At 38.2% G+C, this 554,270-nt stretch overlaps 12 protein-coding genes and 1 long non-coding RNA gene across 28 annotated transcripts; 5 read left to right on the top strand and 8 right to left on the bottom strand.

Moving 5' to 3' along the window:
• Positions 1–13,942: 13,942 nt before the first annotated feature.
• LOC127640862 (uncharacterized) lies at positions 13,943–73,027 on the bottom strand. Its single transcript, XR_007970135.1, has 4 exons — positions 72,868–73,027; positions 54,946–55,013; positions 14,357–14,426; positions 13,943–14,230 (listed from the first exon to the last, which is right to left on the bottom strand). It is a non-coding gene; the product is annotated as an uncharacterized LOC127640862 (long non-coding RNA).
• nfia (nuclear factor I/A) lies at positions 21,775–230,791 on the top strand. Of its 5 annotated transcripts, none has more exons than XM_052123535.1 (12): positions 21,775–22,538; positions 83,334–83,862; positions 166,543–166,608; positions 176,329–176,403; positions 184,596–184,713; positions 189,607–189,734; positions 193,141–193,191; positions 203,084–203,212; positions 209,525–209,703; positions 211,141–211,306; positions 212,344–212,435; positions 226,322–230,791. In XM_052123535.1, the coding sequence occupies exons 1-12, from the start codon at positions 22,443–22,445 to the stop codon at positions 226,334–226,336; spliced, it is 1,644 nt and encodes a 547-aa protein (XP_051979495.1). In that variant the 5' UTR covers positions 21,775–22,442; the 3' UTR covers positions 226,337–230,791. The 5 variants fall into 5 exon arrangements, with proteins under 5 accessions (XP_051979495.1, XP_051979497.1, XP_051979498.1 ...); XM_052123536.1 differs by lacking the exon at positions 21,775–22,538 and adding an exon at positions 77,733–78,527; XM_052123537.1 differs by lacking the exon at positions 203,084–203,212 and having other exon boundaries at positions 21,777–22,538.
• tm2d1 (TM2 domain containing 1) lies at positions 226,369–281,638 on the bottom strand. Of its 2 annotated transcripts, XM_052123541.1 has the most exons (7): positions 281,499–281,638; positions 278,145–278,218; positions 275,263–275,371; positions 275,071–275,162; positions 271,636–271,709; positions 266,082–266,201; positions 261,017–261,878 (listed from the first exon to the last, which is right to left on the bottom strand). In XM_052123541.1, the coding sequence occupies exons 1-6, from the start codon at positions 281,630–281,632 to the stop codon at positions 266,091–266,093; spliced, it is 594 nt and encodes a 197-aa protein (XP_051979501.1). In that variant the 5' UTR covers positions 281,633–281,638; the 3' UTR covers positions 261,017–261,878; positions 266,082–266,090. The 2 variants fall into 2 exon arrangements, with proteins under 2 accessions (XP_051979500.1, XP_051979501.1); XM_052123540.1 differs by lacking the exons at positions 261,017–261,878; positions 266,082–266,201 and adding an exon at positions 226,369–226,503.
• A 22-nt stretch (positions 281,639–281,660) lies between these two features.
• Positions 281,661–413,710, top strand: patj (PATJ crumbs cell polarity complex component). 6 transcript variants are annotated; one of them, XM_052123542.1, is made up of 48 exons: positions 281,674–281,700; positions 282,271–282,433; positions 284,727–284,781; positions 284,878–285,056; positions 287,915–288,088; positions 288,257–288,396; positions 290,425–290,605; positions 296,038–296,166; positions 297,766–298,002; positions 298,695–298,797; positions 298,897–298,985; positions 299,288–299,429; positions 300,373–300,507; positions 304,305–304,384; positions 304,711–304,767; positions 306,356–306,490; positions 307,725–307,901; positions 308,248–308,316; positions 308,426–308,617; positions 320,594–320,803; positions 321,065–321,172; positions 325,305–325,586; positions 325,804–325,879; positions 327,289–327,385; positions 329,107–329,190; positions 331,347–331,418; positions 332,063–332,240; positions 332,698–332,808; positions 336,062–336,121; positions 340,692–340,815; positions 377,565–377,761; positions 383,573–383,664; positions 388,179–388,251; positions 388,977–389,078; positions 389,641–389,733; positions 390,921–391,047; positions 391,349–391,455; positions 393,224–393,307; positions 394,926–395,119; positions 396,341–396,488; positions 398,364–398,450; positions 398,799–398,922; positions 400,265–400,302; positions 400,421–400,543; positions 400,719–400,823; positions 407,533–407,636; positions 408,703–408,826; positions 410,258–413,710. In XM_052123542.1, the coding sequence occupies exons 3-48, from the start codon at positions 284,760–284,762 to the stop codon at positions 410,402–410,404; spliced, it is 5,712 nt and encodes a 1,903-aa protein (XP_051979502.1). In that variant the 5' UTR covers positions 281,674–281,700; positions 282,271–282,433; positions 284,727–284,759; the 3' UTR covers positions 410,405–413,710. The 6 variants fall into 6 exon arrangements, with proteins under 6 accessions (XP_051979503.1, XP_051979502.1, XP_051979505.1 ...); XM_052123545.1 differs by having other exon boundaries at positions 389,647–389,733; XM_052123544.1 differs by having other exon boundaries at positions 340,695–340,815.
• A 1,958-nt stretch (positions 413,711–415,668) lies between these two features.
• pdzk1ip1 (PDZK1 interacting protein 1) lies at positions 415,669–417,432 on the bottom strand. The gene is made up of 4 exons (XM_052124504.1): positions 417,219–417,432; positions 416,957–417,071; positions 416,301–416,381; positions 415,669–415,994 (listed from the first exon to the last, which is right to left on the bottom strand). The coding sequence occupies exons 1-4, from the start codon at positions 417,283–417,285 to the stop codon at positions 415,922–415,924; spliced, it is 336 nt and encodes a 111-aa protein (XP_051980464.1). The 5' UTR covers positions 417,286–417,432; the 3' UTR covers positions 415,669–415,921.
• Positions 417,433–423,776: 6,344 nt separating this feature from the next.
• tal1 (T-cell acute lymphocytic leukemia 1) lies at positions 423,777–433,042 on the bottom strand. 2 transcript variants are annotated; one of them, XR_007970152.1, is made up of 5 exons: positions 432,950–433,042; positions 430,655–431,271; positions 429,875–429,966; positions 427,721–428,520; positions 423,777–423,896 (listed from the first exon to the last, which is right to left on the bottom strand). XR_007970152.1 is itself a non-coding variant. In XM_052124201.1 (4 exons), exons 2-4 carry the CDS (start codon positions 431,158–431,160, stop codon positions 428,081–428,083), a joined length of 1,038 nt encoding a protein of 345 aa, XP_051980161.1. In that variant the 5' UTR covers positions 431,161–431,271; positions 432,950–433,042; the 3' UTR covers positions 427,413–428,080. The 2 variants fall into 2 exon arrangements, 1 of the variants encoding a protein (XP_051980161.1); XM_052124201.1 differs by lacking the exon at positions 423,777–423,896 and having other exon boundaries at positions 427,413–428,520.
• Positions 433,043–463,574: 30,532 nt separating this feature from the next.
• ier5 (immediate early response 5) lies at positions 463,575–465,346 on the bottom strand. The gene has a single exon (XM_052124061.1). It carries the CDS (start codon positions 464,967–464,969, stop codon positions 464,127–464,129), a length of 843 nt encoding a protein of 280 aa, XP_051980021.1. The 5' UTR covers positions 464,970–465,346; the 3' UTR covers positions 463,575–464,126.
• Positions 465,347–465,948: 602 nt separating this feature from the next.
• stx6 (syntaxin 6) lies at positions 465,949–478,869 on the top strand. 2 transcript variants are annotated; one of them, XM_052124456.1, is made up of 8 exons: positions 465,949–466,172; positions 470,079–470,247; positions 473,225–473,320; positions 473,392–473,454; positions 473,563–473,706; positions 473,891–473,997; positions 474,103–474,197; positions 475,471–478,869. In XM_052124456.1, exons 1-8 carry the CDS (start codon positions 466,168–466,170, stop codon positions 475,545–475,547), a joined length of 756 nt encoding a protein of 251 aa, XP_051980416.1. In that variant the 5' UTR covers positions 465,949–466,167; the 3' UTR covers positions 475,548–478,869. The 2 variants fall into 2 exon arrangements, with proteins under 2 accessions (XP_051980416.1, XP_051980415.1); XM_052124455.1 differs by lacking the exon at positions 465,949–466,172 and adding an exon at positions 469,358–469,524 and having other exon boundaries at positions 475,471–478,867.
• A 4,084-nt stretch (positions 478,870–482,953) lies between these two features.
• si:dkey-121a11.3 (uncharacterized) lies at positions 482,954–508,129 on the bottom strand. Of its 2 annotated transcripts, none has more exons than XM_052123496.1 (10): positions 507,867–508,129; positions 500,747–501,733; positions 499,575–499,644; positions 498,806–498,946; positions 495,088–496,325; positions 493,154–493,301; positions 491,316–491,556; positions 490,362–490,483; positions 484,993–485,165; positions 482,954–484,595 (listed from the first exon to the last, which is right to left on the bottom strand). In XM_052123496.1, exons 2-10 carry the CDS (start codon positions 501,699–501,701, stop codon positions 484,402–484,404), a joined length of 3,282 nt encoding a protein of 1,093 aa, XP_051979456.1. In that variant the 5' UTR covers positions 501,702–501,733; positions 507,867–508,129; the 3' UTR covers positions 482,954–484,401. The 2 variants fall into 2 exon arrangements, with proteins under 2 accessions (XP_051979456.1, XP_051979455.1); XM_052123495.1 differs by lacking the exon at positions 507,867–508,129 and adding an exon at positions 505,052–505,453.
• A 1,869-nt stretch (positions 508,130–509,998) lies between these two features.
• Positions 509,999–514,713, top strand: plekhb2 (pleckstrin homology domain containing, family B (evectins) member 2). The gene is given in 9 exon segments (XM_052124055.1): positions 509,999–510,059; positions 510,373–510,429; positions 511,609–511,692; positions 511,695–511,760; positions 512,124–512,226; positions 512,339–512,378; positions 512,558–512,644; positions 513,253–513,370; positions 513,501–514,713. Coding segments are annotated over 8 exon segments (669 nt in total). The 5' UTR covers positions 509,999–510,059; positions 510,373–510,392; the 3' UTR covers positions 513,635–514,713.
• Positions 514,714–516,688: 1,975 nt separating this feature from the next.
• On the bottom strand, positions 516,689–525,803 carry LOC127641185 (vacuolar protein sorting-associated protein 4B-like). The gene is made up of 11 exons (XM_052123994.1): positions 525,599–525,803; positions 524,888–524,999; positions 523,689–523,839; positions 523,535–523,590; positions 523,293–523,412; positions 523,035–523,191; positions 520,142–520,290; positions 519,556–519,637; positions 519,247–519,466; positions 518,412–518,552; positions 516,689–517,376 (listed from the first exon to the last, which is right to left on the bottom strand). Exons 1-11 carry the CDS (start codon positions 525,617–525,619, stop codon positions 517,275–517,277), a joined length of 1,311 nt encoding a protein of 436 aa, XP_051979954.1. The 5' UTR covers positions 525,620–525,803; the 3' UTR covers positions 516,689–517,274.
• A 1,196-nt stretch (positions 525,804–526,999) lies between these two features.
• On the bottom strand, positions 527,000–543,490 carry ankrd29 (ankyrin repeat domain 29). Of its 3 annotated transcripts, none has more exons than XM_052123534.1 (10): positions 543,289–543,490; positions 541,476–541,586; positions 541,099–541,197; positions 533,736–533,834; positions 533,473–533,571; positions 531,432–531,530; positions 530,384–530,482; positions 530,017–530,112; positions 527,973–528,071; positions 527,000–527,748 (listed from the first exon to the last, which is right to left on the bottom strand). In XM_052123534.1, the coding sequence occupies exons 1-10, from the start codon at positions 543,298–543,300 to the stop codon at positions 527,665–527,667; spliced, it is 897 nt and encodes a 298-aa protein (XP_051979494.1). In that variant the 5' UTR covers positions 543,301–543,490; the 3' UTR covers positions 527,000–527,664. The 3 variants fall into 3 exon arrangements, with proteins under 3 accessions (XP_051979494.1, XP_051979493.1, XP_051979492.1); XM_052123533.1 differs by having other exon boundaries at positions 541,099–541,200; XM_052123532.1 differs by having other exon boundaries at positions 541,476–541,638.
• A 4,164-nt stretch (positions 543,491–547,654) lies between these two features.
• LOC127641122 (procathepsin L-like) lies at positions 547,655–553,620 on the top strand. The gene is made up of 6 exons (XM_052123898.1): positions 547,655–547,733; positions 548,104–548,268; positions 549,281–549,502; positions 552,812–552,980; positions 553,272–553,377; positions 553,490–553,620. The coding sequence occupies exons 1-6, from the start codon at positions 547,707–547,709 to the stop codon at positions 553,587–553,589; spliced, it is 789 nt and encodes a 262-aa protein (XP_051979858.1). The 5' UTR covers positions 547,655–547,706; the 3' UTR covers positions 553,590–553,620.
• Positions 553,621–554,270: the final 650 nt, after the last annotated feature.

Here is a 554,270-nt window from a genome sequence, read left to right on the forward strand (position 1 = left end):
ACTAATGAAGCCATCCCTCCTGCGACAGTCACAGTCCCTTGTACCATTGCTCATCATTAATCTTCCATAATCACCCATGTCTTGGTGTTAGGGACAACCAGGCATGCAGCGAATCATTATATAACAGCCAACCAATAGAAGGGACAATTTATACCTTACAATGACTTGTGATTTAGTACAGTAAAGGACTACGATCCTTTTTAACTAGACTAAAATGATTAAACAAAACAGCTTTTAAGAGTATCATTCATTGACCATGCATACTAATTCAGTGCTGAGACATCTCATTTTGGTATTGTAGCGCTCAGTGCCAAATAAACGGTCTCTTTCCAAAGTGATTTTAACTGTTTCACTGCAGGGCACTCTGGGCATGGACCACCACTCTAAAACAACCCTCAATGGCTGCCTTCCAGCTTCCACAATAATTATTTTTACAGTGTAGAGCATATAAACGACAGCACTGAGCCAAGAGTGTTTAACATAATAATGGACAGTGAGTGATTGGATGATGACCTCATAATTATATTTTCTTTCTGACCTGGTTAGAAATGTTGACTATCATTGCTAGCTTTTTGATGTATAGATGTATTCTTTCTAAAACATTCATGTAAAGCCAAATAGTAGTTAAAGAGATATTACATGTGGTTTTAGATGTGATATTAGATTGTGTATTCTTTAGGTTTATTTCCCCCAAAATTATAAAGTGGCACTATGAAAATATGGTTCTGTTTGAACATCCCGACCAGCCTTACATCCTACTCTGGTGACATAGAAACACATAACCGTGCCTACATTTTGGCAAAATTATTTTAAAATGTATATATTTCAGCAGTTTCCTAATAAAATGTACACTACAGGTGTTAAAACAACTAATTTTAGTTCCTTTTACACAAATCAAGAGTAAAAGGGCAGATAAACCATTTTTAAACAGCTTGTTTCTCTCACAATGCTGATCACTTGTAAGGCTAAACATTTTAAAGTTTGTATTACACAACCAACTACATTTACTAGCTTGTTCGCATATAACCAAATTGCACGGTAGCTCAACTGATAGAGCGTTGCACCTGTGATGCAAAGGTCTGTGGTAGGAGTCCTTAAGAACATGTAACACGTGTGTAGAAAGTGTCATAGAAGCACCACAGAATGACGTGGTTGCTTAGCAATCGTGTTTATCATGTCACATTTGCTCTTTATGACACTTCTAGCTACGTTTAGGTTCAAGGTTTAAGGTAGAGAGGTTGGTTTTTGTTGATTTAGATTTAGTTTGATGATATCTTTTTGGGAGACAACTCAACTCGCTTTTAGCACCACTCAGTGGACATTTCACCTTGGAGCTGTTGCGATACGTGTAAGGGACCATGTAATATCATTTCGGCAAAACGTCTCTACAGTCACGTAATTTAACAACATTGACTCAACCAGTGGTGTGAGTTTGGGGCTTTAATGTCTGTTTGTCCAACCATTGGAAGACTTTCAATTTTGTTTGACAACACAAGTGGTGCAGGAATTACACACTTTGCCTTTAAATATATAAATACAATTAAATTCCTTGCCACTTCTATTGATACAGCAAAAGAAAAAGTCCAAGGCATTATGGGGCGAGGATGGAAAAGATGGGACTGGTAAATGTCACAAGCTGGATTCAAACCTGCATTGCCTACATGAGCACCAAGGCTCAAACTGTCAGAGGACATGCATCAACCACTACACTCAGTTTAAAAAAAAAAAAGGCTGGGCATATAAATGCATGAATTAATCGACAACAAACTCTTGTGCAACTGTGTTGTGTTCGTTTGTCAATATCACTGTGCAGGACGTGTTTTTAGGTAAACAAAACCGTTTTCGCTTGTAAAGCCCAATGTCGTGAGGGGGCTGCGTGAACTGTTGTTCTCGTGCCCTAACACTGCGCACAGGAGATCAACGGTTGGTCAACAGTTTCACTAAATAATTAGAGCTGTCAGAATTAACACGTTAAGGCATGTGATTAATTTGAAACAGCGTTAATGCAGCATAAACACTGTTGTGAAGGGCGAAACCTTTGTATTGTGTCCGTCCAGAGTCATTACACTGATGCACATGCCACAGCACTATACTATATATAATGTTACATTTCAGCGTTTTCAAAATCTGTGATTAATCGCAATTAACTACAAATTGTGTTTTTTTGATTAATTGTGATTAATCACGATTGTTCGATTGACAGAACAAAAATAATGCACAAGATTTCAGTTTGTTTCTCACCAAACCTTATTATATGCTTTCATAACAATCATGAGTCTCATGGAATAATTTATTAGACTTCTAAATGATACTTTTGTGTTCTTTTGAAGCTTGAAGATGTGGTCACCATGAACTGCCATTATATGACATCACTGAGCACAACATTTTTTCACATTTTCTCCCTTTGTGTTAAGAAGAAGAAAGAAAGTCATATAGGGTTAAAAACAACACAAGGGTGAGTAAACAATGACTGAATATTCATTTTTGGGTGAACATATCCTTTAAATATAAAAGTTCTAAGTGAATAGTAAATTCTTAGTAAGTTCTTATTTGCATTTTCTTTTAAGGTCTTAGGTTTCTCAGGTTGAGGTATTGAACTGTGATGCTACCTATTAACATTTAAACCTGGCAGAGAACTGGGTATAAGAAGAATCACTTTACTAGTCAGAACTGACACTCTTTAAGCTTTGGCCTTGGTGTCCAGGCTCAGATCTGTTCCAGCAGTCTCCACTTGTGTCTGTCACCAGACCTGAGGGCTGGCAGGCAGCTAACAAGGTGCTGGGGCAGCCCTCCAGTTAGCAGCCACCAAGCCAAACACAACCACTGAGCCTCTGGTCCTTCCCAATATAGCACACGTACATCTCTGAGATGTCTGTTTTAAGTCTTTTCATCTGGAAAGCATCACAATTTAATTTGCATTTGCTAAACATCTTAAAAAGATCAGATTTACATAAACATCTCAAAGACACCTGGTAAATGTCTTATTTACATCCGAAACATACTTACTAAGATACATCTTATAGGTGTATTGCAGGTGAGCAAACAACGTTAAAATACTTCTTCCAGATGTAACCTTCCAGCAACCTTCCAGTAACCTTTCAGAATGCAACGCCCACTTGTGTTGTGTTATGAATTGCAGTCTGACACATTTTCCACTAACATTTGGCATCCTCACAGTGTCCAAATACTTGTCCTAATTTCAAACAATATATTGTATTATCATCAGAAACCTGACAAACCTTTGTAAAATGTTTTGTTTGAAAAGTGTGCTACACATATCTAATAAAAATGCCAATTGATTTATATTTTCTAATGTAATGCAAAGACATTTATACTGTACATTAAGTGTGGTTCAAGTGTCTAAATACTTTTTGGGCCCAGTGTATGAAGAACTTGCAAATGAGATGTACTTCATGGTACATAAATCAACACAGACTGCAGGGACCACAAGATCAGAGAGCTATTTGAGTTGGAAAACACCCTTTTGATGTCATTTTGAAATCTACCATCCTTTGGGTTTAGTATGTGTGTATTGGGTTTAGGTGGTCTTTCAGTGGCAATATCACAAAGTGCAGAGCATTTCTTTAATGCTCTCTCTTGGGGAGTGATGGCACTGTACCAGGCCAGTGTGACTGCCAGACAGCCCTGCTCGTCTGTTAATCTGCGCCCACTGTGAAAGGGGGGCAAGCGAACGGCACAAAGATGCACTGCAGACGGCAACACTTCCATATTCTGTTTCTTTTCTGGCCGACTCGCCTTCTCACCCGCAGTTATTCATATGCGTGAATGTGCTGTGAATACGAGTGTCATCACTTTCTATATGTTCTACTTCCCTGTTTCCCCCCCCAGCAAAACAATTATTCGATTTGAGGCTGTGTTCGGAATGCAATGCTGTCTTATTACAGGGTTCCCATGTTTTTTAAATTTGCATGATCTTTCTATGACCTTTTATTTATGATTACCCACTCAAAAAATTAAGTCATAACCCTTAATTAATTGAATTAGTAAAAGTTTTTACATGCAATTAAATTTTGTTAATTTAGATTGATATTTTCATTGAGCAAACAATATTTAGTTAATTTGGTTAAACTCAATGCACTACATTAGCTTAAACTAAACTTCATTAGGTTAATCAACTTAAATTTAATAATGTTTACTTTAATTTTCTTACATTGGTGCAAAATTATTTATTAATAAATTAGGTCAAATCAATGTACTATAGTAGTTTAAACTCAACTTGATTAGGTTAGTCAAACTCAATTTAATAATGTTTACTTTAATTAATTTTCTTATGTTGGTCCAACTTAATTTATTAATAAATTTGGTCAAATCAATGTACTATAGTAGTTTAAACTCAACTTGATTAGGCTAGTCAAACTTAATTTAATAATGTTTCCTTTAATAAATTTTCTTATGTTGGTCCAACTTAATTTATTAACAAATTAGGTCAAATCAATGTACTATAGTAGTTTAACTCAACATGATTAAGTTAGTCAAACTCAATTGAATAATGTATACTTTAATTAATTTTCTTATGTTGATACAACTTAATTTATTAATAAATTAGGTCAAATCAATGTACTATAGTAGTTTAAACTCAATTTGATTAGGTTAGTGAAACTCAATTTAATAAAGTTTACTATCGTAAATTTTCATATGTTGGTCCAACTTCATTTATTTTGCCCTGCCCATCACCAATGGTACAAAATGGTCAATAGTATTTATGTAGTCCTAACTCAAATCGATTAAGTAAACTTACATTTTACCAATTTGATTGGATAGAATGCAGTTAAATCACTTTGTACACAATGTTCTAGAATTGTGTTGTTTTAGTTGCAGCAGTAGTAGTAGTATGCTATTCCAAACATAGCCTGAGTGTATCTGATGAATGTTTTGCATTCGATAAGGCTTGAATGCACCATGTAAATTGTAAATATCGAGCATAAATGTCTCAAATGAGCATGATGGAGATGTTACAGCCCGAGCAAAGCATGCCCATGGCACACTAGCTCAAAGTGATTGTGATGCCTGCATGCTTTTTCTGGTTTTGTGCCGCAGCACTGAGAAGGACATCTGCTAATGCTTGGTGAACATATGTTTCCACAGTGCTCCATTTCCAAAATAAAAAACATAATGTCTGTCCAATTAAATATGCAAAAAACAAACACCTTTTTAACTAGCTTGAAATACATTTTGTCATTTTGAAGTTTGATATTTTGATTTAGTGACTCTTTGGGAACTTTTCTGAGATGCATGTTTCTAACAGGATAATATAAGTAAATGTTAAATTAAACAATTAAATTGTAGATTAAGTATTTTTCCACTCATTTGTGTACTACTTAGATTAGTATTTCCCAACCTGGTTTGTCTTATGTACCCAAACAGCCCCATCAAAAAGGCACATTGGGTTCCTAACCCAGTATATACTAAACATAATTTTGCTTTTAGGGGGTGTCAAGAGATATTGAAATTCTGGAAAGAAGTAAAACATATGATGTAATGGGATACTTTGCCTCTTTGCCCCTTTTTTATATTTAATTTATACCCACATAATATAAGACAGAGAATAAAGGAATATATATTTATAGATATGTATTTTATAAGCAAAACATCTTATTACTTTTTATAAGAGAGAGAAACAAATTGATGCACTCAGCGGTGTAGGTTCACACATTTTTATACCATGATCAATGGAAACATGGGTAAATGCTTCACGCTGCAACCCCCAATTTTCAAGCCAAATCTACACCCTTGGATAGAGCCAACATAGGGAGAGTGTTAAAAGAAATGGCAATTAACATGTCACTGGAGAAAATAACATACATTTTTAAATATAGATATGAGATTTTTGAAGACAATTGGAGTCCCTTAATGACATTCTTGAAAAATTAAGATATTGCAGATATGATGGATGGGATAATAGAGGAATATTAAAGGCATATTTTACCCCCAAATTTAAATTCTCTCATCAGTTACTCACCCTCATGCCATCCCAGATGTGCATGACATTCTTTCTTCTGCTGGACATGAACAAAGATTTTCTTAGAAGAATATCTCAGCTTTGTTGGTCCATAAAATGCATGTGAACAGGGTCCAAAACTTTGAAGCTCAGAAAAGCACATAAAGGCAGCATAACAGTAATCAATTTTACTTCAGTGGTTAAATCTATTTCTTTAGAAGTGATATGATAGGTATGGGTGAGAAACAGATCAATATTTAAGTACTATATTTAAGTACTTTTTGCTATAAGTTCTCCTCCCTGCACAGTAGGTGGTGCTATGCATAAATAATGTGAATCGGCAAAAACAAAAGAAGAATGAAATGTGATAAGTGAAAGTGAAAGTGGAGATTTATAGTAAAAAATGTACTTAGTAATCTGTTTCTCACACACACATATTTCACTTCAGAAGATATGCTGTAGATTTAAATACTGAAGTCTTATGGATTACTTTTATGCTGCCTTTATGTTTTTTAGAGCTTCATAGTTTTGAATTGCATTGTATGGACCTATGATCAGAGATATTCTTCTAAAAATCTTCATTTGTGTTCAGCAGAAGGTCATACACATCTGGAATGGCATGAGGGTGAGTAAATGATTAAATGATTAAATGAATTTTAAGTTTTGGGTGCATTATCCATTTAATAAAGGTATAATTGTTGACAGCAATGTCTTGTGCTAAGAAGCTTTTAATAATTGTTGTATTTTTTTATACCCCCTGTTTCTGGTAAACTTAACATATCATGAGAATAATAACAATAGTTAGTTAAATCTATAATTTTTTCTGTTTAATAAAGTAAATCAAATAAAAAATTCCAAGTGGGGTATGTACCCCTGGTTGATTATCATTGGCATATAGGCACCTGAATTTTAAATATTCAAATGTCTTTATACTTTATTCATCAGCTCAAGCACAAGTTTGATCTTACCACGACAAAATTAAACACATTGTTTTGTCTCAGTGTGTCCAGCCAGTCCAGCATGATGTCTGTCGTTTGTCCAGTTAACACATGGATATGATTAACTGTGGCAGGAGGCATGAAAGCGCTGAGGCTTACTGTAGGCTGATCAAATTAATTATGCTAAATAGCAAAAGAGGGAAAGGGCCAAAACTACATTGTTCCCTATGATCAGGGCTTAGTCCATACCAGTCCCTCAAAAGCTCACTGATAGCTTGGGATCTCTTTAAGAGGATTTTTTTTTGTGTGTGTATTGGTCAAAGATTTACCAGTCTAAGTTAGTAAAATGGTTTTATTCATTTAAATAAATGCATTTTTTGGTGAACTATCCAAATAATATTTATTAAATCAATTGTTAATTTCTATGTTATAATCCTTTTTAGGCACACTTTTTAAGTAAAAAAAGAAATAACTTGAAGAATGGGTCAGATCAGGATCTTAATCCGATAAGTTCCTGGCTTCATTTATACGGTCTGGTAGGAGATCACCTTGAGTAGACCTCGTTCCCTGTCCTACTGTAACGATGGGCTAGCAATGACAGGCAGACGGAGACGAGATGATGTGAAGAACCCAAGTGCAGTTTATTACAAATGTGAAATCCAAAAACCGTGAACTTGACTAAACTTGACTTGACATGAAAAACCCAACAAAGTTACATTAACAATACCTGACCAGAGACAATGGAAAACATGAAGGCTTAAATATACAGACATGGGTAACAAGTAAACAAGACAACAATCACAAGACTGAACTAATAAACAAGATAACAAGACAATGACCATGAACTAATGACATAACAGAACTAATAATAAGACAATGGGAACAGGACACATGAACATGAGGGAAACAGCATAATCACTTGGAAACACTTTTCAAAATAAAAGACATTAACACAAAACATGAACAAAAACACATCTAGACGTGACACCTACTCCCTCCTGCCTTCCTCCATTTTTCCTAATTTCCAAAACTTTCTCTCCCCACACATTATCTTCCAAAATCTCAATATGTTATTCACCAATAGTGACAATTTTCAATTAATGCTGTCATTCATCAGCATTCAGTGATCTAATGTCCCTGTTTTAGAGGAAACAGTGTGTTACGATTTATGATACCTGTGATACAGTAGTTTATCCATCCAAATGTGTCTGAAAGAGTTCTAAGTTCAGATGTAATGTTCATAATGTATTTGCTTTCACATCTAATTAATTAAATGAAGCAAGCCTGGTGTGCTGAGTGACTCCAGCCAGGTCTCCTAGCCAACCAAATTGGCCCGGTTGCTAGGGAGGGTAGAGTCACATGGGGTGACCTCCTCATGGTTGCGATAAGTGGTTCTCGCTCTCAATGGAGCGCATGGTAAGCTGTGCGTGGATCGCGGAGAGTAGCATGAGCCTCCACATGCTGTGAGTCTCCGTGGTGTTATGCACAATGACCCACGCGATAAGATGTGCAGATTGACTGTCTCAGAAGTGGAGGCAACTGAGACTTGTCCTCCGCTACCCGGATTGAGGTGAGTAACCGCGCCACCATGAGGACCTACTAAGTAGTGGGAATTGGGCATTCCAAATTGGTACATAAATTTAAAAAAATGACATTGTTCCTTATTGTTACAATGCATTTGCTGTCGTTTTTGCATAGCCTGCTGTGTTAAAGGACTATTCAAGTTACTCTTTGTGGCAGGGAGGAGGGAGGGTCCGGGTTTCCGGGATTCCGCACACCCGGCCCCTAATCAGGCTAATTAGGCCTCGAGAGGGATACAGGCCGACCAAAGATGGCAGTGCGACAGAGAGAGAGATTTATGGACAGCTGTCCGACACCTGTGTGTGTTTGTCTTTTTGATTCAGTTTTATATTAAACTATTTTTTATATCGTTAAGCTGGTTCTTGCCTCCTCCTTTCCATTAATCCCTTAACACTCTTTAAATGAATGTTCTGTGTTCAATACAATTTAAGCTCAATCGACAGCATTTGTTGCATAATGCTGATTACCACAAAAAAAAAAAAAGATGTAATTCTAAAATCAAGGTTACAGTGAGGCACTTACAATGCAAATTAACGGGGCAACATTTATGGATGGCTGAACATGTGTCCTGTTCCTCTCATTTGTTCCTGTCATGTCAGTATCTGGTTTCATGTGTCTTGTTATCTTATTATAAGTTCTGTTTTATTATTGGTTCCGGTTTATTAGTCTTGTTATCATGTTCATTAGTTTAGTCATTGGTTGTCGATATCATGTGGTTACCTAAGTCTATGTGTTTGCCATTGTCCTTGGTCAAGTATTGTGTTGGTGTAATGTTGTTTGCACACTGCCTGTGCTTACGGCTACTAAGACTGTTCCCCTGTTGCGGCCAATCCCTGAGACTTGCACAGCTCCCAGGCCTCTTGACCCTGTCCCTGTTCTGTGGTCATTCCCCAAACCGCCGGACCCCGCTCCCTTCCAGGAGCTGTCACCAAACCCTCCAACGGCTTTGCCCTGGTCTCCTGCTCCACACCCTGTCTCGCCAGGCCATGCTTCACGTCTGTCTCGCCAGGCCATGCTTCACACCTTTTCTCACCATGCCATGCTGCATGCCCTGTCTCACCAAACCATGCCTCAAGGACCCCACCTCCCGGCTCCCTATTGAACTCTATTGTTAGTTTTGTTTATGTTTGGGCATCAGTACCCACCCCTTATGGGAACAATTATACCATCCATGGTTCCATCACAAGACGCACCGTTGTTATGGGCAGAGATTCACAATCTCCTCACAAAACACGTGATAGAGATGGTTCCAGACTGCAAAACTTACAAAGGGTATTACAGCCGCTATATTCTCATTCCGAAAAAAGATGGTCAGCTTCGGCCGATCCTATATCTGAGATGCTTGAATCACGTTGGCAAACTCACATTCAAAATGTTAACACAGAAACAGATCTTATCGCACATCCACCCACAGGACTGTTTTGAGTCTATAGATCTAAAGGACGCGTAATTTAATTTCCGAATTGAACCTCGCCACAGGCTGTTTTTGAGATTCGCGTTCAAGGGGAAAGTACAAACTAGGGAAAACATTTCCAGTGAGGTCTTTTCAGAAAATACTAGGTTTTATGGTGGCAGCATCCGCCATCATACCGTTAGGTCTTTGAAACATGAGACCTCTCCATTGCTGGTTCAAACTTCATGTACCGAGTCACGCCTGGCATCTGGCGCATGACTGTCACTGTGACTCGCCGCTGCCTGGCTGCTCTAGCACCATGGACAGCTCCAAACCTTTATCAGCAGGGCGTGATGCTTGGTCAGGTTTTCAGGCAGAAAGTGGTGACCTCGGATGCGTCCAACACGGGTTGGGGCGCACTGTATGATGGATGCCTGACTTTCGGCACTTGGAAAGTGTGAAACGGTCATGGCATATCAAATGCTTGGAAATGCATGCCATCTTCTTAGCGGTGAAAGCTTAACATTCTGACATAATGAATCATCACGTTCTAATTCACTCAGACAATATGTCAGTGGTGGCGTACATAAATTGCCAGGGCGGCACTCAATCGCTACCAGTGATGAGCCTGACGCAACGCCTCCTTGTGTGGAGTACATGCCATCTCCTCTCCCTGTACACAACATATGTTTTGGGCTGTCTGAACTGTGGTGCGGACATGTTGTCGTGCCAGGGACCGATGGTGGGTGGAATGGAGACTTCCTCCTCAGACGGTTCTGAGGATTTGGGGAATTTTAGACAAAGCAAAAGTCGACCTATTTGCCTCAGCAGAGACAGTCACTGTCCTCTATGGTACTGCTTGGGAGTGGATGCCTTTGTTCTACAAGTGGCCGGCGATCACAAAAACGCGCTTCCCCTGGTGTGTCTCCTTTACTCTGTCATCAACAAAGTCCAAAACTCAGTTCGATTGGTTGCGAAAATAGGTTTCAGAAATTATGGAGATATTAATAAACACAAAACACAACATAAAATTTCTTTTCAGCAGAAAAAAACATGTGCGCACACATAAGATTGCTGAGTGTGCTTCTTCCTCACTACGTCAAAGTTTCGAGGAGCAAGACGTTCTTGTCCCTCAGTAAGAAATTCTGAGTTCAAACGTAATTGTTTGATACAAGGGCTTCAACTAGGTCGTGGAAAATTGATTTTCCCCATAGCATTCAAATGCAATGTCTCATTCCCTTAATTTCAGGGGACAGAGTTTATGTGAGTAACCGGAGACGTTTCCCGCCGTCAAGCAGCAGGTGCGCGTGAGCAGCAATTTACCCGAGGTGAGTTTCAACGTCGATCTGATGCTAAAAATGTCATTAAAGTGCCAGTTCATGAACAGATCGAGATAAATCATGTTTCAGACACCATCATTTCTCAATATAAGACACTATTTCCCCCTCAAATTAGTTTGTGAGTACTTAGAAATCTAACGTAAATCTTGAATTCTCCCATTACGACGAGTCCTGTCAACTAGGATGCGTCTCTTATCCAATCTTATCCTTAGCATCGTACATTGTTTACATGTATTATATGAAATGAAAATTGGGTACACTAATAAAAAAGTACCATGGTATTATCTTGTTTTTGGACATACAGTAATAATATTGTCATATAATGATTTATGACATGTACTAAGCTTATACCCTGTTTTTTTTTACATTTACGATGGTAATACTCTGGTATTTTTGGAGTACCATGCAAATAATATGGTAAATAAAACGGTACCCAAATATGGTAACCTTTCAATAGCACAGTACTTTGTAAAAAGTACAAAGATAATACCATTTGATACCTTCAATCTACCATGGCACCACCACAATACTTTTTGTAATTGTAACCAGGTATTTTTATGCAATACTTATATGTCAGTTTTAAAATGAAGGAGTTGGATGTTTTTTTTCAAACACAAGTAGGCGAAGCATTTGTAAACTATTTAAGATATTGAGGTATTTAATGTGATGTCCATTATTAATGTGAAAAGTCTAATGTGGTATGTTGTGATTTTGTTGAGGGTTGTTGTGGGGGGCAGGACTGAAGAGATGGGGGGGGGTTATGAGTTGGAAGATGAGTGAAGGTCAAGACAACAGTACTGCTGCTGGCTGACATCGGACATCTTACTGACAGCTTTGGCTGCCATTCATTGCCATTCTTTCTGATTTACTATGATGTGCCAAAATGGACATCACTGCAGCGGATATATTGGAGGGAAAGAGCCCTGCACAACATAAACCGCCTACTGCCATAAAGTAGGCACCACATCTTGTTTTCGGGAAATGCAGAACTGTGGAATTTGGCATACCTTATCAGCATTTGGCTGCCATTCATTAGGTCTATGTCTGCAGGGCTTTCCGTGGAAACATGCGTCCTAGTTTTGTACTCATGCAACATAGCAAATCCTTCAAAAGTTGTATGTTTTTCCTGACTCAAAGCATCAACTTTCCACTAACAGAATTGATGAATGCCTTCAAATGATCAGTTGTGATGTCTTTAAATGTCCATCGGTATAAATAGCACTTGAAGGACACTAAGGAGTGTCCTGAAACACTCCCAGAGAAAGGTTATCTGTCAGCTAGTCATTAATCTGTTTCGTGGGGTTAATTGTCTTGGAGTTTGTTTTCGTCAACGTAGGAACAAAATTACCATCGCTTTTAAGGCATTTATCAACTCCAATAATGACTGGAAATGTTGTTAAACACGAAGCTGGTGTAGCTCATCTTGGTTAAGTGAATATGCTGGAAGCAGATGGTCCTTATGGCCATAGCTCAAGCCTCTTCTCTTTACCCGACTTCCTTTTCTCTGCCAGGCCCTTAGTCTTAGGCTGTGTGCTGCTGGCACCCGTCACGCACAATATTCCGTTTAGTGGCACAACAAACAAACACAGGCAATATTGACCATAAACACAAACAGATATGTGCATATTGAGACCAGCTGTCCCTTTGCTTCAATGTTTCATCGAATATCTCGGCCTTTGAGTGGACTAGAAGCACAATCTAGTGTCATTAGAAAGCTGAGATCATTCCCCTTTTCATCAATAGTCGATGACATGTATTTCTGATGATTTGTTTAGCATGCGTTTTCTGCTGGACTACATAATTTGTTCTGGACATCTAAGATATAACATTGGATTATTCACACAAGCAAGCTCACAGACAAGTAAAAAATGTCTCTTTAAAAAAAAAACTGCCTAAGGTGAAAGCAGATGTTTTTAACTATTTGGGCTAACAGCAGCAGTGATCGGTGCACAAAAGAGATGTCTTGCAGAAATCATATTTCACTTTGTGATACTTCTGAAAATCTATTAAACGATGTTATTAGTGCAACACAATTAACTGCACAGTCACATTCCGGAGAATAAGAGCTTTCAATTATTTATGGATTGTCTATCTAAGAGCTATTTTAAAGACTTTTATATTCATATGAATATTTCCACCACATGATGTCTAGGTGGTGCTGATTTGCGACGCAAATGATTTCAGGGCTTATTTTGTTATTTTATGTAGAAGTGACGTTATCTGTGAAAATTTCAGATTCACAGACTTTTACGCATAAACTTTTTTCATGTCAAAGTCAGAGTTGGACTCTTGATCTTGTGGTCTTGGTCTCAAGACGTCTTAAGACCATATAAATGTCTGGATCTAGGTCTCGGATTATGGTCGAAGTCAAGACCTCAGTGTATTTCCAGTGCACTAAATGTGATAAAAATTTCAACCTCAAATAAATTCAGCCGACTTTTAATGTTAACATGTGAAGCAGGCATTTGTGTTTGAGTGTTCATTTATGATGCAATAATCTTTAAAAAACAAATCCTAAAGGAATCATCAGATAAGTATTCACTAAGAATACATTAGAATCTTATTGGATAAACAACTGAAATTGTATTATTTCATTAACAATCTATTAGCATTCCTTTTTTGATTTTTTTCTTCTTTTTAAAAAAGATACCTGTAATAAAGAGCCATAAATAACACTTTTGTATCATACTTTTATTACAGTAGAAAGATGAACAGCTTTGTGACACCTGGAGGGTAAAGTGGTGGAGAAATAAAAGGAATGGGTGTACATGCTGTGAAAATGAGACCAATGCCATGCAGACCTCTACTCTGGCTGTCCACCAGTTTCTTCAAAATATAAATTCAGCATCTTAGTTCATTAAAATGTACTGCCTGCTTCTTGGACCGACAGGTCTTGGTCTGGATCTGGGTCTTGAAGGGCCTAGTCTTGGTCGGGTCTTGGGAGGTCTGTCATTGGTCTGGGTCTTGGATGGTCTGGTTCTGACTACTCTGGTCATATTATGACTCCTTTTGGACCTGCCTGCGGGTTCAGAGAAGAGGTTATTGTGGCCACTCTGTAAACTTGTAAATACGCACTGTTTTTAAAGTATAGCCACAAGACGAATATGCATGTTAATATGATTTTAGTGTGAAAAAAATCACTTACTAAACTTTTCAGTGTGAAGATACATCCAATTTTACTACTTTGGTACCATGATGACGTTACGGAGTAAACCCTAAAATAACCGTAAAAACGACAATATAAATAACTTTACAGCACAAATAAAACAGGTTTTAACAGAAGAACTAATACAAAGTGCTTTTATGCTACATATGTCTGCCTTTAAACCTGCCCTATAATGTGTAATATGTGCTTTGGTGTCTTGTAATGTCACAATACAAAAATCATAATGGTCTTAAATGTAGAATTTATTTTGTTTATGCAAAATCATATTTGTTATTAAAAATGATCAGGATCATCAACAATTTAATGCTTTGCTATCTATACACAGATATGTTAATGCTCTAATGGTTGTGTTTTTGCACGCAGCTCAGCTCCAGTAAATTGTTCTGGATTTCATTCCCATTGATTCCAGACAGATTTTCAATTTCTTGCTGTAGCACAACAATGGCTTCATTATTGGCCAGTTTTCCCTTGCTTCCTCTGGCAAACTGGCCGATGAGTATGTGGTGTGTTTCTAATTGGCGGAGCACATTTGCAGCAGGTCCCTATACCTTTCTTTGTTTAGCATTTTCACCAACAAAATCAGGCTTTTTCTCTAAACATTAATCACTTATTGAAACAAGAACGTCTGGTTTGGAGAGTATTTTTATCATCACTTTTCTACAATACTTTTCAGTCTTGTAGCTCATTAGCATGCATACAACTTAACTGATCTTGAAGTGCACTATAGATTTTCTTCATATGACATTTCAAAGAAGACATTGTTGAGGTATCAGTCCTACATCTGAGACGAGTAATATTGATGCTAACAAGATAACAAATGATGAGAAAACATTTATTTGGCTTCATGCTGTTCCCTTTACAGTTTAATAACCTGGAACATAATGGCATCTTGCAACAATCAGAGTGGAGAAGGCAAGAAACTAAACACTCTTGTTTAGACTGGTGCTGCTTCCTGGTTTTGGCAAATGCCCTTGTACCTCATGTGGTACCTGAAGTTCGCTCTTCTAGAAGTTTCCTATTGTCTTTTGAGCATGTTAACAAGAGTTGTTGATGGGATATTGTTTGTGGCAGATCATAATAATAGTATTTATTTCAAGATTGTATCAATACCAACTCTGTACGAAGTACGAGGTGGTGAAATTGAACAAAAAGGTACAACTTTTACTTCCATAGAGAAATGTAATGAATTGAAGAACCAATAGGCCACATTCTTGAAACTTTCGTAAATCTATAAGTCAATTTGGAGTAATTTGCGTGTAAAATGGACCTTCTCAAAAACTTTCCGCCAGATTCACAAATGCTTCGTACTCCACAGATTTGTTAGTAAAACCTGTGTATGGTAGTGAATTCCAAAAAAATTTAAATCGGGGGAGTATGCACATTCATTCACAATTATTATAATCCACGCCCACGTCATATAAGTTAGGCATCAAAATTGCTTATGAATGCTGTTAACATCTATATGGAACAGTAGTTAAATAGTTTTTATGAATGAAGTGCATTCACGTCTAAAATTTTGATTTAGCAAGCATGATAGTGTCTCATAGAACGTGAGGAACATAAAGACTATGGGAGGAGTTTAGAGGAGCATTTAAATATGAGGATGCTATATGAAAACCTTAACTAATGTGACATTAAAATGTGTTATCAATGACTTTATGCCTCATTCTATGAGTAGAATTCACATGAGATCAGTAAAAGAAGCTGTTTTAACCACTCAATGTATTAAAGTAATATACTGTATATGCAGTAGAAAATGTTTCATATGTCTTGTTTACATTATTAATTCAAGACATGTCCTAAAATGCTACACATGTGCTGATTACACTCTGTTAGTGTAATTTAAGATGACACTGATACTATTACAATAATGAGTGTATAAAAGTGTTAATGTGCAGAATAAAGACAAAAGAATGATGACAGACATATCTTTCTTTGGGCAGATGTGTAAATGGCTTTCACTGCAGATGGCACATGAGTAAATGGGCACTTGAGAGTATTTGAGTAGATTTGATTCCTTTCGTTGACTAATTAAACCAACAAAATCGCATGACATGGTCTTACATGCCGGTGTGTTTATGATGAATACTGATTGAAAAACTTAAAGTTGTAGGTGGAGCTTCAGGTCAAACCTTCCGATGATGTGGACCTATGGCAGCTAGAAGGTGTTTAGCAGCCGGTAAGAATTTTCCTAAATGTTCATCCTGGTGAGCTGTTCCAACCCACCAAAATGAATGCAAAAAAATGTCTTATTTTTAGCCAGATTTGGTTCTAAATTACGTTATGCCTGTTTGTTCTTGGATTTTGTATGAAGGATATCTGGGCCTTAACTGTCAGCACATGTTTTTGCTGTCATCGGTGGTTCTTTTGTGAATCAAACAGATTAAGAAGTCAATAAAAATGGTTTGACACGAGTGGAAACAAATTTAATTTCACGCTGGGAGAAGGATGTCCACCTGGGAACAAAATTCGGCCCTGGAGAAGATTTGTGGGGGTTGGGGTGTTTGTGGTGATGGCCATCCCGCCTCTGATGTTCACAACCATTAACCTTCTCTGGTTCAGCATCGTGCATCGCCAGCATCATTTGTGAAACTTCTTAGGTAACATGATGGTAACAGTGATAAACTTTCAACTGGAAGAATTTCCAGAGAAATTAAAAGAATACCTGAAGTTCTTTGCCCTAAACACTTCAAGATATTACAGATTTGCTAGTTATATGACAGTGTGCAGGGCCTTTTTTCTGTCCAAAAACTGTCCAACAAGTCATGTTTGTGGGCATACATTTTTTTCTCTTCAGAAAATCAAATGCAACTTAATTTCCCCTTCTGTCACTCACTCGACGTTGTGTCGAATTAAGTGACACAAGGGGTCTTCCTGGGATGCCAAACTTACCTCTGAACCTGAGAATAGGCCAATGTTAAGTTGGCAGACAGAATTTGTATGCCCCGCTCGGACATACGGGTATAAAGGGAAGCGGGACAGTGAGTGCCAGTCAGAATTTTTCTTCGGAGCTGAACGGTTGTGCAACAGTTCACCACTGTTTCACTCACCTCTACTGGCGATAAGCACTGCTGCTGGATCTACGCCACATTTCCAGCTGGCGTTCTCTCTCTCTCTCTCTCTCTCTCTCTCTCTCTCTCTGCACGCTGTGCAGTCTATGCCCCTGGGCGCTTCGACAGTGCTTTCATTGCCTGAAAGAGTGTTTCTCCTCCTAAAAAGAGTTTATTTCCTCTAAAAGAGTTTCGCCTCTCTAGGACCTCTTCCGCTGTCTCTAACCCGCCCCCTGCCGGGTGCGTGGAGCAAGGTAAGTGCTTTGAGTCTTTTCTCAGCACCTAAGCCTCAGGACGCTCTTCTGCCTCCCGACGCCCTATTACCTGCTCCCCCTCGCCCGGTATGTCAAAAGCGATTGTTAGTGCTTTGTTAGCACTAACGTGCCCATTAGTGCCCCTCGTGCGGAGTTTGGATGCACTGCTTTCACTTCCCAATCCGTCGCGCTGGCTGGCCAGGACCATCCGACTCAGCTACGCGATTCAGTTCGCCCTGCTCCCACCTCATTTCAGTGGTGTTCACTCCACTTCCGTGCGGGCGAGAAAGCCAGCGTCTTACGAGCAGAGATCACGATCCTGCTCCTTAAGGTTGCGATAGAGCCCGTCCCTCTAGCCAAGATGGAGAAGGGTTTCTACAGCCCTTACTTCATCGTAACCAAAAAAAACCGGCGGGTTGCGACCCATCATGGTCAGTGCTCTCATTCCTGCAGGAGAGGCTGGAGGGGAGGCTGTCCCCCTCCACCTTGAAGGTGTACGTAGCTGCTATCGCAGCCCATCACGACGCAGTAGATGGCAAGTCCCTAGGTAAGCACGACTTGATTATCAGGTTCCTGAAAGGCGCCCAGAGACTGAACCCTTCCTGGCCTAGCCTGTTTCCCTCCTGGGATCTCTCTGTGGTCCTCTCAGGTCTTCAGAGACCCCCCTTCGAGCCGCTTGATTCAGTTGAGCTCAAGGCCCTGTCCCTGAAGACAGCCCTCCTGATCGCGTTAACCTCCATCAAGAGGGTTGGGGACCTGCATGCGTTCTCTGTCAGCGACTTGTTTTGTCTGCTTCGGAGGACGGCGGAAAGGGAACGGCGTCTCCAAACAGAGGTTAGCTCACTGGGTCGTTGATGTTATTTCCTTAGCTTATCACACCCAGGCCGTGCCCGCCCCTTGCGAGTTCGAGCACACTCTACGAGAAGTGTGGCATCCTCGTGGGCACTGGCCCATGGCACCTCCTTAGCAGACATCTGACAGAGCAGCGGGCTGGGCAACACTCAATATCTTTGCCAGATTTTACAATCTCAGGGTTGAGTCGGGACAACAGAACGGGTGTTCCTACAATTTACGTAAGAACTGCTCATGTTTCTCGAATGAGGCCTAATGTTGTTACGCTTTATGCTACATTTGCTCATAACCAACCCGATCTCATGAAAATTCTTACATAATTTACGAGTTGGCTATTTCGTATGGTCTTGCACGATGTTGTTCGCATAAACTCGTATGACTTCATCACATGCAAATTCCCAGATGTCTAATGCGGAAGTAAGCACGAGTTCCGCTCATTAAGGACATACCTTTTAAGTATACCCTTACCCAAACCCCTTATCTAAACATAACCAATCAGTAGAGTGTGTAAACATGATAGGAAGCTGTTGTGTGTGACAGAAGCAAGTAACTGTTGCATATTAGATGGGAAAGATGTCCAGCGACATCATTGGCTGTAGTGAAAGTCGTAGGAATTCAAATAAGAGCAGTCACACGATATCATACGAATTAACCAAATTTAGAAAAGTCATACGAATCCTGACAATTTCAGGGTTTGGAATGAGACAAAGGAAGCTTATTACAGGTTATTGACATACATTGGTCATATTGAATAAATAAACATGAAATGAGTAACCGAATTTGTTCACTTGTTGATTGGCTGGTCTCTATGGGAATAAAAGTCGTTCCTTTTCATATGAGCCAAGTCGTACGATATCTAACGATTTTGCCAGTTGTCATGAGGCTATGTTGATCAATATAAACCCATTCTGTCTTCAATCTGTTGGATCACTGATGTTTAAATTTAAACAAACTCTGTTTTGCCAGGTAATAAAAGCAGTCTGTTTGGCCTGCTGCTAATTTTAGCCAAATTTGAGCAAACATAAACATGAAAACAAGCATGCTGTGTATCAAAAAGCATTTATCTTCAGATGTTGTGTAAGGAAAAAGAAGCATGTAATGTTTAACCAAGTGTGAAGTGATGGACGACAGCACATGAAAAGGTTAAATGTGTACGAAGGCAATGATTTGTTTTGGACAATTAATTTGTCATATCGACCATTTAAAAGTACTCAGTACTTTTCCATTGCAGTGGTTTTGCCATAGTAACGGGTGGGGGTGGGGTGGGGGGTAGACATGTTGACAATCCTGTTTTGGGGCATTTGAATTAGTAAAAAGGAAAATACTTTGTAGTATGAATTATATGCAACTGGAATAACTCTGAATACCTTCGTTTTTACTCAAAGTATTTCTATTCATATATTTGTGATGCGACCCACGAACCATGTTGCATTTATTCAAATGCCATTTTAATTCTTTAAGACAGGTTGTGAGTCCATTCAAACACCATTTGTGTTTTCAATGTTTTGATCCATAATTAACTGTTTGATACATAAAGTTTATGGTGTGTCTGATATATATATAGTCCTTTTTTCCTAGTTTGAATAGAGTGACATGGTCCTCCAAATTTTCTTAACTCAGAAAGTGTGATGCTAGAGTCAACTGTATTTTCAGGTATGTTATTTTGCTAGGGAAATGATGCTATTACATTTTAGAGAAAGTTTGAGCAAAATAGGGTAGACCAGTACAAGAGTGCCTTCTACTGGGCAAAATGGGAAATAAGTCACACATCTATTTGTCTTGTCTTAGTTTTCTCCATTTCAGTAAATGATTTGTGCTCATTTTAACAGTTGATCTTATCTTCATGATTTTTGTTGATCATTACAAAAGATACATTAAGCTTCGTATTTGTGTTAAGTTCTATTCTGCAATTTGATAAAATCTCTTTGAATTGAATTATTTAATGGGAATTAATTATTATTTCAAACTGATCATGTATATACATAATTTATAGTCTTGGTTCGATCCTGTGATCCACAGTTTCAAATCTGTTAGGATTCACACTTAACAAACAACATTGCTGCAATTATCACCCTCCAAGCCATCAACGCGAGAAGGCTTTAATTGCATTCCTGAGCAATATTAGCCCAGTCTTTGGTGATGTGAGGACTCTGTGGACACTGATGAACTGTGAGATGTATATAGTAAACAGTGCTTGCTGGCCGTATGGCACAGCTCCCAATCAGGGCTAGTGTCCAGACTCCAGCCGTTCTGTTCGTCACCAACATTACTGTGCTGGACCAGCCATGAATTTTTTGATTACAGAATTACCACTAAAAATAACGTATGATACAAGATAAAAATTCAAGATCATTTTTTAAAATATAAAAAAACAACAAAGATAAGAAACTCAATAAAACTTGATTAATTGAAATGCCCTGAAAAATAAATGTTAGCATATTATATATCTTTAAAAAAAAAAAAACGAATTTATATTTGTAATTATTTAAATTTTTTAATGTGAGGTTGAACTGTTTAGGACACAATTAAAGAGCTTTCTATTATTTCACATTCACATTTCTTAGTTACATTTAAATTTCACACTGAGAACCTTTAAGTGAATTATAAGTGGGGTTTTTTCCAATTGTGTTTTAATTATTTAAAGTATTTTATATTTATTTATTTATTTATTTTTAAAGAAGCTAAAAAGAGACGACCACTCCCTTGAACTTGCTTTGTCTTTTTTTTTTTTTTTATTGTTTGTTTTGCATTTAGTGACCCAGACCTTCGGGTAAGGGTTACCTGTGCTTTTCCACTCCCCACCCAACAATGTTCCCAATATCTCTGGCCAAATCACATTCCTCAGCATCGTTACAATGGGAGAACTGTATGATGCTTAGTCTCTCCATCTCCTGCCCAAATCTCAGGTGTTCCCTTTACTTAGGAATCTGAAATGCACAGAATTCCCATGTCCGCTCAATGAGCTTCCCAGCATGTTTAAGACAAAAACACAAATTTCAGAAAAGGACGTTTAAAAAAATTGTCTGGCCATAAAAATCATCCTGTTAACAATTAGTGCATTGTGTTTTATTAAAAAAAGGTTTGAACAGTTCGTAATTAAAAAAATGAAAATGTAATCTTTTTTTATGATAATAGTTTAAAAGTTTTACTCTTAGCAAATGGTCCCTTAAAGTGTTTCTCAGAATGAAATGTGAATATTGGCGTAAATGACACCGAGATGGTCAGTGTCTCTGTTTAAAATACATTTAAATGATTTGAACATTGAAAAAGCAGACAGCAAAGGTGACCCTTCAATATCCGTTAAACATTTATGTTTATGTGCTCTTTGATTGAAAGATAAATTCGCCCCAAAAACGAGACCTTTTCAGGCAGAGGGAACTTGGGGGAAGAAGTCCAAAACAAAACATTGCATGATAGTCTTTAAGCAGTTCCATCTGTCCAGCAGAATTTCAGGCTTATAGCCTGTGGCGCATCAGTCCGTTCCCCTAACTCCCGCAACCTGACTCTGTCCTATTAAATCTCTCCACTCCTCCAAAAAATAAATAAATAAAAGGAGAAAAAGAAGATCTCAAGCAGACCTAAGTCAACTGAATTGTGCTGGTGATGATGATGGTGGCGCTGATGAAGCGCGAGACCTAATTAAGGAGAAAAAAGGACCCCAGGCACTCAGTGGTGTGGAAAAAAAGGGCTCATCATTGTGGTGTATTTTTTTAAGGACAGCTCGCTCTGTGAGCAGATGACTGCCGCTCACCTTGCCACGGGGTCTGCATGAGATTGGTTCATTGTCAAGGCTTTTTTTTTTTACCCATGATTCCATATGGTATGGAGTGGGCTACATGTTGCCCAACATGCCAGTGCAAATGTTTTCTCAATTAGGTGTCTTATCTCCGGTGAGTGCACTAGCATCAGATGAAGCTTGCTGACAGCGTAATGGCAGCTAAAACCTCGGAAGGCTCCATCAAATGGCAGCTCTGCTACGACATCTCGGCCAGGACTTGGTGGATGGTAAGTTGGCAGCAAGCAAGCCTCTTTTTTTTCTTTTTCTTTCGAAAAAATGTTTTTAAGAGAACTTCCCTCCGACTATATGTGCATGGAAGACACTTTCTTGTTTAAAACTCCATCCTTCAGTGCTCATAATTTCCTTTTTGGTTTCCTTTTGTTTGTTTTCTGTCTGCATAATAGCTCCTATGTGTATCCTGTCACATTTGTCTTCTTTGTTTTGTCTTTTATGCACTCCTCTTTTATTATCCACTTTGTCGAAAATGTCAGATAACAATTGACATGAAGTTCACGCTTCTTTATGCTCCTTTTTATTTAACCGCACATCCTCGTCGCAAACAAAAGCTCTTTTGTCACTTTTGCACAAGTGACAGTTCCTTTCCAACTTAACTCATTCATTCATTACATTTCTGCTGTCAGTCTGTATCCACAAGCGAGACATCCCCTGCTTTCTTCTTCCAGCGTCTTCCTAAGTCTTCCAATGTCTTCCGCTTTCACATGACAGAAAGTTTTGCACAGGACTCCAAAGGAGGGTAAAAGGTCTTGCATTGATTCTCTCTAATCCCTTGTTTACACTGAGGTTTTGTGGTGCCCGGCTGCGCGCGTGGTCGGTCGGTGCAAGAGTGTGAAACGTGGAGCTCCTGTCCTCGGCTACGACTCTCTGTCAGAACAGAAACAAAGCAAAAACAACTCCAAAGTGTTCTTGGTCAAGACAGACTCTGCGCTGGGGCAGATTAACTTGCTTGCTGTGGTCAGTGAGGCCAGACAACCTTTGTCGCTTCACCAGATATGAGGAGAGGTGAAAGTGGGAGAGGGGCAGAGTGAGGAAAAAAAAGACCGGTTTGTAGATCTCAGCGAGATGAGGAGGGGTAGAGATTCACAATGGTCTATTGTGGCCGGCAGTTACAAATGAGCCGCGTCGGGTACATGAAAGAGTTTTGAGAGTGTCCTGGGTTCATTAAGCATTGATTCATTAGCCTGGCTTGAACTTCAATAGCACCCTTTAATATTGCCTTCATTATTATAATTACATTTATTTTAAACAATCTTGCGCTGTGTCTGTCAAAACTTTCTGCTTGTTTTTTTTTGCGAACAGTTCCAGTGCCAGTTTAAATAAAAGGTCATTGTGTTGCTCTGGGACAATAACTGGATTATTTCCCTGTTAGGGGACCATAAACTTTAGAACTCTGATCGCCAATCCCCTTCCTTCCACTTCCCCCCCTCCTGCAACCTCACCCGGGTCACCGGCGGCACACAGACTTGTCTCACTTTATAATACTGGTGAGCAAAGTTGGTGAGAGAGAAACTAGAGTACATGTTTATTAGCTTTTACTGCCTTTATGGAAAAGTACTTGAGTAGCCAGATTAGAGAAAGGGAAATGTTATATTCAGGTATCCGGGTACAGGGCTTAATGAGACCAATGCACTGGAGTAGAGGGCAGTGATGTGTATGAATTCTTCTCCATGATGCACACTGGGGCCAGGGCTGGAAAGAAGCACTGCGGGAATGTGAGCCTGTGTAACTGCTTGGGACTTTGTCCTTATCCCTTAAACTTGTTCCTTAAGTAGTTAGTTTTGCTTTTAGAATTTGTTCAAAATTAGAATTTTGATTTTGTTGGTTAGTTTTTGCTTTAAACATTTTTCAAAATGGGCATTTTATTTTGTTGGTAATTGCATTTTGATTGCTGTTTTAATTAATTTTGTTAGTTTTAATTGATTAAAACCATAATTGTTAAAACTTCAGAGATCAGTGACATTACTCACTACTGTTGTTCTGGTGTTGATTCATGTTTTAAGGAGATGGGTAATGGAATTTTCGAGAATACTGTGCCAAAATAAATGGAATATTTGATTACAGTGGAATGTGACAGTTTAGCACGGGTGTTTAAGAGGCTTAAATGTGTTTAATATATTGATCAAATATATTTGTGCAGAAATAAATTAATTGAAACATTTTAAGCATAATTTGATCACAAAATGCTTTTTGTTTCGATAATAAGTTAATTGATATTAAGTGCTTCTAATTTTGAAACTTCCAAATTTAAATATGATGAACAGCTAAAGTCACCTTTTCTGAAGCTAATTTGCCCAAATTGTTTGGTGAAATGTTCCTTAATAAAATCACTTGATAGGGCTACTTTAACATTTTAAATACAACAAAAAGCTTTAATACAACAAACAAATCAACAAAATGCAATATTAATGCAACATGTGGCCAATATTATAGATTGAGGAACGAATTAGAATTTGTAGCTGCCGTATTATATTTCAACACGTGGGATATCAGCAATGATGGTTTAAAATTCAACAAATGGGCCAAAAATAACTTTCAGAATTAAGAAAAATAATATATGTGGCCTAAATATTATTTATACATTTTTAATCAAATTAAATGCTTTTTGTTTACCATATTTTCTTTTAAATGTGTTATTTATTTATTTTTACATGGAATGCCTTTCTTCTACCTCTTTGATCTTAAATCTTAACATTATAAATTTTGATTAATTAAACAAATGTCTTATTAATTAATTCATAATTATTCTTGAGTTATTTATTTATAGAACTTAAAGCTTTTTTTGTTGTTTGTTTAAAGAACTCAAAAAAGTCAAAGCATCATAGTGTTTTGTTTTGTTTGTAAATTTTTTTCCAAGCGAATGCAGCTTAATGAATGGGGTCAAATAGGTGACATTGCCAACCCCCGGTTACTTCAGACATTTCTGCTTTTACTTCACCAATAATCCCCGAGACATCCTGAGAACCAATAAGCTGCACTGTGCTTACTATTATTCTCCACATATTTGCACTTGTGTAATTAATTTATTGTGGTGTAATCACAATCAATACATTCTTTACACGGTCATCACAGTAAGACTGACTAAACCCATTTAGCATTTCAATGGTATTGTTACTCATAAAATAAGGAGAATTAATTAATTAGGAGCATTTAAGAAGACCTACATCGGTCACTGATAATAAGATAACAATCAAGATATGATATCCTTTATAAAAGGTAATTGTGCCCTATAAAAGGTTATGTCAAACCTTTTATAAGTGCCTGCCTAAAATAACCCACTGCAATTAACCCTGCTTTTTTTCCTGAGGTGCCTGAGCTTTAGGGGGGATGTCCACTCACCAGTGCGCTAATGCCACTATGATGGGATCCCTTACCACCTAAGGGGCTAATGGGATTTTATACTTTGTACAATTGGCACTTCTCTAATCTACTTGTCAGTGAGCACGAACCCAAAAGAGGCACAACATGTGTGTTGTGAGGGTGAGTGTCGGAGGGAATGGCGTGAGGGCATAAAATCATTATATGACTGCTGCTGTCAGGGTCTACTGGAGTATGCCACTTGCAGTGTTAACATCACAGATCAAATTAGGTTAAAAGAGACCCGAATACACTGTCAGGTTTCATAAGCCCTTCGTGTTAATTCTCTTCGCACATGTCATTTAAAGATATTCAGGGTAATTGCAATACTTGTAATTTTCACTTTATCACTCCCTCTGTTTGAAAAGGACCTTATATCTCAGTGTAATTATAATTGCTGCACCAACTTACTGTATGTAAAACTCTGTTAATTAAAGTCTTGATGCGAACTTTCTAAGCGACCTTTGAGTGTATGTAATGGAGAATCAATTATTCATGATTTTGCTATTTTGTTTTATTTGATTGGATTTAGATCATTTTAACTTTTAACAGCATTAATAAGACTCTCCAAGATAATTACTGCTACGTATGATTCCTTGACACATCTATTTTTATGGCTTAGAGTCTTTAATGAATTGGGCTGGGTAAAAATATAGATTGTCTGACAATCCTGATTTAGATTCTTAACGTCACATGATCGATCTCTTATTTTTAAACTTGACTTCAGTTTTGCTTGTGTTGATAATTATATCTGTTTTGAATTGCATAGTTTGTGCCCTGTTGTTAATTTTGAAATGAATATTTCCATAAAGTACCAAGTTAGAAGGTTCTCTATATAATTTAGAGCACTAGCTGAGAGAGAACTACTTATCTAAGCAAAATGGAAATTTTAACTGAAATGTACCCAAATGAATCAGAATTGAATCAGTTTATATAAAAATCGAGGGCTGAATCAAATCAGGAAATCTGTATCGTTACCAAGCCCTTTAAATTATATACTAATTAATGATTTACTGTACTGCTATTACCGTATTTTTCCATTTTAATTGTGTATTTTTTTATTGATCACATGACAAAATCTAAAACAAATCTATTGTGGCAACTTGTTTTACTCAATGACCCGTTGTGCTGCCTCTTGTATGGGCAGCGTGGTTCAGTCAGTGTGTGTCATGTTGGAGTGGAAGATGTTTCTAATTTGGTCTCCACCATGAAGTACGCAGAAATGATTAGAGAAGAGGAAATTGGAGGATTAAAATTGTCTGCTTGAACTTCCTGAGCACTGCATGCTTTCTCAGTGTCTCTGTTCAGGGACTTCCAGGCTGAGCCCTGAAGCGAGGGATCCGCTTCTTTATCCCACTAGCTCAGACCTCCAGAGCTGGGCTGGTGCTCAGCACGGTAGAACTGGGCACACACTGAGTGTAAAGTGACTCTCAATCTGTTAATGTGCTTTGCGTTACCAACCCTGAATGACTCATCGCTTGCCTGATGGAGTTGGAATTAATTTGTCAATGGGTGACAGAGAAGCTATGAAATGGTTTTTGTTTCAACCCATGATAACTAAGAATATGATGAATGATTGCATGTAGAGTCAATGGTGTAGATTTGGCTTGAGGGGAGTTGCAGCACAAAGCATTTATATACAAGTATATCAAATATTGTGTGTGTGTGTGTGTGTGTGTGTGTGTGTGTGTTGGGGGGGTGTACCTGCTTGTTTTGATTATTGGGGGGTTTAACCAAGACCCCCTTCCCACCATACCCCCTGGAATCTACACCCTTGTGTAGAGTGGATGTTTAGTGTATTTTGGTTTCTGTAGTTACTGTAGTTAACAATTTGACATTAATTATAACATTTATGTATTTGTTTGATGGTTTTATCCAAAGCGACTAAGACCAGAAACATACTTTACAGAAGTACGCGTACAGTAATGGGAGTGCTTGACAACTCCACAAGTCCAGTAAAACATGCTTAAAGGAATATTACAAGTTCAATACAAGTAAAGCTCAATTGACAGCATTTGTGGCATAATATATTATTGATTAATAGAAAATTGGTTTTGTCTTGCCCCTCCTTTTCTTTGAAAAAAGCACATCTTGGTTTCAGTGAGGCACTTGCATAATGGGGCCGATCCGTAAACTTTAAAATTCTCACCGTTTCAAAAGTATAGCCACAAGACATAAACAATATGCGTGTTAACATGATTTTAGTGTGATGAAATTATTATTAGCAAATTTTACAACTTTGTTGCCATGATGATGTAATGTCAACAAACCCTAAAACCCTTAAACGACTGTAAATATGACAAAACCCTACAAAAATTGGCCCATTCACTTCCATTGTAAGTGTCTCACTGTAACTTCGATTTTTGCTTTTTTTTACCGAAAAGTCAATATAAAAATATATTGACTTTACCGCAACTGCTGCTCCGCCATGATAGCAGTTCACTTGAAAGAAAAAATCTCACTATAGAAGCGGAGAGGATACACTAATATCCATTATAGCACCCTCAGAGGCAACGGTGAGAATGCATCGCGTTCTTGCGCTGTTTAATGAATTGCGGTCTAACACATTTTTGAACATGACAATGGACAAATCAAACTTGCAGTAGAAGCGTCTGCATTCACATACTTGCGTTACAGGGACAATTTATGTAAAGATGACAGTATGTACTATAAAGCACATATCTCGCTTTATAAAGATGTCGGTTTTCGGAGGAATAGTTTTAAGTCTGGTGCTTTTGTAGTACCTACGAGACATTCTGCATGACTTAAGCAAAGGCTCTAATATCCGTTCATATGTTTAATGTCTTTGGTAGAAAACTTTGCCTCAGGGTGTCTTTGCCTCTTTTGTAATGTGATGTATATCTGATCTGAGCAGACAAAAAAAGGCTTCATAATCCTTGTGGTATATGCCCAGTTCCAAGAGCTCATTTCATTACTTGTTTATATGTTATGATTATATTTGTATCCTGTATTAAAACTGCATGAAGCTGTAAAATCTGTGTTAGAATAAATTCATATAGTGATATAAGATAGTCTCTGAGAATATTGACAGGTGATTTTTTGCGTTCTCTGAAGCTCTCAATTGGCACGCGATTTGTTTTGTTGGCTTTCCATCAAGAGATGCGAAGAAATGAAAATCAGATTTGGACAGGGCTCTGTGGAAAGAAAGAAAAAAAGAGAAAACAACAGAGGAAGTGAAGGAAGCTGAATTTGGAGTCGGTTCAAGATATTAACTGAAAAACCTTTGTGTCTTATCAAATATGTTGGGCCATTTTGAAATGTTTTCAAAAATGGACCCTTCATGTAGGGTTTTTACTGCAGAACAATGAATACAAGTTTTGCAAGGAATTTCAGTGCTATTGAAGCAGCAAAATAACTTTCAGGATTCGAAAGTGCTCCTAATTTGTATATGATATCTTTAGCGCACACATTTGAACACAGATCAGAGTCAGTCAAACTAAACAAAAGCAGACTGATTTAAAACTTAAGTGCTTAAACTGCATAACGTAAAAGCTTTCCTTTACATGTCTGTGATATGTTACATTGTAACATACACATTATGCATATTGTATGAAAAATGTGCTATATTTCTCAGTTATAAGGCAGTAGACAAGTTGATGGCTGCTCCCAGTGGCCAGGTTGTCTCTGCTATGTGACACCTCTACCCTTGCCAAGGCCAAATGGCCATTCTAAGCCTGTAGTGAGCGAGCCGTGGACGATTCAGCGCAACTGTCATTATAATATAGTGCTCCTTTAACACTCTTGCTATATGCGAAGTGTCTGCGTTTGTCTATATATTTGACCTGATACTATCAACAATGTTTGTGATTGTAATGAGACAGTCGCTCTGTTTGTCCTGTCATCTCACTTCTACCCTCACTACCTCCCCCTCTCTTCAATCTAAGCCCTGTGTCTATACTGTGGAATGAAAGGATTAATTATGTGGAAGAGATGCGTGCGAAATCCCTTCTGTCTAGAAGAGGTTAGGGGTCACTATGTGAGAAAAAGGACCCCCTTTCTATTCCTGGCTTCATGGCCCCACCCCTCTCGTCTCTTGTTCGCCCAAGTGCTCTGTCCCTCACTTTTTCCTACTTTCTATCTCCCCCTTTCTCTTTCTCTCCCCGGAGAATCGTGGCTACTGGCCAAGACAGCTGTGTCTTTGGGCCAGTCTGGTGCCTTTTTCTGATGCTTGTCTTGTTTGGGACAATAAGAGTGAAGATGCTCCCTTCGTGGCCCTTTAGAGCGCATAGGTACAGAAGAGATCCCTGTTTCAGCTCTGTTAATGAGATTATGATCCTTAAACCAGTACAAACTACAGTATGAATGCACAAACATAGCGGCCTTTCATGGAAGAGTTGGCCAAATGCTTTCATTAGATTTTAGAGCACTGACACTTTTAAAGATCAGGTTAGCATAGAAATGGTAAACTTTTGTTAAGAATGTTGCATTTACGTTCGGCTAATTTATACCCAATTATGCAGATGTAACTAAATCCAGAGACTTTTTTTAAGTTCAGAAATCTTTTCAGTATATTATTGTACTCGCTACAAGCTTGATGTAATAGTGTATAGTCTGATAGGAGCTCTGTTAAATTAGTGCTAAATATGGTGCTGTATGGATCGTGACATGGTGTTTATGAGACTACAGTCCATAAATTACTACAAACTACTGTGTGAACACAAAAGCTATGATCCAATGATCCAATATACTGTAGAAGAATTACACAAATGGGTGATTCTCAAGAAACCTGTCAAAATGTCCAGGTCCCATTTTTACTCCAAAATCAAAATAAACAAATAATACTTTATTTAGCATATAGAAAATAAATAAAGCCTGTTTTTAGGGCCATTAAGGTTTTTACACTGACATTATTTTTATGACATTTGCACACATTTTAACCCCCCAAACTATAATGTGGTTCGCTCTCGGTGGGGCTCGTGGTGCTTTGTGCGTGGATGCCGCAGAGAATAGCGTGAAGCCTCCACATGTGCTATGTATCCATAGTAAAGTGCTCAACAAGCCACGTGATAGGATGCGTGGGTTGACTGTCTCAGACGTGGAGGCAACTGCGATTCTTCCTCTGCCACCCTGATTCAATCACTATGCCACCACGAGGACTTGGAGTACATTGGGAATTCCAATTTGGGGACATTATTTTCATGAAAGTTATGCACATTTTACCTCCCAAATTTCATTACCGCAATGGAAACAATTGTCATTTTCGCTGATTTAAATTATAAAAAAGAATGTAATTAGTTCAGAGAATCGGTAAAGTGAATCATCATTTGAAATAATGAGAATAGTAAAAATAAAATGTCTTGATGTGTTACGGTAAAGAGAATAATCATTGGAAATAAGGAGAATAGTAAAAGTAAAACGTCTGGACATGCTACGGTTATCAGAATTGGTTGGTAAAAAGTGCTAGGAAAAAAGTGTCCTGAAAATAGTATTTCAATGCAAAAAAATCATAATGGTCCTAAATGTTGGCTTCATTTTCCTTATACTAAATAAATAGATTCATTTTTCGTATTGATTTTGGCTTAAAAATGTGCAGGACATTTGCTTGACAGGTTTCATGAGAATCGCCCAAATGCTTTCATCAGAATTTAGAGTATGTCCTCTTTTGCATAGAAAGCGTAAGAATATTATAGTTTATAAGTTTATTGTGGTTTATAAGTTTTTGTGACATTTATCCCCAATTATGCCTGAATCCAGTGACTGCCAAGTTCGGACAACCCTTTTAGGACTATTTTATATATTTTACTGTTGCTGTTTTTATATAATAGTTTAGAAGGGCTGATATCAGCTCTGTTAACATGAGGATGTCTTTCTCAGGAGTTTAAACCAGCAGAAATTTGTGCTAAACAAGGTATGGATTGTGTCATGGAACAAAGCCATTCATCTACCATTTATGGCCTCAACCTAACACACTCTCATCTTCGCAGTTTGGCACACTTTTTTTCTTTTCCTTGTTCTCCAATCCACAATCAGTTTGTTTATACAATTTTTGCTGTCATGTCTCACTTGATTCTCATCTTTCCGTGAATGGAGCGGCAGTTAAGACGAGTTGCATGGGTCCGTACACAAGTATGCAGAATGCGTGTTCCTTGGGAGTTGTCTTTTTTGTCATGGGGGGAAAAAAATGGAAACAGATTCCAAAAACACCATCTGGTATTTGGAGGGGTATATTTGCGTCTGTATCCCTGTGTACGTGTTTGTGTGTTGGGAGGGGGTGGGAAGTGATCTTTTTTTTCTCTCTATCACTTTCCTCTTGGTCTCCAGCCACCCAGCATTTTGCTGCCAAAAAAAGGTGTAAGTCGCCAACTAAGAGGGGTGGGGGTAGTATTTGTGGGTGCGGGGCTTTGCTGGTATCACTGGATCATGGCCAGAACTATTATCCTTCCTAGTCTTCATCAGCACCACCCAACTCACCTGCTCCAAACTATCTGACAAAATGATCTTCAAACATTCATTTATTTGATTTTTGACCATAGTTTGGAGCTTTAGAACAATGTCTTTCATTGGCTGGGTCACTGCGTCACTAACCCATGAATGTTATTGCATTGGATAACAAAATGTAAAAACAACTTCATTTTTAATTCTTTAAATTTTTTTGCTGTTACTCACAAACAACTGGTTCCAAGGTTTGAGTGGATGTATGAAGTCATTTGCCCTCAAGTTCACACAGGTGTCCTAGCAAACTAACCACAGGTTTAGTCCATCACATTAAAAAGTAAAGTTTGACAAGTTGACAACTGCAAAGTGTCCAAATACTTATCATTTAAAAGTGAAGTGTGTAATTTCTGTACCACCAGTGGCACCAAACAGCATTACAAATGTATGTTTTCAAACAACCATTGCCAAAACCCTTTAGACTCATCACACCCTTTCACACTCTCTGATTCCCTATGAACAAATAGGCCATGCTAAATAAAAGGTGATAAATGTTTAACGTCGTAATGATTAAGACCACTACAGCATATACACACTGGACAGTAAACATGGCAGAGGAGTTGGGTCGTCCGATAACATCGCTGGATTGAACGGCAGCTGGGTGTGCGGGAGGTCCAGAACATGAGGTAAGATGGTTCTTCTGGTAATTAGTAAGCACAACAACAGCACTGTTTTTGACCATTTTGGTGCCCTAGACGAGATTGCTTTTGTTGACTGGGGAAGGAAGCAGTGTATTAGAGACTTGCGCAATGATCTTTTAATATTCAACAAAGTTCTTTTAATAAAATATTTTGCTTGAAAAAATTCAAACTAACCCAAACCCCATTTCGCTTTAGCACAATATGACTATTTTGCTGAGGCTTTACATCTCACTCACCATTTACATGCATACATAAGGCTTTGATTGTGCCATACTGTTGTAATCTATATGGAATTAGTAATTTCATCTGATTGTGAAAGCCCAGTATGTTCCCCCATACGCTGCGACAGTAACTGACATGTGAAGGGGCTAATCCTCTGAGTTAGGCTTGGACTCAATTCATGCACAAAAGCATGAAATATGAACTGCATTTGTAGGGTGCACCGCTGGTTAAACTGGGTGTAACAACTCTGCTGGGTGGGTTTGGGTGGTTTCCTAGGAAAAAAATGTAGGTTACAAACTGGCAATTACAAGGATATTATGCTATAAATGTGGTTTATGAGGACATTTCTAGTGTCCACATAATTCAAATCGATTAAAAACTTACTAAACAATGTTTTATTGAAAATGTAAAAATGCAGAAATGTTTTTGTGAGGTTTAGGGGATAGAATCTATAGTTTGTACAGTATAAAAATCATTATGCCTATGGAGAGTCCTCATAATGATAGCTGCACTATCGTGTGTGTGTGTGTGTGTGTGTGTGTGTGTGTGTGTGTGTGTGTGTGTGTGTGTGTGTGTGTGTGTGTGTGAGAGAGAGAGAGAGAGAGAGAGAGAGAGAGAGGCCTACTGTATGTGTAAAAACAAAAATTCCGCCTGTAATTATAATACCTTTCTTTGTTTTAATATTCTAACATCCGACATGGTCTACAAGTTTAATTAGGACAAGTATTAATAGTCTATTACTTTATTATATTTTAGTATTAAGAAATTTAAACCCATCTATCTGATGTGGGCCTGATTTTACAACAAATCAGATGGCAACAAAATCTAGATTGCCAATTCATTAAAAGAGCTGGATTATGTGAGATTATCTGTTCGGAGAATGATCAGAGATGAGTGTATTTGTTGGGTGGCAATGTTGATGAAAGCAGGACGTACAGAGGACAAAGAGTGTGAGAGAGAAAAGAGGCACAGCATGGACAGATGTCACCAAATCAGGGGATTAAATATGATCAGACCACCACTGCAATCACCTCTGTAAAAGTCTGCTTGTTGCCAGATAATGAGAGAATTGGTCTACTTTCATAAGGTCAGAGAGATGCCACTTGCGCATAGTCTGCAACTGCCTGCTCAACCACTCTTCACATTAGCATGTGAAATAATCGACTTGAGGCTGTGTGTTACAGCGATTTTTGCCATAGGTTGAGAGGTTTAGGTGTTGTGCCTAACAACTAGGGATGGGAATCGTAAGGAATTTAACGATTCTGGTTCCAATTCTGATTTTTCGTAACGATTCCTGTAATTAGTATTTTTATTTTTTTTATAATTATTTGGAAATGAGAAATACAATTCTTATTGTAGTTACTACCCTCTGCTACAGAGCAGATATAACAAATCAGAAATAAATGTTATACAGTTCTTGTAAAAGGTCTGTTTGCAGACTTATTAGAGACATAAATACAATTTAATAATAGTTTCTAACTATATTTTAAATAAATCTAAACAAACAAGAAATGTGATGGCATATTTCATTTATTACTATATAAAATTCCACTTAATACAACAAAACTCATATATCTTTATTTACACGTTGTCATATGAGCAACCAGTCAGTAACAGCACAGCTTGAATAAAGTCACAGAGGTTTTAAGTAACCTTAAATAACATAACAGTAACTGCTCCAGAGACAGACTGTCATGTAGCCTAATGTTGTAATTCAGGCTTGTGAGACTTCAACAGTTTTGCGCTGTAGATTCACAAGAACCTGCTCATTAGAATACATTTTTCTAGAATTGAACTATACCGGAAGTGCTGTATGCTTTGCGCTGTAGATTCAAACGAACCAGCTTACAAGGAATCATTTTTATGGAAATCATACTGCAACAGACCCGCAGTATGCTTTGTGCTGTAGATTCAAAAGAGCCCACTTATTGGAATAATTTTTACTGTAATTGTACTATAACAGATGAGGCGTCCGCTTTGCACAGTAGATTCAAAAGAATCGGCTAATTCGAATAATTCTTACTGTAATTGTACTACTACAGATGAGGCGTCCACTTTGCACAGTAGATTCAAAAGAATCGGCTAATTCGAATAATTCTTACTGTAATTGTACTATAACAGATGAGGTGTCCACTTTGCACAGTAGATTCAAAAGAACCGGCTAATTAGAATATTTTTTATTGTAATTGTACTATAACAGATGAGGCGTCCACTTTGCACAGTAGATTCAAAAGAATCGGCTAATTCAAATAATTCTTACTGTAATCGTACTATAACAGATGAGGCGTCCGCTTTGCACTGTAGATTCAAAAGAACCGGCTAATTAGAATAATTCTTACTGTAATCGTACTATAACAGATGAGGCGTCCACTTTGCACAGTAGATTCAAAAGAATCGGCTAATTCAAATAATTCTTACTGTAATTGTACTACAACAGATGAGGCGTCCGCTTTGCACTGTAGATTCAAAAGAACCGGCTAATTAGAATAATTCTTACTGTAATCGTACTATAACAGATGAGGCGTCCGCTTTGCACAGTAGATTCAAAAGAACCGGCTAATTTGAATAATTCTTACTGTAATCGTACTATAACAGATGAGGCGTCTACTTTGCACAGTAGATTCAAAAGAACCGGCTAATTAGAATATTTTTTATTGTAATTGTACTACTACAGATGAGGCGTCCGCTTTGCGCAGAGATTCAAAGAACCAGCTAATTAGAATAACTTTTACTGTAATCGTACTATAACAGAAGCACTTTACGCTTTGCACTGTAGATTCAAAAGAACTGGCAAATAAGGGTCATTTGTTCAGGAATCAAATTACACTGCACTGTGTTTTACAGTATAGCATCAGTAGAGGGCAGCGCTGGTGCAAAAATGTGCTTCTGGAGAAACTGTCAGAGTATTTCAGTACGGTGTTCCATCTGCATTGGCAAAAACTGCACATAGGGGAACCGTTAACGGAACCAAAATTCATGAAGATCTTATGATTCCGGTATTTTTTTTAAAAATGGAACCGGTTCTCTGTGCCCAACACTGCAAACAACTGTGGTAAAATCACTGTAACAAACTGCCTCTCATGGTTTTATAATCCCTCAGTGTTAAGGAAAATAACTTGCAGTCTGCCAGTTTTAAATGGTGCTCCATTGTGTCCTGTTCTTTTCTACCCTCTCCGCCCATCTAATTAAATTGATTCAGAGCTGTGCCTTCCTAGCGAGGAAGTCCCATTACTTATGTCTACCTAGTGCAGGGCAACTCGTGACCCTCCTGAGTCTGTCCCCATGTTACACATGCTTCCAACAGGGGTGGTGCTGACCCCATGACTCCAGGGAGGCTTAACAGCTGGTGGAGGCAGCATCCCTCTCTGAAGGCCAGTATCCCTGCTACAGGACACAAGGGCAAGAAGGGAACCCCACAGAGAGTACAGTTTTACATTGCGGAAGAAAATGGTGAAGAGACCTAAAGAGATACCTTTACTGCAATTCTGGGTTGTGCCCATTTCCTGTTTGAGAGATGGAATGTCCCAAGTAGCCTGGAACTCTTGCTCTCCCCCTCCGTTGGCAGATTAAAGTGATAGCCAGCTGGAGCCAAGGGACAAGCTGCCATGGGCCTCTCCAAGGTGACCCCTGGCAAAGCTGGCAGCACATCTGTAGCCCTAATGCATCCAGGAACTATGTTGCTCCCTCTGCGGCTGAGACTGCTGGCAGAGACTTGCCAGCGAGGGGCCGGCTGTCCTCCTGCTGTCTGGCAAGGGCCACGCTGGAGGGCAGAGGGGCGAGAGCTGGAATATGCTAAAGTTATGGCACTCATAAGTGTACCATTTGGAATGGACCTAGTTGGAACTTCTGAGATTGAGTGCGGGACCACAGAATTCTTTCTGCTGTAGTTTAGTGATTGCTTGCCTTGCCAGGACTGGCATGTGTCAGTTGTGTTCTTTTGGAGTTGAGAGGCATTTTTAACTAAAGACTTTAATATCTATTTTAAAGTAAAGTGCTATAGTGGATGCCAATGGAGACTGCCACCTATACCGATGAGCAAGGCCCCAATGGGCTAAACCAGGCTAAAAAACAAATGGTCTACACAGATTCTCATTTTGGCTTCCTTTATATCACTTTACCTAATGACTTTGAAGAGTCCCTTTTCTTTAACTGGCAGACTTTCACAAGGTATACCATTTTTTTTTTGGCATTTAGCAGAGTGATTTAAACATGTTTGAAGTTGAATGGTTAACGCTGCTGTGTAGAATGGTCAAAGAACTGGCTCTTGGGTGGCAGCCAGACTGAATGTTGCAGTGTGGCTGGGAGAAGGTGAGGGCGTTACCGTCTTAAGTGGAGACATCCTCTTGCAATCAACGTGCCTAGCCAGAATCCTCCTTACTGCAAATCCAAGCCATCCGCTGGAACACTCGGATCCCATTTAATTCTAATTGTTTCCATCTTCCCATGTCTAAATGCACTTCCCCTGTCAAAGAACCTCTTCTTTTGCTCTCACACTCCTTAGAATATATTTACCTATGGCTCTTGCTGAATGTGTATGCTTTGCTCATAGACGTTACATATAACTGCTGTTGCCCCATCTGCTTATTGCTTTTAATTTTCAGTTAGGACTTAGCTGCATATTTTTGACCTTGCTTTTTACACCACTGCAAACAACCAGTTTATCATTTCATGATAAGAGGTGGAACAATTACGATGGCCTTATAATGCTACATTAAAATAGTAATAATAAAAAAAAAAGGATTTCGAGAATGAAGTCCTAACATTTTGAGAATAAATTTGTAACATTACAAGATCAAAGGAGTGATATTTTGAGAATAAATTCAAAATGAAGCATTATGACAGTGAAGTTGTAATGTTGAGAATAATCTTATAATAGGCCTTTTACGAGAATAGAGTAAAAATTACAGTAGTTATATTTTGGGAATTAAGTCAAAATTATGGGAATAACATTGTTGCATTATGATGTTAAATTAGTAATATTTTAAGAAAAAAGTAAAAATATGAGAATAAAATAGTAACATTTTGAGAATAAAGTCAATTATAAGAATAAAGTCATGTCATTAAGAGACTTAAATTGTTATGTTTTGAGAATAATCTCCTAATAGACCTTTTATGAGAATAAAGATAAAACATTACAAGATTACGGTAATATTTTGAGAATAAAGTGAAATTACGAGAATAAAGTATAGGTATATTTTGAGGCTATTACGAGAATAAAATGCAGTAATATTTTGAGAATAAAGTAAAATTATGAGAATAAAGTGAAATTACGAGAATAAAGTGAAATTACGAGAATATAGTATAGTAAAATTTTGAGAATAAAGTGAAATTACGAGAATAAAGTATAGTAATATTTTGAGAATAAAGTGAAATTAAGAGAATAAAGTGAAATTACGAGAATAAAGTATAGACATTTTGAGAATAAAGTAAAATTATGAGAATAAAGTGAAATTACGAGACTAAATTATAGTGATATTTTGAGAATAAAGTGAAATTACGAGAATAAAGTATAATAATATTTTGAGAGTAAAGTAAAATTACGAGAATAAAGTATAATAATATTTTGAGAGTAAAAGTAAAATTATGAGAATAAAGTATAATAATATTTTGAGAGTAAAGTAAAATTACGAGAATAAAGTATAATAATATTTTGAGAGTAAAGTAAAATTATGAGAATAAAGTATAATAATATTTTGAGAGTAAAGTAAAATTACGAGAATAAAGTATAATAATATTTTGAGAGTAAAGTAAAATTATGAGAATAAAGTATAATAATATTTTGAAAGTAAAATTACGAGAATAAAGTATAATAATATTTTGAGAGTAAAGTAAAATTATGAGAAAAAAGTATAATAATATTTTGAGAGTAAAGTAAAATTACGAGAATAAAGTATAATAATATTTTGAGAGTAAAGTAAAATTATGAGAATAAAGTATAATAATATTTTAAGAGTAAAGTAAAATTAGGAGAATAAAGTATAATAATATTTTGAGAGTAAAGTAAAATAACGAGAATAAAGTATAGTAATATTTTGAGAATAAAGTAAAATTATGAGAATAAAGTAAAATTACGAGAATAAAGTATAATAATATTTTGAGAGTAAAGTAAAATTACGAGAATAAAGTATAATAATATTTTGAGAGTAAAGTAAAATTATGAGAATAAAGTATAATAATATTTTGAGAGTAAAGTAAAATTACGAGAATAAAGTGAAATTACGAGAATAAAGTATAGTAATATTTTGAGAATAAAGTGAAATTACGAGAATAAAGTGAAATTACGAGAATAAAGTATAGTAATATTTTGAGAATAAAGTGAAATTACGAGAATAAAGTGAAATTATGAGAATAAAGTATAGTAATATTTTGAGAATAAAGTGAAATTACGAGAATAAAGTGAAATTACGAGAATAAAGTATAGTAATATTTTGAGAATAAAGTGAAATTACGAGAATAAAGTGAAATTACGAGAATAAAGTATAGACATATTTTGAGAATAAAGTAAAATTACGAGAATAAAGTGAAATTACGAGAATAAATTAGTGATATTTTGAGAATAAATTAAAATTACGAGAATAAAGTGAAATTACGAGAATAAATTATAGTGATATTTTCAGAATAAAGTGAAATTACGAGAATAAAGTATAATAATATTTTGAGAGTAAAGTAAAATTACGAGAATAAAGTATAATAATATTTTGAGAGTAAAGTAAAATTATGAGAATAAAGTATAATAATATTTTGAGAGTAAAGTAAAATTACGAGAATAAATATAATAATATTTTGAGAGTAAAGTAAAATAACGAGAATAAAGTATAGTAATATTTTGAGCATAAAGTCAAATTACGAGAATAAAGTAAAATTACGAGAATAAAGTGAAATTACGAGAATAAAGTATAATAATATTTTGAGAGTAAAGTAAAATTACGAGAATAAAGTATAATAATATTTTGAGAGTAAAGTAAAATTGTGAGAATAAAGTATAATAATATTTTGAGAGTAAAGTAAAATTAGGAGAATAAAGTATAATAATATTTTGAGAGTAAAGTAAAATTACGAGAATAAAGTATAATAATATTTTGAGAGTAAAGTAAAATTAGGAGAATAAAGTATAATAATATTTTGAGAGTAAAGTAAAATAACGAGAATAAAGTATAGTAATATTTTGAGCATAAAGTGAAATTACGAGAATAAAGTAAAATTACGAGAATAAAGTGAAATTACGAGAATAAAGTAAAATTACGAGAATAAAGTATAGTAATATTTTGAGCATAAAGTGAAATTACGAGAATAAAGTGAAATTACGAGAATAAAGTATAGTAATATTTTGAGAATAAAGTGAAATTACGAGAATAAATTATAGTCATATTTTAAGAATAAAGTAAAATTACGAGAATAAAGTGAAATTACGAGAATAAATTATAGTCATATTTTAAGAATAAAGTAAAATTACGAGAATAAAGTGAAATTACGAGAATAAAGTGAAATTACAAGAATAAATTATAGTCATATTTTAAGAATAAAGTAAAATTACGAGAATAAAGTGAAATTACGAGAATTAATTATAGTCATATTTTAAGAATAAATTAAAATTACGAGAATAAAGTAAAATTACGAGAATAAAGTGAAATTACGAGAATAAATTATAGTTATATTTTAAGAATAAAGTGAAATTACGAGAATAAAGTAAAATTATGAGAATAAAGTAAAATTACAAGAATAAAGTGAAATTACAAGAATAAATTATAGTCATATTTTAAGAATAAAGTAAAATTATGAGAATAAAGTGAAATTACGAGAATTAATTATAGTCATATTTTAAGAATAAATTAAAATTACGAGAATAAAGTAAAATTACGAGAATAAAGTGAAATTACGAGAATAAATTATAGTCATATTTTAAGAATAAAGTGAAATTATGAGAATAAAGTGAAAGTACGAGAATAAAGTAAAATTATGAGAATAAAGTGAAATTACGAGAATAAATTATAGTCATATTTTGAGAATAAAGTGAAATTACGAGAATAAAGTATAATAATATTTTGAGCATAAAGTGAAATTACGAGAATAAAGTGAAATTACGAGAATAAATTATAGTCATATTTTGAGAATAAAGTGAAATTACGAGAATAAAGTGAAATTACGAGAATAAAGTATAGTAATATTTTGAGCATAAAGTGAAATTACGAGAATAAAGTGAAATTACGAGAATAAAGTATAGTAATATTTTGAGCATAAAGTGAAATTATGAGAATAAAGTGAAATTACGAGAATAAAGTATAGTAATATTTTGAGAATAAAGTGAAATTACAAGAATAAATTATGTAATATTTTGAGAATAAAGTGAAATTACGAGAATAAAGTGAAATTACGAGAATAAATTATAGTCATATTTTAAGAATAAAGTAAAATTACGAGAATAAAGTGAAATTACGAGAATAAAGTGAAATTATGAGAATAAATTATAGTCATATTTTAAGAAGAAAGTAAAATTACGAGAATAAAGTGAAATTACGAGAATAAAGTGAAATTACGAGAATAAATTATAGTCATATTTTAAGAATAAAGTAAAATTACGAGAATAAAGTGAAATTACGAGAATAAAGTGAAATTACGAGAATAAATCATAGTCATATTTTAAGAATAAAGTAAAATTACAAGAATAAAGTGAAATTACGAGAATAAATTATAGTCATATTTTAAGAATAAAGTAAAATTACAAGAATAAAGTGAAATTACGAGAATAAATTATAGTCATATTTTAAGAATAAAGTAAAATTACGAGAATAAAGTGAAATTACGAGAATAAAGTGAAATTACGAGAATAAATCATAGTCATATTTTAAGAATAAAGTAAAATTACGAGAATAAAGTGAAATTACGAGAATAAATTATAGTCATATTTTAAGAATAAAGTAAAATTACAAGAATAAAGTGAAATTACGAGAATAAATTATAGTCATATTTTAAGAATAAAGTAAAATTACGAGAATAAAGTGAAATTACGAGAATAAATTATAGTCATATTTTAAGAATAAATTGAAATTACGAGAATAAAGTAAAATTATGAGAATAAAGTGAAATTAGGAGAATAAATTATAGTCATATTTTAAGAATAAAGTGAAATTACGAGAATAAAGTGAAATTACGAGAATAAAGTATAGTAATATTTTGAGAATAAAGTGAAATTACGAGAATAAAGTGAAATTACGAGAATATAGTAATATTTTGAGAATAAAGTGAAATTACGAGAATAAAGTATAGTAATATTTTGAGAATAAAGTGAAATTATGAGAATAAAGTGAAATTACGAGAATAAAGTATAGACATATTTTGAGAATAAAGTAAAATTACGAGAATAAAGTGAAATTACGGAATAAATTAGTGATATTTTGAGAATAAATTAAAATTACGAGAATAAAGTGAAATTACGAGAATAAATTATAGTGATATTTTCAGAATAAAGTGAAATTACGAGAATAAAGTATAATAATATTTTGAGAGTAAAGTAAAATTACGAGAATAAAGTATAATAATATTTTGAGAGTAAAGTAAAATTATGAGAATAAAGTATAATAATATTTTGAGAGTAAAGTAAAATTACGAGAATAAAGTATAATAATATTTTGAGAGTAAAGTAAAATTACGAGAATAAAGTATAATAATATTTTGAGAGTAAAGTAAAATTATGAGAATAAAGTGATAATAATATTTTGAGAGTAAAGTAAAATTATGAGAATAAAGTATAATAATATTTTGAGAGTAAAGTAAAATTATGAGAATAAAGTATAATTATGAGAGTAAAGTAAAATTACGAGAATAAAGTATAATAATATTTTGAGAATAAAGTAAAATTATGAGAATAAAGTGAAATTACGAGAATAAAGTATGTAATATTTTGAGAATAAAGTGAAATTACAAGAATAAAGTGAAATTACGAGAATAAATTATAGTGATATTTTAAGAATAAAGTAAAATTACGAGAATAAAGTGAAATTACGAGAATAAATTATAGTCATATTTTAAGAATAAAGTAAAATTACGAGAATAAAGTGAAATTACGAGAATAAAGTGAAATTACGAGAATAAATTATAGTCATATTTTAAGAATAAAGTAAAATTACGAGAATAAAGTGAAATTACGAGAATAAAGTGAAATTACGAGAATAAATTATAGTCATATTTTAAGAATAAAGTAAAATTACAAGAATAAAGTGAAATTACGAGAATAAATTATAGTCATATTTTAAGAATAAAGTAAAATTACGAGAATAAAGTGAAATTACGAGAATAAAGTGAAATTACGAGAATAAATCATAGTCATATTTTAAGAATAAAGTAAAATTACAAGAATAAAGTGAAATTACGAGAATAAATTATAGTCATATTTTAAGAATAAAGTAAAATTACGAGAATAAAGTGAAATTACGAGAATAAATTATAGTCATATTTTAAGAATAAAGTAAAATTATGAAAATAAAGTGAAATTACGAGAATAAATTATAGTCATATTTTAAGAATAAAGTGAAATTACGAGAATAAAGTAAAATTATGAGAATAAAGTGAAATTAGGAGAATAAATTATAGTCATATTTTAAGAATAAAGTGAAATTACGAGAATAAAGTGAAATTACGAGAATAAAGTATAGTAATATTTTGAGAATAAAGTGAAATTTCGAGAATAAAGTGAAATTACGAGAATATAGTAATATTTTGAGAATAAAGTGAAATTACGAGAATGAAGTGAAATTACGAGAATAAAGTGAAATTACGAGAATAAAGTATAGTAATATTTTGAGAATAAAGTGAAATTTCGAGAATAAAGTGAAATTACGAGAATATAGTAATATTTTGAGAATAAAGTGAAATTTCGAGAATAAAGTGAAATTACGAGAATATAGTAATATTTTGAGAATAAAGTGAAATTATGAGAATAAAGTGAAATTACGAGAATAAAGTATAGACATATTTTGAGAATAAAGTAAAATTACGAGAATAAAGTGAAATTACGAGAATAAATTATAGTGATATTTTCAGAATAAAGTGAAATTACGAGAATAAAGTATAATAATATTTTGAGAGTAAAGTAAAATTATGAGAATAAAGTATAATAATATTTTGAGAGTAAAGTAAAATTACGAGAATAAAGTATAATAATATTTTGAGAGTAAAGTAAAATTATGAGAATAAAGTATAATAATATTTTGAGAGTAAAGTAAAATTACGAGAGTAAAGTATAGTAATATTTTGAGCATAAAGTGAAATTACGAGAATAAAGTAAAATTACAAGAGTAAAGTAAAATTACGAGAATAAAGTATAATAATATTTTGAGAGTAAAGTAAAATTATGAGAATAAAGTATAATAATATTTTGAGAGTAAAGTAAAATTAGGAGAATAAAGTATAATAATATTTTGAGAGTAAAGTAAAATTAGGAGAATAAAGTACAATAATAATTTGAGAGTAAAGTAAAATTACGAGAATGAAGTATAATAATATTTTGAGAGTAAAGTAAAATTAGGAGAATAAAGTATAATAATATTTTGAGAGTAAAGTAAAATAACGAGAATAAAGTATAGTAATATTTTGAGCATAAAGTGAAATTACGAGAATAAAGTAAAATTACAAGAATAAAGTGAAATTACGAGAATAAAGTACAATTACGAGAATAAAGTATAGTAATATTTTGAGCATAAAGTGAAATTACGAGAATAAAGTGAAATTACGAGAATAAAGTATAGTAATATTTTGAGAATAAAGTGAAATTACGAGAATAAATTATAGTCATATTTTAAGAATAAAGTAAAATTACGAGAATAAAGTGAAATTACGAGAATAAAGTGAAATTACGAGAATAAATTATAGTCATATTTTAAGAATAAAGTAAAATTACGAGAATAAAGTGAAATTACGAGAATTAATTATAGTCATATTTTAAGAATAAATTAAAATTACGAGAATAAAGTGAAATTACGAGAATGAATTATAGTCATATTTTAAGAATAAAGTAAAATTACGAGAATAAAGTGAAATTACGAGAATAAATTATAGTGATATTTTAAGAATAAAGTGAAATTACGAGAATAAAGTAAAATTATGAGAATAAAGTGAAATTACGAGAATAAATTATAGTCATATTTTAAGAATAAAGTGAAATTATGAGAATAAAGTGAAATTACGAGAATAAAGTAAAATTATGAGAATAAAGTGAAATTACGAGAATAAATTATAGTCATATTTTGAGAATAAAGTGAAATTACGAGAATAAAGTATAATAATATTTTGAGCATAAAGTGAAATTACGAGAATAAAGTGAAATTACGAGAATAAATTATAGTCATATTTTGAGAATAAAGTGAAATTACGAGAATAAAGTAAAATTACGAGAATAAAGTATAGTAATATTTTGAGCATAAAGTGAAATTACGAGAATAAAGTGAAATTACGAGAATAAAGTATAGTAATATTTTGAGCATAAAGTGAAATTATGAGCATAAAGTGAAATTACGAGAATAAAGTAAAATTACGAGAATAAAGTATAGTAATATTTTGAGCATAAAGTGAAATTATGAGAATAAAGTGAAATTACGAGAATATAGTAATATTTTGAGAATAAAGTGAAATTACGAGAATAAAGTATAGTAATATTTTGAGAATAAAGTGAAATTATGAGAATAAAGTGAAATTACGAGAATAAAGTATAGACATATTTTGAGAATAAAGTAAAATTACGAGAATAAAGTGAAATTACGGAATAAATTAGTGATATTTTGAGAATAAATTAAAATTACGAGAATAAAGTGAAATTACGAGAATAAATTATAGTGATATTTTCAGAATAAAGTGAAATTACGAGAATAAAGTATAATAATATTTTGAGAGTAAAGTAAAATTACGAGAATAAAGTATAATAATATTTTGAGAGTAAAGTAAAATTATGAGAATAAAGTATAATAATATTTTGAGAGTAAAGTAAAATTACGAGAATAAAGTATAATAATATTTTGAGAGTAAAGTAAAATTACGAGAATAAAGTATAATAATATTTTGAGAGTAAAGTAAAATTATGAGAATAAAGTGAAATTAGGAGAATAAAGTATAATAATATTTTGAGAGTAAAGTAAAATTATGAGAATAAAGTATAATAATATTTTGAGAGTAAAGTAAAATTATGAGAATAAAGTATAATAATATTTTGAGAGTAAAGTAAAATTACGAGAATAAAGTATAATAATATTTTGAGAGTAAAGTAAAATTATGAGAATAAAGTGAAATTACGAGAATAAAGTATAGTAATATTTTGAGAATAAAGTGAAATTACAAGAATAAAGTGAAATTACGAGAATAAAGTATGTAATATTTTGAGAATAAAGTGAAATTACGAGAATAAAGTGAAATTACGAGAATAAATTATAGTGATATTTTAAGAATAAAGTAAAATTACGAGAATAAAGTGAAATTACGAGAATAAATTATAGTCATATTTTAAGAATAAAGTAAAATTACGAGAATAAAGTAAAATTACAAGAATAAAGTTAAATTACGAGAATAAATTATAGTCATATTTTAAGAATAAAGTAAAATTACAAGAATAAAGTGAAATTACGAGAATAAATTATAGTCATATTTTAAGAATAAATTAAAATTACGAGAATAAAGTGAAATTACGAGAATAAAGTGAAATTACGAGAATAAATCATAGTCATATTTTAAGAATAAAGTAAAATTACGAGAATAAAGTGAAATTACGAGAATAAATTATAGTCATATTTTAAGAATAAAGTAAAATTATGAGAATAAAGTGAAATTACGAGAATAAATTATAGTCATATTTTAAGAATAAAGTAAAATTATGAGAATAAAGTGAAATTACGAGAATAAATTATAGTCATATTTTAAGAATAAAGTGAAATTACGAGAATAAAGTAAAATTATGAGAATAAAGTGAAATTAGGAGAATAAATTATAGTCATATTTTAAGAATAAAGTGAAATTACGAGAATAAAGTGAAATTACGAGAATAAAGTGAAATTACGAGAATAAAGTATAGTAATATTTTGAGAATAAAGTGAAATTTCGAGAATAAAGTGAAATTACGAGAATATAGTAATATTTTGAGAATAAAGTGAAATTACGAGAATGAAGTGAAATTACGAGAATAAAGTGAAATTACGAGAATAAAGTATAGTAATATTTTGAGAATAAAGTGAAATTTCGAGAATAAAGTGAAATTACGAGAATATAGTAATATTTTGAGAATAAAGTGAAATTATGAGAATAAAGTGAAATTACGAGAATAAAGTATAGTAATATTTTGAGAATAAAGTGAAATTATGAGAATAAAGTGAAATTACGAGAATAAAGTATAGACATATTTTGAGAATAAAGTAAAATTACGAGAATAAAGTGAAATTACGAGAATAAATTATAGTGATATTTTCAGAATAAAGTGAAATTACGAGAATAAAGTATAATAATATTTTGAGAGTAAAGTAAAATTATGAGAATAAAGTATAATAATATTTTGAGAGTAAAGTAAAATTACGAGAATAAAGTATAATAATATTTTGAGAGTAAAGTAAAATTATGAGAATAAAGTATAATAATATTTTGAGAGTAAAGTAAAATTACGAGAATAAAGTATAGTAATATTTTGAGCATAAAGTGAAATTACGAGAATAAAGTAAAATTACAAGAATAAAGTGAAATTACGAGAATAAAGTATAATAATATTTTGAGAGTAAAGTAAAATTATGAGAATAAAGTATAATAATATTTTGAGAGTAAAGTAAAATTAGGAGAATAAAGTATAATAATATTTTGAGAGTAAAGTAAAATTAGGAGAATAAAGTACAATAATATTTTGAGAGTAAAGTAAAATTACGAGAATGAAGTATAATAATATTTTGAGAGTAAAGTAAAATTAGGAGAATAAAGTATAATAATATTTTGAGAGTAAAGTAAAATAACGAGAATAAAGTATAGTAATATTTTGAGCATAAAGTGAAATTACGAGAATAAAGTAAAATTACGAGAATAAAGTGAAATTACGAGAATAAAGTACAATTACGAGAATAAAGTATAGTAATATTTTGAGCATAAAGTGAAATTACGAGAATAAAGTGAAATTACGAGAATAAAGTATAGTAATATTTTGAGAATAAAGTGAAATTACGAGAATAAATTATAGTCATATTTTAAGAATAAAGTAAAATTACGAGAATAAAGTGAAATTACGAGAATAAAGTGAAATTACGAGAATAAATTATAGTCATATTTTAAGAATAAAGTAAAATTACGAGAATAAAGTGAAATTACGAGAATAAATTATAGTCATATTTTAAGAATAAAGTAAAATTACGAGAATAAAGTGAAATTACGAGAATGAATTATAGTCATATTTTAAGAATAAAGTAAAATTACGAGAATAAAGTGAAATTACGAGAATAAATTATAGTGATATTTTAAGAATAAATTGAAATTACGAGAATAAAGTAAAATTATGAGAATAAAGTGAAATTACGAGAATAAATTATAGTCATATTTTAAGAATAAAGTGAAATTATGAGAATAAAGTGAAATTACGAGAATAAAGTAAAATTATGAGAATAAAGTGAAATTACGAGAATAAATTATAGTCATATTTTGAGAATAAAGTGAAATTACGAGAATAAAGTATAATAATATTTAGAGCATAAAGTGAAATTACGAGAATAAAGTGAAATTACGAGAATAAATTATAGTCATATTTTGAGAATAAAGTGAAATTACGAGAATAAAGTAAAATTACGAGAATAAAGTATAGTAATATTTTGAGCATAAAGTGAAATTACGAGAATAAAGTGAAATTACGAGAATAAAGTATAGTAATATTTTGAGCATAAAGTGAAATTATGAGAATAAAGTGAAATTACGAGAACAAAAGTATAGTAATATTTTGATAATAAAGTGAAATTACAAGAATAAAGTGAAATTACGAGAATAAAGTATGTAATATTTTGAGAATAAAGTGAAATTACGAGAATAAAGTGAAATTACGAGAATAAATTATAGTCATATTTTAAGAATAAAGTAAAATTACGAGAATAAAGTGAAATTACGAGAATAAATTATAGTCATATTTTAAGAATAAAGTAAAATTACAAGAATAAAGTGAAATTACGAGAATAAATTATAGTCATATTTTAAGAATAAAGTAAAATTACGAGAATAAAGTGAAATTACGAGAATAAATTATAGTCATATTTTAAGAATAAATTTAAATTACGAGAATAAAGTAAAATTATGAGAATAAAGTGAAATTAGGAGAATAAATTATAGTCATATTTTAAGAATAAAGTGAAATTACGAGAATAAAGTGAAATTACAAGAATAAATTATAGTCATATTTAAAGAATAAATTAAAATTACGAGAATAAAGTGAAATTACGAGAATAAAGGGAAATTACGAGAATAAAGTATAATAATATTTTGAGAATAAAGGGAAATTACGAGAATAAAGTATAATAATATTTTGAGAATAAAGGGAAATTACGAGAATAAAGTATAATAATATTTTGAGAATAAAGTGAAATTACGAGAATAAAGTATAGTCATATTTTGAGAATAAAGTGAAATTACGAGAATAAAGTATAATAATATTTTGTGAATAAAGGGAAATTACGAGAATAAAGTATAGTAATATTTTGAGAATAAAGTGAAATTACGAGAATAAAGTGAAATTACGAGAATAAAGTGAAATTACGAGAATAAAGTATAGTCATATTTTGAGAATAAAGTGAAATTACGAGAATAAAGTGAAATTACGAGAATAAATTATAGTCATATTTTAAGAATAAAATAAAATTACGAGAATAAAGTGAAATTACGAGAATAAAGTGAAATTACGAGAATAAAGTGCAGTAATATTTTGAGAATAAAGGGAAATTACGAGAATAAAGTATAGTCATATTTTGAGAATAAAGTGAAATTACGAGAATAAAGTGAAATTACGAGAATAAAGTATAGTCATATTTTAAGAATAAAATAAAATTACGAGAATAAAGTGAAATTACGAGAATAAAGTGAAATTACGAGAATAAAGTGCAGTAATATTTTGAGAATAAAGGGAAATTACGAGAATATAGTCATATTTTGAGAATAAAGGGAAATTACGAGAATAAAGTATAGTCATATTTTGAGAATAAAGGGAAATTACGAGAATAAAGTGAAATTACGAGAATTAAGTATAGTCATATTTTGAGAATAAAGTGAAATTATGAGAATAAAGTGAAATTACGAGAATAAATTATAGTCATATTTTAAGAATAAAGTAAAATTACGAGAATAAAGTGAAATTACGAGAATAAAGTGAAATTACGAGAATAAAGTATAATAATATTTTGAGAATAAAGTGAAATTACGAGAATAAAGTATAATAATATTTTGAGAATAAAGGGAAATTACGAGAATAAAGTATAGTCATATTTTGAGAATAAAGTGAAATTACGAGAATAAAGTGAAATTACGAGAATAAAGTATAATAATATTTTGAGAATAAAGTGAAATTACGAGAATAAAGTATAGTCACATTTTGAGAATAAAGTGAAATTACGAGAATAAAGTGAAATTACGAGAATAAAGTATAGTCATATTTTGAGAATAAAGTGAAATTACGAGAATAAAGTGAAATTACGAGAATAAAGTATAGTCATATTTTGAGAATAAAGTGAAATTACGAGAATAAAGTGAAATTACGAGAATAAAGTATAATAATATTTTGAGAATAAAGTGAAATTACGAGAATAAAGTGAAATTACGAGAATAAAGTATAATAATATTTTGAGAATAAAGTGAAATTATGAGAATAAAGTATAGTCATATTTTGAGAATAAAGTGAAATTACGAGAATAAAGTGAAATTACGAGAATAAAGTATAGTCATATTTTGAGAATAAAGTGAAATTACGAGAATAAAGTGAAATTACGAGAATAAAGTATAATAATATTTTGAGAATAAAGTGAAATTACGAGAATAAAGTGAAATTACGAGAATAAAGTATAATAATATTTTGAGAATAAAGTGAAATTATGAGAATAAAGTATAGTCATATTTTGAGAATAAAGTGAAATTACGAGAATAAAGTGAAATTACTAGAATAAAGTATAGTAATATTTTGAGAATAAAGTGAAATTAAGAGATCAAAAGAGTATTATGAGATCAATGGAGTAATATTTTGAGAAATCCAAATTACAAGAATAAAACTACAAATTCATGAGATTATAGTAATATTTTGAGAATACATTTAAACAAATATAATACAATTATTTAGAGAATAGTCAAAATTATGAGAATAAAGCCGCAACATTTTGAGATTATAGTAATATTTTCAGAATTAACTAAAAAATATGAGAACAAAGTTATTTTGAGAATAAAGTCATGCAGAGTTCATCCTAAAGTAAGCCTTTTCTTTTTAATATGGATTTTTTCCTCTCTTTCAAAATATTGATACAGTATTCATGTAATATTATGCCTTTAATATACACATTTTATGACTATATTCTTTACATTTTAGATTTTTGCTTATATATGTTAATGTGTCACTAAAATGCTGCTGTAAACAATACAAAAAAATAAGTGTAAAATTCTATAATGCTGGATTGATCGTACACATCAGCATATTGCTGGCGTTAAAACTACTATATGTGTGTGGCGCAGGTTATGGCACAGGTGCGGCACCGATGAGAGCCTGAAATCCGAGCTATCTGTGGGAGACCAGTCCTGATGGTCGACTGGGAGCATTAATGAACCAGATTAGGTGTCCCAGAATAGAGTGGGGGGTGGGAGGAAAGCACAAATAGGCCTCTCTGTCCAAACCAGACATTTACAACTGAGGTCTAAACTCTGCATTACTTTGACTTGGGTTAACATAGAGAGAAACGTTTGAGAAGAATGAAATGGATTGTTAAATAATAGAGCAATGAAACGTAAAACCCACTGAGGCTTACCAGGCCTGTAAATGACAGTCTGGACCTGCACCCATTCCAGCTGGGGATCTCTGGTTGAGCGGTTGCTCACTCTGGCCAGAGCTGTTTTGTGTGTCAGGTTGGTCTGGCCTAGTCATCCATAAATATGAATGTCTCACGCTGTGGCATTTGGTACCCCCTGCTGGCGCGGAAATGAACTTTGCCCGCTGTTTGAACATGAACAATGGTTTATTTTCATACAATTGCTCAATTTATTAAGGATAATCTTATTAGCACATCAGTGCTAGTTTTAGCATCATTGCCACCACGCAACATTTTTTCAAGTATGACTGGATAGATATGAAATGTACATATTTGATTTTTCTTAACCAAGTGGCCTTATTCTTTTTGCAAAGTGACATCATTATTAGCTGACCTTTTCATAGCATGGCATCTCTCCCAACTTTGCAGAGTTTGCCACTGAAACCTTTGCCAGATGGCGTCTTTGCTCACAAATCCATTTGAGCTGATTTCCTCTTCTGCCCACCCCCTTGCTCAATGCGGTGTCAGGTAGACACTGTAAAAGAGGTGCGAGGGATAGCTTTTCACCTGCTCCTCCTGTAGGACCCCTGCTGAGAGCAAGCTGTTCACCCAGTGCCCTCCTTTAAAAGACACCAGCGCACAGACACACCTGTCCTTCTCTTATACCTCTCCCAGTCTCTACATTCAAAGTACATGGATATCTTCAAGTTCTTGGAGCATTTATTTGTAGGGTGAATTGTTACTGATGGTTACTAAATGATGATTACTAAATGAAAGACCCCATGAAATCAAAGTTGGTGTTTTGAGGCTTTTAGTCCATGTCTAGTAGCTTTGAAACCACCAAGCTACTAGTCTACTATTAAGTTGGAAAAATGAACTGATATACGTGTCAATGATGTGCAGCCAATTTATTAAGCTACTCAAATGTACATAAACAATGCAATTCACACAAATCAATTACTTGAATACACCTCTAATATGATCATTCTGGAGACAGTAAAGAAAAAAGTGCTTAAGCTGAATTAAAATGTTGGCATAAGTATTTTGGAATATTTAAAAAAATCAAAACAATAAAACAGTTTTGTTTAAAAATATTAATATTTGGAAAATAAATGTGTCTACCAAATTAAAGTCAAGTGGTGTAACCAACATGCAGGTTGCCATTTTGTTGTCTATGACAAGAATACCATAAAAATGACCAGATATTCTGACTTTTTTCAATGACAAATCACATTTTGTTCATGTCAAATGGAGTAACCCCAAGTGGGAAGCAATATTCTCTTGTGCATCCAGATGTGTGCTCATATATCCACTGATGTACAGGTACACTCTCCGTTATTAAAATAAAATGTTTTATCTGGGCGGATTAGAACCTGGAACTCCTTAAACTTTACCATGAGACCAATCAGTCATTCTGGATAAAATGTACTGATCCATGCATCCACAGACTAATAAAAACCCAGTACTGACAGTGCCAGATGTACGCATCAAGGTATAAAAGTATGTGAAATATTTATTGGGCATCAAGACTACACATGTGTTTTAACTAGTCTTTTTTATCATCTTGGACAAACTTATTTGTGAATGACCCATATGAATTTCAAATAGAAAAATGGAACAAAAATATTGATGACTCATCCTGCACTACAAGGATTTTTGTCCAATCAAATGCTGTCAAGAATGAGAATGTTCCTTCCCCTGATACCACCTGAAACCATCAAGCAAGTAGCAAATCAATGTTCACAGCTGTGACAAAACTAAAACCTATGGCTGCACAGAAAACATGACAGAAATCACAAATGACGATTATTTCTCTTGATATTGTAGTTACGATTATTCGTTTCGATTAAAATACTTTTTGTGGGGCAACTGAATGCCATATTCTTTATGTAGGTTACCCATCCAAAACAAGCTGAGAAGTGTTCATGAATTGCTTTATTGCATAAAAAACAAGTATTTAAAAAAAAATTAACATTTTGAATAAATTATACACAGAAAGTGTGCAACACAACAATACTTGAATACTAGGTTGTTGTTTCTGATTTGCTAATAGACTAATTGAAACTGATTCTGATTGACTATTGCATTCATGCACACAACAGACCAAAAATTGTTGCAAATACAAAATCTTGACTGTACGGGAATAGATCTAAATTGAATGATGTAATTGACACTTTTCACGATTGGTTAATATCAGCAGCTTTACTTGTTATTTTGATTATTTATTTCTAACTAATTGAAGAGCCCTACTCAAATCTACTGGCTGTGTAAAATAAAAATGTCCCACTCAAACGTCCTGTTTTTATAGGAAATACGTCAACACAGGGCAGAAAACTGGGGTCTTTAAGGTCAGCACACATTGCATTGTACTGTACTAGTACCGACATAGTCGACTGTTGATTGAGATGCACCAGGAGAAAATAAGTCTAAAAGATCTATTCAGAGAAGAGGATGTTTACAGGCTCGTATTGAGTGAGTAACGGTGTATTGGAACTCATGGTGGGACAAGCACACGTGCAGGACTGAGAGAGAAAGGAGGAGAACCAGTCATTGTTTAGTATCTTTACAGGACTGTAGCTAATAAAGCTAAACTGGACCTGAGGGGGAAGCAGCTGAACTTCCTGTAGTGGTTGTATTTATTTATTTGGAGGGTCCGTTTCAGGTCCCCTGAGCAGCCAGTAAACAAAGAGCTTTCCAGACTGCCTATTTTACTCTTATTTATTTATAATTCCCCGAGACCATTTTGTGTTGCAACTTGATAGCTCCTAGCTTGTGAAAACACAGGTTTCATCAAGATTGCCCCCCACAAAAAAACCGAATGCCCTGTCCCTTATTTCTTTTTTTTTTTTTGTCATTTAATTCCGGCCTCTAGCCACTCACGCAAATAAATACCTTTCTTCTTAAACATACATTGGCTAATTAATCTATCCCATCTGCTTCGCTCTCTCTGAATCACTTACATGACACAGAAGTTTCCGAAACAGATTTGGCTTCCATTGCGTTGCTGACTCAGTCACCATGAAGAAATCTGGAAAACAAAATTGAAACTAATTTAATGTAAAAATAAACAAAACGTTACGTTTTCACATGTTCAGAATGAAGGTCAATTATTATTTTTAAAACATTGGGAAACATTTTTAAATAGTCCACATGCATTATGACTCTCATAAAACATTTGTTCATTGATACTCTTGGATGTGATCGAGTTTTTATCTTGTCAGTACAACAATGATTTAATTTCATATGAATTCTGATGTGATATAGATCATTCTGAGTATGAAAAAATGATGCTATTGTTTTCCTGTTGTTGAGAACAGATGATGCATCTGTGATCTTTGCGCATCTCTTGAGGAACGACAGGTTTTGCAGACAGTTGCTGGCTGCTGGAACATGTGGTCATCCAAATGAGGATTTGTCTTTATTCCCCTTGGTAATGGAGTGAACAGTACAGTTGTAGTATTTAAGGGAATGTTGTTTTTGGAACTTTATTTAAATGTGAAGCAATGTTTGGAAATTTGCTTCGGGCATGTTGTACAACATTCCCTGAACATGATAAAGATGCTTGGAAAAGATTATCCAAGGAAAGGTCTTCTATGGAGATGCATTATATAAATTCAGCATGGGCTGTCTTAAATGCATCTATCAATAAGATTTATTAACATAATCTTAATTAATGGAGTAGTTTAACAGACACTGGTGGCCAAAGGTTTGGAATAATTGTAAATGGTCTGCACTTATATAGCACTTTTTTAACCTTAACGGTATTCAAAGCGCTTTACACTGTGACTCATTCACCCATTCACACACACACACACACACACACACACAAACACACACCATGCAAGGCACTAGCCTTGGGGTTCAGTGTCTTGCCCAAGGACACTTTGGCATGTGGGCCAGGAATCGAACCGCCAACCCTGCAATCAGTGGCCAACAACCTGAGCCACAGCCACCCCAATTTTCAGTTCTCAAAACTTTTCCATTTTATAAACCAAAGTGGCATTCAACTGATCACAATGTATAGTCAGGACATTACTGATGTAAAAAACAGCACCATCACTATTTGAAAAAAGACAGGCCCCATTTCCAGCCGCCATCACTCCAACACCTTATCCTTGAGTAATCATGATAAATTGCTCATTTCGTACTAGAAAATCACTTTCCATTATAATCAAACACAGCTGAAAGCAATTTGGTTCATTAAATGAAGCTTAAAATTTTCTTTGTTTGTTTTTGAGTTGCCACAGTATACAATAGACTGGCATGTCTTAAGGTCAATATTTGGTCAAAAATGGCAAAAAAAGAAATGTATTTCTCTAAAAACTCATCATCATTGTTATTAGGAATGAAGGCTATACAATGCTTGAAATTGTATGAAGATTTCATACAAAGCTGTACACTACAGTCTTCAAAGACAGAGGACAACTGGCTCTAACAAGGATAGAAAGAGATGTGGAAGATGTACAACTAAACAAGAGGATAAGTACATCAGAATCTCTAGTTTGAGAAATAGATGCCTCACATGTGCTCCGCTGACAGCTTCATTGAATTCTACTCGCTAAACACCAGTTTCTTGTACAACAGTAAAGAGAAGACTCAGGGGTGCAGACATTATGGAAAGAATTGTAAAGAAAAAGCCACTTTTGAAACAGAAAAACAAAAAGAAAAGGTTAGAGTGGGCATAGAAACACAGACATTGGACAACAGATAATCGGAAATGAGTGTTATTGATCTTAACCCCATTGAGCTTTTGTGGGTTCAGCTAGACTGTATGGTGTGTGAGAAGTGCCCAACAAGACAGACACATCTATGGCAAGTGCTACAGGACGTGTGGGGTGAAATGTCACCTGAGTATCTGGACAAACTGACAGCTAGAATGCCAAGAATCCACAAAGCTGTTACTGCTTTACATGGAAGATTTTTTGATGAGAAGTAATTTGCACATTGTAATAGTAATTTTTCACGTTATTAATGTCCTGACTATACATTGTGATCAGTTGAATGCCACTTTGGTGAATAAAAGTATCAATTTCTTTCCATAAAAGCAAAATTTGGACATTATTCCAAACTTTTGGCCACCAGTGTACATGTTTCATGTAATTTAACGAAATAATAAAATATAAAACTTACACTTTGTTTTAATACACTGTGTTGAAAATAACTGTAAACAAAACTTGGTCATTGACAAATAAGGTTGACCCAGGTGATTCAAATTATAAATCTTTTTAAAATATGGCTTAAAACGTGTCAAGTTCACAGAAATGTCATCTTGGAGTCTGTCGTTTTCACAAATTATGGAAAAACATTTATAGCATTTTCTACAAAAGAAACCAAAAGAAAGTGTAACCATCATGGAAAAGGTATTAAAATACTTTCCTTGCACCTTGAATACTTGAGAGTATATGAAACTGAATTATTCATTTCAAACCTATTTGACAAAAATCATGATTTTTTTAGTCAAGAATATCATGAAGTTCTCATAGGGATACACCAGACAAACCTGAATAAAATGTGCCTTATCATTAAATTTGAAAATGTTTATGAAAAATATTTAATTAAATAAACAAACATAATCTCTCTCTTTTTTTTTGTCACATGACAGCAAAATGGCTACCTACATGATGGTTATACCACATGATTTTGGTGGAAAAATTCAAATATGAATTATATTTTAAAATAAAATTGTTTCAGAAAAACAAATTCTGCTCTACTCATGGCAACATCATTTTTTTGTTTCTCGAGAATTTCAGCTTTTAAGAAAAATATCAAAGTAACTGATCATAGTGTCATCAAAGTGACGTTTTCATCATAGAAGAGATGTATTCAAGTAATTATTTTATGTGAATTGCATTTGTACATTTTTTTATTATTTAATAAATCTGGAAAAAATCTAATAAATTGCATTGACCAAACTATACAATATCCTAAAGTGTCTCTTGTAAAAGCTAGGTGGAGCTATGGAGTCAAAACAGTAGCTGGAGTTCATATTGTTGATGTGTTGATGTGATTTCAAACACAAAAGAATAACAAAAAAAAAAAAAAAGTAAAACATTTTGAACATTGCAAGTAGCCTATATAACTCTGTCATTTCAATCTCTCTCTCTCTGATTTGCGGTACTCGAACAGACCCAGAAATTGGCCTAGCACAACTGTTAGAACATGTGACATCACTCTGGCTGTTTCTTCCAGAGGCTGGGCCTGAATATTCATGATGAGTGTATTCCCATGGCCCATTGGCTCCAGCTGTCCCAATACCAACCAACACACATACATACAAGCAAACTCAACACAAACACATGTTTTTACAAATGCACACTCACCCTGCTGCTAGAACGTCAGTAAACGATGACAGACTTTTGGGGTGAAATACACCTTTAATGTCACCACCTTGTAATTGTGAGGTCTTTTAAAATCTTGCTTCTGAAGGTGGCCACTTATACTGTGCATCATGTTTCATGCATGTCCTTCCGTACTCATTCTGCCCTCTGCCGGGTCAGTTGGTGTGTAGATAAGAGGCAGTGAGGGCTTGCATGAGGCCATAGTTGTAACCTGCTTATGAGTGATTTTGCCAGGCTGACAGATGGTGCTGGAGCTGTAGTCAGATGTGCCACATCCTTCACCGGTTCCCTGGCCCTGTCATAACTGCTCTAGCAATTCACTTGGCCTCTTTTGCCTGCCTGCATACATGCCTAGCTTTCAGCGGGGACAGATTCATTGCCAGCTGGGATGAGGACTCATTCTAATGTCCTCCTCACTTTGATTTACAATACTTGTAGATCATTGGAAGTAATGCAGTCTTGGCAGGGATCGACAGAAAAATAATCATTCAGTAGAGATAGTGCTGGGGATCTATACAGATTTCCCATTTCAATTCTCACTTTGATTTGATTTCGATTAATTTGGGTATATTTCAGTCATAATGTGCACTTTGGTTACATACCAAAGCAATTTGACGATTCAAAATACCGATTTCGATACAACAACAAAACACAAAATAATCTGAGTAACATTGCATCAAGTTATCAAGTCTACCACAACCATCATTTTCACAGAATTTGGACATGTTTTGAGCACGGGCACCGAAATAAATAAAAAGTGAACTTTAAGATTCTCTTTTCCTTTTGGTCAGTTAACAAAATCAACAAGTGGTTGTCTTGCGATCAACGTAATGAGCACCCCTGGCATACAATAAGTTAGCAGAACTCTAAAAATGTTAGTCGATCAGTTGCATCAAATTTGTCAAGTAAATAAACTCCCAAGTTTAAGTATTGAAATATTGAGTTACTCGTACGTTTTAATGGCACTTGGCTTTAAATGTAACGCTTTGGCTGAACTGAAAATGACCATGTAAGCTCAACTTAAATTATTTTAGTAGAGAGAACCTAACTAGCTACTACTTGCTAGAACTAGCTAGTACAGTGAATGCTAGCATGCTGAATGGAAGATAAACACTATGCTTTGTCTAGAAACTCAAAAGAGTAAAACACTTCAGGTTACTTAAAAGGTGAGAGTTTCGTGAACTTACTCATTAAGGTTCATTTTTTTGAACTAATTTGTATGATTTAATCTTTCCCCACTCAAAACAATGAATTATTTTGAGCATTATAGGGTTTACGGTGTAGAGTAAAAGATCTTATGATTTGTAACGTTTATATCGGGATTGTTCAAATTAAGAGCGATCCTAAATGGAGAGGGGCAAGCGGGATTTATAGTCTTTCACTTGGCACTGGCCATTGTATTCAGTCGGTTTTCTGTTTTCTTTAGTCTGCTGCCTCCAGGGTTGAGCTCCGTTCCTCATCCGTCCAGAGCGGGAGGAAGTTTGGCGAGAGATGGATGAACCAGAGGCGGGAGGGAGGGAAAGGGCAGGTTTGAAAAACAAGACCAGAGCCATGTGCTTTTCATTATGTTGTGCGGAAATAAGTGCTGACCCAATCCTTCATGAGGGCACATCCATTTAATGCAGCAATGAAGAAAATTAGATACGCAGAGGGCTCGGGTAGCAGACCGAGCGAGAGATGGGCCGAACAGCATGTTAAGGAATATGTGGGGGGAGCAATCAAATGCACAGGCAGTGCTTCAGCTTTATTGAAAGTGAAGCTGAAAACTAAACACTTCCTTCGGCATTCCTCTCTTATTTGTCGATGTTCTGTGTGGTCTGCTTTCCCTGTTACCATCTCTCAAGGGTAGGCCCACCAACATGTTGTCACAACGTCAGGCCTGCTGTACAATTTCACATCACTTTTTACGAAGTTATGTGTCATGAATCCTCTTCCATATACACTTACTGAGTATTTTATTAGGAACTCCTGTACACCTACTTATTCATGCGATTATCTAATCAGCCAACAGTGTGGCAGCAGTGCAATGCATAAAATCGTGCATATAATGTATGGATCAGGAGCTTAAATGAATGTTAACAGAAACCATCAGAATGGGGGAAAAAGTGGGATCCCAATGATTTAGACCATGGTTTGATTGTTGTTGCCAGACGGGCTGGTTTGAGTATTTCTGTAGCTGCTGATCACCTGGGATTTTCACACACAACAGTCTCTAGAATTTACTCCGAATGTTGCCAAAAAACACCCAGTGAGCGGCAGTTCTGCAGTCGGGAACACCTTGTTGATGAGAGAGGTCAACGGAGAATGGCCAGACTGGTTCGAGCTGACAGAAAGGCTACAGTAACTCGGGTAATCACTCTGTACAATTGTAGTGAGCAGAATAGCATCTCAGAATGCACATCATGTCGAACCTTGAGGCGGATGAGCTATAACAGCAGAAGACAACGTCTCACACTTTATTAGCATAGTCTCATGACAACTTGTTGAAAACTTAAAAATTAGTAATAACATTGTTCATTGGCTCAGTTATTTTTCTCTGTGGAACTGAAAGTTGTATGTTTTTCTAAGACATATATACATTCACCCTGTTGTTCCTCTCTCACCCCTCATTGGGCAGTCAGGCTGGATGAAGTAAATGATGTCGTCCCTCTGTCCCACTTCTCCCCCCTGTATCCTTCATCCCCAGCTGAACTCTTTGAGGGTTTGTACCCCTGCCATGTTCATCATTCATTTTGCAAGGGACACCATTCATTTATCTGCTCATCCACATTTGATCTACACAAGTCATCGAAGGAACCCAACATTTGAAGTGATGTGGATGAACAACCGGGCTCATACATACATATTCAGATTCAAATAACTCCCAAAGAGAAGGTACAAATTTAAAGAATTGACATCAGTACAGACCTTAGCAAAGTAGACGTCATATTTAATGAGACACAAATGAAAAACAAGGCTGAGAGGGATCGAAGTATAGTTAATTCAAGTTTGTTCGAGTTTTTTGTCCACTAAATGTTGTTTTCAATGTTTCGTAGGCTGAATGATCATCTCTCAGGTACAGTGTGTTGTTTGACAACACAAATTCACTACTTCTATCGCTTACAGACTCCTTTTCATTTGCTTAAAATTAAACATGGCTTTTTCATTTCCGCATACGTTGGAAAGCGATAATATTAAGATACTGAATAAGGATTAGTGTGTTTGATTGATATCGACATTTACATAAAATCGGTAATTTCCTTGCTATCTACAGAGCATGGGATCTCTGGAGATAAAAGAGGAATTAAGATAAAGAGAAGAGAATTGCAGCGTATGTGCTGTTTTTGAACATTATATTGGAATTCCATTCGCATATGAGCACATCTGTTCTCAGAACATAGTGCTTCTGCAGTTGCTGTGAGCGCAATCTATGGGGTTTATTCTGGAAGCCCAGCAAACCTTTGCTGACCTCAGTGCTTGGAAAGCCAGGCCTGAAGGAATAGTTTGAAACGTGACCAGAAGAAATACCCTTTTTAGAGAGACAGAGATCTTTCACATAACAACGTTTGTAGGCTCTGCAGTGGTGTTTGGGTGACTTTTCTTTTTATTTAGTTAATAAATGTACAATTCTTTACAATATATATATGTTCCGAATGCCTAAATAAGATATTAATAACAATATATTAACAAGTACTTTAGTACTAAAATCACTTGTACAATTTTAGAAATGCAATTGCCACCAATGCCCATTAGAGGGAGACATTACTCTAAAACGGTCACATGCTTTTAAGCACCATTGACATGCGTAGTGCATATTTTAGGTAATAAAGGAACATTTAATGATGGTAATAGACAGACAGACAGTCAGACAGACAGACAGACAGATAGATAGATAGATAGATAGATAGATAGATAGATAGATAGATAGATAGATATAAAGAATATATATATAGATAGATAGATAGATAGATAGATGGATAGATAGATAGATAGATAGATAGATAGATAGATAGATAGATAGATAGATAGATAGATAGATAGATAGATAGATGGATGGATAAATGGAAAGAAAAGAGAGATAAATAGACAGAAAAGAAAGCGAGATTAGGATGGATGGATGGATGGATGGATAGATAGATGGAAAGAACAGATAGAAAAGAAAGAGAGATTAGAATAGATAGATAGATAGATAGATAGAATTATCTCTCTCTCACACACACACACATATATATAATATATATATTTTAAAGGTCAATTTAAATATTAAAAAGGTCATTTAAGAATTAAAGCATTTATTAAGTACCTATTTAGAATAAAAAAATTATAATTAGACAGTATTTTTTTTAGGACGCCCTATAAGATGATGTAAGAAAATTATATAAAAATAAAAGATTTGAATATTTTAGGCAGAGTTTTCGATATACTTTCCACCTGGTTATTTAATTTACACCTTCAGGAATTATATTTACACTTACGTTTATTTTTAACCATAAATGCATAAAAACATGATGATTTATGTATATTCATATACTTGCAAGAGAAAAGTCACATACCATATGAAGTAAACAGGTTTTGAAGTTTAAACTCAAGCTTTTTGCCGGTTTTCTCCTCATTGTGAGATCACTGCAAAAACACCTCTATCCTCTTTCACCCTTTTCCCTCTATATCAGCGTATTAGTACATTACAGTGTGAAACAGACAAATCAAACAGAAATTAATCCCCCCCACCCCACCCCCCTCAAGTAAATAAAGGTAGACAAATCCACATGGCAAATGAAGACATTAAACACATGGCTGGGAAAGCGGATTTCACTTTTTTTTTCTTACTGTGTGATATTGCCAGTGTGGGTTTGATACAGGCACATGTAGTGAGAAGATAGTGAAGCCTCAACAAAGGCAGCCTTGAGTGGAGGCAAGCAGTGGTGGTTCCCTTGGCAGGGCCAGGGCCCACTTCATCCCTGGCACTGTCGTCATGAGTTAGTCACACCATGGGAGAGGGCCCCAAACGGCCTGTCTGTCTCTGTCTGCCGCAGATGGGCACAATAGACCTGGCACTACCACACACCTCTAATCATAGACATGAAAGCTTAATGATCGCACATCACAGCCATGATGCTCTCTAAAAAATCATTGTCTGCATAGCACTTTTCATGCGTCTTATCTAAATGACGGCCGGCACCTCTTTGACAATCTGTCTTTGGCTTGTGGTGGGCTTAAGCTGAGGATTGAGTTTTAAAAAAGTTCTCACGTTGTGAATATTTACATTTCAACACGCTCCTTGAGTATTTGAGATGTGGTAATGGACGGACTGGGAAGAGAAATCGGCCCTGGACTTTACATAGAAACCGGCCCAAAAATGTGTTGAGGGGTGGGGGGGTCTCTTCAGCCAGTCACGGTCCATTCGGAATAACACGGCAGCCCTTTCAGCTTATCGCCGCCCGTCCGGCCCCGTTTCGCGGCCAGGCCATCGGGAAAAGTCCAGGTTCTCTCTATGGCCAGGATGTGGTTATTTGTTTTGTCTTGGAATGAATTGTTCCAGTGTATATCTTCTTATCTTGCCGAGCAACCCTGACCATTTAGATACAGGGCTTCCAAATTCACAGAAAACCTGGAAACATGTTCTAGTTATGCACTGCTTTAAAATATTTAATTGATTTAAATGGTGCTCTTGCATAAAGTAAAAATGGCTTGCAATCCATTAGAAACAGAGACCTGAGAGAAACAGGCCAAATTTTCTGTCACTCCCTCAGCAGCTGTGTTAAAAGCCTCATCGCAGCTCTGGCAACTGATTTTAGAAAAACATAATCCATGGTTCCTGGGTAGATCAGCAAGTATTGATGCTGACCCATGGTGTCACGAGTTTGAATCCAGGGCGTGCTGAATGACTCCAGCCAGGTCTCCTAGGCAACCAATTGGCCCGGTTGCTAGGGAGGGTAGAGTCACATGGGGTAACCTCCTTGTGGTCGCTATAATGTGTGGGCCTCCACACTCGTTATGTCTCCACGGTAATGTGTTCAACAAGCCACGTGATAAGATGCACGTATTGACAGTCTCAGGTGTGGAGGCAACTTGAGATTCGTCCTCCGCCGTCCGGATTGATGCATTACGCCACCACAAGGACCTAGAGCGCATTGGGAATTAGACATTCCAAATTGGGGAGAAAAGGGTAGAAAAAAAAACATATTCCAGGGTAATATAATACAAAGTACAATGTTCTAAATTTGCACAAAATATTTAAAACATTTGAAAAAGAAAAAAAGGTTGCTACATTTACATTGTTAAAGAAGGCGGAAACATGTTCTAACAGGTCGGTGAAAAGGTTCAATAGAGACCTTGTGAATCGGAATCAAATCAATACCCAGACCTATTTTCAATTCTATCAGGAAGACTCACAGACTTGAGTGACATTTTTTATTTGATGAATATAAAACAGAAAAGTAATGTCTCTCTTTGGTCTGGTGGTCCGAAGAAGTTAGAAGTTATTTCCGGCAGGATATGACAGTTCTGAGAAGTACTCAGAAATGTCATATCCTGCCGGAGATAGGAGGCAGGGGCGAGGAGCTTACCCCCGTGCAGGACGGGACTCAACTGGTGGTGGTGGGGTGGTGGAGGTTGCTGTGTTAGCACACTGAAACAGCAATATGATTGATTGTGAGCAGACTTATAAAGCAACGACTTACATGTGATTACCCAGCTAATAGTGCAATGATGTACAGCTGCTAGTCTTCCAACTAGAACTACGCTGCATTTACATGTATTTCAAATATAGAGTAAAAATTGCTCTGAAGACAATGACCGAATCGTACTTTTGAGTCCTTTTCAATGAATCGCTCAAACTGGTACAGAAATTGGTCTGGGCAGCATTTCCCTAAAGCATCGTAAGCCTAAGTAGATTGTAGAAACCATTGGTGCCATTGGTTTCTATGATCAACTTAAGCTTGTAACGCTTTTGGGATTTTTAAAAATCCTTATCCAATAATCGCAAGCTACTGGAAAGGGCATGGAAATTCATTGGCCCAACAGTGTGTCTATAATTTAAGTATCTCCAGCTCATTTTGTTTGCTTTACCTTTACTCTGTATCACCATGTATTGAAGGAGTTTCATTCAACAATTAAATTGCTTATAAGGGAATTCGCTCTGGATCGAACTTTTAGTTAATTTTCATCTCAGTCACCTGTCAGTTCCTCTATACTGAGAGCAGAAAGTGTGTGTGCACACGTGTATGCCGTGTACACTGGGAGAGGGAATTGTTTCCATATCCAGCTGTGAATCTTTCCCTCTTCATTTTTTTCCCAGCCAGGAACAGCTGTCAGGTGTCTCGCAGTGTTTTTCAAAGTGTTTAGGTGGGTAGGTTGCCTTGCACATCTGTTTGTATGTGTGTGCACAATACCATTGCATTCTTTCCATGGCTCTCTCCACGGGACCCAGTCTCAGTCGTTCTCCACACTGAGTCCATTGATTTTTGCGTCCTTTATATGCATCCGTATCTGTGCTGAATGAATGTGTGCATGCAGTTGTAAAATAGCTCAAGGATGGGCAAGGAGGAGGCGAGAACCGGCTTGTCAATATAAATGATAATTTAATGAAAACTTAAACCAAAACACATAAACAAACACACACGACGGACATGCCCATAATTCTCTCTCTCTCGAACCATCGTCACCGGCCGCCTTTATCCCTCGGCGCCTCATCAGGCCGATTGGGGACCGGGCGCCGATATTCTGATCGGCCGCGCCCCTCCGCTCCACACTCCTCCCGGCGTTATCTCAGGCCGGGTGCCACCGGCATGACGTACACCCCCATCCCTGGGGCGGGGTGTATCTTGCGTCCAGCGTGGTCATCCCCGCCTTCCTCACCCTGGGAGGAGAGGAGGGAGAAAAAAAACAAACAAACAACAAAATAGGCGAGGGAAAAGGCCAACACGGTGCGAAAGGGAGAGAGAGAGAGGACAGAGAGAAAAAACTCACTCACCGGTTCTCCGATGTACCGTCGCGTGGTCCTCGAACACTCCTCCACACTCAGGCGGACGACAGCCGCTCCAACCCCGGGCAAACCGGTGACACCTTCGACCACCAGCGGCAGAACGCGCCTCCGCTTTTCTGGCGGCAAATGGGGACACTCCTCCGCCCCTGGCAGCGGCTCTACCGCTCCGGGCGGTCGGAGAGATTATTCCCTCCTCCCCTCGCGGACGGCGGTCTCCCTCGACCCCTCCGCGTCTCGGGGGACGGCAGGGCACTCCTCCGCCCCCGGCAGCGGCTCCCTCGCTCCAGGCAGTCGGGTTATCCAGTCCCCATTTGCCCCGCGGACGACGGCCGTTCCCCGCATCCGGGCGGTCGGGCTACTCCGTCACCCGGAAGATGGCAGCGGCGCTCCCCAGGGTGGACGGCAGTGTCGAGGACTCTGCGATGGGCATCCCTCCTCCTTCCCGGCTTTCGGCACCAATGTAAAATAGCTCAAGGATGGGCAAGGAGGAGGCGAGAACCGGCTTGTCAATATAAATGATAATTTAATGAAAACTTAAACCAAAACACATAAACAAACACACACGACGGACATGCCCATAATTCTCTCTCTCTCGAACCATCGTCACCGGCCGCCTTTATCCCTCGCGCGCCTCATCAGGCCAATTGGGGACCGGGCGCGCGATATTCTGATCGGCCGCGCCCCCCCTCCGCTCCACAGCAGTAAACAGCGAGCATGCAGTGTGGTGTGCTTCCGGCGGTTTGCACTGCACTCTGCCTGTGCACAAACAGAAGGAATTAGGGGGAGGGGGAAAATGTGTTATATATACCCAGCATATGCCTGGCTATTCCAACAGCTTGCATATGGACCATACTTGCCTGGAGGCTTGTTTTCAAGAAAGACTGTCTGTGAGTTCTGGACATTATTGGATGTGTGCGTATGAGTGGCAAGATTTCTTAGAATTGAATCACACACTCAGATTAGCAACGCAATGGCATTGAAACTTTGGACAGTACTGATCGGTTATACTGTGTTTTCTACCGAATTCTGCTTTTGTAGCAGGGGAGCCCTCAATGTGTGCAAATGAGTCCACATGCACCTGCTTTTGATCGGAAAAGGGTTTTGCACTCATGATCTGTTTAGTTGTCAATGCATATTTTGTTAGATCTTACCACATAGAATGACTCTACATTTGTATTAAATAACTAATTGGCCAAAAATATAGCTAAAATAAGGTCCTTGTCACAAAACATCATTAAAAGTCGTAGCAACTATACAAATATCCCAAATTGGCAACACTAGTCATGACTAATGTAAAGACTTGCTGTTCAGTTAATGAGTCATATTTAATTCAGTAACTAGTAACCGCAGTAACGATGAGTGTAGAATTCATCAGATTGATTCAAAACAATAACTTACCAGTTGATGAGTCATTTGGATTGATTCATTACAAGAACTGGATCATAAGAGCAATTTACAGAACTGATATGAGGAACCAATGTTGTTTCAAACTAAAAAGCATAAATCTGCTCACTTACTATTACTTATTTATCGTTCATCTGTTACATGGATATTTGCTATTGTTCCACATCATATGCCTCTAATCATTGCTTTAGTTTTACCACTCATCATTAGTGCATAGCCTTTTGTGAGTTTATACATGAACACTGTAACGCACACAGTCATCAAGGTAGTTTTCATGTCTCTTCATGTGTGTTTTATGTCTCCTCACACTGTCCATAAAGCCCATCTGTCTCCTTTCAATCCTCTTCATTCTCACTCCTGCCTCTCTCGTCTTATCAAGGAGCACACCACACTCATTAGAACTGTCATAAGCACCATGTTTCATTAATCTACGCCCAATCTGTCAAAGTGTAAACAGTGCTGTTAAACACCACATCAGTCTTGTTGTTCAGTATTTGTGAAGCTTGGCAGTAACTTTGTATAATTTATTTCTTTTCACACAAAAGTGAGTGGAGTCGTGCCTGTTCGCTGCAGGTTTGAGCGCTTTGTGTTTGTGAATGAGAGTGCTGTGCAGGCCTGACTCACAGATCTCCTGTGTGTTTGTGTGTGAGGGGGGTATACTATGGGCCGATTCTGGCTGTATTCCAGTGCTGGCATCTCGGTGGCAGCAGGTGGAGCCCACTGCTTCCAAACCACCACCACCATCATCACTCCTCCCCCCACCCCAACTCATCTCATCCCAGCAACAGATACACACTCCTGATCAACATGGCAGTACAATGCCCACATTCTTTACAGGCTGATTTAACAATAAAATTGACAATTCTGAAGTCAAAGTTCAATGATAATTGAATTCAATGTAACTGATTTAAATGTGTCTTTAAAAACTTGTTCAAACGATCCATTAACAATAAATTAAAAATAATTAACAGCATCCATAGTTGTAACTTGTAAATGAAATAGATTGCGACCATATAAATGTTTCCCATTTTAAGAGCATTAATGGTCCATCTACAAAAAGTTAAAAACTCTTAATATCATACATGGTTGTAAATGAAACTGATGTGGCTGTTGCAACAATTTGCAGAAATTATATTATGTGGCATCTAAGCAGTTTAAGGTGAAATGGTCACTAAGAGTCATTAAAAAAAGTGTTATATTTTCTCCCCAACAGATTATGTTTTAAAGGTTAATGCGTTATCAAGTTTTAAATCAACAAAACCTACATCCCTACCCTATAACTTAGCCTAAACCTAATCGATAGTGTCATAAAAAGTAAATGCGAGATGAAAAACTGATGAGGTATTTAAAGGTTGATGCTTTATCGAGTTTTAAATAAAAACCTACCTTACTAAACCTTAAACCTAAACCTAACCGGTAGTGTCATAAAAAGTAAATGTGAGATGAAAAACAAAAGAGATTTTGAATTTTAACGTTCTATTGGGATTTAAATCTTCCTACCCTAAACATAAACGTAAGTGTCACAAAACGCAAATGTGATATGAAAAACACAATTGCTGAAGCTACCTGAAAGTTATTTTGTGGTGCTTTTATGATACTTTCGGCTCACGTGCCAAATTGCACGCTTTACAGGACTCGTACACTGCTCCTTTGCATTACAAGTGCAACGGTAAACACTTATACTACCGTGCTATTTAATCCTGCTTAAAACCTTTGTAAAGGTATTTGTTTATGTAATTCAAAAGTTAAAATGTATCACCTTACAAGTTACAGACTATAGTAAAAGTGTTTAGATGTCACAAGATAGCATTGTATGAGAAACAGGGTGAAAAGTTAGTGTTTATGAACAGATAATCTGTCGTTTTACCCATGATTTGTGTGAAAGTTGTTGCAGGTGTTGCGCCTCTAGTGTTAATTTCACCAGGAAACTGACCAATACCTACAACTAGCCACGTAAATATCATTTTGAAAAATGTACATACGGTAACGTGATTGAATGAGACGCATTACTACCTTACATGAAATGTTTCCCTGTCTTTTTCAGACATGCAAAGGCTGAGTGTATTAAAGCTTCGGTTTGTTTTAAAACACAATGGAGGTAGAGTAAGGGGATCCTCTGTCGTGTTTCTTGTTGTTTATTCATAAGGCCCAGCTTGGCAAAGCCCCGAAGGCAAGCTGCTATAGTGCTGGATAATGTTATTATCCTCCGGCTGCTTGAGCAGAACTGTAGCCCCGGCTCCAGCGACTCCACACAATCCTCTTCTATCCCCTCATCAAACCCCCCCACCCCTCCCTCCACAAAAATCCTACCCTTCAGTGCCGTCGCTCCAGGTGTGTTCAATTTGAGCCGCCGAGCGTGAGACTCCAGCCTGGGTGGTATTTACATTTAGAGCAGGCAGAGGGCCACCTGGATAGCCGCAGCATTTTTCATTCCCAAGCACCCATCTTTAAATCAGGCTCATTTGGGTGAATGTAAAGACAGACACCTGTATTTATAACACGCTCGCACACAAAAGCATGTGCATTGCAAATCAGTTCGTCTTTTTGTACTACCTGCTCAGCATATTAAATAATCATTCAAATAATCACTATCATTTAAATAAGAATGAGCGCAGCACGTTTTCAAATTGCCATTTTTTCCTTGTCATAATAAGGACGCAGATTAGAAACCTTTGTGATTTATTTTTTGTAATGCATAAAATTTATATCATAAGATTCAGAAGCTTTAATAAGTTCAAGCTTGTTTTGAAATTGATAGACACAGCACTCTTGTTGAACTGGAGGGAGTGCTCACAGTTACAGCCACTGATACAGGATATCAAAGGGGCTTCTGTATAGAAAGATCACCCTCTTGTGGCTTTTAATGGAATGCAAGATAAAGAGTGAATTAGTTACACTTCTCTGGTTCACTCTGGACACCTTGGATAATTTAAACTGAGACCAAAACTGAGTTTTTCCACTAAAGTATTGGGACCTTGCTTCTCATTACTAAAATGTATTAGCATAGTTACTGTTACAGAGTTGCTGTTTATTTATTAATAGTGTTTTGAACTTTTAAACATTTAAACTATTTTATACATAAAACTGGTTTGATGAAATATTTTGAACATGGCTTGTTTATATAACACGACAATGATAATAATAAAGATCATATTCATGATAAGTACCATTTATAACTGAATGCACAAATAAAAGTAGATTTCTCACAATCTTTAATTCTATCATTTATTTAATTATAGTGTAATTGTTCTTGATACATTCAAAATTTAGTTATGATTTTTCCACACAAATTTCATTCCAGCGCACGGTTGGTCATCATAAATTATTGATCCTCCTTATAATTTGAATTAGGCTTCACAGTTGTGTGTATGTGTCTAAAAAAGAAAATACAATTCTTTAGTTGACTATAGTAGTGCATATGTACCATCATTTCTTGTGTATATAACAACCTTTATCTGACCTTAAAAATTCTACTGTAACAATTCTGCCATATTATAACATTGCTTCCTTCAACACAAATGCTTCAATCCTACCATTTTGTATTCTATATAATTTAAGAGCACTATTTGAATAGCATACCATCCTTATCACAGGAGAAGCAGACGTAATATAATCCCTTTGGATGTATTATTTATTTATTTACGTGTACTAGTATGCCATCTTACTCTTTATTTATTTTATTTTATTTTTTCAATCCATTTGGCTAAAAATATAAAATCATGGTCTCGTAGTAGTGTTTAGAGGACTGTCAATTCAGTTTATGGCCTCTAGGTGGAGTCTCTACCTATAATTGATGCCTGGCTGGTTTGAATGGAGACGAACGTCGGGATGAATTTAATGAATTATAAGACAAGAATCCCACAATGGATTTACAGTAGGCTAATTATATTTTTTTAATAATAATAATAATAGTAATACTAATAATAATAAATACATAATTATAACGACAGTAAGCTATTAGCATACATTATTGTAATGACAGTATTACCATAACACAATCTTTTAATAGTCTATAACAGTCTATACATATGGGGTAATACGTTTATTATAATATATTAAATGTAAAATGATACAAATGATACATTTTTATTCTTTAATACTGTCATGTGTTTGGGGATTTTAAAGGGCAGGATATTTCCTCTCCACTTGTTAAATTATTTGACAGATTTACTTTACAAATAGTTAGTTACCTTTCTGTCATTTGTCAACAGCCATAATAAAAACGTTTTGCTTAGCATCATATATTTATTTAATCATAATGTATATGTTGTATGTGTGTATTTCATCTCATTGATCTCATTTATCACCACTTTTCCATGCATCCAGACTAGAAAACTAACTTTCTATTGTATTTTTATGGTGTTTTAAATTTTATTATGAGAGGGATTTCAGCTGGTACAATTATTTGACTTGGTTTAACTATTCGTTTTTAATTGACGCAATATGCGTATTGCCTTAATAGTTCATTAACGGGGCAATTATAAAATACATATTTTACACAACCCACAATAATTTGCTTTTCTCAATATTTCAAGTTGTTGATCTATTAGCCTATATTTGCATATAAATTCTGATTTGCATATTTGTGCTTTTGAAGTGAGATATGTCTGACATCATTAACTGCGTATTTTAATAAAATAATAAAGTAGCATATAATTTCAATACCGTTAAATTTGCGCAAGACACAGAAAAAAAATCTCATCTTGATCGCTGTCAACAAGTGCATCCAAATTGTGAGTAGCCTATCCTGCGTTGAGTTATAGTGATTTATAAAAACCTTTACATAATATTGATTTATTTTGGCTCTACTTCAAGTGGTGAACAACATTAAAGCATTGCAATCTAAACGGATTACTCAGCTCATTTATTCACTTTTTTTTACATTAAGTTTGAGAATAAGTTTTCATTAGATGGCGATCTAACGCTGAGTTTTACAGGTATGCATTTTGTTTTTTTACCCATGAAAACAAACGAGATGTTCAGTGATACTTCGTGTGACCGCAGCGTGCGAGCACTTTCTTTCCCCCACAAACTGATAGATTTACACACACAGACAGACACGCCTGGCAGCGATGTGCTTTCACACCCGATAAACACGATCTGCTTCTCAACAGATGCATTTCTTACTTCTCTGTACAACTGCGTTAAACGCGAGCAAAAAAGTGATTCGTACTCACGTCCACTCAAGTTGGGAGAAACTCCGTTCAAGTTGATTAGTTGCATTACCTTAGCTATTTTGTCCTGTGACAGTGGCTCATTTGAAGTGAAATAGAAACACACCAACCAAAATTGGGTTCGTATGGAAGAGTCCAAACCCTGTAGTTAGCTGTGTTTATCCATGCCATTGCCCTTCATAAAGTGCACTTTTTTGCTTTGTCTGCGACTCTGCCTCCAAAGCCTTGGCACAGTTGCCTTGGCATTTAGAACCTTCTAGTAGAACTTGGCAGAAAATACTATTAAGGCGTCCCTAATGTCTGACACAATTAGACAGAAGGACAAGTCTTAGGTTTGTTGTTGTTTTTCTATCGAGAAACAAAATTACGGGAATTTTAGATCTTTATTTTAAATGATTGGCTTTGGTTCATTTGGCCAATTCCACTCTTTGGCTTACAATAGGCCAAAAAAAAAAACAAAAAAAAAAACATTGATTTAAAAAATATGTATAAATAATAATAATACTAAATAAATAAACAAATCAGAATAAATTGTGTATGGTTTAAAACGCATTCAATTTTAGAGATAATGCGTCGATCGGTATATCGGTATATATTTTTTTAAATACCGTATAATTTCGATTATAACCGCATACCTCGGGACTATGAAAAGGTGACTATTAAACACCATTTAGCCCACAGTAAAAAACAACTAAACAACTCATTGTCATTGTGCTCAATACTTATAATGGCATTAATTAAAATCTTTTTTAATATTTACTGTCTAAAGGTGCAAATAGGTTCATGGCATTGAGAGAAATTTCAATGAACATATTCACTGTGTAACTCCAATTATTTTAGTCAATGCATATAGTAATATAGCTTCAAAACATTACAACATATCTATAAAGAATTGATGTTTTGTCAGTTCACCCTGACTATAGCACAACGTTTTCAGTCCAAAGTTCGTCATCAGGCCTATTGGCGCTGTTCAGTCAATCAGTGCTGAAATATTTGCTTAAATGTACCAAGAAAATAAAGTCGGACAATACGAATATTATAGGCCCTAAACACACAGAAATATCTAAGGCAATAGACTTTTAGCATAGCCAATTTAGGTACGAGTTGGGTTTTTTTAAGGGGTGCCAAACATCACGACTGGACAATTGATTAATTTTAACTTTTAATTTTAAAGAAAAGGAAAATCATTTTATTCCACACGATCAGCGTCGTTTCTTGATTTGAATTAGTAAGGGATGTATGATTAAAGACAGAGGATTTGCTATTAAGCTATTAAGATTTCGTAATTACTTCAGATTTGACAGTCCTCCAAGCGTGGACTCAGTCATGTTAAATAATCACATGCGTACATAATAATGCATGTTAAATATTCATAACCATCTAGTGCAACTAAATGTGGCATTTTAACCTTTAACGTGTCTAAATGAAATCAAAGAGTCCCATTAGACACATCGAATAACTGCAACTCCTGCTGTTCTGGGACGTTGCATGGTCCATGTGTAAAAAAAAATAAAGGTCATCGCAGTGCGCGAGGCGAACGACGGCCACGCGACTCGTGTTCATGACAAGCGAGACCTCAAGACCCGTTGCATCCGCACTATGTCATTTACCATAAAATCGTTATTAGTGCAGAATTAAATGAGACCGACTTGCTGAATCGATTGCAACGTCTGTCTGTAACACCAAGGCAAAGACAGTAAAAGTTTGTATTGCTCATCAGCCATCACTGTTATGCTTGGATCACTCAAATATCCAGGAGTTAATAATTGTGTTTTTTTTTTGTTGTTTTTTTTTTTTTTAACGACAAGACCTCAATTTCATTGCAATTTTAATTTTAATGAGTCTGAAATGATTGCCATCGGCGGCAAGTTTTGCGCCTTGTCGCAGCATTACACAGTTTTCACATTTTGCATTGGCACGTGCATTGAAAAAAGCCAGATCTAACTAGCTACTCGTATTGCAGGTTTTGAGTTTTGCCATCCATTGTCAGGCTAAGAAAACCAAAAGGAAGTCTGATATCATGAAGATAAGCGCTCTCGCTCTATTCCCTGTCTTACTTAATTGTGCTTCCGCGAGGCTGTTTACCGACAAACCGAGTACGAGGGAGTTTGTCTTGCAGCGTGCAGGGGTGTTTGCTGTGACATGCATGTGAAACTTGCCCAATAGCGACGTTGTAAGCTTCGAATTGCAGAGTTTTGCCCAATCACAGAGGAGCTCATCTAAGCTCGTGAAAACGCCAGAGGGACGGCCGTGCACCTGCAGCAAGTTAGCGTGAGCATAATTATATGCAACTGCATATGAATTTCTATGATACATTGTGCTATACCTCAACCATCATCATCTCGCTTTCGGAGGGTATTTCTTTCATTAATAGCTGCTCCATGCACCAGCAAATTGCACAAGGGAGTAAAGTGCTAGCCTGTGGAATACAGTGCAGTTTGTATTATTATTAATATACGTCTTATTTGCTATAACATAATGCCATTCTGTCTTCCTAAAAATACTTTTTTTGTTGTTGCTGCGCTTGGCAGTTTTCTAGGGGGCGCCCGATTGACTTATATGCGAGAGTATGTGGTTAATAATAAAACGGCGTTGAGTGCCAAGCAGCTGAATTACATCGGACTTGGTTTGTTTATTAATGTTGTTTGCTCGTTCAGTACACGTGATTAGAAACATAATATTGCATCAGCAGTCCCTGATCTATCAATCAGTGTCTATCTCTTTTAAAACATGTGCTTGAAATGGTGTAGGTGACACTTTAAAGAGATAGTTCACCCAAACATGAAAATTCTCTCATAATTTACCTACAGATGCGTTTGACTTTCTTTCTTCTGCTGAACACAAATTAAGAAAATCTCAGCTCACAGATCAAAATGTAAGTCCTTTCACTTTCACATCTGAAACTCACATGTGGAGCCTGTTTGGATTCACTTTCTGAAAAGTGAAAGTGGAGATTTATAGTAAAAAAGGACTTAAACATTGATCTGTTTCTTACCCACACTTGTCATATAACTTTTGTGGACATGGATGTAACCACTGGAGTCATATTGATTACTTTTATGCTGCTTTTATCTGCTTTTTGGACCTTCAGGTGTCTGGCCACCATTCACTTGCATTGTGGACCTACAGAGCTGAAATATTCTTCTAAAAATCTTACACATCTGGGATGGCATGAGGGTGAGCTCTATAAGGAACATGTGCCGGCCACAAATCAGTCTGAAATTTACATTTAGACATTGACATTGAAAATCAGTGCTTATAACTGTCTTATTATTGCTTAATATTGATTACATGCAGATCGAAGTGCTGCATATAAGTACTTGACATGTAATCACTTGAATATATATATATATCATATATATTTACCATTGCAGTAATGGAAAATATGCATTTTTCATGTTTTCGCATGTTGAAGCGACTGATTCCAAGAGTCAATGTGACGTGCACTTGCACTGAAAACTCTCATAAATTGACTCCTTTCTTGATTGAGTAAACTCTTGAGTAATGGCATCTCCAAAATGTATATAATTAAGTTCAATTAACTTTGTGTTCATATAGAATGAATTTAACTAGGTTACGTTAACTTGATGCAAGTAGACTTACCTCAGATTTGCTTTTTAAATATTGTTGTTTCTACTGTTGTTAATAATGTTCATTGAATTGATTACATTTTTGATCAAACAATACAGCTCAAATAAAGATCATAACTGATTATAGGAGCAGTCATTAACTTAATTCTCCAAAGAAATGCATACCTGCGCTTTAACAGCACATTCACAAAGAGAATTAGTCAACAGGGTCCAATTTGACCAAACGGGACACTGATCACCCTAAAGGTGACATCACATGAAACAGTTATTAGCAACAAAACAACAAAAATAATACTACAAAAGAGCTAAAACCTCTAAAATGCCCCCATAACTTCCCTTTGACCAAGGAAACATAATTCAATAATGCAAAGCATTATGGGCATTCGCCATAGCCTCAATGCCCATAATGTACTCAAAGGTTTGAGATATTAACAGTTAAAATCATAAGTCTATGGATTTTTAAGATAAAGAAATTCAATGAACTTAATATATTTGAGTTATGAGCCCAAAACCTGACATTTCAAGTAGGCTAATCCTTAATTAAGACAACTTGATGTTTCCAGAAATGCTAACTTTACAGTGTACAACTGTATTTGAAATTATTCTACGAATATTGAAGATAGCATCGGATACAGTCTTAATGTAGACACTGATTTCGACAATAATCTTTTAGGCACAGTTATCGCTCAGGGAGTTAAATAAGACTCATTGGCTCTCAGTTAGGAATTTGTTAACTTTAGTAAAGGGGCAGTTTAAATCCAGCAATTGACTAAAGTTCACCCTTTGTAAAGGGCCGATAAATGCAGTACAGTTGTTCAGATTAATTTCGTCCTATAGCCATTTCCAAAGAGCTTCCCTCTTTTTTTATTCAATTTTTTTTCTGCTTTTATTTATTTTTTGCTCATGGCCTTATTTGTATCCACGGTCAGTCTTGAATGAACTAATTTTTGTTGCTGCACGATCGTGAAATGAATCGTCACACTTTCCCCATTACAATATTTTTAAACAACGTATGTCCTGTCAATGTAAAGGGCAAAGATATTTGGAGTGCACATTTCCCTTGTCCCGTATGTGTGTATGGCTCGTGTGCCAATACTGAGGGCGCTGTGCTGAGGGAAGAGCCCAAGAGTTTGTCCACCGGCCACTGTGAACGGGAAAAGTGAACGGGAGCTTCGTTTCAGCGCTGTGTCGGACGGACTTGAACACCCCCCCACCCCCCTACCCCACACCCCCATACACAAACCCCGTCTCTCTTTCTCTCTCTCTACCTCTCTCAGGACGAAACTAACCACGACACAAGTGCCAGCCTTTGCAACAGGGGGTCTTAAGGATATTACTATCTTCCTAAAGCACGCCGAACCCTCCTCGCTGCTCGTTAATCCGACTCAGTTTTGCTTCGCTCCGCCACATGACTGCGATGCAATGCGCTCCGTGGATTCAATCGCGCGACACGGCTCACTAAGAGACGGAAAAGAATGAATCAAACGCTAGTTTTGTAAAGCATCCGGACGACTTTTCGCATCTTGTTTGTTTTTGTTTTCTTTCTACGAAAATGACTGCAAGATGAAATGACCGCTCCTCGTCAGAGTATCACTCATGGCTTTCTGAAATCTCCGTGCACTTTCAGCCGTCCGTCGTCGGGACTTTTCTATAGGCTGCAGTCGATGATAATGCCATTGGTGAAAGTTTGGATGTACGGCTTCAACAGTCGAGTACAGTAAATGTGTGTAACTCGAGGCGGGGTTAAAGTTCAGCTCTATGGAGCGCTGAAGCGTCCCGCGCACTTCGCAGAGTTGGAAATGTGAAAGCAAGAAGCAAGGCTTTATTTTCCCTCTCTCCCTTCTTCTCTGTCTCTCTTTTTTCTCCTTTCATACTCACGGACACACATATACATACATACATACACATACACATACACACACTGCATACATTCACATATACACACCCGCGCGCGCACACACACACGCACGACACACATACATAAACACGCTGATTCGTTACAGTTATCCCGACACATCGCCAATTCAAGAGTTAAAACCGACAGATATGTATTCTCCGCTATGTCTAACACAGGTAAGTGGCATTTTCATATATGTTTAACTTGATATATTGTATTTAAGCGGTGTCTTTGTCCGGGACGGGTAGGGGCTAACCTTTGCTTTAAGACTAGTAACTTTGTGTGCAGTAAAGGATTCCTGCTCTGACAGAGCCAACTGAACTACCACATGGCGGATGGCGCCCACCTCACATAGCCTACATATATACATAACATACTGTAGATGTTGCTTGCACACATTTATACATATATCATTTTTATTGCATGACACGATGGATATGTAAGAGATTAAGTTTTAAAGTAACGTTCTCCATGAATATATGTTGAGGTAAGAGGTGTGCACGACCTTACCTAAAGTTTTTTTTCCTTGTGTAAGCAACAAGACACCGTAACCTTGCAGTTACATTATGGACATTTGACTTGGTGCTCGTTACTTCGTATTGAATGTTTCTTTCAGTGACTGAATGGCCACATTCCATTTGGAATTAGTCTATTAAAAGAAGTCAAACGGTTTCGTGCCATTTGAAAGCACGTTCTGCTGCCCTATACTCAGCTTCTTTTTCTATGAAGTGTATCTGTTTAAATCCTTATGTCATCAGAAATCCTTTTTATTTATAATAATAATTATTGTATATATATATATATTTTTTTAGCAATAATATAAATTAAATTCAAATCAGTTTTGGGAGGGTCACCACCTTGCTTTTTTTTTTTTTTTTAGTTTAGTTGGAGTTGTAACAAAGTTCGGTTTTGAATATTGATTAAGTATAATATTAAAATGAATATGGCCCAATCTTTTCATAACCGTGACTGCTGTTTAAAAATATGACTATGCTAGCTCTTTCATGTGTTTAGGGTTTTGTTTTATCTAAAAAAATAAAAATAATAATAATAATAATATATATATATATATATATATATATATATATATATATATATATATATATATATATATATTATTATTATTATTTTTTATCCATATATATATATATATATCAATGCCTACAAATACACAGTGCTTCTAGTTTGTTGAAAATAAACTAAATCAAAATAAAGTTTTGAAAAAAAACTAGAGGGTTAAAGTAGGTTTAAAAAGAAATCCATTGTGGTGGCAGGTGAATTAATGTGACAGATCTGGAAATTTGTACTATTATATAGCATACTTGATGTGATTTTAAACTATTTTAGAGTGGTTCTAGTACTAAAACAGTCTGTTTTAGGGGTTTGAAGCATTTTAATGTGTGGACAAAACCTAGAAGGCCGCAGTATTGTGTTGGTTATAGGGACGTTCTTTTGACCATGTTAGTTACAGTCTGTTTTGAGATACTGGGGAGGAGTCACAAATATATATATATATATATATATATATATATATATATATATATATATATATATATATATATATATATGTATAATATGTATATATATATGTTTCACAAATTATGGTTGATGTGAGAAGAGAAGCCTTATTCCAGATGATCTGAAAACAATTCCCCTATTCGAAAATTTGGGTCAGAATTGAAGGATTTTAGCATGTTTACATGTTTCTTATCAAATAAATAAACCTCAAAATCACATTGTTATTGACATCTGATTGACTGACACCTTATATTCTATATTAAAGCTTATGTATTTTTATTTTCTTGACTAACAGTATTTAAGAATAAAAGATAACAATTAGGGACTTGTAAAGGCTGCTGAACAAAATTGCTAAGGTCTTTATCAGAATTAAGATGATGAAGTCTTAGGGAAAAAAAGGTAAAGTAATGTTAAAGTACAGTGATCTTTCTTTCTAATAATTGTCATAATATTAAATGGCTAAAAATCAGAGTTGCCTTGAATCACTTTGAGACTGGGCATTGATCCCCTCTCTGTTTCAGTGTTAAGGCAGTTTGAGGTTTACTTTTTTCTATGTGTTATATCGTTTGGTAAACTGAAGTACTGAACATGTCCTCTGTGTGCCAGAAAGTAAACCATGTATTCTCACTATTAGCATTTTTTTCAGTTTATCATCAAAAACCCTTTAAATATAAAAGCATGTTTTTCATCTTTTTACAATGCAGGATTCATGTAAAATATAGATTTATTTTCCGTGCAATAATTTGCTTTTCAATGTATTGACATCATCATATTAATTGTCCTTTTAGTGTATTCACAGGTCCATTTTACCTGTTATTTTGACATGAATAGTAATGCAAATGTCTGTCTTGGCAGCGAGGCACTTTTGTTCCCTGCTGAGGCCTTCCTATAGGATAGAGGTTGTCAGCTTGAAACACTTTAGGTTTTTGAAAACACCTCACATATACTAACTAGACCTTATATTGTCACTTTTTGGCTCATGCACGCTTCAACAAGTAAAACGCTTTTTTTTATTGCGATTCTTACGTTTTTCCCAATTGTAAATGGAGCATATAATTTTAATACATTTTTTCTGAGCTAAATTTACATACATTTGTCAAATACCATATTAAATAACATAGCTATGAAATAATAACATTGTTATCCAATAACAAGCTTTCATAATTATGATTCTGTAATATAGTGGAACTCAAAAGTGAATTATTTACATACTTTGCATGTTAAATTACAGTTTTTATTTATTTACAACAAAAAATATAGCAAATATTATCATTATTAGGATATTGCTTTTGTCACCAAGTCTTTGTTTTTTGTGGCACAGAGAATTGTAGAAAGTTAGCATCGTGTTTTTAATGTTGAGAGCTGGACTGTTTCCCAAACTGAGTTTTCAGGCAAATTTATAAGTACGAGCATGTAGACAAGTCTGGAGACGCACCCTTTTTTTTCCTTAAAAATAAAAAATATGATATGCACCATGTACATGTACAAAAGCCGCAACAATAGGTGATATCAGTTATTGAAGAGCAATATTTCACAGAATTTGGATTAAGTTACTTGGATAGTCACTGAAGGGAGATAAGAGAATTCATTCACTGGCTTAAATGCAGGATCAAACAATACAGTTTTTATGCCTCAGAGGCGAGGATGTTTGATTCTTGTACGAGACAGGAAGGAAACAATATGATTAAACGTGTACATTTGCTTTGGTGTCTCACAGGAGATTTTTCTTGTAGACACACACACACACACACACACACACACACACACACACACACACACACACACACACACACACACACACACACACACAATGCAGTGCCTTACACTATAATAACATATATTAACTTTTATGTTATTTTTATTACCTCTGGTGTATAAAAATAGATAGTAATATATACCTATATGGACTGTAATTAACATAAGACATAGTAATTTTAAACAACCATTTTCGCTCGAGCTTTGACATTTTTAAATCCCCAAAATAGTTATACTATTGTAAATCATATTTTGGTTGAATTTCAGAAAAAAACAAAAACGTTTTTTATTTTAGCTTGATGGTGTATATTGGGATTATTTTTAATTATGAAACCGACGTTAGCAGAAGGGTTTGAAACTGGCCCAAGAATGATGAATTACTGTTATTTAATTAATGTTCATAAATTACACCAAATTCATTTTTAAATTTCTAAAGGCAACGAGCCGAACCCAATGTGTTATGTGCATATCGCTGTAGTTATTTAAATGAAAATTTCCCCAACACAGAGATAGTGCACTTTCATTGCTTGCTGGCAGCCCTCTCGTGCTCGCACGGTTGGTTTTGGGACACGATACATGGCTATTGCTGTTTGTGGAAATGTTATTCTTGTGATTGGCAGTCTGCCATTATTCTCTCTATGTAATAAAAACCCAGAGTTATTTTCTGTAAATGATTTTATTTTAGAAACCACACATTATTTATTCGCCTAGTTATTAGTGTTTATTTTTTAAAGGCAATAAAGAATTGGGTATTTAAATGGTTACTCATCATAAATCCATATGCAGAGCTACAGTTACAGGACACAGAGAGACAAAGAGAGAATAAGAATTACAAAGTGTTAAGTTATCACAGTAATTCAATTTAACAGTTATAACGGCATTATTGAATATCACATTTTCTTGTTAATATTATAAGATTCCAAATGTAGCCTACTTTGCTTTAAAGGTATAAAAGCTAAAAAACATTTGTTGTTGAATGATTATATCTGCTGCCAGACGGTGTGTAAAGACATTAATTAAAAAAAGCATGGGCGATATTTCTGTGATGTTTTTGTCAGTTGTTGAAGTTTTATTTTACAGTTGATTTTTTGCCAGGTTGAGTGCTAGCGGCAGATGAAGCAATCCCAAAATCGCCACAATCTCTCCTGCATACACTCCCGTCTGAAGACAACACACTCCACTCAGATAGGAAATCAAGTAGCACTGCTTTGGAACCGTGTGTGCATTTTTATGGAGAACAGATAAAAATAGCCAGTCCAATTTTCCTGGTCGGTTGTTGCTTTTTCTCGGCCCTGGCAGACCCTGCAGACCAGCATTCTTGCAAGAGAGCCAAGATATGTCCGAGACGAGCTTCACACACACATACACACACCGCAGTGCTCGGCTTGCAGACACACTCGTGCTGTCGAAGGCTGTTTTTCAAAATAATCTTGTGGAGTTTAATATCAATATATATGTTTCGCTTTCATGGTGTCTGTTCTGAAAAGCATGTTACTTTTTTCGCTCGTTTTACATGTTTTATTTTGTAACTTTACTAAATGTTTAGTAATGGTTTCTTTTTCTGAAAAAGTTTTCGGTGTTTTCATTTTTGAATTCTTGCAGTTCAATATATAATTACAGATTCATGTTTTGACTAAATGTATCTAATCTTTCTCGTTTCTCCCACGTGGGCTAATTTCTACTCCTTTGTACTTCTGATGTGTACGCAGGATGAATTCCATCCTTTCATTGAAGCACTGCTGCCCCATGTGAGAGCGTTCGCCTACACTTGGTTCAACTTGCAAGCCCGCAAGAGAAAATACTTCAAGAAGCACGAGAAGCGCATGTCTAAAGAAGAGGAGCGAGCCGTGAAGGACGAACTGCTTAGCGAGAAGCCAGAGGTCAAGCAAAAGTGGGCATCGCGGCTGCTCGCCAAACTCCGCAAGGACATCCGACCCGAGTTCCGCGAGGATTTTGTGCTCTCCGTCACCGGGAAGAAGCCCCCTTGCTGTGTGCTCTCCAACCCTGACCAGAAGGGCAAGATGAGAAGGATTGACTGCCTGCGCCAGGCGGACAAAGTGTGGCGCTTGGACCTGGTCATGGTGATTTTATTTAAAGGTATTCCGCTTGAAAGTACTGATGGCGAAAGGCTGGTTAAATCTCCGCAGTGCTCGAACCCAGGGCTGTGTGTGCAGCCGCATCACATAGGAGTTTCCGTCAAAGAACTCGACCTGTACTTGGCCTACTTTGTGCATGCAGGTAAGTCCCTTTTCAGATCCACACATGCTCTTAAAATGCTAACGAATACAAAACATGGGAACCAAATTGTTTGACTTTGTTACTACAAAAGCATGAATGCACACACAGTGTTTTTTTAAAAGAAAACACAAACCATATGAGCGGCAGAAGCTCTTCATTTTATCATCAGGCAATAAAGCAGCTGGAAAGAACAGGACAAGAGTGTAAAATTCCTTGTGCAACTCAAAATTATCGTGTGATGCTAATGTAGAAGAATGACCGTCATCTGCTTCTTTTCTGCCAGTTTACATGCTTCCCAAATAAATACAGCATGCCGATTGAGCAGAGCGAGAATATGTGATGTGAGATGCTGAGAAAATCATTACAACCAAGAAGACTAAATATGCATGCTGATTACGTGTAAAATACACTATTAATATGTCATCATTTTGGGATGCAACGTGACTTATTTGAAGTTAATTATCGTAATCGTGAAGTCACTGTCCGATATAAAGCACAGAGCAATTCTAACAAAACTGACTGTCATATTAGTTTAGCTTATACTTGAAGAAGGACCTGGGTGAAGTCTGGCGCAAATGTCTGATGGAGCGACTGTTAATTGTAAGAAGGCAGCAGGAGATCCGTCTTGAACTGATGGCAGCACAAACACAGACTTTTACTTGGAAGGCGAGGAGCGCACTTTGTTTCACCAGGCAAACTGAGCACCTTAATTACATTCATTTCCTCTCACACGCAAATCGTGATGCTGAAGTCTAAGTGAGTTGGCAGCCTACACATCCGCTTTTCCCTGGGTTCAGTATGCGCCCGTCTTCTGCTTTGATGAGGTACCGATAAAAGAGTCAAAACGCAGTTTAACTCGAAGACGATGGAGATAAAGCTGTAAATGTGAGATTTAGCACCGCGTTGGAAAACGAGCGTATCTGGCAGACGGCAGGTTGCAAAACGGGAGCGTGTGAATTACTTTGACTTGGTGGGAACACAAAGGCCCAGAGCCTTTGAGCTTTTTGTAAGGATAAGTACGGCTAACGCTCACTGTCACTGAATCGTATTTCCCCCCGGCCCGCTGAAATCCTCAGTTTTGATGTTCTGAAAAGCTGTTCAGCAGGGAGTGCCTTGCTCCTGCTAACATACTAATCTGCAGTGTTGCATTTTCTTTTTAATTCAGTTGTGATCGTGAATAAGTGATGTCAGCGAGAGAACAAGGGGGTGGAAAACGCAGACGACGCAGGAGTGCCTGTGTCTCCTCGTTGATATTGGCTCTCTCTCTCCTCATCTCTGACCCGTATACAGACCGATCAGGTTTCCTCAGGTCTTATTTAAAGCAGTGGAGCATTGCTGGAGCCCCCTTGATTAAAAGCCATCTGAAGAGAGGCTGACCTCATACGCAGATGGCAAAAGTGGGGCTTCTGAGAGGAGCTACAGTCAGTAATTAAACTGATCTCACAGTCTTGCCAGAGCAAAAGGGGTGCAGGCCAGCAAACACACCCACTTCATTTTGACAATAACACCACTTAAATACCTATCTATTCTAGCATACTTAATTTATTTTTGCTTGAGGACAGCATTACTACTCGGCTCAATAATAATGATGGCCTGTTGGCCAGGGGGCCAGTGTGAAAGAGTTTCATGCAAGTTGACAAAACTATCACTTGCCCTATCAGACCAGTGCTAGTAGATTATGTAGGCTACTTGTGTTTTCACGCCTTGCAAGATTAAGGACCAATTAATTTTTTTAGTTTGAAAGCTAAAAATGTTCAGTTTCTTAACATTTTCCAAAGTATACGGTAATCAAGAGCGTTTTCGAAATTCTCAATTTTCAGTGGAGGAAAACGGCATCATAGTGTCAACGAGAGGCGTAAACGTAAAAAAAATGTTTTCAAGCGAAAACACATTCGTCTGGCATATGAATGAATTTCACCTGGTAAAAGCACTGTTTATTTGCGCACAATGGTTTAGTGCATGGTTGATAGAAAACGTACGCAAACATCTCTGTTTTCTGACGTGAAATTCTGTTTAATTGCGCAATGGTAATTGAGGCAGTCAGATGGTGTGGTTTTTGTGAAAAAAGCGCTATTTATATTGAGCCTAATTTACATAGGAAGGAGGCATGATTATGGAAATTCATGTTAATTACTTTTTTAAAAACTCAAGGCGCAGCAATATTTTAATGCTGATTTGGCTTGTTTAAACTAGACTGAACAAAAACGCAGTTTTTTGCACTGAAATACCACTTGCAAAAGTGCCGCAACTATTTAGTGTATTTACCCCTTGGTTTTCTGTGATTTATTGAACTTTGTTGTTGTGAATTTTGCTGATCAAGTTTTATTGACGAAAATAGATGAGATTTCGTCAGAAACAATGCGAGACAGATAGAATGGGTCAAAAATTTGGTCTATTCTTATTTTCCAGCGAAATCACTGTTTTCCTGCAAAAATGTGTTTATGGATGTAACGTGTTAAAGGAATATTCCAGGTTCAATACAAGTTAAGCTCAATCAGCAGCATTTGTAGCATAGTATTGATTACCACAACAAATTATTTCGACTCGTCTATCCTTTTCTTTAAAAAAAAAAGCACAAATCTGGGTTACAGAGGCACTTACTGTACAACGGAAGTGAATGGGTATCATTACAATACTCACTGTTTACAAAGTTTAGCCACAAGACATAAAAAATATGCATGTTAACATGATTTTAGTGTGATAAAATCACTAACAAACCTTTTCTATGTAAAGTTATATCCAATTACGCAACAGTGTTGCCATGACGATGTAATGACGTAAACCCTAAAGTGCTTTTATTAAATTATAAGCTTCACATTTATGCTTTTAAACCCTCCAAAAAATGTCCCCATTCACTTTCATTGTAAGTATCTCACTGTAACATCGATATTTCGAGTCGAAATAATTTGATGTGGTTATCAACGTGGCACAAATACTGTCGATTGAGCTTAATTTGTAGTCAACCCAAAATATTCCTGTGTTTTAATCTTGATGTTCAATGCAAAAATATAAAAAAATATATATTTCTAACATATACAATGTATTGCTAAAAATAAAATACCACTTTCTTGGTAGGGCCTGTGAAAGCAACAGGGCAAGTACAAATTTGAACAACTGGCATCCTTATTGTTGAGCCACGTGGAGGGATTACGAAATTCCTCTTACGACATCCAAATTCTCGAATACTTCAGCGGAACAATGGGAAAAAATTTACGAGTTTTAGATTGTCCAGTTAAAACAGGTGTTTTTTTTTGGACCACAGGGTGGTGTCCTGATAGTCTTAAACCAGCCGAATCGGGCTAATAGCCATGGAGAACCAGACTAACGTTTCCTTTTTTAACACTGCTTTTCAGAGGGAACCTATTAAGTTTCACTTTACATAGATTGGTTTGCTCCAAATTTGGGAAGTCTTGGATTATAAAGATTGTTGTTAAGCAACATTCAGAATGGTGTTTTTCTTTGTTGTTTTTTTTGTGTGCAGATGTTAGAAGTTATCCAGATTTCATAAAAATGCTTAAGTAAATTGTTTTGGCATTCCAATAATTATAAGTTGATTAAAGTAAATAGACATGGGTTATCATTTACTTTTCCTGTAGATGGGAGATTAAAAGTTCAAGTTCAAGTCCAAGACTGAACTATTTCCTTCGTAAAGGGACATACCTGGCCAAAAAAGCAAACATAAAAAATTAGGTATTGTGTCAAATTGAAGAATTACACTGATATTCACTCAAAACAAGCACAATTCGCTGGTAAATAAACTATATACATATACTTTTACAATTAAACTCAATTAGGGCTTTCTGAAATCCCTGTATTGATGTGTCAGCTTAATGCTGTTTTACGTGGTTTTAGCTGTGGTTGTGTCTCATTGCACTTTGTTTTCAATCCCACTACACAATGGAAGGATACCGCTGGTTTAGGTAGATAACATGCACGAGACTGGGCCTATGTGTACATTTCCAGCGAGCCTGATAGAAATTTATATCGGACTTACCTTAAATGACCAGGGCTGCATCGAACAAACCGTTAGCGTGTGTAATGTTTGTAAAGACGTCTGACCCATTTCCATTTGAGCTCTTAAACAGATTTACAGTGTATTTCAAAACTTGTTAGCTTTGATGACGCATGCTTAAGGCCCCCATGTTCAAGTCTTGTCATACGTTTTTTAAATTTGTTTTAAGTTCTTGTAACTTGGCTGAATGTTTTTTTTGGGGAACATCATTAGCAAGGGCATTAAAGGGATAGCTTAACCAAAACTCGTGTTCTTCCAAACCCATATGACTTACTTTCTCACATGGAACGTAAAAGAAAATGCAAGGCAGAATGTTAACAAGGGAACCACATTACTAATTTTTATCAACATACTTTTTACGGCAGTAACAGAATCCTCCGATATCTTCAGGCTGACTTTTGGCATGTCTTGTGTTACAGCCGTTTTATATTCCTCTTCCTTTCCACAGAATGATGAATAACAATAATTTGGATCTATTTAAGGCGATTGTGGGATAAACCACAGCCTTTGTTGTGGTTACTGCAGTACACATTGTGGGTTGGGACCTCCCCACCCCCTCGCACCCTTCCTCCCCTACTTTTCTGCACTCATTTCGGCATCACTCTGCAAATCCCACTAGCCGACCCTGTTACTGCAACAATGACCATGCCAGTGTGCTCTTCACTGCACACACACATGCTCACACAGCACCATTCATTAAAAATGAGGTTGTTGCCCATTCATAAATACATCGTCATGCAGTTGCGCACACAATAAGTTGCTGCACTGTAACTTTTCTGCACAGATTGTGCAAACCACCCCCCGGTAGGACCAACCACGATCCAATCATGGGATACAATGCAGTCGGTTTTAATATCATTGCATTTGACCTCCTTTTGAACCATTTTTCTGTCGCAATATGATTGGATTAAACAAAGCAGATGGTTCTGGGATGGAAACATTGTACGGTGTTTTGTTGCACAGCACTTTTGTTTAGTGGGTAAATTTCTCCTTAACCTGATTGCGAGGCAAATTCATGTAATCTGTTTAATGTGCATTGTCAGTGCCGATCTTTCCTTGCAGATTTGGACCATATTCGCTGGCTTCAGTTACAGGGTTTTAAATGCCAACAATCACAACACAAAACTGTACTGTGCATTAATGCGTTGCAAAGATTTTTGTCATTGTTGACAGTTGTTGTGCTTCCAAAATGATTGTCCTTTCTTATTATCAGTGATTTCTTTCTTTCTTTCTTAAAGTCTTGCTGTCTGCCTATCTTTCACTTTTTCTTCTGCCCCCTCCTTCCTTCCTTTATTTTCTTATTTCCATCCATATTTCTTTCTTTCCTTCCTTCCTTCCTTCCTTCCTTATTTCCTTCCTTCTTTACCTTCTTCCTTATTTCCCTTCCTTCCTTCTTTATTTTCTTATTTCCATCCATATTTCTTTCATTCCTTCCTTATTTCCTACCTTCCTCATTTTCTTATGTCCCTCCTTCCTTCCTTATTTCCTTCCTTTACCTTCTACCTTATTTTCCTTACTTCCTTATTTGCTTCCTTCCTTCGTTATTTCCAAACATATTTCTTTCATTCCTTCCTTATTTCCTATCTTCCTCATTTTATTTGTCCTTATTCAGCCTTATTTCCTTCCTTTGTTCCTTCCTTATTTTCTTATTTCATCCATATTTCTTTCATTCCTTCCTTATTTCCTATCTTCCTCATTTTCTTTCTTTCTTCCTTCCTTCCTTACTTCCTTATTTGCTTCCTTACTTCCTTATTTACCTTCCTTCCATTCTTATTTTCTTTTTTCCATCCTTCCCTCCTTCCTTCTTTATTTTTGTCCTCATTTCTTTTCTTCCTTCCTTAACATTTTTACTTAATTATTTCCTTTCTTTTAGTTTCCTTCCTTTTCTTTAAAATATGCAAAATGTGTTTTAAAAATGCAGCTCATCACACTCAATTTCCTCGCTGACATAACGATGGCGCAGGAAGCTCGGTGAAGGGTTTAGAGTGCTGAGGCAGTGAGCAGTCATCTAAAGTCGCCGTGAGCGGTACACCTGTGCTATGGGCTTACCACTGTCCCCCTGTGTAGTGAGGAAGGAAAAGGAATGGGGGGGTTAGCACCAGTCAATTTTTGCTAATTAGTTTTGTATTAACTCCTCAGTCGTCCCAGCTTTCTCCCCACTGAGGGAGAAATGGGCCCCATGATGGGAGATCGGCTATTTTTATTTTGGCATTTCTTGTCCTTTTTTTCCGCTCATTTATTCAACCATTTATTTAATGCTACTTATGTTGGGGTAGTTATATATGATGAACGTGCTTCGGAATGCATTTCAACCCACACAAAGTTGATTTAAATATGGTAAAATGTGTTAAACGGAAGTGAGAGTACTTTACTACTACTACTCTATTCCTGAAATCATGATCAGAATAGCTCAAAAATTTAATAAGCGTAAATGCGAGTGATGGAGGATTAAATGTTTTTTGTGTATGCAAATTCTATTGAATATTTTATGTAAATTCTATTGAGACGTAGTACAATTTGAAATGAATAAAAGGTGTATAGATGCTACGTTGTTTCGTTGTTTCGTTGTTTGTTGCTTAACTAATCTAACAGTGCTTGCATTTTTTATTCATGTTTTTTTCATCCGTATCAAGGAATGTAGAGTGTCTGCTAATGGATCAGACTGTTCTAGACTTCTCAGTAGCAGACATCTTGTTCATTACAGAACAGCAACTTTGGTAACTTCTGAAAATGGTGCCTTTGTGTGCATATGCCATTCAACAAGAGTGCCATTGTCTTAAGCCCCAGCCGGTAGGAAACGAGACATTGCAAGGCCTTTGCAGTGAGAAACTTTGATTGTAGTAGGTCTTGATGAGGATTTCAATTGAATGGTGAGCAGACAGCTCATGGACTTCTCTGGTAAAGAGTGATAAAAATGGAAATAATTATTAGAGATTTGTTTGTGACAACTCTCGCAACAACATCATAAAAACGACATTTCTTTTATTGCTAGGTAGTGTGTCCACCAGGCTGTTCACAACACAGTTTATGACTATGCGGAACAATGGATTCCATGTTTAAGAGGCGGTTAACAGTAAGTTAACGAAGGTACAACATTGATTGCAAGGCAAAGAAGCCCACGTTAAATTAATTTACAGTGCATGCTCTGCTCTGCTTCAGAAATGAAACCCAAGTGATATTCAGGAATGTGCCATGCTCTATCTGTACATTCTGCACTAAACAAAAGTCATAAAATGAATCCTAGTAAACCAAAAGCCTCTTTAGCTTAAACTGGATTTAAACTGACAGACTGTGCCTGCTTCATCACTAAATCTCTCAAATTGGATCTCCTGTCGTCATGTGATGTGGAGATTGATTTGTGACCAGTCACACTGCTTTATAATGCCTGATCAGTACGTCACTGCCTATTGATCAGTAGAGTGTTTGCAGCAACATGCTGCGGTGTCACTGAATAATGCTGGATCTCACACACGCTTGAAATTGAATACAATGACCATGCATTCAAATCAAAATAAGTAACGAATTTTACTTCAAAATACTGTATTGATGCAAAGAATTTTTATATTTAGTTGCATTTTTTTACATTAACATTTTTGAGAAAAAAAGATATTGACACCACGCTGCGGCATTAGTTCAACAAACACTCAGTTCTTTAACATGTTTGCAGGGTGGCCAACCAAAAAAACCAGGGCTACTATGTTTGATTGCTCATATCTTAAAAATGCATAAAGGCGTTTGCACAATTTTTGCCGCACTTCTACTACGTTTTGTAAACAACAAAGTGATGTCACTGTCACATGACATTGTGAGAAACAACTTGCTACAAATAAATAAATAAGTAAATCGTTTAGCTGAGTTTTCAATGGCAGCAAACTTAGCTGCTTCTCTTTTGCCATGTGGCCCTGTTTTTTTCCCAAAAAGTATTTATTTGTAGCAAGCTGTTGCTCACGATGACATCACAGTGATGTAATTTTGATGTTTACAAAAAGTAGTAGTAGTGCGCCAAAAATCGTGCAAACGCATTATGCATTTTTAAGATATGAGCAATCAAACGTAGTGGCCCCTTTTTTCTAGGTCACCCTGTATATTCTAAAAGGATGTCCATACAGAGCCTCTGTGTAGCTAGATTGTGAGGGTTTTTGCTAAATGATAAACACGCAGAAACAAATGTTTCACTCACAATGTTTTTTTATTTTTTGATTAGCTAGACTGCAAGAGATTTCCACAAAATTATAAACATGCCAGAACAAAAGCAATTTCATATATATATATATATATATATATATATATATATATATAAATTTTTTTTGTATTAGCTAGACTGTGAAGGTTTTCGAGAAATGATAAGCATGCTAGACCACAGGTACGCTATTCCTTTTCAACATTTTTTTTTTTTTTATGACACTGACTTGCTTATGCTCTTTGCTACTTTATAGCTCTATCAGGAATCAGGAATCTAATCTGGAAGTTAGGACTTTTTGTGCAATGAATGAGTGAGTAAAAGATTGCAATATGCTACAGTTCTGAATTGCAATACACTAAACATAAAGTCATAAGATGTTATCGTTTCACCAGTTCCCTGCTGATTCTCACCCCTATTTCGAACCCAGCACAATTTATTTTTGTAAGCAATTAAGTAAACAGCACTTTTACAGGAAAATCAGATTTCACCGTAAATGGCCTGTTTTTACATTATTGTGCTGTTTGGCATATCTGGCCCTGGCGTCATGAAAGGCCCACTGCCAAGAGAAGAATGCAGACCAGATTGAGGCGTGGGGCACTATTGTATGCTGCAGCCATTTACGCTGAAATATAAAGGAGTGCGCAGACATGAAACACCACAGCTGTGAGCGTCTGTAGGGGGAAAGTTGCTACAGATGGTAAAAGAAGTGGAAAATATACCACTGTATGGCTGGTAAAATTCGAAGAAAGACTGGGGTGTGCTGCTGAACAAGATCCTCTCATGTTATGTGTGTTTGTGCGATTTATGTGTGTCTGTGTTAAAGGGAATATGTTACCTCAATTGCTTGTCTGTCCCAATACCCATTATGTCCATCTGCTGCTGAGCAATGCACAGATTTATTGCTTTGCACTGTCTGTGCAAAGCAGTGAACTTCAAAGGATTAGGGGTATTAACACTTGTAAATTAGATTCAAATATTACAATTGAGAATTTGACTTGCTAAAACTATCTATTTATCTGTCTGTCTGTCAAAGAAAGATATTTGGGAGTTTTAAGATCTTTTATGAAGTTTGTCAAGACTTCTATGAGCATAACAAAACTTTCTAGTGTTATTGTGAAATCTACCGGGCGGCCATTTGCCAACAGCACATTTACTCTCCAAGCAAGTTTATGTTTCATAATTGTTGCAGTTTTTATGTTCATATTGTCAGATGTTGTTTTTAATTATTGAAAGCAGAGGGAGGGGGGTGGGCTAAGTATGGAATTGACTTTAAATTATTGAACTATTTATCCCCAGAACTGCCCCTGGTCCCTCCATCTGTCTCTGTTGCAGAAATATAAATAAATAAACAAATAAGGATAATAAGGCTATGGCACACTCCTAGCTGGACCCCAAGCTCTGGCACTATTCTGTTCCTCATTTCTGCTGTGAGTATGGCACCCCTTCGGAAAAAATAAAATGCAGAGCATCGGCACTCCCAATTAGCGTGTTCACTCTTGCTTTGGATTTGGATAGAATGTAAACATCGTCCTTTTAGGGACTCCTCAATGGCTGAGCGATCATGTTTGGAGGAAATTCAAATGGCGTAAAAAAAGAATGCCGAAATTTTAACCCCCAAGCCGCGCCTTTCATTAGGCTACAGTCCTTAAACTCCCGGGCCAAGCAAAGCATCGTGGGAAAGGATATTTTCTCTGTGCCTTTTTAAATAATATACTTCAAATAAATAGTTTTCATTTATTCAGTCAGATGATAAAGTTATTGTCTAATTAGCGGTGATTAGTGGCTTGCTTGTTGCTTCCGGACTCACCAAATGAGTAAGGATCACTCATTAAGAAAAGGTTTTCGGGGGCATCAATCCATTAGTCATGCATCTGAATTACGCAAAAATAAAATACAACATTTCACAACTCCCAACAGGCATCATCGGGACTTGAGCGAATTTCTTCTTCAGCTTAAGGGTTAAATATTTCAAGGAGTGCATTCTTCATGAGCAAAATCGCAGGTTGATTTTCACCCACACTTCAATCCCAAAACTTTTTTCACAGATGAAACAAAAGCGGCACTTGATTAACTGTGAACCATCTGGGAACGGGGAGCTGTGTGGCTAAGCTAATTGGTTAGATATGAAAACGAATGGGAAGAGATGTTTGAAAGAGAGACCCCTAACCACAAGTTGTGTTCCTTGCATTTTGTTATATGTTCCCAGAGATGAGCTCCAGTCTTAAGACTAATGCATCGAGGCTGGGAAACCTCCCACTCATGGGGCTTGTATTACTTCACAGTTGGGAAACAACTGGCATGCTAGAATGTGGCACTCTGTTGTGAAATATAGAATATTGTTTAGAGATTCTTATGTCAGTGCCAGTCAAAGTTCAAGACATTATATATGGAACAACAGTAGTCAAAGTCATGCACAGTATAATCTGTGGATAAATGTATGGGTTAAATCATAGTGCCACCTGTTGGCCATGGACCTGTGGTCGTTATTGTTATACTAAAGCAGAGAGCAACAAAGCCCGCCCACGTTTTCTGCCGTCTTGATTCCAGAAGTATTTTACCTATTCAATTTTAAAATCCTATATAAAAGAGTTCTAAGCCATAAACAAAACCAACCAGCTCTGAGATAAATCGCACCATTAAAAACGGAAAATTCGGACAAAAATAAAATGGTACACTTACCGTCTTTCATGAGGGCATGAACTAAAATCCCACGAAGCACTGCAAATGACCAGTGGGGTAGTACTACCAAAAAAGGGGTTTACCATTGCCCAGTCCCTGTTCGTCTGACTCGGGGTGTCTGTTACTGTAGATTGTACTTAACTGTTACTGTAGACTTCGTAATCTGCGTATAGAAAGAGGCGGACCTGCAACTCTGTACATATTGTAAATGGGTCATTCCTACAATTCGGTGACATTCTGGCTTTGGAACTTTTGAAAAATAAAACATACTTTTTCAAGTTTCTTGTTTCAAAGGTGGGGAATCGCAGAATTCAAGTGATAATGCACCAATTAAACCAAAGAATCTCCAGTTTCACAAAACAGCATCCAATACAGTTAAAGGGAAACTAACAACAGTTGTTTATGGACTTCTGAAGCAGCAAAACAAGTGGGTATACTGAGGGTATACGCAAATATTGATCTTTAGAAGTCTTATACCGTACGCAAACAGCCATGGGAAAAAAAGCATACGGCATATACGTGCGTATGGCCCCCGACTACACCACTGCAAATGATTGGTTGTGGCATTCACAGTGCATCATGGATGTGAGCAGAGCTCTTTTGGTGTGCCTTGATGGCCACGTTTCTTTGATTGGTGGATCTCTGCGGATGCAGAGGGTGGGTAGTGTACCATAAATACCACTAATAAACATTTTTCTTTTAATAAAGTTAAAATAACGTGGTCTGATATCTTCTACTGGAGCATACAGTATATCATTGATTAACAACCTATGAGCTCATGGTAGGTCTATTTTTAAAGGTTTATAAGTTACTGTTAAAAATCAATAAGCCTATGGAGAAAATGAATGGGATTTTTACATCTGGAACTAGACTGTTGCGCTCTATTAGCCATCAGGAGCAATGTGCTTCATATTTAGGTGAACTTAGGCAGACACAATCCCTCTATAAATCTTTGTTGTTTTCTCTTGCCAAGGATTGCAACCGTTTAAACTGTTTGTGGCAACTTGTGGCATTAATAATACAGAATTCAATTATTATGCAGTCAAACATGGCTTATCCAGTCTCCAACCATGTCCAAGATATATTTGATTTGGCCATAACTTTGTTGCAAATTTATTCGTACATGAATACATGCATAGGGATTGCATTATCTGTGGTTAAGGCTATCGTGTCAGCCAGAATCGTTAAATACACATTTCAGCGAATAAAGTCAATATTCCAAGAAAGGTGACGTGTATGAAGCACTTCCTGTGGAATAAGCGAGACACGACCCTCCCATTCAGGGCTGCAACTCACATTTGCTTCCTACTGTTGGAAGAAGCCAATAAACAGTTCAAAGTCAGAAAAACAAAGATAAGGCACACATAGGAACTCTGTACTGCAACCAACCCAACTCCTCTTGTGGTGAACATGCAGGCAAAAATTAGCAATTACTAATTTACCATCCACTTACATTTTATACAACTATTCCCTGCAGATTCTCATACCTTTTTTCTGAACATTCCCCCTCTTGTTTTTCAGTGGCCCCAAGAAGTATAAGACACTTAAGCCACCCTTAAAAATGGAGAAGGATATAGAACCCTAGTTGTGAGTGATGCCCCACCCCCTTCTTGAGTAACTCTGCCCTCTTTTGGAGATTCCACCCCCATTTGGAGATATCCATCCTGCAGATATAGCTACTTGAAAAAATGTATAAATGTCATTGCATTAGATAACAAAATATCAAACCAAATGGCATGTATTGTTAAGAAAGCACAAGTACATGGCCTGGGTAGCTCAGTGGTAAAGACGCTGGCTACCACCCCCGGAGTTCGCTAGTTTGAATCCTATGGTGAGCTGAGTGACTCCAACCGGGTCTCCTAAGCAACCAAATTTGGGTTTTTTTTCTCCCCCTTTCTCCCCAATTTGTCATGCCCAATTCCCAAAGCACCCTAGGTCCTCATGGTGGCATAGTGACTCACCTCAATCCGGGTGGCAGAGTACGAATCTCAGTTGACCTGAGCCTGCCAATCCACGTATCTTATCACGTTGGGTTACCGCGGAGACCTAGCGCATGGGAGGCTCAAGCTATTCTCCACAGCATCCATGCACAACTCACCATGTGCCCCACCGAGAGCGAGAACCACATTATAACGACCGCAATGAGGTTAACCCAACGTGACTCTACCCATCCTAGCAACCGGGCCAACTGGTTGCTTAGGAAGCCTGACTGGAGTCACTCCAGTCAGTCCACTCATGCCCTGGATTCAAACTTTTCGAATGTGTGTGGTAGTCAGGTGTGGTAGTCAGCGTCTTTACTTGCTGAGCTACCCAGGCCCCCAAATTGTCCGTCATTGAACACTTGGTCTCACTATTCGAGGAAAAAATGCAGATCTTGCCCTAAAATTAGAGAAATAATTTACAATCACTGAAATTTGATGCCAAAATTGTACAGTGCGAACCCAGTTTTAAATGTCAAAATTATTTTTGGGACCACTGTAAATGGTCAAATGAGTTCACTTTCCTTTGCCCTACTGTCTATTTCCTAAACTGTTAAAATATCTATACTTTATACTTGTACACAAACCTTCATACGTTGCATTGGAGGTCTTGTTTCACAGTGCATTTCAGAGACAGTTCAAGTATCCTTTCTTTGATGGCTGACACACACAGAGACACACACACACTGCTCTGCTGCTCCTCTGTCCCAGGGATTCTTCAGGTGGCCCACTCTGCGGCTTCCTGCTAATTAAATTCCAACGCTGTCCATTAGATGGACAGAGCGAGCGCACTGCTGACTCAACACAGGTAGGGCAGTACGCTGTAATGGGAATAGGTGCTCAAGTGGCCAAGCAATTCATTTAGACCCCATTTTACACATCCCTGGGTCACCACATGCTTTCAAGGGTGGTAAGAGGAGACAGGGAGTGGAGAGATGCAGATAAGCTAATATTGTCCAAATGCTTTAATTCTAAAACAGACACCATGCAAGGCTGTGTCCTCTAAAATGTACAGAGGTTATGAGCGAGAATTGTCAGCAGGATCCGAGTTGTCAGCATCAATGTGAAGCTGTGCTGTGAAGTAAATTCTTAAAGGGATAGTAAATGATGTCAGAATTTCATTGCTGTGTGAACTATCCCTTTACCGGTCAGTATTGTTGGTATTTCACATCAACAGTCAAGTATTGTCACTGAAAATGTAATCTCCGGCACTTAAAATTATTGGTGTTTTGGGTTTTGCTTTGCGCAGGAATTTTGCAGCTGAAAAACTGGAAGATTTCTCTACTCGAATAGCCAGAGGTCATCTAAAGAGCTTACATGAAAAAGCATGTGACCAGTAAGAGAGCGAGTGTCGAGATGAAGTCTGTAATTTGGTTGGTCAGAGTTTGGACGAAGGCCCAGACTGACTTGGTTGGATGCGGTGCTGGATACTACGCCAGCCATGGAGGCAGGGCTGTCGATATGTCATACACTTTTACACACTTTCATGTCAACAGGAGTGTTTGCTTTGGTCAAAAACTAAGTTGACTGTATTAAAGGAAAGTGGTGTAGAAACAGAATTGGTTTCAGGTTTATATTGAGCTGAGGCCTGAAATGTCACTGTCTTGGGAATTGTGTGGAATTGAATGATTCTGGTTCCAATTTCGACTCCTCCTTGATTCCATTATTGATTCTTTTTCTTAACAGTATTTACTGTTAACAAATGATATATATATATATTCATAGTTTCATGGAATTCATGGATTCTTAGGATTTTTTATTTATTGATTCATTTTTATAAAATACCACTAATTACCATAAAACTCATATTGTGTATATTTAACTCCACATTTTTATATGAACAGTCAGTAATTACTCTCATGAGTTGCACATGAAGTTCGGTACGTTTTTGAACTGGCTGAAAAGAGTCATTAGTTCGGAAGGTAGCAGTGTAATGAACAGAGACATAAAAAAAAAAGAAACATAAAAATGAACTGGCTCGTATTAGTAATTTGTTAGGAATCTGCCTCCACTATTTGCGCTGTATGTTTCACACTGTAAATTTAGGAGTGCTGTTGCGGCGCCGCTAAATATCAATGAGCCTTTCAGGACAGTGCTGCATCTGCATAGGCTGAAGAATGCACGATTATGATGAGCATCATAATTAACGATTATTTCCTTTGATATTGTAATTGCGGTTATTCATTTCAATTAATAGAATACGTTAAATACTTATTATGTTTGGGGCAGTTGCATGCCATATTATTTACACTATGTAGGCTATGCATCAAATGGACTTGAGTATGGTGTTCCTGAACTGCTTTAATATTATAATCGCATGTAAAACTAAAAGTTTTATTCACATTTTGAATAAATTGTACAGTTTAATTTAGATTGTGAGCAATACTGATATGCATGTAGACTAATTTAAACATGTCAGATTTGCCTCTGCATTCATGCACATAACGGCCCAAAAAATATGTGATAAATTGAACATTTGGCGTAATGGGAGTACACCTAAGTGGAATGATGCAGCCCTAAGTCCCAGGTTGATTTGTTACATTTTTAGAATTTGCAACATGTTTTATTTCTACACTTTTGAACTCAAACAACACTTATATAATCCTGACGTCATTTTAGCAATTGAATAATGAGCTCTATGAGCCCTCTTTGCATTTCTTTAAGTTTTGGCTATTCACATTTACGGATCCCCAATGAAAGAGTTAAACGTGCAAGCTGCAACTAACAAGATGCTGGTTGAGCAGTCAAGAAACATAGAAAAATTTGTGAAAACAACAAAACTTTCCCTTTCCTCCTCTTTTCCTATTAGCATGTGAATCGCCATTCATTCATTTATGTTCCATTATAGACTCATGAGTGGCTGTTTCTATGGGGCTGTCCCATCAAGCGTTGAACACTAAAGCTTTGGTGAGGATTTAGTGTTAAGCAAAAAGAAGCGTCTTTTCCATGCACACCTATTTTTCCCTTCAGCATCGGTCAGGCCGAGGTAATGTTATGTGTCAGACTATTGCTCAGCTGAAAGCGACATTATGTCAGTGCCCTGCAGGGAGGCACAGGGCACAAGTGAAGTCGGGGCAGAAGATGAGGGGGGATTTGGTTGGTGATTGAAGAGAGTGGGGTGCAGCTGGCTCCCCCAGCCTCCCCATTCCCACACTTTCATGCCAATGGGCTGGTTTGTACTGGTATATTCTAATTCACCATTTGCTTAATTAACATCTCATTTGAAAAACTTGTTGCATACCCCCCACCCCCTTCCAAAACAATGCGGCCCAACAGAAGAGACCAAATCCTGAGCGTCTCTCGTCAAGATAAAAGCAATCTAAAGTTTTAACAACCCTTTTCTCCTGTGCAATTAAAACGGCCCATCAATAACTGCTTGGTGTTCTTCGTTAGGAGAGTTGTATATCGCTTCTTCAAGATTTCACTTAATGTGTGCTTATTTAGGCATTATAACATCATTGCTTGCACTATGTCAAATTCAATGTGGAAAGCTTTACCATGATGCTCACACTCGCATTGTGACTTTATGATTTATATTAATGTGTATTCATGCAAACTAAGCAATAAGTACATGTTTTCTAGAGTTACCCCAAGTTTGTTTAATCGATTAGTGCCTTCTAAATTTAAGCATATATCTTGGTTGTGAAAGACATGTGAAATAAAAAAAAAGAGAGATAAGGATGCTACATCACAGGAAAATTTAGTAGCAATTGCCGGTTTGTAATGGATAAGGAGTTTGCATTTTTTTGTCATTCAAAGAAGATGTGTAATCCCTTCATTGCTGGCATGATGCAACAGGACAGCCGTGCTTCTGCAGGTGCTCTGGCTCCTAAAACATCTTTACAATTCATGCTTAGATAAACCGTTTCTCCATTCTGGATCAGAACAGGTACTTTTCCATAAATCAAGCCCTGAGATGTGCATACTTTCAAAAAACCTCACTTAATTCTTGTTTTTAGATACCGTCTGAGCACTTGAGGTTATGATCCAGTGTGCATGTACTTTATGTTTCATCAAACAGAAAGCTGAGAGCATCCTTCAAGTTCACTAGACAAAATACTGGATCTGGTGTGTTTGTCTTCTGTTACATTAGGGATGGATATTTTCTGGCCGCTTTTTTCTATCCTGCCACGGCGGTTATCCTGGGGCGAATGCCACAGTAATATTTATACCCCAGAAACACTGAGCAAATACATTTGTTCCCCTGGCTTCTCTTTACGAGTGTTGCACAAAGACTGGTGGTGTTTGAGGTTTTGGAAATGAAAGGGAAATGAGAGGGGAGTGTTTTGGTCAGGCCTGTATATTTTTGCAGCCCTCCTGCATGTGGACTGCTGTAATGCTTGTTTCCACCGCAAAACACATGAAGACAAGTGCTTGTTCTCCACCCCCGTCTCTTCAGCTCCTGACATTTCCACAATGGTTCAGCATAGGGCAATTTGGAGATGGAAAGAGACAAATTATATTTCTCTATTCTGTGTGGAGATGAAATTATAAGCCTCTAAGTTTGACAACCCTAACCTGCTTCGGCCACAAAAGTCCACAGGGTGGAGAAAAACAAGGTGAATGAGGACAAGATTAAGGCCACATCCACACCAATTTGTCTTCGTTTGGAAACGTATCGATTTTGTTACGTTTACGCCCCTCATCAACTCTACAGGTTGGCCCAAAAAAGACGGGTACACTACGTTTGATTGCTCATATCTTAAAAATGCATAAAGGAGTGTGCACGGTTTTTGCCGTACTTGTACGACTTTTTGTCCCCAACACAAATGTGATCATTATTTGCATCCGTTGCACAAAATAAAGTGCCACCATCTAGCAAGGCACATGGCCTATAATAATGAACACATGCAGAAATGAACTTTCATGCAGAAATAATTGAAAACATCTCAAATTTATACAATTTACTGTGTTAACGAAATGTGAAAAACAAAATAACATCACTGTGATGTCATCTTGAGCAACAATTTGCTACAAATAAATAAGTAAATAGTTTAGCTAAGTTTTCAATGGTAGCAAACTTCGGTGCTTCTCTTTCGCCAAGTGGCCCCGATTTTTTTGGGCCACCCTGTAGAATGGCGTTTTCCCTTAACCAAATTAAACAAATTAGTATGGACCTTGCCTAAGACCTCATTAACACCTTTTCATTGGAAAAATGCATTGATTTTGCTAAGTTTACAGCTCTCATCAACACTAGAATGGTGTTTTCCTTGAACCAAATATAGAGTTGTTCAACAACGCTCTCCATTAACGCATACTTTGAATATGATAACATTAGAAAACTGAAAACAGAGTTTTCAAACAAAAACAAATTAGTGTGGACCTGGCCTAAAGTGGGTTGCACACCAGACGCATCTGACGGGTAACATGGCACGCTCTAAAATGTTATTCTAAAATAAGAATATTGCCCCTCTCATCAACAGGGTATGCGGTTATAGAGAGGGTTGAAAACGCTCTCTATAACCGCATACCTTGGGAAACTGAGTTTTCAAATTAAAACCTCTCATCCTATGGCAATTTCCTCCACCGAAAATGTTCCAAACTGATCTCTATTACCGCATACTTGGGATAACGATGACATTAGAAATGGAAAACTAAGCATTCCAACGAAAATGGGTTGGTGTGTACGTGCCATTGGATTACATTGTTTGCTTTGCCAGGCCATGTTCTCTACTGGACACCCATAATTCAACTGGCTCGTTTGTTTTTCTCTGTGGAGAGACAGCTTTGATTCATTTAGCATGCTTTCATGACATGAAAAGATATTGCCTCTCTTTCTGTACTCTAGAAGCTGAGCTAAGCGGTCCTGCTCTGCGGTGTCTGCTTTAAGGGTTGTAGAAGACAACACTTTAGGTGCAGTAAGACCAATTAAGCACAGACTTTCATGACGAGAGTTTTTGGTCTCAAAGCTTACGTAAACCTCCAAAAGCCTTTCTTCCACCAACCCCCTTCTGTAGTGCTAATCAAACCTGAACACAAGTTCAGTGTTGTTATGTGTTTCATAATAGCACTTCATTCAGTCATAACTTCACATGAAAATAAAGCTCATTTGGCTTCACGGGCTCCTCAGGCTTGCTAGGAATTAAGGTTTGATGCTTTTTGTAAACATTCACTTTACAGACTTCAATTTACATTTTGTTAGATTCCCTCCCTTTATAGATGAGGAAAGATAAATTAGCTTGATGGATTCCACTGTGCCAGGCCTTGATATGAGACTTTCTTTTGGATTAATGGGATGTGTGGGTTTGTTCAAAGCAGTCAATGGAATGACTGAGCCATTGTGTAATGTGAATTCATGTATTCAGTTATCAGAACAGCATGGGTCATTGATCTGTTTTTGGCTATATAATTCGGGACGGTCATCTTAACGAGAGGAGATTGTACTGTAAATATCCGTCAGCTCTACTGGGAATATTCGAGGTAAATGCTCTTCCCCTCAGGGGTCCGGCCTGAGATTTACATCTATAGCTGCACAGCTGGTGAGATGGATGTGGCACCAGGATGAGCGGGTTCACTCCGCAGTGTCAAATAAAGCACACAAACAGATGACTGTCTTGAGCTGCTTTTAAATTCATTTGTTACTCAATTAATATTTCATTAATTTCTTATCTTCATGTCTTTTATTATTATTTCTTAGTTTAAACTTAAGTTTAAGTTTAAAAGGTAAAACTGTGTGACAGTGAGTTTTTTTAGTGTGTTGTTTAATGTTGTGCTTTTGTTTAGTTTTAGTTTTTTAAGTGTTGTTTTTTTATGTTTTTCTTTTTAGTTTTATTTAGCTTTGTCTTGCTTTTTGTTTAGTTTTGTTTTGCTTAGCTTTTTATTTTGTTTTGTTTTGCTTTGCATTTAATTTTTTTTGTGTAGATTTTGTTTTGTTTAGCTTTTGTTTAGTTTTTCTTTTCATTTTGTTTTGTTTTGTTTTTGTCTGGTTTATTTTTGTTTTTAGTGTTTTTTATTTGGGAGAGAGGGACAGTGGGACACTTTGAAGACTACTTAAACTCTTGCTAGAGCAGCACAACTCAACATATCAGGACTACTCTAACCAATGTTCCACGCCTCACTGTCATCATAATTTACTCAACCTCATGTTGCTGCAAACCCTCGTGACTTTATCTGGTCCCTGGAACACAAACATAGATGTTAGGCAGAATGTTAGTCTCAGTCACAATTCACATTCATTGCAACTTTTGTCCTTACTATGAAAGTAAATGGTGACTGAATGTCAATAGGAGCTCAAGAGAAAGAAAGGGTCACCTATCTATGACTACTGGTAACTTTTCTCTTGATCACAGTGCATCCATCCATAGCAAACACTCTGCTCTTTAGATAACAGTAGAGCTCATTAGCAGTTCCCCACTCTGTCCAGTGCTGTTTGCAATTCATAATTACATAAAAAGTAAAAGCGTTTGTACAGGAAAGCCCATAAAGTGAAACATGAGGGCATGATTTGAGTCAGAGCGATTAGATTAACCTCTGTAATTAAACTGAGTGGCATGGTGTAGCACAGCAAACAATGGTAGAGGAGAGAGAGAGATGGAGACTAACTCCATCAACACCTCTCTCGGGTGAAGGACGTTGTTTGAGGAGATGCTGCTATTTTCCCACCCGATATTTTCACTATACAGAGGTCTGTCTCTTCTCATCTCTCACCTTATTTGCTCGGGAAATACAGAATTATCTCCTTTTCCCCCCTGGTCCTCCTGTGCAGCACATGATATTTAATCCGTCATCTTTGTTTTCAACAAACACGGCGCAAGCTGTTGCTGGCAGGCCATGAGGCTGAGGGCCCATCTGGAAAGCGGGCCATGTGCAGGGGAATTAGAGAGGAATTTAAGTAGGGGTTTGCTTGGGAAAGCCTGATAACAGTGCAGTGCCCTGGCCTGTTGGCATCACAGTGGCTTCTCACCACCCCCCTGCCACAGTCTGCAATGTATTATTGATGATGCGTGCTATAAAGGGGGGGTGCAGCCTTTTGTTTTTGTTTGTTGACGTTGCCTGCCTTGTCTTATTGTGTTGAGCTTACCGTATTTGAATAGCGAAGAACAGTGGGGGAATCCCCTAGTTTCTCGTTCTCACGTCAGTGTAACGAGAGCTAAAGTGGCTTTGGTTAAACCAGATCAATTCTGTCTCTAAAGCAGCTGTATCTCACACAGTGACACTTTTAATGGAGACCACAGGACCCGTACTGGCTTTATGTAATGTATACCCTATGCATTCAGTTTGTAGAGTGTACAGACACTCTTAACTCTTCCCAGTGTGTTTATGTGTTAAAGTGCATATGTGCGCAAACGCCTGAGATCGATCAGCCGGCATTAGGTTTCCATCCCTGTCTAGCCTCTGAAAGCAGTTGTGTGTATCTCACCTGCAATTAATGCGACAGAGCAGCACAGGCCATGATGAATGCAGTCACACTACTAACACTTGTGTGTATCAGCTGTACTCGTTCCATGACTCAAACCCCCATTTCTTTCTCACCAATCTCACCAATGCACGATCAACTACCGTCCTGCTTACTTTGCTAATTGTTCCCATTCTCTCAATCTGTATCAGGATTACATCAATAAAACCTGCCTCTAAACGTAAAGACCAGGCTTGAGTTTGGATTCAAAGGATTAGCTTTTGATTTGTTGAAACTGATTAGAATTAAAACGATTGCAACTTGGAGTGCAAATAAATATGCGGCTTGATTCTCATGGTTTAATCTGACACGTGTTAAAAGGGAGTAAGAAAAGATTATAATGGTTTATTTGAACATCTGTTAGCCATCAGGTTTTGATTATAACTAGATTTTTTTACCTTGTTATGGTGTAGTAAGTGCATATTAGTGACAATTAATCTCTGATTGTCCATTCTGACAGCTTCATAAAGCCTAATATATACAATGAAAGAAGCCACACTTTTTTCTCCTGAACGAACTAAAGCACCCTAGGCGAACAAAGCCTGCATTCAGAATACGTGAAATATTTTTTTTAAATGAGTTTATTTAGGAAATTAAATGATAAAGAACGATGCGTCCAGACCACATCTAAGATTAGTTTTCGAGACGGGCATTTCGAGTAATTTTGTAGTCGAGTACTCTAACACATAATAAAAAAAACGAATAATCGATTACTTTAATTTTGAATTTAAGTTCAACTTTAAAACTTTTAACCAGTTTTTCTTATTTAAAATAGCACTATGCACAAACAACAACCTCTAGATTCAAAATTATATATATATATATATATATAAAAAGCAAAACCATTTGCTCTCACACTTAGAAACGTACAGTCCAAGTCTAATGAAGCAATACAGTTACTTTAAATAATGAGAGAATTTTCACTTTTTGGTCAATTATTCCTTTAACAACATGAAAATAAGCATAATTTTCATTATTGCCCACGGCAGGCTAAGGCACAAAGGGAAGTGATATTCGAGTAGTGTTTTTACTAGTCGAATATTTAAAACTGAACGAGTACTCGATTAATCGTTAGTTTAAACCAATCATCAACGCTCTTCGACTAGCCGAGTTCTTCTAGGTCAAGATTTTCAGGGATGTGCACAGACAGGAGAAATATCTCTAAATGAGCACCTTAACCGAACAAAAACATCAATCCATTCCATCATTATTTTTAGGGAAACTAAAAGAAGCCTGTTTGTGCTTCTTTTAGTCTAAATTAGCCGTAATGTTAACTGAGCCATTGAACAATACACAACTCAATTCTAAAAGTTAAAGAGAATTTGAGTTACTTCAAGTTTATGTATGGTTTTTTTATGGTTTAATTTTTTGGTTGCTAGGTTACCATTTCTGCGCTTTCCGTGAGGTGCAAAAAATACCCGTCATGTGTTACATTTTTTGATGCCTTGGGGCTGAAGCTACTTTTGTTCTTGCAGTGTGCCATGCCAAGTTAACCCATCTGCATCATAGTGTTATCTGTCCTAAGCCTTCTGGCAATGCCAGGTCATTAAACTGTATCTCCGTGCAGCTGAGCCTTTTTTATACCCATAATAAGCGGTGCAGCTATTTATTAGAGTGTATTTCTGGTTTATTTATCAGCAATCAGTTTTGAAGGTGCTAGCTTGTGATCTTTGCATATCAAGCTGCGTATCTTTGTAAAAAGTCATCCCACAGCTATGTCACCAGGAGTCTCACTCTAAACTTTTCATAAAATTACATGTTAAAGGGTTGCTTTAAAGTTTATATTTTTACATCTTCTATGGCTTTCTCCCCGGTGTTGTTCTATTGGTTGGCGTTCACTGCTTGTGGGGTTCGTTTGACCATGCATGATCATTAGATAAGTGAGTGATTCGTATGAAAGGCGTAAAATAGAGTTATAATTCAAGTGAATTGCGAGCTAAAGGCAGTGAGCCCCAGGCGAGATGGGACCTTACAGTAAAGAGTCCCGCAGAGCTGTGAAACTTTAGAGGAATACGTGACAAATCCCCCCATCCTCACCCACCTTCTTCGCCCTCGTCTCATGCCCCCCCTTTTCCCTGCCTGTACTCTTTCACCCTAAGAGGGTATAAGTCTCTTATGAGAAGCAGACTAGATTAGCCTGCCCCACCAGGAAAGCTTTTTCCGTCCTTCTCTTTCTGTCTGTACTTTTACATGTGCAGTTATAATCAAGCTACAGAGGGTTTATTGCGTTGTCGATTAACACTGGCATTGTCTCTCATTGTCGGTCTAAATATACATGGCAATGTCTTTCTTCCATATGCCCATACACTCATGCAGTACTTCAGAAACATCATTCTCTAACACAATAACTGATTAGGAAGTGATCTATTTAATTGGTGAATGTCGTTTCACTGATGATTAGGAAACTAAATTCCTCTGACCATTTTACCAGGCCATTTGGAGTCAAGATGATACATTTTAGACACTCTTAGACACCCATCGCTCACTGTAAATCCTAAGCACTTTAAGAATGCTTGCATGTGGTGGGGGGTGGCAACATAAAAGCAGGATCAACAGATGGGTTGCTTGGTAACAGTAGACGGCGGTCACAGTAGCTCGTGGGAGCCTAGACAAGGCGCTGGGTTGACCCCGTGGCCTGACGTGACTCCCCACTGATCCTTCTACGCAAACTTCATATGCCAACGAACGCATATTGCCTTTTCACAAAGCTACAAGTCTGACATTACCTCAATACCACATGCTGTCTAACAGATTTACCATGCACAGATACAGAAATTTTGTCCAATAGCAAATATTTATTTATTTATATATTTTGTGGCAGAATACCAATTTGATTGCATATACCATATATCAATACTGTTTTGCCTACTAAACTGTTTCAATTTACTCACCCTCATGTTTCAAATTATTTCTTATGCGGAATCACCATCACCATCATTTACAGCAGGAATGCTCACACTTCTATGGAATGAGATCTACTTTTTCATGTTATTGCAGCAAGATCTACTATGTACAATAAAGGCTATACATTATCACAATACCAAAATTTAGTCGGTAGTGAAATTTTACGATTCTCAACACCTGCTTCAAAACCACAACAAATAATAACATTAAATAATATGATAATTATGGAAGAATGATTTCAAGTTCTTATCATTACTGTAAGTAATTATTCAAGACTATTAAACAGTCAGTAATAAAATAACAATAAAAACAGCAATGAATAGAAATGTATAAAAAAATTAAAAGTTATGGTTGTTTGATTATAATGACACACAAGACGGCTGCAGGTCTATTAGCTTACATTTACACTTACAAGTCCTACATTTTAATACAAATCAGTTTTTTTCTCTCCGCTGTTTAAGTTTTAAGCACTTTACACATACATTTCTGTGTAACACATGAATACCTCCCCAAGACGGGCATTTTGGCAGAATTTTTATTTTTATTTGACCATTCAGGCTCATATTAACGCAAACATTTTCGGAAACACGTGCATGTTCAGCACACACACATTTGCTGCTTGCAAATGATACAATTTCGTGCTCTGGATTACTTTCAACTGGTTATTTTTTGTTATTGATATTTTAATCAGTCTGCTTGTCTGGTCAGGCAAGTCAAATTCTCTTTCACTTGATATTTAAAACTCCACTTGTCCTGTTGAGCCCTGATTAAATATTGTATTCAACATCCTCTGATAGCAATTTCTTCTTCTGCAGTATAGCTGCTAAAGTAAATGTATGTTGTTTTGAAGGAGTTTTAGATTTATTTTGGAAAACAAGCCAAAAAGATTTTTTGTTCCAGTGTATAATGGGCTAAGACTACACTCTCTCACCTTTTATGTTCACATCAATCCATCTTTAACTCACAAAAAACAAACTTTCTCTTCTTAATAGAGCAGTGTATCGTTGATTTTCTCCATGATAAGATGCACGCAGTGAACGTGACATACAGGTGAAACTCGGAAAATTAGAATATCGTGCAAAAGTTCATTAATTTCAGTAATTCAACTTAAAAGGTGAAACTAATATATTATATAGACTCATTACAAGCAAAGTAAGATATTTCAAGCCTTTATTTGATATAATTTATATGATTATGGCTTACAGCTTATGAAAACCCCAAATTCAGAATCTCAGAAAATTAGAATATTGTGAAAAGGTTCAGTATTGTAGGCTCAAAGTGTCACACTCTAATCAGCTAAACACCTGCAAAGGGTTCCTGAGCCTTTAAATGGTCTCTCAGTCTGGTTCAGTTGAATTCACAATCATGGGGAAGACTGCTGACCTGACAGTTGTGCAGAAAACCATCATTGACACCCTCCACAAGGAGGGAAAGCCTCAAAAGGTAATTGCAAAAGAAGTTGGATGTTCTCAAAGTGCTGTATCAAAGCACATTAATAGAAAGTTAAGTGGAAGGGAAAAGTGTGGAAGAAAAAGGAGCACAAGCAGCAGGGATGACCGTAGCCTGGAGAGGATTGTCAGGAAAAGGCCATTCAAATGTGTGGGGAGCTTCACAAGGAGTGGACTGAGGCTGGAGTTACTGCATCAAGAGCCACCACACACAGACGGGTCCTGGACATGGGCTTCAAATGTCAAACGTCTTACCTGGGCTAAAGAAAAAAGAACTGGTCTGTTGCTCAGTGGTCCAAAGTCCTCTTTTCTGATGAGAGCAAATTTTGCATCTCATTTGGAAACCAAGGTCCCAGAGTCTGGAGGAAGAATGGAGAGGCACACAATCCAAGATGCTTGAAGTCCAGTGTGAAGTTTCCACAGTCTGTGTTGGTTTGGCGAGCCATGTCATCGGCTGGTGTTGGTCCACTGTGCTTTATTAAGTCCAGAGTCAGCGCAGTCGTCTACCGGGACATTTTAGAGCACTTCATGCTTCCTTCAGCAGACAAGCTTTATGGAGATGCTGACTTCATTTTCCAGCATGACTTGGCACCTGCCCACACTGCCAAAAGTACCAAAACCTGGTTCAATGACCATGGTATTACTGTGCTTGATTGGCCAGCAAACTCGCCTGACCTGAACCCCATAGAGAATCTATGGGGCATTGCTAAGAGAAAGATGAGAGACATGAGACTAAACAATGCAGAAGAGCTGAAGGCCGCTATTGAAGCATCTTGGTCTTCCATAACACCTCAGCAGTGCCACAGGCTGATAGCATCCATGCCACGCCGCAATGAGGCAGTAATTAATGCAAAAGGGCCCAAACCAAGTACCGAGTACATATGCATGATTATACTTTTCAGAGGGCCGACATTTCTGTATTTAAAATCCTTTTTTATTATTGATTTCATGTAATATTCTAATTTTCTGAGATTCTGAATTTGGGGTTTTCATAAGCTGTAAGCCATAATCATCAAAATTATATCAAATAAAGGCTTGAAATATCTTACTTTGCTTGTAATGAGTCTATATAATATATTAGTTTTACCTTTTAAGTTGAATTACTGAAATTAATAAACTTTTGCACGATATTCTAATTTTTCGAGTTTCGCCTGCATATAATGATTCACTACGTCACGAGCAATCATGTTATAATCTAGCTGCAGCAAATGCGCGTGAGTGACAAGTGTGCATCAGCTGGGAGAAGCTTCAATCTCTTCCCCGGTCACTTCACACAACTCATAGACACGGAGCTGACCACACAGAAAAATGCTAGTTTCAGAGTTTATTTTCATAACCAGCTAACTTATTATTATTACATTTACTAAATATGCCGCATTCCGTTTCGTAATGAAACACCCCGGCGTTATATCTTTAAAGACACAATAATCGTTTTATCTCGATTATCTTCTTTTCATAATTGTTTGAAGCCAAATGCGTAACTGAAAATACAATTTTATTAATCGCCAGCCCTATTTTGATGTGGCCCCAGGTATGGCCACCGAGCAATATTTTAAATGCAGTGATTAGTTTATTGTAATTGTGGAGTTGTTTACCTTTATATACGCTAGGCATGAGGTGACCGTGACATTGGGCAGTTAGTATAATATTTCTAGTGTGAGTTGTGTCCTACTGGAACAGGTAGGATTCTTGTGTGCATGTGTGAAGCCGTGCCCCTACACTGCAACAGCTGGCCAGCCAATATTAAAACCCTGCTGTCTTCCACAGCACTGCTCTTTTCACAGCTGTGATTAGTGGCCGTCCGGTCTGTTCTGTAACCTTAAGAGACCAGATTTCTCTGGACAGGAAGTGAGGCACATTTTGAGTCTGGAAAATCTGAGGCAGGGGCACAGCAAGAAAAAAGCAAATCCGATTGATATGATTGTTTGTTATCATTGGCCTGCGAATCAGCATGCTAGCTGGTGGGGGGTGTTGCTGATCCACCCGTTAAGCTGATAAATATTTAGAGCTTTTGGAGCCAGAGCGTGGTACAGTTGGAGCTCCTCATCTGGGTTCTTTAATTAGGACGCATTCTGCTCCAGTGCCCTCTGCCTCCTGCATCCAGGGAGTTGCGGGGTAGAGAGAGAGGGGCAGCAGGGCTGCTTGCCTGGACCCTCATCCGAGAGAGAAAGAGAGAAGATCAGCACAAGTCTGCCAGCATCTGCTGGGTGGCATTAAACATCAACAGATGCTGTGCACATATTGCAGGCTGAGATGCGCTGCTTGCCACAGAAGGCCCTCTTTTTTTATTTGTCGTAATCACAACATCCGTTCAAACAAATGATGAGGAGCAAAGCCCTGGAGTAAACAATTAAAAAAATGCAACTGAAATTAAAAACAAAGGCAACGTCGACCACAAAAAGCCCTACATCCTCTTCCAGCTGTGTTGCTCTCTTGCCTTGAAAGCATCTATATTTGGCACCAATTGTGTGTTCTTAGACAGCTTTCACCATGTGCGAGATTTTGTTTAACAGTAGTGGCGTAAAGCCACCTGGGATTATCTGTGAGATAGGGTGATAAATACACTGTTTTAGTCCATGTTTAAAGATGGGTGGAAAAGACACTTAAGAGGAATTTCGGGAGAGAGAGAGAGCAGATCTTTGTTGTGTGTCAAACTGATCTGTGCACATCGGTGTCCCACTTGCTGCTGCTGCTGCTGCTGCTGTTGTCACAGACCTGTTTGATCACACAGCTTGATTCTGCCCACAGTTGGACCACTAGCTAGCTTTTTCTTTTTAACTGCCCCATAAAATACACACAAACCATAAGCTAGACTCGGATTTTAAGGTACAGTTCAACCAAAAATGAAACTTCTGTCATCATGTTGATGTCAGTCCTGAACATTCTGCCTATTAACATATTTTTTTGTGTTACACAGAAGAACATTATACAGGTTTGTAACAATGAAGGGTGAGTAAATCATGATTTTCGGGTGAACTATCCCTTTAAGCAGATGTGAATTATGAATTTCATCTGTTCCTCATATTCTAGCCATCATGTTGAACCTGGATGTCGCTGCCCTTCATTGCCACCCTGCTGTGATGACCTCGCAGTGTCACGGTTTCTGTTAATAATACTGCTGTGCATTGCTTCAAAATGACAGCGTCCCTCTGCGTCTCATAAATGATACTATCAGGGCCTCATACACACCTACCATTATTGAGGAGCCTGCGGTACAAGCAGCCACCTTCACGGTCAGAGCCGGACACTGTCATATGCTAAATCAAGGGGGCATGGGTGGGACATTTCAACCTCAAGCCTGTTTGGATGGGTTGCATAATTCTCTGCAGATTGTACACAGTAGCTTTAAATGGTGTACACCCAGAGGCTCTCAGCTTCTTGGCTACTCGAAAGCACTTGTGTAACAGCTAAAGGATGGGCAAGGAGGAGGCTGGAATTTGCTGAATTGTCTCTCTCTCTTCCTCTCTCGAACTGGCGCCTCCGGCTCCTCTTCAGTGCTGGCCGTGCTTCATCATGGGCCGGCCACACCCTCCTCCTCATCATAGTCCTCCCCCGCCCGATTCAGGCCGGGGTGCTACCGGTCTGTCAAACTCCCACCCGCCATCTCTGGAGGGGAGACACTGCTCTTCTGGCCATTCTGTCAGCCGGTGGTCCACCCTGCTTCCTGTGAACCTGGGGAGAGATGAGGGGAGGCGTGGGGAAAGGGAAAGGGCAAACGGAGACACACAGAGAGAGAGAGAGAGAGAGAGAGAGAGGAGACAGAGAAGAACTTGCTTGCCGGCTCCTGGACGTGCTGTCGCCCAGTCCTCAACTGCTTCTCCGCCCTCTGGCAGACGCCAGCTCGCTCCTCCACCAGTGAATAGCAGCGAGTCCTCTGGCCCCTGGCGGATGGAACTGCTCCTCCCCTTGTTCGGCGGATGGCTGCAGTTCCTCCGGCTCTCTGTGGCCGGCAGCGACCCCTCCGTCCCCAGGCAGACGGCCGCGGATGCTCCCCTGGCGGATGGCAGCGGCAAGGACTTCTCCCTCCTGGGTTTTGGCACCACTGTAACAGATAAAGGATGGGCAAGGAGGAGGCGGGAACTGGCTGAACAGTCAACATTAAACTCAACATAAAACATCAAACATGCAGCGTGGCCACGTGCATCTGTCTCTCTCTCGAACTGGCGCCTCTGGCTCCCCTTTTTCTCTGCATCGTCACAGCCAGGCCATGCCCTCCTCCTCATCACAGCTTGTTTTGCTGCAGGGCAGTGTATTGAGAGTCCTTGGGGCTATTCAGACCAAACACAAGTGTCAAGTGTAAAAGAACTTCAACTGTTTTTCTAGTTTTATTTATTGCCGCTTCATCTAGCTTTTTTGGCAAAAGATTGCTTTCGGTCTAAATGGACCATAAAGGTATTTTTTTGCATCCATTCGCACTGTTTTTCAATTGTTTTCTGTGTAAACATGCGCTAAATAGACATATTTTAACATTGCACCGCATCTCACTGTTTTATCAGTGTCACATTTTTTAAATGCATTAAAAAGAACTTAAAAACGCGACTCCAGACACCTGCGTTCTGCACTATTAGTGGCACTGTATCTAACTTTTCTAGCGCAAGAATGCATCCAAACTGAACAGCCCCTAAGTAAGGCTTAAAGTTCCATAACACATGTAATTAAATAGAAGCGAGCACAAAGGGCCAGATTGGTGTGTGTGTGTGTGTGTGTGTGTGTATCTCTGTGCTCTGCCATAGAGCGCAGGTAGGTGGCAGAGTGCAAGGAGCAGAGAGAGGAGACCAGGTTAAGCTTGAATTACAACTCATAAATCTTTCAAATCACCCAGCTCAACAAGTGCACAGGCTTCTGAATCCTGTTTTCCCTTTCTTCATGCGCTTTTCTTGCAAATATATTTATATATACAGTGTCATTTAAAAAATAAATAACATCACAACATGGAGGTATAGTAAATTAAGGACTTTCAGTAGCATCAGGGTGTAGTGTAAAAAAAAGAGGATAAGAAGGAAATAAATAAATGCAAGCTGTATCCTTTGAGGTGTGCCCTTGACCTCCCTGCATCACTCTGGTCGTATTCACTGCCTCAACTACAGCAATAAGAAGGCTTTATGTGCACTGAGCCCGGGGCAATAGCGTCAGGAGCTGAGGACCTCTGCACCAGGAAATGCATAAGGGATCTGCTCTTTCACACAGTCAGTCTCCCACAGACTCCGGGAGACCATTTTATCTCCAGTTGCTAGGATAACAACTCTTAAGCTTCCAGCAGTCAGAAGGCCTGCTGGGCCTTTTTCTGCACAGAAACAAAGAATGCAGCATTTTTTGAAGGGGTTCGTTATTAAAAAAAATTATATCTGAGGTTCATCCCTGATCCGAGAAAGTGTATAACTTCTCCAAAATACATATATACGTTTTTGTCCTTTAACCTTTTTTTGTTTTGGGTTTTATTTTTGGAAGAGTGAGAGTTAGGGTGGGAGGTACATTGTTATTTGGCAACCCAAAGAAATGTGCCTCTGATGGTCTTGCATGCCTTTTTCATTGCAAGGATTAAAAAGACAAAGAAATCAAAGTATCTTTGTTGGGGCGAGCTACTAATGAAACAGTAAAATAGATAAATGAAAAGTGTGAGGGCCGTGCTGACTCTGAGTGACTGCACCCCACCAGAATTAAGTGGACTCCTCCTGTTCCTTTTGTGCACGTTGCCCAGCAGCACAATTGGGTCCAAGTTGCCAGCACAAGTGCGCCTCAAAAAGCCTCACAGCAGCCACTTTTGGTCTCCATTCTTTGGCCACAGAGGGACATGCTGGCCTTTAATTACAGCGCTCTTTCAGTCTCATACAGACCCTTCACTCCGGCTCCCAGACACCTTGGCAACATCAGCCTAACAAAACTTGACAAATACTGTATAGCTTGTGTTAAACAGTCAATACACTTCTATCATCAATGGCTCCCTCCCCAACAAACCATCTTCTTTTGGGATTTGTGTATGGGGTGCGGCAAACTCAACTTCAGGTTGGTTACCATCTCAGTGGACAGGCTGTATAAGAGAGATCTGATTACATTTCTGCAGCTCAATTCTTGCATTTTATCCCAATCCATGAATCTGTTCTCTTGATTAGATTGAGAATGAACTAGGGTGGCAAATTTTCTGAAATATCCTTGATCGACAATCGTTAACATACATGAATGGAAATTGATTAATCGTTAGCAATATTAGCAATACCAACACAAAATTGGTGTTATTTTAAAGCTCAGAAGCTGAACTTTAATTAACAGATCTTCTAACATCAGCTACTGTTTACATCAGACATTATGCCACACAATATGCTATGTCTTTTACCCAAGATCTAACAGGGATCATATTGTACAGTCTGTAAAAGGTTTTACCCATATTAGATGCTTTATACTGTATATACCCCATATCTTTTGTTATTGTTTATTTTTGATCGCTTAAGTTATTAATGGCAAATATTTGAGAATTGATTAATAGTTAACAAGCCTAGTAAAACATTTCATTTGTTTGTTGTTAAGCAAAGAGGTTAAGCTGGTGTGTTTTGGACACACATGAAAGCAGGAGCCCAGGTTAGTGTGTCACACAGCCTGTGCTCAAGGCTGCTTACGTGGCCTACTTCCCACCGTGGTCAGTGGGTCGGCTGTCCTGAAGTGAACCCTTTCCACTCTTTGGCCCCCTTCTGTCTAATGATACATAGAGCTTAATCGCTTTGGACTTTCCAATTACGCCAAGGCTTTACTGCACTGCTCCTTTTGCAGTGGCAAAACACTGAAGTTTTTCTTCCCCCAAATCCTACTCCTAATCTGGCAGGTGGTGAAAACAGACGTATTGTTGAGACATTTTGTGTGAATCTGGCAGCTGTGTCAGATTTACAGTTGTACAGTACATCCCTGATCGTGCAGCCTATGGGCAAGGATCATTCTCCCAGGGTGCCGAGACAGACAGAGAGGTGGAAAGGATGAGAAGAGGGAAAGAAAAAGGCTGCTGTTGGCCTACAGGGACAGAGGGGTCGTGCCGGAGCAGACAAGTGGAACACACTTTTTTGTGGGGGTGTTGTGTTGGTGGAGAGGGGGGTCAGTTTGAGGGCAGCGCTGAGGGAAGATGAAGGATACGCCACAGGCTTACAGCCACACAGAAAGTACATCACAGTCAAACCCAGTGAAGACCCCACCAACATTCCCACCTCCCTTCCTTCCAACTCCATATCGCCCCTAGCCAACATTGGGATCTTCTCAGTGGGGTTTGTTCCTTGTGATCTCCACTCTGATGTGATGTGGAGGTGGGGGGGCTTCAGTCAAAAAAAATCCAGAACACAGCAACAGACAATCTCTTGTCTCAGATGATGTTAGTGTATATGTCAAAACTGGCTATAGCCGTTAAACATACCTTTATAAAGAATCATATGGATCAACCTGTTTATTAGGATACCCAATTTTGCTCAGCTGATTTATTTATCTCTTTAATAATACATGGTGATCAGTATTCTAATACATAATAATATGTAGATAATGTTGGTTTGGCCTCCAGGTGTAAATAATATCAGTTGTAGCCTCTTTACATTGTGATTAGTATTTGATATATATTTTGACTCTGTTGGTTAGATAATAGATTAAGAGCATTTGCAATAGAGTGCAAAAGGTCCCTGTTTTTCAGCTGTCTTGGTTCTGGTGGTATTTGTCTTGAAATCCTTCATAAAAGCATTCTAAGCCATGAACCAAACCAACACGCTCTGAGGTGAATCACAACATTACAAATCTTAATTTAAAGCAAAAACAAATATTTGAAAATCAGGCAAAAAGACAAAGGTACAAGAATATGTCCTTAAAGTCTTTAATGAGGGAATGAACTACAATCCCATGAAGCATTGCGAGTGATAAAAACGATGGAAAAATATAAATATACTGATTTAAAGTTGTTGATTTTAGGTATATAAACAATATATTTTACGTTTATTGCAAAATACAGATATATACTGTAAGTAGCTTCAGATAGTGATGCATCGAATTGAAAATACTTGGCCGAAATTGGAAATTCTGGACACACTGGGCCGAAAACCAAAAACTAAAAACATTTTAGGCATTGTTTGTATTTTTTTTTTTTTTACTCTGTTTGGAATAATGATTAATTATATAAGTGATTACACATAGAAAACACATTAACATCATAACATTTAGACTTGAACAACTTATTACCTTATTGGATAATATTTATTTTGTGAGTGGCGGATGCCTAGCGGGTTGAATTGGACTCATGTTTGATACCGCTAATGAAGAGTTCAGTGCAGCTCGGCTCGGCTTGAACAGTGGACAGGGACATTTGACCACATTGTTGGTGGCTCATACTCGACCGCCTCTCAGTCTTTGTTCAAGCACGGAAAAACGCCCTTTATTAATGCGCCAATGACCAAAAGAGCGATCGCTTCATCAATTCTGTGAATGTAGACTCTAATGGGCAACTAGGAATCACTAATGCTAACAGAATTTTCATTTGAAATGTTACCACAGTGTGCTTCCATAAAGTCCACTGAGTGTTTTTGTTTAGTTGTGCTCGTTCGTGTGGACAAACACATACTGTACAGAGGTACACGTGTCTCAACTGTATGCACAACCTTGGTACCGTTAATATATCTTCATACATCTGCTGCTGTTTACATCTTTTGTGTTTCTGCCACTGGATTTTAAAGTAAAAGTTTCTGTTCAAATTTTCCCAAGTGTAGAGAGAACAACTTGGTCGTGTAACATCTACATTTTCAATTTTGAACCATGCCTTTAAGTCATCCATATCTCACCCACTCTTTTGTCCCTGATACCCTTCACTCACCTACTTTCTCTGTTCTTTTTGCCATAGCTTGTTGATTATTTGAAGAATCAACTTGTAAATCCAGTCTTCAGTCCTTGGTTTATTTATATGGGCCATAAAATCAGTAGGCCCTAAAATATCTTCTGAAGTCTGACACATCAACCACGTGTTCGTTCGTGTGGCTGGATGTGTCGGCACACGTGAGTTTGTGTTTTAAAGTGTGGGGCCTCGCAGTGAAAGTGCTTTCTTGGTGTTCGGGTCACACTTTAACTCCCAGGTCACAGGGCCTGCTGTTGAGCAATCTGGGTCAACATGACAGTGACGGAAAAGAGCCGGAGAGGCTGTATGTCACAGGAACAGGTGTCCTTCTCTGACACCACACTCAGTTTAGAGTGGGGCCAGGGAGATGGAGTTTATGACAAAGCTGCAGTTGGGGCTGCTATTTTAAACAGCAGTCATTTTCCAGCTCGCCTGGCCTTTAGCTCAACAGGCCCATGTAACTGTTTAGCCTTTATCACAAGGTGTGTAACTACTCTCTTTGCCTGGAGCTATTATTATGCACCGAGGGAGATCAGAGTGTTTTTTGGGGTGGGGGGATGCTCACAGGAGTCCACTTTGGCTTGCAGATTAGCAACAAACCAAATCTTGGAGTGAGCCACTGTCCACAGTGAGGAGTTGTGGTTGGCTCTGCATGTTGGGTTGTGGAGTATTTGATATTGAGACTGGGAGTAAAGCCATGCCTGTTGCTGGCAGTAAAGCTAAGAAGCCTGGAAGAAAGGGTGATGGAGGGTGAAAGGGAGAGCTACTGTGATGTGACCCAAACTCCACACCTTCTCTTGTGTCCACTAACAGGGTAATGTCAGCCCTGATGGTGAAAATAATTTTATTTCTTAGAATTTTGTCTTGTTATCCAGTAGAAATATCTAAATATCCTTAAAACAAGATACATACTAGAGACTAGAGAATCATAATGACATAAGTCTTGTTTTCAGAGAAATCTTGAAAATGAAACTATAATTTGCTAATGGGGAAAGAAAAATAAACTTGTTTTCCTATTTGAATTAATTTAATATTTTCTTGTTCTAAGCCTAAACCTCAGAAAGGGACTAAAAATGGTTCAAGGAATGAAAACCGGAAGTTACGGAGTGAAAACCTTATTTTTAAATGCTGGTAACCAGTAGATTTTTTTCCTAATATATATATATATATATATATATATATATATATATATAGGGAAAAATAAAAATAATATATATATATATATATATTTTTTTTTTTTTTTTTTTTTTTTTCATGAAACCAAAGGCCAAAGTGTATATCGCAGTACATTTTTGGAACTACACCACTTCATGTTGCCCCAAAAATAAAAAAGAGCATTGATCCTGAAGGAAACTGCTGCATCACACATTTTTTTTGGCTAATTGCCCATTGTTGATGTCACATTCTGTGAATGTAAACCTTTTTAACAACTTTGTATAATTACTACATATACATGCACATCTAATCCAGATACACTAAAACATTTTAGAGGTAAAAAGTAAATTTCTCAGTTGTTTACAAGTCATCACTGAATTATTGTTAGATAAAGTTAATGAAAAATGTTGTTTTCGTTTATCGTTAGCAATAATTACACTGGAAAGTGCTATGGTCTTCTCTGATTTACTGTGAAGGGAAATTAATCTTGGTAAGGAAGAGATGCCCTATTCAGAGATGTGGCACTGTCATGGCTGACAGAAGAGGATCCTTCAATAGTCTCTCATTAACCTCATTTGCACTGCTGGGGGATAATAAGAATGCTATTTCTTCCATTGGAAACCTGAGCTCCCATGCATTTTATGGAGTCACTTTTCTCCATAAATGCACACGTTTATATTTGGACCTGGTTTTATACCTGTTAATAGGGATTCCGAACAATAGCCCATTCAGGGCGCTATGTAGGACTGGATCAAGGAGGGACTTATCAGGGGTGCACAATCCGTATAGAGCTCATGTTTTCTTTTTAGACCCCCTGGAGCTTCATCATGCACCGTTTTGGTCATCTACTTATTCTATTATTTTTTTCTTTCTGTTACTTGTTTACTTATGGTTCTTATGGTTTACTTATGGTATTCTGTATGTGGCACAGTGAGAATTTGAAAGGTTTTGAGTTGTGAGGGAGCCCCCTTTCATTGCCTGTGATCGTTAATGTGAGGTTGTCCCCCTTACTAGCTTTCGGCCAGCACGTTATTTATTATTCAGTGAGAGCTATTACTGTGGATAAGAGGCTTCTCTCAGCCCTGTATCGATTGCTTTAATTGCTCCACAACAATTTGTCAACTCTTAAGATATATATTAAGAAGGAGCTTTCCAGCATGCATGAAAATAAGACATGGTGGAAGGGAGGGGCAAGTCAACGCTACGTTCCGCAACGTTCAAAAAATGTCCCTCGCTGCCATGTATCTCTGATAACGTAATCCATAACATCTTGTGAACATAAGTATTCACTCTGGCCAAGAGGAGACTGGAAGAGTCTCCAGTCTGCATCCAGTGCCTGCCCTGGCTGAATTGATAGCGTTGGAAAAGAGAGCTGCCATAGGAGTATATAGAGCTCATTTGGACACTGAATAGGACTTAAGAGGCTCCACACTGTAAAAGAAGCACCAGTGAAGCCAGTTGGGGAGCCTCAAATCACAATTCTTCTTCGATCCCTAATCCAGGCTGCTCATGCTTTAGTCTGTAAACCCAGATGGAGCGTTGCAAGCTTTGGTTGACCTGCTCTCTGACAGACATCTTGGCTCTCTGACTCTGATCTGTCTGATCTGATTTCCAAACTGAGCCGAGGTCAGCTGAGTCTACGCACCCAGTGCACCCTGTTACGCTAATGCTGGACTGGCTTGCTCATGGCCACAATCAGAAGATCAATCCCCAGTCAGCCAATTAGCTTGGAGAATCCCATGCCTTCAAGCAGCCAGTGCTGTCTATGCAGGTATTATGGATAAAGCAACTGTCTCAAGATGTGCTTTTAACGTCTTAAAAACATGTGGCATTGCACAACAGGTCAGACAATAGGTCTGTTTAATACTTATTTAAATAGAAAAATAATTGAAAAAAAATGCAAAGACGAGTCGGTGTGTACGGCCGCTTATGTGTCTGTGATTTATGCATTACGTCCTCCTGCAGGCTCTGCCGTGAGAGACGTTTTTGCAGCTTTTTCAGAAGGAAAACACACACATGGATACACAAACACCCCATTAATAGAATTCCAACGAGGAGAAGGATGGTTTGAGAGAGCAGAAAAGAAAAAGAATAAAGTGTTTAAATAGAATGGAGGAGGTGGAGATTAACATTGAGCTTTAAACGTCTCGCAAGTAGCACAGAGCAGCTTAAAAGTCTGGTCCGTCACACTTGCTGTCTGAACGATTTAAGAGCAGGAGAAGAAACGATTGAAAACCAGTGGATTAAATACACACATTTCAACTAATGTACTTCTGTGTAAATCCAGGATGAAGTGTGTTGGTGTAATATGACACACATTCAGTCATAAAACGTATGTAAACTTTTAAGGTTTACGGGAGACAAAGACTCCTTTGTGTAGCGGATCTGGGTTAAAGCTCTGGAAAGGCATAAGTTAGACCTTATATTATCAACTGGGCCATTTAATTGCATTTACGTTCCTCTTGAGGACCAGTACTGATGGAACCCTGGCAGCCTGCAGTCCTTGATTAATCCCAGAGTTAAACATGTCCTGCTTGTGTTTGGGTTCCAGCTGGCTGCGGGACTCATCATGCTGCTTTTTTTCCCCGAATGCCCAGTTTGAAAGGGAGAGAGGAAGTGCACAGGTGCGATTACTGAAAGAAATCCAGGGGTAATCCAGAAATCCCATCTGATTAAAGATATTAGTCTGTCTTGTCAGCCTTGTCCGTTACCCTAAGATCATGGCAGGACAGGACAAGATGGAGAGGCCCAGCTCTCTATAAAGATCTCCTGAATAAACAGGAGGATTCCGGCATGGGCGGAGAGATTCCTAATCATGTCAGTGTCACACTCGACTTTCCCCTAGAGCCATTACCCTAACCTTGCACACTTCTGCACTCATGCCACGGAAGTGCATGCAAGATTTTGGGGTGGGGGTGATTGGGCAACCGCCTCGGGTGTCTGACCCCATCTGGTCGCATGTTGACCTTGCTCGCACTTGGATTAACCCACACAAAGCAGCATTCCCTCACCCTGGATTGTTCTTGCCCTGCAGCGCCCCCTCCCAATTAGTTCTCAATCATATGGTCTGTTGGTCATGTGATTAATAGCGGGTCAGCTGTCTTTAAGGGGCTGGTCTTTTGGAATGTCAGATAGTGGACTGTCCATGGTGGGTGAGCGAGTGGGTTGACATCAAGCATGTGATTTATCCTCATTCTCTCTCATTCACTTTCCCTCTCTGTTGCCTAGGGACAAAGTTAAATGGCGTGGCTTGACAAGTTCACAAGTATGCCATGGTCAAGTTTCCAGACAGTTTAAACACCTTTAGCTTAGTCTTGTGGCCACGATACTGGGCCAGACTACTTGTGCTTGCACTTTTAAAGGAGCTTAGCTCCCAGTACAGATAAAACTGAACAATATATCAAACTTTGTGCACTTTGTTGCTGCACTTTAGGCCCACAGTAGCATGTCCTGGCACTATACGTGTGAAAATTAAGGAATATGACAAACCTATATGACTTTCTTGCTTATACAGAAACCATAAATATCTCTGACCATGGTTAGCTGGGCAATTTTACACAGACCGTGCTTAATAAGCAGTGAATGTTTAAACAAAAAAAAACTAATCATGTAAATTCACTTTTCCCACTAAGTAAATCGTGGCCAAGTTTTCGTTTTTATGTGAACTATTCCTTTAAATCTTTAGAGCTCTTAGAGCCCCAAATAGTTATACCTTCTGAAAATCACCTGCACTTTGAAAGACCTTTACATTTTAGCCAGAATTTATCTACAGTAGGTGGCTAAATGTGGAAAACAGGCTGACGTTCACTTCAAGTGCCATAAGCAAGTTTAGCCATTTCCTCTCTCAGGAGAATCACACCTAAAAGCTGTTATTTTTCCCTAAATCAAGTCAATTCATGTAACTCAATGTGCCTCAGAAGTGCCTGGACCACATCAAAAGCAAAGCCAGTAGTTCCCACCCACTCAAACACTTTCAACCTACGCTCCTGCACTTGAACAAATCTTCCGTTTACTGTCAACCACCAATCCTTAGCACTCACATAAAGCCTCTTCTCCAAACCCAAGACATCCAAAATATTTGAGAATGACCTTGCAGCGTTCCTTGTGTGAGAGAGCCTGGGATAATTTATATATAAATGTGGGGTTTGAAAAATTGCCATTTCCATCTTTAGGTGGCCTGGGTTCTCCATTACCAATATGGGCTGAGTCACCACACCATGTGAATCTTAATAAGCAGCCGGCCCACAGCTTGGACTGCCTTGTCTCTTTTCCTCTCTCTCTCTCTCTCTCTCTCTCTCTCTCTCTCTCTCTCTCTCTCTCCCCCCCTTCCTTCCTCTCAAGATCAGATGAAGCTGACTAGCTACTTTTTCTTTTACTACCTTTGATTAATAGTTTTATGGATATCTGGACAGAGCAAAGTTTCTTAAACAATACCCTTTTCTGTTGGATATTTGTATTGCATTTTTGTGCATGCGGCATTGTTTCTGTTGCAATAATAGATTGCCTTTTGTGTTTTATTAAGAGCCTTAAGAGTGCACGGTGATGTCAATGTTTAATGTTGATGTGTACGTTTATTTAATGAAAAGGCTTTGGACTAAAATGCACTCTGCCTTTCAGAAACGTGGCAGATTTCGATATGGTTTGAATTAGATTGCTCTGTCTTCTCTGTTTGTGTGTGTGCACACATGGTAAAGGGCAGCAGGCCAGCACAGACACAAAAGGCTCTAAAATGTGTCGAATACAAGCTGTGGTTTTCCCTCGTCTCCCACTTTCACTTTCCCTCTTGTGGCTGCTCTGGGCTCAGCTTCCCTAACCACACATTTCCCTCAACACCACAGTCTAAACGCCAGCCGCGGCACCACTTGGTCTTCTCACAGTCTTTGCGCCAGCCCGTGGCACAAACACAAACAGCCCCTCACCAGCTTTAAACCCAAAGCTTCGCCCCTCCACAGTCTTAGCTACGTGAGCGCGACTGGACGCTCTAAAAAACGAATATCCCGTGCTAGCCGTCACCTGGATCAGAGATGTTGTTGAAAACTTGGAATACACTCTCCTTTCTCTCCATTCTCAGCCCAGACAGGAAAAGCAGTTTCAAATCCCCTCCAACAATAATGAGCCTAACAGTGGCAGATCGGTCGCCTTATCCCATCTAAGGTCATTAGCGTGCCGGAACAAGTCGTTCTCTGCTGTGTAAGTACTTTACAAGGGAGAGCAGCTGTTCAACAAATCGTTGTAAGTATTTTTGTCATAGGTCTTTACTTAAATAAGATATTTGATTGATAAAGGGGCCCTGTAATATCCGCAATTAATAGCTAATTGCCATAATTTCCCTAGCAGTACTGCGTCATTGACATCTGTGTCCAATGCACACTCTGTATTAGGCTCTCCACCCCGGGGCTACATCACATTCGGCCATTAAATATTTTTATACTTTGATGCCCTAGAGATGTTCCCATGTCATATGTTTCTTAGGAGAGTTCCAAGAATTTGTCCCATTGCTTGCAATAATAATTTATCACTAACCCATATGAACACACTGGCAAAAGAAAAGACAAAATGATAATGCAGCCAGACTGGTTTTGTGGTGGTTCATGAAGGAAAAAACAGAATGATGCTGATTGTGAATTTTTACAGATAATTTACAATGCTTTATTACTCCATGTTCAGCACTTAAAAGACATATTAATTAATTCTGAAATGACTTTGAACCTTTCGAGTCTAATGTTTAATCGGATGAGTAGATATATGGTTATCACCTCCTTCGCTTGAATACAGAGCATCTATCTATCTATCTATCTATCTATCTATCTATCTATCTATCTATCTGTCTATCTGTCTGTCTGTCTGTCTGTCTGACTGACTGTCTGTCTGTCTGTCGGAAATGTTCCTCACTTTGATGTTCTTATTTTAAAGCAGTGAATCTCAAAGGTTTTAATTTTATTGTTTGTATTCATAAAGAAAGGAAATGTACAGTATATTTACAAACCCAATTCCGAAAAAGTTTGGACAGTATGAAAAATGCTAATAAAAACAAAAAGGAGTGATTTGTAAATTCTATTCACCATTTGCTATATTGAAAGCACTACAACTGAACATTATATGATGTTTTACATTGTGAATTTCATTGTTTATTTAATTTACAGTAATTTCAACCAGATGATTGCAACACGCTCCAAAAAAATTATTCTAATAATAACACTTATTAAGCATTTAGCCACTGAAGACACAAGTTTGTTAAGTTTAAAAAGTGGAATTTTCCCCATTTATCCATTATGCAGGTCTTCAGCTGTACAATTGTACAGGGTCTTTGTTGCCATATTGTGCACTTCATAATGTGCCACACATTCTTAATTGAAGATGGTCAGGACGGCAGGCCAATCTAGCACCTGCACTCTCTGCTCATTCGGCCAGTATTTGGTTTGAAGTTTGGCCCATACAGATACTGGCTGTTGGACCTGACACTGATAACAGATTGGGTCCTTTTCCTCTTTTGCCCGGAGAACACGACGGCTGTGTTTTTTTTTAAACTATTTGAAATGTGGACTCATCGGACCAAAAAACACGGTTCCACTGTTCTACTTTCCATCTAAGATGAGACAGAGTCCAGAGATGATGGCAGTGCTTCTGGACAGTGTTGATGTATGGCTTCAGCTTTGCTTGGATGCAGTGGCGAATGGTGTTTTATTAATATTAATGATTTGAATCATTAGTTTGCATGTCATCTTGTTGCATCTTAGCAGCAGGGTCTCGAGCGCAGTATATATGCTTGTGTTCGAGTGTGCGGGTTTGTATGAGTGGTCGTAGCTCAGCACCGTACTCTGTGCAGCCTATTATTGTCAGCTCCTGTTGTACAGATGCAGCTGCAGATGGGACTCCTGTACCTGCCTGCATAGCTAATGAATCCGAATGGCATTCCCCCCTTACAAAGCATAAATGTGGCATTTGTTCAGCTGTTGTAATGAAATATGTATGTGTAAAACAGATATTGTTTGGGTCATTAACAGCATGCCACTGTGCATTAGGAACTCGGTGCTCAAGAACAACAGGAAAAATAATAATCTGATGAAAATTAGTCAAAGGGAATGCATTGTGGATGGAAGACAGACTGTATCCCTCTCCGTCATGCTTTGAGTACTCCGTCTGAACTGAGGGCATGGAGAGGAAGAGAGAGAGAGAGAGAGAGAGAGATCCCTCAATCAGATGACATTACAGCTATTGAGAGAGATAGCCCTCGTCTGCTGCAGGGGAAGATGACACTGATGTCCTCTGTGGAACTGGACCGACTTACAACTAGACTGATCAGAGGTCCAATATCCATGTCACACAGGGCTCACCTTGTTGCTACAAATGCCCCAAAGTGTTAGGGGCTGAATGTTTTTTTGCGCATCTCAGTGCTGTTTTTTAATTGCTTTTCAATGTAAACACTCACTAGACGGACGCTTTGAACCATTAGCTGCGTCTTGCTGTTTTTTTTAAGAGTCTCGTACAGGAATGTTGCATTTTTTAGCCACCTTCTCAGGTTACAAAGAGCGTCACCTTGTACAAAATAGAGATGCCTGAATTCTGTGCTATGTCAGGCTGTTTGTAGAGCAAGAACGTGTTTTTGGTCTGAATGACTCCTTACAGTTCAGCATCTTTCAACATTAGCGTTTTCGTTTACATGTGTATATATAAACAGCACAGGGAATGTTCAGGAACTTTGGGTAGTAACAAACTACATGTAATCTGGATTACGTAATCAAAATCTAAAAACGAAATGTACATTACATTTTAAAATATGCATAACCAGATTACAGTAACTTTTTATATATTACATGATTACATATTGATTACATTAATTATTTTGAAATGAAATAGATTATTTCTGAATTTATTCACTGAAAAATATAATATTTTTACGGAGTAATTTTGTCTTGTTTTCTAATAAAAACATTGTCATTTTTAGGCAAGACAAAGCAAGTTTATTTATATAGTACATGTGGCATCTTAAAGTCCTTTACATAAGAATTATGAAGAAAATACAAGATAAATAAATTTTAAACACAAGATAATTTTACTTGATAAGCAAAAATTACTGTTTTATTAATTGCTCTGTTTGTTTTGAGTGACCCGTTTAGACCCGCCCGAACAAGGTTACTCAACCAATGACATGAGTTTGGGGCAGGACTATCTCTTTGTTTGACCAACGGCAGACAGGGGGCGTATTAAGAAAGCTGTTTTGAGAACAAAGTTTATTTTTGCAATTCTGTTTGGTGGCGCAAGTGGCACAGAAATTACATACTTCAGCTTTAAGCAGTGTTCCTCTGTGCTCTTTTTTGTATTTTTGTCACTGCCAGAATTCGTTTCAGAAATATGTGACCGATCACGGAAAGTAGGGACACAAGTCGGTTTTGGGGCATTTTGAGTTATTCACATATTCTGAAAGTGTAGTCTCCAAGCTTTCCAACGATTTGTAACACATGGAAATCTGACAATATTTGGAGAAGTTGTGGCCATTTGAAGGTGGGCACTCAAAAAAGCTAAAAGGGTAGAAAACGGCCTCAAAAGATTGTGCAGTTCTCACCTCTCTCTGCTGCTGGGAGTGACAATAGGGCTCATTTACATCTCATTTAGATAAGCCATACCCCTGTAAAGCTCCCCTGTAAAGCACAGGGGGAGCAAAAGGTCAGGAAAATGTGCCATCAAAGAAAAAAAAAGTTTGCAAACAGGTAATAAATAAATGTCTCTTAGCATCTACCGATAAAACTGTATAGGCAACTCTTATGTACACTGAGTGCTTTTCATACAAGAATGTAAAACTAAATTCAGGTGGTTGGTTGATAAAGTGACATTCCACTTTCATCGCCGCTCAGATCGTCTTCAGAATCAGTGAACGCTTGTTCATAAGCATCCGGCTTGTCAAGAAGTACTTCAAAACATTTTCGTTGTAACGGCCACGGTTCAGCTCGTCTGCGACATTCTTTGCGGCGTCCATCTTCATTGAATTTTGATATCAGATAGAGCCGGCTAGAGCGCTGCATAATAAGTAGCCACGCTGTTGGGGCGGGGCAAAAGCGCCGCGGCTATTCAGTACGGAAATACACACAGACAATGATACGCCCCTACTGCATGCTAGAATCTCCGAAAAACAAGCCGATTTCAACCTCAAAATGTACGCTTTTAAATATACCAATACTGTTATCTCAAACATGGAGAGGCTTCTTCATGATCTCAACTAACAGATTCTGCAAAAAAGCGGAAATCACCAATTTTGGAAAAAAACACTTGTTTCTCATTTTGCTCACAAGTTGTGCTGCCGACTTGTGTCACTGGTTTCCGTGACGGGTCACATATATGTTATGTATGGTGTTTACAGTGAGTGACATGCATACTGCTCCCCTCCCTGGTGCAAAAAGGTAATTTAGGTGAGGAAACTACCTTGACCAGGAAACACAGACCTGACCTATGACCGCCTCTACACGCAGTAACAACATGCAGCAAAAGTAAAAGAGCAAAAGCGACGGTGGCCGTACAAGATCGTTTTATAAGCGTCTGTTTTAATAGCTCGGTCCTGTCGCGAGGCCACTCTGAAAGATAATCAGTTTGACCCGGCCCCTGCGGTTGGTGAAGGGGATCTATGGCAGGGTTAATTCCATCAGGCACAGGCCTCTGGGAACAGAACATTCCACCGTGATCCTCATTCATATGAGTCACTGATGCCTGGGAAACCAGAAGACTTGATGCGATTAGCCCCTGCACCTCTTAACACCAGTACCACGCACCCAACAGCAAAACAAAAACAAAAACCGGTACTTGCCCTGTTCAGTAAGCGATGCTATTACCTTGGACCCAGCTGGCGTCTGTTGCTCAGCTCACCTGACCTGGGTTAACACTTCCAGCAGGCTCCTCATGGACCAATGAGTTGCCGTATAGCTTAAGATGTTGCAGATTGCAAATCAAATTAAGTCACTATAAGACGTAATCAGGCATTACAAATCCTAATCTTACAGCAGGTAGATAGTATCATGGTGACTTTTTAGGCAACCGAGCAAGGACATGATTGTCAGTTTGCCATGTGCTTAAAGGATTGTTTTCTTCGATCACTCCAAACTAAAACTGAGGTGTGTTTTTATTGTAAGCCTTCCAATATTTAGAGCTGGACATTGACCATTACAAAGCCACTGTATTCTTAAAGTGATAGTTCACCCAAAAAGGAAAATTCTGTCATCATTTACTCTCCCTCATTTTGTTTCGAACCCGTATGACTTCCTTTCCATCTATGGAACATAAAATGTGAAGATTAGCGGAATGCTGTCTCAGTCACCAATCATCTACATTGTATGGAAAAAAAGATGCAATGAAAGCAAATGGTGACTGAAGCTGTCAGACCCTAACAAACTGCCTAACTTCTCCATTTGTGCACCACAGAAGAAAGAACGTGAGGGTAGGGCTTGGATTATCAATACAGATTTCCAGATTGAATTCATTACGATTTACAAACTTTCGATATAGAGCTCAATGCCATTTGATTAAATTCTGATTCATTTGGGTATTTTTCAGTTAGAATGTCCATTTTGGTTACATATGAAAGAAATTGTCTCCCAGCATATGCTGTTAATTATATAGGGAACCTTCTAACATAGTACATTATGAAAATATTAATTAAACAAATGAACAGGGCCCAAACTGTGCAGTTCAATTAATATATTTTTAACAGATATAATAATCAACATAACCAAAACCTAAGTAAACTTTAAAGTAAAAGTGAAAGATCGATCTTGAGATTTTAAGTCAGAATCAATCAGTATCGTTTAAATTAATTTAGATTAATAGTTTTACTATTAAAGGTTTTACTCCATAAAGGTGAGTAAAAATAGAATCTTAATTTTTGGGGTGAAATGTTCCTTTTAAATCGGCCAATTGCAAGGCTTGACTTATTTTGCATCTGCTTTCCTTTGTGAACAAAATCATTTAGAGAAAGCATTTACCTGCGGTAAAGGTTGGCTCGAGCGCTTTGTGTTTGCCTAATTAAAACATGTATTACCAGAACATACCACAAGTTCTCTGGTGATAATGTGAGTGCTAAGAAACTCAACAAAGCAATCAGTGCTTTTTATGTGTCATTGTGAATGAGAGTGTGCCAGGTAGTCTACTAACCTCCAGTCTAAACCTCTGTGTGCTGTTCTCTACGGCCTGGCAGAGAGTGGGTGGGTCTGGCAGCAGCCACTACTGTCCTCTCTTGTGTGGGTTGCCTTACGGCCACCTCTATGCCACTACACTGCTAGAACTTTAGTCTACAGTTAAGTATTTGTCATATTCATGCACGCAGCATTTAGCCGCACTAAGCCAACAAGTCAGGATATTGTGTTGTGTCTCCCAATTTGGAATGCCCATTTCCCATTGCGCTGTAAGTCCACGTGGTGGTGTAGTGACTCGCCTCAATCCGGGTGGCGGAGGACGAATCTCAGCTGCCGCCGCGTCTGAGACAGTCAACCCACGCATCTTATCACGTGGCTTGTTGAGCGCATTACCGCAGAGATATAGCGCATGTGGAGGCTTCACGCCATCAACAGAGGCTTCCACTCACAACTCACCACATGCCCCAATGAGAGCGAACCACGTTATAGTGATCACGAGGAGGTTACCCCGTGTGACTCTGCTGGGCCAATTTGGTTGCTTAGGAGATCTGGCTGGAGTCACTCCGCATAACATGGGATTCAAACTAGCGAACTCCAGGGGTGGACTTTACCACTGAGCTACCCAGGACCCTGTTAGTATGATTCTGTAGTCTTGGCATGTGTTTGCCGTATCTGTTTTGGTCTTAATATGTTTATGCTGTATAAAGCACAGTGGTGCCTGCCCACTTTTTCAGCCATCTTTGTTCCAAGTGTATTTTTTAAATAACTACTGACTTAAGACTTCTACTGGGAGTCTTAAGTCTTAATAAAAGCATTTTAAACCATGAACCAATCCAACCAGCTCCCAGGTGAATCACAACATTACAAACTTAGATTTGAAGTAATCGGACAAAAAGACAAAAGGTACAAGACTGTATACTTAATGTATACAATCCCATAAAACTTTGCGAATGGCATAATCAAATAAAAAACTATGGAAATATATTAAACTACTGATTCAAAGTTGTTGTTTATAAATATAGAAACATTATATTTTAGATATTCAGATATACATGAATATATAAGTATTGAGAGTGTAAGCTTTTAAAGTGTTTTGGTTTCACAATCGCAGTGAGTCCTAGGAGCGGGTGGTTGCCGCGGAGCCCTTTTGGTGTGCTTTGATTGTCGCAATTCTCTGATTGGTGGATCTTTTCTCTTCAGGATCATGGATAGTGTAGTTCTTCACATTGAATTCCGCTATTAAACACAATTCAAGGTTTAAAGTTATTATTAAAAATCAATTGGGGACTTTTAATTTCGAAACCCAACCGCACATCGTCTGCCATGGTGGCAATGTCCAACCTGAAGTTGCTCCCATAGAGAAGGACTAAGCCTGTTAACAACACCGCTGTGCCGTGCCTACTCCTGCCAGCCAAAAGAAAGCATCCTCATTCCCTCAACAACTGTGCCTCAGCCTGCCGGACACAGCACAGTTAATGTTTTTTCCTGGCCCGCTGTCAAACTTCCCCCTTAACTGCCTGTACCAGCCAGTGCTCAACAAAAAAACAAGCCTGCTTCATCTGTTTCTACTCAAAGCTGACCCACTCTCCTCTTGCCGTCTCTTTTTTTGAGATGACAAAAAATCCTTTAAAAACGAAAAGAAGTGTTTAAAAGAAAAAAGAACATCAGGTTCGCTCCCTTTTTGGCAGACTTTCCCCCCCAGCCGCCATTTTAAGATTGGAATAAGAGAGAAGCAGAGAGGGAGGGAGGAAGAGAGAATGTCGCTTCCAGCCCTCCTTACATGGCGGACGAATTTGCTCTGCTTCCTGACCAATAGGAGATGATCTTGATCATGTGATATGCCACGATAGCAAAGAGAGCCTCTATCTACTACTTCGGTTCTGTCCTCTCTCTCTCTCTCTCGCTCTCTCTCTCTCTCTCTCTCTCTCTCTGTGTGAAATTTCAATTTTAAAGTACTTTATTAGCATGATTGTGTTTACATACAATATTGCCAAAGCATTAATACACAAAACAGATAATGGCAAGAAAAAAATAATAATAAAACAGTAGCAAATAAAATTAAAATTAAAATAATTCTGCTGATCTGGAAAACTGTGGCTTGAGGTTTGAGAGTTTGTCAAAGTATTTCTCTCACACCTCTCAAAGGAGAAAATGTGTCTCTGTCTCGACCTCACAAGTGTCACAGCAATCTCTGACTCATTCTTCCTTTGGAAGCCATGTTTGTCTGTGTCTGCCTTTTTCTATGGCCAGACTGTTATTACTGAGTCTGTATTTGGCGAGGATCCGTCTCTGTTTTGTATCTCTAACAGTGTAGAGATATTCTGCCAGATTATACATTCTGTTTAGGGTCCGATAACATTCCAATTTGCTTTGGTTTTTACTTTCATTTTCCCAATGGAATTTATGTGTGTCCAGAATTTTAGGGATCATTTTTTCAATATGTATAATTAGGGGGTATCTGACTAGTTCGGCCCGGCATGCATTAGGTGTTCTTCTCTGAACTCTTAGAAGGTTTCAACAGAATTCTGCATGCAGGGATTCTATGGGGAGTTTGTCCCATCTAGAGTAATCTGCCCCAGTGTGAGAGGACCCCAAACCTCACATCCATACAGAGCAATAGGTTAAATAATACTATCAAAGATTTTTCACTAAATTGTTACAGGAATGTCTACTTGGGTAAATTTGCCCTTACCCCCTGAAGCACTGATTTTTAGACCAAGGTAGTCGGAGTGTAGGGTGTGTTCTATTGCAGTGTTTCCCAGAGTGAATGTGTATCTGGTGTCCTGTAATCTGGCTTTTTACTGAAAGATCATAATTTTTGTATTTTCAAATTGACTGTCAGGGCCCAGTTCTAAAAGTAGTTCTCCAGCAGGTCCAGGTGCTGTTGTCGCCCTTGTGCAGTAGCTGACAGCAGCAACAGATCATCTGCCTAGAGAAGAAATGTAACTTCAGAATTATTTAGAGTAAGACCGGGTGTTGCAGATTGTTCCAGTAGCACTGCTAACTCATTAATATAAAAGTTGAACAGAGTTGGACTCAAACTGCAGCCCTGTCTCACTCTATGCCGTTGAGTGAATAATTCTGTCTTTTATTGCCAATTTTTACTCGAATATCATAGATTTGCTAGTGTCATACATTTTACCCCCTCATACATACATTTCTCTCTCTCTCTCTCTCTCTCTCTCTCTCACTCTCTCGCTCTCTCTGTCTTTCCATCTCTCTTAAACACTCTAAACTCACTCATTACTCTTGTCACAATGCAATTAGATTAGCAAGTTTTTGCCTAGAGCAATCCTTACCCTGAGGCTAGCAGATTTTCGTCCGCTCGTAGGGGTTTGGTGGAAAAGTTTGGTGAAGTCACGCAGCCCTTGTGCAGTTCACATTCTTCATGTTTCATGGATTTCCCTTCCTGGCCTATTTCCAAAAGCAAGGGATGGGGCTAAGGTGGAGGGACGATTGAGAGAGAGAGAGAGAGAGAGAGAGAGAGAGAGAGCAATCCTCAGTGAGCCATAGTGAGATTGAGACCAACTCCAGTGAGAGGTACCAGTGCCATGACACACCAATTTGTTTTTTTGTTTATTTATATCTTGCAGCCTGTTTAATTTTGCTTCCTTGGTTTATCACCAATTGTGAAGACATTTGCACCGAAATTCAGCCAAAATAATGATGAGGTGGCAAAACAAATGTCATCAAGCACTGGAAATGGGTGAACAACTTTGAGAAGTGTTTTCCAGACTTTTTTGTCATATGTACCTTAGCAGCCTCATCAGTAAGAGTCCAACATGCAGGTGAATAAATTACGACAGAACTTTCATTTTCAGCTAACCCTGACCTTTATCCATGCATATGCATTTTCAATCATATGTACCTGAACCCTTGGTATATCTTTTCCTCCTTTTTCTGTATTTCTTCCTTTATTTCTTCCTCTTTGTTTGCCTGCCAAGCCCAATCACCAGGATAGCTACAGAATTGTTTGGGAAACAAATTGGCTCTGTCTTTGGCTGGGAGGTGGAGATAACTCAGGGTTAAGAAGTCAGACTGGGAACTCTGGTATTTTAAATAAAGGAAAAACTATACACGGGGCCTGCAGATGTTTTGCTTAATATCAGATCATCTTTAGTCCAATTTGCTTTAATCTCCCTCTAATGTTCACTGAAGTATTGTGTGGTGAAAAGTCATTAGGATTGATTTTTAATGGAGAACGGAATCGGATTGGAGTGGAACGGTCTCTATTTCCTCTGTATGTGAGACTCCAATCAATTTTGGTTTACTCACATCTACTCCCAGCTTAGAATTCTGCCATGATAGGAAGTGACTATGTTGTATTGCTGCTGCTATGTACTGCAATAAACTAGAGCTGACAAACCTTTGGTTTTGTTTAGATGGTGGATTCCCTTAGTAACAAAATTATTGCTTTTATGTTCAATTGGCCAATGGTTGATATTTGCCAAGCAGAAAGTTGTATTTTTAATTTTTTATGCTGTTTGTTATAGGCAACTCAGTGCAAAACTGCATAAAACCAACCTAACATGTTTACCAATCACACAATCACAAAATGCCTCAAACTCACATTTGTTCCGCTTTGCAAGTTGGTAGAGGCATTCGACCAATTTGTGTCACTCGACATCCAAATGTGTTGCTTGATTAAAACTTTGAACTTTTCCAAATCCACTGCATTTCTATCATTTTTGATAGAACCGATAAGCTTTTTTTTCACCCTTTTATCCTCAAATCATACATCTTCCATGCTTACTTATATAGGAAAAGCTTAACCAAAAACACCAATATGATCTCCCATGATCCTCTCCACTGGATAATCGCCCTAAAGCTAGTGCTCACACCCCTCCCTCTCTCTGCAGTGTCCATCCCTACAATACTGCTCCAATCTGATAGCAGCTAGCGAATGATCATCTGCTTTGATCTGTTCGCTTTACCTTAGAGCTTTTGGCCAGCTTCCTCTTGGGTTGCGTAGAGTGGAGTGGCTTGCCTGCTTTATCCATGGAGCTGCTTTAAGAGGATTACAAAGCCACTCATTAATATGATCAAATTCAGGGATTGATGGATAAGCCAGTGATGAGCACCTGTCAGTGAGGACTGCCTCGGATAACTGCTGTACAGTAGCAGGATAAAGTGATTTCATCGCTTTACTGAGCTGATTTTAGATGTAAGATGTTTTTTGGAAATCTAATGGATGTTAATGACTATTGATTAGACAGCGATGACAAAAATGGCACTCTGAGGGAAAGATGTACAGTCCAGTCTTGGGGCACATCCACACAAGTCTTTATTGGTTAAAACGCATTGATTTAGCTATGTTTACATCTCTTATCCACAATGCAAAAGCATTGAAGGCAGATACAGTACATTTAGCTACATTTACTCTTCATTCCACACTAGAACGAGGTTTTCCTCCAGCAAAAACAGTGTTTCGAAAACGTTCTCTAGTAGTACATACTTGTAAAATGATGACGTTAGAAAACTGAAACCATTTTCAATCAAAAACAGATTTGTTTGGATGTGGCCTGAGAGTTTCGAAAACACTCTCTAGTACCACATACTGTGGTAAATAATGACGTTAGGAACGTTTTCAAAAGAAAATGGAGTAGTGTGAACTTGGCCTTTAGGTCATACATATAATTTTCACAACCTTTAGTCCATTGGAAACATTTTTGGAATTTGTATTCCAATTGACAATCAGCTTCACAACAGTACAACATAATGAAGAGACTATTTCTACTCTTATTATAATTTTCGTCAAATTAAATATGTTTTTTTCCTCAGAGTAAGGTCTGTGTTAATGGTTAAGTCTGTATGTTTTAATGTTAAAATACTTTCTCCTATACCAGCTTAATGTGCATCGAAAACTATAAGCAATTCGTAAGTTGAAACGTTATTTCCTTGAAAAGTATAACCACTTTGTCTCTGTTTGTTAGAGCATCTTGACACAGCAACATTGGCTCAACCAATGGCTTGAGTTTGGGGTGGGACTATAAGATTGGCTGACCAATAGAAAATGAAAAATGTTCAGGAAACCTGTTTGAAAGCATTAATTCTTTTTGCTTGGTTTGGTGTCGTTATGCATTATATACTGTATATCGTTCTGAAATACTTTATGTATTTATCCACCCATTTTAGAGGTTTCCTGTAGCATTGGAGTCATTTTCACACTCCCAGGAAACCCTACTCATGAGACATGGATTCTACTACTCTTTCCTCTCGTTTCACATCTGGACTGTTCCATTCTCAGACTGTATTCCCACGCAAAATGTGGTTCCCAGGATTTCAAAGAGGAGGGGGAGGAAAAGAGAGCGAGAGAAAGAGAGAGCTGTGGTCTAAACATGCCCAAACTCTTGAGTTTACAGGCAGAGCTGCTGGGGCCAAAACTGTGGAAACAGAAGCCAGGCCTGGCCAGCCCAAACACGAACACACCGCCTGCGTGTGCGGATGGCTTGTGTTACTGTCATTCCCCAGCTCCATCCATAACCATGTCTAATAGCAACACGGTGGCAAGCGAAACCACAGCTTCTTTGGCAAGCGCCGTGGTCGTCCTCCCAAAACAATAAAGACAAACAAAAGAAGTGCTTTTTTCTTGCCACCTGAAATGAAACCAAGAGTAAAGGGTAAATGCTAATTTATACTTACTGGGCGAACTGCTTTTTTCCAGCTAAGGTGTTTGGTGATATTCTTCCTGTTCGTGCACATTCCTGAAATTCTTGACCTTGAACTAATTTAGTTGATGAGTATTTAGGATTGGTTAAAAGTTAAACTAATCGTAGGTATGGTTTGAACGTTTGAACGTTACGTTATTTACGTTACGTTATTTATTTGCCAAGAGTGAGTAGTATAAACAAAAGCTTAATTTGCCAAGAGTGCCGAAGTTCATTCTGGAGAAAAAAAGTCTGACTTCCATTGAATAAATATGGCTTGAAGGAGCTGCTAGCAATGATACAAAGAAATATAGATTTTTGTCCCATCTGCCCACTGCATCTTAAATAAAAAATTAAATGAAAGCAAAAAGTTTAAGCGTCTGAAGTTCCCAAGTGTAAACAGAGTTGGAGTAATGACTGTGAAAAGCTATTATTGGGCGCGAACTAAAGGGAGGGCTGGACCCAATTATGGATGAAGGTGCTGCATATTTGCTTATTTATTTGTGAAATGGCAAACAGGGTAATGACTGTAGTGAAGCCCTGTGCCTTTTCGAAACTATAATGATAAGGGTCCTCAGATAGCCCTGAGTCTCCATATCACTGCTCACACATACGTACACACATATCAAAAGACCTGCTATGTATGATGGTCACAATATATCCTAACCAATAGGGAATAAAAACGACCAATGAGCTGTCTTCAATATCTCAATTATTCTCCTTGACAGCAATTGGATTAAACAGAAAGCAAATGGAGACTGAGTACACATTCTGTATCAGTTAACCCCACTAGACAAACCACAGCTTGACCTCCCGTGTGTTTTAAGGATATGGCTCTCATTCACAGCAGATTAAGAAGTGTCAAAGAGAAAGTTTTTTGGTGGACTTCGAGCCTGCTAGGCATTCCTTGTAATTTCTGCCAACCTTTACTATTGCCCGTTTTCCCTTTTTGAGCATAGCTGGATAATGAGAGATCTGTAAGGAATTAAAACCTTCACATAAATTAGAAACACATGCACATGCATGTCGGTTATAGCGACCCTGAACAACAGTAAGAGGGACATGTTTTTTGCATAATCACCGTGATATGTGTTGTAGCTTGGTATTTCAGCTTTTCCAAAAATGCTTTTCTTTTGCCTTTTGGGGTCCAGCCCCCCCAGCCCTCGTTTGTTACATTTTTTGGCCAAACCGCAGATCCTTAAACCCTACTCTCTAATTCATTTAGCTCTGGTTTGCAGAGAGGAAAACGGTGAAGCGCAGACGAGAGAGAGAAAGTTCCAGATTAATACAGGCTGCAGGATTAGACGTGCTCCCTGTGTGTTTATAAAATGCTGTGCTCCATGAGGCCTGTGGTCAGAAGACGCCGGCACAGATGAGGAGGATGTAACCACTCTTTTCAAACAAAAACAGCAGGGAGGAGAAAGATAGACAGACATTTCTTCACCAGAAACGCCTACCAGTTTGTGGGAGTTGTTGGAGCACTAGTTCGGTAGACTTTTAGAGCTCTTTGGGTGCAAGTAAGAGAAAAGTAAGTGTCTTGAAGGAAAAGAGGCACATTTATAGCTTCAATGTAGCAATTGCCATCCTCAAGTCGGTAGAACAAACTGTAAAAATGTTGGAACATATGTTGAAAACAGGTTTGTGATTGAATTAGGTGATTTTGGCATTAGTTTGCTGTTACTGCTTATATAAATGTTCTTATTTTTAAAGGAATATTCTGGGTTCAATTCAAGCTGAGCTCAATTCATAGCATATGTGACATAATGTTGATCACCACAAAAATGTATTTCGACTTGCCCCTCCTTTTCTTTAATAAAGCAAAAAGCTGGGTTCCAGTGAGGCACTTACAATGGAAGTGAATGGGACCAATTTGTGAATTTTAAAATACACAGTTTCAAAAGTATAATATGCATTTTAACATGATTTTAGTGTGATGCAATCTCTTATGAATCTTTTCTGTGTAACGTTATGTCCAATTTTATAACTTTGTTGCCATGATGCAGCTCCATATACCCTAAAACCCTTAAACGGCTGTAGAAATTATAATATACAACTTTATTGCTCATATAACACACAGGTTTTAACAGAAGAATTAATGTAAGTGCTTTTATACAATAATAAGTTTATTATTTCTGCCTTTAAATCCTCCAGAAATTGCCCCCCATTGACTTCCATTGTAAGTGTCTCACTGTAACTTCGATTTTTGCTTTTTCATTTGTTTCTCTTTTTTTTTTTTTAAAGAAAAGGAGATATAAGTAGATTTTTTTGTTGTTGTGGTATTCAACGTGATGCTGTCGATTGACCTTAACTTGGAGGACTTTAACCTTAAATTTATTAACGATTCCCATGTTCATGGAAAACCTGGAAATATGAGGGAATTTTAAAATGTTGCTTTATTCACACATGGAAAATTCTTGGAAATTAATACAATAAAAAAAAATCACTGAATTTTACACATAAATCATCTTAAAATATTTTGGCTAGAATTTGCAATCTTTGTAATAGTACTGTTAAAAATCCCTATCCCAAATTACTTAAAGTAAATGTGTTGTTTTATGTCAGAGCCTTGGCCTTTTTAACGTGACACATTGAAAATTTACTGAAATTGTTATTATTAAGAAACGGTGAGGAATTTCGTAATCTAAAGATGAATATGTTCAGCTAACCTCTCAAGCCAGTGCATTCTCTATTAAACTAAAGACTAAACTGTTTGTGTTTTTTTTATGCTTGATTAAAAAATGACATGCCAGACGAAGCCAAAAGAGGATCAACTTTTGCACGGCCAGCTTAGCGCGCAGTTTTCATTCACGCTGTAAATTAGGGTGAACACGCTAAAAAAAAAAAATCACACACAAAAATAGGTTATCAGAAAAAGCGGCTTTTTATTTTGTTTTTAATTTTCCGTGAGGGACCCCTCAGTAACATGCATCTTATAAATAAATCAATCCATAATGTTCCTTCCCCCTTGCTTGCTATTAATAGTAAAGAGGACAGCTATGAACCCAGAAAGGATTAAAATCTCTTGATGTGGTTACACTTTTTACAGAATGTGATTTTATTTTTTTCAAACTTCTGAACGAAGGCTGATGATATGGAAGTGTGTGAAACAATACCAAATGGAAGCCTTAGAGAGGTGTGTGTGTGTGTGTGTGTGTGTGTGTGTGTGTGTGTGTGTGTGTGTGTGTGTGTGTGTGTGTGTGTGTGTGTGTGTGTGTGTGAGAAAGAGAGTGAGGGGCCTGGGGAGGTTTAGAGAAGAAATTTAGCAGATTTTACTGGATCGAATGATCAGAGAAAGAAAACAGTGCTCAAGATGTAGAGGGAAATCATTTGGGTGGTACAGCAATAAATGGGAGAGAGAGAGAGAGAGCGAGAGAGATGGAAAGAAAAAAATCAAGCATCATATATCAAAAGGGCATCCGTCGTCTCTTTATTCAGGCTGAACACAAATTCCTGTAAGAATGCCAAACGGCCTAATGATTACATTTGTTTGAGGATCTTTCATTGCGATGGTTGCTATTCAAAGTAGGGATGTTACATTTTTGAACGAATCGTTCTTCGGAGATTATCCTTTTTAAAGAGTTTGAAATTATTCACAAAGGGTTTGTGTTTTTGTTTTAGTAAAGCTGTAAAAGGAATTATATGTTGTATGCAATTGCAATGTAGTATTGGTGGAATTGTTTTTTTTATTTTTGTATTAGTCTTGATCAAACACAATCAGGATTTCAGTTAGGATTAATGGATCAAACTGAAACACATACATTTACAATAAATGTAACTTTAAAACACCCTAATTTATATCACTTAATATGTCGATTAATAGTGATAATTGGTAGCATTTAATCAAATATTAATGAGATGACAAAAACAAACATGAAACATGAACTTGTTAATTAGTTCTATTTCATTCACATCACACTCTTCAAATCCAGAATTGGCGATTAAACGAATGTTGGCTTCTGCTTGCCCTGTAGTGGGTGGAGCTATCATCTGTGTTTCCACATGCGTGTGTACACAAGTAAACTCTGGAGTTTCACTTCTAGACAAAAACACACACACACACACACACACACACACACACACACACATGTTGTGTTTCCATGTTTTATGGGGACTTTCCATAGACATAATGGTTTTTATACTGTACAAACTTTATATTCTATCCCCTAAACCTAACCCTACCCCTAAACCTAACCCTCACAGAAAACTTTCTGCATTTTTACATTTTCAAAAAACATCATTTAGTATGATTTATAAGCTGTTTTCCTCATGGGGACCGACAAAATGTCCCCACAAGGTCAAAAATTTCGGGTTTTACTATCCTTATGGGGACATTTGGTCCCCACAAAGTGATAAATACACGCCACACACACACACACACACACACACACACACACACACACACACACACACACACTCACACTGTAGTGACTCTGTGAAAGTGTGAGATTAGCTCCATTTACAAGCTGGCCTGCTGTAAGGGATATAATGCCTGTAGGACTCAGACAGGGAGAAGAGTTTGCCACAAAAGGATAATGGCCAAACATTGAGCCGTGCCTCAAAGAGGTAACCTGCCCCTCACTCGCTGGGGGTGGAGGCGACGTCTGGGTCATTCAGAGCCGCGCTGTGAGGATTTTATGGAACTGCTTGACATCACTAAAGGGCCTCTCCTCCCTCCCTCTTTCTAGACTTCTTGCCCCTTTTGCACATTTATCGATGGAACTGGGAAAGTGGCCACGTACGGTTCACAGTGGTGCTCTAATTATCAGTTGTGTATGGTGGAAGCACAAGCTAGAAGAACAGGGGGAAATTTTCCGAGACTCATCAGCATAAAAAAGGAGGCTTTTAGGGGACATACAATTCCACCATCAGTGCTAAAACCAGATAATGATTGGGTAATGATGGCATATTGCACATACCTTATAGCATAAGGGGAGGCTGTGATAAAAGCAGACATGTTGTATTGTTTTTTGAGAGAAAAAGTTAACATAAATGGTGCATTCTGGGATTTACAATTTAAGAAAACAATAAACGGTCTTAAAGGAGAACCAGATTTCATTAAGAACTTTTCGAATATCTCATTTGCTATCTATATACTAGTGCATCAAAGAACCCAATACGCTGATCTGAAGAAACTAAGACCACATCCAAAAGCGGATCCACACATCCATATGTTTACGTTACATTGGTCGACATTCGCATTCAAATGGCATTTTGTTTCTTCATCAAAAAATTAGAATAACGAAAATGCTCTCTAGTACTGCATACATTGGAAAACATTAAACATTTGAGTTTTCATACACAAACATATTAGTGTTTACACTAATATGTAAGCGCAACAATCTCCAAAGAACCATATAGTCAACTCAAGAATGCTATACAGTAAAAAAAAAAAAAGGTTGAAAAGAAGGTTCTTTGCTACAAATAACCATTGAAGAAACTTCAGTGGAAATCGAAAAGAAGGTGTCGCCAGTCGCATATTCAGAAGTTGAACTTCTTCAGCATCTTAAAATACATCGCTCATTGCGCAAGATACCAAAGAAATAGAATGATGCGGTGCAAAGATCAAATATGTCCTTCCTGCACATGTTTACATAGAAAACGTTTACAAAACAACCCCAACACTTACGATGTGAACGCGCCATTAGAAAGTTCTTTACTACAAACAACCGTTGAAGAAACTTTGAAAAACAGCGTAACGTGGCACAACGTTTAAAGATTGTCTGTCTAGTGCATGTTTACATTGAAAAACAAACAAGCATTTAAGAACCTTTATTTTTAAGATTTTTAAAATACTAGTTTAAAATAATAATAAAAAATATATATATTTTATATACTCTTACGCATTGTTCAGACCGAACTCATTCTTGCATTTAAAAAAGCTAGATGCAGCACAACAAATTGAAAAGAATACAGCTCTCTCTAGTTGCAACTTCTTTAGAATCTAAAAACAGTGCTCATTGCACAAGATGCTGAAGAAACAGCACGATGCTGCGCAATGGTCAAATATGTCCATCCTGCGCATGTTTACATATAAACATTATTACAAAACAGCCCAGACTGTAGCAAACACACTTTCGATGTGAACGCCCCCTTAGAAGGTTCTTTGCTACAAGCAACTGTTGAAGAACCTTTATTTTTAAGATTTTTTAAATACTTTTTTAAAATACTTAAAAAGATTTAGTATTTTTAAAGATGTTCGGAGTGCATTTTGTAACTTACATATTTCACTACACCTTGCATTATGGTCTGTACACATACAACGCAAAGAAAATTTTTGCCTCACATTGCTCACGCAAGTCTGACCGCTGGATTATACATTTGTGTTTAAACGTGTAACGCAAACCTACCAGAAAAGGACAGGAGGAGGGGCTTCTACAACTTGGTTCATAGTAAATAACAACCAATAGCTGGAATCAAGTAGACGTGCATATTTTCAGAACTTACCAGGTAGTTCAATTTCCTTGCTCACTTTCCTCTGACTTTTTTTGTCCAGTCTCTGTACATGTATGACGTTGTGTCATACAATTTCGGGTGCCCACACACAATTTTTCCAGATTTCTTCTACTACTACGTCAGTACGTCAGTGACATCCAGACAATCTCAATGCTGATAGACTTTTGCAACAACGCGTCATGCAGATTTTTAGCTTCTGATGCGAATGAAGCAATTTTGTGTGTTCGAGTCGCGCCATTCACTACATTTGCACCATCCAGCGCAAATTCGCATCTATTCGCATTTTACATTGACTTTGTATGTAATCGCGCCGCTCAAAACTCTCACTTCACGTTGTATGTGAACGCACCATTACATTGCCCATGTTAAACATATTGCAATGTTCTATAAATAATAACTAGCAATAACAGTAAATGTCTTAACACAGCTCCGCAAAATAACAAATTACGTGTTGTATACTGTACATTGTTGTGCAAGTATAATTATGGTACATGGAATTATGAGTTCTATAATGTAAAGTGTGACCGAATTTTTCATTTTCAAGATTTCAAATGGCAGTTAAATGATCTAAATGTCTAGTTTACATTTATCATGGTGTTGCCGGCCATAACACCTTGGATGTAAATCTGACGCATGCCGCGCAATTCAATAAACATTTTATTACAATCATGCAGAGTTATATATTTATTATTTTTATGCTGCACTGCATACACTATGCATGTGCATACAGTATGTGTGTGTGTGTATTCACAGAGGTCTTGTGTGTGTGTGTGTGTGTGTGTGTGTGTGTGTGTGTGTGTGTGTGTGTGTGTGTGTATGTGTGTGTGTGTACATCAATGGAGCAGGGAAAGGGAGGGTATGTCTTCGCTGGGTGCAGACAGCTGTGAAGCGGGGCTTGGCGAATCCTCCTCCATATGTTCTGGGAGCATTTCACACAACCACAGAACCTGATTTCGGGCCCTCATAAACCTGAAACACAACAGCAGGGGATTTTGTTTTTTACACTTTTTCTTGGAATTTTTATTTATTTATTTATTTGTATTTTTTGTACATGAGAACACTTTTAGCAACTTCAAAAATACTTTTCCTGGCATCTGAGTAGTTACAATTGATACACTGACAGTTGACATTAAAAATACTTAATTTTTCATTCTAAATAAACATGCATTAGACTGCGTGGAATTTGTGTACTTTTAAAATTAATTTGTCACACTGCAGGACCATTTAAAATGAAATGGTGAAAAACTCAAATAAAAAATTGGTGAGCAGTTATTGCACCTAAAATATTCACTTCTCCTTATACATTCATATACATTTTAACCTAAAATCTTAAAACAACCCTTACGTGTCCTTTTGTTGAGTGAGCTTACGGAATGGAACAGAGGGTACGCTGGGGATTTTTGGATGCCATGGTGATGGTGTCCCAGCATGGCAGCACACACAGCATGCATGGACACATGCATAAAGGCAGCCTGGCACAGCTGGCATCTCCTTTCGTTTTTAAGGTCTCACGGTCTCTATCCGTGCTGTTATAAATGAGATCGTCACCTTACTGAATCATTAAAGGTTAGTTCACTCAAAATGGAACATTCTGTGGCTCAACTATCCCTTTAACTCTTTTTCCTACTGATGATTTGTCCTTCGAACCTTGAGGGAGGGCATATGTCTGACTTTACATGTGCATGTGTGCATATTAGAAGAAAGAAAGAAAGACGGAGAGAGAGATCAACACCTAAAAAGGCGGCGATGGGAGCCATCTGCATAGGGCGGCGTGCCAGTGTCTTGCCAATGTACCCAGACCACCTGGCCACAATGCTAGCCAAGTATGCCAGCCTGGGCCCTGTAGCCTCCAGACTGCTGCCCTCTTTCACTGCTTTGAAACTCCAGTGGCCCTGGAAACAGGGGCTGCTGCCTCTCCCTTGCCAATAGCTTTGTTTGAAGTGAGACAGGCTGTGCAGTGCTGGGGGAGACCAGACAGTAAACAGTGCCCCCTTTCAGTACTCTCCCCACCCCCAAACACACACATACACACACATACACTTCGCCTTTGTGTGACTTGGTGCTGTTTTGGTGTGTTTGAGGGTGGGGTGTATCTTTCCTTCCATTCACTTCCACTTTAAATATTTAGCACAATATATTTTCTCTGGACAAACCCGCTATTACCTCACTTCTGAGGCTATTCTGAGGTTTTTGTTTAGTTTTTTGAGGCTGCCACCCTCCTTTCCACCTTCTTGCCTCCTGTGCTCGCATCCATCCCCCTTCCCACCAACCTCCGCCTCTGTGCCCTCAGCCTTGGCATGGGCTCTCTGACAACCCTGGGAACCAGTGATTCCGAGTGGCACTCGAGGGCCACAAACACTGGCTCTGCTGCCCGCTTCAGCCTTTGTTCTGTTCGTCTGCGCTTGAATATCAATGAGTACGCACTTGTGTCATTTATTCACCAAACATTTAGTCAGTGCAGTCAGATTTATGTAAATGCTTGTTTGCAATTACGGAACCGCACTTTGAAATTATACACGTTGAACCGATACCAAGAGGAAATGGGATTAGGAGGTATTTTATTTTATATTAATAAATACAGAATTAAAATAGGATATCTGTTTAATTTTGGAGATGATTATATACATATCTGAGAAGTGCTTGAACTAGCCTGAACGGTCAGTTCCCACACAAAAACCTTATGTTAATTAAAGTCCGTAAAGTGAAATACATTTGCTGGTGAGCTTTAGTTACTCTACAGAGTCAGCACCACAGAGCCACAAATAAATGCCTTCAAGTCGAGTTGTGAGAACATAAATTACAAAGTAAAATTAGTGAATTTATTTGACCTATCTTGGAATTAACTAATGTAAAGCTAATTAACCTTCGCGGTTTGTTTTGTGCGATTAATGATAAATTAATCAATGATTTGCCAGATATCATGCATTAATAAATCATATATTGTGTAAAAGTCATACTTGCTCAGGTAACAAAAATAAATATATATATTTTTCTTAAATCACTCCAGTTTGTTGACTGGTTCTAAATGTAACATGATAAAACGATGTTTTGGTGGTTGCCAAGTCTTTTCTATGTGGTTGCTAAGGTTATCGGGTGTTTTTTAGCTTGTTGCTATGCAGCTGCTCCCTTACAAAAATTGAGAGTTCTTGCAAACTTGGCGCAAATTCTGCACAGGTTATTTTCACACTCTTCAATATTGCCAAAGGTTTGCTGCAGGTTCACCACTGCCGATGAGAAGCTGCAAACTTCAAGCTCATTTTCATATGGAAATAACGAGTGGAAAATTTGCGGCAAAAATGTCAGAACTCTAGATTTGTTTTGTAAGGGCTAGGGTGATATTCGTGGATGTTTGGTGGTTATTTGCTGGCTCAAGTCATAAGTCTCTATGATATTCTGGTCATTAGATATTAGATGTTTTAGCTGGTTAATTGGCACTGATAGTTGCATTTGGAAATATCGGGTATCTACAAAAATGATATTAATATGATAATAATATCTCACTGATATTGTTTCTCCGTGGGCAAGGTTGGAGGGTTCCCAGAGTATGACCGCCACCTCTGGATGTAATATACAATTAGTGACACCCCGACTTCTTATGTGGTGAATAACAATAAAAAAAAGATTGGAAGGTCTAATAACTTTTTTCATTTTATTCAATATAGCAATTTTAAAAACTATCGGCCAATTATCAGCTTTTTTCCAACATCTTAGTTCTTGTTATTGCCAATATCCAATATCGAATTGGGAAGCACCGCTAATTTAACAGAATGACAACGCATCAGTCCTTCGGTGTCCCTACCCTCTACTGTCAAGAGGCCCACTTTACCCGGATTACCAGCAAGACTGCATGTCTAAAGTCTATGCACATAGTACGAGAAAAGAACGAGGGTGAAAGAGAAACAAGAGAGACTAGCGAGAGAAGTTCAGGACCTGCAATTCCAGGAAGGCAGGCTTGTAACAGGTAGTGCCATGCTGGAGGGGCCAGAAACGCCCACTGAAAGACTAATTGATTACTGCGGGAGCTGCTGGGTGATAAATAGCCTGATGCATTGCCTCCCTCCAGAGACACTGTCCAAAGGTCAACTGAGGATATTCTGATAAAGTGGAGGGGGTGGGGGGGAGAAAGGGAAGGATGGATAGAGAGAGAGAGAGAGAGAGAGAGAGAGAGTGAAGGATTGTAAAGAAACAGATATGACATTGAGAAGTTGCCTCTGCTGTGTTGCAACCTGGTCCGTGGAGTGTAATCCATACGGGTGACAAGGTGCTGAAGTCAGATCTAGCTATGAATTCATGTCGCAATATTTGACAGGTCTAAAAGTGGCTGCACACGGGGGCCGGGGGTCTGCTTACATGTGCATACATTTATTCATTGTTTCTGTCCCTAGTTCTAGTCTATGGAAAACCTTGGAATATCAGGGAATTTTTAAATTGTACCCTCCAGTCCTGGAAAAGTCATGGAAATTAATAAAGAAAAGAAAATAACAAAAAACGTATTTCTAACTATGCTCTGCTCTAAAATATTTCATCAGAAATATCGCTCTTGGGTAGAGTTGAACTTGATCGCAAGTTTGTTAAAGTAGGTACTTTTCAATGAATCTGTTGAACTGCTTCACAAATCAGTCTGAATTATGAATTACTAGAGCTGACAAAGTTAATGCGTTAATGCATGTGATTAATTAAAAAAGTTGAATGCATTATTTTTTCTTAATCGCGATTAATGCATTTACTGTTAATGAAGCATAAACCAGCATAAACACTGGTCAGAGTGGGACAGAACCTTTGCGATGTGTGCGCCTGGAGTCATTAAACTGACGCACACACCACAAACTCAAAAAAATCAAAGCTGTGTCAGTGATCAAATGATGGGGAAAGGACCTCTTAACACTATTTGTTGTAAAAAACAAGCGCAGATGGGACTTGTGACAGAAATGAAGTACTTTGCAGTCTCTGTAAAGCACAGTTTAACTACTACAGGAGCGTTGACACCCTGACACGAATCGTGTATGTGGCTTCAGGACTGCAGTAGGAAAGCAGATAGCCACAGTGTGTGGAGGATGAGTTTAAGAGATTCAATGTTTATTGCAATAAATATGCAACCTATTGCGGAGATTAGATCTTTCATTTAGTCAACCTCCCACATAGACTTTGCGAAACGGTTAATGTCACTTGAACTGGTGCTATTTTAGATCATTTCTATCTTTATACTGCGGAAGGCTTTGTTTAAAATTTTTTAATAAAGCATTATTGTTACATATTGTTTTTCCCCCTTTCCTTAGAGGAAAATAAGTGAATTTTGACAGGAAAAGAAGTAGATATAAAATGTCAGCACTTTCAAAATCTTCAATTAATAACGGTTACCTTTGAAAAATTATGTGATTTAACGTGATTTAAAATTTAAATCGACCTACAGCAATATTCATTACCGAACTGATGTGATTTTAAATTATAAAAAATAAAAATAAATCCTTATCCAGTAAGCTGAAATGGGCCTGCAAAATTTTCAGAATACTGTAAATATTATTTTTTTATAGTTGTGCTCTGCGCTTAAAATGTAATCGGCTAAAAAAATATTGGCTCTGTAGGACTTGATCGCATGTCTGTAAGGTCTGATTTGTGAAAGAATCATTATTTGAATCAGTTCTTTTCAGTGAATCGGTTGAACCGGTTCACAAATTAGTCTGAATAATTCACTAGAGTATCAAACTGAATTTTAATGATTGTTTAAAATTGTTATCAGTTAGGTGGAAAGGTCATGGAAATTCGCTGGTCAATTACTTTTAAGGTATGGTATATTTTGTATATTTGCTAGGCTTAATTTTGTCTGGTTATTAAAGTTATGTAACATTAATATTTTGGTCTTCTCTGTCTGAAAAATACAGATACATGTGCGTTGTAGCTCAGATGGACACATGCACTGAATAAATCGTTCTTTTTCTGTGTGACTCAACAAACAACCAACATATTACCTCACTGTTAAAAGAGAGGGAGTCCCATCAAGCACTCCTCCCTAAAAGTAAAAAAAATCCAGGGAGGAAAAAGAAAGCAGCCAGGAATCAGAGCGAGCCTTGCTCAGAAATCCAAGCTGCACTACTGCAAATTCCGTCTCAATTTCCCCTAGCAAAGATCAAAATGTTGGTCGATGGGCCGGGCTGACATTGTCCACAGCTCAACAAGCATAGCAAGCCAATACACACATTTGTAGATCTGCAAGTTCATTCAGTCAACATGACATTTGCAATCCAATTACTGTTGCTACTGTAATATTAATACGTGTTTTTAGGCATAGCATTACATTTATTTTCTTCTATGCTTTCAATTCTGCATATTAGCATTAATGCTAATGGATAACTGGAGACATTTTGATAAACTACAGACATTTGTGAACCACTTAAGGGCTGTAAATTTATCTCACAGTGAATTTTAATACTGGTCTTGAAACAGTTTAATACCGTAGAATGCACAATAAGAAAGTAAAGTTTAAATGAAGTAATCATAAAGGGTTATTACTGAAAATTGTGTTTATTAATTATTTGTAATATATTTTTCATATTTAGCATCTGCTTTGGTTATTCATCTACACATATAAACACAGATAGTAAATGTAGCACTGTGTTGGTACAGAGCAGAGTGGGCACTACACGATCCACGCCTTTGGGAAGTGTGTGTGGTCAGGGCAAATCTCCAGACGGGCTCGTGGGCAACACACACAGTAACCTGAGAGATGGCAGTCCCTAACGGCCCCATCGATCTCTCTACACCTCCCTACAATATGCTCACCCTCTCTTTTTCTGCTCCAACACCAATCCCTTTACTGGTTAATCCCAGTGGCATTGTTTTATTACTAAAATAAATGTTAAAATGATTTCACGACTCAAATTAGATAACAGTATTTCTTCCAAAAAATTTGTAATAATAATAATTACATTTGTCTGTCAATAAAGTGTGTTAGTCCAAGCTCGAATTGGCTTACATGTAAGAAATTTGACTATAGCTATAATGTTTTCACTGATGTTAGTCAGTGTCACTTTATATTGATGCATTTAACTACCTTATAAGCTATGCTTTTACGTCATGCAAAAAAAACTAAAAACAACTACAACACTCTCCACATGATCATACTATGGCTATAAAGGGTTGATTAGGTTTCTAACAGACCCTTCTAAAGTGAGACTTGCCAGGAGTCCTCTCTCTCTCCCTCTTGCCTCGACCTAGGGGGTTGCAACAATACAAGAAGCCCATTGTTTGGCTCAGAGGAACCTCTCTCTGGTAACATTTTCTACTTATCAATGACTACGATGCAGAGAGAGAGGGGGGAGCAGTTTCCACTCTCCTGCTATGAGTCGGCACTTTGTGTCCATGAGCAACTGACATCAGCTCCCCATGCTGGCATTTTTCATCTGATCGGAGTGACCCTGCAAGGCAGCGTGCCACAGAGGGTTACAGTTTAAAAGTGGCATGGAGAATGCCTGTAGGTGGAACAGTTTAGGGGTTCACAAGTGAAACAATGCAAAGTGCATCAGTGCATATATATATATATATATATATATATATATATATATATATATATATATATATATATATATATATACAGTATCTATCTATCTATCTATCTATCTATCTATCTATCTATCTATCTATCTATCTATCTATTGTATAATTTTATCTATCTATCTATCTATCTATCTATCTATCTATCTATCTATCTATCTATCTATCTATCTATCTATCTATCTATCTATCTATCGTAATCTATCTATCTATCTATCTATCTATCTATCTATCTATCTATCTATCTATCTATCTATTGTGTCATTTAATCTCTCTATCTATCTATCTATCTATCTATCTATCTATCTATCTATCTATCTATCTATCTATCTATCTATCTATCTATCTATCTATCTATCGCACTGGTGCATAAACTTTATTTGAAAATGATATTGTAAAGCAGTTCAATGGAAAGGAGGCAGCGAGAACCAGTTTGACAATAGTTTAATAAAGAAATAAACCAAAAGGCACTAACACACACGACGGACAGCTGCCCGTAAACGTTCTTTATCCCTCTCGGAGGCTTGATTAGCCTGATAAGGGACCGGGTGTGTAAAATCACGATAAATAATATATATATAGGATTTATTGTGTGTGTATAAACATATATATATATAACAATACTGATGTGTAGTTCTTGCTTCATTTTAAGTCGATCATGACTGAAAGTAAAGACTTGGGTTTCGGTAATGGAGTCAAATGTTCGTTCGCTAACCACTCTGATTCATTGAGTTCATTCAGTGAAAGATTCGTCACACTTTTTGCACTGTATGTTAGTTTACGAGTGCAGCTAGTAACGCAACAAAGACATATTGCCTTGGCATCATTTCGTAGTATGTGGTATTTTTTGTCATTGCATTCAATTCAGAGTACAAATTCACAGTTTGTGTATAATATAATTTCTATTGCCGTGACACTGTGGAAAGCGGTGCAGGAAACTATGGTGCTGCTACAACTTATTGATAAAATCAATAATAAGCGAGAACAAATTTAATTATTGAAGAGACGGACATGTGCATTGTACACTGTGAAGATATATAGGATATAATCCTTCATATAATAGAAGAAATAATATTTTTGATGAATTTTGAATCTGATTAATTGAAAAAATAATCGATAGATTAATTGATTATCAAAATACTCGTTAGTTGCAGCACTACACGAGACTCATGCTCATAGTTTTCCAACAATTTCAGAACTAAACTTAAAAGATAGGTTGAAAAAAAAAAAAAGCAGCATCAGTAATGCTATCCATTATGGCGCTATAATTATGGTAAGTGAGGCGGAACTGAATCAATACGGCAATTCATCAATTGCATTTCCAAACTATTTCGGTCTGGCTTATGTCATGCCGCTGCTGATTGCGTCCTTCTCTGGCGCAATATTTCGGCTGTACGTCAAGGTTCCTCTTGTCCTAATCCACTTTCCTAAGATGTCCATTATTCCACTGTGCTCTCCTGTAATGTTAATCATGCTTTCGTTAATTGATCCGCCGTCTCTGCTGGAATTGCCATGGGTGAGTGATTCCTTGAGCATCTTAACAGAACAACAGGCATTATAAATGGGGCTAAGGCCTCCAGGTCTGGGCAGAGGTCCATGCTGACACTTTATCTCAACAAATATCATCACAACACAAATGTTACTGCAGTAGTTCCATTGCTGTAAAATAAAGGTTGTGATATGAAACTGTGAATAAAACTTTATATAGCTCATGTAGTGAATTCTGTGATATGGCTTCTGAAGAGTGCAGTCAAACAAACATTTACAGTCCAACATTTATCGAAACATTCTTTGTTTATGCTGACCATTTTTCATTCTGCTATCAGCACAATATGAAAATTAACTTTAAAATGAGAAAATGGCAAAATAGAATTTGTTCACAAAATCTTCAATGTAGACTTTTGAAATCCCGTTATCTTACACATACATGCATACAAACATATATTCATATATATATATATATATATATATATATATATATATATATATATACTGAGCACTTTATTAGGATCACCTGTACACCTAATCATCATATCATGTGGCAGCAATGCAATGCATAAAATCATGTAGATATAGGCCAGTCTCTAGAGTTTACTCAGAATGGTGCCAAAAACAAAAAACATCCAGTCCTGTGGACGGAAATGGCTTGTTGATGAGAGATGTCAACGGAAAATGGCCAGACTGGTTCAAACTGACAAAAAGGCTACAGTAACTCGGGTAACCACTCTGTACAATTTTAGTGAGCAGAATAGCATCTCAAAATGCACAACATGTCGAACCTTGAGGCGAATGGGCTACAACAGTAGAAGACCACAGCAGGAAATGTATTAGGACCTTAGTGTTCCTCATAAAGTGCTCAGTGAGTGTATATGAATGTACACAGTATATATATATATATATATATATATATATATATATATATATATATATATATATATATATATATATATATATCAGCTTGACACAGTGATTAACAAGGAAAATTAAAAATAGTACTTCGTGTCAAAAAGGTTGCTTTAGACCATACTAATATAATACAGTAATGAAGCATTGATTATTTGTTGCGGCTAAATTACTACGTGAAAATATTACCTTGTGTTAAATCAGCTTCATTGTCGAAATAATGACGGATTGCAACATCAGGCATGGCATGATTTGCATTGTCTTTCGGTTGTGTTGGATTCTTTTATTTATCTCCACGTAATATTTTGTTCGCCATTAAAAATTAAACATTTGTGGATTTGAGCATCGTGGTTGCTAAATCCTGAGTAGCCCATTGTTTGAGAAAGGGTGGCATAAGGGGGTATGGCAGCCGCTCAAATGAGGAGAGGGGACTTTCAAAATGGTTGCCAAAGATTTTAAGATGGCTGCCAGGGTGTTAAGTATTAAGAGGAGTGAGGGTATATTAGGGATAAATGGTAACATCTGCATCTCTACATTACTGATGAATCTCTTTATCATAATGGCTGTATGCGCCTTTGTGTTTGGGATAGGACATTTGTCTAATTTCACTACTTTTTCAAACCATGATGCTGTTGAACTTGGCAGTAAACTTCTTGGCAACAGCGATTTCTGTGTCATCCAACAATAGGAGTAGTTAACGTGATTCTCTCAGTATTGCTGTGCCTGGCAGGACAAATTAGCAGCTATGGTTGGGATAAGCTTGTGTGGTGGAGAAAAAAAAAAGGATGAGAATGAGTTGCTTTTAAATGGGTTTCTGGCATGCGAGACGTTTTTTTTTGTCGGAAGATTACATTCTTTATTAATAGATCTATTGTGTTTGAATGGTCTAAAGTACAATTTCGCTAAACAAGAAAATCTAAACGACATTTCTCACCTGACAGGCCGGATTGCTTTGTTTGTTTTCCTGACGACAGGTGACTGTCTTAAAATGGTGGCAGACTGATCAGCACAAAATGGAGGCTGGGAGGGGGAGCTGAACGTGATAACATTATATTTAAATGAAATTCAGCATCCTACGTGAAATTGTCAGTTCTCATTCGTCTGTCTATCTTGACATGAGTTGGAGGCTTTTACATTTTCTTGTCCTTAAGCCCAAAAAAATCAAGATTGAGATGGCACACTGTCATTTTTTTCATAGTTTTACCATTTTGTTTTTTTGTAGACGCGAGCCAGCTACCACACAAACACGTATCTCTTTTTCATGCCCTCTCTGTACTTCTACCAAATTAACTGCTGGATAAAGCGCCTGTGAGGACTGAAATGACAACCCAGAGCTTTGGCTGGCATCTCTCTGAATGCTTCTAATGCTCTCGGGTGTACGCCAGAGACTTGGACCGAGTCGCCATTTACAACTGAGCATTTGTCCAAAGGCTTTTGCTTCCCCAGCCACTCGAACTGATCACTTTTGAATTCTAATTCAGAGCACAATCGCACTGCATAAATAAAAATGACTGCACTTTGCACATCTTGACGATATAGAGCATATGTCAGTACTTGGAACATAGTGCCTTTTTTTTACATTTACTCTATATGCTTTATGTGAATTATGTTCACTTGTGATTTATGTGAAATTTAGTAAGTGCAACTGAAAGCATTGTAGCGCCCAATGTATTGACTCAGGCTACATAATATAATTTTCATTCATCTGATGAATTAAATCAAATCAATAACTAAATGTATTTCTTGAAAATTACATAATTTGTCTTCATTTTTATCCCTCTCCCGGAAAAAAAATTATATGCATAAAAAAAATATAATATGCATAAAACTGTTAAATAATGCATTTTTTCCCCCTTTCCCTTCATGTTTTTAAAAGGCTTACCAATTTTACTTCATTTACCTAGTTATTTTTCCATTTACTGAACTATTTTGGTTGCAAATCTATAAGAGCATATCAATTCAGATTTTTTTTTTATTCAATTACTTATCCTGTTAATTATTTACTCCGTTAATGACATAATTGAGACCCCCTTTTTTAAGTGTTGATGTGTTTTTGCAGTGTGGTGGGTGGCCATTGCTTCTTGTGCCCAGGCTGCAGGGGGGTTTCCCTCAGTAAGGGGTGGAGAGAAATACAGTGCAGGGGAAGTTGCCGGCTGAGTAGTGCATCTCTGGTGGCGGATCCTTCAGCCTTGGCAAGTGTCTTCCAGTCTGTTCCAAACACGGGCTACGGCCAGCCACTCTCCAAGGAAGAGAGAGAGCGGGAGAGAAAGACAACAAAACAGAGAGAGAGAGAGTGTGAGTGAGGGAGGGAGTGAAAAAGTTGGCTGCCAAATTGATGATCACCCCATCTTTTTCACTAATGTCCTGCTGCCAAGACCATGGAGACTTTCTATTTTCAGTCATTCTGATGGAGAAGGAAAAACGGAGGTTAGACGAGGCCTCCCAAGGGTTAGAGTTTGATATTGGCACCATTTATGTGTATAGTTGACAGTTTGTGTTGCAATAAATAAATAAAAAAAAAATCTCTATTTAGAGACTTCATGGACTTAGTCAGGGTAGATGCCAGAGTTTCCTGAAAATTTTTTTGGTGCTGGCTGACAGGGAAGTATAAAGATTACCGGACAAATTGGAAAATATTCGGTCATCTTATTTGAGTGTTTATTTTGCATTGTAACGTGACTGTGCATAATATGCAATACAATAATGACACAATCATGTAAAATTTAAAATAAACGTTTGTTCATTATACAGGTAACTGCATTTCCATAAAAAAAAAGAAACGTCAGTCATGGAATTAGCGTCTAATTCGAAGGGTAAAGCAAAAAACTAAACTGCAATTTGCCACTCGTTTAGTTCATAAAGAAATATTAAAAGAACAATTTTATACAGCTGAGAAACGCTGCCATCGTGAATTCAGAAGACGGCAACGCAAGGCTGTTTTAATGCGAATAAGCTTCTCACTGCAGGCATGTAAGATGGGAATAACGCAGGTTTCCTTTTCCAGTGTCCAGGATACAACCGGATGTTTTCGCAGAGTAGGAATTCGCAAACTGTCGGGAAAGTTTAAATGTCTGTGGTAGCGAAGCGTTTTCATCATTGGAATGGCATCATGCTGTACACTTGTGGCATCAACTAAAGGAGTTACTGGAACTTCGTGTTAAGATATTCACTAGGCATTGTGTCAACAATGGACATTGGGACATTTTAATGGTCAAAAACTAGTAATTGCCGGCTAATGGAAACCCTGGTAGATGCAACATGTATTTTGATATAAATGAAAACAAGGCTGTGAAGAACAGATGTACTGACCATACAATATGTGGTGCTGTATTTAGTCTAGGGTATTTCTTCATTTTTCCGCATGGCATTCCATCTCGTGCATGCTCGAGTTCACACATATTGTGTTGATGATGAAATTTGCTTCACGTGCACTGTGCACGAGACCATACTTGCATGCAGAAAACTGAAGTATACTTTGGCCTTTAAGGACCTGGGTCAAGTCTAATTTTTACAAAAAAACATTAGATCCATTAGATGTTTTTTTTGTTGTTTTTCTTCGGAAAGATATATTTAAAAATGGTAATCGGCTAAATGATCGACAGCAAGGTCTGTATCAAATCTGTTATGTCTGTTCAATGAAACAGCCCCTTCAAGCTTCTTTTACACTATAGAGTTTTTATGGACGTTTTGGACCATATTGCATTGGGAATCCATTATGTGGTCCTAACTTTTTAGGGAGGTAAGAAAGTCTTGAAAAAATACCTAGACACCTGATCCCCTTTCATTTTACTGTCAGAGTGATGACTAAAGCAAGCAATGACACCTCCGTGTCAGTTGAAGGCGGACTACCTGGCTACAGCCGGCGGTTGTTGTGGAGACAGGTGTGTCCTCAAAACTGACAGCAAATGAACACCCACCATGCACGTTGCATGTCTCCTTTCCATCTGCACCTGGAGCCTGTCAGCTGAACTCTCTGAGAGCAATGAATTACAGCACGCATGTACGTACGCACAGTCTCCATTTCCCCACACTCCTCCACTTCTCCCACCCTTGCCTAAAAAGGGAGGGTCTCACGGTTCTCAATGAGATTAGATCTCTGGCAAATGACAATCAAACTGACAACATATTGTTTTTTTACGAATTCAGTACCGTGTCCTTAGACACAACTAACAGAGGTCAAACACAAGCATTTCCTTACAACTCACATTGGCTTAGAACAGGGATAACAATGGCCATAGTTGCTATTGTGTTGTTCTCCTGGACCTCCGGGGCCATGTGGGGAGCTGGGTTCTATTTTGCGAAGATCCTGCTGTCAGAACAAGGACGAACACTTTTACCTGTACCGCCATGTGTTCCTCTGAGGGAAAGTAAGAGACACTTTCAAGACAAGAACTGGATGTGTCTGCAGCTTGTGGAAGTAGGCATCATAACAATGTCAATAATGTATTTTTTTAATTTCAGCAGTTGAAAAGCTACTTTTGGGCTGGCGTTTCCAGAAGATCTTGTTTATGCCTAATCACTTTGTTCTGGTATTTTAAATTAGATCTCAAAGTCAAGTCTAATATATTTTTGTGTTTTGATTTTTCTTAATTTTCTATTTTGGTATTTTGGATATTCCCCTCTCATACTCTCTTTGAGGGATTCATGCTCATACAGACACTTGACCCACTCTCAATCGTTCTATTTCTCTACATCAGGGCTACAGGAGGTCACAGTACACATTAGATCTCTGACAGCTTCAACTTCTCTCTCTCACAGCCCAGATATTTAGAGAGGGAGAGTGAAAAAGAACTGCAGAGAGTAAATTGAAAGCAGCCCCAGGCCTGTATATTTCACCATATCCCAAGGGAATTCTGGGATTCTGGTTCTCACTCCTTTCCTGGGAAAAGGCCAATAACTATTCTCCTCCTCCTCTGCCTGACGTTCATGCCTTTTCCTAGAAACTACAGTTCATTTCAGCGGAGTCGAGAAGCACTAACACTCAGAAAGAAAGAAAGAGAGGCTTTGCCTACAGGCCCGGGTATTTGTCTTTTCCCATAAAGAAGCTGTAAGCATTGAAGTAGAGGCTGTCGATAGTCCCGTTTTTCTCCTTTTACTCTTCTTCTTTTTTCTGTGTCTATGCAATGTCACTCTGGAACAGTTCGACTAGTCTGAGAGAGACATAGACAGTCCAGACAGTCCAACCTATCCAGAGCCAGAATCTAGTGGAAGAGCCAAACAGGTTTCATTATACAATTCACATAATTGCCATGTAATCATCAAATGCGACATCAAATTGTCCTCCCCGTGTCTATTGTGTCCTTAGTGGGTATTATAATTGACATCACCCCCTCTCTCCCATGTCCACGGATACTGTATATCTGGTACCTGGACCGTGTCATGGCCCCGCAGTTCATCTGTTTGTTCCATCGTCGAATATATTTTAAACAGTCAAAAGTGGCTCTTATTAGCTCTACTTAAGGTGTTTTCATACTTCATAGGGCTCTTTTAAACAACAAACTCAGACCCCTTAAAGTGGTCCAAAAAGTGAACTGAATGAAAACCCACTATACACACTGATCTATAAAAGTGGGCTCAGATCTCTTTTTGGTTCAGTTTACCTCTTAGAGGGTCTTGGTCCATTTTGCATTCACACAGTTGGTTTTGTGGAACCCCCTACCCCTAAACCCTAACCTAAATCTGACCTTAACTCTACTGCAAAATGTAGACACCAAAAAAAGCATTGCGAATAAAAAAAGTCATCCAAGATGGTGGACAAGTTGAGAGAAATGGCGATTGTAAGCATACTTGTTTCAAACAATACTTCATAAATATTAAATTGGTATAAATAGTTCAATCTATCTCTTACTGAGCGTACAAAAAAATGTACAATGATTTAATTGTTTATGTCTCTTCTAAGTATTCATATGGTTATTAAACATTGGCTTAGCAACATATTAGCATCAATCTCTAATTTCAAAATCAATTGTGAGTTGAGGCTCTCACGCCTCACGCGAAGAGCACTATTTGAGTCATGCACAGCTGCTGTATATAAAAATCTTCCAAATTAGTTACTTATTGTATGAGGTTCCCTTTCAGTTAGGCCTAAGGGGTAGTTCACACCAAACATCTATATTAGACAACTGACACTAGACAGCTGTATTTTGTTCTCTTTGTTGTGCTGCATCTAGCACAATAGTTACTAATTTGAAAGATAGCTGCGAATGTTGAGCTGTTGACTTGCCTACTCTGCTATGGACAAGCCCAAATGTCATTCCTGTGCTGGCTTTTCATACACACCTTCCTCATACTGCACTGGCTAATAATGATATCTGGTTCTCAATACCCCTGTCAGAAAGAGGGGAAGGTGGGTTCAAGTTAGCCAGGAATGTCCCACTTTTGTCTCTTGGTAACGGTAGCTTGGCAATGCAGACAGCTTCTCTTACACTGTTAGTACAAGAGCTGATTTACAAGTTCAAGTAAGGAAACATGGCATTCCTTTACCACACTGGTCTTCAGCTAGTGATTATTGATAGCTTTTTGTTATAGTCTGGTTCAGCTTTATATTTGCTGGGTTGGGATAGCTTGAGTCACTCTGACAAAAGAATAATTGACACTCGTGTAGACTTTTATTGCTTTTTACCAGATTGCAATAATTGGTTTTACTGTACCACACTGATCCCATAATGTCATCGCTTGGCGACCGCAGAGTGGATTCTGCTAATTTTTACACATCCCATTCTAGTGCATGAACTCAGCTGAAGCTCTCCAGACTTTCAAGGAGAGCCTAGATTGGCCTCCAGTGTTCTCTACCTTGGTCCCTTACATTAAAAGTGTCTTCTGTCTTTCTCAAAAGTATAGAAGATGGACAGAAGCATCAAAAGAAAAACACTAGTATTACTATTCAAAATCCAGACAAGAACTGTAAACACTGTTGTAACACTATCCCTCTCGTCTCACTTCCCAGTCCTCCGAAAACAGCAGTGTAAACAAGCGACACGCTGCAAGAGAAGAAAAACAGCGCAGGCCCGGGCAATGAGGCTGATCTATAGAGGAGAAGCAGAAGGGTCCTGTCTAAACACTGGCTCTTATTAAATACGGTGTGACGTAAAAGCGCATGGGGAGAGGTCAGGGTTACGCAAACACTGCACACGGGCAGCGGCCTAAGGGAAACAAACGGCTCTCCCCACTTCCCTGCTCAAAAGAATGAAAACCAGTCCTGATTAGGGTTATAGTTTTGGTTATTTTGTCTAATCGAGTACTTGATTGATCAAATCAACCGAGTATCAACCAGATTTTGCTCTATTTTGCAAATTTTTTAATTGATAGTATATGTACAAATGTTTCAGACAGGTCTTGTTGGTTTTTCAGTGTGTAATGTTTAAGATGACATGTGCAATACAAAAGTGTCTCAAGACCACTGAATTATATTCCATAGTGTTGTGTGCTATCTAACCGTTTTTGAAAGGAAGAACGTGTCCTATGTGAACGGCTTTCTCATTGTCACCATGTACAGTGTCAATGCAAATTATTGTCTGATGAACTGGGCTGCAAGGCATTTCCAAATATGGGGCTAAAGCAATCACAAATGAATTCACAATTTTTACTTGTTTGTTACAAAACTCTGTAAAAAAAATTCTCAAGTGTACAGTAACAAACAGTACAGTGAGGTGATGAGTATTATACAATTCTTATAATACTATAATACAATTCTTGTATAATTTGATTCTAATTGAATTCTTCTCTATATCTATTCATATTCAGTTCTTGTTGGAGTAATGCAAACCAACGGATGAGGATTTGATTATTTGTGGAAAGAAACTGCGAAGTGGTACAAGAAACTCAGAAACTCAGCTTATCAGACCAGTATGTGTGTATGTATGTTAAATCTCTTGACACGGGCAGAGCGCATTTTATAAAAAGCCAATCTTTCCCACTTGTTTTTCGGGAAAAAACATGTGAAATTATAAACATGTAATGGCCTTTATGTAGACTCATAATTTATATATGTGCATTACCCTAATGCCATCAGCATTGGTTTCTATGTTTCTAAGCTTCTGGTGAATGCAATTTTTTTTTTATTGATAAAACAGATGTATGTAACAGATGTATCATAACTCCTATGCTTAACAAAAAACAATCACTACCTGGATCTGCTTAAGTTAGGATCCTGACTAATTACTCCAAATACTGCGGTAGACATTGTTGGAGCAATCGACTGACCAAACATTTTAGAAAAAGTCTCAAAGATCGAACCCCAATCGTTTAATAGCTTCGGACATGACCAGAACATATGATATAAAGTGGTTGGCGATTGTTTGCATCGGTCACTTGTAGGATCAAGATCACTCCTGATCTAAGCCAGTCGAGCCTTAGACCAATGGAGGCGATGTATAATTTTTAACTGAATAATTGTATGCCTAAGACTGATAGAGGATGAATATATTTTTGGATTGCTTTGTGCCATGTATCATCTGATATTTGCTCTTCCATTTAATGTTTTTTCTTTGAAATGTTTTTTTTTTTTGTATTATTATTATTATTTATTAATGGATATTGTCAAAAGAAAATCATAGTTTGTTGAAGTTACCTTATTTTGAATTTGTGAATATAACATAAAACAAAATATAAATTTCACGTTCATGTCATACTAGTCATTTTAACATACGTTTAAATTTACAAGTAATCGATTCTCAGTTTTTTGTGGGTTAGTGTACTCTAATACAAAATCACTCGAAAATGCCCATCGCTAGTGGCAAGGCAAGTTGGGGCTGGGCAAACCGGGCTAGGGTAACCTTTTTATTTTTTGCGCTCTTTCTCTATTGCTTATCCTTCCTGCTTGCAGTTTTTTCTCATGTCGTTCTCAATTTCAGGTTTCATCAACATGTTCCCCATCTGTCTAGTGACTCATTGCGGTTCCCAGAAATTATTTCATTTTTTTCAAGTCCTTTTTATGTAATATGCATCATTGCAAAAAAATGCTGCTGCTCCAAAAAACATTTTGTTTGCAGTAGCGCATCTTCAATCTAAAACCCTTTCCTTCCGAGCTGCTTGGATAGTCCGGTCTCAAGTGTGACTGCACAGGAATTCTGGATAATCCTTTTGGCTTTCCAGCACCCACAATCTTATAATGTCTGGCGGCCAAAAAAAATAAAAGGTAAAAAAAATCCGGGGGACGATACTTGTGAAAACAATGCTCCAATCTCTGGAGCTTCACCTTCCATTGATACTCCAGAAAGGCCCGTTTGTATTTCTAAATTAAGTTTCTGCCTCCTTTTATGGGCCTTCGTGTTCCTGAGCCCACTGTGTAAAGGCCTTTTGAAAGCAGGGTTTTAACACACAATTGGATTACAGCAAAGCACTTGGTGAGAAAGCGGCGGGTTGGGACTGAGGACCTACGAGTAGTACAGATGGTTTAGCGCATGCATAATGAAACAGACCAGGCGGTGTATGTGTGTGTGTGTGCCCACCCCACACACCCCAAAGCCCTCAGCCTGCCCTGGGAGAGGAAGAGTTGGGGTGGGAGATGAGAGAGAGAGAGAGAGAGAGAGCGGCAGGCCAGGGGGTAGAGCTCTCCAACCCAACCTGCCTGCTGCAGCAAGCCGGTCCTAATGATCTAATTAAGGAATCACCTCACCGACTAATTCACTGAGTGCTATGACATTACATCCGCATTCCTACCAATTTGTGTGATCTGGCTGCATTCAGTGAAAGCTTGTTAGTCACTCTACAACGCACGTAAGAATCAAGGCACAACCTGAGCTGACTCAATTAACCCAAACTTGTTTTCAGTAAAGGCCAAAGTACACTTTGGTTTTCCACGTGTTGCAACACATTTCGCCATTAATACAGTACGCATGTACTATCTGCGTGCAGCCCAGTTTTTTTAGATGTGCGGATAGTACATATCTGCTTGCGCCTTTTGCACATGTGCCTGGCATTCACTGTACTGAAGAGTATAAGAAAGCAGTCATAGTGTGACAAACGCATCGGGGCTCGCAGTGCAGAGCACTCAAATGTGCGTGAGATGGACCGGCATGCGGAAAAACAAAGTAAATTCTGGCCATTATTAAATGAGACAGTTGCCAAGACCCCCTTTTATTGGTTGGCATTATCAGTTATGGTATGGTGAACTGTAGTCGGGACTAGTGCGCAAAACCTTTGCATGATGTTTCTGACCAACAGAGTGCTACATGCACAGTCCAACCAGGCCGCATTCGGTGAAAGCTTGTTACACTCGTTCTACAAACCACTAAAGGATCAACAATCAACCTGAGCCATATCAACTAGTCCAAGCTTGTTATCAGTTGTCAAGAAGCCCTTTGATTGGTCGGGGTTTCCAGGTGGACCTGAGTCGGTACTAGTGTGCAAACTTTTAGCATGACATTTCTTTCCTACTTATTCACATGGCGTTACGACATTACATCGTCGTTCCTAGTGGTGTGTGAGATCCGGCCGCACTTTGTGAATGCTCTTACAGTTGTTCTACATTGCATGTAAGGATCTAGAAGCAACCTGAGTCATCTCAGTTAGTCCAAACTTGTTTTCATTTGTCACGATGCCCTTTTGATTGGTTGGGGTCTCCAGGCAGACCAGAGTAGGTACTAGTTTGCAGATTTTTTTTTATGACGTTTTCACCTACTTATTCATGGAGTGCTACGGCATTGCATCTTCATTCCTAGCGGTGTGTGAGATCTGGCTGCACTTTGTGAATGCTTGGTACAGTTGTTCTACATTGCATGTAAGGATCTAGAAGCAACCTCAGTCATCTCAGTTAGTCCAACCTAGTTATAAGTTACTAAACGACAGTCATTAAAATTTCCTTTCATTACACGGTGGACTGTTACCTCAATGGCAGGGAATGTTCGTCACGTGAGATCGTGCAGCCACATGTGGTGCAATCAATTGTGCAATAATTAATTCTGTTGTCGAATCGAGGCGGAATAACACTTTTACTGAGTCACTCCAGGTTCCTTTTCTTCTTCAAACCCGGGCAGTGTTCTCATCTTTTTGATGGTGTGAGAACAAAATTAGAGATATGCAGGGACTATCCCTCCTTTGTCTTTCAGACCATGGCCCAAAGAGTGGCTTGTTATGCACTTGTATAGAGGGTTTAGGCCCTGTGAATAGCCCTGTTTGTGCACGGTATTTAGTTGTTTGTTGTTTAATGTCTTTTTTTTGAGGGGTTTGTTTATTTCAGGCGGGAGGTTTTTTTGTGTCCTTCGCTCTCTGAGGGCCCTCGACAGGGGGTAAATGCAGATGTGACACACAGAGTCTGGGTCTCACGCCTCATTTGCATATTTAATTAGCAATGGGTGCTGTGTGTGAGAGCACTTGGTCTACGGAGGGCAACTGGGAGAGTGTGTGAAAGTCTCGGCACACACACCCACCCAGCATCCGGTATCTGCCCCCTCATTGTGCTTTCACATATCTCTGGGCTGTTGCTGGGGGGGACATGTGTGTGTTTTTTCTTTTTTTTGGCCCACTCTTCAGATTGCCTTTGTTTTAAACTGTTGATGCAGATGGCAAAGCTGAGCTGAATGCAAACAGGGCTCTAAATTGTTTACTATGTCTAGGAGCAGATGAAGGGGCTGGCCAAACTTTTCTTTCATTTTTTTGGTGGGGGTTACTTTGCATTGCGCTTTCCCTCTTTTTATAAATTACATTTACAAATCCCATTTAAAGCTCGCACTTTTACATTACTTAATTTTCCTTGATTGATAATTCCATCGCACGATATGATTAAGAGAGAGAAGAATTTCTGCAACTAATCTTTGTGTAATTCAACCTTGAATCACCTTATTATGTTGCGTCTCATTCAGATACATACATTTTTTTTTTACAAATCTTCAATCTTCCTTGTGTTCGAAACAAGTCCTACTTTAATCTTAAATCTGCCTGTTTTGGTCTGATCCATGAATTAGATCCTGATCGAAAATTCACCAGTTCTGAGTCATTTTGTGTCGTGCTTCACAGCTTTTTGATTTGCGTGGATATAGGATATATTTCTCCCAGCTCAACTATATTATCCACAGTGGGAAATCAGTACTCACCCCGGCATCTATATCATTTTAAAGGGTATGTTTCTTGACCATTTTTTGGCAGTTGTAGAGGAGTAAAAGAGACCGTGTCGGGACCAGGCGAATGTTACGGAAATTCCTTTACCGTCTCAATGAGAATCATTGCTATTACAGCTATTACAGCACTGTTCAAGAGCACTTCTTGGGAGATATTGGAGCCCATCAGATTTATAGGGCTTTTTTATGCAGTACACCCAGGTCCGAAGGCTTTCATTCTAGACTTATTTCCATAAGTGCTTTGGCTGTAAATAGCACACTCAGTGTGAATTCACAACCCAAGTCTCTCCGTCGGCCTAACCTACTGAGCCGCGTGTCAAGAGGACATTGGATAGGCTACAATCAAGCCCTTTCTGATAACTTCCCTGTGCTTCTGAGTACTAATATATGCTAAAATTTACAACATGCATATTAATGTAAATTCAAACAAATGTGTGCTATGTTTAATGCCCAGTAAGACAGGAAGCATTTCTTTTTTTCATATAACGTATGCAGTTGTCTGATCTCCACTGTAAGTGTCTGGTCATCTACCATAGCAGAGTCTTCTCTTTTGAACCGGTAACACAATGGCCTCCTGCATATACACTCACCTGCAGACTAGCACAGGTTTGGCAACCAGACTGCATGGTCAGCACGCCCGCAGGTGATTCCCAGTGACTTTGGACAGAAGTTTGACATCTGCAACCTGAGCTTTGTGAAGAGTCTTAACACCAGGCCGCACTGAGGGTGGGGCAATGGGCAACTTATTTTAACAAACTGTCAAAAACAAAGAGCAGAATGATTTTTATGTGTGGTTTATCTGTTATGGAACTGAGATCTCACTTTCTCTCTCTCTCTCTTTGTGTTTCTCTATCTACAGATACAGGGCAGTCTGAAAGTCCGAACCAACCCAGTGAAGGCGACATGAAGGACCAGCCAGAAAACGGTGAGTCTGCCTACTTACATTTCCAGTCAACAAAACTTGACTACCCCCTTTATTTACACCCTTTATTACACATCTCACTGGAAAATGTTATTCTGATTGGTCAATCACGCCATTCAGCATTCTGATATTTCTGAATAAAAACCACACATCTGGATAGTGGGATCAGACCATTCATCCGGGTTTTGCAAGTAAACTTTTCTACTTCTCATATCACTCTGTGATCTCTACAAGTAAACGTGTTTCTAGGATCACCCCGTCAGTTTTTTGCTGTAACGACCGGATGACTGTACATTATCGCTTACAAACATCAGCAGAATTACAAAGCATTTTGCTATGTCTGAGCCATAGCCTAGTGTTTTGATCATGTGCATTAGGCTTGTGAGCCTTGGTGTTCATGCTGGAGAAATGCAGGTTCGAATCCGCCTTCATTGTGTCCTTATCCCATTCCTCCTCTCTCTTCCCAGTTATGTTTTGTGTAATCCCTTTTCACTCTCTCTTATGTATAATATATATATAAATTAATATAAAATATATAATACCCAGGTTAAAAAAATGTATTAGTCTTTGCATAATTTGTTCGTAAAACCATTCTTGCATTCAATTTAATGCAACAATTCATTTATAAATGCTTTGGGGAAAAATGTACACAGAAATTAATTTTGCTCATGTTTCATGAAGCAGGCCTCTTATCTTTTTGATGAATAACAGAAGTTGTGATTGGCCGGGTGAACTAGAGTCAAACGTTTTGCATGACGTTTCTCCGCCAGGAAACTCCAGGACCTTTTTCTCTGTGGTTTAAAAATTATTTTTGTCCACTCTCAACTCTCTCTTCCAGTAAAACAGTGGAAAAAGCTACAAAAAATATATAATACTCAGGTAAAACAAAAAAGGATTTTCTCAATAAATCGTTAGCCAAACCATTCTCGCGTTCAAATCAATGCGACAATTTGTTTATAAATGGTTTTGCGAACAATTTACTCCGTTATGCTCACATAAAAAATCGTAAAAAATCCGTTATGCTCATGTTTTATGAAAGCAATATTGTGAACTAGCTTAGTATCTTACTAGCTTTAAAACCAGCTTAGCGGTCCCCCACCAGAGTTGAGATCAATGTAAGCTGTCCGATTGCGTAAACCCAAGAGAGGTGATTACTCAACTGTGGCGTGTTCACATAGACGTATGTAAATACAAGTGGAGAGTTTCCAGCGTCGACGTTCGTCTATGGAATTGCTCTATGTGGGTCCTTTAAAAACAAACACAGAGCAGCAATTCCGCCAATTTTGTATCTGTTTACAAACTATTAGCAGACAATGAAAAAGTGTTAACTGATTGAACGTTTTACAAAACATAAACACAATGACTTAATGGAAACATCCGCCTGTTTGCAAGAGTTTATCATTAAGAAAATAATGTCAGAAAGTCCTGTTTTATTCCCCTGTTTTATTCGAGCTCAGTTACGTTTGTGTCCCTTAACACTTGATTATCAGGCACATTTTCCTTCTAACTTAAAGATTATCACAGATGTGCGCGATGGAGCATGAACTATTATTTCCACGCCCTTGTGTGTGACACCAACATTGCCCTGTTTACTCCGATGAGAGGATACAGACAGATGGGTGTGTGCATCTCTCTCATCCTGCATGTAGCTGATATTATCTTTTCATCTCTCTTTCTGTCTCCCTCTCATTGTTGAACTGAAGCTCACCCCTAACGTGTGTCTTCTGGTTAGATATTGGCCTCATATAATCACTCCACTAAGTCATTTAAAATGAATCTAATTTGCACATTATTTAAACTTGCTGCTTACAAAGAACTCAACAAACCAATTGCATTCAGCATCATTGATGATACTTTTAACCCTAATGTTGTGTTCATTTTCACCTGGACAGTTTTTTTTTGTTTTTTTATGAATTGTATTTTTACATAATCCAATTGGAATAACATTTCTTGATTTTATTCACATATCGTATGTGAAAACACACAACAAATGTGACCATTTTCTTGGTTTTATTTCACTTTCTTATACTTGTGTTCCCTGTCAAAAATGATGACCATTGGAAATGAATGAATTAGACTACAAAATACAGAAATATTAAGTGTTCAGGATTATCCCAATCCTTTAGATGAGCACATATGTGAAGATTCTCGGATATGTGCACACACACACACACACACACACACACACACACACACACACACACACACACACACACACACACACACTCATTGGTGCTCATAACTATCATTATGAGGACTCTCCTTAGACATAATGATTTTTATACAGTACAATCTATAGATTATATCCCCTAAACCTAAGCCTCACAAAAACTTAAAAAAAAACAGTAATATTAGCAAACTATAGTTTTGGCAAGTCAAAGTAGGACATCTACTTTGTGCATGACACGAGTCATTTTTCCAAAAAAAATTACAGACCGATTGTTTCACTTTTAATTGATGATATACAGTTTACATACACTAAATTAACTGTGCCTTTAAGCAGCTTGGAAAATTACTGAAAATTATGTCAAGGATTTATACAATTAGCCAGTTAGCTTCTGATAGGAGCAGCACTGAATTGGAGGTGTACCTGTGGATGTATTTTAAGGCCTACCTTCAAACTCAGAGCCTCTTGCTTGACATTATGGGAAAATCAAAAGAAATCAGCCAATTAAATTGTGGACCTTCACAAGTCTGGTTCATCCTTAGGAGCAATTTCCAAATGCCTGAAGGTAACACGTTAATCTGTACAAACAATTGTATGCAAGTATAAACACCATGGGACCACACAGCCATTATACCACTCAGGAAGGAGACGCATTCTGTCTCCTAGAGATAAAAGTAGTTTGATGCGAAAAGTGCAAATCAATCCTAGAACAACAGCAAAGGACCTTGTGAAGATGCTGGAGGAAACAGGTAGACAAGTATCTATATCCACAGTAAAACAAGACATATATCAAAATAACTTGAAAGGATGCTCAGCAAGGAAGTCGCTGCTCCAAAACTGCCATAAAAAAAGCCAGACTACAGTTTGCAAGTGCACATGGGGACAAATATCTTACTTTTTGAAGAAATGTCCTCTGGTCTTATGAAACAAACATTTTACTGTTTGGCCATAATGACCATCGTTATATTTGGAGGAAAAAGGGTGCGGCTTGCAAGCCGAAGAACACAATCCCAACCATGAAGCATAGGGGTGTTAGCATCATGTTTTGCTGCAGGAGGGACTGGTGCACTTCACAAAATAGATGGCATCATGAGGAAGGAAAATTATGTGGATGCATTGAAGCAACATCTCAAGACATCAGCCAGGAAGTTAAAGCTCAGCTGCAGTTGGGTTTTCCAAATGGACAATGACCCAAAGCATACCTCCAAAGTTGTGGCAAAATGGCTTAAAGACAAAAAGTCAAGATATTGGAGTGGCCATCACAAAGCTCTGACCTCAGTCCGATAGAAAATTTGTGGGCAGAACTGAAAAAGTGTGTGTGAGCAAGAAGGCCTACAAACCTGACTCATTAACACCAGTTCTGTCTGGAGGAATGGGCCAGCAACTTAATGTGAGAAGCTTGTGGAAGGCTACCCAAAACGTTTGACCCAAGATAAACAATTTAAAGGCAATGCTACTAAATATTAACAAAGGGTAAGTAAACTACTGACCCACTGGGAATGTGATGAAAGAAATAAAAGCTGAAATAAATCATCCTCTCTACTATTATTCTGACATTCCACATTCAGAAGTGATCCTAACTGACCTAAGACAGGGAATGTTTTCTATGATTAAATGCCAGGAATTGTGAATTGTGAGTTTAAATTTATTTGGCTAAAGTGTGTGTAAACTTCTGACTTATAAATGTATATGTTTAAAAAAGAAGTACAAAAAGATCTAATGCAATATCTTGGGATAATATATGCAATATGAGAGATTTATTAACAATCTTAGTGGGCCGGTCATTTTTGACCAGAAACACAAAAGGTGTTAGCACAAAACGAACACAACACAAGGGATAAGGATTTTTTTGGTGCTAGACAGCATCCACTCCCATTTGATTTTTAATTTTTGTTAAAAAAAAAAACTAAAAAAAACAATAACATCAGGGTGAGTAAATTATGACAGAACTGTATTTTTGGGGATTTTTCAGTCCATCTATGCAGTTTTTCAGTCTTTGAACACTGCATTGCATTTCCCTGTTCTTCCAGCATTTTGCAAAGGAGCGGCACATTTTTCAACACCTTGTCAGGTTTTAGAAGAACGTCAACACATCTTAAAAACACATCTTGAGACACCTGCATTCTGTTGTATTAGTTGCGTTGCATCTAGCTTTTTTTAATCACAAGAATTTGTTCAGCCTGAACAGCCCCTAATCTTTAAATACGTGTGAAACATAGCTAAAGGGCCATCTCTTGAAAGTACTATGGGTAACCCCTGGTCATTCAAATAACGTTTGTGGTTCACGCCTGTGTAAACACAAACTTCCACCTTTTCCCTGTCACCACCTCAATTTCACATTTTGTTTCTCTTCATTTTTTTCTCTCTCTCGTTCCTGATGCAGGAAAACATGACCAGCCTTTTTTTTTCCATGGCTTGTTTTTGCTGGTAAACCTTGACCTTTGTACTCTATGCTACGTGCACTTTCACAAAGTGGGCTGCTGTCTTTCTGGGATGAGGCAGCCGTTGCACAGTCCACAGTCTATTAGATAAGGCCAGAGGATATCCTCTCCTTTACAAACCCGAGACAGAGAGGAGGTGAGAATCCATAACAGAGAGAGAAAGAAAATGGAAAAAATGTGAGAATGAAAAAGAGAGATTCAATCAGCACCCAGTAAATACAGTAATGTTACCTCTCCTGAGGCCTGTATGTGGGTAGTTGGCATGATACTGCATACTCTGCATACTGCAGTGTGGCATTCTAGATCTAGAACTATTTTAAACAACATTTTTTTAATTCTTCTAGTATTATCACACAGTATACATGTGATTTCATAACTTCAAGTTTGTTGAGATGCTATCTGACTATTTGTACTTAGACATTTATTTAAAAACCTAATAGCTGATTACAAATGTTACTAATGTAACAGAACTAATGTAATGTAGTAACTAATTTGAACCAAAATTCTTGACATTTGTCAACTACCCCAATACTGTAAAATAACTGTTTGCCGCCTCTCTAAGGACCATATATATATAGTCCTGTGTAGTTACACACTGAAGTTTGAGTCAAGGCATTGCTCTTGTTGCTGCGTTGGAGGCTTGCTGAGGTCTCACTGCTGCTGTGAATGTCGAACCCTGGCCCCTCCTTACGTATATATGTGTGTGCGTGCAGAGATACATTAGACACAGCTGGGAATGATTATCCGCATTGAGATATTGAAGCCCTGCCCCTTCCCTCGCCCCTGCCTCCCTATACGAGGCACTCATGGAAATGCCCTCAGTGAACTCCGGGTGCATATGCTCCCTATACTGGAATTCTAGTGACGAAGGCTCCTTCGCTCACCCTCTCACTCTCTCTCCCGTCTTTCTCGCTTCTTCTCCGCTCCATTGCATCATTCCACCATTTTCCAAGTAATTGTGTGCCACACTTCTGCTCTGTGTTGTTTCACAGTATGTACAGCTGTTTGGAAACTTAAGCTATGTCCGAATTCCCATACTTTTACAATATGTACTGAATTTGATGATTAACTTCTAGGCCATTAATAAAGTATGTTCTTTAGGCAGGCAGGTGTATAGTAAATATACATTCCAGGACATTCTACATCAGGAAATATTGGCATTATTTTTTTTAAACGTATGTTTGTGGACCTTCGGCATGCTAACAACAATACAATACAATACATATGTAAAATACTTGAAAAAACAAGTACAATATATCCTCAAGGAACAACTTTCTTGGTAATTGTAGCACTTACACTTAAAAAGAGCTTTCCGACTCGCAGTTCGTCAATGTTTTTTTTAGTTTAAAATCGAAAAAAATAAATGTACTCAAGTTTTGTTCAACAAGTATGATATATCTATGAGGAACAACTTTCCCTGACCTTCTAGCGTTTACACTTGAAAAGAGCTTACCAACTAATGTTTTTTTTGTCTGAAAATATTTTTGTTCAAATTTGTGACAAATGTACTCAGGTCTTGTAAAACAAGTACAATATATCCACAAGGAACTACTTTCTTGATACTTCTAGCACTTTAGGCCCCAATATACTTACATAGAGGTTCTCATTCGTTCTTCTTTCAAAAGGAAGTTTTAAACAGCCGAGCAACTGTTTACTGTTTCTGAACATTCAGACACATGCTTTACTGCTGTGGGAGATGTTTAGAGGAGCATTTTAATATGAGGACGCTCAGTAAAACCATAACTAATGCAACATTAAAATGTGTTATCAATGACTTTATGCCTCATTCTATGAGTGGACTTCACATGAGATCAGTAAAAGAAGCTGTTTTAACCACTCAATGTATTAAAGTAATATACTGTATATGCAGTAGAAAATGTTTCATTTGACTTGTTTACATTATTAATTCAAGACATGTCCTAAAATGCTACACATGTGCAGATTACACTCTGTTAGTGTAATTTAAGATGACACTGATACTATTACAATAATGAGTGTATAAAAGTGTTAATGTGTAGAATAAAGATAAAAGAAAGATGACAGACATATCTTACTTTGGGCAGATGTGTAAATGGCTTTCACTGCAGATGGCACATGAGTAAATGGGCACTTGAGAGTATTTGAGTAGATTTGATTCCTTTTGTTGACTAATTAAACCATACAAAAATCACAGGACATGGTCTTGGAACATTTCTCTACATGAACGATCATACAGAAGTAGGTACAAATGCACCAGCTCGCTAATAACTCTACACGCCGGTGTGTTCTTGTTGTCTGATTTTTTTCTGACTGTACAACATAAACACAATTAGCTGTCAGCGTCAAGGTAGGTGGAGCTCCAGGTCACATCTACCAATGATGTGGACCAATGGCAGTAAGGTGTTAAGTAGTCAGATAGAAGTTTTCCTAAAGGTTCGCCCAGACGAGCTGTTGCGAGCCACCGAAATGAATGCAAAAGCAGTCTTTTTGGCCAGATCTCGTTCTAAATGACATCACATCCGTTCGTTCTTGGATTTCGTATGAAGTATATTTGGGCCTTTACACTTGAAATGAGCTTTCTGACTCGCAGTTAACCAACATTTGCTAAGTTCAAAATCACGAAGAAAACTGTTTTATCTGTCTGTTTTCTTTTCTTTTTTTTTAAATCGTGGAGGTTTTGTTCAGCAGGTACATTATATCCACAAGGAAAAATGTCTTGGTACTCATAGCACTTACACTTAAGAAGACCTTTCCGACTCAAGGTTCTTTGACTTTGTTTTAGTTCAAAATGTTGAATCGGACGTCTTCTCAGCTCCCGTTGCATTGTGGGATAATAAAGTGTCCAGTGGATGCGCACATCAGAATCTCAGCGAATGCAGTTCGTCGTCCAGATATATTTACGTGTACAGTTTCATGAATATTGTGCAATTATTTGACATACTGCTTTTTGCATACTGTATAGTACAGAAGTACGTATATTTAGAAGTGGGTTTGACTTTTTGACACTCTTTCTTCCTTTCTCCCTTTCTGTTGTTCACTCTCTCGATGTCGACATCTCTCTCTAGTGAACTGTCCTGTCGCTTTCTGTTTTGTAACCTACCTTGACTTTCTTCCATTTACTCTCATCTTTGACCTCTAACTTACATTACCCCCTTCTAATACCCCGAACAAACTCTCTCTCTCTCTCTCTCTCTCTCTCTCTCTCTCCTTTTCTCAATCTCAGGGGCATCTGTGCAGGAATGCTCTCTGGGTTTGCAGTCTTTTAGCTCATGTCAGCACTTTCTCTTGCAATGAGCCGTAGATATTACCTCTCTCTCTCTCTCTCGCTCTCTCTCTCTCTCTCTCTCTGTTTTTATTATTCTGCCTGTCCACATGCTATACGTCTCCTCATCCAACCAGTCAAATCTAAACTCATTTCTATTGTTGGTTTTATAGCTTGCCAGCCACCGAACAGCAGAGGAAGCCATTTATTAGCTACATCACTTCTTCTCCAGATTCATCTTGTGACCCTTTTTTTTCACCTGGTCGGGCAAGCTGAGAAATTTCTAAGCATTTGATTTCGAGTAGGCCCTGGTGGAATCTTCAGACTTTGTACATAGTTTCCGGGGGGGTGGCTGTCTGCAGATTTCTACAGAATGAATTTAAATATGGTAAAATGTGTTAAACCAAACTGAGAATACTACACTCTTATAGAAATATTATAAACATTTCCAGAATATTTAATTAACAATCAGACAAGGGGGAATGTGTGGGAATGAAATTTGTCAAGAAAATGTCCTGGTCATATTTATCCCACAAATTTCTTTAAAAACAAATGGGATGAAATTACAATTTGCATAAAGAAAATGAAGCCTACAATTATTATAGCATTAAAGATTCTGACAATATTTTCAGGACACTTAAACAGATTTTACCCCTCACTAATGTATCCGGACATTTCACTTTTACTATTCCCATTGTTCTCAATGATGATTCTCATTATTGTAACATTGTCCTTTTTTACACTATTACAGTAAAAAAGACAACCTAGTCCCATAACATTACCATAACTACATTTTTACACCTCTTATTTATCTTTTAACACACTATTGGTTAGGCTTAGGTTAAAGTTTTAGGTTATGGAGGTATGTTTAATAAATAATCATCCATCTAGGCCAAAAATTCACCTTAAAAACCTTGTATGGTTACAACATAATTTCACTCATTTTGTGCGCCCCCCACTGGACATTTCACTGGGAAACTGCAGCCAAACGTGTAATGAAGCACAACATTTTGGTTCGCAAAAAAGTTGCCATTGTCACGTAAATTTCATGAGATGCTGTTGTATAATGATTTTTCAAATTAAAATCAGCAAAAATAAAAGGCGGTATCACGTGAGTACTACTATGATGTATAAACACTTAATAGTTTAAATAATACTTTCTATTTTAAATTACCGCATTGCGGTAATGAGAATTGTGCAGTAAAATGTGCGTCATGAAAATAAGATCACAATGTAAAAAATCTTAATGGTCCTAAAAATAAGCTTCATTTTCTAGATGCAAAATATGATTTCTTATTTATTTATTTTGGAGTAAGATAGGACCAGGGCATTTTCTTGATGGGTTTCTTGAAATAAGTGTTAAAGATAAAGATATCTCACCGGTCTCTGTGACATCTCTAGACTCTGTAAACAGCAAACAAAAATGTATCCGTGGACCTCAGACAATGATGCTTTCGACCTGTCAATCATTTAGCATGTTCTCAATATTATTGTAGCTGCAGCGAATTATTGAGACCTACCGCCACTTTTAAGCCATGTTCATAACACTTGTAAAATCATAAAATCATGCACTTTCTCGGTTTTTGTATGCTGATTGAAGGCCCCTCATTTGTGTGTGTGTGTTGAATTGGAAGCCTTTGCTCCACTGTTATACTGCACACACTCAGGGGACCAAATCCAGATGTGTACTACACTCCGTGTCACTCTAAACACTCCCAATCCCCTTTCCTACTTGAGGGAATTGAATATGTGTGTGCCTTTTTATTTAACTCTGACTTGAATGTTCTTTTTCCCCTGTATTTTCTTATGCTCACAAATAACAGTGAATTCAGTCCTAAAACAGTTCCTCTCCTCTTTTTCATTTTGTCTCATAGGACACCTCGGCTTCCAGGACAGTTTCGTCACATCAGGTGTCTTCACTGTCTCTGAGCTTGTGCGAGTCTCACAGAGTAAGATACTCCTCCACTCTGATCAAACACAAATACAATACCACAAATCTACGCCATTTATACCACTTCACTCGATACTCATCTTTATCATGCATTTGTTTATTTTGATTACCCAGATCAATAACACTTATGTCTATACTTCTTCATGCTCTTCTCACTCTTTTCAAAGTACCACCACATACTTAAGCCATCTAATTATTTCAATAAATGTCTCTTTAAACCCTTTAACTTTAAATGAGAGCACTGCTGTATACTTCTATATTGCTCTATACTCACTTTTCTGGTTAAACTTTCAGAATTTGATGCATTAAAATGAAATAATTAATGTGTTATTTAATAATGTAATAATTGTCAGTTTTCAAAGCTATCATCAAGGTTGTGTTTGATTCTCTTCTTCTCCTGCTTAGCTTTATGACTAGCCTATAGCAACTTTAGTGGGCCACAGGGCAGACAAACTTTAGTTTGGCTATAGGAGAGAGTGTGTTTAGGGCAGTGAAGTTCTTGTAGCACCAGTTCTGCCTATTGTGGGAAAGCCAGCATCAGATTGTAGCTCCTTAGCTTAAGCACACTAAATATGGCCCAAAGGCAGGTTGAGGCTAGTGATGAACCGATGTGCAGGAGGAAAATTTCTCTGGTTTCTCACTGCTGTTTTCAGAACAATGGGCTGAATCCACTATCCCTCCACTCATTAGAAATCGAAACACCTGCAAAATGCAGCAGTCAGCTGAAAGAGTGCTTCAGTGCAATGCGGATGAACAGTACTCGGACTCAAAGTTTTTTGCTGTTTTTTATATAAGTAGGTCCAGTGGAAAAGAGGCACCAATGTGGCAAAATCATTGGGTTGTTAACCAAAGACATAGTGTGCACATGGCCTAAGGGGCCGTTCAGGCCAAACGTGTTCTTGCTAATAGAAAGCTAGATGCAGCAAAAATTTTTTGACAGAACAGTTGTCTAGAGATGCACTTTTAAAAGTTGCCATTCTCTTTAAGCCTTTGAAACATTTAAAAAAAACATGGTGCTTCTGCTAAAAACGCAGCGAGACATGGTCCAATGTTCAAAGACGTACATGTTTACCTAGAAAAACTTTAGAAAAAGAGCACAGACAGATGCAAAAGCACATTTAGTGTGAACTGCTTTTAATAGAGGATGAAGAAGGTATGTAGACTGTCCCAAGGAAACGGAGCATGAAGGGAGGGTAGGAGGGAGTTGAAAATGTGACCTTTAAAAATTGCAGACGTCCACGGTGGAGAGTGACAGAGCGCAGCGCAATCCATACGTGCCTGTCGATACCCGCTAACAATAGCCGATCCAAAACGCCTGTCAGCACTCACTGGATCCTACTGATCAAAGGTGCATTGATCACACTCCTTCGTGACCTAATCCCGGGCGAAGGAGAGAAGAAGAGAGGTGAGACGGTGTCATGGGTCTGGGCAAAGAGCCCACTGTGGTCTCACCTTCCAGTCTGCTTTTAAAAAACCCTCATGGCACCTGTCAACGCAAAGACAGCGTCTGGAGAGAACAAATATTTGGGTGCCACCACATTCTGGCCATGTAACAGGAGACGGGTGGAAGGAAAGAGGGGTCACTGTGAGTTAAGCATGTAGGTGGTTGAAGAGGGTATGATGGATCAGGCAAACATGCCATGTAGAAGATGATGAAGCCTTACCATGAATGAGAGCAAGAGAGAGAGAGAGAGACATGAAAACTCAGATATTAGCTCAGCCAGTACTGTGGTGCATCCGAAGTCCTGGCATATGATGGCAACAAGATTAAGGAATATGCATAATTGATCTAGCTCTGCAGAGAGATCGGCTTTTATCCTAACATCTGTGACACACTGAGAAGAAAGGCAAACGCTGGGTGGCATATGCTGTATGTTCAATTCAAATCAAAGTGTTCTCTCTCTCACTCCCCCTCCCCTTTTACCATCATTCTCTTTATCCTCCTCTGCTTTCCACAGTCCAGTGGCTCTTAGTCAGCGGGGGGTGCTCATGTTGGTCTAAAGAGCATATTTCTCTTGAATGGCCCACACAGTGCAAATTCACAACTGACGTATTCATTTAAGGGTGAAGGCCAATGTACCAACAGGGATTTGATACCAAGAGGGTGTTCATGTCCTACAAGACGTTGAACATGACAGTCAAATTATGATACACACTAATATGGGTCATTAACATATTTATGGTTGTTTGCCTGAAATGAAAAAAATTATACATTTTCAAAAGTTTAGCTAAACTCATGTCAAGTTCATAGAGATGTAAACTTTGTGTCCATCTTGGTGACATAAACCTTTAAAATATATGTATAGTGACTTAAAATTTCAAGTGGTCTAACCATCAAGTAAAAGGTATTCAAATACTTTCCTTGCACCATGTGAGAGTACTCAAGTAAATAATTCATTTTAAAAAGTTTTTACAATTGTTTTTTTATTTTGTGACACATATACTGTATATGCATTAGTTTTCTATATACCATTTCATAAAAAAATTATATCTAATATCTGATATTAAAACAATCTGATCATTTATATATATATATTTCACACATGCATAAGGGGTCTAAAGGGGTCCACTCTGTTTTAAGGGTTTCTTGTCACATGACAATAAAATGGCTACCTGCATGTTGTTACGCCACACCGACTTAGATTAGATAGACAAGCTTTTTTAATATAAAAAATATTTAAAAACAATTGTTTCACTGCTTATTTTCATAAGAATTAAATAATAAAATATTATTACAAACTCTTTTTATGCTAATATTTTTTTTTTTATGAATTTTCAGCAGAAATATTTTTTTACTGTCTCTGGATGGACCACTTGGAAATTGAAGTCATAAATTTAAATATAAACTGGACTTTAAGCTCCAGAAAAATATCAAAATGACTTTGAACTGAGAAATTGAATTCTGTTCAACATAGTAGAGGTTGTTTGTTTGAATTGCACTTTTTTCTGTATTTTTGAATAACTTGATCCAGACAAAAAAATTATGTCATGGCATCATATCATTGGCCCATATTCATATTCCCCAATTAGCAGTTTTATATTGAATACACTTATTACCAGGGAAATTCTCCATGAGCTACCTGGGGCTTGCTCAATAGAACAATGGTGATAGTTCATAGTTTGCTCGTGGTGAGGTTTAAACCAGCACCAAATTTTCGGATTATTAACACCCCCCACCCAAAAAAAAGCCAAAAGTGATTTGTGATAGACAATCAACAGATGTGATAATGTAACCCTTGCGCTAAGGAATTTAGGCACTATACATCTAATCATTTTCAAGGAACATCTCAAAACCTCCCTTGCCTGTCTTCCACCCTCTTCACAAAACGATAGGAGAATTGACATTGTCTCACCTCTTTCCTTCCTTAATGGGTAATACCATCTCAGAAGTTCAACAGTCAGCAAAGCCCACAGTTAGCATAAGTCCTCTAACAGGATTGTTCCCTATGGAGTGGCTGTGAATTAAAGTGCCGTATGCATGCACACTCATGACTTTGCTAGGTTCTTGTGGAAGGCACCCGAGATGATGCGGTTGATTGAAGTGAAGAGGGTAAGTGCACCAGATTGAAAGATGGGTAGAAGAGGGTAATCTCATGTGTGATGTGTGGTGAAGTGGCATATGAATCGCCTAGTAGGAGTTCCTTTGGGGCTCCAATGCTTGAGTGTCTGGGAGATTTATTTAAGGGAATGGGAAAAGGGTTCAGTGCAGGCTCGTGCCTGTTCGGAAGATTAAAGGTCATGATATTGAATGGACAATGGGCTGCCTTAGCTCTTCCCTGACTATACACTATGACCTTGGCTTTGTGCACCCATTACACAATTCAGTGGCAGCCCAATCGAATCTGCTTCTGTCGATCAATATCCTATTAAAGCACCACACAAAAAAGGTGAAGAAGGGAAAGAGAGAGGGAGGGGTGGTTGGGAGAAGCGAGAGAGAAATGAAAGTCTCCTTAAAGTTAGCTGCTATAGCTACATTTTTGTAAATGGAACTACACATAATTGTCCAGTCAATACCAGGCTGGGGTAATTTTGGAGATTGGGTCAGCCATTTTCAAATCCTCCCTGGCCCCTGCCTATCCATATAGGTCCTTCTCTTTCAGCCATTCCTGCTACCTTCTCCCCTGTCCCTGTTCTTCACTGCTCCCTGGAAGATCCACCCAGAGTTTATTTTTTCTCTGCTGTAGGGCTACTATACAGCTGGCCCCTGTATGAAGTGGGACACCATCACATGACATTTTGGCACTGAGCCAAACTCAGGTGAGCCAGAGGACTTGTATGTGAGCCAGTTTAACTGTTGCTAACGCCCACTCCGAGCCTCTCTAGAGGAGTTTGCAAGGGCCAGGGAAACAGACAGGAGAGGAAAGAAAGAGGATATGGGATTAGGATGAGGTTATTGTTATTAGTCCACCAACAAGAGCCTTGCAGAAATGTTGGCAAGCAGTAGGCTGCGTGGTCCAGTGGCAGAGACACCTGGAAATCCTTGGATGAAAGCTGGGCGCAGGCACACAGCATTAAGCCATATGACCAAATAGGGGGAGTGGATGAATTATGGAGTAGGAGAGAGGCTGCCGTGCCAGTGCCTCCATTCGTCGCCCTGACGACACTGCCAGCATGCACCGACAGCACCGGTGGGGATACGCCCACCACACTAGTCAGCACTGTGCCAACGCTGGGCTAAAGCCTGCCAGTTGGCAGTGCCATCTGCAGTGAAATGCATGCACAGGATTTTAATCTTATCATTGCTAACGGGATGCAAGGTTCTTGAGAGACTCCTTTTGTCTTCCAAAATGCAGTCTCTAAATGTTCACAGTAATAAAAGATTATAAAAGTAATATTTAGCAGTCATTTGTCATGAGGCAGATGCTTTTGTACAAAGTGACTTACAGTACACTTTTTATAGAAAATCCCCTTTAAGAAACCTGGGGTTAAGGGCACTATGATGATAGCTCATGGCCGCTCCTTGCAGGGATTAAACCAACAACCTCCTGATTGCAAGCCCTGTGCTTTTACCACTACACCACATTAGCCACCACAATGCTATTAGCTATTAGGAGTGATGTTATGTTCTATATTCTCTAACTTCTTCAACAGACTTCACCAACAAGGTCCCTGCTGCAGTTTGATTTGATGGGAAGCTATATGGTTCTACAGCTATATGACATTAGGTATGCAGTCAAGACTTTAGGGTATAGCCCCACACACTAACCCTCACTTCCAGTATGAGAACTCAAGTACTTTTGGTCTGCTGGGCAACCAGAATATCCAGACTGGAGTTGACACAACAAAAAAACAACTTCAGACCTGTAAAAACTCACCATCTTTAGACCAACTCAAGATGAGATCCCATCACGCCATGGTCCTCTCGCTCAATAAAGTGACGAGGAGTAAGGCTGCTGGGGGAGATGGGAAAGAGGGGGTGGACAGACGTCCAGGGTTTTGAAGTTGATTGCTGCTGTCTTTGTTGTCAAATGCTTCAATTTGAAAATCCGTCCCGAACAAAAGACAATTTTTTTCACTCTTCCTCCTCCTCCTGCTCTTTTCAAGTGAATAGCCTCCCCAGCTTATGTAGATGCTTTAGCGGGCAGTGTTTGGGTGGAGGGGAGGAGAATGTCTGTGTGTGTATGTTAAGAGGGATTGTCAACCCTTGAGACAAGAGACAACACCAAAGAAACTCGACCACATCCCGTAGAATCATCTTTTTGGTGTCCCAACATCAAACTTTCTGTAACTTGCAGGTTTTCGGTTTAAAACCTGGTTTATCAGTTTATCTGGGCTCACCTTTATGGACTAAGCATGGACTTTTATTGTCTTTATATAAAGTTAATTATAATTAGTACAGACTAAGGGGTCATTCAGACTGAACGTGTTCTTATGCTAAAAAAAGCTAGACGCAATGCATATCACAGGGCAATGCATCTCGAGAGATGTTTTTTTTTTCTTGACACGCCACACACGGCACTCCTGAAGTTGCTAAAGAAAAAGCTGGGAGCACTGCAACAGCCAAAAATTGTCTGTTTAGTGCGTGTTTACATATGAAACAAAATGGGGGGAAACATGTTCGGTGTGAACAACCCTTAACCCTACCCTACATAGAATAAAAAATACATTTTATACTGTATTTTACATTATGTATGGCTGATTTTAACTTTTGAGGATTCCAAGTTTACAATGGAAGGTTTTGTCAGATTTAGCTAACTATTGAGGCCAGTTTTGTGTGCAGTATAAAGCTAAGTGAAACATGCACACTTAAAAGCTGCAGTGATACCGCCATTCCTCTGCACTAAAGGCACTAAGTAAATGGAATAGATTGAAACATTTTGCTAATGTACTTTGTGCCCAGCAACTTGAAAGATAAAGCAGTAAAGATCAGAGATGGAGAGAGAGAACAGACGGAAAGGAGAGGAAAAGAGAGAGAGTGAGATCAATGCCGGCCTGATAGCCACAGGCTTCATTTGGAATCCTCCAAGCGAAAGCACTTGATAAAGCCTTTAAGAGGTAGAGACTGCGGATTACCTTTATGATTGATTTCCATTCCAGTCAGACAGACTGCAGTGTGGTCATTTTTCTACCTAAACTGCAGCAGCAGGGACGGCCACTTTCGGTGTGAGAGTGTGTTTGTGTGTGTGTTGAGGGCCGGCTGAGTTACTGCAGCCCGGTGCCCAGGTTAGCTCTCACACAAATTACTTCACATTCCACTATTAGCCATGCAAATGCAACCAGCTTTACTGCTCCTCGTAAATAATCAGCACTGCCACTTCTATTTGAGGGTAGGACCCCCCACCCTACTTAAAAAAAAAAAAAGTTAACAAAGAGATGATTCAGAAATTATAGCACTTCCTCCCTCACTTCCGCCTGTCTCACTTACTGCTTGGCCAACGTCTTGTTGGCCAGCATGCAAACTCTCTCTCTCCCTACCTTGGTCCAACTTGCCCCTTTAGCCGTGTCCTCTTTCAATGTTAATTAGGCAGCCCATTACCGTGTCTATCACAGTCTTTCACACTGTCATCCGCCTGACTCTCCCCCTCCACACTCACTCTCTCAGCCCGGCCAGGTCTATTAGTTATGCAGGACCAGAGCTGCTCTCTTACACATTTGTGCTGTCCTCATCAAAAAATAGTGGTCTCAGTCACCATGCATATAAAAAGGCATCACGGCTTTATGTACTGTATGACAAAGGCAATTGATAGAGAGCCGCGCTCGCCGATGACCTACAGAAGGAGAGTGGGTGGGATTTACAGCTTTTGGCGAAATGGGGAGAGAGTTTTGTAACAAGTAAAAAATGTACGTAAGATGAGCCCATGTGTAAGTGTTTAAATAGTGTTTTTGGCATTTTTGCTATTTCTATTGAGAGATTGTAGAGATAGGACATTATGGGGAGAATAGAACGGAACAGGGTCAGGAAATGGTGCAAACCAGATTAAAATATGTCGCCAGCATGTATACTACGGCTATGTGCATGAACCACTAGGACATGGTGGCTTATCCACTCTTTTTCATGTGTTCCATGATTCATAATGGAAGATTGTTTTAATTTCCCAGTCTCCAGTGTTTTTGCTCTCATCGGCGTATGTTCTAAGCAAATAATGTGATGTTTAGTGTATTACATTTGTATTACTTGTCAAAAAAAGCATGTGACTCCATAATGGTGATAATTTAGAGAGTCGCTATGACCACTTTTTGGCAGGGCCTCACCCATCAATGTTTAAAGAGTGGGTGGATGAAGTTAAGCTATGAACCTAGGTGAGTTACGTTCATATCATAAACTACTTTGAGTTGTTATGACAGCCAACAACTGCACAAGTTGAGCTTGAACTCATTTTTACTCCAACTAACACTTAAAATGGTTGTTGTTCTCCATCTGAAATGCTTGTATTACCAGTTTTTACATTACTTCTTGGAAACTGGAACTAGAAACAGTCCAGCGGCAAATAGAATCATCATGGTGTTAGTCGGCCTAGATGTTAGTCAGGAAAACTGTGCATAGGAAATCACATTGTTGATTGAGGTTTTTCTCCATTTATGTAGATAGGGGCTGTAATTGCATGACATGAAAATAGCTTCCCAGGTGGCAAATTTCCAAAACATAGGATGGCAGGGGAAGAGTCTATTAGTAAATCTAATTCATTGTGGGTGTGTGTTGTGGGTGTTTTTTGTGCTTAGGTATGTTTTTTCTGTGTTTGTGTGTGACAGCGCCCATTGCAGCAGGATCCGGGCCCAACTTCTCGTTGGCAGACTTGGACAGCTCTTCCTACTACAGTATGAGCCCCGGGGCCATGAGACGCCCCCTACCCAGCACTTCTTCTAGCAGGTACGCACTCAAAAGACACACACACACACACACACACACACACTCTCTTTCACTCTGAGTCTTAATTAATCAGCCGAGGCAGAGATTGATGGGTTGGCTGAGCGTTGGAAGAGGCCGCAGGTGTCTGAGCTACACAAGCTTCCAACATATGTGTGTCCACCTGGAACTTCCTCCCTCTGCCCCCCACTCAGCCTACGGGCCAGACACACACACACACACACACACACACACACACACACACACACACACACACACACACACACACACACACACACACACACACACACACACACAAACACACAGCTCCCCAATGCAAGACTCCACCATGTGGCACCCCTCTTCCCCTCACATGAGGTGTGTAGACAGATGTGTGTATTTTTGGACACGGCTGTGTGCACAGCTGAAATGCATCTTATAAACGGTCCCTGTGATTTTTATGTGGCAAACTTCGCTGTCACTTTTTCGCAACACACCATCTTGAAACTTCAAAAACATAGACATGCATAAACATACAAGATAATATTTAACATACACTTACTGTATATTTAGGTGTGTTCAGTAAACGTTAGGTCTGCCCACATGCTTCAGTGGCCTCTTCAGCCAGGCCTGCCAAAGCAAACATCTGGAATAAGGACCCTGTGTGTGGCTGCATGCTAGAAACTAATTAAGTGATTATGAGTGAAAAACACCAGTAGGCCTTACATTAACAAATAAATGTCAGAGCTTAACTTTCAGCAAATAACTCTCTCTCACACACACACACACACACACACACACACACACACACAGTCAGATGATAGTAGACATACCACAATCTAACATACACTCAAGAAGAGAGGACGCTGGTAGTCATATGAGTGTGTGTGTACGAAAGTGTGATGCATGTACTTACACTGTTGGAACTTGTAAATATATAGGGAGAGCGAAACATTTTTAAAAAGACTTTACTTACTAGAAATCTAAAAGTGCCTGAAGTTGAGGAAACTTATAAACTGTTCATATAAGAGAGGGAGATCATAGTAGCTCTACATGTTTGTTAAAGGAATTCTGGGTTCAATATGAGTTAAGGTAAACTGACAGCATTTGTGGCATATTGTTGATTACCATAAAGATTAATTTCGACTTGTTTCTCCTTTTCTTAAAAAAAAGCAAAAATCGAGGCTACAGTGAGGCACTTACAGTGAATGGATAGTGAAAGTGAACGTGACCAATTGTTGGAGGGTTTAAATGTGCGCTTGCATTAATTCTTCTGTTAAAACTTGTGTAATATTTGAGCTGTAAAGTTGTTTAAAATAAAAACATTTACAGCCATTTTAGGGTTTACTGACATGACATCATCATGGTAACAAAGTTTTAAAATTGGCTATAACTTTAAATGGAAAAGTTTAGTAAGCGATTTTATCACACTAAAATGATGTTTACACACACATGCTTTGTCTTGTGGTTATACTTTTGAAAAAATTAGTATTTTAACAACAAATTGGCCCACATTCACTTCCATTGTACGGGCCTCACTGGAACCTCGGGTTTTGCCTTTTTTAAAGAAAAGGAGGAACGAGCCAAAATTATTTTATTATTAAAAAGACAAAATGAACTCCAATTTGGCACCATACACTTTGTACACTTTATTCTGAACAAATGTTTTCATAATCTTTTAATAAAATGTAATAACTTTCTTCGTCTCTGACAAGAAACGACTTTTCAGGCGACGTAACCAAAATTTTGATCGGAAATGGTTGTTAAAAACAACAGCAGCAACTGTTTTAAACAACATGTTATAAAAATGTCAGTAAGCCTCAATAATTGGCTTAAACTGCAATACAATGAGAACACGCTAAATTACTGACAGGTCAAAAGCATCAGAGGCCGCGGCCCGTGGACACATACAGAGTCTAGACTAGAGCTGTCACAGAGATATCTCATGACACTTATTTCAGTAATATCTTTCAGGGAGTTGGAAAAGTTGTTGCATACCTTTCCATGAAAAAAAATAGCTTACAGCACCTTTAATACTTAATAGTGGAGTCAACTACTAACATTAATATTTCAGTGGTGGTGGTTTTAACAGGAGATGCAATTCTCAAATTAATTGAGAGACGCAACTTCTTGGAGAGCATTTTTGCATGATTATAGCTTGCTGTGCTTAAAAGTGATTAATAGTCAGAACAGTAAAACCCTCTGCAAGTAGTTTAGTCTCTTTAATGCTTAAGGTTTAGTCTTTTTATGTGCTGCTGTTACAACAATCAATGTGCCGCATCAACAGTACATTTCATAACAATCACTTTCGGATGTAAAATCCTCTGCTGTGAGTAATATTCCCATATTTGGGAGTTGCTTTGGAGAGATTAAAATCATTTGCTGATTCTCTCTGACATTGCTTGATTAAATATTTGCAGTAAAAAAGGTTTATACTGATTGATGTCGTGAACTAGATGTGTACTAGATTATCTTGCAGTTCTGCGCTTTTAAACGTGCAGCGAGGATCGCCCTGAAGCACTGCGGTTAGGAGTACTGAGTTTTAAGCACACAGGATGCCTCTAGTGGCGGTTATGTTATGAAAATTGTATCTACAGACGCTTTCCTGACTGGGTGGGGTGCCACCCAGGAGGGCAGGACAGTGAATGGGACGTGGCAACCAAACTATGCTCAGCTCACATAAATTAGCTAGAGCTCTTGACTGTATGGAAGGCTCTAAAATGTTTTCTGCCCCATCTTCAGGGGCATCATGTTCTATTGTGCTGTGACAATACTACAGCCATAGCACACATCAATCACCAAGGAGGGATGTACTCCCCTCAGCTTCACTGCCTAGCCCACAAAATGTTGGTATGGAGCAGTCAGCACTTCCTGTTGTTATGTGCAACTTTCCTGGGTGTATTGAACTCAGTGCAGATCTCCTGTCGAGGGGGACACTCTCTAAGGAGAGTGGCAACTCTACACCCTCATGTTGTGTGCATGTTATGGGAGAGGTGTGGTCGGTCTTCCGTCAGTCTCTTCACCTCTTGCGAAAAGGCCATTGTCCCACGTTATTCTCACAAAAGACAAAGACGCTCCCTTTGGTGTAGACGCACTAGCACACCCATGGCCCAATGTGCTGCTCTGTGCCTTTACTCCACTCAGCTGATTTTTCCCACTCTAGCCAGGGTGAGGGAGCAGAACTTGACACTAATTCTCATAGAGCCCAGATGGCCCAAAGCACTGTGGCTGGCAGAGATAATATCTCTCCTTTATGACCAGCTTTTGTCTTAGGTGAAGGGAGAAATATACCACCCTCACCCAGACGGGGTTGTGCTATGGGCCTTGCCCGTGAGAGATCCAACCTGAACACATTGGGGCTTCCCCCTGAGTTGGTCACCACCATATAAAATGGCAGGGCCTCATCCACAAGGTCTATGTATGACTAAGTGGTAGGTGTTTGAGAAATGGTGTAATACACACCATCTGGTGTCATAGTGTTTAGTCACTGAAATACTATGCTTTCTACAAAACATTTTGGAATACGCCAAATCCTTTTCTAACATCAAGTTTTACCTGGCAGACATTTCTGCTTGCTGCATTGGTTTCAATGACGTAGCAGTAAGGCAGCACCCTCTCATTCGTAAATACATGAAGGGTGTTCACCATTCTGTGCCATTTACTAGAAAGCTTGTTCCTGAGTGGGACCCCTCCATGGTTCTGGAAGCTCTGTCACAGCACTATTTCGAGCCCTTGGAGAGTATTTCTTTAAAGTTGTTGTCTTACAAAATAGATATACTCCTGGCGCTGGCATCAGCCAGGCATGTCAGTGATCTGCATGCCCTGTCTGTTTGGTCATGGAGAAGGTTTCTCTCAGACCCAATTCAGCCTTTATGCCTAAGTGCTTCCCTAAATTCACAGGGAAGGTATTAGAGCTCAGCACTTGCCACCCACCTTTCACCTCTCTGTAACATTAGAGGCTGAATGCCTTTTGGCCTGTACAGGCACTCCACAGGTATTTGTGTAGGACATAGACTATCAGAAAGAGTGACCAGCTCTTTGTCTCATGGCCTTCCCCACGTACAGGTAAACCTTTATCAAAACAAGTCTTTCCCATTGGCCTGTGGAAGCAATATCTATTTCATATTGCTCTAATGGCCTCCAGCACCCCTTAGGCCTAAGGGCCCCCTCCACGAGAGGCATGGCTGATTCCTGGGCCCTGTTTCAGGGAGTCTCTCTGCAATGCATTTGTTCAGCTGTATTATATAGGATGTTTCAGGAACCGCCTTTAAGTAGGAGACCATCCTTTTGGTTGACAGCATCTCCCTGTGAGTGTATAGGGCAATTGGGGGGTTGTCCATATCTTTCCATAGGTGTAAGAGACTGATAGGTTACCTATTCTGTAACCCCAGTTCTCTGAAACAACGAGTAGAAAGTTACACTAAGATTGCCCCTCTTGCTTCACGAGAAGCAAATATCTTCACTGAGGAAAGTAGTGCGTACAGGTCCATTTATGCCTTCAGTTAAGGGCAGGGCCTTATGGCAACATTAGGCATGCACTCCTGTCTGTCAAGCCAGACTTGTTGCAATTGGATGCTTCTGCAGAGGTCAGGTGTGTATGCCCTTCCCATAGGTGGATCTCTCCACTCGATGTTTCAGAGAACTGGGGTTACAGAATAGGTAACCTATAGTTTCGCACATCTCTACTTTACAGACCAAAATATTGGCCCCTTCACACACAAAGCATGCTGGGACAGCTGGCGACATCCTCTCTAGTGAATGCACACACATTTACAGAATCCAGACAAAGAGAAGAAAGATACTCACTCTTAAACAAAATGACCATAATTACAAATTCAAAACATTGGTTTCTTTTTTCTCTGGATTTTCTGTCCTTACTCAAACGACTGTCTCACTTTCTCTTTTTTCATTGTACAGTTCTGCAAAGCGTATTAAATGCATGGAGGATGAGGTTGACAGCCCGGGAGAGGAGTCCTACTACCCAGGCCAGGGACGCTCACCTGGCAGCGGCAGCCAAGCCAGCAGCTGGCATGAAGTGGAGCCAGGTAACTATCCACCCTCTAACCCAGCTTCCCCAGCACTTCCACACACACACACACACACACACACACACACACGTTGTGTTTCCATGTTTTATGGGGACTTTCCATAAACATAATGGTTTTTATACTGTACAAACTTTATATTCTATCCCCTAAACCTAACCCTACCCCTAAACCTAACCCTCACAGAAAACTTTCTGCATTTTTACATTTTCAAAAAACATAATTTAGTATGATTTATAAGCTGTTTTCCTCATGGGGACCGACAAAATGTCCCCACAAGGTCAAAAATTTCGGGTTTTACTATCCTTATGGGGACATTTGGTCCCCACAATGTGATAAATACACGCTCACAAACACACACACACACACACACACACACACATTCACACACAGTGGGTTGCGGGTGGAGAGTGAACTTATGATCAGATCTGGTGTGTGTGTTTGTGCCTCCTGTGCTGTGCGCTGGTTGTGGGACGGCAGCATCTGTGTTGGGATTATTTCAGTTTTTTGGTTGTTTTTTTAGTATTTCTGATCCGTCCCTTCCGGTCTGATATTTTGGAAATGTTTTTCTTTCTTTTGCCCACTTTTTTTAAGATTTATATGCCCCCCCAAGTCCATCTGATCAGAAATTCACCTTAGAAGGCTTGTAGATACAGACTCATTTCACTTAAAACCCATGTGTCTCCTAATGATGCTAACAGTCTATGAAGGATCCCAGAATACAGCGTATAGATGGATTGTGTGACTGTGTGTGACTGTGTGTGACTGTGTGTGTGTGTGTGTGTGTGTGTGTGTGTGTGTGTGTGTGTGTGTGTGTGTGTGTGTGTGTGTGTGTGTGTGTTTGTGTGTGTGTGTGTTTCGGTGTACATAGTAAGCAATACTTTAGGGTCCCCAAAAGTTAATCAGATCTGACAAAGCTGCTTTTGGGGACATTCAGGAATATCCTCATCTGGAAATATGATTAATAAATAAAGTAAATCATGTTTTTTATTTTTATAAATGTACAGAGTTAGGGTGTGTAATTAAAATTAGCTTTATATGGTAAAGCCCCCATTTAGATGAAAACATGTCGCCAAGTAAACGTGTGTGTGCAACTTGTGCTGAGTCATCCAGGACCACTGATTGTATGTATGTGTCCAATGAATGCCGCCGCATTGCCACAGAGCAGAGGACTGTAAATCTGTCCCACTAGAAAGTGTCTTCAATCAGTCTCTCTCTTAGTATTATAAATAGATGCTGCATAGTGGACAAAAATACAGTACGTGAGTCCCATATTATAGCCAAGTCAATACAGAACTAAAGGAAGGCACCAGAAGGGCATGATAATTGTTATATAGTGTGGTAACACACAAAGTCGAACTTTATAAAGCTCCACCTTCAGCTTTGACATGGGTGTTCAATTCTGAATTAACTCCACCATCTCTGGTAGGCATGGAAATGAGTGATCCTAAATCCAATTGCACTTAACGATTTCGGCTTCTTAATGATTACATAAATTATTCTTTTAGGCCACGTCCACTCTAAACGCATTGATTTGGCTACATTTACGCCTCTCATCCACACAGAAATCAGAGGCTTTCGAAAATGCTCTCCATAACCACGTACTTTGGAAAATGATGATGTTAGGAAACTGAAAACGGAGATTTCAAACTTAAACGGTATAGTGTGTACATGGCCTTAGTACTTCTGAGATGGTCTTGCAGGACTGAATTAAACCTAACACAGTAACTGTTCTCAGTTATTTCAAGTTATTTCCGCACGACAAAAGTGATGACTTGCGGTTCAGTTCATTTGTTCGTAAAACAGATTGAAAGCGATAACTCATGAGTCACTCTTGGTTTGGCTTATGTTTGTTGTTGCATGCAACCATCGAAGATCATACAATTAAATGTTGTGTTGTCTATTTTCTAGTTTTCAGTCTATTTAGGCCACGTCCACACTAGTACATTTTCGTTTGAAAACGCATTGATTTTGCTATGTTTACGTCTCTGGTCCACACTAGGATGGCATTTTCCTCCACCGAAAATGGAAACTTTTAAAAATGCTCTCTAGTACGGCATATTTGAAAAAGGATGACATTAGGAAACTGAAAATGTTTTCAAAAGAAAGCTGAATAGTGGTGCAGGAAACCATTTACTTGCAGGAAATGACGTAGGAATGCAAATCGGTTGTTGAACCCTAATCCCAACACTAATCCCAAAGCTTATCTCTGTTGACCTATCTCTCGCTTTACCTCTATGATTCACATGTAGTTTTGTGATAGATCAGATTTTATCTCCACATCCCGCTGAGCCGCCCACTCTCCCTTTTCCCATTAATGTAAATGCAAATCCAACCTACTGTATAATGAGAACTGTTATCTAATATCATCCCACACCCAGGAGGCCGTCTGCTGTTTATTTAAAATTAACTTTTATGTACACGTTGCTGCGGCTAAGCCAAGTCTGAAGCTAAGCGTTTATTCTCCCAATACGGCAGCTGATTTCCGCCTTATCGCCACCTTCTTCTCGTGACAATGTAATGGGAATAGCCCCAGCCACTGACTGTTTCGGTTTCAGACCGGTATGTATGGAAGAATACAGACTTCATTTAAATAGAGGGAAGGACAAATCTTGGAATAAGACTTCAAACAAGTGTAATGACTAATACACGTCTGTAAGGAACAAGTGGAGGTCCTTAATCCTAGGGTATTCTTAGTTTTTCTACGTGCCGGTACGTCTTCTGCACAGTCGAGCATTCTAGCCTTTCAAAGTATAATCTTTTGACCGTGAGACTCTGGCTGCTTTGTGAAATATGCGGACTGTCTGCGAGTCTAGAAAACTGTGCTTAGTCTAAACGTACTGTGCTGATGATTAAATTTGTGTCACAAGCACTGTGCACGAGACGTAGCGGCACATGGAAAACCAAAGTATACTCTGACCTTTAGGTAATCCTTCGATGAAAGCATAGATAATAAATGCTCAAAGCATACTCTGTGCAAGTACGTGAACACAAATGCTTCTAGCTACGCAAGCTCAATTGTCAGACCACATTTCATAACTCAACACAAGTATGCATTGCATTCTCAGTAGGGCCACAAGGGATGCTATAGGGGGTGAGGTTTTTTTTTTACTGCAACCGTATCACAAGAATGCACATTAAGTATGTTTAACAGAAACGAGTGTTTGCAATGCATTTCCATACTTGTGAATAGACTATGATTCTGGACTAAGAGTACATATGAGCTATGTGTATGTGTGGTTGTGTTTGTGTGTAACCTGATCACATGGCTGTTCTGGCAGGTTTGCAGACAAATCAGGGTACAACATATCTGACATGAATAGTTGGATTGCTTCCACACCTCTTATTCACACTGCCTCTGTTCTGTTCTTTTGTCCCTCCTTGTTTCCTTCCTTCTCTTTCAAAGCTGGATATAAACTGCGTGGCTCGCTAGCTAGTTCGTTCATCTCAAGACAAGGTAAAACTACATCAGTGTTTTCATCCTACCCCATCTCACTTTCCCTCCCCACCCAAAAAGGAGCTTGTTTGTTGTGCCGTCTAGTTTTGTTGTTGTTGTTTCATTTCTTTCTTTTGTTGTATTTTGGTTCAGGTGATACCCCCGCCTTTACCACAAAAATGTAATGAAGAAAAACGACATACTCCCTGCCCCATGAGACCCCTGTGATTTGTATGTGTGCATGATGTCACCCATATCCATAATCAGTGCATCTGGATCTGTTTGCATTAAAGTGACGTGTCTTTCTGATTTACGGACACAATGTATGAAGAAGTTGTGGTATTTTTATATGGATAAATATTTTAGGGAAGTGCAAATCTACATACAGTGCATTCAAAAAGCATTCAGTAATAATTTGCATCAATCTACACTCCATACATCATAATGACAAAGCCAAAATGATATTTTTGATAACTTTGCAGATTTATTCAAAATAAAAAACAGAAATATCACATTGGCATAAGTATTCAGACCCTTAACTTAGTGCTTAGTTGAAGCACATTTGGCAGCGATTACAGCCAGTTTTTTGGGGTATAATGCAACAAGCTTTGCACTTTGGATTTGGGTTTTTCTGCCATTCTTCTCTGCAGATCCTCTCAAGCTCTTGGATGGGGACCATATGTTGACATCCATTGGGTTCATGTTGGGGCTTTGGCTGGCCCACTCAAGGACATTCACAGAGTTGTCCGTAAGCCACCTTTGCATTGTCTTAGCTTTGTGCTTAGGGTTATTGTCCTGTTAGAAGGTGAACCATCGGCCCAGTCTGAGGTCCTGAGTGCTCTTTACCAGTTTTTATCTTTAGCTGTGTTCAGCTTTCCTTCGACTCTGACCAGTCCCCCAGTTCCTGCCTCTAAAAACACCCCCACATTATGATGCTACCACCACCCATGCTTCACCGTTGGGATGGTATTGCGCAGATGATGAGCGGTGCCTGGTTTCCTCCAGATATGATGCTTGGAATATAGACCAAACAGTTCAAACTATCTTCGTTTCATCAGTCTGAGAGTCCTTTAGGTGCTTCTTATGTGTCTTGCACTGAGGAGAGGCTTCCGTCTTGCCACTCTGTCATAAAGCCTAGATCGGTGGAGTGTTGCAGTGGTGGTTATCCTACTGTAAATTTCTCCCATCTGCACACATGATCTCAGGAGCTCAACCAGAGTGACAAATGGGTTCTTGGTCACCTATCTTACCAAGGCCCTTCTCCCCCGATTGACTTCTTCCATTTAAGAATTATGGAGGCCACTGTGCTATGAGGAACCTTCAGTGTAGCCAATTTTTCTAACCTTCCCCAGATCTGTGCCTTGACATAATCCTGTCTCTGATATCTACAGGCAGTTCCTTTGACCTCATGGCTTGGTTTTTGCTCTGATATACATTTTCAGCTGTGAGACATTATATAGACAGCTGTGTACCTTTCCAAATCATGTCCAATCAATTGAATTTGCCACAGGTGGTCTCCAATCAAAGTGTAAAAACATCTCAAAGATTATCCAGAGAAATGGGATGCACCTGAGCTAAATTACAAGTGTCATAGCAAAGGGTCTGAATACTTAAGTCAGTGTGATATTTCAGTTTTAAAAAGTTTTTAAAAATCTGGTTTTGCTCTGTCATTATGGGGTATGGAGTGTATATTGATATGAATTTTAGCATATTTATCATAAATGTAAAAACAATTAAGGTTCCTGAATACTTTCTGAATGCACTGTATCTTCAAAATGTACCATTTGTTTGGTTTTGTGAACAACTATTCAAGTAGTCATCTTAAAGAAGCCGAATTAGACTGGTTTAGATCAAACGTTTTTTTGTGGAATATATGGATGATCAGCGCATCCCTTCGTTATTATAACTAACAGATAATTACACAAAAAAAAATCAAGATATGGCCACCTGTTGATTATGTACAGTATAATAATACTAATGTATGGTAACAATGGAAACATTGCTCAAAGCAAGCAATTTGAAGTTAAATATAATTTTTTTTTTACGTTTATTGTTGAAACTGTTGAAAGGTCCAAAAACGGTACTTTGGTGAATGCAGTGCTTTAAAGGGTATGAATATTGAGACACAAGTTCTCTTAGAACAAAGATCCTTTTGAAGAATATTTCAGCTCTGTTGGTCCTCACAGTGCAAGTGAATGGTGGCCATAACTTTGAATCTTCAAAAAGTCAGTATAAACGTAATCCATAAGACTCCAGTGGTTAAATCCATATATTCTGAAGCAGTATGATAGGTGTGGCTGAGAAACAGATTAATATTTTTTCTGTAAATCTCCCCCTTTAACCAGCCCCCAACCAAAAGATGGCGATATGCATGAAGAATGTGAATCGCCTAAAAACAAAAGAAGAAGAATGTAAAAGTGAAAGTGGTGATTCATGGTAAAAAATTACTTAAATAGTCATCAGTTTCTCATCCCCACCTATCAATAGCTTCTGAAGATATGGATTTAACCACTGGATTGGTATGGATTACTTTTATGTGGTCTTTATGCGATTTTTGGAGATTCAATTTTTTGGCCACAATTCACTTGTATAGACCTACAGAGCTGAAATATTCTTCTAAAAATCTTCGTTTGTGTTCGGCAGAAGAAAGTAAGTCATTCATTTGGGATGGCATGAGGGTGAGTAAATGGGTGAACTATTCTTTTAAAGTACTGCAGCCAAAATGATATTCACTAGGTCAACCTCACTACCTGACTAATAGGCTGTTGGATATATTAATGTGGAATATGGTGACTCAAAAGGAGAATAAGGAGGGCTTTTGCTTTACTGATTTCACCGTTCCGAAGTTATCAATCAAGTATAAGTCTGTTCTGTTGTGTGTTTGCTTAAATGTGAGAAGGAATGTGAGAGTAAATGAAGAGGGTGAGAGAGTGATATTTGACCTCTGGATCAGTCACCTGTCACCTATTACGGGATCACATTTCCCAGCTAATCAGCAATTTTCATAAATTTTTCAGCCATTGTTTTCTGCATCAAAATGACTATGATATCTAAGGCGATTTTTGATTTTTGTCCCTTTACATACATTTTCCCTGTTGTTTTGCATATTTGTGTGTGGCCTCTCCTATCTCTATTTGGTAGTGGAGACCATCGCTATGTGTTTCAAATGAGCTGTATTAGCTGTAATTGAAAGTATGTCAGTCGGCAGCAGCGCGCCTGTCATGGCTCAGGTAGTGCGTGTCAGGTGATAGGTCGGTGTTGGGACTACAAGGGTGATGTCAGTCCATCAGCAGATAAAGTGTACCACAGTCACACTCAGTTGACACCTCGCCACCTACTCAAAATGCAAAGAACTTAATGACATACAGTAGAATTAAAAGATTTGCCTTTAAATAGATTTTGTTTTTTGTAATCGCTAGGCTTTACGCATGTATGTTTGAATGCACTTTGGCTTTTATCCAAAGTGCATTCAAGGTAGACACATTATCAATAAATGTCATGCTTGAACTAAAATGGTAAAAAGCAATTAAAAGAACTAAATAACACGCAAGGGGATGCATTGATATTGATAATGACAAACTTCACAGACTTCAAATTCTGATGAAATCTGTGGTGCTTTTTGGAAAATTCTGAGTACACATTTTACTTGTGAGCCTAGTAATTACTTCTTTAAAGAATGAGCAAGATTTTGAGCAGTAATTATTTCTGTATTTCTATAGTTAAAAGAAAATAAATTCCAATGCAAGGGGATACATACACATTAGGGCTGTCGATTTAACACGTTAATTCAGTGTGATTAATTATATAAAAAACCACAGTTCTTCTGTCTCTTTTCAGCTGTCTCAGTTGCTTCTGTCTTTTTATGTAATCTTAGACTCAATAGTCAGTGGGGGGGCTCTGTGGGGGTCATGAAATCTGTTGCAGGGCTCCCTGTTCTTCTATTCTAAGATTTTCTATTTAAAAAGTAATGTTTGGGAGTCCAACATTTATATTACCTATTTACACACTAAAGCTGAAGATTGAAATAACCATCTTAAGACAAAAGTTTTTTGTGAAACATCTTATGTGCCTTTTGCACAGCACTCTATGTAATTTAGAGGGGGGGAAACAATTAGCACTAACTTAATTGATTTCAAAATCTGCGAGAATCTGTGGCACTTTCGGCAGATTTTTGCGGGCGCAGGTCTTGTGTGGGCCAGTAATTACTTCATCAAAAAGTGGGTTCAAGAAAGCAGTAATTAAATCTATATTTCTGTAATTAAAATGTAAAAAAAAATTAACACGCCTTATATTTTGATAATGACAAACTGATCAAGAAAGCATTATTTCTGTTATATGAAATATAAACATATACTGTACATGTCTATGTTGTAATGAACAAAAAGTAATATTGCAATTATTTTGAAAAATATTACGATTATAATAGACAATAAAATGGTAATGTTTTTCACATTTTCAACTGCCAAAAGGCTACTGGGGTTTTCACACTTAAGTCCTTAAAAATAACCTAACTGAAAAAACATTTTCAATTCACCCACAAACAAATAAATATATGAACTGTAAAACAAGGAAAAAACATATTCAAATTGTACCCATCCACGTGTACCTATTTTTGTCCATTTTGTGATAGTGTCTCAGCCCATTTAGCATCATTATTAGTTTTTGAAACCCAGTCAACTTAAATATTAGGGATGATCCAATCAGGATTTTAACATCCGATACAATCTCCAATTTTCTTTTCATGTAATTATCCAATGCTGATCATTTAACATTTTACCAGCAGCTCTGTCAAAACTGGTTACATGTACGCTTTCTGCTCAATCTCACTATTAACTGAATTTCCCTGTTGGTAATATTATAGTTGTTGCCTAGTTTTTGCTGTCAAAAATACTGTTGGTTGGTTGAATAATTAAATAAACAAAAAATATTCAATTTTACTCTTTACTCTAGGCCTTAAAAACAAGTAGGCTTATACAAACTATTCTCTACTCTATATAAGATAGGCTTAATGTCAAACTGAAGTTGAACTGATAACCCATAGGTGTAATTAAACTGAAAGTAAAAGTATTGGTTAGTTTGTCACCATTTCATTTCATTTAATTATTTTTATTCATTATTTTATTATATTTAATTTAACAATGAATTATATTATAGAATCAAAATATTTAATGTAGATTTATTATACATACATTCCTTCCTTTGCATTTTGTTGGATGTTGGTAATATTAGTTCTGCTTTCATTTGTTGCCACTGGGAGTGTAATAAGGGCGACACGCTCTCTCGTGAGGTAAACAAATGACATGAGAATGGAGGAAGAGCGCATGTTTCTGGACTCTTGCTGTTTGCTCAGCAATCATTTCATAAAGATTTTATTTGATTGATTACTTACATTTTGAATTATAACCCATCTTGTATTCTGCATTTTTATTATGACACCTGTGCCTAGTGGATACTGAGATGCTGCTACTGAAGATGATAATAAAAACTGCTTCACGCAGGATGTGCTGGTTAAATGTAAATAAAGCACTTAGACCACGTAAGCAAACAGAAACGAACTCTGAGCACTTCAGTTACTCTAAGCATGAGATGGAGTTGTGGAGCATTGAACCGCACTGAAAACACTGTAATAATTCTCAAACATAATATAGACTGAACAGAGCAGTGCAAATAAACTTTGAAGCGTGCAGACTATTTATTTATTTAATTAAATCAAAGCCCTTTGCTATTTAATAATCACACATGGTCATATCATGATTTCGATTTTATTTCGATTAATTGTGCAGCCGTACGTGTAAATTAGAATATGTTGAAGCTAGTTTGGGTAGATTCACTTCCTGCTGCAGACAGGGCAACACTGATGGATTTGCCGGGAAGAACGGCGTTCATTACAGGACGAGAGCGATGGAGATCAGAAGAGACGCATTCAATATAGAATTGCCTCCTCGCCCGTCTGGGTCCCATCAATTTGTCAGCTGTGTGGAAGGAGAAAGGGAGGGAAGAGGAGAAACGGGCCAGGACTAGTGCCCAGCATGTAATAATGGCTCGGAAAGGAAAGTGCTGACTACGGTTGGGCTTTGATTTTAACTGACAGAACCTTTTCAAGTGTTCATTACTCACTCCAAGACATCAGGCCCCGTTCACCACAAACACAGACACACTTACACCCACGCAATAAAAGAGAACTGTCCACCAACAGTGTATGTTTGGTTTTATCTTTGGCTTTCCTTACTTTATGGAACCATCCTGTTCCCCTCAGAACCACATCTTTAGATGTGTTCCTTGTGCAGCAGAACATGAACAATGAACCAAGCTTCTGATGGTAGCAGGTTTTACAGGGTTTCTAGCTGATCCAAGCTGGTCATATATGGTCATCAGCAGACATGTTCACAAGCCTCTTATGCAGAGTTCAAATCAAGCCTCAAATTGTTATATGCAGTACTTGATACAGTATATTCCATGAGCCTCATTGTCTTTTCCTTATGATGGGGTTATCTAAAGATGGGGTTACTGATGGAACTGTTGGCAGTCCTTAGAGTTCCTTAGAGTTCTTGCAAGAACTAAGAGAGAAGTAAAGGGTCCGTAAAGGATCTACAGAGGGTTCCGCCAGTGTGGCATGCAAGGAACCCCAAAGTTGCCTCAAGTGTTTACTCCACTTGAGCATTTAAGTCCACTGGAGATGGATTGCTGCATTGTACACATGCTTGAGAAGATCCTTCTCTCCAAGTGGGTAAAATAGATTAATGGATTGTGTAGTTTTCTGTAAGCAACCTCAAAGTCTGACTTTGTTTCACCGTTTTCCTTTGATCCTCTTCAGCAAAAGATTTCATCAAAAGCTTACTTACAGCTAGCTTTGTGTGTCAGAGCTGCAGTGTATACCCATCAATGATTAAATCTCACTGCCTTTCTCTCTCATACGATATCCCTCTCTTTCCCATTCCATAATCTCTCATTGTTGGTTCACTCATCCCATCTCCCTCAACTTTGTATCATGGTCTCGGGTGAGTTGTTTGGATGACCTGTTTTTGTAATGCACCCAGCTTCACATACATCTATGTGAGACTGTCCCAATCACTGTGCATGTAAGTGTTTTGTTCAATGATTAGTCTTTGTCAGTGTCCTCATTGAAATTGATCTTGCAACGCATCTGCCAGTGATACTAAAGGTTTGAATGTGAAGGGAAAATAAGAGAATAGAATTTTTGTGTTGTGGAGGTGTATGTGAGGGTTTACTTTATGGGTTCAAGCGAGTATTGATGCTGACTACCATCCCTGGAGTCGCAATTTCGAATCCAGGGTGTGCTGAGTGACTCCAGCCAGGTCTCCTAAGCAGCCAAATTGGCCTGGTTGCTAGGGAGGGTAGAGTCACATGGGGTAACCTCCATCTATCTGTCTATCTGTCTAAGTGCAAAAAGCTTTCTTTTAGGGCTGGGGTTATAAATGTTCTATAATGATTATGTTTATATAAAAGTAATAGAAGTCTGTGGTATGTCCTCATTTACTGTAGATAGCTAACTAGAAGTTAATGTGTGTTTGTGTGTGTGTGATGAATGACTGATGGAGAGTAAATGCTAAATGATGGAGAGTCAATGCTTGGCATTATTGCTTCTTCCATAAAATCTGTTATGATATTCATATTAAAGTAGCCAATATTTCGAGCCCTTTTATTGACCTCTTAGATGACCTAAAGTCACCGTCAGTCTTATTTGAACATATTACTTCATAATAAACCAGATAAAGGTGTTTTAGCCTCTGTCTGGTGGTCAGTGATGCTGGGGAGAGATGCTCTTTCTGTCTGTCTTGTTTTCTCTCTTTCTTACACCAAAAATGGGAAGGAGTCTGCAAGGGCTGGAGAAACCAAGGATGACTTCTGATTATACATACACAAACACATTCAACCTCCCAATATCTTAATTTCTAACATCTAAAATTATCTAAAAACAAAAAACCTTGAAAATATCAAACTGCTACACATCACAGTGATTGTGGAATGCCTTGAACTTGGCATGTGGTGCCTGCTCTATTGGAATTCCATTGATGTAACCACACAGGAGACGTGTGGACAGAGAGAGGAGAGTGAAGGCTGCTGGCTAAAACCATTAATACAGCTTTAGCTACAGATGATTGAATTTCTCTGGCTAAAGTCATTTGCTAGCGTCTGGATGAACTTGTTCCTCAGGCGTGGGGTGGGGGAAAGGAAAATAGATGGCTCTTGGGTAGAAATAAGACCTTATATCCTGTCCTAGTGTAGAAGAATGGACTAAAAGATTTGACTGGGTGTCAAATGGGACACCAGTGCCTCCTAATTGCCCCCTCTATTTGCAGTTCATTCTTATCAATTTGCATTCATAACCTCAAGCGGCAAATTGGCCATGGGTTTCCCTCACGTCTCTCTTTCTTTACCCAAAAGAGAGAGGTAGAGATTGAAATTGAGGCAGTATAGGAACGCTAATGCTGTAGGGGGGAGTTGAACTAACGTGACCGAGCATGCACTAACAGAATTCAGTCATTCTTGGTTAGCTCATGTTAGCCTGTGAATCTGAACTGTTGCTCTTATTAACCCCTGCCACAGCAAAGCCGCCTGTCAGACTGTGAATGTGAATGCTGTGTGCTTAGCAGCCCTAACTCCTTTTCCCGCCATGCCTGTTCACATTTCCCTCTTTCATTTCTTCACCCCGTCCCTGTACGCTCATCTTTAGTCCCTTTAAAACATCATTTCATTCCGTTAGCCCTTGGGTATGGTAAAAAAAGTTACTTTCGAAACAGTCTGCTCATTTAGATATCCTTTTTCTTTTTTTCTTTTTTATTTTGAATGTGCAGTTCTATCATTAACAAATAACCTTACTTCCATAATATCAGAAATACTTTATCGTCTGTAATCGACCTAAAGATCTCTCATCTATTACTGTTAATTTAGCAGTTTGTGAGAGGAAGAAAAATACTAATTGGTGTTTGTCCTCTAATGTTTAATCTTGCTGTATCTTTGTATTGTTATTGCAATCTCTGATTAGACTCATATGGCAAAAGGCAAACTATTCACTTAGAGAGTTTACATACACAAATTATGCTTTTACGTCAAGCCCTGGGAAAAGCCAATCTTTTCAGAATTTCTTTTTTTATAGCAGTATAGTCCGTACGTTTTTATAGTCTACATGTGATGTCATAAACAAGCTACAGTCTTTTACAGGTTTATGCGTAGTTGAGCTACAGTCTTCATTGTCTGTCCAAGTATACATGACAATTAATGTAATATTTGATAGAAGAACATTGCTGAGGAAGGTTGAGGAAGTGTTTAATACACTTTTTCATTCATCACCCCATCTCAGATCATACACAAAATGCTGAGACCAATTGTAGATCGATTGACGTGTATACATGTTACGCGAAGCCAAGCTGTATTGCATTATCTAGGTCTGTTAGACTGACTCCACAAAAATTGCGATTTCAGTCGGACTAAAGGGTTTACATGTCAGTTTTATTGGTTAAGACAAATTATTGGTTTAGTCTGCAAAAGACTTAACGTGCATGTAAATGTACTAGGTGAAACAGTCGTCTGAGATTTATTGACACTAAAAGCAGACTTAACAGCCAAGACAAAACTGTTTACCTGTATCTTCAGACATATAAGATATCTTCATCAAAGACGAAACTACGTATATTGGCGTGGCCTTGCATTTTACTAGGATAGATTCGCCATTCTGTCCTGGCTGTTTGCACGTACCCACCTCTTACACCTTCTCCAGATTGGCTACGTCCCATGAAGTGTATTCTGTGCCACACCCTCCTGGTCCCTGCAACATTCTCTCTGTTTTGCCCCCCATCAACCCACCCCTCTTGTCCGCTCTCTCTCCTTTGCCCCAGCCTGTGTCTTCATGATCATGCATTATTAAATTGCACTTATCAATCATTCTTGCCAGGGATGCCATCGCCTACCACATTAAAGAAGTTAGAGAAGTCTGGTTTCAGCAGCCCTGTGCCCACGCAGACCTCTTCCCCCAGAACGGCATTCACACACCATCATCGACCTGTCATTACAGGACCCAGAGGTGAGGTCCCTACCCCCTGCCTCCCAAAGCTGCACCACAACTCACCCCTCCATGCCCCCCTTCTTCCCCAAAACCCTAGTTTCAGCTTCAGACAGCACTCCCACAGACCGCCCACAATACGTTTGTTAACCGCTTTATGCACATTGCAAAGAAATCTGGAAAACACTTTCTCGATCTTGTAAGTGCTAATCTGTTTGGATGGTTTGATGCAACTGCCTTAACTTGTTCTGTACTAATATTTTCCATGTTTTTTCTGTATAATTATTTGCAGTGTGGTCACAACATTATTTCAACAGTCAACAGCACAGTCATTCAATTATAATGGATATCATAATGGCACATAATTCAAAACAATCTGTGAGTAATCGTTTTACATTGAAAAAGGGATGACACTAAAGACAGGTATAAACGGGGTCCAAAACATTTTGACATTTGTCCACTTCAACCACATTTGGAGGTGGTCCAAAACACATTGGGCAAGTAGTGTAAACATGAATCTGTTCAAATGCATTTAAACAGCAGCGAAGCACCGCCTACTTACCTGTCAATCAATGAATAATCTAAAACAAGTGTTTTAAACTTTTCCAGTTATGTGCGTCTTTGAAACCAAATAACCGACCGATCAGAAAACACAAGTGGTCCAAAAAGACGCATGTCACAAGCAAGTGTAAATGGAGATGTGTGTCGCCTGTCCACTTGTGATTGGTAAACAGAGTCCAAGTGAGCGGTTCTAGGCCAGAGTAAGCTTCTACACAATTTAGACCTTTTGCCATTTAGTCAAAAGTCTGATTACGCAAGACTAGCAAACCCCTGCTGTCCCTTTAACCACCATTCCTGCACACTGTGTGCCTATGTCAAAACAGGCCTCATAAGCAGGAAAATTCCTCCTTTGTCTGAGTCGGTCTGTGCATAAAGGCTCTGTTTGAGGCATTGTGACTAAAAGCGACGGAAAGTTATATTTGCAGCTTGTTTATATTGGATAGTTGTTGACAGATACACCAAGCACATGAGTGTGGTCAGTTTATGAGCGAAATCTAAGTATCTCACCCCATCCAGCTGCTTGATTTACATTTGTTTAATGTAAACACTTAACCGGATCTCTGAGTGTGACTTACACATGGGTTCGTTTTCTCCATGAACAAGGCTTTATCAGAGGGTTGCCTGGATCAGGTTATCAGGCTGTATTGTCACTGTCTGAGAATGGTGCTGTCAAAAGATAAGGACAGGTTTTAATCAAACACACTCATAACAGCAAACAGACACACAGCTGCTACAGTGCATACTCTTGTCTTCACAGTTATGAGTTACAGTGAAGAAAATAAACTTAGCCTCCCATATGAATTTATGGCCTGTTGGCTGGTTTGTGGTTTTCCATTGTAGATTCAAAGCACATTGTTCTCATGTCCAGTATTCAATGAGCTCTATGCAGAGGTCAGAGTTTGGTTTATGGAATAGTTATGGAACATTTAAAAGTGTCTGTAATGTTTGAACATTTGCTTGAACAACTTTGACGTAATGCCTTTCGAATGGAATGAATTATGTCAGATAATTTGTTTGAGGAGTCCGCAGGCTTTATTTCTAAAGAATCTCTTATTTTTTGTAATGTTCTTTCTTTACTGCTTATAAAATATGCTAAAGGGCTTGTTTCCAACAAGAATTACTTTATATTCATTAATACATTGAAGTGGAAACCACATAGCTTAATTTGTGAGGCTATTAGTATTAAATCAAGTTTGGAAGTGGGATTGCTGTCACATTGTGAATATTGTACTTTACGCCCACATGGATCTAAAAAGAAAAATGGACTACAATTTAATATGCATGCACAGTAAAGGCTAAATCCATTAATCTTTTATTGATTTAAAGTAGCTGAGATTTTCCTCCCCCTCTATCAAAACGTTAGTCAAACCTGGTGTGGTTTAAGCGGTTAGGCGAGATGGTAGGGCAGTCCCTTCTAAAGCTGTTAAAGAATATTCAAAACCGCCTTAATCTGTCCCCCCTTTTAATTGACCATCCGACTTTGTAACACTTGCACTCCCTACCTTTTCAGTTTTATTCAAACACCCTGAAGGTTGAAGTGGGGACCTGTTGCTGATCATATCTAAAAAATAAAAAGTATTTTACAATTACCTTAGTTATTATTTTGATAATCCACCATTCAAGGAAGGCTGGAGGCAATGGGTCAGCGGGAAAAAAGGTTGCGGAGGCAAAAAAGATCAGTGAACCAATACGATTTGCAAAGTGGAACTAATCCCGAGCCTTTTCTATTACGCGCGTAGCCCTCACGTGCATGGTGGCACAATGGCAACAGAGAAGCTGTGCTCAGCCAGCTGCTGGAGTCCTTCTGGACCCCTTTTCAGTGCATCGTTATCATTTCCATATTTGCTTTGGAAGATATATGTCAGCTGGACCCCCTCCAATTAACTCTTGGACCACCCACAACTTCTAAGACTGGCCTGCGCCTCTTCTGGTTCAACTACCATCAGTGATAAGGAGATATTAATGGCAAACGGGTAATTTACCTCTCCCTCACTGATGCCTTGAAACATCTACTCCATTGACATTCTTGGGAAACATATTTGCTTTGTTCCTAAACCTAGTGAGCTGCCTACACTGGCTGCTAGCAACATAGTTCCAAAAGTTGGGCAAGTTAATTATGCTGCCTTTTAAAATACATATTAGAATGGCAAAATTCTAAGATGGCATGCATGTATCCTTCATTTTGAAGGCAATACCAATATGCAATGTGACAAACAAACAAAAATCCCAAGATGGCGGACGAAGTGAGAGAAATGTTGTGTGCTTTTTTGTGCCATGCTGAGTTGCTGCCTATGTAGAGAGTTGAAAATTGGACACTTATTCGATTCCATGACCATTCGGATGCTGTCCACATCCGCAGTAATCCATTTTCATTTGAAAACTCTTTTTCAGTTTACTTATTCTTTCTTTTTTAAAGTTTCGAAATGGAGAGTGTTTCCGTGGAGAAAAAAGCCATTGAAGTTTAGATGAAATCAATACATTTTCAAACGAAAACATATTTGTGTGGACGTGGCCTATGAAGGCAGCTGGCTATGTACGCATTAGGCAGTAATGCAGCTCACTGGGTTTTGGAACAGAGCTATTATTTCCATAGCATCTTGTGAAACCCCATCTCCAAAGAGTGCTTCTTCAAGCTCGTAATGAATTATAGACCACCAACCAGGTTCTCTTTGAGCATTCCCACAATTTGATGCTCTATGCGCTCAAATGTGGTGGCATCATGCTCACAAGAAGCCTGCTGGTTAATAAAGCACTAAGACAAGTAATTTCTAAGGATCAGACTCCTCTCCTGGGGCTCCCATGCTCTCCTGTTGTCTATAGTTAAGACACGACGAGTCTCAAAGCCTCTATTCTCCTCCTCACGGCTGTGTGTTCTGGTATTAGTCTCATCTCTACTGCTTTTTTAATTCAGCTCATGCAAGACTCTTTCAGTCCATGAATGGGTTTCCCCTCATGCACTACATGAATATTAAGGCGCAGGAGACAGTGTCTCCATTTAGCGCAACTGGGAATGTTCCCTCTATGCTGACAATGGAAAAGTCACGTCTCAACAGCCTCGAAAGTGTCGAAGGAATTATGTCTTCGAGCAGCCTAGATGACATGCAACATGGTCAAACTTTGTTAACTTGCAATTTTCCTTCCAAATAACCACCATTAAATGTATAAGTACATGACAAGGGAGCAGGCCTTTTAAGTAATTGGCTATCGTTCCACAACACTTAGATTCTGTCGGTGAGTGAAGGAAAAAAAGAGTGGTTTTTTTTCCACCACACTAATTGACTGGGACCATTTGTCTAATTGACACAGGAGGTTTCCTGAACCCTTTCTGGCCACCAAACCTGTAACACGTGGTTTAAAACTAATCTACGGTTTGTTTGACCCTAAAAAAATGACAACTCCTAAATTATTTAAAGATGGAACAGGTTAGAGCCTGCTCTCATGAGGGCAAATGTTTGACGAACGTTTGGAAAATAGTTTTGTTTGGCGAGGAGAAACGTCATGCAGCGGTCCAGTCTCAACATGCTGCCTCCAGATAGATGCGGTGATGCCAATTGGATCCACTTCTTACAATAACTAACTAGAAACCATATGCTGCTGAAGTGTTTCATTAAGTCAGCTCTTGGATTATGAATAGCACCCATAAATTTCATGGAAAAGACCATTTTATGCCTGTCTCTGGACCAGTGAGTTTCCAAGTTCTGCTTTGGTTACATGGTTTGAAATCTGTCTGATTCTCTTAGACTAGCATTTAAGCATTTTGTGACACATTTGGACACTTAAGTTTAGGTTAGGTTAGGTTAGGTTTGGCATGAGATGCACATTATCAAAACAAGTTGCATCTGCAAACAATAATGCCACAGCTTTTGTCAGAAATTAACTTTCCTTAGCTATTTATATTTTAAAAGGTACTTTTAACTATTGGTCTTGAGGTGATTTTTAGTGGATGCATGACAGTTCACACTAAATTCACACAGGTGTCCTGACAAAGTAACCAGAGGTGTAGTTCATCACATTATCTATGGACATGCTCCATAAAATTTGACAACCAGAAAGTGTCATAATAACTTTTGTCTTAATTTTGAAGAATATACTTATTGGTCCATTGGAAAATTAAATTTACAAAAATTTCAGATGTTTTAGTATATAAAAGTGCTTTAATCCCCACCCTAATAAGACATTTTCAGAGATTAATTTCAGGCCCTGCGTCTTTGTGAGCATATGTGATTGCAAGTTATTCGTATGTGCTCCTCCATGGGTAGGATTCCCAAGTATGTGTGTGTGTGTGTTCCACTCAAATCCTGACTCGGTCTTGGAAAGGGTGTGTCTCAGTGGGGGTCAGTTGCTGCAGCAGAGCCTCGGCACACACAGATAATCAAATAGACGAGCGACAGTAAAGAATCCTTGTGCTCACATCTGCTTATTTGCACTACCACAGCCCGTCTTGTAAAAGTTTGCATTCCACCCTTAACAAAAAGATCCGGGACTTGAAAAGACGCATCAGGAAGGGGACATCGGAGAACGACACCAAAAGAATGGCAGGAGAGAGTAATCCATTCCATTATTACTGTAAATACAATGGCTACATCGTAGCCCCAGCGTCCAGAGTTTCCAGTCACCCTCTATTGACAGAGCCATAAATCAAGGGCCGAGCTAAGTGAATTACTGCAGCAGGGGGGCTGTGGTTTTAACAATGTTTATGTAGTATCAGCTTACCATCTCTACTGAAAGGAAGTGAGAGAGAGCGAGAGAGATTGGAGAGGGTGAGAGCGGAGTCTTATTAACTCTGCTGCGATACATCACTGGCTTAAAGACCCTGCGCTGCTGCACATCCCAGGCATTATACTAATAACCAATAACCGAATATTAACTCTATTAAGAGCTGCCTAATTAGATTGTGCCGGTTACAATTAAATACTTGATAAGGTTCAATACATTAAGGACTGTCAGTCTCAAGGCCATCTGAAAGCCTGCCAGCAAGGTGCGCAAGAGTAAAGGAGCCAATACATCACCCTCTGTCTAGAGATAGTAGGGATTTGTATTTGTTGTATCGGTCATAGCAATATTGGAATAAAAGAAAAAACAGAATGAGGAATTGGCAAAAGTGTATATGCTAATTTCTTCTGTGAGGGGTGTGGACTCTACTAGTGGTGCCACATGAAGCTCTCTTTGTCGGTACTTCTACGAGTTTTATCGGACATGTGGATTTCTGAAGTGTTGTTGACTGAACAGCTGGTCGTTACAGTGGCTTCCCATTGTTTTGAGCAGGTGCATTCATTGTGTGCATGAGTGCCAGCTGTCAAAGACTTTAGTCAGAGTTGACACCTTATTTGATATGACGTGAATGAAAACGAAGCTTATATATATATATATATAACTACAGTCCATTCAATTGGTCATTCCATTTTAAAGGGATAGTTCAAACGAAATTTGTGTCATTATAAACATCTGACTTTTTTTGTTCCGTGGAACAAAAAGCATACAGTGACCAGTGCCTCTGCATATACTTCCTTGCATAAAGTAAGTTTCTGGCCTTAAATTGCAAGATTTTCAGTGAACCTCATGATAGAGTGTTTTGAACCAATCAGCCCACCCTAAATCTCCACCTCCCCATGTGTCCCCATTAGCAATCCAACCAAGCACAAACCCACCAAGCACAATGTTCACATCCTGTCTTCATGGACCCCAATGCCCCTCTCCTGCACCCTTCCCTTCCCTTTTTCCCCTCCTTTGTCCTTTCTAACTGAACTCATATCTCTCTCTTTCTCTTTCCAGCGAGTCCTCACGCCACACCGTCAAGTCTTCATTTCCCGACGTCGCCAATCATCCAGCAGCCCGGCTCGTACTTCTCCCACCACGCCATTCGCTACCACCCCCAGGAGACGCTCAAGGAGTTTGTCCAACTTGTCTGCCCTGACAGTGGTCAGCAAGCTGGACAGGTGGGCTTCCTTAATGTAAGTATGACCATTTTTGTACACACATTCCTTTACTTCCATTTTATGTATTATACCCATCCTAGGCCCATATATAGCACTCACTTGCTGTATTATTGTAGTTTTTGTTTGTTTGCTTGTTCATAGTGATTTGATGTAGTTCTTCATGAGTTGATGTAATGTCTATGCATATGACATAGGATGTATAATAAGATTGTGTAAGCTAAACATACTTTGCAAGCATGTGAATTGTTTTCCAAAATTTGTCAGACCGTAATTTATTAAACAGCGCAAAAATGTAAACTTGCGTAGTCTTCGACAGTAAGTTTTCTCGTTCAGTTCTTAATGAGCAAGTTGGTCAAAGTTAGTTAAACTGTGGACATGTTTATAGCTAGCTACCTGAACAACAACAGCTTGATTTTAATGCCACAGACAGTTGAGGGTAGCTCTACCATCTCCTTGAGTACTGGTATACAACTACAAAAGCTCAAGAACGGGGCATCAAATTTGCTATTTGGTGGCCAAGCATTTGCGTTTGCGTGCTTGCATTGCGTGAGGGTTTATGCATGTTTAATGAAGAAGCGATGTGTTTTTTAAATGCCCATGTCAAGTTAAGAAAACATCTCAAGACAACTACATTCTGTTATATTGTGCTGCATCTAGCTTTTTTATGCTTTCTGTCGAAACAGCCCCTTAGATTTACTGTTTGTCTTGACGTTGAATTGAAACATAGCGTCTGAACCTGAATAAAAGATTTTTAGGCAACACTTTTTGTTTACACATTTCATCTGAACACAAACACACGCACATAATCCTATGCTGTAAAAAAATACGCTGAGTTAGCCATACTTCAAAACTAATGAATGGATTATCTCCTGTGTTTTTGCTTGCTTTTTATCAGCCTCAAACCCACTTTTTTATATTGCATATTAACAATTTGTACATGATCAGCTCATAAATGACATCAATAGCAATTGCAAAACTCTTATGTGCATTTATAGTGTTTTTTTACATTGCATTATACATTGAGTGCATTTAAATGCACAATCTTACACTGATTATTCTTAAAAAGCCAACAATAAGTAAGGTCAGGTAAACGGTTTAAGCAAAAAACAACATGACCTGACTCTAGGCTACGGACACACCCATGTGTCTCTGATGGCTGGGAAAGAGAGCATGCTGTTTGGGTCATAGATTATGAAACGTGAAGTGTGCAGAGCAGCAGAATTCTTTATGACTCGGAGCAATGGAAATATGCTGAGCACCATCTCTCTGGTTCTTCTGATGTGCAGCATTTTTATGTGTGTGCGTGATATGTTTATAGATGTTGCTCTGCCTGCTGGTCATACATGTCTGTACATGGGGGTGCATATGTACTTTTGGGGCTTGTAAGTTGAAACTTAGGATGTGATAAGCATTTTCATGTTTTTTTATTTCCTTTCACCGCACTCTATCCAGCCCAATGGAAGCAGTCAAGGGAAGGTGCACAACCCGTTCCTTCCCACCCCTATGCTGCCCCCTCCTCCACCTCCCCCCATGGCGCGACCCGTGCCCCTGCCCGTGTCAGACTCCAAACCTCCCTCCACCTCCACCGAGGGAGGAGGCAACTCCCCTACTTCGCCAAGTGAGTATTCAACCTCAATTATGGCCTGTCACCTAGCTTGCTTCACACACTCATACACACATTTTTTTCAGCCTGATCACATGAAATTTGACATGAAAATGGCAACATTTTTGCAAACCAAAATGATGTGCTTCATTACACATTTGGCTGAAGTTTCCCAATGAAATGTCCATTGGGGGGAGCCAAAAGCAAGTGAAATGGTGTCATTGTGAATATTTAAGTACAACTAAACAACTATTAGTGTTAAAAAAAACATTTAAATGAGAGGTAAACAAAATAGTTTTGAGCGTTCTTAGCTGGTCTCCAGGCTCGGCATCCGAGTCCAAAGTCCAACACTCGATGAGGAGAGCTATTGTGCAAGCTAATCACTTTGGAATAAATGTGTCTGTAATACAAGCCTCAAAATGTATCGTATTTCAAATGATGAATTACAGTAAAAGTGTTTTGATACCATAACATAGCAGAGTGTGACAAATAGAGTGGAAAAGAAGTGTTTTTTCAAACACTTCTGAAAACCCATGATTTGTGTGAAAGTGAATTAAACGCACAGTTGTTGTACCGTTCATTCTATGAGACAAGGTTATTTGTTTTTCAACCATGGTGGGGACTGATGTTTTTAATGCACTACGTATGTTTTCTATCCCCTGACCTTTTCCTTTAAATCTAATCCTTTGCAGTTTTACATTTAAATTAAGACATTATTTACTATGTGGGGCCTCAAGGGGGCCATTGACTGGTCCCCACCATGTAGGTGATTTCATTTTTTAACTATCCTGTACTAGAATGTTGGCAAAACATGACCCACACAAACACACTCTCAATACCGATCCTGTATTACATGTAGAGCCTGAACATAAAGTGTCTCGGGTTTCCTAAGTGAGTGTAAGTTTATCTAGAGTGTTTTTCGTAATGAATAGAATATCTCATCAACCATGCACTGTCTGTATCAAACCTCAGCTTACAAGCCATCCTCTCAACAGCTGCACTACAGTATTGATATTCGTCTTGTGTGTGTTTGCATGTAATTCTCACCACAGCCTATTCCACACCGAGCACGTCTCCCGCTCAGCGCTTTGTCAGCGTGGGCCCCAGAGACCCGAGCTTTGTAAATATCCCTCAGCAGCCTCAGGTGAGTACACACACCCACAGATCCACCCAAATCAATCAAGAGTCCTTGTTGTCTGTCATAATAGGCTTTGAGCAGTGTTATGACAACTCTGAGCAAATCACTCACTCACTCTCTCTTCTCTCTCTCTCTCTCTCTCTCTATCTCTCTCTCTCTCGATGTGAGTGCTCATAGCTGATTTATTACATATGTAATTAGCATGTTCTGACTCAGATTCCACTGCACCGTGGCTACAGCTTTGATTTACACCCCTCACACACAAATATACCCACTTATGTTCTACACATCAGTTGTCATTTGGTCAGATGTATGATTTGACACCACTCCTACAGCCAAGCCAATTAATGGGATGATATTTGACATATCAGTTTTGATAAAATAATCATACCTGGAAGAATTAGCTCTTCCTCGTGCCACTTTCAACATTAAATTACTTTTCAATGGATATTGACATATATATATATATATATGTAAATATTAGGGCTGTCAATCGATAAAAATGTTTAATAGAATTAATTACATGGTATGGCGAATAATTAATCGCAATGAAACGCATACATAAATATTGGCTTACAAAGCCCCTCAAATAACAATAATTCAATATGTAATTATTAAATAATTATATTTAAATTATATATATATATAAAATAAAAAATATTAATACAGAACATTTTTATTAATTACTTTATTTAGGCACGCAAGTTAAACATTAAAAAAGACAATACAAATATTTGCTTTAGAATCCAATATATTGTTTAGTTCCATATTATTTAACATAAGCCAATCATTGGCATACAGTTCACAGCAATCCATTTTACAATTGAATTCATCAATCAGTTTGAGATTCATTATATTGATTGTCTAAGGACGCGTCAATATACACCTGTGTCAGACGGATGCTTTTGGAGCATCTTGGATGTGGTTGGTCATAAACATACCTTTTTAGGTTCCTGTGTTAAGTTAAACGAAGTTTGAAACTTAGAAAAACATGTCTTGAGGTCCCTGCATTCAGATGTGCGCTCCATCAAGCTGTATATGTACGCAAGAATGTGTTCTCATCTTGTGTTGTGCCTATAAAGCTGGAGTTTTGCTTACTGCCCCCTGGAGAAAACAGGTGGTACTCCAAGCTTGAATTGCTCAGATGGAAGGTACATTCCTTATTATGGACTGGGGACATGATTAATTGCATTAATTGTTTTAAAACATGATTTTATTATATAATGAATTGCACTGAATTAACACGTTAAATCGACTGCCCTAGTAAATATACTGATATATATTGTTTCTGTAAATGTTGAGAATTTAGTTTTTGTGTTTATTTAAATAATATATCCATGTACAGCAATTTTGTCTCACATGCTAATTGTATTATATCATATAGAGTGCTTTTCATCATCAAAATGGGCCCAATTAACCCTTTATGCTAAAATACCAGTAAATGTTGAGTAATCATTGTGTTAATTTCAGATAAATAATGTAATGTTAGCAATATTGTGTATGTCCCAAATAATATAGTTTAATTGTATTGTTTCATATAGGGTGCTTTTACATTTATTTTGCCATTTCAATGTCAAAAATGGCCCAATTTACTTGAATTCACTTTATATGATACAGTATATTACATTCGGTATCAGCGTCTGCATTGGCCATTGAACAACCCATATGGGTCAACTGCTACTTTTCATACATTCATAGACACCTATGAAGCCATCTTGTTGATGCACATGAACGTGTTTTTGTTTTGCAGTCGTTTAAAATGCTAACGCCTCTGGAATGCTTTTGCATCTTGTAACCTTAATCTTCACACACATACACGCGTTTTCACATGCGCACACACACATACAGTATATCTCCAATGACAAATGCAGCCAGCACCTCCACCTGCACTATCCCGAAAAAACAAGTGCTTTCAGTTACTGCTGTAAACTGAGCTATAATACACCAACAACTCGCAAACACAGCAGGAATGATACCACACTCATAGAGAAAATACTAAAGACAAAGGAGAACCGAGAGAGAGCGATTGTGTGTGTATATGATATGTCCGGAGGCCTGCAGCCGCCTCCCATCGATTTATTGACTGTGTCGCAGGCCGCAAGACACACATCCCCCAGTACAATGGAGACAGGTGTTTGTCAGGCCGGCAGGAAGGGGGGGTGTATTGTTATTATTTATTGTTTGTATTTATTCATCACTCCTCCCCACCTCTACTTCCCCTTCTCTCTCTCTGTGCTTCTCTCTTGCACCTTCTGTCTGTCTCTCCCTATTTTCTCTCTCAGGTGGTAGCTAGGATCTGTACTTCTATCCATTTATATTTAAGATCTACCACTCTTTGTCTTTGCCCATTTGAAAAAAGGGTTTGTTATAGTTTTGAAAACCTATATTATATGTATACACCATTCAGAGTAAATTCTATAGACTGTTATGCTTGAAATTCCCAGGAGATCAGCCGTTTCAGAAATACTCAAACCAGCCGGTCTGGCACCAACAAACATCCATGCGATTATCTAATCAGCCAATTGTGTGGCAGCATTGCAAAGCATAATATCAGCCAGATACGGGTTAGGAGCTTCAGTTAATGTTCACATCAACCAACAGTATGTGGAAACATTTTTATCTCAGATTTTGACCATGGTGTGATTGTTGTTGTCAGACGGGCTGGTTTAAGTATTTCTGTAACTGCTGATCTTCTGGGATTTTCACACACAACATTCTATAGAATTTACTCAGAATGGTGCCAAAAAACATCAAGTGAGAGGCAGTTCTGCAGATGGAAAGGCCTTGTTGATGAGAGGTCAACAGAGAATGGCCAGAATGGTTTGAACTGACAAAGGCTACGGTAACTCAGATAACCACTCTGTACAACTGTAATGAGCAGAATACCATCTTAGAATGCTATTCTGAGATGCGGGTTGGTGCTGTTTTGGCGGTGGATATACACTGTATATATTTCTGACTCCAATTAATAAACAAAAATCGGCCACTGTGTCAGTGAACTCTGAGAGGCTCTTTTATATTGAAGCACAGTCTGAGTCACAGGCTGGCCATATTGACAAGCCTGTGACCCCACGGCATGGTTCGGTCGCACCATTTCATTGGTCTCGTAAGCTGGTGCAGACCACCCCAGGGCAGGGAGGACAAAAGTTACACATGGTGGCGGACGTGTTTTTGGGGGATGGAGTATAAAGGAGAGCAAAAGTGATGGGCAGACAAGAATGATGTGACCCTAACTGTAAACATTCCTAGCAGCCTAGCCATGGTAACCAGGCAGAGAGCGAGAGATGGGACAGTAGGGAGGAATGATGGAGGAGTCTTCCAGGGGAGGATGAGAAGGGAATGAAAGAGAAGGGTGATGGGAGGGTGGCAGCACAGTCAGGGGTTGGCTGCCATGGGAGCTGTTGGCCATTCTCCATTGACCTCTCTCATCAACAAGGCATTTCTGTCCACAGAGTGTCCCCCTCACTGGATGTTTTTTGTTTTTGGCACCATTCTGAGTAAATTCTAGAGACTGTTATGTGTGAAAATCCCAGGAATCCCATGCGATTATCTAATCAGCCAATCGTGTGGCAGCAGTGCATTGCATAAAATCATGCAATATACAGGTCATGAGATTCATCAACCATCAGAATGGGGAAAAAATTTGATCTCAGTGATTTTGACCGTGGCATGATTGTTGGTGCCAGATGGGCTGGTTTGAGTATTTCTGTAACTGCTGATCTCCTGGGAATTTCACGCACAACAGTCTCTAGAGTTAACTCAGAATGGTGCCAAAAACATCCAGTGAGCGGAAGTTCTGCAGAGGGAAATGCCTTGATTAGAAAAGTTAACGGAGAATGGACTGATTCAGTACCGATGACAAAGTCTACGGTAACTCAGAGAGAGACCTTAAGAACTTTAACAAAAAATGTATTTAAAACTACTTTAATTTCGTAAAGATTACACAATAATATTTGATAGAAATGTGTTATGAAATTGAAATTAGAATTAAAAATAGGATAAAATTAAAGGATAATTATTAATATAAATTTTACTTTATCGATACATAATTATTTAATTATTATTCAATTAATTCTATATTATAGTTAAATAAAATAGATTAAATACAATTTGTATTTAATAGATGTTATTTATTTAATAAAAATCCATATTTAATTATTTAATATATAACTAATCATTTTAAATGGGATGCAAACTACTCACTTTTCAGCTAAAGTCACCTTTTCTGAAGCAAATTTGCCCAAATTGTTTGGTGACATTTTCTACTTTTTCCTTATTAAAATCACTTGAAAGGGTTACTTTAAGCTGAAACACTTAAAAAGATTTATATACAACAAACAATTCAACAGAAATTATGCATCTGGAACACCTGCTTTGACTTTCTCACCTTTTTCACTCTTAATGAATTTGCATCCCTTTAACTTGAACATTGGCATCTTTTATCATAGTGCTATTTTCTGCATTTTATACAAGCAATAAGCCAAGTTTCAGGGATTTTACTTCAGGTAATGAACGAGTCTTTGTAATGCTTCTTCATTGGCTCTACACAAGAACAAACATACAGCGCAACCAGTGTTGATTTGCGAACAAATTACTTGAATGAGCCTGTTCTTTTATTGATTCTGTAAAAAATGGGAACTCCCCTGCAAAATAAAATTCAGTAGGAGACGCAGTGTTTTGCTCATTGGATAAAAACACACATACAAGTTTTCCAGTCACACGATATAATGACATTTTGGAGGCAAGACAAACCAGAACATTTCCAATCCAATTAAATCAATTCTGATCAGCGAAAAACTGCAAACACCAACACTCATTGGCCTGTAATCTGCAATTAATTGCACAGCGTGCAGGGACTACAGCCTAAAACCAGTCCCGAAGCGATGCTGATAAAGCAATGATTCATAAACAGCGTTTTTAATCAGAACACTCTGGGAGGATCCGAGTGTGTGATGGAGAGTGCAGATAGGCACCACATTGTGACTCACACACGCATACAGAGGCAGTAAATCAGCCCAGTGGAGACTGGGACAAGAGCTCTGGTACCCTTGCCTTTTATTCCCTTCCTTTAAATGTTAGTATGCAGGAGAGATAACATCAGTAATTGACTCTTGTACTCCATGTCAATTTGGTGTAGTTAAGCGTCTACGAAGAATGTCCCCACAAAACATGCTTATTTAAAACGATTATTACTCAAATTCGAATACATTTTAATTTGAGAGACAAAGTAATGTGAAAATGTTACACTTTAAGGAACACGTTAAGTTGTAGTGCTTCCTTAAAGACCCCATGAAATCTTTTCACGAGGGCAGTTTTCTTTCCTGTGTTGATGGAAGTTTAGATCAGACATATCAAAGGGCTCAGACCTTCTTTTTTTTTTTTTTATCGCAACCTGGTCTCAGAATCACATTTCTAGACCTAAGTTTTTTATTTTTATGTGGCTCGTTGTACGCATCTCTTCAGTTTCTTGGTGAAACGAATGCAAGATATAATATAGATATTAATATAAAATATAACTATTTCCAAGCCTAGTAGACATGGACTAAAAACCCCAAAACTCCCATTTAGATTTTTCAATAATGCTGTTTAAAAATCTGCTCATTTAAGAGTTCTTTGGTTTTCGATCATCAGCACCTTTTTTTAGCCCCAAGTCGATGTGTAAGCAAAGCTGTTGCAGCTCCAATATTGCATGGAGATTGGTCATGCATTTCCTCTCAACGCCAGAAGGGGGCCGAGCACCAGACAGCGTGACACACAAATTAATTACCCAAGATTGATTTCAGCTCTATGCTCCATGTCACACCCCAGAAAATCACAGGCTCCTGTTTCTGACTAAGCGCATACACACTTCCACAAATCTGGGCAATATCTCAGTCTAGGAGAAAGAGAGGGCAAAAAACAAACTGCCTTTCTTTCTCTTCGAACACCTGCGAAAATTAGCGCACCACCACTCTCTGTTCTATCTCTAATAATAAACAACATGAATATGTTTATATCACCCTCAGGTGTGAGCTGTTTGTTTGGGGTTGTCTAATGGACTACTGAGCTTTCTTTTTTCTGTAGCGTCTGATGGCAAAATGTAAATAAATAATGTAGTAAATGTCTGGAGGGTCCCGCAGGGAGCTGTAATACGTGGCTGGGCGGTTTGGGTTTGAGATGGCTTTTATAAGCACTGCTCTCCAGGCCCAGGCTAGTTTGCATTACATGAGGCTGAATTCCTCCGAGATGACACTCATCCTCGGGCACTTTAGCGTGGCCGCTGACTCAGCAGTCCTCCAACCTGATGTGATTACTCCTGCCATTGACAAAGAGTTAAAGGACCAGCCAAAGATTCCCAGCCCCTTTTTCTATCAATCTCTCTCTCTCTCTCTCTCTCTCTCTCTCTCTCTCTCTCTCTCTCTCTCTCTCTCTCTCTGTAGTTTGTACACTATGATCTAGGGTTGAATAAAAATTTCAGTTGGCAAAACCAATACCAGTAAAATGTCACTATTCTCATTTCGGATTTTGATACCGCAGCAAAAACAAATATGCAAGTTAACACACTACTTTTATTAAAAAAATTCAATGGTGATATAAATATAAAATTAAAGCAGTGACATCTAACCTTAAGTAAACAATGCTTCCAAGTACTATTTTCAAGTAAACAGTCAGTAATATCAAACTAAACGAATGAACAAAGAAATAAATTAATTAAGAGCAGAGAAATTAAATTTAAATTTAGTTTCAAATGTCATTATTTAGAAAAAACTGAGACATCTAATCCCCCTAATTCATGGTGCACTCCACTTTGTCAATTGCCCTTTGGTTTTAACTCACTTTTAATCTGTCTCTCCCTCTATTATCTGTTAACAGTGCATTTAATTTCCTTTTGCCTTCCCTTTTCTCTCTCTGAAAGTCTATTTCTCTGTGCCTTTCTTCCTCTATACTGTAATGCTATTGAAGATGTGCTGCAATATGTGTTTTGAGTGGGTATTTGCATTAGATTCCCTCCCCTCCGCCCCTCTTCTTTTGCTACATTAAAACAGCTTTCACCTTGAAGGCTTTCAAACAGGACACTAAGGCTATTGATGGGTTGAGTACAGCTATCTGTCCATCATTTACAACCATTGACATACATCCTTTAAAACGAACTTCAGTACCCAACGGTCTGGTTTATAATGGTGTGGTTTTTATTTACTACCAAACGATGTTTGGTTTATAATGCGTTCGTTCTGATGGTTTGCATAAATTCACTGGTTTAAGTGTTGTTAAGTGGAATTATGCGAAATGTCCACCCACTCGATGGCACCAAAGTGAGTTGTATTTTATTTGTAAATGACATAATAGTCAACAGGAATGCTTATTTTATTAACCCTATGTCCTAGCCCAATCCCTAAACATTTTATTTAAGAGTGAAAATGCAACCTCCAAATCACGCTCAGCATTATTTATGCAAACACAGTTACTACTGAAAACCTATGACATGATTAATTCACGAAACGTACATCAATAAACAGCACCATAACCCTCTAGTCCTCAGCTTTACATGGTAAGCGCTAACCACATGCCAGAACGTCGTTCTGGTTGTAGGCATGGAAATGACTTATTCGCGTAAATATCCTTCCTGCCAAAGTGAACACACGCTACACTCACATTTAAACTGTGTGTTGACTCTGCGTGGGTGGCAAGACACTCCGTCCAAACAGTACGTTTAGGAAAAAGGAATGCTCCATTAAGAAAATGCTTGGAGAAGATGTTTGTGTGGTCAGTGCAGGGTTGTTTGAACAGACCGAGGTATCGTCAATCCTGCTGTCTCTCACACAAAGTTCTGGGACGATTGTGGATCAGCTCATGTGCAGCCCACAAGACATCTGGCTTTCCCCCATGCAAGCAGAATTTGTTTTTGTGCTGAATCTTGCTCGTTTACTATCTTTTGGTCTGTCCTTTTGGTTTTTTGCTCCCGATCTCTCGCTCTTCCTGGGCCTGCAGCGCAGTTCAATCTCTTGGGATATAAAGAAAGAGAGTTTGAGAGCAAACAGAGGTTTGGTCCAACAATCCCTCTCTTCCTACACACCCTGCAGCCGCACACTGAGGCCCCGACACCTACCCTGTTTACCCTCCCTCGTGCAGAGCTCCACGATGGAGACCACCTCTACTGTGAGACCTAAAGATCTAGCTTACCTAACTTACATAAAGTTAAAAGTAAAGCTCAATCATTATTATTTTTTATAACGATACAATTCTTTTTGTGTCGATAACAGATATGCAGATAATTACTTGTTGATTGGTAAGTTGTATAATACCATTCCTTAAAAAAAAAAAACTTTAAATGGTTGCTCCTAATGATATTGAAGAAGCAATATCCAAAACATTTGAAAAGTTTAAATATTTAATAACGAAAATAGTGGTTCTGGCTATGGAGATGAGAAAACAGATTTGAAGAGAAGGGAAGGCCTCAGGCCAGGGAGTGTGGTCGCAGGGTTGAGGGTGGGAGGAGGAACAAGGGTGTAATCATGTAACCACACAAAAGCATCATATACTCCTCTTTACTGTCTGTGGAAATGCCAGCTGCGGGAAAGGAGGTTTTTGTGGTTTACACCTCTCCCTTACTCCCTCATTTTTGGCTGTGAAGACTGTACAGCCACTGAAATCGGGATGAATCAAGCACTGGCCACTTGTCAGCTTTGTGGTCGCCCATCTATGCCAACTTATTTTCCGTCATATGGCCAAAAGAAAACTGCATTTCTCTCACTCTTTGGCGAAGGGCAGGCTCCTCGGCAATGGGGCTCTTGTTTTGTGGTCTGAGCGAAGTTGTCCTGCTAAGGCAAAACACAGTAACTACATTTCGCTGTGAGTTATGACAGAAATCAGGTCTCTTAGACTATGATGTGTCCTCTGACAGACAGATTTAACTCAACTATATTCCGATTCGGAAAAAACCGAGGGAAACCATTTTATAATCCACATTTCAATAACCTCTGAAGTCATTTTTCTCGGTTTCAGTCTTGCCCTAGGTACTGCTTTTTGGCTTTGTATGGCAGTAGGTCTCTAAGCACTCGTCGTAAGCTTACTCTCACTCAGCGTCAAGATGAGCTATCCGACAATGCAACTGTTACCGTTTTTGACAGTACTTCTGGGATGAAAGAATCCTTTTACACTTTGTTTTACTCTGGGTAAATTTTTATACTGATCAAGGTTCTGTCACCCCTAATTAAATCTTAACATCTTCCATTAGTAGAGAGTCAATAAAACAGGGACGGATGATACGGATGTGTGTGAAACCACTTTAATTCCTCTGGCACAGTATCTCACCTCACCGCAAAGGAATTTTGAGGATTTCTTTGAGCCAAGAGCCAATGAAAAGATGAATTAGTGGTACTTGCTAAGGCAAGCATCACAGTTATTATTGCTTGTATTTAGGATTAGGGATTTGAACAGACCTCTGAACCTAACTATTAAACTTTGGTTCATAGCTTGTTATGCAATGTTTGTGCTATGGACATGAATGATACCTCAAATTATGCAGTTTGTTGCGGAGAGATGTTTGCTATTATTTTAAGCAATCGGACATACTATTTTCACCTGGCAGATGCTAAAATGTACAAGATGTCCTTTAGACTTTTGACATTAGGCCCATATCTAGGGACCAGAATATCACAGAGACATGGGGGTGGGCTCTTTTGAATAGTTAGCAACCACCCAGACCAACTTAGCAACCACATAGCAATGCAACACCTTAGCAAATGCCCTTGCCAACACCCACAACACCATTAAATGTTGACAAAGGCTCACATATTTGCAGAAAATTTTACAATCTAGTTTTGGAATCTGTTTTATGTTGAAAATTGGATGGTTTGTACATACATTATTCTCTTCATATTGTTGTTATCAAAAAAGTAAGACTGACAGGTTGTAATTTCACACCTATTTATAATCTGTCTCTCTATCTCTCTTCCCTCCATGCTCCTGCTTGCTGCATATCTGCAGCCTAAATCATAGCTGTCAGTACTACCCACTGTGTTGTAACATTACCCCACTGTCCACAAAGTTACGGCAAATATAGAAGAAATCCTTGCAGGCTTCCTCTCGCTTTGCAGAATACCGTCTCCAAAAGTCTTCTCAGGACAGGGGTAGGGGCGGGGGGAGGAAAAGTTTCAGAGTGGTCGAGCCGATAGACAAAGACACAAGGAAGCTGCACTGCACCGTAGCGCAGAAGTCCAGAGTCAGCAACTTCTATTGATTAAAAACGAACCTTCCAGTTTCTCCACTGCGCTTGTGGTGAGCAATAGAATTTAAACGAGCCGTAAGCCCGATCTCTCGATGCGAATGTCTGGGACGTGTCCAACCTGATAAAATCCACTCAATCTGGCAGTTGAGAATGATTGATTGAATTGTTCTAAACATTATTAGTTAATTTACCCTATTACCCTGTAATGTTTTCTATGAAGCCTGTACAGTAAATATAATGCAAATAGGTGTTTATAATGTGTCATATTGTTATCTGCTATATCTTTTCATAAACAAGCGTTACTTCAGTTAAAATACTTTATAACACCTTACCCATTCATGTTGACTCATTTAAAGATGACAGTGCAGTATAACATAAAATTTCATGTTGTTCATGTATTTTTATTTATTGTAAAGGTAAAAACGTTATAGTGTAATGTGGTAACATTATTTACGAGAATGTACAGCTGATTATAAGGTTTTATGAGACATATGAATACATTTATAATCCATTATACAGTGTATACAGACTTTCTAGAAAGTTTTACGGTGTTTCGTGCAATTTCATTCCGATGGGATGGGGTTCATTTTTATTGTAACTAACAAATTTAACCTTTTTTTTTCTTTTTGCTAAATAAAGGCAGACTGACTTAGAATTAATTTACCAGGCCTATAGAATTTCACATTTTTAGATATACATTTTTATGCTATTTTCAATAGATTTCGCCTTGTCCCAAACCCAGATTTTCAATATTAAACTATGAAAATCCATTATAAAAATATTTTTTATATATATTTAAAACTATGAAAATCAAATTGATATAAACAAAACATTTTCAAATGTATAGTCTGAAAATTATTCCTATCATTTAAAAAAAAAACTGTCCCACAGTTCGTCAGTTCCACCAAACCGAGAATGTTTGCCCCATATCAAGTTTTTCCCAAAGTTAACGTACTTGTTAACCAAGTCGCCAAAAGTTTCAGTGAAGAGCATGCTTGAGATTAATTATTGGAGAAGGGATGTTTGAAGAAATAAAGAAAATTCAAGGTTAATATCACTTTATTGGGCGTCATTTCTGATCAACATGTAATTTTGCCAAATTATGCAAAAAGTGTACAAGTATTATTAAATTGTTATGATAAATAAAATGTAAGCTTTTTTTGTGTGAAGACTGTGAAGACTTCTTTGCATGTTTCAAAATAGAAGGGAGTCCTTTAGCTCTGATTGGCTATAAACTAAAGTAGGCTTAATTAATCATGGCTGTTGATTGGTGGACAGTGTGTGTGTGTGTCTGTGTGTGTGTCTGTGTGTGTACAAGAAGCTTGAGCAGTGGGAGGAGTGTGTTTAAATCTCGGCACACTGAATTAAAAGCGTGTGTATTTGCAGCAGGGGCTGGACAGGGTGGATCGCTTGAACAGAACGCCGGCCAGAGAGAGAATAGTGAGCAAGGAAATGAAAGGAACAGAGGAAGAGAGAGCAAGGCCCGGTCTTGCTAATGATAGTCACGTATACGACTGTCTGGTTGTCCCTGGCAACCAGACATGATGTAACACCAGTATGAACTTGAACTTGGTGGGAGGAGGGAAGTTGGAAATGGGAGGGGAGAATGGAGTGAGGGAGTGAGTGAAAAAGTGTGGGAGGGCTAAACGTCACTTGCTCACTTGCTGGAAACGTGAACAATGGAGCAAAGCGATCAATAAGCCCATTTCACTGAAGGATTACAAGTGTACAGCGGGCTAACTTTACCAGTGGAGTCCACAGCCAGGGGTGCAACAGCATTACTCCAGTTTTGTGTGGCGGAAAGCTCAGTAAAGGCAGATGGATAGAAACAGAAAGAGAGTGAAAGAATGTTAGTCAAGTGGTGAATAGTCGTACAACTCTTTGCAGAGTCAAACACCAGCTTGAATGAATATTCCGGGTTCAATACAACTTAAGCTCAATCAACAGCATTTGTGGCACAATGTTGATCACCACAAAAATGTATTTCAACTTGTCCCTACTTTAAAAAAGCAGAAATCTGGGTTTCAGTGAGGGACTTAACAATGGAAGTAAATGGTGCCAATTCATAATTGTTAAAGTTATAGCCAATTTTACTTTGTTGCTATGAATATGTGATGCATAAACAATGTAATCCCTGTAAATGGTGATTTAAACTTTACAGCTCTAATAACACTCAAGTTTTAAAGGGGTCTTGAAGTCCTTTTATTTATCTTTTTTGTTTATCTTCTCTGAGGTCCAGTGATGTTATAAAAGTTTTTTCCAACAAAACTGTCACAATTTAGAAATATATAATCATTTTCCACCCTGTTTTTGGCCCTCTGTTGACACTTACACTGTTCTGATTGGCTAACATCACGAAGCCCCTCAAATTCAGCAAACTCAATCAGAAGAGAATGAAACTCAACATTATAAAACAAAATTGCAGGGTTTACACATAAACCTTTCATCTTAATAACAGCCGTTAACACTCAGCACCATAAACTACCAAACAGGCGTGACATTTGAAATATTCATGAATGAAACAGTTTACTTGCTAATTTGAATTGTTTTGAACTGCTCCATTCTTAAATAACAGTTCATTTGCAAAGCTTGAATAGCATTATAATTGTTCACAAGCAATCCATGCTGACATGAGCCAGAAAAAAAACAAACACATCATAGTTTAAAGCACGGTAAAATGATAAACACATACTGAAAGCACACTGATGTGCACATCGCCGGAAACACGCCGAAAGAGTCAAAGATGTCTTGTGTTTATGCACAACAACAATTAATAATAGTGCAGGTGGGCAAAAGAACGCGTCCATGAGCAGCGGAATGAGAGAATTGCTTCTCTCTTTCAAAGTTGTAACTTGACACTGCATTTTTAAAAGTGGCGAGATACATTGCAGCAATCAAAGAGATGTGTAGTTCATGTTTATGTACAAAATAATTCAAAATAGTCCAGATGGGTCCCTCTTTGGTGTTATCTTAGGAATAGTTAGCCAAGGAAGACCTCCAATCTTGACTTGAACTGCACGGCAGTGGGCGGGGCCTAGGGTGGGATGTGTAAATACAAATTAGCAATGTTCCATGATGTCACAAACAGACATTTCAAAACGAGACATTTCAGCAGGGTGGAAACTATATATGCTCTTTTTAGACTGGGGAGGAAGTTTTGAGTTCTGAAATTTACAGTATGTTTTCATAGTACAGTTACCTCATATGTGTGTAAATATCAAGGAAAATATGATTCTCCATTTCATAACCCCAGAAGAATTTATTCCCTTATTCACTTCCATTGCAAGTGCCTCACTGTTTGATTTATTTGGTGTTTTTTATTTTTTCAAGGAAAGGATGGATGAATCAAAATTATTTTTTGTGGTAATCAAGATTATGCCACTAATGCTGTTGACTAAACTTAACCAGAATATTCCTTTAACCCATTATACTCTGGTGCATTTTTGCAATTTTTCAGTTACATTTAAAAGCTCACCATTCACACATACTAGGAAAGTTTTGGTTGTATACGACGAACTTCCGCACATTACCCCCCAAATATATTAACCACAAAACTTCACTCTATGTATAAGTCATACACTGATGATACTAATGATTTTTAGAGGTACAAATTACAAATATCATTAAACAATGAACCTCGCACAACAAAACTCACCTATCTGTCCATCTCTGTCTTGTCTTGTAGTGGTACCTGGGCTAAAGACTCCCAACATGGACCGGCCGGTCCCAAGGTCACTCGACCACCCCATCTGTCTTCCCTGAGTACGACCCGCAAACATGTACACCAGTCTGAACACAGAGAAGCCACTTGCTGCCCCAATACCGGACAGACCCACAGCATGGCTCCAGCAGAACCCCGCCCAAGCCCTGGAACAAGAGGAATCAATTCAACTTGCTTACACACACTTACTATATATCTATATAGTCCATATGTATTCTTCCATATGTATGGTTTATATGCATATATTCATATATAGAAGCTGTCCTGCTCTTCTGAGAGGGGAGCTCGAAAGAAGAGCTTTGTTTTTTTGTTTTGTTTTTGAAAACATGCACTTTTTTGTTGTTTTTTTTATTGTTTTGTTTTGTTTAGTTGTGTTTTTTTTGGTTCACCCTCACAGACTGACAATGAAAATGTAACAGGACGCAATCATAGATCTTCCCTCATCTGTGCCTATGGTCGGTCTTGAAGAAAAATCGGAGGCATTGAGAGTCAAGCCTCTTCTTATCAATTTAAATTGAGTGCAGACTATGGCCAAGGGTCGAAGCTCTGCCTTTCCCTTTCTCGCATTTTGATGGATCTACCTGGTTTCGCATTGGTGAACGTTGGTGGTTGGCAGGCACAGAGGTTTTACCTGGGTCAGATACCACCAGCTAAAATCTTTTCTTTGATTTCATTGCGTCTTCTGGCTAGGACCATTTCCTCCTCTTTCCTCCACCACCATCACCACCATCAACTCAAATTCAAGGACTCAGCAAGACACCATCAAACTCCTTTCTCCCATTCTTTGTGTTGTTTTGTCATTTGTCATCATGGGGCAGGCAATGAAGAGATCATGTACGGTGATGTTTGAAATCAATCAGGTCATTTACGGTATGCTAATGGGAGATTTCTTTCGGAAACATCTCCTCTCTTGGAGGCACGTTCATATTTTGTGTTTTCGTACAAAGTAACTTTCTACTAAAACCCCAGTTCAAGGTCTGTCGCATGCTACAGAGAATACAAAAGGGCCGAGTGAAGGTTTGAGCTTCCATAAACTGACAACAACGATCAAGTTTAACCGTGAATATTGAATTGAGGAAAGTGCAATTTTGTTGGATAGATGTTGGACTGTTTAATATCTTTGTAAGATAGATCATTGAAGCAATTGTTGAAAAGTATATATATATATATATATATCGCCGCAGAAATCTGATATATATATATATTTTTCTTCCTAGTCCATTTATACCTCCGGGACTCTAAAATATCGGGGGTACAAAAAGAAATACAATTTAATGATAAAAATAGAACAAAATAGCCTTGTGAGAAAATAACAGGAGCTGTAACTGCTTTTAATATTGTTGTTTTTTTGTTTGTTTTTTTGTGTTTGATTGATTGTTTGTTCATCTTGTAAATTTGTTAGTATTGTAGAACAACGATCCCTTTAAAAAAATTTGCCATTTAAACAATCAATTTTTTACGATTTCTGAACGCTTTGGTTGTTCATTTTCAAAACACTAAGGTGATTAACTTATTATATGGAAAGTGGAAAAATCGGCGTTCAAATTTCTTGCGTAGCAAATTCAGGATCGTAAATAGGCAAGAACTTATACCTTAAAATGTTGTCAAAGTTTGGTTTCCCTACAGCTAATGGAGACCTTTTCGTATGACTTTCTCAGGCGAAAGCACTTCTGCTTGTCGTATGTAGTCACAGGTCGTCAATACTGGGGGTGAAATTTTCAACGTACGGCAAGGACTTCCTCTTCAGCACTTATGAAAATTGCGTAAAAAATGTGAAGATTGAAAAAGCAAAAATAATGCATTTCTTCCATTCCCTCGCATGCAATTTAAAAAAAATGTTTTTGTATTTTTACAGTTTTTTATTTGATTTTCTGTTTTCTATAAAGAAACGTGTGTGTGTGTGTGTGTGTGTGTGTGTGTGTGTGTATGTATGTATGTATATATATATATATATATATATACACACACACACTTACAGCCTCATCCAGTGTCGATCAAAGTAAAGTCTAAAAGAAAATAATCTGCATGTTCTAGTGTTAGTGACACATTTTTACATAGGTTATGTAGAGTTAAAGTAGTGTGGAAAAATATATTGTAATCCCAACATCAGGCACTTGCCGATAATGTATTTGTTTGGTCCCTTGTAAAAGGGTATTTTTACTGCTGATTTCACAGTCAACCAGCTTAACATATCTCTGACTCTTCTAAGCTTGTCATAATTTCTGCAACGTTTCCCTCCCTTCTTTATTCCCATCAGAACAATCATTTTTATGTGTTTGCAATGTTCGCATTTCATGTTCCCTTCTCAAACTTCATGGAACAATTGTTCCACATCAGTGTGCCTTGAGCGATGGTCTAGTTGACGAATTGCACAAGCTGCAATGTGGGGAATATTTTTTCTTACTATTTTAAACCACCTTACATTGTGTAGAAACTTGGGAAGATTGGGCCTTATCCTTAAAACACAAATGTGTTCATAAATCCATTCTTGTGTAAATTGACAAATGGGACAATTTACGCAAGAATGGATTCATGAACGTTTTACAAACAAATTCGCTCTGCTGGCTGTAAGGTTAAAAAATCAATGCTAATATAAATGGCATTTGCTAAGGATAATACACAGTATTACTCTCGACCATTTTACTACATCACACCACTCTTGGTAATCGCCAGTCCTTTGTACAAGACCTTAAAATCTGATCTTTTACACTTAAACCAGTCAAAAGTCAATCATTTTCAAGCTTAAAGCATCAAGCCCTTACCTTATCACTCATATGTTTGATTTAACACTAGTGTATTGATATTTATGGATGTTGCTGCGATTTCGAAATGAAGACTACTTCTTTTTCTTTTCAGTCTTCCTGTTGTTTTTTTGTTCCCAGATGAATAGTGAGGAAAAGAATTCATATGCAATACTTGCTTTTGCACTCTTTTCTTTCTTTTTTGTTTTTTTAAACATATTTTTGTTTTACCAAAGTGAGTGTTGCACTTGAAAGGTTGAGTGGCTGAACGTCAGTTTTTATCATACCCATCAAAACATGACATTTATGAAGTCCACATCAGCCTCGCTTGGGTATTCTACTTACTTTGTCATAAGCGAGCCTTAAAACAAGTAAACTTCCTTTCCATCACCAACACCACATTTGTAAGAGCGAAAACGTCCAGGACAAAAAAGAAACGCATACGCCCAAGTTTTATGTACATTTTGACAAAGTTCCATGTTGTATTAAATGTTTACCTGTTTTTTTTCCCTCTCTCTATTGCATATATCATTTAAGAAAAAATAATGGGGAAGACTTTCCCAGGCATCTGATGTGATGGTTAAGTAGTTACACTTGTGTGGATTGTGTTATTTTTTCTAGTGTGACATTTTGTTTTGTCATTGTTCTTGCCTACCCTTTAGAAATGAGTTGGGCATTACTTTCTTTATTGTCTGCACTAAATATAAAACAATGACAATTGTGATAAATGAAAGAAAACAATTAAAAGAAACACACAAAAAATTATCTTCCAGGGCTTAAAAGAGCGAAGGGAATCATGATTGCACGGATATATATATATATATATATATTTTTTTTTTTTTTTTGGGTCACAAAACTTGTTTTCGAGCAGCCTAGCATCTAATCAGCGTGATTGGCTGTATGTGTGTAAGATAATGACAAAATTGCACCCTTTTTAAAGAAAGACAAAAAAAGAGAAAAAGAACATAGAAGCAATAGTTTGGGCAGTCTGTTTTTGTTCTTGTGTTGTGTGTGTAATCTAGTTTTTTTGCTACAAAGTGGAGAAGACGTTGGGAGAAGCGAACAAATCAAAACGATTCGTTTGAGAGAGTTCGGGCGGACGCACCTGAGTATGGGAGATTCGATGTTTGTATATTGTATAGTTTTATTAATTACACTGATTTTAAAGCTGCCCTATTTTATAATGCAGGACTTTTGTAACATTGATTAAATGAGGAAAAACTAGTTATGAATTTTCTGATTGTTTGTATTAAGGCCACATAAATAGAACTGGTTTTGTTTGTCCTCTGGGGAACTGGATATAAGTTGAAAACTTTCCTGTTTCCTGTTTTTATTTTTATTTTTTTGCTTTCCATTTTGTATGTATTTATGGACTTACTTCTTCTTTTTATTGGTATAGAGTACTCCTATACTTGAAAAGTGTAGGATACTGAGGTGAAACCCCCATTGTAAATGGATGTTACAAGTATGCTGTATGTTTTGAAGGTTATTTGTCACATCAGTGTTGATGAAGTTAAATCTAGATCATTCTGAGGATGTTGGTAAGAAGAGAGCGTTTTTATGCATTTAAAAAATTAGTTTTAGGCAGAAGACAATGACATAGACAGCCAAAGGATGCCCCTATTATAAATGCATCTAGGCATCTTTTTGTGTTCACCATTCCATGCAGGAAAATAAACCGCTTGATATGCAACATGATTCTTTTTCTTTTCAACATCTTTCTTTCTCTCTCTCACATCCCACCAGAATCAACGCATGATCAGCTGAAAGGCATCATACTCATATCACCACATGAAACACACTGACATTAAATTACAGAAAGGTCAGTCACAATAGTGTCAATAAAGCCATTAAGTCTAAATGTAAAGACTTATCATTCTGCCCAGACCCTCTTCTGTTTTATGTAAAAGTGACGCCCCTGGGTCCAACAAATGTGTAATTTCTATTATCTATGTGAATGTTGGTCACCAACAATTAAAGCGCTTATCTACATTAAATGTCCAGAATGGTTCGAGCTGACAGAAAGGCTACGGTAACTCAGATAAGCCCTCTGTCCATTGTAGTGAGCAGAATAGCATCTCAGAATGAACAACACGTTGAACCTTGAGGTGAATGGGCTACAACAGCAAAAGACCACGTTGGGTTCAACTCCTGTTAGCCAAGAACAGAAATGTAAGGCTAACCTCCTCACTACAATTGGTACAGAGCGGTTATCTGAGTTACTGTAGCCTTTCTGTCAGCTCGAACCAGTCTGGCCATTCTCCGTTGACATCTCTCATCAACAAGGCATTTCCGTCCTCAGAGCTGCGGCTCACTGGATGTTTTTTGTTTTTGGCACCAGTCTGAGTAAACTATAGCGACTCTTGTGCTTGAAAATCACCCATTACAGAAACTCTCAAACCAGCCCATCTGGCACCAACAATCATGCAATGGTTGAAATCACTGTGATCACATTTTATCCCCATTCTGATGGTTGATGTAAACATTAACTGAAGCTCCTCACCCGTATCTGAATGATTTTTTGCATCTTCACTGCTTCCACATGATTGGCTGATTAGATAATCACATGAATAAGTAGGTGTACAGGTGTTCCTAATAAAGTGGTCTGTGAGTTACTCAAATCGAATGGATATATGAACATCAGATCCCCCCCTCTACCAAACATGCATATCATACAGTATAGTTCAAACATATCTTGGATTTCTCATTCAATTTTATCTCCTGGGACACTCGGACAATTGGCAATTGGTCATGTACAGGTTAGATGGTCTTTCCCAGGTTATTAGGTTAGCATTTTGCCCATCTAGTCCTGATCATGTTGTACAAAATAATAACCATGAATATTTGTGGCAAGCATTTTATCAAGTTCTCATCATAATGGGAAATATTAGTGTGAAGACACTTAAATATATCTTTAAATATGGTGGATATTTGCAAAGAAAGATGTTATTTCCACAGCTAATGTCCCTTTTAATGCTAATAATATTTTAGATAACTGAAGAACAGAAAATAAAAAACAAAGCCTTGCATGTGCAGAATAGATTACACACTACAAAAGGAAGTACTGGATCGCCTAGGATGTGCATTACATCTTTTGATAATAATATTGGCCCATAAAGAAATTGAGGCCACGTCCACAATAAAAGTTTTCGATTGAAAACTGCTTTCAGTTTCCCAATGTCATCGTTTTCAACGTTTGCGGTAATGGAGTGTTTTCGAAACGCTCCATTTTCTGGTGTGGATGAAAGGCATAAAAGTAGTGAAGTTAATGCGTTTTCAAATGAAAACATATAGTGCATTTTACAATCTGTAAAGTTCTGCTAGTCCTTAAACAGGGTTTAATAAAGGTCCTGCTTTGCAAATGTGAAATTATTGCGTAGCAGGTCTTTATTATTTTTATGTCCCCATTTTTGTGGGCATTATTGCTTATTGATCACTTTTCCATTTATTTATTTGAAGTAGAACAAAGCATTGATTGGTTTAAAGCAGAATGGGTATAAGTATGGCTTTTTATCAGGGTAATATTCAATCATGAAACATTTTAAAGTTTAACAAGCCAAAAAAACTACATTTAATCAAGTATAAGTCCATTTATTGTTTTAGAGGACTTGGCTACAAGTAGACCATAACTACATATTCCTTTCTGCTGTACAAACACTTTGCAAACCCATATGTAATTCTGGTTTGTTTGTTTGTTTGTGCTTTGCATTGTATGATGTGGGCAGGAATCAGGATTTAATAATCAATGTGCCCCATTAATGCATGCCCATCAGATTGGAAAGTCTCAAAAAATGTTCTATGAAATGCAGAATGCTTCATTTAGGGCCCATACCATCACGCATCTCAATCATTCATCAATCGCAGGTTGCTTAAGGGATGGTTCAAAATACATTTTTGGCTGAACTATCCCTCAAACCTTTGCAAATCATGACAAGGTGCTAATTCTTAATGATAAAGTGGAGACTAACTGGAATCACCATTATAAGCAACTCCGCTTACTGATAGCATAGCAGTCTAATCTGCATGAGAACTATGCACTGGTGACATGCTTATCTAATCAGAATTTGGTATCTACTTTTAACTTGCACCTTTGCCTTCCTCTTTTTAATACAAATTATATCAGAATCGAAGGAAAAATGCAAACAGAAGCAAACCAGCATTTTACCTAATATATTTAAAAAGATCAAATGTAGCGCCTTTGCTGTCTGTCAAAACCTTCTTATTATAGCTGTTCAATACCCACACACTATAAACTGCATGCTCTTCTCCGTAACCACCTAGTAAACTGATATAAACATGACTAAAGATGATCTATAAAAATCCAGCTCTGCTATCAAGTCTTTTTTTTTAAATCCTCCAAGAAGTCTTTCTTCTGTTTACTTTTTCTAGACAAAGTTATTTGTTACATTTTACAGCTGGTCGATGGTTTGGAACATGATAGCTGGATTCTAGTTTGTTAAATTGGCCATTATCTGGTCCAAGCTGGTCATGAACTGGTCAATCCGTCACCGTGTTCCAAAAACCAGCTTGACCAATGACCAGCTGATATCTGATTTGTTGATGGTCCAAGATGGTCTACGAACTTAGACCAGCTTAAGGTGGATTTTCCAGCAAAGCCTTCTTATTTAAGGTACGAATAAGTAGTTTATAACAAGATGGCATCAACCCAAGTTTTTGATTTTCGTGGTTCATGCCCTGCTGTAATCCTTAGGGGCCCTTCACACTGAACGCATTACTGTGCCTTAAAAGCTAGGCGCAGTACTCGAATAGAGCAGAAACTCAGGTTTCTCAAGGTGTTCCTGTGCAAGATGCTGAAAAAACAATGGTCATCACATGTTTATCTTGCCATATTTACACATAAATACATTTGAAAAACAAGTAATTTTTATTTGTACTTTTCACAAAACACACCATTTTAAAGCAGCCTTAGATCAAATTATGCTCTAATATCTGTAATGTCTTAGTCATCTTTGAGCAGTTTAAATGAAACTGTGTTTGAAAAATTACAAAATACAGCGAGGATAGATGCAAAACCGCATTTGGTGTGAAAGGCCCCTTAGTATCTCCATTATTTCCAACTATCACAAAGCTCAGTAGGGTTTTCTGATGTCAGGTGTTCACTCTCAAGACAATCTATGCTGAGCAGAACTGGCAGCATCATGCTGGTGGTGCAATTCACCCCTGTTTTCAAGCTCTGTATTAAGAAACTAATGCATTTATGGTTCTTAAGAATTGTTTATCTGAAAAGGATCAGAATTGACATTTGTTGTACAGTATATACACTGTATTCAGCACTACTGAGGGCTGTTGCCTTCTTTTAATTGTAGGAAAAGTCTTGAGAAGTTTGTAGCTGCCTGGACAATCCTTCAAATTAGACATTTTGCTTGGAGAAAACTGGTGGAAATGGTTCAAGCATCAGGGAAACCTTCAAGATTCCAAAATACCCTATAAACCTGAGCTTAGTCTTAACAAAATCTATTCAAATCCAGGGCCAGCGAATCCCATTTCTAGGTAGTGAGGTCTTCTAGTCAACAATATCCTTTAAATCAAAATGTACAGGGAATGCATTGTGGTCCGTTCACACTGAACAAGTTTTTGCATCAGTCAGTGCCGTTTTTCATTTGTTTTTCTATTTTTGCATGCTAGATAGATGTCTTTGACTATTGCGCCATGTCTCGAGTTTTTTAAATGCAGAGTTATGTTAAAAATAACTTTAACTTTCAAAAATGTGTTTTGAGACAATGTTTTTTTTATCTGGTTTGTTGTGCTGCGTCTAGCTTTTTTAGCGCAAGTAAACGTTTGGTCTGTATGGCCACTTAAGACCAAAGTATGCTTCGTTATTCGGCGCATCACTACATTTTGCACACAGTGCACTTGGTGGAAATTGTGTCATCAGCATAGTATAGACGGACTACAACAGTCAAAAAGTCAATTGAATGCATGTTTAAAAGGAAAAACTATTGAAAAACCATGCCAAAGGAGCCAAAAACGAGTTCAGTGCAAAAACGTGCAAAGACCTGGACTGTCTAGAAAAACTAGGCTGCATGCAGACAGTCCAGGTCTTTGCATGTTTTTGCACTGAACTCGTTTTTGGCTCCTTTGGCATGGTTTTTCAATTGTTTTTCAATGTAAACATACACTAGAAAGCCATTTTTCAGTGTTTAGCGCAGGAGTGCTGCATTTTTTTAGATGCCACGTTAAGTTAAAAAGCACTTTGAATTGACAACACTTTGAATTTGTGTCTCGACTCCTGTGTTATTTATGATTCATTATGCTGTGTATAGCTTTTTTTTACCAAACTAATGCATTTAGTCTGAGCGGCTTCTTAAGCTCAAAGTATACTTCAGTTTCCCACGTGCCATTACATCTCGCACACAGCATGTGTGATGCAAATATCATCATGAGCGCAGTACACGCAGACTGCCCTTGTGCAGCTTAGCTTTTGTGGACATGCGAACAGTCTGCAACTTTGCAATGAACAAGTTTTTGCATATGTCAGTGCTGTTTTTAAATTGTTTTCCATTAAAACATTGTAACAGTTCAAGGTCGGGCAGGGAGGAGACGGGAACCAGCTGAACGGTAAACAAAGTTTTAATGGCAAACTTAACACAAAAATAAACAAACACACATGCAACATGTCTGCGTGCATCTCTCTCTCAGGAACTGGCGCCTCCGGCTCCCCTTTATCTCGCTCTCCCGCTGATCAGCTGATTCAGCGCCAGACATGCACCATTACGTTCTTACTAACTACCCCCCCATCTCTGGAGGGAAGACACTGCCCTTCCGGCCGTTCTGTCAGCTGGTGGTTCACCCCACCTCCTGTGAACCTGGAGGAGAGACGAGGGGAGGAGTGCGGAGAGGGAAAGGGTGAGCAGAGACACAGAGAGAGAGAGAGGAGAGAGAGAGAAGAATTTGCTTGCCGCCTCCAGGGCACGCTGTTGCCCGGTCCTCAACCGCTCCTCCGTCCTCTGGCAGATGCCAGCTCACTCCTCCTCCGGCAGATGGCAGCGAGTCCTCCAGCCCCTGGTGGACAGAACCACTCCTCCCCTTCTTCGGCATATGGCAGCCGTTCCTCTGGTTCTTGGCGGCCGCCAGCTACCCTTCCATCCCCTGGCGGATGGCAGCGGCGAGGACTGCGTGACAGCGCATCCCTCCACCATTCCGAGTTTCGGCACCACTATAACAGTTAAAAGGATGGGCAAGGAGGAGGCAAAAACCAGCTGAACAGTAAACGTAAGATTTAATTATATACATTAACTTTAAACAACATAAACAAACGGCCAGCCGTGTGCATCTCTCTCTGGAACTGGTGCCTCCGGCTCCCCTTTATCTCGCTCTCCCGCTCATCCGCTGATTCACCATTATGGCCACGCCCTCCTCCTCATCACAAACATGTAAAGTACTAGTTAAAAATCCGTGGCTGTTGCTCCGCATCTTGCTGTTTTTTTCTGCGACTCGCACAGGAACACCCTGTTTTTAGACATTAAAAAGAACTGCAACTTCAAAAAACGCGTCTTGACAACTGCATTCGATTCACAGCATATAACCTTTGACTGCTACAAGAGTATAAATAAGTAGTCATAGTGCGCATGCATCAACTGCATCCATATGGACTCGCATCAAAAGTGTATACTTTGAAAAGTTGAGCCCTCCACCATGCGTGAGACAGAACGGCATGCAGACAAACTAAGTATTCCATAGCCTTTAGGGTGTATCCTCTTTGTTTACTAATTGACTTAATGAGACATTTTACACATCCTAAAACAGCATCTTTTTAGAAACAGATGTGTATGTGAATTGTGTACAGTCAATGAACAGCCAGTCAGAGCAAAAAGTGTTTAGCGAGACCCTTGTGAAGATGTCTGTTTCTTGCCATTTTCAAACCAGCATGGGCCATGTCATTGCCCAACCCTTAATCATAAAGTAGACAATCCCAAATTTAGCATAAACGATATCTGGAATAGTCTGAAATTCAGACAAACTTCGACCAGCTTTGCCACTCTTTGTAAATCTTCATTTTCATTGTTCTCTTTTGTATATTTCATACTTCATCCAAAACTGAAGTATCACTGTATACATACATATGTTTTGGATACAATCTAAAGAAAGAAATCTAATAAAACCTTGTGCCTCTAATACATGTACTGAAGAGAAATGGTCCTTTTTAACACTTGTTTTATTGGTACCAGCTCCATAGTTGGAACTCCTGCATTTAAGATGTGAACGATGTTGTTTGCTTTCCTTTTGTTCTCTTTTGTTTGAAATGATCTTGCCTAGCTTATTTCCTTTTTTTATTTCCTGTAATTTCCTCGATATGTGTAGTGCCATGCCCCTTTCTCTTGGAACCATTTGTGTGTTCAACTCCATCCACTCGATTAATAAAAGCAAGATGTGCATTTCCTATGCAACAACAAATGAGTGAAAAAAATCAGAATAAAGACGCTAATGCTGTACACGTCCGTGTCTGGCTTCATTCCTTGGCATGTCAAAACCTGCCGCCGTCACACGTTGTCAAACATATCAAAATATTACATTCTTTGTACTTCTTATACGAGGTATTCAGAATGAGTTACTGATGTGGATGATTTGATGAGTACAAAGTCTGCAGTGTGTCGAGCGGCTTTAAGAGATGTTGTATGTAATCCAGGCACTTTGTGGTTAGGTTGCTGATGCCAGCTGTCTGAGCACAGATGGAGGCATGGGCCGCACTGCCTGCGTCTCTCTCATATGCTGGTGTCTCAAGTTCATGGCTTGTTTGATGTCGAAGATCCCCGCGGTCTGCTCTCGGAGAGTTGGTTATGGCTCTGGGAAGTGGAATGAAAGTATGCGTGGCACAAGGTCTCATCGATACATTGAAGCAGCTCTCACATGACTCGTGTCGGCGCATCAACGCCAGCTTCAATCACTGATTTGACCTTCACTTGAAAAGGGTTGCAGATGTGGCACGTAGGGGTGAATTTGCCAGGCAAGAAAGGAGAAGGTGTGCAGAGTAAACATGGAAACCATGTATTTGGACTTCTACAGCATTTGTGGCACAATGTTGAATACCATGAAAAATAGTTTCAAATCGTTTGTCCTTTTCTAAAAATCTAAATTACAGTGACATGGGGGCCTGGGTATCTAAGCGAGTATTGACGCTGACTACCACCCCTGGAGTTGCGAGTTCGAATCCAGGGTGTGCTGAGTCACTCAAGCCAGGTCTTCTAAGCAACCAAATGGGCCCGGTTGCTAGGGAGGGTAGAGTCACATGGGGTAACCTCCTCGTAGTCGCAATTAGGGGTTCTCGCCCTTGTTGGGGCTCATCGTAAGTTGTGCATGGATTGTGGAGATTAGCATGAGCCTCCACATGCGGAATCTCTACGGCGTCATGCACGACAAGCCACGTGATAAGATGCAAGTATTGGTTGTCTCAGAAGCGGAGGCAAATGTCCTCCACAACCCGGATTGAGGTGAGCAACCGCGCCACCACAAGGACATAGTAAGAAGTGGGAATTGGGCTTTCCAAATTGGGAGAAAAGGGGATAAAAATAAAAACAGAGTTACAGTGACACACTTACAGTACAATGGAAGTGAATGGGGCCATTTATTGGAGGGTTTAAAAGGCAGAAATGTGAAGCTTCTAATTTTATAAAAGCACTTACATTAATTCTTCTGTTAAAACTTGTGTATAATTTGAGCTGTAAAGTTGATCAAATCATAATTTTTACAGTCATTTTGGGGTTATTTTACATTACATCGACATCGCAACGAAGTTGATAAATGGGCTATAACTTTACACAGAAATGGTTATTAAGTGATTTTTTTTTCCACTAAAATCATGTTAACAATCATATTGTTTATGTCTTGTAGCTATACTTTTGAAACAGTGAGTATTTTAACTCAGGTTGTCGATTTAACTTGTTAATTAATTGAACAAAATATAACGCGTTAAAAAAATGTACGCAATTAATCGCAATGCCCCTGGACCATAATAAGGAAGATTCCTAAGAAATGCAAGCTTGTAGTACCACCTGTTTACTCCAGAGGGCAGTAATTGAAATTTCAGCTGTGTGGCAACGCACAGTTTATACAGTGAAGAAAACATTAACAACCCTTCAGCAGACACACAACACAAACATGCGTTAAGTTCTTGCGTTCAAAACACTTGAAGAACTAAGGGATCTCAAGATGTGTTAAAAGATTGAGTATTAAACTATATTTAACTTTGACCTAAACATTTTACTTTTATGACGCAAAACACCTGAGACACTACACGAGCATGTCTGACGCAGGGTGTGGCTGGATTGAGATGGTGCAAAATTAGAAAATTACCCCATAAATATTTAATCACGAATAAAATCAAATACATTTCCGTCAGACTTATTTATAAGTACTACCCCACTAATTATTTTCTTGTAGAGAGATTTAATTGTGATGTCGCTATATTCTGTACATGTTGTGGTCTGCAGGCGGAAAAAGTTGTCCCTACTCGACTCTTATTGTTAGAGATATATATATAATGATAACTATGTATAATTATATATTGAGTTATTGTTATATGAGGGGCTTTCTCAGCAAAGATTTGTAAATGTGATTAATCACGTAATTAATTGATAATCACCATGTAATTAATTCGATGAAAAATTTGAACCGATTGACAGCCCTAATATATATATATATATATATATATATATATATATATATATATATATATATATATATTATACTGTATATTAGAACAAAAATTTGAATTTCCTTGTGAACCTAGGAAGAATAATTCCTTCTCTTTAAGAACACAATCTGATACATAACTGGTGTGAACTGACTTTCGGCTGTGGTCACAAGCACCTTAATCAATGCAAGTTTGAGATGCAAACATCTACCTCAGCATAGCTGCTGACCGTACCTCTACCTCTCTCTCTCCTGCTCAATTTCCCTGAGAAGCGTTTGTGACAGTGAACTTGGATTCTCTCAAGGGAACAGTGCAAGCGACGGATAGTGTTACAGGGCGAGAGACAATCCTGAGACGAAACCACAAGAGGACCCGTGAATAATGCACAAGCAACACAGGGCTTCGGGTTTCCTCACTACTCCAGCCTGTCCCGATACATACACACCTAATCCCCTGAGGCACCAAAGGTCAGGATGTCAAGGCCTCCTGTGTGAAAGTCATTGCTACATGAACACCTCATGTGCATACATGCCTTCAAGGCTGCGTTCCATTTCAAATTTGTATCCCCTTCCCTCGCAAACTTCACTCCGTCTCATGGACTAGGATGTACGTCACTGCTTTAATTGCATGAGTGTCCACTACTGGCGGAAGACGTGCAGTGGGTTTAAGTGGAACACCCTTAACCCTTGATCACTTGGAGCATGATGAATGCTGATTCCGCATCGGAATTGCTTAGGGGAGTTAGTGAGTGGATGTTAAAAGGGAAGTGGAGCGCAGCCCTAGTCTGATCACTCTTACTACTCTCCGACAGGAGTGGACAAACTTCACAAATACTTCGACCACGTCGCTGTCCTCTCATTTATTTGCAGCGCCTCATTAAAACCATAGATCATAAATTAAACACTGATTTACAGGGGCTAATCTGGGATTTGGAAGACATTCTGGGTGAAAAGATAATTAATTGCACTCGCATTCGCCTAGCCGACCACATACTGGATGAAGAGCTTAGTGAAGATGCACATGAATTAGAGCAAGTCTTTAGAAAGTTCAAGGTAATCCCATGCAAAATTACTTGGGGAACTATGTTGTTGACACACTTGACTGTGGCCTCCAAGCAGGACTGCTTCGCACATTAATGCCACGTATGAATTGAATGCAGTGTAAAAGATAACAATCCAGTGTCCCATGCTAAACTGGAACTGCATCCATAACAATCACGAGCAAGCAGAAATGTTTCAGGGTAGAGGAAAAAACAACACTGATTATTATTGTATTCATGACAGCAATGAACAAAATGTGATCATGCAAAATCTGATTATTTTGCCTTTTATTACACAACTGTATATCTATAAAGAATTTGAGAGTGTTAAGTGTTGCAGAAGCCTCAGCTACACTAAAGTGAATGGTGACTGAGGCTAACATTCTGCCTAATATGTCCTTTTGTGTTCCATGGGAGAAAGAAAGTCATATAGGTCTGGAAAAACATGATTTTTGGGTGAGCTATCCTTTTAATTAGACCTGAATCACTGACCCTTTATTGTTTGCAGATCATAAGAATTTTTTATTTTTATTTCTGTAGGCTATTGCTTTTCTGTTTTCTGTTGCCCTTCACGTAATTGCAAAACTGCAAGTGTTTCAGGCTAAGCTCCTCAAAGATTTAGATGGGCAAAATCCTGAGAGTGAACAATTCAAGGAGATTTGTACCCCAACTGATTTGGCTTTGCGTGCTACAAAGTTTACAGCTCAAGCACTGGGGTGCTCTATGGGCAGTTTGATAGCGCTGGAAAAACATTTATGATTAAATCTGTCTGCTATGCATGCATCCTCGATGCTCCAGTTTCTCACTCAAGCTTATTTGGTGATTCGGTCTCTTAAAATGACTTAATGTGAGGGAGCAGACTTTGGTAATGAGATGTGGAGAAGCCTCACATAGACCGCCACAATCATGTCTGAAGTCAGGCTCAAGACCTGACAAAGCGACCCATCCAGCGACCATACCCCAAGACCAGGTTGAACCAGCGGTGAGACCTCAATGACAGTGGTCCAGGCGTAAGGTGTATCTGAATGGCTCTCGCCCTGGTACTAAGCCCTGTGACCGGAGGAGTTCTTGGCTGTATGGAGCCGAAGAATATAAAAGAGGAACGTCAGTTGCAACAGCCAGCCCAGAAGAAGGCGCTGCAGAACCATTTCCTCCCCGCCTGTGTTTTCTGGGAAAGTTTGTTATTTGCAATGTTCCCAAGAAGATATATACCAAGTTAGGCAATAACCAACCAATAGTTTTTAAATTTATACTGAATGGAAAAATAACACTCAAAGTAAAATAGTACTGAACTTTTCACAAAAATAAACAGTATTGAATGAACCATGAAAATGTATTCATTCAATGAAATAAATATATATACAAATATTAATATATATGAATTAATATAAAGATTTTAAAGTCACCTGGTGGAAGGTGGAGTTCATTAAACTGGTACAAGTGGAGCTGTCAAAGTCAAGGCGACCTGAAGTTTAAATAGAAAAATCAAGAAAAGGGGTGTATGACATTTGACAAAAGCACATTTAGGGTCCAGACAGAAGTGCAATCATTTTCCTCTTCCCATTTGTTTGTTTAAATTTCAGTATGGTGTTGTTATACTAGATGGTTAAGTTAATTTTAACTGTGGGGGATGGGGGCATCTAAAAAGTATTAATTATTCGGTAAAGCAACAATTACACCTGTGCCTTTTGTGTTTGGCACACAAATGAGAGCTCGCTGTCCCAGGTCCATACTGTGGACTTAATCAAAGGGCTCCCGGCAGGACTGGGCAGGCCTCTTCAAGGCAGTGAAAAAGTTCGCCCTTGGTGATAGCAAGCCTATTATCATATTATCGCCTCAGGCACTGCTATTAAACTGGAAATTGCGGACCGGGGTTTTTAAAAAAAGGGACATTCATGTAGAGATCAGTGGAACAGCTTGGAACCACTTTAGGCCTCCTACATTTTGTCGATTCCTTCTCTCGAGTTTACCATCTCTTAGTTGTTTTGGCCAGTCAGTAGTTGCACCATAAATAAAGTTTTTTATAACTTCTCCATTTGTCACAGTCAAAGAACTCTTACGGTAATACACTTAACATTAAAAGGCCTACAATGCTTAACTAATTTCCCTTTCATACATAAACATTTACGAGGTTGTTAGAGGAACAGTTAGAGAATGTTAGGGGAACGTTCTCCAAACCTACACATTCTCTTTTCTAAATCCTACATAAACCTACCATAAACCATTAAATTCAGGCAAACCACTTTGGCAATATTTGACAAACATGACTATAAATGTACAACATACTATTACGCGTCTTTCTGAGTAGCAGCCTTTCATCCACCTATTATTGGATCCGCAACATGGTTCTTATTGTTAGTTGATAGTTAAATCCACTGTGTATTTCCATTTTTCTTTGTTAATCGGTGGACATTCGAGTTCCTCATTGGATAAATTACCCAGAGCCTGGTCAGTGTCTCATAGATTATTGGAATAATACCCTTCCAAGGAGTCCAGTATCAAGTCTAGCCCACTAATGTGATACATGAATAGGCATGGAGGCATCCACACCTCCCCTGGCCATGGCTAAAGCAGAGGTAACAAATCCCAGAATGATGGAGGGCCCGAACCACGCCTGGCCCCATAACGAGCGGGTAATTAGTGAGCAGGATTACAGGCCTGATGTCCACTGAGAAATTAGCATTAATCAAAGAGCTGGTCAGGGGTAGAGAAGTATTGGTCACACCGGGGTCTGATGGTCCTGCTGGACGGTGAATGGCAATGAGTCGCCTAAGGCATGAACGCAGCATGAGACACTTTAATTGCCACCAGTGTTTTAGAACCAGGGTGACAATCAATGGCTTCCCATTGCTTAATGGTTATGGGATGGAGAGCAGAGAAAGTGTGAATGCTGGCAGGTGCTGGGGCCCAGTGAACACACTTCAGAGAAACATGATCTCACTCGGTTCTCCATGTGCTGCGTGTTTGGTGAATAATGCGGTCAGGTATTTTAGGTGACCTCATCACTGAGGTTTATATTTTAGGTATGAGTTAAATTATTATTATTCTCTCATGCTTGTTCTTGGCATGTACCGAAATACATCTGTAAACTAAAAAGGCACTTATCCTTATTTAAACCCACTGGTTCCCAAAAGCCTGGTGCACACTATAATTTTGACCATGTTTTCGCCATCAGATACAATTTTGGGGAATCATAAAATATTTATTTAAACGTAGTGTAAAATCGAAACTCTTTGATCACTTTCACGTGCTCACCAATGGCCGATTAATCCTTGCCAGGGTCTTAGGCCTGGTTCTTTGCCTCGCACCCCACCAGAAACCACTGATGCCCCCACCCTGACTGAAAGCAAAATGATCAACATCAATCTGACAAGCAATAGTTGTAAAAAAAATCACTCAGTGCTGATCCCAGTATTAATCTCATTATGTTTTTGGATTCTTGAACGCTAACAAGGACGAACTCTGCGTCCACTTATGTGGACATTTTATTTTGGCTTTATATGCAACAAATAATTGTAATTAATTTAAACCAACTAAGTACTGTTCACAACACTTTAGACTATCATTTAAGGTTTAAACAACATGTTGTTGTGACGTTGATTTCTGTGAAGCGCTTCAACGGGCGCAGAGCCAACAAAAGTTTCACTGAAAGACGTTTTTTTCATTGAAACCTGTTTGAGTGTAAAGAGTAGTGGCTCTAGTTTTGTTTGATATGCCACTTTAAAAAACTTTTCTGCTGCTGTCTGAGACCAGTTCACACAGACAGCACACTGGAGGTTAAGTCTTTCACTAAATAGGGAGCAAGGGGACAAGCTTTCTATACAATGAAGTGCACTTCCAAAATCCAACCGAAAGTTCAGTTTCAGGCTGCAGATGATGTTTGGACCACTCAACATGTTTGTCAGACATGGGACAGTGATAATCAGTAATCAGATTCAGAATTTATAATGTATAATTTTATTTTATCATGGTTGGCAGTGATTGGATGATGCTGGGCATTACTTTGAATCTGATTAATTGTGCTAATCTCAGCTGTAATGTCTGTAACATCTCAAAAACATGAATAACCAACACTCCTGGAAACATAATAAACCATTTGATTCAAAAAAAGACCTTCTATAGCTTAGTATTATTTAAAATATCTCAACTTAGTCCCACTGTCCACATATAATATGAATGCTGACATATTAGTTCATTTGTTTTTATTTTCCTTGTTCAATTCTGCTTGTTCATGATTGTTGACACACGGGACACCGGATTGTTATTTTTTCAATATGCCTCCTCTTTTACGCTGCATTCAGTTCATACATGGCATTTATGTGCGATGCAGTCCTTTATTAGGTGCTACTATTTTTAAATCTAAAAGGGAAATGGAAAATGCACACAGCAATCACACTCAGATCTCAGGAGGTTAAACTGCATTTTTGATTCATGTTTAAATTAATACATGTTTATACAATTTGGTTATTGTTTGGTATGTTAAAGTTTGACACATGTTTTTGTTCTTTTTTCACATTATTACGTTAGCTAGACAAAGCCAACATGCTAATATTCTACGAAATTGGTTTAAAATCCGACACCAAATCACTAACTCCTCTTAGAGCTTTAAAGCTACATCCACCAAAACTGGTCCTGGTACAGACCTTCAGACTGTTCTGGAATAGTGTGCTACTGTATGTCTTTTCAAACTGATCGCATGGTTTTTGCACAGTGGACGAACAAAAATCTGAAAGTTCCATAGACTAACATGTAACAGGAATGGTCAAACAAGCCAACGAAATGTTTGCAGACTCAAATTCAAAATGTAAAAAATTCAAATGTAAACAAACACAAACAAGATCTTTTTAATGATCTCTCTCTCTCTATCTAACAGTTTATCTAACTACCATTACAAAAAATTTAGACATACCACAAATTTGCCACTCATTATTTACACACCCAATGAGCTTGTGATTCACCGCAAATGTTTGCCAGAAGTTTGCAACTCTTCACCTGTAGTGGTGAACCTGCAGCAAACCTTTGACAACAATGAACTATTGCATGTGAAAATGATTAGTGATGAATTTTCGGCAAGTTTGTGGCAAATTTTATCTAGCTTAGCTGGTGATATACCTTATACTGTAATGTCTATATAACCATCAGACTTCTACTTAAATCTAGTTTAAACTTTCAGACAAGGCTTTGTTAAGCCAACATTAAAGTTTGTCTCATTAAACTTTACTCATTACTCACTAAAATAAATGTCTTTATAAAATTGACAAAAATAAATGAGACAAATGACGAAATATTGGCTCAATTTAAAAGACATATGCATCAAAGGCTAATGCTAAAAACAAATGTTGCTAACAAATTAACGTTGAGTGATCGTTAGACACGAGGTGATTTTCATCTGGCAGCCACAACGTTTTTTTTCCCCATGTTGTTGAAATATTGTACAAACTAAGTATATGCTTACTTGCATTGTTACATTTCTTTAACCTCTTCAGTTGGAGGATGGTGATTGACCTATTAGAGATGTTTCCTAAAACTTCATTACTACTACTACATGGTACTGATTGGTACTCCAATTTTAAAACTTGTCATTTAACTACAAAAAAGAAACCTTGACAAAGCATGTAAGGCTGAAACATTGGTAATTAAAATGATTTGCATTGGTAGCGATGAGTTGTGCAGAGGTTTTGTGCTTTGAAATGAAAGTTACCAGATTTTTTGCAGCTGTGTTCTGAATTAACAGCAATCAAGCCTTAACATGTTAGCTAGCCGGCTACGTTGGTCACGCAGAATCATCATACCTGTCAACAATATTCACATATCACACAACACTAATTACTTTTGAGAACTTTTCAGCCATATAGACGTTATTTGATTGAATGTGGCTCTTTACTGAACTGCAACTCCTGGGCTGAAAATTAATTTCTCCACAAATGTGTGGCCCCTTGAGTGTTGCTCAGTAACTGCTAGCGATGGACAACCAATCCCTTCTGTATTTACTCCCAACAGAATGCCTCAGTAAACTCACACTAGCATGCGTTGCCATGGTTCCAACATCTGGCGGTTGGTGTATGTGTGTGTGCCTTGATTTATAGGTGGCTGACCCACAGAATGTCACTTTCACTGAAGCACTGTGTATTTATGCACGCTTAAAACCCCAACCCAGCTGGACGTAGTTATGTCCGGTTTGGGTGATATTCCAATGAGAAGGGATCCCTGCTGTGGTGAGCTTGGATCTGACCTGAATCCAGTGTCCAGTCCACTGTAAACACAGCAAAGGAAGACAGGAACATCTCTCTACAGTATTCGCCTATCTGCCAACTATGTAAGCTTCATTTAGTTTAAAGGTGCAGTAAGCATTTTTTTATTTATTTTATTATTGGAATAGCATGCCTAACTTGTAAATACTACCTGACATCACTGAAATTGGTGTCTTGAGAAATCACACCTATTATTGTGACAGCTCTTCAAAACAAGGCTTTCACTATTTGACAAAATACAATCTTTCACAAGCCAATATATATATATCCTAATGCGACCCCGTGCACACATGCATGGACGTTCTATTTTGGCATTGTTTAATGCAACACTTAATTAAAGTCCATTTAAACCAGATGATCTCAGTTCAGGCTGTCAGAAAAGGGTTTAACTTTAAACGGACGGAGTCGTGACAAAACAACATGTAAGGAGCAAGGGAGCATCATATAGCTCTCTATGCAGCCAAGAGCATTCACTCCTAAAATTCAACCAAAAGTTCAGTTTCAGGCTGCGGATGATGTTTGCACCACTCAACATGTTTGGCAGAAATCGGACAATGGTAATCAATACTTAGATTCAGAATTTATAAAGTATAATTTGATCTGACCTTGACTGGCAGTGATTGGATGATACAGGACATTACTTTGAAATAGAATTAATTATGCTAATTTCTGATGTAATGTCTGTAATGTCTCAAAAACTCCTGGAAACATAATAACAAAAAAGCTTGGTATTATTTAAAATTCCTCTACTTAGTCCTGCAGTACACACACATTTTTATGAAAACTATTTGCTCTATAATTATTTATTTATATATTTGTTTGCATGTTTATTAGGTGCTACTAGTTACAAATCAAACCCGGCCCGTGAGGGACACTTTTTGTGATTTCTGCTACGCAATCTTGTCTGATGCACTTTCTGACCTCCCAACTATCTTTTTTGCAGTCTCACAGATCCCCCTAAACTTGAGACATTGTAGTAAAACTCCAAAACTCAGCACGGTCCACATCAGCAATATCTCGCAATCCGAACAGGATCTTCCACTCCACACTACGGCCGAGGAAGCAACACCAAACAGAAGTGGTGGAGGACAGGATGCCAAGCAGGTGTGTGTGTGTGTCCCTCTGGTCAGGCACCATTAACTCTTCCAGTGGCCTTGGCTCTTAACCCTCCCCTATGCCTGGGGCCTGGACTGTGACGGCACCCTGACAGCGGGTGCGGGGTGTTGGGGCCAAGCCCTTATGGTTTGTGTGTGCCGTTCACGCTCCACTGATGCAGTGCGGCCTGACAAATGAGAGCCCGATATCTTGCCCCCATCCCACCGCCCGTTCGCATTCTTACCCCGATTGAGTTACGCCACCGATGAGCAGTCAGTGGAGTCAGTGTTTGAAGCTTTTGTGCAGTATCATTCCAGTTGGAGATGTGAGTATATGAGAGTGCTTCTTGTACACCAAGTGCATTTATTTTTAGTTCCATAGGCTTTACACATTGTGTCCTTAATTGTTTGGATGGAGGATGTTGTTATATGAGGTATATTCCTGGCAGTGCTCTATAAATCCCTTTTGGTGACATACGACATAACGGCTGGAACAAAACAGGACTGCAGCCAGAAGATACTGCTAGCTTTTGACAAAATGAAGGAACACCGCCTCCTATAGGTCAAATGAAGGACATCACTTTAGACAATCAGTTCAAACATGCCTTTATGGCAAATAGTGTTTATTCAACTTCGGGCTCTTTTAGCACTGTGAAGTTCTAGAAAGTAAAGTCTTGTTAAAATATTTTTCACACTTTAATTTGTCTATTTACAGTGTCAAACAGTGTACGGATATGCATCACAGGAGATTTATGAAGTTTGGATTTCTGAAAGTCGTGTGTGTTAAACAGAATTTTGTGGTGATTGAACAGAGATTGAAATTAAAATTGGAATGTTTTTGAGTTTTTTGTCTTGTTAACGATAATTTCATAATTAGCATTTTATGTATCATAAATACACAAAATAAAATTAAAAAAAATCACACATTTTAAACAAGTTTGATTGGAAATTTTGCTTGATAAAAAGTGATATTTACCTTGATTTTTCTTTATTTTCTACAAACATCCCCTGTTTCATTTTACTTTTCAAGCACGCTCTTCACTGACATTTTTTTTGAGTTGTTTAACAAGTAAAAAAAAAAATCTTTCTTAAGGTCAGAAATGTTTGGAGGGGTGGAAATGGCACAACTGTGGAACAATTGTAATTAAAAATAATTTTTGCTCAATATGGAAATATTTTGTTTAGATTCTCATAGTTTTTAAACATGTAATAATTTGCATTTTTATAATGGATTTTCATAGTTTAATATTGAAAGTCTGGGTGAGGGACAACACGAACAAACATAAAAATCTATACATAAAAGGCATTTGAAAAGTACCATAAATGATGAATGCCTAGTAAAAAAAAAATATATCCAGTTTTAATGTCTCCTTCATATAACAAAAAGAAAATCTGAAATCTGTTAGTTTTATATTCACTTACTGAGCACTTTATTAGGAACACTGTGGTCCTATTAAAGTGTGTGATGTGGTCTTCTGCTGTTGTAGCTCATCTGCCTCAAGGTTCGACATGTTGTGCATTCTGAGATGTTATTCTGCTCACTACAATTGTACAGAGTGGTTATCCAAGTTTCCATAGCCTTTCTGTCAGCTCAAACCAGTCTGGCAATTCTCCATTGATCTCTCTGATCTACAAGGTGTTTCCGTCCACATAACTGCAGCTCATTTGCTGTTTTTTTGTTTTTGGCACCATTCTGAGTAAATTCTAGAGACTGTTGTGTGTGAAAATCCCAGGAGATCAGCAGTTACAGAAATATTAAACCAGCCCGTCTGACACCATCAACCATGCCACAGTCCAAATCACTAAGATCACATTTTTTCCCATTTCTGATGGTTAATGTGAGTATTAAATGAAGCTCCCGACCCATATCTGAATGATTTTATGCATCTGCACTGCTGCCACACGAATGGCTGATTAGATAATCACATAAGTAGATGTACAGGTGTTCCTAATAAAGTGGTCGGTGAGTGTATATACTAATATATATATATATATATATATATATACAACAGACAGATATCAACAGATCTCATGTAATGATACGAAATAACTAAATATTATATTTCACCACTGTCTCTCACTCTCTCTGAGGCCATCATGAGGGTGGCTTTATGAGTGGCCTCTGACTGTTTTCTGACAGCTTTGTTGGAGCCACAAAAAGCTCTGCATTTAACGCCTCTCCACCGGCCAAGCATTCTTCACAATGACCCTAATGCGTTCCCAGGGACCATCCGCTGCACACATATCATCATTTATCTTATTAACAGGGGCCATTCACATCTTGTCAGCCTTACTCATTGTGTCTTGTCTCTTCATTGCATTGCATCAGATGGATGCCAAATGCTTTAATGCACAAACCATTAGTGTTGCAATGATCCTGGATGGAGACTCATGGGTCCAAGTGTAATCGAGGGAAGACAGGAACTTAAAGGGATAGTTCACCCCCAAAAAAAAATTCTCTCATCATTTACTCAACCTCAATCCATCCCAGATGTGTATGACTTTCTTTCTTCTGCTGAACAGAAATGAAGATTTTTAGAAGAATATCTGAGCTCTGTAGGTCCATATAATGCAAGTTAATGGTGACCAGAACTTTGAAGCTAAAAAAAAATCACATATAGTCAGCATAAAAGTATCCATATGACTTCAGTGGTTAAATCCATGCCTTCAGAAGTTATATGATAGGTGTGGGTGAGAAAAAGATAAATATTTAAATATAAATATAATTAAATATATATATACAAGTCCTTTTTTTATTTTTATAAATCTCCACTTTCACTTTCAGAAAATATTTCTCACCCAAATAGATCAAATGGGATATATTAAACCACCGGAGTCATATGGATTACTTTTATGCTGCCTTTACATTGTTTTTGGAGCTTTAAAGTTCTGGTCACCATTCACTTGCATTGTATGGACCTACAGAGCTGAAATATTGTTCTTAAAATCTTTGTTTGTGTTCTGCAGAAGAAAGAAAGTCATACATATCTGGGATAGCTTGAGGGTGAGTAAATGTTGAGAGAATTGACATTTTTGTGTGAACCATCCCTTTATGAGACTCCATCTGTAACGTAGAATTTTTGAATATTTAGTCAAATGGTTTGCTTGAAAAGTGTTTTTGTGCTATATTTCTTAAAAATAAATACCACTTGGTTTGATACAGTAGTTTGATATATAAATCAATTATATTTGTTGATTTATAAGTCTGTGCAAATAGTTTTTGGGGCTTCTGTATACAAAATCATACACAAAAAGGCTTAAGCAGCTGTATGGTGACTGAGTGTGTGTAAGAGAGTTGATGCTGAACAGGTGCTGTTCATTTCACGCACGCTGCCCTGTTTTAAGTGGATTGGCAGACAGGGAGAGGATTACATCCAACACCCAGATAAGACTCTTTCCTCGTCGAGTTGAGTTTGGGTCTTACATGTGGGCTTTTCTCTGTGTGCGTGTCTGGAGTCCTTGTGTTGAGACATTATGGTCGCTTATGCTGCAAGCCGTTATACTGAGACTGTTGGGAAAAGATATGGGCAGCTGACATAACATGTTTGCAGTGGTAACAGCAGTGTGACATGCTAAACTCCATTTAAAACTGTTCTGTTAAGGCTAGCTTTTTACATTTTGCTTATGCCAGGGTGTTGCTATGTGGTTGATAGTGCGTTGCTTGGTGGTTCGGAGTTGTTTTTAGGTAGTGGTTAACTAACTCAAGTCAAAAGAGCCCAGCCCCAAGTCTATATGATACTTTAGTCCTTAGATATGGCTTGGGTCCCTCCTTCAATGTAAAGTCTATGGGATATTTTTGCGCATTTTATCAGGTGAAATTCAGTTCATATCAGTCCCCACAATACAGGCAAACCCGACCCCCACTCGCACACACACTCTAAACCTTTCCTTCTAGAACACTCCATTGTGGAGGTAACACGAAAAGCTCTGAAAATGCCAGGCGGTGCCAGTCCTCCCTGGCAGGGAAGCAGAGCATCAGCTGAGAAGCCCACGGCTGAGCCAGCATGTGAATATTGGACCGGCTTATCGGGTGACATGCCAGCACCAAATGTGAAAATTAAAATAAAGGGGGGCTAGGGGGCGGAGAGGTCTGGCCTCAATATTTATTTATTTTTCAATCACCATTTTATGAAGCCTGTCACCTTATCATTAATTCCTCTTGGCCCTTTTTGCTTCCAAGCGACACAACTGTAATTTCATGGGCTTGTGTAACCTGGGCAGGCATGGCGGTGGCAATGGAAGGGGTATGGATGTGTGTGTGTGTGTGTGTCTTTGACTGCTAAAATCAGAGCAAGAGGGTGTCACTCCCTACAATAAAGAGGCTTATAATTACCTTCTTAACACTCGTCCCTGGTCTTTTTGTGAACTATTCATAGGTGCCTGTTATTCCAAAGAAAGAGAAATAGTTTGTTTTTGGCATTCTTAGGGAAAAATGCAATAACTTATAACCCCTAATTTCTGTCCACATTAAACAATACAATAGATTCCCGAAGGTACTTCAAAGAATACCATGGTATTCCCATGGTGTATATCCAAATTACCATAGTATTACCATGATACATGTATTGTTGTACCATGGTACATGTCTTTTTACCATGGTTCCATGTCTAATCGACCATAGTAATACTATGCTACTTTATTGTGAGTACATAAAAAAGTACTACAAGGTACATGATACTCCAAGGTACTTCGAAGAACAACATGGTATTACTTTGGTATATATCCAAATAACCATAGTATTGCCATGGTACATGTCTAAAAAAAAACATGGTTTTACCATGGAACCACTTCCAATTAACCATGGTAATAACATGGTACCTTTCATAAGTGTATTTAAAATAACTCCAACATCTACACTGGACGCCAAGGCACTTCAAAGAAAACCATGATATTCCGAAGCCATATTTCCAAATAACAAAGGTGTTACCCTGAATATAAAGGTACTCCAATGAAGTTCTTGGAGAACATTTATATGCACTTACAATAAAGTAGCATGGTATTACTATAGTTTGTAGTTTAAAACCAAGATACTTCAAAGAATACCATGGATTGCCATGGTATGTGCTAAAAACATGGTTTCCAAATGTCCAAATAACTATGTAACTATTTTTGCAAGTGCATTTAAAAGTAATCAAATATGTTCATGCTTTAAAGACCAAACACACCAACCAGAATGTTAGCTGGTCACAGCAATGAGTCGTGACAGCATAACTGCAGTGCTCACAACATGTCCGATTCCGAATCACCATAACCTTGATCTGTATCCCACCGGACTGATCAGACTGATGTATGAAATGAGTGGAGGGATCGAGATAATGAAAAAAAGAAGGTGAGGAGGGCAAGGTGTACTCAAATACCTCTAGCAAAGGAAGCTATTTATCATAACATCCTAGGGAGATATTGGCTCCATACTGAACAAATTAGGGCATGGGCCTGTTTCATTCCACTTCATAATCTGGGCTGTGGGGTTTTGGAGCGTGGTGCGGTACAGTAATTTAATTTTGATTCAACACACATGACGCATGATCCTAAATAGCTATAGCAAGCACCAGACTCAAGTTTGCGCAAGTCCTCCCAGCCAAGAACTTGCCAAAAAACAGGATGTACTTTAGTAGAAAAGGGGAAAGGTGTATACATTTTTTGGTAAAATTAGGGACAGCTGTCGAACAAAGATTTTAGTATGCCGCCTTTGGTGTCTCCATCGGTCCCTTACAAAAAATCTAGAGTTCTGGCAAACTGGCCGCAAACTTGAACTGTGAACCGCGAACTGTTAACTAGAAGTTTTCAGCAATTCACTGGTAGTGGTGAACCTGCAGCAAACCTTTGGCAACAATAAACAATTAGCCGCAAAGTTCATTTGCTGCAAATGTGCCATGAACTCTTGACTTTTGTAAGGGTGAGGATGAGCTCTGCTTACGCCGCTGCTGCCCCTGCAGAATCTGATCACATTTGGGAGCGCTCAGAAGTGTCTGTTACTACTTCCTGTTGTAGCTGATCACGTACAGTAAATACAGTCAGTAAATACAGTATTACCACATCCATTTACCAAATAGCATGAAATTCAACGATATAACATTATGTAATGTAACTTGCGCTGAATATGTTAGCTTAGCTGGATAATTGCTTAGCATGCTAACCATAGGAACGCATAGTGGAATGTTAGCTTTACACGCTAATCAATTAGCATGCAAACTGAAAACAAATAATTAGATGGTTTAATTTGACCATTTATTGCTTTTTGTCATTATATGTTGTAATATGATTTGTCATATTTAATTTAAACAACATTAATTGACTAATTTTCATTTCTACAGGGGAAAAAACCCAGCATAAGCTGGTTTGCAGGTCATCCTTATGAAAAATCCACTGATCATTTTCACATGCAAATGAGCTTTGTGGCAAACTTGCGGCAAATTGTCCATTGTTGCCAAAAGTTTGCTGGAGGTTCACAATTACTGGCAAAGAGCTAAAAACTTCATTTGTGTAAACATTTGTGGTGAATCACAAGCATTTGCATGTGAAAATAAGGAGGGGCAAATTCGCAGCAAGTTTGCAGCTAGTTTTGATTATTTGTTAGGGTTAGACTGACCAGGCTGAGCTGTTGACTGGTTTAAGAGAGGGGCTCATCCAGCTAGACAAGGATGGGAGACCCACTTTTAGCAGCGAACACCAGCTAAGACCAGCAAACCATCTAAGGCTGGTTTAAGCTGATTTTTGTTTTTCAGCAGGGATGATAAAAACTACATTATTTTCCAGTCAAACATTGAATAAAAAAACCCAAACAAATTATTTCAGCCAATAAAATAACTTTTGGGTCCAAGGGGGACCAGATTCTGAATGGTGACTGAATCTTGCACACCACCATGGTTTACTCAAGAGTCGATATGGCATGATACAGCAGTGCCATGAATCTTCCCTGTCGACGTGCAGCATCCTCAGCTCCATTTCAGTTGGGCTGCGCGGGTGACGGGAGACGATGACTGACTGAGTTTCTGCTGACTCATAGACTGCGCTGAGAGCCTTGACATAGGAGGATTTCTTACAGGCTAGCCCAAACACACATACACGGTATGGAGCCAAGCAGATATGCTTACACAGACCATGCTCAGATTGAAGGTCACTCACACACAAACCATATAAACAATAAAGATTGAGACCATAACCTGTTTTAGTGTGTGACCTGCACTTGCTTTTGCTCATCAGACAATGCTAATCATTCTTGCAAAATACAGAGAGGAGGGATACGCTAAGAATAAATGTTGTTTATTTGTACACACTGTATGCATTGTTTTACTGCCAGGTTTACTAAAGGAATTAAGCAAATCAGGTAACAGCGCAAACCACAGGCCTTTCTTGTCTTTTAGCAGTACTTGGGTACGTGTCCCCAATGAAGTAAAAAAGTGTGTCCCTTTCCTGTTTTACTGAGTGAGAAACCACTTAGAGGTCTGTATGGGTATTAAAGGAATAGTTCAACCAAAAATGTAAATCATTTACCAGATTAGTATGACTTACTTTCTTATGCAGAACACAATATAACATTTTTAGAAGAATATTTCAGCTCTGTTGGTCCATAAAATGCAAGTGAATGGGCGCCAACATTTTACCACTCCAAAACAATGGCAGCATTAAAGTAATCCATAAGACTCCAGTGGTTCAATCTATATCTTCTCAAGCGATTTGATAGGTGTGGGTGAGAAACAGATCAATATTTTAGTCCATTTTTGCTAGAAATGTTTCTCCCTGCCCTGTAGGGGGTGTATGCATGAAGAATGTGAAAGTGAAAGTTAAACTGGAGATTTACTGAGCAGGGAGGAGAATTTATTGTAAAAAAGCACTTAATATGTATCCGTTTCTCACCCCTATCATATCGCTTATGAAGATATACTGTAGATTAACAACTGGAATCTTAAGGATTACTTTTATGCTGCGATTATGAGCTTTTTGGACCTTCACAGTTCTGGCCACCATTTACCTACAGAGCTGAGATTCTTCTAAAAATCTTCATTTGTGTTCAGCAGAAGAAAAAAAACCATACATGGGATGGACTGAGGTTGAGTAAATTATGAGAGCTATAAGGGAAAACATTAGTTAGCCGCAGCGCAACAAATTAAACAGAGCACAGATGTCTCAAGATGCTTTTTTACAAATTAAAGTTCTTTTCAACTTGATGTGTGCTGCGCGAGATGCTGTAACAACAGTGAGACGCGATGGTCAAAGATATCTGTCTAGCACATGCATGCATAGAAAAAACTTGAATAGCAGTGCAGACACATGCAAAAACGCATTTGATGTGAACAGCCCCTAACTATTCTGTTTGTGCGTCGTCTTTTCTTTGATTACAAACACGAACAAACCCAAAGTTATCTTTGAAAAAACAAATTCGAACATGGCCCGAAACCTCTAAAACCACTCCAAGCGAGTCAAATTATTAAAACTGAACCACAAGCTAATTTGAACTGTTTCGCTAACCCAATTGACTTGTTCATTTACAATAAGTCAAATGAGTTCATTCATGAATCAGGAATCACTAGTTCAGATTCCTCAAATCTGACAGAATTACTCCATCAGACAAGGGTTTATCAGTAAAACTTTACTGGAGCACTCCAAATATATACTAGGGCTCACCCCTGGCACAAACAGCTGCTACAAAATCTGTGCTGAACATAATTTGCACAGCGCAACGGACGATTTTACGTGTTGTCCCATTGCTAAACTCCACCCCCCTTGGTTATGCTCGCTCTGACACGCCTTGCAGAACTTCTCATATGAATGGGAGATTGCCATAAACAGCATTTTTTGGCAAAATATTCCCATAAACGGATACTGCAAAGCATATTTATCGAACGTTTTTGTAAAGGAAATTGTTAAATTACACAGTAATTTGACCAAGGCAGATGTTTCAGTAACACATGAGGTTTTGAGTGCAATTCGACACTTGCAAAGATGAAACTAATTTTAACTGTTTGCTTTTCCTCTCAAGAGAAATTTCAACTCATGTTTTTAATTTTCCTCTTGGATTCCAGTATCAGCCCATGCAGAGCTTTGATCAGAAACGTGCCATCCAGGAGGTTAGGCAAGCGCAGTATACCAGAGTGCCGTTACAGTAGGAATTTGTTCATCATTTTCTTTACAGGCTGTCGAGAGTGACAAGGACAGCTTGCTTGGCACGATGTCAAGCAAAAATGCTTGTTAATACCACAAGTGTATGAGCGCTTCATTCATGATTGCATGTGTACTTCACTGCACCGCAGTCTGAGAGAGCGAGAGACAGAGAGGGAGAGAGAGAGAGAGCAGTTGTTTTACAGAAGAAACTTATACTGGTTTGGAACATGGGACTTAGTAAATGATGACAGAACTTTCATTTTTGGGTAACTATCACTTTAAAAGGCCCCATGATCTCACCATTTCCTGTTTGTGCTATTTAGTGTCTCTTCTCTTACAGCTTTTCTTGAGACTCTTCAGGTTGACAGGAGGCAATGATTCAAAATTCAGCCTGAGGCCTTCAACATTTGAAGGCCAGCCATTTGAATCAAACAGTGAAATTTTCTTACACACAAATGTGCGCAAAAATGCCCAGAAAACACGTATTAATACAAACAAACATTTTTTCAAACAAATATTTCAAACCTGATCCAGCTAAGTTTGGAATCTGTCCGTACATTAGCATGCACTGTTAAAATTGAGCTAGAGCGGGGTTTTGCATAGTCGAGCTACAGTCAAGTAAGGTGCGTACCAAACCGCATACTTCTGGACTATTCTACGTACTACATTTTGTAGTGTAAGAAGGGCGAGTAGTATATTTACACTTATGCAACAAAAAGAAGTGCATTATGAGTACCCAGAGCACTTCAACCATCAAAATGGCATGTGTTATGTTGGACACTTCATGCACTGCTTGCCGTATGTAGCGGAAGAGGCGGAGTTTCCTGGCTGTGTTTCTAAACAATTGTAAATAATAGAGAATGTGGCAACTAGTGAAACTTCAGTGAAGAATGCACCCTACAAATGTAAGCTCAATGTTTTTTCATCAACCCACGTTGTGTGAATATGTACTTTGTGTGAGGTAAGTGTTGAACTTAAGTTGGCTAGCGCGCTAATGCTAGTGCAACATCCCTTACAAAAATCTAATATAGCCGCAAATTTGCCGCTCCTTATTTTCACATGCAAATGAGCTTTTAATTTGCAGCAGATGTTTGCCAGACGTTTTCAGCTCTTCACCGGTAGTAGTGAACCTCCTGCAAACCTTTGGCAACAATTGACAATTAGCCGCAAGTTTGACGGCAAATGCTTCTGTGTAGTAAAAAAGTGTTACATTTGGGACAGTACTACACTGTTAACATTAATACACTACATGGCTGAGTGCATAATGTATATACTAAATGCTTATTGTATTGTGCATAATTTGGGACACAGCCGTATACATGAAAAAATGCGTAATCAAATATTTGAACAGAGGGATGTCAGCTGAGGAAGTGACGTAGACGTTTTGCACAAAACCTACAAAAAACTAAACAAAACCAAATTCTGCTATCTAGCTTCTCAACAAGTCCTAACCTTCTGTATGCTTTAACTGAACCTTCGTTACGCTTCAGTTGTCGAACAGAGGGCCGCCTTGTTTGTGTTGCATTAGACTTTTGGGTTAAATATTGTCACGCATCACTTCAGTGTTTGAGTATGCACACAACGTCGAGGGCAACTGCATTCCAATTAAAAGAATGGTTTAATAGCTCATTCTTGTCCATCCTTTTCTTTAAAAAAAGCAAAAGTCTGGGTTACAGTGAGGCACTTACAATGGGAGTAAACTTTCAAACAATCACTGTTTCAAATGTATAGCCATATAAACAATATGCGTGTTAACACCATTTTAGTGTGCTAAAACGCTTGCTAACCTTTTCAGTGTAAAGTTTAAACAGTGTAAACTTCATTGTCATATACCTTCGCATGGCGAAATTCCGTGGGGGAAGATGACGTGGGAGGACTCACCACTAAAATGATATCCTTTTCCAATATGAATATTCAATGGAAGTCCATTGAGCTAAATGCACAATCGTGCGGATTCCAGTTGTGATGACTGTGGATGTTTCTCCATTCTAAGGACGCAAAAATGGACTTGCATCCTCCTGTCCTTCCAAAGTCAAGCCACCTTGGAAAGACAGGAGGATGTAGAACGCATTTACTGCAAGCTTTGAGATGTGCTGCAATCTTCCCGCAATTAACCGCCACAGCCTATATGAAGCCTGTGAGAGAACTTCTGGCATTATAACACCAGTGACATCATTATTATCATCCCACCAGTGAGGTGGGAAAACACCTCAGAAATCTGTAAACACATGTTTCCTCCATGTGTTTATTACTATATTAAAATAATTCCCAACAAAACAACAAATGTTGATGGAGTATGATGACACTCACAACCTGTCACACTTTTGTGAGCCTACAGTGAGCAGAAAGGTAAAACCCACTGATATATGATATAGTGGGTCAAATATAATGATAAATGTCCTTCCTCTGCCACAGTAGTACAGAGATCTTGCCCACAAGTCACCATCCAATGCATCCTTGATATTCAGCCTTATCAAGAACACATTCTGATAATTTTATGGATTCTTGGTACTTGCGTTCCTGAGGATTGGAACTGAAATTAGGCAGTGGATGATGATGTCAAATGAGTCCACAAGAATGTAACACAAAAGAATGCATATCCATCGAGAAACAGCTTGGATATTGCCTATGGAATTTTGCCATACGAAGGTATGCGTGACCGCGCCTTAATGGCGTAAACCCTAAAATGCCGATTTAACCAACTTTACAGCTAATACACCATTTTTAACAGAAGAATTAATGTAAAGCGCTTTTATAAAATAGTGAGCTTCGAATAATTGTTTTAGTCCAACTGAAATCAATCTTTTAAAAGAAGGGTAAATGAAAAGAAGCACCCCACCCTTTTTCCGAGTTGTTTCCTCCTATTAATTTTTCTCCATCAGAAGAGTCTGGTGAAAGAGAGGGAAAGATGGAGGTTGCACCTATAAAACACCAGGGCCAGATGAAGAATGGCCTCCTCTGCACAGAGGGAGGGTGCAGGCCCAGAGCTGCTGCTCTCTCTTGTGGGAAGTGCACTATAAATCTCTGGGCTCTTATCCGGCTGGTCTATTGATAAGTCCTGCACTGCTTGGGAGCAAGAAAAGACCTCAATATAGAAGGAGAGAAGAAAAGGAGGGGCTTGGAAAACATCTTGCACACTTATTGCTTTTTCTCTTGTATATTAAAAGTTAAAGATCAAAGTTATCTTTTCACAGCATTGACAGCAGTTCCCTGCATTTTGTCACGCTATACTGCATCTAAAGCATAAAAACAGGTTAGTCCTGAATTAATAATGAGCTGTGCAGATCATCTTAATACCAAGTGAATCCTTACTGTCCAAACTATTGTTTATAGATTTATAGAGATGCCTCAAGCATCCTCAGGAGACCAAGCTTATCAGGATGGTCCCAAGGCAAGGCTGGTCGCCCACCATCGCAGATACTGGGGAACAGGCTAAATCTGTTTTACATATCCAAGCAGGGCTGTACATGTTGTGGCAAGGACAATGCAGTTCATAAAGTAGCATGCTCGTTCACAACATGCAACAACACATGTTGGCGTAGTCGGCCCTAAGCCACAATCATCCAGCGTGATGAATTGGTTCTACTGGAGACTGTATTAATGGCGATGTGACGGACTCAAGCCAGGCAGACAAGTGAAACTGAAGGAGCACTTGACACTGGTCTGATACATGATACATTTAAAACAGTACTCACAATAAAACCCCAAATGTAGTATTTTACGTGCGACACGTAATATCAGACATCGAAACACATGTACAGTAGAAAAATGGATAGCTGTTTAATACTTCTGTAAGTGCCATGTAAAAAGATACGAATAATAATGGATTAAGTAAGCAATAAGCACTTTACAATAGGGTTCTGTTTGTTAACATTACTTAATGCATTGGGTATCATGAACAAACTAGCTAATGCATTTACTTGCCCGATTTCCTAAAACATACAATCCACACAAACTGATTCACTGAAATGAATAAGACGGGTTTTGATTATTGCCTCTGCTCACTTGTGCACAACGTAACCTTAAGCCAGAGATGCAGTGTTTTGTCTCTCTTCACCACTACATGTAGAGAAAAGTAACTTGTTACTGGAAAAGCTACACTATTTTAAAAACAGCCGAGCTATAATAACACTACAGGAAAATGTTAGGTAAGTAGTGGCACTACTTTTAGTTAGTTACTTCCCAACACTAATGTCTACTAACAAAGCAGAGAATAGATCCGAGTTAAATATTAAAAATTTATTTAAAGTGTTTAAATAACATCAAAACATCACACAATGTCCAACAACATGTAGCTTGAAAAATGGATGGCAGTGAAAAGGAATAAAATATGGATGGCATTCAAAGCCCCGACTCAAAGGAAGAGGCCGATGATTGATGGACTGATGGAGAAAATGGAGGAAGTGAGGGGGAAAAAAGTTTGACCTTCCGAAAAGAGCTTGGCGCAGTGGGACCAACATTAGCTCAGCACATACATGAGACATATTAAAAAACTCCAGACGTAGACTATTGTCTTTCCCACAGAATAATCTGGCATGTTCATGTGCCTTGATGTTTGGACACGGCAAAAACGAATCCAATGAAAAGACGAGGTTTACATGAACGTGTCTGTACATTTGTTGGGTCATCTTGTATGGATCCACCTAAAAACAAAAGAATGGGAAGATTTAGTTCTGTTTGGCAGCAGGTCCAGAAGAAAGATACAGAATGTAAATAGAAAGACAATAGCTCGGTTTCCATCCCAATATTTTGTTGTGAATTTTAGGATATTGCATAGAAAAATGCTGGATGGAATAAAGACACCAAGATGCGAATAACATTTCCAAAACACATATATGCTTGCTTGAGGTAGATACATTTTTTACTCAAGACATGCACAAAAACTTGGGGCCTGGGTAGCTCAGCAAGCAAAGACGCTGACTACCACCCCTGGAATGGCGAGTTTGAATCCAGGGTGTGCTGAGTGACTCCAGCCAGTCTTCCAAATGCCAGTTTTTAGTCACGTGGGTTACAATAAGTGCAATTCCAAATATTACATTATAGCCAATAACCAATATCATTGGTTGATGTTATAAATCTATACTATTTTGTCTGTTGTTTTAAAACAGTATTTACAATAAAACCCCAAATGTAGTATTTTGCGTGCGTCTCGCTCTCTCCCGAACTGGCGCCTCCGGCTCCACTTTATCTCACTCTTCCAATGATCACCTGATTCAGCGCCGGCCATAATGCACGGCCCAGCCATGCCCAGCTCCTCGTCTCAAAGTGCAAGTAAAGTTCAATGGTAAGTGTAATAGGTGTCGATTGGTTAAGTGCTCACAAATCAGATGTTGAGATGGTATCAGCGGATCATGAATATTTGAAAACCGTTTTTATGATTTTATGAACCTTTTTTTACCATCAATTAGGCCAGGCTCACACTAGGGATGTGCACAAGTTATACTCATTCAGCTTTAAATATTCGACTAAAAACACTACTCGTATATTGCAATTCGATTTTTCTTTGTGCCTTTGCCTGCCGTGGGCAACAATGAACCTAAACCTACACCTAAATCTTGCCATTAGTTCTCCCAAAAAGAAAATTCTGCCATTATTTAAAGTGAATGTATCGCTTCAGAAGACTGTAAGGAATGTATGTTTCCATGTGCAAATGTTTTTTACTTTTTTCAGTTTTTGAATATTTTTTTTTCAAAGAAAACAGTGGGTTCCGATGGCCACACATGCTACCCTCCTGGGTCCACGGCGCATGGGGCAGTGGCATCCTTGTCAGCCTGTCTTCCCAGTCCCACGGCAGGCCGTCGACCGCAACACGTGCTGTCCTCCCCAGCAACACATCTAACTCGTGCCGAGGGTCTGAGGAGCAGGTCCGACGATGCATCAAACTCGGCTGAACCCTCTTCACTCTGATCGTGGGCCTTCGAGGATGCCAGTGTGTGCACACATGTAGAATAGAAGCTGGCTCCCCAAAAAGAGGAGTGCTTTGTGTTTTTATGGAAGCGTTAATGAGGCTCACCAACACTGCCCCAATGAGGCTTATTAATTTTGCACCTCTTCTCTTCTCCTGCCCAACTCCCATTGTGAGCCTGGCTGAAGGACGGCCCTCAGATGTGGGGTGGCGATGACAAGTGGGAGGGCTGCCGCAAAAGTTTTCAAAGTTAAAATGGATTAGTATGACCGGAATTCAAAACAAGTTAAACTCAATCGACAGTATAGGTGGCATAATGTTTATTACCACAAATATTGTATTTGACTTGATCCTCCTTTTCTTTATAAACAAATGACAAAATCTGGGTTCCAGTGAGGCACTTACAATGGAAGTGAATAGGGCCAATTCCTAAACATTAAAATACTCACTGTTTCCAAAGTATAGTCACAAGACAATGCATGTTAACATGATTTTAGTGTGATAAAATCACTTACAAACCTTTTCTGTTTGACGTTATATACATTTTACAACTTTGTTGCCATGATGACATAACGCCGTAAACCATAACCATATTTACAGCTCAAATAATACGTGCGTTTTAACAGAAGAATTAATGAAAGTGCTCTTATAAAATTATAAGCTTCACATTTCTACTTTACGTCCTCCAAATTTTGGCCCCTTATAAGTGACTTCCATTGAAAGTGCCTCACTGTAACCTCAATTTTTTCTTTAAAGAAAAGGACAGAGTCAAATGTTTGTTCAAATCAACCTTATACCACAAATGCCGTTGATTGAGCTTAAAAGTGACATGTGGACATAAAGAAGGACCGAATTCAGAGAGACAAATTGAGTGACAAAAGACAGTGTGTTTGTTGGCGAATATGGCTGAGTGAGCAGGACTTAAGACCTCGACTCATCTCTTCAGAGGCTCATGCTGGAACAATGTAAACACAGGAGAGCAAGTAATGGTCTCCGCATGGGTCCCATTCAGCATAACACCCCTGTCACCGCCATTATCTCTGCAGCAACTAATGTTAACCAGAGCGAAGAACTGGCAGGAAACAGAAACTGATAGGGGACAGACACAGATATAAGCAATCGTCTACAGCATGGCCAGTATTTTCTTTTGAATATATGGAATGTCTGTGACAGTGTGTGCATGGGTGGTACCAGGACTAAGAATTCAACATATGCAGTCTGGGTGCCAGCTGTAATAAGTGCAACCTCACGACCCCACTGTATTTTCCCAATATCCTCCTCGGCACGTCTGACATTTAATTGCTCTTCCCCGGTGCAGGGAGCCCCTTGCGAGGAACAAAGTGAGGACCGTTGGATAGTGGGTTTAGTCCACAGCTGTAGTTGTCCTTGGACTGAAAATTTGCTTTGATTCCCCCGGAGGTCACTCAGGATCGTCAATCACCATGACCTTGCGTTTATTATTAAGAAGTTGTTCTTTGAAAACTTTCAAGATTAGTCATTAACCCATACGCTCTTTGTTCAACTCAGTCTAAAGGCCGAAGTATACTTCGGTTTTCCGCGTGCCATACCCAAGATGCAGATTTCATCATCAGCACAGAATGACGAAATCTAATATTCTAATCTGAATTACAATTCACAAATACTGACTGGTTTGGTAATGAACAGGCCCAGATGAAATCTGCGCCAAGAACAGAATTGCGACTACTGTCTTTCACAAAAGTTCAATGCAGTCACACACCTTAAATGTTTGTTTTTAAAGGTATTTTGGCTAATTTGATGATGCTTTCATATACCAATAAGAGTGCAGTACTCTAAGATGCATTTAACACATTCTACTATCCCTTTCATAGAATTCCAAAGACTTTTAAAAAAGTATATGCTAACAAAATGTTCTCTAAATTAAGATAGATAGCCCTAAAACAAACTTGCGTTTGTTACCAGACAAATGAATAACCTACGAGGTTATACTATTACCATACTATTGGTAATGCCGTTTAATCGGGAGATATTTAATAAAGATGTTTGAATTACACCACATTTTGTAACTCGCGTTATTACTGAGATGTCTATGACCAGTAGGTGGAAACTGAGGAGCTGCTGCCATTAACAATAATAAGACCATTTCACAGCTCATGCTGTTTTCCCTTTGCCTTGTCGCGTGTGTAACGCCACATTAACAGTACTGTACACAAGCTCTTCATATTCGCCATACCTCTTCCACTGCATTATTCATAACTGCCGAATCAAGTTTATTGTATTACATCACTGTGCCAGTATTTCCCACACTCCGTGATGCCATGACAGTGCTGCTCAAGTCTTAAAGGAGCCGCCCGTCTTTTGTGACATGAGCGATCGGTTTATGCAATCGGCCAAATTACAGATCACTGATCGAGTCATAGGACCTAAATATCGGCCGATACTGATTGGTGGATGATCAATCGGAGCATCCCTATTTATTATAGTTGGGAAGTTTTAAAGTCTGGGTGGGGGACAAATCCAAAATTGTCAAATTAGAGCAAATTTCCCCTTTCAAAACTAAAATAAAAAGACCCACCCCATGTTTTAAGTAGATATTTTATGTTACGTGCAAAGTGGAATTTAATTATAAAATTGAATTGTTTTTATTTAAATAACTATTAATTAGACATTTCAAAATATTTTTAACAGGAATTAACACTTTTAAATATTTATTATAGCTGGGAAGTCTGGGTGGGGGACAAATCCAAAACACAAAAATTCTGCTAAATTGACCCTTTCAAGACTATTAGACAAAACAATAAAAGAAAAATATAAATAAAATAAAGTCCCCCCCAGCATAAAATTATCCTTGAGAACAGAAAAGTTCAGAGTTGAAGAATCGACCCTGAACTGATGTTTGTGTGACATGGCTCTGTGAAAACACTGGATAATGGTTTCACGGATTTAACAAAGAGATCCTCACCTGGCGTATTCAAGGAGAGATCTGAGTTTTTCTGAAGGTCTCATTTGTTATCGAGAGATGAGTGAGGCGTGCCCCGTAGTAATCCACGATGTAATCCGACCCATCTGACGGTCCCACGATCTACACCAGAACAAACACACCGATTCTCACATGTCAGATTGATGCTCTGAGACCAACATAACAAAGTAATCTTTCACCAGAAAATTACATGATTCTACATTACACAATGATGAATGCCAGGTGGGCTGCTTGAGTCTATAGCTCTTCTCAGATGGCTTCTGCTCTTACAATTGAATTATAAGACAGTAATGCCGAATTGGAAGCAATTTAAGTTTAACCCCAGGCAGTGCAGTAATTAAGGTTGCTTTGAGAGTTCTGGTGAGGAGGAGTGTCCCAAAGGACAGTCTTCAGATCAGAGCTTCAACAATGAGCTCAGGGCCCAAGTTGGGCCAATGCCAGTTCAACATGCTTGGACTGACGCACATAGACAGTGTAATGGCTTCCTGCAGGCTTGCACACCCAACACCTGGCCTTGCTAGCTCAGCTCGGGTCCACTTTGGAATGGGATGATAATAAGAAAACATCTAGTGGAGGGACACAGAGATTGTGTGTTCTACCATATCAAGATTTGCTCTTGTCTGGCAGTGAACCAATACAAGCACCGTGTCAGATTTGCAAATTTCCTGAATATGTACTGAATTCGATGACAATGAATTCTGGACCGTCGATAAAGTAAGTTTTGTTGGCATGTTGATGTATAGTATAGAGTATGAATGCAAATGCTACATTTATATAGTGCTTTTATGACACTACACTCAAAACACTTTACACCGTGTCCAGGGGACTCAACATCACCAGTGTGCAGCATCCACCTGGATGATGCATCAGCAGCCATAATGCGCCAGTACGATCACCACACACCAGCTATTGGTGGCGAGGAAAGAGTAAAGTGATACAGACAATTCATGGATGGGGATTATTAAGAAGCCATGATTTAGAAGGGCCAATGGGTGGAATCTTTGCGAGATGTGCCCTGGGGTTTTTAATGACCACAGAGAGTCAGGACCTCGGTTTTTAACATCTCATCCGAAGGACAGTGCCTTTTTACAGAATAGGGTGATATGGCTGCTACATAAGGTGTTGATTTGACAGAGAGAGAGAGAGAGAGAGAGAGAGAGAGAGAGAGAGAGAGAATGTAATTTAAAAGTGCTCTAAGAGATTGTTGCTGTTCTGGAACTTCTACCAGAGTAGCCATTAATTTAGCCATGCCCCTGCTTTCCAAATCACTGGACTTAAAAGACACATGCGTACACACAAACACACTAGAGACCGTTGTGTTGGAGCAGGTGGAGGGGGTAAGTACAGTAAATACAATCCTGTACAAACAACGATGACGAAAGCAACTTTTTGGTGCCTTTAGCACTCATCTCATGGTTTTTCACAGGACAGCCCATATATGCTCATACAAGTGCCGATACGGTGTCCTGCTCCTGCAAAATGCTCAGGGTCTGACAGCGAATTGCTCAGGTAGACCCTCCACCTGCTCCAACACAACGGTTTCTAATGTGTTTGTGTGCGCGCACGTGTCTTTGAAGTGCAGTGTTTTGTAAAGCGGGGGCACAGCTAAATCAATGGCTACTCAGGTGGAAGTTCCAGAACAGCTCAAATATCTTAACTCTTTCCCCGCCAAACACGGAATTTTCCGTGTTTTATGAAAAAACGCTTCCCCGCCAAACACGTAATTTTCCGGGTTTCCGTGTTTTAGGTGTTATACGGTAAGGAAGACCCCTGCGCATGTTTTGAAAGAGTACGCAACTCTTTGATCAAAGAAACAGACTGCGATCGTCTCAAACATGAAGAAGTGGAGTATTGAGAAGCTCAAAATATCAGACATAAACATGCCTTTTTCTCAGCTTTTTGTCTGAAATGTTGTTTTTTGACAAAACCTACCTCTGTTCAAGTCGCAATAAAAAAGAACAAATGAAGATAAAATAAAATCGTTTATTTTTGCCTAAAAGCAGAGGCTCAGATCTTTATTGTGATATATAGCATCTTCATATATTCATGGAAGAAAATATTCTGCGGGCCATCTCTGTCAAGACAATATCAAAGTTTGTCTTGACAAACCTTGCCCAATCTAGTTTAACATCACTGCTTTCTGCATTGTGTATAGTAGGGAAGTATGCAACTCTCGCTGTGGTATTGTTTGTTGCTATCAGCATGAGGGCGACTTGAGAAAACCCAAGCATGGTCTCATACCATTACCATTTGATCCATCAACTTGCTCCGTCCTTCCACTTTTTGGTGATTTAGAGCAAACCCAAAGTTACATGGTGCTGTTAATCTTGCGCCATCATTTATAAAAGGCTAAAATGTGGTGTGACTCGCGGGACAGAATATCGATAAATATAAATTACGTTAACATGTCCCAGGTGTTTATTCATTAGCTCTCAAAGATGCATTTCCCAAACGACGTGGCTCTTAGCGAAGGTAGTTTGGTATAAAATATTACGTTTTAGCAAGGAGGGACGAGTGCAAATAGGGTCCCAAGGGAAGGGGACACTCTTTATCAAAAGTGTCACAAATTAAAAACGAAGAGACCCGCAGGCAACAGCTAATTGAGAATGTATGCGCGTGACAGTTCTGGCTGCCAGAGGCACTTCTTAAAAGCATTGCTCTCCCAGGGCCTTCAATAAGACATTAAGAGAACAATAAACACACTGCAGTGGCCCTGTTAATCAAAGCCACCATGGCCATTTAAAAAAATAAAGGCTTGCTTAATTTATCCACTGCGGCTAGGAAAGAGTGCATATTTAAGAACAGAAAACAACTGATAAAAAAGGTAAAAACATGAAATTGTCAAAGGATTGACAGGAACAGTATTGTTTTGCAAGTAAGTAATCCAACCAGGTACAACACAATTGGCACGTTTATGAAAGTCAGTGCATTTAAAATTGATTGAAAGTCCCGAAGATTGAAAGTCCTTTTAGAGCTTATAATATTACGTATATTCTAGGGCTTTCAATCGATTAAAATGTCATGCTGATTATCTAATCAGCCTTCATCCTATGGATGAGATATTAAACAGAGGTCCTGACTCTCTGTGGTCATTAAAAATCCCAGGGCACTTCTCGAAAAGAGTAGGGGAGTAACCCCGGTGTCCTGGCCAAATTCCCCCCATTGGCCCTTCTCAATCATGGCCTCCTAATAATCCCCATCCATTAATTGACTCTATAACTCTACTCTCTCCTCTCCAACAAAAGCTGGTGTGTGGTGAGCGTATTGGCGCACTATGGCTGCCGTTGCATCATCCAGGTGGATGCTGCAGACTGGTGGTGGTTGAAAAGAGTCCGCTGTTCACTGTGTAAAGCGCTTTGAGTGTAGTGTCAGAAAAAGTATTCCTTTTTTTCTCTCCCCTTTTCTCCCCAATTTGGAATGCCCAATTCCCAATGCGCTCTAAGTCCTCATGGTGGCGTAGTGACTCGCCTATATCCAGGTGGCGGAGGATGAAACTCAGTTGCCTCCACGTCTGAGACAGTCAATCCGCACATCTTATCACGTGGCTTGTTGAGCGCGTTACAGCAGAGATATAGCTCTTGTGGAGTCACACACCATTACCGCGGATTCTACGCACAACTTACCATGAACCCCACCAAGAGCAAGAACCACACATTATAGCGACCACGAGGAGGTTACCCCATGTCACTCTACCCTCCCTAGCAACTGAGCCAATTTGGTTGCTTAGGAGGCCTGGCTGGAGTCATTTAGCACACCCTGGATTCAAACTCGCGACTCCAGGGGTGGTAGTCCGTGTCAATACTCGCTGAGCTACCCAGGCCCCCCAAAGCTATGGTATTCTTAGTTTTCCACGCACTCTTCCACCTTCCGTCTTGCGCACGGTCTCACGCTCAGCCACAGTCTTTTGACCACAGGCCCATACAGATCATTCAGCACATGCACACTAAAACTGCTTTGTGACACTCTTTAAGCGCAGTCATAGATGCAGACTATCTGCGTGACTAGAGAAACTAGGCTGGACGTGGACAGTCCGTGCATACTATGCTGATGACTTTATTTGCACCTCATGAATATTAATGACAATAAAAAAAATAAAAAAGCCAACGTTTAGATACAGGGCTTTCTACCAATGGACTTTAATAAACAATCCTGTCCTGATCTATTTAAACATACACACATTGGAGAAGACCAGGCTACTGTTCCCAATTTAGCAGCTCAGACATCTGACATTCTAAAGACACACTAAAGACATTCATGTAATAATTATTCCTGAAGCCATCCTTCAACACACATAAGAGCATGCCATAAATATCTGACATCGATGGCAGGTGAAAGTGCCGGTGGAGAGCAAGCGTTCTCTCATGTAAAGCTTCATTCAGGCCCGGGACGCCTAATGAGATCGAAGAGGGTAAGGTTAGACCTAACAAGATGACAAATGGACTGACTTTTTTCTATTATCAGGCGTAGGGGGTCTTTAAGGGGGGTTAGGGTAGTCCTGTGGGAGCGTGCGGCCTGGTAGAGGAGGAGGAAAAACAAACAGTGCTCTCATTAGCTCCTTTCAGTGTCAGAGAGACACAGGTGCCACTGAAAACAAACACAAGGATTGAGGGAGTCACTCTGTCTGCAACTTATTTAGGGGATGTGGGCAAAGTGCCTCCCCTGTTATGTATCTAATATACTAAATTTAAGTATTAAGTGATCATTTTGCTGATGGATATATCCAAAGTGACAATTTTTAAAGACAGTCGTCTTGGAGGGGGTTAAGTGTCTTGATCTTAAATCTACAACCTAATAATTACCAGCCTGGAACTTGAACTTGAACCACTAGGTCACACCCTTTCAAAGAGTCATCATTTTATAAAAAAAAAAAAAAGGAAAAAAAAAGTGTCCTATACTTTAATAATGGGCAAATATGCTTAAAATAGGCTTTTTCTTCATGCAACTTTTTAATCATTTTTATATAAAATATGTATACATTTATACAACAATATATACATATAATTTAATATTTATAATTAAACATTTCTTTGTAAAATTCACCCATCTAAACGTGATGTGAAAAATACATAATCCAAAAATAAGTGATTTTCTGTCCTCACTCAAAGCAAAATAATTTGAGACAAAATTCCAGCCAATCAGAACATATTTGGAAATATCCCTCCAACACACACACACACACACACACACACACACACACAAAAAAAATATATATATATAGAACCCTAAATGTTGTTGCATTCATGGCTGGTTAGGACACATAAAGATGATAAGAAATAAGATTTGCTACTTGTTGCTTCACATCTGGTTAAGACATGATGTAAAGTTGGCTGTAGTTTATGAAAATGTAAATAAAAAATATATATATTTATCCTATATTGAGCTATAATAACACATTTCTTGAAAATATATATAAATAAACCAATACATAATATTAACCAGAATAAAAGAATAAAAATGGATCAAACTCGAGTATTGTTGCCCAAAGACATCATACATGAATAAAGAGGTCACAAACCTGGAAATTAACATCACTTACCTGCATGGATATCAACATGAAGTCCACTAAGCTTCCAATGCCACAGAATCCCACAGTGCAGAATTTCAGCAGGCCTGAGAACACACACAAAGAGGAAACCACATGTCAACCAAGCAAATATGACAAAGCCGGCCGTCCAAACCACCTTATGCCTGAAAACACTTATTATCTGCCTCGCTGTATGAGCTCAAAGAAAACAGTTTGAGGGCAAAGCTATTCAAAGTAACAATCAAAATCACCCAATGAAGTGACTTTTATTCCATTTTAGCATTAGTATTGCAGCCACAATACACCAACCTCACAAAAAAATGTCCAGGTCAAATTTCATTTTCAATAAAATATCCCATTTTAGGTCCTTTTAAATGTTTTGGTATTACTTTGCAATAAGGTTTATTTGTAAACATGCACTAATTACATTAGTTAACATAAACACACAGTGAACAATACTTTTATAATTATAACATTAATTTATCTTGGTTAATTTTTATTTTAACATAATACATTAAAATAGATTTTCAACATTAAAAGTTGTATATTTTAACAGTTATGTGTTATGAATTAACAATGAAAACTAGTATAAATATACATGATCCTTTAAAAATGATTGTTCATTGTAACTTCATGACATTTAATGCATTTACTAATGTATAGAACCTTATTGTAACGTGTTACCGCTTTATTGCATTGTAGGGCTGAGAAAATAAATTAGAGTTTTTCACTGAAATATTACACAATTTTTTATAAAGACATTATATCATGTAGCGGGAAAATTCTACAAGACATCTGTTTTTTTATTTTAACGTTGTCTCCTACATCCACAAGATGGCACAACTAATCAATATAAAGCAGGGCTGTCGATTTAAAGCGTTAATTCAGTGCGATTAGTTATATAAAAAATAACGCATACATTTTTTTAACGCAATTAATCACGTCCCCGGGCCATAAGCATTATTCCTACCATCGCAGCTATTTAAGGTTGAAGTACCACATGTTTTCTCCAGGGGGCAGTAGGTGAATCTCCAGCTGTACAGGCAATGCACAGCTGCACAGAGAACAAACCACACTCACCGACAGCAGACAGCACAAGAAAACGTTCTTGAGTTCAATCACAGCTTTATTGAGCGCAAATCCGAGCGCAAGGATCTCAAGACGTGTTTTTGTAAGTTTCAAATCATGTAATTAATTTGATTAAAAAAAAAATATTGATTGACAGCCCTAATATAAACCAATAAGCAATGTGTTGTAGCAATTGTTTATTAAAAGAACATATCTTGCTGTTAACAAATGTGTGTAAAATGATAAAGTCAATGGATTAAGACAGTTCATATGCTCAAATATAAAGTAACACAAATAAATTGCACAGTAGCCTATACCGGTGCCATGATACTACCACGGACTCAAGCTTTAGAATACCGGCGGTACCAGAGTGTTTTTCATTATATACAGTAATACATAAACGCAACTAATGCTTATGCAGCGTCTCGCTGCATAAGCTTGACACAACTGCCAAAGATCTCCACCTAAGGCACCGTTCACGCATCCGTCTTTTTCTATGCAAGTATGCGCTAGATGTACGGATTTTTAAAGACAGTCGTCTTGGAGGGGGTTAAGACCTGGGGGTTAAGTGTCTTGATCTTCACTAGGTCACACCCTCTCAAAAGATAGCGGCAAGTTACATTTTTTTGTAAGGGAAGGAAAATGTATTTCTTGTGCCTCTTCATAAAAGACAAAAATAAACTTTGGCCATACAACTGAAAATAAACAGTTTGCGTTTGCAATGAAGTATGCCTGCTTTGGATGTCCATTAAGTGATCATTTGAAACACCATCAGGAGCCCATGAGATCTGAAGTCAATTAAACCCCCTACTATCTTGTGATTCAATCATAATTGCTGCTAATCGTCCTTAATATTGCTTATAATTAGTCATTGAGGGGTTTAGGCATGTTGATTCCAGAACGGATATCTAAAAAGCCACCTGCAGAATGTCTTCTAAACAAGTCCATGCCTTCCTTTGAGAGCGTAATGGCCCAGGAGCTCTGGGGTCAGCCCAGAACAGGTGTGGCTTAATGAACGTGTCTATAGAACTGACTCCAGCATGGTGTGAGCCTGCCTTTCACAAACTCCGGTGTTCCTCGCACAAAGAACTGAGGAACAAGCGGGACCTTCAAACGCCCAGGCGCTTTTGTCCCAAAGCAGGTGTTTAATTGATCAGGAAGTCCTTAAAACATGGAGAGCAGAGCTTCACGCTGTATCTAGGCTAACCTTGAGTTTTCAGACATATGGCTTGGACTCATCTGCATGTGATGATAATAATAGCAGCAGCATTTAGAGCATTGTGGGATAGATGGACACCCTGAGATCTCACAAAGCTCTGATGGTAAAGGAGAACTGTTTTAGTTAATTAGTTGTCACACGCAGACTCGTTTTGTTAAAATGGCTTTTTGTAGAAAAAGAGCAATGTATTCAAATGAGAAAAAGGGCCTTTTGATGGGCTTTTCATATGAAACATGAGGTGCGTGATCTATAAGCTCATGTGTGAGCAGTAAAAGCATTTTGAACTTGCTTCATGACATCAGAGGTGTGCTGGGGTTTGTCTTAGGGTTGTATTTTCAATATAGACGTACATCTGATTGAGAGGGAAGGTTTAGGGTTATTCAAACTAACAGAAAGGCCAAAAACACTGTGAATCACCACTTTTTAAAAGATCTCCGGAAAACTTTTTGGCTTTCAATGTTTATAAGGGTGTGTTTTATTGCTTTAACTAATGTTAACATATACAACTTCTAATTTAAAAAATGTATACTGTATGTTGAAATTAACATTAACCAAGATTAGTACATGCTGAAAAAGTATTGTTCACTGTTAGTTCATGTTAACGAATACAACCGTATTGTAAAGTGTTACCATAAATAATTATCTGTATCGTCCAGCAGTACTATATCAGTGCTCAAGTAAGAGAAGAACAGTGCGCAAGATGTGCGATTGCTCTTCAGAGAACATCTGGCCGAAAGGTGTGTCCTTGGAATGGAGGAGGAAAGAGATGATGTCAACCGCAGAACATCCATGACAGGTTCTTTCTGTTTTGAAGGTCCCTTGAGCTACAGCGCAGCGCTAGCACGAGATAAATGAGTTTTTGACAGGAAAATGGACGCCAGAAAGCTATCTATTTAACACAGGATGTCAAAGTCAGAGGTGATTTCAGGCTACAGCACACAGATGGAAGAGAGAAAACCATGTAACATAAAACAGTGACCTAGCGGTAGGCGCACATGTGCGACTGTGGCAGTCACGAGTTTAAATTCAGGTTGCAAAATGTACCATTCTCATTACCTCAATTGTTTCCGGTATTATCTCTAACTGGCGATACTAGAAATAGCATACGTATAGTATCTATACAAATAAATTCAATAATCATGATGAGAGACAGGACTTACCCAGAGCTGGGTATCCCAGGTAGAACCGGTCTGCCCCAATCCATCCCAGGAAGAGTGATAGAGCCACAGCTACTTTGTATGAGTAACCACTCCTGTACCATCCAAAGAATGTGTTAAAACATTACTTATGAATGTCTAAAAATAATCTTGTAATCAAAAAGGATGTAAGAATGAAAGTGAACTTTGACATACACATTGCGACATGGGATGCTTTTGGTGAATCCGACCTCTTCACCACCGAATTCGAACACCGTCCCATTTGACAAGCGGCATCTGACGTTTGGAGCAGGTAAGCATTCCACTGCAATGACAACACTGCTTTAGACTCCGTCTAATTAAAGAACATGTCTTGACAATGTCATTTTAGCATTATCCAGTATGGCTATTATCACAAATCAAAGTATCTATAATACACAAAATAGCTGTCTAGGTAGGTAGCTCACAAGGTTGAGTCACAGACAAGATTTTAGCATGTAATTAAAAAAAAATACCTTTGTCAAAATAAAAGATCTTTGGGTCATTTAAAATAACACAAGATGTATCATATACACTTATGAGCCAAAACATTAACATGACCACCCGCCTAATATGCTGTTAGTCTTCCGCATGCGGCCAAAAGAGCGCAGACCCACCGAAGCATGGACTATATAAGTCCTCTGAAGGTGTCCTGTGGTATCTGGCACCAAGTCATTAGCAGCAGATCCTTCAAGTCCTCTAAGCTGCGAGGTGGAGCCACTGTGGATTGGACTTGTTGGTCTAGACCATCCCACAGATGCTCAATCGGATTGAGTTTGGAGGCCAGGGCAACACCTTAAACTCTTCATCATATTCCTCAAAACATTCCCGCACAATGTGTGCAGTGTGGCAGGATGCATTATCCTGCTGAAAGAGGCCACTGCCATCAGGGAATACCATTGCCATAAAGGGGTGTATCTGGTCTGCAGTGATGTTTAGGTAGGTGGCATGTGTTAAATTGACATCCATATGAATGGCAGGACCCAGGGTTTCCCAGCAGAACATTGCCCAGAGCATCACATTCCCTCAACCAGCTTTTCATCTTCCAACAGTGCATCCAGGTGCCATCACTACTCTAGGTAACCGGCACACACATACAAGGCCGTCCATGTGGTTCAAAAGAAAATGGTACACATCGGACCAGGTGACTTTCTTCCACTGCTCCAAGGTCCAGTTATGACGGTTGCGTGCCCATTGTAGGCACTTTCGACAGTGTATGCACTGTGTGTTGCGACACATTCCTCCCGAAACCATCATAAAATGTATCTGTGACTTGTGCCACAGTAGACCTTTTTGTAGGTTCAGACCTGACGGGATAGCCTTTGTTGTCCACATGCATCGATGAGCCTTGAACGCCCAACACCCCATTGACGGTTTGTGGTTTGTACCTCCTCGGACCACTGTCGGTAGGTACTCACCACTGCTGACCTGGAGCACCCTGCAAGCTTTGGCATTTCAGAGATGCTCTGACGCAGTCATCTGGCCATAAACTGCCTATTTCTCCTGCATTGACCATGTATGACAGGGGTCCCCAAACTACGGCCCGCGGGCCGAATACGGCCCGCCCCCACATTTGGACCGGCCCTCTGAACAATGCCATGCAGAGAAATATTTTTACAATTTAATTTTAAATATGTTTTAATCATATCATATTTGTATTTGATAATACATATTGGCTTTCAAAATAAAATTTCCCTTAGTTATAATTATTAAAGTAGCCAAATTATTTGTTAGATTCACCCGGATTAACGTTTCATCGTGATCGAGCGGGTGCACGCGATCCAGCAAGAAAATTGCTTTACCACACAGAAGTCCGATGGTTAAGCCGGGGCAGTTTTGAGGCGTTTTTACGAGCTGCTACCCGAAATCAATGTTTTTCTTCTGACAAAGGGCAAAACTGTCCCAGAACTGATCGACACAAAATGGAAATGGGACCTCGCCTTTTTAACAGATGTGACAGAAATGTTGAATGGCCTCAACGTGCAGCTCCAAGGCAAGGGGAAACTAATATGTGACATGTATTCCCACAAAGCATTTGAGGTGAAACTAGCACTGCTTGTGGGACAAGTGCAAAAGCAAGACTTCACCCATCTCCCTGTTACCCAAAGCCTCTCAGCTGAGAAACCAGTGGTCCCATTCCCAGCTGAAAAGTCAGTGGAAGCGCTGGAAATGCTGAAGGCGGAGTTTGATGTCGCGATTCCGTGAGCTACATGTCCACGCTAAAGAAATCCGCCTTTTTCAGAACCCTTTTGCTGCTGACATTGACGAAGCCCTGCCTTCTTATCAGTTTGAGTTGGCTGAGTTACAGAACTGTGATGTTCTGAAAGACGCGTTTAAGCCCAACAGTCTCATTGAATAATATACTGCCCTCCCTAACGAGACCTACCCAAACATCAGAAGGAATGCAATGAAGATGTCCACACTTTTTGGCAGCACGTATATCTGTGAGCAAACCATTTCACGCATGAAACTGATGAAAAATCCGATGAGATCAAGACTCACTGATGAACATTTGCATCAGTCTTTGAGACTGGCTGTGACTGGAATGGAACCTGACATTGGACTTCTCACCAGGCAGAAACAAGCCCATAGTTCACACTGATTAGCCTAATACGCATGAGTAAGTAAATAATTTGATTTCAATAGCAATGAATATGAAAAAATGTCATTACGATAGTAATAATGCTCTTTTAATAGGCTATATATCACTTGATGGTGCATAAATAATAAATTAATCTAGCATTAGGAGGCATAATACTGTAAATCCATTTAAAATCATAATAAAATCTCCACAATAAATCACTCCGACCCATGCCATTTTCTGTTAGACTACGGCCCTCCATTATAGAAAGGAAAAATGATGTGGCCCTCATAGAAAAAAGTTTGGGGACCCCTGATGTATGAGAACTGATTGTTCGCTTACTATCTTATCTACCTAAACCATGACATGTGGCCTTGTTAGGAGATTATAAACGTTATTCGCTTCACCTGTGAGTGGTCATAATGTTTTGGATCATCTGTGCATATTTGTGTATATACATAAGTCACAGCTGACCCACCTGAGGCCAAGCGGTCCTTGCAGTTCTCTGGCTCTTGAGTCGCATCCTCTATTTTGGGTTCTTTACACAGATACTTGATCACTGTTAAGGTGGGATCAATCCATAGGGTTCCTGTCAAATCAAACTAATTTCTTAAACTTTCCCCACTGAAATGTTACATTTTGTAATATATAAATAACATAAATAAGATTGAAAGCCAAAATATGAAATGTCATGTTTCAATATTTACTGAGTAAATATCACTTTGACTTATCACTTATGGCTTTGGAACATGTTATTTTTACACAGAGATACAGTAGGCAGGTCTATTCCTAGTAGAACTAAAAATGACTAATGACACATTTTCATTTTAATTTGTACTATCGTTTAGACTGGGGATGTGTAAAACTACCAATTTTCATAATCGACTAGTTGGATAATGTATAATTAGGCTCCGTTATGTTAATGTGACCCCGTTCAGATGAATTTCGAGGGAAATACGCAGGGTTGGAGGGTTACTTTTAAAAAGTATTCCAGTAAAGATTACAGAATACATGCTGTAAAAGGTCATTTTTAACATATTCTTAAGTAAGGTCAGTAAATACTTTGGATTACTTCTTCAGCACTGGCAAATTTCTTTAAAATAAATACAAATATATATATATATATATATATATATATATATATATATATATATATATATATATATAAAAAACATTCTCTGCAATGAATGAGTAACCAACTTACAGCCAGGTGTGATTTCAACAATCGCTCCCTGAATGTCAACAAGACATAAGAGATGATTGTTGACTTCAGACGCACACAAAGCTCCTCATCAGCCAATATTCTTCAACGGCACAGAAGTTGAAACAATGCAAAACTTCAAATTCCTGGGCCTGCACATCTCCAGTGACCTCACATGGTCACTGAACAACTCCTTCTTAGTAAAGAAGACCCAACAGCGCCTGTATTTTCTAAGGAGGCTGAAGAGAGCTGGCAATCCCCCCACCCCTATCCTCACTGGTTCCTACAGATGTGCTATTGAGAGTGTACTCATCAGCTGTATCAACGCCTGGTATGGAAACTGCTCAGCATCTGACAGGAAAGCCCTGAAGCGGGTAGTGAAGACGGTGCACACAGTGCATCACTGGTGCCAATCTTCCTCCCGTTGAGGACATTTACAGCACAAGGAGGATGAGAAAGGCAACCTCCATCAGGAAGGACTCCTCTCACCCACCATACAACTGGATCAAGCCCCTCCCACCCGGGAAGAGGCTAAGAAGTAGCCAGAACATCCAGACCTAGGAACAGTTTCTTCCCGCAAGCAGTAAGACTACTGAACAGCCATGTCCAACAGTGAACACAACTTGCATCTTTTTTACTGCAACTATTTATATAAGCAGTGTCAGAATCAGCACCTCACCAATTGTGTTACTCAAAGTAGAGGATTTCATGTCCGACAGTGATCATCTTGAAATTCATTGTTGATGCAGTGCTTTGCTGTTACATTAAAAGACTAAACATAAAGCACTGAAGATGGTTTTACTGTCATTCACCGTTAAGCACAGCAAGTTATCGAGCAAAAATGCTCACCAATAACCTGCATTCTTCATTAAAACCACCACCACTAAAAATATGAATGTTAGTAGTCAAGCCCACTAATCGACTAATCAGTTTTTGGACGACTAGTCGATCAGGCGACCACCCTGGCACATACCTACTTTAGACAAGAAAAACTAGTTTCAAATAATTTGACCCACATTTGGTTTTTGACCATTGAAAATGGGTAAAATGTAGCAATTCACAGATGGAGCTACACTGAGAGCTCCATATCTCTGGAATTTAACCATACAGTGCCTTAAAGATGAAGATACAAAAAGAAAGGTTTGTTCAGTGCCGGAATCTAAAAGGATTTTAAGATATCTTTAATAATTCTGGGGTTATAAACACTGCAACTTTGAAAAAAACAACAACACATGAAAGTGTTTATTGGATGCACACCATTAGCAAATAATGCAAAAAATGTTGCTGACTAAACTGATTTTAGTAATAGACCTACCCATCTCTTTGTAAAAATAAAATAATGGTGCTGCCACCTTTCTAAAGTTATTTGTGTGACCTGTAGTTTTGCTTCAAAATAATTGGTGAAAAATTTAGCTTTGACCCCCTTCTACAAAATAATGATTGCACTAATAATGAAATATTGATCTGTGGCATTTCATATTTTGGCTTTCATTATCATATATGTTTGATATGTATTTCTTACTCATCAGTAAGAAACAAAACGTATCAATTTAAAAAAAACGCCACAAAAAAACTATTTCAACTTGTCCCTCCATTTCTTGAAAAAAGTTACAGTGAGACACTTACAATTGAAGTGAACGTGGCCAATTTTTGGAGGGTTTAAAGGCAGAAATTTGAAGCTTATAATTTTATAAAAAGCTCTTACATTAATTCTTCTGTTAAAACGAATGTATTTTTAGAGCTGAAAGTTGTTAAAATTTTAAATTTTTAGAGTCGTTTTGGGTTTTAGGATTTATGCGTTATGTCGTCATGACTACACATTTGTAAAATTGGCCAAAACTTTACACAGAGAAGGCTAGTAAGCAATTATATCACACTAAAAGCATTTTTAAGAACATTTTAATGAGAAACTGAACTCAAAACAAACATAAACAAACACAGACACATATGCAACAGGGCTTGTCTCTCTCTCTCTCCTCTCTCTCTCTCTCTTTTGAACTGGCGTCTCTGGCTGCCCTTTATCTCACTCTCCTGCTGATCAGCTGATTCAGAACTGTGCTCCATCACAGCCCAGTCACGCCCTCCTCCTCGTCACAGCCCCATTCACTTCCATTATAAGTGCCTCACTAGAACCCAGCTTTTTGCTTCTTTTAAAGAAAAGGATGGACAAGCCACAATAATATTTTGTGATAATCAACATTATGCCACACGTGCTGTCGTTTGAGCTTAAACCCGGAATTTTCCTTTAAATCAGCGAGAAACATCCATACATTGGCATAACCAGCAGCAGACACATCACTATTGTGCTTGTTAAACGGTTACAGGCATAAAAAATGAATGCATCCACTTGTTTGTATAATTAATATACATCTAAACTGGTGCTTTTGGCTCTAATGGTATTTGGTTTCATCTATTATGTTGTACGCGTATACGATATATTGATTTAAAACACCAAATGATACAAATACTTTCCATTTAAAAAAGTTATATACAATTTCAGTTGAATTAGCACATTTAGAGTGAATCGCTGCTGACTGCATCATGAACAGCATCAATCATAGCAATCAGACTAGCTAGCATGCTACAAATTCAATGATCCCCATACATTTACGCTACATCTTAAAAGGATATTGTCCCAGTCGGAGTTTATCACAGGTGTCCACATCGTTACCAAGGCTGTGGATGACAGTAAGGCAGAAAGCACAAATGATCAGCGCCTGTGTTGCTGACCGAAAGTACAACAAACTCCTCCAGTGTGTAGCCATGTTGAACTGTCACGTGACTGACGCGGATCTTAAAGAGACAGCGCACGTTATCGACAGCACAATAGCTTGTAAGTCTCTCTTTACGCTATTCTTGAACTCTTTTAACTTCGCTTATTTACTTGCTGAAGCCGGGTTGTGTTGTTATAATACATGTACTTTTAAAGTCAACTGTCGGTTGAACTTATTCGCTGTGTTGGATGCTGATAATCAACGTTATACCCGACTAACTGAGCTAGCCTGTATCACATAATGGGGGGTTTGTATTGGAAAGCAGTAGCGTGTTTGTGTATTTAGATTGTATGTAAACTTTAACATCTTTTAAATACGTTTAAAAGCATTATGTAAGCAAACGAACGATTAATGAACTATTTGTTTAGACTCTCTGTAACTTTCCACTGCACTGATTTCAATAGTGACTCAGTGTTTCACACATATGCACCTGTTAGATTGCGTTTATATCATTGATTTAATACAATAGTCTATAATTAATGCTTTAATTTTAAGCGATTAGATGGTAGTATGATTAACGCCTCTTTATATGGTCGTTAATTGCTGGTTTATTTGTTAACGATGACTTTATTTGATTTGAAATGAAGTTAAAGGAGACTTGAATGATCGCACGCACTTCCTGGTTTCAGGTGAGACTCGCGCAGGTGAAAAACACACTCACGTACAGACAAAACAAGACATTATCTCAGCCCAAAACAAGAGTTAAAATGCGGGATTTTGTTTTATGAGGGCGTCGACATTGACAGAGGCCTGGTTTTACATCAAGAGAAAGTGTTTCGACCTATTTTGTTGGTAAGTTCCAGAAATACTCTCACTTTTTGTTGTTGTTTGTGTTATGGCAGCTCACGTGAACAGCAACTGGCTTTCATTATGTGTTTGTCTTCTATAAGGGTACTTATAGCGAAAACTGTCGAGAAAATGTCCCCTGTTTTACACAAGAAACACTATATTGTATAATGAATAGTAAAATTTAAGAGGGAGGGAGGGGGGCGGGTGTATTAAGTTTTATTTTCAACATTGTGACATTCTTTTCATGACAGTCTATGATGATATATAAATTGTACATTTAAACATCTATATTCATGTATAAATATTATGTAAAATGATATATATATTAATAGAGATAATTATTTATTTCAGCTTTTATTTCTTTCATCACATTCCCAGTGGGTCAGAAGTTTACATACAGTTTGTTAGTATTTGGTAGCATTGCTTTTAAATTGTTTAACTTGGGTCACATTTTTTGGGTAACCTTTCACAAGCTTCTCACAATAAGTTGCTGGCCCATTCCTCCAGTCAGAACTGGTGTTAATGAGTCAGGTTTGCAGGCCTCCTTGCTCACACACGCTTTTTCAGTTCTGCCCACAAATTTTCTGGATTGAGGTCAGGGCTTTGTGATGGCCACTCCGATAGATTGATCCAATAATGTGTTGTCCTTAAGCCATTTTGCCACAACTTTGGAGGTATGCTTGGGGACATTGTCCATTTGTGACCGAGCTTTAACTTCCTGACTGATGTCTTGAGATGTTGCTTCAATATATCCACATAATATTTCTTCCTCATAATGCCATCTATTTTGTGAAGTGCACCAGTCCCTCTTGCAGCAAAGCACACCCACAACATGATGCTAACTCCCCCATGCTTCACGGTTGGGATTGTGTTCTTCGACTTGCAAGCATCACCATTTTTCCTCCAAATATAATGATGGTCATTATGGCCAAACATTTCAGTTTTTATTTAATCAGTCCAGAGGACATTTCTCCAAAAAGTAAGATCTTTGTCCCCATGTGCACTTGCAAACTGTAGTCTGGTTTTTTTATGGTGGTTTTGGAGCAGCGACTTCTTCCTTGCTGAACAGCCTTTCAGGTTATGTCGATATAGGACTTGTTGTACTGTGGATATAGATACTTGTCTACCTGTTTCCTCCAGCATCTTCACAAGATCCTTTGCAGTTGTTCTGCATTTTCCACACCAAACTACGTTCATCTCAAAGAGTCAGAATGTGTCTCCTTAATGAGCGGTATGATGACTGTGTGGTCCCCATGGTGCTTATACTTGCATAATATTGTTTGTACCAATGAATATGGTACCTTCAGGCATTTGGAAATTGCTCCCAAGGATGAACCAGACTTGTGGATGTCCACAATTTTGTTTCTGAGGTTTTGGCTGATTTATTTAGATTTACCCATGATGTCAAGCAAAGAGGCACTGAGTTTGAAGGTAGGCTTTAAAATACATCCACAGGTACACCTCCAATTAGCCAGTTAGCCTATCAGAAGCTAATTGGTTAATGATCTAATGGCTTGACATAATTTTCTGGAATTCTCCAAGCTGCTTAAAGGCACAGTTAATGTAAACATCTGACACCACTGTAATAGTGAAATAATCCATTCAAAGTGAAACAATCTGTAAACAATTTTTGGAAAAATTACTTGAATGTCCCATATGTTTGAAATATCAAAACTATAGTTTGCTAATATGAAATCTGTGGAGTGGTTAAAAAAATGCATTTTAATGACTTTAACCTAAGTGTATGTAAACTTCTGACTTCAGCTGTATGTGTGTATATACAGTATATACATCATAGCACTATTGGTAGGAGAGGTCGACCGATAGTGGATTTTGCTGATACTGATAACTAAGGTTAGGGAAAGGCAGATAACCGATTAATAGGCAGATAGTTTTTAAAATAGTATAATAAAATGTAAAAAAAAAAACTTTACTATGGCTGGCAAAAGAGTCCAAAATGAACAAGATCTCAGAAGCAATTTTTTTGTTAAAAACCAAAAAAATTGAAACAATTATTTGGTGCATAACACAGGACTTTTAGGTACAAACTAGCCTGAAACGCACCAATGACTCTTATTTTGAAATGCCAAAATTATAAAAAGAACTATCGGCATATATCGACATAGATTTTTGCAGATAACTGATAGTTCCAAAAAGCTATCGGCACCGATCAATTGTTAAAACCATAACAGTTGAGCTTAACTTGTGTTGAACCCAGAATATTCCTTTAAAGGTTGTAGGCTCAGCTCACATTGAAGATTAAATTATAAAATGTCTTTTTCCTTCCCTTTCACAGATCTATCTGCACTGAATTTTCAAAGGAACAACAATGTATGAGAATGTACCGACAGGTATCAGCTGTCAGTCACTTCAAACATATAAATCTGATCCATCTTTCCATGGTTAATGTTTTGATTGAGTCTGTGTGTATGTGTGAATATTCTTAGTGTCTGCTTCTGAGCGGCAGCAGGTGCTTCAGGCCTTGGAGAGGCTGCAGTCCAAGCTTGTGCAGAGGGAAGAGTTGACCCACAGTGACAGGCTCGGCACGTTGAAGGAAGCCCTGCAGAGCCCTCTGTTTGGCCACATCCTCACCCTACAACACTCTGTCAAACAGCTTAAAGACCAGGTGAGACTTCAACAGACATTATTTACAAGGCTATAATAGTAGAACACATCACGTTGTCTTTGTTTTCTGCCGCCGGACATCAATAACGAGTAAACTTCCTGTTGCCTTTGAAGGAATGCGATATGAAGGTTTTATAGAGACCACGTGGGCCGCCATCTTGATTGTTTTGGGTTGAATGGGTCACATGACAACAAATACTTCATCGTTTCAGATATCTCAGTTTTCCCTGTCCACACTACAACATGAATACGCCATTTTCAAATGTTTCGACTTGGCAGAGCGTTTTCAAAAAAGCTCAGTTTTCGCTGTCAAAAACTCAGTCTCAGTGTGAACGGAAGGCAAAAAGATATGCATTTTCAAATGAAAATGTAGTAGTGTAGATGTGCCCTAAATGTGGTGGGTAATCAGCTAGTCAATTCAAATGAATGCGCTGCATAGCACTCTCTGCAATCTTTAAAGTCCATAGAAACATAATAATTATAACATTAGAAAGCTGAGACTGTCCTGTGCCACCCTTTCCCATTTTAATTTTTCGATGTTCTTCCTAAGGAGAACTCTTGTCCTTGCAGTAATTTCCACAATAAGAACTTCCAGCTCTTATCTACTTAAAATTTTTTTCTTCTTTTCTTTTCTTCCATGTCAAATTAAATGTTGTCAAATGGTTACCAAAAAGTAAATTCTCCAATGAGGTTAATATAATTAAACTAACGCATCAGATGATTTTTACATAGAAAAAAATATATTGCGTGGTGCTTGCTACTTAAAAAAAAAAAAAAGTTAATAGATATTTATCATGAAAATTTGCCAGTGTTTAAGTATTGAATTTGTTGTTTCAGTCATTTTATTCTTAAAGGTGCTATATGTAATATTTTTACTGTACTAAATCATAAAATGACGCCGATTACAACGCTACAGCCAGTATATTCTACTTTGAAGTTTCCATTCCTAGCCAGAATTTATGTTTATGTTTATGTTTTGACCTGTGTGATCCCACCCTCTCAGCAATAGTATTTCAACACCACTGGGTTGCCAGATTTGAACAAGTTTGCAGGCAAACACAGCCATGGAAACCAGCAAACGAACTGGATCATGAAAAATTCCACACAAACTGGTTTATAATTGGCGAACAACAAAAACTTTGCAAATGTGTACATTAGCTGATCAACTTACAGTGTAAAGCTCGTCACTTGACATTTTCAGTTTCACTCGTTCCTGTTGCGTGCCCTCATTCTGGCAACCCGCACAAGCTTTGAGTCTGGGTTAGGACAGACAACTCCAATATTTTGAATTGGGACTGCAATACCCATTTCAAACACTTGTTGTCTTACATATAGCACCTTGAAAGAAAAAAATTTAAGATGTTCTTAAGAAAATATTTGAGTCCAGTTGACAACATTTGTAGCATATTGTTGACTCGCCCTTTGTTTATATATTTAAAATAAAATGCAAAAAGTGCAGTTACAGAAAGGCACTTACTATGAAAGTGAAAGTTAAGCTTAAAAGTTGTTTAATTAATTTTAACAGTCATTTTAGAGTTTAGGTATTGTTGACTACATTGTCATGGCAACGAAGTTGGAAACGTAACTATAATTTTACACAGAAAAAGAAAAGAAAAAGGTGCAAGTCTAAATGAATTTTTATGTGCCTCAAATGCTGTCGATTGATCTTAACTTGTATTGAACGTGGAATATTCCTTTTAATGTAATTAGTGGTCCCATTTACTTCCATTGTAAGTGCTGTACTGTAACCACAATTAATTAAAAAAAAATTATTAAAAAAGGGATAAGTCAAAATTTGTTTGTAGTAAACAGCATTATGTCATAAATGCTGTTGATTAAGCTTAACTTGTATTGAACCCGGAACATTCCTTTAACTATGATGTTATTAATGAATGGGTTTATTAAGTGCTATCAATAATTTGTTTGAATGCTGCAAAATTGTGGCATATCTCCCAGGGTCCAATAAAAGAGTGGTTTTATTGATTCTTTTTATAGTTTGTATTTAGACACTCTAATGCTTGCGTCACTAATTCTGACGCAAATAACTTAAAAAAATAAATAAAGTACACCCTTTTATCCCGCAGCCATCCCAGAAAGCCTGTGATCAAGCATTTCTTAACAGCAGAGTCCAGACACTGAAAGTCTCTTGTCCCTATTTGTATTCAGCCAGAGTTTTTATTGACACAAGAAACCTCTTTACAATAAACAATCCTCACACCAAATTAAGATAATGGCAATAACAGAAGCCTGCCTTCATATTCTAAGTGCTAGGAAGGTCAAACGCGCGCCTGTGAATGCGTCAGGTGAAAAACCTATCAAGTATGTTGAGGCGGGCAACAGCCAGACTTTCTATCAAGCCTTAATATCTACTGTCTCGGTTTGAGTAACTGCCTTGTCGGAGATGTATCGATGAAATAGGCTGGAACCTGCTCTGTCAGCCCCGGCTATATAAGCACAAGACTGATAAGTTCCCACAGTGTGAGTCTAAAGGTCATTAATACATTACCTGTTTGGGACTAGCGTACACTGCAGAGGAATGTATTGATTTTCTTTTCCCCACTCCTTTATTTTTTTTCCCCTGCCTCTGCCTGTAGGACATGGTTGTACCTCAGCTGGGAGTTATCTTTAGATTGACCTGTACATGATTTCTTAAAGGGACAGTACACCCAAAATGACAATTCTGTCATCTACTCACCCTCATGTTGTTTGTATGACTCTCTTTCTGTTGAGAAACACAAAAGAACGTTCAGGCAAGAAAATGTCTAAGGAGATTGCATGGCTGTATGCTTGATTTTTCCAGTCAAAAATAACTTTGAATAAGATCTATAGAATTGACTTCATCCTCTCTCTGCCCTGCAGTTAAACAGCTTGCCCCCAGACACCTGCAGCGAGTTCAGTTTCTCTAAAAAGGGCCAGTTGATCGTCAGCGCGAGTCGTCCGTCCAGTAGCCTGGGATCAGTGGCGTCCAACGGTACAGCTTCGACTAATGCCTCTTCCGAGCAGCTTCAAAGATGGATATACGCAGCGGCAAAGGTGTCTGTCTTATTTTTTGCAATTTTATTGATTTAGTTTCTCTGTGTAGATGTTCATTTTTACGTAGTAATAAATATGTTCATAATTTGAGTGTATAGACTGTACAGAATATTTAGTTTCTATTATGTTTTTTTCTGAAGTAAAGCATCTCTCAACTCTTTATTGTAGGGCAAGAGAACAGAGCTGATCAGCCTGCAGAAGCCATTATCTGGAGGATTGGGCTTCAGTGTAGTGGGCCTGAGACCGGAGGGGGTGGGCAGTCATGGAGTGTTCGTCAGGCAGATACAGCAAGGAAGTGTCGCAGACAGGTGAGATCACTCTGCTTAAGCCATATCTCCGTCTGCTGTGCTGGGAAAGGTCACCTGGGTATTGAGAAACAACATCTGCAAATATCTTGATATTGAGCTTTTAGAACATTTATAATGGTGTATATTGTATTGTCTAATCTACTCTTAATACAGTTTAACAAATCTGACACGGATTGTAACATAGTTTTCAGGATCTTGATTTAACCTGTTTGAGCTATAGTATAAACAAAACATTTGCACCATCTTTTGCATGATAGTATTGTTCTGTATTCTGTGGCAGAGCGTACAGTGGGTTTAAGGATTTTGAAAAATGCAAAACAAAGAAAAGTTGTGATGTAAAATAGAGCTGGGTGAAAATAAAGATTTTTAAATGAATCGCTATCAGAGTGATCTCGATGACGACCTTAAATTCCTAGATTGATCTTTTACTCTTTTAATCTTTTATGTGCAATCCTTTACAATACGAGTGAATTACTTGCATATGCAACCATATTTTGTTCTATTACACTAATCAATTTCTTTGATTAGCCACTGGCTAGTTGTATAGTAGCGAAGAAGTGAACTGCCACACTTCTTAAAGAGACAGTACAGTTTTGGTATATGTTTTACGAATCACTGTAATTACTAATACTGTAAATAGTATGTTATACATGTAAACAATAAAAATGTTACATATATTAATAAATCCAATTTCAAAACATCATATTTAGTGTTGTTATACATGGAATTTGTACATTTTAAAAGCTAATGATAAATAACATTTGAAAAATGTACATTTTCGTAATGTACCAAATTAGAATGTCCCTTGCACTATTAAAAGTTATAGAGAGAATTGAATTGCTGTGTGAGGAAAAATAGACATTATATCTGAAAAAACCCAAATGAATCAGAATCGAATGGAAACAATTTAGTCTAATCAAGAGCTGAATGAATCTGAATCAATTCCAATTGGCCACTAATCAAATAAGCAAATTGTTTTGTCATTAGCCGTATTCACTACTTTGTAAAATAAATTAAAGGCAGGGGTTAAATTGTGTTGGAACTGCATTCCTCCTCAAAAATCCCCTGACTAAAGGCTATAGATTTATTTTATTTTTAGTGGGCAAGCCCTTCGATATGTCCTGTTCAACAGGAAATATGTCAACACAGGAAAGAAAACTGCTTGCATCAAGGTCATTAAAGCAAAAAGTAGACCCACCAAATACTAAAATTCATATTATTTTCTCAGTTAAAGGGATATTTCACCCAGAAATGAAAATTCTCTCATAATTTACTCACCCTCATGCCAACCCACATGTGTATGACTTTCTTTGTTCTGCAGAACACAAACAAAGATTATTAAAAGAATATCTACTCTTTGTAGATCATACAATGCAAGTGAATGATGACCAGACCTTTTGGAGGTGCAAAAAGCACATAAAGGCAGCATAAATGTAATTCATATGACTCCAGTGGATAAATCCTTGTCTTCAGAAGCAATATGATAGGTGTGGGTGAGAAATAGAGAAATATTTAAGTCCTTTTTTTTTACTATACATCTTGACTTTAACATTCTTCTTCTTTTGTTTTTGGTGACTTAAATATTGGTCTGTTTCTCACCACATTTATCATATCGCCTCTGAAGACATGGATTTATCCACTGGAGTTGTGTGAATTCATTTTATGCTGCCTTTATGTGCATTCAAAGATTTGGTCACCATGTACTTGCATTGTATGGATATAGAGCTGAAATTTTCTTCTAAAAATCTTTGTTTGTGTTCTGCAGAAGAAAGAAAGTCATTCACATATGGAATGGCATGAGGGTGAGTAAATGATGAGAGCATTTTCAGTTTTTTGTGTGAACTATCCGTTTTAATGTTTCAATTTGTTTGCTAATAATATGATTTGTAATAACATTTATTGTTTTACATTTATAAAACAAAAGATTATAAAAACTATAATAGAAGCATTTTTACTAGTGTTCACAGACTGTTGGACACCACTGTATGTATTCATGGTTTGTTAAGCAAAGATATGTGTTATCTCCAGGGATGGAAAGTTGCAAGAGAATGATCAGATTTTGGCGATTAATGGGATTCCTCTGGATCAGAGCGTGACGCAGCAGCAGGCCATCGCTCTGCTCCAGCAGCAGAGAGACCGGGTGGAGCTGGTGGTGGCCACAGATGCTGCAGCCATGCCCAGGCTCTCTACATCTGGACCCATTCAGATGGTATGCTTGTTTTAAATGTAACTCTGTTGAACAAGTCATCGGTTTTATACAAAACACTTAGCTTGGACTTTGTATCCCTCATATTTCTCCAGCTTATTCCTAGTTAAATGTCTTTTTTTGTATGGTTTCAGGTTCATTTTCAAATGCATTCATGTAGTGCAGATGTAATTTTTGGCTTTCACATAGTTTTCAAGTTAGTCTTACCAATATATCACAGGGCCTGGCAAACTAAATGCAAGTTACATTTTGTTTGTTTTAAAGAATGTTCATCTGTCATAATTTCTCACCATTACTTCATTCCAACCCTGTGTGCCGTTTTCTTTAAACAAAATTCTAAAGAGAGAAATAAGATGACCCCACCACCACCACCTAAAGTAGTTAACTTATGCAACGTAATTGCTGTGTTCCAAGTCTTCTGAAGAAATGAGATGTCTTTTTTCCTCCTGCAACTGTCAAATCTGATTCACGTTCACACATTTTCAAATATGCCATGTGAAGACCCGTTGCCCCAACTTTAAAGTCAGTGATGCGGAATTTGCTTCTTGCATGTCACGTGCCACGTTGAACCTAGTTTGCATATCTGGAAGTTTGCATGAGATTTGAGAGCTAACAGTTTTTCACACAGAGCTATCATACAAATTTAGAAATGTTGGAATATAGTGCATATAACTATTTTTAAGGTACCTAATGATGTGGAGTTTTTTTGGATCTTGGCAATAAAAATGACCATCCACTTTCATTGTATGGAAAGCAGGTACTTGAATATTCTAGAAAAAGTAATGAGGTTGAGTTAATGACAGTATTTTTGTTTTTGGGTGAACTATTGTTAAGATTTCAGACCAATTACATTATTAAATGTAGATTAGCAAATCTGACAAATTTTATTTATTTGTCTTGTTCCCCTGCGATGGACTGGCGACCTGTCCAGGGTGTCCCCCGCCTTTCGCCCAATGTTAGCTGGGATAGGCTCCAGCCCCCCGCGACCCTGTACACAGGATAAGCGGTTGACGATGGATGGATGGATGGATGGATGTCTTGTTCCCATTATTCTAATTTGGCCATCAAGAAAATAAATTCCTTAATCAGTATCAGCACCAGTTTAAGGATATTTTTAACTATTCCAGTCTCTAAATATGTAACAGAATGGGAGCAAAATGAGTAAGCTTTCTCTGGTTCGTTTCAACAACCTTGAATCATCCGAGCAGGGAATGAAATAAATTCAGAAGATTGCAAAAAATGAGTCTGGAAAACACCAACAGCCAATAGATGAACTGCATTAACCTAACCCTTCAACAATAAACACAACGCTTCCACTTCGTCCACTTTAATTAAGTACCCCAAACTAACCGTTCTCAAATTAACTGCAAATGCACACAGAGTGAATGCCAAGAACAGAGTTTGACTGATGAGATCCATGTTTTTGCGAAAACAAGAGAAAATCACATCACAGGCCAGGTTATGGATTTCTGCTGTGTTTTTACAATGCTTATATTTTTTATTTAAAATATTTAATGTCCTTAATTCAATGCCACGTTCTGCATATCAAAACCAGACCCAGTTTAATTTATGTCCTGTTTCAGAATTGTGTTTAATGGCACACAGGGAACAAAATGTCTGGTTTTCGTTCGATTGCTTGTTGCCTAGCCAAACTATCCATCACCAGATGTCAACAAAAGTAGTCATTGTAGCTGAACTTGTTTGTAAGTCAGATTAAGTGTCTGCTATAAAAATAAGAGATTTTATCACAAACATGATTTGACACTATACAGATTGAATGCAGTGGAGGGTGTGGGAATCGGTCCCAAGATGTGATCTTGCTGATTAAATAAAAATCGAAAACGAAGTCCATTTTAGAGCCATTAGGATTTTTTTGCACTGTGACATTATTTTTGTAAAAGTACCACCCTCCAATAGTCTTTTCAAATAATCACTTTCAGTACTGGAATACCAAAAAGAGATGTGTATAATCTATGGGAGTATTTATTTTACTGCCTTTTAGGCTGATTTAAATGTTAAAGAATTACCATATTACAGTAATCGGTAAGGATGTAGTAAGATTCGCCATAGACAATAGTGGCATTTCCCAAAAATGAAACGCAAGTAAATTAATAAATAAATCCCAATTCATTGCGGTAATGAGAATTTAGAGTAAAATTGTGCTTAATTGTCAAGAAAGACAATTCTGGATGTTTTGGTGAGATTCAAAATGTAATCCCTGATTGAGCAAAAATTGTCCAAGCACATTGAGTGCATTTACATGCTCACCGATATGCTGAAAACAACCAAAAATAAGCTTCTTCATAAAATTTGACAACGCAGTGAACCATATTTACATGAAAATTGAAATCATTGGGTAATTCTCTGAGTTTGACAAACAATAATAAACAGTCTTGTGCACAACACTGGTCTCATTTTTTCATATTTCGGCTTTTGAGTGTAATCTAGTTGTCATTAGAAAGCTGTGATCCTCCCCTTTGTGATGTATGACATTTTATTATCAGTTATTTTGTTCTGGACATTTAAGATATAAAATGTGATTTATTTCCACTTGCAAGCTCTGACAAGTAAAACATTTCTCATATTTTAGAAAACTCTAAACGGTAAAAGCAGATATCAAGTTTAGCAATTTGGGGTTTACAGCAGTAGTGATCGGCACATTATTTCCACATGCAAGCTCTCAGACAAGTAAAACATTTCTCATATTTTAGAAAACTCTAAACGGTAAAAGCAGATATAAAGTTTTTAGCAATTTGGGGTTTACAGCAGTAGTGATCGGCACATAAATTAGACGCTTGTATTTGATGTCTTAAAAAAATCATATTTCACTTTGTGATTCTTTTGAAACTCTTTAAACTGTGGTATTAGGGCAAGAAAATAAAGAGAATTCCTGAGAATGAGAGCTTTCATTTGATATATGACTGGTCTATTTAAGTGCTTTTTGAAAGACATTTTTATTCATATTAATATTTGTACCACATGAACTCTAGGTAGCAATGATTTGCCATGCGAATGTTTTCAGACCTTACTTTATGTAACAAATGCAGAAGTATTGTTATCTATAAAAAGATCAGATTCTAAGCTTTCAAACAATACACCATATGCCGGATTATGTATTCAGAGACTTTAACATTTTAAATGTAATCAGAGTGGCCCCTTTTGGACCCACCAGCCGGTCTGCAGAGTTGAAGCATAATCTGTATTAGATCATGCATGTAAATGCGCTCAGCATCTCGTTCCATTACGCATCTCAATACCTGTCAATCAAAGACTTGAATTACTTGTGTCAATCATCATATGTCGGCTTAAAAGCTTAGCAATAAAGACTTCATTTCACAAGCATGCATTATGTCCTCTCCCTAACCCCCCCATATTCAAACAGTTCCCCCTCTCTCCATTCCATCTCAATTTGTTCTCTTATCGTTAAAGCTGAGAAAATATTTATCTATTTAAGATTGCTCGGACCCCAAGGGACCACCATTCGGTTCCTTAAATAGAGGAGAGCAGAGGCAAATGTAGCTGAGGTATATTTTTCTTCACCTCCCCTTCCCTTGTGTCCTTTTCTGTCTCTTAGTAGACCCAGACCTCTGAAGCCTCTTGAAAATATCTTGAATCCTAATTATACTCCATTGGAAAGTTTCATGCAAGCAAGACTTGTGATGCACTGCTCCGGGATGTCCAATCCTTTTTCCCAACGGAGATGTTTTCTCAGAATGTCCGGCTCGCCTCCCACAATGGCTTTCTCATCAAGTGTCGCTAATGTATAGATGTTTACATAAGCTGCAGCCTGAAGGAATTATGAATGTTTGTGTACAGAAATGTAGCCGTATTTCTTGTTTGGGTCGTCAATGGGGAAGAGATTAAATATGTGCCAACTCGCCCCAGAACAGAGATACGTATGTTTGCCATGTGCATTTAAATGGATAGTTCACCTAAAAATGAAAATTCTGTCATAATTTTCTTTCCCTCATGGCCTTCCAACCCTATATGACTTTCTTCTGTTGAACACACAAGACAAATACAACTTATTACATATGAGCTGTGAAATGGTAATCAAACCACGTCCAGAGAATGTAGAACGTTTTATCCGTTTCCAGACTAGTTAAACTATCCACAGAACTCGATAGCCAAGAATTCTGACCTGAGGAAGTACTAGTCTCCTAAAAAAAGAGTAAAGTGTTTCTTTTTCAGCTCAAAAGAGGACTTCTTATCTCTGAAATGGTTCTGTTCCCCTCACAGTGGGTGTAAAGATTTGTTTCGAAAGAGCGACAGGGCGAATGGCAAAGAAGAGATTAGTGGGAAAATTGCAGAGGTAGTCAGCCACCAGATAACGGCCTGGTAATAAGAGAACAGAAATGAACTGATTGCAGGTCGTTTATAAGAGCCCAAGGGGACTTGGGTGATTAGAAGTTAGTCACCGCAACCAGCAAAAGTCACTTATGGGCTTTCCTGACCCTGACATTGATCAATGACGGCAGGATCTCATAAACTATGTTTCTATCCAAATTACGAAATTACCTTGTATGAAAAATCGCAATATCGCAAAAAACAATTTGCGAATAAAGAATCGTTTGCATTACATGTGTTCGAGAGAAGAAAAACTTCACTTTTGGGAAAATTGTAGCCATTGTGGCTCTTTATTACATTTCAATTAATTACTTTGGGTTTAAAACACGAAGACAAAACACTTCATGGTTGCTAACTATCGGTGGTAGATGTCTGATGAGCCAAAAGTGTCAATAAACCTGTTCTTTGGCGCAGTTCAAGTTTGTATTTGACTCTTCACTCTTTAACTTCAGAATGACCAGAGCAGCATTTGAGATGCTTTGATATTGTTCTGCTGGTTAGTCCAGTTTTGAACATGACTTGTTGGGGCAAAACTGCATGACAGCCATTCGTGGAGACTGTTGTGCCATTATTTAAAAAAAATAAAATGTGTGTATATATATATATATATATATATATATATATATAATTCCATTTTGGTATATTATAGTGATATAAAAGTATTCAGATAAACTCACCCCTAAATAGTACGTAAAAATATAGTGATTTGACATTTCACATGTCAGTCTGAAATTCTCTTCCTGTGTAAATGGGCTGTTCTTGCCTTGAATAAGTTGCAGTGTGGGCCAGATCTTTTGCCGTTTAGTCAAATTTCAGGCTACGTGGGCATGTAGGTTTGTGCCCAATTTCGGCTTTGCCGCAGGATGTAGTCACAGGTCTGGGTTTGGCAAAAGCTCCTATTTGACAAACCTAATTGGACAATCGAAGGTGATTGAATGGGTCTTTATTCAGGAGCTCTGCTTCTTAAGTAGATGGTTTTGTGGCTGAAAGTACATGATGACGGATGTTTCATTGACCTCTCCTGCTCTAATAAATTAACTAAATGTATAAGAAGAGATTGAAACTTTGTCCTTTATGTGTGTCTACAGGACCAGTGGGGACACATGGAGGAGATCGAGCTGTTAAACGATGGCTCTGGCCTTGGCTTCGGGATTGTCGGTGGCAAGACAACAGGAATGGTGGTCAGGACCATAGTGCCCGACAGTGTGGCCGATAAGGTTTGCGTTTGAATCTCACACATGTTTTCTTAACCCACTTAATAATTAATCTTAGCAATGACATTAGCAGTGATACACCCATCAGTTATTTTGGTGTAAATATTAAATGTTGTATACTTTAATTTTAATTAAAATATATATTTTGTTGGATAACATTATAGAAAAAAACCTTTTATCCCCTTTTATGTAAAATGCGTTCTTGCATTTCAAAACAGCTACTGTGTCAGGATGCTTAAAAACTGTGTAAACTGTAAAAGCAGTGCTTTTAAAGGATGAATTTAAAAACGAAACTTTCCAAGGGATTGTGCAAAGTTTAGAACATTTTAAATTCTAGTTAAAGAACCTGTGTTAAAAATATCAAATCTTAAAAATAAAAAAAACGATAAACCGTTTATACTCGAGTAGTCCGTTGACTAGTCGACCATCAGGACCCATCTCTACTCTCTTCAACCAGCTTAGCCAGGAGTGAAAGCGACTGAAAAACAGTCTCTCCTGGTTTAGACCCCTCACACACACACACACACACACACACACACCCCCCTCCTCTGCTCTCCCACCCAGAGTCCAGAGCTTGGGCAACAAACCCATTCTTGTTCAAAAGGCACATTGCTTGCATTACACACATCAGTGGATCTTATGCTCCAAAAAAGCTGTCAAAATCAGGGCTTTGTTATCCCTATCGTTTCTTATTTCAACCTTTAATAGCCACGCTGGGCTTCAATGCACCCCCGTTGTCCCCAGCACAGTGGCAGGAACAAGCCGGTGAGATTTTCCCTTCACAAGTTGATGTATCAAACGCCTTTCATGTCTCGCACTTCACAAAGACAGCCGTTCTCCTCTCCTCGCTTTGTATAATCATTCTTTAGTCCTCCCTTTCCTCTCGCCGTTCATTCGGCCTGTCTGCCAGAGTTCTAGAAAGAAGAATACGTCTCACAGCTCAAGTGAACCGGAAAGGGCCCAGGAGGAAAGGCCATGTAAGAGTGACATAGTTATTGTGGATGGTAGACTTGTGGCTCCTGCACCTGTGGACGATGGGAACTAATTAGGCTGTAAATGTGACATTTGTCTCTGGGAGGCTTTTGGGAGTTAAATTATACTTTGGGAGGCCAGTGAAACTGGCTCATGGTATCAGTTAATGATTATAGGCAGGAGTTAGGTGATTACGTCTTTGCTTGTGCCAATTTGACAATAAGTTTGCCAGACAATGTTATCATAAATGTATGCATGCATCATACGTTATGTACATATTACATGTTTATACATTATATCATATTGCAAAATACATAAGGATGGATAAATGGAAGGATAACGATGTATGGAAGGATGGATGGATGTTGAATGCATCAGTGAACAGATGGATGGATGAATTATGGATTGTTGGGTGGATGGAAAGATAGATAATGGATCTAGTGCAGTGAAACACTTCTTAATATGAGGGTCAAACCAAGTATCATATGAATGTTACACACTGGTGTAGGTACAGTGGGGAACAAGTTGATATGTTCGTGAAAACATTAAAGCTGAAATTAGATGTGTCCCTGGCCTGTCTCTGACATGCAGTTATATGTAATCTTCCATCTATTCTCTCATTTACTCCAGGATGGGAGGCTGAGAACAGGTGACCACATCCTTCGGATTGGAGAGACGTCCACGCGGGGCTTGGCCAGTGACCAAGTGGTGCAGGTGCTGCAGGCCTGCGGGAGCCGTGTGCGCATGCTGATCGCACGAGACCCGCTGGGAGCACCTCTATCCCCACCCCCACTTGCCCCCGCCACTGGCCCCATCACCTCCCCACCTCCTTTACCTCCTGTACCAGCCAACAGGGCTGGCAAAACGGTATGGACAACACCACACTTATGAATCATTTAAATTATGATTAATTCCTTGTTTACAATGCATGAATCAGTAAATGAGTGATTCATTAGAAAGTGCAACCCATGCGAGGTGAGAAATAATGAATCACTACCAATGCGGCTCATGCGTTTCAAATTATCTGAAACATTACCTCAAGATGAAATAATCAGTTTTGAGTTTGAATGTTTGGTACTGAATTTATTGCAAATCTCATGAAACCAAACATGTCGGAGTCATATTTCACCCCGAAATCAAAGGTAAGATGTAAGACAATGAACACTTTTTATGACCATTCATTTAAAATGTCCATGTGCATTACAGTGATCAGAATTTTGGGAAATAGCCTTGCGTAATTGTCATGAAAAGAATGCCACAATGCAAAAACTTTTACCAATTACCGATGTTGGGGTGAAATGTGATCTGGAGATGTTTTTGGGAGATCAGGCTTCTCACAGTAATAAAAACCTGAAAATATCAGAGACATTTCTGAGTGTGTAAAATTTTCTAGATTGCTAATTAAAAATTATTAAAAATATTTTATTGTCTAGAAATTGTCTTTGTGAATGTTATAAGTAAATGTCGTGGAAATGTATTGGTCAAATTGTGGGAATCCTGTGAGATTCACACTTTAACAACATTAGAACATTCTTGTATGATCTGTAACATTTTTGCAGCCAAACTTGGAGGGCTACGAAATCCACGAAGTTGCGTTAAAAAAGAAGGAAGGCCAGAGCCTCGGGATCTCTATAATTGGTTATAACGCCTTAACCAGTGAGGGTAAGAAACCCATTTCACCTACATTTAACTACCACAACTACTAATGAATATGATGTTAATTATTATTTACTCTCTTCTCTCGTCTCTGTTGCATGTCAGATGCCGTGGGGGTCTTCATAAAGAGTGTGGTTCCAGCCAGTGCCGCTGAGCAGAGCGGGAAAATCCATGTCAACGACAGGATAATAGCAGTGGGTTCTTAATCACTTTTTAATGAGCTCTACCTTAATTAGCCCCATTTGTGTAAAAGCCCAAACAGGACGGCAACTGTGTGAGACGTCTCTTTCATCTCATATTGATTCAAAGTTTAATAAGAACGGGATGAGTGGGGAATCAGTCAGCTGTCACGCTCTCCGCAGTCTCACGCTAGGCTAATCAGTCCCACCGAGGTGACACGGAGATCCCGGTTAGCTGGGCCTGTGGAGATTTCTTGATTGTCTCACTCTGTCTCCATCCTTCAGTTTTTTTTTCCTCTGTCTCTCTGTGTGAACAGTTGAATGGAGTAAACCTCCAAGGATTCACCAACCAGGAAGTCCTGGAGGTAATGAGGCAGACGGGCGAGACGGTACACCTTACCCTTATCAGGAAGATCGCCTCGCCCAAAAGGATGCATGCAGAGAAATCTCTGGATAAAGGTAAGATCTTGGCTTAAAGGAATGGTTCACGCAAAAGTGAAAATGTTGTTGTTAGCTCACCCTCTTGTCAGTCCAACTCAAATGTCACAGGAGATTGTTTTTTCCATACAAAGGAATTTGATTGTGATTTTTAGAATACTAAGCTCCAAAAAGAAAAAACATCATAAAAGTCCCCACAACTTAAATCAGTACAATGGCGGTTTATAGGGACAGTTTTAAAGCTTAGAAAAAGGATCCAAAAGTATCATAGAAGTAGTCAATGCGATAATTTTTAAAAAAATCTTGATGTCCATAAAAATGTCTCCTTTTGTGTTCAACTTAAATTAGTCGAGTTTGTAATGACAGGAGGGTGAATAAATGATGACAGAATGTTCGTCAATACTTTTTTAATAACTTTTCCTTAAAATGTGTATACTATGACATATTCTGTTAGCGACCAAAAAGTTGAGAGAATTTATACTACAATATGATTTCAGTTTTATGATATAAATTTTTGCTTATTGCCAAACCCAATTAAAAATACATAATCGGGGTTCCCACGCATCTTGGAAAACCTGGAATTTTACAATGCAAATTTCCAGTGATGGGAAATTCATGAAAAATAAAAAACATAATTGTAAAATAATGATTTGTCCTGGAAAATGTTTTTGTATAATAAAATTGTTTGACTGCGTCACAAAAATGGTTCTTGTTACATTGTTAATCTCGACGAATCTGCTGACGAATGTTTTTATTTCTTCAAAGATAAGGAATACGAAACAAAAAAAGCTTTGGGGATTGGCCCATAATATCCACAATATACATCATTACCTCTTGTGTGTTTTTAAATATTACACCTGTTGGGCATATGAAATGTCCTGAAATAATTATGCATTGAAAACAGTGGGAACTTAAGATTTAGGTTAAGTAAATTGGATTTCTGTGCATCTATGTGTGTATGCAGTCCAGAGAGAGTCATCGCGTGTGTCTCTGAAGAGATCGTCTGAAATTAAGACTCGAGCGGATGTTCTGAGGAGTTCTTTGATTGAGTCTGTGGACCCTGCTTTGAGTGGAATTAAGCAACAGCTGCAGGGGAAAAGTGAGTTGATACCCCACCATCAACATTAACACACGTTGTTCACTGCATAGAACAAATTGGGGCAACATCACAAACTATGAAAGTTCCATATCATTGAAATACAAATGTTAACAGTTGTTTTACTCTAGTTCTGCTCTTCTTTGTTTTGATTGACTTCAATCAGACAATGTAATTTGAGTCTGACTTAAATCGTTTTTTAACCCCATAATTTTTGCTATTGGGTATTTTTCAAAAGCCCAATCCACTTCTAAGGACCAGAACCGTGTTTGCTTTTTGTGTGTGTGTGTGTGTGTGTGTGTGTGTGTGTGTGTGTGTGTGTGTGTGTGTGTGTGTACAATTATGTAATATTATATTATTTTAATTGTTTTAAAGTTAAAAAAATATATATATATATAACTTATGTTGCAAATGTCTTTTAAAACACATTGACCTATGATAAAGTAAGTTTAGTGACTTGTTTAAATTTCACAAACCTTGAAATGCACGAAACAATTGTCACTTCTTTTCAAGTTTGTTCTTTGTCAGAGTCAGTAGATTAAGTCAGAGATTAATTCAGTTACTGCTCTGATGGATTCAATGAGTTCATTCACTAGAGGGATCTTCAGACTGATTCAATTTGTTAACTATTGAGTCATTTGTAATTTGTTTGTGAATCTGTCCGTATTAGTCACGCGTTGCATGTTTGTTTTTGATTGCAGCCAGCGAACACAACATTATAGAAAGGCGCATTCATTTTACTATTATTTTGTGGTACATGCTCTTTATTTCATATGCAATTTAAACTGCAAGCTTACAACTTGGGTAAAAAAAAATTGCAGCGGAGCACTATTGCTGTACAGCGGGGCAGGATACACTGGACCAAAATATCATAGAGAATTTGAGGTAGGGTCATTGACTTAAACCATTTAGTAATGTTGTAAAAAATCAACCAGAAAACACAAGAATCCACCTAGCAATGGCCTGGTAACAACCAAAAAATACCGTAGTAAAGTCCTTGCAACCACTCACAGCACCCAAGCATCAAGACAGCAACTTTGTATGGGTAATCACCACTCACATTTTCTTCAGAATATTTTACAATCTAGTTTTAGTATGTTTATTGGCCTGTAAGTCTTTCTTTTATTTTTGGCACACCTAGTTTGTGATGTCATAGTTACTCTTTTCAGACCCTGGTACACCTTCTATTTCTCAATAACATGAACCTAAAAGGTTTTTCATTGTACCTTTTCATTGCGCCCCCTAATGGATACACAAGGGTACTTAGGGTTTTTAATGTAGTTGAGGCTTCGGAATCTGATCTGGTGGTGCTCCCCTTTGTGTGGAGGTCAAATCCAGGACAACTTACAGCTCCAATGCCTCTTTCCCTCCTAGCTTCTGTGTCGAGCTTAGCTGGCTTTGTTTCACTCTTGTTAGCCGGAAGATTTGAATATGGAAATAGACGTGCTAGAAGCGGAAAAGCAGGACTTGGCTGAACCCAAAGCAGCCCGGAGCTCTGGTTACATTCTGCTCTAATTAATCCGGACAAGACCCGGTACCTGCCAAACTCCCTAAATAAAGTGTTCTGTTGCACAGGGCCGATACATGGCCCAGGATAACAATGATTGGTTTTCAGGCGCACAAAGCTCCCAAAGCTGGAATCATATCACTTGTAAAATGATAGTCGCCCTCAAGTCGAAACACGCACCCCTTTAATCATACTTTTGCCAGTATTTATGACTTTTCCCCTGTGGTTAAGAAATTATATCAGTATTAACATTTATGTTAGTTTATATATGTGTTAAAATGTTTTTTTTTTTATGGATAATGCTCTGCTGTTTTGCTTCGTTGGCATTTGATAATAGTGAATGCAGAGGTTTTGCTAAATTTCACCCTACGATTTTAAAGATAACTACCCTGGAATTGCCATTTAAATGTGATTTGATTGGAGTCCTGTAAATTTAAAGTCTTTAGAAACAGATGTTGAATATGTTTCAGGCCTAGTTGAAAATTAAAACTATGTGCACAACTCACCACGGACTAGTTTCTCAAGGCTATTCTGGGCTTTTTCTAAGTTTTGTCACACCAACCTTTTCGAACAATTAAAGCGATGGTTCACCCAAAAATTACAGTATTGTCATAATTTATTCACTTTCATGTTGTTCCAAATCCCTATGACTTTCTACTATTTGTGTAACACAAAGGGAGAAATTCCAAAGACTGTGCTTTTGGTCTCTGTTTTCCATGCATTTAATAATTAATCAAAATTGGAGATTTTAAAGCTTCTAAGACGAGTTTTGTGTAAAATCATCATAATATGCTCCATAAGACTCGTGTGCCATATTCCAAGACTTCTGAAGTCATCCAATAGCTTTGTGCCAGAAAAACTGACTGAAATTTAAGTTAATTTTCACTGATATGAGTTGAACTCGCTCTGAATCATTCAAACTTGTTTTGTGAACCGAATTTATGATTTGTTGACTCCTTTAAAAATGTGATGCGCTAGGCACATGTCAAGATTTTCAGTGAATAACGACTTTAATTTCAGTCCTTTTCTCACACAAAAACTATCGTTTGGCTTCAGAAGGTTTTGGATACTATGGGAACACAAATATGGACCACATTAATGATACTTTTATGCTTCTTCATCCGTTTTGAAACTTGAAAGCTTCAGTCCCCATTCATTGTAGATTTGTGTAAAAACTGACCAACCCATTCTTAACAAATGTCTCTTGTGACTCTTAAAAGTCATATGGGTTTGAAATGACTTGAGGGTGCAAAACTTGACCGCTAAAGCTCTCAATCGCATTGACACTGACAGTCGGCCCACGTTAGTGTAATTATAGTCCAAAAATGCTCCTGAAATGCCTGCAGCAGTTAAAAACTACAGATAGTGCCATGTAAAACCGAGTCGAGATTATTCACTCCATTTTTGGTGGTATTGTGAGTCTGTAATGTTTCCCATGTGATATCCTCTATTAAATGTTGAGTGACAGTTGGATAGAGGCTGGACATTTGTTCTCAGTGGTAGCAGTGGGAGACCATGAGTAGTTCCTGATGCATAAACATAACAAGCCATTGCCCGGTGATCACCTTTTCCCCTGTTCTCCATATTTTCCATTGTACTGCACCTGGGCTGCAGATGTTGGCTGGGCTTTGACATCCCACGTCTAAAAGCAATGCATTGCTTTATTAATGTGGTCAAACATTTGTGATGAATGGTGTTGTGAGTGAGGTGTTAGAAATGCTAATTTAATCAGCTCTACATTCACTCATGGACTTCACGTTTTACAGTAACCTGCTATAGAGTTCAAGTTGCAGACATTCATTATTTCTATGAATAAAGTACACAATAGGGCCTGCAATTCTTAAAATGGATTGTTTAGGCAAAAATGGAAATTCTGTTATTATTTACTCTCTCTCAAGTTGTTCCAAACCCATATGACTTGATTTCTTCCATGGAACCCAACAGGAGAAATAGGCGAATTGTCATTTAAAGGGTCAGAACTGCCCATGAGAGCTCTTCCACCCTTTTATTTGCCTCAGCCGGTACTGTTCCCTTGCATCCCATTGTAATTTTTCTGCAGTATCACTGCTGACTCCTCTCTCAACTCTTGCCCTCAGGCTCACTCTTACCCTCTGATTATATTCATCCATCAGCCTGACATCAATCCCGCGCTAGTATGCGGCACCTGACATAATGTCATACGTTTCCACTCACTCTGTCACGGACAGTGGGCACCCAAATGGCGGTAATTGACTTTAAACGCTGCTCTCATTATGTGTGTGTGTGTGTGTGTGTGTGTGTGTGTGTGTTGTAGTCCAAGAGCCAGCCGCGCTGACGGAGATGGAGCTTCGCGCTAAATGGGAGCAGGCTCTCGGCCCGCTTTACAATGTTATGGTAAGCAAAAACGAAGGGGAAGTAATGTTAACAGATGCTAAGTGCGACTCTCAATTAAACATGAGGCAAAATGCACATCAGCAAGAACGGCCAGCACTTACGCATGCTATGATAAGAGATGTTCGATCAACGGCTAAATTTGGCTGTAGATTGCCTTGGTTGACTATTGTATTTTTTAAGACATATTTTACACCATGTAAACATGAGATCAAGGGCTTACACTGGTGTTTGGGTTTATTTAAAGGGAGTGTGGTGGCTACTTTAAGGCCATCACTCTGGGGGTATGTAGATCGTATGATTTTTTGTGATTGTTTGTTACTTTTCAGGTTGTGAAGTTGGATCCGGTCATAGAAGATGATGTTGAGTTGCAGAAGTTCTCCAAGGTAACATTGAAACATTAGTTATAATGAGGCCCAGATGTAATTGCTTATGTTTATGTACAAGCTGGAGTGAGGAAGCAGTATTGTGAAAATACAGAGTTCTAAACAAGAGAAGAAGAATAAGGGAAAATCTTGTAATTAAAGGGACAGTTCACCCAAAAATCCTAATTCTCTCATTTGGTCCCCCGTAATGCCATCCCAGATGTTTATGTCTTTCTTTCTTCTGCTGAACACAAACAAAAAAAAATTGAAATCTTAGATCTGTAAGTCCATATAATGCAATTGAATGGTGGCCAAAACTTTGCAGGTCCAAAAAGCACATAAGGCATCAAAGTAATCCATATGATCAATTTTGGGTAAGAACAGACCAAAATATCAAGTAAAATACCAAATAACTCATTTTTCACTGTACATCTTGCCATTGCAGTCTTTAGGCACAATCATGATTTTAAGCTTGACTTCCAAGTGTTTGAGGCATATGCAGAGCGCTATGAAGTGTAATCAAGCTTGAAATCATGATCTCCAAGGAGACTGCTGATGTCAAGGTGTACCGTGAAAAAGGAGTTATATTTTAGCCTGTTCTCACCCAAAACAAGTTGGATTGCTTTAGAAGACATGGATAAAACCACTGTAGTCTTTTTGGTATGGATTACAATTATGCTGTCTTAATGTGATTTTTGGAGCTTTGAAATTAAAATTGGTCAGCATTCACGTGCATTGTATGGGCCTACAGATCTGCGATATTCTTCTAAAAATCTTTGTTCAACAGAAGAAAGTCATACACATCTGGGATGGCATAGAATTTTCATTTTTGGGTGAACTATCCCTTTAAGGGGTGTAACATGAAGCAGATTTTTGTTGTTTACAGTAACTGCGGAAGATTGTACACTTTTGGAGAATATATGTTTTAAAATATTAGTTTTACTTTTTGCACATTCTTTTGTTTATACCACAAGTGTTATTTAATGTAAAGCCATTTTTGCACTGATGCCAAATTTATGATTAATTTGTTTTACGAATTATCTTTTACCCAACTGCCCACCCAATTTGAATCCAGCTAATTCCAAATAAAAAGAGAAATACACAAATAAAATTGAATCAGCTGAATTATCAAAATGTACAGTACTGTAGGCATTACTTCATGGTAATTAATACGTATATAAACAATTTATTCATTGAATTTCCAGCAAAAATAACAAGATCGTAACTGTTATCCAGGGTTCTCACAGTCACAGAAAACCTGGAAATAATAGGGAATTTTTTTTATTTTATTTTCCAGGCATGTCATGAACAATTCATGGAAATTTCTGTAGTGGATATATATTCTTTAAAGTTTTTCAATGCTCTAGCGAGCTAGATATTGGTCTTGTATGAAGTAAAACGTAAACCCTTAATCAATATATTGTCCGATTTGTCTGTGAATACATTTTTGAAACTCATTAGACAAAAAGGGAGGGAACCCTGGTTCATGATTTAAAATGTAATCACACCGTGATATAAGGTTTGGGCCATGCTGCCCACCTCTAATCCCTGTAGTGAAAATCAGAAAATTAGAATGTCCTTGACTATTCACGTAACAATGTCTCTACAGCTTCTCCCAATACACACAATGCGCTTGGGTGTGGAACTAGACTCTTTTGACGGACATCACTACATCTCTACAGTAGCTCCCGAGGGACCAGTTGCAAAACACGGGTTACTTCGACTAGAGGATGAACTTCTGGAGGTAAACCCATTTTGAGGCACAGCGTCATCCCATGCCCCCTTTCTATTTGGCATTCTGGTTAGATGGGCTCTCAGGGTTTGGCCAGTTTTGCTCTCGGCTGGCTTTGGTGAGCTTTAATAAGACTGACCTTTTACATCCTGCCAGCACCAGGTCTCCAGGAAGGCTTGCTGCTGCTGTTGCTGCAGGCGCATGGATGTTCTGGCAGGAGGGCCCCTGAGTCTGACTGAGGCCATCTGCATGGCTGTCCCCTGCCCTAACACCTCACTGGCCTTGCTTCCTGTTCCCTCCCCTCTAATCTTCCCCCATCCACCTGGTCTGGTGGCCGAGGGCCACTGTGCTTTCAGCCTGTTGCTGTTGGCAAACTTAGTTCTCCCAAAAATGAAAATTGCCTTCATTAACTCGCCCTAATGTCATTCCAATCCTGTATAACAATTTTTTTAATGGAACAAAAAAGGAGAAATTTTAAACAATGGAACTTCTTTGTAAATTTCCGGGTTTGGAATGCAGAGTTAAACTAAAGCGGGGTAAACTTCTTTTTAGAGGTATACATGCAAAAGTACCATGAATGTATTATAAAAGTGGTCCATACAACTTTTGCTGTATTATATGTCTTATATAGTCTTCAGAAATTGTATGATGGCTTCGATACCTTTGCATCAGAAACAGACTGAAATTTACGAAATTGTACATTTATTATTTATGAAGGAATTACATTTTTTTTTTGGGTGAACTATTCCTTTAATGCAAGGGAAGTCTGTAGAGCTTGAAGTGGATTATTGATGTGGTGAACCTCTAGGCTCAGTCCTCGGACCAATGTATTTGTAAAGGCCTCATAAGTATCTTTAATTTGTGTGTTCAATTCTCTTAACCATGATAAATAGATTATGGTGCTTAATAGAAGCCCAGTCATACACCGATGGTGTGAGTGTTTGTAAGGAAATGGGTTTCTAGAGGTCATGGCCACCTCCTGGTTTGGGCAGATGGCAAAGTGTTGCCCCCACTCACCATAGCATTCCCAGGCTTGCCTGTTCAATTAAATGTCAATCATGCCACTGAGATGTACTGTAATATAGTCATCTCCAGGTCTCACTGACAGGATGGAGACTTTCTAATTTGAGTTTATTTGATTTGAGTGAGGCTTCAAATTGATGGTTATAGTTCAGGAATGGCTATATTTTTAGAATTCCTGCCGAATGGTAGAGGAAACATTGTTTGAGTTGTGTTGTTTTTGCAGGTGAATGATGTGCAGTTGTATGGGAAGTCCAGAAGGGAAGCTGTTGCTTTCCTCAGAGAGGTTCCTCCTCCATTTACATTGGTTTGCTGCCGACGCCTTGCTGAGGAGGGCAGCGATTATCACCCTGAATCTGAAGAGTGGCGTTCAACCAGCCCCTCAACCAACCTACAGGAACAGGTAACAAACTGTATATGTAGGCCACTATTTAAAAAAAAATCTGAGCACTAGCCTAGTGGTTGTGCACATGCTGCGCCATGTTAAGCTATGGTGCTCATGCAAGTGATGCAGTTCAAATCTGGGTTTTTGCTTTAGTAGATGATCTGCTTCTTTGTTTATTGTATTGTAGGATGTATGAATGTACACGTAAGAAAAAGGATCCAAAGTATCACTGCAATAGTGTGAGAAAGAGTTGCGACATATCATTACCTGATTTATATATCGCCACAGCCTTAATTCGAATTTATTTAAATGTGGGTTTATAAAAATTAATGATTATTTAATGATTTTTTTTTTTTTTTTTCAGATTGAGAATAACCTCTCCATGTTGGCTAATGACACAAGTCTACGAGACAGCATGAGAGAACAGTTCAAGGTTTGATTACATCCCCTTTTACTATTGCGTTTTGTCAATAATGTGTTGACTTGAGAAGGACTTCTCAAGAACTTTAGTACCTAACAATGATTTGTGTTTTCCTATACAGGCCCGCCAGGTATCTGCAATTCAGCAGGAGGCTGACAATGAAAGAGACCCTTTAGAGACAAGCAGCCCTGAGAGGGAGGAGATGTATGAGGATGAGGATGAAGGGGAGCTTGCTCTCTGGTCTCCAGAAGTTCAGGTGCTGGAACTGGAGAAAGGAGAAAGAGGTCTTGGCTTCAGCATACTAGACTATCAGGTGAGAAATGAATTGTCAAATTTTTAGCTACGATTTTAGGTATAAGGCTTTTGTTCTGTATAAATGAATATCACTTTGCTGTTGCCATGACTTTTAAGTCAAGTAATTTTTATTTGGATAGCACCTTTCACAAAACACATCGTTTCAAAGCAGCTTTACAGAAAATCATACATTAACATAATATGAAATCATAATATCTATAAAGTCTCATCATTGTGTAGTTTGATTTAAATATGATTATGAAGTGTGCATAAAAATAAGTAATTCAATAATAATTGTATTTAGAAACAAAGATTTTGTAAGAACTGTAAGATTATAAGATTAATGTGTAAAGATTATACATATTTATATCAATATATAATTATACATAGTTATCTTTAAATATTAAAAATTATATATATATATATATAATATATATATATATATATATATATATATTTTAATATTTAAAGATAACTATGTATAATAACTATATATAATAAATAATATTCTGATAATTAAAATGCATTACATTCTTGTGGCAGAAGAGTTAATCATTGATAAGACAATACAGAAAGCGGTTTTAGAATACAATGTATTGTTTACTACCATATTATTAATCATAAGTCAATCATTGACATACAGTTCACAAGTGAATTTGACAATCAGTTGGAGATTTATTATGGGGGCTTGTTTAAGGACCCATCAATGTGCAGCTCCGTCAGACATGCTTGTGTAGCGTCCTGGGGGCATTGCATCATAAACATAAAATGTTTAGTTCACTGTTTCAAGTTAAATATAGTTTAATACTCAATCTTTAAACACATCTTGAGATCTCTTAATTCGCATTTGCGCTCCTTCAAGTGTTTTGAACGCAAGAATGTAACTCATGTCTGTGTTATGGGTTGTTTTCTTCACTGTATAAACTGCGTTGCTCATACAGCTGAAATTTCACTTGCTGCCTGCTGGAGTAAACAGGTGGTATTACAAGCTTACATTTCTCAGGAATCTTCCTTATTATGGTGCGATTAATTGCGTAAATATTTTTAAAGCGTTATTTTTTGGTCAAATTAATCGCACTGAATTAACACGTTAAATCACCCAAACGCCCTGCTGCAGGGGCTTCGGAACTAAAGTGTTTCAGTAAGTGCTTGGTTTTCTGTCAACTGCACCCAAGAATCAACACATGGTAACTGAGTAGTGTAGAGTCAGCTACAAATGGTTACATATCTGCAAGGAAGACAAGACAATTCAGTATTCAATTAGATGTAAGAAAGTAGTCCAATTGCAAATAGTAAGACAACGTCAGCATGGTTTGTATGTAAGTCAATTTGGAATTTGAAAAATAGTTGGCGCATCTTAGGCTTCAATTATCGACAAAACAATGTTTAAATAAAGTCTGTACTTCAAGTGGTTCAGGCTGAATTATTTGCATAAATTTGAGAATTTGGTTTAACGGTTTAGCACAAACCCTAATCAGAATGTTCAAGACAAATTAACTAATGCCAGGGCTTTTAGCTGCACTACGTAAGCTATTTTGGTTAAAAATGAACAAATTGCCATTATTGATTGTGTACATAAACAAAGTGTTCAAAACAATGTCCTTACCTCACCCCGATTCACTACGGTAAGCCTATAAAAATTATTTGTGTTCTGAGCTTTCGGGTCAGACTTTGGCACGAAATTGCTGGCTTATGTAATTTATCTTTGCGTCATTACGTCATGTCCGTAAACGCATGAAAGGCGAAACTACGTTCAGCTCCGTAAGCCACACTCAGGACCGCATCACGGTAATCTGGATGCATGTTTATCTGTTATTCGTTTGGCAAAGTTGTATACCTGCTATAATGCTTAATGATAGGGTTGTTGAAGCTTATATTGGTTGTCATGGTTGTATGAATCAAACATTGCTCATGTGTTGACTGATCGCAATCGGGAAGTTACTGTGACATGTTTACTAATATTTATGACTTCTGAAATTGACGTCTTGTAATTGTTATATTGCTTATTAGAATGTTATTTTAATGTTTACTAATATTTTTGACTTCTGAAATTGATGTCTTGTAATTGTTATATTGCTTATTAGCATGTTATTTTAATGTTTTATAAGTATATTTTATCCCTAACATTATTGAATCCTTGTTTTATGTTTTTAGTTTACGATGTTATTGTGTGCATTGCATATACATACTATTATAGTATTGCGGTTCACTTGCATTATAAACTGAGGCTGTTGGCTGTAAAATACAACATAATAGTGAGAGATCAAGTGTTCAAAAGTCTGATTGCTGGGGGGAAGAAGCTGCTGCGGGTCCTGATAATGCAATACCGCCTGCCTGATGGTAGCAGTGAGAGCAGCCCATGGCTTGGGTGGCTGGAGTCTCTGATCCTCCAAGCTTTTTTCACACACCGCCTGGTATAGATGTTCTGGAGGGAGGGAAGCTCACCTCCGATGATGTGTCTGGCAGTTCGCACCACACTTTGCAGGGATTTGCAGTTGTAGGCGGTGCTATTGCCGTACCAGGCGGTGATGCATCCAGTCAGGATGCTCTCTACAGTGCTGGTGTAGAACCGTGTGAGGATTTGGTGATTCATTCCAAACTTACACAGCCGTCTCAGGAAGAAGGTGAGCCTCCATCACAATGGCCTCATTGTGGAGGGACAATGTGACTTCCTCAGTGATGTGGACACCGAGGAACTTGAAGCTGCTGACTCTCTCCATTAATGGTGATGGGGCTGTGAAATCTTCAGTTTTTTGGCAATTTCAAGCATTGTATAGCCTTCATTCCTCAACAGTGATTGACTGAGTTTCTATAGAAAAGTTGTTTTTGACCTAATAATGACCTTAAGACATGCCAGTCTATTCTGTGGCAACTCAAAAACAAACACAAAGACAATGTTAAGCTTCATTTAATGAACCGAATAGCTTTCAGCTGTGTTTGATATAATGGCAAGTGATTTTATAGTACCAAAGAAGAAATTTAGCATGATTACTCCAGGATAAGGTGTTTGAGTAATGGCTGCTGGAAATGGGGCCTGTCTAGATTCGATCAAAAATGACTTTCAAATAGTGAGGTTCCTGTTTTTTTTCAATCAGTTTAATTTCCTGACTATGCTTTATGATCAGTTGAATGCCACTTTGGTGAATTAAATGTTAAATCTTAAAATGTTAAAATGTTAATATCAACATGAAAATAGCACATTATGACTCCAGCTCTTAGTATCTCCCAGTCATTATCTTACATTAATCTTACACATGCGATGTCCAGACGTAAGCTCAAATCATGAGATTCATCAGCCAGAAGAGTAGTATCGAAATACGACTGATGTAAAGTGTTCTTCCGCAAATTGCTTGCAATTTTAAGTTTCAACCACATGTCGCTAGTTAAAAGTAGTGCAGCTTTAAAGTGTTCAAGTGGACCATTGTGCCATGTTCACTTTAAAAAGTCAGGCTTTAAAGTACACCATTCACAAATACTTTAGTTTTCCTTTAAGAAGAGAAGAAAAAAGGAGAACTGGCTCAATGAATCCCCCTTTAATTCCCTGAAGTCTGATCACCGGAAACATGCATAGATGTCACAAGTTAAAGAAGTCAGCGAACCTCTCGGACAAAGGCAGACGCTGTTTATCTGGCCTCATGCCAACCATCAAACCATTTGCTCTGCTCACTTAGTATGAAAAGCTGCTTTCCTCCTTCCTTCATTAGCCCTCTAATCAGGGTTAGTACATAACTGCACGTTGATCCCGAATCAGAAGTAATCGAGTAATGAGGCCACTTAGAATGCAGACCTGCACTCCACCGTTCCTATGGGACACCCTGTGTTTCATATTATCCAGCCACGGATTCCAATTGATTTCATCCAGGGAACAGTATTGGCAGAAGAAAAGCATGCAATTCGAATCCCATGCTTTTGCAACTTCATCAGGACTGTAATAAATTACCACATGTAGTGGCACAACTTCAAAACGTGTGAAACTGAACGAAGATCACATTTTAATGGTATGACATGCTTTTTGCCTTGTCAGAGGCTAGCGTGAGTGATGGGGCCAAGGCGACATGGACAGAATTACATTGCTGCTTAATGACGGTAACCTGAGCAGTGATCCCTTAAATTATGCCTTTATTCTTCATCTCGGTGATAAATTAATAAATGAAGCTGGAGGAGGGACCAGTGAATTTTGGACAGAGTCCATAAACTTTACTGCAATGCTAAAAATATTATGTTTTGCTGACTCAAAGTCCTTTTGTTTTCATAGAGCTTCTCTTTTTATTGGTTTTATGAGATATTATGAATGTAGGTTTTGCTTCATGCTAGTACAAATTATATGCTCTGTGTCAATACTGCATATTGTAGATGCCCTTATTTCAAGATGATTTCATCCCTACCAGAGTAAGGGGAGAAGAATTTTGCAGTCCTGCAACTTGGCTCATAGATCATTGTCATGAAGAAGGTGAAGAACTAAAGCTTACTTTGCAGATCTGGTGGAGGAATGGTTGGTGCACCCTGGGGTTTATTGAAAGCCATATTGACCTGTGCAGCATCTCCTCGGTCGAACTCACTGTCTTTCTATTCTGCACCAGCTGAGCCCCCTCCACCTATTCCTGTCTGTTTGCTGATATACACCAAACTTAACGCTTTTCAAACCCGAGGGCCTGATGCTTAATGGGTGGGAATTGATTCAGAAGGGGAGGGGTGTGTACGCACTTGCCGAGATACAAAAGAAGTGTTAAAATGTACATAAATGTATGAGGTGTAAAGAATTGCCTAAAAGATATCAAGCAACTCCCACAATACAGTAAGGGAACAGTCGTTTGCGGTCTTCTGATGTAGGAAGAATTACTCAACCTCCCCTTTTTGACTCTCTTTTTTGTTCCCTGCGGCAGACAGGCCAGGGCCTCTCCTGTCTTCAAGGGGGAAATTGATTTTGCAGTTGCTTCTCCAGTAAGAGGCCTGAGCTGATAAGGCAGAGTAGGCAACCTCAGGACCTGCAGACATGTTCGTAGCTCTCTAGAACCTTCAAGCTGGGCTCTACCCCCCCAAACACTTTCTATCACCCTTCTTCTCCCTCTCAACTACCAGTGCTGCCCTAGTCTCGGCCTCAAGCACTGACTAAAATCGCCTGTTCTAATATGATTGGCTGGATGTTAGCAACTTCTAGGAGTAAGGCACCACTCCACTTCTGTGATCCAGACACCGGAATCATCTCTTTAGCATGCTGAAAATGCGTTGACTAAACTGCATTTGAATATATGCCAGGTCATAATGCTCTTCTCCATCATTTGATCGTTTTTTGATGAATTACTGCTGTCGTGATCGATAGAAAATGTACACAAGCATCTCTTATTAATAAAATTCAATTTACCGCCTGATTTCCTCGAGCGGTAATAGGGTAATGTGTATTGCGCCAGGCACAATCTATAATGAGCCTAATTTACATAGAACGGAGTTAGAACGGAGATTGTGCTCAAGATGCAGCACTATTTTAGCACTGATTGCACCTGCTTAAACTAGATTGTCGATGGTTGGTGAGTAATACACTGGTGTTTGCGCTGTAATACCATGCACAAAAGCAGCACAACTTTTTATGCAGTTCGCCCATCAGTTTTAATCAATGCACAATAGCAAGTAAACTAGATATTCACAAGTAGACCTTTATATTCAGCCTTGTTTTCTGAGTTATGTCTGAGCAATTTTTTCAAAGATTTTCTCATTACAAAGTCCAAATTTTTCCCTTTTCTCCCAGTGTTTTAGGTACAACTGTTCACAGAGATGACTATTTGAATGAATTTTTTTCAGCTAAACGGCACATAAAAGAAAAACAAACTGTAGTTCGTTACTTTAAACAATGGTCTCTTCCTGTCTAAGTGGGTCGTTTTTGGCCAGAAGAATCTGCAATGAGGACCGGGCTTCATTCCACAAGTCAAAATTTGGCTACACAAGTCTATTGTTACCCCAAAGTCCCTGCCAACACAAAGAGGCCTTGTAACCACAACTAGATAGATGAGTACTTGATGAGGACGGTTAACTTGAAACCGAGAATTTACTCTCCCTAAATGACACCTCTAACTGCGGGAGTTTCACAAAACGGCAGCAGTGCAATAATTTGGAGTCAGGGCTCAAGTTTTTACTCTGACAAATAGAGTATCTCAAAGTTTGACATCTGACATGGCAACATGTGAATTAATGGGAAAGACCCCCTTAGATGGACTAACCATCTTATAATGAAGATTAATGAAGTTTCTCTCAAACGAAACACCTGATCTTAAAGGATCAGCTTGTGACAGTTTAGTTTTAAATGGGATTGTAATCTCACTGCCATTTAAAAGTCATTATAGTGATTTCTTCACTAACAATTGAAGTGTATGCATGAAGTCATTGTGCGGTGCCAGGTTGAATTCAAGTTTGATTGAGCAGTTCACCCGCAGTGGTTTTTGGGTGCAAGTAAGCTGCCCATAGGGGACAGAGTTTATTACTTTAAGTGGAGCTTAGCATAACCCTCTGTTTGGGTAGGCTGTCAGCCCTACAACAACCTCTCAAAGAAAAATCTCTCCATTCACAAGAAAAATAAACTAGTACAATGCAATTATTACACTTAACATGAAGAATTTGAGCTGCACCATGTTCCTCAAAGGTTCTTTCATCTGCAAATGCTATATTGCATAAAAGCAGCAAACGCATTTATGTGAAAACCAATGTACAGTAAAAGGAGCCAAAATGTTTACTTTGCAGGAATGTAAATTCTTTCTGTGTGTGAAACAAATATATTACCTCCATGGTTAATGTATGGCTCAAATAATTAATGGCCTTTGCTTCTTGCCAAGAGAAGGAATCTTACTGAAGGCAAGTTTTTGTGGTTTCGACCTAACCTGCACCTCAATACAGCATTTAGTCTTATCCAGTGAATGTTTTAAAGGAGAGTCATAAATCATCTCAGTGTGTTATTTATTTATGGTTGGTTGTTTATTCAATGGCCCGAAGCTTCAGCAACTGACCATTGGCTATTTTATTGCCGTCACAGGAAAATAACGTACCAAATTCACTACAGAACACCAGTCTGAACACATTGTATCACATTAAAGAGGGACATGCATCATGCTTTTGAGCCATGAAAATGCCCTGTTAGTTCCTGCAGTATTGTCTTCCCATATTAGGATCCAGACTTGTAGCAGAGCCAAGGTGTTAGACAGGGGATGCATGTAGAAGTTTTGGATTTACTGCCATTGCCGGGTGTGCATTGTTTGATGCATTTCATCTTCACCTTTATTCTTGGACATTTGTGGTTGAAATCCCAACTCGTATTCCCAACTCTATCTTTGGTCAGTGTACCCTCTGTCCTCCTCTAGAGGCAACTATAGAAAGAACAACAAAAAAGGATTAAAAGATGAAAAAAAGACTGACATCTTTGAGTTCCTGGTATTCTGTTCAGCAAGATTTAATGTGAGGCAGAGCACAGGAATGAAGCAGATTTACTGTCCACCTGACACCACACTGAAGAATTTCAACTTCTCCAACCAGCAGGGCTAGCCAAGAGAAAACTCACCGCTTAGACTGTGAACAACCGCTGTGCATTTCCTTAGCTAAACCCAACAATAAATGTGGGAGGTCCAGCCACCAACACTCCTGCCCATTTATCAGCCAATTAGGAGTAACGAATACTGTAGTGTTAGTGTTATGCAAACATCAAGAAAAATACGACAACGGGGTTGGAGCACTATTTGAGTTGACCTTTATTGGTTTAGTATCAATTTAACAGGCTGTATTTGGGGTGCTTTTCTCCCTGTAACTGCCTCTAGTGGAAAACAGTGGGTGCCAATTACAGTGTGGCATCTACGAACAAATAGTTCACAAAGATCAAAATTTATTAAAAAAAGTTAACGTAACATTGACGTCAAACATGGGGTAATGTGTCTTCATGTTCCAAATGTAAATGTTTGTGAATGCGAATATACGCATATGCAAAAAATGTTTGGTGTGTAACAACTTGAAATGCTTTTTGAAATAATGTGATGTAATCCGGGATGCTTTGAGTATGTTATGTAGACAACAGCTAAACATCTTAACATCAGGTTTTAGTCCAATTTCATGCTGTAATAGGGTGCAGTTTCGTTTTTAGCTATTTTTAGCTGTTGAATATTGCAGTAGATGTTTATGTTAATGTTTAGTGGAAACTATTATCGGTAATGTGAAGCAGCAGCCAGGAGCTTCAAGGATTGTCTTTTTTTGGGCAGGGATTCTGAATCATTCCTCACACCTGTAACATGGAAGACGGCTGCACCCCCAATGAGCCATGTATTATACGCCATCTAAATCATATCTGCACTTGGATGGAAGCACGAATAAGAAATGGAACCATCTTGCTCGCTTTATTTGCATCGCTCGCTGTGTTCTGTACCAAGTGACGTATTGTCATCTTAAGAGCCCTTTGTGCTGGCCTGCTATCCTTGGCTTTTTTTCTTATAAAAGCTGATCTGCTGACATCACTGGTCATGTGGGATGAGAGCAGGGTTTGGAAAGCAAAACACGCTTGGCTGGAACCCGGCAGCCGGACAATGCAGCCTGTGTCCTCCTAAATCGCCAGCTGGAGTAGAACTTCAAATCCTCTCTCCAACTTTTTCCTGTCTTTTTTTTTTTCCCCCCTTCTCATAGGCCTCAGTTCCTCTCTAAAATTGCTTTTCTCTTCTCGTCTGCTTACGGGGCAGCAGTGGCTCACTGGGTAATCAGGAGACAGTAATTGCTGGATATGCTGACCCACTTTCATGGTGTGGTTGGGTGAAGATTCATGGTCCCTGGTCTATTTCACTCAGGGCTTCCTCTATGCCTCCTAAATAGCCTGAAGTTTCATTTTAAAGAAAGCAATGTGTGGACAAAAGCTGCAACTCTTTTGTAACATTCAATAAAGGGAGGGAAAGGAGGACACAGGAAACTTGGGCTTCAACTCAAAGGTATAACTTTTAATAAACAACCCAAAGGGCTTTTCAGCAGTAATCTCTTTAGCTCAACTCAAACTAGTCTTTTTGAGATGGGTAGCTCTCTCTCCCTCGTCTCTGGCGTGGTCCCTTTTTATCGCTCTCCCCAGTGCTTACTGCAATCAGAAACGGGTGTTAGACCATATAGCGCTCAGGTGTGTGCACCCTTACTGCTTTCTGTCTCTGCTAACGAAAGCTCGACCACGCCTCCACCACCACATACTTAAAAATGTAAATGCAAACATTATTTAAAAAGTTTCAAAAGAAAATGGCAGTGGTGCTTGTTTGTGCAAAACTCGTCATCCCAATGCTACGAGCTGTGAGGAGTTTCCAGGGCTTTTAAAGGACCCACCCCCATGTCTTTTGGTATTTATTTTTATTTGTTTTATCATCCACCATGCAAAAAAATTAAGTCTGATTGCATGGAAAAGTTATGGTTCACCTCTCCTCAAAAAGCCTTACAATTTAAGGCATAATTTTGATGAGTTACAGGCTGAAGTTTAATACATTGGTTTAGGGGTTTCAAAAACAACCTTACTACATGATAAACTGATGGCTACCTCAGCAAGCAACACTTATAACATTTTGTTGTTACGGTGTTTTCACACTGCAGCCCTGTATTTTCTCTCTTCCACTGGATTCTTGTTTCTGTATACTTATTTATCTGATGTGTTATCTGTTTGCCTTTTATCGCTATCTGTTCTGAGTGGTCTGGCTATACAGCTTTGTGATCTGAACTTTCAAACTTCACCCAAGTTCCAATAAACTAACTTCACTGCAGCCTTATCCTGAAATGTCCCAGACACCAGAACTTAATTGATCATGAACATCTTCAGCTACTTTTCCTAAGACTAGGAACAAAAAAAAAAGTAAAACGTATCAAAAACGCAAACGCAAGCATTGCCCGTTCTGCTGCTCTTATGGCATGGATGATCGTAAATGTTCATGGCCAGATAGATGAGCTTACTAATGACAGTGCTTCTGCTTCAGTTTTCAGTCTTGAATAACTATGTGTTAATCACTTTTATGTTGTCACATGCCATATAAAAGCAGCCCATATGGGTCAAGAAATATATTGTTAGAGACTTCAAATCGGAGTTGAATTGCAGTTTTACAGCAGAGCTCCCCTAGTGAAGTGATTGATACAGTGACACTTCAGCTGTTTGTGTGGGATGTCGGTCTCCTTTGGCCTTCAAGCAAATTTGTTGCGCTCTTTTGAACCAAAGCTCCATTCCAAAACCTAGCGAGCTGCCCATTGCCTTCACACATAGCTGCCTTCTAATGCTAGGTCCGGACTAATTCCTCTTGGTTTAAAAACATGTTATTTTCACCTTTCATCTACACCCAAATAAAATTTGCACTAGTGTGGATGTGGCCTAAACATCATGGAACATTATAAGTGACTAATTTGGAACATACTATATAGCACTGTTCCCCAATGACTTTTCACCAAGGGCCAAATTCTGTCAACAATATAAAGTCAAGGGCCACGGCATCGATGTAATGACAAATGTTTTGAACCGTGTCAACTGTTCCTGCTCATCTCTAAAAAGGATCTACTCCCTGCATTTTCCCTAATTGCAGATTTAATTATTAGACCTATTAGCATTAATATTGTTATTGTCCTTAAGGATAATGTAACAAAGGATTGCAATAATTTCAATAAAGACAGTGAGCTAATCTTTTCTTATAAATTACTTTTAATTCTGTACAATGTTATTCTTAATGTGCACTATTCCACGTGTATTAGTATCACAGCACCTATTTGTGTTATATTATCCCGACATGAATCCAGATATTATTAAAAGAGTAGTTGGCTTCGGGAGTCCATTTGGAATATACTCATAGCATAATACATGTGCAAATATAAATAGGACATATATTTATGCAACAGCGCTCTCGCATAAAATCACAGATCATATACTCCTCAGAATGTATCAACATCATGGAAAAAACATAATGAAACCGCTATGCCAAGTTAGGTAAATGAATGCTTTTAACGTTCAATATATTAATCTCTGACAGCTTAAGGTGCAAGCATGAGACTGGTATAAATGTTTATAGAACAGCAACAGCACCTTCTACTGTACAGGAGTGAAATTGTAGTTTCAATTTTTTCACCTTTCATTAGAAGTTTGTCTCGCAAAATCGTCATGGATTTGGTGTGAACAGGCCTTTAGCACGGGCCAAACATTTGTCCCTTGTGGGAACTGAGTGCCACACAAATGGCTATTTTCTATTTTCAGTTTCCAAACATCATTTTATGAGGTTTGTGTGATTGAGAGCATTTTCGTATCACTCCTTTTCAGTATAGAAAAACTCAGTTCTTGTGTGGACGCGAAGCGTAAATATAGTGAAATCAAAGCATTCTTAAACAAAAATGTATTAGTGTGGACATGGTCGCAGTTCATTTCCATAGAGTTTGACATTAGCATGTTTGCGACGCAAAACTTCAATAAGCATATAAATACACATCACACACAAATATTGGCTAAAATATCCCACTGAACCGTTTGAATCCACAATTTCTGGTATTGCATGAAATTATTTAGAATCAGCATTTTCTTGCTTTGTCAGCCATCTTGTAATTGTCTGTTCACTGAACTTGTCGCAAAATGAATGTCCTCCTCTGTGAAGGATACATATGATGCTGAATTAGAATTTGGCTGCAGTGAGATATATTGGAGGGCTGCATAATGAAGACTCTACTTTGGGAGTGTGCCTATCATTCCTGTGTAGGCAGCTTACAAGGTTTTGGATTAGGGCATATGTCTCACTTTGGAAATAGGGGTAGATATTAAGGCAGTGTGGCTACTTGTGTGAAACTTTCAACTGTCCACCTGTCCGTTTACACAGGTGCTGTTTGAATTCACTGTTTGTGTTTATGATTTAAACAAACTTCAAAAAGTTTCAAAAGGATCTAAGGTGACTCATCGAATTGGTTGGTCACTATTGCTCTACACCTCTGATGTTTTGTCTGTGGTCCATTTCTGTTTGTGTTTTATAATGGTCTGTATTGCCCTCTGCAGGACCCTTTGGATGTTGCACGCTCAGTGATTGTCATCCGTTCCCTGGTGCCTGGTGGGGTGGCGGAGAATCACGGTGGGATGCTCCCTGGAGACCAGCTGGTTTTTGTTAATGACTCTCATCTGGAAACATGTTCTCTGGCAGAGGCAGTTGAGGTCCTCAAAACTGCTCCACCTGGAAAGGTCTACCTTGGAATTAGGAAACCACTTGTGGTAAGATTTAATATGCAATAATGGCCCCTTATTAGAAACCACTATTTAGTTTATTTGGATCGGTTTGTATTTCATTTAAAAGTATTATTAAGAGAATGGATCAGGATAATTTAAAGCCTTAAACCTAATCTCCAGATCAGGTTTAAATGTTGATTATATAAATGTCATATTTGCTGATATGAATATCTAAATTTATGATTGGGAGAATTTTAATATTTTGCTTTTGGGAATTGCTCTGTTTTGTGCTTGTGTACTATCTAGTCAGAGGAGAGCAGCGGTGTGCAGCGGTCCTCTCTGTCTGTAGAGGGTGTGAATGAGCAATCAGTGGGAAAGCAAACCATCAGCCACACTCTCCTATCTATGACGGAGGTATTCCAAGTTTAAAACTTCTTTACTTCGCAACACATCTTTATATACACACTACAAAACTGTAGACCAAATATGGATAAATGCAAAACTTATAGGGCTAGATTCTCTAAAACATTCTTCAATACAAAACTATAAACACAGACTGCATTAAACAGACTTTTAAAGACACAGACACTATTCACTGTGCACATACACTATGTGCTCGATCATCTAATGTATGAATTTTCAAAGACTAGCATCGCCTAGCATAAAACACTACCGTTATTTTTACTACACTGAAGAATTCATGTTTTTTTAGTCGTAGAAAGTGACGTGTCGAACGCATGTGTAGTTAGCCAACCTCAGTTCAACATATATACTGTATCTAAAATAACATCAAATAGCATATTCACACAGAGTGGTACATCATTAAACTTGCAAGGAGCTGTCTTCATAGAAGTTTTGGTAGTTGCCAAATTCACCATTTATTACAACTGTTTTGTCAGGACAGGGCCAGGTAACCCCGCCCCTTCCGCTACATTGGGTAAGCTGCGACCACGTTTATAACATTTCACAATAATATTTCACTTTTTAATTTTTTGGTTGAAGAAGTACATCATCCGGGCACTTGTAGTACTCTGCTTTTTGTGGTTTTCTACTAGCACTATTTTATACAAAATGGTGTAGAATAAGTATGCGAATTGGGACGTAGCTACAAAGAGAGATAAAGAGGCACAAATGAGCATTCCTCCTGAGAGGGGTCTTTTTGGAAGTGATGCATGAGCCCCTTTTTGTTTTTTTTTGAGATGTAGTGTATTATCCTTGAATTTGAGCAAAGATGTAATTGAGGTGGCCGAGTCAAGTGCTGCTGTAAATCTACTCAAAACGAGACTAATTGCACCATTAAGATTTTAGACTCTGCACATTTTTCATTGCAAATTGGTACTGCTCTTCGTGAGGGTGGGGTTGAAGAGCGAGGAAAGGCGCTGAGTCGGCTTGTCTGAGCGACGCAGGGGGAAAAGTGCGCGTTCAGCTCTTATGATCAGGAAGTGTATGCAAGAGGAGGACAAGCCCAGCACCCTGTTGCAGGAAAAGAAAGCTGCTTTGTATGTGTCAAACAGACTGGAGGTGAGATGTCTGTACCCTCTACGCCCCCTCCAAATTAAGACATCTCTATAACCTTTCGTCATCCAATCATCTGCTAATAAAGTCATACAATTGCACTGGCATTATCAGGAGTTTTGTAATGAGACTTCTTTTGAAATTTAAGGGAGAGTAAAACGAATCTGCCAAGTTTGACTAAGCGTGGAGTTGACCGTTTAGTCAAACCCTTGGGCAGTTCGCTTATCTGCATTCACCGGTGGAGCTCCTATTTTGCACCTACTTTTAAAAACTGAAAAATCTTAGATTAAAGATGATATTTGTAATTCTTTAAGTGTTCTCAGTAAGTTGTTCTCAGTAAGCCATAACCACCATATACAGTGGATTGGTAGTAATTCATATGTGTTATTTTTGGTCCCCCCAGTCTTTAATATTTGGATATATCTTTGCTGTAAATGATCATTTTGGTTCACTGAAATAAATATACACATTTAGTTTATAATTGTTTGGAGAGTGGGTGTAGCCTAAAGGCCAAAAAATGCTATACACAAGTACATGAATGCAGGCACCTCTAGCTGCACAAACTCTGTTTTATACTTTTTGTTTTAAAATATTTTAGACTGCAATTCTTGACAATGCATGTGCGGGTTGCAGTCTCAAGGTTGCCACAAGGGGCGCTATACATTAGTGTCTATCTTAAGAAGGTAAATTAATTCACTAGTCTATGTTGGACGACTGGTCGACTATCCTGACTCATTTATAGGTCTGTCTATAAACTATCTTCATTGAGCCCTTAACCCTCCTAATGTCTTAAAGGTATATTCCGGGTTCAATGAAGGTTAAGCTCAATCGACAGCATTTGTGGCATAATATTGTTTACCACAAAAATGTATTTTGACTTATCCATACTTAAAAAGTAAATAAATAAATATCTGTGTTCCAGTGAGGAACTAACAAAGGAAGTGATTGGGGCAATTCGTAACTGTTAAAATACTCAATGTTTCAAAACTATAGCCACAAGAGACAAACAAAATTTTACAAAAATTTTAGTGTGATACCATTTCTGTGTAAAGTTACAACCAATTTTACAACTTCGTTGACTTGATGATCTAATGTCAACAAACCCTAAAACGTCTGTAAAAACTAAGACTTATACATCTTTAAAACGGCAGTTCGTAAGGATCAAATCAAATCAAATCAAGGATGGTGCTAAATCGTAAAACAAAATTACGTTTAAATGTTCAAGTCTCCCATATAATAAGACTAAGGCATATGAGGTATCATTTGAAAGCTTATAATCGTAACTTTTCAGAGATGACCATCACTTCTGCATTTGCTACATAAAATAACAAAGTAAAGCCTCAAAACATTTGCATCAGAAGTTAGTGCCCCCTAGAGTGTAATGGTGTAGAAATATTTATATGAAAATATAAGTCTTTCACATAGCACATAAATGGACTGACGTGTGTGTGTGTGTGCGTGCGCGCGTGTGTGTGTGTGATATATATATATATAAGTCATATATATCAAATGAAACCTCTAATTCTCAGCAATGTGACTTAATTGTGTTGCCCTAATACCACATTTAAAAGATTTTCAAAAGAATCATAAAGTGAAATATGAGCCAAAAACTTTATATCTGCTTTTACCTTTGGCAGTTTTCTAAAAAAAAATAGCCATTTTGATGATTTGCTTGTGTGAATAATCCAGTTTTATATCTTGGAGGTCCACAAAAAATATGCCATCCAGCAAGAAAAATAAAGCTAAACAAATCATCAGGAAAAATATGTTTTTGACTATTGATGATACATTTTTTTTTATATATCTCCGTTTTCTAATGACACCTAGGTTGAAACAACGAGGGTGGTGCATCAGCTGAAAATAGGACCGAATGTCTATGGAAAAGCACATATTTGAGGGGTAAAATACAGTAGAGCACCATTTACCTTTTCAGATCTGTAAATAAAAAAATATATATTTTCAAGTGCTTGCTTCCATCTATTGGGGGTAGAGTGAACAGAATCAGAATGACATGTTTTAAATAAAAATGTTCATAAGATTATAAACACACACAATATTATTTATGAATAATTGGAGCCTTTTTTGTAATTATTCTGATTAATTAAACCTATTGTTTTGTTATTGGTCCTCAGTATGTGTGAATGGTGCTCTTTTAAATGTAATTGTGAAAAATTGTGGACAGCAGCCCTAAAGCCCAAATGCACTAGAGTTTAAGGGGTTAAATAATACAGAAGACTTGATATAAGTGCTTTTATACGCTTCACATTTCTGCCTTTAAACCCTCCAAAAATTGGCCCCATTCACTTCAGTTGTAAGTGTTTCACTGTAACGTTGATGTTTTCTTTTTTTTTTTTTTTTTCAGTGGGGGGTCTTTAGCCCCATTGTACCATATTATAAGAAGTCATGTTAAACTTATTTACTAACATATTACCTGTTCAAAACTGTGTGTTTGTGTGTGTGGACATGTGCATGTGTGCACAAACATAGACAAAGGTAAACTTGTGATAACGATGCAGTAACCAGTGGGGAAGCTTGAGAACAGTATGGGTCTTGTGACTAAAATTTAGATAATTTGAGCTGTATAACATCCAGAAAGTCCGAAGGTGAAAGGTCACAACTGGTTCTACCCATACAGGTCAAATTTGACCCATAAAGACAATGGAAGGAACCATTTGTTGTTTCCCTTAAAAATTAGATACAAAATAAAGTTTTTCTTTTTTTTTTTTTTTTTTTTGATAGTCTTGACAAAATCACAAAGTTTGGTTGTAGTACCAAATTTGATATTTAGAATGTCGTCTTTACCTGTCCCGGGTCAAAAATTACCCGAATACAATAGGAGGATTGCAAGACTATTAATCCTAAAATTACTCCAGGGATTTTGTCCCTATAATCATTTTAAATTATGTCACTTAGGGTTAAAAGTGTCAGCTGAAATGGTGTATTAGAAGAAAAAAAAATTCAAACACTTAATCTGCAGAGTAGCTTGTATGCATGGAAGTATTCTCTTGACAGTGATGTTGTTTGTGGGTAGGACTTTGAAAATGGTTCCATCTTATCTGACGACCTGGACGAGGAGCCAGAGCTGATCTTGGATGCCGAACCCCGCTACGCCTCTCCCCTAACCACCGTTGACCTCCTGCCTGGCTTGGAGAGAGAAATGGCTGTGGATGAAGAGGATGAAGAGCAAGAGAGGATGGAAATTCTAATGTCCAAGAGCGAGAGTCTACCTTTATACCTCAGCAAGAAGACCCATTCCCGGGAGGAACCAGCAAAAGCCAGCCTCTATCAGTTCACCCCTGATACACAAGAGCAGGTGATGCCAAATTAATCTGTTTGTCTGCTCAAGATGATTCTAAAGGAGCTGTGTTTGGCTGCACTGCATAGACCGATTTATAAATGGTTAATGTTGTGGTGGTTTGTCAAGTATATTGCTGTATTCTTACAAATATACACTTTTTCGGAAGTTAATATTTTTCACAATACATATCCCAATAGTTGAAATTAAAACTCTTTCTTTGTTTCTGCCACAGTTCACAGAGGACGATCTTGGCGCAATCGTTGAGCACATTCAGGCTCAAGATCTGCAGCTCTCGCGGATTCACCTCAGTGAGTGTTTATATTTAGGGGCCAAGTACCCATTTTGTCTGTTAGTTTTCTTTAAATTCTTCTGCTGTTACTTCTGGCTGGAAGTATATGGCAGCACAGAATCATATTGTAAAATGTTGTGAAATTTGGCACATTGAGTCTGAAAATTTTTGGTGCCAAATTTGGGGTCTATCTCAAACCCTCTAGCGCCACCAACAATTCAAATTTGTATTGATTGTTGGCTCATGCCAAGTTTATGGTACTGGTGAATTTTCCACCATTTTGCATTTTTTTTCTCACTTTTTAGAATAGATTTTTCTCACTAATAATAGTCATTGGATCATCCCAAAATTTATGACAAAGTATCCTGAGAGAATCCTGTTGGTGAACAGTTACTTTTTTTATATTGGATTTTTGATAGTCTAAACAGTTTTTTTGAAAAGTACACCAAATTTTTAACACTATATTCACAATTATTTTGCTGAATCAAATGCAACTTGGTAGGTGTCGGTGACATTGGGAATCCTGAGATTCCCTGTGAAATTTTGGGATTGTGCCACTTGGTTGTCAAAAGTATTTTTGTGCTGTTTTCTTGTTCTTTGGATTGTGCTCAAGGTGCTTGGCCCCGATTGCAGCTATATGTGTACCGTAATTTCCGGACTATAAGCCGCAACTTTTTTCCCACACTTTGAACCTCGCGGCTTAAACAACGATGCGGCTAATATATGGATTTTTCCTGCTTTAAAATTTTATTTAAAAAAAAAAAAACGCCTGTCCGGGAGAGAAAAGCGGTAAGGGCTTTACACCTGAGCTAATGTCTAACACCTGTGTCTAATTTCAGTAAGCGTGGGGAGAGCGGCATAAAAAGGCAGCAGAGAGAGAGTGTGTGTGAGAGTGTGACAGACAGACACACGTCAGTCTAGTGTTGGCACATAGAAGACCAAGAATTGAGAAACTTTATAAAATTGATTGTAAACATTGCTGTGGCCATTAAAAGCCTTACCTGGAACGTCAAGTGCCCTGCTTCACGTGTCCTTCTTGGGACAACTGGCACCAGTGTGACAGTTTTCAGCACTTGATGTAAAGCACCCTTACCGCTTTAATCTCCCGGACGGGCGCTTGACCACGCCCCCGCTGCCACACCGTGTTTCGTTAAAGACTATTTATTTTTGTTACAAGCCGTGTTGCGTTAAAGCCTGTGTAAAGTTAATTTGTTTCAGTGTACCGGTAGGCACCTGCGGCTTATAGACAGGTGCGGCTTATTTATGTTCAAAATAATATTTTTTTAAAATTCAGTGGGTGCAGCTTATATTCAGGTGCGCTCAATAGTCCGGAAATTACGGTACTTATATTTGAATAATCTTTGCTTTATTTCAGTGCAGATGTTTGGTAGAATAATGTTTGAGATTTATTTTTCTGACTGTTCATAGATCAGCCTTTGTCATGGGTGGAGGCAGCTGACAGTGACGCAGATTCTGACTCCAGGAACGGAGGCTCAGAACTCACCTTGACTGACACCGACACTGAGTGAGTCTCCATCATACACGTGAACACATCTCTCTTCTCCTATTCTATACACACAATAAATGTATGGTTGTCATCGTTTTCTTAGGCCTCATTATCATAAAACCATTTTTTGAGTTTTAACACTCCATTTAGCACACCTCATTTTAAAACCTCTCTCTACCAACAAATGCACACACTAAAGTCATTACACCTTTTCAGAAACAGTTCTAAATAGTTTTTTTTAAGTGGCTGTGTGTCTTTAACAATCAACACAGGAAACCAAACTAAAGTTCACCCAAAAATAAAAATTCTCATCATTTACTCATCCTCGTGCAATCTTCTTCTGATGAACACAAATGAAGATTTTTAGAAAAACATCTCAGCTCTGTAACTCCATACTATTCAAGTGAATGGTGACCAGAACTTTAAAGGTCCAAAAAGAAGCATACAAGTAATCCATACGACTCCAGTGGTTAAAGCCATCTCTTCAGAAGTGATATGATAGGTGTGGGTGAGAAACGGATCAATATTTAGTCCTTTTTTTACTACAAATCTCCACATTCACTTTCACATTCTTAAATATTGATCTGTTTTTCACCCACACCTATCATATCACTATTGAAGATATGGATTCATCCATACGACTCCACTGGCGTTACTTTTATGCTGCCTTTATGTGCTTTTTTAACATTCAAAGTTCTGTCCACCATTCACTTGCATTGCATGGATCTACAGAGCTGAGATTTCTAAAAATGTGTTTGTGTTCAGCAGAAGAAAGTCATGCATATCTGGGATGGCATAAGGGTGAATAAATGAGAAATTTCATTTTTGGGTGAACTATCCCTTTAATATGATGCTGATTTTTAATGGAACTATGACGCCACCTCCTGGACAAATGTGGAATTTTTTTTGTTTTAATCGGTTGGACCATTACAAGAACAAGCTATTCGAAATATATTTCACACCAAAAATTGGTTCTGAGTGCAGTTTGAAAAAAATGTCATGGCTATAATAATGGTGAATTTTTGTAAATGTGTGCTTTATCATTTTGAATTAGAAAATGATCATGTGTCTTAATTATAAATAATCAGATCAGATGATTAAGTATAACCCAGGTGTGTAAGAGAGACATTGAGAAAACTTTTGAAATGGAGATAAAATGCCTTTTGAGCAACATGATGGTGTCAAATTTGTGTGATATGCAGCTGAGATCCTGACAGCCATTTGTTATAACAGTGTGTTAGAGAATGATAAATACAGTAAGTGTAATTCATTTCTCTAATTCCCTATTCACTATTTTGACGAGGAAGCTTTCCTGGTCTTACTAAGGCATGAACTGTAAACATTTTTGTAATGCTAGTATATGTCCAGCCATCCTTAGTCAAAGAAATATTAAATAAAAATAGCCTGTTGAATGACTCAGAATTCCTCTGCTGCTCTTTATTCATTATTAGTCCATATTAAATAATTTTATATTCTTTCATGATATTACACTGAAATTTCCATGCGATATTAGTTGGATCATTGAAGGGATACTATCACTTGCTGTTATGAATTCAGACTTATTACAGATAAGAATATAAATAATGTCTTGATTTTATATCAGAGCGACAAGTTACATTTTTCTGTAATTTCAGTCACTAAGTCTGGCATCTTGCCTTTGAATCTATAGGGATTTGAGAGCCTGAAGTGCTATGCAGCTGTTGCAGTGAGTGTAAGTTTGCTCTTCTCTTGTTCTGAAGGTCTGTGCAGCTGAAATCCTTTGACAACAAGAGGAAGGAGAGAAACCTGGGGGCTGGTGTTTCATCAATCAGAGGAGGCCACAGGTACACTAGTGTTGAACCGAAATCAGCTGTCAATATTTATTGACACTACATTCACATGCTTTTTTTCTGATCGCAGGGCAAATTTAATTGTGCACTCATGCACTTTTCCTGATTTAAAAAAGTTTTACTTCAAGAAATTAATAATAATTTTGAAGCATATGTATAAAATCATGACCAATCACATGAGCATCTCATGAATCACTTGAGAAATTCTCGTGTGATGTTGTGTTAACTGGATATTTTCCATCATTTACTTTTTCTTTCTTTTTTTAACAATGACAGAAAAATCTGAAGGCCCTCCATCATTTTGACAGATTACACAGAGGGCGATCTATTGTAACTTGTAACTGTAATTCCCGCCCCTGTCCAGTTGGTGGCGAGTGAGCATATTAATTAGCTATTATCTAGTTAGTCTCGTCTTTGATCTCAGTGCATGACGTCTTTGTGCTGTGTAGCTTTAGTCACCGCTACATACAATTGTAAAAAAAAAACAACAGACAACATTTATCAGTCACCGGCTGTTAATGTTATGGGGCAAGCAAGTGGCAGCAAGGTGGTCAGGAGGGAGTACCGGGTTCAGTGGAGTAGGAGTTCACGTGGCTGAGTAAGAAAGGTGGCAAAATGTTCTGCGACATGTGCATAAAAGCTAACATGAGTAACGGATTTGTCCGAGGGTGCACGATTATGCAGAAATCAGCTTTTAATGAGCCATAGCCACATCAAAGCTTCATGGGTGGTCAACCAGATTGTGGAAATGGTCAAGAATGTAGAGACATCACAGGCTGCCTGTAATGAGGCATTAAAACACAGCTTAAGGTTGTGTTGAATGTGGCAAATGCATACACTATTAGAGTCTGCTGGGTGTCCAAACCTGAACAGTGCACACACGTACACCCACCACAACACTGTCAGTCAGATGGAGGAGGCTATAGCAATGACCATAACCAGTGCAGTGGATGACCGCCTCGCCAACAGCAGATATGTCGGGATAATAGTAGATAAAACTACTAATATCACGGTTGAGAAAATGCTGATCGCATACCTGACACTTCAGCAGAGAGGAGAGCCTGAAGCTGTGTTCATTGGAAATCATGTAATACCCTCTGGCACTGCAGAATTCATCACAACAAAAATAAAAGATATGTTGACAGGCCATTGTGTAGCTATGGCTTGGATAGTTGGACTGGGAAGTGATGAAGCGAGTGTGATCGTGGGTCTAAAGGCCGGAGTTGCACAACAGCTGCATCTGAATGAATGTCCCTACCTCAAACATTCACTGTGGTGCACACAGAATAGCATTGGCTGCCTGTGATGCCTCCAAGGCTGTACGTGAAATAAGTGCATACATCACCACTATTAATAACATCTACACATACTACAAGAATTCCCCCATTCAAACACAGATTAAATTAACTCCCAAATTAAATGGAGGATCACAACATTTTGAGCCTAAAACAACCATCGGCTTTGCACTGGCTGTCATTGGAGAGGGCGGTTAAGGGCATACATTCCAACTGGGTTTAACTGGTGTTGGAGGAGGAGGAAGCTGCGAGAGACTGCCGGTAGCTAAGGGTATTAGAAAGCACCTCCAAAAATTGCTACGGGTAACAGAGAGGTGTGGCTGTGCCACTGGTGCAGAAGGAGCGCATGCTGCTGGATTTCCTCCCGGTGAAGCGAGTACTTGCAGGATCGGGAAATCCCACATTCAGAGAGTCCTACAAACTTTTGATCGCTTCCCTGGGAGAAATGTTCCCGACTTCAAAACTTTAGCTTAAGTAGCACTGGTAGTTCCACTTTCCAGTGTGGCAGCAGAGCGTGGGTTCAGCCTCCAGAACCAAATTAAAATTGCCACGAGACGTCTTCTGTCTAAATCACCTTTAAATGTTAATATGATTTAAAGAATATCAACTGATTTAAACCGATTGAAATATGGTAGATTGAGTTTTTGATTTGAGAGAATTACATCTTTATTTTTAGCTGAAATATTCAAATTTGAGTCACAGCACAAATTATTTTCCCGATCCCATTCCCCCTCTTTTCACCTGCCAGTTTCATTCTTCCTTTTTACTTTCCTCTCCAAAAAAAATATTTCAAAGAAACTTATATTAATTTAGAACTTTATTTTATGATTAAATCACTGTGTTTGTTGTCCACAGTGACCTACCAGAGAGAGAGGAGGGAGAGGGTGAGGAGACACCTGCATTCAGTCACTGGGGTCCCCCACGCAGGTAAACGCATTATGTGTAACAATTAGGGTTCCCACAGCCACAGAAAGCCTGGAATATTAGCAATTTTAAGTGTATGATAATTCAAATGTAATAAAATCTTAATAGTCATGTTCACCAAATCAAAGGTAGTGTAACCAATACACATGTAGCCATTCTGTTATGTGACCAAAACAAAAAAACACAGGTTCCGATTAGACCCTCATGACTGTTTGTGAAGTATTTAAAAAATATCAGATATTTTTACATAGAAAAGGCACATTTTGTTCAGGTCAAATGCAGTACCACTAAGAAAACGTCTTTATATTTGTGACTAAAACGTTCATGATATTTATAAAAAATGTGTATATATTTTTAACTTTGTAAAATATGCTTGAATACTTTAAGTTAATGATTAAGATTAGATTTAACCACTGGAATCATATGGATTACTTGTATGCTGCTTTTATGCTTTTTTGGAGCTTCAAAGTTCTGGTCACCATCCACTTGAAATGTATCGACCAACAGAGCTGAAATATTCTTCTAAATATCTTTGTTTGTGTTCTGCAAAGGACATTTAATTTGATATATTTTATATATATGTGGATCAGAAGATTTCCTCTACATTGACCTTTTTTTGCATCATATTTGTGTTTGTCTCGTTTCAGAGTGGAGGTGTGGCCGGAGCCGCTGGAGTCTCTGGGTATCAGCATAGTTGGTGGACGAACCGTTATAAAGCGACTGAAAAATGGAGAAGAACTGAAGGGTATTTTCATCAAACAGGTGCTGCCAGAGAGCCCAGCTGGACGCACAGGTGCCCTTAAAACAGGAGACAAGATCTTACAGGTGTGAGGGCCACACACACACACACACACACACACACACACACACACACACACACACACACACACACAAGGTTATCTATTGATGTTCAAGTCAAAAACATACCACAAATATATATATATATATTTATTTGTGGTATGTTTTTGACTTGAACATATATATATATAATTTTTTTTTTTTTTTTTAATTTGTTAAATCAGTGTGATCATTAATATGATGTGCTTTGCTGCTTTTTAAAGGTCCGTATTTACACTTTTGTAGCATTCCTCCCCCACCCCCTTTTTTTGCAACTGCACCTTTAAGACTTCTATATGACCCCTTTTCTGATTAGCTAACCTCTTATTCCAAAAGAGAAAGGAAAACCTGCTTTTAAAGATCTCTCTCTCTCTCTCTCTCTCTCTCTCTCTCTGCCCCTTCTAACCTCACATCTTTCCCTCATCCTCTGTCTGCGACTAAATAGGTGTCTGGAGTTGATTTGCAGAATGCCAACCATGAGGAGGCAGTACAAGCCATCAAAATGGCTCCTACTCCTGTGGTCTTCATCGTGCAGAGTCTGTCACCCACTCCTCGGGTAAACCTGTCCTAAAACATCCATATACATTAGATCAGTTCCAAAGTAAATGAGCTGTCTTGCTGTCTTGACTACATTTGCAGCTACCTTCTAAGGCAGCATTCTGACTGAAATGGAACCTTCTAAGTGACTGATTTGAAACTCGCTTTATAGGCTGCAAATCTGTGCATCACACAAATGTGTGAAGAGCACATAAGACTTGTATTTATTTTCAATAGATTTGACCAACATGATACTCTTAATAAACTTTAAAATACATACATATTTGGTAAAAGAATCACAATATTTCATAATAGAGCGGAATATTAATGTTTATTTATATTGGACTAGTTGATACTTTTCCATTCAAATGAAATATGAAGGTTTACAATCATAATTGATTAGATTATAACCTTAATAACCTTAAATTAGATTATTTTTTGGATTCCTTGCTTGTGAGGGATACAGTTGCAAGAAAAATTTTGTGAACCCTATGCAATTAGTTGTCTGAATTAATTGGTCAAAGTGTGATCTCATCTTCATCAAAATCACAAGTATTGACTAACACAATTTGCTTAAGATAACAACACACAAACAATTTTAAGCTTTCATGCTTTTACTGAACACATCCAATTAAACATTCACAATGCTTTGGAAAAAGTAAGTGAAACCTTGGATTGAATAACTGGTCAATCCTCCTTTGGCAGCAGTAACCTCAACCAAGCCTTTCTGGTTGCTGTGGATTAGACCTGCACAACATTCAGAAGGGATTTTGGACCATTCTTTCTTCCAAAGAATATGGCAGAGCTGATGCAATTCTGTATGTCTGATGTGAACAGCTCTCTTGAGGTCATTCCACAGCATCTCTATTGTGTTAAAGTCTGGGCTCTGACTGGGCTACTGCAAAAGGTGGATTGTCTGTTTTTTGAAGCCATGCTGTAGTGGATTTGCTTAGATGTTTTGGGTCATTGTGCTGCTGCATCACCCAACTTCTACTGAGCTTCAGCTGGCACACAGCAACCCTGATATTATCCTGTAGGATATCTTGATAAACTTGGGAATTAATTTTCCCTCGATAGTGGCAAGCCCCAAAGCAGCCCCAAATCGTAATGCTATCTCCACCATACTTCACCATTCAGATTGTTATATCATGTTGGTATGCTGTGGCCTTTTTTTACACCAAACGAAGTGCTGCATATTCTTCCCAAAGAATTAAACCATAGTTCCACTTTCATCAGTCCACAAAATATTTTCACAGTAGCATTGTGGAGTGTCAAGGTGGTCTATAGCAGACTCATGAACAGAGATGTTAACCAGTCCCAATGCTTCCTTCACATCTTTAACGGTCACTCTTGGGTTCTTTTTTTTTTAATTTTTTTATTTTTTTTACCTCCTTGAGCATTCTGCGAGTTCCCTTTCAGGCTGGACGGCCACTTTTAGGAAGAGGAGCCACAGGATTAAATCGTCTCCATTTATAGACAATTTGTCTAACTGTGGATGGATGAATATATAAGCTTTTCAAGATAACTTTGCAACCCTTTTCATCTTCATGCAAAGCAACAATTCCTGATCTTAGGTCTTTTGAGATCTCTTTTTTTTTGTGAGGTATGGTCCATGTCAGCTGATGCTTCTTGTGAATTGCTAACTCAAAATGTTGAGTGCTTTTTCTAAGTCAGAGTAGCTCTAACCCACACCTTCAATCTCGTTTAATTAATTGGATGCCAGGTTTGCCAACTTCTGACTCTAATTAGCTTTTTTTTTTGTCGTATTTAGCCTAGGGATTCACATACTTTTTCCACAGCACTGTTAATGTTTAATAAAGACATGAAAGATTATAATTGTTTTGTGCTTTGTCTGTACATGTGACTTTAATACAGAAAATCAGCAAAGGGTTTGCAAACTTTTTCTTGCCAAAGCTATTTTGGAGGGCAACATAATGTTGCTGCCAACCATTTGGAAACAGCCTTAGCACAGGAATGGTGCCTGTGATGCTGTCTAGGTAGGCAGCTCACAGGTATGGAATTGAGCTAGTCACTGCATTTAAAACGGCATCAATGTCTTCTGCCACTGTGCACCTCAGTTGTGACCACCCCCACTTCCCCTCTTCACAGTTGAGTACTCCCATTTATGAAAATGGGGACCAATTCATTTCCAGTTCAGCAATAATAATTCCACTTGGTTGCTACATAAGAGCTATTTGAAGTCATTTGTAAATAATTGCTCTCACAGGCCAATTCCAGACATTGCTCTGCTTTAAAGGTCTCTAGCACTGTTTTGATTGCTTAGTCATCCATATTTTCCCATAATGTGCCTCCATTTCTCAGTAATTATGCATTTTGAATCCTTTAACTGTCACCATACCCATCATGGTCTGTTCTTGTCCCCTGCCCTGTGCAAATGCTCAGGCTTGTTTAGGTTTATTCAGAGATGGCGTTTGTTCAAGGTCAAAGTTTTATTTGTGACATTTGCATTTGACAGAGCAGTGAATGTTTTTTTTTCTTTCCCTTCAAAACTCCTTGAATGTACATAGAAATGTACTGAAAACCAGTGATTGGTCTTCCCATGGTTTTCTGTAATCTCTCAAATTTCACTGTAAAAACAAATGTTAAACAATTATATTTAATTTAAAAGGTCTGTAATTTTTTTAATCATATATTTGAGAGGGAATGTTTAATAAAAATTATGTGAATTGAATTGATGTATAAATATTGAATCTGTAAATATTTTATATCAATTCTAAAAAAAAAAAAAAATTTTATCTAATAAAATATTAAGATATTAGATAAAATACATTTAAAAGGTCTATAATAAATAATGTATATATTTAATAAAAAACATACAGCTGAGTATATATAAATAAAATAATTGAAGATTAAATTATATCTTCATAATAATTATTAATTTTATATTTTATAATGTTATTTGAAAATTAAATATTAAAAGTGAATCTGTTGTTTAATGTAGCTTAATGACTTTTCTGGTCTTAGTTCCGCTCCGTCTGGTGCCCAACATTCCACTGCAGGTTCATTTGGTTCTGTGTGGGCTGTTTTCATGCCAGGTGCTAATGCCACCTGATCGGATGTTTCAATAGTGACAGGATGCTTTTAATAGCAACAGTAACGGGATGTCAATGATTGATGTCTTTCTTTGTCTGAGATGATTGATTTTGTTCACTCTCAGCCCCTGTCTGGGAATGCACAAATCTCTTGACCTGGGTTTGTTATCCGAGACAATGACTGTATATGTGTGTGTGTGTGTGTGTGTGTGTTTGCAGCCTGTCTCTGTAATGGCCTCCAGCATAAGACAGCACAAAGCTAAAAGAAAAGCTGCCCAGGTGAGTTACAAACCTGTGTTCTTGGGTTGCCCTGAGTTGTGCCTCTTTGCCTTTAGCTCTGTGCTCTTTAACCCAAATCCTGTACCACATTATAGCAACCAAGAATAGGTTACCCCATGTGAATCTACCCTCCCTAGCAACCGGGCCAATTTGGTTGATTAGGAGACCGTGCTGGAGTCACTCAGCATGCCCTGGATTTGAACTTGCGACTCCATGGGTGGTAGCCAGTGTCTTTACTTGCTGAGCTACCCTGGCCCACCCAACAAGCCTTAATTTTGTACCAATCTAAGGTTTGAGAATCTTGAATATTGTTGGGGCCTGGGTAGCTCAGCAAGTATTGATGCTGACTACCACCCCTGGAGTTGCGAGTTCGAATCCAGGGTGTGCTTAGTGACTCAAGCCAGATCTCCTAAGCAACCAAATTGGCACGGTTGCTAGGGAGGGTAGAGTCACATGGGGTAACCTCCTTGTGGTCGTGATTAGTGGTTCTCGCTCTCAATGGGGCACGTGGTAAGTTGTGCATGGATCGCGAAGAGTAGCATGAGCCTCCACATGCTGTGAGTCTCCACGGTGTCATGCACAATGAGCCTTGTGATAAGATGCGCGGATTGACTTTCTCAGTAGTGGAGGTAACAGAGACTTGTCCTCCGCCACCTGGATTGAGGTGAGTACCGCACCACCACAAGGACCTACTAAGTAGTGGGAATTGGGCATTCCAAATTGGGGAGAAAAGGGAATCAAATGATAATAATAAAAAATGATAATAATTAAAATATATATTGTTTTCCAAAGTCAAATAGGTAAATTCACCCCAAAATGAAAATTGTCATTTTTGCACCCGTATGTTGTTCCAAACCTGTATGACTTTCTTCTTTTGAACACAAAAGTGGATGTTGAAAAGTCCTTTTGTACATATGGATAGAAGTCCATACGACTAATGCACTATTTTACAAGTCCATTATTTCAGTCCACTGCAGCTCTCAAATATCATTTGTATTTGCTTATGTTGAATTAAGTTTGAAAAAGTGTTATGCTAGGTTTGTTCCATAATTTATATGTAAAAAAAACATCTTTTACAATTATGCAAATTTTTGCTGAAGAAGCACATTCAACATTCTGTTAAACTTTTTGTAAACGATTACAGAATTGTAATATCCTATCTATCCCTAAAAATGACGAAGTTGCACATATTTCAGTCATGACAATTCTCTGTATAAATTTAAAGAGTTATAATGTTTAAAACAATTTGGTAGGTTTGGTCTTGGTAGATTAGATCTGCTTGAACTGCTCCTGCACAATGAGACATACATAAAATCTCCAAGTATATCAAGTGGTGCAGGGTAGGAGTTTCAGTGAGCCAATTCTTATGACGTGCTGCAGTGAAACAGACTTACCAGCAAACAACTGAGGCAATTTATATGTTATATGTATATATATGAGGTTATACAAGTTCATTGACGATTACATGTTCAAAGGGCCTATCAGCTTGTGCCATGTAGAGTTTCATAACTGAACTTAAAGGCATAGATGAACAGAAGCTTCTAGAATTTGCAGTATAGTATTCTGTATTGGCTGCCTGCTGTGTCAGTGCTAGAGCTCAGATCAGCAGGATTCACAGCTATAGATTCTTACTAGAGCTGCAGTGTCCGCAATGATCCAGTTATTACGGCATAGCCTCCTATAATATATCCGCTTTGGTTTGGTCTCTTTACAATAAAGCAGAATACTTTATTTATTATGGTACTGTCTCAAGATGCTCACGTGTCCACTAGCATCTAAGTGTCTAACGGCAATTTTTTCACTTGCATTAAAGCACAACCCATCACAATCTCTTATAACCATCGCCACATTCTGCAATTGAAACCGAAAAAGAAAGAAAAGAGTACAAATCTGCATGAGCAAGCACGAGAAATTGTGTCTGCTCCCGGGAGACCTGCTGAAAAATGTCAATTTGAAATTTCATCTCTCTTGCATACCTCTGCAGTCGCTGTGTTTTGATTAAAACAGTTTTATCTAGCAATTAATTTGAAATTACGGTCATTTGCCTAATTGCTTCTTCATCCATTAGTTGCATTCGGCTTTTGAGGCTTGTGATTATTCACAGCAATCAGAACGTGGGGCCCTCTAATTACACCCGGCAAATGTAATTAATATTTCAGCCCATATCCAAAACTCTCGCAACCAAGTTTGAAAAGAGAAAATGGAAATTGAGCGTTGTGTGATAATGGTTTTGTTTTGGGCATGAATTTGTTTGGTTATTAGCATTGTGAAATTGTCAAAATTAGCCTGTCAGTAATTCACATATTTACATCTCTAATGCACATAAAAGCTCTTCCAAATCATTATTTCCATTGTTTATTAGCTTTTAATCAGTAGTAAATGTTTTTGGGAGCCGTAAAACTCTGTTATGGTGCTTGTCTGTATAAGCTGCTTAAAAGCTAATTAATGCTAATAGATCCATCAGAGATGCTAACATGAGCTACTGTAGCCACAGCTCTTTTGAGAGACAGTTTGGCTTGATTAGACACTGCCATCACACAATATATATAATATTTAGCATATTTAGCATGTTATATAGCATCTTTTGCTATTAGCATTGAGAAATTTGCAGACACGCATTCCTATATTAACACCTTTAATGCACATAAGCGTTTTTACCCCTCCATATAAATCATTATTTTGTTCATTTGAGAGACAATTTGGTTGATTAGACACTGCCATCACACAAATGTCGATAGATGCAAGATTTAGCATGTTATTTATAATTTTTGTTATTAGCCAAATTATTATTATTATTATGGTTATTTGGTAAATTTGCCTCAGTCAAATGTAACCAGGGCTGGACTGTAATCTGGCATACTGGGCATTTTCCCAACTATGATTCGCTTACCTCCACCCACCCCCCATATAAATATTTATATATTTATATTTAATATATAAATATTTGTATAGTTAATATAAATATTTCATATCCCGGGCCGATTTCTCTTCCCAGTCCAGCCCTGAATGTAACCACAAATTCCTATATTCACACCTCTAACGCTTTTCCCCCTCCATGTCGTACTTTCATTCATTAGCTATTAATCAGCAGTAATTGCTCTCAGGAGTTGTGAAACACTGTTACAACATTCTTCTGTAGAGCAGCTAAAAAGTGAATTAATGCTTCTAGATCCATAAGAGATGCTAACATGAGCTACTTTAGCCACAGCAATCTTGAGAGACGGCTTGGCTTGATTAGACACTGCCATCATGCAAATAATGTTGATAAATGTTATATTTAGCATATTTGGAATGTGATCTAGCATTTTTGGTTATTGGCATTGTGTACTGTATATTCACACCTCTAATGCACATAATCGCTTTTCCCCCTTAATTTAGTTCGTTCTGTCATTCATTAGCTATTAATCCGCAGTAATTGCTCTCAGGAGTTGTGAAACTCTGTTGCAACACTCTTCCGTAAGACCTGCTAAAACCTAATTAATGATAATAGATCAGTCAGAGATGCTAACATGAGCTGCAGCTTGGTCTACAAATGGTTAGGCTTGATTGGACTTGATTAGAAACTAATCACGCAATAAATGTTGATAATTTCGTATGTTATTTAGCATTTTCTGGCTTCTGTTTTTGTTGGGTATCATATTGCTCATTCTTATAGTATACACCGATTAGCTACAACATTAAAACCACCTAATATTGTATAGATTCCCGTGGACAAAACTGCACCAAACCCTCACAATTGTACAGAGCAGTTATCTGAGTTACTGTAGACTTTAACAGTTTGAACTAGTCTGGCCATTCTCTGTTGACCTTTCTCATCAACAAGGCACTTCCATCTACAGAATCGCAAATTGTGTGGCTGCAGTGCATAAAATCAAGCAAATACGGGTCAGGAGCTTCAGTTAATGTTCACATCAACCATCAGAAGGGGGTGCCACTCAGTGGTTTGGACTGTAGCATGTTTGTTGGTGCCAGATGGGCTGGTTTGAGTATTTCTGTAACTGCTGATCTCCTGGGATTTTCATGCACAACAGTCTCTAGAATTTACTCAGAACGGTGCCAAAAACAAATAGCATCCAGTGAGGGGCTACACAACATTAGGCAGGTGGTTTTAATGTTGTGGCCGTTCGGTGTATGAACAAACCTATAACTCTGTTAAACTTTATTCCTGCACTTTTTTTTTGCTAAAGACACAGATGATACCTGCTATTACTTTTCAGTTAGCCTTAAGGCCTTTAAATTATTCACCTTAACTTTGCTACAAACTATTTGACTTTCTTTTTTCCGTGAATGTAAGGCATCATTAATGCATAGAAAGTAAATGGTGACTAAGGCTAATAGTCTAACTTAGATCTCCTTTTTTGTCTGTGGAAGAAAGAAAGCCATATATACGTAAACACTGACTCACTTTTTGAGAATGTAATTTTTTTTGAGAAACCAATAGATTGTCATCCAAAATGGAACATACACTGTTACTACGCTGTATATACAGTATATATATATATTTTGTTCAAAAGAGGTATCTCCCACATCTCTGAAGTCCCATTGCTTTTTTTTTTTTTTTTTTCTCAAGCAGAAAGCAGGACAGACCAGTGTCCCTCCACCCATGCGCCTCCCCCCACCCTACAGACCTCCCAGCCTTGTGCAGGAGGAGGAACAGGAGGAGGAAGAGAGGGAGGATGAGCAGGAGGCAAGAGGTGAGTGTTCTCCTTTTTCATCACGTCAATCAGCCTGGTCCAACTCTACTGGTCACAACCACCACATGCAACCGAATTGTACGTTTCTTATCTTCCCTCGGTCTATAAAATTAGATTTATTTGATCGGTACCAGATCTAATTTTCAAAGCTACCAAGGGTTTCTCAGTGCCACGCTAGTGCTCAAATCCCATTCCACATTGAGGTTACTGACAAGCTCAGTCTCCATAATTTTCTTGTCTACTATGGGTCAGATGACTGGATTCATTCCAGAAAGATACTGTCCAAAGAACATTTAAAGTCTTGCTGTTTGTCAACTGTGTAAAATGAGTCTGTTAGTAGTTCTGGTATTTAGCACAAGAGTTCAGTACCAAACAACCAATGGAGAAAATCGAATGAAACTGGGTTGTTCCACTGAAAACAGGGGTTTCAAAAGGTTGTAGGTTTGAACCCTGAATGGAGCGATCTATTGCGTCCTTAAACAATTGCAGTTGTACATATTATATACATATTTTGCAATTGTACATAGAGTATAGCACCCTTTCATTTTCAAACTTTTCTTCTTAATGGACTATGAAGCTTGTCTTCCAGAGTTTTTCATTGATTCCACTTTGAGCTTCTGTTGCTTTTATTTCGATGTGTGTGCACAGATGTGCTTTAATGCTACCTTTCCAGCAGCTGACAGTTTACCTTATCAGTGGCTACAGCACATGCTCCCATAAATCAAATCAAAGTTTGTAGTGCTCTTACTGCAATCCATAAGAGAAAGAGGAATGATGGAATTCAATATTTGAGCTATGCTGAATGCGTCAACATTCCGAACTGCTTAAGTTGGAGGTTTTATTTATTTATTTCTTCTCAGCAAGCCTCTCCACTCCAGTGCATTCAGGACAACCCAGTCAGCAGTTTAGGCACTCCAACAGCAGACATTTTCTTATGTTAAGGGATTAAGATAAGAGAAGTATTGTGTTTGATTAATTAAATGTTGAAAAAACACAATCTAAAACTTTGCCTAAAACTTGTCGGATTTGGATTACGGGGTATTTGCCTTGCAATGTAGGATGTACGATAAGACGGCGTCTTATGTTAGGATTTGCTGACATGCATTTTGGATTGGCACCCATTTTGTATTTTAAATTGCAGACTATTACCAAAAAATATTACATAACACGTATTTGCATGTTTCTTCAACTTTGGACACTTTTATATGCCAGGAGTTGATTTTTATAAAAAAATTATAATAATTTTAACTAATTTATTTAAGCTAATTTTCAAATGTGTTTTATGCATAGATTTTGTTTTACTTTGACTTTACATTTTAAAATATGTAAATTCTTTATAAAAAATTTTTACATTTGTGAAATAAAAAAAAACACTTTTTTTTTTTACAGTTTGAAAAGGATTTATATTAATTTTACATCAATTGCAAAAATGGTAATTTTTATAATAACCAATAATTTTGCCACTAATAAACTTTTATCAAGAGATATGAGATTTGAAGTATTTTATTGTGCGTCCTTTCCAGATCAATCAGTAATTTTGTCAAATAATGCAAAAGGTGTATATTTAGAATACATCAAATGCTAACTACAATTTATGCCACTACAACTTTAGCCACTACGCGTAGTGGCTAAAGCACAGGGCTGTTAATCAGAGGGTCCCTGGTTGGAACCCCACTGCCACCACCATTGTGTCCTTGAGCAAAGCACTTAACTCCAGGTAGCTCCGGGGGGATTGTCCCTGTAATAAGTGCACTGTAAGTCGCTTTGGATAAAAGCGTCTGCCAAATGCATAAATGTAAATGTAAACTACAAAATTAAGCTCATCAAGAAAAAAAGTTTGCTATTTAATATTTACATTTAGTGAATTAGCAGACACATTTATCCAGAGCAAGCAATTTGTCATACAAAAGTTGACAATACTGGAGTAGTATATAAGCTAGCATAGAAGAAAGAGACAGACAAACTTTTTTTTATGTTGGTAAATATTAAATAAGTGCATTGGTTGGTTAAGTGCTTTTAGAGCAGATGTGTTTTCAGCTGGTTCTTGAATGTTGAGATCGTGTGGAGGTTGGAAGCTCATTCCACCACAGAGGAACAGAGAAAGTGAATGATCATGAAATTTACTTTGTGTCTATGTGGCTGGTCCAGAGGCGCCACTCGGTCATTGACCACAGAGCGAGTTGGGACATAGACCTGGAGGCGTGAATTAAATGAATATGGTGCTGTTTCACAAGTTGAATTTAAATCAGTCAGCTACAGGTAACCATCAAGAGTGGGGTTACGTGAGCCCACTTTGGCTGATTGTAATCCAGATGCGCTGCTGCATTCTGAATCATCTGCAGTGTCTTACTAATTCTAGTGGTGCTAGCGGGACTGGGAGGCTAGCCAACGGAGCATTACAGTAGTCCAGTCTTGAGATGACCAGAGCTGTTCAGCATATTCAGACAGGAAAGGTCTGATTTTCCTGATGTTGTAAATTGTGAACCTGCAAGACTGGATGGTTGATGAGATGTGGGCATTGAAGTTATGCTGGTAATTGATATTTTATTCTAAACTTTGAAAATATAAAAGTTCCATTGTCATTTTCATCTCAAAATGCTATCAAAAGCAATCCATAATTTTAGTAGTGGAGGAAATGACGCTGTGGTTGAAGTGTTCATGACATTTCAGAAAAATGAAAACCGTAATGCATGTGTTTGCACTGTTGGCCATAGTTAGTGGAGAAGTTAAACAAACTAGTCAGAGTGTGAAAAATGTTTTGAGGTCTTTTTTTTTTTCTTCTTCTTCTAGGATTTGTACTGTACCTGTTTTGTACTGTGGCAATTCTGTAATCACCTAAAAGATCCTTTCCCAAATCTGTAAGATGTTAGAATATTCTGTGTGCTGCACTGGCCACGACAGATTTTATACGTGCTTAAGAATGAGTAAATGCCGCCATCTGTTAGCATCTGTGATGAAGGCAGGGGAAGATGGTGTATTGTTTGAGGTTGGAATAGGGACCTTTTGAAGTAGCTATTTATCACAGATCAAGTGATCGCACATCAATAAGCCTAATGAATTATAAAAGACTTGCAAGATAGCCCACAGAGAATGCCAGGACCAAAAGACTTATTCTCCCTACAGATCCATCTTTGACAGTAATACCTACATCAGTGTTAATAGCAGTCCTGAAGGAATTATGTTTTTTTTTTTGTGGTCTGGGATTTTTTGCAAACCTGAATACCCTTCAAAACAACCACTGTTTAATAGACCGTATTATTGTGGTGTAAAATGGAGAGTTTGACGTAATTGCAATCGCTAACTGGCAACTATAGACCTTAGTCAGTGTAAACAGCATGAATTTTTCACGACTGAAAACAAGGCTGCGAAGGTAAGACAAACAGTTTAAGTATCTTCATGTTCATCATTCAGCTGACAATATATTAAAAATACATCATACAAGTGGGCATAAAACAAGAATGATGGATTGTGATGATTAGATGTAGGGCTGCACTATTATTGCAAATAGTATTTGTCAGTAATTTTGCTTGATATTGTAATCCTCGTGATTCATTTTGATTAATAAAATTAACATTTGTTTTAAATCGTACTGTGAGTTGCAAATACTACAGTACATGTTTAACACATTTGACCATGTTTAGATCCATTTCCAACAAAATCAGCACAGACAATGCCAAAAGTCAGACTCTGTCTTGGCCTAGACTAATCTAAACAGTAACATTCTGATTCATCATTGCATTAATGCGCACAATGGACATGGATTGGTTACAATGGTTGATGTTGCAAAAGACACATTCTTAATAGGAAATTGTGACATGCTTGGAGTATACCTAAAGGGACACTTTTCACGATTAGTTAATTGTGTAATCGTAATCTCGAATGAGGTGATTTTGGGCATTAAGATATTACAACAAATTGAACGAAACGTCTGTATAGAAACAGAGTATTGTATCATCTCTCACCGCCTTGTGTTTTACTACATTCACACTTGTTCTAGTCTGATTATCTTGCTGCTATTTGTAACTACTTATGCAACTAAGTTTTAATTAGTCTTCTTCTCGACTTTGACTACCAAAAACATCAAGAATCTGATATCATGTTCTTCGTCTCTGATCAATCCAGCTTTTCTAGTGTGATTTTTGTGTATTTTTGAGTGGTCACTATATCTCTCCATGCTCTGGTATGCTGTGTGAAGCCTTTGCCATGTGTGCCCTGGGAAGGCAAATGGACTGCAGCCAAAAAGCGGCTAACTGTAAAAGCATTATGTCAGAGGCCTTTTCTTCCCTCTGCACTACCTTGTGGTTCAATCCTTCCATTTCCTGTTCACTGGTTCTGACACTTCATTGACAGGTGAGGCATTTGCTGGTGTTTTGCTGAAAACATCACCTCCTAACAGTTGTTGCAGGGTGAGCAAGAGACAGACACAGTGGTGTCAGGCCTCAGAAAGGCATTTATTTGCAATAAACAGTGGAAAAGTCCAAAAGGGGGGAAAATAATGTCCATCAAGAAAGTGTACAAGGCAAAGGGAGAATCTGGTGTCCTCACTTTGAAAAATGGGGCTTTGCAAAGGATGGGGAGTGTTGAAAGGGCTGGTACAGGAATTAGGGGCAGGGTTCAGCGGTTGCATGCACAGCCCTCCTGGTCTGGGATGCTAGGGGCGGCAGTTTCTTTGGCGGCCTAGCATCCCTGGGATGCAACACTTGAGGGTAATGGCAGCCTGGCCTTTTTAATTCTTATTACTTGCCATTTTTGCCATTTTCACAAGTGCTTTCCAAAATATTCTTCAAAAGTTATGCTATTTGTGATGGATTTGACCACATGTCTATATTTGCTGGTTATTAGTTATGTACAATTGTGAGCCCTAAAATATGTTTCAGTATTACCTCCTCAAATTTCACAGAGTTGCTCAGGCTGTTCTGAATATTTGATTGGCTGCTCCAGTTTTCACATCCAGGTGAAATTCACCCAGCCTCTGAAGTTAGTTTCGCTGAGCATTTTGCCAAATCTATATATCCTCCATGAGAAACTTGGAATGGCAGTTTAGTTTGTGGGTTTTATTCCTCAAAGCTAATTAGACCATTTTCAACACCACAGCTAGAAGCTCTCAGATCAGTAAACGGCCATTTGTGAGCCACAAACCTTACTGTTAATCGCAAGTAATAGATTGATTGATTGATTGATTGAAGTTTATTTCGAGCAAAATAAAATAATATATACATATATATTAACACACACACACAAATAAAAAAAATAAAAATAACATAGCACAGCATATGTCCCATATACATAGATATAAATATATACACATATACACACACATATTATTTACACTTATAATAATAATAATTGCTCGAAAGGGAGTGGAAAGAAGTACAACTTATTTACTCCCACCCCCAATTCCTTCCCATATATTACCCCATATAGCCGCTGCCATTAACAGTTAAATAAATAATTATTTATTTATTTATTTATTTATTTTATTTTCCCCTTCCTCTTCAGAACATAATCATTAGTAACAAAACATATTTTAACCAAAAAAAAGCAAAAACAAAATGTAAAACAAACAATAATATAAATATTAATAAAATGGCAAGAAACAGACTGTATGGTAATTCAAATCAAACTCTTGAAGAGGAAATGAGACATTTGTCCCAAGTCCACCTTAATTCATATACTTTTCTAATATAGACATTTTAAACCTTCTTTTAAATTGCACAATATGATTGCTTTCCTTAATTATTACAGGTAAATTATTCCACAACCTCACCCCATTGACGGATATGCACATGCTTTTAAGTGTGGTGCGTGCCATTGCTTGAGAGAGATTTCCTCTCCTTCTTAAATTGTATCTGCTATCTCTTAAACCATCTTTGAATATTACTAGGAAGTACTTTGTTTTTAGCTTTGTACATAATTTGTGTGGTCTTTAAATCCACTATGTCTTTAAATTTTAATGTTTGCAATGTTAAAAATAAATCATTTGTATGTACATAATAACCAACATTGCAGACTATTCTAATTGCCTTTTTCTGCATTGTGCATATCGTCTTAAGGGTGGTTTTATAGATATTGCCCCACACTTCTGTACAGTAGTGCAAATAAGGAAGAAAAAGCGCGCAGTATAAAATATACATTGTATCTCGGTTCAATATGTGTCTCACTTTACAAAATATACCATTAATCTTTGCCAATTTAGAACTAATATAGTTAACTTGTGGTTTCCAGCTTAGTTTGTGATCAATTATTACTCCTAAAAAGGAGTTTTCCTAAACTCTTTCTAATCTGGAATTATCACACAGTACTTCAATAGTTAAATCTTCGGGAATTCTACATTTCCCAAAGATCATAAATTTAGTTTTCTTTATATTGAGAGATAATTTGTTTAAATCAAACCACAATTTAAGCTTAGCAAACTCTTTAGAGACAGTCTTCAACAAATGTTGGAGATTCTCTCCTTCATTTCAACAAATCAGAAATTTCAACAAATCAGAAGTTTTAACAATATCATTTATGTATAATAAAAATAATTTTGGTCCTAGAATTGAACCTTGTGGTACACCATATATTGTATTTTGAAGCTTCGACCTTTCCTCCCCCATCTGCACATATTGTTGTCTATGTTCTAAATAGCTTTTTATCCAGTTTAGCCCTATTCCCCTAATTCCATAAATTTCCAATTTTTGAAGCAAAATATGATGATCTATTGTATCAAAGGCCTTTTTAAGGTGTATAAATACACCTATAGCAAACTTCTTGTCATCAATACTGGTTGTTAATTCTTCCACCAGATCTATTAAAGCCAGAGATGTAGAACGATTTGTTCTAAAACCATATTGACTATCAGTTAAGATCCCATATTTATCAATAAAACTATCCAATCTGATGGAGAATATCTTCTCCAGAATTTTAGAGAATTGGGGAAGCAGTGAGATTGGCCTATAGTTAGTATAAAGATTCTGTTCACCAGCTTTAAAGATAGGGACCACTTTAGCTATTTTCATATTTGTGGGAAAAGAACCCAATTTCAGAGAGAGATTGAAAATATATACTATGGGATCTACTATTACTGCAATTAGTTGTTTAATTAAAAGCATATCAATATCATTACAGTCTCTTGATGTTTTATTCTTAAAGTTATTAACTATATCAAGTACTTCAGTTTTATCAGTATCTCTCAAAAAAATAGTTGCTGGATTTCTTTCTTCAAAATATTGTGGGACATCACCCTCTTGTGGAGGTATTATCTCATCAGCCAAATTAGAGCCTGTGTTCACAAAGAATCTATTGAAGCCAGCCACAACTTCATCCATGTTTTTAATTATTTTACCATTATCAATAAATTCATTTGGAAAACCAGTACTTGTTTTTTCCCTTCTAATAATTGAATTTAAAGTATTCCATGTACCCTTTATATTGTTTTTATTAGTTTCCAGCAATCTACTATAATAATCTTTTTTACATTTTCTTAAGATAGCTGTTAATTTATTTTTATATGTCTTATATTTAAATTCTTTCTCTTCAGTTCTATACTTAACAAAGTGAGTATCTTGGTGATAGACAAACTGGTAGATCTGGAAAGAGCTTTTTTTTTCCCCCATGTTGACACGAGAGATCGACACAATTTTGGCCAAGCAGATAAATCGGCCAATATTTGGCAATTTTGAGATTATCTGCATTGTTAATTGGCCAAGCAGGCACAGTTATCGGACAATGTTAAATCTCCCTTGCTATCGAAAATCGAACTTTTAATGTGCATGTAAACGTACTATGTAAGGTTTCTTTCTTATGAAGGATACAAATGCAAAAAAACAACAACTATTGTTTGCTGTTTTTGCTGGTCTCTTTGTAGTCTGTCAAGTGTCAGACAACGGCCTTACACAAAAGTACTGTAGCGGTACCATACAGTGATATGATTACCATATTCAAGGACCATGGTACTCCAAGGTACTTCAAAGAATATTATTATATATTAAGGTTGCCTGATGATAAAAATGAGAAATCTTGTCATGTTCTTAAAAATGTAACATTGAATTTTAATGTAATTTTAATAATTTTAATGTTGGTTTCTTATATTTTATGAAAAACATTTATAGCATTTCGTACAAAAAAAAAAAAAATAAATAAATATTGAATGACATCAAGTAAGTTTCACAAATTTTTTTTCATTTTATTTTTATATATATAAAAAAAATATTGGATTGTTATACCACTTGACATTAAGCCCCAGACAAAATATAAAAATTACTTTTGAATTTACAAATTAAAAACATGATCATAGTGTAACTGTCCTCAAGTACTTGTTTTGTGTAAATTGCATTTATGTATTTTTGAATAACTTAATAGATCCAGACAAACAAAAAAACATCACCTGAAATTTGAATAGTCCATATTAGTTGACCACTAATTGATCTGACTTTCGAGAGGAAGGAATGACCTTGTTGTAGTTTTCGCTTTAACAAATACAATATTTTTGGGAGTGCTGTTCCTGAGCAGAAGTAATTTCTTTTGGTAGCAAATGAAAGTCTTTGTAAGCACAGAATGTATCAATTTTCAGCTTCACGTCTTCCCTCATCTTTTCTCTTCTGGTTTTTGCGGCGCAACATGACTCATCACTCTGACAAATTGGCGAGCCTCCATCTTCTTCAGACTGCCCTTAATTAAGAGCTATACTGAAGCACAGCTATTGAGAAATAGTCTCTGCAGTGTTTGTGTCAGTGTTATCGCTTCATATATATGGAATAAAAAGGAAAAAGCACAGAGCAATCAAGGAAACCTTACATTGTACATGGTGACGTTTTTGACTTTGTTCTCTCGTTATAAAATATCTATGACTATTTTTTTTTTCCTCTGTCAATCTCCTTTCTTCTTTCATCATCTCTCTTCTCTTGCATTTTCTGGTACCAGGCCGTGAGCTTCTATGGCCCTGTGAATAGTGATGGAGACTTTGTTTAATGCACTGAATATTAGCATTCATCAGACAGGCACTGATTTCTTGACCGCTTACATGCAAATATCTTCGCCAAAAGGCCTCACCTCAGCAGTTTTTTGTCTGCAAGGGCCATATTTTATCAGAACATAATGCTCTAAAGCTGTTTGATGACCAGGATCTTGGAGCCACAAGTATATAGTAGTGATAGAAAAGGGCTTGGTATCAGCATATTATTCACAATATATTTGCAATGCATCACGTTATCATTAATGGATTGTGATTGAAACTCGTCAATTGCACTTTTGACTCCAGAACTGTGCCTCATAAAAGCGACTCCGACCATACTGAGAACTGCAAGTTCAGATGAATATTTTTTTTTTTAACGCTAAAAAATAAATGATAAAATGTTGTGTATATGATAGTTTCTATGATGGGCCTATATTTGAACATTTTAAGATTTCCGCCATTGGCCAATTAACAGAAATTCCCTCTAATGACAGTTCCAAAATATAGCGAAAGCTTTGTCAGTAAATGGTACACTTTTGAAAGTATGTTTTTTGTGAATTTTAAGTAAATATTGTGTGAAATTGTTCATTAGCTATCATTGTGTTGTGTATAGATCCTCATTATTTGGCACCAGCAAATCTACTCCCTGGATATTGGTCATTCATAAATCCATATTGGTTGATTTTAAAAGGCACTGTTGCGGACCACTGAGCAATCTATTGACTCATCATTAGTGCAGTTACATATTAGACTTATTAAAGTAAGTGAAAATGATATGTCTGTTTTTCTTTTGCAGGCTAGAGAAGCTGACTTGTATGGCCAGGGATTCCCCAATAGTAATCTGTATTCTCATCACAAGAGCCAAGGAATAAAAAAAAACGTCAAGGACTCCTTTGCTTTTATTACCTCGTTGCTTCTTTTCAGTAGCAGTTGGTGAAAGTTCCTATGTCTTTTAATGTGCAGGAGGCTGTGGGTTGTAGCGCAGTCTCAAGGTAGTTATACGCCTGCTTGCTTGGTGATGAAGGTTGGTTGCGTCAGGTTTAAAGTGGTTTGGGTGCGTGTTTCATTGTTGGGTACAGGTTTCTTTTCTCTGTTGAGTGTTTCTTTGTGTTGTTTCTTTGGTGGTGTCTTGCAAACTTCTTTGGCTCATATATGACTCTGGTAGGTCTCGTCATTGCGCTCTGAGCATTGCCATTTCCCTTGATAGAGGAATGTCATACACTGGTCCATCTCTGGATATTCTCCACTATCCTTCATGGAAATCAACAGATTTAGATTTTTTCTGATTTAACATGGCTAATGTTTCCTTTCATCATTTCAAAAATGACATTAGTGGAATTGGGCAAACTTCCCATTTATTTTGGCGAACCATTTTGAAATGCATTTTATTTTAGTTTTAAAGATTTGCATATTCTCAACTAACACTTTTGGAAATTAGCAGGAACACTCATTTTGATTTTTGATTGACTTATCTGATGTGTCTATCCATCATTAAAGAAATACCTCCTCCCTACTCATTTCCTCTCTTTTTATTTTCCATTTAATGTTTTGAAGTACATTTATTTATTACATTATTGAAGATCTTTTATGTGTATTTATATTTGCATTATATTTGCAAAGCACTGATTGTAATAAACCATTTTACCTCACACACCATTCACTTCAGCTTGTGTTTAAAAGTTCTTTGTGAGCTAGTGCTGCAAGTCTTCTTTTTTTTTAAAGGAGGGGTGGTGGTAGCAAAGTAGGAGTGAGAGAGGTGGAATTAGCAGGTGGGGGGTAGGAAAGTAGGGGTGAGAGAGGGGGAATGGGCCCAGGACATGTCAATAAAAAAATGACAGTTCTCCTAAAGGCTAATTTATACATACTGGGCAAACACGATTATTTTAGTTCACCTAAAATTATGAGGAAATACACAAAAGTTTTTGTTAGGCTAAGGTGTTTGTTTGGTTATATTTCTACTGTTTGCCTTCATCCTTGAGGAAAACTTGGCTAGTTTAAGAGCGTTTATGATTTCATTTTTAATTACGTTTAATTTCTTAATCGCGATTAACACACTTAACAATTTTCACATTAGATTCTGACATTCTAACCAGAGCTCACATAGCTGAATAAAATGAGGCAGAACCAGTTCGTTGTGTCCGGCAGGGACTTAACACTAAAACACAACAGCGATTCCGTGCCAATGATCAAGCCATGGAGAAACAAACCCAGATAGGACTTGTGACAAAAACAAAGTACTTCGCACACTTTGTCAGTCAGAATTTTACCACAGGATCATGTCAAATCTTAACTTTCATGTACAAGCCAAACACTATATATGGCATTAACGAGGGACCACTGCATAGCTTGTTGTAGTACTCCCACGGAGGGTCTGTCGATGCTCCTCTCCCAAGTCCATATAATATTCATTTTGAACCCGTTGGTGCTAAGCTTTCAAATTGTTTTTGGAATGGCATGCTACCATACTACTCTTACTACTTCTGTTATGAATAGATATGACTGAAGCAGTTATACTAGTATTGGTAGTATTCCATTTCGGACACAGACACTGTCTGCAGTACTTTTTATGTGGTGTTCGATGCGGCGCTTGACGCCTTGACACAAATCCTGTGAATTCCATATCCAGAGTGGATAGCCAAAGTCTGCTGGTCAATTAATATCATGGAGGATGAGTGTTTAAGAGATTTAATGTGCATTTCAGTGAAAACACAACCTATGAGAACTAGTTCTTTCAATTAGTCAAACTCTCACTTAGACTTTGGGAAATCTTCTTTTATAATATTGAGGGCTTTGTTTTAAAAATTTTAAGAAAGCATTGTTAAATTTTATTTGTTTTCTTTACTAAGATGGAAGTAAATACATTTTGACAGGAAAAGAATTAGTCAAATTTCAGCACTTTTGAAATCTACAATTGATGCAATTAATCATGATTAAACATTTTAATTGACTGAAAGCACTAGTTAAAACTAATCGTGGATGTGGTTTGGACATAACTCTCTTTGTTTACAATCACGCTTACAAGTTTTTAGTTAGGTTGTAGTTAGCTACATTGTTTTGTTACATATCTAAAAATGTATAACTGAAACCGTATCTCCGAGGGTGCTCAAAAGTGTAAAAAAAAAAATGTAAATGAGGCCGCTTACCTTCTGATGTATAATTTTCCAGAGAATCATCAACACTCTGTGACGCCACCCTCAATGGTCTAACATAAAATCTACACCATGCGTAGTATAAACACAGGCTTTGTTCGACTTGGGTGCTTAAGTTTTTATTTGTAAAATAGGCTTTAGAGTGTTTATGTCACCCTGTTTGCCGAGCAGCTCCTTGGGAATTTAGTCCACACTAATATACCTTTCCCTTCAAGGTGACATATGAGTGACAGGCCTCTTCCGAATGCAATTTTTGTGTCGCAGTAAACTGTGTCAGAGGAGCAAGATAGAAATGGGACTGGCAGTAACCTCCAAAGAATCCCATGTAAGAGGTGGCTCTCAAAGGCCCTGTCAATCAATGTAGACCATCCATCATTTATACAAAACATTGCTGCTTAGAAATACGAAAGAACCACTTTCAAAAAGCGGATGAATCAGTATTATCAGTAGATGAATGATTGAGGAGCTTCTTTTGTGTGTACAGTAAAATAGTCAAAACATGGATGAATATTGAAGCTTAAATAGAAGTTAAACAGTTCACCTAAAAATGCAATATCTGTCATTTATTCACCCTCTTTTGTTTTGCTTTTTTTTGTGGGTTAACTATTCCTTTAACTTGTATTAAACTCAGAACTCATACAGTATATTTTCACATAGACACTTTGGTCTGAAGATTATTCAGTTGCTTTTTAGCTTTTCTGCATAGAAGCAGAAGCAATCGTGTGAAAACAATGCTGCTGCAAACTAGAAAGGGATTATTGTCACCGCACAACCTTTGTCTTGTATATCGAGTGACTTTTTTGGAGTGGCACAGAAAAAGATGTGTCAAAAATGCCTTTTGTGATGCAGTGCCATTCTCTGGTACCCTCAGTGAAGAAATGCTCTTCCATTCATCAGCCTTGGCTCAGAGCCGGCCCTCATTTATCTGGAATGGGACACTGATCAGGGACCATAGATAGGGCCATAATTACCACCGGCCTCTTTCCTAATGCCAGAGAGATACTGTATGAGACTGCTCAGCCATTAATATCTCAGACACCTACACACCCTTCAACGTGTCGCCCCACACCACACAGCTGCCAGCATAGTGAATACCAATCATGATAGCCCTGAAACTGTCCCAGTTATGTTTAATATTTACACGCATACTTACACGTAAATGTTTATGCCAAAGTATATTTTGGTTTTCCGTGTGTGGGTATGTCTCACTCACCCTTTCGTCATCGGCACAGTATGTGCGGACTGTCCGCGTGCAACCTAGGTTTTGTAGACGTAGACAGTCTTTGTGATACAGTTTTATGTGACAATGTGCAAAGTAGATGTAGTGCACATGCATCCATATGGGCTTATGGTCAAAAGAGTACACTTTGGAAGGCTGAGCGCGAGACCGAAGCACTCCGTTTTTGGTGGAGGAAAATGCCATTGTACTCTGGGTTAGAGGTATAAATGCAGTGAATTTTCAAACAAAAACGTATTAGTGTGGATGTGGCCTTAATTATGTAAGTTATAAATTATTAATCGCATTGTAAAAAAAACAAGTGTTCAAATTAATGTTCAGTTACTTAGATTGTTTCTTGATTTGTGTTCTTACATGTGGACACGTTCAACGTCATCATCCACCTCAGGAAAAAAGAATGTTGATATGATGTTATTAACTCTGTGTTCTACATCCTCCTGTTCTTCTGAGTAACTTTTTTCAAAGAGAACGCAAGTCCTTTCTTACGTTCTTAACACTGAGAGTCTCCCTTTGTGTTTTCACTTAGCATGCTAACCAATTAGCCTGATAAGAGAACAATTAATCTTGCATTCCCTACGTTTAGCAAGCTAATGAATTGGTATCTAACATGTTCAGTGCAAGTACTTCACATAATTATATTAAAACCTTAAACCTTCGTGCTATAAGGTAATTGGTTGTTGTAATACTGTGGAGAAACCAAGAATAGTCTTGATCTCTCTCTCCCTCTTATGTTGTCAGATGTCAATCTATGTCCAGCGCTGGGTATTTAGGACACTTCCGTCCAAACAAATTGGTCAAGGTCAGTCATTCCAGTGTTTGAAGTAAATCCACAGCTGTGGTAATTAGAGCTGGTGCTTGCTCTGTCCCAGTTTCCTCAACCACGGTCTCACTCCAGACATTTTCTTACCTGAACAGCCATGCATGTCTGGCACCAAAACAAACTTTTTCTCTTGCTAGCTCAAAGAAGACACTCTGGTTGGCCATTTAGTGAGTTTATTGTATTTATTTATTTATATTTTTTATTTTTTTGAGTGAACAATTCCCTTAAGAGGCGAGACTCTGCTATATCACAGAGGGTACCCTTTAGTTTTAGCATGTATCCAGACACTTTGTAACTGTAATTGTTGTATAAATATGCCTGAAGCACTTGCTTATGACTACCACTGTTCTCTTTGCCGACACTTAAAATGAATTCTGTACAACACATAAAATCGCTCCTGTTGATTTGACTGTCCTTAAAGAACATGATTATCTCCTCATCCTAAAAGAAAGTCTTGTATCTCTTAAAAACCAATTAAGGGCCTGGACTGCACAGTTCTCCCCTTATGGCACTGTGAAATTCTCCATCTGCTTGAAACTGAAGTAATTAAAGAAAAGAAACAAAAAACACTTTTCTGGCTGCAGTGAGTTGTTGTAAGCACTTTCTAAAGTGTTGTTCGGCTTCTCTGTTTGTCTTCTTCCAAACCCACTGAATGCGTCAAGTAGGCGGCCATCAAATGTGACCTTGGGTGACCAAAGGCATTTATTTGTCGGTCATGCTGTTTTTGACCACTACCGAGGCTGCATTAATTGGCATTTAAGTGTGTGCGAGTGTGCCTCTGATCTCATCTGTCAGTGTTAAGAAGGAGCTTCGCACAGAGTGACCTGTCTCTGTCTATGTGATAATGAATCAACCATGCTTGTTCAGTTTAACATCCATTCTCGTTCTCAGTTTCTGACTCCCTATCCTCTACTGCTCAAGCCTGGATCTGTTTCTTGCCTTTTTGCAGAAGTCTGAAACTAAAGTGATCTTTAGTCTCTGGGGTCCTCAAATAGGTGAATGGTGTCAACATGCAAGATGTTTTAAACTTTTAGTGGGTGCATTTATCCAAAGTGACTCCCATGTCATTCAAGCTTTTTCAGTTTGTGTGTTCTTTGGGAATCAACCCCATAACTTTGGCATTGTTATTTCCTTTACCAATTGAGCTACCGGAGATTTAATGATTACGCCACCTTGCCATTCATCAACAAATGACAAACCTGTGGAGTCCAAGCAGTTTGTAATGGTAACCAATGTGCCAATGTGTTATTTATGTATCAAATTGCCTTTTGGCATGCACATCTTAGGGTTGGGTTTTTCAATAGAGTGACTCATTTTCAGTCGTCATGGGTCTAGAAGTGTTCATTCCTTAAATTTTTTTCCCATTGGGATTTCGTAAAAGTTTCCTGACTGCATGATTTTTGGTGCGAGACAGACTGGTTTGGGTATTTCTGTAACTGCTGATCTCCTTGGATTTTCACACACACACACACACACACACACAGCAGTCTCTAGAGTATACAAAAAGCATCCAGTGAGCTGCAGTTTTGCGGGCGGAAACGCCTTGTTGATGAGAGCTGTCAACAGAGAATGCAGACTGGTTTGAGCTGACAGAAAGGCTACGGTAACTCTGATAACCACTCTGTACTGTAGTGAGCAGAATAGCATCTCAGAATGCACAACATGTAGAATCTTGAGGTGGATGGGCTGCAACAGCAGACGACCACGTCACACACTTTATTAGTTCCATAGTGTTCCTAATAAAGTGAAAAGTGAGTGTATACTGTGAAACTACTAATATGTTTATTTATATTGGAATGTTTCAGAGTATTGTAAGACTGACTCGATTGTGTAATTCGTAGAGCTCTTTTTTTGATGCGCTTTGCCACGATCCTCTGATTGGTAGATCTTTTTCTTCAGGATCATGGGCAGAGTAGTTCTTCTCCAAGAAATCCGCTAAGCCCAATGTTTTAAATGAATATGAAATAATGCAAACAGTCGGCTTTAAACAGGTGTATATAACATCGATTACCAATCTCGGATCTCATGGTAGGGCTGTCTATAAAAGTGTATAAGTTAACGTTAATAATCAATTCCCCGATGACTGACCTTTCCTGGTCAGTTCTGGACTAGCACTAGTATAAGTTCTATTTGTCTGCAAAATGTTCGAAAATATTCCTCCCATTTCAGGAAGATGGTGATTTGCGTTTGAAGCATCTAGAAAGAAAATAGCTAGTGTAATTGCAGGGCTTGCAGGATTCAGATTATTGGTTGCTTGGAACTGTGCTTCAATGCAGGTGTAATGGACTCGAAAACCAGATGGTTCTGCTGTGATTTGGTTATTCAGGTTGCTTTTTTCCTGCTAATTGTTGTACAGAGATGATCAGGCACTGGAAACGATGGAATGCAACTCTCATTGAGGATGAACTTTCTCAAAAAGAACAAGCTGCCTGATAGAACAGCTTTTTCACAATTGGACATTTGAGATTGAGATGTACAGCCAGTTCGGTTTTTCCCAGAGAAAAGTGGGAGCGACGAATATTAGACACGCTTGAGGAGAGAGAAGCCACTTTCCTCTCAGAAGTTGATTTGTCAATTTGCTGGTCTTATTTTGCGACAAATTGTCCTCTGTTGACTCAAGCCTCTGGCAGTTCACATGTGGAAAACAATATTTACGGTCTAGCAGCGACATTAACTCAAATGTGTGTGTGTGTGAGGGCAGAAGCATTAGGAAAACAGTGTGGATTGGCAGGGGACTCTTTGATCAATATGCTATTATGTACATAAAACACAATGGTAAATGGTCGGCCCTTGCCTCCAACCCCCTCAATTATGTGTGTGTGAATAAGTAATGCTGTAAAGGAATTTGTAATTAGTCACCACTTTGCTCAGACTGAATTGTTTACATACTATCGTTCTTGTCTCCTAATGACTATACGCACATGCACACATTTGCATAATTCATATGTAACGTTAAGATGTGATGGGCGGGGGGGGGGGGTAATTGGGTAGCTATTGATGCTGACTACCACCCCTGGAGTTGCGAGTTCGAATCTAGGGCATGCTGAGTGACTCCAGCCAGGTCTCCTAAGCAACTCCTAAATTGACCCGGTTGCTAGGGAGGGTAGAGTCACATTGGGTAACCTCCGTGTGGTCACTAATGTGTGGTTCTCGCTTTCGATGGGGCACGTGGGGAGTTGTCTGCGGATGCGGCGGAGAATAGCATGGGCCTCCACACGTGTTACGTCTCTGCGGTAATGCTCTCAACAAGCCACATGATAAGATGCGTGGATTGATGGTCTCAGATGCTGATGCAACTTGGATTTGTCCTCTGCTACTTTGTACTTTTGAGGAAGAAATATTAGGAAATAATGCAATGTTTATTGGTTTTGCTTCCCTCAGTAGCCAACTTTTTGTCTTTACATACCATATACGTTTTGTAAGATATTTAAGAGCTTGTGAGACTTAAATCAATTAATTTTAATATTTAAGAATATCTTTAAGTACTGCGACAGTAACAATTCTTGGTTCATTTTGAATTGGGCATGACACAATTAATGACTTGTGGCTCAGTACGTTTTTCTTCACTAAAATGAACCGGTTGATATGAGTCATTTGTCCAGGAGGAATCGCTGTATGTTTTTTGTTGTAGTTTCAAAAGAACCAAATCTTCGGACTATACTTATTTTACACATTTATTAATTTTGGTTGGTGTTAATTTCCACATGTGCTAATAGATTTTTTTTAACATTTAAATGTATACATTAACATTAGTGAATGCATATATTATAACTAACAATGAACAATATTATATGTATACATTAAAATTCACCAAGATTAATAAATGCCGTCAAGATTTATTGTTCATTGGCTTAACCTAATGTTAATATATAGAACCTTAATGTAAAGTGTTACCTTCATTTGTATATAGAGAAAGGTTTGAGATAAAAAGAGAAAATGACAAGAAAAGGGGAGGGTTAGAGATGATGAAGCGTGTAAGTGTGTCTGTGTGCGCGCTCACTTGCTGTATACACATACACACACACACACACACACACACACACACACGCAGATTGCAGTGCTCCTCTCCTCACTGCTCAGTGTGATCAGAACTAGCACTCTTGCCAGCTTGCACAGCACCATGACTTCTCACCTCTGGTTGGACTTGTTAACAGCAGCGTGTCACTGACACACACACAAGGACATATGGATACCGTAAGCTCTGGTGTGGAGGCTGTGTAAAGGATGGATCATGGTGCCAGGTCAGTGTTTGATTCGTCTTGCACTACTGCATGAGAAAAGGAACGCAGTTCAGTATGGGCAATATGTGTGTGCCAGTGTTTAACGTGTGTGTGTGTGTTCACGCTCACTGAAGCACAACAGTGTAGTCAGGGTTTCAGCCAGAGCGAGAAATGCAGACCGAATGCTGCACATACACACAGACAGATACACATTTTGTACTCTGTTGGGTTTCATGAAAAGTGGCTCTGCAGTTTTATGAAGCAAAAACCTTGAATTGAGGAGACTGCTTTCTCTGTCTCTCTCTCTGTCTCTCTCTCTCTACTTGTCTTCCTCTCTGCCTGTCTGTCTCTCCACTTGTCTTTCAATTCCATTTTTTTTTTCAAATGCTTTATTGGCATGATTGTATGTTACAGTGTTGCCAAAGCACAAGTTATAATCAAATCAAACAGAGAAGAAACATGTATATAACATTAATCAACAGATTTAAATGGTGGATTCTTAAAACCCCATAATTAACAAGCAAATAAACAAATGCATTGTTTGTTAATATTTTAAATCACATGCAACTGATACACAGTAATATACAATATATATAATGAAATAATATATGAACTAATGTATAAATTTAAGTAAAACATTTTGGTTTAGTGGCTCAGAGTTCTTTCTCTCCTAATCTAATTTGAATTTGTTACATTTGAGTAAGTTCACATATTTCACGTATAGATTCACTGCATTTTGCATAATTGATATTTTCCGCTGTGGCTCAGGTGGTAGAGCGGGTCGGCCACTAATCGCCGACCGCTCTACCACCTGAGCCACAGCGGAAAATATCAATTATGCAAAATGCAGTGAATCTATACGTGAAATATGTGAACTTACTCAAATGGTGGTTGGTGGTTCGATTCCCGGCCCACACGACTCCACATGCCAAAGTGTCCTTGGGCAAGACACTGAACACCAAGTTGCTCCCAATGGCAGGCTAGTGTCTTGCATGGCAGCTGTGTCGCCATTGGTATATGAATGTGTGTGTGAATGGGTGAATGAGTCACAGTGTAAAGTGCTTTTGAATAGTATTAAGGTTAAAAATATAAGTGATATAAGCTATATAAGTGCAGACCATTTACCACAGTGGAGGAGAAAGTGCATCTCCGTTTCAACCTCTCCTTTCTGGCAGTGAACACATGTCCTGTTTTGTCTGGGGTGCCAAGACTTTTTAAGTCTCCCTCTTTCTATGGTGAAGTTATGATCACTCAGCCTGTATTTGATTAGGCTGTGCCTCTGTACATTTCTGATGGTGGCATGCATTATTTGCCATTTTCTTTTGGACTCTTAAAATGTTCTTACAAGATTCTGTATGGAGGGTCTCTACATTGTGTTAATCCCATTTAGTGAAGTCGTGACTACAGAAGGGTCCCCAGATCTCACTTCCATATAGGGCGACGGGTAAAATGACACTGTCAAATATTTAGTTCCAGGTTTTGATTGGGATTTCTATGTTATGAAATGTTCTTTTATTGGCTTAGAATGCTCTTCTTGCTTTCTCCTTCAGTGTGTTAACCGCCAGACCAAAGCCACCTGACGCCCTCATTTTTAGTCCAAGATAGTCTTAACATTCTCTAAACTGTAAGTGCAATTGTCACAATGGTTTTATGGGACATCACAACTCTATTGCATGTCTGCAAAATGTCTGACAGCTAATTTAATTAATAATTTTGCATGTGATGGTTCACGCGATGACAGAATGTGTAGAAGTTGTGAAGAGTATGACAATTTCACAGAGAATCAACTCTTTTGTGCAATTGTACTTATTATTTTGCACACATGTGCCAAAACACGTGCAATTTGCATAAACAAATAAGAAATTAAAATCTGTTGTGAACAAGAAACTAATTATTCCGAGAATTGAGCCAAAGCTTTTGAGGAAATGTGTAATATGATTGACTGACTGCCAGGGCCCAGTTGTGGCAGTGCTGGTGGAGCAGGTCTAGGTGCTGCTATAGACCTTCAGCAGCATCAGATCATCTCATCTGCATACAGGAGAAACTTCTGAGTTGTTTAGGGTGAGCCCAGGAGCTACAGATTGTTCCAGTGTTGTTGCCAAATCATTGATAGAAATGTTAAAAAAAGAGTGAGACTTGGGGCCTGGGTAACTCGGCGAGTATTGACTCTGACTACCACCCCTGGAGTCATGGGTTTTAATCCATGGTGTGCTGAGTGATTCCAGCCAGGTCTCCTAAGCAACCAAATTGTCCTGTTCACATGGGGTAACCTCCTCGTGGTCGTGATTGGGGGTTCTTGCTCTCAATGGGGCAAGTTGTGCATGGATCACAGAGAGTAGCATGAGCCTCCTCAAGTGGAGTCTCCACTGAGTCATGCACAACAAGCCACGTGATAAGATGCGCAGATTGACTGTCTCAGAAGTGGAGGCAACTGAGGCTTTTCCTTCGCCACCCGGATTGAAGTGAGTAACCGCACCACCACAAGGATCAAGTAGGTAGTGGGAACGGAGCATTCCAAATTGGGAGAAAAATAAGAGATAAAAAAAAAGAGTGGGACTTATTGTTCAAATAATTTGATTGAATGATATCAAACACTTTACCACCTACACCTGTTTAGAGAATTTTATAGTATAGTCCTTCATGCCAAATGGATCCGGATGCCCTTTTAAAATCAACGAAACATGCAAAAGGTTTAGATTTCTGTATTTAGTAAACATTCTTATCAATCAGAGTGTGTAGCGTATAGATATGATCTGTTGTGCGGATGTTTGGTAGAAAGCCAGTCTGTTTTTTTACACAGGATGTTGTGCTCTGTAAGGAAGTATTTGGGTATTTAGAATACAGCAGAAAACCTTCCCCAGGATACTGCTGACACAGCCGGTCACTCTCTCCACATGTCTTTCTCTCTGCCTGTCATTCCCTCTACTTTTATTTCTCTCTGCCTGTCTCTCTCTGTACTTGTCTTTCTGTCTGCCTGCCTGTCTCTCCACGTGTCTTTCTCTCTGACTGTCTCTCTCTCCACTTTTATTTCTCTCTGACGATCTTTTATCTACTCATCTTTCTGTCTGCCTGTCTCTCCATTTGTCTTTCTCTCTGCCTGTCTCTCTCTTCACTTGTCTTTCATTCTCTCTCTCTCTCTCTCTCTCTACCTGTGGGTCAATGAAGTGACACAAATTTAATAAATGCAATTCACAGGAAACAAATACTTTAATACGCATCTTCTACGGTGGACATGTTTTCAGTTACTGAGTTCAAAGTTATATTGTTATTTTTTTCTGGGGCCTAAAGTAAAACATTTTATGTTATGTAACTGTCCAGTGACAAAAAAAAGCTAAGTTTTGTTAAAAATAAATGTTTACATGAGAATTGCAGAATTATCTTTATTTATTTTTTATTTTTAATTAAGTAGTGATTTAAAAAATATTAATATAATTTGAAAAACTTTTGCCCACCAAATCAAATTCACTTGGTGTAACCAATATGTAGGTATCAATTTTGTTGTCATGTGACTACAAGCATAACAAACCAAAAAAACAAACAAAGATGTCCTCTGTAGGTCCACTATAGGCACCCTCACTGTTTGTAAAGTAAAAAAAAAAAATCATTGTAATTTTTTTTATTTATTATAAAAAATGTTTTTAAGAAAATTGTATAAATGTTGTAAAACTATTTGTGAGCCCAACAGGGACTCAAAGGTCTCAAAATGTGTTTTATAATTCAATACAATTCAATTATTTTTTCACCTTGAATTTGTTAAACATTTCTCTGTCTGTCTATCTGTCTGTCTTTCTCTACTTTCTTTCTCTCTGTACCTGTCTCTCTCTATTGCATATGGCAGCTTTGGTAACATGAGTTAATGTGTAAAACACAAAGTCATATCTGTTTCAGACATCTATGCATCTCTAGTATTTTCACAGAGCTACCCCCTTGAGCTAAGGTCTCTCTCTCTTCCACTTCTCTCTCGCTCTCTCTTTCTCCCTCATTTTTTCACTAAACCCTTAAGTCTTTCTGGACTTCCATCCAACATTATGCTATTGTCTATTGTATCTCACTACATCCGCATGAAAGTGGCATTTTGAAATATGAGTGTTCTGTGATTGAGATATTGACCCTACCCGCCTCTGTCTTTCTCTTCTGTTCTGTATCTAATCCTTTTTTTAAAGTGCAAATGATGATTAATATTAAAGCTTCAGTTAGTTAATAATGCTCAAATCACTGGAGTGAAGTGTAATATGAACTCATTAAAGCAACCTGCTCAAAGGTGTGTGTGTGTGTGTGTGTGTGTGTGTGTGTGTGTGTGTGTGTGTGTGTGTGTGTGTGTGTGTGTGTGTGTGTGAGTGAGTGAGTGAGTGAGCTGTGTACGAATCAAAACCACACTGCACATTAAAAGGTGGTGTGTCAGCACACGTTTATATGGTTCATAATTTAAAACCATAAATAGAACCCCCCCAGCATGTGACTGTTTTAATATGCTGTGTGCTCCTTTGTGATCTTAAGTTAGCAACACAGTGTATCTATCCCCACAATAGTGGGGATAGATACACTGTGTTGCTAGAAGGTCGCTATAGCATTTAGAGGAATTGTTTTTCTAAAAAGCAAAATTTGGTCATAATTTACCGTCCTTCGCTCTTTTCACAGGTTAAATGCTATGCTACCACTAATAAGAGGTTTATTTAGCAGAAGTGGCCATTAAGGACACAGTCAGATGCTCTTGTTTTCTGACTCGATTGGGGCAAGTGCTGGTTTGTTGTATGTGGGTCAGGGTTTGCCTACGTTGTTGGGACCAAATGTAAAAAAGTTTTCTGTTAGGGTTAAAGGTGCACTCAATTAGGTCTTCCTCACTAAAGTTTTACTCCTAAAGAAATTTTTAGTTATTGAAACATATATAAAATCACAAGCACTCGCATAAGATGAAGAGTTTAGTCATATCAGTAACCTTTTAAAAGCTGTATTATTCTACATGGAGAGGGTCCCCTCATGGTGGCTGCCATGTTTGAATCGCATGACTAGACAAATACTACTCGCTTAGTCTTAATAACCAACCTGTTATTGGATTCTTTCACTCCTTGATTAATGTTATCATGGCTGACTGTGATGGAGAGTGAATTTCTACATTTGCATCTGTAACTGAACTACTATTGAATTTGAGTGATGCTGCCTCCAGGCCACTAGGGGTCAGTGTAATTCCAAGATGACTTAAACGCAAACATTTGTGAGTGCACATTTACGACTAGTTAAGGCCGAAACATGCTCTAGGCAAGTATGTAAATGCAGATGCTTCTAGCAACTTTTTCTAGCAATTCGTAAAACAACACAAGTACGCGTTGCAGTCTCAATGTTGCCACAAGGGGCAATAAAGCGGATATATCTGTACATTATTCCAAACTTTTGGCAATTTAGCAAGATTATATGAAAACGTGCCCCAATGGCACAAATAAAATGTTTTTTTTTTTATTGTGTTTATTTTTTTAATCTTAATTTGGTGAATACTTAAATATAGAGCATTGTTACAGTGCCAAGTCTCCATTTAAAAATAAGAGTTCCTTTAATGTTTCGGGCTTGTTTATTGTTAAAAGTCCCATGTTATGTACCAAATCTTAATTTTTTTCTGGTTATAATTGGGATTTTGGTTGAACCGTATACTGCATCTGGGACTTTATTCATTTTGGACTCTTATAGCCACTATGTCTGTGTCCATCTTTGTAAGGAAGGACTTAGATATTAGATTTTGAAAACTATCGGCCAATTAATCTGTTATCTTTTCAGCCACCTTAGTTATCGATATCCACAAACAACACTATTCCCAACCTCTTGGTGTGTTGCGCATGCGCAAACAAAGAAGGTTGCAGAAAGAACGTGACAATGCAGTACTGGTACAAAAACACACAATCACTGAGCGCTGACAGATGAAAATGCTCCATTTATGAATGTGCAGTCTAGGTGTGTGTGTGTGTGTGTGTGTGTGTGTGTGCGCCGCACTGCAGGTACAATGCAGAGATTTTACACACATCAGGAATTGCAGTATACACTGAAAAGTGTTTAACCATAGGCAACCACCTGAGGAGCAAGACTTCCCCATTTCTCTCAATTCAATGAAGTTAATATCTCTTCAAAAATCTCTCTTTTCATCTGCTTAGAACAGATCTTTTGCTGACTCCCTATGAGCTGTTGAAGTTTTGTTTATTTTTATGTTTTACATATCTAGAAATCAGCCTGTTTTTCTCTTAGCATTACACTTACAGGTATGTCATAAAGCGGAATGGTTTTTCTGCAGAAAAGTGGAAGGTTACACTGCAAGAGAAATGCAGTAGGACACCAGCAACTCTGCAGAAGTTATTTGTCTCATTTAGCATCCAGGGCTAGATTTATTCAAATCTGTATAGGCTATGATGTATGTTTTTAATGGTGCCGTTTCAACGACATATGCACTTATTGGACAAATGTCAGACAGCTTATCCAATCACAGGCTTTGTTAATTTTTTGTCAAATTTTTCTTCCACCTCAAATAGCTGAACATGTGGCAATGCCGTAATTTATCGTTGTCACCTGTCTAGCAGATTTTGAGGCGCTGTGTATTCTTCTGCCTTCTGTTCACTTTCCAACGTTTTGTGTGTTGTCTTTAATGAGATGAGCAGGAAGTAAAGGTGAGCTCAAGAACAATTAAAGGGATAGTTTACCCAATATTTTTAATTCTGTACTTTATTAACCCTCATGTCTTTTGTAACTAGTATGTTTTGGGGTTTTTTATAAGAAAGTGTGCTGCTCTTTACCATACAATGAAATTAATTTATGACCATGGCTCTCAAGCTAAATTTTCCGTGAACAACAACTAGGGTTGTGCCGATGGACGATATCATCGTCCATCGTGATGGCTGACCAGCATCACGATGTAGAGCCACCATCGTGATGCCACGCCCCCTTTTGCGAGTCTTGCTAGTGTAACTCACTAATCCTAGTCTCTTCTATAGTTAACCTAAAAACTTTGCAGGGATTGCTCTGTAAATTAAATTGAGAATATAACTAATGCATATATGCTATTTTAAATACTGTAGTATATGCCAGAGACGTGACGTGTTGGTCTGTGAAAATACCGTGTCAGGCAGGCTACACAAATATTGATTGTTAGCTTTTTGTCTTTTTTTTAAATGTCTTACACTGTACATTTAGATTAAAATATTTTATGTTGTAGGCTACAAGAAAATAGCCTTTATTAATTAATTATTAGTAGTTGTAGTGTCTCAGAAAATCTTGCTCATTGTCACATAGCTCTTGTATACACTGAAGCGGCAGTTTAAGATAAACCCAGACCAGCGAACGTCAAATAACTTTTGTCTGGTTAATACTTTTAAAGAAAAATTTCCTTGGCCATAAATCCATAATGTCAAATCAAATGAAAGAAACAAGGTGAATATGAATAACACACATTTATTAAAACATAGAAGAACAACAAATAAAGAACAAGAAAACGGGAACAACACTCAGACCGAAACTCGGCATTAACATTTCACTTAGAATTAGCAGCACAATTAACTTCAGCACAGGCTACAAAATAAATTATGTTATTGAAATATTGTAAAGTGGTCATATGAACTACACAAATGAACGTTTAAAAAATAATATGCAAAATCGAATAGCTCCGCAACGGATGGCGAAAAATGCGTAAAGAAGTCTTTCACCATAGACCATGTTTAAATTTCGATGTTTCTGGCCAGAAATACCAACATATTCACTTTATCTGGTTTTAATAAGCTGCGGATTGGAGTAACTACACTACCCGCTGTGCTGAAGACCAGCTCTGATGGAGTACTGGTAGCACATATGCACAGATATTTCCGTGCTAATCTTGCCATGAACGGAAACCTTTTGTCGTTCGTTTTCCACCAAGTCAGCGGGTCCTCTTCCCCATCAATGGCCATTTCCTGCAGGTACATGGTCATTTCTGCCTCGACCTTTTGCTCATCAGTGAGTAAAATAACGAAATTATAGTTTTTAAGTGGAAAATAGTATTTATGTAAAGAGATATATTAAAATAAAAAGTGCACAACTCTTCTTAAGTGAAAGCTAAAAAAAAAATGCTTCACGTGTCGTGCAACCTACTGATAAAGTGCCGATGAGTCATTAGTGGGGTTAATAAAATAGCGAAATTATAATTTTTCATCTAATTTCTGAAAATCGACGATATCATCGTCCATCGCGATGTTTTACTGTCAACATCGTCAACTGCCAATTTAGGGGACATCGCCCAACCCTAACAACAACATATGTTGCAGTATACACTCACCTAAAGGATTATTAGGAACACCATACTAATACTGTGTTTGACCCCCTTTCGCCTTCAGAACTGCCTTAATTCTACGTGGCATTGATTCAACAAGGTGCTGAAAGCATTCTTTAGAAATGTTGGCCCATATTGATAGGATAGCATCTTGCAGTTGGAGATTTGTGGGATGCACATCCAGGGCACGAAGCTCCCGTTCCACCACATCCCAAAGATGCTCTATTGGGTTGAGATCTGGTGACTGTGGGGGCCATTTTAGTACAGTGAACTCATTGTCATGTTCAAGAAACCAATTTGAAATGATTCGAGCTTTGTGACATGGTGCATTATCCTGCTGGAAGTAGCCATCAGAGGATGGGTACACGGTGGCCATAAAGGGATGGACATGGTCAGAAACAATGCTCAGGTAGGCCGTGGCATTTAAACGATGCCCAATTGGCACTAAGGGGCCTAAAGTGTGCCAAGAAAACATCCCCCACACCATTACACCACCACCACCAGCCTGATGGATCCATGTTCTCATTCTGTTTACGCCAAATTCTGACTCTACCATCTGAATGTCTCAACAGAAATCGAGACTCATCAGACCAGGCAACATTTTTCCAGTCTTCAACTGTCCAATTTTGGTGAGCTCTTGCAAATTGTAGCCTCTTTTTCCTATTTGTAGTGGAGATGAGTGGTACCCGGTGGGGTTTTCTGCTGTTGTAGCCCATCCGCCTCAAGGTTGTGCGTGTTGTGGCTTCACAAATGCTTTGCTGCATACCTCGGTTGTAACGAGTGGTTATTTCAGGCAAAGTTGCTCTTCTATCAGCTTGAATCATTCGGCCCATTCTCCTCTGACCTCTAGCATCAACAAGGCATTTTCAGCCCACAGGACTGCCGCATACTGGATGTTTTTCCTTTTCACACCATTCTTTGTAAACCCTAGAAATGGTTGTGCATGAAAATCCCAGTAACTGAGCAGATTGTGAAATACTCAGACCGGCCCGTCTGGCACCAACAACCATGCCACGCTCAAAATTGCTTAAATCACCTTTCTTTCCCATTCTGACATTCAGTTTGGAGTTCAGGAGATTGTCTTGACCAGGACCACACCCCTAAATGCATTGAAGCAACTGCCATGTGATTGGTTGATAATTGCATTAATGAGAAATTGAACAGGTGTTCCTAATAATCCTTTAGGTGAGTGTATTTCTCACACGAAGCTATCATATGCCTTCAGAAGACTTGGGATAAAGTGCAGGACTACCTTTTCAGTGCTCTTATGGCACTGTTTTATAGTTTTATAACATTTAAAGGTGGTTGGATATGTGTCAATGCATGAATCCAGAAGAACATTCTTCCATAATGACCAAACGATACAGCCACAACATTAAAACCACCTGCCTAATATTGTGTAGGTCCACCTCATGCCTCCAAAACAGCGCTAACCTGCATCTCAGTACAGCATTCTGAGATGCTTTTCTTCTCACCAAAGTTGTACAGAGCGGATATCTGTGTTACCGTAGTCTTTGTCAGTTCGAACCAGACTGGCCATTCTCTGTTGACCTCTCTCATCAAGGCAATTCTAGAGTAAATTCTAGAGTCTGTTGTGCATGAAAATCCCAGGAAAATCAGTAGTTACAGAAATACTCAAACCAGCCCATCTGGCACCAACAATCGTGCAACTGTAATTCATGGTATCCGCATGATTTTATACTCTGCGCTGCTGCCACACGAATGGCTGATTAGATAATCGCATTGATGATTTATGGTGTCAGATGGGCTGATATGAGTATTTCTGTAACTGCTGATCTCCTGGGAATTTCATGCACAACAGTCTGTAGATTTTACTCCGAATGGTGCCAAAAACAAAATACATCCAGTGAGTGGCAGTCCTGCAGATGATGAGAGAGGTCAGCAGTGAATGGCCAGAACTGGTTCGATCTGACGGTATACAGTAACTCAGATAGACGCTCTGTACAACTGTGGTGAGAAGAATAGCTCGGGTTAGAGCTGTTTTGGCGACACGAGGTTGACCTACACGATATTAGGCAGGTGGTTTTAATGTTTAATGTGGCTAATCTGTGTATATTACATCGATGTCCCAATGACATGGGTGTTCTCACTGGGGAGCAGATGCATAACACACATCAGCACAATGTTCAGCCACTCAGGGATGGACCATCAGATTATTTCTCTTCCCTCCAGCAGAATTCAATCTGAGGGACAAATATTGAATTATCCCAAGCTGCACCTGCACATTCCTCTTGATAATAACCTTCACATCCACAAAATTGATTCCGTACACACAGCTCCCTTATCAACATCAAAGATGGACACTCACAGATTCTGATTCTGTTCTTACCCGTTTACTGGACCCATTTGGCACTCTGTTTAAATAATTAATGTGGATTATTATTTTTCAGGCTAATATGTTGTACGATTAGACTTCAAAAGCATCACCGCCCCCTCACGTGCACATCTGTTTGCATTGCGCTCTTTAATTACCTTGAAGTGTCATTCATCTGTGTCCATTCATAACGCAACCTTGACAGAATAACCCTTGTCTTGGTGCACAATATATAACAAGCTAGTTGAGCTAGTAATGATGTTGTTTGAGAAGCCTTTATTGAATGTGAGAGGTTGTTGGAGTTCATAGTGTTTAGTATGGAGCAGGATTCTTTAAACCACAAGCCACATTCTCTATGGTAATGTTTGTGAGCCAACACTCCCGCCAAGAACCAAACTCCTTAATGCTTGGACTTGGCCATGAGGCGAGAGGTTTATGGATTGTATGAGCAGGTGTTGTCCCTCCTCGATGTGTTTGGCTAAGAAAAATGTAGAGCCACTTTTCTTGGAGGCAGTTTTGGTGCATTAAAATAATACTATAAATAGGTGTTTGTACTACAATTGGAAGAGACAAAGAAGGGGATAGAGTGCCCAGAGCAATGAGACATGTCAGGGATAGTCATCATGTAATGTAGTTTAGTTCCAGTAGGGTGTATTAGGAGATGCATACAGGGAGCAATGCATACTGTGGACACAATGCACATGAGTGTTTGTTTGTCTGCCTGCAGGGCTAGATGGTGTGCACATGTTATTTATTTAGCAAAGGCTTTCTTGCCTTTTGTGAGGAGGCTTGTCTTTGTCTTTTGGGTAGTGGTCGAGATCTGGTCTGGTAAACAATCAATCCATTAACTTTTAACATTGCATTCTTGAACAAGAAACAACCACGGGTTTGTCAAGTGGGATTGCCTCTTTACAAAGAATGTATATCTATATATCATATAGGATATCCTTTAGTAAGTAAATCTAGAGTTTGATGCCATTCTTAAGGTAACAATGATCAGAGTTCTTTAATCGCCTCTTTCGGGGTAATTTTTACCACCACTAATGGCAATATGAGGTTTGGTGCTATTGCCAAGGTCACTGTGGTAATCACTTGAATAGTCTGTTTTTGGGTTTGAACCTACAACCTTTGAATGCTTCTGTAATAAGTGCTTTGTATTAGGGTGTCTGTTAAGTGATTACTTCTCATTTAAAGTAATTTACAGTCATTTTTACCACCACATCAAGGTCACAATGGTGATGCTCATGAATCACCTTTATAGGGTTTGAACCTATGGTTGCCTATTTGTAGTAATAACTTTGGATAATGTTGTCTCATTAGTAACTACTTCTTATCCAATGTAATTTACTGTAATTTACAGTCAGAGTTCTTGAATCGCATCTTTCGGGGTAATTTTTACCACCGCCTTTAGCAATCTGAGGTTTTGTGCCATTCCAAAGGTCACAATAATGATGGCTCTTGAATCGCCTCTTTTGGGGTTTGAACCCAAAACCTTAGGTTGTCTCTGTAGTAAGATCTTTAGATATTGGTGACCACTACTTAAGCATTTATAATACATTTTACCACCACCTAGAGCAATCTGGGCTTTGGTGCCATTGCCAATGTGACAATGGTGATTGCTTATGAAACTTCTTTTTTGGTGTTTGAACCTACAACCTTCAGTTGCTTGTGTATTAAGTGTCTACTAAGTGACTACTTCTCATTCAGAGTAATTTAGAGTTGTTTTTTACCACCACCTCAAGGTCACAATATTTTGGGGTTTGAACCTAAAACTTTAGGTTGCCTCTTTGTAGGATTTAATTTTTTTACCACCCGTTGAATAATTTGGGTTTTGATGTCATTCTCAAGGTCACAATGTTGATTGCTCATGAGTCACCTCTTTTGGGTTTGAACCTAGATCATTTTGGTATCAAACCCAGTTCTTTTACAAATCGGCTACTCCACCTGTCCCTGTTGTAGACCTAAACATTGAAAGCAAATATTTTCCAAGCCTCTCATCCACATTCCTCCCTCCCCATGGTACATCATTGCAATGATCAGCCCAGATCCTCACTTCTACTAATTAAACTAACAGCTGGCCAGCCTCCCCTACAGATGTGCCTGAGAGTACCTGGTTTTGCTTCACACATCTTTAGCAATCACAACAACGTGCCAGTCATCAGGGGTTTGTAATTCACGTCCTGGGAAATCTGAGCTTGTCAGTGTTTTAGGAGGGTGTGATAAACTGTTATGGTACTCTTGGGTTGTCTTCCTTTACCTGATGCCTTTGCTTGTTCATTGTATCGACAATCACAACACTTTTCTCAGAACAGGCTTAAAGGAGAGCTTCAACCCACAGAGCTCGTGATCAGATAGTGCTAGAAGGTATGGATGTTTTAGAAGGTAGAGATGGATCACAATGTATGCACATGGTATGGTATGCTGTGTGTGTGTGTGTGTGTGTGTGTGTGTGTGTGTGTGTGTGTGTGTGTGTGTGTGTGTGTGTGTGTGTGTGTGTGTGTGTCTCTAATAAATATATATACACACACTGTGCAAAAGATGATGATTATTTCTATCTTCTGCTTTAGTGTGTCAATAGGAAATGGGAAACATTCCTTTTGCAAATAGAAAAGATTAGAATAGAAGAACAGGGAGCCCTGCAATAGAAGTCATGTCCCCCACCGAACAACATGTTAGTTTGAGATTACATAAAGAGACACCCTAAATAGGAGAACTGTGGCAATTTCTCCAAGAAGCTTGGAACATCCTATCTGCCAAGAAACAGTGTCCAGGTGTACCCTAGGAGAATTGGTGCTGTTTTAAAGGCAAAGGTGGTCACACCGTATATTGATTTAGCTATTTTATGTTTACTGGACTTACTGTATGACATTAAGTGATAAATGAAAACTATTTTGTCATTTATTTTTGAAGACATCCTCGCTATGCAACATTTTTCACAAATGCCTAAAACTTTTGCACTGTACTGTGTAAATATATATTTATATCTTCAGCTTTAGTGTGTCACTAGGAAATATAAATGTTAGGCTCCCAAACATTCCTTTTGCAAATAGAAAAGATTAGAATAGAAGAACAGGGAGCCCTGCAACAGATCTCATGGTCACCACAAACCCCCCACTGAACATAGTCTAGTGTCTCTGGGATTACATGAAAAAGCAGACGCATTTGAGACCGCCTAAACTGTGGTGAATTCTCCAACAATCTTGGAACATCCTATCTGCCAACAATTGTCCATCTTAACTTCCAGAGATTGTTTTGCTGTGCTTGTAGGTGAAATGAGGTGCCCAGGGTTTGTCTTCATCCCCGACAGGTATATTAAAATAGGTATATTTCAAAATGTCACTGTCCTGGTCACAAAAATGTGGGGAATAATAGCAATTTTCTATACTTTTGAGGCATAAGGAATTAGTAAATAATACTTACTGCCCAGGAACCGAGAAATAAAAAAAGAGAAAATTTGTTACACAGTGTTATTATGGAAGAAATCCTTACCATGCTACATTTTTCACAAGTGCTTAAAACTTTTGCGTGTGTGTGCAGATAGTGCATAGATAGATAGATAGATAGATAGACACTGTTATATATAAGTATTTTATTTAGGAAGTTTTTATGTTTAGAGACTGTGCTTTTAGACTCTTGCTATTAGACAGTTTGCATGGTAAAAACCCTCTTGGAAATGCTGCATATTTCAATTCAAATGTGCACATTCAGACAGATGTTTGGGCTGTTACAATACATTGCATTTATAAGAGGTACAAGTTAAATATATCCCAACTGTCTTGAGACCCCTGTATTCTGTAACAGTCTGTCTCTCTATCAAGCTTTTTTTATGTGTGGATGCAACCATGCAATAGATTGGTTTGAGCAAACGGATCGATTTGAAGGCACAGGCCATGAAAGACTAAGTTAAGGTGTGCTATGATCTGGTCTCTCAAGGCCTTGATGAAGGACTAGCCTTAGACAGATTTGAAGGTTTTATTTGTATTTTTTGGTAAATACAGCAGCATATTACGCCAATGTATTGAGGGCCATATTTGCTGTGGTACTTAATACTTACCCTCCTTTTATAAGGCTAATGTATTTCTTAATAATTTCGAAATGGGAATGCAATAATTTGTTATTGCGAGATGTGTTAATTTGGTGTTTATTACGAGATAAAAGTTCAGCCATTACTTATTAAGAGGCCGTAATTTGGGAATCTCTGCTATAGAGAGAGAGAGAGAGAGAGAGAGAGAGACCCTACATGAAATTGGACACTATAGTGAAATGTTACAGTAAAGAAAGATCTCATTGTTGAGGCAATGCTGGTGTCCATGCCATAAAGAGGTCCTGCAATGGATGTGTATTATTTGATGAAATAGCACTATAGGGAGCAACTGTGCTATGTGTGTTGTTATGAAACGGTGCAGAGTAAAACTGTTAAATAAAGGCACCATTTATGTCTGGCACAGAAAGTCTTGAACTTATGCCAATACCTCTCTGGAACCAACTTCCTCTCAGTTAAGATGGATCTTTACCTTTACTGAGAGTTCAGACAATGATGAAGGGTCAGCATTAGCAAAGCACTCTTTCTTTTACCTTCCTTTCTCTGAATGATACCCTGATGGGGATCAATTGGTCTCCAGATGCCAGTCTGTGTGTTGGGTCATTGGATTGGCTTTCTGAGGCAATAATTCTAGCCTGCTGATTGGCTATCTTAGCCAGTTATTCCTTTCTGCTGATTGGCTGCCTGACCTCTAACCGCTAGACTGTACTACACTTGAGTTGCAACATGTGTCATTATCCGATCTAGTCCGAGTTCCTCTCAATCAGGATAAAAGTTGAGCAAAGTGATGACCTTCATTGTCCTTCAAAAGAGATTTTCTCTTACATCTTTATTAGATTGTTGAGGTAGCAACTTCAAGGGCATTCGATTCTTTGTTTTTGCATGCATCAATGTTTTATCCTTATTTTTCATACTTTATATCAGGCCCATTTCATCAGTACTGGTGCCAAGGCTCCCTATCTAGTTAAAAAAAATAATTGTAAAAACATCACAAGCTTATAGTTTTGTTGACTTTGAGAGCAGCATTTTTACATTCCATGTAATATTGTGTAGCATTACTACTCAAGCTAGTAGCTAAACAGTCCCATCAGTTGATTAGCTAACATTAGCTAGGTTTCCATACACTTATTTCTATGGAAAGTTTGGAATATCACATTAGAATGCTGGATAGAAACACTAAGAATTGAATACAGTTTCCAAAGTGCACATACAAAACATATATGCTTGCTTGTGGTGGATATATATTTTACTTTGTAAGAACACATGTACATAAACCACGATTGAAACACATTTACTGATTATATTCCTAAAGAATTTAAATAGGAGTATAGAAAAATCTTGTGACTTTGCCCCAACAATCCATGTGAAAACATAATTCACTCAGAGAATATCATTATCATTTTTAAATGCCGGAGCCAAAACATGTAATCAAAATGATTGGCTATTACCTACTGTATTAAAGGATCAGTTCACCCAAAAATAAATTCTCTCATAATTTACTCACCCTTATGCTGTGAGAACAGACCAAAATGTAACTCCACTTTCACTATAAATCTTGCCATCTGCAGTCTCCTTGGCGATCATGATTTCAAGCTTGATTACTCATCCTAGCGCCAAGTGCTAGGAAGTATAATTGAGCTTAAAATCATTAATAAGCCTAGAGACTGCAATGTCAAGATTTATAGTGAAAAGGGAGTTACATTTTTATATTTTCTCACCCAAAACCATCGTATTGCTTATTAAGACATTGTTTAAACATGACAAACATGTTTTGACCTCAAAGGGGTAGGAATAAGAAGAAAACATCCACTTTGGGTTTTTGCATCTTCACCAACCACTTTAAGTCCACAGATTGGCTGGTTTTCTTTGATTACATATGCTGGAGAAGGGCTGGCCCAATTGATCAAATATTTGCAATATAGTCATGATCATTTTGCTGGTGATACAGCATTAAGCAACATTGTGAATATCGATTTTAATGATTTCTATTAATCCATTTACAGCATTTTTCTGAAAATGTGTGCAATTCGACTAGTTTTGCCATCCCTCCCTGTATACCTCAACTTGTGAGTATGACGAGCGTTAACCAGCATGTGAACATAAATTGATTGCATGATCTCTGTAACTCTGGATGTAATGTCACTTGAGCCATTAGCTGTGAAAGGTTTTATTCCGTTCTTCGTTCAACCTGGCAATGTAAATCTGTCACACCTAAAACAGCGTTTTATCAGCATTTCTTTTTTCACTCTTGCGAGAGAAAATTAGAATTTGAGTCAAATCGACCTCACTCGATAACACATTCCGATGGCAGTCGGATGAGTTCCTAAAATTCCCGCCCACACAAACCTTGTACCCTCGACAGACACTCTGAAGTGCCGTTTTGACTACTGATTAAGCAGAAGTAATAAAGACGTGAGCGTTATCTTTCGCCATCCATGCGCATGTTCGAAATTATCCCCATGCTGCAGGCCATGGTTGACTGCATGCATTAATGCAATAGAGAGGAAACTGTAAATTCACATTAGGTGAGAGTAAATAGGTTCAGAATGGCCTTAAATTAAAAAGCGCACAACTGCAGTGTCACACATATGGTGACGCAAGTAATGCATAATTGCACCGGCTATGCCCTCTTTCTTGGCTAAATAGGGAGGACAAAGTAAACAGATGTTCTTGAAAAGATAAATGGCCCAATATTAGTTTTACTTCTGGAGCCTTGGGACACAGCTTTTTAAATTACATGTCAATACTGTTTGCTGTGCTCTGTTTGATATATAGACGCGCATGTAAACAATACTTTTGTCTTTGTCCTTGTTCTCTAGAAGAGTAGTTGCTTTTTGTCTTGTTGCCTGTGTAATCTTTTCTAAATTGACTAGTCAGTGGGTTGCCTGAGCAACTAGCCAACTAATCAGTCTTAAAACAATATTCTGTCAAGTTAAGCTCAATCTACCGCATTTGTGGCATAATGTTGACTACCACATACATTTATTTAGACTTGTCCCTCCAGGTTTGGGTCCCAGTGAGGCATTTACAAATACTCACTGTTTCAAAAGAATAGCCACAAGACCATAATATGCATAATATGCATGTTAAAGTGATTTTAGTGTGGTAAAATCACTTACCTTTTCTGTGTAAAATGATATGCAATTTTACAACTTCATTGCCATGATGTAATGCTGTCAACCCTAAAGTGACCATAAATACAATTTAAACAACATCTCAAATAATCAATAATCAGCGATCAATAATCACTGAATGAATGTGAGTGCTTTTATAAAATTCACATTTCTGCCTTTTAAACCCTCCAAAAAATTGGCTCCTTTCACATCCATTGTAAGTGCCTCACTCAAATCGCTGTCAGAGTTAAACTATTTTTAACTTGATGTCTTCTTAAAAACTCAACGCTCATGGTGGGAGGGGCAACAACAACTGTGCAAGATGCAACGTAACGGCATAAGCTGTCCATCTATATGTGTATCGCTGTAATGATGGTGCTTTAAAGGGGGTTGTTTAAAGATGCAACATATCCAAGTTGGTTTTACTGTGCAAAAACTGTCTAATAGCTTAAACACTGCATGTTAGCACACTACTGCTAAAAATATCAAAACTTGCCCAAATTTTAATCTAGATACACAAGTGTGCCTCACTTATCGACTAATCTGTTGTTGGAGGACTAGTTGAACATCGAAAGCCATACCTAGTAACAGCGCATGCGTTTTCTCTCCATTTGTGCATTTAGAAGTGATCAGGCAGAGGTACGCAGACCTGCCAGGAGAGCTGCTGATTGTGGAATTGGAGAAGGATCGAAATGGCTTGGGACTCAGCCTGGCCGGAAACAGGGATCGATCATGTATGAGCATTTTTGTGGTGGGGATCACACCAGGAGGGCCGGCCAGCCGTGATGGACGCATCAAAGTGGGCGATGAGCTGTTGGAGGTGAAACAAACATGCACTTACATGGTGGGCTGTCATGTTTTTGAGTGGGTGTTGAATGTCGCGGTGGGAAAGCTGGTAGAGTTGTGAACATCAATTTTTTAGATAAGAAAAAGTGAGTCCCCCATGGTTATGGGTGAGTGCTCAGTGTCTGTCTCTCTCTCTCTCTCTTTGTCTCTCACTCTTTCTCACATTTTTCTTCCTCTGTGTAATAGCCTTTTCCTGTTGAGCTCCTTGTAATCCAAGGGGGAAATGACTGGTTTCCATCAATTGCATTTTCAGGTCATTAGCTTTGCTATCCATTTCTTGGACACACAGCCACACAAATATATTTTGGTGTTTATATAAGGGGGGGAGTTCCCATTGACTTCTATTATTTGTATAAATATTTTTAAGCTAATTATACAGTGCCACTACAAAGTATTTGGACACTTAAAGGAATGTTCTGGGTTTAATACATGTAAAATGTCAATTGACCGCATTTGGGGCATAATATTGATTCCACAATATATTGTTTTGACTGGCACCTTATTTAAAAACACGAGGCAAAATTACTGGTACAATAAGGCATTTACAATAGAAGTGAATTGGGCTGGTCCATAAAATAATTGTTTTACTAAAAAACACTATCAAAAGACAAACATTATATGTGTTTATATGATTTAGTGAGATAAAATCATTATAGTGTTTTACCAGATAAGGTTTACTAGCATTACATTTTCATGGCAACAAAGTTGGGTCCCACTTTATATTAGGTGTCTTTAACTGCTATGTATTAACATTAAAATAAATACAATACAATGTTATTATTGTGTAACAACTGTTGTTCTACAAAGTTCTCACAAGATTCACATTTGCTGCAACTATGCTTGAAGTACAAGAAAGTTTAGGGTTATGTTTAGGAGTTATGGTTTAGGGTAAGGGTTGGGGTAAGGTTAACTGTTTAAGTACAGATGTAATTAAATGCAGATACTTTAAATGTAAGTACAAGGCAACAACACATATGTACATAATAAGTACATTGCATCAAATGCTTAAGTACATAGTAGTTAAATACACCTAATATAAAATGGGTCCCAATGTTGTGAAATTGTCTAACTTTAGCATTTTTTAAGAAAGATAGCACAAGCACACTCACAAAATGTATTTTTTTAGGTTTTATATGACAAAATAAGATTTGTCAATGCACACTTTATGGTTGTCAGACGTGGGATAAACTACACCTGTGGGTACTCTGACCTTGGCCTTATGACCAGTTGGTTAAAATGAATTTCAAAAATGGCTCAGAAAAATCAGGTTAATAAAAGGTAGAGTAAATTGGTTTCATATATTTTTATCTAAATTTATATTGATACTGTTTCTTGGGCGGCTATGGCTCAGGTGGTAGAGCGGGTTGGCCACTTAGCGCAGGGTTGACGGTTACATGCCGAAGTGTCCTTGGGCAAGACACTGAACCCCAAGTTGCTCTCAATGGCAAGCTAGCCCAAGCTACTCTGCCGTCATTGGTGTGTGAATGTTTGAGTGAATGAATCACAGTGTAAAGCGCTTTGAAAACCAAGGTTAAAAAAGCGCTATATAGGTGCAGTCCATTTACCATTTGAAACAAGTGTACGTTTGGGGCCACTGTATTTGCTATACCCTATTCTGGTCCAAAAATAGCAAAACTTGACCCACACACACACATCTGACTGTCTCCTCCATTAAAATGGCATGCAACACAAGGGTCATCTCGGTCAGTCCAATAAAAGCAAAACCACTCTTGGGGGACACGAAGGCCAGACTTATTATTCTGTATGTGGTTAACTGGTTCCTCTCATCTAATTTTTCTCTTTGCTTGAGCTATTAATGTGTGAACGAGAGTGAATTCATGCAAGGTTTTGCCTCAAACAGCCAGATGAATTTCAAATACATTTTAACATTGAATGTACAAGACTGATATTGGCAGTGCACCTGATTTAGCATTTTTGTTTTATTTCGCAAATTCACAATTTTAACCTTTTAAGTTCGGATGGGCCTAAAACATCATAATGATCATATAGCCATGTGTCATATGTCATTGGAAAGCTCTCAAATAGTAGAATACAACCAGAGTAATAGCTAAGTATACTGTATGTCTTTGGAAACACATGTAACATGGAAACAGGTGTTGCTTATATGCCACTTTTTCGCTTCAAAGTTAAAAAAACAAAAAATGGAACATATCACATATTATTACTTAGAAGAGGTGATTATCTTTAAAACGAGTCCACACACGGATTCATGGATCATTAGATTATGCACACCAAGCACAATATGCACACAGCATATAATGTGGCATTTGGCTAAAAACATGTCTAGCTTTCATGGATCAGATGACATCAGATGAATTGTTGTAGTACATTGTCCAGCATCATGGAACACTAAACCAATCGTATTAGTATTTGGATTGCTGCAACCAAAGCTGAAAGTCATCCAAATATGGCCAGAGAGAGTGTTGTTCACTCTAATTACATATGGTAACAAGAAGATGGCACCAAGTACATGACACAGACTCAATGATGACTCAAATGGCACAGAATTAAACTTTTTTTTTTTTTTTTTTTTGGGTATGCCACTGAAACTGGAAATCTTTAAAAACACCCTCAGAGCTTATAGGGCTACACTGACCTCCGCATTGCTGCATACCATTATAAATTCCCTGAGCTTCTACCATCTAGATGGCTTTTTGTTTCTACTTTTCTTTTCTCCTCGGAATTGCTTATTGATTTAACAGTTTGGTCGACTAGAACGAATGCTATATTTTGGTGTGGAATTTAATGCCTGCCACAGTGTAGTACTCGCTGACCTTACTCTGATATCCATCTCCATTAGACTCAAGCATGCTGCGGCATTAGTCACTATCTAATAGGGCTCCCCAGCTAATGATTCTTGTCACAGGTGATTGGACACACAAGTCAACCCGTCTCAAATATATGTTCACATGTTTGGCTGCAGTGAGTTGTAAACCAGTTAACATACCTGCATGCTCGCACACTTATATAAATTCCTTTAGCAAACCTATAGCTTATCCTAAAGTAGCGTTTTCCAACCGGGTGCTGTCTGGCGAGATCAGGGGTGCCATGTAAAAAATCCAAAAATGCATAAACATTTAAAAAAAAATGGAATATCATACATTTCTCAATAATAACAAGTAATAATAATATTACTGCCTCTGCGTCTCTCACTTGTGTGCAGCATTTGACAGCTTGTTGTGCTCAATGGACATGAAGCACATTGATATACCATGTCTCTGCAAGCGAGAGACATGATAAAAAATCACTCCTGTTTATAATCAATGGAGCTCTCTTCAATGCAAATGCTCGACATAGGAGGTTTTTTTTTTTTTTTTTTTGCCTCGTCACATCATCGTGCTAACAGAGGCAGAAATGGCAATAATGCTGTGTGTGTAATGCTTCCAGAACAGCTAAAGGGGGAAGAAAAACACTTTAGGCTACTACATCATCCTGTTAAACACATAATACATCTAACCTGTACAGGTATTTTTTTCTGCCTTGTGAGTTAGTCGTTTTAATAACAATGCCTTTTTAACGATTTACATAAAATAAAAACTGTATGATTAATAATACAGGTGAAACTCGAAAAATTAGAATATCGTGCAAAAGTTCATTAATTTCAGTAATTCAACTTAAAAGGTGAAACTAATATATTATATAGACTCATGAAAACCCCAAATTCAGAATCTCAGAAAATTAGAATATTACATGAAATCAATAAAAAAAAAGGATTTTAAATACAGAAATGTCGGCCCTCTGAAAAGTATAATCATGCATATGTACTCAGTACTTGGTTTGGGCCCCTTTTGCATTAATTACTGCCTCAATGCGGCGTGGCATGGATGCTATCAGCCTGTGGCACTGCTGAGGTGTTATGGAAGACCAAGATGCTTCAATAGCGGCCTTCAGCTCTTCTGCATTGTTTGGTCTCATGTCTCTCATCTTTCTCTTGGCAATGCCCCATAGATTCTCTATGGGGTTCAGGTCAGGCGAGTTTGCTGGCCAATCAAGCACAGTAATACCATGGTCATTGAACCAGGTTTTGGTACTTTTGGCAGTGTGGGCAGGTGCCAAGTCCTGCTGGAAAATGAAGTCAGCATCTCCATAAAGCTTGTCTGCTGAAGGAAGCATGAAGTGCTCTAAAATGTCCCGGTAGACGGCTGCACTGACTCTGGACTTAATAAAGCACAGTGCACCAACACCAGCCGATGACATGGCTCCCCAAACCAACACAGACTGTGGAAACTTCACACTGGACTTCAAGCATCTTGGATTGTGTGCCTCTCCATTCTTCCTCCAGACTCTGGGACCTTGGTTTCCAAATGAGATGCAAAATTTGCTCTCATCAGAAAAGAGGACTTTGGACCACTGAGCAACAGACCAGTTCTTTTTTTCTTTAGCCCAGGTAAGACGTTTGACATTTGAAGCCAATGTCCAAGACCCGTCTGTGTGTGGTGGCTCTTGATGCAGTAACTCCAGCCTCAGTCCACTCCTTGTGAAGCTCCCCCACACATTTGAATGGCCTTTTCCTGACAATCCTCTCCAGGCTACGGTCATCCCTGCTGCTTGTGCTCCTTTTTCTTCCACACTTTTCCCTTCCACTTAACTTTCTATTAATGTGCTTTGATACAGCACTTTGAGAACATCCAACTTCTTTTGCAATTACCTTTTGAGGCTTTCCCTCCTTGTGGAGGGTGTCAATGATGGTTTTCTGCACAACTGTCAGGTCAGCAGTCTTCCCCATGATTGTGAATTCAACTGAACCAGACTGAGAGACCATTTAAAGGCCCAGGAACCCTTTGCAGGTGTTTAGCTGATTAGAGTGACACTTTGAGCCTACAATACTGAACCTTTTCACAATATTCTAATTTTCTGAGATTCTGAATTTGGGGTTTTCATAAGCTGTAAGCCATAATCATCAAACTTATATCAAATAAAGGCTTGAAATATCTTACTTTGCTTGTAATGAGTCTATATAATATATTAGTTTCACCTTTTAAGTTGAATTACTGAAATTAATGAACTTTTGCACGATATTCTAATTTTTCGAGTTTCACCTGTATACATGCATGATATGCAAAATATAATCTTATCTTTATATACATATTATCTATTTTCAATAAACATAACTGATTTAGTAGCAAGGTCCCATCTTTCAGGATTTCAACTGTTCATTGTCTGAGCATTTTGTCAACATTAAACTGGAGAGCATTGACTTATTAAAGGGATAACACCACTCTTAAAGGAATAGTTGACCCCAAAATGAAAACTCTGTCATTACTTAATCACCTTCATGTTTTTGCAAACCCATATGGCTTTCTTTCATACGTGGAACTTAAAAGGAGATGTTAGTCTCAGTCACCATTCACTTTCATTGTATGGAGAAAAAATAGATGAATGAAAGTGAATGGTGACTAGGACTAACATTCTGTCTTATACCTCCTTTTAAGTTCCACAGAAGAGAGAAATGCATGCAGGCTTGGAACAACACATGATCGAGTAATCATGACAGCATTTTTATTTTTGGGTGAGCTATCCATTTAACTACCTGTAAAATTATTTGTCAGGTATTTTCCAACAACAATATAAATGTAAGTCAGCACATGATTGTATGACTTGATGGGAAAAACACACACACACACACACTAAGGTGCCTGAAGATTTCCAACTCTGCTGTTTTCCTATGATAAGCCTTGTGTATTAACAACAGTTTTCTATTTTTTATTAACAGTCATTTGTATTTATTCTGTGCTAACAGCATTTCTTTTTGTGCCATCCTCAGATAAACAACCAGGTGTTGTATGGTAGAAGCCACCAGAATGCGTCTGCCATAATAAAAAGTGCCCCGTCAAAGGTCAAAGTCGTCCTGGTCAGGTAAGAGACCTCAGAAATGGCCCTCAGGGGGTCAGACTGATGCTTTCACACAGTACCATCTGTTCATCAATCAGCTTTGTTAGAAATTCTCCAAGTTCTCCAGAGGCTGAAGGGGAGTGGTTAAAAATAAGAGGGCATGGAGAGGTCACCCAAAAAGGAAAGGCTTTTCAGAGGTTGAGCAATTTATTAAATGTTGATGATAGATATTTCATTGCAGTATTACAATAATACATAATTTTTAAGCTATTGAACATAAAATGTATTATAATAATGAGAATTTGTGTGGTAACATTGTGCTTAATTGTCATGAAAATGGTTCTAAATATAAGCTTAATTTTTTTTAAACAAGTATAATTTCTGATTTTTCTCTTGATTTCAATGAAAAATGACCTCTATCTTTTCTTAAGATTTACCCAAACACACTTAGGTGTTATGCATATGTATATTCATAACACCTGTTTATTTCCGAGAGACTATGTGCTCCATCTAGTATGCACTACCAAGTAGTGTGCTCTGCAAATACAAAGTATGCAATAAGACATCTTTATTGTGTCTTTCTTTAAAACGTCAAGGGATAGCATGCTCATATTAACTGCTGTATTTCAATATGTGACTGCTGAAATCTTGGAATGATTAAACATATATCAATATGGAATATGACATTTCATATCTCTTGTCACTTCATTGCTTTCCCTTGTCATTTGAAGAGTAGAGCCTTCATTTTAAAGTACTGAATCAGTGCTGGCTTCTGTATATTGGAGAATGTCAAAATCTGATAGAGAATTTAGATTAACCATAAAGAACAAGAACATGCAACATTGATACATTTTACAATCCCATCACAAGAGACTTAGATGTGATGTGATGCAATGGACTGTAACTGCTGTATCAATATCTGGGGCTTTAAAGCTGACGATTATTGCAATGGAGAACATAGTGATACTCTGCAGTCCTTCATTTCTTTATTGAGGAAAGCATCCTGTCAGGCACAATATGATTTGTCATTTTTGTGATCTTGTATTTTCATACGTGTATTTGTTAGCCTTACCTTTATTTGACTGCTTATTTTGTCAAAATGACAGTTTTCACTGATAACTGCTTTGTAAAGACACCTTTGTCAGTATTAAATTGTGCATTACAGAAGCTGCAAAGGACTTGATTTCTATAATAAGTCCCAACTGGGCTTGTTTTGTACAACAAATAGCATAAAGAGGTCCTTTCCCCACTGCCATTTGATCAGTTGTGTGTGTGGGCGTTAGTGTAATGACTCCATGTGGGCACCGCAAAGGTTCTTCTCCGATTTGTGTTTTTGCTGGTTTATGCTTAATGAATGGTAAATTAATCGCAATTAAGAAAAATGATTGTGGTCATTATTTTTATTAATCTCATGCATTAGCACGTTAACTTTGGCAGCTCTACTTTTACCGAATAAAAAAATTATGTTATTAGAATTTTTAATGTGATATGCCAAAATTTGCATTAAAAATAAGTGGATGGAAACCCAGCTAATGGTATATCAATCCTACAACCTTATTCTTAGGGGTTACTATAGAAGCAAACTATGGATTGATTGTTTCATATATTCTGATCCTCATTGTCGACCTTACCTTGACAAAAACACATTAACAATACAAAAAAGGGTTATTTAGCATGCAAAGAGAATAACGTCAATATGAACCGCTGCAAGGATGGAGGATTTAAAGGGTTCAAAATTTTCAGCTGTCCCATTATATATATATATTAGAAGGAGAAGGTGAGAGGGTCTAAATTAGCGTAGTCGGCAGGATGAGAACAGACTGCAACAGTTACATTTTTCCCAGTTATACAAGAATTGCAGTTCAGGAATTCTGGCAGTTAGCTTTTATCTTTTGCTGTAAAAGTGTACTTCAATTTTTGCTGGGACAGCTTTGTGATTGCTTCTGGAAAAAGTGTTAAATGTGAATCAATTTTGCAATTGCCACCAAATGTAATTGCAAAATGACTGTTTCAAACAGGTTTCCTGAAAACTACCCCCTGTAGGGTTGTGCCGATGGACGATATCATCGTCCATCGTGATGGCTGCCCAACATCACGATGTAGAGCCACCATCGTGATGCCACGCCCCCTTTTGCGAGTCTTGCTAGTGTGACTCACTAATCCTAGTCTCTTCTATAGTTAACCTAAAAACTTTGCAGGGATTGCTCTGTAAATTAAATTGAGAATATAACTAATGCATATATGCCATTTTAAATACTGTAGTATATGCCAGAGACGTGACGTGTTAGTCTGTGAAAATACCGTGTCAGGCAGGCTACACAAATTTTGATCTTGACATTTTTAGCTTCTTGTCTTTTTTTTTTTTACATGTCTTACACTGTACATTTAGATTAAAATATTTTATCTTGTATGCTACAAGAAAATAGCCTTTATTAATTAATTATTAGTAGTTGTAGTGTCTCAGAAAATCTTGCTCATTGTCACATAGCTCTTGTATACACTGAAGCGGCAGTTTAAGATAAACCCAGACCAGCGAACGTCAAATAACTTTTGTCTGGTTAATACTTTTAAAGAAAAATTTCCTTGGCCATAAATCCATAATGTCAAATCAAATGAAAGAAACAAGGTGAATATGAATAACACACATTTATTAAAACATAGAAGAACAACAAAACGGAACAACACTCAGACCGAAACTCGGCATTAACATTTCACTTATAATTAGCAGCACAATTAACTTCAGCACAGGCTACAAAATAAATTATGTTATTGAAATATTGTAAAGTGGTCATATGAACTACACAAATGAACGTTTAAAAAATAATATGCAAAATCGAATAGCTCCGCAACGGATGGCGAAAAATGCGTGAAGTCGTCTAATATCTTTCACCATAGACCATGTTTAAATTTCGATGTTTCTGGCCAGAAATACCAACATATTCACTTAATCTGGTTTTAATAAGCTGCGGATTAGAGTAACTACACTACCCGCTGTGCTGAAGACCCGCTCTGATGGAGTACTGGTAGCACATATGCACAGATATTTCCGTGCTAATCTTGCCATGAACGGAAATCTTATGTCGTTCGTTTTCCACCAAGTCAGCCGGTCCTCTTCCTCATCAATGGCCATTTCCTGCAGGTACATGGTCATTTCTGCCTCGACCTTTTGCTCATCAGTGAGCGTGGCTGTGGCTGCTCTCTCAAAGACGACTTTTTTTTTCTTAGGCGCAATATATTAAAAAGCCCGGATGAGTAGGCTACTAATTAGTTGGGCTAGTAAAATAACGAAATTATAGTTTTTCAGTAGAAAAACAATATCTATGTAAAGAGATATATTAAAATAAAAAGTGCTTAAACGTGCACAACTCTTCTTAAGTGGAAGAAATATTTTTCCCCCTTACGTGCAACATATTGGAAAGCGCGGATGAGTCAGTTGGGATAGTAAAATAACGAAATTATAGTTTTTAAGTGGAAAATAGTATTTATGTAAAGAGATATATTAAAATAAAAAGTGCACAACTCTTCTTAAGTGAAATCTAAAAAAAATGCTTCACGTGTCGTGCAACCCACTGATAAAGCGCCGACGAGTCATTAGTTGGGTTAGTAAAATAACGAAATTATAATTTGTCATATATATATATATATATATATATATATATATATATATCCCCACCCACCCACCCACGATATCATCGTCTATCGCGATGTTTTACTGTCAACATCGTCAACTGCCAATTTAGGGGACATCGCCCAACCCTAACCCCCTGTCTGCCTGTAGTTGGATAGTCAGATAATCTCGCCCCAAACTCATGCCATTGGTTGCAATGTTCCACTGAGGCAGCCCTTGGGTTTTGAGACAACAACACTTTTTTTTTTATTTAATTACATATTTACATGTCCCAGACAGCACAATGTACTTTGTCTCATCATCTTTGACTTGTGTTTCCAGTTGCTCTTTTAAAGCCTCTTTAATCCATTTAAACTGACACATGTCGGGTTTTTTTCTGGAATATTCCCCCTTCTGCAGCAACCCGGTCACTTGAGTCACATTGTTTGCAACCATTGGAATGGCACAGCTTTGTCTGAGACATTTGTTTCACCATCCACAAAAGGCCCTAGTTAGGCATTCAAACATCTGTCACTGTACTTAGCTAGGCTGACTGAGATTGTCCAGAACATATGGAAATTGGTATACGTGCAAGATGGAGGGGGGCTGGTATTTCCATATATAAAGGGAATGAGGGAATAGGCCCCTATTATCAGTGATTCATGATTAAGCTGATTTAGCTGGTTCCATTATATTAAGGCTTGTTCCCAAGTCTGAATATCAAAGAACCCCTATTAAATTACAATGTTTTTTGTTTTATTTTTTGTTTAGATGTTAAACAATTTTGAGAATTATGTAAATGTGGCATCAAACTTGTGAATTGTGAATAGCTTTTGTGCAAAAAACTGTTTTCAGAATATTTCATATTGTGTGGTGTAGCTGCATCAGACTTTTCCACACATTTTCATAGCTTTTTTCTGTTTCTCGATAGGAATGAAGATGCTGTCAATCAAATGGCTGTCCCTCCCTTTCCCTCTCAGACTTCCCCTTTCTATCCTAGTGAGGTATGATACATAATATCTTGTACCCTCTTGCTGAGGTTTGCTCCTTAATGAAACAGGATTATGTCTTGATTGTATACATTTTTGGGATTCAAAACATCTGCTTATTATCTATTTAAAAATAAAAATTTTGGTTCTGTAAATCGTGTTAATAGCGCTTAAATGTGAAGTGTGAATGATTTGCGCATCTAGTGGCACCAAAATGAATTACAAGATAATAACTGTTTTCAATCTAGTTTCAAACATTCCCACCAGTCTTCCATTGGTCAAACAGGTAGTCCCGCTCCAAACTCCCACCGTTGGTTGGGCAATGTTATTCTCTCCATCCCAGTCAGGCCACTCAAACAAACAGATTGCAATTCCATTAAGTGCCAATAGTGGCGCAGGATTCAAATAAGATGCTTCCTTTGACTCCGCTCATGAAAGTGTATGCTCAAACAGCATCAGTTTTAAGATCACTGGATTTCCATGTTGTCGGTAATAGCTAATATCGGTGGATGGAGTATGATATGTGCTGTAAGTTTGAAGTTTGCTTAGCCAAAGCATCAGTAATTTAAAGGCCAAGAAAGTGATATCAAGCACAGGCAGATTTTGTTGACAAATTCTTCCACAATATCAATGCTGGAATTGCCTCTTAGCACTGACCATGGATCAACTTCCCTTAATACATTGCTACAAGTGAAATGGAGAGGATTCTGACAGAACTGATTCCAGATCTATTGTTTCAGGCCCATCATAATACGCCAGTGGTTCCAGCTCTGCCAGAGAAGCCACAGATACCCGAGAGCCTCCCTCTCAGCAGAGGCCCACCGGAGCTGCCACTAATCAAAGTGAGTTTTCTCCAACAAATCAGGCAGATTATCACCATCCAGCTTCATGTGCTTCCTTGCTCTCAATCAAATATGATGACTACACAGGTTTGATGTCATGATGTTTAGTCACAGGACAAGAACCAATGAGGTTTTATATTACTGTCGTCCGTTCTGCATTGTAGTTGCCATATTTCATTTGGGAACTGTATACTCAACTTGTCTTTTGGTCTGTTCATCAAGGGATCCTATGGCTTTAGAAGACTTAAAATGTATTGTAGGAGTCGTATTGACTAATTTTACTGTGGTTTTATGGTGGTTTTATTTTCATATTCCCCTCCTTTCCATCCCCTTATTGTCAGTCTAAGCTCAGACCAGCTGTTCCTGACCTAAATGTGGATTTATTTTGGTAAACAAACATTTTAAGCCTCAAGCTGCCTCTGAAGCGCTTTACTTCATCAGCATCTGCCGTAAGCACCTCTCTGTCCTAGATGGAGACAGAGAATGCAGTTTTGACGTAGTTGGGTCTCTGAGGGAAGTATCTAGGCCTTGTTCTTTATTTTACCTGTTTGTTTGACTCCTGATTCAGGAGCAGTCCAGCGTGGCTCTAGCAGTGAGCCCCACACCAAGAGAACCAACACAGAAGAGTGTCAGAGAGGGAGAGTCAGCATTGAAGGTGAGGAACACCTAAGATCTCAACATCTGATACAGACTATGAATTAAAAAAAAAAAACTTACAATTAATGACTGTTGTAGTATGACCATTGTAATGTGATCTATACCATACTTGATGATTACTACGTTCATAAACCATGGTATTTATTTACATGATATTCCAAGGTATATTCATAAATGATCATAGTACATGTTCAAAACGCATTGTATTCCCATGGTTATATTTCCTAAAAAAACATGTTACTCCCGTGGTACTTTTCCATGGTACTACCAAGAAAATATGATACTATTTCCAAATAAACACTGTATTACCATGGTGCTATTTCCAAACAACATTGTATTCCCATTGGTACTATTTCCACACAAAAGAAAATGGTACTGTGTCCAAAAAACAAGATATTACCATGGTACTATGTTCCAAAAACATAGTATTACCATGGTATTATTTCCAAAAACACATTGTAATATCATGGTACTATTTCCAAAAAACATGGGACTATGTCCAAAACAAACATGTTACCATGGTAATATTTCCAAAAACACATTGTATTACCATGGTACTATGTCCTAAAAAACATGGCTATTTCCAAAAACAAATATATTACCATGGTACTATGTCCCAAAAAAACATGGCTATTTCCAAAAACAAATATATTACCATGGTACTATGTCCCAAAAAAACATGATATTACCATTATACTATGTTCCAAAAAACATTGTATTACCATGGTACTATTTCCACAAGAAATTGCACTATGTATTGAATGCCATTCATGTTTTTAGCTTTCATAATTCATAATTTCATAATTCAGATTTTGCTTGTGTAGCCTGTTATACTGAGTGATAAAACTAACGAAAGTGTATTAATAATTTCAGAAGTTTAAGTCTTCAGACAAAGTGCTGGACTTTACAAGTGAACAATCACTCAGACCTAATATGGAACAGGTGTGGGTTTGTTTGTATGCATGTGTGAAACATTTAGGAGCTAGCTTGAAGTGGGGGGAATTTTTGTTTCACCCAAACAGATTACAAAACAAACCATGCAAGCTTGGAACAGACAAAACATGGACAGTATTATGGAACACTGTTAGTAAACTGTCTAACCTCTGTCTCTTTTTTTTTTTTTTTTTTTTTTTTTTTTTTTGTGTGTGTTCTTTCTGGCTCGTCCTTGTCCTGGATCGTCCTCAGATCACCAGTCTTCCAAAAAACCTGAGAAATTCCACCAAACCCACAGCAAGTTCTCTGGAGGTCACATCCCCAGGATCATTCACTTCAGCCTCTGGCACGACCCCTGACTTCGAGGACTGCAGCAAAGGTGTGTAGCTCTGAAAATCGCATACTCTGTGTTGCATTTCGGTATGTTAACGTTTGTAACAATGTTCAGTTTTTCTTGACATTTTTTATGTAGAGCTGCTATCTTTGGCACCCATATGCATGTTTAATCAAGGTTGAAATTAACAATGCAATATTGCAGTGTGGATTTGTCTTGAATTCTGGCAGTTGTTGTTTTTCCAAGCATTCATTTTGTTTTCTCTCTCTGCATTAAAAAAAACACAGAACATGAAAGAGCTGCATCATCTCTTCCTTTCTTTCTCTTATATTGTCCTTTGTTTCAGACCCTGCTACATGTCCCATAGTTCCAGGACAAGAGATGGTTATTGAGATTTCTAAAGGCCGATCTGGACTGGGTCTAAGTATAGTTGGGGGCAGAGATACTCAGCTGGTATGTTACCAAATGTACAATGCTCAAAACGTTCTTTTAATATAAATGTTTGGGATACCATGCATAAAATGTCCCTACTTCCTTACTGATTTCACTAAAAAAGGTGTCCTAATAAACCATACTAAAATGTCCATACTAAAACATATGAAAACGTCCACATACCGTGTATGTGTAAAATCACCATTTCATGCACAGTCTGAAGTGCATTTGTCCTCGTGTTCTGTCGCCGGACTGTAATTCCAAGAAAACTTCCCATCACCTTTGAAAGAATGCAATGTGAAGGTTGTAAAGTAACATTTATCTTTAACAATGCTATTAAAGTGACTCCAGCCAGGTCTCCTAAGCAACCAAATTGGCCTGGTTGCTAGGGAGGGTAGTCTCACATGGGGTAACCTCCTCGTGGTCACTTTAATGTGGTTCGTTCTTGGTGTAGCGCGTGGTTAGTTGGGCGTGGATGCCGCGGTGTGTGGCGTGAATCCTCCGCATGTGCTATGTCTCTGTGGCAATGCCCTCAACAAGCCACATAAGATGCGCGGGTTGACGGTCTCAGATGCGGAGGCAGCTGGGATTTGTCCTCCGCCACCCGGATTGAGGCAAATCAATACACGGCCACGAGGACTTAAAAAGCACATTGGGAATTGGGCATTCCAAATTGGGAAGAAAAGGGTAAAAATTCCACACACAAAAAAAAACATGGACCGCCAATATGTCATAGTTTTCATATATCTCCATTTCCCCTGTGCACACCATAACACGTAAGCATTTTCGCTGTCAAAAACGCTGTCTCAGTGTGGACGGAAGGCCTAAACATACAGAAAAATATGTTTAATTGCTTAATTATTGTCATGATGCGTCTTTTTCGTCACGTCTTCATTATCGTTGACAAAATGTTAAAAAACTTCAGCAACAAACATTTCTCTTCAGTAATTTAATTGGCAAGATTAACTGCTTCACCATTGGTTGACCCCCAATGTTTCTGTGGCGGGATGCTCAAAAATACGGATCAATGTTTTGAAAACACAGCAAGGCCAAAGCGTTTACAATTTTTTGGTGGAAATTAACCACCGAATGCCGTACTTCTAGATGTGTCTGCATATTAAGCAAGGAATGGAGAAAATAATTTCTTTTGAAAACGGAGCTGAGAGTACAACACTCTCTTTTTAGTAGCTAAAAGCATTGTCAAATTGGATCACATTTTTATTAAACAAGCCAGGTGTGGGGGATCTGTAGACCTTTGTGAATTCTACAGAGCTCTCTGTGGGCACAGATGACTCGTGGGCCCTGTTCATAGTTAGTATCAGGAGTGTGTGTGTAAGAGAGTAAGAGGGCAAAGGGAGCTCTCTGTAGACACGTGTGATGTGTTGTGTCTCGTTCTTTATGGTGGGCCGCAGGGCTGCATCAGAACAGGCAGGTCACAGTGGGAGCTTTTTGTCTCCCTTCACTTTCTCTGCAGAGATGAACAGTGCCTCAGGCTTTTATCAGCACACTGCCTGATTCGCGTTCATAATGCTGCAGCACTCCAGCTCTGTAGGCTAGTTAAGCTGTCAAAGGACTCTCATGAGTCAACAAAACCAGCCTTTGGGTTCTGCAGGTTTTCAGCAGGAAAATATATCTCCCTGTGTGTTATGAAAAGGTTTATGAAAGGGTTTAAATGTTATGTGTGTAATACATTTGATGTTAAAATGCCACAGTTCAAGGTTATTATGCGGAGACCACTATAAGCTAGCCTTTTGTAGGTTTCCTCTCATACCTCTCTCTCTCTCTTCAGGATGCTATAGTGATTCATGAAGTGTATGAGGAGGGGGCAGCGGCACGGGACGGTCGACTCTGGGCTGGAGATCAGATTCTCGAGGTTTGTGCATGTTTTGGAAGGTTGAGTCATTGAAAGCTGCACAGCTTGGAGCAAAAAGGAAAATGTGCAACTGTTGGTTTGTGGGTCTGTAAATCTGACCTCTATTTTCCCCTTTAGAACAGAGAGGAGTGGCTATTTATTACCTGGTCTCATTAATTGGGTCTGAGAAATTTAGTTCTGTGCTATACCTAGTCAATACTGCCATCTGCTAGATTTAAGGAGTAGTGTCAGTCATTAGAGCGCTTTCGGAGAGAATCTGTGTGTTCAAATTAGAAGACAATCTGCTATTTTTGAAAAAAGAAAAGTGGTATTCAGTATGTCCACTTTGTACAGTTTGTATGCATTAAATACCAGAATGATCTACTACCTTTACCAAAATGAACTGAATTGGAAACTCTATACCAGGCCTACATTTATTTTTGGTACTTTTCCAATGCCTTTTTGTATATATTTTATTGTTTCAGCATTAAACCCACCTGCCTAATATTATGTAGGTCCCATCATATCGCCAAATCAGTGCCAACCCGCATCTCAGATTAGCATTCTGAGATGCTTTTCTTCTCACCACAATTGTACAGAGTGGTTATCCGAGTTACCATAGACTTCGAACCAGTCTGGCCATTCTCTGTTGATCTCTCTCATCAAGACATTTCCATCCACAGAACTGTCGCTCACTGGGTGTGTTTTGTTTTTGGAACCATTCTGAGTAAATTCTAGAGACTGTTGTGTGTGAAAATCCCAGATCAGCAGTTACAGAAATACTCAGATCAGCCCGTATGACACCAAAAATCATGCCACTGTCCAAATCACTGAGATAAAATAAATTCCCCATTCTGATGGTTGATGTGAAAATTAACTAAAGCTCATGACCTGTATCTGCATGATTTTATGCATTGCACTGCTGCCACACGAATGGCTGATTAGATAATCACATGGTTGATAGTTGGTGCAAGATGGACTAGTTTGAGTATTTTTGTAACTGCTGATCTCCTGGGATTTTCATGCACAATGGTCTCTAGAATTTACTCCGAATGGGGCCAAAAACAAAAAACATCCAGTGAGCGACAGTTCTGCAGATGGAAACACAGAGGTCAACAGAGAATGGCCAGACTAGTTCGAACTGACAAAGTCTACAGACTTAGATAACCGCTCTGTACAATTGTGGTGATCCGAGACAATTGAATGCTAATCTGAGATGTGGGTTGGTGCTGTTTTGGCAGCACGATGGTTACACAATATTAGGCAGATGGTTTTATGTTGTGGCTGATCGGTGTATATGTTGGTGACACAATATACGTGCTGACAAAGCAAGTTTCCAGGTAGCCGCATTTTTCTTTTCATGCCCTCACTTCAATTTAGAATACTTGATTCATCTAATCAAAATAATCTAATCATTGAAGTGAGGATAAAAATATGGATAAATATTGTCAGTCAGTGATTGTTTTTATTTCACCACTTGAGGTGGCTTTTATACTGTAGAACCAACATGTTCTAACTGTGGACTCCTCCAGCACCAGCCAAAGTGGAACACAGAGAAATTTCAAAAACACTTTTGTTTTTGTGGGCAGTTTACTTGTTTAATATGCAAGGTAACTATGTTCTTTGGCTCTTTCTGCAGGTAAATGGAGTTGACCTGCGCAGCGTGGCTCATGAAGATGCTATAGCTGCTTTGCGGCAAACGCCATCGAGAGTGCGTTTGACAGTTCTGCGTGATGAAGCACAGTACAGGGACGAGGAGAACCTCGACATGTTCCGTGTGGAGCTCCAGAAAAGAACCGGCCGTGGGCTGGGCCTGAGCATCGTCGGTAAGAGGTGAGTAGACACTATCTAACTTTATTCTTTTCTTATGGTGCTTTGGGAGAAAAAAGAATGTGAAATATGTGAATGGCCGGTTTTTAATTCTGATTGAGAATAAGAAACATTTGGGAAATGGGATAAGTGTTTAGGCAGAAGTAGAATTAATATGAGGCTTCGTACTATGCTGAATGTTATAGGTAGTCATAGATATACAGTGGCAAGAAAAAGTATGTGAACCCTTTGGAATTACCTGGATTAATGTATACATTTGTCTTAAAATCTGATTTGAGTTTCATCTAAGTTACAATAATGAACAAACACAATCTGTTTTGACTAATAACACACTGTAACAATTAAGGAACGGAGGAAGCGGGGGCCAGCTTGACAAAACATGCAGACATTTATTGTTGCACTTTCCAGCCTCACACAATAAGTCACCACTTTTCAGCAGTATGCAAAATGTTTGCTTTTCAGCATACACCCCACTGACTTGCAGACACACACACACACACACACACACAGACAGCTTTGCGCATCTCTCTCTCTCTCTCTCTTCTGCAGCTGTCTCCTCTACTTAAACACTCCCACCGCCCCTCACTTGAATGCGAAAATGGCGTGGCAAAATAAGAGATCTCAGAAGACCTACAATCAAGAATTGTTGCATTGCATAAAACTGGAAAGGGTAAAAAATGTATCTTGAAATCTATAAATGGAGATGATTTAGTACTGTGGCTACTCTACATAGAAGTGGTCGTCCGGCCAAGATGAATTAAAGGGCACAATACAGAATGATCAATGACGTAAAAAAGAACTCCGGAGTGACGCTAAAGATTAAAGTTAGCAAAAGACCTCCTTGACACTCCACAACGCTATTAGGAAAATGTTTTGTGGACAGATGAAACTAAAGTTGAATTGTTTGCGAAGAACACACATCACCACGTATGGCGTAAAAAGGGCTGATTTGCTACTTCGGGGCCTGGACAGCATGCCATCATCGAGGGCAGAGCTGGACTAGTAATCTGGCATACTGGGCATTTTCCCTCAGGAGAACCGAGCAGGCCGCTGGGTCGGCCGCGATAAGCTAAAATGAGCTGCCGCGTCATGCAGAACGGACCACAAAAGGGAACCACGATATACAGAAAAGGACAGCGCCTTTTTTACTTTTTGTAATAAGAGAAAAAAAGTTGTTTGTGTCAAAAATGTGTCAAACTGATTTATCTCACTGTCTCTCTGCAGAAATGGTAAGGGTGTGTTCATCTCAGACGTGGTAAAGGGTGGAGCAGCTGATCTGGATGGCAGACTGATGCAGGGTGATCAGATTCTGTCCGTGGATGGAGAGGACATGAGACAGGCCTCGCAGGAGGCTGTCGCTGCGATCCTCAAGGTGAGCTCTGCCCAACACCTAAAGCCTGGCTTACAACACGTCCCAAACTGGATTACAAGGGCAGATTTAGTTGAAGCTGCAACTGCAGGATACTGCCACTAGGTGTCATCCATTACTAATGTAGTGTGTTGTGATGAATAAAATAGAAACAAAATTTAGCATTTAAACATTTTGACATTAGATCTATGCATTTATTTTCATCAGCATCAATGCATTTATTTACAGTAGTGTGACTCTTGACGCATGTTCAGGATACAATGTGTTCAGTTTTATGTGGCATTCAAGTACTTCTGATGTCAGGGTGTTGTTTAAATGGTTGCATCAATTTATCTATTTTCAGGAACGCAAACCTTATTGAGAGGGGAAAGTAAAACTATTGAGAGGACACCCAAAACTCTTTCAGAAAAAAATCCCTTGTCCTCTAAGGGGTTCCATATGATTTGGCCTTTTGCTTCTTATTAATTTATTTTAGTTCATGAAATGTTTGAGTGACTGCAGCCAGGTCTCCTAAGCAACCAAATTGGCCCGGTTGCTAGGGAGGGTAGAGTCACACGGGGTAACCTCCTCGTAGTCTCTATAATGTGTGGTTTTCGCTCTCTGTGGGGTGCGTGGCGAGTTGTGCCTGGATGCCGCAGAGAATAGTTTGGGGTGCCACACGCGCTATGTCTCCGCACTATGCCACCACGAGGACTTAGAGCGCATTGGGAATTGGACATTCTAAATTGGGGAGAAAATTACAGAAGTATATTTTTGACTATGTAAACATTTATTTTTGTTATTTATTTTTTTTCATCACTGTTTTTTCGTTTAGTACCATTTTAGGGCACAGCCACACTAATCCGTTTTCATTTCAAAACTGTTTTGTCAGTTTCATAAAGTATTCATTTTCCAAAGTATGTGGTTATGGAGAGCGTTTTTGAAAGTCTCCATTTGGGATGGAGGAAAATGTTGTTCCAGTGTATACAAGAGTCGTAAATAACAACATCAATGCGTTTTCAAAATAGATGTTGCCTTAGTTTTTCATTTATTTTGCATGATTTTATTTCAGTTTACAAATGTTTTTAAACATTGTAATTTTGTCTTAATTCAAAGCCACATCCACACTAATCCATTTTTGCAAACGTCATCGTTTACCAAAGTATTTTGGTAATGTAGTGTGTATTCAAACCGTTCCATATTTGGGTAGAGGAAAAACGGCTTTCCAGTGTGGAATAGAGACATTAACATGGCAAAATCAGTGCATTCTTATTTCTCTTTTTTTGTTTTTTTTTTTGTTTTTTTTTTCATCCCATTTTTGCCCCAATTTGGCATGCCTAATTCCCACTGCTTACTAGGTCCTCATGGTGGCACGGTTGCTCACCTCAATCCGGGTGGCAGTGGACAAGTCTCAGTTGCCTCCGCTTCAGAGATGGTCAGCCTGCGCATCTTGTCACGTAGCTCACATGCATGACTCCGTGGAGACTCATAGCATGTGGAGGCTCATGCTAATCTGTGATCCAAGCACAACTTACCAGGCCCCAATGAGAGCGAGAACCACTAATTGCAACCACGAGGTGGCTACCCTCCCTAGCAACTGGTCCAATTTTGGTTGCTTAGGAGACCTTGCTGGAGTCACCCAGCACACCCTGGTTTCGAACTTGTGACTCCAGGGGTTGTAGTTAGCAATACTCGCTGAACTACCCAAGGCGCCTATCAATGCATTTTCAAAATTCAGTTCATTTAAAAAATATATTAGTGTGGACATGGCCTTGGTTTATGATAATATACCTGGTGTAAAGGTGCTCAAAAATATGTAAATTTGCGAGCAGAATAGCAAAACGACACAACAATGCCAAACCATGTGTGTGCGTCAACATGTATGCTATGATCCTGCAGTGCGCCAGGGGAAAAGTGCAGTTGGAACTGGGCAGACTGAAGGCTGCTTCTTGGATCTCATCCAGACGTACTTCCCAGGGAAGTCAGGTGTGTGTAGCCTGCGTCCGGCATCACCTCGTTGGGCTTCCCTGTCACTATAACCAGCAACTCTAACCAAATCAATAATGCATGTTAGCAGTCGGGCATGCTAGCGGTATAACCAGCGGTGTAGAGTTGTGGGCATCGGTGTGTTTTACTCATCTATGTTGCCTGAAAAAAATAAGGAATTGTGTGTCAGTGTCAGCATGCCTTCACGTCTTTTAAATAAACATTAATGGAAATGTATGCAAGGTTTTGGATGTATGATGGATGGCATGTACCGAGTATTTGTGTGTGTTTGTGTGTGTGTCGCTCATTAAAAGTTACAGCACTGTCCTATTTTGCTTTCTCCTTTAGATGAGTCACGTGAGTGCCAACAGCATTACCCCCACTCCCATGCCCCCTGTCGTGGCCCCACCCCCCTCTCAAGTTCTCAACAACAGCAATCGAGCCATCACTGAACCCAACGGCAAAAGCACAGGTTCCTCCCACCCCTACAACAATTTGTCACACCAAAACAGTGCCAAAGCACCAGGAAAACAGCTATACAATGGCTATAAATCAACCATAAAACAAGTTACTTACAGTTGAAGTCAGAAGTTTACATACACTTAGGTTGAATTCATTAAAACTCATTATTTAACCACTCCACAGATTTAATATTAGCAAACTATAGTTTTGGCAAGTCGTTTAGTACATCCACTTTGTGCATGACACAAGTAATTCAAAGTCAAATCAATCCCAGAACAACCGCAAAGGACATTGAAAAGATGCTGGAGGAAACAGGTAGACAAGTATCTATATCCACAGTAAAACAAGACCTATATCGACATAACCTGAAAGGCTGCTTAGCAAGGAAGAAGCCACTGCTCCAAAACTGCCATAAAAAAGCCAGACTACAGTTTGCAAGTGCACATGGGGACGTGGGGACATAAGATCTTCCATTTTGGAGAAATGTTCTCTGTTCTAATGAAACAAATATGTTACTGTTTGGCCATAATGACCATTGTTATGTTTGGAATAAAAAGGTTGAGGCTTGCAAGCCGTAGAACACCATCCCAACTGTGAAGCATGGGGGTGTTAGCATCATGTTGTGGGGGTGCTTTGCTGCAAGAGGGACTGGTGCATTTCACAAAATAGATGGCATCATGAGGAAGGAAAATTATGTGGATTTATTGAAGCAACATCTCAAGACATCAGCCAGAAAGTTAAAGCTCGTCGCAAATGGGTTTTTCAAATGGACAGTGACCCCAAGCATACATCCAAAGTTGTGGCAAAATGGCTTAAGGACAACAAAGTCAAGGTATTGGAGTGACCATCACAAAGCCCTGACCTCAATCCAATAGAAAATTTGTGGGAACTGATAAAGCATGTGTGAGCAAGGAGGCCTACAAACCAGACTCTGTCACACCAGTTCTGTCTGGAGGAATGGGCCAAAATTCTTATTGTGAGAAGCTTGTGGAAGGAAACCAAAATGTTTGACCCACATTAAACAATTTAAAGGCAATGTTACCAAATACTAACAAAGTGTATGTAATCTTCTTGCCTGCTGGATATGTGATGAAAGAAATATAAGCTGAAATAAATCATCCTCTCTACTATTATTCTGACATTTCACATTCTTAAAATTAAGTAGTGATCCTAACTGACCTAAGACAAGGAATGTTTTCTACGATTAAATGTCAGGAATTGTGAGTTTAAATGTATTTGTCTAAAGTGTATGTAAACTTCTGACTTCAACAGTATCTGTTGACAGATATCAGTTGTATTTGCAAAGTATATATGAACGATGAAGTTGTAATTAAATGTTTTTACCACTCCAGGGACAGAACCAGGCCTCCGCACAGTTGAAATCACACGGGTAAATGAGCTCCCTCCAAACACCTCCATATACAGAAAATGGATATACAGTACACAATGTACTACTTATATATGCATATAAATGTATATGTGGCCTTCTCCCTCTCTTTTTCTCTCAGGGTCCCACAGATGCTCTGGGTGTCAGTATAGCAGGCGGTAAGGGCAGTCCACTTGGTGACATCCCCATTTTCATCGCTATGATCCAGGCCAACGGGGTGGCTGCCAAGACGCATCGCCTCAAAGTAATATATCACTTCTTTTGCTTTCTGTTCCACATTTACCACCTGTGTAAAATAGGCCAAGAATTATTAATTAAGCATTCTGTCTTTTTTTTGGTTGTGAAGGCCACTGCTGGGGATTGTGTGAATAAATTTCAAGCTATATTTCCTTGTATTTTCCGCTCTTGCTCTTTTAAAGGTAGGGGACAGGATTGTGAGTATTAATTCTCAGTCTCTGGATGGCTTTACTCACGGGGATGTCGTAAATATGCTGAAGAATGCTTACGGCACCATAGTTCTCCAGGTAAACGCTACATCTGCATAGGCTGCCATTTAAAAACACTGCACGGATTATTTTTATTTATTTTATTCATTTGTTCAGTTCTGGAACTAAATCTAAACCAGCTATTGAGGTTAGATTTACCTAAATATTTGCATTTATTTGCAGTGTTCACTGTTGGGTGTAATTCAAGTACAAAGTAATTAGTTACTGTAATCTAATTACTTTTCAGTCAAAAAAAGGTATTGCAATGAATTACATTTTAAATTCTTGTAATTAGATTACAGTTGCTGCCTTTCAATTGATTTGATTACTTTTAAGTTCATTACAGGGTTATACTTATTACTAATGTATTATTTATGCAGATGTAAAGGGATTAATGGAAAGGAGGAGGCAAGAAACAGCTTTATTATATAGATACTATTTAATGAAGAACTGAATCAAAAGACACAAACACACACAGGTGTCGGACAGCTGCCCGTTACACACTCTCTGTTGCACTGCCGTATCCAGTCGACCTTTATCCCTGTCGGAGGCTTGATTAGTCTGATTAGGGTCCGGGTGTGCGGAATCACGATCCGGCCCCGCCCTCCACCCTGCCACAGTAGAATACATGAATTATGGCCTTGTAACAAGTCACTGTAAAGGAGGAACGTGAGGTTCTGAGTGTATAACTTGAAACAATGAACAAGAAAGAAATATAGACATTTTTAATATGTTGAGCCAAAAAGGATTTTGGAAAGTCACTTAAAAGTAAAATAATCAGTAATGCGATTTTATTTTTTCAATGAAATAATGTGTTACATTACAATTTTAGATCAATAATTTGTAGAGGAATACTATTTTAAAGTAACTTACCTAACACTGGCAGTGATGTTGTTAGTTATTGTCTCGTCACATTTACCTGTGCATTGCAAAATTACGGGTGAAATACAGTCATTTCAATGAGAATCCATGCGATCAGGAATTTTACCTGATGGACTTCCGGGGCCGAAGAAATTTCCCTATGCAAATTTCACCTTGGATTCAAGTTTGGTGAACTATGATGCACGAATTTGCAGCATTGACCAATAGGAAGTTCCCGTGTTTTGCAGTAACCTCCGTGTGGGTGGTGCTACCAACATGGCTACACTGAATATTCACAATGGATGAGGAACATGGGTGAGTTTCTTTATAACTCCACTCTCCCAGGTTATAAAGTGTAGCATGAAAAAATATGCTGCTTAGAAAGAAGTTTTTGCAGGTTTCGCTCTTGCTTCACATCCGCCCCTGTCTTCACCTGTGGAATTTTGCAGTGCAGATGTAAATGCATACTTACGCAGACTGTTTTTGGCCTACAGTCTCGGTTACAAATGCAGACACGTATGCTTGGCCAGCGCTTTACAAGCTGGCAGTCCCCTTCTGCATTGTTAACGTACATTCTTGTGTCACTGTGGTGGTAAAAAAACCTGTTATTATCCACGAAGCTAGCTATAAACATTTCGACAATAGGCGCTTTTCCACTATCGGGCAGAACAGTTTTCGTTTGCAAAACCCTTCCTTTGCGAACTGATCTGGGTAGTTGGCATGGTCATGGAGTCTTTTTCAACAATGAGAGATAAACATTTGAGCGAGTGCCCTGTGGAATTAAAATTAAATGAACAAATCTGTTGCTCTACCATGACAGTAGTTGGTTGACCTGAAAGAGAAAATGCAATGGATAAGACAGTTTACATTAATGCTCGCTAAAGCACCCCTTGTGGCAATGCTGAGAATGTAACACTTTGGGTTTTGGAAGATTTCGAAATTGCGATGACGAAACCAAGTTTGCGTAGCTGAAAGTATCTGTGCGCACATACTTGCATAGAATAATTTCTGGGCTTTACTCCTTTGGATGAAATTTGCTCAACCTTGCGCAAAGGCTGCCAAACATGCATCCACTCCACAGTTCAAATTTGTTGCAGCATTCCTGCTCGCTGGCTAGATAATGAGCGAAGTCAAATTAGGTAATGTGATTTGAAGACTGAGCACAATCCATGGGTTGATCCCAAGAATACATTTTGATTAAAGAATCTGCTTGTGCTAAATAGATCCTAGGTCCTGTCTGGTGTGGTTTATGATATCCCCTCAAATTGCCATGGTACATTTAATTTCTGTGGTGTTTCCATGGTGCAGTAATGGTATCAGGTACCATGGTGCTTTCATATATGCCATGGTACAGAATGAAAATTGTATTCATAAACCAAGACATTTACATTGTATTCCAAGGTACTCAAGGAATATTACAAATAACAATAAATATCTAAATAACATGGTGTTGTTACCTTGGTACTTTTTTGTTAGTGGTATATTGTGGTGGTTTTGCATGTAGGTGAAGTCTGTATGATATGTGTAAACACAACTGTGTGAGATGGCTTGTACTCTGTGCTGTTACTAGTATGCTGTGCTGTTACTAGTATGCTGAGTCTCTGTATATGTTCTGTACTGTTATCTGTGTGTGTTAGTGAGAGTATCGTAGGACACTGTGCAGTATATGTGTTGAGTGTGTGTTTGTTTGGAGTCATGGTAGTGTGAGGTGTGTGTTTGTCTGAGTGGTTGGTGCTGTGTCACTGGGCTGTTATCAGTCGTGGGCAGCTGTGCGGCGGTATTGCGCGGGTTGCCAGATAATCCCAGTCTTTTATGCAAATGTGCCATTATCTGCGCGGCTCCAGGAGAAATGCACAGGGCTTTTAAACAGGGGAGCCCAGCCTGCAAATACCTGATTACAGCAGCTCAGAGAGCAATTATTGTTTAGTGCTCTCTCTCTCTTTCTCTTTCTCTTTTCCTCTCTCTGGCTACTATATGTTTAATTGGACATATGTAATGCCCTCACAGAAATCTGACCATGTTAGATTGCTGTGTCTCAGTTGGGTTCTTTATTTGCGTTTATGTCTCTGGAAAGTCATTGTACCTGTGTTCTAATATGTTCTTGCACCCCACAAAGTTTTTACCTCTCCCACTTTTTCTTTCATTTTCTCCCTTCTTATTTGAAAAATCAGGGGAATAAATCCCATAGATTTAGACTGAAGGAGTAACCCAAGCCATATGTAGGGACCAGAATGTCATAGAAACTTGAGGGTAGGGCTCTTTTGAATTGAGCCTAGCAACCACACAGAACACCTTATCAAAAATGCATAGCAACTACCTACAAAACAAATTCAGAACCCTTTCACAACTGCAAAATAACGCCCTGGCAAATGTATTGCAACAAGCTTTAAAACATTCATAACCACTTAGCAACAGCATAGCAATGCCCTAGCCAACCGCATATAGAAAAGATAAAAAAAATATGTCAGAACCTTTTAGAAACCGCATAGCAGCTCCCTGGCAACCGCATAACAATAACACAATTACATTCAGAACCTATTAGTAACCATATAGCAATGCCCAGCTAAAAATATAGCTGCAAGCAGCAATTACGGGGCAAAGCATCGAAATGGCAAAAATTGCATGACCCAAGGATCACATCTGACATACACAAAAATACACTCCGTAACAACAGATATTTTATCTGCATGTTTTGTCGAGGTGGGGATTTGAACCCACCATCTCAGAACTTTGACCAGACATACTCACACAGTGCCACTCAGTTGACATGTCAGGATGATGATCAAGAGACATGCCAAGGTTAGAGTCAGCACACAAGCGTGGATTATCTTTTGAACTATTGGTGGTGTTGTCTAAAATCTGCTCAGGTGTCTTGAGGACATGATGTAGATGATGCATTCCAATTTTCTTTTACATCTGACAATGCATAGCTTTTTAATCAAATTAAATATGGCTGAGAGACGGTATGGTTCATATGGAAAACCATTATCGTTGAAATCCAACTGACCTCAGGAATTCACGAACATACAGTTCAAAAGTTCTTGACCCATAGGTGGCGTTATCGCAAAATTTTGCATGTGCCCTGCAGCAAAGCATAATGTAATAACTGCACATAATGATATTTGGAAGTTAAATGTAATGTGTTCATAATGTAATAATTTATTTAAACTTTAGTTTATGCAAAAGCACAATGTTAATGTTATAGTAATTAATGTTTTTTTTTGCTAAATCTAATAGGTTATTACAATAAGAGAAATGTATTACATTTTGAACTCTACAAAGAATTGTAATTAATGTATAATTTTGTCATATTGTAATAATTTTTAAAACATTACATTAGTATCCTTTTAAGGCATAAATAAACATTGGGATTCCTTTACAATAGTAAAAAAAAACTTTCCTATGAAATACACTGGATTGAAATATTCCGAAAACAACATAAGAATATTAATAAGAATAATTATAAAGAAAAGAAGTATAATTGTGTATGCACAATAATACGTATGATTAAGAGACTTGTATAATATGATTATAATAAATATTAATATTGTCATGAAATCCAAAGAATCAATATTGTTTTGACACTCCATAATGTGACAGATCGCAGCCGATCATTTGATGCACTTCAGTACAAGTTATAACATGAAATAAAACATGAATGAACATCAGAGGGCATGTTGAAAGATACATTACAACTTGCATTAATGTATTGTTTCTTGTATTCGCCCAATCTGTGTTTCATCCACGGGAAGACGTCAATAAAACCGCTTGTGATTGATGTCTATAAATTGTTTTGGAAGCACGCAGCCACATTGCATTTGTGTTTGTTTGTTTTAAGTTAAGATTGACATAAAAACTTTGTTTAATGTTCAGCCGGTTTCTGCCTCCTCCTTTTCCGACCTTGAACTTTTACATAAACATTGTATGGTGTTATTACATTATGATCTGTGATGTAATGAATTTCCAGAAAAACGTTATTACATTATGCTCTCAATTTTATGACGTTTTGATAAAATTATTACATTATAAAGATTTATTACATTTAACTTATTACATTATGTGCATATGTTACATTATGCTTTATTACTTGCTACATGCCCTCAGACCATGGTCCTCATGAAGCAAACCAAGTTTTGTTTCGATAGGACAAAGCACTGCTGAGATACAGCCTCAAATCCATTTTCATTTTGGCCTTGTTAACGTTGCAATGCCGTAACTTTTAAACGAAGCCGAAATCAAAAATTCTGTATCATTTCTGTTGGCTTGTTCTGGAGAATATTTAAGACATTGTTTGGACAAATCAGAGAAAGTTGGAAGGATTGAAACTTTTAAACTGTAAATATCATAATCCAAGATGGTGGCCACTGTAATGGGCGGAGTTTTAATGTAAGGGCTCAATTTGAATCATCAAGAGGAGAGTAATCAGACATTCAGAGAATTGTTTCTCTAGAACAAATGGCTCGAATGATACACATAAAAGAATAGTTAATTTTTGAACTGGTGTTGGTGCTATGGAGTTTGTCCTATAGGTCCCAAATTTGCTATGGGGACTATTCATGCCCACCCCATCAGTGTGCCAAACTTCATAATTTTTCAATGAAAGGTTCTATGGGCTGCCTTAGACTCCCATTGGGGAGGAAGAATAATAATACTAACGGAGACAATTCGGAACCCTTTAGCAACTGCTTAGCAACGCCCTGGCAACCACATAGCAAGGATCTTTTTTCTCTCTTTCATTATTTCTCTCTCTCTCTCTCTCTCTCTCTGTCTCTCTCTCTCTCTCTCTCTGATAACCGAGTGTTATGACATGGGAGCGTTTCAATGTTTTGACTCATTCATTAATTAGCTTTAGTTTGTTGCGTATTTTGTACTTTTAATTACCTTCCTCATAATTAAATATGCTAATTAATATGCCACTGTCCTCATAGCAACAGCGTTTAATAGATGAAGTAAATGTCAATTAAACGTGACTGAAAGGCATTTGTGACTTGAAGGGTTTGATGAGCAGTGACTGTGTGAATGGATGCGTTTGAACATGAGCTGTCTGTAGAGCGGTCAGGCGCAGGAATTCACCTAGGAGAACAATAAACGATTACTGGGATGCATTTCAGTGCCACACACTCACAACAGAGAGAGCAGAGTACTATTATCTACAGGCAGACAGTCATCTGTGAAAGCACACACTACCGGTCAAAAATTTAGGGTCACTTACTCGTTCTTTATTTACATTTTTGTTTCACATTTTAGAATAATATTAAAGTAATCTAAACTATGGAATAACATAAATGGAACTGTGAATTATGTTGGTACTATACAAATCCAAAATAAATCAAAGCTATGTTATATTTTAGCATTTTCAAAGTAGTCACCGTTTGCCTAGAATTAGGGGATGCTTTCTAAACCGTATGGAAAGAGTTCCCATCTGTGCCTGGGACTTATTGGCTGCTTTTCTTTATTATTCAGTCAAAGTCATCCATTTCAAAAACGTAAAAATAAATAAAAAAAAAAAAATCAATTTTTGTTTTGTAATGAAATTATTTAATATGGTGGCACAATTATATTTTTTTCTACAAAACTAATTTCAAACATTTAATTATACATCTTCAGATCAAAAGTGTTAAGATCATGAGAAACATTTCAGTCAAGTGACACCAAACTTTTAAACATCAGTGTATATAAACAGACATGAACAGACATAAGAAAATGTCTAATTTATTAAAAGAAAATTATATATATTTATACATAGAATGTTTTTAGGGAATGTATATAATCTCTGTACAATTATGTGTAAAACTTTGTTGTACACTTTTGTTTGTATAAGGCATAGTTAATAAGTTAGTTATCGTTTCACCTCATGTGCCTATCTCTGTATGTGCATGATTGACAGGTGATCGCTGACACCAACATCAGTGCCATAGCCAGTCAGGTTGAGAGTCTGTCCAGTAGCTCCACCCCCAGCACCAGCCCAGAGGTCCGACCCGTGGAACCAGAGTGAGTTCGGTTTATAGAGTGGAACAGTCTGGCTCCAGAAGTTAAAATCCTGTTCATTATTTTTTACATTGGGGAATTGATTTTCAATGATAACTTGTTAACTACGGAAGCCCTGAACTGCACTTTTCACTAGGTGAATTTATTTATTTTTAGGAGTCTTGGTGCCTTCCTGAGCCCATGTCACTACAAATGTATTTTTTTTCTCTCTAAGAACTTGTGCTAGATAGATGTCTCTGCCAGTTTTGATGCCCCTGACTGTGTTTTCAGTTTTAAATACCGTGTTTAGAGGCATGAACGTGTTAGCATTGCCCAAATCAATGAACCCATAGCACTTCTGCGCTGTGTCGTGTTAAAGAAAGATGCAGAGCTGCTTGAGGAATCTGTGCGTTTTGTTCAAACATCATCCAGCTATCTGGTTGTCTCTCGGCCTGTGAAATTCTCAAGGATATAGATTTTTACTGAGGCTACTACAGTGAGAGGCATTGAAATGGGCAAATACATCTATCTAGCATGTTTACATGGGCCAACAAATTTAAAAAAGCACATTATCAAGAGCAGCATCGAAAAAATCATCATTGTGAATATCATCAAACAACCAGAAATGACTCCCATTGTTACACTTGACAATGAATGCCATATTGCCAATGTGGAATATCATGTATTAATAGACTCTCAGACATTATATAGGTTTCTTTCCTTGATTAAGATTTGCAAAACATTCTTGTTAGAGTATTATACAACTATAATTCAACAGATCAAGTACCTCATCTGTCACTGTGAGATTTCATGTTTGCAGATAGTGGCATCTGGTGGATGAAATTGGTACTGCATGCTAATTGTTAGCTAGCAAGCAAAAAACAAATCTCATGTTGCCTCTTAAGGAGAAAAAAATATTTTTGAGAGGGTAAAAATTGAGAGAAAGAAATATATTTTTTCACAGTGTGGTTCAGGACTTCCGTAATAAACTTTTAAAATAAATTGATTACGTATGTACAATTTTGTTTTTACAATATGAATTTGTGACAATGCTCATATTTGCATTACACATGCTTTGAATTACCTACAGGGCCCCAAAGCCAAAGAGCATCACTCTGGAGAAGGGCTCCGAGGGACTAGGCTTCAGTATTGTTGGCGGATTTGGGAGTCCACATGGAGACCTTCCCATCTATGTGAAAACAGTCTTCTGCAAGGTAATTCCTCAGCTGTGACTGTACTGCCACCAGGGAGCAGCATAGTGCTGTTTCACGTGAATAGATCCATTGATATGATACTTGTCAGGCAATTACACTTCATATAAATAAAGTTATTTCTAAACATTAACACATTACATGATTATGATACATTTATAATCTGTTAAGCATTATAGAAGATCATAATGTTTTAAAATTGTTATTATTAAGTGTTACAGAGAAAATCTTGCTTCTTTACCTTTTGGGGTCTCTGGGTTGTCTGAGAGTCTGGATAGACTTCATGTGTCTGTAAAGGTTGAAAACCCCTTATTTAGATTAATCATTAGTTGTGGACACATTTAACCCTCCTATGGTATTGAAAAAGGGCCCCTCCCTTTGGTTTTCGTGGTCATTTTTGACCGTAAATGTGAGATGTGTAACCCTTTTTTTATGATGATAATGATAGTATTTTCTTCCCTGAAATAAGAACAATAAAACTATGCATTTCTTCTGGGATTTTATGCTTTTTTTAATCTTTTTTACTTGCAAATTTCTACATTTTATCCTTCATTTTCATATACAAATAAGAAAATGTGTGTATATGTGTATATGTGTGTGTGTGTGTGTGTGTGTGTGTATGTATATATATATATATATATATATATATATATATATATATATATATATATATATATATATATATTATCTCACAAAAGTGAGTACACCCCTCACATTTTTGTAAATATTTGATTATACCTTTTCATGTGACAACACTGAAGAAATGACACTTTGCTACAATGTAAAGTAGTGAGTGTACAGCTTGTATAACAGTGTAAATTTGCTGTCCCCTCAAAATAACTCAACACACAGCCATTAATGTCTAAACCGCTGGCAATAAAAGTGAGTACACCCCTAAGTGAAAATGTCCAAATTGGGCCCAATTAGCCATTTTCCCTCCTCGGTGTCATGTGACTCGTTAGTGTTAGAAAGTCTCAGGTGTAAATGGGGAGCAGGTGCATTAAATTTGGTGTCATCGCTCTCACACTCCTTCATACTGGTCACTGGAAGTTCAATATGGCACCTCATGGCAAAGAACTCTCTGAAGATCTGAAAAAAGGTTTGTTGCTCTACATAAAGATGAGTGCACGTGCTCAGCGTGATATCCAGAGGTTGTCTTTGGGGAAATAGATGTATGAATGCTGCCCTAATCAATTTATAAATTTTTTTTGTTTGTTTGTTTTGTTTTTTTGTATGTTCAGATATCAAATGAAGGAAAAGTCACCAAGTCTTGCACTGCTCAGATAAAGGAAATAATTTTTATTAAACGAGGAAAATGTATTTCGGTCAAAAATGTCCGAATACCATTGGAAGATTAATACTGTTATTGAATAAAATAAAGGTAAAGGTCAGTGCTATTCAGATGACAAAACTCATTCCTTATTCTGCCTGCAGGGGGCAGCAGCGGTGGATGGGCGTCTGAAGCGTGGAGACCAGCTCCTGTCGGTTAACGGAGAGAGTCTGGAGGGAGTCACACATGAACAAGCGGTGGCCATACTGAAGAAACAGCGAGGATCCGTCATGCTGTCTGTGCTCTCCTAACACACAAGCACACATTAAAGGGATAGTTCACCCAAAAATTACATTCTGTCATCATTTAATCACCCTCATGTTATTCCAAATGTGAATGGAACAACATGAGGTTGAGTCAATGACAGAATTAGCATTTTTGTGTGAACTATCCTTTTCAAGGACTACATCCACAGAAAAACACAAACATTCCTTTCACATGTCTTCAAATGACAGCCATGTGTTCTCTTTGACACTTCACCTCATATTGTCTATTATGGAGTCGTGAGGACTGATAGAGTGAGAATGTTTGAACTTGATGCCGTCTCCACTTTACTGTTTGTGCACCTGGTGTTTTAGATTATAAAGGGAAATCACATATGCATTGAGTCTGCACAACATTGTGTTGTCTTAGTCTTTGGACCTGTAGCCTCTCCATTGGCAACTGTTGAGCAGGTGAATTATGTGGTAATATTAGAAATGATAATTTTAATGTGATGAGTGCTGGTAACTCAAGACCAGGAGATACATTTGGAGTAGCAGACACAAGACACTAATACAGTATGCACACTTAAAGACAACTTTTAGTCCTGCTAATTTCTTGATTTAAACTGAAATAAACAGAAACATGCAATTAACTTTATACACCGAACAACCCACAAACATTTCTCAAGAAATCAGATGAATTTTCATAAAATTAGATTGGAATGGTTAAGTGGGTTTATTTAGCCTGTATTAGATATGAAGATCATTTCAATCAGATTTTGTTTTGTTACAGGGTAGCTTTATGAATATTTCAAGGAATGATTCACTCAAAAATTCCGTAATCATTTATTCACCCTCATGTTGTTCCAATCTTGTATGACAGTCTTCCGTGGAGCACAAATATAGGTGTTTTGCAAATTTATATTTATGTGGCTCCTGGGACTTTTATAGCAAATTTGCAACTTATTCTTTATTTCACATTCACACAAATCACAAGTAAAATTTCTGATTTTCAGTTCAGTTTTTGTTGATCTAAAACTCTATAGAGCATTAACTGTTACCTCTTCAACCACCGGCATGTTGTGAAAAAGATTACGCTTGAAATGTTCATGTCCTGAGAACATAAGTCAGGCATCTGGGGTATCGTTTGAAAGCTTGGAATCTGAACTTTGCATTGGTAACCATCACTGATACATTTATGTTACATAAAATAAGGCCCGAAATCATTTGCATTGCAAAATAGTGCCACCTAGAGGCCATGTGGTAGAAATGTAAATATACAAGTCTTTCAAATAGCAAAGAAATAGACAAATCATATATCAAATGAAAGCTCTCATTCTCAGGAATGCAACTAGTGTATTGCCTTAATACCACAGTTTGAAAGATTCTCAAAAGAATCAGAAGGTGAAATATGTTTTCTGTAAGACATCAAATACAAAAGTATCTTTTGATCATTGCTGCTGTAAACCCCAAATAGCAAAAAAATTTATATCTGCTCTTACCTTAGGCAGTTTTCTAAAAGAAAATTGCCACTGTCTGTGAGCTTGCTTTTGTGAATAATCCAATGTTATATCTTCGATGTCCAGAACAAAATATGCGGTCCAACAGGGAAGGCATACTAAACCAATCTTAGGGAAAATATGTTATCGACTATTGATGATAAAATGTTGCACATCATCACAAAGGGGAGGATGTCAGTTTTCTAATGACAGCTTGATTGAGCTTCTAGTCCACTCAGAGGCCGAGATATTCTATGAAAAATAGTGGTGGTGCGTGAACTGAAAATTAGACTGCATGTCTATGGACGCACATTTGTGTGGGCTAAATTGCATGAGATCGACACACATTTCAGATCGGCATTTTGTGATTGATATGGATGGAGGAAAACTTATTTTTTCTAGTATTTGCTGCCATCTAGGGGAATAAAATAAGACTTTTGTTGGGAGATGGAGTGAACAGAACCAGAATTACATGCTTACAAAGTTAGGACAAAATTATATATATTTTTGTTTATTCATTAAGATTGTAAACCTATAATATTATTTATGAATAACTGTTGTTTTTTGTTTTTTTGGCAATTTGTCCAATTAGTGTAATTGTTGATCTTTTAAATTTGAATGTGAAAGATTGCAGGCAGCAGCCAAAAAATGCTCCAGAGTTGAAGAGGTTAAAAACCTTCTGTTTCGGAGAACATTTCACATTTAATTTTTTTTTTTAGCGCCACATGGTGGACATTTCACCTTTGAGGAATGCTGTAATGTTTTTAACATTCACAAACATTCACAGTCACAAAATTTTAATGAGACTAGGCTTCAATAAAAGATGGCGATACAACTTGTGCACTACATTCCATGTCTTCTGAAGTCAAATTATTGTTTTGTGTGAGGAACGCACAGAAATTTAAGCCATTATTTACTTAAAATCTTGAGACATGAGGGTGAATATGTAATGACTGAATTTTCATTTCAAGGTGAACTACTCCAATTGCATTGCTGTATCAGGATTTTATATTGCTATAATCAAACCTCTACTGATATACGTTGTTGCACAGAAATTCTTACAAATAACATAGATTTTTCTTCTTTTTTTTTAACGTTTTTTTAATAATTAATTTGCAATTTAGTTGAACACATTTCTAGTGGTTAATTGTAAATATGTAATTTATTTCCTTTGTAGGGCATGATTTTGCAATGCTATTGTCTTTATGAAGATGCATAGTTTGACACCTCATCTCATTGAATGTGTGTCTCACAATATGAGGATATCCTGTGTCTTCTAGAGGAAGTGTATCAGGGTCTCCAGGTTGTAGACAGCGTGTGGCAACACTAACCAGACCATCTCATCCACTAAGATTTTGTAAGCACATAGCAGACATTGTCCTGTCATACTGTACCTCTGTCTTGAATTCTCGTGCCATGTGGACAGTGTGTTGTGACCTGTCTACTGCAGCATCCCTTTAAAAAGCTTACCTGTATTTCTTATACCTGCCTTCCCTTCTTGAATCACCCTTCCAGCTGATGCAACTCAGTTTGCTAGATCTATGATTTGGGCTGTGAACCACAAAAACTGAATCTTGCCGATCGTTAAAGTTAGTTCAGCCAAAAATGACAATTCTGTAATGTTGTTCCAAACTCACAGAAGAATGAAAGTTATAATGTTTTGGAACAATATGATGACAGAAAATGGTTATTTTTCTGTGAACTATTGCTCACACGTAAAACTCTGTAGTTATACCTTTAAATCAGTCATTGTTTCCGTTGAAATTCAGTGTAGTGATTTTAAAGTCAAAATAAACCATTTAGTACAATTAATACATTAGATACAAAGTGCTAAGCCTGAAATAAAGCTGATTTATCAACATTTATGAAGTGATGTGGTCATTATAGTCTGTGTCTTTATTTTGGAGAAGTACAATTTATCTGAAGTGTCAGAAAAATATTTATTTTCGTTTTAGTAGTTTTTTTACTTCTAAATTGTGATTATAAAATGAAATGCAATGGGGTTCAACTTAAGTATGTTCTTTTCTCATGTTTTTTTTTTTTATTAATTGAATTATCATCATAAGAATTTGGGTGAAAAGTTTAATTGAAAAAATTAAGGAAATCTTTGCCTGTAATAGTGTGTTTTTAGAACTATTTAAATGATTTGTTCACCCAAAAATTTTAATTCAATCATTGTTTACTCACGTCAGTGTTATTTTAATCCTATATGATTCTTAACCATTAGCACAGATATACACAATTTATCCATTTGTGTTAAGAAAAAGAAAATGTTTTTTTTTTTTCTCCCCTTTTTCCCCAATTTGGAATGCCCAATTCCTAATACGCTCCAAATCCTCGTGGTGGCGTAGTGACTTGCCTCAATCCAGGTGGCGGAGGAGGAATCTCAGTTGCCTCAGTGTCAATCCGCGCATTTTATCACGTGGCTTGTTGAGCGCGTTACTGCGGAGAACTAGCATGTGTGGAGGCTCATGCTATTCTCAGCGGCATCCACACACAACTTGCCACGTGCCCCACAGAGAGTGAGAACCACATTATAGCGACCACGAGGAGGTTGACCCAATGTGTCTACCAACCCTAGCAACCGGGCCAATTGGTTGCTTAGGAAGCCTGACTGGAGTCACTCAGCACGCCCTGGATTAGAACTTGCGACTCCAGGTGTGGTAGTCAGCGTCTACCAAGCCCCCATACCACCTCTTCAAGCTTTAAAATAACACTGAAGTATAATTCAGAAGTCAAATATATTATTCCATGAGACTAATGATTGTTATGAAAGCATACAATAAGGTTTGGTGAGAAACAAACTGAAGTCTATTGAATTATTTAGTGAAAATATTAACGCCCAAGAGCTACAGTTCACGCAGCACCCTCACCACATTGGGGCGTTCAAGCGGAAACACTTTTTGTGTATCTAAAAACAGGTCCTCCCCAACTTACTAAACATGCCTGGAGAGTTTGTAGTTGAAGAATTGATGCATTTCTATGCCCAGCCTTATTTGTTTGAATGGCGTATTCGGAAATCAAACAGAAACCTAGAGGAGGCTACAGGCAGACACAGTCACACCGTGTCCTGACCTGACTGCAAACGACGGGTGATAAAAGGCATATTTTCAATGGTAATCAGAGTTTTTATCTTAACCAGCAGTTACGAGCAACAGAACATTCTATCCATAACTTGTTTCCTATTTTTGGCATTGTGCGAGTAACTCTGTCCACTGTGAACTGGCACCGGTCCAAAAACTTCCAATGAAATAAGGCTGGGCATAGAAATGCATAAATTCTACGACTAAAACTCTTCAGACATATTTAGTAAGTTCTGTTCTCTGTTTTTTGTGCAGCTGTGTTGTGTCCTGTTGTCGCTATCACTGCAGCGGACCTGTTTTTAGATAAACAAAACCAGTTTTCATTTGAACGCCCCAATGTCACGATGGGGCTGCATGAACTGTTGCTCTTCTGCACCATCATGAATGTGTACAGGTGATCAACGGTATGTAAACATTTTCACTAAATAATACATTCGATTTAGTTTGTTTCTCACCAAACCTTCTCAACAACCAGACTTGTGTACGCTCATAACAATCATGAGTTTCATGGAATAATTTATTAGACTTCTGAATGATACTTTTGTGTTCTTTTGAAGCTTTAAGAGGTGGTCACAATGAACTGCTATTATATGACATCACAATTTCTCCCTTTGTGTTAAGGAAAAAAAGAAAGTCATATAGGGTTAAAACAACACAGGGGTGAGAAAACAATGACTGAATTCAGATCTCAGTTTTAATGCAGAACAAATCCAATACCAGCCATGTCTTTATTAGCTTATATTGATTTTTATTATAAAGAGACTTAGAAAACACATTTCTGAATTTTACATGAATATGCAGAAGTACAACAAATTATTTCTAGAATTAACTACAGTTAATGTTTAAAGTTGCAGTTAGTCTACAAAACAAAAACAGTGCTAACCTTTGGTACAAGTTAGGCTATGTCAGCAAAATATTTTCAACAGGTAACAGCAGCAAACACGGTTCATAGGGTGCTGATTGTAGTGTAGATATTTCCTCAATTACATTACAGTTACTTTTTCATCAGTTTGGTGAACGATGACATTCTCGTACGCTTCAGTGCACTCACTGCTCCTGAAAAACAAGCATTTCAAATTCTAGTGTTTAATAGAGAAACCCGTTTCAAAAGAAATGGTTACTAATTTTCAGCATTTTCAGTATGAAAGTAATTTGATTTACTGAAATGATTTGTTTTTAATTAAACATTGTAATCTTGGACAAATTAGTGAGAGTTTAACATCAAATCATGTCATAAAACATACAGCTCAGATAAGACATTTTCTCAGTTATGTGTCTAGACTATTGAACCAGTCAAAGCTTTAGAATAGTGCCTTAAAGCTTTATAAACTCTTATTAATGGCATTGTTGAGGAGTTATTACCTGACTGCATCAAGACTTGTCTCGTTGGTGGGCGATCCATTAGTCATGGCGTATTCATTAGGTATCACTGCTTCTGGTTCGCTTTAGTCAACAATAAAACAGACTTTAGTTACACAAACCTGATTCCAGAGGCTATTTGCTTAATAAACTATCATTAGTTATAAACTATATATGTTTAAGTGTTTATAAGTACTTTGACAACATTAACCAACATGATTACATTATATAATGTTTGCATTCAAGTACTTAGAAATGTCTTGAAATGTTTTATTAAAATATTTTAATAGCTTTATTCGCTTCGTATAGATATACAGTTATGACATTTTTCTTGGTGCATAACACAGTTTACAGTAACATGTTAACATTAGTTATTGCATTATGAACTAACAATGGTGAATATTGTATTTTCATAAATTCAATTATGATATTTCCATTGTACCATGTTATCTAATGCATTTACTAATGTTAACAAGTAGAACCTTATTGTAAAGTGTTGCCACAAATTCATTTGGCGATGTTTGATGTTTTAATGTTTGTTAATCACTTACTAGAAAAGTTATAATAAAGTGTTACCACGTTTTTATTTCCATTCAATTAGGAAGATCTGTTTCAGGTTTTATTATCGAATCTAAATCTTTTAGGATAGGATGGACTACCTTGGAGTTTCACACCAGGCTTTGTTTACGAGGAAGGTGATGAAGAGAAGAAAGAGGAAGATGGAAACAGCGATGATTCCTGTAAGCCAGTTTGGCAAAGCACGCTCCACCTTATCTGAGAGACAGATGCCACAGAGAAGACAAAAAACTGTAAGTTAAACCATCTCAAACAAATGAAAATGAGCTCAGGATTGCACTTTACTGTAATGGTTTTTTATTATTGTTGCAAATGTATTTCTCAAAGCATTGAAAAGAATCATACCTACTTGAGCCGCAACTAGTCCCAGTGTGAGCAGAACCCAGTGAAGCACAGTGATTGATTTCCCCATATTTATTTCTCAAATGGACGGTAATTTCCTTAAGCAGTCACTTGCGTTGCAATCTCTAGATGTATCCACTCCTCAAATGAGCACCTGCATCCCTGATATATTCTAACCAGGAAACAGTTATCTTAACATGGAGGTAAATACAGCAACCAGAGTAGATCTGTGCATGTCAGGTAAATCATTTACCCACCACATCATGTTTAACCATGTCAGAACAATAGCAAAGGCATGATGGTTGGGGAAATAATAATCGCTGATTTTCTAAAAGATCTCAAATCTTTCAGTTGATATCCATCCATTTTTATCCCTGTGATGTCAAATATCACATCAGTAACATAAATATTAATTTATTTCTTAAATCATTTTATTTTATCCTCAAGAGATGATGGGAGTTACATTAATCCGGTGGAGTAAGTTATCTTCCACCTTGCAGTTTAAAAAAAAGATGTTCCCTAAGCTTCCCTAAGCTGTCTATCATGAGAGAGATCTCTGCAAAGATTAAGTAATTTGTCTGTTATCAGCATTCCATGGTTTTCAATGAGTAATAGATCATTGAAGGCTTGATAGACACATTAAGCCTGTCAGTGCTACTTTGCTCCCAAGGGAGTTACAGTTTAGCTAAAGTAAAACAAGCTCTGAAAGAACATAATGGTACATGTAAGGAATAATTGTATGGACTATTGATTTATTGAAAATGAATACACACCTACATTAGTAATGTGGCCACTGTTTGGTTTCCTAGGAGACCTGACTGAAGTCACTCAGCACACCCTGGATTCGAACTCGTGACTCCAGGGGTAGTAGTCGCGTCAATAAATATATATATTTTTTATATGTAGTTAAGTATTAAGTGCATTTAGTGTGGATTGGTTAAGTGCTTGAGGAATAGATGTGTTTTCAGCTGGTTCTTGAATGTTGTGATCAGCAGATCGTGCGGAGGTTGGGAGCTCATTCCACCACAGAGGAATAGAGAAAGTTAATGATCACGAAATGGACTTTGTGCCTCTATGCAACGGGACCACCAGTTGCTGCTCGTTCACTGACAGCAGAGAGCGAGTTGAGACATAGACCTGGAGGAGTGAATTGAAGTAAGATGGTGCTGTTCCACTGGCTGTCCTAAAGGCCAGAATCAATTGATATGCAGGCAGCTACAGGTAACCAGTGGAGTGAAATCAAGATGGGATGACGTGAGCCCTCTTTGGCTTATTGAAGACCAGATGCGCTTCTGCATTCTGGACCATCTGCAGTCACTTAATCATGCTAGCTGGGAGGCCAGCCAACTGAGCATTGCAGTAGTCCAGTCTTGAAATGACCAGAGCTTGGACCAGGAGCTGTGCAGCATATTAAAATAGGAAAGGTCTGATTTTCCTGATGCTGTAAAGCATGAACCTGCAAGACCATGCGGTTGATGAGATGTGGGCAGTGAAGTTAAGATGGCCATCTACCACCACTCCCAGGTTCCAAGCTGTCTTGTAGTTGAACCAAGAACTACTTGATAGCAGTGTAATTATAGAAAATTGACACCCTCTGTCAAACAATCAGAATCAGTTATTCAACAATGCTGTGGTGTAGAGTGCATTGTTCCAGAAGTAAAACTTTCATTAATTTTCTTCATAGCCCAACGAGAACTTAAAAACCTTTTAAAACAGACCTACATTGAGCTCCAATGTTATTAACCATTGGTATATACTTCAGTTGAAGCCATCAGTCTGTGTTATTTCAATTAAATTGTATTTAATAGCGTAATTCCTTGTGGAAAAATGACACTGTCCATGATGCTGAAGGGAAACGGAATGCGGCAAAAGAGCTTTGCAGCGACCATCTACTTCCATCGAATTGGTCTCCCTACACTCTCAAACTACTATATTTGCATATGTCTGAATGTTTTGCAATGTACAATGTTATTGTTTCTAAACTTACACAGATCAACAACAACATTAAAACCACCTGCCTAATATTGTGTTGTCCCCCTCGTGCCACCAAAACAGTTCTGACCCATCGAGGCATGGACTCCACAAGACCTCTGAAGGTGTCCTGTGATACCTGGCACCAATACTTTAGCGGCAGATCCTTTAAGTCCTGTAAGTTGAGAGTTGGGGCCTCCATGGATCGGACTTGTTGCTCCAGCATGTCCCATAGATACTCAATCGGATTGAGATCTGGAGAATTTGGAGGCCAAGTCAACACCTTGAACTCTTTGTCATGTTCCTCAAACCATTCCTGAACAATTTTTGCAGTGTGGCATGTGGCAAAGGCCACTGCCATCAAGGAATACCGTTGCCAATGAAGGTATGTACGTGGTCTGCAACAATCTTAGGTAGGTTGTACGTGTCAAAGTAACATCCACATGAATGCCAGGATCCAAGGTTTCCCAGCAGAACATTGTCCAGAGCATCACATTGCCTCTGCCGGCCTCCCTTCTTCCCTAGGTGCATCCTGCTGCCAATTGTTTCCCGGCTGTCCACAGGATCTAAAAGAAATCGTGATTCATCAGATCAGGCCACCTTCTTACATTTACTCCATGGTCCAGTTCTGACGCTAATGTGCTCACGTGCCATACGCAGCAAGTTGCGATGCACTGCACTGTGTGTTCTGATACCTTTCAATCATGGCCAGCATTAAGTTATTCAGCTATTTGTGCTACAATAGCTCTTCTGTGGTATCGGACCAGATGGGCTAACCTTCGCTCCCCACACGCATCATTGAGCTTGCGTGCCCACTTCTTGGACCACTTTTGGCAGGTACCAACCACTGCATACCCCCACAATACCTGCCATTTTGGAGAAGTTCTGACCCAGTCGTCTAGCCATCCCAATTGGCCCTTCTCAAAGTCGCTCAGATCCTTACACTTGCCCATTTTTCCTGCTTCCAACACATGAAATCAAGAACTGACTGTTCACTTCCTGCCTAAAATATCCCACCCCCAACCATTTACGTCCTCTCATTATGAAACCCCAAAAGATGAATACACATAAGATTGGGTGTTAAACAGAGACCACTCTTGAGGTGAAGGGCTTGATTAACAGACCAAAGCAGAAAAATAGGGGTGGAGCAGGACAGAGAGTAAAATCCGCCCCCTTTGAACCCGAGGGACATAGGAGCGTTTCTGAGCCCATAGCAAGGAGCTTTGTCCCTCCAGAAAATTAGCACTGCTTTATAACCAGAAAACCGCCCAGCCCACTCATTAACTCCCCACACTCTCCCCAAGGGAGCTGCTTCTGCCGATGGTGTGGTAGATAGCCATGAGGGACACCAGTGGAGGCTCTTTCCACTGTCTCATCCCAGCTCTGAGAACCAGACCTCTGGCAGGTTCACTGGGACAGCTTCGGCCCATCCATATCATGTAGGGAGGGGCCTCTTAATTGAATCCTCGCCCCCTTGTCTAGTTATCTCAGGGTAATGGTGCTTTTTATCGGTTGGCAAGCATGTCCTTTGTTCTGATGGTACTCCTTTGATCAAGGTTTGAGCTTTGTGTCCCTTTTTTTTTTTTAGTCTCTGGTTTGGGCCACTGGTGGGAAAAATGGGAATGCTGTCTACACCAAAGTAAATTAAAAAGGGAAGAGATGCTGTCAATCCAGTCAAAAAGCCTTTGATTGAATCCATAATACCAGCCCACTGTTTCAACAGGAGAGCATTGGCATTTGAGAGGAATACAAGCACTTAATAGAATTAGAGTGTATGTGTGTGGGGGTGGGGTGGGGGGTTGATGGTGTTTAATCTCAGATGAGATACACAGTCATGTCATTCATGGCTTGAATGGGAAGCAGACGGCATTGAAAATCTGAGTGATCTTTAATGCACAAAATGGAATTCTAATTGAGCAGCATACAACTTGATGTCCACAAGTGAATAGTTTGGAGTGGGTTTTACCTAATTAGGTAACAAGATGTTAATGTCAACGTAAAGAATAGTAAATGTTAATAGTTGTTTCTAACAGTTCCTTTTGATTAAGACCTGTAATGTATCTTATTTACACTTGAGAATGGATTGCACCACATGGTTTTAAAGCAATTGTTCACCTAAAAATGTAAATTAATTTACTCACTGCCACTGTTGGGTAAATTGCCTAAAAAGTGTAATTCACTACAAATTAATAATTGGGCTACCTCCCTAAAACTGTAATTATAAACTGTAATTATTCCTATAAGAGATTATTTTATTTATACTTCATCAAAAAGTAATCACATTAATAATTACTTTACTTTTAAGTTACTTTCATAGAAAATTGTATATTTCCGCTCAGCAAATTCAAAATAATGTCTTTATTTCCTCTTTGCTCATTGTAGTCCAAGAAATGTACTTAAAAGTAATTGCTTTTATTGAAAATCAGTAATTGTAATCTGATTACAAGAATTTCAAATGTAGCGTGCTACTCTTTTGGACTAAAAAATAATCAAATTACAATCACATTATTTTGTAATAAGATTACACTGCTCACCACACACTTATGCATTTTTGTTTGAAAGTGTTTTGCCAAGCTTATGCTTCTAATCCACACTAAAATTATATTTTCCACCATTGAAAATGGTGCGTTTTGAGAAAATTCTCTCCAATACCACATACTTTTGAATACTTTGACATTTGGGAACAAAAGTATGTTTTCAAACAAAAACAGATTAGTGTGAATGTGGCCGAAACCTGTAATATTTTCTTTCTACCACAGTACACAAAAGTAGTGATTTTGCAGAATGTCTCTGTTGCTCTTTCCCAAACAATGAACGTAAATGGCGATGCAGGGGCTGTTGAGCTCCAAAAATGACACACAAGCACCATAACAATTTCAGAACATTAGTCCTTTCTACTCATGAGCTACATTCCAAGTCTTCTATAGGCATATAATGTGTGAGGAACAAACCAAAATGTAAATCATTATTTGCTCAAAGTCTTCCCATCCGTAGTGTTTCTCAAATCTCTTGTGTGTTCTCGCATACATTCAAATATGGGACATCAAGATGAGACAATGAAATGTAATAATCTTCTTTTGCTGTCAAAATGTAAACAATCATGTGCAAAACACTTTCTGAATGAGCCGCTAAGAACAGCTGTAAAGGTTTTAACCCGTTAAACGTGAAATTGAGGTAATGGCCAAAAATCTATGTGTGCCAATCAGTTTTTGCTTAAAATTACCTTAAACTGTTTAATGACCATATGACATTGGCCTTAGAACTCCTTTAATGATCCAAAATCAGATCTAAATCCCGATATAAGAGTGTGGTTTTTTTCTTGGGGCTACATTCTTCAGCTCTCTAGTGTTAGTTACTATTATGGAACAATGCTTTCAAAATATTTCATCCATTCAACCACTTTGTCTGCCACTCTCGCACTATTTCTCTCTCTCATGGACAAAGTCAAGCTTTCCATCCTCATACTAAATGAGAACAGCATTGAGAGTGTAAACAGTGTTTCTGCAGTTGTATGCTACTTCCTCTTGATGTAAAAGAGGAATTACAGACTGCAAATATTCTAGTCAGTATTCCAGTACACATTATGCATTGTTTTGATGATAGTATGAAGGAGACTTGGCAAGGTTGTTTATGTATGTTGGTCTGGATCAGTGATTGGTCTGGGAACTGCCCTTGCATCGGTTTTTCACAGTCCCTCTCAGGCCCCTTGTGGCCAATAGATTGACCAATGACTTTTTCATTGGCTTTGATCCTTATCAGCCATTCAGCCCCATATTCTCAGGATTCAGACACCCATAATAACAACCTGCTTAACAACCACCCTGACGCCTCATACCCTCTAAATCTTAAAATAAGCCTTTTCTGAAATATTTCAAATGTTGGGTTGAAAATAACCCAATTTGGGTTGTTTTGCACCCCAAGGCTGGGTCAAATATGGACAAACCCAACCGTGGGTTATTTTGACCATACAACCAACCCAACTCTGTGTTGATTGTCTAACCCATTGTATGGGTAGTGATAATTGTTTGTTGGGTTGCAACAACCCAATGTGTAGGTAATGTGTTTCAAGCTGTGTATAAGGTGTTTGAAAGGACCATATCAGTATTTTCTGCCGTTTTTGTGAATTTATAACAACTCAGGTGTACTTTGCATGTCATAGTTTCATATTTTACTACCTTCTATTTATTCTAACTATATACAGACAAACAAAAAAAAAGGATGCGTGTTTCATAGAGAAAGCATAAGTATATTTTCATTCTCAATTAACCATAATCTCAATTCATTCCATTTCTGTTAACAAATCTTTAAAAATTACATTAATAGCTTTCTTTCAACAGTCCATTAACATTACAACAATAAGGTTAACATAAAGTGGCACAAGTATAAAAAGTCATTATCAGCTTGGTCAAATTTAAGTCTGCAACCAGCTGGTCAAGATAGTGGAGCATCAAACAGTTAAAAGACAGTTTATATATATATATATATATATATATATATATATATATATATATATATATATATATATATATATATATATATATATATATATATATATATATATATATATATAAAATATTCTGCAGCACCAAGGAGTGTTTTGCTGTAGTGCCTGTCTGACCACAACAACAATGGCTTGATGGCACTGACTGTTGTCTCCAAAGCCAAGGACAAGGGAGAAGAGTTGAGCTATCTCAGCCTGTTGGTCCCAACCTGTTAAAAACAGAAGAAAAACTTAGAAGAATGCATGAGAAGAACATACAACACACTATAATGCATGATGCAGTATTATTATACAAAATCAATCATCATTATTTGACATTTCATGCAGCTGATTCAGATTAAATTAATTTGCATAAACATAGTTTATAAGTCATGAAATTAGTAATGTCACAATGTCCAGGACCAGATAGTCATTTCATCACCTTGTCCGTCATTCCATATACCCCGTCTCTTCATGTCATTAACTCTGTCCCTCTGTCATTTCAGATCCTGCCACTCCCCCTACATTGCAGTAACCCCAGTTTTCCTGCTCCCTGCATCACCTGATCTCACCACCTACCTGAACACCTGTCCCTCATTTCCTAATCACCACTCCTTATATATATATACACACAGACACACCGGCCTATTCCTTTTGTTCTCTGCCAGATCGTCAAATAACCTACTCAGTCTTTGCGTTCCACCTTTGTTCCTGTTTTCCTGGTTTTGACCTTGCCTGTTCCTGATTCCTGTCTGCCTTTTCCTTGCCTGATTTGTTCACCTTTGCTGACTGAACACCTGTTGACGATCTGTAGTAAAGTTCTTAGTTTGTTTAATCTTTCCTGCCTGTCTCCGTGTATTGCTTTTGAGTCCTGTTCTGATTCTGAGCTGTGACAAGTAAAGCATTTGACACTTTGCACAAGGTAGTTTGTGATGAGTACTGATGTATTGAGCCATTTTAGGTTTCTGTTAGTATGCTTTGCAAAGTGATGTGTGCAATTCTACATTACTTGCATGCTTGAATTCAGTGAAAGACTACAGATTTTCTTCCAAACTTGGTTTGGTGTGTGTATATATATATTCAGTATATATGCATTGATATATAAAATGTCGAATTTTGACCAAAGGAGACGTTTGAATCATTCAAAAAGCAGAAAAATAGAATAACAAATGTAATCACGATCCAGTGGGCATTACAGACTAGCAAATCAAAGTTGACGAACCTTGATTTTTATTTTATTTTTATTCCCTGTCAGCAGATGTTTTTCACACTTAATTCCATGCTATGCTGGAAATATTTTTCCTACTCTACCTTTGTTTGTCATAGCAACAGAAAGTTCTGCCCTTGTCCAAGCCTTTAGAGACCAACAAAAATTGTTTGCATGTTCACAAAAGCTAATTTTTAACTAATCTGTCAAAACACGATTGTTAAATGTAATGTTAAAATGCTCTACCTATATCTGAAGAAAAAGGTGAATGATAAAGTAGGACACTTTCTGGTAATTTGACGTTGCCGTTGTTTTTAAAATATCATCCCAATTGCAATGTGAATTACATTCCATACTAGTTTAGGATGAACTTTAAGGAATGTTCTGGGTTCAATACAAGTTAAGCTCTATTGACACCATTTGGGGCATAATGTTTATTACCACAAAAAATTATTTTGACTTGTACATCACTTATTTAAAAGAAAAGAAAAAATTGCGGTTACAGTAAGACACTTACAATGGAAGTGAATGGGGCCAGTTGATAAACATTAAAATACACACCGTTTAAGAAGTGTAGCCACCAAATTATCCACATTATCTGTGTTGACATGATTTTAGTCGGATAAAATCCCTTGCTCATCTTATTTGTTTAAAGTTTAATCCAATATTTCAACCATGTTGTCATGACAACTCAACACCATTAAACCCTGCAGTCTGGTAAAATGCAGTAATGGCAGTAAATCCCTGATTTTATAACACCAAAATCATGTTAACAAATATAATGTTTTCGTCTTGAGGCTACACTTCTTAAACAGTGTGTATTTTAATGTTTATTAACTGGCCCCATTCAGTTCCATTGTTAATGCCCTACTGTACCTGAAGTAAATGAGGGACGAGTCTAAATTGTTTTGTGGTAATAAACATTATACCACAAATTCTGTCAACTGATCTTAAATTGATTTGAATCTTTTCAGATTAACAATTATTTATTGATTCACATAAATGAACACAGAAAAACAAAACGTATATACACAGTATCAATCTTAACCCCCACTATTACCCTTCCCCCTCCCAATCCCCAATCCCACCGTGGCCCCAACAACATCCCAGTGGTCGCAAATTATACAGACACACATGCACAATAAATAAAAACTAATACAAGTATATTATCAATTATCACCCATCCATAAATGGCATATACCTACCCCATTTCTCAACAAACACACTGTACCTCCCCATTCCTCTAAATGACCCCTCCTCAAAGGCCACCACCCTTCCCCTCTCTGAGCACCACTCCTGAAAAGAGGCTGCTCCAGCCCCTTAAAATTATCTGCCTGGTGATATTGACACTGGTTAAGACCCAACTCTTTATGTGTCTATTTTCAATGTCGATGACTGCCCCATCACCCAAAATACACAGTCTGGGGCAAAATGATACCCAGTTGCCTTATACATTACACACCAGACTCTGAACCTTTAACCAAAACTCCTAGATCTCAACACGCCCTCAAAAGACATGAGTTAGGTCTCCATCCTCTGATTGGCATCGCCAGCAGGTTGGTGTGTTTTTAAGACCAAGACCATACAATCTAAAAGGGGTCCAATAAAACTTGACATTTTTTAGAATCCTAGCCCACTCTCCCTCCTCCAATACCAAAAAAATCTTTAAATCTTTCTCCCATAATCTCTTGAGAGTGGTTGAGGCTTCATCCCCCAGACTCTGAATTAGCAGGGAGTAATACACTGATGCCTCATGAACTTTTCCAAAAGCAGTAATTACCACTCTCACAGTATCTGCCGCTTTAGGGGGGTGTATTGTATTCCCAAAAATAGTACAGAGCAAGTGGCGCAGTTGTAGGTACCTAAAAACTGAGATCTGGGAATCTCAAAATGTTGAACCAAATTTGTAAAGGATCTCAACACTGCACTCTCATATAGGTCACCGAGTGTAGTAACCCCCCTCACTTCTCTGGTTAGATTGACAGAAAGGCTTTGCAGTGGTAAAATAGGGGCAAGAACTTCTTGTTCAACCAGGGAGGGGTTCTCTCAGGTGGAAGCGACCAATGAGCCAAATGTCTGAGACTGAACGCATTGTAATAAAACAAAATCTTGGGTAGGCCAATTGACAAAGATGGGCTAGGCCTATGTAATTTACTGAAATGTAATCTGGGACACTTTCTATTCCAAATGAAGGACTTCGCTGTGCTCGCAAATTGTTTGAAATAAGAGAGAGAGGGACATCTACAGGGAGTGAATGTTGCAGTTAGTTGAATTTTGGAATACAATTCATTTTATTAACAGTAACCTTCCCAATCATAGATAAATGTAATGAAGCCCACCTGCCCACATCGCTTCAAAACCTTTTTATTAAAGGGTCAATATTATTTTTAATAATTGAAGAATATACACATAATGATTAGGTTAAAGTGTCCCGATTTACCAGTATTTACCTCTGTATTTTAGGGTGTGTTAGCTTTCAAATTAAAAAAATATTCACGACACACATTTTCAGATTTGTTGTTTTTTTATTTTTGTGGGTTTTTATATAAAATGTTTGTGAGATATAACATTGCATATATTCATAGATAGATTTTCACCTTCCAACAAAGGTCTCTCTACTAAATATCACATTAAAATAACATTTTTTTTTCTGTTTGTTTGTTCCTTTAATACCCAATAAAATACTTAAAGGTACCAAGACTGGTTACTCAATCCTCTGCTAAAAAGCAGATCAAGTTCATACAAGTCAAATAAAGTGACAAAACACTTAATCAATGAATGTAACATTGTGAATTGGGGGAGGGAGTCGAAGCGGGCATGTCTAGCTGTTTCCAATGTCCTCCTTACCCAATGTACCTGATGAGATGAGAGTTGGAATGCAAGACAAGGTACCATTCAGAATATCCCTTCAATCTTCTGTTTTCTTTACGCTTCCAGGTGGTGAGCGACGATTTCTGTCCACCCTAAATAACCAAGGACCAAAAGCTACCAGGCATTTTCCCTCTGTACCACTGTGTGTTTCACCACGGAGGGCTTCTAGGTGTCAAAAGCATGAAGAGAACAGCTTAACAGAAAGTCATAAGTAAGAATATGCTTGCACACAACATGAAAATAAAATATGTTAGGTCCATGGAGCACTCCACCCTCTCAATTCTGGGCTTTTACTCCAAAGTTCTGTCCATTGATTCTCCATCAATGCTAACTCAGTCATCGTTGGGCGTTTCCGTCCAGGGGGTGGCTGGAGTTATGTAGTCCCCTTGCTGAAGGTCTGGATTCCACTGATGAGTCTTGGTCTTCGGTAAAGCTCTCCGGACTGGCGTCTCCGTCCAGCAGGCTTCCACAGCTAGAGTTGGGGCTTAACATCTCCTGAAGGAGGTTGTCTCGCACCAGGGTCGCATCTTGCCCATCTCGGGTGGTCCGAGTGGGTGCCTCGCCATCCACCATGTCGTCTTGGTCGTTGAGGAGCTTGGCCAGGAAGTTGATGTACTTCATGGCTAGCCGTAGGATCTCGTTCTTGCTTAGCTTCTTGTCGGGCGGGTGGGTGGGGATGAGTTTGCGGAGCTCTGCGAAGGCGCCGTTCACATTCTGCTGCCGCCAACGTTCGCGGCTATTCGTGAAAATCCGTCGCACAATTTTGGGCTGCGACCCTGTGAAAGCAGAGGAAATATAATCAGTATATTTCCAAAGAAATTCAGCTATTTCATCCATTTTAACTCACAATTTGCAGTCTACTTCAGACCACTTGGTTTCCATTTGTTCTAAATGCACTGTGCAACATTCATGGTTGAGTGCTTCAACATAGGTTTCCTTGTGAACACACCTAAGGTGTTCACTCACTTCTCATTGATATATTAGCTCTTGATCTCCTCGTATTTAACCAAGAATTAATTAACCTTTCTATTATCGATGGCATTTTACATTCAATTATTCAGGGCCATTTCTCATCAAAGACAGCTCTGTTGGAACGAGGCTATCAATGCTTCACTTTGCCTGATGCTCCAGTGACTTCATATAATTACACTTATTTAAATGGATTCCTAACCTCTTGAGTTAAGGAATCATTTTAAGCTTTTTATTTATTTATTTATTTTTGTAAGAAATTTGCCTTAAAACAGTGGGGAGGGCAATGTTACCTTTGATGCTCATTGGCAGCAGACTTAAAAAATGACACAATGCTGTTCATAATTCTATATCGTATAAGAACATATTGCATCTTAGACTAATTAGAATCCTGCACCTTGCAGCCAAACACATTGTGTCATATTTCCATTTTTATAGGCAACTGGCAGCTATCTCTGCTGTGCATACACTGTGATTTTTGGGCTGGTTCCTACTGGAAACTATACCCACTCCCCCTCTCTCTTCATGCCTGTTTTCTTTTTCTTATATTCTCCTTTGATTCTCAACATAATTTTGTCTTCAGTTGTATTTTATTTTAAGAGAAATGCCTTGCATTTCTATTCAATCCAGTATGATTTCTGAGAATCTATCTAATGCAAAAATAAATTAAAGGGGCATAATTGGATTATATGCAATGATGTTTTGATTAAAGAATAAGCCAACTCTGCTATTCATTTTATTATTAGTACTGATCTATTTCCAATTATAACTGATGTGCCATTTACTTCCAGAACAAAAATGATTTCCAAGAAAAACTGTTTGTGTAGCATACTGAAGTGCAGTTATTGCATTATTCATTATTTAATTATTAGGTGCCTAATAATGTAAATCGGTGGATTAAAAACGTCCCGACGTTGTCGTCGTCATTGGTTACTTCGTTCCTTTTAAATGCATCGTTTCGATTTTGTATGCTCTGTTCTCCTTTGGAACGTGACATTTTGCAATACAACATCATTATCCTGCCATATCGGACTTGTTTAGTGTAGGATTCCAATTCCAAAAGGAAGAATGAAGTTGAAATTTAAAAACAGAAAAGAGAGGGAAAAGCACAGCCAAAGAGTGGCTTACCATACTTCTAAAAAATATATAAAATGCTTTTACCGTCGCTGATTTCGACCTCATACGGCACAGGTCTGCGTTTCACTCGACTGCTGGGATACATGCCATACTGATCCGCTTCTCCAGCAAAACCACTGAGGAAAAACAAATAGACTGTTCGTTAAATGTGATATGGAAAATTATTAAATAAACATTCAATCTGAAAAATGCACTTGAAGGTAAAACCTTACGCAGTTTATTTGTATTTATCTGTTATAAATGTCGTAAGACATATTTAAGATCTTAACATGTATTTATTTGTCAATGAAATGAGTAAATAATACTTAAAAAGAAATAAGATTAGATAAAACGGGATGGTGTAGCTATAAAAAAAAAAAGATGAAAAGATGACAATCCTATTTTTATATAAAAGGTAAATATTCGTAGGTAACAATGGGCTATTTCTAAAAAAAAAAAATAACTTTCTATAAAGATTTAAAATCTTTTTATATATATAAACGTATGTATAAAGTTACCTTTGGGTGCTGATGTCGTTATAATAGGCTATATGAATCATTCATAAATCATAAAATATTCACAGTTCAATTTAAAGATGCTAGTGTAAGAACGTTTAAAAATGACGAATTGAGAATTCAAGATCTTACGAATATTGTCATGCACGTTTTTTTTTTATATAAGAATGATTTAAGTATTTTTAAATAGTGTCATTACTTTATAAATGCATCTTATTTATAGTCACATTAAATAAATAAAAAATATATATATATATATTTTAAACTACTAAAGCCAAAATGTTAAATCAAATCGAAATGTATATGTCACCTGTTAATAGCGGCGAGCGGTTGCGCCATGTTGCTGTAGAGCATCGCTCGGGCCGGGAGAGGGAAAGCGGGCGGGCTCAACTGCACCATTCGAGTTTCGCTCAGCGGGTCCCTGGGAGGCAGTGTCAGAGGAATAGGTGGTCTGCACAGCTCTGTGGTCTGCACCTTATGGCTGCCGTCAGCCTTGAGCTCTCTGCCTTTTATATCCACGGTCCCTCCTCTCCTGGACAGCTCGATCACCGGCACTTCCTTTTTTAGCTCTGTGGCATGATAAGGCGTTTCTTTGGTAACGCCATTAAGGATGAGAGTCCCGTTACAGCGCTCCTCGGGGAGGTGATGCTGTCCTATCTGCGTGGGCTTCGTGCCTTCCTGTTTCCCGCATGCATCTCCCTCCTCCACAGATGCCAAACCTGAGGAGGAAGTCGAGTTGGTGTCGCGCGGGGGCGATTCCAAGGCATCCATGCTCGGACTGAGCGGAAATTTCTCGGATTTCAGTTTTTCCATCATTCTTTATTGTGGATTCGAAAAACTGTTTTCCAAATCCTGAACAAGGCGCAGATATAAAATACTATCCAATAAAAACGTGTAATACCCAATTCGATTATCCTTGGAGGTCACCTGTAAAAAAGAAAAAGAGAAAAAAGTACATTTCAAATGGCACGCTATTTTGATGGAGCGATGCGGGTCCTTTCTGTGCATGCGTGACTGGAAACACTGACAGTACAGTAATGCAGATTTATGACAGCACTAAGTGTGACGGGTGTCTCTCATATAGGCTAACTGTTATATGTCAAGTCATCAAACAGGCCTGTGCATCTGACAACCAAAGTTATAACAGTTTTTCATTGCGCAATGGCAATCTTAAAATAAGCCATGCATAATACACACTGGTACTGTACTGCTCCAATCGGGTCAATCCTAGACAGGTTTGCTAGATAGAATAAGAAGGAAGCCATAAGAAAGCACATCATATTCTCACCCAGCACCAGCTATAGCCTGAATGTAAAGACGTAATTATTTATCGGACATTGGAGCTCAAATCAAACGGTTTAGGGTCGAATTAGTACTTTCTTTCTATTTGTGTGTGTATGTGTTTCTTTGACCTGACCTTGGCCTGTCACATTGACATTCTGGTTGTGGTATCTGGAGATAAGCATGTCATACCGGGGTCTTAGTTGGGAAAAAGCTTATCTTCTGCTAACACTGTTCTACATTTATAACAGAATATAACCTGAACGGTTCATAATTATTACAGGCCTTATTCGGTAACACCGCCTCAGATTAGCCTAATTAAAATAAATTAAATAAATTAAAAATATATACACGTTGTTGTTATTATTACTATTATTCTTAATAACAATTGATGTAGTATGTTTTAATCTACATTATAAAACTGGCTCCAAATCATTTTTATAATAAATATTTAAATAATATTAAAATATTATTTTTTATGAATATATATTGGCATATTTTTAAGACAGCCCTATATTTAAGGCTTTGTAATTATATCTAAAATGTCCTTGAATCTCACATTTCCCATTATTTATTATTGTTTTTAATAGTTACGCATTTTCATTAACATTCAATGTGTTTCCCAACGCATGTATAGAGAGTATAGAGAGCAAATAATACATTTGAATATTTATGTGATGCTGTTCATTCTCAGAAGAAGCCAATTGCATATGACACTTCATGTCTTGCTTAGTTTTTATATTGTGTGTAAATACAATAATATAGAAAATAGCCATTTTTAACAGTGAAACTCGATATTGCAAATGAGCATTATTTACAGCACTCTCAAATATGACGAATTACCCACACGTGAAGGAAAAGTAAACAACCTAAAAAGAAAACAAATGTACATTTTAAATATATTAGGAACGGATAACCCCACCAAAATGAATCTTAATTAAAGTTCGAGCTATAAATGGTTGGCCTACATGGGTGATACTATATTGGTGGAGTTATGGTGGCTATTATTTTTCCACTAGGTTTAGGTCGTAAAACGGAAAAGAGCAGCCAAGAGCCTTTGTGTGAAAAATCCAATCGAATTTCCCAACCTCAGTTAAAATAAAAAACAAGAGAATTTCTAAAACGCCCTTTTAATTATGAAACAAATGCCAAATCGATACCTGCTTCATTCAGGCTCAAGGGCCTATTCGCTATTGGACCGATCTCACAGACGAACAAATAATAAATGATAACTGACCTTACATTAATCGTCTCGCATAATGAAACGCTAATTATGTTTCGTATTAATCAGTTCAGCGCAGAAACAGCTGTATACGCGTCTTACCGTCGTCGGGTTGCGGTGGATGTTAATGTGTGCATGGAGCCATTTTGTGGAGGGTCATCCATGTCTGAGGTTTTAGATGCACTGAAGTGCTGTGTGGAACTGGAAGTGAGGTCTATATAATTCCACATCACGTCCAGTGTGCGCCTCTCAGTATGGGGAACGGAACACGGGCGCAATGTGGCCAGGCGAGATAAGAGCGCAGTGGCGGCCACTTCGCGCTCGATAAGCCCCTAAACCCATTATTTATGAAATGATTCATTATTATTTAGCTTTTTATCGAGGGCAAATGCGAAGAGAAAAATATAGACTTAATATTGTGAATGGATATGCATAAAAAAATAACTCAGCAGATTGAGGGAAAAAACCGAATGCGTAATATTGGTAGGCGTGTTGAACTGCTTCAGGGCTCAATCAAGAATTAATTATGCGGCAGAATGTAACACATTTTTTGTGATATCGGCTGAGGATGGTTGAAAAGTATCATTAGCGGCTATTTGTTTTAACACATTTCAGCGTTTTCCACAGAGGGATTGAGATTTAACTGGAAATAATGTACATGTGTGTAACAAATATGTGTTCGAGAGGTTACAAAGGTAGACAGTCATAAATGACACAATCAAGAATTCTAGTTCATTTCTGGTCAATGCAAGAATTCATACATTGATTAATTGCTCTTTTGGAAAAATCAGGGGGCATTCGATTTATGTTTTTGCTTTTAATTTATCTTTTTATTTTTTTTGGTTGCACATTGTCCTACAGTTCAGTGACAAGATAAGGTTGAAGACAATTTCTAAAGAGCACGAAAAAATAAATGTGTTCCTGTAGGATGCACCAACATTATCGGTATCTGCCAACATTATTGTTTTAAATAATCTGCATCAGGCCGGCCAATGCAGAATGATAAAAAAATCTGATTTCATGCTTACAAGCATTGTAGTTTACTGAGAACACTTTTTAAACAACAGATTTAAAATATTGGTCATTACTGGCATAACATAAATAATATCAGCTTGTGTATAGGCCATCCTATTTATTTTACTGCTATGGTCAAACTGATCTCACGAAAATTCGTACCTATTTTACTAGTTGACTATTTCGGACGATTTCAAAACGTGGAAATGCCCAGATGTACAATGCGGAAGTAAGGGAGTTCCAGGTTGTCATGAAAATGCTTATTAGCATTATGCCCTTACCTAAACCCCTTATATAAACCTAACTGATTAGTGTGACAGGCAGCTGTTATGTGTGACAGAAGCAAGTAATTGTTACATATTAGTTTAAAACGATGTATGTAGTGAAGGTCGTACGAATTCATACGAGTGCATTGATATACGAAAAGTCCCACAAATCCTTATGATTGGCTGTGAGATTGTGTTGGAAATTGGCGCCAGTAGGTCGACATCTGTATTGGATAGCCTATACATTCTAAAACATGATTGTTAATTATTGTAGGCCTAATAATGGCCTAATAATAAAATATTTCCTTATGCTGACCGATATTCCATTACTTTAATGTACAGTATACCCAGATTTTCAGAATATTCCGTAAATCCAATTCCTTACAGGAAATTCAACTGTATTGATCCGAGACATAATTATATTATGGAATTTACATACGTCTTATTGTATTGCAGATGAGAAAACAATGTAAAAAAATATATATATATATATATATATAGGCCTACAAATGAAATTACAATAAATAAACTCAAATGTAAACACGCATCATAAAGACGATGATTGATGGTTATTAGGCTACATAAAGCAAATTAAATCATCTTCGTTGTCAGCAAATGTATTTCACGATTAACACTGTAGATAACACATTGTCGACAGTCTAGAGGGGTGTCAGGTAGACTGTTGAAAACACTCCTCGTTTGCTCGGAGAACATCACGCCGCTAATATATCTTCATGAATGAATGTATGAAATGCACACAAAATAAGTATGAGCGAAATCAGCTTCATCATCTGACAGCCTTTGATCTCGCGCCTTTGTTAGTTCATTGCCACGGAGTTTGAGCGATTTCGGAAGGATGCCCCGCGAGACTCGCCTGAATTTGGTGTAAACCTCTAAGGACCACCTTGCTGAGCGCGATAAGACTGTATCAGTGAGCTGACGACCCCGGGTTCATCTATCAGACTGGGATGAAAGCCACTGGGCTTACTACTGCTGATTGGCAGACACTACCACCATGACGGCGTCTTCCCATTACAGGATTTTCCCGCCATCTCTCCTTCCCCATATTTGCTCGATCCAATTTAAATCTGGTTTAAATTTACTCGCAGTATTTCCAAGTGTTAATATAATACACACCCAACCCAAGCACATTACATCTGCCCTTTCAAGATGTAGCCTAGACTCGTGCAAACTAACTCATAATCTCTTGATGGGCCCAAATGTTTTTGAAATGAATGATTAAGTTCAAGTCGTGTCAAGGTGCAATGAAAGATGGGGAGACCAGGTTGGCAAACTTATTATACTTTGTTGAATATCTCTCCTGGAACAAACATTAAGATACCCCAAGTAGCCTAAAGGTGCAAACACTGTAAAATCGAATTAGTTGACCTTTTAGATTTTTAAGGTAATCAGTTTACATGCTTTTTCTAAGTGAGCATGCTTATTTGGCTGAAGTAAACTGAACTTAAGTTACGTTAACTAGTTACATTAAAATTAACTCACCTGTGATTGAAGTATAATTGTTTTTATTTATTTAAATTGAGTTATATGTCTTGTATGTATATGTATATTGTATATGTCTTATACAGTATAATGGTAATTATGACGAATCTCTGTTATGGCACATTGGATTCACTTCCGTTCTTCTTATTGAACATAAATCTGCACATTATTAAAGTACAATTGAGTAAAGAAAAATGGCTTAAATTTGAAAGGCAAATTTACCAGAGGTAAAACTCATTAACCTCATGGTGACTTCACACACATCACAACTATCAACCAGCTATAACAAAACAACAACAATAGTCATAAGAATTAAACTATATACATTTTTCAATAATTATAATTTTTTCGGGGGCCTGAGTAGCTCAGCGAGTATAGACACTGACTACCACCCCTGGAGTTCGAATCCAGGGTGTGCTGAGTGACTCCAGCCAGGTCTCTTAAGCAACCAAATTCAAACCGGTTGCTATAGGGAGGGTAGAGTCATATGGGGTAACCTCCTCGTGGTCGTGATTTAGGGGTTTTCGCGCTCACTGAGGCATGTGGTAAGTTGTGCGTGGATCGTGGAAAGTAGCATGAGCCTCCACATGCTGCGAGTCTCCGCGCTGTCACGTTATAAGATTGACTGTCTCAGAAGCGGAGGCAACTGAGACTTGTCCTCCACCACCTAGATTGAGGTGAGTAACCGCACCACCACGAGGACCAACTAAGCATTCCAAATTGGGAGAATAGGGGATAAAAATTAATAATAATTATTATTAATTTTCATTATTATTATTATTATTATTTTCTACATAAGTTCCCTTGTTTTGAGCAACATACATATTTTATTCAAGCGCAATTGCTTATGGGTATTCCACACACCCGCAATTTTGTACTTGATCATTTTGAGTTAGAAGTACGCGAAAGCCAACATTTACGTTTATTTTAGTTACGATTCCAAAATATGACATTTAAAATACTGTTTTATTAGGACCACTTAAATGTTTCTATTAATGACAACTTTGGGGTTTAGAGAGTAACAGTAATTTAATTAGAACTAGTAAGAATAGTAAAAGCTTAAGTTGAGTATTCTATTTTTATTTTTATTTTTACAATTTGAGAACTATTAGTGAATGAACTATTAGTTTCCATTCTTATGAAAAATCAACCCACTCAGTGTCACCAAATATTTATTGATTTATGTTGATTAATGGTTTAATTTATGTTGTGCATTTGTGCAGGTTGTGGGGTTGGTTGGCACAGTGTTAAAACACTGTAGGAGAGAAGCAACACACAGAGAAACAAACGGTTTATTTTACATCAGGACAACAGAACACATGTTTGTCTTCTATCGTTAGAGTAATCACTGGCTTGGCTTGAACAATGTGTAATAGGCATAAACTAATAATAAGTATTTTTATTACTACCGGTATACATTATTTTGTGTATTTAATTATATTGGTTATGAATGATCTATTCTTTTTTTTGTACCCACCCAAAAAAATGTGCCAACCATCACCACTCACATTCTTTTGCTAAATTATGTTAGCCAGTTGGCATACAGCCAGCTATAATTGTTTTTCAAAAATGTATGAAACAAACATGGGGGAATGTTACGAACTTGACACATGTTTCAAACCAGATGTTTTCATTTTTATCAGCTCAGACAGCCTTATTTGTCAATGATCACTATAGAGTTTGCTAGACACACATTAAAAAGCACCTGAAATGGGATGCCCATGTCTCTAGCCCAATTGTTATGCCTCTAGCCCATAACAGGAAAAGGTTTGGTCCATTCCACACACGTGTTCTTTCTTGATCTAATCTGCTAAACGTGATGATGTCTTCACTACCTGTCACGATTCTCCGCGCTCAATGACGTTGTCCTGTAGTCTGAACGCTCTGATGTCACGACCAGCTTCCTGCAAGGTTCCCCATTTAATAGACCTTACTCAGAGTGGCGCCGCGTTTCATTTTTGACGACGGGAATGAAAAGAGGCATCTGAGGGATAGACTTAAATCTCTCTTTCATGCCGTGCACTGTGTAAAGCTGGAGAAAGGTCCTATAGAACACATATTTTTCACAACATGTATTCTGGAGTTGTTTGTCTCCTAAACATTTTTAAATATGGTTTTAAATGCCATTTTAAATAGAACAGACTACGTCTATCGTCTATCAAATATGGCGCTACTCTGGATCGAATGAACATTAGTGAGTTAGAGGTGTAACTATTTAATCGAGTATGCTTATAACCCACTCCTGTGTAAAAAAAATAACAATTAAATTCGTCACAGTTGTAGATAAAGCACACCCTTCAAAAAGACGCCCACCCTATTTTAGTTCATGAAAACAAGCTGCTAGTTGGCGCCAAAACACCAGAGTTACTGTTACTGCTGTAAACATTTGGAAAATCTGCGCAGGTATTAAATGTTCCAGCGCCCCCTGAAGGTTATATACCTTTATAATACACACCATATAAGACATACAACAGTCAAACATTTTAAACGTTTATTTTTTAATTATGCTCATGTATCTCGATGTATATGCTGTCCAAAATTATATCATTTGAGATCAACTCATGATCTGTCTCTTTACAATATAGAAGAGAAATTCAGACGGTCAAGGGATAATTTTATCCATGCTAATCTATCTTAAACGGATAGTTCACCCAAAAGTGAAAATTCTCATCATTTAGTCAACCTCATGCCATCCCAGATGTGTTTGACTTTCTTTCTTTTGCTGAAGACAAACAAAAGTTTTTAGAAGAATATTTCAGCTCTGTGCATCCATACAAATGTTGGCCGGAACTTTGAAGGTCCAAAAAGCACATAAAGACAACATAAAAAGTTATCGACTCCAGTAGTTAAATCCATGTTTTAAGAAGCAATTTGATAGGTGTGGGTGAGAAAGATATCAATACTTAAGCCCTTTTTTACTAAATAAATATATATTTTTCCCTCACCCACACCTATCATTTATCTTCTGAAGACATGGATTTAACCACTGGGGTCAAATAGATTACTTTATAATGCCTTTATGTGCTTTTTTTTTGAGCTCCGATGTTCTGCAAACTATTAATTTGCATTGCATGGAGTTACAGTGCTGAAATATTCTTCTAAAAATCTTTGTTTGTGTTCAGCAGAAAATAGAAAGTCGTACACATCTGGGATGGCATGAGGGTGAGAAACAGATCAATATGTAAGTCCTTTTTTACTTTACTAACCTTTAAGGATACAATTGTGATTTATAAAAATGAAAACAGTATATCTGTTTTTTGTGTGTTTGTTTTTTCATTTAATGACCTAACAATTTATATATATATATATATATATATATATATATATATATATATATATATATATATATATTTAGCTTATGCTATGTGTCTTTAAAATGAATGCCAAAGTGATACTTTATATGTGCATCCGTTTCTCACAAATGTCAGCTGACAAATGTAAAAAAAAAAAGAAAACGGAAAGAAAGAAATATCCACTAGAGGGAGCCAAAGACAAAATGATAACATGAGTACAATCAAAACTATTAACAATTGACAATTAAACACCACTTCAATGTTTAATGTGCATAAAAGTCATATTTGCTCTGTGATTTGTGTTGTAATCGACAAAAGACCATTTATGGCTCTATATCTTGTTTAAAAATCACAATTCATTCATAAATCTTTGAACTGTTAAAATTAAGAAGAATTTAGAATTTGGACTTAGAATTAAGTTAATCGTTATGCCAAATATATTTTGCTTAAATGTTTTTAGATGTAATACATGATTGATTATTTATTATGCATGTTTTCATCTCTTGTTTGTAGGTGCCGGTAATGTCCTCTAAGTGGCGCTATTCACTAAGTGTTTCCTGCACTTTTGTCACAGTTTTTAGTCCGTATTAAGGTCATGCAGTTTGACTTCACTGAAGAGAGGCAGCTTTATGGAAAGTTGTTTTCTCAAGGAAGACATTCTTTCCACTTAAACCAGGTCACACAACCCCTCCCCTCCTCACAGGTTTGCCTTCTGCAACCTACATGCAAGATTATGCCTAATCTAATCTCATCAATGTTTAATCATGTAAAAGTCTTGTCAGAAATTCCACATTGCCATTTTGGCAAATGCTTCTTGGTTCCTTGTACGACAAAGACCAAACCTGAGGAAATATCAGTTATATAAAGTATTGCCGGTTATTTCCAGTATTTTCAACAGTGTTCTTTTGTATCTCTGGAGGTTTTGAGCCAAAGGGCGGCTGCTCTATTGCTCTGTACACAGAGTCAGCAGAATTTGTTATGGACTTTGGTGTGGCTTCTGTAAACTGTGCTAGAGTAACCCACAGCTGGCTGTGAGTAAAAGTGACACAACGTATTGGTTATGGCTTATAGAGTGATGAAATGAGGTCATGATTAAACAGAAGTGAATGGGGTCAGTGTGATAACACAGTCGTCAGTGTAGTAACACAGTTTTTATCATAGCAACAAGTGAGGGGTGTGTTCCTGGGTTTGAGGGTGTAATTGTCTGATGTCTGACTCACTCAAGCTCTAAGCAGTAATTTACAAGATGAGGCTGCACAGATTTTACACTCATATGCCTTACCAAAAAGCACTGTGGCAATACCATGAGAGGTAGTATTATCATGGTGTTTGTCTAAAATAAATCATTGTGTTACCATGTCTAAAAACAACAACAACAACATGGTAATACATACCATGGTAAATGTCCCAAAAAAAAAAAAAAAAAAACATGGTAAAACACTGGTACATGTCCAAAAATATAGTTTTGCCATGGTACATGTCCAGAAACATGGTAAAATAATGGTACATATCCAAAAACATGGTATTACCATGGTGCATATCCGAAAACATGGTATTGCAGTGGTACATGTAAAAAAACATGGTATTATCATGGTGCGTGTCCAAAAACATGCTATTATCATGGTGCATGTCCAAAAACATGCTATTATCATGGTGCATGTCCAAAAACATGCTATTATCATGGTGCATGTCCAAAAACATGGTATTATCATGGTGCATGTCCAAAAACATGCTATTATCATGGTGCATGTCCAAAAACATGCTAGTATCATGGTGCATGTCCAAAAACATAGTTTTGCCATGGTACATGTCAAGAAACATGATAAAATGTATATGTCCAAAAACATGGTATTAGTATAGTACATGTCCAAAAACATGCTATTATCATGGTGCATGTCCAGAAACATGCTATTATCATGGTGCATGTCCAAAACCATGCTATTATCATGGTGCATGTCCAGAAACATGGTATTATCATGGTGCAAGTCCAAAAACATGGTATTATCATGGTGCAAGTCCGAAAACATGGTATTATCATGGTGCATGTCCAAAAACATGGTATTATCATGGTGCATGTCCAAAAACATGGTATTATCATGGCGCATGTCCAAAAACATGCTATTATCATGGCGCATGTCCAAAAACCTGGTATTACCATGGCGCATGTCCAAAAACATGCTATTATCATGGCGCATGTCCAAAAACATGCTATTATCATGGCGCATGTCCAAAAACATGCTATTATCATGGTGCATGTCCAAAAACATGGTATTACCATGGCGCATGTCCAAAAACATGCTATTATCATGGTGCATATCCAAAAACATGGTATTATCATGGTGCATGTCCAAAAAAATAGTTTTGCCATGGTACATGTCAAGAAACATGATTAAAATGTATATGTCCAAAAACATGGTATTAGTATGGTACATGTCCAAAAACATGCTATTATCATGGTGCATGTCCAAAAACATAGTTTTGCCATGGTACATGTCAAGAAACATGGTATTATCATGGTGCATGTCCAAAAACATAGTTTTGCCATGGTACATGTCAAGAAACATGATAAAAAAGGTACATGTCCGAAAACATGGTAAAACAATAGTACAAGTCCAAAAACATGGTATTACCATGGTACATGTCCGAAAAAATTTAGTAAAATGTTCAAAAGCATATGGGATTACAATGGTGTTTTATATGTATCATGGTAATACACATTTTTATTTGGACATGGTTGTAGAAAAATACCATTTTGGTAAGGTTTAATCGTGGTACAAGTCTAAAACACTATGGTTCTACCAAGTGAAGTGAAATACACAAAACAGCATGTTTCGTGCATAGGGATTTCCTACACCTCTTTATACATGCCATACCTCGCATACTTCACATTCCACATATTGTGGGTCTTTACAGATCGTTTTTGTGGAAGGGGGTTTAAGTGTTGAAAGAAGGCGTGGGATGAAAATAGTTAAGAATGAGATCATAAGCGACAGGAGTGTGTTTACAGATGTGTGATGTCTCCCTCATTCGCACTCTAGCTCTCATCTCTGCAGGTTGAGAGAGTGATTCATCCATCAGCTCGGCAGGCGGCTCTATAAATACTCAACCCACACGATGTTGACGCAGAGGGGGCGCTGCTGTTCAACCGAGCATTATTACCTCACAAGCATGTGTTCTTCAGGATATTTCACGTTTCCACGTAGAGCTCTGAATCACCAACCAGGTCAATGGGTTCTTTTTTTTTTTCATCTTGTTTTTTTTTTTATCACCTAACATCCTGATTTTTATATACATTTTTTGCTCGTACCAGTGTGCAGTCTATTTAAAACACAAGGTTGACTGACTCAGTGTGGGGGAGATGAATGTGTCACATTGCTTTATATTCATAGACGATCTTCCATATTAGCATGCTTGCACCCAGACCGCCCCTGATTATGTTATGTTATGGCTGGATGGTTTGATAAAAGCACGTGTTTTAGGCTGTGCATTCGTGTGTGTGTGTGTGTGTGTGTGTGTGCGCGCGCGCGTGTGCGTGTGCGCATCTCAGGTGTTGAACCTTGAACTCTGGGGGGTGCTTTGGCTCCTGGGGGATGGATTTGAACTGATGATGTTTTGAGCAGCATGTAGATAGTCTGTTGAAGGTGATTGGTTTACACACACACAGACAGACAGACAGGCAGGCAGGCCTACACTGTGAGCACATAATGAGGGACATGTCTCTTACCTGGCAGACATACTAATGCAGATCATGTTAGTTATTGTGCCAATCATAACCATAAAAGGAACAAAGGAGCAGGGAGCTGTTGTCATCGTCCGTGCATTTTTTTTTGGCACACAACATTCATGACTTCATAGGCGATTGCTTGAAAACAGATTTGTTTTTGAATCTTCACAGACCAGAAAAGATCAGAATTATTTTGAAACTGATTGTTGAAGTCATGGATTGGAATCCCAGGGAACACATAGTGATCAAATGCACATGTCAAATGCACTGTAAGTTGCTTATACGGTTTTATGTTTCTGTAGCTTAAAGGAAAAAATTCTCATCATCTCTCATCTCAGATGTGTTTGAATTTCCTTCTTTTGCAGATTTTGTATGTGTAGGTCCATTCAATGCAAATGAATGGTGACCAAAACTTTGAGGCTCCAAAAAAGCCAGCATAAAATGAATCTACATGGATCAAGTGTTTTGGTCCAAATCTTTAGTCATTTCAAGCTTGATTACACTTCCTAGAGCACTAGATGGCGCTAGAATGTGTTATCGATCTTGAAATCATGATCGCCAATTAGACTGCTGATGTCAAGATTTATATTGAAAAAGGAGTTATATTTTGGTCTGTTCTCAGCCAAAAAATTATTTGATCGCTTCAGAAGACATCGATTAAAACACTCAAATCATATGGATTACTTTTATGCTGCCTTTATGTGCTTTTTGGAGCTTCGACGTTTTGGTCACCATTCACTTGTGTTGCATGGAGCTAAAGAGCTGAGATATTCTTTTAAAAATAGTTTTTGTGTGAACAATTCCAATGTTAAGGTCATGAGTTCAAATCCCAGGAAACACATAGTAATTCAAATTATACATTCAATGCACTGTTAGTTGCTTTTAGGGTTTTATTTTCCTGTAGCTCATCTGATAAGACATTGCACAAACAATGTTAAGGTCATGGGTTATAATACCAGAGAAAAACCATAGTGATCAAATGTATTAATTGAATGCACACTATGTTAGTAAGCATTTGTGTTCCTTTAGCTCAATTGGTAGGATATGGTGTGAATAACATTAAGGTCATGGGTTAGGATCCGAGGGAACACACAGTGATCAAATGTATACACTGAATAATCTTTAAATTGCCTGAAGTGTTTCCTGTTCCTGTAGCTCAGTTGGTAGAGCCTGGTGAAAACAACATTCAGATCACAGGTTTTACTCCCAGGGAACATATGGTGATAAAAATATAAATATTTTGTTTAGCTTAGGACCTTAAGTGGCTTAAGTGTTCAGCGTAGATGATATGTGTGTAGTGTTTTTCAGGTTATAAAAATTGTCTGATATGTGACTAATTTGATCTTTACACTTTAAAAATCAAAAATAATAATAATTTTGATCCCCTTTTCTCCCAATTTGGAATGCCCAATTCCCACAACTAAGTAGGTCCTCATGATGGCGCGGTTACTCGCCACAATCCGGTGGTGGAGGACAAGTCTCAGTTGCCTCCACTTCTGAGACCGTCAATCCGTGCATCTTATCACGAGACTCGTTTTGCATGACACTACGGATACTCACAGCATGTGGAGGCTCATGCTACTTTCCACGATCTACACACAACTCACCACACTCCCCATTGAGAGCGAGAACCACTAATCGTGACCACGAGGAAGTTACCCCATGTGACTCTAGCAACCAGGGCCAATTTGGTTGCTTGGGTAACCTGGCTGGAGTCACTCAGCACACCCTGGATTTGAACACGTGACTCCAGGAATGGTAGTTGGATGAGATTTTTCTAATATGACTACCGACTTTAATACATTTTCATGTGTTATGTTTAACATTATCTTAAATGAAAAATAAAAATGATTGTAAGTACGCTCACATCATGCATTAGACCGTTCTAACTTCCTATGTTACTACCAACATCAACATACTTCTGTGATGTTTAACATGTTAATTTTACCTCAAATAAAATAGATTGTGATTTAATTGTGTGGTTTTGTTTGATTTATTGTGCAGAGAATTAAAGTATTGAGTAGACTTGCTGTTCTTCTGGTTAAATTCTGGAAGAGTACTGGCATTTAGACTATCAGCCACATATGGGCCACATTAGGGCCATCGGGCCTTAACAGAACTCAACCAAACAAGAATGACATACAAGGCCCATGCATGAGCCACACAAGCTTTACTAATTTGGCTTTCTACTGGTGGAGTTATGGCACCATTTTGGTTCAGTTCTGGCAAAAAAAATATCTGTACCAGATTTGGGACGTCATTCACTTTCTGAGCTGGGCCTCATTACAGTTGTGTATTGGGCCAAAGCTGTGCCAAAGAAATTTTCTGACTTGGTATATTCTTTGAGCTATCATATCCAGACAAAGCATTCCAGGCAGCGCTAGGTGTAAAGTGATTATATACAATATATGTTTTATCCCTGCCATAAATGTGACTGCCTTTGAACAATAAGGCAGCTTGCTGGCAGGAGGTTGTCCCCCTTTGCCCCTGGGGTGTATGTGGGGGTTGGGAAATGCAGTTGGAAGTATAAAAAGAAAGGAGGAGATGGTGGGTGGAGGGGGGAGGACCATGCTGTTTGTGTATTGTGTCGTGACGGAGGTGGTGTGTGACATGAAGGTTGAAAAAAAGAGAGTCATAGAAGGCTTACGAGGGTAGAGGGGGTTGCCAAAGAGCCTCTGTCAGGAATGTGTTTACCTCACACTTCTACACACCCCCTGCCCCCACACTTATCCACAACCCCCATCACAGTTCCCAGGATGGGGTCCTGATTTGGGGGAGGTGTCGTAAGATGGCCACCTTTGTCTTCGGGTTTTTGGCACTCTCATTACCATTTGACTCCTTGGGGAGTTGCACAGCACAGGGAGTTAAAGTTTGGTTGCACCTAAGCGAGCTAACCATGACTCTACCAACCAGTGATCCACGTAGAAATGGCATCGGAGGACATTGGACCGTTGCTAATTGACATAAATTTCACACATTTATGACTCTCCCCCTCCTCTATTGGATTTTGACATCCGTTGAGATGTGTTATTACCTTGTCTCACATCTCTGATGCACCCAAGCGACACCTCTGTTTCCTGTTGGGATACACTTTCAGCTCAATCTTGTAGATATCTGGCTTACCTCAGGGCTCTCCACTAACCCTCAGAGTAATCAAAATAATAATGCGTGCTGCCTGGAGCACTCGGAGTGATTACACTGTTTGGTAGCTAATGCCACTTTCACCTTGCACAACTACAAACAATAATGCGTCAGCCACCTCACTACCCTTGTTTGTTGTTGCAATAATCTTAAGAACAGTTGAAAAACAGCTTCTGTACTTAAAAATGACTTAAGTAATTACTGAAAAATGTAATTAGTTTAGTTTAGGACACATCTACACTAATATTGTTTAGATTAGTAACGCATGTATTTCTCTAGATTTTGGCCTTCCGTCCACATTGAAACAACGTTTTTGACAGCGAAAACTGAGCTTTTCGAAAAGGCTCTCCCAAGTGGATACATTTGAAAATGGCGTCTTTGTGCTGTAATGTGGACAGGGAAAACAGAGAAATCTGAAATGTGACGCAGTCATGCTCCGGGTCGGGGAGTAACGGAATACATGTAACGGGATTACGTATTTAAAATATTAAATAAAATGAAATGTATTCCACTACAGTTGATATTTAGAATACAGTTACATTCAAGTATTTTGATTACTGAAGAGATTACTTTGTATTTTATTGTGAAGAAGTAATCCAAAGTATTTATACTACATTACTTATCTTGAGTAATCTAACGGAATCTGTTACAAATTACATTTTGCAGCCTGTATTCTGTAATCTGTAGTGGAATTCATTTCAAAAGTAACCCATGAAACCCAAATCAAGATGGCGGCCCATATTGTAGCTGCGTTGTTGATCCTGTTATTAACTTTGATAGTGTTTTTAAAAATAAATGTTACTTTATAAATGGTAAATGGTTTGCACTTATATAGTGCCTTTTTAACCTTAGTGGTATTCAAAGTGCTTTACACTGTGACTCATTCACCCATTCACACACACATTCATACACCAAAGGCGGCAGAGCTGCCATGCAATGCGCTTGCCTGCCATTGGGAGCAACTTGGGGTTCAGTGTCTTGCCCAAGGACACTTTGGCATGTGGAGTTGTGTGGGCCGAGAATCGAACCGCCAACCCTGTGATTAGTGGCCGACCCCCTGTACCACCTGAGCCACAGCCCACTTTATACTATCTTCATGTTGCATGCCTTCAAAGGCGACGGGAAGTTTACTTCTGAATTGCTGTCTGGCGATGGAACACAAGGACAGTTGCATTTCAGTCTGATCATAGAACAGTGATTTTTCGCATGTGCAGTAAGGGAATTTAAGTGTTTCCAGATGTTTTAATGTGAACAAGCAATTTTTGGAAAACACTTGAAAACAAATTGTGGATGGAGTGATTTTTGAAAACGAAAAGGAAAACACCATTTTTAAATGTATCCGCATTAATGTGGATGTAGCCTCAGTTAGTTTCTCCCAACACCGCTCTAATGCTACAATTCGTTAAACAACGTTTTGCTAACATTTTTAACAAGACAACCTAAAAGATTTTTGTCAAGTCTTAAAGCAGTTGAATTGAACCTTCTTACATAAATCTAAGTTTATCTACTACATCTGAAGAGCTTTCAAATACACCTAGTCTCTGAATAAAAAATAAAAAAATTCAGTTGTGACACGAAACTAATTTTAAGCTGAGAGTGTTTATTTCAAGTAGCACATGAAATACAGTTAGGGAGGGTATTCAAAAGTAGTGAAACATGTGACCTCAATAACTTCTAAATAAGTCACTTAAAAACATAACATGAGTTGTTTGTGATCAACAGTATATGGGCAGCGCCCATAGAACAGGTCGCACCACATGACCGTAAAGTGAGCTCACCTGAGGTAATTTAGCGCCTTTGTGTTCCTTATGTGCTTAGTGCTCGTTCAACCAGTTTGGAGTGTGACGCTTCATAGATACACACCTTTGCCTCAGGCTGTGTCTGTCTCCACAACCAGTTGTAAACAAACTTGTCCTTCCCTCTTGTCCATGTTACCATGTTATGTTGAAGGCTGTGAAGGATTGGCGATTGTTTTGATGATAGAATACGGACTTTATATTGACCGCAAGTAGTGGGAGCAGAACTCTTATATAATTGATGATGTTTATAATCCACTAGGTTTGTATTACATGTCTGGGAGAAATACATTGGTTAGAAGGGGTGTAATTCAAAGGGCTTGATTGATTGCCATGCGTCATGCTGATGTCATGTGACATGATTTTGCCACACAGCAGTGACATTAAAACATCCTAATGCTGTTTTCTCTCTCTCTGCTCTGTTTACAAAAATAGCAGCCACCATACAGGGCCAACAGCTCCACGCTCACACTGAGATATGAATAAAGCAAAATAAACACATTCAGCTGTTCATCTGACTGGCCAGTGTGAGGAGTTTTGTGTCACTCCCTTCCAAACATCACCCCACTTCTGGTCCTGGTTATGTAATTTCAAGGGTAATAATATAGGACAGAGTGTCGCCACTCGGATCTGGACTTATGCAAAAACAGAAAGGAGGGGTGAGGGGGACAGAGAAAAGAAGAGAAGGGTCGGTCGGTCTGCCTGTCTATTCTTTCTTTTCTCTCTTTCTTATCTATCTATCTATCTATCTATCTATCTATCTATCTATCTATATATCTATCTATCTATCTATCTATCTATCTGAAGACAGGAGTTTTGGAGAAAAAAGGTAAGTGTGAGAATGTGAAGAAGGGAGAGGAAAAAGAGAGGGTGTGTATGTAAGGAGTCCGCAGAGAGCAAAAAGAGGTGTGTATGTTTAGATGATGAATGGCCGGCAGTGTTCACAGGAAGTGCATGATTACACTCAGACGTGATGGTAGCAGCACCAATACAAAGGCACAGAGAGGACAGTCATGTGAGACCACCTCTATATGCACTAAACAGAGATAAAGTGAGCTGCCTAGCTAGACTGCATTTAAAGGCATTGTAGACACTCCCAACCTTCTAAAATGTAGACAACAACATCTTGCTGCCTTCTTAGATTCCTCATTTTGGCTAAAATCTAAAGCAGCATCACATGAGTCCTTCACAGGTAAAATAATCCCAGTGCGCACTGTGTACGAGCTCAGTGAAAATTTACATTAAAGCTAGTGGACTAATTCGAGAAACTGTTGAATATAAAAACAGGCTACTTACATTTTATTTAAAATTCAAAAGTACAGATAAAACAATAAATATCGAATTAAAACCTATTTTACCCAATATTAATGCATGCTATGTTTTCATGTTTTTTAGAGTATGGTCAAGTCAAGTGGTTTTTGTCGTTCAACCATATACAGTTAGTACAGTACACAGTGACCCGAGACAACGTTCCTCCAGGACCAACTGGTGTAGTTAGCTTAGCAATATGCTAACATCAAACTGTTGGAATCAGTTGTGTGAGTCTTATGTGTACAAACAATGAGGGATTTCTTTTCTGAAATAGTTTTGCATTCTCTAGCAATATTTTTGCGTTCCATTCCAATAATTTAACCATAGTTTTAATACAGTAACTATAGCACGACTATGGTATTTTTAGTTAAACCATAGTGTAACACAGTTAAAGGATGGGCAAGGAGGAGGCGAAAACCGGCTTGTCAATATAAATAATATTTAATGAAAACCAAAACACACAAACATAAACACACATGACGGACATGCCCGTAATTCATTCTCTCTCGAACCATCGTCACCGCCGCCTTTATCCCTCGCGCGCCTCATCAGGCCGATTGGGGACCGGGCGCGCGATATTCCGACCCGGCCCCGCCCCCCTCCGCTCCACACATAGTAATAATAAAGAAAGCAAAATCTATGGTAATTAAAATAATTCATTCTGTGGTTACTATAGTTTTACAACAAACACCATACAGTATGTCAACTATGGTTTCAGTAGTAAAAACATATTAACCACAAGATTAACCATGGTTAAGTCATGGTTACTACAATATTTTTATAGTAAAACCATGGTTACTATATGAATACTACCATATTACCTTATAAAAATGCTTGAGTTCTGACAAATTTGCTGCAAATTTCCCACTCATTATTCTCACATGCTAATGAGATTTGCGATTTGCCACAAATGTTTGCCAGAAGTTTGCAGCTCTTCAGCGGTACTGGTGAATCTGCAGCAAAATCTTGAGTTTGTACCAGATCTAATTTGCGCGTGAAAAAATTTGTAAGGGATTACTGTAGTAAAACCATGGCTAATTGTAACCAAACCATGGTTTCTGCCACACATTATACAGTCATGTCATTAATATCATTAAAATGTCATTAAAACATTAATACAGTCATGGTGACTACAATATTACCATAGTAAAACCATGGTTTCTGCCAAAGCACAATGCGGTAAAACTATCATGGTTTTTACAATATTACTAGTAAACCATGCTTTCCGCCAACAAAACAGTTACTACAATCATGGTTACAATATTATTTGTAATATTATTCAACATCTAAGGAGCTCTGTACATATGCAGCTCACATGAGGAGTGCAGTTTGTGTTGCCTACAGAGCTGCTGTCTTTGAATGTATAAAATCAATCTCTCAGTACATTTATATGTGCAGTTGTAATCAGGTTTTTGCATAGTCAAGCTAGTCTTCATCTGTCTGTCCAAGTATATATCTGTCTGTCTACCTGACCAAAACATACACACAGTCTGCCACTGTTCTGGACAGACAAAATTAAAACTGGCTCCCAAGGATGTTGAAGACATACAGTAGCACCACCCCTCCTCCATCCCACACACAGAGACACAAACAAAAACACACGTTTCCAACACCCTTTCGCACATGCGCGAAGATACATCCCCAAACAAACAAACAAACGAATACACACTCAGACCAGATTTACAGCTAATGTCAAACAAGGCCAGTCGCCCCTCCCCCAAACAACAGCCCCCACCACAGATTCACTGAAGTCAAGCTGGGACAGCATCTGCTGCCACCAATACCCCCCCACATTCCTTCCAAATGTCCCCTTCTGCTCTGATGTCCCCCCTCCATCACCTTTTGTTTCCGCCCAGCACACACAAGTTATCTGCCCTTTTATTGCCCAATTTGTCCTCTATACACAGACTATATATATCTATATGTTTTCAGATAAATTGGGATGCTTGTTGCACAGTAGTCTTTGTCTCTTCAGATATATTTCTCAAACAACTTTGGTAAAGTGTGAGCAGCAGGGTAAATTAAGGGGGTCGCACACCGGGCACGTCTGGTGGACGACAAGGTGCATTCTAAAATTCAAAACAATTATTTTCTATAAAGGTATGTACACATACAACACACCTCCCTGCTACTCGGGAGGCTGCTCAAAATTCTGCTACACAATGGAGCTCAACTCACATAGCTTTCCATTGAATTTGACCCAAATCATTATTAAAGGACATAGATTATTTACTCTAGTCGTCAGTGGATAATATATTGTGTATAAAAATCTATCATTTAGCCTACACAATGTATTGTCAGTTAGAAGTATGACTTTTTGTGGTTTGACAGCTAAAACGAAAACCTCTTCAAGGCTACATACAGTGAAATTGTATAATAATTTATAGTCTTTCAGTTTGTGCAGTGACACCATTTTCATACACTAACCTGCAAACTCTTCAACGACACTTGGTTCATACTTGATGAAAACCTTTGTAAATTTTGTGTGTATGTGATTAGATTCATAACTCTCACCTGCCGTATCATAGTGTCCTGTGAGAAAGTGATGCCTATGTCTTGTTCTACCAGCGTTCAGCTTCAGTAAATGTTATATCACCCCCTTGTGGTCTCCCAATGCTTTTACGGCAGACTGCATAAACGGAAGACCAATTGACAGAGAATTGGAAAGCACACCTCTTAGGCTTCAAATACAAATGTCGGCTAATGTTATTATATCGATGCCTCAAAAACATTTCGATTGTATATATATATATAGTTATTTTATGACATGCCTTGCTAAAAGCACATTTTGTCAACTTTTAGAAGTACACTAGCATATAGATGACTGCAAAACGAATAGGCAGACCACAAAACCACTACTTATACATGGGGTACGAACTAAAGCCCCCCTAGGCAAACAAACCCTGCATTTGCACTACTTGCGTCATCATTTTGAAATTATTTTGTTGAGGAAAACAAATAATGTCACATCCAAACCATATCCATGATTAGTTTTAACCAATCATCATTGCACATCGACTGTAATTTTATGGGTTGAGCGTGAAAAGGAGAAATATAAACCAAGCAAAAACGTCAGTGAATTAGATTTGAGATGTTAGCCAAAAGCCTGTTCGTCTTGTGAAATAGTTTTAAGTGTATGATTTCACATTCCAAAGCAAATGTGACCACTTCTGTATTTCTGTTGTACTGAGCAACTGTTCTTCGTTCCCAGAATAGGTCACTATTTTTAAAGCAGCACCTAACTAGCAGGCTCCGTGTGTGGCCCAGGATTTCCTAATTGTCATCAACTTTCAGTCTGATCTCTTACTGGAAGTTTCTGCTTTCTGGATCAGTCTGGGTCCCTCCTGTAAAATCCTCTAGGCTCCTTAGGCATCTGTTGACTTGGCATGTAGCAGGAAATCACAGTGAGTGGGACAGCAAAGCCATAATCTGATAGGCTCCTGGAGGTCACTAGAGCAGGAGGCTAAAAAAGAATATCAACTTTTAAAAGTGTTTCTCAAGACACCTGTGTTCAATAACAGTATATGCGTTGTACTGTCTAGTTCAAGAAAGCATTCGTTCTGAACGTCCCCTAAGGGGGATTAGAGTCAATATTAGATTAAGCACAGAGATCTTCATTCTACAGTATTGCAGAAGAGTCTTGGACACATATTATATTCACTGTTGTACATACACAAGTAGTGATGTTGAATGTATGAACATACACACATATTCAATTTACTATATCTCTTCGACTGTTTTTGACAGTTTGGATGGGACTGTTGGAAGTGTGGTGCTCGCTCTCAGCAGGTGTTGAATGAGCTAAGAAGATCTCTTGTCTATGACATAAGAGAGAGAATCATAGTGTCCCCTCTTGAAATTACAGAATTGATCAATTTTATGGATACACTTTGCAATGTATAAGGCTCTTGACTTGGCTATATGGCTCTTTCAATATTAAAAAGGTTCTTCACATCAGCATATTGGTTTCTAACAGGGACTGAAAACGTTCCAAGGGAAAACGAAAACCCCCAAAAAAAATTATGCAGAATGTAACCTAAAATGGGAACAAACTCCCTTTCAATTGTTCCAGACTGAAAATTGTATTTTTAAATGTTCATTTACAAAAATCAATGATTTTGGAAAACTTGCTGCAAACCTGGTGCAAATTTGCCACTCATTATTTTCATACTTCATTTCATACTTCGTTGCCGCCAAAGGTTTACTGCAGGTTCATCACTACCAGTGAAGAGCTGCAAAATTTGGGCAAATATTTGCTTGGAATCGAACGCTCATTTGAATGTGAAAATCTAAAATTTGCAGCAAGTTTGTCAGAACTCGAGATATTTTTTGTAAGGGTTGGTAACGGGGTAATAGCGGGTTCATTTTGTTTCTCATAAAATCAAAGTTTAAATTGTTTATTATAGTACATTTTCGAAATTACACCAATTCCTTTTGCCCAAAGAATTATGGCTTCTCTCTTTTTAGTTGAACCATGATGAGCATGTGCTTTGATTATGAAAGAGTCACACAGGCAGCAGAACGCTGGAACCGAAACAAAACAATACAGTTTCTTGCTCAGAATAATCCGAAATTAAAAACAAGGCCATTTACAGCACCAGAAGAACCAAAGAATGAAAAGTTTATCAAAACCCTTAACCGTATTACAATTTGGCACATAACTCCTTAAACATAGATTGTTCCTCAAAAAAACTGTTTTTTTGTATGTTATTCATGTAATTGCTTACACTTTTTAAACAATTGTGAAGTCAGTAGCTCAAAAAATAAGGCCAAATTTTAGCTCTTTCTTCAGTGGCAGGCCATAGAGAAAAAAAGAAAGAGAATAAAATTCTTTTATTCTCACCATTTCCATTAAGCATATGGTCTTAGGATAGGTGGAGCTGCTCACTGCCAGGATGGAGATCACTTTTCCTGTATTGTTGCTAAGCACTACAGTACAATGTTTTCTTTGTGTTTTGACAAAGGGCATAGATGGCTTGAGTTTAAAGGACTTACTGAAGTCATTATTACCTCAATCCATGTGTTTAAAGTTTTATCAGAGTGGCAAGGAATATGATGACCAGCACATTTTATTAATGAAATTCAGATTTCAGAACACATGAGAGAAAGGAATTACTGTAAAAGTATGCATGGCGTTCTAACAAGTACAGTTGTGTTTTTTGTTGTGGCAGCTGCTGTTCATTACCAAGCCACTTTGAATCTCCAGCGCGAGCCTTGTTTTGTCTCCCTAGAAACATTGCCACACCAAAACACTCACACTTGCGTCAAAAACCATTGACCTTGATTTTTGGACCCATTTAGACACAGATCCTTCACTCTTCTGTCATTCCAACCAAAGGCAATGATCCCATCAAGGAATATTTATGATTTTTATGACTTTAAAGAAAGAAAATGGATACAGATAATGGGAAATGTGTGTTTTCGTTTTTGTTAATAACAAGGATTTCACCTCTACCTTGTATTGCAGAGGTTGGATGTGTCATGTTTAGTGAACTTTTGAGTGTAAGTGAGTCATGGTGAGCAAACAAAAACTCCTCTGAAAGTTTCCCCAACCTCTAAACCATTTCAGGGAAGATTATATTAGATGTTTTGCCCATGCAAAACTGTATATACTTCCTCTTTCCTGACACATATTAAGTGGTCAGGAGTCATAAATAGCTTTTAAAGTAATTAAACACACAGACTATATGTGACCGAATTATCAGAAATCTGGGCAGTACCAATGAACTAATCTCTCAATTAATTTAAGACTAATTGTTCTAATTTGGATTCGTTTCAACCATCAATCTCTTAAGTATTAAAATGTTCCAACTTTGTTTGTGCTACATAAATGATATCAGTATTTTGAGAAGAGGTATTAAGTGTATCTCTGATCTTTTATAAGCAATCAGATTTGCAATTTTTGCCTGGAACCTGATGATAAAATGAATGACATTTTGAAACAAATTTCAGCTCTTTTGACACGGGCCAGTAAGCAATAGCCCAAAACACACTAGTAACCACGTAGCAATAATCCAGAGCCGCTTGGCAACCACATCACATCAAATCAAATCAAATCACTTTATTGTCACACTACCATGTACACAAGTGCAACAGTAGGTGAAATTCTTGTGTGCAGTTCCGAGCAACATAGCAGTCATGACAGTGAGGAGACATATACCAATTACAATAAACAACATACTTGCACAACACAATTTACATATCAAATGTACACATACTTACACAAAACAATTTACAAATCAGATGTACACATACTTACACAACACAATAATTATATACAATGTACAGTAAACAATACACACAATATAGAATACACAATATACAATACAATAAGTAAGGAGTATATGAAATATATATATATATATGAAGTAGTATATTGAGGAGAATATGTTGACAGTCCAGTGTGAGATATAAGATTAATATAGTGCAGTGCTAATTATTGATCCTGATAGATCAAGTGTTCAACAGTCTGACTGCTTGGGGGAAGAAGCTGTCATGTAGTCGGCTGGTGCGGGTCCTGATGCTGCGATACCGCCTGCCTGATGGTAGCAGTGAGAACAGCCCATGACTCGGGTGACTGGAGTCTCTGATGATCCTCCGAGCTTTTTTCACACACCGCCTGGTGTATATGTCCTGGAGGGAGGGAAGCTCACCTCCGATGATGTTTCTGGCAGTTCGCACCACCCTTTGCAGGGCTTTGCAGTTGTGGCCGGTGCTATTGCCGTACCAGGCGTTGATGCAGCCGGTCAGGATGGTCTCTACAGTGCTGGTGTAGAACCGTGTGAGGATGTGGTGGTTCATTCCAAATTTCCTCAGCCATCTCAGGAAGAAGAGGCGCTGGTGAGCCTTCTTCACAACGGCCTCAGTGTGGACGGACCATGTGATTTCCTCAGTAATGTGGACACCGAGGAACTTGAAACATAGCAATCCCCTGGTTACCACCCACAACACCCTAGCATTATGGCAAAGATTTTTGCATGAGAAAACGCCACTTTATTTGTTTTTGGTGTTTATTTTTTGTACGACAGCATTTTAGTGCCACATCAAAATAAAATCTACTATTTAGAGAAAAAAAGTCATGGCATTACGGGAATTAAGTCGTAAATTTTGAGAATCAAGTCAAAATTATGACAAAGTCGTAGCATTATGAAATTTAGGTCGTAATATTTTAGGAATATAATAAAAATGATGGCAATAATGTAATAGCATTATGAGATTAAAGTCATAATATTTTGAGAATAATGTAAAAATTACGAAAATAAAGTAATGAATCATTATGAATGAACGATTTGAGAATGAAGTTCAAAGAGCTTCAACAATCTTTTTTTCCACAACATCTCACTTTTTTATGTTGTTTTGTTCCATTTAGTTTCAAATGAAAAAATCTAAATCTAAATTCTCTACAATACTCTAAAGGACTCTCTGGCATCAACTTCAGGAACAAGACGCATGTTCCAGCAAGACTTATGACAATCTTAGAGGTATTAGTGTGTATGTTTATGTCTAAACCGTAAACTGCCTAATGTAAAATGAAATTTCTCACCATTCTCACATCTATCCAAAGCATGGCTCCTGTTGGAGCATATGACCCTCCTGTAACAACAAAACATGAGAAAGGTACACTGGCCCTTTTTTCTCATAGCAACCATCTGTCTAATGTAATTGCCCCAAAGCTTCCTTTGTTCTCAACATGTCCTGGCTTGTAGCGTTTAAGGAGACACCTAAACATTTAATCGCACAAGAATCCAAAGATGTTACTGAATATTCTAGATTTGAAAACCCACATTGATTGATTGACTATTCTAAGCATTGGAGGGTGATGTGCGCTCTTTAGTGTCTACAGTGGCTACAGCCCTGCAAGAATCTTTTGAGGCTTATAATTGGAAAATGTCTACAATAATGTTGAATCATATGGTTGATAAATAGATTTTCAATGTTCCCACTAGGGGCACTATAGCGGATTGCTATATGTCTGCTTCTATGGTGAGTTTTTTTCTTCCAAAGCCAACTACTGTCATGGTGGAGCAAATGTTTGAAGAGAATATTACTGCGCAAGAAAGTTCAAGTCAACATATTTATAACAAATTACCATAATGATAACAAATCCAGTTTAATGGTGCAGATTTTTGAGGATAACTCTATTGCCCCCTTGAGTACTGCGGTTTGGTACCACTGCAGCAATGCGAGAACACACATTGGTGATGCAATTGCCAGGTGCTTGCATTTACATAAAGCATGTTTCTAGCCTTAGTGTGTAAAGCTTTATAAAGCTTTTGGACGACACTGGATTTCTCTGAGCTGTAATAAAACATGACCCCACGGTCAACAGGAAACCCATATCAATGTGACATTTTCACGTGAGCGTATGTAAAGTTTGCGTGTGTGATATGTCTTTCTTTGAGTGCTTTGGCCTGATCCTAAAAAGTGAAGCCCCCCTCCCCCTCCAAACACAACTCTATAACTACACCCTCACCCCTTCCTTCGACATCCAAGGCTGCTCCTGTTTCAGGAAGCCCAGCCCTGTCACTGATCCCATGCTGGCATTTTTCCCAGGATACCCCTCCCCCGGCACCGTCCGCACCCTCCCCCACCAACCCTTTCCCTCCTGTCCTCTGCCAGTTTCCCAAGATAAACAAAGACTTCAGATTGTCTGGGCTCCAGGAGGGGTCAAATGGAATGAATAGTGGGGCCAAAGCAACCCCACACCCCACAGCGAGGGTTCTTTCTCTCTGCTTCTTTAAAAGATCACTGCTGAATTGTCTTCATGATTCTGTTTGGTGGGGGAGGGCATCAAGTCATTGTAGACCAGTTTCAAAGTTCCAACTGCTTTGTGGTTATGACTTTCAGTTCCCTATTCAATTGTATTGCTGTAGTTTCCCTGTTTATTTTATGATCTCACATAAACTGCCAAACGACATAATCTCACAGATAATCTGTATTACGTAAAGGCGTATTTTGTCACTCCTTGCCAAGCGATTAATATTGGATGTCTTCATAAACGAAACAATTTACATGTTATATGGACTTAACTGGTAAAGATTTTTTTTTGGGGGGGGGGTTATTTTCCACAAGTGAGCAGCTTGTGACAGGAAGCTTGTCTGATATTTTGGCGGATGGCAGATGGTTTGTTTGCTTGCGTTTTTAAGGCTTCTGTTTAGGTTCAGTAATGCCTGCTTCAACAAAGCTGATTTAAATGGACGATGACTCCTTTAAGCCATGGCATGAATATGGGAGAGTTCACATATTGGTTTAATACTTACAAGTGTTTATTATGTCAAGACGCCTTAAGGTGAAGTATGTAATTTTTTGGTTAAATATGTTCTCCTAATCAGTTTTTAAAAATCACTAAACCAAGACCAAATTCTAGCACTTACTCATAGAGCTTTCAAGTTACGTTAAATGTAAAAACATTCAAATGTAAACAAACCCACAAAAGGCCTTTAATCTATCTAAAAGGCTTTGTCAAGCCCAGTGCTACTGTTTCATGCCCTGTTTAACTTGCTGGAGGCTAGTTATACATTAAGGAGATTGATGAGATCATTGATTAATTGGCTTATAGATCACTCCAATTGATGTCTCAGTGTGGTGATATCCATCTTGCTGAATGTGTGGCAAAAGTTTTCATGACTTTCTATTTGCTCAGAACAAAAGAACTGCTTGGGAAGATCTTGTCTCTACATGTATTTAGACTGGTGTTTTGTTCAGCTGGCTTTCCACCCCACTCTATGGTGAAGGGAAGGACTGACCATATTGAACAGGGTCAATGCATGTCACTTAGAATCCTATAACGCACACATATTATGTCCATTTCTTAAAAGTATCTGTTCTAATTAGTGGTGCTTACTACAGCAAGAATTAGTATTGAAGAAATAGAAAATTCTCTAATAATTTACTTATCCTCAGACCATCTTAAATGTGTATTACCTTCTTCTGCTGAACAAAAAGATTTTTAGAAAAATATCTCAGCTCTTACAATGCAAGTGAATTGCAGGGGGGCCTGGGTAGCTCAGCAAGTAAAGACGCCAACCCCTGGAGTCGCAAGTTCGAATCTCTGCTGTGCTGAGTGACTCCAACCTGGTCTCCCAAGCAACCAAATTGGCCCATTTGCTAGGGAGGGTAGAGTTACATGGGGTAACCCCCTCGTAGTTGCCATTATGTGGTTCTCACTCTCAGTGGGGGCACGTGGTGAGTTGTGTGTGGATGATGCGGGGAATAACGTGAAGCCTCCACAAGCGCTATATCTCCGCGGTAACGTGCTCAACAAGCGCTGTGATAAAATGTGCAGATTGACAGTTTCAAACGTGGAGGCAACTGAGATTTGTCCTCTGCCACCCAGATAGAAGCGAGTCACTACACCACCATGAGGACTTGGAGCGCATTGGGAATTATGCATTCCAATTTGGGGAGAAAAAAACACAAACAATGCAAGTGAATGGTGGCCAGAACATTTAAGGTACAAAAAGCATATAAAGACATAAAAGTAATCCATATGACTCAGTGATTAAACCCATGTCTTCAGATGAGATCTGATAGGTGTGGGTAAAAATATATCAATATATATATCAATATATATATATCAATATATATATATCAATATATATATATATATATATATATATATATATATATATATATATATATATATATATATATATATACTATTAATCTCCACTATCACATTCTTTGTGCATATTAGAGGATTACCGATAGTGGATTTTTCCAATGCGATAACTAAGGTGGCGGAAAAGACCGCTAACTGATTAATCGGACGGTAGTTTTCAAAATCCATATATTAAATGTTAAAAAAATACTTCCTTACAAAGAAGGACACAGACATAGTAGCTCTAAGAGTCCAAAATGAATAAAATCCCAGATGCAGTTTATTATTCAACCGAAATCCCAATAACCTGAAAAAATGAAGCTTTGGTGCAAAACGTGGGACTTTTAACTATAAACAAGCCTAAAACACACAAGGGTCTATTTCTTTGAAATTACGGAAACTTGGCTACGTTACAATGCTCTACATTTAAGTATTTACCAAATTAAGCTTTTTATTTAGTTTTTTGTGCCGATGGGGAACATTTTCTCTTTCTTTGCATGCTCTTTCTTCAATTTAAAACACTTGATTATTTGATCAAAATATGCATTGAAGTGAGGATAAGAATAATGTTGTCGATGATGAAAGAATAACATACAACAAATTCCTATGTAATTTTTAATCATTAATATTAATAATAAACATTTGGCAAATATCGGCATTGAATTTTGCAGTTAACGATAGTTCCAAAAAGCAACTATCAGCACCGATTGATCGGTAAAACTGATATATCGGTCTACCTCTAATGCATATTGCCACAATGCCACCTACTGTGCAGGGAGGAGAACTTACAGTAAAAAATTACTTGAATATTAATCTTTTTCTCACCAACACCTATCATATCACTTACACGTACACGGTGTTCAAGACAAACTGGCACACAGAAAAATGAAATATATTTTGGCTTAAAGCACTTACAACCATTTAGAACAAATTAGCAACTGCATAAAAACACACTAATAATCAAGTTTTTATTCTTGAGCTGGTATTGTAGCATTTATCAAAACTTTCATCAGATCAACATTTCCCTCCAAATTTCTCCACTTTTGACTCAACATTCCAAACGCACATGCTCTCATACTGCAGATCAGCAGGAAACGTTTTCACAACTTTTCTCTGTTCCTCCAACCCCCCTCCTTCCAGGACAGAAGAATGCAGGAGAAAGAGGCCAGTCGGGAACAAGGCTAAAGAGGACCGCTGAATGTGGTTAACTGCGTCCAAGCATGCAATCACACACAGTCCATAAAAAGTACCATAAAAATTGCGAACATGCCAGCATGCTCTCAAATTGATCTTAATATAGATCAGATTTGCCTAGTTTTAATTAAGTTTGGTTGATAAACACACATTTTGTCGGAATAGAGTTATGACCAAAATCAAGTCTCTTAGACTGTAATATGTCCTGTGACAGATGTGTTTGGCTCTACAAATCTTAGAATTAGAGCGTGAAAAGTGCAGTAACTACAACGCAAAAGCCATTTTCTCCATTTCAGAGAAAAGTTTTAGAAGGAACTGCAAAAATGTAAGGTCAGTCCAAAGGAACATGGGCATTACACGTCAGGCCACACCCCCTTCGTCTGGTGCTGCTCCATCCTGGTGTGGTCAGCTGACTCGTCCTGGCCAGGATTTGAATGACCCACATTTCTAAAACAAGCAGTGCGAGAGAGCAGCTTTAGTCATCATGCCTTCTGGTCTTTCTCTGGGGAATGAGTCTATCAATAGCTGACCATGTCTGTGTGAAAGAATGCGGCTGTCAGACACAAAGCTGCTTCTGCTGATGCGAACGTCAGTTTGACAGAATTAATGTAACTCTTTTATATCACTCACACTTTCAAAAGTGAATGTGCTGTTGTTACCTGATATGACCTTTTAAAAAATGACTTGAGGGTTCCAACACCTTTTGACCAATGAATTTCCATGATTTTTCAATGAGCTTTTTAAAGCATCTGTGGTTATAAGGATTTTTTCAATATTTTTTAGAGACTGCTCTCACAAAGAACAATTTATACTCAAATAAATATTTGAGAGCGAAGTATAACTGCATAAAACTTTAGTGAATATTCCTCAGATGCCCAAGCACTGACATTAATTATGTATTTTCTTCCTCATTGAAAGTGTTTTTAGGAAGTCAATGATTAACACCTTTGGGATGAATTTTGATAAATGATTATAAAAATAAGCCCAATTTTCTTAAGCTGTGGCATTCAATATGCTATTTGTTTCCCAACAACACTGTTAAATACGTTTCAGTGTGTCGCTACTGTTTTGAGTAGCTTTGTTTTTTTAAAAGATATTTAATTGCTTGATGCAAATGTTGCAATTCTGCTAGCTTGGTCTTTGAGATGGATTTAGATAATGTACATTCACTAATGTTATACACAATTACTTTTTAGAAATTGTATTGATTTCCAAGACACTTCCATTCTGATATTTCTGGGTTCAAAAATCGAGGTTACATTGAGGCACTCACGATGGAAGTGAATGGGCCAGACATTGCAGCGTATAATTCCATAAAAGCGCTTTCATTCTTTTGTTAAAATGTTTGTATTATTTGAGCTGTAAACTGTTTTTACTGTCGTTTAAGGATTTTAGGGATTACGCATTATATCATCATGGCAATAAAGTTGCAAAATTGCATTTAACTTTACACAGAAAAGGTAAGTGATTCTATCCCACTAGAATCATGTTAGCACACATATAATTTATATCTTGTGGCTATACTTTTGAAACTTTTGAGTAATGTTTACAAATTGGCCCACATTGATTTCATTGTAAGTGCCTCACTGGAACCCAGATTTGTGGCTTTTAAAGAAATAAAGACATTGAGGGACATGTTGAAATTAATTTTTGTGGTAATCAATATGCCATAAATGCTGTCGATTGAGCTTAACTTGTATTAAGCCTAAAATATTCCTTTAATTGGTGAAACCTACTATAGTCAGGTTGATTCAGTCATATTTATGATTTCTTTGACTTAGAACTTAAGAGACTTTGATTTTCACTTCTCTCTCTCAGTGAATATTCTTGCCCAACTACATTAATGTCATCATTCAGCTGAAAGCTATGAATCATGACTCCAATAGCAATACAGTAAGACTGCTCAAATGATACATCTATGCATGAAAAGTTTATAAGTCAATCATTCTGTTATTTCTGATCACTCTTGTAAGAAACAGCATCTAATGTTGAATAAGCTGAGACCAATGACAGACCCTGAGAGACTGTGCTGAAACTAAACCCTGCATACCACACATGCTTCAGGGGCACAATAGCTCTTTACAACATGCAGTAAAAATGGCCAGAAACTATTTGGAATAGCAGCTGAGCATTCTTGTTCTCATCAAACTTGTTGGATCACTTTGGTCTGGCTTAATAGCTTTTATAATAGTCTTGTTAAATATGCTTAGCCGTTTGGGAAAAGTGTTTTAAATACTAGTTACAACCGAGATAGCACACATACATAACCCGGATGTCTATTTGAGGTGTTTACATCTGTAAGACGTATTTTTAACGTTGTTTTCAATAGGTCTTAAGATGCATGTCAAGAAGTACGTCTCGGATGTCAATAAGACATTCAGCAGATGTCTTAGAGAAATTTGTGATTTAGAATATTTGTAAATCTGATCTTTGTATGATGTTGAGCAGATATTGTGTACACACACATATCAAAAAGACGTCTGGGTGATGTCCATGTGTTATCAGGGAATTTATATCATGGACTCTAAAATTCCAAATTACGAGTTTAAAACACAGGGTTTGATCAAATCATTTCCACAACTTTTCCATTCATGATAAATATTTATAGATTAAATAGTTTAGAATGGTGTATATCTAAATATGTATATTCACAATAGAAATTAACATCACAGTTTAAACTTCTATGATATTTCAAGATTTTTTTGAACCTTGGGGAACACTTACAACTGTATAAGGTATGAGTCCTAAAGGTCTGAAAATAGCTACTCATGTTGACATTATTTGAACAAATAGATGGGGTGTCATATTGATAGACCATGAAACACTGGCCTTCAGTTATTAAATTTAACACTCATAAAAAGAAGAGAAAGAATCAGTAATCATTTCATAATTGTTTAATACGTGAGCACCACGCAAATGGTCATATTAGCAAATACCAAAATACATAGATTCAGGATGCAACATGAGGAAACAATATACACACACACTTGATTTTACAAAATGTTCAGGTCTTTATAAAACAAAGACATTAAAAGAGTGGCCTGAGCCTCGTACAGTCTCAAGTTTGGTGTGACCTGCTGTGAATCAGTTCAGTTGTCACAATGCAATATTGACCTTCATTAGTCAGCATAACACTTTTGCATATAATACCACAAGTCACTCAAATGGCTTTCAAACTGAACCAGAGGTTAGTGAACACTTCAGTTTAAAAATGTGTAATCCCATTAAGTAGCACCAGCATTCAGATATTTCCTTCCCTAGAAAGGCATACCCAAACATCTTCCAGGGCAAACTGAGCTTGTACTTTGGTAGCAACACTCGTGTCTGCTGGGAAGTCCCACTACATAGTTGAGCCCACGCCTCACCACGTGTTACCAAAGCATTTAGGCCAACCCGGATAAGTACAGTACAGAACACCATATAGAACGTTTTTACAGTCAGAAAGCCACTATTGCTGTAGTCCATGGGTTTAGGTTTTTCAACATTTGGTCGCAGCAAATTTGCCCTGACCCAGAGTCACTATCCTCCGCCTCTGCCTCGGGTTTGGCGCCATCCTTGCTCAGAAGTCCTGAGAAACTTGAACCGAAAATTGTTATGAGGTTGGACACGTTGCTCGTGTCCATTTCCTCACCTTCCTCGTTTTTGGGTGTGTTTGAGGAAGTAACTTTTGTCCTTTTTTGAGGCGAGTCACCGCGTGACTTGTCAGCGCTCCTTTTCCTGTTTGAACAAACATGCGTTTTGGGTTGTTGGCATTGGTCACCGTTTGCTTTACTCTCTACTACAGTACTGTCCAAGGGACTCTCCTGGTTTTGCTTGGGTTCGCTAATGGTTTCAGACACTGATAGGGTTTCAGATGAAATGTTGTCAGTAGAGTCCAAAGAGGAGTTTCGGTTTTGCTCTTGTTGTAAAGTGGAAGTACAATGCCCTGGGTCTGGTTTAACCTCTTCATTGTGGTCTTTCTCAAAAGATTCTTCCATTTGGCGCCGTTCAGTTGGATGAGGTTCCGCAGGGCTCTCTACTTGGTCACATTCCGTTGCGGAGGGCGGGAATTTCTCCCGCTCTGAGTCTATAGCGTCCCATTCCTTTCCTTCGCATTCGTTCTGAGCATTCAGACAAGAGCCGCTATAATAGTCGCTCAGGTACACCTGACGAGCGCTCCGAAGAACCAGCGATACCAGGAGATTTTTATGCAATTTAATCCCCCCTCGTTGGACACGAGAGTTGTAGATTTTCCCTAAGGAAATACTCATAATCCGGTGAGCTTCCACTTTGTATTCCATGGCTGGAATCGTTCCACTGAAGGTCACAGTTACGTACAAAGTTCGACTGGCGTTTGGGTCCGTTCTCTTGTGCTTTCCTCGCAGGATTCTCTCCAAAATGTGACTGTAAATTCGGGAACAGCGCGAGAAAAAAAAATTGTTAACAACGTCCAAGTGCCAAATAAAATAAACAAATACTTTTTTCCTTCTGTAGAAGAGTCATTTACATCAAACTGTCCCGTATTTAGTGCTGGGATGACGTTGTTGTTGTATTAAAAATGGGGGGCGTTCAATAAATACAAAAGCCTCATTGTCATTCACAAAATGGAATACTGGTGTTATTGGGTGAGAGCGCGAGATTTAGTTACCTAACGCATTCTCTTCTGCACCTAACAACAGTCTGGGGAGAAATGAGACCGTTTCTATTTTTAACTCGTTTTTATACTTCAGCGTCAGCGACTACACTATCCAATCACATTTCGAGTTGTGTTCTGCCTTCGTTGTGAATCACACCCCGCCAAACCCGCGATGGCCAATGGGCGAGCTATGGCGATGAGTCATATTTAAATACTAACGTGGGAGAATTTCTTAAAGGGAAAGAGTTGTTTTCAGTGTGTATATACAAAAAGGCAAAATATTTTTTTCCGCATTTGATTCCCAGCGTGTCAGGCGATTCTGATTTATTAGATTAAGAACGACATTTAAAACAATATCAGTTTAATAAATGAATAGAAACAAATAAAAAAGCAAAATCAGTGGTGTTATTTTTCAGATGTTAATTTCTAAAGCTTTTTTGACGTATACATTCCTGTATTATCATTGTTACACAGTTTCCGCATGCCATATCTTGTATAACCGTAAGGGGATTTATTTTTTTTACTTCCCCTTTAATTTATTTCAGCCGACTTTCTCGACTGATGTAATGGTTTGTCTGCTACAGTCGTGTCACGTGCCTCTATTGTGCAAATCCATTGCGGTGTCTGGGCACAAGTGAATGGAGTTGTTATTGGGGGGAAGGACAGTGTTTTGTTTGAAGAAACAGTTACTACTATCGAAATGAAGAGTGGAGAGTTTTCACGCTGAACTGACGATAATGCTTAGAAATGGTGGCACGTTCATCATTATTATCTACTAATTTTTTCATTGGTAATTTTTGCGTTGGTTCGTGTGCATGCATGAAGATGTGGGTCATTAACAACCCTGACACGAAGAGCGCGGTATGACGTAAGGCGCTTTCAGAGATTGTTTACCTAAATATAATCGATCACGACCATGGCTACCTCACATCCTCTATGCAAGTCATTGATTGCAACATATTTAATTAATTCCAACCTGAACCTAAAACCATAATTTTGATTATGAAAGTATATTTGGTAGACATCGTGAAGATACCTCATTCTGTCTGTTAATGTAACAATCGTGTTTCGTATTAGCTGTTATTGGCAGATCTTTGGATTTAGTAAATGGGTACAATTCAATATCCCTAAAAAGAATGTGAAGTTCATGCCTATGCCTCGGATGTCAACAAGACATTTAGCGGATGTCTTTTGAGACGTTTATGATTTGTAATGTTTGTAAATCTGATCTTTTTTTTTTTTTTTAGATGTTTAGCAGAATTTAATTCGATTGTGACACTTTCCAGATGAAAAGATCTAAAACTGAATCGGTTTTAGACCTACTAATCGCTAATGAAACTTGTTAGTTTAGTATATCTCTGAGATATGTGCATCTGGGAACTGATACTATAAATGACCAGGCTCAAAGTTATTAATAATTTATGCAGCTTTAGTTACTAACTTGAGATAAAGTGTTTCCAGCTGGTTTGCTGGTGTTACATCATACACAACATCCTGAGTACACCACAGCACTCCTGGGTAGATAGTCAACTAATGAGAAGGCAATAGGCTATGATGAATAATGGATGAAGCACAGTGTTTTAGTAGGCAGGCGCGGTGCATTGCAACATTCATGAAGAGAGAAACCATTTTTAATAATTTAGCTTGGTTTGGAGCCATTTAATTTTTGTGAGATGAGATCTGTGGTGTCTTGTAGTAAAGTCATGTAGAATCAGTCTAGGTTAAAGAGTAAAGAGGAATCTAGACTCTAATCTAGGGATGTGCAAAACTAACAAGTTTCATTATCGATTAGTTGGTCAGTTGTTTGAATGATAGTCGACTAGTTTGTGTTAAGGATAATGTTTAATTAGTCTTCGTTATGTTGACATGACCCTGAACAGATGTGATTCAGAGGAATAAACAGACACCAAACACAGCATTTCAACATGGGAACTAGCAGATATTCAGCAAATAATTTGGCTAAATAACTATAACACCTGATTACACAAAACTATAAAAACAACAATAGTAAGAAATAAGAAAGACTCCAATACAGAGCGGCACAAAACCATTATGCACATCCTGAACGCAGAATGACTGCTTCAGTGTGACCGGATGGCTTCAGCGCAATCCTCGCTGCACATTTAAAAGCGCAGAACTGGATTATAATACACATCTAGTACAGAACATTAAGCAGTTTAAACCTTTTTCACGGCAACTGTTTAATTAAGCAATGTCAGTCAGTATCAGCAAACAACTTTAATCTTTCCAAAGCACCTAACAAATACAGGAATCCCATATTTAACGTCCGACAGTGATCGCCTTGAAATGTATTGTTGATGCGGCACTTTAACTGCAGTAATAACAGCACATACACTGCCTGGCCCCCCAAAAAGTTGCATAATTGAATATTTTGTTGGACGGCCTTTAGCTTTGATTATGGCACGCATTCATCTTGGCATTGTTTCGACAACCTTATGCAAAGTCACAACATTTATTTCCACCCAGGGTTGCATTCATTTTTGGCCGAGATCTTGTATTGATGACGGGAGAGTCAAACCACTCCGTAAAGTCTTCACCAGCACATCCCAAAGGCTTTGTTGTGACCAATTCATGTATGAAAATGATTCCTCATGCTCCCTGAACCACTCTCACAATTTGAGCCAGATGAACCTTGGCATTGTCGTCCTGGAATATGCATGTGAGTCAGGGAAGAAAAAATCCACTGATGGATAACAACCTGGTCATTCAGTACAAATCAGCTGACTTCATTTAATATTGCCGCATAGCATTGCTGAGCCTAGACCTGACCAATTGAAGCAACCCCAGATCAGAACACTGCCTCCAGAGGCTTGTACAGTGGGCACTATGCATGATGGGTGCATCGCTTCATGCGCTTCCCTACTTACCCTGATGCGCACCCATCGCTTTGGAATAGGGTAAATCTGGACTCATCAGACCACATTACCTTTTTCCATTGCTCCACACTCCGATCTTTATGCTCCCTAGCAAATTGAAGTACATTTTTTCCTATTAGCCTCTCTAACAAGTGGTTTTCTTGTGGCTACACAGCTGTTTAGTCCCATTCTTGTCGCATTGTGCATGTGGAAATACTCTTTCACTATTAAACATAGCCGTGAGTTGTATTGTCGATTATTTATTATGTGACTTCAAGTGTTTCAGTGATCTCCGATCACGATCATTCAAGATTTCTATCCAACCACATTTCTTCCACGAAGCTGATGGTTAACCACTATCCTTCCAGGTTTTAATAATGCGTTAGACAGTTATTCACAAAATTCTTAAGGATCTGCTTATTTAAATCCAAACGGCAAAAATTTTTTTTGGAGCCAGGCAGTGTAAAATAAATAAAACCTAAAGAATTAAAGAGGCTAAACTTCCTGCAGAGGGTTTTACTGTGCTGACTGTTATTCACTGTTAAGCACAAGTTATCGTCATGCAAAAGCGCTCTCAAAGAAGTTGTATCTCTTAATTATTTTGAGAAATGTGTCTCCCATTATCATTAATGTTGGTAGTCAACCCCGCTAATCGACTAGTCAGTTGTTAGACTGACTAGTCGATTAGTAAACCACCCTGGCACATCTTTACTCTACACTTATGAATAAATAAAGTGGTGCTACCATGGTACAGTGATGGTATCATATTGAATCTGTACCGTGGTATTACCAAATGTCCAAAGACAGAGTAATCATTGCTGGTATATTATGGTAAGCTTTGACTCTCATTCTATGAAGAACCAGAAAGCTAAACTGGCAGCTCTCTTAGAAAAACAATAAACAGTATGCATAACGCACAATATATCAAGTTGACTATATTTAATCCAATCCAAAGTAAATTTGCAATATATCCCATTATGAACTAGAAGTTGAACCCTAAAATAATATTTATTATGCAAAGACCTGTATGTTTAATTCAGATCCTGCTTTTATTACAATATTATTTTGTCCTTCTACTTACTAAACCAAAACAACCCACGCACAGCACGTTGGTGTTTTATTTACAATAGTGTGCATTTGTGTCTAGACTCTCAATGACCCGGATGTTATTCCGCCGAGCAATGGCGGCTAAGCTGATCTGGGGTCCGTCTACAGAATAAGTGCATTTCTTTGTTTGAGACAAGCAAAACCAGCGGTGATTAGGAGCATGAGATTATTTTACAAGGGCCGACTCATCTGAGCATTAAAAATGTCGATGGAAGATCCGTTTTTTGTGGTGAAAGGGTGAGTTTATAGCTTAGTTTGGATACTTTTTAGGGAGTATAACAGGCAGTATAGCTTACTGTCAGATCTGCCAATTTAGGGACAAAATAATTTTTTTCTTGATGCACAAGAAAAAATAACTGATATTTCTACTGAGCGTATACTAAGCGTTTCATGCCGTTTCAGTGTTGCCGTTATCGTGTTACTATGGCAACAGAAATGATCGATTCTTCCCATTGTTGTGTCATGTCACTATATCGATATTCCTTTGAAAGGGTATTGTTGTGTGATACCAGACCTATGCCATTTGTAATATTATTACTGGATCCCCTCAGAAAAATTACTGCGGCAGTATCACAACATAGTATTGAATGATTACCATATTCATATACCATGGGATTTACATGCTACTCCAAGGTATTTCAAAGTATACCATGGTGCAACTATGATAAATGTCCAAGAACAGTATTATTATGGTATCGCGTACAAAAACAAAACAGGTGTTTACATCTATAAACGGTTTTGAAATTACTTTGATAATTAGGTGTGAATTATCTTTGGTTGTTTTTTCTCAGAGAGGTGCAGAAAGCTGTGAACAATGCTCAAGCGCTGCATCAAAGATGGACGGAACTGCTACAAGAACCAGGTGTTGCCAGTAAGGAGGAGGTGGACTGGACCACCAATGAACTGCGGAACAGCTTGAGGTCCATTGAATGGGACTTGGAGGACTTGGATGAGACCATCAATATCCTTTTGCTGATATTAAGGCATTTTAGATTAGAGGTTGATCAATAGTGTTTTTTGCAGCTACCGATAACTAAGGTGGTGGAAAAGGCAGATAACTGATTAATTGGCCAATAGTATTTATTTTGGATTATTATTAGTCATACCTTCCTTACTATTATGGCCGAAGACATAGAGGCTACAAGAGTGCTAAATTAATAAAATCCCAGATGTCATTTATTGTTCAACCAAAATTCCAATAATAGCCAGGAAACAATTATGATTTGGTGCATAATAATAGAAGTCAAACACACTGGGGATTTATTTTGAAATGATGGATACTTGGCTCCGTTACAATGCTCTATATTTTAGTATTTACCAATTTAAGCATTTTACAGCCTATATATTTACCAAATTAATTTTTTTTATATATATATATATATACAGTTGAAGTCAGACATTTACATACATCTTAGCCAAATACGTTTACTTCCACAAGCTTCTCACAATAAGTTGCTGGAATTTTGTCCCATTCATCCAGACAGAACTGGTGTATCTGTGTCTGGTTTGTAGGTCTCCTTGCTTGCACACGCGTTTTCAGTTCTGCCCATAAATTTTCTCTCAAATTGAGGTCAGAGCTTTGTGATGGCCACTCCAATACCTTGACTTTGTTGTCCTTAAGCCATTTTGCTGCAACTTTGGAGGTATGCTTGTTGTCATGCAACCGAGCTTTAAGCTCCTGGCTGATGTCTTGAGATGTTGCCTCAATATATCCACAAAAGTTTCTTTCCTCATGATGCCATCTATTTTGTGAAGTGCACCAGTCCCTGTTGCAGCAAAGCACCCCCACAACATGATGCTAACACCCCCATGCATCACAGTTGGGATTGTGTTCTTCGGCTTGCAAGCCTCACCTTTTTCCCTCCAAACATAACGATGGTCATTATGGCCAAACAGTAAAAATGTTTGTCATCAGAACAGAGGATATTTCTCCAAAAAGTAAGATCTTTGTCCCCATGTGCACTTGCAAACTGTAGTCTGACTTTTTTATGGTGGTTTTGGAGCAGTGGCTTCTTTCTGGCTGAGCAGCCTTTCAGGGTATGTCGATATAGGACTCGTTTTACTGTGGATATAGATACTAGTCTACCTGTTTCCAGTATCTTAACAAGGCCCTTTGCTGCTGTTCTGGGATTGATTGGCTTTTTTCATTGTCCAGGAAAATACATCATGTGTTTGAATAGTTTTGTTTTGTTTCGTCCTCCATGGCTGAGGGATTGGTGAATATTCTTGCTTTAGTGATTTTGCATTGAAAATAAATTTTTTAAAAAATGAAAAACTTAAATCAAAGACATTTCTAAATTCTAATTGCTATCCAAACTAAATGGAAGAGCAATTAAAATAATTAAGTGATAAAAAAAAAAAGTAACCACCTTTCCATTTACTGTCAGACAAGTGTCCGTCTAAACATGCAGGTGGAAAAACAATTCTAAATGTAAAAATAATAATTATAATGATGAAAAAAATCACTGAAATATAAATCATGGTTCGAGGTGAAAGTGTTTTTGTATTATTTTATGTTTTAATCACAGATTTATAGGCTGCAGAGCTGCGTTCACAATGAACTGCTCTGTTGAAATAAAGTCAACTAAACTCAAAGCACCTCCTGAGCTGAGATGTCTGAGGACATTTACAGCACTCATAGACGATACTGTTCTTGCAAAGAAAATTCAGAAGATAGAAACAAAGAGTGAGAACCTTTTACATTGCGTGTTCCACGAGACTGCACACCTCCGTATAAACAGTTTGTCATTGCATGCACAGAGACGGCATCAAGTGTGTGTCTACGGACAAATTATTTGTAATATTAATTTGATAATAATAATAGCCTAATAATAATAATTGTATACATTAATGGGGAAATTAGCCAAATATTGTTTTGACATCATCAAAGGCAGCAGCTATCGGTGATCACTCTGACCATCATCGATCCTCGAGATCATCATCTGTCGGCACAACCCTAATGTGCTTTTCTCTATAAATTAACAAAATGTTCAGACAGTCTCCTTACTGGTTTTCCCAACACATTCAGAATCATCACTGCGGCTCGCTTAGTCCGTGCTCTTGTAAAATTTATATTTTAAAGGCGGATTATTATGGTTTAGTATTTCTCTGTAATGTAGAACAGTGTTAGCAATGTTACTTATAATATTCTTTCTCAGACCTGGAACTCAATTCAAATAATTTTCTGATGCCCCCTAAAAATATATAGATTTAAGTAATTAAATTAATATCATAAACGTGAAACTAGTCGACTAATGGCTTAAATTAATGCATACTAGTTGACTTAGAAAATCTTTGGTCGGGGGGCAGCACTACTACCACAAACTTGAAACTCTTGATTTTGTGCAGTGGTTGATTGACAGGTGAGGGGTGGTCCTTCACTGCTGCCGAGACACATACGGGACGGATTAGCGTTTACACCTCAAATGCGATGTGGTCACATGTGTTTTTGACCACATTCAGATGTGGTTTTTACGATCCGGTGTTTAGCGCTGACCACATGTGATCGGATCACTCGAAACCCATCTTTATACCAGGTGGAAACAGGGTCATTGACGTGAGGTTGTTTTCATTGAATTTGCTTGGGCAGCACCTGAAAAGAGTTAATGCCATAAAAACCCTGTTTATGTTTTTAAATTGTCTGTCTCTCGTGAAGCACTGCCAACTGATAGATAAGCCCACGTTGCACACATGGATGTTTACATATTGGGATATACATGATATAGCAAAATCTCTATTGATTGACACTTTATATTGTTGCCACGATATATATCGCATCATATCGCCCAGCCCTAGTAGCCACAAAAATAAATAAACTATCAGCACAGATATTTGCCGATAACCAATAATGGCAGCGTTTAATCGGTAAAACCGATATATCAGTCTACTTTTATTTTAGATGGTTTATCTGGAACTTGTTGCCTTAACTTTTACTGCAAGTATTGTGGAGGCCAATCCAAAGAAGTTCAATCTTGATGTGATGGAGTTGGCCAAGAGAAAAGCTTTCATCACTAGCACAAGACAGACAGTCAAGGTGTGTGAACTTCAGTGATTTTCACAATTCCGTGCAAGTGAATATCTTATATTTATGATTTCATTTTACAGGATATGAAAGAACTCATGGCAAGTCCAATGGCAATATCAGTGTCAGAGAGGAAAAATCGACAGGTTAGGATATTGGTGACTTTTTACAAATGCCTTTAAATTAGGGAATCCTCTTGATTTTTTGTTCACAGCCTTTATCATATGAAAGTAACAGGTATGTCTATTTTTAAGACTTTGATTGGGGATGTTGGGTCTCATGGACCAATCTGGCAACCCGTGGCCCAATCTGGCAGCGGTGATAAGTACACTAGACTGGACAAGGAGCTGCATTCTGCAAACTCCCAGTTCATTGAGGAACAACAGACCCAACAGCAGGTACTTCAATAAATAAATTCAGAAAACAATTTTGTTATATCTACATTATTTTGCAATGCTTTTATTACTAGCCTTCATCTAATATCATTTTTTTCAATTGGGCAGTTTACAGTTGATTAGAATATGCAGCATGTAATCATTAAGTAGAACAGTATGTTTTATATTTGGGTACATTGTTCTGTAGGTCATAGCAGAACAGCAGGATGAGCAGTTGGAGTTGGTGTCAGGAACCATCGGCGTCTTGAAGAATATGTCGCAAAGAATCGGCCAAGAGCTGGATGAGCAAGCTGTGTAAGTCACTTATAGAATTTCGCTAAGAAATCTTTGTCTTTTCTTTGTTTACATTTTGAGGTCATTATAACCGAACCTTGTGGATCTGTACGAGTATGTTTTCAGAATGCTGGACGACTTTTCACATGAGATGGACAGCACTCAGTCCAGACTTGATAATGTCATGAAGAAACTGGCTAAAGTTTCTCACATGACCAGCGGTGAGTGCTATAACAGAAGCCTTGCTTATAGTAGAGAAGACATGATTGGTTTACTTTCTCACATGATATAATCTTGGTGTTAAATGATTCTCAAAATAGTTTCACTTGGCATTAAACTGAAACATTTTAATATCTGACACCTTTAAAGGTTTTGTGTGTTTTTTTAATCTTTCTGAAATAGAATTCTGAAAAATATTGTTTCGTATATCGTTTACATAGTTGAAGGCGTGATGCATGAAGGAGAAAATTGTACACTTTAGAGAAAAATCCTTCATGCGTTTCATGAAAAGGACCACCTGACATCCTGCTGTAGTTAAAGGTGATTGGCTGGAATCTGAAAACAACGGCACTTTTATGGCAAAGCATGAACAGAACAGGAAGTTAAACTTCCGGGCCATCTCAAAGGAAATATTTCTTTGAAAGACCAAGAATTAAATCTGAACTTCTACCAAACCACATGGAATGTTTTAAAGGAATATTCCGGGTTCAATACGAGTTAAGCTCAATCAACAGAATTTGTGGCATAATGTTGATTACCACTAAAAAGATTTTTGACTTGTCCCTCCTTTACTTTAAAAAAAGCAAAAATCTGGGTTCCAGTGAGGCACTTACAATGGAAGTGAATGGGGGCCAATTTGTAAATGTTATAAATACTCACTTTAAAATGTATAGCCACAAGACAAACAATATTCGTGTTAACATGATTTTGGTCTGATAAAATCGCTTGCAAAATTTTTCTGTTCAACCAATTTTACCACTTGCTTAGTTGCCATGATGATCTAACCATGTAAACCCTAAAGTGACCATAAAAACTCTTAAATAAAAAGTAAAGCTTCACATTTCGGCTTTTTAAACCCTCTAAAATTGGCTCCATTGTAAGTGTCTCACTATTGATTTTTGCTTATTTTTTTAAAGAAAAGGAGGGATGAGTCAAATAATTGTTTTAGTATGCAACATTGTGCCACAAATGCTGTCGATTGAGCTTAACTTGAATTGAACCTGGAATATTTTTTTTTGTTTCACCACTCTTGCCATATAGTTAGACTATAAAACCTCTTAGCTATATGATTTAGCTGTTGATAACGGACTGTTTAACCTAAATATTGATCATTTTAAAGGATTAGTTCATGTTGTACGAAACCCCTATGACTCAATTTAATTTGTGTTTGGCAGAAGAAAGAAAATCCAATGGTTTTGGAACGCCATAAATATTTGAGCATTTTTTGGATGAACTATCCCTATAACTCAATATATTCTTGTTTAACCTCGACAGATCGACGGCAATGGTGTGCTATCGGCATTCTGCTGGCCATCCTGTTCGTTGTGATCTTACTCTTCATTGTTCTGTGAACAAAACCCCATCCTTTGCCACTACAGCTCATCTCTTACCTGCAAATATCCACTAAAACGAAGGTGCTGAAAAGGAAGAGAACAAACAACAAAAACACTTTCCACTTCATCTCTATTCCATTATACTGTAGAACGCTGCTGCTTTGTTTTTTATTCTTTCTTTGCTTCCTTATAAACAGAGCCCAGACTCATGACACCGTCACGAACGGGGTAAAAATACCCTTTGGGTTTGACAATAATGCGGTCTGAGTAATTTCGTACGAATGAACGAATGGAAAAAGACATGAGAATTTTTTAGAAATGTGACTGTTTTGTTTTGTACTTTTAGTGTATTTGTTCAAATGGACCACATTGTTTAGAACATCAAAGATAAAAAAGAGCTAATACTATTATACTATATTGTAAAGCAATCTAGGGCTACTAAACCAGATCTTTATTTACCTTATTATCTTTGCTTGTGCACTGCTGGAACAGTAGGTTTAAAACACTGTAAATATTCAATACTAACTATGAAGTTCTAACAACTAATCACAGTTTAACGAGCCTTGATACAGTTTAAGCGGGTATGTTACTAATGTTACTAAGTATTTTTATTTCTGTGTGCTCTGTTTACTTTGGCTCTTTTTTTAACAAGTTATCAATAATCAGTTATTAGTCAGATTTATACTCACCCTTACAAAAAGTAAGTAGAGTTCTAGCGAGCTAGCAGCAAATTTGCCTCTCATTTTCACAAGCAAATGAGTTCCCTTACGAAAATTGAGAGTACATGGCAAATTTGCTGCAAACTTGCAAATGATCCACCACCAGAACCAGTGAAGAGCTGCAAACTTCTGGCAAACATTTGCGGCAAATCAAAAGCTCATTTGCATTTAAAAGTAATGAGCGGCAAATTTGCAGCTAGTTTAGTTTTTTTTAAGGAGGATTCGAAGTGTGCAGCTCTTTATTGGTAGTGGTGAACCTGCAGCAAACCTTTGGCAACAACGAACAATTTGCAAGTTTACTGCAAAGCTCATTTGCATGTGAAAATAATCAGTGGAGAATTTGCCGCAAACTTGAACTCTCAAAAAAAGGGCAGGCACTACAATTTGTGAATTTGGAGGGACTCATGTTTAATGGAATGTTAAATGTTTTAAGATGCTTAAAGGCTAGGTTATGCTTAGAGTGTGCGTTGGTAAGTCTTGCGTTTAGACCGCTAGCCCATACGGAAAACTGGGCTGCATGTGGACCATCCGCACGTACTTTACTGATGACAAAATTTGTGTCACGCTTACTGCGCAAGACGTAGCGGCACGTGGAAAACCAAAGTATACTTGCCTTAAAGGTCCCCAAGTTTTCAAACAATATAGTTGTTTGTAAGGAAAAAAAAGAAAAGAAATAATTTGTCCAATTTTGGGCCAACATTTTTTTTTTGTATAAAGGTAAAATTTGGCAGTGGTTAGGTCCTGTGACAACAGAAGGTCACTATCTAGCCAGTGCCTAAGCACTGAAGAGGGGAAAGGTGCATTTCATATTTGGACATTGACCACTCAATGTTAAGCTTTGATCCATTCCTGTTTTGCAAACTGTGGATTTGCACTAACTCAAATCGAAGCAGCAGCCACTAATGTGAAAACCATTGTATTATGTTTTCTTTTGAAAGTATGACACTACACATATTCTGTGTAAAACATGGAGTACATTTATCTTATTGGATATTTGGATTGTTTTTGCTGGTTTTATTTTATGTTTAAACGATCTCTTGTGAATCTCACAAAGAAATGTCCTATTTCATGAAATAGCCATATTTCATGCAAAAAATCAAAAGAAAATGAAGCCCATCACAGAAAATGTCAAAATGCAAAAAAAACGTGATGAAAATAGGCTTTGTGTTCTGTCTCCCAAATATAATTTATTTTGTTCTGATTTTGGGTGAAATCTGACCCTGACATGTTTTTGAGGAGCTTTGTGAGATGCACTCTTGTACATTTTTTCAACTGTCTTTTGTCAAGCAATCATACGACGTTACAATGTATTTAAAAAATACAGAAGGAAAATACAGCGAATTTACAGTATTTTCTTATAAACTCTCAAGTTGGCCTATAAACTAGTGTTATAGCTCATACTGACTGTCCTCGGTCACATGATGCAGTAGTAAATCAGCCTTGATTGGATTGAAGTGTGAATGAATTGATTGCTCAGAGAATTATGCAAATTTATTATACAAATAATACAAAATAATTACACAATTATGTCACTGTTCTTGAGCAGGGATGCTGTGGAGCGATCAAGGTGGTGAACGGGATCAAATTCTGTTCTTCCTGATCGTGTGAATTTTAATTGTACGTGGTTGTTTTTGCGGTGTATGTTTGATCTGTGCTCCTGAAGAGAATGCAAGTATTTTTACCCCACATTTGTTTCTCCTTGTCTCTCAGAAAATTCTGTTTGTAAAAACCACACCATGTGTCCCACACCCCTCATTTGATTGTCACTGTGTGAAATTCTGAGCCCTATTAAAAACAATTCATTTCTAATAATAAGATATTAGTTTCTATAGATGTTTGTGAATGACAACCTAAATGGATAGTGAAGGAATATTCCAGGTGCAAAACAAGTAATGGAAAGCATCTGTAGGCTGATGATTAACATGATTAAAAAAAAGTAAAAAATAAATTTACCTCCTGAGACCCAACTTCCACATGCGTGTACATTACGCTTTGGCTTCGCAAAAGGCTATGCATAATTTCATTTCATTTAAACTGACTGATCTCAGTTCAGGAGACTCTAGGCTGTCATTAAAGGTTTAAACCTTCAACGCACCGCGTCATGTGACAAAACAACATGGTGCTGATCACAGCGGACTATGGGAGAAACACCAACAAAATGACAGCTGGTAAGAAACCTCATTACGTTTTTACATTAAAACCTGTTTGAGTCAAAAGAATAGAGTCTCTAGTTTCATCTGATATGCTATTGAAATATTTTTATTGATTTATCACAAAACAGCACACTTAAAAACAATGACCACGTACGTGTATTATAGGCCCATTTTCCTTGTATATGGAATTAGGACGAAGATAAGGTGCATTGCAAACTGTACAGAGATCAGTGCAAACAGACAGCACACTAGAGGTTTGTCATTCCCTAATTAGGGAGATAGGGAGCATCCTATAGCTCTCTATGCACGGTTTAGAGCATTCACTCCTAATCCAACCAAAAGTTCAGTTTCAGGCTGCAGATGATATTTGGACAACGCAACATTGGCAGACATGGAACAATGGTCATTTTAGATTCATAATTTATAATGTATAATTTTATTTTAATATGGTTGGCAGTAATTGGATGATGCTGGCCATTACTTTGAAACAGAATTATTTATGCTAATTTCTTATGTAATTATGGGAACATATCAAAAACACTCCAGGAAACAAACTTTCTATAGCTTGGTATTTGTTTTATAATTTCACATCTTAGTCCTGCTGTCCACATATGTGGACATCGATTTTTAAGAAAACTATTTGGCCTAAAAATTATTATTTATTTTTATTGTATGTTTCTTAAGGTCTTCTAGTAAAAAATCTAAAAGGGGAATTGAAATGCACAAAGCAGTCATGCTCGTGTCTCGGGAGGTTTAAATGAAAGCGCTAATATTCGTCCTTACAAAAATGTATGTAATTTGAATTGTAAAGATATCCAAAACTCTTCCTTTTAGCATCGGGTGTACTGTTCTAGATTGATGTACTTCTGGTTTTGTGTTACTGCGACGCAATTCCTGTGGGTGAATTTTTCCTTACTTGCGCTCATTGTGCAAACGTTTCCAGGTTTTTTGTCATTACATTGTCATGACAGGAGGTGAAAGATTAGAACATTACACAGACAAAGGCCACATCCACACTAATCTGTTTCAAAATGTCATTGTTTTCCAAAGTATGGAGTGTTTTCGAAATGCTTCGTTTTCGGCAGAGGAAAAAGTGTGGATGAGAGGCTTAAAAGTAGCAAAATTAATGCGTTTTCAAACAAAGTGGACATAGCCAACACTAGTCTTATGTTAGCATACAGAATGTTAAGTCTTGGGACTATGTTTTAGAAACATTGTTTATTTTAACGTTTGTCTTAGTGAGTCCATTGTAAGTTTAATTTCGATTACCCACGCCAAAACATCGCTTAACCTGTCAATAATACGGTCTCTTCCTGCCTAAGTGGGCTGCTCTTGGCCAGAATAAGCCACAAAGTAGACCAGACTTTTTTTATTGCATATTGTAAAAAAATAAATAAAAAGGGTTGAGTTAAAATTATTGTCTGTGGTAACTGACAGTGTGTTACAGATACTGTCAATAGAGTTTCATTTGCATTGAACTCAGTATGTTGTGATTTTCGACTGGTTAGGTTTATAATTTTATAATTTGAACAAGGTATCTGGTCTTGGATCAGTGCATTGTCTCAGAAAATTACTATTGATTATTGTGTTGATTGCAACCGTGTATTAGTAGTGATATTGATCCAATAATCCAGCAGACAGAATGGAACGTTCCATAGAGGCCAAAAGAGGCCTTTCAACCCTGATTTTATGACAGGTGGCGTCTTGCTCCTCTACTTCCCCTCCTCCCTTTGTCTGGGCCAGTAATGATTAGAAGTCAACACCTGAGACCCCCAGCATTGAATGCTCTCCAAGAGCTTAACCATCTTGATTGAAACCTAGACAGGTATTCAGTGGTCCTTCATGTGGTATTATAGAGGTAACGCTTGTACAGAAACACAATTTGGGACCAAATTGAGAAATTCTATTTATAGTACTGCTACATTTTATTATAATATTTTTATAAAATTATTTCTACAAAAAGTAAAATATATTTTTTTATACTAATATCATATTTATGTTTAGTTTTTTTCAGGAAGTAAAAATAAAAAATCTTTTGGATCACTATTTCATATTTATTAATATTATATTCTATTAGTATATTATATAGTACATTAATGTGTATAGTAGAGCATTATAATTCTTGCATATGCAGATTTTATTTTCAGGTAGAAAATAAAGGCAAGTTGAAAATCACTAATATATAATTTTATTAATATAATATTGGTCATTTTAAAAATATATAAATGTTTATATGCTATATAGTTAGTATATAGTATTATTATAGCTTAATCAAATAATATTGTTGCATTAACTTTGAAGTAATATTAATATTTAATTATTATTTCAATTGATTAATTTATTATTTAAATAATTAAATACATTTAAATTTATTTATTCAGTTTATTATTTAAATTAAATATTACATTTTATTGTATATTGTAATAGGTTTTGCATATGCAGTGCAATATATTTTATTGCAAATTTTATTTTCAGAAGATTATTATTTATCAAAGGAGAGCTGTAGTACATAAACTAAATTATGGCTCGAAATAGTGGTGACATTTGTGGCTAAAACTGGTTTTGCATAGCTGGAGTGGTTCTAATTATGGATTTATAGAGAGAGACTGTGTGTGGCAGGTGCAGTTGCCGGTTCTGCGTTTGGCTCCTTTATCCAGCGGTAAGTGGAGGCCCAGCTGAGCTCTTGAACCCGTGGGGAGGTGGGGGTAGGGCTGCAGACACACTCCACTCCTCCGCCAGCTGAGCTCATTAGCATCGCTACACACAACAGAAAATCAGACAACAAAAACACAACATAAACCGCCGCTTGAGAGCACCGATAGATTTATAAGGGTGCACTTGTAGTATGTCTATAAACCAACTGAGTCAATTAAAAAAGCATTCATGGACAACTGCGAGCATCTCTTTTAGTGATCAGTAGCTATGAATATTGGGTAATGAAGGGTAAAGCTAGTTAAATGCACAATTAGCCTTCCAAAAACTAAATCTTTCATGAGAAATCCAGTAAACCTCACTGTCCTATGGTCTAATTGGTGGTGTTTGCTAAAAGTTAGTGTATACATGGAACTGAGCTTGCGTAGCTAAAAGCATCTGGATTTACATACTTGCGTAGAGTATATTTCGGAAGTATTACACCCTGTCTACACCGGGCAAGTCCGTTGACGCATCGTAATGCAACACAACGGCTTGAGGTTGTTAATGTTAATTTGTGTTGTTGGCAGCAGTTGCGCCAGCACATGCAGTGCAAAATAGAAAGGGCCACCCATTTATTTTTGCCGCGACATGCCGCAACGGATGCTTCAAGTGTGACATCACGGTGCAATGCTCGCCAACCACCCGTCCATAACACTCTAGAATTATTGTGGCAAGAAAGCGTGATAATCTATTTAGGATACACAGTCTCCCATTTTCATATATTTTGGACGACTGATGTATGCTTTTCGTAGAGATGAAAAATAATCACCTGCTATCAAATGTCGTAGCTTTTGAAATTCGAAATGCATATTCTAGGTGGGTCCATTGTGAATGATGGTGGTCAGGATGGGATCAATCTTGGTCTAATCAATAGGGGAGGACAGGCAAGATAATGATCTGCACACGGACCCCTCCACCCTGGCAACTGGAAGAATCAAGACCCTCTTCAACATCTGTGAGGTCTTCAATCCTTGTTTCTTCACTTGCTACCATTGAAAACCCCAACCCAGAGCTATTAAAGGCCTTTCAACATGATTTGTATTCAAACAAAAGGTCGAGGACTTAATGAGTATATGTTTAGTAGCAATCAATAGAGATACAGTTCTTAGCTTGTACTAAAACTGCGTTTTCCTCCACCAAAAATTGAGCGTTTCAAAAAGTTTCAACATTAGGCCACATCCACATTAATCTGTTTTTGTTTCGAACTCAGTTTTCTCATTTCCTAACGTTATCCTTTTCCAAAGTATGTGGTAATGGAGAGCATGCTCTAAATGCATTGTTTTCCATGAATGAAAATGATGTTCCAGTGTGGATGAGAGGTGTAAATGTAGCAAAATGAATGCGTTTTTCAATGAAAAAGTATTAAGGGTGAAACATACTCTACGCAAGTACATGAACACAGATGCTTCTAGCTTCAAATGGCCTCACGGTGGACAAGCGCTGCATCTGCATTCACTTACTTGTGTAGAGTATGTTTCTGGCCTTTGAGCGGACAAGTTTTTAAATGAAAATGGATTAGTGTGGATATGGCCTAAGGGTACATCCACATTAATCCAGATACATTTTCGTTTTCGAAACGCTCTCCGTCCACACTACCATTTCAAATCTTTTACTTAAGTGGCTCGTCCACACTGAAATGTATAAAACTCTTAAATCCACTCACTGCACATGCTAAAAATCGCTGTTCCATGTATGGTCTGAAACACGATTGTCCACGTGTTCGGTCGACGGTCAGCAATTCCAAGTAAACTTCCTGTCGCCTTTGAAGGAATGCAATGTGAAGGATGTACAAAGTAACATTTATCTTTCACAATGCTATCAAATTGAATAGCAGACACAGTTACAACGTTGGCTGCAATCTGGATTGTTTTGGGTTATATGAAACACATGATTGAGTCACATGACAACAAATACATAATTGTTTCAGGTATCTCAGTTTCCCCTGTCAAAATTACAACATAACATGTTGTTTTCAAATTAATCCACTTGGACACAATTGTGTCCTTAATATTTGTTTTACTACGTTGTGCCTGAGGCCTCATCCAAACACATCCTTTTCCAGTTACTAATGATGTGGTATAAAAATGCCCTTAGCCAGGACCAGATTTTACAACATATCGTGACATCTCGTATTGCTTAATTGCGTAACATACAACTTACAAGCTTTTATGATATCAAAATGTATATCGTTCAGCACATATATTTCACAATTAAAAAAAGAAAAGATGTCCCACAAAAGCCAGATTTATTTTATAGGAACACATATAAATAAATGTAACAAAACACATTAGGTTGGTAGCTTTTCATGTTGCATGTACCGTAATACTGATATCCTTAAGGACAGCAAACTAATGGCGTTGGATTGCACTGCAGAGGCATAACAGTATGCTGGCTCATAGAGAAATCTCGAATCAATGTACTAAAGAGCATCTGGAGTTCATGACATATAAACCATTTTGCATTGAGCACTATATAGTTCTGTGTATTTGTCAGCAGCGTGGAGAACGTTTTGCAAAAGCAACCGAGGCTTTGAATGAAATGGAAAAGCAAAACGTTTAAAAAAACCAGTATTGATATTTCACTGGTCTTTTTGGCATACACGATTAAACCTAGATGCATGGACATTGTCCTTCATTGCAATAATACTTCAGTTCTTTATAATCTTTTCATAATAAATGTATCTTCAGTACTTGAACTACACTTGTCTGTCATAAATTTTACTGTACCACAGAAATATAATATTCAGTTGTCATAATATAAATTCATGGTACCATTTTGGTAGGAAAAAATGAGAGCCAATGAATGTAGCTAAATAGGGTCTTTTTGAGGTATAAAACACTGTATATTTGTCATAATAATGGAGGCTTAAAGGAATTTTCCAGGTTCAATACAGGTTAAGTTCAATTGACAGCATTTGTCGACACTTCTTTTTTTAATAAACAAGGTATGTGTCAATTTTATTTGCTGTGGTAATCAACATTATGCCATAAATGCTGTCGATTTAGCTTAACTTGCTTTATTGAGCTTAATGCATTATTGCGAATTGCTGTAAAGGAATAGCGTAAAGGAACGTCACACCATCATTGCTTATTGGAGCACTAAACTATGTTCTCCTGACCTTCTTCTTAACTCAAAAGAGCAACAAAACGTAACACTGCCAGTTATACAAACCTCACTGACCTCACATCCAACGGTCTTGACAGTTATAAGTTAGATATCAATTAGATATAAACCAAACAGAACATTGTCAAGTCAGTTCAAACTCAGTAGTACAGGTCGCTCTTGCAAAGTTTGCGGTCTTCATAGTTAGCGCTGGAGTCGTTGGTGGCGGAGTACACGGATAGAAGCAGTGCTGTTTTGAGTCATTAAATGGGTCACCAGGTCCATACTGAGTCCTGCAACCTTTTCGCCATTCACCTCCAGAATCTCGTCCCCAACTCCAAGTAAACCCGTGTAGAGCTTTTCAGTATTGCTGTCGCCCATTTCTTCAACGTACACCCCTATAGACAGAGCAGTTATGTTAAAGATGTAAATGAACACAGTAACTACACATTTTGTCAAAATTGAGTTATGACCAGAATCAGGTCTCTTAAGCCTAATCTATACAATGGAAGCCAAACTATATTCTCCTGAATGAACCAAAGCACCCAAGACGAACAAAGCCTGTGTTTATATTGTTTTTAAAAGTAGTTTGTTGAGGAAAGTACATAAAGAATGTCATATCCACGCCACACCTGTAATTCGTGTTAACCAATCATCAACGCTCTGACTAGTGGAATCTCATAGGTCAAGAATTATCAGGGATGTTTGTGAATGCGAGCAATATCACCAAACGAACAACTGTTTAAATACCTGAGATATAGGGATATCTAGGTGTCCCATTTTGCGGCCACTTACCTGAGTCTGGCCTGCCTTTGCCTCGTGAGATAAGAAAGCCGAAGGGGCCGCTGGGAGGTCTGGAGAGCTCCAGCAAGATGGTCCCATCTGGGAAAGCCTGAGCTACACGTCCCACCGGGCGCACTGCACTTGGCCGCCCCACATCCTCTACACTCAAGGCACGCTGGATACTCCTGAACACACACAGAATAAATTAATTATCTATCTATCTATCTATCTATCTATCTATCTATCTATCTATCTATCTAATCTCTCTTTATTTTCTATCTATCTAATCTCTCTTTCTTTCTATCTTATCTATCTATCTATCTATCTATCTATCTATCTATCTATCCCTCCGTCCATCCATTCTTTTCTCCCTTTCCTATCTATCTATCTATCTATCTATCTATCTATCTATCTATCTATCTATCTATCTATCTATCTATCTATCTATCTTTATTTTCTATCTATCTATCTATCTATCTATCTATCTATCTATCTATCTATCTATCTATCCCTCCAGTCCATCCATTCTTTTCTCCCTTTCCTATCTATCTATCTATCTATCTATCTATCTATCTATCTATCTATCTATCTATCTATCATCTATCTATCTATCTATCTATCTATCTATTCCTCCGTCCATCCATTCTTTTCTCCCTTTCCTATCTATCTATCTATCTATCTATCTATCTATCTATCTATCTATCTATCTATCTATCTATTCCTCCGTCCATCCATTCTTTTCTCCCTTTCCTATCTATCTATCTATCTATCTATCTATCTATCTATCTATCTATCTATCTATCTATCTATCTATCTATCCCTCCGTCCATCCATTCTTTTCTCCCTTTCCTATCTATCTATCTATCTATCTATCTATCTATCTATCTATCTATCTATCTATCTATCTATCTATCTATCTATCTATCTATCTATCTATCTATCTATCTATCTATCTATCTATCTATCTATCTATCTATCTATCTATCTATCTATCTATCTATCCCTTTGTTGATCAGAACTCATGTTTGTGTTCACAAGAGTGAACTGATTCACTCTTGTGAATTGGGGAAATAAGTCCTTGGCACCAGATGTCAGGGAAACAGCCTGAACTAAGTACAAGTTTGAAACATGTGTTTCAGCATTTCACCTAGGATGTTGTCAGCGCCACAAGATTTTTTGCATTTTTGGCTTTTAAGTTTTTTAACCAATTCGTCATGTGTAATTGGAAAGTCAAGTAGATTTTGATTCTTTTTTTATTGTGGTTTCATATATTTGTAGTCTTGTTTGACCTGATTATAATTCCCATTTAGTTTTTTTGGTGGGATTTCTTTATATAAGTTTTCAAAATGTTTTTTCCTGATTTCTCCATTTTGGATTGGTAGATCTTGTTGTTTTGTTGCGCTCAAATTATCCCACAAATCCCAGAACTGATTTTGATTTATTGATTGTTCAATTTCATGTAAGCTTTTGGTGAGATGGTGTTGCTTTTTTACTCAAACTGTTTGTTTGTATCGATGTAATTTTGAACAGTAGTTAATTTTTTGGTCTGTATTGTTTGGTTCGTTATATTTCAGATTTGAGTTGTTTTCTTAATGTTACACAGCCTGTGTCAAACCATTTTTCCATTTTGGTTGTTTTTTTAGGATGTCTTTGCCTTTCTTTTTCAACTTAAAATTTCTAATTCTATATGAATAAATGTAGTGATTTGATTTTTCAGTTCTTCGGAATTGAGGGCCTGGATATATTTCTCCATGCTGTCTGGAGGCCATCTGTATCTCTTCCGGACTTGATAATTTTACAGTTCTCCAGTCTACTTTGTTTTGCTATGTGGTCTCTTTTAATATATATGTTAGTTTGGTTATTTAGAGAGTGGAGTTTGCTGTCTAGCAGTGAATGCACTGAAGGAGGAGGGGTCCATGTGAGTGATGGCATAGTCAACTACTCTAGCTCCAAGATCTGAATAACACATGAACCTTCCTAAGAAGTCCACTTCGATACTGCCATTAAGTATGTATAGGCCTGAGGCTTGGCAGAGGTGCACTAATTCCATACCGTTTTTATTTACAATATGGTCCAGATAGTTCCATGCAAGGAGATTTTTTGGTGAGGCTCGGGGGGCTCTTGCTAAATGCATGTTTGTTGCCCTTTGTGTCAATATGATCAGGTTCAGTTCCAGTTCTTGCATTAAAGTCTCCAAACAGCAGCACATTTCCCTGGGCCTGAAAACAGCTAATCTCTGTGTGGATGTTGTTCAAATATTCCTCATCATGGTAAGGGGATTCGCTGGAGGATTGTAGATGGCACAGAGATATATGTCCGTTGTAGAAATGCCAATTTCATTGTTTAGTTTTAACCATCAGTGGAATTTTCCATGTGTAATAGTAGAAATGTGTTTGGCCAGATCCTCCCTGTGCCCCACCAAAATCTCTCCCGAGTCTCATCCACGATGGATTGTACTTAATTTAAATGATGGCACAATTATTTCATAGTAGCCAGAGGGACAGTGGGTAAGCACATCCTGTCGACACCAGGTTTCAGTGAGAACAATAATGTCGACATTTATGATTTTATTTTTTTTAAATTCTGGGAAGAATGTTCCAACAACTTATAAGTAATGAGCACATTGATATTATTAAAGACAAACCTATTTTGTAAGACAGACAGAAAACATGTAAAATATATGTATGTGAGAGAGAGAATGTATTTGAATAGTGTTCTTATCCCTGTAATAACTGGTTGTACATTGTTTGTAGCATCTCTTAAATATGCCCCAGCTCACTGGTTGTTGTGAATGTGGGTGGGCCAGTTGCACGTTGGGGAGCGTAGAACATCCTTGTGAGATTTCAGCATTGATGCTGTTAATGATATGAGGTAGTGTGCTGTGCCTCACCAGAAGTGTGGAGATCACAATAGGGGTTTCTGGGAACATTTTGTTGGTGATTTCTGCAACTTTCTTCACAGTATCAGCAGTACTGTTGCACACAGGGTCGGATTATGACTTGCAAAGGCCCTGGGGCAAATGATCTCCAAGGGCCCCCTCCAAAAGTTGTTGACCGTGGTGGGGTGGGGGTGTTTTCATTTTCATGCCCAAAAGTCATTGAGCGGGGGGTCATTGTTGATGGGTTTTTGAACGGGGGGATCGCCAAACTGGATCGGGCAACCTTAAAACCCAGGGCACCCCGGGCAGTCAAGGGCCCCTGATAGTCAAGGGCCCCTGGGCACTGGCCCCATTGGCCCGGTCAGAAATTCATCCCTGGATGCACAGTGAGTGAAGGTTATTAGTCCTAGTGTGAATAATCACACATGAGGGGTTTCCTGAGAAGTCTCTAAAGAGCTGGTGGGCGTGGCCTGTTGCGCTGCATCGTTTCGCTGTAACTTTTTAATGTGGGAAGAGCTTCTGTATGTCCATGAACTGGTGGTGGAGGATTAATCTCTGTTGCCTCTGCATCTGAGACCGTCAGTCCACGCATCTTATCACGTGGCTTGTTGAGCACGTTACCGTGGAGATGTAGCGTGTTTGGAGGCCCACGCTATTCTCAACATCATCCATGCACAACTCGCCACGCGCCCCACTGCGAGCGAGAACCACACATTATAGCAACCACGAGCAGGTTACCCCATGTGACTACCCTCTCTAGTAACCGGACCAATTTGGAACACTTCTTTGTTGACTAAATATATTTTTACTAAGGAAAAATCTGTCTTCAAATTGTTCCTCTATTGTTTTTTTCTTGTTTGCTGTTAGAATTTTACACTGTCTCACTTTTTTGGTTTATTTTTTGATAATTATTTAGGAGCTCATTCTTAGAGTGGCTGCTCTTTCTCACTTTCTCTCTCTCTCTCAGGGACTCGTAGTCCGGCTACAGTTCTCCGTGTCCTCCATCTTCTCCCAGACATGCTCCAAATCCACCTTGGTCACTAGCGGATTAGCAGATAATTCCCTCTCTGATGACTCCAGGTAATCAATCCATTTCTTGACATACCCCAGGCTTGTATTCACATCAGAGAACTTCGGCTCCATGGCTGTGATCGATCAACATATCACAGGAAGATCCTCCAAGTTAGCAATGACCTTCGTCATCATTGCCGACATGTTCAGCATCTCTCGCCACATTTCCCGCACCTCTCCTACTAAGTCGACTACCAGGCTTGCGGCCTGCTCGGGGGCATCAGCTTGAGCACATAAGTGTCTTTTAATGTCTCCAGAGCCCAAGGATTTGGAATTCTTTGACATATTGTCCTCCTAGTTCAGTTATGGAACAGAGTGTACAAACGACAGGTTTTTGTTTTTTTAAACAACAGCAATGCTCAGATGTATCAGTGTGTCAACTCCTTGTGTATCAGCTTGTCTTTCTATCTTCCTTTTCTCTTTCCGTCTCACTCTCTAAGCTCTGAATGAGCAACCAATCATAGCATCTCTCTGTAATAGCTCTCTGCTTTCTTACTGGTTCTCGAGGATGATGATGTAAGCTGTAGTCTTGCATCAGTCACCAGGGCTGGAATTTCCTCTTTGCCTATCTCTCTTTCTCTTAAATACACACACACATTAGCACAATCATAAACACAACACTGTACATGCTCAGAGGAAGCCATCAAGTTGAGATAGCAGCGACGAACACACTATCTGGCATTGTGAACAACTCAAACACATATAGGACATAAGGACATAAGCACAATATGTCATAAGGACAGCATCTGGTAATACGCAATAGAGGCTGAATTTAGCAGCATCTTGTAAACTGGAGATCATTCCCTGCATTCCATTTCTTTCTTTGGCGAACCCACATGCCTCTATTTTTATCCTCCTCCGCCTACCTCTCTCTCTCTTTCATTCTAGTTTCATTGCTGCTGCTGACCCAGTCAATGGAAAATACTTATCCCATTGCACAACACGACAGCTGTCTGAACATTGCAGAAACACATTGCATGCTCCATAGAACATGCCATGCTTTAAATAGCCTTCATTCATACCGCTCGAAGGTTAAAAAGGGTTAATGGGCAGATTTATTAGGATCAAATTAAGTAATACAGAACATTACAATGGCAGTACCATAATACAGGGATGATATCTCATAGTAATACTATATATGCTATTTGTACGTGTTATTTGATTTATAACATGGTACTATTTAGTTACAATATTCATATACCATGATATTTACATAGTAGCCTACTCAAAGGTGTGTCAGAGAATACCCTAGTTTTACTACCGTATGTAAGACACTGTATATAATATAATATAATATAATTAATATGATAATGTGGCTCCTTTTTAAAACATTGTAGTATGAACCAGAAATCTCTAGAAGAGCATTCATCATTGTATGGGTTGTTCTATGATAATACAGTATTAATGTGTATTTTGTATTTAAATGCTGTACCTGGACAGTACAGGACTGCAGGGCTGTTCTCCTGGTGTGTATGCAGATGAACGGTCTTTCTTTCTGGGGATTTGAAGGTTTTGAGCCGATGATGATCTCCTCAGTTGGAGAAATGGAGACCCCTAGTGGTGAGAAATGATATAATCAAAGCCGCTTCCTAGCCAAATTAATTGCACATTAGGCCTGCTATTGCACACTGCAACCAAACAAATGTATAAATTAAACGATAACGAAGATATATATATATTTTAAGATGTCATTGTTTTATCCCTTCATAATGTTGATATACTCAATAAAACATAGTTAGCCATGTATTAATAAACACCGTTCCAATTTAATTATTTTGTAATGCAGTGGTTCCGATGTGGTGCGCACGAAAATATTTATATGGACCAAAAATGTGCCTAGTTATAATTTTAGCCCTTTAGCATAGGCTACCTGATGTAATGCAGTGTTTTACTGACATAAAATACATTTACTTTGCAGGCATTACAGATAGTAGCTGCTCAAACGCCACATAATCGTATCTCGCTATTAAATGCATGTGTCTGTGCCGGAAAATGTGACCGTGACGTCAAATAACGTCGCCATTTTCAAAATTGGCGCGAACTTCCAGTTAATTTGTACTGTAGTCATCACTTACAAAATTGGACGGTGTGATGAGGAATGGTAAGCAACAATTCGCTCTCATTTAAATCTCTAATATGTCTACATGTTTTTTGGGTTCACAAAGTTTACAATGTGAATCAGGTGAGATAATCTGAAAAGTTTGGGGATGATTGTTCAAATATTAAAGTAGAAAGTCTGTGAAAGATTGTAAAATTTGACTGATGTCTGTATTTACTCACATCATCTGACCTGATATCCTTTCATAAGAAACAATTTAATATCTTAAAAAATCTATTGAAGTTTTTGAGACTTAACAAGTAGGTATTATAATATGATAATGCTAACCAGACGGATAGACTGCAGTGAGGGAGCTTTCTTCAGCTGGTAGTGATGTTTGTGTGTGGGGTTGGGGGATGTTGAGCGTGAGATTGGGCTTGAGTTGTGTTTGGGGTGAAGGCTGAGCTGATCCATGCTGCTGGATCGTCCCTTCCCCAGCAGACCAGTACTGTTCAGTCCCATGGCGGAGAAGAACCGCCTTAGGGAGAGTTTTGGTCGTCCCTCTCGCTGCTCTGCGTCTGTCCTCAGTCTGAAAAAAAGGACAGTAAGCTTTTAGTAAGTCACAATTAGGTTTGCCTATTTCATGGACTTTTTGCTCTTTAGGTTGGCAGATTGACTACATTTGTTGTTGACATACTGCAGTGAAATTAATTAATTAATGGTTTGTCAAAGGGAAATATCACATTGACCAAAATACGTTTGTCCATTCAATAAACCACAATTTTGATAATGTGACGTGAATATAAATATCTTTTCATGTAATAATTTTAATAGAGGATACTCTGTTTATAACACAAAATACACCAGTGCTTTTGAAAATGAGTGCTATTGTGCATAAATAGAATTCAGTGCATAATCTGGCATCAGTAGCCACTTTTCCACAATCGGGCCACGGCTATCAACTGGCCAGCTGGTGCCAATAGCCTCAGACCTTGAGCCACATCTGACCAATAACTCCTCAGCATTGCCCAAAATCCCGCCCTTAATATGTCGCTGTGGTGTCAACATCATGCACTCCACCTATTTCACAAGCAAGAGGAAAGCTCAAGCTGAGGGATCATTTTATTTAGTTATCTAGAATATCGAGTTTATATCAGACGTAAACAGCAAGATAAGTTACTGTTGACAACTCACCAACTGTAACTGATGGTGTCCCGTGTGGTCTCTCCACTAACAGAGGGATGATGTCCCAGCACACCATGTATGAAAGTTCACCGAACCATGGAAAGTAATTTCTTTGGGCACGCCTTGTCCACTGTATGTTTTAACAGATTTGTACTGAGCCCGCATTTTTATTTTTTTTGTATTAATTGTTTTCCAGAACCTGTACCGTTGTGCGCTGGATAAACAAACTGAACCCGCCTCAATCCTCGGTTGGCCTTGTTTCGCCCAAGGGTAATCGGCAGGCCAATGGCCTTTGGCCCAGAGAAAGCCCAGAAGAGGCACAATGAAGCCGCAGAAGTGACAGTGGGAACGCAATTGGCCCTGGCATGCACTAGCACACCCTCATTTGTCCCAGTAGTGGAAATGTGGCTACTGAGTCTTTTTTACTGCCAAATGGTTTGAATTAAGAAGCAAATCATTTTGACTGTCCATGTTTTTTTCTTTTTTGCCCTTTCAGCTGAAATGAATAAACTATCAAATAAGCTGTATTCAGTAATAATATTGGCATAAATGTGGTTCTTAACCACTAGGGCGCAGCATGGTGATAGACAAACATGGCAAAGGGAAGTCTGGCCAACGTCTCTCCTGACCTACTTTTAGCTTTAAGGGCCAGATCAATCTGTATGATTGTGAGGCACTGAAATTTAATTGGTATTGAACAACTTTGCAAAGTATCCTATCTGTCTGTCTCTCTGTCTGTCTGTCTATTCTTTCTTTTCTCTTTCTTTTCTATCTATCTATCATAAACTGTGGGGAGAAAAGTCGTACCAAGAATTTCACTACATGTCATACGGTGTATGGTTATGTGACCAACAAAACTTGATCTGGTTTGTTAAAGTCAAAACCAAAAAAGGGGATTACAGAGAGGGAGGTTGCACTGGCCAAGTGTCGGTTTTACCAGCGGTTCTGTGAAATAGATCATCCATCTGTTCCTGCATCTATTTCTTTCCCCCTGTACTCACTGTGGAAAGTTTGGGCTGTTCTCCCTTTGATGCACTGGTCTGATTGGCCCTCTGACATGCCCATCATTCAGAAAATTTTGGGTTGAATCAGCACTGCTGGATATTGCATCAGATCCCAGCTGTCCTGTAGCCTGATGCTGTTCCATGTCTGAGTAGAAACAGAAAATGTAGCTGTGCATACCAAAGATGATGGATGTAACAAAATGGTTTCCTATTCATAATGTACAACATATCCACATTAACAATGGGATTATATTTCATATAATTGTATTTTTATGATTATGTGACAATTGTGGAAATTCATAAGTCAAAATCTGTGGGAACCCTGAATATATCATTGTGAAGCATCTGCTATAACTGAAACATACATATCAAAGTGGCCTCACATAAGATGGAAAAAATGCTGAAGGTTGAGGGAGCGAGAAAGACAGGGAGAGAGTGGTTGCTGATTGCACTAGACTAGAGACTGGCCCACTGTGGGATTACTCCACTAGGACAGTATGGATCTGCTGATCTGGAAAATCCCACAGCAGCAGGAACACAGTGAAGAGTAAATGCATATGTGAACTCCCAAAGGTGACAACTTGTTGACTAAAGCAGTGCGCACAGGTCTACCAGGAATTTCAGTTTGGCTCCGGGAAAATCTAATTAATTTTTAGATTACATTGTGCTAGCACATATTTAAAATCTGTCACTATGGTAAATATTAGCTTTGTCCTTTTGCGGCATCAAGATATGTATTAAAAGGTCTTAATAGATATGACAGTAGCCCCTGTCAGACATACAGCCTTTTCCAGAACATTTTCAGGTTAGAGATCATGTGTGAACACAACCCTTATGAAAACACTGATAAATTTTGCTTTGGCAATCTCTCTTAATGATAAGTTGTATCATTACCTATAAATGCTGGGCGTAGATTCCTGGGGGATGTGTGGGGTGGGGTGGGGGTGGGGGAATTTAATGTTTTTAAATATAAAAAATATCACCAACATTGCCAACCGCATACATTAAGAATTCAGATAATACCCCACCATGTTTTCAAACAAGAAGCCAACATTTATGGCACAGCCATTTAGATGTAATTTTGGCAAACAACGTCACAGAATTTAACGCCATTTGGTGCTGATCTGTGAATGTTATTAGCAAAATGGAAAAAGAAAAAGTCGTTGCATATTGAAAAACACAGGTGGTACATACCAAAAAAGGCAACCCAACTATTTTCATGTAATTTACCTGGTTGAATGTGTAAACGAGGCTACTGTGTAACAGAACAACCTCTGTTACTAGTGATGCATTACAGACAGTTGAATAGTGATTTTGTGTTGTTGGTTATTATTTTATAGCCAGAAACATACTTTACGCAAATGCAAGCACTTTGACAACACGCGGTCTTGTTGAACATGCTTAACGCACGTTCTTGCCTTACTGTGGTGGTAACAAACACTGTAGCCTTCTCAAGGGGTTGATAGGGTTACCTTCAAAACTCTGTGACATTAAAATGGATGTCTTATTCAGGTAAATTGCTATAACAATACAGTATACTGACTTAAACATACTTGCTCAGCAATATTCTCTTTAAACTGCTGTTCTGCCATGACATGTCTTGAAAGAGAAACTCATTAGAAGCAGACAGATTACCCTAATGTCTGCTATAGCATCCCTTGCGGCAATGTTGAGACAGCAACATGCATGCTATTCAGCTTGTACTCTATTTTGTTGTTTTGCTTTCTATTGCTTTTTATGTGACAGGACGCTCACATTTGGAGTAGATAAGGTGTTAGGGTTCCAGTAGGACTCCAAATAAATAAATGGTAAAGTTAACATCTAGACATGACCCTTAAACAGTTGCTATTGTTGGAGGATTGTCTCTTTAATAAGTGTAAAAATGTTGTTACTTAAGTTTATAAGCAATTAGGCCAATAAAATTAACAAACCTGCTGTTTGAGACCTTTCATCCCCCTGAATGTGTACGTTTCGAGCATACATGACTGGGCTCATTCTAGATAAGGGCCCAGGGGTTGCCATCATAGATTTGTCCCAGTAACCCAACTCAGCGGAAGGCTGTTCCTGCGAACAACTCTCTGCAGCACCCCTAGCCTCTGAGGAGTCCTGTTGTACAACATGGTACTCTGGTGAGGACATGAGCGTGACCGTTCGCTGACCACTGGAACAGTTCTTGAAGGTGGATTTCAGAGCTGATTTTTTTGGCTGGAGAGGTGGAGGAGGCTGGTGAAGGCAGGAACTGAGTGTCTCAACTTTGGGAGGCAAGGGAGGGGCCACAAGGCCTTTGCTGCTGGATGCGGGGCTGCATGTGCCTGTTATCCTAATCGGCCCAGGTGGATCTGTGGCATAGGGGTTGAGTGGCAGTGTTGCTCTTCCGTTTGATTGAGTTCCATTGGGTGTGAGTTTGTTGCAGTCTGGAGATGTTGAAGCTCTGACACCATTGATATACAAGGGTTCCTGCTTGCTTTCTAGTTTCCTGACCTTCTTTTTCAGCTTCTGGAATGTTCCTCTTCTGCTCTCATCATCTGAATTTATCACAGGGCTGCAATGTGTTCCATCGCTCTGGACAATTACAGGACTCGCTGTCCCAATATAAGTCTCCTTAATCTGTTCAATGCGGACAAGGCGATTGGGAAGTGTGGGAGCCACCCAGCATGGTATTTTCTTGCCTTCAACTTCACTGTTTGCTTGCGGTAAAGATAGAGAGCTAGAGTTCAAACTAGGCCCGTGGGCCTCATTGAGGAAGGTTCCGCAAGAGTTGCACTGTCTGCTTGCCGCCTCTGGTACCAGTCCTTTGTTATAGCTATTGCCATTTGCTAAGCATTTCTTGGCTTTTGCCTTCCAGAATTTTGAATCATTTGAGCCATGCCCTGTCTCTGTATGTCCACTGATGTAGGAGGACAATGTGGGTTTAGACACCAACAGGCCTTGCGTTCTTTCTCCAGCCCTGCGTCGCTGACGTAGTCGTTCCAGGTAGCGCACTTCGGCATCCTTCTCTGATTCGTCTTCAAATCGTACACGTGTGGGTGATTGACCATGTCTATGCCGGGTTGGGCCCACAGAGTCACCACTAGAAGAGTCACTGAGGTTTCCCGAGACTACCGCCACGCCTTCCTTCCCCGCAAGAGGAGCCTGGTGTAAGGGAGCACCAACCCAGGAGAGCAACTCCCTGTACACACATACATAAATAAGAAATTAGTTGCATTCTTGTGCACTTGGATACAAAGAAACAGATGCATGCCAAAGTAGCTGCAATCTATCTCTCAGCTTGGGCAAATGCTTGTGGAATTCATCTCTCTGCTTTCGCTTCTCCATACGTGGCCTTAACATTCCTGACATTCTATTTTTTACTCATTTAAAGAAGGTCGTCCAAAGTACCCAAAGCATTCAGTATAATCAATGTTACTAGACAAAAACCTTTTGTGCAACGTAAAAAAGCAAATGCGAACACAAAGCTAGCCCCTTTTAAAATGTCATCCTTGGTAAAGTGCAGAACACTAATCTACAGGTAGCCTATATGCAAATGAAAATATTGCTGTGCAGTGGGAATTATTTGGCCCATTAAGCTTTGTGCAATGTTTTGTGAAACCTATGGGACTTTATAGAGCAGGGGGCATAGCAGTGAGTGTGTGTGTTAAACAATCAATCCCGTGAGACACGGTTACATTTTAAGTTTACAATGAGTAAGCTGACAGCAGTGTACCAAACATCACTGAGCTGTTTCTCCATAAGGGAAAAGTGGAGAGGGAAATGGGGTTAGGGAAAGTAACAGCTGGCAGACATGACAGGTGTAGTGGGGCAAGAACGCAAACCAGTTTCATCAGAGCCCCTTTTTAAATCATGAGCTGCATTTAGGGCATTTTAATATCTCTGATGCCTATTAAATAATGTTTTTATTCAAACCAAAATGTGGATGTGCAAATATAATTTAAATTTATTTATAATAATATTTTTTTTGCGGTGTTTTGTTTAACCTTTCATTTGATTTTGTTTTTATTATCTATTTATTTTACTTTGTAACTTTTTTTAATGGAATTGCTTTTTGAAAAATACATAAAAAATGGTTATATGTGGCCAAATAAAATGAATAGCATCTACACAAATCCATGAATATTATTTTTCTCTGTGCGTGTCATGTTTTGTTGGGATATATAAAATTGCCCTAATCTGTTCTGGATGCCGTCATGCAACGCACGCCGCTTGTCTTCATACCAAACAAGGAGACAGGCGTTTGGGGCTGCTCGCCCGACTCTCTTTGTGTGAAAGTGCTGAGGTAGAGAACAGAGCGCTGGATGGGGAAGTGGGCTTTAGAGGCATCAGCCATGTGTACACGTTGTATAATTCAAGTTGTCTTATTTAACACGTGGCTGGCAGAAATGGAGCATAGAAGAAGATATTGGAAATACGGACGGCATTTGCCTGCTTAATTTATTCGTTTTAAATTCAGACTACTGTTATCTTTCTGATTACAGATGTAGCTAATACTGCTGGTTTCACTGTTAACACTGATTGGATGAAAAATGAAATGACATTTTATCCAGCTTATGGGTGTTGAGTCACTACGAAATGTGAATTACTTTGCATCTATATGAAAAAACATTATACCAACAATATTCACGCAAATGTTGTCCCAACTAGCCTAAACAATTTCATTTATATATTGAACAATGTTGCTTATTTGCAAGATCCCAGCATACATTTGTTATAGGCTTATTTTTTGCTGTTTGTTAAGTATTAATACTGTTGTTTTTGCTTTTTGTTGCTACTGTTAGTTAGGTGATGTTAAGAGCTCATCTTTAAACTTAATGAGGTTGTTGATTGTTACCATTGAGTTTTGTATGCTGTGGGTTAAGGTCTATTGTGTGTCTATATCAAACAATTGTATGTACTATCTTTTCTTTAATGCCTTACTTCAGAGGCAAAGTTTTTGTTAACTTCATGTAAAATTTATTGAAAACCATATCTAATATTTTAATGGTGACAAAATGAATGTTTGCGAATTGATAGTTGGCAGAACAAAAAATTGGTAGTTCTCACAACTAGAATTTTTGTATTTGGTAAACAAACTCATTTGAATTGACTTAATTAAACAATGTTACTGAGGACAATTATTAAGACTTATTATATTAAGACTTAAAATTATATGTTTCAGTTTTATGGTGAAATTGAAACAAAGATCAACAACAAAGAGCCTTCAACTTAAAGGGATAGTTCACCCAGTAATGAAAATACTTTCATAATTTACACCATGTCTCTGTGCTTCTAGAAGTATACACAGAAAATACAACTTTAAAAAGTATCTTTATAATCCAGTGATTTGTACACAACACCACTTGTGTGAGAGAAAGCAGCACCTGTTGCTTCCATAAAGGGTACTAAAAATGTATTGAACCCTTCCCTTTTATCAGCTGCCCCTCTCCAGCCCAAGCAAAAGACAATTCAGACCAGCATCACATAATACAGTTCAAGACTTTGATTCCCCACTCAATCTTTCAAGTGTGAGCAAGCGAGTGTTTCCTTGTTTTGATCTGAAGAAAGCCGTGTGTAGACACCCTCCCTTCCCATGATGCATAAGACTCTAAACCTCAACCCCCCAACTCAAACCCCAACAAGCTAAAGCGGAGAGAGAAAGAGACAACTAAAACTTACGGGTTGTCCCTCTGGACGGGTAGGATGGTGTGGTCGGCTTTGAGAGGGTTGGACCGGGCCTTCATACGCGCTCTCTCCAGCAGTCGTTTGGCCTGCTCGTGGCGAGGGCTCAGCGGAAGGTTGTCGCCCAACACAAAGGCCCTGTGGGCCGGCCGGAGAGAGAGAGAGCAGACAGAAAGATACACGTCAGCTCCTGTGCAGAGTGGGGGGGATTAAGTGGAGCAGGCCGTCACCACTAATTAGGCTGACGGAGGTTGAGTGTGTGCTTGTGGTTTGTACCATATTATGATGCACTAAATGGTCTTATGTCTGTGTTTACATGATAAATTTTTTTTATTTTTTATATTACTATTATTTCAGTAAATATCTGTAAAAATACAAGGTAACCTTGTAAAAATGAAATATTACAAACATTTAAATTGTGGAAATATATTAAAGACAGCCAAACTATTTCTCTTTGGTGGAGTAAAATTTGAAGGAGAGGCAGGAAAAGTCAATGATATGATCTTGGTTCTCTGCTTATTAAAAGCATCAGCAGCTGTTTTCTCCAGAGCTCAAATTTCTTCTTATGTGCTCTCAGCACTGCATTCAGCATTTTAACATGTGGTGTTGTATTTTTTAAATATATGAGGAAACATTACTATTGAGAGCCACAGAAAGCTTAAAGAATCAAAAAGAAAAGCAATGATCACCAATTAGTGCTATGAGATGCTAAACCTACATATAATGTGAATGACAGTAATTTGAGAGCATCAATCTGGCTGCCCACCTTTGGCTGTGTTCACTACCTTGGAGGGATATCCCAGAATCCCAATCAATGTCATTCAGGCCACAGATACCTGTGGAAACAGATAGAAATGCATTCAGGGTACGAATTTCATAGGTTCTGAGCCCCCTAATTAAGACATAAATCTGTCCAAAGGTAGGCAAAACAAAATGAGGGTCTCAAAAAGTATATACAGAATAGTAAATTGTTTCATTTTACATATGTAATGTTTCAAGACAATAAGAGTGTGTTTTTTCACCTGACACAAAATAGACACTCATGAACAGAAGTTGCATTTGCCGGAGGAGGTAAAGATGGCAAAAGCAGGTTAACATCATTATCGGACTGTACTTAGACAAAACTGTAGTATTTTCATTATTTATGACTCTATAATAGGTTTACATAACATAAATAAATCACCAAAAAAACAATACTCTCTTTAAATACCAGCAAAGATTTTTGAATCCAAGTTACAAAGTGACCATTAAATACATATATAATTACAATGTTGTCGAAAAAATTATATGACAGCACAATTCAGTTCTCTATGCCCTCCACTATGCCACAATTCCCCTACTGTTCTAGCTCTACAGCCAAAAGCCAATTGTTTATATCACTTGTCCTTACAAGGTCATCTTGTTTCTGTCAACATTTGCTGCTGCAAAAGTAAAAGTGAAAAAAGAAAGGGAACAAACTTTGTACATGTTTTTATTCTCTCCTTGCCTTCTTTTTTCTCTCTCTACACTTTTATCTGAGTTCTTTTTAATCTGTGTAATTATTATTCTTATCCTTCTGTCCTCTCATATCTGGATTATCCAGCTCTTGTGTCTATACAGTATGTCCTCTGCTTCATTAGGGTTGTCATTTACGTCCATTGCATGTAATCCTTATGAGTAATATGGAAACTAAATATGTTAGAGGAGACAATGCCATCTCATCAGGCATGTGCTAATGGCATTTTACACCTGTCTGATAGCCTCGGATTAATGCTGCAATACGTTTTTGTAACTTGCGTTGCATCAGATAAAGCAGATTACATCTGAGCCTGTGGAAAACAGCGTTGGTTGAATACTTCTGTCTAGCGCATGTTTACATAGAAAGCACAGAAGGATAAAAAATGTGTTTGCTGTAAAAAGTCCCTTATTTGTCAAAATCTTGTTTTCCAATCTCTTTACCTCTTCCTCCAATGTGTGTTGGGTCATCTATCCGTTGTTCCGAGTTCGGCACCTGGCCGACGTCTTTGTTCTGGGATTTTTGCAGCATCTGTTTGAGAAGGCTGCGGTTCATCTCGACCCTCTCAGCCAAGGACAATGAGCTTCCACTACTGCACACACTTTCCAAGCTGTCGGCCCGCCAGAGTCCACTTTGCAGCATGGCTGGTCCATCCTCACTTTGATTGTACCTGTGTAGGTGGCTCTCCAGGCTGTCAGACCTTTGCAGCTCCTTTGGAAACTGGTAGCCCAGTTTGGAGCCAGTGGACCAAGGTGTTCCATCTTTCACCATAGTATCATCCCCATTTGGAAGCAGCATCTCTGGCCTTACAGATCTCCAGAAGCACTTAGGTGGCATCCATGATTTATCGGATGGGGAAGCCTCATCTTGCGTAATACATACATCATTTGAGAGGTTTTCCAAGCTTGCTCCTTCTCCAAGGCCACGGGGAATTGCCAGCATGGCTGCAGAAGAGATGGTATCATAGTCCACAAGATCTCCTCCCTCTATAAGATCTACCTGTGGCTTGGGATCTCCTGACGGGATCATCGAAGGCTTGCGAGGTTCTGTATCCTCATCACTGCTGCTGGAGCCCCAAGCGTCAGTGAGAGCATATTCCAACATGAAGTTCCCCGGAAACACCCTCTCGTCCTGCATCTTTTTTCCAGGTTCTTTCCAGACAACTTTGCACCCCGAGTGAGCCTTCACCTTGGACTGGATTGCTGATAATGCAGAGCATTGGGCTTGCTGATTACGAGACAATGATGGGGAGGAAGGGGAGCCAAGTTCTGGGCTGGTGCTGGAAGGATGCCCATCTTCTGGCAGCTGGAGTTCCAGTCTCTCCCCATGGTGGGCATTAATGTTTTTGGAGGCAGCAGGCAGGGCTTCAGCATCCTCAGATATGACTATGCCCTCCATTGTCAAATCAGAGAGTCAGTGGAGCATGGTGTCTGAGGAGTGAATGAAGGAAACAAGAGCAAGAAAGTCAATGTTTTCATGTTCAAAGTGAGCATGCTTTATTAAATAAAAGCCCTTTACCAGTTCCTACAATATTCCCTCAAATGCATTCAGTTCTGAACCAAATGTTTTTAGTTTAAGTTTATGTAATATAAAACAATAACATTTCAATACGAATCCCTGTCAACCAGGTCTCCCCTCCTGTGTGGACCTCAGTGGAGTTCATGGAAAAAAAAGGCTAAAAGATTTAATAAATAGTGAATTGTCTTTATACACTCACTGAGCACTTTATTAGGAACACCTGTACACCTACTTATCCTTATCCAGTTTGTTGCCAAAAACAAAAAACACCCAGTGAGCATCAGTTCTGCATTTGGAAATGCCTTGTTGATGAGAGAGGTCAATGGGAATAGCCAGACTGGTTCGAGCTGACAGAAAGGCTATGGAAACTCGGATAACCACTTTGTACAATTGTAGTGAGCAGAATATCATCTCAGAATGCACAACATGTCGAACCTTGAGGCAAATAGGCTACAACAGCAGAAGACAATGTCGGGCACTTTATTAGGGACCATAGTGTTCTTAATAAAGTGCTCAGTGAGTGTATATACATGCTCTGATTAAAAACATTCACAGGTTTCTCTTTTTACACTTTTAAAAATTGTTTTAAGTTAAATACTTAACTACTGACTTTGATGCTGGGTAAACTCCAGTTTTAAATCTGACCAGAATCTGAAAGAAATGTACCCGCAGTACAAAGAATTTAGTGCAAGCATTTGTATTTTTAAGTGACATTTTGCATGAATGAAGGGAAAACTGAATAATTATGTGCAAACGGGCCTTAATTCATCAATATCAGTTACTGCATGATACATTTGGCATTTTAAATGGTCTCTTTGAGGCTCCATTAGTGTACACAAAGGATTTAAATGCTTTTAGACCATCGGAAAGTTGGGCCAGCAGCCCACATTCTTCAACCAACTGTGGTAATTAATTTCTGTTTACATTGTTTTTTTTTCTTTCAGTATTTCCTAACAACTTTGGTCAGGGCTTGTTGAAATGTTGACCACAGTATCTAAAATATGTCTTTTAAAGTCACAAAAAGAAAAGAAAGATATTTCATCATAACGTTGGAATGTAAAAAAAAACTTTAGATTCATTTTTTTGTACAAGCCTGAGGGAGAATAAGAATAAATATTTTGGTATATCACACACATTTTCAGGGTGCTGAACAAATAGTTTTGCTGTGACCAGTTACCAATTCTTCATGTTAACCTGTTCTGAGAATAATGCAAGGTTTGTTGACACATTATCCTAATTTTAGTGTCCAGTTTAACAGCACTGAACTGCTTTTAAAACCTCTAACCATCATCAATCTGAACCTTCTAAACAGCCCTTGACAGATTTTAATTAATAAACTGATGGTGTTCGGTGTTTGGAACATGCACTTGACGTCTGACAGCCATTATATGTGACCACTGGAACAAAGAATGGAAAAGCAAACATTGAAAGGCAAGTTTTCTCTGAGGTAAGTTCACAAATGACTGATTTTTCTGGGAGATTAATTTGATTTAATTGGACTCTTAATTAGGACTCCCTACCAGTACTCTATTCTTTTTCCTTCAGATACAAATCAAAATTTAACACTCAGAAGTAGCTCATTCTACTTTCAGAAAAATTTGTACGAGATTAATTGTAAGATTAATTGCGTAATTGTAAGATGATGTACATAAAGGTACAACTTATATTCCCATAGAGACCAACTAACAAAAGAACAGAATTTCAAATCTCATGCAAATCGACACAATACAAGTGTCAAATTTTAGCTAGCCTCCTATCCAAAACTTATTTTAAGCTAGGAATTGTCAGTGAACAAATTTGGTTACTCATCCCACATTTACTTAGCCTATGCAATACGATTGATGTATGTCAATAACCTGAAAAACATTTTCTGTTTTCTTTCTTCCGGTGAACACAAGTTTTCTTATTAAAATCATGGTTAGGTTTAAAGTTTTGGTGAGGAGTTACGCTTTATGGTTGGTTAGGTTTAGTTTTGGGTTCGGGGTTGAATTTAGGAAAAGTCGCAAGAGCTCTCATTCAAAACCCCATTTTTCTATTTTCCTGTGGTACACAACAGTGAAAAAATTTTTTTGTTGGGGGTTAGACTTTGTTTAGATTTGGGATAGGGGTTAAACTTCGTCATAACATTGTTTGTTGGTTTGTTTAATTTTCTCTATGGGAGTAAAATTAGTATGTTTTTGTCAAGCCAGCTACGATTTCACCATCTTGTACTTTTATTATGGCTTTTCTAGACACAGTTGGTTATTGTGTTTTAATGCACATAAACAGGGTAAGAAAGAAGAAAAGAGACTCTTCTCTTCAAAGTAATTTACAAGAATGTTGTTCCAGGACCATCAAACTTTTTTACGCATCAACAAGCCATTTCCGAGATTATTTTAAAAGAGATTAAGAGATTAATTCGTTGCCAGTGACTATACTTAATAGTTCATATACACAATCCTTCACAAATACAAACTAAGTGTTGAAGCTGCTAGTTACAACAAAATCTAAGTGTTCAGTGACCAACGATGCCAAGAACTTGACACACGGCTATGTAATTTACAAAAGTACAGAGAGAGGAAATTAACTGTTCCGGAAAACCAGCTAAATTAAACCAGTTAAATTAAGAGGACAAAAATACAGTCTCAACGTACAGAATGACTCCCATATCATAAAAAATGTAAATACTTCATAATAGTGCTTCTGAAATAAGAAAAGTATTTTTTATCTGCTGATGACTGGGAAACTTCAAGGAAATGGGACTATATCAAAGGAATGAATAAGTAAACAATATACATTATATGAGACATTCTCCAAGTTGACTATCAGCATATTACACAGCAAGACCTCAAATCAAATTTGTTTCAACCAGGTTTCTGTAAAAAACAAAATGGCAAATTTAATTTGATCACATTGGCTTCTTTTTATAAGCCTGCTGCTGCAGACCCCCAATGCACATGGGGGTCACTGTGTCAGACCAGGAATGAAAACAATCATCCGTGCGGGAAATGGGGGTCTCACATGGGACCACTTCTCTCATCTGACATTTATTTAACCCTAGGTTTAACAGAAGCACGGGTCAACAAAAACTAATAAAATCTCAAAAGCACACACCATTCAACCCGAATGCAAAGACTCAGACACAGGTGGCCCTGAAAGCTAGACAAAGAACTTTGATTTTGCGACTACACAAGACTAGGAGAACAAACTGATGGATAGAAAAACAAATGAATCTTCTTCTAGCATCTTACCTCAAGTCCTGATGTCGGAGTTCCATAACAGCCATTTGTATCCAACATAAAAACGTATTTTATCCTATTAGCTACAAGGAGTCAGCAAAACACAGGCTACCAATCCCATCTTGGACTAGTTTCTGCTTTGCTTTCAGTTCTGATCTTCTCAAATCTTCCCCCATTTCTTTCTCTCTCTTGAGCCAGCTGTTTTGAGGCAGCACAAGAGGGTGGAAAAAGTCTGCTCAGCCCACTTCCACTTCTTAAGGATGCAAACTTGGCCTCCAAGCAGTTGACTTGTCGTCTACAGGCACGAACAATCATTCACTACCCATCACTCCAAACACTCATCTCATGTTACATACCATGGGACTAATGGTAAAACTGGACTACATGTCTAAAGATCTCTGAGTTACTATAGAGACAGCCATGACCACCTTAGATATATAGACTGACCAGTAGAAAGTTTCTATTGGTGGAGCCACCACAGTAGGTCTGCCCCTGGTGGGAGGAGTGTAATCCTACCCTTGAATTTGGGAGGAAAAGAGATTCTCAAATGCTGTGGAGAGGAAGTTTGCAAGTCTCCAGGCACATATTCCAGCTGCCAAGGAATTTCCTTTGTTGATTGTGTATGTGGAGTGTCTATATATTTAATGACCTAGACATCTCTGTGACCTTTAAATTAAGAGAATACTATCTAAAACGAATCTTAATATGGCATCTGGTTTCATTTTTCAAATCGTATACCTATTACTAGTCACTTAAACTACATACTTGATCATTTTTCTTGCCGTAAGGACGTAAATCCTTAATCTGAGGCCAGTTTTGAAGCAAAGCCAGATGTAACAGAGAAAACTGGGCTGGGTCTTAAACTCCTACACAGCTGGGTCCAAGGATGCATAAACTGCTGGACAAAAGTCCTTCTTATTTGTGCATTACACTGAAACTGACACAGACCCAGCCCTACCTAATGTCGTTCCAGTTAAAGTGGCAAGTAGCCCAGAAATCTGAGCAAAATAAAACATTTGCTACAACCGACTTTCTTAGATAATTAATTTCGCAATTTCATTTTTATTTTCAGAGTTTATATACACACACTACGTTTAGAGCGCCCAAAGTTTTTCCAGGACCAGTTGATGATGTATGAATGCCAACTTATTCTATGCAGTAACTTAATGCAATAACTGATTTATTGCCATTGTCAGATATTATTTTTATTTTCAATGGAAAACTGTATTGTAGCACCTTAAAGTACACTCACATGACAACCTTTATGCCTATCAAATATAAATATTGCTTTCAAAATAATGTATTTTAACATGACTTACTATATTTATGGTTACAAAATACAAAAAAGCTATTTTGCGTTTAACTTTATCATTTTGTTCAATAGTTCTGGCTTGTTAGTTATCAACTTCATGGCTTACAAATAATTAAACTTTTCATTACAAGCTTACATTAAATAATAAAATGTTTATATGCATAAATTATTTTGAAATATATTACTATATGTATATATCTGCATAGAAAAAAAAATGTGCTTTTGATTTTGTTAGGGTTTTGTCTTTTGGTTTGAGTGCTTTTTTTGTGGACTATTAGATAATAATTGCATGACTTCAAAATAATGGAGCTTTTCATTATTAGCTTAAATTTAATTGTAAACACTGCCGTTCAAAAGTTTTGGGTCACTTGACTGAAATGTTTCTCATGATCTTAAAAACCTTTAGATTTGAAATTAGTTTTTTAGACAAAAATATAATTATGCCAACATATGAATTTATTTCATTACAAAACCAAAATTTTATTTAAAAAAAGAAGAAAAAAAAGTTTTTGAAATGGATGACTTGGACTTGGATAAAGAAAAGCAGCTAATAAGTGCCCAACATAGATGGGAACTCCGTCAATACTGTTTAAAAAGCATCCCAGGGTGAAACCTCAAGAAGCTGGTAGAGAAAATGTCAAGAGTACATGTCTGCAAATTCTATGCAAAGAGTGGCCACTATGCTAATATATTACACAGTTTTTATTTATTTTTTATTTTGTTTTTTACTCCCAACACAATTCCTATAGTTCCATTTCTGTTCTTCCATAGTTTTGATGACTTTACTATTATCCTTAAATGTGACATATAATACAAAATAAAGAATTGAGTAAGTGACCCTAAACTTTTGAACGGTAGTGTACATATATGCACTCATTGAGCACTTTATTAGAGTTTACATGGAGTGGAGCCAAAAATATTTCTGCGGATAGAAACGCCTTGTTTATGAGAGAGGTCAACGGAGAATGGCCAGACTAGTTCAAGCTGACTTGGAACTCTTACAGTAACTCAGATAAACACTCTGTACAATTGTAGTGAGCAGAACAGCATCTCAGAATGCACAACACATTGAACTGTGTGGTGGATGGGCTACAACAGCAGAAAACCACATCATGAACTTTATTAGGACCATATAGTGTTCCTAATAAAGTGCTCGGTCAGTGTAAATTAATGCATAGAAAATACAAAAAAGCTCATTTTGATTTTGTTACAGTTTTGGCAATTAGTCCACTGCTTATTTTTGGATAACTACATGGCTTCATATTAATGAAACTTTTTATATAAGCTTACATTTGCTAATGCAACTTTATCAGACTCCCATATAAGCAGGTCTCCAAAACAAAAGGCAACATTTGTTTACTAGTAAGGTGTTACTTGCATTTATACATTAAATTGTGTAAAAAAAGACACATCTTACTCACCTTTGAAACCATTAACAAAGCATTCATTTTAAGTAACAGCGCAAGCACCAACGTAATGACCCTCTAAACAGTATTTAATTTCAATTGCACTTACCTGTCAGACAGTGGTGCCATATTCAAAATTAGCTTTCCAGAAAAGATCTCCAAAAGAGCAAATACATTCACTGTACTTCCTCCAGAGCAATATATCCCTCTCTAGCTGGTGTTTGCAGGGAGAACTCTGATTTAACAGAACAACTAGAAGTTCACAAGTTCTCAACACACACTATTCCCATGGAGGCACACAGTTGGTTTGGCCAGTTAATCTGCCCAAAGATTAAGACAACAAAATCCGCAATAGCCAACCACTGACGAGACATTGTTGAGTAAATCACTTCAATCTGGCCCCTCTTGCCTCCCCAGTTTGAATGAAGCTCAGATGAGATTATTTTATCCAAGAGCTCAGCTGTGCCGACTCGTGACGTCACCTACTCTGATCCCAGCTGTTGAAGTAGACACTTGCTCACAAATTGAAGTTGGATTAGTTTATCTGTTATCAGAACTGTAACATTAGTTTTAAGAACTGCAGGTTTAAGTATACATTACCAAATATTACCTTTTATTTAAATATTTAAACTATATTAAGCCTTTGAATTAAAAAATACTATAGTTTGTATTGTGTTTGATCTTCAGATGCAATGCTAAACTTCTGATCTGAGTTGGTGTAAATACACTCAAGGTTTTAGAGGTTTCAGGGTTTTCAGTCATTTTGGATTATTTTATTTTGACTCTCCACTTTCACTAAGCTGTTGGGGGGAGAGGTCAATTAGCTGGATAAGGATTAGGCAAATGCAGTTATGATGGTATAATATGAAGACTGAAAGCAGACCTTGTAATTAGTTGAGTCACTTCCCTGGTGGCCCACGTACATCACCCAGACGTTGCGTCGGAGATGTCAATAAGACATTCAGCAGATGTCTTTGAGACTTTTTTGATTAAGAAGATTTTAAGATGATGTTTCAGATGAAAAGATCTAAAACGGACATCTCGGAGATGTACCTATGCTATCTGGGTTGTTATTTAGACACGCCTAAAATTATGTCTAGTTGGGCCGATCACTGAGTTTTGAGACAAGACCACTGTTTGCATGGGTTTATGCAAAAAAGTTAAAGGCCATCTACAAAATATTTACCCAGTTTATAGTAAAACTGCTCCATCTAGTGATGAGAGCAATCCTTAAGACATTTTCAAGTAATTTACAGCAGTAGCTTTAGAAATGATGATTAGTACTTTATAGGGAGTGTGAGTGGAGATTGTTTTGCATAAGTGCTAAAACATTTTTTTCACAGGGAAAAACATTTTTAAACAATGTTTAAACAACAACATTGAGTTTGATGCACTATTATTTTTTTTGTGCACTGTCAGATAAAAAACACACACACAAAAAAAAAACACAATCAGGACATTAGAGGACAAAAATGTCAAAAAACTGCCATCAAAATATTATATATTAATATTATTTTCCACTTTCACTGTCTTTTTTAAATAACATCAGTCCTGATCATAACTACCAAATATTAATTAATTTTCAGGATTTTATCCCTTTAAATGCCAGTTTGTTTACATAATGCCACTGTTGTTTTTACACACACACACACACACACACACACACACACACACACACACACAAATTTCTCAATACACATACAAAACACACTATGATATCCAAACCAACACATCTACACAATTTTAGCGGCATCATTTATTCAATTGGCCTTCAGTGCTCTGTAGTACATCAAACAGAAAATAGGACAAAAGCATGTATTTGCTCCATAGGCTAAACATGAGAAACTGGCGCCATCTGGTGGAAAATATAACAAATTACAATTTTGAAGCCAGGGCTCTGGAAGGAAAGCATAATATCATAGAATTCATGACTTCATGCTTTAATTGCACTGGGATCAAATATCGCCGTTTTAATGGATTTCAATGGGGACATTTTTGTCCTTAAATTCATGAGTGTAACTATTTGTGTACACAGTGTATTATAGATGTATTATAGGGACTGAGGTAGAACTATCAACATTTCTCCAAAAATACACACCTTTGGCCAAATTTATGCCATTGGCATTAACACAGCCAAAATGATCGGAAAATAAATAAAATGTCCCGAAGGTCACACAAGGGTTAATAAAAAAAAATCTTGTTTGATCATCTGATATGGTGACATCAGCTGAGCTGAGGGGAGGATGCTCCATGCTGATGTCACACTGCTTGTCGGACATAGATTGAACGTCAACACAAAAAGGTGATTTTACTTCTTTTTATCATTTGTTTGGCTGTTTTTCAAATCAAATATGAAATTTGAAGCGGTTAAACATGTTTGGGACTGCTTTCAAAGGTGTTTCGTGGTTTATTTCGTTGGTTTGTCGTTTGTTATTTTGCACAGCAGCGAGCTTTCAGGCCAACTGTGCTGACTGGCGCAGAAGTTGAACTGTAAACTTAATTTACTGTAAAACAGGGACGCCATCTACACGTGCGTGGGCTCTGTTTGGAAGTACACACTTAGAAATGTCTTTTAGGTGGGTATGTAGATTGATTGTATATTTAATTGTTCACAGGTAGTGCAGTTTGTTGGAGAATGGCGTTTGTGAAAAGCGGATGGCTGCACAGACAGAGTGAGTGAGTGTTTCAGTGGAAAAAGTTTGATCAATTGAATTTAGAATTGGACAGTGTTTTGGATCATTGTGTTTTCATTCACATATAGTAAAACTGTCTTCTTGAAAAGTTATCCTGGCACAAATTAAGAATTTAGATTAGATTAATGGAGTCAACTTAATGTGCTGCCTACACAAACAGCATTTTTGGCATCATAATCTCAAAATGTAGTGAGCTGCCTTCCTAGGTGGCATTTTTGGGCATTACAGTATAAAAACCTAGTGTGCTGCCTACATAGACAGCATTTTTGTCATCATAATCTCAATACCTGGTAAACTGACTACTGAGACATCATTAATAGGCAATAGTCTTCAAAACCTAGGGAGATGTCTATCTTGATGGCGTTTTGGGTACTATAGTCTCCAAACATACTGAGCTGCCTACCTAGACAACATTTTTTGCACATCACAGTCTCAAAACCTAGTGAATTGCAAACCTAGACATCCATATAGGCATCATAATCTCAAAAACTAGCGAGCTGCCTACCTAGATGGCATTTTGGGCAATAAAGTTTTCAAATCTACTTAGCTGTCTACCTAATTAGCATTTTTAGGCATCGTAGTCTCAAAACCTAGTTAGTTGCCAATGTAGACATCGTTTTAGGCATCATAGTCAAAACCTAGTGTGCTGCATACATATTAAGCATTTATGGCATCATAATCTAAAAACCTGGTGAGTTGACTACCGAAACATAATTTTTGGGCATTACAGTCTTAAAAACCTAGAGATCTGACTAACTAAATTGGATTTTTGTGCATCATAATCTCAAAACCTTGGGAGCTGTCTACCTAGGTGGCATTGTAGGGCTTTATGGTCTCCAAACATACTGAGCTGACTACCTAGATAACAGTTTTGCGCATCGCAGTCTCAGAACCTAGTGTGTTGCAAACCTAGACATCCTTGTATGCATCATAATCTCAAAAACTGGTGAGCTGCCTAGTACCAAGACAGATTTTTGGGGGATCATAAACGCAAAACCTAATGAGCTGCCTACCTAGACAGCCTTTTTGGACATCAAAAACTTGGAAGTTACCTAATTAAAATTCTTGTGAGTTGCCTACATTAAAAACAAAATGCTGTGTGGGTTGGCAGCTTATTAGGTTTTGAGAGAGCTTATTTTGTGACTGCTGTCCTCAAAGGCACCATCTTGCGTCGCTGGAAGAAGAACTGGTTTGACCTCTGGTCAGATGGACGTCTGGTGTTCTACGATGACCAGCAGCGCGAGACATGGAAGATGAGATCCACATGAGGGTGGACTGCATCAACATTCGCAATGCCAACGCCTGTAGAGGTGGGTGTGATCCATAACTAAGTTGACATTGTGTCTTTATATTATGTCCTATCTTTTGCTTTTGATCTGTAGGAGGTGAGAAACATTTTGAGAAACCAAGAAATATCTGAGTGGCCTTTTAATTGTATGTAGTGTTTGTACAAAGAACAACAGGTAATGAAAGTCAAAATATTATAACGTATTTTTACATTTTATTTTGATAAAATTATTCTCTTAATCATTATTAATATGATGTAAATGTACGTTTTTGACCAATACAATTTTGATCAAGTGTTTGGGTATTTTTTATTTCTTAAATGGAGTACATCGATTGACATATCCTTCTGTATCTCATGGTCCTCCTTGGTCATTATATATTCCCAGATCTCACCCCACCTGATAGCAAAAGCAAAGATTCTCTTCTGCAGATCGTTTGCCGGGACGGTCGTGTCATTAGCATCTGCGCAGATAGTGCAGATGACGCTTTGTGAGTCATTCAAAAGTTTGTTTTGCTTGTTTATAGTGTGTGCGCATTGAAAATTAGGTTCACAAAAATTGCAATTTAATTGTCTTTTTTTTATTTTTTATTTTTTTCAAAGGGCTTGGTCCATGGCTCTCCAGGACACCAGAGTGAATACTGTGAGTGACTGTGCACTTAAATAAACACAAAATGGGTGGGGAAGGCAAGTACATGTTTAACTTTCCAATAGCACAGCTTCTGGGGTTGTTTATACCTATGCAGATCTCGGAAGAGTTTAAATAATGGGTGCTTTAGCTGACATGAATCAATGTGAACCCTGTGTTATTTTTGGTTGTAGGTTGTGGCAGCCCCTCAGTTTGGTTTTGCTGAGGAAGTCATGGCGTCAGCCCCTCCCCCTTATTCTGAATTAAATCCAACACCACAGGTAATATGCAGGGCTGTTGATTTAACGCGTTAATTCAGTGCGATTAATTTGACTAAAAATAACGCAAACAGAATTCACATTTTAACTGTAATACACAATGTTTTTAGAAATACTTGTAGCCAAAGTAATGTCCTTAAAAGTAGCTACAGTAAAGTCAGTCACTGATCGGATTACAAGCATTTTAAATGTAATGTTACACTACTTTTGTGCCTACAAGTAATTATATTACAGTAACTAATTACTTCATAATCCGATTACACCCAACACTGATTATACTTGCTAACGTTTTAAAATCAGGGATTTACATTGTAATATTGACAAGAACTTTATACAGGAAAGGTTAGTTAGTGATTTCTTTAACATCGAAATCATGTCAACATTTATAATGTTTATGTCTCGAAAGAGTGTGGATTTTAACGTTTTTGGACTGGCCCCATTCACTTTCATTCAAAAGTATTTAGAGTAACCCCAATTTTAGCTCTTTTAAATTAATGAGAAACAAGTTTTTATTTCATCAACCATTATGCCACAAATGCTGTCTGTCTATTTAGCTTAACATGTACTGAATGTTGAAATGAATGAAAACGTTTGTTATATTTTCCAACCAGGTTTTCTATCCTGATGGATATGGAGAGTATTTTCAACATCCTCCACCCTATGCAACACAGATGGTCTACTCAGCAGATGGACAGCAGTATGCAGTTGCCTACCCTTATCATTATCAAGGTAACAGGAAGTGGCCTACTTTACACAGCCGACATTTCCTTCCAGGTTAAAGCCTGATCAATCATCAATATTTGCTGCACAATAAGAATCCAGTTGTTTATTTGTCTATTTTTGTATACTCTGTTCTCAGGGCCTTACACTTCCGGTGTTAACCGCGTTCTAGTGCAGGAGCGTCGTCGTGATGATGCGGGCGATGTAGCTCTGGGGATGTTAGCTGGCGCTGCGACGGGATTGGCTCTCGGCTCTCTATTTTCTGTATTTTAATATCTCTATATTCGGGAAATATACCCCACCTCGGGAAACTGTTCACATGCCATTTTAACTTTATCTTTATGCCTCTGCAAAGTATTGCGTATGAATGTAGCCAGGCTGGAAATATTTATTACTCAAATTAGTCTTTGTACCAAAGCTTTGTACTTTTTTGATTAGGCACAGAAAAAAAAAAAAAGTAAAATCCATATATGGAGATGTATTCTTAAATATTGGCTATTTGCCTAAATGTATGGTGATAATCATTAATGTTTAAAGATCACCCATTTTTGCCAGCTCTCTTGGTTGAAAAAGAAAGTGTGTCTGTCATTTCCAGTGATTCTTTGCCTTCACCTAACCCTTGTTTCATTGACTTGCTAGTATGAATTTATGCCTTGTGTTATCAATACCATTTTTTTCCCTTTTGTTGAGAATTTACACTCCCTTTGTGAGATTATTTATTTGTTTGTTTGAAAATGTTTGCTGTTTAATTGCTGTGATTTGTCTTGACTCATATTTGTGCATGAGCATTTGACATTTATTTATTTAGCTTTAAAGAGTTAATATAAAAATTTTTAAATATCTCAAATGAACTAGCACAAATTATTCACAATGTTTGTGATTGAATGCTTCAGGAGAGATAAGGGAAACTACAGGGAAAAGTCACTAGGCATTCAGATGTAGTCATACTCATGTAATTGTTCGTTTACTGTAACATTTACTCTCATTTGTGTGATTGAATTTGTTCTTTAATTTGATGTGTCACAATGCGTTAAACTCACTTAAAATGACTATAAACAGGTTGTGTGTGTATATAAGCTAAAATAGTTGAAAGTATTTTAAATGTTTGCAGGATTTCTGTATTAGATTGGATTTTGAATCATGGTTTAGTTTAACTCTGGTTCTTTGCTGTAAACATTTGTGACTGAGATTAATGGACCAGTGATTACGAAAAATGAAATCTTTCATCAGAGATCATTCTTGATGCTTTAAATATCATACGCTTTCTAAAGCTGTGTTGTGTTTGAACTTTCAAAATCAATTATTATAATGTTTGTAACTTGTGTTAAAATATACTTAATATACTGTGATTACCAAAGTGAGCACCTTTTCTCGAGTTCTTTTAAAATACCAGTGTTTGGCAATACAAGGTAAAAATTAGGGTGCCAAATGCCCTGTATTAGCCGGGACAGGGTCAGAAATGACCCCAAAATGCAAAATGTGGGGGCAAAAAAATCTGAATTCGTCTTTATTTGAAACATTTGATATAGTTAACTTTCCATTATAGTCCTATTTAAACTTATTATTGCGTTAAATATGAGTACATCAAAAAAGGTAAAAAACTAAAAAAGCCCCTGAAAATCAAATCCAGGGTGAACATGTTGCCCCTTAAAAGGATAGTTCACCCCAAAATGAAAATTCTCTCATCATTACTCACCCTCACGTCATCCCAGCTGTGTATGACTGACTTTCATCTTCTTTCACAATTTAATATTTTTAGAAGAATATTTCAGCTTTGTTGGTCCATACAATGCAAGTGGATGGTGACAAGAACTTTGCACATATTGTAAAGGCAGCATAAAATAATCCGACTCCAGTGGTTAAATCTGTCTTCTGAAGCGATCTATTTGGTTTTGGATGTGATCGGACCATAATGTAATCCCTTTTTTACTGTACATTTAGCTGGTGCAGTATTTATGCACAATTGTGATTTCAAGCTTGATTATACTTTGTAGTGTCATCTTGCGCCATGTGCATGCGTCAAACACTAGGAAGTGTAATAACCACTAGAGTCATATTGATTACTTCTATGCTGCCTTTATATGCTTTTTGGAGCTTCAAAATTTTAGCCACCATTCACTTGCATTTTATGGACCTACAGAGCTAAAATATTATTCTAAAAATATTTGTGTTGTGTTCAGTAGAATAAAGGTAGTTATACACATCTGGGATGGCATGAGGGTGAGTAATTGACGAGATCATTTTCATTTTTGGGTGAACTGTCCCTTTAAAAGCCATTGGCCGGGACTCATTTGCGTATTCAAGCAGCACATCAGCACTACCCGCCATTTGTTTTTCCGTCTCGTTACCGATCATGACGAGCTTTTCAGCTACCTGTGATGTCAATTTGTAGGCAAACCGTTTATTCTAATTTGCCATGGGTGCCCTCTGAATTTTCCAATGGGTTTTTACAATAGGGGTCTTTGTCTTTGAAATATAAGGTATGTGGTAAACATTTCTTGACGATACTTTTTGTTCTAAAACGTAAATTACACACAGTCATACCTCAAACGTGAATTTTGAAGCTATGTTTTTTTTTTTTAATAGTGTCTTATACAATATGGCTTAATTTATATTTGAGGTATGAATGTGTGTAATTTATGTTTTAGAACAAAACGTCCACGTAACGTCAAGCAAAATGTACCAAAGACCTTATTTTTCTGATAAATTCAAAAAGCCCCATTATAAAACCCCATAGGAAAATCCAGAGGGAACCATTGGAAAATTCTCTTCTGGGTTTTTGGACTACAAGATAAACAGCTTTATGACAAGTTTAGACATAAATAAAAAAAAATCCTTAATTTGGAATGCCCAATTCCCAATGCACTCTAGGTCCTCATGGTGGCGTAGTGACTCGCCTCAATCCGTGTGGCGCAGGATGAATCTCAGTTGCCTCCACGTCTGTGACCGTCAATCCGCATATTTTATCACGTGGCTTGTTGATGCTATTTTCCGCAACATCAACTCACCACGCACCCCACCGAGAGCGAATCACATTATAGCGACCACGAGGAGGTTACCTCATGTGACTATACCCTCCGTAGCAACCGGGCCAATTAGGTGGCTTAGGAGATCTGGCTGGAGTCACTCAGCACGCCCTGAATTTGAACTCCGGACTCCAGGGATTGTAGTTAGCATCAATACACGCTGAGCTACCCAAGCCCCGAATAAACCATAAATTAGATGTCAAACTGCTGTTTGAGCAAAGTTCACGGCAAAATGTGAAAGTGAAAAACAGAAAAAGAAATAAAAACAACGTAATAAATAAAATAAACAACCATAGAGAGTTTGTAAATTTAATAAGTAGGAAAACATCAAAGTAGAAAAATAAACAATCTTCAAAGAGTTTGCAAAGAAAAGACTGAGATTTTATCCATTACCGAACGCACATACAGTTTGTAAACATTTTATCGCTACCCACTGAACATCTTTCATTTTGTCCTAAACTTTATTTGTGCATTTATTTAATAGTTGGTCTTTTTATTTAACAGTGTAAAAACAGACCAGCTATTAAGGCACATGCATTTAAATAACTAACAAACATACAAATACAAAAAGTTGCACTGAAAGTCTTTTCAAAAGTCTTGTTAAAAATATCTGATGCTAAATCAAACCTGAAGTCATAACCATTAAATCGGTTATGTTCAGGATATTAATACATGGTCAAAGATCGACCAATATGACAGATTTAAAAACAAAACACAAACAAAAGTTGCAGAAGCAGCTTGGTTGTATAATCTGGGAAAACACACAAAAATGAAGCAACACCCCTGTTTTGTGGCATAGTAAACACATTCATTGACAAAATATAAATAAATGCCACAGTTCTGAGGAATTCATATAATTTCCAATGACTTAAGTCAATTCTCTTGGTTTACCCCTCCTGGCCAAAGTCTTCTGTGAACTTCTCCAGTTTCTCCAGATCCGCCTCATTAACGGTGGGCTTGGTTCTCTCAAGCGACCTCAACATGTCCTCCTGAGAGCACACAAACATACAACAGGGATCAATTGAAGCACATGTATTAAATCAGCAGCAGTTGTTACTTAGCGCCAAAAGCTTTGGTCCCTTTATAGCGATTCATTACTTTCCAGTCGTTCATGATTTGATGATTAGAGGATTATTTCATTTGAGTTCACAAAAACAATTTCTAGCGATTTTTAGCCAAATATTTCAGAGCTGAGCATAACTATACAAATCGATACATATCTGCCTTTAATTTATTATCATATTTTGTCCGATAACCGATTAGAGGCTTATCGTATCGGCCAGAATTGTAATATAGGTTGGGATGCACCGATATTAACATATGAACAATACCAATAAGCCTTGAATTTTTTCATGTTATTGTCGATAACCAATAAATGGCCAATATTAAAAATCTGTACTGTTTTATTATTATTTATGCTAATTTCAGCTGTAATGTCTGTAACATCTCAAAAACTTGAATAACCAACACTCCTGGAAACATGATATACTATGTGATTAAAAAAATCTGACTTTCTATAACTAAGTCCCGCTGTCCAATAGGAATCCATTAATTTTTAGGAAAACTATTTGGTCTAGAAATGTGTTTATTAGGTGCTACTCTAAATACAGTCACGCGGGGTCTCAGAAGTTTAAGCATCAAAATTATATTTGTAATATTAATTTTGAGATCTGTAAAATATTACTTTTAAGCAGTGTTAATAAATTATTAGTGTTCTTAAAGATTAACTTTAAGTTAGCGCTAGATGATTGTAAAAGTAACCTAAATATAAAAATGTGGCAAAGACCGATAAAAAAATATTTATATCGGTTTATAACCAATGTGGTACCGATATATGATGCAGTCTTAAAAAAAATATATATTCCTTATAGAAATTTCCATGACTTTTAAAGATTTCATTTCATTTCCATGACTTTTCCAGGCCTGGAAATCACAATTTCAAAACTGTCCCGATATTTGTTTGTTTTTCATGACCGTGGGAACCCCGTTTCAATCAAGCACTGCTTTTCCCATTGCATACTTACCAAGCTAACTATCGGCTCTAGGAGTTTGTCGCTCGCCACATCTACCCAGGTTATCTGTATCGCATTGGGGTCGTTTGGAGAGCAGGGGGTCAAGAGGTCATCCACGATGACATCAGGGTTGTTCCATGCATTTCCTTTGACCTGTTAAAATGGATATACGGGTGAATCTTACGAAAATGGTCAAGAACAAATCTGGGTCAAACTTCACCCCAAAATCATTAAAACATTCTATTTTGTAAGTTAAATCATTAAATACCATCTCTTCGCTAGAAAATATAGTACCTGACATTAAACAATGTTGCTAAGCAACAATAATATCTGTCAGCTATAGGTGCTGTGGAGTGATACAAATAGAAGTTCTGTGAAGAGGTCAGAGCTGTGCTTTATTATGAATAAAGCACAACTGTTGACCAGTCAGCATCCAGGACCAGAAACTATCCGTTTTATAATGAGGAATAAGGTTTATTATTATTCACAATGTGCTGACAGGGTACACTTTCATATGGTCTAATTTTTCTTTGTATGACTACAAATAGTGCCGGTCACAGAGAAACATGGAAGAATAATAAAAAAATATCGGCAACTATTGGCATAGATTTATTTCCAAAAAGCAACTATCGGCACTGATTAATCGTTAAAACCGATATATCGGTCTAACTCTAATGTACTGTATAAAATAGTACAAATATGAAAATGAATTTATACTCCTTGGTTGTATTTGTTTTACTGCCTTTAATTCTGATTTAAAGTAAAAACCAAACAAATCACTGTATGACAGTTATTTACGGTAATACCTTAAAATTCCTGTATTTAACAACACTGATAGATTTCGTACCTTTTTAAAGTGAGTTGCAGACTGAACTTTGCGAATGGGCTGCATGAGGGCGTCCCGAACTACAATGCTAATGTCAGCACCAGAGTAGCCATCGGTCTTCTTCCCGAGTGTGACAAAATCAGTTTCGTTAAGACTACTGGGGGTGGAGCCGAAGTGGAGCTTAAACATAGAGGTGCGAGCATGCTGCTCAGGAAGAGGGATGTAGATGCGTTTCTCAAACCTAAATGATAAAAATAATAAACAAATGCCAATCAAGAAATCTAAAGACATCACTTTGAACTGAAGTCAGTTAGCATGAATCTCACATACCTTCTTCTAATGGCAGAATCAAGTGTCCAGGGTATGTTGGTTGCTCCAAGAACCAGAATTCCTTCGTTGTCGCTGCCAACGCCTGTGAGAATGATGAATGAGTCTCTGACAACTCAATACACAAAATACTAAACTTTTGGCTTGCTACTTTGCTAAGTGCTAAGCTTATGCTAGCATCTGGCTCACAATTTACCATTGGGCAGCAAATGTAAGCCGATAACTATTTCCTTCAGGCCAAAATATGTTTTTTTATGAAGCGTAAATATGCTCCAGAAAGCCAAATCCTCAACTCTTAGGATGTTTTTGTCTTATTGGAGACATCTGTACACTCAAGAATTAAAAAAGTAATCAAAAATTGGTTCATCCTGACGGGTGCTGAGAAAAGTAAAAAGTTGATCAGCAGCAATCTCAGCAGCAGTCTGGACAATAATTTACACCTGAATAATGACACTGAGAGACTTTAATAACCATCCTACCTGACCAAACAGAGACAACACCTGGGCTACTAAGCCCTGCCCATTTTCCAGGCGCAATGTTTCATGATAATTGCCATTTTAACTTATTGTTCTATTTCTGTGCCGTTTACCTTGCATCTGGACCAGAAACTCCGTCTTGATCCTGCGGGCTGCTTCACTCTCGTTTTCGTTTCTCGAACCGCACATCGAGTCAATCTCGTCAATGAATATAATGGATGGTTTATTCTCCCGAGCCAAGCTGAACAGATTCTTCACTAACCTAAAGATGACACTATCATTAGTAATCTGGATTTAAGGAATCATGAACATCTTACCAATTTAACCACCCTTGATTAACATGGAACACTGTGGGAGGGCGGGGCCGGGTCGTGATGCTATACAACGGCCCCTAATCAGGCTAATCGAGCCTCAGAGAGGGATAAGGGCCGACAGGAGATTGCAGTGGGACAGAGAGAGAGAGATTTACGGACAGCTGTCCGACACCTTTGTGTGTTTGTCTTTTTGTTTATTTCTTCATTAAACTATTATTTATATCGTCAAGCAGTTTCTCACTCCCTCCTTGCCATTAGTCCCTTTACACTGGTACTGAAACCCAGGAATGAGGAGGGATGCGTCATAGTAGATTACTACCATCCACCCCAATTGAGCAGTCGCCGCCATTCGCTGGAGGACGGAGTAGCCCGGCCGCCTGGAAGTGGTTGAACATTTTTTTTTTTCCCATCTCTCTCTCTCTCTCTCTCTCTCTCTCTCTCTCTCTCCTACTGCTTCGTGTAGGCCTTTCCCTCTCTTTTTTAAAAAGTTTTTGTTAATTTGGCACGATAGTTGTGATGGCGTGTAGGAGCCACATTTTTGTTTTGTTTCCCTCCCCTTGTCCCCTCCCTCATCCAGGTAGACAGTGATGACCTGCCGGCAGACGGACATAGGAGGGCTATTTGAAAGTAGATTCATAGTTTATAGTGGAGTGGTGGTGGCGTTGTGGGCTAAAGCACAGAACTGGTAAGCAGAAGGTTGCCGGTTCGATCCCCTCAGCCACCACCATTGTGTCCTTGAGCAAGACACTTAAATCCAGGTTGCTCCAGGGGGATTATCCCTGTAATACAGGTGAAACTCGAAAAATTAGAATATCGTGCAAAAGTTCATTAATTTCAGTAATTCAACTTAAAAGGTGAAACTAATATATTATATAGACTCATTACAAGCAAAGTAAGACATTTCAAGCCTTTATTTGATATAATTTTGATGATTATGGCTTACAGCTTATGAAAACCCCAAATTCAGAATCTCAGAAAATTAGAATATTGTGAAAAGGTTCAGTATTGTAGGCTCAAAGTGTCACACTCTAATCAGCTAAACACCTGCAAAGGGTTCCTGAGGCCTTTAAATGGTCTCTCAGTCTGGTTCAGTTGAATTCACAATCATGGGGAAGACTGCTGACCTGACAGTTGTGCAGAAAACCATCATTGACACCCTCCACAAGGAGGGAAAGCCTCAAAAGGTAATTGCAAAAGAAGTTGGATGTTCTCAAAGTGCTGTATCAAAGCACATTAATAGAAAGTTAAGTGGAAGGGAAAAGTGTGGAAGAAAAAGGTGCACAAGCAGCAGGGATGACCGTAGCCTGGAGAGGATTGTCAGGAAAAGGCCATTCAAATGTGTGGGGAGCTTCACAAGGAGTGGACTGAGGCTGGAGTTACTGCATCAAGAGCCACCACACACAGACGGGTCCTGGACATGGGCTTCAAATGTCAAACGTCTTACCTGGGCTAAAGAAAAAAAGAACTGGTCTGTTGCTCAGTGGTCCAAAGTCCTCTTTTCTGATGAGAGCAAATTTTGCATCTCATTTGGAAACCAAGGTCCCAGAGTCTGGAGGAAGAGATGGAGAGGCACACAATCCAAGATGCTTGAAGTCCAGTGTGAAGTTTCCACAGTCTGTGTTGGTTTGGGGAGCCATGTCATCGGCTGGTGTTGGTCCACTGTGCTTTATTAAGTCCAGAGTCAACGCAGTCGTCTACCGGGACATTTTAGAGCACTTCATGCTTCCTTCAGCAGACAAGCTTTATGGAGATGCTGACTTCATTTTCCAGCAGGACTTGGCACCTGCCCACACTGCCAAAAGTACCAAAACCTGGTTCAATGACCATGGTATTACTGTGCTTGATTGGCCAGCAAACTCGCTTGACCTGAACCCCATAGAGAATCTATGGGGCATTGCCAAGAGAAAGATGAGAGACATGAGACCAAACAATGCAGAAGAGCTGAAGGCAGCTATTGAAGCATCTTGGTCTTCCATAACACCTCAGCAGTGCCACAGGCTGATAGCATCCATGCCACGCCGCATTGAGGCAGTAATTAATGCAAAAGGGGCCCAAACCAAGTACTGAGTACATATGCATGATTATACTTTTCAGAGGGCTGACATTTCTGTATTTAAAATCCTTTTTTTTATTGATTTCATATAATATTCTAATTTTCTGAGATTCTGAATTTGGGGTTTTCATAAGCTGTAAGCCATAATCATCAAAATTATATCAAATAAAGGCTTGAAATATCTTACTTTGCTTGTAATGAGTCTATATAATATATTAGTTTCACCTTTTAAGTTGAATTACTGAAATTAATGAACTTTTGCAAGATATTCTAATTTTTCGAGTTTCACCTGTAAGGGCTCTGTTAGTCGCTTTGGATAAAAACCATCTGTCAAATGCATAAATGTAAAAGTTTAAAAAAATAAAATAAATTAAATATTGATCGGTTTCTCACCCACACCTATCATATCACTTCTGAAGACATGGATTTTACCACTGGAGTCTTATGGATTACTTTTATGCTGCCTTTATATGCTTTTTGAACTTCAAAGTTTTGGAACCTGCTGATATTCTTCTAAAAATCCTTGTTTGTGTTCAGCATAAGAAAGAATGTCATACACATCAGGGGTGGCATGAGGGTGACTAAATGATGAGAGAATTTTCATTTTTGGGAGAACTATCCCTTTAAGCCATATCTTACTTCTCGCTCTCTCCCAGCCACTTGGACACCAGGTCTGAAGAAGAAATGGAGAAGAAGGTGGAGTTGTTGGCCTCAGTAGCTACTGCTTTAGCCAGATAGGACTTTCCTGTCCCTGGAGGGCCAAAGAGTAAAATCCCCCTCCATGGAGTCCGTTTCCCTATTGGGAAAAATAATCAAGACAAGGCACCCTCAGAGGAGAACTACACAAGCTTAGTTGTAACAGGAACAATTTAACAAGCTTGGAAAGTCCAATCATACCTGTGAAAAGATGGGGGAATTTAATTGGCAGGATGACAGCTTCTTTGAGGGCCTCTTTTGCTCCCTCTAAACCAGCAACATCATCCCATTTAATGTTGGGTTTCTCCATGACAATGGCACCTATTAAATATGAAAATCCAAGTTTCTCACTTGTATATGACATACTATGACATAGTTATATCCATCAGGTACTTTGGGCTAAGAGACCAAAAAAAACACACAAACAACAACAAAACAAAAACCTTGGAGTTGATTTTGGAATTTCTTTTTCTCCGAATCGCCATTATCACTGTCATTCCTGTAAAAAACAAAATGTTACAATAATTGGTTGTGTATTCAGACTTTGCGATCTTACAGAATGTTTATTAGCTGACACAATAGGAAACAGTCTCTCACCCTTTATCATCAGACTGGGGAACCTTCACAGGCTTGGATGGCGGTGTGTTCTCTTTCTTCTTCAGATATTGCTTCAGCTGCTCCGCTCTGTCCAGATAGTCAGCACACTTTGCTCTGATGCTCTGCTTGGCTTTTTCTCCCTGAGCTTCATCTGCACCACAACACATCCAAGATGAAACATGTTTCATCACTAGTTCATGTATTTGATGTTGTATTGGTTAAACTGCTTAGTATAAGATATGGTTGTTTCCAGGCCTATTAACCAGTCAATTAGCAGATTATCAGAAGCAATGATTAAGACTAATGTCAGCTCCAAAACCTAAAGAGTGTAAATATATATACACACACACACACACTGTGTGAGTATATTTTCCATAATTATATTACTTTATATTATATTATATTACTTTGCTTTCTACAAATCAGCATCAGTCCACTACTAGTTAATGGTGCAACCATTAGTTGAAATACTGGTTAAAATAGTCAAACAATCTATTAAAATTTAGCTTGAGTCACTACTTTAAGAATGGACAATTACATAGATTAATTTCATATCAAATTGGATTTCATGTGCCAGTATGTAGGGTACATATAGTGCATACAGTTTAACATTACATTCCTGGTGTAATAGGCTGTTATTTTAAAGGAATATTTGGGGTTTGATCCAAGTTAATCTCAGTCTGCAACATTTGTGGCATGATATTGATTAGCACAAAAATGTATTTTGACTCGTCCCTCCTTTTCATTAAAAAAAGCAAAAATCAAAGTTACAGTGAGGCACTAACAATGGAAGTGAATGGGGCTGTCTATTAACGTTAAAATACTCACTGTTTCAAAAGTTTAGCAACAAGACATAAACAATATGAGTGTTAAAAGGATTTCAGTGTGATAAAATCGCTTGCTAAACCTTTTTGTGTAAAGTTATATCCAATTACACAACTTCTTTGCCATGATGATGTAATGTCAACAAACCCCAAAACGACTGTAAAAATGACGATGCTTTTTTTAAAGAAAAGGAGAGATGAGTCAAAATGATTTTTGTGGTGATCAAAATTATGCCACAAATGCTGTCAATTGAGCTCAACTTGTATTGAACCAGGAATATTCCTTTAACAGGTGTTGATGTATTTAGACTATGTCAATTTGTGTTTACACTGTGCCATGGCATCTGGATAAGAACAACCTGCTTGGATGCTTACACTTCACCACATGTAGAAAATACTGTATTGCATGTTGATAGAGGCGCAGAGCTTCCTCGTAGTTTTTCGCCTTGTCTTCGTCCGAGGCTCTGCTGGCCAAGTCAATGGCTTTCTATTGTGAAGACAAATAGAAAAAGATAGATGAGAAAACAGATAAGGCAAGTCAAGTCAAGTCAAGTCTAGGCACCTGCATCACAAATACAATCAGACACGGGTAAGTCTCCTATCCGTGGTCAGATCTACTTTTTACAAGTCTATTAAACTTAAAGGCCAGTATAAACTTGTTTAAAATCTTAAAACACTGTTAGACAGGGAGACTTGACTGCTGAATGTTGATGTGACATAAGACCATGTTATAGTGTGGTGTAATGTGCGGTTAACTGGTTTGACCAGTTTGAGAACAGTCTGAATGCACACCTGACAACAGCTAAAAGGTTGTAACATGTACCAGAAGGTTCTGGGATATTAAGTTATTGTGAGACTTGTGTAACACGTAAAGCCCCCTTATAAATATAATAAACAGTTCATATTGTACCTGCCAAGTCAACTTACAGCCCCAATTTCCCGCGTTCAGAATATACTTTATATTGTAAACATTTAACTAGTGTAGAGAACTGACTACACATTATAAACAATACACATTATAAACAATACATACAATATCAATAATACTTTGAGAAAAAGTCAAATTAGTGTAAAAAAATCTCTTACCTGTAAATTGGCGTTAGTCATTGCAGTCGCAAATATTTGTTAATATAACAGTTCTTTAAAACTGAACTGATGTTTGGCAACTGAGTGTCGGAGATACTTTCAACATTTTTTTCACCCGGTAAACTTAATCAGCGAATCGCACAAATCTCAATGTTTATATAGTTCAATCCGTGCGTCCTCGCGCACTTCCTCGCTGAATGTTTACCGTGACGTCACGGTTGAAGCGACGTGATGCCACACCTCTATCACGCATTAAACCCATAACACTCCGGTCTCAGCTGTTGAATTATTCATGCGATGTTGATGACATTTTACGTTTTGAATAGAGCAGCCAGAAACAATGAATAGAACATCTTATTTTGTTGACTGCTGTTGTTACTAGTTTGGAAAGAGTGATTTCCTTTTGTTTACTGAGTCTCTTAAAAGTAATAATAAAAAAAAATCTAAATATAGGCTACTATTTAATTGGCAACAGAGTTTAATATAACTGAAGGATAAGTATTTTAATTACGGTCTTTTTTTCTTCACTGTAACCCCTACTCTTTTGAGGATATCTCTTCTGGAATAAAAATAATAAAATAAAATAAAAATAAAATAAAATATGACTATGGTATTTTTGTAATTTTGTAAAATAACTTTATTTGATTTATTTATATTGTTTTACATTTTATAAATATTTATTTTATTTTATTTGTTCCTTTTCCTGTATATATATACATTGACCTGATTGCTAGGGAGAGTAGTCACACGGGAAAACCTCGTGATCGCGGTTAGTGATTCTCGCTCTCAATGGGGCGTGTTGTAAGTTGTGCTTAGATCGCGGAGAGTAGCACGAGTCTCCACATGCAATGAGTCGCCGCTGTGTCATGCACAACGAGCCACGTGATAAAATGTGCGGATTGACTGTCTCAGAAGTGGAGGCAACAGAGACTTGTTCTCCGTCAACTGGATTGAAGTGAGCAACCGCGCCACCACGAGGACCTACTAAGTAGTGGGAATTGGGCATTCCAAATTTGGGAGAAAATGGGATAAATAACAAAGTTAAAAAAAAAAAAATATATATATATATATATATATATATATATATATATATATATATATATATATATATATATATATATATATATATATTTATTTTTTTTTAAATTATATTTATTATATTATATTATTTAAAATATTGTGGTATTTTGTATAAATGTAAAGATACATACATTTAGAGCATGTAATAGTATTACATTAAGATATTAAAAGAAAAGCGACACCTTTTCACCTTTTAGTCGTTTACATAATTTTAACCATGTAAACTTGATAACATTGTTCACCATAGACAATGAATGGAGTGATCTGTTGTCGTTTCTTGTTAATATGCAATAATACATCTGGGGGGAATCAATCTGCATTATTTTGTACATTTATTGTTTACAAACATACAGTTCACCACACTTTACACAAAGACAAAATGATAAACAAAATCAATGTTAAGAAACAAATGTATTGAAACACCCAATTCAAGTTTGGGTGTGAAAACAAATATATATAAAGTCTAAACTGCATTTCAGTTGAAAATAAATATGGCAAAAAAAAATGTAATAAATAAAAACTCTCAACAAGTAACCAGCATGTATTGAACTTTTGGGATTTAAATGCAGTTGGATATTGTTTTTCTTTGTCCTAGGAGATTAGGACCTAATTTTGGATAGTTTAATTAAAATATATTGACATGAGAAAAAGACACTGTATCATTATCAAGTTTAAAACACAACAAATGAACCAAACATAAGCAGCAGCATCCTACACCTGCCAATGTCATAGATGCAATAGACTGTATTTGTAAGTAAAAAGAAAAAGAAAAAAGTAACATTTCCAGGATACAGAATAAGCTGAATACTGTCAGTGCATTTGTATTGTTGATCTGAATTCAGAAGCTGCAAGCAAGCACCATTAAAACTGCTATTATGAGACTGGAAAGCTGTAACATTCACCTCTCTTGGGAGGATGTAGTGCATTTATTTTTCATGGACCTAAAAACAAACATTGCAAAGAGCAACGACCAAACACAGCAGTCATCAACTCCCTCCATTCAGAATGGGCAGTCGCAGGATTCTAAGGATGCGCTCGTTCTTTGTAAGATCTTCTGGCAGTTCGTTATTCTGTCGAAAAGAAGTGATATAACGAGTAAATCGGGGACAATACAGCCATTGAAACAACACAAAACCTTTGCGGATGTATTTTATTATCTACTAGTCTTTAAACAGCCTTTGCATTCATGCAACTACATACAGTAACATACAAGCCAGTAGATGGCAGTGCTAGCTATGAACCGTTATAACAACAGGCAGTTATAGTCTCTTGTTTCCTAAAAACATTAACAGACCTTGTTGGGTTGAGCTGGATCAGCATTTGCCTTCAGCAAAAGTGCAACTGTTTTTGGATTTCCGCCCATGACGGCTGCATGAAGAGCAGTAGAACCGTTCTAGACATCACATTAAAATACAACACAGGTATGTAGGAATATGTGGAAACATGTGACTTTTACAGCAATATAACCAAGAATGAGCCAACAAAGAAAAATAACATTACTAGGGATGAACCGATATGAGCATTTCTGGCCGATATTGATAACAATTTTGTAGGCTGATACAAAAACTGCCACTTACCTTATTTTATTATCAGATTAAAAATTGTGGCTGGGAATTTAACACATTAATTTCTGTAATCAATAGTTGACTGTTTATCGCTTACATTTTTTTTTACGCAATTAATGCAGAATCCGTTTTTGTAACTTTCAGAATTTTCTTCCTGTGGCTAAAATTTCCAGGAAGTACAAGCTCAACTCGACTGCACATCTTCAGAAACTGATTGTCCCTGGCATAATAAGCACGGGAGTGAATTTACTGCACAGAGAATGGAGACTTCAGCTGCAAGTGGCGAGCCAGGTGTGGGAGAGATATGCAAGCTGCCGTATCTCTTCGTATCACCCGAAAATGCTAATTCACTGTCATCTGAACCAGTATCAAAAACGAAACTGTGCGTGAGAGACCCAGCGGGTGCTTGATAGAGACTGAACTGCAGCCAGAGAAAGTACTAGTTTTGAGATTTTCACCTTCAGCAAATTAAACTTCAGCATTCAATTTGTTTTATATCTGTATGTATAGTATCTAATAATGCATTGACAATGTACACTTAATTTTATCTTGCCAATAAAGCTTGTTATGAATTAAATCTGCCCATTTTACCCAATTATTAAAAAGTTAACTGGAAAATGGGAGAAAATTTTGTCCAACTTTTATGGCATGTAAACGTATACTTTCACATTTTTCCAAGATTTAAGGCCTTCACACACAGGATGTGGCAAGTGCAAGTGTCTAGTTTATTTTCAATGAAAGGCATGCGGCATCGCCTGTGGATTTGCTAGTGGTGCCCAGGCTGCACAAGCGGTACTCGTACACCCAAAATCCTGCCGCTTTCAAGTGCACGGCCCTTCGCGGCAGGCGGAGTGAAATATATAAATATTTGATCTTTTTCTGAGCGGCTGCGGCAGCCATGTCTGACTTAACCAATAATTATATAAAATAAAAAAGTTTCTTGTTGATTGAAACTGTGTCAATGTCCGCCCCTGAAACCAAAATATTATTTATACCAGTAAAAATATGTCTAGTTTATAGAGATAACAACTTAACGTTCTGTACTATTAATTATATAAAGATAAATAATAATTAAATTATTTAAATTATTCAATCATTTCAATAAATAATAAAAAAATAACACAATTAATCATGTCTCCGGAAATCATTATATATTGAATAATTTTTATATGAGGGACTTTCTCAGAAAATATTTGTATACATGATTAATTACAATAAATTAAATGTATTGGAATAATATGCAATTAATTTGATTAACATTATTGATCGATAGCCCTACTAAAACTAAACTCTGTTAAAAAAAAGAAAATTTTAACATGTACATATTTAAACAATTCAAATAAATGATGACTAACCACATTTTTGCAAGTTGTTTAAGACAAAGTATAAAGTAAATATAATTATGATTTAAAATGTAATATTTATTTTAATGTACCATGATTAATCGCGATTAATCACAGAAAACAATGATCAAACATTTAGTTTTTTAAAGGGATAACAATGTTGCAGTTGCAGTTCTCACATTTTATATTATGTATTTGACATACTTTATTTATTTTGGTAGGTGTATCTTTATATTACACACATAGAAAAATGTTAAACACAATTAATGCAATACATTAACGCAATTAGAAAACAAAGGTTCGTCATATCTGCGTGTTCGAGCATCTGACCGATTAATTGATCAATAATTGGCCAATAAATGTTGATGGCGGTGCATCCCAAAACATTACAGTATTCTTTCATATTTCTGTCAACGATTGTAAAAAATACCTTCAGAAGACCGAGAGAAGGTGAGAACTTGAGGAGTTCCTCAATCACATTACAATGTCCTTTATGTGCAGCCTTGAACAGCGCTGTGGAGCCATCCTTCAAACAGAAACACAATCCAACACAGCCATAAATCACTCAAGCAGGGAGAGAATAGGCTCAGTTACTAATTTGCCAGACATTTCATGCATTTTTAATTAGCTTCTTTTCCACTTGGCTGAACAGTTTGATTCAAAGCAGAGTAGAGAAACAGAGCAAACTTTCAGGAAATCGACGTAAAAACATACTGTAGGAAAAATACCGCTCTGCCACATGCATTTGGACAAAGATAGAAAAAAGTAGATTAGCTGAACCAGAGTTGTAAACATACTTTCCTATCTGCATCGCGGTCTGCACCTCGTAGAAGCAGAACTTTCACCACCTCACAATGTCCCATCTGGGCTGCCATCCAGAGTGGAGCCGTGCCATCCTGACTCAGAGCCAAAACGAAACAAAATAAACATGGGATACAAAAATGAGAAATCTCCCAGATAATCTCTTGTCAAGAAGTTGACAACTTTTAATGACAATACATTGTAGATGCCAATTTGGTAGCAATATCTGACATATAACGTTAAAGGTGCTGTAAGCGATTTTTTCACAGAAAGTTATGTAAAACATTTTACTTCTCCATGAAAGATATTCATGAAATAAGTGTCCTGAGATATCACACTGTGACAGCAAACAAAAATGTGACTGTGGACAATGACGCTTTCTGCCTGTCAATCATTTTGTGTGTTCTCGTAGTATTGTAGTTGCAGCGAATTATTGAGGCATAATACCATTTTTATGCCATGTTGTTCATAACAGTTGTCAGTTGAGGGCGCTATTTTGCTGCTGTTGTTTTTGCTTGTGTTGGTCCCGCCTTACAGGTAAAAGATTAAATCACCTTTTAGATACAGATATCGCCTGTCAATCAACATAAGAACGGACATGTGCTTAAGCTATTCAAGCCGGGAATTTTTTACATTATCTGAGGTGATGAAGCACAAATTATAATTCCAGTGTTGTCAGATTTTATTGCCTATTTTTAAATATGTTCTTTGATCGTAATCTTGACCAACCATTTATGAGATTTCAGTGTCTCCCCATTCAAGTAGATAGAAGGTGCACTTTCATGACTGGAAATAGCTTCCCGAGAGCGTTCCAAAGATGGCTGACAGCGGACTGACTTGCTAGAAAGACTTTGATAAAGCTTGTTTGGTATCTATGGAGTGTGGGGTTTTGGGAAAAGGGGGCATGGCTAATCCAACGGCTCAGTTTATGGGAATTCTAGAATGGCTAAAATTGCCTACAGCACATTTAGATATAAAACTAAAGAAAAAACGAAAATACATAGTCATAAAGATCATTAGTATAAGTAAAGGCTGCTCCGTCACCTCTCGAGGTTGATTGACTTTAGCCCCAGATGACAAAAGCTGACGTATGACGGTCACATGACCCTCCTGGGAAGCCAAGAATAAAGGTGTTGCACCATCCTGAAACAATGTATTCCAAGAAAAATCCTAATAAAACACATAGTTCTGGTCCTGGATTCTCATTGGTCAATACAGCAACACATCTGTGCTAAAATACATGGTAACAGCTATGATGAGTTACTAGGACAAAATCTTCTCAAATTTGCTTAATAAAATACCATTTGAATAAAATATTGTACCCTTAATATTTTATAACATAGAAAACAGCTTACATCAGCTTTATGACATAACTTACTGTCAAATTATATCCATGTCAACTCCTCTAAGGGATGTGTTTGGGCTATGATCTAGAAATGAACAGGTCCCATTCCTAAGAGCACACACTAAACACTGAATCAGCTGAAACCTCAGATGAGCTGGCACAAACGTGCATCACACTGGCAGCTGTGGCTTTTAACCCTTAAGTACTGTTGGGGTTCATTTTGACCACTTTTGAAATTTGCTGTTTTAACTCAGTGGCATGAAATTTTGTGACTTTTCTTACATTTGCTATCGATAAACACACCAAAAACATTGGGCTGGAATCTTCTTGTGTGACAAAAATACTTACAACTCTTCATGTTCGGGGTCAACTTTGACCCCACAAAGGAAATGAATGGGGAGACGATAAAACCGAGCATTTTTCTTTTAATTTGTCAAATAAAATCAATAAATCTGCTACAATGCAGAACACACACACACACACACACACATACATATATATATGAAGGGGTGATCCTATAACACATACACAATGCAGAACGCACATTCTCTCTCACACATACACACAGTAATGAATAGGTGACACTATAACCGAGATTATTTTTTTTATAGAATTTGTCAAATAAAATCAGCCACAATGCAGAACACACACAGAAATGAAGTGGTGAGACTACAACACATTCACAATGGAGAACACACACACACACACACACACACACAAACAACCTTCTGCCATAAGTGCATGGATTCAAAAACAAGACTATAGTTTATGATGATACTTAGTATTATTCTTCACATTTTATACTGTTCTTGACCCTTTATTGGTTGTTTTTATGAATAATTTAGTTGTTGCTGCTCATTATTGCTGTTCAGTTCACTGAATTTTCAGAATGTTCATGCTTGAAAAAATGTCAAGATTGACATTGCAAAAAGTTTGTATTGTTTGTACACAAAACAAATGATCACTGTTCATTCCTGTTCATTTCTGTTTATTGCTGTTGGTTGTGTTGACTTTTTTTTGTAATCTATTCTATTGAGTTGAATTGGGATGTTTGAAATAAATGATAGGTAACAAAAATCATACTCTAATTCTTCTCTTTGTAACACCATGGCCAATAATCATAATGTGGCATCATTGCAAAAATTGAAACTTCAAAACACCTAAAAAAATATATATTTTGACAAAGATTTTGGTTTTTGAATGGCCAAATTTATATCCAAATGCATAACTTGTGATGGAATCTAAAAAAAAATCAGTTTTCTACAACCAGGCAAACGAGTGGACCTCTACAGCCATCTACTGGTTATAGTTGTAATTTCATGTCATTTTGCAATTTTTTTTTTAAACATTACCAGCAGATGGCAGCAATCTGTCCCTAAAGCATGACAAATATAAATGTTTTCTCTATAAATGAAACTGAGTAATGTAGATCTTTACTGAAGTGAATGTAACATACAGAATATTCTTATTTTATATGAAAATTAATGGTGTATTTTAGTAATTTTGAGGCAAATAAGGTCAAATATACCATAAACCCCCCCAAAAACTGCACAACTTCATAGTTAATAAATGAATAAAGTGAGTGATATTGCATTTGTTTGAAAAAATTACATGAGTTGGGTACAAAATTACACATTTATGTCTAATGTCAAAATTTGACCCTAAACAGCATGAGAATGCACCCGAAACGAACAGAACACAAGGGATAAAGAGTAACATTTCTGTGTGGTGTTGACTAACATTAAGCTGGTCATGGACGTTTGCTCCGTTCTTCAGCAGGGTGTCGACCACTTTAGAGTGACCATACTGACAGGATGCAGAAAGTGCCGTGCCACCATCCTATGACATGAAAACAAGAGGTATTAACATTAAACTATACGCAAGTGACAAAAACACAATGATCTAGGGAAGTTTCACTATAAATAAATGGGTAAATAATTATGTTTATTAAATTATATTTTAGTTTGTTTTTTTATCATTATGAATGTTGTAACATAGCATACCTTTGTCTGAAACTCAGTAGATGCTCCAAATTCAAACAGCAGCTTGACAATTTCATTATGTCCCTGCTGTGAAGCAAAGAAGAGGGCAGTGGAACCTGTCTGGACAAACACACAAACACTAAAGATATTAATACTTACACATACACACCAATACGAGGAGCACTTTTACCACAACTTGTTTGATCAGCATAACCTTTCTCTCTTTATATATTTAGGTCAGACAGAAATAACCTTCAGTGCAGCCTATAGCAAAACAGGAGAAGAGCAAAGCTGTGTCAACAGAAATGTCAGTCAGTAAAATGTTATGTAGTATATTATATTGAATATAATTAGGGCTGGGAAATATAACACATTATTTTCTGAGTTGACGGTTTAACGCGTAAAAACAAATTAAATATTCAATATCCTTCTTTTTCAACACCTGAAACACAAATTTTTTCCCCCACTTCCTGTGGCTAAAATTGGCAAATATAAATTTCCAGGAGGTACACAATTGTCTCGACTGCACATCCTAGCACAGAAAGTGATTGTGTGGAGCAGTGCATGCTTATTTATTACATGCAAAACATGTCCCAGGCCTAATAAAGATGGGAGTGGATTTACTGTACAGAGAATGGAGACTTCACCCGCAAGAGGAGAACCAGGTGTAGGAGAGATACTGGCAAGCTGCCGTATCTCTTCGCATCTCCTGAAAATGCTAATTCGCTGTCATCTGAACCGTGCGTGAGAGAGACCCAGCATGTGTATGACAGAGATTTAACAGCAGCAAGAGAAAAATATAGGTTTGAGATTTAAACTTCAGCATTCAATTTGTTTAATATCTGTATGTATAGTATCTAATAATGCATTGACAATGTACGCTTAATTTTATTTTACCAATAATGCTTGATATTAATTGAATCTGCCCATTTGATCCTATTATTAAAAAATAAATAAACATATTTATTGTTAATATTTGTTTTAATTTACCATGATTAATCGCGATTAATCACACAAAACTGTGTGGTTAATTAGTATCAACATTTTTAATCGATTCACAGCCTAAATGTAATATAGTTGTAATGATTACCCTGTCTTGTCTCTCTGTTGCCCCCTTGTTTTCCATCTTGTCACTTTTCACTTCTTAAGTTTTCACTTTAGTCCCTTATTTAATTCCATAGTCCACCCTGTCTCGTTTCACTGTTGCCCTCTCGTTTTCCATCTTGTTGTCACTTTAGTCCTTTATTTGATTCCACAACCCTCTGTTAGCGTTCGTATTCACTGTTCATTGTTTACACCTGCCCTGGTTAATTTGCCTTTGGTTCCTGTTTATCACCTTGTTACCTTGTTTGAGTTCTGTCCTTTCATTGGCCACCTTTCCCACGTTTGTCTATTTATACCCCGTGTCTTTGTGCTGTCTTTGTCGATCGTTGTTTGGTGTAAACCCGGTATGTGTTCCCTGCCCAAGTTCTCCGTTTGATCCTTCGTGTTTTAGTTAACTGTTTTATGCTTTATTTCCCCATCGTGGGTTGTTTGTTTGTGTTTACCTTCTGTTTATTCAAATAAAGCCTCAGCTGCGTTTGGATCCGTAACTCCTCGTCTGCCTCGTTACTCCAACATTACAGAACGATCGACCGCACATGGATCCAGCAGCTATCCGAGCCAAATGTCGGCTGCTCAATTTGCAGCAAGAGCACTACCCGCTCGTAGACCACGCTCGCTACTTCCTCCTCCTGGCCAACGCTACTGACTTCCCGGACTCTGCGCTGATGGTCTTCTTCAGGGATAGCTTAAATCCCTCGCTGAGGGAGCAGGTGCCACAGGCAACGCCCGGCAGCACTCTCCGCGACTACCTGGAGATGACCCTACTAGCGTGCAGCTCACCGCACCCTGTCACACCAGCCCCACCTGTCAGCGAGCCTGCCCCCACGCCGGTCGCCTTCCATGAGCCAGCGCGGCCCACTGCGTCTGCCCGGAGGAGGGAAAGAAGACGGGCTTCCGCCTCCCGGCCCGCGCCAACCCCGGTCTGCGAGCCTGAGCCCACGCATGTCACGGTGAGCGAGCTAGAGCCCCCGCATGTCACGGTGAGCGAGCTAGAGCCCCCGCATGTCACGGTGAGCGAGCTAGAGCCCCGCATGTCACGGTGAGCGAGCTAGAGCCCCCGCATGTCACTGTGAGCGAGCCCGAATCCTCGCCAACCACGGTAACCCAGCCAGAGCCTGTAGCCTCAGACATCAATGAGCCAGTGCCGCAAGCCCCAAACGTCAATGAGCCAGTGCCGCAAGCCCCAAACGTCAATGAGCCAGTGCCGCAAGCCTCAAACGTCAATGAGCCAGTGCCGCAAGCCTCAAACGTCAATGAGCCAGCGCCTGTAGCCTCGACCGTCCCTGAGCCAGCGCCTGTAGCCTCGACCGTCCCTGAGCCAGCGCCTGTAGCCTCGACCGTCCCTGAGCCAGCGCCTGTAGCCTCGACCGTCCCTGAGCCAGCGCCTGTAGCCTCGACCGTCCCTGAGCCAGCGCCTGTAGCCTCGACCGTCCCTGAGTCAGCGCCTGTGGCCCCGATCGTCCAAGAGCCAGTGCCCAAAGCCACGACCGTCCCCGAGCAGGTGCCAGTAGCCACGACCGTCCAAGAGCCAGTGCCAGTAGCCACGACCGTCCAAGAGCCAGTGCCAGTAGCCTTGACCGTCCAAGAGCCAGTGCCAGTAGCCATGACCGTCCAAGAGCCAGTGCCAGTGCCAATGGCCGTGACCGTCCAAGAGCCAGCGCCTCTCGAGCCTTCCAGGGCTCCTCCTCCCGAGCTTTCCAGAGTTCAGCCATCCGAGTTTCCCGAGCTTTCCAGAGCTCAGCCATCCGAGTTTCCCGAGCTTTCCAGAGCTCAGCCATCCGAGTTTCCCGAGCTTTCCAGAGCTCAGCCATCCGAGTTTCCCGAGCTTTCCAGAGCTCAGCCATCCGAGTTTCCCGAGCTTTCCAGAGCTCAGCCATCCGAGTTTCCCGAGCTTTCCAGAGCTCAGCCATCCGAGTTTCCCGAGCTTTCCAGAGCTCAGCCATCCGAGTTTCCCGAGCTTTCCAGAGCTCAGCCATCCGAGTTTCCCGAGCTTTCCAGAGCTCCGCCTCCCGAGCTTTCCAGAGCTCCGCCTCCCGAGCTTTCCAGAGCTCCGCCTCCCGAGCCTTCCAGAGCTCCGCCTCTCGAGTCTTCCAGGACTCCGCCTCTCGAACCTACCAGGGGTCCGCCCCTCAAGCCTCTCGAGCCTCCCAGGGCTCCACCTCCTGAACCTCTCGAGCCTACCAGGGCTCCGCCCCTAAGCCTCCTACGGCTCCACCCCCAGAGCCTCTCGAGCCTCCTGCAACTCCGCCTACGGGGCCTCCTACGGCTCCGCCTCCAGAGCCTCCGATTGCTCCGCCTCTCGATCCACTCAAGCCTCTGACGGTTCCGCCCCCAGAGCCTCTTGAGCCTCCTACGGCTCCGCCTCTCAAGCCTCTCGGGCCTTCCGGAGCTCCGCCTCTCAAGCCTCTCGGGCCTTCCGGAGCTCCGCCTCTCGAGCCTCCCAGGGTTCCGCCTCTCAAGCCTCTCGAGCCTCCCAGGGCTCCGTCTCTTAAGCCTCTCGAGCCTCCCAGGGCTCCGCCTCTCAAGCCTCTCGAGCCTCCCAGGGCTCCGCCCCTCAAGCCTCTCGAGCCTCCCAGGGCTCCGCCCCTCGAGCCTCCCAGGGCCCCGCCTCTCAAGCCTCTCGAGCCTCCCAGGACTCCGCCCCTCAAGCCTCTCGAGCCTTCCAGGGCTCCGCCCCTCAAGCCTCTCGAGCCTCCCAGGACTCCGCCCCTCAAGCCTCTCGAGCCTTCCAGGGCTCCGCCCCTCAAGCCTCTCGAGCCTTCCAGGGCTCCGCCCCTCAAGCCTTCCAGGGCTCCGCCTCTCGAGCCTTCCAGGGCTCCGCCCCTCAAGCCTCTCGAGCCTTCCAGGGCACCGCCTCTCAAGCCTCTCGAGCCTTCCAGGGCTCCGCCTCTCAAGCCCCTCGAGCTTCCCAGGGCTCTACCCTTCAAGCCTCTCGAGCCATCCACGGCTCTGCCTTCCGAGCCTCCTCCTGAGCCTCCTACGGCTCCGCCTCCAGAGCCTCCAGCGGCTCCGTCTCCTGAGCCTTCCTTGGCTCCGTCTCCTGTGCCTTCCTCAGCTCCGTCCCCGGAGCCTTCCAGGCCTCCACCTCAAGAACTGTCTACGGCGCCACCGCCCTCAGCTCCGCCTCCTGAGCCTCCAGAGCCTCCCTCTGCTCCGCCTCCTGAGCTTTCCAGGGCTTCGCCCCCCGAGCCTCCTACGGCTCCGCCTCCAGAGCCTTCTAGGGCTCCGCCTCTAGAACCTCCTTCGGCTCCGCCTCCTGAGCCTCCCTCAGCTCCGCCTTCTGAGCCTTCTACGCCATCGCCTCCCCCGGCTCCACCTCCCGAGCCTCCCTCGGCTCCGCCTCCCGAGCCTTCCACGGCGCCGCCTCCCAAGCCTTCTACGGCTCCGCCCACAGGGTACACCATGGCTCTGCCTGCCTCTGCTCCGCCCCCAGGGTCTCCTGCGGCCCTGCCTATGCCTCCTGCGGCGCCGCCACCCAAGTCTTCGACTGCCCCGCCTCAGAGGTCCTCCTTGGCTCCGCCTCACGCGGCTCCGCCAGCTCCCCAGTGGCCACACCTCCCAGGTCCCCTGAACCGGCCATTGGCCCACGACCACCTCCCAGGCCACCGAAGCTGGCCCCTGTCCTGTGGCCTCCTCCCAGGCCTCCTGACCCGGTCCCTGTCTTGTGGCCTCCTCCCAGGGCTTCTGACCCTGTTCCCGTCCTGTGGCCTCCACCCAGGCCTCCTGCCCCTGTTCCTGTCCTGAGTCCTCTTCCCTGGCCTCCTGACCCAGTCCCTGCCCAGTGGCCTCCTCCCAGGCCCCCGACCCGGTCCCTGTCCTTGCCAAGTGGCCAGCTCCCGGGCCATCTAAACCGGCCTCTGTTCTGCGGCCACCTGACCCTTGTCCCTTGACACACCCCCATAGACTGCTTGCCTGCCCTCTCGGCCTCCATGGTCTATCTATCTACCCTCTCCACCTCCCTGGACTGCCTAATGGCCCCCGCGGACTTCCTGCCTGCCCAGTGTACCCCCCCTGGTCCGCCCATGTGCCCACTTGTCTCTGTCTGTTTGCCCCTGGTGCCCTCATTTTGGTTTTTCTTTGTGGGTCTTTTTCGTCTTTTGTTGTTTTGATCGTCTGGAATCCGATCCTTAAGGGGGGGGCTATGTAATGATTACCCTGTCTTGTCTCTCTGTTGCCCCCTTGTTTTCCATCTTGTCACTTTTCACTTCTTAAGTTTTCACTTTAGTCCCTTATTTAATTCCATAGTCCACCCTGTCTCGTTTCACTGTTGCCCTCTCGTTTTCCATCTTGTTGTCACTTTAGTCCTTTATTTGATTCCACAACCCTCTGTTAGCGTTCGTATTCACTGTTCATTGTTTACACCTGCCCTGGTTAATTTGCCTTTGGTTCCTGTTTATCACCTTGTTACCTTGTTTGAGTTCTGTCCTTTCATTGGCCACCTTTCCCACGTTTGTCTATTTATACCCCGTGTCTTTGTGCTGTCTTTGTCGATCGTTGTTTGGTGTAAACCCGGTATGTGTTCCCTGCCCAAGTTCTCCGTTTGATCCTTCGTGTTTTAGTTAACTGTTTTATGCTTTATTTCCCCATCGTGGGTTGTTTGTTTGTGTTTACCTTCTGTTTATTCAAATAAAGCCTCAGCTGCGTTTGGATCCGTAACTCCTCGTCTGCCTCGTTACTCCAACATTACAATAGTATAATATAATTAGGACTGTCAAATGCTTAAACGTTTTAACTGAATTTATCTCAATTAACAGCAAATGTCAAAATTTGCTTTAAAAGCCCCTAAAATAACAATAATTCAATATATAAAGATAAAATCATTTTAAATAGTTATAATTAAATTATAGATAAAATATATTGTAATAATAATAATAATAATAATAATACAGATAATAAAAATGCATTACATTATTAAGTGGCTTTATAATGCAATATATAGTTTATTTCTATATTACTGAACATAAGCCAATCATTGGCCCGCAGTTCACAGCAATTAAATTTGCAATTGGATTCATCAATCAGCCCGATTGATTAAGGACGCACCAATGTACATCTGTGCATCTCAGTTGCATTGCGTCATAAACCAACCGTTTTTAGATTGGTGTCAAGTTTAACAAAGTTTGAAACTTAGAAAAACACATCTTGAGATCCCTGCCTTTTGATTTGTGCTCCATCAAGCTGTGTTTGTCCGCAAGAACGTGTTCTCATCTTGTGCTGTCTGCTCTCTGTAAGTGTGGTTTGTTCTCTGTATTAGCTGCACGAGTTTTGCTTACTGCCCCCTGCTGAAAACAGGTGAGGAGGTCCTCCAAGCTTAAATTGCTCAGATATAAGCAATATTCCTTATTACAGTCCGGGGACATGATTAATTGGGATAATTTTTTTTATGTGTTATTTTTTGTATAATTAATTGCACCGAATGAATGTATTAAATTGACAGCCCTAATTATAATATGATTTTTGGAAACATATCTCTGTAGGTAAAGAAGCATTGTGAAGATGTATACCTTAATAATAAGGTACCAGTTTAAGTCAGAAATATAGGTGCTATCTAAGGCCACAGGATATTTGTGTCATTTTTAACATAATTTTTCTGGAAGTCATGAAAATTCCCACCAAAGTGTCATTTCCAGCACATCTCAAATTCTGTAATCTGTGGTAGAAATGACAGTGATGGAAACAATATTTGTAACTTTTTTTAAATAAAATATTAAACAATATTTTCACACTTTTTGCATAATTTCGCAAAATGACGACCAATAAAAATATTCTGCTCATTAGTCATTTTTATCTTGATTTTTCTTTGTTTTCTTCACATATAACATGTCTCATACTTTCATCTCAAGCATGCTCGTCACTGACAATTTTGTAAACGTTGATGAACAGGTACACTAACTTTTGAAAACTTTTTTAGGTGCGAAATTATTTGGTGTAGTGGTCATAATTTTTTACAAATATATAGAAATAATTTTAACACACTAAATATTGAAATGTTTTATGTTTATTTCACTCTTTGTTTAGATTATCATAGTTTTGAACATGTAATAATAAAAATTTTTATCAGATTTTCATAGGTGAATACAGAAAGTATTGTTCTGGGATATAATGAAAAATGTGTACATAAAAAGCCTTTAAAAGGTACCAAAAATGCCTGGTAAAAATGTGACAGTTATGTTTTAATGACCTTTATATTAATAGAAAAATAATTTGATATCTGTTCTTTTAATAATAATAATATTTTGTTATATACACACACACAAACACAAACACAGAGCATTCATACCTCTCTCTGTAGGTTGATATCTGCACCTTGCATAATGAGCTCCCGGACACAGTCATAATGACCACTGTAGGAAGCCACCATTAACGCTGAGGTGCCGTACTGCTTAAACACATCATAAATGATTATTACTTCACAAGTAACAGTGATTGCTGCTCAACTGGTGGAACACTGTACAAGGCCATGGCAGGGAAAGACTCCAAAGAAATATCAGCATCATGAATGTACTGGAAATCGCTTTGGATAGAAGTGTCTTCTAAATGCATATACTTAAATGCATTATTTTGCTCCATGATTGTTTCCTATTGATTGAGATTTTCACATACTGAAAGGCTAGCAAACTGTGAGTGAAGCATGCATGAGAGAAGAGGTTTGCTTACACCATCTTTGCAGTCTACATCCACTCGGCCACTATTCAACAACAGCTGAAGCAAGGCCAAGTTTCCTTTCCTTGCTGCCCAAAACACAGCGTTGGCAAGGGGCGTCTCCTTCTGTCGGGCACATAAACAAGCACATGCTCGGTGGCGTACAATCACACATAGGCTAAACAAAAAAGACAAACACATATGGAAGATCCATGAAACTGTATGTGTACAAAACCAAATAAGAACGATGTCAGAGGACAGCACATACTGGAGGAGTTTATCAACAGCATCATACATTCTCTTTTTAGCCCATATGCGTTCAAGTCATCTCTGACAAAGATGGCCAGCAGTGGACTGACTTGATAGAAAGACTTTGTTTATACCAGAGACTATACAGCAGAGACGTGCCACTACTATTTAAATGAATGGGAGAAATTGAGTGCCCAACGGTCAATTGATGTAGAAAGGAAGTCCTGCCTTACAGTTAAAACAAGTAACCTTTTAGACACAGACTTCGCCTGTCAACCATCTCGAGACCGTCAATCCGCGCATCTTATCACGTGGCTTGTTGATCACGTTACCGCAGAGACATTGTGCGTGTGGTGCCTTCACTCTAATCTCTGCGGCATCCACGCACAACTCGACAGAGCCCCACCGAGAGCGAGAACCACATTATGGCGATCACGTGGAGGTTACCCCATGTGACTCTACCCTCCCTAGCAACCGGGCCAATTTGGTTGCTTAAGAGACCTGGCTGGATTCACTCAGCGCGCCCTGGATTCGAACTCGCGACTCCAGGGATGGTAGTCAGCGTCATTGCTCGCTGAGCTACCCAGGCCCCCCGAAAATTTTGTTTTTTAGCAATCTTGGCCAACAGTTTTTGAGATTTTTGTCTTCCCCCATTCAAGTAGATAGGGGATTGGGCTCAAGATGGCGCCAAGTATGGCTGCTGTGTTGCGAGCTCCGACACAACACTGTCACAAGACTTTCACCCACTGTTGCACTTGTGTATATGGTCGTGTGACAATGAAGTGATTTGATTTGATTTGAGCTGCACCGGCATGACTGGCAATAGCCTCCCGAGAGCGTTTCAAAGATGGCCGACAGTGGACTGACTTGCTCGAAAGACATGGGTAATACTCTATTCCCTGATAGCACATGTACAATGTCCAGACGTCTATTTGATGTGTGCGTTTATATCGCGAAGACCTCTATTTTACATTGTTTGCTATAAGACGTGTGTCATTATTGAAATACGTCAATACTTCCTCCTAGATCATATCTAATTTTCCACAACTCATTAGTTTTTTGTCTACTGAAATTTCTTGGGAAGATATATTTTCAGTGTGGAACGATACAAAAACAACTGTCCCAACCATAGCCTCGTTGTCATTCCCGTCAAAGATGGCGCTGTTTTGCGATTGTTTTTCTTAGTGAAGATGCGCGAGACGGACGTATTTGACATTTGCGCCACGTCTCGCTATTGTTTTTAATTGCGCCGCGTTTTTTTACACGCCTTAACTGTTAAAACGCGTATCGAAACATGCTATCGTGGTGTTGCGACCAGCTAGTTTTTAGCGCAAGGACGCGTTCTGTGTGAACGGCCCCTAACTAAAGGCTATTCAATTGTGGTCAGCATGATAATTTTTTTGGAAGGGCAGGGAGGGCGGACACACCGTTATAAGGCCATAAACACGCGCGCATGTCCATTACAGCTGCTGAACATGCTTTTCAATAACCTCACAATTCATCATTTGATGTCCAGTTTTCTTAACGCATATTTAGATTTAATTATATGTTTTAAGGTTTCCAGTATGCATGTGTTTACCTTGAAAGACATCCTAGGATCTTCATTCGAGCTTTATGTTGCTTGTTCGTGCGGTCTCTTTTGCATTGTCGGCAGCGCCCATTCATTCACAATGCGTGTTTCTTTCTGCCGCTCTGAAGATGTGAATGAAATGTTTTTCTGCCCTGTTTACCGCAGTGACTGTTGAACTCACGAGCATGAACGAGCTTTTGCCTCAACAGCGAATTCCTTTTTATCCCCCGCCTCTCTCTGTTTCTATCTCTCACACAGGGAGAGAGGGAAAGAGATATCTATAGGCTCCCAGATAACAAGTTTTTTGGTTTCTAGAACGTTCCACGAACATTCGTTTTTGGTTTAGGAATTATTATTATTATTATTTTTTTTTTTTTTTAAAGAAATAAAACGCTCCCCTAACGTGGAAGGGAATACTGGAAATATTAATACGATTTTTTTTGTGTGTGTGTGTGCTTCTTTAATAAACAAGAAGACAATTAAAGGTATAGTTCACCCAAAAATGAAAATTCTATCATCAGTTACTCACTCTCATGCCATCCCAGATGTGTATGACTTACTTTTTTCTGCTGAACAGAAACGAAGATTTTTAGAAGAATATCTCAGCTCTGTAGGTCCTCACAATGCAAGTGAATGTTGGCAAGAACTTTGAAGCTCTAAATCACATGAAGGCAGCATAAAAGTAATCCATACAACTCATGTGGTTAAATCCATGTCCTCAGAAGCGATATGATGTAAGAGAAACAGATCAATATTTAAGTGCTTTTTTACTATAAATTGTCCTCCCTGCCCAATAGGTGGCGATATGCACACAGAATGTGAATCGGCAAAACAAAAAAAGAAGTGAAAGTGGAGATTTATAGTTAAAAAAAAGTACTTAAATATTGATCTGTTTCACACCTATCAGATCGATTCTGAGAACACAGATTTAACCACTGGAGTCACTGCCTTTCTGTGCTTTTTGAAACCTTCAACATTTTGGTCACCATTCACTTGCATTGTGAGGACCTACAGAGCTGAAAGATTCTTCTAAAAATCTTTGTTTGTGTTCTGCAGAAGAGAGAAAGTCATGCACACCTGGAATGGCATGAAAGTGCCTAAATGATTAGAGAATTTTCATTTTTGGGTGAACTATCCCTTTAATAACCCCTTAATAACAAAAAGGGTCTAACAATACCAACCACTGAGTTGTTCTGTGTGTTCTATATCACTTTTGACATACGCCTAATAAGCAATTTGTGCATATTTAATAATATGATGCCTAATTTGCATATTTTAAAAGTTTCATATGGTAAAGTCACAATACAAATATAATGTTATGTATTTTGATTAAAGGAAAAGAAACATTTTAGCCTGTAGTGCCTCCCTTTTAACAAAGGCCTGCACATGCAATCATGGGATGAAATGTAATAACAGGGGTAAATTATGACACCATTATGACACCATTGAAGAACACACAGTTTGATTGTATGCAGAAAAAGAGAGACAGATTACTCAGCAGTCACCCTCTTAATAAAGGCCTTGGTGTGGATGAACTATACTTTGTGGATATGGTGTCTTCACTACTTCACGTTCATTATATTCAAAACATGAGGCCATCACACAAAAACACATACATTAGACTTCTGAACATTGCTGACTCAGTCTAGTGTGAAATATTTAACAACAAATGAAAATAAATAATTTGAGTCACAAACCTTTAATCAGACTAGTTTTCCAGGGATAACAATTTAGGATCTTTTGGATATGTTTTATGTATGACAGCAACGTGTTTTTGGTGAAGTTGGTTGGGGTTAGGATTATTTGAGTCTTGTTAATTAGTGCCTTCCTCTTTCGCAATAACATGGAATAGGAAGTCTTAACATATGGACACACCTTCCAAATTATGGCACAGTATATAATGCAAAAGACACTGACACTACCTGCCATCAACTTTCTGCAGAGCTTTTGCATCAACATGTTTGGTAAGTTCAGAAGGAACCGTAAGTTTGCTGTGGACTCTATATAAATATTATAAACAAATTACATTTTTAAAGTGCTATTTTTTTGCAACGTGTATCATTGAGATGTTGCTTTATAATACATGTAAAATGTAAAAAGCTGAAAGTATGAAAACTTTAAATACTCTGTTTATATAAATATTTGACCTACAGTGAATTGTGGTTGTTTTAGTTTTTGGTGTAAAAGTCAGTATTTCTAAGAACAAGAAAAAAAAGAAACATTTTCAGGTCACATTTTTTGTCTTCTTTATTTGATCTTTTTTTCTTCTAAATCTGTATCAAGCACACAGGGTGGCACTGTTTGATAGAGCAGCACTGCTTGCCCTCCTGATGTGGGCACCTCTGCAAGTGGCTTCAGATTCAGAAGAAGAGGTTGTCTCAGAGTGGAAGCTGTGGAAAAAGCGCAATGAAGTGTCTTATGATGAAGAGGTTTGTTGGAGGCACAGTTATGGTCATTTGTGTGGCTTATTTATTAAATGATTGGCAGGTTGTGAGTTGAGTTTGTGAACTTACTTACATTGTGTCTTTGAGAATTGCACTTAAAGTAAAGAAAAAGTAAAGGGCCGTTCACACCAATTTCATTTTCAAATCCGTCTGCCCTGTTTTTCAATAGTTTTTCTATGTAAACATGCGCTAGATGGACATCATTGACCGCTGTGATGTTTCAGCATTTTCACCATTTCAAGTTAGGGGCCATTTAACACAGAATGCGTTCTTGCAATAAAATAAGCTCGAAGTAGTGCTGCAATTAGAGCTGAATGCAGGTGTCTCGAGACGTGTTATTAACCTTTAAATGCAAGGGTGTTTCGCCAAACATTATTACACACTCAGGTCTTTAGAGAACCGGCATTTATATCTATCACAGAGTGATATATGAAATACCCAGATAGCGTAACATGTTCAAAACATTTTCAAAACAATTCAAAAATATTAGAATAGAATATATTCTGATATATGTTTATGTTTTATTTTACATACTGTATATCAAAGAGATGATGCAATAAATATAGAACAGTATTCTTTACTTCCACAATAAAATTTCATGAGATGCAACTGGCTGTCAAACACATACTGAGCTACACATAACACATAAGATTCACATAAGCTACGCATACAGTATGTATTTTCTCAGGCATTTATTGAGTCTAAATTGACGCACAACTTACAGTAGTACATCCAAATGGCAATAGTCATATCATATTGTTCATGTGTTACACTTGCTATAGTTTACTTCCCCATTGTTTCTTCATCAAATAGCAATGCCAAATGTAAATCAAGTAAATAACTGACACATCAGCGCCACCTTCAATAAAAAAGTATATTATGTATGTGCACATGCATATCGTCACCTTCCTAAAATAATTGCCTAAGTCATTTTTTGACAAAAATGATTTTTTTGCATAAGTCATCTCCTCATGATGCTGGCCACCTTTGGTAAAATCGCCCACATCCTCAGTTGAACAGATCACGCAATTCTACCTTTTTGAGTGACATTATCAATAAATATCATATATTCAATTATTGGTTCAGTGTTTTGTGTTTTCTGAGAAAAGTGAAAAAATGACTTAGGCAATTATTTTAGGAAGGTGACGATATGGAATATTGATAATTTGCCATTATCACACAGAAAATCAATGTAATTTGTATGACTATAGTATTCATTTGTCTTGTAATAAACAAAGAAATATATGTCATGTGATAGTAAACTTATATAGATATAAGATCATCATAAAAATATGATTTTTTGTTTTGCAATTTTGCGATTTTTGTTGTTGTTACACTTTTCAGAAGAGAAAGGTTGAGGAATACTAAAGAGGTGTAGGCATAACTCCAAAAAATGCTTGAGGTACAGAAGGTGGAAAGATGTCCCGGGTCACTAAAGACCTGATGTATGCATTAAAGGTTTTTTTGAACTTGACACGATGATTATAAAACACAGTATTCCTGCCCAAGATGGGGCGCAATGGTCAAAGACATCTGTCTAGCTCATGTTTACATGAGAGAACAATTAAAAAAACAGCACGGATGGACACAAAGCAAATGCGCTCGCTGTGAACAGCCCCTCAAAATTATTTTTTAAAATGCTCTAGACACCTGCATTGTGTGTAGCTTCTTTTTTTCTTGCGCAAGAATGCGTTCAGTCAGAACGGCCCCTAAAAGTCGCATTGGATATCGGAATGAGTGAAACGTGGAGTAAAAGGCTACTATTTAAAATAAAATATGCTACTACTGCATAGCTTAGAATTTTTATTTAGCAATTTTGGGTTGTTCAGATGTTTATATGCACTCATCTTTTTATTCATTCTGTCCTTTTTGTCTTTATAACTGTAGAGTGATGATGCTCAGAGGAGGGCCATCTGGGAGAGCAACATGAGGTTGATTGACCAAAACAACGAACATTTTCGTTTTGGAATTTCATCGTTTAGCATGTCAATGAACAAATATGGTGACCTTGTAAGTAAAACAGGTCACACACATTTCTCTTTCTAGGAGCCAGTTTCTCTGAACTTATCCCAGATAGCACACTTACATCTCTGAGATGTCTGTTTTACATCTTTTCATTTGGAAAGCATCACAATCAAATTAACATCTGCTAAACAGCTTACAAAGATCAGATTTACAAACATTCTAAATCATAAACATCTCAAAGAGATCTGCTGAACGTCTTATTGATCTGAGAGGAACACCTTGTAGACGTAACCTAAAAAAAATACGCCTTCCAGATGTAAACACACACATCTAAAACGGACATCTGGCTGATGTACTTGCGCTATCAGTCTTATTTTGTATCTTCTTTATTTATTTTATTTTTTGGAATCTGCAGACTAAGTTGGAGTATAAAAATTTACTGGGCGCACCAATTAATGGTCGGACAAATAGAAGAGGAAAGATTGCATCTGCTCAGGTGCTCCGTTCCAGTGCCAAGAGACTGGGATTGACCACTGTGGACTACAGAGCAATGGGATATGTTACTGAAGTTAAAGACCAGGTGAGTCTTTTCTCCATTTTCACATTGCCTTTTCCTTTTTATTACCCGTTTTCATTATTCCACAAGTTTCCTTATTGAAGTGTTGTTTTTATGTCATGAATACCAATTAGGACTGTCAATCGGTTAAAAGTTTTAATCAAATTAATTACATGATGTTCCGATTAATTAATCGCGATTAATTGCATTTAATTACATATACAAATATTTGCTGAGAAAGCCCCTCATATAACAATAATTAAATATATAATGATGAAATAATTATACATAGTTATCTTTAAATATAAATATATATATATATATATATATATATATATATATATATATATATATATATATATATATATATATATATATATATATATATATATATATTCAGATAATTAAAATGCATTACATTCCTGTGGCAGAACAGTTAATCATTGATAAGACCATACAGAATGCGGCTTTAGAATACAATGTATTGTTTACTACCATATTATTGATCATAAGACTATCATTGGCATACAGTTCACAGCAATCCATTTCACAAGTGAATTTGTCAATCAGTTGGAGATTTATTATGAGTGCTTGTTTAAGAACCGTCAATGTACACCTGCGTTAGATATGCTTGTGTAGCGTCTCGGGTGCGTTGTGTCATAAACATACATTTTTTAGGTAACTGTGTCAAGTTAAATATAGTTTAATACGCTCCATCAAGTGTTTGAACGCAAGAATGTGTTGTTTTGTTCACTGTAAAAACTGCGCGTTGCCACACAGCTGAAATTTCAATTACTGCCCTCTGGAGTAAACAGGTGGTACTACAAGCTTGCATTTCTCAGGAATCTTCCTTATTACAATCCGGGGGCATTGCGCAATTTTTTTTTACGCATTATTTTTAATACAATTAATCGCACTGAATTAACGCGTTAAATCGACAGCCCTAATACCAATAAAAGAAAAGTTGCCAGATATTAAATGTTAAATTAAGCATAATTTAGGTTGCAAAATGAACTGATTTGTTGTCTTTGTCCAGGGATTCTGTGGGTCGTGTTGGGCATTCAGTACTACAGGTGCCATTGAGGGACAAATGTTCAAGAGGACGGGGCAGCTGGTGTCCCTGAGCGAGCAGAATCTGGTGGACTGCTCCAGGTCTTATGGCACATATGGATGCAGTGGTGCCTGGATGGCAAATGCCTATGATTATGTGGTCAACAGAGGGTTGGAGAGCTCCGACACCTACCCCTATACATCAGTGGTGAGTGATTTTGTTCATATGAATTAGAGAATAAACCTTAAATCAGTACCTTTTGTTTTAAACTTATCACTTTAGTTAGTTTGGTGTCAAAATAAAATGTTCTTCAAAATTATGTGTTATTGCATGAGGTGGCTTAAAAATAACACTTCTGCCATACTGAACTGAAAGAGTTCTTTGAATGACTGTTCCAGTCCAAACTTGCTACTTAAACTAGTTAAACTACAGTCAAGCTAGATAAAAAAAAAAAAAGTAGTTAGCTACATTACAATTTGGGATTATAGCAAAGTCCCTTTAACCCCTTAAACTCTATGGTTCAATGGGGTCGGCAGTACATCGCAAAATAAATTTAAGCTTAAAACGTTCAAGTCCCTGGATACATAGTTCAGGCATATGTGGTATCATTTGAAAGCTTAGAATTTTCATAGAAAACAATTACTTTTGCATTTATATTACATAACATAATCAAATAAGAGCTGAAAACCTCAGTGTCGCAAATAAGCGCCACCTAGAGGTAATGTGGTAGAAATATGAATATAAAAGTCTTTCTCATACCACTTAAATTATTAAGTCATATATCAAATGAAATCTCTCATTCTCAGGAATGTGACTATACAGTTTAGTATTAAAGCCCCAGTATACTCATGCAAAAGTTCTTCTTCGTTCTGTGCTCAAAGCCAAAAAGAAGTTTGAAACAGATGAGCAACGGTATACTGTTTGAGAACATTCAGACACCTACACCTGCGGGAGGCATTTGAAGGTGCATTTCAGTATGCGGACGCTAAAGACTACATGCAAAACATCAACTAATGTGACGTTAAAATTATTTATCAATGACTTCATGCCTAATTTTAAAGGCCTATTCACACTTCCCCAACTCAAACCAACACCAACAAACACTTTTTGGGGGTTTTGTTGTGTCAGTGTGTTCACTCTATTGGGTTTTGTTGGTTCAGTGTGTTCACTCTATTGGGTTTTGTTGTGTCAGTGTGTTCACTCTATTGGGTTTTGTTGGTTCAGTGTGTTCACTCTATTGGGTTATGTTGGTTCAGTGTGTTCACTCTATTGGGTTATGTTGTGTCAGTGTGTTCACTCTATTGGGTTTTGTTGTGTCAGTGTGTTCACTCTATTGGGTTTTGTTGGTTCAGTGTGTTCACTCTATTGGGTTTTGTTGTGTCAGTGTGTTCACTCTATTGGGTTTTGTTGGGTCAGTGTGTTCACTCTATTGGGTTTTGTTGTGTTAGTGTGTTCACTCTATTGGGTTTTGTTGTGTTAGTGTGTTCACTCTATTGGGTTATGTTGGTTCAGTGTGTTCACTCTATTGGGTTATGTTGGTTCAGTGTGTTCACTCTGTTGGGTTATTTTGGTTCAGTGTGTTCACTCTATTGGGTTTTGTTGGGTCAGTGTGTTCACTCTATTGGGTTTTGTTGGGTCAGTGTGTTAACTCTATTGGGTTTTGTTGGTTCAGTGTGTTCACTCTATTGGGTTTTGTTGGTTCAGTGTGTTCACTCTGTTGGGTTATTTTGGTTCAGTGTGTTCACTCTATTGGGTTTTGTTGGGTCAGTGTGTTCACTCTATTGGGTTTTGTTGGGTCAGTGTGTTCACTCTATTGGGTTTTGTTGGGTCAGTGTGTTCACTCTGTTGGGTTATTTTGGTTCAGTGTGTTCACTCTGTTGGGTTATTTTGGTTCAGTGTGTTCACTCTATTGGGTTTTGTTGGGTCAGTGTGTTCACTCTATTGGGTTTTGTTGGTTCAGTGTGTTCACTCTGTTGGGTTATTTTGGTTCAGTGTGTTCACTCTATTGGGTTTTGTTGGGTCAGTGTGTTCACTCTATTGGGTTTTGTTGGGTCAGTGTGTTCACTCTATTGGGTTTTGTTGGTTCAGTGTGTTCACTCTATTGGGTTTTGTTGGGTCAGTGTGTTCACTGCTGGGTTTTGTTGGGTCAGTGTGTTCACTCTATTGGGTTTTGTTGTGTCAGTGTGTTCACTCTATTGGGTTTTGTTGGTTCAGTGTGTTCACTCTATTGGGTTTTGTTGGTTCAGTGTGTTCACTCTGTTGGGTTTTGTTGGTTCAGTGTGTTCACTGTATTGGGTTTTGTTGTGTCAGTGTGTTCACTCTTTTGGGTTTTGTTGGGTCAGTGTGTTCACTCTGTTGGTGTTTGTTAGGGCAGTTCTACAATGACGTTTATGCTTCTCAACAATCTAAATCCAACTGCCAACTTTATAATGTTGGTGTGTGTTAGAGTATGTTTGGGCAGTGTGTATTGGCTTTAAGAGTAGAATTTACACTAGATCAGTAAAAAAGTGGTTTTATCCATTCAATGATTTAAAGTAATATATATGCAGCAGATAATGTGTAATTTGTCTTGTTTACATTCTGCATTCATGGCACTTATGCGCTGACATGCTATACATGGCCATAATATGCACCGGTTACACTCTGTTATTGTCATTTATGATGACGCTGATAGTACTGTAAATATTGATGTAAAAAAGAATGTAAGTAGGCAGAATATAGACAAAAGAATGATGATAAGAGAGGCATATCTTACTTTGGGCAGATTTGTGAATGGTTTTCGGCTGCAGAAGGCACATGAGTGAATGGGCACTTGAGAGCGTAGATTTTTGATTTTGAACAAACAAAAAATAACAATGACATGTTCTTTGAAATTGTCTCTATGCGAACAATCGTACAGATGTAGGTTTGCAAATGTTGTGCTCATGTTGACTGACTGGACAACTTAACTGGAATTAGCCGTTGGCCTCAACGTAGGTGGAGCTCCAGGTCACACCTCCTGATGATGTGGACCAATGGCAGTAAGAAGGGGTTTAGCTATTGCATAAAGTTCTTCTGAAAGTTTGCGCTGGCGAGCTCTTACAAACCACCGAAATGAATTCAAAAACACCTTGGTTTTGGCCATATTTTGTTCGAAATGTTGTCACACCCATTCGCTCTGCGATTTCGTATGAAGTATACTGGGCCTAAGACTGCACAGGGGCTCAAGTGAATCAGTGAATCATTTATGTGAACCAGTTCATTTACAGGAAAAATCAAAATTGATCTGATTCACTTAAATTATTTGGTTTTCCTAGTGCTACACATGAAAAAGAGGAAGGTTTAGGTGAGCATGTTTGGTTACTCCCTCTGCAATTGAATGCGACTGGAAAATTGAGCTTGTTACAGGAAAAGCTACTGTATTGTGAAAACAGAGGAGCTATTGTCACGTGTCTAAAAATACGTTAGCTCAGACTTTCCTATTACACACATGGAAGGTTGCAGTGTTTAACTTCTTTATGTTTATTGGTTTGTCAGGATACTCAGCCCTGTTTTTATGACAGCAGCCTGGTTGTTGCCAGAATCAGTGACTACAGATTCATCCCGGCTGGAGATGAACAGGCACTGGCTGATGCCGTGGCAACTGTGGGTCCAATAACTGTTGCCATAGATGCTGACAACCCAAGTTTCCTCTTTTACAGCTCAGGTAAGATTTAATTTATTTCAAATATCATAGAATCTACTGTAATTGACTTTACAGTATGTGGCAAATCTATTATTTTGATTTATATACTGTATAATCTCACAATATAAATCATATATAATATACACTCACAGCACTTTATTAGGAACACCTGTACATCTACTTATTCATGCGAGTGTTCAGAGTGTTCCTAATATAGTTTATAAGATATTTTAATCTCCACTCAAAAATAATAGTTGTGATTTGTATAACATATGTTAGAATTTAGATTAACATAACAAAACATTCCAACAGGGATCTACAAGGAGTCTAGCTGTAATCCTAACAACCTCAATCATGCTGTGCTTTTGGTTGGTTACGGTTCAGATGGTGGCAAAGATTACTGGATAATCAAAAACAGGTGAGAAATCACTGATCATAAAGAGTTTATGAAAACATTAACACCTCATATAATGGTAGTGTTCTCCTTTGATGCATCACATTTGTACCTTTTTTCCCCTTTCTTTCCTCAGTTGGGGAACAGGATGGGGTGAAGGAGGCTACATGCGAATGATCCGAAATGGCAAAAACACCTGCGGGATTGCCAGCTATGCTCTCTATCCTGTTGTATGAGAAGAACTTGAAATTTTGCAATAAAGACAAATGAAACCTAGTCTCTGTTGAAAATCTATACTTAGACATCATCAAAAACTATTATTTGTCAAAGCAAAAATAAAAAATTAATTTTAAACCACTTGTTTTGAAGTGTCTAGAATGCTACATTATGCTTACAGTCAAACCCGAGGTATTATGAAGAGAAGACATAAAATAATTGTGTTTTCAGAGGTAGTCAAGACCAGACCATCCAAGACCAAAACTAGACCCCTCGAGACCCAGACCAAGACTAGACCCTTCAAGACCCAGACAAAGACCTGTTGGTTCAAGAACCAGGCAGTAAAATGTAATGAACCAAAATGCTGAATTTATAATTTGAAGAATCTTTCTTAAAGTTTTCATATGCAAATTTGACCACTGCAGGCTCTGACATTTTTCTAAACAGCTATTTAGAGAAAACAGTTCAGTTTTACAAGATGCCTTCATAACCCAAATGCCACAGGTGCACAAAGCAATTTATTTGTCTACCGTAATAAAAGTAAGATTACAAAAGTGTCATTTATTACAGACAGAAAGGAATGCTAATAGATTGTTATTGAAATAATACAATTTCAGTTGTTTATCCAATAAGATTCTAATGTATTCTTAGTGAATACTTATCTGATGATTCCTTTAGGATTTGTTCAAATTTATGAAGAT

This window comes from Xyrauchen texanus, chromosome 50 (genome assembly GCF_025860055.1).
Source record: "Xyrauchen texanus isolate HMW12.3.18 chromosome 50, RBS_HiC_50CHRs, whole genome shotgun sequence".
Classification (NCBI taxonomy): Eukaryota; Metazoa; Chordata; class Actinopteri; order Cypriniformes; family Catostomidae; genus Xyrauchen; species Xyrauchen texanus.

Excerpts from the sequence above, each read along its gene's own strand:
- nfia (XM_052123535.1), top strand. The coding sequence starts at position 22,443 with ATGAAGCTTGCTGACAGCGTAATGGCAGCTAAAACCTCGGAAGGCTCC. Across the intron at positions 22,539-83,333 it reads CGGCCAGGACTTGGTGGATG|GATGAATTCCATCCTTTCAT; the intron begins GTAAGTTGGCAG and ends ATGTGTACGCAG. Across the intron at positions 189,735-193,140 it reads CTGGCATGAAGTGGAGCCAG|CTGGATATAAACTGCGTGGC; the intron begins GTAACTATCCAC and ends TCTCTTTCAAAG.
- tm2d1 (XM_052123540.1), bottom strand. The coding sequence starts at position 281,632 with ATGGCTACACACTGGAGGAGTTTGTTGTACTTTCGGTCAGCAACACAG. Across the intron at positions 275,372-278,144 it reads CAAGGACCGCTTGGCCTCAG|TGGAATGCTTACCTGCTCCA; the intron begins GTGGGTCAGCTG and ends TTGTCATTGCAG. Across the intron at positions 275,163-275,262 it reads AGCATCCCATGTCGCAATGT|GAGTGGTTACTCATACAAAG; the intron begins GTATGTCAAAGT and ends TGGATGGTACAG.
- patj (XM_052123543.1), top strand. The coding sequence starts at position 284,760 with ATGTATGAGAATGTACCGACAG. Across the intron at positions 400,303-400,420 it reads GCACAGTTGAAATCACACGG|GGTCCCACAGATGCTCTGGG; the intron begins GTAAATGAGCTC and ends TTTTTCTCTCAG. Across the intron at positions 400,544-400,718 it reads CCAAGACGCATCGCCTCAAA|GTAGGGGACAGGATTGTGAG; the intron begins GTAATATATCAC and ends GCTCTTTTAAAG.
- pdzk1ip1 (XM_052124504.1), bottom strand. The coding sequence starts at position 417,285 with ATGGGGAAATCAATCACTGTGCTTCACTGGGTTCTGCTCACACTGGGA. Across the intron at positions 417,072-417,218 it reads ACTAGTTGCGGCTCAAGTAG|ATAAGGTGGAGCGTGCTTTG; the intron begins GTATGATTCTTT and ends TCTGTCTCTCAG. Across the intron at positions 415,995-416,300 it reads ACAAGTCTTGATGCAGTCAG|GAGCAGTGAGTGCACTGAAG; the intron begins GTAATAACTCCT and ends CTTGTTTTTCAG.
- tal1 (XM_052124201.1), bottom strand. The coding sequence starts at position 431,160 with ATGATGGAAAAACTGAAATCCGAGAAATTTCCGCTCAGTCCGAGCATG. Across the intron at positions 429,967-430,654 it reads CCGCTCGCCGCTATTAACAG|TGGTTTTGCTGGAGAAGCGG; the intron begins GTGACATATACA and ends GTTTTTCCTCAG. Across the intron at positions 428,521-429,874 it reads TGAGGTCGAAATCAGCGACG|GGTCGCAGCCCAAAATTGTG; the intron begins GTAAAAGCATTT and ends CTGCTTTCACAG.
- ier5 (XM_052124061.1), bottom strand. The coding sequence starts at position 464,969 with ATGGAATACAAAGTGGAAGCTCACCGGATTATGAGTATTTCCTTAGGG.
- stx6 (XM_052124455.1), top strand. The coding sequence starts at position 469,490 with ATGTCGATGGAAGATCCGTTTTTTGTGGTGAAAGG. Across the intron at positions 470,248-473,224 it reads AGGACTTGGATGAGACCATC|AGTATTGTGGAGGCCAATCC; the intron begins AATATCCTTTTG and ends ACTTTTACTGCA. Across the intron at positions 473,998-474,102 it reads GAGCTGGATGAGCAAGCTGT|AATGCTGGACGACTTTTCAC; the intron begins GTAAGTCACTTA and ends GTATGTTTTCAG.
- si:dkey-121a11.3 (XM_052123496.1), bottom strand. The coding sequence starts at position 501,701 with ATGGAGGGCATAGTCATATCTGAGGATGCTGAAGCCCTGCCTGCTGCC. Across the intron at positions 499,645-500,746 it reads AACACACATTGGAGGAAGAG|GTATCTGTGGCCTGAATGAC; the intron begins GTAAAGAGATTG and ends CTGTTTCCACAG. Across the intron at positions 484,596-484,992 it reads CAAAGGCAGGCCAGACTCAG|GGGTGTACGTTGAAGAAATG; the intron begins GTAAGTGGCCGC and ends CTCTGTCTATAG.
- LOC127641185 (XM_052123994.1), bottom strand. The coding sequence starts at position 525,619 with ATGACTAACGCCAATTTACAG. Across the intron at positions 523,192-523,292 it reads ATTCCCCCATCTTTTCACAG|GGAAACGGACTCCATGGAGG; the intron begins GTATGATTGGAC and ends TTTTCCCAATAG. Across the intron at positions 518,553-519,246 it reads CTGCAACTCACTTTAAAAAG|GTCAAAGGAAATGCATGGAA; the intron begins GTACGAAATCTA and ends CCATTTTAACAG.
- ankrd29 (XM_052123532.1), bottom strand. The coding sequence starts at position 543,374 with ATGAATGGGCGCTGCCGACAATGCAAAAGAGACCGCACGAACAAGCAA. Across the intron at positions 541,639-543,288 it reads ATCCTAGGATGTCTTTCAAG|CCTATGTGTGATTGTACGCC; the intron begins GTAAACACATGC and ends TTTTTTGTTTAG. Across the intron at positions 533,835-541,098 it reads ATATCAACCTACAGAGAGAG|ACAGGTTCCACTGCCCTCTT; the intron begins GTATGAATGCTC and ends GTGTTTGTCCAG.
- LOC127641122 (XM_052123898.1), top strand. The coding sequence starts at position 547,707 with ATGTCAATGAACAAATATGGTGACCTT. Across the intron at positions 548,269-549,280 it reads TTACTGAAGTTAAAGACCAG|GGATTCTGTGGGTCGTGTTG; the intron begins GTGAGTCTTTTC and ends GTCTTTGTCCAG. Across the intron at positions 553,378-553,489 it reads TACTGGATAATCAAAAACAG|TTGGGGAACAGGATGGGGTG; the intron begins GTGAGAAATCAC and ends TTCTTTCCTCAG.